The sequence below is a fragment of the Heliconius melpomene genome, chromosome 17, assembly GCF_056956725.1.
Source record: "Heliconius melpomene rosina isolate 202511_hmr_F chromosome 17, ASM5695672v1, whole genome shotgun sequence".
In the NCBI taxonomy this organism is placed as follows: Eukaryota; Metazoa; Arthropoda; class Insecta; order Lepidoptera; family Nymphalidae; genus Heliconius; species Heliconius melpomene.
The window spans coordinates 5,890,018-6,440,305 of NC_140405.1; the positions used below are offsets into that span (position 1 = coordinate 5,890,018).

A 550,288-nucleotide genomic window follows, 5' to 3' on the forward strand; every position below is an offset into this window, starting at 1 on the left:
AAAAAATAAAGTTAATAGTCCTTCGTGTTCAGACCATTAAGTCCTCTTAAATTTCTGCAGTTCACTTTGAAGGTAAGGCTCACTTTAAAAAGCAAGACGCAATTTTGTTCTTAAAAATTCTACCATTTACATAAATTGCTTTGGGAATAAATAATAATGATTATATTTCCACAATAACATGAAAAAATATTCAAATTCTTGATTTAATAATTAATGTAAGGAAAGAAAAAAGGGTTTCTTTGTGAAAAAATATTTTTCAGTCGCCTCTCTCCGACGGTATTCACCATTTCACGATTAAAATACTATTAAAGAATCATTTAACATTGCAATAAACATAATCATTACGGTTTTCAAGGTACCCATCTAGGGCTAGATTTCAGCTTGGATTGAACTGGAGCATAAACAGTGCGTACTTGAAAAGTGCATGAGCGAAAAGCAGCAGAGCGTAGAGAGCTCTTGCCTCTAGAGTCGTTAAGGCGTACTGCCGTAGCTCCCCGGGTTATTTAGTTAAGATTCCCTTCCAAAATCACAAGTTCCCTAATGCAAGCAAGTCTAAAAAACTACATGCTTACTTAAAAAGTAGTAGGTATTATATTACGAGAAATCATAAGTTAAAATACGTCTACCTTTTACCTTAAAAATAATATCCCAAATAAGAAAACGAAAACAAATTAAGATTTTGACTATTTCTAATATTATTATGAACTACGAATTATACATAATATAAAACATATCTAAATACATTAATATTTTAGGGGTGACTCTCCCTATAATTCATTCCTTCTCCTCTGTATGAAGAGTTCCACTAAAATATGCATATTATGCTACTCTAAGAACTCTTCAAGGCACTAACCCACCCACCCTGTTATCTAATGAGGTGTTTTAAACGAACGAAAGATTCACAAATTCATGTACACTCATAATTATAGATATGTCATTATCACCAATAAATATTTTATTGTTTAATATTGGGTGGTGGTATATATATAATATAATAAGAAAACAAGAAATAAATATATAAATTCAACACATCAATCCACTCTTACTGCACAAAAGTCGGTAAAGCGTATCGAGTATTTTACATAACAATATCAACAAAGACGGCATTGTGTCAAGCGAGTGTCGCGCCACGTTTCAATAGGCGTTTACACGCTCCCGGTGTCGACATCGGCACCGTGCACCCACTTGCCAGTACCATATGTATTGAGAACAATATTCGGTGGGGTACTAGCAGTAATTGGCTGGGAGCGAACGGATCGATCGCTCGATGTGACACAAATACCTCGTTCCGCCATACAGTCACCCTTGGTAATCCACTATCGACCTAATTGTTTCTTCTAATGACTACTCTTCGAATCAATTATAACAATCCATTACAACTTCTCGTTAATTTATTAGTATGGCCAACTACGCGGAAATAAAGGCAATATATTGTTTTAGTTACGCACATGAACATTGAACATTAATAACTACAAATTGGTAAATTATTAACGCATAAAATTGAAATTATATAATGTCGAGAGTCCAATAGATAATAGGCCTTGAGGCCAGTCGTGGCGCTGGGGCACAAAGTATGACTGTAAACGACTGGTTGTGGGTTCAAAATCCACTTGAGGAAATTAAATAATTATTTAAATTTATAATTTCATTTCTTCGCTCTGGTATCGAGGCAAAACGCGGGCAAATGCCTCTAGAATTCGACGGAAAGTGATAAACGGAGTATCTTAACACTAGGTTCCCTCTGCCTACCCTGCTGTGTGCGGGATACAGCGTGAAGCTGAATGTTATAACGTTATGTTTTACCAAAGTAAGAAATGCAGCATTCGAAATAGATTAGTTACTCGCGCATAGCCCGAAGCAATCTCCGAGGATTGCTCTTGACCTGCAATGCAAAACGTCCAACAAAAGCTCGTTGGGCCAACTGCATTCTAGCAAAACAAAGTACCGACTCCTGTTAAGATAGCTTAAGTTTTTACTAAGATAGCGAGTTTCATTCCGTTACGGTGCTATCTAGTTTTAAGTGATAGGCAAACTAACTTTAAAAGGATTACTTCTAAAAGTTACTTTAAAGAAGATTATGTATTTTTCATTTTAACGTATCTTTTGTAATGAAAATTAAATATTTAATAAAACTGTAATATACTAATTAAATAAAACACTATTATTTAATCTTTTTTTTTTCTTGCGCACTGGACTCCGCACCAAGGAAAAACGCGGCGTTGTGTTCCGTCCCTCAACACACAATGCCTCAAAACTTCGGTAGAAAGTGGTGCCTCCCCTGATATGTTCTGGTTACAGATTGAAACTGAAAGAAAACTAACAATTTACTGAATAAAATATCAATATTGTACTGCACTGCATTGGTATACGGAATTCCTAGTAAAAGAGACCGTACAACGCTACGGGTGAAAAACCGATAATATAATTGACGATTATCGCTGCAGACCTACTACTACCCTTATTATATCGTGTTTTTTCAGGCTATTTAATGCTTAATTTAATATTTAATTAATGAATTCTAGGGTGGTGACAAAGTAATAAATAGTAAAATACTAATATATTTGAAAATATTTCTTGTTCCTAAAGGAAATAATTGCGAGAAAAAGCTAGAGCTATGGGAATATAATTTTAAATGAGATATTTTTGGGAGCATAATTTGTTCCCTTCGTACCCTTTCTGTTGATAGTTTTTGTACTTACTGCAAGTGACTGTATAATATTTTTTATATTATTTTACATTTGTCGTTTCAACATCTTTAGTTTATTTTAATGGCATTATTGGGTACGGAAGCTGAAAATAACCTAAATATAGATATCTTTTGAAACTTACTAAATTTTAATTAAGTGTGTGCTGTGATTTTTGTGATATGTTCAATAATAAAATATATATTTATTACATTTTAACGTAGAGATTTAAAAAGAAAAGGAATACTTGCGCATTGCCCGTAAATATCGTACCTACTGTGCTCCATTGAAATGTTGTCTCTTTGTCTCGGAGGGCCGCGTTTTATTGAAAAACTTTGTAACTCCCACCTCTAGGTCCCAGGACTCGTATACATCGTGGCTTTGGCCGTTACAAAGTCGATAACTAGTGAACGAGCACTTTTTTATTATTTTTATGTGACAAAATTTTACAGCAATATTAATTAAAAAACTGGAGCTTTTTTGTGTTTTAAGTAATTCATTTTTAAGTGGAAATTTATCAAATTGACTTTTATTGAGCTTAATTCTCATATAAAATTTAAAATATATTACAAAAAATCATTAAAAAAAAAGCTGATGCAACGACTTAACAGGTTTTCTTGAGTACCTGAGAGATGAGAGTGCTCATTCAAAGTCTTGACTATTAGGCATCAAGTTTTTCATTTAAACTATTTTCAGACTTATTTAACCTAGTTAAATAAATATTAATTAATCACACAAAACAAAAAATAAATATTAATTTAAGCCACAGCAGACATACTGACAGATAAATGCATACTTGGAGAGAGCTCTCCTCATTTAGCTTGAGGTATTTAATGTAGTCTTACATAAGGAATTATAATCTTGGCCAGTTGCCAGTACGTTTATCCTATTACGAGAGTAAATGTAATGTATGTAATGTAATATGAATTACGATCTACCAAATGTAGGTAAGTGAAATTTTTAAAATTTAGATACAATGACATGGTTTTTGATGATAATTCCAAAAAAAACGTTAGTGTTATATACTTTTTTTATATTACCCACAATTTTATCATCTAATTTAATTATTTCAAACTAATTATAGCGATAACCATATTTTTTAAATGTTTATATAAATAGGCCAGACGTGGTAACTAGTGAGCCACGGCTGCCGCTGGCGCGCAAGCGTGATAGTGTAAACGAGTCGAGTCGAGGCAAAGCTCGGCGTTGAGTTACGCCACATAACACGCAATGCCTCTAGAAATCGTCGGAAAGTAGAGAGCGGAATATCTTGACACTAGGCTTCCTCTGTCTCTGGCACCTGGCTTCATGCGGGATACAGCGTGAAGCTGAAAAAATATAAATAGTTTTATGGACATGTAATCACTTATCATATTTACCATGAAAATATGATGCAAAGTTTTAACAATATATAAAAATTTTACTTTATTGCTTCCATAGTAAAATACTCCATGATATCGACATAAAACCCTCGTATTTGTGATATATAATCTAAAACAACGTAAAATTATAATTCTCGTGAGACTACTAAAGTAAACATTAACGTAGGAAAAGCATATTTGCCATTAATTTACTTAAGTTAAAACCAACAAATTCGGACAGTGAAATTAAATCGGATAAAACGGTGCATATTTCATTTTCCTTTGTTCGCGTACTACAAAAATGATTGAAAGTCCAATTGAAAGCACAAAATTGAGATAAAAAGCATTTTTTTGTTATCTAAGCTTTATGCTTAGTTACCTATTAGATTCTTATTAAGTGACAAGGCTGTGGTTATCTATTTATGTAATTTTATGTATATAAATTCCGATGTTTGTTGTTTTTTATTTTTATTTTTATCCTTTTATTCTTTTCTATTTCTTCTATTCTATATATTTCTAATATTCTGTTTTATTTATGTGCACTTCAATAGTAATAAAAATTGTTACACTTTAATATTAAATTGCATTTAAGTCATTATACAACACATTCTATCTATTGTCAGCATTTTTCAGCAAGCAGCTCTTTGTATAAAAGCCTTAATATTTTTTTGTCGGAGTATAGAGCACTAATTCTATTTCGTGCTTTTATGACGAATAATAAAAAGGAATCTACTTGTCCCATTTACCCGCTAGTCCCCCAGCACTACAACTGACCTCCAAAATTATATGGAAAAAAGCTATAACAGCTAATCTCAATCAAAAGTACAAGATTTATTAATAATAGAATTAATTAGAAAAACAGGCTTAATATGATAGACATTACCCTCCTATCCTATATCCTATCCATCCTTCCTGGTACCTACTTGAATAAAATCCCCGATGCAAAAAGCTACATAATTTAATGAATAAAACGAAATGATCAACCGTTATCTACACAATCCACAGTATTTAAAGACGCTCGTGGTCGTAAACAGCAAGAGGAGGCACAAGGTGGTAGAAGTAAATCGCTCCATTAGGCAGTTAAAAGCTCGTCGCTATCGGAACATAACTCAAGCACCCGTCTCCGCGCGGTCCTATAAATTATGCCTTTGTGCGGAGGGGCGTGCCCGGCTAAAATATGTACGACATTGTCTTTCCCAGCACTACCTCCCTCATATCTTTCACTGAAATCCAAACAAGGTCATCTTTTAGTAAATTATCTATGCGTTTGTGAACTGGAGTCAGAATCTTTCTGCGGATCCGCTTCGAAAGTAGGTCACCCTGGACTCACCTATAGGTCGAATTTTATAACCGGCGCAGAACCATCATTCACACATGTGGATGGCTCAGTTTACGACACTATTATATTGTTTCATAAAATTTCTTCTTATTGAAAGGAATTCTTCTATTTTTGTGTGTTTCTAAGAAAAAAATATATGGATCAGTCAAATTGGAAATGTAAAACATTTCTTAAAGTAAATTAAGTAAAGTGAAAGTTGCATTACTACAAAATTCGGTCACGGGAAACAGAGTGTCTTAACACTAAATTTCTTGGTGTGTGCGGGATAAAGCGAGAAGCTAAAGCTGATTGATTAATTGATGTTATAATTTATACATATACTAGTGGACCCGGACGCGGCTACGCCTGCTTGAACTATAAGAATATTTTCGAGTCGGTCATACTGTATGCCGCCCGTAGGCTAGGTCATTTCGAATCAGTGACATCTCCTTAATTATTTATTAGTATGTTATACAGTAAACTATAATTTCAATCTAGATAAAATGCTAAAAGTGATTATTACATTTATTTTCATAAGGATGAATATCAAAATGTCGCGGTAACGGTTGCGTAGCGACGCGACGGTTGTTATTAACATGGCACAATAAATTGCATGTCAAATTAGAAAGTACTTTAAAATATATTAGTTTATATGTGTAATGTAATGTTATATAGCCTATAGCACTTCTGAAGAATGCAGCTTTCATACAAAACAAAAACATAGTAAATCGGGCCGGTAGATCCAGAGATCTTAGCGTTCAAACAAACAAACAAACAAACAAACAAACAAACAAACAAACAAACAAACAAACAAACAAACAAACAAACAAACAAACAAACAAACAAACAAACAAACTCTTCCGCTTTATTATATTAGTATAGATGTATGTGGAAATACAAATATATATTTTTATTTTCTGTATATGAATGATGTGAAGGAAGTAATTTATATTGCAAAAGACTTTATTGACATCAATTTACAACTTACAAATGCAATTACTTATATTCTATATCGAACTTGCGACCCAAGTATACACTTTAGGGGGCCCTAATAGGGGGGGGCATTAACAGCCGCCTTCACTGCTTGAGCTTAATACGGTTAATTAAATACAATTAAATCAAATAGTTCCTTTTAGACAATTCAGTTACTTAAAATACGGTGCTGTCACTATACTCATGTTATAGAGTGCTGTCATTAGTAATAAATAAATCAGCTTCACGCTTCACGCGCATACAGCAGAGTAGGCAGAAGCAACCTACCCAGCCCCTTTCCCCAATTCTCGCCGAATTATTCTAGGCATTGCGTGTTGAGTGGCGAAACTCAACGCCGTGTTTTACCTCGACACCAGAGCAAAAAAATTGAAACATTCTTTTGTTTTCTGTGTTTAAATGGTAAACATCAAATAGATTCGTTCATAGTTGACTTAACGCGTCTGAATGTATCACGCATGCTGATCACGAAGTCACACGTTATTCACGCCAACACATACAAATGTTACTTAACTAAAACTATACTCCAATACGTGAGACATCTAAACTTAAATAAATACGAATATGTTCATTTCATTTATGTTTTATATTTTTTATTAGTAACTTTTGTTTTGTAAACGCGATAGGTTGTGGGTTCGATTTCTACTGGAGGAAGTTAAATATCATTTTTATTTTTTTCACTTTGATATCTAGGCAAATCGCGGCGTTGAGTTTCGCCACTCAACACTCAATGTTTTCGGCAAAAGTGGAGAGCGAAGTGTCTTAACACTAGGCTCTCTCAGCCTACCTAGCTATATGAGAGATACCGAGTAAAGTTGAACGACGTAATAACCCTACGGAGGACAAAAAAATCTTAAATAGGTTTTCAAATAACATTCTCTCTTTCTCTTCATTTGTGAAAAATAATCTACATTCAACAGCAATTATATGCTAATTTCTATGTTTACTTTTAAATGGAAAATAAAAAATTTCGTCTTCATAGAGCCATAAAGTTTTGTTGATAGTTTCCTAAAACATTTCTAGAGGCATCAGAAACCTACTTTGAAAGTAAGTAAAAATGTTAGTCAATTTTATAAAATATACCTTCTATTTTATGAAATTGACTAACATTTTTAGTATAAAATTGACACAAATTGTTATTACTCGATAATTGACCAGATTAAACTAAATCTAACTAACTGATATACAGTAAATATTAAATGGAAATAACATTTTAAACCCTTTTCATCTCGTCAAGCTTTTCTAGTAGGAAATCCTATTCATGTGAGGTAAAGGTGCAGCTGTGACCAACGATTAGTCGCAATTCGTAGCAGCATAAATGTGTCTACGACCTGCTACGGTAATTCATTCTACGTTATATTATTTGATATTCTCGTGAGGCATAGCTAGTGCCTAATCCTGGAATATGCATTTTAGTAAATTTTAATTTGAACTTTCACTTCATGTCTGTATATTAAACTTGTGTCAAGGGGAACCTCAAATAAAAATAATGATTAAAAAACAAGCAATGCCTCCCAGGATTGAACGGAAAATAGGCAACGGGGTGTCTTATTAGTGTCTGTTATTAAAAAAACAAGCAATGCCTCCCAGAATCCGGCGGAACATGGACAACGGGGTGTTTTAACATTATGAGAGAACCTAGTGTTAAGACACTCCGTGCCTCTGCCTTTAATGCTGTGTGCAGGATTTTTATTTTTTATTAAAACAAGATTTTCTATATTGCTGTATCCTATGTAGGTAGGTATATTTATTATTCTGCAATTGTGAACAGAGGAAAGTGGTTAAATATTTAAATTTATTATTTTTATAAGAAAAAACTTCTCTTAAGTACAGATTATTTTAACCCGTTTCTCTAACTAAGAAACTTAATGTTCCAAATTGAAGCACACCATTTTTATGAGATTGTAAGAATTGATTGTAAGAAATGTCGAACGTTTACCTGTAAAACCTACTCGATTTACCCTCATAAAAAGTGACTGTCGAGTTGAATGGTACAAATAAGTGGAGACTGCGGTTGTTCTCAGGTCATTAGACGGTAACAAGGCTTTTGAAGTCGGCGAGGCAGTGATCGAAGCTCGGTCAAGCGCAAGAGATAATGCCTCCGTTGCCCTCCATGCCTTCGCCCGTTTCCATCAATTTTGCCCATTCTATAAAGTAAAATTGTGCTATAATAAATCCCATCACAAATATCACACGTTTTACTCAAATACACACGCGGAGAACGTAAATGTCTTAATGGGAACGGAGCTAAATACTAGGTTCCCAGGTTCCCTCTACATACCTGCCCGCCAATGTACAATTATGAACAGCTTATGAAAAAATCATCGTGACGAAGACCTGCTAGAGTCTGATTTATATATTTTATTAGTTTTATGCCTTTTTCGGCATGTAGCAAAAATAGACAAATAGAATCTAGTGACAAGACACACCGTTTCACACCTTTTCAGCCTAAAATCAAAATATATCAAGATGAGCGGTTTTTACCAATTTGAGTTCAAACAAAATGTAATAAGTAATATTCATCGTCACCAATGCCGAGAATATGCACACTATTATCTCGAAAATGGGATAAAATTATGATCATTTTTCACAAACGTCGTTAGGGAGTATGTAAGTTAAGAAACTAACTTTAACAACTATCGCCCTCCAATTCAAAGCTGAATGGAGACACAATTTTCATTCCCTGAACCGCACATTGGATGCATTAGTCTTGCTTTAGTAATCGCATAAAGGAATAATTTTTAGCACAAATTCATATTATAGAGAAAAATATTTAAAAATGTAACCATATTTCTACGAGTAATTTGTTACGTACAAAGGCATAAAAAACTAAGTGAGTAAATATTACAGGCGGTAGTTAAATCTATAACTATAAGGTGTATTTACAAAAGCGCTGGGCTGAGATATGAAAAGCATTTTCTTTCAATTAATTTAATTCTATGACCACGGCTGACAGTCGATGTGAATTTCAAAACCACAATAACATTAATGCATAAATATATCTAATATTATACGGTGCTCTAAAAAAAAAGCGGTTCACGCTGTATCCCGCATAATGCAATGTAGGCAGAGGGAACCACCGATTTTTCGTGGCATTGCGTGTTGAGTGGCGGAACACAACGCTGGGCTTTTGCTTAAGTACCAGACCGAAGAAATGAAAATATCAATGAATTCATTCCCCCGAATGGGGATGGAACCCACAACCGTCGCGGTACATAAAAGTAGCTTATACAGTGTTTTATTTTTTATTAAAATAGTCATATTAAAACATACTTTAGTTATTGTATAAAGTTGTAAATTGAACTTACGAGGAAACATAGCCAATAAAGTTCAGCTAACCAGGAATTGTAAACAATTATCCGCTGCAACATATGCGCGTAATGTGTTGTTTCATTATTTGCTATTATGTTTTGCAAATAAATTCAGGCATTAAAAATTTTACGCTTTTGATGTTGTTATCTTTTTTAATTTAAAAAAATGCTAATAAGAACAAAATTAAGTAACGTTTCAGGTTCTTATACCCATCGTCCATATCTTGCTAGCGAAAGAGAGAAAGTGGACCTAGGCACTCCGTTGCCTCCACCAATACACAATGCTTCTAGAACTCGACGCAAAGTCAGGTACGAAAGAGTCTTAATAGGAACGGAGAAGCATAACACTAGGTTCCCAGGTTCCCTCTGCCTACCTTGTCATATGCAAGACCCTACCTGACAGCATGAAGCTTCATAAAAAGTTGTATAATTATAAAAAAATGTAAATAACATTTTTAAAGCCACGTAAGCCTTTAGTTGTTGATCAACATGCTAATATTCTTATTTACAACTCTTTGACTATGGATAATTAATTTTTCATAAAAACGTCTAAAGCTATTTAAAAAAGAAGCTTCAAAGGATTTCATCTACCTAAGAATAATTAACGCACTCTACCGTAAAGATTCGTAGATAAGCTACGCTAAAGCCACGTTCATTTTAATATTTATCGTGGAGAAAAACATACGATACAATTTATGCGAAGGATTCTTTATAAAAGAGAGTTCGCTCGTAGCGCAGCGGCACAAGTGTGAGACTGTAAACACAAGTGGTTGTGGGTTCGATCCCAACTCGAGGAAATGAAATATTTATTAAAATTTATATTTTCATTTCTTCGCCCTGGTGTGGATGCAAAGCGCGGCGTTGAGTTTGGACACTCAACACGCAATGTCTCCAGAATTCGGCTGTAAATAGGAAACGGAGTCTTGACACTGGGTTCCCTCTGCCTACCCTGCTGTATGCGGGATACAGCGTGAAGCTGTTTTTAGGGTTCCGTAACTAATCATTTTTAGATAAGTAAATAAACCACGTAAGTATAGAAATCGCTTATACGGATCTAAGCCCTTAAACCTTCCGCTAAAAGCTTTGTTGCACCAATAATTTCCGATCAACTAGATAACGGTTACATACAAAAGCAAGTGTGGTGAGACGTCTTATGTAATAGGTTTAGGCGAACTAATGGAAGCAAACCGCAGCTTTGGCGTTGCGGCTGACAGGCCTCCACCTAGGATGCCACATTCTGCAAAATGGTGACATGCTCACAGTATACGAGTTAACGGAATAAATAAATTACCTTTAATGAAACTTTTGCTGATGAGTGAATTGTATAGAACAATTAAATACAATTTTAATTATATATACTCAAATATTTATTATTACTAAATCAGCTTAGAAAACAATACGAATCAATCGAGGCCGTTGTGGCGCAGCGGCACAATGGTGTGACTATAATGCGATGGTTCTGGGTTCGATCTGCACTCGAGGAAGTGAAATATTTATGTTCGTTTATATTTCCATTTCTTCGCTCTGGTGCCGAAGCAAAGCGCGGCGTTGATTTCTGCCACTCAACACGCAATGCCCACAAAATTCGGCAGAAAGTAGGGAACGGAGTGTCTGAATACTAGGTTCCCTCTGCATACCCTGCTGTGTGCGGGATACAGCGTGAAGCTGATTTTTTTTTATTAGAATCAACTACTACCTACTAGGTCGCCGACTACCCCTAAAAAATAAACAATATAAACAATGCTTTAAGGGATCTTAGTGTCCGTAAACCTAACTATTTCATATTAATTTCAACTAGATAACTCCACGCGAACTCAAGATAAAACGTCTTGATAGACGGACATACAAACAACAAAGTAACCCTACAATGGTCGCGGTCAGGGCCAAAGTTTTTTCCATTTTAAATTAACATTTGATACTGTGATTAAGTTGACAAGGCATTTACGCTTCAATATTTCATATTTATAATATTTAAAAATGTTATAGGTTGAACAAAAACCACCAAAATAACTAGATATTCGCAAAACGCCATGTCGCTCGCATCCACTGCGGTTTCCTCTGACAGTCAGTTACATGCGAGTTTATTACGTTACGAATAATTAGATCCGCAGCCGAGAGAAATCGGTATTATCAAGTTAGCCGTCATGTATGAGGGAAATGAGGATAGACGACCTAAAAAGGGTAAAGGACATTTAAAATGATTAAAGGATATTCGAAGTGCTCTCATAATGCTCTTATCTAAATAGGACTAAAAAAATAAAAGTCCGATCCTAGTGAGATTCAAATATTACTAGAAAAAGAAGAAAAATAGTAAGATTATAATTTATGGTAATTTACCTAATTTACTTAGGTATTATTTTTGTTGATATCAAACACTGAAATGTTTCATTAAATTTTGCCGTGCAGATTGCAAAATAAAAAAATATTGCGAATTTTCGTATAATTAGCATAATATGATTGCGTATTGAGTGAAGCCAGTCGTGGCGCAGGGTCACAAGTGTATGAGTGCCACCACGACAGCTTGTGGGTTCGATTGCCATTTGAGAAAAGGAAATATTTCTTCACTCTGGTGTCAAGGCAAAAGACGACTGAGTTCCACCACTCAACACGCACTATCTACAGAATTAGGTGGAAACTAGAGAGAGCGCCTCGTCATACATCTTTCGCCTCTCGCCCACTGTCATCCATTAGGCTAAACGGCTAAAATTTTTCCGTTGTCATGCGGAGGAAAAATATCTGATCCATGGCCTATTTCAGATCTAAAGCCTCTTTGTTACTCCCACAACAGCCTTACAGATTTATCTTACATTCTTCTTGCCAATATTTTAACATATATCCAGGATCATCAAAGTGATAGCTAATACAGTCTATCTGTGACACTAAAAATACGGGCAACGGACAATACCTAAATGCCGGTAGTGTAAACATTAAGTTCACGCAAATTAAATTGCGGACGGCCTCTAGTTCATGATATATTTATTACGTAATTGCATCTTGTGCATCGTTGGTTTAACGATTTAATTATAAAATATAGTAATAATTAATATTATTTATTTAATATTAAAATAATTTATTATTAATATATCCATCAAAATAAGCACATTATTAACAGGAGTATGAACATAAGTGAGTTATTTGCACTAATTCTCACATAAACCACAAGTAAGACTATTGGAAGTTAATTTCCTCTAACGAAGAAAGACGCCTTCCCACTATCAAGACCCATCTGATTAGACTGTTGATATGAGATCCCAGGGATTTAGGTACATTATTTACTACTGCGGAAAATGAGACAAACTGCGATATAAAAGTGATGTAAAACAAAGGATTTACTTTTTATTTAGTTTCAATGTAGTTAGGGACATTAAATATACACATCAAATAATTATTTTATATATTACACAGGATGTATTAGGCTTTTATATATTATACCTATCGAAGTAACACGTTCACTGCCATCATCTCCTTCGGAAGCAGAATTAATACTGAAAACCCATGTAAATAGTTGTAGACAAAATTTTGTGTTTAAGAATGTGTCACCAGATGAAATAGTTAAAACTTTTAAAAGCCTTAATTTAAAGAAAACTGGTGACCTATGGGGCATGTCTGTTAAAGTTCTTAAAACAATTATACCTAATATTGCTCCTTATCTAGCTTTAATTTTTAACAATTGTGTAGAATCCAGTACTTTTCCTAATTTAATGAAATATAGTAAAATAGTGCCCCTTTACAAAAGTGGAGATAGAACTGACCCTGGAAATTACAGACCGATCTCTGTTTTGCCGTCTCTAAGTAAAATATTTGAAAAAATAATATTTAACCAGCTCACAATTTTCTTAAATATTAACAATTGTTTCCATAGTGAGCAATATGGTTTCACCAAAGGTAGGTCCACTACGTGTTGTTGGAGTGTTTTGTGATTTATCCAAAGCCTTTGATTGTGTAGACCATGAAACTCTGTTATTAAAACTATATCATTACGGTATACAGGATACTGCTCTTGATCTTATTGCCTCATATCTAAACCGAAGAATCCAGAAGGTTAGTATAAATAATGTAAAATCATCTGGATCTCCCCTAAAGATGGGCGTTCCACAAGGATCTATACTTGGTCCCCTTTTATTTCTTCTTTATATTAACGATCTGCCTTTTTATATGAAGAACATATGTGATATTGTACTTTTCGCGGATGATACCTCTTTAATATTTAAAGTTGACAGAAATAAAATAAACTATGACGAAGTGAATAGTGCATTATCGCATATTCTTCGTTGGTTTGATGTTAATAATCTATTGTTAAATGCAAAAAAAACGAAATGCATCGAGTTTGCTTTACCAAATGTTAAAAAACATAATTTTAATCTAATAATTAAAGGAGAACCTCTTAATGTGTCGGAATCAGCTATTTTCTTAGGTGTTACTATAGATTCCAAACTCCAGTGGAACGCTCATCTGGAAGCACTTGCAGATAAACTCAGCTCTGCCGCGTTCGCAATTAAGAAAGTAAGACAAATGACGGACGTTGAAACTGCCCGACTAGTCTACTTTAGCTACTTTCATAGTATTTTATCTTATGGAATGCTGCTATGGGGCAGTGCTTCAGATATCAGTTCAATATTTATTCTCCAAAAAAGAGCCGTGAGATATATTTATAATCTAAGAGCTCGAGATTCTCTGCGAGATGTTTTCAAAGATGCAGGTATTATTACAGTTGCTTCCCAATTTATATACTATAACTAGCGACCCTATTGCAGCTTCGCCCGCTTTTACTACTGGATTATTCGTATAATATATGTTTGCAAAGCACTTAAGATAATGTGAAAATTAATTAAACCCTAATGCAACCCGCATTTTCGTAGTTTCAATAAGGATTTTCCAATTGTTTTACACAGCAAGGATTTTTTAGTAGGTACCTTACGGTACCTACTAAAAAATCTGTGCTACTAATCTTTTCAAGTACTTATTAAAATATATTTAAATTACTATTTTTAAGCAATTTATTGCGAAAAGCAAGCACTACGTGGCTGCCTGTGACGAAAATTAAATAGAATACATCGGCCGGGAATTGAACCCGCGCTGCCCGCGTGGCAGGCGAGCATTCTACCACTGAACCACCGATGCGTGTAAGGCAGGCGGGCGCGGCGGACTCGCTTGTATAAGCATAACGTCGCGAGGCGCGTTTCGCAGCAAGGATTTTTTGATATTGTAACAACTTCTAAAGTACTTATTAAAATGAAAAACAGAAAAGACAGTTTTGATCTACATTAAATGGCCAACGTAACTAATATACTTATTTATATGCTGAGAGTAAGGGATAAGTGAAACTTGACTCGATACAGTTGATGTGTGAACGGCGTGATGTGTCAATAATTAAATGCGTTTTTCTCTAAAACTATTCGCAATTTCGAAATAGTTTAAAAAGCAAATTTTATCTTCGTTTAACGTAGAAATTTAATAAAGTATTTTAAAGGATAAGGATTAATACCATTATGGAAAAATATCCCTCACAATAAAAAATATATTGAAATTACTATTTTTAGACAGAAATATGATCACTACACGTTATTCTTAAAAGATACGAATATGCCATCGCGGACTTTTTTGTAGATCTTATTAAGAGGAACAATACTCCAATACATTTTTTTCATGTAGTATTTACCATTAAAGCAGCGCATGCGCCAAAGTGTCTCAGCGGGTAGGACTTTATACACATTTATCGTATTTATGTTAATTTACATAAGAATGTACAAATAATAAACTATATATAAACCTTCCCTGAGAAATACTCGACCTAATGGTGAAAACCGCATCCAAATCCGTTGGGTGGTTTAGAAGAAGAAGAGTTAGAAAGTTCAGACAGACACAAAAAGCGACTTTGTTTTATAAGATATAGGATAGGATATTCTCTTTGTCCGACAAAATATACATTGTCATAGAAAAAATAGCGACAGTCATACGATAGAAACGAGAAATAAAGATAAGATTGTTACTCCTAGTTTTCGCCTCCAAAAAGTTAATAAATCTTTTATGGGGCTGAGTATACGTGTATATAATATATAATAAAATTCCGCGGTGTATTCTTAGTTTGCCACTACCAAAATTTAAAATATCTGTAAAAAATATTCTAACAAGTAAAGCTTATTACACTGTTCAAGAATATTTAGAGGATAAACATGTATGGAATTAATGTCTATTGAATGTCAGGCAGGACAGCTGCCAGCTAATGTAATAGTAAAATATACCATTGACTTTGAAAAGAGCAACTGTTGAGTTTCTTGCCGGCTCTTCTCAGCAGAACTGCCTTCCGAACCGGTGGTAGCTTTTTGTTGACATGTACATTCGACGATTCAAAAGTGCTTTTATAGTTTATTTGAATAAAGAATATTTTGAATTTTGAATTTGAATTTGAATTTATAGAGTAGTTAAGACTGTGCTTTCATTTAAAATGGTGCTGACAAAAACACCTCATATAATATATATAGGCCAGTTGTGAAGCAGGGGCACAAGTGTGTGACTGTAAACGGCACTGGTTGAGCGTTCGATAGCCAATTTAAAATCTTGAATAGTATTATAATTCCTAACAAAATGGAAAAAAAAATATACCATTTATATGCAAACATATATATAGAAATTTACAGATGAACCAAATTTTTTTTTTAAATCTATACTACCTACAAACAAATCATGAAATGCCTGCCACTTGTTATGGATGGCATCTTTTATGATTCTCAATAATAAAATTTAAATTAAAAACCCATTTTGGAAATTCAGCTTGTAATATCTTTTGCTAATCATAAAATGGGCCGTAGTGGTGCAGAGGCACAAAAGTAACTGTAATGCGTCTGTAAGTTCCTTCTGCCATCCTGCTATATTATCCTGGAATTCAAGCGGATTCATGGTTTACATGAAAAAAAGCATGTTTCCTGCACATGAGTATATACCTCCTCAGTATGAAATAACGAAATATTATATAATCGTAAAGTTCAAGCGGGCGAAGCCACTCAGAGCCCGCTAGTTGCAGTTAAAACGAAAAGTTATAAAGGTTATTTTGCTTGTAGTGGTTAAGTTAAAAGTTAACCATGTGACAAACCAACAACCCTGACACTACTTTACTCACTTACTTATTATTACAGTATGATCATATTATACAAGATATATACATCAGTTGTAGCTTATTTGTTATTCTGATGTATTATTTTTATTATTATAAAGTTTCAACTAAATCTGTTCAATAATTTTTAAAATATACATCCTGACAAACTTAATAACAGTTGTTATCAATAGATGTTAGTGACATAAAAAAATATAAGTGTCACTTTTTCACTTTATAAAATAACTATAAAAACAAATTGACAATAGGTTGCACTATTTCACTAAGAATTATTTAGAATAAATTAAAAGAAAATTATAATATTTTAACTCTCAATTACTACATTTTAAAATAATTCAATTTGGAAATTGGTTTGGCAAATAAAACAAGTTGTAAGCTTAACTTAGTTGTTTATTCTTGGCTAGCTTCAACATTTTCTGTTTGCAAGCCCTTGATAGATGCAACTGGCACGTAAGTCACAAGGGTGAATAGTTTGTGTGCTGAGTCCTCATCATCATTGCGTCTGCGAGAAAGCCTCACACGCACTCTGAAAGGTACATTTCTGAAAAAAAAAAAAATGTAATTAAAAAAACAATTACTTCTGTATTATACACACTAAACAAAAAGAAATAAATAAATTACTGCTTAGCAAAAGTTTTACTGCAGTGTTTATCCATAACAAACAAAAAAATAAGGTCCAGAACATCTCTTAAGAAACCATTAGAAATTAGGTGATTTAAGAGATATGCTTTAAAAAAAGATTAAATGTATTTTGCTTTAAATATGGGATGTAAATAATTCTTTGTAAGTTTATATGTATTAAGTTATTGATAATATTAGAAACATGGCAAAATAAAGATATAATACCATACAGTTAACTTAATAACATATAAATCATTATAATTATTGTAATAAAATGTGAATTTTGTACAGTTTACTATACATAAAACATTAATATGATGTTGTTTAGTAAATCGTAATAAATATAGATATACATTACTCAACAAAAATATTTAACAACTTTTTATTTAAGCTTTATTAAATTTTGGTACTTGCACCCAACTAAAATAATTTCATGTTTGACAAAATATGAAATAAGAATAAATATAACCTAACTTAATAATATTTTTTCATTATTATGAGATAACGGTGAACAATACTTAAAGTAACTTTATAATTATTATAATAGAAATAAAAATCACTCTTACCTGACACCCTTAGACCACAAGAATTTGTTTAGCCTAGTATCAACACGGACATCAGGGGTTCCCATTTGTTTTTCAGCGAATTTACGAATCTCTTTAATCGCTCGTGGTGCCCGTCTTTTAAATCCAACTCCATGAAGCCGTTTGTGTAAATTAACAGTGTATTCACGAGTCACAACTTCATTTATTGCTGATTTACCTTTTCTCTCTCCCTTAGGTTTTGCCATTGTGATCTGCAATAATTGTAAATAAAAAGTTCAAAATATACACGTATCTATGTTTTCTGTTCACTAAGTAACTTGATTTAAATAGCTAAATATTCTGATTATACATTTAACCAGTAGATTTATTCTGATTACAACTTAAAAACACACCTCAGCTTGCACTTGCCGAATCAAAAAGAGCTGTCAAATTTGTAAATGTCAGATCGAAACTGTCAGAAGTCCGTTTTATGCTCACTACTGTGAAATATAAATTATGTTGAAAATAATATTAATAAATTATACAATTTATTATATTATAAATTATATTTTTAAAAAATCATTGCTCATTGATATTTCATTACTTATGTTTATTTTTAAATATCTATATATTTAAAAGAAAATCCTATTGATAAATAATATATTACACCCATAACTTTCATACTTTTTAATTTAAATGCTTATCATAAAGTATGTACATATAAATTAACATAAAATATTATCGAAGTATCAAATATTATCAATCTTATATTTTTTTAGTTCCATTGCGTAGTCTTACTTTGCTAATATTTTTGCTATTTTATTTATTTATATAGCTTCAAGCTATATCCTGCATAGAGTGCTGGAGCGAATGACGGAACTTAACGCTGAAATGAAAATATTAATTTATATAAATATTTCATATCCACGAATGGGGATCAAATCCCTTAACCAATTGCGTATACAGACACACACTTGTGCCAGAGCACCCTGACTGGCCTTATTTTATTTATTTATACCACTGTATTTTGTTTAACACTCATATAAAATATATATCATGTATCGTCTTTTGTTTTATTCCCAAAACTATTTTTAATATTATTTTTATTTGAGTTTGCCTGGCAAGTGCCTAAAAAAATTACCATCAAAAATTTTCTTCCCCATACAACTTGACATTGGCGAAGTGATTTGTGCTCAACTGGCACGCTTGGAACGCCATGATCAAAGATACTATACTGTACCAACTTTTCTCGTTTATGCTTTAAGGGAAATTGTAATTTTTTACAATTCGAGAATACATAAGACTCACTTCTAGTTCTTGTACCATTAGCCACGCAACATTTCTTTAAAAATATCGATATAATATCGATTAACCTTATTTTTTGTAACGATCTATGATATAACGTTACGCCTAAAACTATAAAGAAAGAAGAGTTGACTTTTGAGTTTTGACTTTGAAGTGTAAAATTAATAACATCAACTTATCCAAACTCAATAAATAAAGAACCGAACCGAACCAAACTCAATAACCTAAAATTTGTAAAAGAAGCGAATATTTTTTAAAATAAAACAAAAAGAATAACATCCTAAAGCACTACAATTTTTTTATGGGTTATATTTTAACATAATATAAATTATGGCTAATATATACAAGTGTGTCTGATTGTTGTATTTAATATGTACACAAATCTAATATATAAATCAATATCACGGTAACAATAATTTACTTTTTTAGACTTATTCATCCAGTAAAATATTTTAATGACTACATTAATCGCGATGTCCGACCAGACGGCCGAAAATTTGAAGATCAACGAGACATAAAACTAAATGTTAATGCCATAAAAGCCGCTGATTCCTCGGCTATCGTCAAATGTGGAAATACTACAGTAGTTTGTGGTATAAAATTGGTAATTCTATTCATTCTGATTGTTTACTAATGAATATGTGTGGTTTGTTTCGTAGGTATGTAATTTTTTCTTGTTTAAGGAATTGGCTAAACCAAAAGCTGAAGAGCCTGAGTTAGGTTTTATAGTGACTAATGTAGAACTACTTCCATTATGTTCTTCTAAGTTTAGACCAGGACCTCCATCAGACCATGCACAAGTTATCAGCAATGTAGTGGCTGATATATTCAAGAATTCAAATTGTGTGGACTTAAAAGACCTATGTATAATACCTGATAAACTTGCATGGGTTGTATACTGTGATATTGTATGCTTAGATAATGATGGAAGTGTAGTTGATGCTTGTATCATAACATTAATGACAAGCTTAAAAGTTTGTAAGTGTATATTTTTTTAATAGCCTCATTTATTAAGCCTCTCTTTTACTGTCTTTATATATATTTGTAAAATATATTAGGAATATATTATGTCTCCTGTATGTATAATTTATTTACTTAGTAATTGAAAAATCTTTTAGTGGCTCTACCTCTCGTAACTTATGATGCAGAAACAGAAGAAATTAATGTAAATACAAAAGAAAGGACTCCACTAAAAATACATGGTCTTCCCATTGCTACAAGTTTTGCTGTATACCAACATTCACCAAGGTTTTATTTTTAAAAACTTATATTTTTAGAGACATTTTTAGTACCATAAATATATTATAAATTAATGATATTATATTTTTTTACAGGAGTATAGTGTTGTCAGATCCTTCTGCTTATGAAGAAGAAATGAGTGGTGGTAATGGTGCCAATTTAATAATTTGTTGGAATAAAGAACAATTTTGTGGCATACAAAAATTTGGTGGGAGTAACCTTTCTAGTGAAACAGAGAAGAAAACATTAATGATAGCTAAAGAAAGAAGCAAACTTATTGAAAAAGTTATTGAAACATGTATAAAAACGGACCTCTGAAATAAAGTTTTTATATTCTTGCAGTTTTTATTATGTAATTGGATTATGACGATGACACTCCTTTTCCATTTTAGCCACTTCTACTCCTATTTATTTCTGTGTTTGTGTGTCCAAAGATGGCTTGGATATGATGATCAATCTTTGCAATGACCACAGATCTCATCAGTAGTATTATATTCAGAACTCGATTTCGAATTTCATTCAGAATTCGGTGGAAAGTCTGTGGGATACAGATTGAAGCTAAAAAAAAATATACTATTGGGCCCATGCGGTGCTACGCCCACTTGAGATAGAAATATTAATAAAGAAATTGAAAACTAAAGATTCACTCAATTCAGTAAAACAGTTGTATAAAATAACTGTTACTAATAATACTATAATAGAGAGCATGCATTTTAGGCTTTAGGTTTATTTAACAACGCCATTTAATAGAAAAGGATTGGTTTTGATAATAAAACTAATAGTTTATTGCGTTTTGAGTGTGCCAATAATCACTTCGCCAATGTCACGTTGTATGGAGAACACATAACAGTAAAACATATCACTTCATACTTCAATCATTGTTATTTATTTTATTTTACCATTATGTTGTTTTCAGTTTTCACCATAATCTTGAGAGTACATCAAAAATACCAAGTGAATTATTTAACTTTGAAACTATATTGAAACGCCTAAATATTTTTTTTTTAAATAAAAAGGGTATTAAAAGTCAGTTTTGTGTCGCGTATATCCAAATATTCTAAAAAGGGTACCGTAGTAGGTATTTAAATATTCTAAATATAATCTGTGGTTATATTTTTTATTCTGGTCACAATGTAAGTTACAGACGTGTTTATGGTAACTTACATTTAGATTATTGTAAATGGCAAGTTTTCGAAAATGTCACCACGTCTCAAAATATCAAAATATGTTATTGAGGTAAAACTTTACAATTTTATAATCAATTGATGGAATTTATTATCTTATTGTTACTTTTACACATTTTTTATTAACATAATAAAAAAATACGTACTTTTTGAAGTTTTGCTCAAAGTTTTATTCATAAGCTTAGACGTCATCATTACATTATTCATTTGCTTAAATAACTTCTTATTATTTTTTTACGTATAATGAACAATTACTTTTTAATTACAGCGTCTGTCTAAAATTAATACAAATGAAACAACAGGCTGTCTGTATGGTCTCATGTATGACAGTACATTGCTCGTCGTGGGGATGAGCTTAGAATTTTTCGAAAATGAAAAGAAAACTTATAGACAACTACTTCTACATTTGCCGGCCGAAATAGAATTATGTGGTGTTATAAAATTCAACGAGACTTTAGCGATAGATTCAAAACCTAAAGAAATTTTCCAAGTAAGATATTTCATGAATTGGAGTTAAATATGTTATTGTATAAGACCAGGTCAAAAAGTAAATATAACAAAAATTTTATAAATACAACAATGTTATGATATTCTTGTGGTGTAGTAGGACATTGTCTGACTGTTAACACAGTAGTTGTGTATATATACACAGAATATTTTTTTTCATTTCACACCACACATTTCTTAATCTAGTAAAAATGACTTCTCTGTATAAATGTTTTCTCTGGTCAGAAATGTGTGGTGCAGATGTCCTACACAAAACACACAATGCTCTGAATTTGAACTGGCTTATGTGCTATACATAGTGAAACTGAGAAAAATTAAAGTAATTTTTAAAAATATTTATTTTATATAAATCCTTACTAATATTCACTCTTTTTAGGATGTGGATATAACTGACAATCCACTTTTTCTAATAATTAATAAGGAAAAGGAGATTAAAGCTCATTTTTTGGTACATGATAAGTTTGAAGAAACAAGTTATGATATACTACAAACTGATGAACTATGGAAACAATTTATTCATGTTCGTCTCAATACTATTTTGCCTCTTGCTTGTGAGGCTACTATACCTGGGGTAAAAAATTTACTCCAGAACAAAAGAAAAAAGGTAAATATACTATTATTTTTATTTACATATATATTTTAAATACAACATTGCTTGAGACTGATGTGTTAGACCAGCACAAGGTCTGTCTGTAAATGCAACAGTTGTGGGTTTAATTCTCAATTTGAGGGATTTAATTATTTTCTTTTTTCTTGCTATTGTTGCAGTCCTTAGAGGCAGAAAGTGTGCCTTTGATTTCCACTACTCAACATGCAATGTCTTGAAAAGTGAGGGGAAAGTGGGGAATATAGTGTATTAACACTTCTTCTAACTCTCTGTCAGTCCTGCTATATGAGTTAACTTAAAAAAAATAATAATAATGCTTCGTATTTTCTTAAATTTAGTTTTCCTACATATTTTAAACTAAACATTTTTTAGATAGCATCAGGGCAGGTATCATTTAACATAGATGGAACGTCGGTATATTTATTTGGTGTGGCATCAGATGTGGGTGTAACAGGCACCAGTATGGATTCCAATGTAGGAGAATTTATAGACTCTGTGGGCCCAGAACAGTCAAAGAAGAAAAAATATATGGCCAATAAAGTTGTAAGTTACTTATTATTTAAAGACTAAAGTGTGTGATTTATTTATATGACAAGATTTATATACACTCCCAATGCTTAATTATTATAGTTTGAAAAATTGCTTTCGTTTGGGCTAATTTGATGTGACATTACTTTTTTATTATAACAAAAACTCAGATTTTTGATTTGATATGGATTTTACAGGAAATTGTACCTGTAAATTTAGTGCTAAAGGCCACAAAAGATATGTTATCAGACAAACTTGTAAAAACAGCAGTGAAAATGATGACAACACAAAGAAAACGTAAGTACATAATAAAATACTTTATTTTTTTTTTATTAAGAATTCCAAAAGATTTTAATTACAATTTATTTAGTGTAGTTTGTATAGATACTATTTTAGTAAACCAAGTAATTTTCCATAAAATACACTTAAATAATATTAAGTATAGTTCATGTGTGCGAAGCCACAGGTGGACCTCTAATTTAAAATTTAATGAACACAGAGTAAACACAAATTTAACTTTTTATCTAACTTAACCTTTTGTATTTATTTCAGCCGCATTTTGTATCAGTATGCCGCTAAGAGTGGACACATTAGCAATCATACACAGAAATACAAAATTATCTGAACTTTATAGTATGCTAGTGGAGGCAGCATGTCGATCATTGAAATTACTAGAGACCGTTTTAATAGAGCAATTAGGTAAGTTCACTATAAAATATTTTTTATATTCAATTTAAATTAGCACATAATATTAAGAAAATTTTGTATTAGAAATAAATCTACTTACGAAATTCAATACTTTGTCGAAAATATCAATTGTCTTTTTTCAATTATTTTTTTCTAAAAAATGTACAACTAAATATTAAATAAACATCACCACATTATTGTTTTCCGATTGATACCAAATAAGGGTTGTTCTAAGTTTTACTTTTTAAGATATAATATATATATCCAATTTAATAAAATTCCTCCAAGACTATGTACTACAAGTAAGTATCTGTAATAATATCTAATAGATAAATTTTCTATCTCTTACTTGGCGTTTCACTTGCCAGAGGTGGTGAGTGAATTATGATATAATAGAGAAAATACAAAAAAGCTCTTGGTGGTCAAGTTAATGACCAAACAATTACATTTTTTTCAACACTATCCTGCCATCTGTATTTGGTTTAAGGTGTTTTTAAACCATGGTATTATGCATATTTAATAAATAAATAATAATTTAAAATAAACATAATTTTTTTATGTAGGTCAAGAGGGTATTGGAGATGGTGCTGGTCTGAGGCTACCGGAAACTTTTCATTATCTTCCACCAGACCTCGGTCATTTCATCACAAGGGTGCTTCCAAAAGGCATACCAGACGAAAGTATGGGTTAGTGTTGATAAATAAAATATTTTTTTTAGTATTACACTGTATTTCACATATAGCAGGGCAGACGGAAGATACCAATTTTCGAGACATTGCTTATTGACTTAACTAAATTATTTACTAAGCTACTTGAGTAAATTTCTGGTGTTCATGTTTAGCTACTAAATTACTCAACAAAAAGATTCTGATAGTGTTTTTTAGTGAAATTTTGAGCCCAGTCAATTAATTTGTTTCTATTTTTTCGAGTACCACCACACACCGACTAGTTAAGCAAGTGTTCACCAACAGGAATGTTACACCTACACTATATATGAACACACACACAAAAGCAAAACACAGCTTAGACCTCGCTGTACAGTCGTACATAATTCTAATACACAATTCAAACAAAAAATTAACTTTCCAGAAAAAGATAGAAAGTTACTTCATGAACTACTATCACTACCGCTAAACAAGCCTTTACTTAGACGGGGAAACGCATTTCCAATAAGTTCCAACAAACTGGTGAACCCCCATGAAGCCATTCCCGTACAACCTGTTAAAGATTCAATAATCGCTTTAGTGTCTGGAAGATATACATATCATCATTACATGCAAGATAACTTTAATGACGACGGCTGGGGTTGTGCTTACCGTTCAATGCAAACTATATTTTCTTGGTTCAGGTATGTTTAATTATCTTTTTTTTGCTGTGCAATAAAGTATTCTTGATTTGATGAAGACATCCTATCGACATATTTGTGTTAATATATGACAAAGATGGAAACCTATATGAATGAATAACTAAGCTGGTTTTGTGAGTGTAATATTGGAACATTCTAAGAGCATGCTCGAACTAATAAATGTTTGTTGATATTACGAATTAAATTAAATATAATATACAATTTTTTTATCACAGGCTCCAGGGCTATACAACAGTAGAAATACCAACACACAGAGACATACAACAGTGCCTTGTCAAAATAGGTGATAAACAATCCTCATTCATCGGCTCAAAGCAATGGATTGGATCCACAGAAGTGATGTTTTGCTTAGAAACGTTATTAGGTGTACAATCTAGGATTATATTCGCGAATACAGGCTCGGAACTTAATAGCTATGCACCAGAGTTGGTTCATCATTTTCAAAAACATGGAAGTCCTATAATGATTGGTTTGTATTTCATTTGTTTATACTTTTTGTTATAAATGTATACAAGAAGAGTGCTATTTCAGTTTCGAATAGGAATATAATATTTTTTCAGATATTGGTTGGATATTGGTTTTGGATAATTTTCGTTATTAGGATATTAAATTTTTGAGAAGTTTATATTTTAAAGAATCTGCTGGAGTTGAAAAAAAATGTACTTTCTATTATACTAAGTATACTTGTACTTGGTGTCTATAAGAGGCGCGGGTTCAAGTCTCGCTACATTCAAATTTATTATATATTTTCTAAAATGTTTTTCTATCGTTATACATAGTCAATAATAATATAAAATATACATGAATTTGCTTTGTTTTCAGGTGGTGGAGTGTTAGCGCATACAATAATTGGTGTAGACTACAATCCAGCAACAAGCGACACACGCTATCTAATACTAGACCCGCATTACACTGGTGCGGATGATATAAACATCATTATTTCTAAAGGGTGGTGTGGATGGAAAAACTCAGATTTCTGGAATAAAACGGCTCATTACAATTTGTGTCTACCCCAAACAATTCCTGGTATTTAAATTACTAAACTACTAAGTGCACGTATTTATGAACCGCCCCCAAACCTGAGATCGATCATAAAGTGCCGTTTTCCTTCATATATTCTATATCTACGAATGAAAACGGCATCTCAAAATCGAACTCTGATTTAATAGCGATTTATAAGTACATGCCTAAGTTATATAAATTACAAAAACATATTATAATCTTTGTTTTGTCAATTATGAGGTATTTGTTGTTGTTTAATAACGTAATGTTTTTTTTTAAATTGTATACTCCAAATGAAATGCCATGTATTATATTAAAATGCTGCAATTAGCTCCAGGTACTATTGTTCTATTTTTTTTTCATATATTTCGTAATTTTTTGTAAAGAATTAATATGGTTTACTTATATTATATAAATACATAAATCTTACTTAACTGAAAAATTGTACTGAAGTGAATGAAGATATTCATAGACAGTTATCGTAATGTACTATGGAGTTTTATGAATTAAAAAACATATGTCTATATACTAATATTGTCAGTCTCGACAGCAAAACGTATGTCTATAAGAGCAATGGTCATGGGTTCGATTGCCACTCAGGGAGACTAATTATTTTCTTTTGCTTGCTCTGGTAATAAGACAAAGCGAGGCGTAGAGGTCCGCCACTCAACATGCAATCTCAAAAAATTGACCGGTGCGTGGGGAACAAAGTATCTTAACAATAGGTTCCCTCTGCATACCCTGCGAGATACAGTGTACAGGTAAAAAAATATTGTCAGTTAAAAAAGAAATTCATAATTGCATAAAAATGGCATTATATTTCTTTCTTTTTTATGTGCCTTCTGCATTTAATAATTTCATTTTGAAATAAGTATTTTAATTCAATTCTATTCCAAGTAGTCTCATTAGCATTTAAAAAGAAAATTATATAAATTATAAGTCTAACGACGTAGTGATTTACTGCTCAACGAATGTAGCAAACACAATACTGTGATAGCGTTTCAAGTAACTAATTGTTCGTAGTCGCTCGCTAGATTTTTTGTTACAAATTTAAAAAGGCTACCAAATCGTTATTAATAAAATGTGCAAGTAAATTCATAATTATATTAAAAGTCATCCCAAAATTACGTCACATTTTAAGGAGGTGGATTGTGACGATGAAGTGTGTCAATGTAATATTATAACATAATTGGAATAGCTGGTTTTATTTAATAATTTAACTGTGGAACTAGGTGGAAAATTACAAAACTTTGGCGACAGACTAAGTAGGTTTCTCACAAATGTTCATGTGACAAGGACTGGGGGAGAAAGGAGAGGGTTAAAAAATTATGAAGTTCTTGTGGCGTAATTTATGATATGCTTTGTTAATATATTTATGGCCACATTTAATAATTACGTTCAAACATTTTTATCAACTGCCTCGTGTTATTATGTAAGAATTAAACACTAAAATGCTTATTTACATGTGGAAGACTGCATAGGTTGTGTAGGAGACCTAATTTAAATGTTTTTTTTACTTTGCTAATTTATATAACATGAATGTATAATACACTATAGAAATAATTTATATCTTTATGTTAGAATGCACCTGTCGTTTATTTTATCCCTAATTGCTGTTAATTAACAACATATATAAATGTCCTTTTTTTGTTAAGTGCCTTTCATTATTGACTTACCTAATAGATGTAATCTGAATGAATTATTATTGTATTTTATACAGATTAAATTATAATTTGAAATAAGTTTTTATTATTTGTTCCTTTGAATAGTTCTTAGAACTTTTATTTTTGAACGACATTTTCTTTGACTTCGTACTTGAAACAAAATAACTTTTTCGAAAATATACTTTACATATATAATATTAATCGATTGTTTTCTACTTAACATTTCCTCTAAAAATGTCTTAGGGTTCTAATAATTTATACAACACAGCAATTTAAAACATTTATTTACATTAGTGAATTTATATTACAATTATTTTATATACTTATCTCAGTAAGGCCTATGTACAAATCACAAAGGTTAAAATATTTAGTTACATTAAAATTTTAACCACTTTTTTAACAACAAGGGGAATATACCGAAATCAAACAAATATTACAGATGGTATATTATGTTTTTTTTAGCAAACATATAAACATTTGAATGTATCAGACCTAACCTAGTGTAATCATTCAATCGTCAAAATTTTTATACATTTTCTAAAAAATATTATCCTTAGTGTGGAATAACACTAATAATATTAAACATGTATATTATGTTTATTGTCGTCCTCTTAATATGTAGGTAACAGTGCAACTATTATTTTAAATAAATAATACCACTATTTCGTAAATAACATTTTACTGTTACATTTTAGATTATTTTTTTTATCTGTGCCATTTTCCTTTTAAAATATTTAAAAAAATTGCACAAAAAATTTGATTATATGGTTTTGCGTCCTAAGTTGGATATAAATAAATATTCCTTATTACGTTAGCCATTTACTTATAACTAAATGATGTAATAAGTACATTGTAGGACATAACAACAATGTTATACATGATAATAGAATAAATAAGTCAGTCACATCAGGCGACGGTTGTGGGTTCGATCCCCACACGAGGAAAAAAATGAAAAATGTTACATAATATTTCAACTATTACACCTGTATGTAGTAAGCAGATTCTTTTATATACTTATTTTGGTTTCTATTTCTTTATACTATCTAATTAATAATCACAAAGCTAATTTATACTATGCTGTATGCATAGTTATACAAGCTATAGCATAGCATACACGAAGAAATACCTTAAATAAATGTGAACTTGAAATAGACCTCTTGTTAAATAAATTCAACAAATGACAGAATCAATTTCACTAAACTTTATGGCCCAATGCATCATTGGAATCGGGAATAGCAAAAGGAGTCAGGGATACATACTCATATTCTACATTTATCTATCTATAGTTATTTAAGTTGTAACCATATCTTTATATTAGTTATACTTATGCTTACAAAATTTCTAAATCACAGTGGCGGACTTGAGGAAACTTTTTCTGAAAAGAAATATTTTATACAAAATTACAATAATGTAAGACTAATTTTATTTGCACATATAATATTTTTTATCGACTATATATAACGCAAAGATTCTGGGTTATGTTAAAAAAAAACCAAACTGTATGCTCACCCTCAATTTCAATTCTATCCTATCTATCTCTCCTCCCAACATATCAACAATATTCTCTCCATGCTTCAACAGGAATGCTTCTACATCATCAATTGTTACAATTTTCTTCATATCCTAACAATGAACAGAAAAATTAAATTAATTCCATGTGTAAATAAAAATATAATTAATTTATTTTAATTATTTTACCTCCAAAAGTGTATTTAAATCGTGTTTTTCTAAATACGACCGTGTTAATGCTCGACCATCAAAGTCTACTTCAGCCTGAAATAATATTTATTGAGTATGAAACATTAAAAAGTACTGGCACGCTCGGATCGCCATAATTAAAGAACAACAACAACAACATTAAAAAGGATACGTTATCTGGTACTTCACGAAGAAACGATCAAATAAAATTAATATTTTTTTAGCTTCACGTTCCATCCCAAGAAACTGTTAAGATACCTTATTTCCTATTTTCGAGCCAGGCCTCACCCAACCTCATCTTGTTATCAGAGCGAGGAACTAAAAATATTTTATATCATCGAGTCTCTTGCCTCAAAACTTTATAAATATGAGGAATACACATTAATAGAGACAAATACCTTATATCTTATAAGATTACTTCCTATATCGATACCCTTAACGTCATGTATAGCGCGTATCATGAAGTCTCGTTCTAATACACTATTTATTTCATCTAACTGTTCTTGCCGAATTGATCTGAAATCAAAAACATTACTATGATATTTGTGATTAGAATTTATTTATTTCCCAAATGAAATAACATTTCATTTAATGATTTAATTACAGTGGGATAGTGTCCGACTCTAAGCGCGATGGTTGTGAGTTCGAAACCCACTCAAGGGGAAAGATTACGATTATATTACTTTTACATTTCGTAGAGTTTGGCGCTCCGTTCTCCCTGACTACCCCGTTAGGGATAAAGAGTGAAGCTATGTATGTATATTTCCCAAGGCAAAGAAAAGACAAGAACAGAATTTTGATTAGAGCACCACTTTAGGTGTACTGAGTTCTTTTTTTTATTATTTCATCAGAATACATAGTTTTCTAATGTCATAGTTTAAATATCGTCCAAATCGGTACAGTCGTATAGAAGAGAAGAATGACAAATATATATGTGCGTTTGTCATTCTTCTATATATATCTTCTATATATATATTAAAAAAGCCAAATACCTGCCAACCAAAGCGCCAACATTGCTCAATATAATGAACGAAGCAACGCCACCAAGGAGCGTGCCAACCAGTATACAGCCAATAGCATCTGGCAGTGGGCTGCCAGTGTACTGCGATATGGCCATGCAGCTGGCAGCCACCACCACGCCCGCCACCGCCGCCGTGTCTTCAAACAACACCACGTTGACAGACGGATCTGAGCTCCTCATTACTGTTGAAAATTATTATGTAGTTTTGGTATTAAATTTTTTTTTATATATATATTTTTCCAGTAGGGTGGGTAGGCAAAAGAATCTACTGTTTAAACACTCATTTCCTAGTTTCCGCTGAATTCTCGACATATGGCTGAATGGCAGAGTTAGATTAAATATACAATCATTGCCCCAAGTGGAGATTGAACCTACCCACATTAGTACATATTTATATGTGATTTTACGTGACATTTTTTCAATATTATCAATACTGTATTTTCGGTCAACTGAGGTCTCCCTCTGTGTCTCTTACCACTTGCACTTTTGCTTCATAAATCATTTTTCCATTACATTTTTCGTCACTCATTCTCTCCACCTGCTGTACTTTTATAAAGAGTGGTGGCCAATGTATTCTCGCATTGTAATGATGCAATAAACACTGCATCAACTGTGTACAACAGGCAATTCAACCTATCTAGCAAGGTAACCTACAGTCACTCCTATGTCATTTTGTTTCTTGGAGACAGCTATCCAAATATATACTGTACAATGAAACTTACAGGGCATAACCTTATTTAACACCCAATCGGATATCTAACCAAGACGACATTCGCACAGATTGTGTGATCTCTGTAGAGACTTCAGCCTGCAGCAAGGGTTCCATTCACATTGTTACGGGACAGACATTCTTACAATGCTTCCAAATCCATAAAAGCATAGATCACATAACAGTTTCTGGATTTACAGCCAGAAACTGTTATGTGATCATGCAGAACGAAAAGATCTGATCTGTATCTCTTCCAGGACTAAGTAAGCAGTTTTCAGTTCATAATTCATAAGTATGAAATATCATTTATTTCCATACATCAATATTAATAGTAATATGTTTTACATAATAATTGCAATGACTCACTGTAATCATATAAAGTCATATTAGCTTCTTTGGCACCTTTCCTAATCGCATTCAGGGCTACCATTAAAGTTGCTCCTTCTGAAACTACAGCTCCACCAAGAACAAAATAGGCCTGGAAATATATTAGCAATTAAAAATTACAGCAATTATGAAGTGAAATACAACTCTTTTAATTTTGTTATAACTGCAAGTTTTCTTTAAGAATTTATAAGAGTCTAGACAGACTAAAGAGACCTGGTAAAATCAATACAGTTTATTATCTATCTGTCTGTCCCACTGCATTATGATGGTCCCAATATATTAATTACATATTTCTTGTTTTTGAAAGATATCATAATTTAAAATTAAATTACCCAGTAAAAATCATGTAGGGGTTGGGGATCGATAATCCCAGTGACTCCATGATAGAATGAAAGTCCACAACCGACACAGAATATGCCGACACCAGATATAAGTGATGAAACATATCTCATATTAGTATATCCATATGGATGGTCAGGATCTGCAATCTATTTGAAAGTATGGCCTATACTTATATACTAATATTATAAAGCTAGAGTTTATTTGGTCAATCTCAACAACTAGTTATATTTCTTAGAGCCTACTTGTGGCATAGAAAGACAATCGTCCGACTGTTAGCGCGACATGGTTTATTTCCTACTCAATGAAATTATTTTTTTTATATTTTCATTTGCTCTGATTATATGTGTTCCCTTGAAACAGCATGTAGCAGCATATAGATTCTAAAACACATATTTATGCAGCTAGGTCGACTACAAAGTGGATCGCATCAATATAAGTAGCATGAAATAATAAATATACTATAGCTCATAATTTTTCTCAATTAATTAAATATGCAACACAAAAATCAGCTTCACACTGAATTTCGACACATTTATACACACTATTATGACTTTCAATAGAAATAAGACAACAAAATGTGTAAAACAGTAATTGTTGATTTTTAAATTGTGCGTTTAGATAAATAGATATATATTATATACTGCGACTATAATATATTAAAACCATGAATTAATACATACTTGTACAGATTTGTGTATGCCATATGCCAAAATAAGCTGATTGACAGTATCTGCTAATGAATGTATACATTCTGAGAACAGGCTATGGGATCCAGTGTATAGCCAAGCACACAACTTAAAAAGAAAGTTGCAACCATTTCTGAAATTAATTTAATTATGTTACATATAATATTATAAGATTCTATTTGGTAAGACAAGTAAATATTGAAATATTAACATCCCAACAGCTGTTAGCACCACTCTTCCAGAAACTGTCTTTAAGCCCATTTCTTCAACTCCATGTTTCAACCGCTTATGACCCATTTCTCTCCTATAGTTTCTTAGTCTTCTCTTAACAGTGAACACATCTGCAGCACACATATTAATATTTCATAAATTTTGTTAAATATGCATTAGCTACTATAATTTCATTTTGATATGACTTATAAATGAAGGTGCAATTTATTATTTATTGTATTGTATTCTGCATATCACACCATAAGCAGAGAAACCTAAAGTTAAGACATTATATTCCCCATTTAATAAAAACATGTATATATTTATACTGAAATAAAGCTGTGTTTGACCGCAACAAGCCTGATGAGTATTGATGCATTAATAATATCAATTTAAACTAAATTATTTAAAAGAACAAAAGGTTTAAAGAACAAACCTTGTTCATATCTTCTTCTGTCTAACTCTCTTCGAAGTAATTCTTTGTCTAGAGCATCTTTTGAACCCCATACCTTTAAAATATAAATATATAGAAAAATATTAATATATAATTAATTAACTATATGGTGCATAAAATTTGAAAAGTTTTTTACCGCAATAGCTTTGGCCTCAACATCTTTTCGATAATATACAGTAATAGGTGGTTCAGACTCATATGGAGATCGTCTTAAAACTTTAGGTAACATTTCCAAATCAGATTGTTTTAACAAATATTCTGTCATTGCTCTCATAGGTGTTATAAAATTACGCTCAGTATATGATGCAGAAAAATCTATTAATAATCTTTTCTTTTCTGAAAAAAAGTGTCCAAATGTTATATTATATTCAAAGACTTTTTAAAATATGTACTTAAAAATTATTACTTACTAGGAGTTACTTGGTTTAGGACAGGCTGCTTTCCAACTTCTTCTGTTGCTTGAGGTTTTGCCTTCTCTATTGTAACTTTAGTAACTACTTTATTTGCATCAGTTTCAGTCTTTATGAGTATGTCACCCAGAGACTTTTCATTTGAAGAATTTGAATCATCTTTCCTTGTCACTCCCGAATTTAATTTGTCGGTAATTTTTTTAGCATCTTTAGTTTCACTTTTATCATTAAAATGAGCAGAAGTGTATATTCGCCTATAAAACTTCTCACTTCCTTGTAGTGAGTAAATAGTATGCCTTTGAAAAGATTGATAAGTTCTGATGCATATTGAGTTATAGTATCTCCATTGTGTATACTGTCTACTAAACTTTCTATAAAGATTAGATGTTAATGAAGAAATTATGACCATTTTTAAAAGAATACTTCAGGCAAGTTCGATTATTGGAGAAAAAATTAAACTCAAAAGGTCGCACTGTACATTATTGTAAATAACTGGTTCATATAGTGTTAGTAGCTTAATAGGTTGCTTGTAAATTATATTACAATTTGTGTTGAATGGAAATTAATATTTTTATAAATAAAAAATATTTTTCTGTTGTCAGTTGCACTGTTGGGATTTTGCAAATAGCTGTCAAATGTCGGTTTGACATTAACAAGACAAAAGAAAATAAACTCCTATTTGATAAATTACTATTTATTGTGATAATAATATTGTGATAAAATATCTAATAGAATAAATGTTGATTGAATTGCATTCAATATTCAAGTGTAAATGAAAAAATAATAATAATAAAATTGTATATGTGAATGTATTCAAAATACAACTGTAAATTTAATATTACAATAATTAAACTGTATTATGTGGAAATTCCATACTGCATAAAGAAGAAGATCCTATAATAAAAAACTTATCTTCATGCTGATAGTGATAGTAGATGAATGCCAAACTAAGTTCGTGCGGCAGCATGAATTTGATATTATATCTTAGCACTAAGATAGTACAAAACTTGAATATTAGCCTCATTATTTCTTGACTACTCGACAGAGTCATGACATAGATGAAGTAAAGGTTTAAATTTTAAATTAAACACGTTTAAATGTCGTCGGTTGAACAGCGTCAATTTGTTTTCTAGAAGAAGCATATTATATTTTTTGTATTAAAGACGTTGTGTTCAGTAACAAGATGGATTATTTATTTATTATATGATTTATCAAGAATAACTCTTATGCATTAGTAGCATAGTATAACACTTTTAGTAGCATAGTATGAGATTGCTAGAAATAGTGAAAATGAACTTAATTTGTGTGTTTCTATCGATTTCATTTTATTGTATTTTTTTTTATATTTCGCGCTATAACTAAAAGTTGGCGGAATTGGAGGACGCTAAACTGACATTTCATATTTGACACTTGTTGACAGCAAAGCGCGCGATGTGATCATATTCATTTTTATAATTTTCGTAATCACGCATGAGTAAATGTGTTCTGTGATCACGCCGAGTCAGCCATTAACAAAAGAAAAGTATCGCACCTATTGGACTGTCGTTGCAGTGGATTGAGACTATATTAAGTCAATAAATTACTATATTAAACAATTAAATTGAATAATCTAAAATGCCAGCAAGCAGTATAAATTTGTACCATATGCAAGATTCAAAAAATAACTTTCAAGCTTTGAGACCTGCTCCTGTTTGCCCTGATTCTAACATGTATATGGGCCAATATCAGAATTTCCATGTATCCACCAATTGTTACTATGGCTACCATGAACCGAAAACTACCCTAAACAACACTTCCGAAGACGTTGATTGCGAAATGATAGAGATGCCACATGGAGGAGACAAAGTCACGTCGTCATCTCACATCAATACGAGAAAAAGAAGTGCAGAAGATTGTTCATACCCGAAAAATAAACGCCTACGTGAAGGTAAGATTTTTCATATATCACTTTTTAAAATCTCATTGAAGTATACATACTTAATAAAGGTCTAAATAAATGTCAAATCTATTCGAATAGCCTATTAATATATAGACTTCAATGAAATTTTATTATTTTTTAATGTTTTATGAAATGTTAACCTTACATATTGCGAAAACAATGCAGCAGGATAAAATACCGAATAACCTTATTTTTTAAATAATTTTCTTTATAATACATTTATTTAAAGTTGTTGCTGTTTCAAAACATATATAATGCATAATGTAATTTATTTCTATTTGTTTACTGATTGATACCTGTTGCATTGCATCAGCTTCTTTATTATTGTACTAGTTTCTTTTTTCCAATTAGCTTTCCTCAAAGTATATAAATAGAACAATTGATAATTTGATTTACTAGCTTAAATAAAATGTTGACACTTAGAAAATAAAAAAATACAGGAGGATCTTACTACTCTAGCACTAGTTAGGATTATTACAATGTTTGTATTATTGGATTCTATAGTAAATAAGCAATTAGCAATAAAACTATAAAAAACAATGTATCTCAATATTTACTAATTATATTTTCTTAACATAATGCTAAATTGAGGTATGTTGCTATCCACATTCTTGTACCTCATATTATGCCCCAACACCAGAGCGATGAAATGAAAATATAAATTTAAAAAATATTTCATTTCCTTGAATGGGGATCAAATCCATAACCAGCCGATTTTACAGTCACACTTTGTGTCCCTGTGTCACGACTAACCACAGTAACAACATATTCTTGTTTAAAAGGAAGTAGTAAAATAAAAAAACAATAGAATAAATTTTACTAAACTAAAATAATTTAAAATTACAATTACTGAATATATGAACATAGAATATTTGATTTGATTTGAATTCGATTGAATATTTGACTTTTTCAATTATGTTTATTAAAAATGCTTGTGAATGGTGCTTTAATATTTTCTACAGCCATTGCTTTTATTTGTACAATCCAATAGAAAATGTTTAAATAATCCCAGTCTTAGTATGTCCTTCACAAAACTTTAATACTACTGAAATTTTACTAAAGTATTTAATTATTTTTTATGATAGCTTTAGAGCTATCATAATTTTTTTTTTTTTTTAATGTCAAACAAAATGGTGTAATAAATGTTTTGTAGCTAATGTAAAAAGTTTACATTTAAATATTTTATCTTATTTTATTACTTATAAATCATTGTTAAGTATAATCTAATATATGTATCACAATTTTTGTGAGAATTGCTTATATGATATTAGTATTATGTTTTATAATAAGTGACTGAACTTTAATGTAGATGTAAAATATTTAAATATAAGTAAATTTTTAAACTTAGATTATTTTTTAAATTTATAAAAAGTCTTATCATTAATAGTATTAATGAAACAATTTTAATATGTCTCTTATTAATGATTAACAATAAAACTTTAATATTATATATACTAAAAACTAAACTTAGATATTAAGAATATGATAATAGTTCAAATAAAAAGTTTTATGCTACTTAATGATATTGGGATAAATATTTTTCTGTTTATTTATTTTCTTAAAAAAAAGAAACAGATGAACAGTAATTAAAGATTAGATTTGACTATGTTATTAAGTAATCAAAGATTATTTTTGGATTATTTGATTATTTCACGAATCTAACAATATGACCATATAGTAGTCACAATATTTCCAAGTTAGGTTTGCTTTTATTTTTAACAAGTACACTAGTGTCATAGATTCCTACAATAGAAGAAATAGAATATTTAAATATACCTATAACCAGAAAAATAGTACTATACAATTGAGAGAAAAAAGGAAAATATCATGTTTCTTTTAGAGTGATAGCCCAAAGGAGCCAGAGTTTTGGTATATTATAAAACCTGAGAATTTAATTAATTTAAAACACTTACACCCAACTGTAAGTTCTGTAAGGATATATGAAATTTGGATGGTTACTTTGATAGTTATTAGGAAAATAAGATGCATAAAGTAATATCTAACTTTCATTACATTGTAAAACTCGTTTATTTTATATTAACTGCGAAAGCAACCACCCAACCAAATTTCATATCTTTACTTACCGGTGTTGGGTGTAGGTGCAGAGAAGTGTGATTGTAAAACCAATTGGTTGTGCTGAAAATAAAAAAAAAACAAACATTACAAAAGTCTGGCTTTTGACTCTTGGGCCATTAGTTTTCAATACAATACAATATCCTTTATTGCACAAAAACAACAAAATTTTACACAATTTGTATACAAATTGGTATTAACAAAATATTTTGTATTGTAAGCAACAATTATTTGTGTACTTAACACACTACACATAGTTATGTCAAATTATGTAAATTTATTTAACCTACAAACTGTAAAAAGCAAAATATAACAATTAAATAAGTAACATATTTATTGTAAAAATATACAATTTTTTACTTATTTTACATATTGCACATGTTTTGTTTTCTTATTGTAACCAAATCTAATTATAAAAACTATATTATGCATTAACAAATTAAACTATCTAAATAACTATTTCCAAGTCAGAAACATCATGGGATTCTTAAAAAACAGTCTTCTTTTTGTAAAAATAATGTATTCAACATGTTGGACCCCCACACCTTGAAATGATACATCTCAGTTTTTGATTGGTATTTTTTTATTGTGTATCATTGTTATATCAGTTTTTAAAAGTTTGTAGTCAGCAATAATTTATAAAATATTTTTTTTAACTCATGAATTAATCATAAATTAAATGTTGATAGGTTTAACATGTTAATATGTGATATACATTGAAGTTTCTGATGGAAATGATTTGAAACAGCAACAAATTGGAACTTGATGGTTTTCTGCTGAGACAAATAAGGGCACAGTGTGACAAAATTCGGTTTATTTCAGAGGGTATGGTGCCAACGCCTTCAAACTACAATCCATGCTTACTGCGTCCCACCCACAACAATCCAGATATATCTCGTTGTCTCATGTTCCATATGATTTAGCTTTCTATCAAATTCTGCATATTCAAATTTGAAAATAATTTTAAAAATATAAATTTTATCTGCAGAAGTACAAATAAAGAAAGGCTTAGAACGTGAGACAATTGAGAAAATGAAATCAGAAGAATTTTTGGAACTCTTATATTGGAATTTGCACGGAGGAAACCTTTATCAAGTGTGTCTGTGAAGAACATTGAATGTGTGTGATACCTAACAAATATTGGGACTCTAAAAAACTTCTGTTACTGAATGTTTTTTTTGTAAAGAAGTAATAATATATTGAACATATAAATAAATATCTTAAGGCATTTTCCTAATAAAGATAAAAAAGGAAAAGGGAGGCTTTTTATTTATATAAAAAAAAAACAATTTTATCTTTTATATATTTATTCATTCTAAATAAATAAATGAAAATTACATAAATGAAGCTATGTAAATATAGACAGTGAATAATAGCAATGATACAATATTTTAAAAATGAAGTGAATGTTACATAGGAGCCGCTGCTTGAGTCTTGGATTTAATCTGAAAAAGAAAAATATATTAATTACCATTTACTTTGTTTTTCTGTTGCAGATGCAGATAAGAAGATTTAACTATATATTTTTTACAGGTTCATTCAAACAAAAAATCAAACCAATGTTTGATGTTTGAGTGTTTGTCCCATTTTAACTAAATATTTATGTTCACCTTTTTGCTTTTCAGATGATTCCTCCATGTGCAGCCTTGTTGGCACACGGTCAAGCCCAAGCCATTCCGCTTCCGCCTTAAATTTAAACATTTCAAAATGTTATGATCTTTTTATGATGTTAAAGATAAAAATTATAATTAAATTAAAATTTAATTAGATATGTTTGTATAGACGTTTATATTCATCTGTGATATTTTATGTACCTGTCTTTTTAATAAATTTTTGTTAAAATTAACTTATTGTGTTATTATTTATTCGATATTTATTAATATTATCAATTTGAGTAAAGAATATTTATTGCTAAATTTTCACTTATTCTCTACTAATGTTATTTATAATTGAGTAATAAATTAAAACAAAGTACAAATTTAAAATAATGAAAGAAGAAAAAGAAGTAAATAGAGAATTGAACCAGGTGAAGATAAATGTAATTGAATTGGAGTATATTGTACAAATAGGTATCACTTATTGACTTAATTCCTCATTTATCTCAAATGCCAAGTTAGATTTAAAAAGAGCTGTTTAGAAGAAAAGTTGAAATATTTATATAATGAAAATGTTTATTTAAGTAAATTAAATAACTTTATTTATCACAGTGTTAACAATGAGTAGGTATATTATGTTCACACTTAAAGATAAAATGATGTTACACTTAAATGATATGGAGAACAATGTTACAGAAAAATCACATATAATTAAAATGAGATTAAAATGCATGTTATATGAGTATTAGTATTAAATTCAATGGAAAGAGTGTTATTTATTTCGGTTAGTAAAATGGATCAAGGGAAGACATCTACAATACAAGATGTGTCGCATTACCTCAGTGGGCGTGACCTCGTCGGTGTCGACGACGTCTGGCAGCGCGCCGCCTGCCGCCTCGCCCTCCGCGCGGCACGTCTGGTCGGCCTCTGCTAAGTCCCCGTTATGCATTTCTGAACAATTTATGAGATCAACTTTCCCCTCCTGGCTCGAACGCGGGCTGTTGTCGTTGAGGTCGTGCCCGTCGATGTCCACGTGCACGTGACCCGGCCACATGTCGTACGGGCATGCGTTGCAGTGCAGCTGACTCTCGCTCGTGCTGAACAGATTCAAGGAGCCGGCGACGTCCTGCAAGATGGACGACTCGGAAACTTCGCTAGTTAGACGGGCCGACTCTTCATCCAAACTTCCCGAATTAAATAACGACAAGTTTTCAATTATGTCGCTGGACACGTCGCAAACTCTCATACCCTCATATTTTGATAATAATTCAAGTAATCTTCTCGACTGCCGGCTGTCAGCAGGATTGCTGTTGATAATCGAGGCCAACGATTCCAGTAGTTCTGTAGTAAATACTTCTTCACTCTTTATCAATAGGAATCTAACGATTTTGTTATCAATTTGAACTGTACTCGAGCACACGTTTTGACCACTACAATCGTGACAATTAGGTTCCGGGGCCGCCGAGGTGGTGGTGGCCTCGTCGGCGCCCTCCGCGTCCTCGGCGTCGTTATTCTGATTATTATCAATCAGAGATCCGTACTGAGACAGTACGCCACGTATCGATTGCAACACCCTCTGGCGCAGGGGGTCCGAGCTGATAAGTTGCAGCTCGCGGAACAGTTGAATCAAAAAGTCCGGATGAGATTCGTTGACTCCGATGAGCGTCGTGACCTCGGAGTAGATGTTCTCGCGGAGCAGGTCGAACAGCTTCGAGGAGGCCTTGTCGCGGTGGTCGCGACTGGTGGATGCCAGATTGGGGTTGGGGGCGGGCGAGGCGGCGGCGGAGGCGCTCGCTATGTTGATGTTGCTGGTGGGCGAGAAGTCCAGCGCGTGATTTCTGCGTAGGGCCGTGGCGGGTGTGGGCGGGTCGGGGGAGAGCGGGTTGCGCTTGGGCGTCAGCGAGGGTGAGGTGGAGGAGGAGGTATGGTGCAGGCTGTTGTGAGAGCGTTCGACGAGCGGCTGCGGGTGCGCGTGCGGGTGCGTGGTGCCGCTCGCCTGCGTCTCCGCGTTGCTCTTGCTGTTCGCGGATAACAGGTTCTGTCGCGAGTAACTGAAACACAAACGCACGCTCAATACTCTAAAATAATAAACGACAATAACGACGTCTTACACCTATTTAAAGACACGTCCTGATATAAATTCAAAACTATCCCAATTCTAGTTAAATATTTAATTTCTATAAGAAACAGTGTAAAAAATAAAATCAGCCTCACGCTGTATCCCGCACGCAGCAGGGTAGGCAGAGGAAATGTAGTGGTTAAGGCACTCTGCTTCCCATTTTCCGTCGAATTCTGGAGGCATTGCGTATTCACTGGCAGAGTTTAACGCCGCGTTTGGCCTCGACACCAGAGCGAAGAAATGGAAATATAAAGTAGGGAACGAACCCACAATCACTCGCACATCACAGTACTAAGTACAATTTGGATTAATTATGTTATAAATTTTAATGTTATTGCATGCCACTTTAAAGAATTGTGTATTTAGTCTAGTAGGGAACGAAATGACTTGATTCTAGTTTCCCTCTGCCTACCCTGCTATATGTGGAATACAGTGTGAAGCTAAAACAACAAAACACCATAATGATTCACTACTAAGTGGTAAGGGACGCGGCTAACCTAAATAAATAGTGAAAGACGATTAAGCAAGGGTAACACTGTCACACATTTCTTACCCTCATTTAGAATAGATGTGCAGGGATGGATTATGTGTGTATATATTTATATATTTTATAATATAATAACTAATTACATATAACTCTAATTTTACGGGTGCATGTTCTAAAATCTGAAATTAGATAGAAAATACATCAAATATTAATTATATATATAAATACATATAAGAATATAATATTAAAATTACAATATATGTATAAAACAAATACCTTCTAAAATTATCCCAATAGTTATTGGCTCGATTGCCTGGCGGCACCTGATTGTTGAGTGTATGCGACGCTGTTTCTGCTCGCCAACGTTCTTCGAGCTAGAAATTGTAAATATAATCATTAAATTATACAAAGAAAAATCTATTTTAAAAAATACTAAACAAAATAGCCATGTTTATCTCCACTGAATATGTTTGATAGTAAATTATACAGAAGCTTTCGTGGCAAAGTGACAAAACGTCTGATTGACAACGCGACGGTTGTTGTAGACGAATCCCGTCCAATACACAAAATTATTTTCATTAATCACTATGGCTATAACACAAAGCATGTTGTAGCAAGTGCATGCAGCAGCATTGAGTCCCGCCACTCAAAACGTAATGACTCGAAAATAGAGAATAAAGCGTTAAAAAAACATACATGGTTGATTTGATCTCTAAGCTGATGTATCTCCCTCTGCTGCATGACGAGCTGCTGCCAGCACCACGCGCCCCACAGCCCGCACCCGCAGCCGCAACTGCCCATCATGCCTACAATAACAATAGTGTCTATTTCAGACAATCGAAGAGTCGTGGTCGCCCTGAAGTTAGGCTTTCTGAACTTTTACGCATTGTTCAGTCGGGAAGAAAATAATTAAAAGTAAGATAAAACAAATAAAAGTAAAAATAACTAAAAGTAAGAAAAGTCGATTGTACCGTATTTTTACTATAAGAGTTGCAACTAATGTTTGTAAATAGTCTTTCTGCATAAATTCACAAATTCAACTTTCTATTTTAAAAAATGCATTTATGTAATTGTTGCGAAAATGCATGATATAATTCAAGCGGGTGGTAACATAATTTATTATGGTAATTTTCAAGTAAATTTAAATATACCTTTTAATGCAGCACGTAATAGACAATGTAAGACAAAATACGGTGTCAAAAGCTGCTAGTAAATTAGAGTATAAGACAGTTGAATTCTGTTCTCGGACTATCTTGACACTGAGTCCTCTTTAAAAACATAAATCTACCCCGCTATGAGAAATAAAGCAAGAAGCTATAAAAAAACTAACCATAAGGCATCATCATATTGTACGGCAAAGAGGGCGGGAACGACATCTGTGGGGTGCCCATCAAACGGTCCATTGTCTGCGAGTGGCTGTTCTGCGTGAACTGATTAGTTCGTATGTCCTATGAATATATAAATATTACTTAATTGTTATTTATTTAATAATAAATGTGGTTAACATCTATTTATAATTGCACTGGGCTGGAGCAGGCAAGGCGAGTGTTGATATATCGGAAAGGGTACCCTTAAGCCTACATCTGTGGTCGCAAGTCGCAAACACTGCTCCATGTTCCACTTCTGATGTGTTAACAGGTGTTTTGTACCTTAGTAACGTTAAGTTTTAATATGTTTAACTTTTGATTTCTATCAATATTGATATTATTTGCGACTGTATACGCGATAGGTTGTGGTTTCTATTCCTACTCGAAGAAATAATAATACTATTGTTTTCATTTCTCTCGGTCTGATAACAATTAATTAGAGATAAAGCATTGCCTCCACAATTTGGCGAAAGTGAAAAACGGAAGTGTCTTAATGGCAACGTAGTATCTGAACATTACATACATGTGAGTGGTGTACAGCGTAAAGCTAAAAAAAATTATTTATGTGCATATTTTAAATATACTGTATAAAACGGGTAATTGAGATACAAATTAAGTATTTAGTATTTCGGATTTATTAATATATCTTAAATGCTAAATTCAAAGTTACCTAATTATTATGACAACATTTGGAATTTAATTAAAAAGAAATCCTAAAGACCAAACATCTTATAATGTTGCATTTCTTATAGAATGGCATATTTTAAGATTACAAAATTTAACTTAAAGAGAATAATTAGTTTCAACGTTAATTTTTACGTATCAATGGTATTTCCAAGATAGATTACTGATATATTGCCCTGTTTTCAACAGCAGTGGCTATATAACTAAAGCACATATAACTAGAATTAAAATATTAAATAAAAATTGTTTCACCAAGTACAATACTACAGCTTAGTTTACATTGACCTTAAACATGCATGTTGAAAAATCTTACTTACCTGATTTGATTTAGTAGTATTCCAACAAGTCGGTGGCAAGTGAGGGTATTGTATATTAGCTGCATTATCATCTGCAAATAAAACATTATTTGAAACTAGGTTTTATCTGCGGCTTGAAATAATCATAGCCAACATTAAGTCATAAATTAGGAAAAAAATATTTACTATTCTGGATGGGGGGGATCATATTGTTATTCGAAGATTCCGAGCGGGAATCATGGCGCATATTGGAGTTGCTGTTATTCGCCATTGACGCCTGAAAAATATAATTAAAAAAATATATTTATGTGTGTTATTTGTTATTAACAACAATTATAATTAATTTTACATTTAAAACCATAATGGAATCATTGGTATATTGTGCTATGTGATAAATAAATTTAATAAATAGTATAAACTCACATTGTTATCTTCTGATAGACGATCTTGAGTTGGTCGACGTCGGAGTCGATTTCTTTGATTAGACTTATTTCTAGAAGCACTGTAAAGCAAAAAAGGTTCAAGTAATACTTGAAATAAAACTTTCATGGATGATATTTTTTATCACAAGGACAAGACTGATTTTCGCCAGCAACCTTATGTACGTAGATTTCAAGAACATTGCTTATCTATTGTTCATCCCATTAAAATATCGTCGAAAAATATGTTCTTCAAGGATCCTTCGTACTACGTACGTTTCATCAATTAGATACTAAGTCATTATTGGGTTTATTTGATTGGCTGTTTGACGAGATACTAGATAATTACCTGTCTCTGTCGCTGTCGCTAGCGTAGGCGCTCCCAAGATGCGAAGGCGCGGTGTTGGCAGAGCCGCGTCCGAGCGCACTGTCGCCGCCACTCTGAAAACATTTACGGTAACACATTGCGACGTCCCACTGTAAGCATGTTGGATGTGGACTCGGATTCTATTCGGGGGAATGAATTATTTTTATTTCATCACTCTACTAACATGATAAAGCGCGGCGTCAAGTATAGTAAATCAACACAGAATATTAATTTTTCGTGGGGAACTGAATGCATTAACCTTAAGTTCCCTATGTAGTATAGAGTCTGATTCAAAAGAATGATTATAATGGAATTATTTTCAATCCCCCGTTTTGGTAAAACAAGGACTGAACGTATATAACAAAACATCTTAACTTTGGGCTTTCTTTATCTATCTGTCTTAGTCTGAACAATGTGTGAAGCTAAAAAAGAAACAATAAATACGTCATACTGCAACAAGGAATTCACATACCCTGAAGTTATCATTATCTCTTGAATTCTGCGAATCTAACTGCACGTGCTCAGAGTTCGATTCGGGTTCTTCTTGCTCGCTGTAAAACAAGTATATACTAATTTAAATGAATTGATTATATGTTGAAATATAAGTACTCTTAGACTTAGGTTTATAAGCATTAAAATTTTACATGGGCAACTTTTTGCTTCGTCGGTCAAAAATCTAAAGTACAAGTATAAGCAAGTGGCCGTCGTGGTGCAGCCACACAGCGTTGACTGTAAACGCGACGGCTGTGGGTTCGATTCCCACTTGAACTTGTCATCTTCAAAGAGCGGCGTTGCGTTCCACCACTCAACACGCAATGTTTCGAAAATTAGGTGAACAAGCACAACTTAAAAAAAATGCGTTTGCTCCTTAGTATAATATTTTCCATCAGTTAATAATTCACCTGTTGTAGGAGTGATGATTAACCACAGAGGCGACTCGAGAATCAGTTTTCAGTTTCTGAACCTCTGAAGTGTTGTTTACAACCTAAAAAGATTTTTTTTTTATTGTTATTGTAATTTAATATTTTTATCTTGGTTTTTACTAATTATTAGTTAAAATAATACAATTCAACATTGTATTACCGAAAAGAAAGATCAGTTCTCGGTTAAAGCGTGTATATTTTAGAAAGAAAAAATACGCGTCCTTATAATTAATTATATTATATCCGAATATAACATCTGAAAACGTGTATTTTTATTTCTTTACCTCCCCAGTATTATATTATTTATAATTGTGTTCAGCTATGGGGCTCAAGAATTATGAAATTCATGTGACGTATTGAATGACGGGAGGGCCAAAAATCTCATATATATGTAAATCAAAACTTATACATATGTAATACGAACGTCCAGGTGCCAAGCTAAATGCTTACCTCTTTATTAAGTAACGCTTCCAATTCCCTTTGTTTCTCCGCCAGCATCGCCCGTAATTGCATCTGGCGGCGCTCCGCGGGGCCGGGCGGGGCCGCGGGGGCGGGCGCGGGGACAGCAGGAGGGACGGAACGCACTTCTTCATTTACTTTTTTTTGCTTACGCTCTGATGGATAAAATATTTTGTAAAGCAACGCATAAGCATAAGGAAGGTACAGGGAACATAGTGTTATGACACTCAATTCCTCCTTTTCACCAAATCTTACCAAATATCACGAGACTATTTGTGTAAGGTGGTACACGACGCTTCTTCGTCTGGTTATCAGGGCGAAGAAATGGAAATAACTCATTTTCTAAAGTGGCAATCGAAGTAATAACTGCGATGGCCTGGCATTGTGTATTAGAGTAATTAATTTTGTATGTAAAAAGAAGCGATCATTTTAGTATTGTATTTTTTAAATATATTCTTTATTGCACAAAGTTTTATACATAAAAAAATGTACAATAGGCGGGCTTAACGCTAAAAAGCAATTGTATTGTATATTATAATTATTTTAAACTGCCGAAATATCACTAAAGCCGTGCAGATGTCAATCAATCAATCAAAAACACTTGATGTCGCTTGTCTTGAATAGATTTTGTTAAAATGGTAAAAAATACATGAGATATTTTTCAAAGACAATTTTTATTTTCCATTTATTTTAGCTATGAATTGATGTTACTGTATAAAAGTTTAATTTTTATTTTTTTCAGGGTTTTGTTTATTTCTAAAAATCGTATTAGGCACGGTCCACCCGGCACCGCTATTCCGATGTCCAAAGTATATCATAAATTACATATTATACAAAAAACTAAGCTATTATTGTCGCTTATTGCCGATATCAAAATCTAAGTAAAAATAATAAAACTCTTATATGTAATATATATATTTCTATTTAGGTACCTTTATTGTTTGCCATATCCTTAATGCGCGCGCGTTCACCCATTATCTTCTCCGTCTCCATACGTAGCTCATGAGCTAGCTCTTGGAGTGAGTTTATATTGGTTTCATGATCTACACATAAAAAAGATATTGTTTAATATTTTGCTTATAGTTTTAAGCTGTATCTCTTATACTTATATGTATGTAGCAAGATAGACAGAGGAAATCTAGCATTAAGATAGTCCGTTCGCTACTTTCCGCGCAATGGTCGAGATATTGCGCATTGCTCATTTCTTAAATGAAACAGGAAACATTTCAATGTTAAATACTCTACTTTCGATTTATTTTTAGCTTAATCCTTTATACTGCATACAATGAATATGCCGAGAGGATCTGGTATTAAGATCGTGTTTCGATTTTCACATGAATTTAGGACACGGTGTGTCGAGTGGCTGAACTCAACGGCGCCATTTGTCTTAGCAGAACTGGAAACTAATATAATTGCTTTGAATGGAGCGGGATTGAACCCACAACCATCACATTTACAGTCTAATGCTCTGCTATTGCACCACGATGACTTTCTATTAATATTCAATATCATAAAATAATAACGCGTGGCATAGAGTTTCGCAACTCAATATATATCCAATGACTTCAAAATTTAGAAGAAAGTGAGAAATGAGGCGCCTTCACACTAAGTTTCCAGGTTCCCTTTGCATACAAAACATCACTTACTTTGCTGAGCATGCGATTGCATCTGCGACTGTATGTTTGACTGTATATTCTGGGGTATATGAGGCTGCATATTCGGCTGCATATTCGGATGCATATTCTGCTGTATATGAGATTGCATATTCTGCTGTATATGAGATTGCATATTCGGCTGTATGTTAGGATGCATATTCGGCTGTATATGAGGTTGCATATTCGGCTGTATGTTCGGCTGCATATGCGGATGTAGATTCGGCTGGATATGAGGCTGCATATGCTGCGGATGCTCATTGGTGAACTTATGTCTTTGCGGCAGTGAGTTACGCACGCGGCACACACTGCCCTCGTTGGACCAGCCGCCTATACTACCTCCTTCTGATTTACTGGAATATTTAATTATCTATATATTAATACGTGAAGCAAAAATGTTTTACTCTTATGTCGCAAAATTGTGCGGACTGAGGAGTAAGAAATTTAGCTCAATAAAGATTTATATAGAAAAGAAGTGCTAAACCTAATATTTAAACAACGCATAAAAGTTCCATTAAAATAATAAGTATAATACACACTACTACAATATGTTTCACAATACACACTTGTGTATATTTTTGTTAGTTTCGTTACTATGGCAATGCGTATTGTACGCGTCAATTGGTTCTCTAGTATAGTTAAACACACAATTTTGTTATTTTGATAGAAAAATAGGATAACCGACACAAAAATATATTCTTTATGATATCACATTGGAAATCTTAAATATTCTTGGCTCTAACCAATTTAAAACAGTATTAAATGTCGTTTGAAAAATTTTACAAAAAAAAAGGCAATAGTGAATTTGTTTGGTACTATGTATAGAATAATAATAAATAAAAAAAAAAAAAGAAACAGTACTCTCCAAACATAGTAACTCTATATTTTCAACTAAAACTCACTTGTCATGAATATTAGAATGATTAGGCATGTGGAAGTTGTCTTCGTGATTCCCCGAGAGATTATCCGCTTCAAATGTTTCTACCGACCGCATAAGATCTACGAATAAGATAAGTATTTATTATTTTTTGTAATTATAGCGTTTAATCTCTCAATTTATTATGTTTTACACTATCATATACATATATGGTAGTGTATAGAGTAATAATAATGAAAAAAATTATGTATAAACCAATGAGGTTTTTCACCTTCAATCTGTACCCCTCATTTATCAGAATGTACAAAGGGAACCTAGTGTTAAAACATTTCCTTCCCCACTTCCCGCCGAATTTTGTGCGTGTTGCCTCACTCAATGCTCTATCTATTTACTAGAGCGAATAAATGAGAATATTAAATATTTCATTGCCCCGAGTGTGAAACAAGCCCACAACCATCGTGTTCAGTCACGGGCATGCGCCAAAGCGCCACGACAGCCTCATAGTATATAGTTTATGTATAGGTTTCCCGATTTTTTTTTAGTTTTATTATTTTTTTTCTATTAAAAAAATAAATAAAACTAAAAAATATTTATTCTCTTTCATTAATTTACCTTTAGTTTTCTGCAATGCAGTTTTTATAGCTTTTATTTCCATTAGTTTGAAAGGGTCTTCATTTTTGAGATTCACGCCTGATTTATTACCTGAATTAAAATATGATTAAATTAGATTTTTGTACATATAAAGTGAAATTTAAAAACATATAAAACGTTAGATTAAAGTTATTATTATTATTTAGTATATCACATTTTCGCGAAGGTTCATCATCTGCGCTGTCTTCATTAGAACTAGAATAAGTGTTATGAGAGCTGCCTAATCGAGTCGCCATTTGAAGTTTTTGAAACTCGGACACCTGTTAAACAAAAACATGACATTATATATCAATAAATTGATTCTATAACAGATTTTATTAAATGAATAAAGAAAATATAAACTTAGACACAATGAGGCTGTCGCGGAGCAAGGACACAAGCGTGCAACTGTAATCGCGACGATTGTGGGTTCTATTCCCATTCAGGAAACGAAATATTTGAAATTTTAATTTCTTCGCTCTAGTAACGAGGCAAAGCGCGTAGTTGTTTTCCGCCACTCAACATGCACTGTCTCAAGAATTCTTTTTAAATTTTATTACATAAAAAACATTATATATTAAAATATTTAATAAAGGCGGGAATTCTAAAAAAAAAGAATACATATTAACATACCAAGTTTTCCATGTGTTGCTTTTTCATTTGTAATTCCTGTAACTTGAGTCGCAGTACGCGCTCGCGTTCAGTCAAAATGCCTTCGTCATCTTCAACCTCGCTGTCTCGACCGCCACCGACTGCCTCCTGTATACAAATTATTATTGCTTTAATAGAAGTAACCGTTAAACTCAGTAAATACCATCATATGATGTGGGAAAATTGAGCTAAGCTAGCTTACACGGTTCTTTTATTTCTTTTTTACGCCCATTTTCATATCAGACATTCGCCCTTTATCATACTAGCTTGAGGATATAAAAGTAATTTAAAAATCAAATCAAATTAGCTTCACGCTGTATCCCGCATAGCAGGGTTGGTTGAGGTTTGTTGAGTGGTGGACCTCAATGTCGTACTGTTGTTTTGTTGCCAAAGCAAAGAAATGAAAATATTAAGAAATAATAATTCATTTCCTCGAGTGAGGATCGAACCCACAGAGGCGCGATATAGTAACACTCTTTTGCCTCTGCGCCACGACGGACATAAAGTAATTTAAATATAATCAAGTAGTGATAGAACCCACAAGCGTCCTCTATACTATAAGACAAGTCTTTGTAGCGCAGTAGTCAGACTGCAAACGTTAGGCTAATGGATTCAATTCCTACTTGGGAGAATATAACAATTGTTTCTCTGCTAAGGTAAGATGCATAGAGGCGTTCAGTTCCTCCACTTAAAACGTTATGTTTGTATTCTGAAAATAGTACAAGAAAATGGAAAATGAAGTGTCTTAAAACAAAGTTTTCTTTGCTATCCCTATTATAAAGCCTGAAATAATTTAAAAATAATCGTAATCATTATTTTGTAAATATATAAAAATAATATATTGAACTGTTTTACAATATTATGAACTTATGAACTATATCAATAAACGTAAACTAAAAACTTAAATCAAGTAAATGTATGTAGTTCATACTTCGCTACTTGCAATATTGCCATCGCGTAGTGAGAATCTCTCGTCGTGGCTGTGTACAGAGTGAGCGGAGTCCATGTTGTTGACGCCCTCGCCCTGCGGCAGCGTCGTCGCTACTCCGATCTGGTTGGTGCCGTACATACGCGAGGGGTAATTGGCACTTAGGGTTAAGTTCTGAAAAAAAAAAAATATTTTTAAGATTTACGCTGTATCCCGCGTAGTACGGGATGAGCAGAAAGAAAATTGTGTTAAGACACCCTGTTCCCAACCTTCCACTCAATTATCATAGTATCGTTTTGAGTGGGACAAAATCATTGCCATGCTTTGTCTTTTCTTCCCCAAAGCGAGGAATGAAAATAATTTAAAATTTATTCGAGTCGTATTTATTGTCAGACGCTGTATCGCTGCATCACGACGGTCTTATATAGACCGACCTGGACCGGGAGGTCTAATATAGGAGTTTCCTTTGGAGTGATAAAAATGTGTTGTTATAAAATATTTAAAATACCGATTTTAGTATTGTATTAATGTTCTGTTCACAAATTATAGTGCGCACTCTTCCCGAGTGAACAATACGCAAAAGTTCATTATGCATATCTTCAAAGCGGTCACGACTTGTCGGTCGTACTGTAAGTACCTATTTTATTTTTGTCTTAAAACACTTATAATTAATTACAATGCACTTATAATTATAGGTGTTAGTGGATATTTGCGTGAACACATCATGAAAAAATCGTATTTTTTAGGGTACTACAGTACCGTACCGTAATTTTTGAGGAAAAAAGGATTCTTATATAAGTCCGTCCGTCTGTCTGTCTGTCTGTCAAGACCCTTTATCTCAAGAACGCTTGGAGATATCGTGTTAAAATTCAAATTATATACTCAGATCTATGGCTCCATGATTTCCTGATAGAAAACATATTTCTATATTTATTCAGGAAAAAGATATGGCCGTTTATATCGCAAAAAACGTGTATTTCGCGCTTGTCCGGCTTTTGTATCTATTTTTAAATACCTGCATTCCATTGTAATTCTCATGCGACGTAGAAGGCTGATGCATTTCCTGTGACTGCCTTTCTTTATTGAATTCTTCTAATTGCTGCTTAGCTTCGGCCTTAAAGTTTTAGTAAAAATTAATTATCCTACATATCATACACAATAATTTATGTAACAATTGAGAACTTGACCGTAAATATAACGATTGCGGTTTCAATTGTCATTCGGGTGAATGAATTATTTTCATTTCTATGTTCTCATAAGAAGACAAAGCGCAGCGTTTGAGTTATGGCACTCAACACGCAATGTCTCGAAAATTTTACGGAAAGTGGTGGACGGAGTATCTGAACACTAGGTTACTCCGGCCTTTAAGTTTTGGTCTCCTTTTCTAACGACGATTTGGTCACCCTTTCTGAAATCGGTCGCAAAGGTTTATCATCATCATGATTTACGTACCTGATACTTCAGGAGTCTTTTCTGCTGCTGTTTTAAAGCAGTCAGACGAATCTGAGAGATTTCCATTTTGTTTTTAATTTCATTCTGCCAAAGTTCATTTTCGCTGTAAGCTGATCCATTACTTTGAACTGACACTGGTCTTACGACTACGTCTTGCTGAAAAATTGTAAAAAATATATTTAAATATGTTTATAAAACTCATATTATACGGTATATGATATTTACTAAAAAACCACAAACGATCAACAACAACTCTATAATATATAACATCAATCGAAATTAAACAGTCTAAAGCAATACTTCTTTTTTCAAAATAATGTCTACACTGTTTGTTCAACAAGGCTTTGTTTTCGAAATGTGAATAAGTGAGTTAGAAATTGGTTATTTCATAGAAAACGTAGAAAACTTTAACATAGCGAGATTTTTTTCTAAAATAATTGTCTATCCTTAGTGTGGAAAAACATATTGAAAATGTTAAAAATGGTTATTTTCATACTGAAATGACATCATGCTATGTTATAATGAAAGACATATGAGCACACGTCACACAACGACAGTATGGAACCTGAATTTCGACGCTACTAGAATCTTTGTTTTTAGTTTTCATATCCTGAATGAGTGCTATCTTGTCCATGCAAGCCATGATATTTTTTCTTAAAATATCATTGAGCTGTTGATCATCTTTCTTTACCTCTATTACTGCACATGGTATCAAATCTATTTCTTTTATTTCTACTGTGCTTGTGTCAGTTTGTTCCATGTTGTCCTCATTCTCATTAGATTTTATTTCTTTAGATATTTGTGGCTCATCACTTGGTTTTATATTTGTTATAGTTCTGTTTAGGTGTTCATTTTCTATATTTGTTACTTTTTTTAAATTAACGATATTACTATCGTTATTGGTTTTAATATTGCAAGTTTTATCTTGAATTGAGTTTTTATCAGATACAATCTCAATTTTACTTTCTGATTCAATTGCATCTTGTATCTCATTACATGGATTTGAATCTTCGTTTGGTATTTCGTTATTTTCTGATGTCTTTTCAGTAAGCATAGATTCTAGTTTTGTTTCGCTTTCTCTGAGTTGCATCACCATTTTTACTAATTCATCATATTCTTCTTTGGTGTGTTGAATAAAAGCCTAAATTATATTATAATTTGTACTATATAAAACATAATGGTATATTGAATATTAATGAATAAATCATATCAAAATACAAACCTCATCTTCAGAATTCCTCATAGTATCAACTAGAGAGGATGTGACACGTATATATTCCCTTATTTGACCGAGTCGGCGCTCTACGGCGGCGGCGTCCGGGCAAGCAGCCACGATCGCTTCGCCTAACGCTCGCGCTGATTCTCTATGAACCTGAAAAACAATGTTTATTCAATACCAACTGTGCCCATGATTTCATCTGCATAGAAAACTACTAACTTTTTATTTATGAACCGATTGCAATAAAATAAGCACTAAATGTCAAGATAATTTTTACAAAATAAAATAGTAAAAACTTCAAGTAAATTGGTAATTCATTTCTGAGATTGGCATATACAAAAACAAACAAACAATCAAAAAATATTGTTTTGTATTCTATAATATTGACAAATTCCCTCATTACATTAATGAGCTACATTTTTTTTATAGATAAAGACCATGGTTCATTTACTATTACTTACATGATTGTTCTCATTTATATTGTTAAAACTGCCTTGTCCTTGATCATACATATTGTTCATCAAGTTGACTGATTTAGTTCCAGATCTTGAATTACTTGTTTGAGTATTATTATTGTTAGAATTGTTTCCTTCAAATGTATTGCGAGTGGAATTTAAATTCCTTGTCAGATTATTTCTGCTTTGATTTGAAGCCTACAAACATATTAAAACATATATGACATTTACATAAAAGCTAAATTGTTTCAATATACATTGATGTATATTTGACTTACATTAAATTGTTGTGACATATTTCCTACAATAGCATTAGGTGTTGTTGGATTCACAATCATAACAGCAGCGGCAGCATGATTGGAATGTGGAATTAACCCTGATACATTAAAAAAAATATTAATAATGAACATAATTTTCTAATTTTTTTGAATTAATAATACTTTGTTCTGCATATAGTAAGGGTAGGCAGAGGAAGCCTTGTGTTAAGACACTTACTTCTTTCTGCCTTTTTTTTAGACATTGCATATTGAGTAGTGACACAGAATGCTGTTCTTTATCTTGCACAAGAGTGTGGAAGGAAAATAATTAATTTCTGTGAGCAGAAATTGAACACCACTTAAAGTCATACACTGTGCTGTTGCACAAAAATAACTTCAAAATAATGAATGGTCTTTAAAAAAATAATAATGTTACCATTTTGCATTTGGTGAGCAAATGGATGCAAAGTTTGAGAGGAAGAAGTTGCATTATCCTCATGGTGGTCTGCTGCTAAAGATTCACGATTTTGCACAGTTAAAGGTAACACCCGGGGTTGAGGTCTTACTGGCACAAATCTCCCAAATCCACTTTCAAATGATACAGAATTATCTAAAATAAATAAATGAAAGAATAATTTGTGGTTTTTCCCACAAAAAGAAATAATACAGAGTTATGCATCATACACAGCATATTCCAAATGCTCAAAGTAACTTGGACCATAGGTACAGTGGGGTTTATCAAAATGATTCACATGTTGCACAGCTTTCTTCATTAAAGGATAATAGAATAACAATATTCCTCAATTCAACTCAAAGCAAGATGTCCCTGAGAGTAACATGTTCAAACAAATAAACTCTTCAGCTTTATAATTTTAGATAGATACGGATTTTTAAAATATTGAATTGAAATTCTAATAATGAACATAAAATTGTCACTTACCTAAATCAGTTAACTCTTGGTCAGAAGTATTGTTTGTTTGCTTTCTGGTCTGATTACAGTTTGATCTTGTATTATATTCTGAAACTGGAACCCAATCCAGAGAAGTCTAAAAAATGTTGCACTCTCTTTAGTCCACTCAATAATGATAATATACAAGTTGTAGCCTTAGTAGAAATAAAGTAAATATGGGTCTATTTTTGATATTTTAGCTACCTGTTTTAATTTCAATTTAGAAAAACAACTACCCATATGGGACAATTTAAATTGTGGTCTATCTTAAATTGAATACTGAACTTAATACACTGAAATTAAATATTAATAGAACAGAAAGAATTTTAAATCACTGTATGTCTAAAACATTATAGAATATGCTGGCAGTTATCCAATATGTTTGGCGTTCCACATTTTCTAAAAATACACATAATATATATGCTCAGTAAAAGTTTTAGATCTAGTGAGCGTTCAGCAGTAATAACGTACAAACGAATGATAAAACATTTTGAAAAAACTTTCGGACTTAACGCAATAGCAGTTAGTGTTTAAAAAGGCTTTTACCGTCACTAGATTAGTAGCCATGTCTCGTCGCGTTGGAGTTACAGCTTCTTGTGGCACATTACAATTATTTCTTACTTTAGTTTTAGGTATAGTGCCCGTATGTCCTGGATTCCGCTCCTTGTTGCCAGGAGCCATTATACTCAATTTTATACGATTGTTAATTATTTCATTCGATTTTTAGAGTAAAACATTCTCAAAAGTAATTCAAGCAGATGTTATTTTTAGTACAAGGGCAATGTATCAAGCCTTTTGTAGCTCTACTTTACATTAATATATAATTTTAGAGGGTTTTAATCTATTTTAAAATCGACGTTCGTCAGTAAAATAATGGAAACTTGAAGATCGCAATTCGGTTTCGGACTTTCGGAGTCGACGCAAACGAATTTGACACTGACGTTTGCCATAAGGAAATTCTACGTTCTGTAATAAAACAATAAATTAGTAAAATGTACACCGTGCTAATATAAATAAAAATAAAGCTAAAGTATTTTAATAAATTCAAAAAAAAATTAAAATAGTTAAAATAGTGCAGTTAATTCACTAACTTAAAAACATTAAACATTATGTTCAATTTTCAATTTACTTGGCATAAAAAATAATGAACGAAACAAATAATTGTTTCCATAATTTTTTTCATTCCTGTTTTAGTTCTAGTCGACGTGAATCCGTTGCGTATAAAGAACGAAACGAAAATCGCGTATAACGTAAATTTATATTCGAAATGTGTTTCTTTAATAAATAAGAATAGTGAATATTTAAAAAGTGACCCAAAGTTTAATCACAAAAGGATTGTATAAGCTTAATGCTATTATTCCGGTAAAGGATTATATATTTTTTTAAAATAAATATATTTTATAGTTAACTATCGTAATAAATATTTTTTAGTTTATAAAACCACTGTAACATATGTAACTTACAGTTTTAATATATATTTTTTAAGTTGTAATATTATATCGCTAAACGTCTACTATAAAAAATGTAAGTACCTATACATTTTTTATAGTTGACATTGCTTTGGAATTTTGACTTATAAATTAACTTTTGGAATGTATATTAATTTGTTTTACCGCCATTGATTTTATAATTGTATCTTTAGAGGTGGAATAGAATGTTATTAAAGCTATTTAGATATTTCATAAACGCACCGAAAATTAATTCACAATAGGAATTTTATTTTCAGTTCCCGCCTTGCGTACACCTTACGTACACCTTGCGTATCAGACATAAAATAGTGGTTGACTTCGTGACTGGTGCACAAGCATTCTTCCGAATCTCATCGGCCAGTATTAAAATAAGTGACAAATAAATAAAGTCCTAGAATAAATTTCTCATTAAATGAGTTTTAATTGGCACTTTAAAGTTAAAGTTACAGTTAAATAAAATTATTTTATTTTTCGAAAGAAACAAAATTTCAAAAATATCGCATAATTTTTTTTTAAAGATTTTGTTTGAAAACAACTAATAGTATGTAGATAATCCTCCCAAAGTTGTATAAAGGAAGGTCAAGCCGTTTAGGACCTACATCGATAGTAGTACCTAGTGTTAATACACTCCGTTCTCATTTTCTGCCGAATTCTCAAAGTATTGCGTGTTGAGTGGCGAAACTGAGCGCTACGTTTTGCCTTATTACCAGAGCAAAGACTTCAAAGAAATGAAAATATTCATAAATATGTATTTCAATCCATTGAATGCGAATCAAACTCACAACAGTCGCTTTTACAGTCACACGCTTGTGCCACTGCGCCATAACGTCCACTAATAACTAAGATGAGTCATCACAATCGTTCTCAACCAGTACCATAAAATTGTATTTACTATAATATTACATAAACGTACATGTACCTACTTAATTTGCTATTTTGAAAAAAATACTTTTTAAGATTTTCGGATGATCTGCCAAAAAAGTTTTTTTTAATTTAAATAAGCTTACTGTCATTCTGTAAGTCCCATATCTCGGAGTTTAAGAAAGGTGGATGATTAAAGGAATTCTCATTAAATGATCCATGAAACCTAAAAAACCAGAAACATTTAATGTCTTCATTGATATATTATGTAGTTCTATAAGTTCGGTTTTCTATGATAATATATTATTATTATTATTATCGACGTAATCAGTTCACGCTTAGTGATCGCAAGGTGTTTAGTCTTGTTTGCGTTCGAAATATATTCGTTATTCGTGAAGTAAGGGTGGTTAAAATTAGGGGGTAAGACGGGCGGTGGCCACGCAGGAGTGGCCTGCGACCTAAATACACCATTTTGTGTCGACAGTTATTAATAAAATTCCATCATCGTTTCTACCACACCTATGTTTATAATAACTATACTTTTTATCTTCAACTTAATGCTTATGTTATTATATGTTGGCATTTTAAAAATGGCATTATCTCTACAATCTAATATCATTGATTATAATTTATTTATTTGCTTATTTAGTTTTTATTGTATGCTAGAATATTGGCTACCAGCAATCGAGAGAGTTTCTAATATTAGAAATAGCAGTTTTCAGTTAAGTAGGTATATATACTTTATACTCTATTTTAATTTAAAATATATTGTAATATGTTAGAAAATTTGATGATGATGATGTCATTGATGACATCACACCAGTTCATACTGGACTGGAGGCAGTAAACCGGTTCCATCGCCTGCAGCTGACCTCCAGTTATGCTAATGTTAAAAAAGTTCTCTCTATAGTTTTGTATACGTAATATTTGTTGCGTTGGTTTCGTTATATTATGTATTACATATAATATCTAAGTTCAAAAAATAACTGAAGTAAATAATAAAAAGTATTAATAAAAATTGTTTTGATTTGTGATTGTTAAATTTTATATCAATTCATCTTGATTTTTATTGTAAAAAAAAATATAATTCCTTAATAGAAAATATACATTTTATAAATTTATTATACATAAAACACCTCTTATTACCACTTATAAATTAATAAAATATCTAGTACATCCCGTATTTGATAATTTCTTAATTAATAATTTAAGTACCTATCGACATCAATTTAGCGAGTTTGTCCTAGTATTCCCACATCTGCCACTCTGCGGATCTCGTCATTGTCGTAATTCCATATATCCTACGATGAGGTCACATCTTCGTGACATTCATTATTCTTATTTTTTTATTTGCTATTTTCATATTTAGATATCACAACTCTGTTATATTTGAATCTTCCAATAAGACATAGAAAGTAACGTTACTAAATCTGTTACATATGATATCATACTTCTCGATGAGTCTCTATTTCTCTATATTTAGTGATCAATCTTCTAAAAAAAGTAATATTTCAGGTTAGACCTGTTCTAAATTCACCCTAAGGATAAAATATGATTGCTATTTTATTATAACTTTACAGCTTCTCCACAACTATTCTTCTATTATACTATCCTACTAGTATTCATTTTGCGAATGAGTCACGTATCCATTATTGAATGAATTACTATTATTTAAATTCAATTATTAGCAAACCATTCATCAGACGTGCTTAATCGCATTCATTGTTCATTTAATTGTGTTAAGGAAGGTTATTCATTATTAATTTTACTTATATCGTCAGCAATTATGAAACTTTCTTAACGTTTAACTCTTTTATATTAGTTATTATGGACTTTATAAAAATTAAATTTAAGTCTCGATAATATTTGATTTTATCCATTTTATCATCAATGAGTAATATTTAATAATATAAAAGTAAAAATAATTTTCATCTTCGTCTTTGTAAGATTTACACGAATGTTTGCAAGTAGAACTTGACATTCCAAATTGGATCAAAACACTTCGCGGCACAACATATCGCGACGTAAGCAAGTAAAAAGTAAGAGAAACGAGCGCTCTACCATTGGCGGCCTCGTTGTTCGCAGTGTGACGACGCGCCGAGCGGTTCTTATCGGTGCAAGTAAGACATCCACCTATTAAGATATTATAATTATTAGCATTTTTTTATAAATAAATAAAATATCCTCCTCAATATATCAGCACATGCTGTGGCTGTCCACTCTCCTTGTCGCGTGTTTCATATTTATTTATATTTGTTGCAAATGTAACCGGTCACAAATGTCACGATCGTATTTGTAATGCAGCAATAGTGAAGTGATGAAAGTTTAGTGGGTGATTGTAAATAAATAAATAAATAAATATATAATTCAAATACAACCTACGGGTTACTTGATAACGTATTTATTCTAATAAAACTCTATAATAGGACTGGCATTTAGTTGTATGGTGTTCATATGAAAAGTGAAAAAAAAATATTGTGAAAAGTCAAGATTGGTAAGTTTTTAAATAACACTCAGTTGGTGTAATTTCTATGTAAGAAAATAAAGTCTAAAAAAGAAAATATAAATTAAATATATATTTAATATGTTTATTTTATGTATATAACATAAAACCACTGAAATTTATAGGATAAGCCTCCTTCTAAATTAAAAAGAAAATGTTGCTAAAACATCCTATACACACGTACTTCACTTTGAGGCATGAATCAAAGTTGCATTGAGTGTAATGCATGCCCGCAGCTTTATAAGTATCCCTTTGTATATTCGCTTTTGAAACTTTGAATACTGTCTGTACATACACTTTTGGTCTCGTAAGACGACGTAATTTCTTTAACGAGCGTCAATTGTAACTGCAATTTATCTTACCCAACCGAAGATTAGTATTTAAAATTAACAATCGTAAGTACAATAAAGAAAAAATAATTCTCCTCCTATATTCGGTTACATTATGGTTTATAATTTAAAAATCTCTTTCGGATAATCTTATTTAAGTAACAAGAGTTAATCGAAATGTTTTACAGTTTAGCTAAGGAATGGAGTGTATTAACACTAGGTTCCCAATTTTCCCTGCCTACCCTGCTGTGTGAGGGATACAGCGTAGAGCTAATTTAATGCTTAGAAATTTGAAGTAGGTATATAATAAAACAATAGAATATCAATTCACAAGGGTTGAAATATCTCTAAGTAACTTCTAATTACGATATATTTCCTATTTTACGCCCCTAATAGACTGCGATGTAAAAAAATGTAAGTTTTATATATAGCTGACCACATTAATAACAGTGACATTATAAAGTGTAATTACTCCATAAATTATTGATTTTATAATTATAAATATTTATAATATTCTCTAGAGTGATATTTTTCTTTGCATTAAACATTCATATAATTAAATTATACAGAAGAATTATTTATCTGGTCTTGACAAGTTTGTTTACATAGTATTAAAAAAAAGGTATATTTTTCTTATTCTCGTTTCGGTCATGAACTGGTGAGTTTGATGCCTATTTCAGATAAAAATCTAAATCGAGCAATAAAACACATGTAGACGTAGAGACACATATATGTATGTTTTTGTCATAATCTATAAAAAAATATGCCGTCACTCACATTAATGACAATAATGACAATAATGTGTGATTGTGTGAACTGCCCTTAGGCCTCAAACGTTACGAAGCGTCGTCAGTCACGCATGGCGACGGACCTTCGCCGATTATAGCGGTGACGACATCGCACACTCCCGGCACCGTCCTATTCCAGTTGTTCTGTAAAAATATTTTTGTTTTAGATTATCACAATTTGCAAATCTCGATAAAGACAGGAATATGCTGTTTTTTTTATTTGAAAATATTATATACTAAAATGTACCTATATGAAGTAGTTACATATAGCACACTGTAGACTTACAAAGTTGTCTTTCTTAATAGATAAATGAAAAAACGTCAGCTAATATTCTTTGCAGTTTTTGTATATATAAAACATTAATGTTGTTATTTATTTTATCGCGATTTGAAATGACAAACAATAACGCAATGACTTCTTTAAATGAAAATAGGTACATACTCAGCAAATTAAAACTGTATATTTTGAAATTAATTTGCTTAACCGTTACTTATCTGTATGAAGTTTGCAAAATCACCTTTTTTCTGGGAAATATGCTGTGTGCATGACCTCATGGATAGGAGTCTACTCTGACCTATAGCTTTATCGCGTGTTGTTTATCAACGGTAAATAACACCTGACATGCCATTTGGCAATATAAACATAAATAATATTCTACAATATCTGCTCGTATAGGCTGTAAAATCAATCGAGTTGTCTGTTTTTTTTTTCATTAAATATGGTGTTCTGAACGTGACACTAGAGCACAAATCACTTCGCCAATGCGAAGTCAAAAGAAAAATGAAGAACACACGACGGAGTTTCTTTCGTAAAAACCTAGTTAATAGATTGCCCTCATCTATTGATCAATCTAATAAGTGTATACATAGGTACCATAACAAAGTTCAACGTGTTTTAATAAAGTACCCGAAATATTTTAAAAATCAACGGGAAATGCCATAAAAACTCCTCAAAATTTACAATATACAAATATATTTTCATTTGTTTTCCTTTTAAATAGATAAAATTTTAATTTTCCTGTGGCAATAGTTGTCTCGTGAAATACATGCGATTGCGATATGAGGCTAATGTTTATTAAATTAACCTACATTACCAACTTTATGAAAATATTTGTGAAAATTTTCTATTTTAACATTTTTTCTAACAAAAAGAAACACATCCTTCTAAGAAATAAGAGAAAATGACGGTATAAGAAGTCTAGTAGAAAATCATAATGTTGTCAAAGGGGACTCTTATTATAAAGATTTAGAGGCGAGAGCAGTGCACAATGTCGCAATAAGATCTCGACAATAGATGCTCACGTCATTTCGGGTCACCTATTTTAAGCCTGTATGTTCTGATAACCACATAGCCCCTCTTCGTTGATAATCAGAATATACCAATGTAATGTTTTCTGTGGGCGAATACCTTATAGCTACAGAAATGAGTTTCGGACGTTATATAAAAGTATAATGTACGTATATGTAAAATATTCAGTAGACAATTTTTTTTTTATCAAGAAATACTATAATTGTTTATACATTTATTTCAAAAACAATTAAAGCGATATAGATGTCAAATATTAAAGTCTCGCCAAAAAAAGTACGTATGTAGAGTCGAATAAGAATTTTCAATTAGATGTTAAGTAAAAGTGTAATAATAAAAGCGAACTTGTTTTTAAAAACTGGAACATAATAATTTGGCTTTAATAGCACTCTGTTCTCTGTTTTAATTAATTACTTCAGTTAGAGTTGAATTAAGTGAATTATTTGTAAAGCAGAATAAATACTAAAATAGTTCGATATGATTATTTTGATTATCAAAACATATTTTACCTAAGATGTTTATTTCCAGATAAAAGATGTTGAAATATTGGACGAATTAACGAAGGTGCTAGAAACAGGTTAAAAATGAAGCAGCTCATAAACAAGAATCTCATTACACTGAAGTGTGTACTATTCTGTTTCCTCTCAGGTGAGGATTTGGATTTTTAATGATATCATGTTTGTATGTATTTCTATTTCATGAGGCCAGCCGTGGCGCAGTGGCACAAGTGTGTGACTGTAAACGCGACAGTTGTGGGTTTGATTCCCACGCGAGAAAATTTAATATTTAATATGCTCTGGTAACGAGGCAAAGTGCGGCGTTGAATTCCACCACTCAATAAGCAATAATCCATGGGAACGGAGTGTCTCATTAGTTTCCCACTGCCTATCTGGCTGTGTGCGTGATATAGTCTGTAGTTAAAAAAATAATTTATTATTATTTACTCATACAAACGTGATATCAACGTTCAACTGATTCATACTTGTTAAATTTAAAAAAAATGGCTTAATGGCGAATCGTAATCGGCCGTTGTACTGAATAGTGAGACCCGCATGCAGTGCTACAACCTTCCTTCTAAGGATTATCGGTCTACAGTCTCCACACAACTATACTAACTATATTTTTTGAGAGATCGTTCACCTCTTGTTCCGCTACTTCATTGGATTCACAAATGATGGCTCTACTTGTATATATGGGATATATACCTAATTTTAAAGGATATTTCATATTAATATTAATTTTATAGATTACCTAAATACATTATGTAATTTACCCATTTTATATACATACATAAAAAATATTCTTTTTTTTTTGTGTTGTTCAGGTATAGGATGCATATTTCCATTTCTACCACTTCATATGCTATCCATTGGACTGGACCGAGGAGAAGCACGACTAATTTCTGCAGTTGCGCCATGTATCGCATTATTGGGCCCTGCGATATTAGGACCCCTAATTGATAAGTGAGTAGTGCGTTAATAATATTAATTTTATTTAAGATCTTTGGTCTCTATTTTTTTTTCAGCTTCACGCTTTATCCTCCGTGTATCTGGGTGGGCTGAGGGAGCCTAGTGTTAAGATACTACGCTCCCTACTTTCAGCCAAATTCTGCGAGGCATTGCATGTTGAATTGTATTTGGTCTCTAGCTAATTATAATAAAGATGTTAAATTTGAGAAATATTCTAGGCTATCAGTTGGGCGAGGGTCAACAGGCGGAGGAGCTGGTCCCAGTGGTTCAGGAAAACTTTTGCGAGTTGTTACTGCTATTTGCCTTATATTGAGTGCACTGTTCTACACGTTACTGCTCGCTGTGCCTTATACAGAGCGACATGAGGTAAGCATTATTATATATATGTACCTATATCTCTTTATATATAACGTTGTACTAACATTACATTCTTGAGGCCAGTCGTGGCGAAGAGGCACAAAGGGTGACTGAAAAACCGACTGGTTGTGGATTCGATTCCCACTCGAGGAGATGAAATATTTATTTAAATTTATATTTCCATTTCTTCGTTTTGGTGTTGAGGCAAAAGCGCAGCTTGAGTTCCGCCACTCAACACGCAATTCCTCCAAAGATTCGGCGGAAAGTAGGAAACGGGTGTCTTAACACTAGGTTCCCTCTGCTTACCTTGCTGTGTGCGGGTACTGCGTGAAGCTGAAGAAAAGAAAAAAAGATCTTCTAATTAAAGACATTAAATGGAAATAATAAAATACTACAAATAGCACAATATACGTAATATTTCTTTTTAAATTACGTAATATTCCTGCTAACATGATTTCATAGGACGCTGTAATTAACTTTATATGTCAAAGTTTTATATAATAGAAATCTATGAGTACATTAGCAAATGAAATATGTCATGTAGCGGCTATAATCTAATATACTTGCGTACATATGTTAAAAAGTATAGTACCTAAGTACTGTAGTATTCTAATTATATTATTTTAATATAAAAAAAATAAATCAGCTTTTCGCTGTATCTTACATCACAGTAGGCAGAGTAAACCTAGTGCGTTCCCCACTTTCCGCTGATTTCTGGAGGCATTGCGTGTTGAGTGGAGGAAGTCAACGCCGCGCTGTGCGTCAACATCAGAGCGTAGAATATAATTTTAAATAAATATTATATTTCCCCGAGTGGGTATCGAACCCACAACCTTTGTGGCTTCATTATGCTCATTATGTAATATGAGAAGACACCGTTATTTTAGAAATGGGCCGGCCACATTTAATTACTTTAGCATTTATCAATGTTTATCTGGCAACAGGCGCGCCGGCCACAAGTTTTGTTTATGTGTGACGCGGACGGGGGCTATGTTATGCAAGAAGTGTGTACACAAGGCATGCGATGCAATCGATGGGAAGGCGAAAAGGTAACATTTTTATATCACAAACTTACTACAATCTATTATATTTAGTTCAAATACAGATTTTTTAATTATGATGTTTATATTTTTAATGAATATAAGTGGCGGATTTTTATTAATATAATAATTATATCGTGGGATTCTTACCTACTTTAATCATATTAAAATATTACTTTCTATTTAATTCAACCCTAAAGTGTATTAATATTTATCAAATTGCCAGGTAGAAGTATATAAAACTAGGTACCTATACACAAACACGTTTGTTGACCACTTCAGTTTTTTTGTTATATTCATGTAATAATGAACCTGCGACTTAAAAAAATCTGGACACAAACCACTCACCGATTATTCCCGTGCTCATCATTGTAACAAGCATTTATCTAATAACATTCATTATCCTACATGATTAATATTATATTAGTAATTTTAGTCTCATAAAAATAAAAAAAAATCTATACAAATATAGCTAATAGTAAATATTAAATCTTTCCTATATACTATATAGTCGGGAGTACTAGCAGTGAGTTCGTGCGAGTATGGATGTGCTGATGAGAACATGACATGGGTGACCAGCCCGTTTTCTATTCCTACAACTACGACGACTCTCAGCCCTATGTACAACAGCGTTGCTAACTCTGTAAGTATATTTTGTTTTTGAAACATCCTATAAGTTAGAAATCATATATCTATTGTACTTAAAGTAGATAAACGTCTTCCGTTTCTAATTGAACACATGAGAAAATATTCGTAGAAACCTAAATTATTGGTAGAAAGCTGAAGGTTGGGCTCTAGTTGGTGCTCCCCTATAATTCCTCAGCTACTTAAAGAGAATATAACTAAATCCTAGGAGAAAGGGACATAAATTGGATTCTACGTTTTGTATTCCACGCTAAAGAAGTTGCGAATTTGTGTTGTTAGTAATATAAAACATATGAGTATAAAACTCATATAAAACATATGAGTATGTTCATTGTGAAGCAGAGGACATATTATAATGTATCTGTCTAACTTATATTATTCATGCCACGATAGGATGAGACTCAAAGCTAATAATCAGTTTATACTCGTATCTCTTTATATGTAGGTAAAACAAAGTGGGGCTAGTTACACCGTTTCTAGTGGCTTGAACGATTTTCATATTTTTATTTGGATTTAGGAAAAGCAAAATAATTTATGAAACATTTAAAAGGCACGAAAAACAAGTATTATTACATTTCGCAAATTTGTACCTAACATATAAAGTTAACAAGAAATTCATTGATTGCTAAATGGCAGGAAGTTCGCCGGTTCAGCAAATTTAAAGTAATATAATATCTTTAAGACTTAATAAGTATCAAAGCGAGATTCTCTCGTTACAAACTCTACCATAATGTTTGTTTCGCTTATAAATTGTAATAGCACATTGAAATGAAGAACACAAAATTTGGCCGATAGGTTTATTTTTTAACGCATTGTAAAAGGTATGTTTGGGGTATGAATTTTTGATTTATTTTTTACACATGCTTGTAATAGGGTCAAGCATATTATGTGTTCTGTTGGAATGTAGTCTATGATACTTTGAAAACGTTTGTAAAAATATGAACATGTATAGTTGGTTTAGTGCAATATGGCGTTCACAATTGCCTTTCAACATGCGATTCTCTCTTATAGGTACGGTTGAAATATGGAGCAAATACTTTACAGTTTTACTTAGGTATATAAGGTACTATACCCCGAGGTAATGAAAAAAAATTTATATTTAACATAAATTTTATTATTTTGACATACATTTATATGTCACTTCGATAATTAAATATGCTGAGTAAAATTTTACTTAGGTAAATGTGTTATCAAAAATTTTCAAATTATGTTACTTACTTCTTTATAAAAAAATGAATCTACTACTTCTTTCTTTATCTAAATAAGTTATGCCCTATCTACTTGTAAATTAGAAAATGACATCATGTCAAGCTCGTGACATCCTTTATTGAGGACTGATTCACATTGAGCGACGCAAATGAAATGAGCAATCGTTGTATTACAAAAGCTATGAGTGGGTGGGCACTAGGCATGGATGTAGGACGTTGTAAATAGAAAATATACTTGCAGTTGCAGGTAATGCTAAGCTGGCTTGCTTGAAAAATGCAGTTTTTGTAGTAGCATTGTAAAATGATCTGAACTAGTATCTTAGTTAAAATAAAGTCAATTAAAGTCCAGTCGTGCTTCACCACGACTGGCCTCAAAAAAAAAACAAATAAAAAGGAAAATAAAATATTATAATACAAATAGAAAGGAAAATATTATTTCAAAGAAGTATATATAGTATTATGTGTATATTCGCCATTTTTTAATCGAAATGGAAAAAAAACACCTAATAATACCTAGAACCTAATAATAATAAATTTATATCTTTTTGGTATGATTGGTATCCTACAATATTTATAAGAAATAAATGTGAAAATTTCAGAGGATGTTTGTTCGACTTCCACGCGAAAACTAATGCACTTATTTAGATGTAATTTTACAATAATACCCCTTATACATCAGAATAACATCCGACGCTTAATATTTATGTAAAAATTTTGTGTAATTTATCTTAAACCTAACTTTAAATCCAAACAAATCGTCATTTTGCCCTTCTAATCTAATAGTTAGTTATTTAAGATTCGATATTCCCAAAATTGTTTATCATTACTTAAATTAAGTATTTTTATTATCCAGTTTCTAAAATAATTATAATTATTTTGCATCTAGTCTTTGTCACCTCCGGTAACTGACGACGGCGAAGACGAAGAGGCTTTCGAGATAAAGCCACCTCATTTGTGCTACAATGGTAATTGCTTGGTGTATATGCAACACGCCGCCCGACTTCGAGTGCCATTATCTCTGTTCGCGCCTGAACCGCCTGAAGATAATTCAACCGTAGAGAATAATTGGTGCATATATCGTACCGGTGAGTCGTATATTTTACCAACATATGTAGACTGAAAAAACTTTGTGTCAAAACACACTGTTTTCTATTTTATTACCGACTTGAAAGATATGAAATATATTTATGCTACTGCTTGCGGATTGAAACCGCAAACACCGGGTTTACATTCAAACGCCAGGCGACTGGGAAACGTTGGTTTCAATTACATTATTTTCTAATTCAGTATGTAGGTTTTATAAGCATTATTTAATTTAATTCTTTTTAGCTAAAGGGATATTGTATATGTTGGAAAAGTCGGTATCTTTGGTGTAAATTTCCGTTTACCACATTTTTTTATTTACTTCAGCATATTGCATAAAGATTAAAAACTACAAATAGTGTATAAAATGTAATAAAAAAATATGAACACAGCCGGTGCCTCCAAATGTATGGTGCCACCGGAGCGCGTGGCGGAGCTGGCGGGAGACGGGGAATGCCGCGCAGCGGTGCGATGCCGCGTGCTCGACCCCTACGACGAGCCCGACGCGGTGCTGGCCGACGCCGAGTGCCGCCTCGTGGTGGGCGACCCGGGGTACACCTTCTGGAGCTACTTCGTCGTGAGGTAGGTAGCTATTAATATGATTTATGGTCACGGTGTACTCCGCACACAGCCTGGTATGCAGAAGGAACCTAGTGTTAATATACTCCGTTTCCTATTTTTCGCCGAATTCTGGAGTTTGGCGTGTTGAGTGACAGAATTCAACGCCGCGCCTTGCCTCGACGCCAAAGCGAAGAATCGAACCCACAACGATTTACGTTTACAGTTACACACTTATCCCCCTGCGCGACGATTGGCCTCTATCTTTATGATTCTTGATGGTGCTCCTATGACTACTTTCACTTTGTTTTTCATAATATGCTATTTTGTTTATAAGTTACGAACTTATAATGGATTTTGGTCATGTCCCATAAATTAATGTAATAATCTTGACACTATTTCTCGTTTGCACTCGGAAATTCAAAATTTTTGAATTGTTGCACTCGAACACCGGGCTATAATATCTAACCACAGTGAAAACATAGAAATCACGCTTACAGTTAGACACTTTCTCACTTTCTTTTAATATGTTTACTTATTTAATATGTTGTACATAATATATTGTTTGTCAACTCCGTGTTTTTTCTCGTATCTGAATTTGTTATAGACACCCTCGGATTAATTCCCTAAGCTACTTTAACATTGACCGGAATACTTAATATTCCAATCCAGATATTGAATCTAATACACCGAGGGTGAAAGTATGAATCCATACAAGTATTTTAACCTTTTATAGAAACTTCGCGTTGATTTTTGTACCTATATATATTGAAACCCTCAGTAAAAATATATTATTAAATATCACACAATCAATTTGAAATTAGAATGTTTATCAAAATGATTAAATAGCCTAACTGTTCGTTATTTAGGTAATTACTATTTTATCTAGAAACCTGGATTTAAAACACTTTATTTGACATTAAGACACTTTCTTACAACACTTTCCGCCGAATTCTTGAGGCATTGTGTGTTGTGTGGCGGAACTTAACGCTGCGCTTTGCCTGGTTACCAGAGTGGGGAAATGAAAATATTAAAAATCTCATTCTGAATGGAATTCACAACCCCCACGTTAACGGTCGCACGCTTGGCCCCTGCACTCTGCCTATCATGCGTTGTGGGAAAAACTGTAACTGCTTTACAAAAAAATACAAAATAAAGCATAGCTTCAATAAATAATTGTTTACAGGGTGCTAGCAGATATTTGGCCAACCGCTGCCTTAGCGTTATTGGGAACAGCTTGTGTCATAGCGACTAGAGAAACATCACTTGGCCGTGGCGATGTTGGCAGGCAAATGGCGTTTGGCACTGTAGGACTGGCAATCTTCCCCCCGTTGGCAGGACTAGCGTCGTCAGAAATGCCAGACACGCCATATTTGGTGCCATTCCTGATGCACGCTATATTTATGATCATTGGTGCTCTCATACTGCTGGTGGATTCGTAAGTATTGACTTTTTCTTAATTAAGTATTGGGCATAGGTATTTTATATCAAAAATTATCGTTAGTTAAATGTAATAGTTACGTAACTTAACATTTATTGCTTTAAATATTAAACATTTATAATTTTTAATAATATATTTTTAATAAGTAATGAATGAAACAGTTTATCTAAATGACTTATTCTCACGTAAATAGGTTAAGAAACATCTATTCAGATTTGCTATTGTTGTTCACGCTAAATATTTGTAACGCATAATGAATCACAGATTAAATTAAAATCGTTTTTAAATTAAAATTAATTAAAGTACAGGTATTATAGATACTTGTACTATTATTAATTATTATATATAGGTACATCGTGTATATAGTATAAATGATGATAAGTCCATTTAAAAAGAATAATAAAAATATAAAAAATCCTTTCATAATCAAACATTCAAATAATATAAATGCATCCACTACAAGATATTACTGCAACGAACAATAAGAGAGAAAACAACAATATCTACACCCACTAGCCCACTACTCACTAGTTTGAAACGCAGCTACAATATAAATACAAAATAATAATATAAAATGTAGGTACGTCAACAGGACGTGTCGACTGTTATTTACAGTAGTTCTGTATCCTGAAACATTGTATATTTTTCACGTGGAAGCGTACTTGGAGACAAGCGCTTCACAAACTCGCGATTCACTATACATTTTTATTACTCCAGTCATTATTATTTAAAGTGAAAAGTAGGACGTCATAACAACGTATTCCCTTGAGTGTTTATCATTAATTTTAATATTGAATTGTATTTTTTTGATCCTACTAATATATAAAGTATTTCACTTTACTTTAGTAATAAATACATTAATTAATTTATATATTGTCCATCAGCTTCACGTATCATCCTGCACACAGTAGGGAAGGTATAGGGAACTTAGTTTTAAGACACTCCGTTCCTCACTTTCTACCGAATTTTAGATGCATTGCGTGTTGAGTGGCGGAACTTAACACCGCGCTTTGTTTGGACACCAGAGCGAAGAAATGGAAATATAAATTTAAATAAATATTTCATTTTCTCGAGTGGGGATCGAACCTACAACCATTCGCGTATACAGTTACACTTTGTGACTGCCACAAATGTTCTTTTCGTTTAATTAATATATTTTCGTATCTATTAGAGCACGTATAAACAATGTAAAATAAATCAATATGACAATTAAGAGTAAACAGATGTGAATGAAATATACAACACGCTTATCCAATGAAACAATGATGTGAACGACTGCATAATTAATTTTTTACATTACTTATAAGATAATATGTTAGTATAAAACTAATATGATTGTGCGTTTGTCATTGCGATAGTATATGAATATTTTTAAGCACCTATACGAGTTTAGTTGGCGAGTTAGATTAGTAAAATTATTGTAATTGGTATAAGCCTAATTAAACGCAATCGTCACAGGTTCAATTTTCCTTAGGAAATATAATAGGAATTATATTCTGTGCATAAACGTCCACAAAAAATAGGAAATAATGATTTTGTAATTGGTTTCTTTTCTGTCTTATGAATTATATTTTTTATTTAAGTTTTATTAAGTTATAAATAATAGCTTCCTTGACCATTAATAAACTAAGAGATAATGTTTAGGAAAGTATTTATTATGATGTAGTTTTATTATTACGCAAAAAGATACTAAAATTTTACATAAAATAGTGTGATGCTGATAGTATCTGGTAGGTATATTTCCGGTTTCACCATTTACTGACTTTATATTTGCATACAATGCATTAACTTTCACCATTTAGAATTTTGCATTTTAAGTAAGTACAATTTGATGTATTCTTGACATAATGGAGGCTACTGTTTGTGCTCACCAGCTAGCGCCACTAGCGCGAAAGGTAAAGCTGTGAAATTGAATTAAATCGTACAGAATCCGAATTTTAGTTTTATGTTGATAATTTTTAGTGCCATTAAAGTATATTATACAGTTTTAAGTAGGGATATACCCAGGGGCCTACTAACAAAAAAAAATGTTTCCCTCTTAAAAGACAATGTACAACTTCCTATTATCTAAGAATTAACTTATATTTAGTGGAACTTTTAGTAATTGTGTCTTAACGCAGTCTCAAGACACAATTACTGATAATTGAAGAGAAATAAAAAATGATAACTATGGTATCACGAATAAGATCTACACAGCCAACTAAACCAACAGCCGAATGCCGCTGTCGACGCCGGAGTGGTGGTGGCACACGGCGACGGGCGTGCTGGCCATGCCCATGAATACGGTGCGGCGCTACGGCGCGGAGACCGCTGCCGTGTTCGCGGTGCTCGTGCTGCTGGGTGTCATGTGGAGCGGCATCGACACCTACTTGCCTTGGTAATGTATTTCTTGTATTTTATTGGAGTATGTTTAATTTGGAATATGTTTGCTTGTTGAATAAACATACATTCCAAATTTAAAATAAAAAGAATAAAATAATAAAACTAAGTACAATGTGTCAAATTAAGCTAATTTCAAGTTACTTTCTTTGCCTACTTTGCAAGAAACCTATAAATACAGTACGTACTTATACCAGAGGCATTTTTTACTATTAAGAAAAAAGTAAGAACTAACTTTATGATTTGATTGATATTAAGTATTTGTTTAATTTTGAGCATGTGATAATGTCAAAAAATATTTACTTCTGGTTTTTATATAATAAAGCAATCCTATATTTAACATCATCAAATATCCGTTAAACAGGACGGTGATGGAGCTCAACAGTACCGCGGTGCAAGTGGGTCTGACGCGCACGCTGGCGGCGCTGCCCGCAGTGCCGGCGCTGTGGTGGGCGGAGGCGCTCGTGGACTATGTGGGACATTCCAATGTCTTTATCACTGCTTTTACCTTCTACTGCTTGCGTTATACTGGTTTGTATATATTTTATATCTATCGCTTCTATTCTATGTAAAATAAGCGAGCCTGCAGTCATTGTCGAGCTCGGAAATAAATTGTAATAAAAAATATAATACTTTAAATTTAATATCATAAATTGAATAAATTGATATCCTGCTTTCTTATGAGCAAGCTTTTTAAACTATTCAGACTACATATTGAATTATAAATATAAAATTTCATCCAAATCGGTCCAGTACTTTAAAAGAAGGATAATTAGATATATATTCGTAAATAAGATATTCACTTACACTTTTAATTCAAACATTGAGGATGTATTTTAACAAAGATAATTAAGTATGTCTTTAGTTTCCAATAAATGATGTGTTATTTGCGTGTAAATGTACCTAACTTCGTGTGCAGAATATATAGAGTGTAATTAATAGTGCTAGATTCAAGTATTGACTTCAATGTCACATGCAAAATGGGTATAAAGTTTCTCATATATAATAATAGGACTTTTTAATGTCTTAAAATGTATAGTTAAAGGCCCATATTTATAAACCACTCTTAAGGGTGCACTCGATCTTGAGATGCTGTTTTCATTGATAAATTATATAACTATGAATGAAAACGGCATCTCAAGATCGATCTCAAACTTAAGAGTGATATATAAATACGGGCATAAATGTTCCATATTTAAGAAATAAAATTGGAGCCATCATGACACAGCGGGACAAGCGTCTAACGCGACCATTGTGAATTCGATTCCCACTCAAGAATTTTATTTAGATTCCCTCGCTCTAATAAGAAAACATATTTAGCACTGATTTCCATCACTTAACACACGTTGTGTCGAAAGAAGTTAAAAAAAATCCATACATAATAAGTAAGATATTGACTCTTCGCAGGGCTCGCATACAGCGAGTCGTACTCGTGGATAGCGGTGTGCGAGTTGCTGGAGGTGTTCACGCTGAGCCTCGTGTGGGTCACCGCCGTGCTGTACTTCCGCCACCTCGTGCCGCGCAAGTACACCGCCACCGGGCAGGCCTTGCCAGTTATTGCGCACTTTTGTATTGGTAAGTTTATTGTAAAAGTGAGCTAAGAGTACTACTAATGTGGGGGTGTGTAGTTCAAATCAACTTTGAAATATTCAGTCAAAATAAGTAAAAAAAAATTTTATCCTAGTAAGGGAAGGGAAGCTTTCATAAGGTGAAAGGAGGTTCTGCTGACATTACCTACTCGCATGTAATATTACAATAAAAAAATGCCTGTAAAAATCTAAATAAATAATATTTAATAAGATTTTGAATATTGTATATAGCCTACAGAATATTACTTTGTTATATTTTATTTAACTTGATCTGCTTATAAGGAAAAAAAATATGGCACCACCATTGTTTTTCTAAGGAGTAAAACAAACATGGGCCTGAAAGTAGATGAATTAAATGAAACGAATGAGTGATGAATGAACGGCTAAAATATTTATGAAGAAACCGAGATTTAAAAAAATAGGCGGAGATCTCGGTCGAAAACACGGTATCAATATACTGGAGGAAGGTCACGTAAAAAGCATGAGGGGAGGAGGGGATGTATGAAGAGGTTGGTGACAGTGGACGAGGCGAAGGAGGTAGGCAGAGACGCCAAGTTAGTAATAAGTAGTTCTGGTAACAAGACAAAGCTCAATGTAACAATGTAAAGAAGAAAAAATATAATGTGATCGCTGCGAACAGGGCGGTGTATCGGCGCCTTGGTGAGCGGGCTGGTGTCGCTGCAGTCGGCGCTGCACGCACAACGTGACGCGTACCGCGCGCTGGGCGTGGCGGCGCTGCTGGCGGCCGCCGTCTACCTCGCGCTCTACCACCTGCTGCTGGCGCCGCGCTGCACAGCGCCCGCGCAGCCGCCGCCCCACCACCTGCTGCAAGGTATGCCGCCCTAGTAGCGCGCGCTAACATAACGTTACTAACCATATAATATAAAGAAACTAAGAAGTCCTAACGTAATTAATTAGTCATAAATACTTTGTATTACCTATAAAACTTTTGACAAAATGGCCATTCTGTTTATGTTATAAATGTTGTCGGTCTGTTACAGAACCATTTAATAAATTATGACTAAACTTAAATCACTTATGATTTAGCAAAGCTACACGCGGTAAACGGTAGTTTTTCTCTTAAATCGGGTTTAACGCTATGTATAAGCATTCACATTCTGATTTACTCTACCGCTTTCTTGGTGAAGAGAGTCAAGCCACATTAAATCACAAACACTATTAAAGAAAAAAACATATTACATGATAATCCGTGATATATTTTTATCGATAACTAATAATAAATTTTATATTTTATTTTAAGTTTTTTTGATCACTCATACAAATGCAAAGCTCAGCTTACGCTTCGCAAAACTTACTTGGTTGTATTAATTTAACAGTCATTTTTTACGTAGATTAATTCTAAGATCAATCAAATACGTCGAAGCTACAAATCAGGATTAGATTACTCTTAGTATATTTATAATATTTTGCTACATGAACGAACAGAGCATCAGCTATAAGGATTTTTTTTAATTTGTAACATCTTCTTTCTTGGGAACTCTTGTGACAATTCCGATGTTTTCGTAAAGTATGCTCAGAGTCATCTTGAGCTCTTGAGTACAAACTAATTTGCAAAGGAGTCGTAAAATTACTTCTTGCTGCATTAAATTTGTAATATTTTATGTGTTTATTTTAATTTGTATGAAAAGCTAGCACAGTCGACGGACAGCTAAATGGCAAAGGTGGGTAAAGTATGAGGTGACCAGTGTTGCACAAGTACTCTATAGAAAAGCACTATATGTAGAGGCACACATATCTAACAAAAATTTGTAATAACATGTCCTTCATTATATTTTTTAATATGTATTTAGAATTATATTTAAAAACTTTAAAAGATATTGCATTTGTTAAAATGGAATATATTCCCAAGCAATATTATATCTTAATAACTGCCGCCGTGGAAAGCGCGCCGCAGTAGAACAGCATCTGATTATTGTGTGGCGTCATTCAAAGCATAATGTCTCAAAAATTGGAAAGCAAATGGTGAACAGAGTGTGTTAACACGGTTTCCTTTGCCTAGTGACTACAATTAGCCAGACTTAAGATGAACTTTGCGCATTTGTGAGAGTTATTATAAAAGTAGAGCCAGAAAATTCCAATTAAAGTTTATAAAAAAATATATAAGTTCCAACATAAAAAAATATATCAATTCTTTTAAGTCGGACATTGCATCCTCATAATGTTGACTGTGGTTTGGGTTAATAATGAAGCTTTCCGTTATATCGTCAAAAACAGCGTTGAGGCCACTGACAGGCACGCTGATTTTTTTGATGCTTGGTCATGAATCAGTATATATTTTTCCACACTTGTACAGTGATAGAGCCGACCTTATCTTCCACTTTTAATAAATCGGATGCAAAATTAAAATAATAAGAATTAAATGTGACTTTGATATCAGTACAAAAGGTTTAAGGCTGTTAAAAAGAAGTATAAACCGGTTTAGGCCAAGCAAGTCACGTTACACCTTCACTATATCACACTTACACAAATGCAAAGCTCAGCTTAGACCTCGCGAACTGTACTCAGCTTTATGCACGATACAGCTTAAAGCTGAAAAAGTATTAATAATTGTGTGCATATTACAGGATTAAACGCGAATGGCGGATCGAACGGCAACTACTCCCCCATGCGAGTGTACCACGAGGAGCGCTCGAGGAAGGGACACTTTAGATATTAAGACACATAATATAATATTGTTGTTTTTCTTTTATATTTCCAATGTTTGCTCTCCGACAAGTACATAATTGTGATAACTATTTCTTTACTAATGAGCCTGATTCAATCAGCTTTACTTTTAGCTTAAATATTTTGACGCCTTAAATGCATTTTAATAATTGTAAGTTTTGAAATTAAAATAATTCATAATCTAAACTTTCTTTTATTTTTCACAGTAAATTTAATATTTAGTATTAAGAAATTATGTATGTTATGTATGTTAGGCTGCTAAGATTTTCAATGGAATTACATTTATTTCTATAAGAAAAATATATTAGCAATTAATTATTCTAATAAATACGACCGCCACAGTTTACATCTCATATTATACTTATAAGATTGAACTAGTTTAAAAGTAGGACTAAATATTAAATACACACATGCATATAATATTTTTTTTATCAAATAAATCAAATAAAAATCACATTTTTATAAAGAAATAATAAATGTATTTTAGAAAAACTAAAACTTTGAGAATAGTATATAAACATAAATAAATCATAATTTTCTTGCAAATTTATATCAGTCTGTAACATTAAAATAACCAATAATGGTCATATTTTAGTTTTAATTCCGAAACAATATCAGAGTTGTTATGAATTACTTTATGTATTTTATATATTGAATTTACAAAATAATTGTAAAATGAATTACACAGTTCATACTGGTTAGATTATTTAGATAAATTTGGAATGTTTGGCTATGATTTACTCAAAGGCTGGTTTTTATCCATTTGATAGTTACTTTGCTTACTGAAAAAGAATAAATATATAACAAAAATATATTTATAAAAAATATCTATATATATGGAAAGAAAATTAAAAAAATCTAAACTCAACTCGTTTGACAAATTGTCATTATAAATAAAAATTGAAAAAAAGACCAGATCAAATTTTATATCTTGAGAGCATTTCTCATAAATGTTAGAATGTATAATGTAAAGAAGGTATTTTGAATAATGAATTTATTCTACGAAAGTTTTCTATACTATAATAAGTTACAAAATTAATTAATGTAAATTTGTGTTACACTTTTAGATCAATTTTAACATATTTCTGATTTCTTATATATTATATATTTATATCTCAGGTTAACTTTTATTTATGTTCAAAACTATATTTTATATACTGAAATAAGTTGCCTTGAACAATGTAAAGAAATATAAATTGACCTTAAAACACTACTCATACAAATGAATAGCTGGAAAATAGAATATTTTTGTCCATTACCAGTTATTCTTAATTAAGAAAAACTATAAAGTATGAATTACATATATATTTGCAACTCAAACATTTAACAGCCATTAAAAGATATACATAATATATGTAATAACAAAAAAAATCCTTAATAATTATTAACTTAATATTACAATGCTTTCTGACTTACGCCATCAAGAATGTTTCCAATGAACCACACTTATTAACTTACACTATAGGAGTTATGTATATTATATTCGATGACGCAAAGCATATTCTAATGGCTCCTCGCCTATAATAGACCTGTTATCAATCAAGTTAATTCTTTATGCATCCTCCCCATTGCCTGTGTTTTCATCTTTCAACAAACTCTCTATCATTTCTTCATTCATTTCGGTGTCTACATTTTTCTTATCATTTTCAGATGAATTTTCATTAAAAATATCTTCATCTATCTTTTCAATTTTCTCATCTTTTACTATTTTCGGTTTAGGGGATTTTTTAATATTTTTCTGTTGATTTATTGAAGACTCCTGTACACTTACACCATTTTGTTTGGTTTCATTACTTTCCACAGAAGCTTGGTTATCATTTGATTTATTTGAAGAATTCACCATATTCCCTTCACATTCAGAATTATCATCCTGAGTGTCATTTTGTTTTTCATAATTTGAACTTTCAATTTGGCGTTTTACGAATGATTCTGCATCCGAGGATATTTCTGTTTCATTTTGCAAGTTACTTTTTTCCCTCTCGGCGCTGTCATTATGTTCACTGCCGCCTGCCGCCGTCAGATCCACCTCCTGGCTTTCGTTGACGTTAGATTCTGTAGAGTTCTCATCGATAAAGATGGGATCGTCGTTGTCCTCCTCGTGCAGTATCTCGACATCGTCGTCGTCGCTGAGGTGTCCGCCGCCGCCGCTGCCGGCCTTCTTGGCCGCGTACTGCTTGAACTCCTTGTTGAGGTTGTCGCGGATCTCTTTAAAGCGGGACACGGAGGTGCCCAAGGAGCGCTCGAGCGCCTTGTGTAGCGCGCGCATTTCGGACAGCGAGCGCGTGCGCAGGTGCAGCGTGGTGGCGTCCTTCTTGAGCTGGTGCAGGCGCGACAGCGAATACTCCATGGCGTCGATGGCGTCCACTAGGTTGTAGCGGTACCACTCCACGGGCACGCGCAGGTCGGGCGCGCGGCGCGGTGTTGCGGAGGCGGGAGGGCGCCCGCGCTTGCCGGTGCGGCGTCCGTGTGCCCCGGCGGGGATGGGGACGGGGGCGGGTGCCTGTGACACGGCGCTCAGCTTGGCCGCGAACGTGGTGCCCTTGGCGCTCTTGGCGGAGGGGCCGTTGTCGGTGACGGCCACGATAGTGGCGGAGTAGCCGCCCGGCATGCTGGGGTTGGCGTTGATGGCAAAGATGCGTCCGTCGGGCAAGCGATACATCTTGTTGGAGGACAGCGTCTGCGGGTCGACGCGGAATTTGAGGCCGCCGGTGCTGGCATTGACGGTGACGTCGTTGTCCGTCATCTGCACGATGTTGTCGGGGCTGAGGTCGGGCAGCGTGCCAGACGCGCGCACTGCCATGAGCGGCGTGGACGACTTGGGCGCGGCGACGGGGCCCGGCGTCATGCACTGCACGTCGTCGTCGCCGGCGTCTTCCGTTACCTACGTTCATTCAACCATTATTTTGAGTATTTTTATATTTTGTTTTAAACAATACTGCATTAAATACATAAAAAAAATACTATAAACTTTTTACATTATTTATTATTACTTATTGTTTAGACGACACAATTATTAAAGACTAACATAACAAAGCTAATAAATATATACCCGCAACCAAATATTAACATTTTTTACCTCGCACAATGGCTCCAGAGGAAAGTCAGGGGTGCAGACCACATCATCATCAAGTGAGTTGCTTGCCATTGCTGATACAGCAGCAATATCTAAGCCCTATTATTAAAAACAATAACACAAATAAATATCAAATCTGTAACAATTGAAGTAATATTATATGATACCCAATTATCTGTCCTCTTATTTTATATATGATACTATTATATCCATTACTGGAGACATTTGCTCAATTATGATATGAAAAAGACAATTGTAGCATATGATTTTGATTTGATATTTTTAAATCATAAACAATTTTAACGTTGTTATTTAAGTTTCCCAGAATACATATCTCTAATAATAGTATAAAAACAAAAAGTAAGAGTTTCCATGTATGGCGCTATTGGCCACAGTTGGCAAGAAGCATGGATTCATAACTTTAACAGTAACATTTCAAAAAAAATGTGTTGTTAACATGTTATTAGCACACATAATACTTGAATGACTATATAGAAAAAAATCAGCTTCACGCTGTATCCCGCACACACAAGACACTTCATTCCCCACTTTCCGCCGAATTCTGGAGACTTTGAGTGTTGAGTGCCGGAACTTTGCCTCGATAACACGGCGAAATGAAAATATACATTTAAATAAATATTTCCTTTCCTCGAGTGGGGATCGAACCCACAACCAGTCGATTTTGCAGCATTCTTTGTGCTCCTGCGCCATGACTCATCTCAAGTATTACTTAAATTAATTTATATTTAACAATGTAAAATTTATTTATTCTTCTGTTTACCTGTGTCAAACTATCCAGTGACAAATTAATATTATCGTTGCTGTATGCTGTAACACTGGGAGTGTTGTTATAGCCATTGTACAACAATGACAATGGTGACGCCACTGCCTTTGCACGGATTCTGGGAAAAGTGCTGAAGTTTTGTTGCATCTTTCTGTCATTGTTGAACCTTATGGGGTTTATAACTGGTGAATTTGGCATCTGTAAAAAAAATACTTATAATGAATTGTTTAAGTGTAATAAAGCATTTACAATTATTTATTAATAAATTTAGAAATATATTGACGAAATTTATAAAATAATATAAATTATAGATACTTTAAATCAAAATTAATAAAATGGAAGTTTATTGTACAAAGGCACAAAATCAATATATATGAAAAGTTACAAAAAGACTGAATTAGAAGAACATAATTCGCACATTTAGAATTGTAGTGACCTCATAAAAAATAACTATGATTTTGAGAAAGCAAAACAAAATATAGATAAATAAATCAATAATTAATTTGCAAAAGCATTTACTACTGTATCATCTAAAAGGATTTTGTAACCCAAATTTTTGTACAAATACAACAATTGTATTCTTTATTTGATGTTTTCCCAAACCTTGATATTTTTAAAAGGCACTATAATTGTAAAGGTGCAATATCTCAAAATAATAAAAATTATCATGTGTATGTGCAAATGTATAACAAACTAAAGAGATCTTATCATAAGTACAATGTGCATACCTTTCTTAAAGTTTAAGGTTTATAATCATAGGTATTTATTTATATGTAAATTAAATCTTTATTTGAGTATAGAACTGAAAATCCAAATATTTAGATAATTAACATCAGGTCACCCATAAACTCCTTTGCCCTTTTTTTTAGCTTTACAGTGTGTCCCACACATTGTAGGGTAGACAGAGAGAACCTATGTTGCTAATGTTAAGATACTCCATAATATTTCGTTTCTATGAGTGGGTATCGAACCACCGTGTATACACACGCTCGCCAATCACTATGGTTTCTTTTGAGAGAAAAAACAACTTACCCTTATTTTTTTGGGAAGGGTTGGTATAGCCATATGATTAACAGTTTTAGTGGGTATAGCTATAGGATTTTTAATGAATATAGTTTTATTTTTAGGGCTAGCTGGGCGCTTTTGAGCTTTTTTCGAATCTACTTTTGAATTCTCTTCCATACTGATCGATGCAAATTTCTTGACCTAAAAAATAAAAAAATTGAAATAAAAAATGGATTCTATTACAGAATGCATTTTTTATTTCTATAGTCTGTAGGTAATGAATGATCTTATTTGTATTATTACATAGTAGTAGTAGTATAGTTTGTAGTATCTGTTTTTTATTTTAAATATCATTATTTGTATGATTCTTTACATAATTTTTTTCAAATATATTGTTAAGTAAAAAAAAAATCCTACAACTTATTAACAAAAATTAATTATATATACTGTGTTTTTTCTTCACCACTTAAAATGAAAGCTTTGTTTTAATGGTCTATAAATACAATAAAAATAAAGAGATTTTGCCAAATTAAAAAGTGATTTTTGATATTTTTAATGTGTTATTTATTCCACACTAAGGAAAGGCAAATACTTATTTAGAAAACAAAAACATTGAATGTAGTGGGATTTGAACCCATGCCTCTTGGAAATCGTACAAGCGCTCTGACCACTAAGCCATACTTGTTACAACTTATTTATGTTAGCATCTCTGTAGGGAGATTTTTACAAATTTCTGCTACTCAAAGTTATTAAATATTTTTGACATCTTGAAAGTGTAATTCTAAACTTAGAAAAGACAAATACGTATTTAGAAAATGTAATGTAACTCCTAATAAGAATAGGTTTTGACTACATAGACATACACATTTATAAGATGCATAAACAACTTTTTTTTTATTTCAAAAAAATCAAACTAAAACTACCCTTTGTAGTATTTCAAAAGAGGAATAAAAACATTTGCCATTTTTCCCTTTCGATACACATTTCGAGTATGTGAAAAATACTTTTAAAAAAATATGAACACTCATTTTTTTTTCTAAAGATTTATAGCCACTTATAGTAAATAAGCAAAAAAAAAATTACCTGTATTGTTGGAGGAATTTTTGATATTACAGAATCTGTTAAAGATTTTCTAGAAGTTATTTCCATTTCCTTCTTTTTTATTTCTTTTTCTTTTCGTCTAAATTTACTCCTACAGCATTCCGAGTGATCTTGAGCACAGTGTTTTTGATACACCTCTTTCAAAATTGGGTCTTGTGTAACATATGCAATTCTAATAAGAAACCAAGACATGTATATAAAAATCTAAAAAATCTAAAGTATGTACAGTTGTTAGAGACATTTCAATTCTTACTTTGATTTCAGATCACAATAGCGAAGCACGGCCCAGCAAGTGGCCCTCAAGTCCCACAAACACCTATTGTTACATTTAAAACATTTCCAGTCATCTGCTTCTTCTATTTCTTTTATTTTTGTTGTACCCAAATTTCTTTTAACACATTTCTACAATAAAATGTTTTAAATATAATAACTCATATGATATAAGAGATACTACATGCTTATTAGCTTCTCTTTATCTGAGGACATTTAATTTAGAGTTTTAAAAAGTTAATCATAAGCCTATTCACTCAAATAAATATTTTTTGGCTACCATGTAACATCATAGATTGTTTCAATGCTTAACATCGGACTAGATGCAGTCAAATGCATGCATAAAAAAAATGATAAGATAAGAATACCTACTGCACAAAACACATGAGGGCAATCAGCACAACAGTATACTTGGCCGCCTTGGCCGCACCATCTGCAGTATAATTCAGATCCATCATCACCTTTCTCGAATTCACCACTATTGTAAAATGTGTGACAAGTATGACATACTAAAGTACGCAACATGGGATGAGAACGCATTTTAACTTCATTGCGAGCGGAACATCCTAAATGTTTGTCACATGCTGTACAATGCAACCGTAGACTTGTTATAGTATTTAAATCTGTAATTTTTTATTTAAACTTTAATCAAAAATTTTAACACATTTCATCGTTTTTTCATTATTTTCCTCATTAACAAAGAATATAGATAATATGAATCTTACCCTTAAACTTATTTTTGTAATAATCTCTTTCATCGTCAGGTATATCATCGTCATAATCGCTATCTCCTGGTTCTATCAAAATAAATATATAATTTAATAAATAAAATTTAATATTTTACTTCATTATGACTATTTTTTATATAAATGAGAAATGCTGTGCGGTAATTTGGCAAATGCAACATTTACCTTTCACTTAGTTAAACATAAACATTACTTAAATAGTTTTATTTGCAACAGACAAAATATTTGTAAAATTGCTAAAAACTGACAAATAATATTAACAATAACAAGCCTATAAATTAAATTTATATATTTAGTGAGTAATTATTTTTGGCATACCAGGGAAGGGCGGGAATTGAATTTCATCGTTTTCTATGACCGGCTTCTCCGACACTGGAGCCGTCTCTGTGTTAGCTATTTCACTCATTGTTCAAGTATAATCTTATATCGTAAAAAAAAGATGTTCAAAAAAGATATCTCATTATGTCGGGACGAATAGCGCAAAGTATTATTAAGCTATCTAAACATTCACATTTACTTAATTCTACAAAGCAAACTTATATTCAGCCATTTTGGCATTTCTAATTTTTTAATTTTTTTACTTCGTATGTACACACAGATAAAAAATAGTGATATGAACATAACTACATCAGCTTAATTTATTAAAACAGTTAATGTCAAATGAAATTCTTCATTATTGCATTATATGCATATGCATTTGCACATATTGCATAATTAAATAAAACGACAATGTGAAATTAAAAATTTCACTAACGTTACTAATGAACTCAAAATAGTGTAAAAAACATCAAAAGATCGTTCTGTTCGATGTCTCGTAGAGTAAAAATCGAATAGATTTATGCTTTACGACATACAACTCGTTAGTGTGATAAGTAATTCATAAGTTGAACTCGTTCGATATAGTTCATCAGTTCAGTCAAAATCTATAGTCGCTGCGCTGTTTGCGAGCGTACTACGAGCGCGTCGTTGACTCGCTGCTATTCGTAGTCACTAGTCGAGCTCATAGTCTTGTTCGTGGATAAAGGATTGTCATGTGTGCGATAAAAAACTAAAGAAGTAAAGACCGTCTGCAATGCGGCTTTGTTTTGTTGTGATTGTTGACTGTGCGGGACCCAAGGAATCTATATTTCCAAGTGTTTTACAGTGTTTATTATGATCATATGACGTTAATTATTTGTCATATTAATGCACAAATTAGCTTCGTTTTCATATATGAGAAACAAAATGAAAAAGTGAGTTTATTAAAAGTGAGAAGAAGTCTATTAAGAAAGCAAACAAAATTGTATTAGATATATTACAGAAGTTTTTCCTTATTTAAAAACATGACCGTTACTTACACCGGCGAAGTTGCGACTTGTAGAGGTTTTGGAACATTTTTGAAGGTTTTAAACAGGTAATTGTAATTTACACTTATTATTATTTTTATTTTACTATTGTTATTTTTTATGTTTATAAACTACGTTTGTAGAATTTTTAATTTAAGACAAACCTTTACTTATCGAAATAAAATTAATATCGAAGTTAATGTCATAAAATACAATACAGTAAACGGTAAGGTAAGTGACGGTAACTTCGTGATAGTACGTGGTTTCGTGAGTTTTGCTTCTGGCAAAAATAATAAGCAATTTAAGTATTATTTACGGAAACTATATATTGGTATATAATCTTTATACTTTCAACTGTCTAAAAACTAAGTAACAATATTTTAATGATAAAATTGAGCGTATAGCGACATTTTAAACGCAGAGCTGGCTACAAATTGCATTGTAACGTGTCTGCGATGCTTGCGACCGTAAGACTAGGGTAAGAATTTCTTAAGGTTGTAGAAAGACAAAGGTAAGTTATTCGAATAAAACATTGAATATATGCTTTTTTGTATTCTATAATTAAACATTTTATTGAAAAAAAAAATAGATGGAAGCATAAAATTCTTTTAAAATTGCAATAAATCGATTCACGAAATAGCAGACATTTTATTTATCAAGTGTCCGCTATTTCGTGTTACTACCGAATTAGGGAAATCTTAGATACTTTTTAATAAATTTATATTTATGTTATAACTAAGATAATTTAAATTTAAAGCTTAAAATCAGTTACTGTATTTATTAAAGTTTCTCGTGATCGAAATTCGGTATATGTTTTGTCCACTTAAATTTCTATATTACTATTTTAAAGGTAACCTGAATTGGTAATTTTAAGCTAAATTCGTATAGGTACTGCCAATGTAATTTTATTTTTTAATCAACCTTTATAATTTATTTTTGTGTATTTTATCGAATATACGTGGTTGTTAATGATTAGTTTACATAATGTAAAAAATACTGAATAAACAGAACTGCGGAAGTTACTAAAATCAGTAACACGAAATAAGATCCCCAACATTTCATTATTTTCTCTAACTTCGTGACAAATAAATCTACGTAAAATCAGCACATTGACTTCTTTGTCTTTGTTAATAGTGTTTATCTTAGTCTTGTTATAAGTCTAAATAAAGATCTTTTTATTTTTTCAAGAATTTTTCAGGAATATAATATATACCTACTAAACACAAAACGCCGTACAAACTGGTTGCGAAAATATATAGTTCTATAAACTGGCATACCTAGCTTCAAAAAATTTAACTTGAATTTTGAGTTTTTTTATATATTTTTTATAAAAAAAATATATAAACGTTCAAAAATGTAGTTTTTTTAAAACTGAGCTTATATAATTTGTAAATTATAAAAGTTGGGGCTACTCGTGGCGCAGGAGTACAAAGTGTGACTGTAAAACCGACTGGTTGTGGGTTCGATCCCCACTCCAGGAGATGAAAATAGGAATAGTATAGAAAATAGAAAATATTTATTTAAATTTATATTTCAGGCAAAGCACGGCGTTGAGTTGTGCCACTTAACATGCTGTGACTCCGGTATTCCGCAGAAAGTGGGGAACGGAGTGTTTTAAAAACACTAGGTTCCTACCTATCTACCTACCTACCTATCTACTTACCTACCTATCTACCTACCTACCTACCTAGGCCTATCCTGCTGTGTGCGGGATACAGCGTGAAGATGATTTAATTTGATTTGATTTTTTTTATGAAAGTTTTAATGTCGTTAAGCTGATCTACCTATTTTTTTTTATTTACAAATTCTTTACAATCCAAACCAATAAAGGTGTTAATTTTTTTTATTATAAAACCTCACTCGCGAGGTAAAAAGTTGTGACCCGAAATAGGGGACACAAACTCACGAAGTTAGAAACAGAGCTAAATTTTATCACGAAGTAGGGTTCAAATTAGAGGTCCACAAATAAATTAATATAAAAATTAAGGTTAAGTTAAACCGCATAATTCACACATTAAATTACTGCCAAAAGACCCACTTTGATCACACTAAAATTTGCAAATTCATATAACCTTTAATAATGTATTTACAATAGTTTAAAGTTATGAGAGCCTTAAACTGCCGAACTCCCGTACATTTACCTTAGTTTTGTTTTAACTTAAATGTGATGTAATGCAAAGTAGATATGATACACATTGATAATGATTGTCGATATTATATTTTATTTAAATAAAAAATAGTTATGAATTATTCATATATTTTATATTAAAATAGTTAGACCTTTAGTAACATTTCTTTGATATCAACCTTGAATATAAAATAAGAAGACTACATGTCACATTTTTTCACATTTAAATTTAATGATTAATATTTTCATTACTGATTTTCCCGCCGTGTCATTATCACCAAATTGTTTAATATCTCAAATTTTACTTTAACTTAATCCAATATATTTATAAATAAAACCATAAAAACACATGATTCTGATTAAACTTCAAATTAAAAAGAAAAACTTTATGTACCTACGTATATAATTTTATATATTTCGTGCATTTTCATGTAAACCTATACCCAATTTTAAACATACATTAAGGTAATAATTTCAATCATATTGAAGCAAAAAGCCCGTAATTTGTATTCCCTATTAAAGGATGTGGCACGAAGCCACTCGAATATTGTTGAAGTTTATAATATCTATTGGGTTACAAAGTTTGAAAATGTACACACGGGCGATTGATACAAAGGAAGAGTTTCTTTATATTTCCCTCTAGAAAATAGTGTACAAAAACCTCTTAATGACAAGCTTAGCACACTAATATTAGAATGCTTTTTAACGCGAACCATCTATACTTATTAGATACAAATAAATATCTGGTCCTGTTTTCAACGGCTTCGAGAAGCTTTATTGATCCTAACTTTCTTGAAACGAGAATGAAGTAAAACATATTTGGAAATTACTTCCCCTATTACATGTATCAGTTGGTCTATCGATTTACCGATCAGCCTGTAATGTATGTGCGAACTCTGCTTTTGTCTTATTACGATTTCTGTGTGACTTTCTTATTCACATATATACTCGTATATAGAAATCACGTTAACAAGAACGTTAACAGAAAAAAAATCGAAAATATTAATAGATAGACTTAACAATAACTTCCTGTATTGATTATAAATTTGATTATAAATTGATGTTAAATGTTATTCTTTAAATTTTAATGATAGCTAAAATATGTTAAATTGTTGTTTTTAACTGACTGAAATGTATAGCACAGTGGACGGTTGCCAAGTAAAGATAATTAAATATAAATTGCACCGATAGACTTCCATTTTTTAAGTGCATTTGTGAATTTCATATTTATGCAAATAATTACACATACGTTTTATGTCACAAAGTTTTTTTCACATTTCATTGATATAATGTAAATACTAATCTCGTTTTATATAAAAAGTAAACATAATTGCGATTGCCGGTTCAAACAAAAAACAAAATCATGAATAAGGGTATTATTATGGCCAAATAAATCCTCGACGCAAAAAGAGGGTTATAAATTTGACCTGTCTGTCTATGTGTCTTCTGAATGAATCAACCGATTTGAGTGTGATGTGGATTTTTAATCGAAAGCAGCAGCTTAATAGATATAAACACTTTTCCAAAACGAGATAGTAAGTTTTTTTGGGCCAGAGATTGTGTAATTTTTTTTATTTTATTTGCTTGTTCATTTTTAACTTTTATAATGTATTGTTAAAAAGCTTTTTTATTATTTTCTTATATATTTTCCTTATACTTTTTATTTGCGTATGTATATTAAATGCGATGCAATCTAAAAAATCAGTCACAAAGGACGCCAGACGAAAGTCGGGATCGATATCTTTGTTGTGAACGAGGGGAAATACCAGTAATTTTCATTGTACGTGTATTTATGTATGTTAGATGCTTTGCAAGTATTTATATCGCAATAATAAGAAAGCTTAGTGACATTTTCATGTTGTAGGTAGTACCTAATTGTTGAACAAATATTTGAGAACACTTGAAATGAATCATTCACCGAGACTCATTCTCCCCAATTATTCATTGTATACAAATAACTTTCTTGACAAACAAAGATTACGCCAAGAAATAAATGAAATTAAATCTATAAAATAATATTAATGGACCCAGCATCTCGTATGGCACGAGAAGGTTTTCGTCGTCTGCTAATAAACATTATAATATATGGCATCTTATTTTGTAAAATTAATTTAATTGTGCATCAAGAATATTCATTGGTCGGTTGACTATTTGCCTACCAACAAACAAACAAATTTACAAACTTTACCTCTTTATTATATTAGTATAGATTGGCAGTTGTGGAATGTGTTGTAACTCTTTTGTGTTACTTGTAATTTCAAATTTCACTCGAAGGAATATACTTTAAAAGTGGGTCTAGAATCTGATTTCGTTAAGCGGTGTTTTATCCTATCAATTAGCACTTAACGTATTAACTGACAACTCCTGTCTAAAATACGATACCTATTGCCTATTCTGTAAATTACGACGAGACGTGTGTTGATTTCGCAGATACATTAAAAGAAAATCATAGAAGTGCTTTTAATACCCGTGTTTATCAACCGGTCTCAAGTCTGAGTTTGATCTCGAGATGTTTGTTTTCATTCATAGATATAATTTATGAATGAAAACGGCATCTCAAGATCAATCGCAGATTTGAGAGCGGATGTTAAATACGGGCCTCAGAATATCAAAATTAAGATTTATGTATTCTATAAACAAAAATATAAAAATTACACTTCTCTTTGAAGCCAAATCGGGATTCTATATTTAAAGGCTATTACTTACTACACTCTAGTACGAAAATTCGCGGGTAAATTTTATTATTACATAATCCACGTTCTTATTAGTAAAGGGGACCTATCACTGCTATTAAAACACCTCATTAACCTACTGAAGATATTATAATTTAAAAAAAATGTTTTTAAGCTCCACCATATTGTTAAATCGATATTAACATTTTACGAGAAGAAAAAAATGAGTAATTGTTAAATATTAAGTGATACTTTTAATTCTATTATGAATAATTATATTACATAAAGTATTTTAATTATCAACTACTTATACAATAAAATAATAGTCGAACGCATCACTGATTTAATACCTCTCAATGAATTTGAATGGCATAAATGACGTAATGTTATTTCTACATACGTCATTTTCACATTACTGTTCGAGTTGGAGCTTATGTTATGAGACATATTATGCAAAACATTTACTTCATGGGGTTTTTCTTATATGGTGGAAAAGGTCATGGTAAATATTAGTTATGTTAAAACAACTTATCGTCAATATAATTTTAATATTTAGTGAGTGATGATTTCACAGAATAACATGATTAAGTTGACAACGTTAGTAATTTTCCATCCTAACAAGATGAAATTGTATAATTATCAAAATCTAGAAGAATGCAAACAGTAATACTGTCTCTTTGCGATACTATGATGATGGGTACATGCTGTTTAAACATTATTACTAATTCACACAAAAGCTAATTCAATAAACAATATTATTTAATTAAAATGGTATATTTTTTTTATTTATACACCGATGGAAATAAATCAAACACTGCAATTAAATCGGAGAAGTCGTTTCTGTGATTTGCGTCAACAAATGCACAGACAAACAGATAAAAATATTGAAAATCATTGTTTTTATTTCTATTACTTTATTAAATGCCACCAATAAAATTTTTTCTTATATCTTCTCGCACAGACACCGATCTGTTACGATTCTCTTACAACTTTTTTTTCTGCAATATAGATAACGATGAATTTATCTTGACATGAAAATCTCAAAAAATTTGGTTCTTAAAATTTTGAGTAAGCAATCTGTAACTCAAATAACATATTGGTTGGCTTACATAATATTTTATATGATAAAATAAATATTATTACAATTTTTCAAGATGCATTCTTCTACAAGAAATTACACCTGTTTCGTGGCAGTGTTTAGAAAGTGCGTGGTAAATAACGCGTCAGGATTTTTTATTTATTACAAACAGAAGTAGTCGTATGTATTTTTATAGATTTTATTTATTTATCAAAGTTTTAAAATAACAATTTCCTTTTCAGATGGCGAGGGAGCATATACAAGCTAATATGGCTAGATTTATTAGTATTTCTTCTATTATATTATATATTAAATTTAATTTATCGATTACTTCTAGATGAAGATTCTAAAAAGTGCGTATCCTTTTAATGCTATTTAGTATTTTTACTTAAATCATAGGATAATATTATATATTACAAATTGTCTTTTTATTTTTTTTAGGACATTTGAAGGAATAGTTAATTATTGTAGTTTCCACGGAAATGTAATTCCGTTGTCCTTTGTGCTAGGTTTTTATGTAACTGTGGTAATGAATCGTTGGTGGAACCAATATACAACCATTCCGTGGCCAGACTCCATCGCCGTGTTTGTCTCAGCAACTATACATGGACAAGTAAGAATTTTATTTAAATTAAGTACCTATTATATCGAAAAAAAATTGAATTGTTTTAATAATAAAATATTTCCATTTCAACATTATTTGTTATGAAGTTATTTTTTTATTAGAGAAGTGATGACTAGTTTTTTTTAATAATCTTGTAAGGTGTTTTAATTTAGACTATTTAGAGCTTAAAATTACAGAATCACATTACATTATATTTATATTAAAACGAAACTTATCTAAAATTAGTATATATTTGACACCCTAGTCGCCTAGACCATGTCGCCTATGACCTCAATATAGGTTATAGACCGTGGTTTTAAAGGGAAATCAGCCAATTGTAATCTTACAACGAATACTTTTCTTCATATAAGGTTGAAAATCACTAACTATGTCATTATACTCTACTTCAAGATCACTTCTAGATTTTTTGAAGTACTAGCATTACTTATATAATAAACATTTCATTTCGTTATTTGTTGGTAAGATAAGATATCAATGTCGCGGGCTAATGGCAAACTGAAACTTATTTGTAGTATGAATATTGTTGAAAGGAAAATATTTTCTTATCTATATTTTAAGGAAATGATAACACAGGCATCATAGAGATTATTAATAACTTGCAAAACTTATGGTCTTATATCTTTCAATTAATATATTAAGAATCGTAAGTTGGCAAGAGTAACTATATTTTTAAAGCAAAGAAAGAAATTTACATACACAGGAAGCTAAAAAAAAGCACGGGTCAATAAAAGTAATTGGAGAAATCTAAAATATTTTGTTTTCTTTAATTATATTATGCCTTGTTAATAAGACAATAAAGTTTTTTAATAATTAATAATGTTAAAGGAATAATGACCTTGCACAGTTATTTAACTGTCATAAAAGGATTTATAGTGTCTGTTAACTAAGCCTTGAAGCGCGGATATGATGAACCGGTGACGCCATAAGGCTACGTAAACGCCTTGCTCTACCCAAGACCATTGATTACAAAACCATAAGAATATCATCTAACACTAGCTATCTTTATATGAAAAATGTCTCCAATTACGAAACCTTTTTAATTAATAATTAATTTGTGTTAGTACTTCTTTGCTTTTTTTATTTCGTCGCTAATGACCTTGCTTCATTCATTTGATAGCGACTGTTATAGCGTTAATAACAATAAACCATTATTTTATTCGATAAACATGATAATCAATCGTTCCTTTTTATCAGTGATTAATAATATGTTTATTTCCGTGTTCTTGTTATTCTTATGGTGGTTTTAGATTTTTTCGTTATATTTATTTAGGTTCTCCTTTTTTTATATAATACAATTAGGCTTTGTTTTTACTATTTAAAGTGTTCAATTGTTTTATAAGAAAACCGAGAAGAATGAGCATTTTTGAATATACCATAAATTAATTATTTTTTGTTACTTTAGTAAATATGAATAATTGTGTTCTAAAAATAGTGGTAAATGATCGAAAACGAGGAAAATGAAGAGTAACATAATATAAATACCAATAAATAAAATGAATATACGTATATTCATTGTAATTTTTTTCTTGAGATAATTATGTTATAATAAGAAAATTTTAATAGAGCCGCGCTAATAAAAAACTGCACAGCTTCGATGTTCTGTTATTAACCAGATCACTATAACTGTTCTTTCCACACACTTCTTTATTTTTTTATTATTATGTTTATATATTAGCAAATGACATCCAAAAAGTGTAAAGAACTGAGCTCAAATATCGCGTGACACAGTTCATTATGAATTCTAATACTTACCGATATACCTATATTTACTACCCGGCTCAGCACCCTGCTCGCTTCGCTCATCAACCCCCGGCTAGCAATGATTGAAAAATAAAAAAAAAAATAAAAAACCCGCCGCCGCAACGATGTTTGGACGTTTACTTAAAAATAAATAAACCCCTAGACAATGTTATAGCGTATGCGTATACTTTAAAAAAAGTTACCCGCCATGACTGTGTACACTTTTATATAACAGAAAGAATAGATGTACACGCTTATATATACATTTATAATACAAATGTTTTCCATCTGATCAACAATCGCCGCAAACTAGAGATAATGTTTGTAATTGAAAGACGCAATATCTATGCAACTATAGTTATAGCTGTATTATAACTATAGTTATACAATGATATGTATTGCTAGTATATTTTAAATATACAATGGTTTGCAACCTATATTATCTATACTAATATAATAAAGCGGAAGAGTTTGTTTGTTTGTTTGTTTGTTTATTTGAACGCTAAGATCTCTGGATCTACTGGTCAGATTTACTATGTTTTTGTTTTGAATTTACGAAAGTTATGTTATGTTATGAAAGCTGCATTCTTCAGAAGTGCTATAGGCTATATAACATTACATTACACATATATACTAATAAATTAAAATACTTATTTCTAATTTGACATGCAATTTATTCTGCCATGTTAATAACAACCGTTGTCGCTACGCGACCGCGTTCGTTACCGCGACATTTTTATATTCATCCTTATGAAAATAAATATAATAGTCACTTTTAGCATTTCATCTAGATTGAAATTATATTTCTATAGAAATTATATTATTACATTTCAAGCAGGCGTAGCCGCGTCCGGGTCCGCTAGTAATATATGAATGTCATTCATAATAACAGACGATCATTAAAATGTTCGGCGAATACAATGTATATAATTTATTCTTACATATTTTATAAAAAAAATTACATGAAATGGATTCTAGGAAATGAAATTATTTTGAATGAAGTCTAATATTCACATAATTACAGGACGAGCGAGGGCGGCTGATGCGTCGTACTATAGTGCGTTATGTGTGCGTGTGTCTCACAATGGTGCTAACTATGATCTCTCCTCGAGTGAAGAAAAGATTTCCAACACTCAATAATTTAGTAGAAGCCGGTCTTTTACTAGAAAACGAAAAGATTATTTTAGATAATTTAAATGATAAGTTTCCGAAGCCATCAAAACATTGGTATGAATTATTTGAAATGTTTTTTGTCTATTTTTTTCATAAATTTATTATAGGCAAAAATAGTATATAAAACTATACTAAACTACTATATTTTAGGTTACCGATAGTTTGGGCCACCAGTATAGTGACAAGGGCCCGAAAAGAGGGCAGGATTCGTGATGATTTCGCTGTGAAAACTATTATTGATGAATTAAATAAATTCAGAGCTCAGGCTGGACTTTTACTTAGTTACGACACTATAAGTGTCCCGCTAGTCTACACACAGGTAACAATAGTACAATAGTCAAATTTACTAGTTTTTTTTTTGTTGTTTTGGTTATTTTTTGAGGCCGTCGTGGCGCAGTGGCACAAGTGTGTGACTTCAACGCGACGGTTGTGGGTTCGATCCCCACTCGAGGAAGTGAAATATTTATTTACGTTTATATTTCCATTTCTTCACTTTGGTATCAAGGCAAAGGGCGGTGTTGAATTCTGCCACTCAACACAATGCCTCCAGAATTCGGCAGAAAGTAGAGAACGGAGTGTCTTAACACTAGGTTCCCTCTGCCTACCCTGCTGTGTGCGGGATATAGCGTGAAGCTGATTTTTTGATTACTAGTTTATGTTTTACCTTGAAAATGTTTCTTGGCCGGTTGTAAATGTTACATCAATGGTGATTCACTGACAATCCTACCACGCCTTTGCGTGTTCCACATTCATTATACTTTTTAATTAACTGTTTTTGTCACAAAATACCTACTAATTACTTAAGGATACTTGAAATAATGCGAAAATGAACTCTTAGATTTCATTATGCGTTTTTATTTTATTTAATTAGACTATAAATATATAAAAAATAATATAATATGGTTTTGTTCTGTGATCTTTTCCAGGTAGTAACCATTGCTGTTTATTCATATTTTATAACTTCTGCATTGGGTAGCCAATGGATCGATAATAAGCTGCAATCACATTCTTCGTCAGTCTATATAAGTAATATAGACCTTTATTTTCCCATATTTACAACGCTAGAATTCTTTTTCTACATGGGATGGCTGAAAGTAGCAGAGTCTCTTATAAACCCATTTGGTGAAGATGACGATGACTTCGAAGTCAATTGGATCATAGACAGGGATTTGCAGGTATATTAAAGAAAACATAAGTTTATCATCATCGTTATAATGACATTGCTGTTTAATTGAATTTTTAATCGATTTTCTCGCGATCAAGACATGTGTAATGCTTCAAACCGATACACGATAACGAGTGCACATTCCAATGGTTTTTAATATAAATAACTAATATTTCAATTGTCATGTTTATAAATACCTTTTTATTTTTACTTAGAATACCATTATTATTAGCAAATCAAATAAACAGGTTTCATACATGATTGTCGACGAAATGCATCACGAACATCCAGAGCTGATCAGGGATCAGTACTGGGACGAAGTGTTCCCGTCCGAGTTGCCATACACCATAGCGACGGAGAACCAGCGCGAAGAGCACCCAGAGCCGTCCACGGCGCGGGTGGCGGTGCCCCTTCGCCAGCGCAGCATGGTCACCGTGGCCCCCTCCAGCGTGAAGATCGACGAGATGGTACCCTCTAACACCGTGAGTTACAAGTTCGCTGCGCCCGAGGTTAGACTCAAGACATTTATAAGCATGCTGCACGCTCAACTCACCCAGCCACAAATCCAATGAAAACTTTAAATACATTTGCTCCTCCGTTGTTTAAAGTAATTGAATGTTCGAAAAATGTATTTATTTGTAATCGAGCTGTATTAATTCGGCCGTACATATTTATTCATGCGGAAATGAAAGCAGCAGGTATTTACATATAACATTTTATCATAACTGAAATAGAAATTAAACATAAAGTGTAGTTTTGTCACAATACAATTTGCGGCATAAGAGACATATGAACGTCTCTACATTTTCTAAATTTTACAGGAGAGCAAGAATACTGAATACCCTTATTATTTTACATTACTCTATTTACCGACTTATCAATAGAGGACTTATTAATATTCACAGTATTTTTGCTCTCCTTTAAATTTTAGAAATGTAGATACGTTCATCTGTATCATATGCCACGAATTGTATTGTGACAAAACTACGCTTTATGTTTAATTCCTCTTCTCTTACTCTTATACCGCGTATTTACATATTAAATACCTATCACACTTAAAACATCCAAACTAACATCTGTCGTTTAAGTTTCGTTTTCTCGACATTCGGATAAAAGACTCTAAATATAACTTTAAAATGTTCTACGAATCAGTGTTATTTAAACAACAAGACTAATTTATGATGACTTCAATGTAATTTTCTTTTAGTAAATTACTAGTGAGGATGAAGGGTCGTTAGCTCGTTTCTGTTTTCATTCGATTTGTGGCTGACGTTTTACGGAGCTTGGCAGTGTGTCGGTGTTAAGGGTTGCCAATAAATATGTTTTCCCCTAAAGCTTTAATTTCAGTCTATGGTGATTGGGTTTTGCGGTTGCGGATTTCGTTTTGTCAGGTAACTGATTATTACTGATTAAAAGATTGCAACAAGTATGTCTATCACCATTTTAGTTTTAACCTTGTAAATTTTATCGGTAGATATTTTTTTTTGTTTATGATAGTGATTATTTATATAGAATTCGAGTCGGATTACTCGGTACTTACTATCTAAGTGATATTTCCTGGTAATAATAAAATTAATCTCGTAATATAATTTATAAGTTTGGCAGCCCTTTTATAGACGATTTATGTATGAATTTAGAATGAATATAAATTTATAGTCAAATTAAGCGTATTGTATTATAATTAATCAGTTAAATATTGTTTGTAGGTACTTGTATGTTGAACTAACATAGTAATTATATCTTAAAACTTAACCACATATGTTAATATGTACTTTTCACATATTTGGTGTTGCGTGTGTGTTATAAACTACATATATTTTTTCTAGTCTTTACTCTAATCTATTAAACTAATTGTTTAACCTTGAATTCCTTTTGCTTTTGCCATCTAACAAATTAGTATATTGTATACATTATTTGTACTTAGCAACTAATGTTTGCATTAACCTTATTATGTTTGTTATATTAACGTCTCTAATTTAAAAAAAAACTTTTTCTTGTTTGTAGTGTCTTATTTAGTGTCGCTGTGTAAATAAAGCATATTTCAATGTGCAATGTTAATTTTATAAAAATGATCAGAGAACCATTATTCTATAGAAACGCAATATTTCTATCATTATAGTAAACTTATTGGTATTTTACCAGGAGTTCCTTTATGTGACTTGGTTTTTCTGTTGAGTATTTATGAAATGTATGAGTCATAAATAACGCAAACAACTTCAGCATCATCACCTTGAAATGGACTGTACTTACAACGATTAATATGTATTATTGTTGTTTTATTCATTCAGCAATTACAAATGAATGATGATGCACAATCGGGGATCCACTTTATCGTGTCAAGAGGGAGCAAGCGCGGAAAGAAAGAAGATAGGAACTCTATGGGATCGAGTAACTCTATGGCGTCGTTACAACAAACCCCCATGACTCGTGTGAACTCGGTCACGTCCATGTTGAAGCGTCTCTTCTCGAAGGAGGATCCGAGACAACAATCTGCTAGTGCCATCGCCACGCAAACTGATAGCGGTAGGTTAAATTAATGTTTAAGAAATAATAGCAATGCTATTATAGAAAAGTTATTCGATTCAGTTGTTCATCTTATGTTTTTTACTAAACTAAATGTAGAAACCGGTTGTGAACTTAATATATAATATTTTTATATTCATAGTTAAGTTCTCATATCGTATAGTAGGTGGAATAAGTAATACATTTGAGGAAGATTTTAATATTTGTTTCAAGTCCTTGCTCCAATTATCATATAATTTACTACAAGAGAATAAAAAAAATAAACACTCGGTTAAATCATTTGAGGATGTGAAGGTTATTGCTCGTAGTAAATTTAAAAAAAAAACTAAACAAAAATGAGTAGACATAGTTTGAGTTTTTAATGTTTATAACTTTAATAACTCAAACTATGCCTACTCATTTGTGTTTAGTTTGTTTGTTTTGTTATTTATATAAGAAATATATATAATAATTTACATTATTTATTTAATAATTTTCCTTTTATAACTAATGTTTCATAATGAAATATTACTTTTAAAGAGGAAAATTATCGAACGCGGTCAAGTGTAACTTCTGCAATACTCTTTGGTGATAAACATTTTATAATGTTGAAGTCGCTTATACAAGGTAATTTAAAAGTCAAATGAGAAAAGCGCATTTGATTACTATAAAAAAATAAAATAGTTAATATATTTCTTTGCAATAATCGAATTGGAATTAGCTCTATATTTTTAATTAGATCGGACTATTAAGCAAATAAACTTAGCACAAATTTATTTGCTTTACAAAATAGAATTATACAAATATATATTTTATATTTACAAAATAAAACTAAATAAATATACTTATTTAAATAATATATACTTATCTAAATAATATATTAAATTATAAAAAATTTTCAGTATAATAACTATTTATTACAGGTAATCGTTTCCTGATATCTGCAAGTAATCCAACTTTGAATAAACCAGCGACGGCAGGCGGAGGCAGTATGAAGATCGCCAACGAAGTAATTGAAGAGGTAGATGAGCAAGCCACTATAACAAGCATGGGAAAACGGCCAGAAACAAGGTAGTATCTAAATTAATATGCTGGTTTGAAATGGTATCTTAATGCATCGTGATTGGTTTTCCCGAACTGTATGTAGTATTCTGCCAACAAATATTATTTTATAAAGATACGTATCTAAATAAAGATCTTAATAAGAAAGCGGTGTCAATATTATAAAAATCTTTTATAAAAGTTTGGTATATACTCATGATTTATGAAGTGAGGACAAAATATATTTTAAATTTCATTTGATAACTGATCTCGCATTTTTTTAAGTAGTCTATCTGGTCCCTTTTGTTTCATTTTGTTATAATAATTTTATCAATAACATTAACTTAATATCTATTATAATATAAGTCAGGCATCGTCGTTACTTTAATATTAGTGCGTATAATAACTTAACAACAATATCTTAGGATTTACCATCAAGACAATAGTCATTTAATCTATTTCAGACAATAGTAAAGTAAAGATAAAAGTAATAATTTACGTTAGTCGGTATAATTTAATAGCTGTTACTAAAAAGTTAATACATAAAATATTTTTTTTTTTTTAGCTAGACTGTAAAGTTAAAGAATAAATAAGCAAATAAAAATACAAAATACTAAATATACTGTAACAGTATTTATACATAGCAACGTTACAATATATTAATTATCCAAAAATAAAAGGTATACAAATAAATATCACAATAAATATCACAATAACTACACGTCTCACTTCCTAGTTTTAAGGTAAATAATTTATTTATTAAAAGTTAAAGGTTAGCCAAAATTTAGGTTATTTAAATCTACATTTTGTTACAGATAAGAAAAATAATTACTAAAAATGATTTGCTTATCCTCCTTCTAAGAAAAGTATTACATGACACTTTTTTTCTTTTAATAAATTGTTGTAATATAGCGTAGAGTTGACGTTGTCCAAATATTCCTGTATCGGGCCACTAGTCCATTATGTACTGCCTGTATTATGATGTCATATTTTCATTTATACGATGACATAGACTGGTCATAATCACGAATTCTTTGAATAACACCGATTGCTGTCACTGATTACCATAATATAGCGCGCGTTGTTAACTTCCGCTTATTCATTTAACTGACTTAGTATTTATTATGCTTGTATATAAAAGTTAAGTTTATATTTAAAATAACGATTTTACATTCACTATATGAGATGAATAGCCTGACATCATGATTTTTGTATGAAGGAAATGAAAATTACTTGGTGTTTGTCATCACCACTTTAAATTAAACCACAGTTTTAAGTACTCTATGGCTTTTATAGAAGAAAAACTAAAGAGATTTTACCATAAATGAAAAAGTGATTTTTTCAAACAAAATAATTAATAAAATTATCGTTTTAAAAAATACAGTCGAGTTGATAACCTCCTTTTCTTACAGAAGTCGGTTAAAAATAAAAGGCTCTTTGTTAAGAACGACGCACGCGGACATAAACCTATCAAAGGGACGTCAATTATAATGTATCTTAATAACATGTTGACAAAACTCCATGACGCGCCTTGTCTAACCTAGCTGAGAAATTTACATATGAACATTTTCAAATATACATACATACATCTTAATAGAATTTGAATGACTACCCGTCAGTTTGAAACTCGAATATTTCTTTTGACCCATATGGTTATTTGTGCGTGACTAATTTCGTAAATTATAGTTCGTATTTTTATTTTTTAAATTAATATAGCTATCCTTTTGTCTATTAAATCTTTTTATGAAGATACTTTTATAAATAGTCAAAGATTTTTCTAGCCATCTTGATTCAAATCATAATTTAAGAAAATAAGTACGATTTAAGAAAAAATACACTTGCAGAAGAATTAGAGGTTCTGTATCTATAACTATCATAAAGCATATATCATAAACTCGTTATCGTTGTTTTGGTTCTAATTACGAATGAAGTTTGAGTTCTTATATTTTTTATTTAGCATTGAGAAATTAGCGTTGACCTAAGCCTACACTGCCGAAGCAAAACCGGGAAAACTAATGATACAAAATTTTTATTAACATACCACAGAACCGAAATGGCATTAAAAGTTAAAACTCACAGTTATTGCATTTAGTCAGGCACATTTCATTAATATTAGGATAACATGCACACGCTAAGACGCGGTGAAGGTCAAAACGAATGTTACAGTTTCAAATAAAATCAAATCTGCTTCATGCTGTCCCGCACACGGCAGGGTACGCGGGCTGGAGGCATTGCGTCATACGTGTTGAGTGGAGGAACTCAACGCCGACACCAGAGCGAAGAAATGGAAATATAAATTAAAATACATATTTAATTTTCTTGAATTGGGATCAAAGCCACAACCAGTTAACAGTCACACTGTGCCACGACTGGCCTTTAAATAAAATAAGTGCAAAATATCTTTTGTAGTAACTGGATACCCAAAAGACAACATCTGTTCATATTAAATACTGTCTTTTATTCAGTTGATTACATGTAATGAAAAACGGGTGTGTTGCTAGATTAACATTCTTATATAATTGATAAGCTTGTATGTAGATGACGTGTTTATACTAGACATAATATTTTATTTTTTCTATTTTGAAGAAAATTTAATATTCTATGGCGGGATACAGCGTGAAGCTGAAAAATTCTTATGTATCCCGTACATAACAAGGTAGGCAGTATTAAATATTTCATTTCCCGGATTGGGAATAGAGCGCATAGCCATCGCTTTCGCCGTTTACATTAGCACGCGTGTGCTCCTACGCTACGACGACCTGATAAGTTATTTTTAATATACTAGGCAGGTACTCGTAATACTTATATCAGAAACACTCGACGAAGCCCTCGAAATTATGAAGTGCCTTAGTAAAGTGTCTAATTATTGTGTTCTATTAAACAATGTGCCAACTAACCCTCCCGCAACTTCCTTTTCATGGACTCTGAACCCTTCCATTTTATTATTTATCAATATTTTCATTTCTTCGCTCTGGCACCAAGGCAAAAAACCCGACGTTAAGTTATGCCCGCGCCTCTTAGAACAGAACCGTCTGAGACGAATGGACGATTTGAAATCCCATTTAACGTTAAAATTTTTATACGTCTTCTAAATTAGTATTTTTCTTCCCTAAGTGTGAAATAACACTTTAAAAAAATATTAAAAAGTTTAAATTTAATTATTTTCTTAAGTGGAGATCGAACTCACCACCGTTGCAATGACAGCCAATCGCTGTTCCACTGCGTCATAATAATAGGACTATAGGGACGTTTCTAGTTGTATATTAGTCATGTACGGAAACAATGAATTTTAAGACATGAAACATTGTTTGTATAACTCCATTTCCCTTTTAAGGCTATAGTTTAAACAGCACGTGTTAAACGGTAGAGTTAGTAAAAGATCGACCACGTAACTTATTTTTGGTCATATGGTGTTTCTCGTAATAATATAAAGTTCACATAAAACATATATAAACATTTTCATAATTATAGTAAAATGGTAACATAATCATTAAAACTATATTTACTAGAAATAGCGTTGTAATGTAATATTGCTTATTATTTTTTTCTTATTTCCAGACCGACAGCAATGAGTTTATTCGCACAAGGACCTCCCACACCAAGTGAACCATTAGATGTTCCTTCACGAAATTCAAACCACAGCTCAAGTAAGATATTTATGTCCTCGTTAAATTAAACTACTCATCAACTACTTAAAATAATCAGTTATAAATTTTAGTATAACAATAAGTATACATAACAAAGAATGTACGTGAAATAGTATAATAGTCTGTGTGTATGATAGGTATCAGGTTTTTTGTTAGCTTCACGCTGTGCGGGATGCACATACGAGGGTAGACAGAGAGAACATGGGAACCTAGTAGTAGAACCTAAAGTGGGAAACGGAAGTGTTATTCCGTTTCCCACTTTCCGCTGAATTCTGGAGGCGTTGCGTTTTGAGTGGCGAAACTCAATGCCGTCCTGAAAATATCAAAAAATGGCATTTCCTCGAGTGTGAATCGAACCCACAACATGTCGCGTGTACAAGCATGCGCGCCATGTCTGGCCTCTTAATCAGATATAGGTGCAATCAAGAAAACCAATTTAACATCTGCACGCGGTAGATCACGCGAACAGCCTAGTTTCCTTGTAATCGAATCAAGGCTATACTGTTATTTGTAATTCGCTTTACATTTGTAAAGATAAAGTAATATCTAAAACAAAACGGTTTTTGCAACACTTCGCCCCCGTGTCTTGCATTTATATGATAAGTACATGACGTAAGTGTAAACTAGATACAGTTGATATGTGGAGTGAGCGTAGGTTTTTTGTAAAGATTAAATCAGAAATGGAGTATGTATGTACAAGGAATTTGTAGATCCGTCCATGATACAAATTTAAATATTGAATATCTTACTTAAATTTGTTTGTTTGTTTGACTCGCTTACTTTTTTATGCTATTATAATTAAGGCTCTTTGCACACGACGTTTTTTTACTGCGTCGACTACGCGCGTCGTACGCAATTAGTACGTTTAGCAAACGCACGACCGTCGACGCGTTGTGAACTTTGCGGTTCACGGTGATTGCGCTTGTGTGTGCGCTACAAACACGCTGCGAACGCACTGTTGGAAACGGTAAATGTGAATTCCACATAGCTGGACGATTTTATATTTCCATTATGAAAATATCCACACCGAATGGCTCCATTTTTCATTAACAAACCACTTGCGTAGTTATGCACTTGGAGCTACACTCAGCTCCACCAGTGTGTGCACGACGCCGTTCCTCTGTTCCAGTTTTCCCCGCAGCTTCCATTATTGGAAGCGCATTCTATGTGCGTTTATAGAACTAAACGCGAAATAAACATCTACGTGTTTTTTATTTTATGTCATTAAACGCCCTAATAACGCGATAGAGGACGCTGATCAAAAACAGTTGTAAGTGTATTAAAAATCGTCGTGTGAAAAGAACTTAAACGAATTCGAATAATTATATTGATAAGCTTATATAAGAAAGTAGACTTGTGCAGTTGTGCACGTTAAGTAATAGTTATTTTATTATCTTCGCAAGAAATAATAGCAACTGAAAGAAAATGTACATTTGTGAAACACATGTGTTTCCGAGGTCGTCGTACAGCTTACGTTTAGGTGCACTTTCTTTTGGTATATAAGGTAGTTAGGCGTGTTTTCTTAGCATTAAATAAATAGCAGCGTTTTACCTGAAATAAAACGTTTATTAATTTACTTACCTTATTCGAAGCTTATTAAATGAGATAGGCACTACGTTTCCCGCCTGTACTTCCTTCTTAGGCCACGCCTTTTTCCCCTGACGTCACTTCCACTTGGCAGTCCCTTCCTTTTGACAGCCGTGGGTAAAAATATTCATTGCGTTTTAGTAAACACCAGGCAGCGATTAATCGCAAGCTTCGAATAAGGTAAGTAAATTAATAAACGTTTTATTTCAGGTAAAACGCTGCTATTAATTTGACTGTCCCTTATTCGAAGCTTATTAAATGAGACGTGTTTGTTATCGCTTGGTGGAAGTGACGAACGCCAATGTGATAGCAGTATAGATCACTTGAAGACTGTATACTAGAGTAGTACATAGTATAGGTATATTGAATGCAATATAAACTAGAAAATGTCATAAGGCGTATTCTAACAAATCTACTTTTATATGAAATCACAATCATTGAACTCTTACTTTAGAGTGAAAGCAAATTTTATGAGAAATAAATAAAAAGAAAAATTGTTATTATAAAAGTATAACTAGATATTGCTTTCTCATTTTAATGAGAAATTTTATTACAATTATTCATACATTTATCATCAAAATATAATAAACTTACTTATTTCAGGCATACAAATCAGAATTGTCAAACCAATTTTTAGAAACAACCACAGATCTAATGCTTCCGGTGATAGCTAACACGCCCGCATCCTTAAACAAGGATTTGACCTAACCGCCTATTAATGTACCTGACGCGGGTCTGGGCTCACCTCCAATATTGATAAAAAGGTTAAACGATAGTCTTCTCCGATCTTCTAGTAATAATTTTGTTAGTTTTATCTAGAAAACGGGGTCCATTTTCTTATTTTCCTTATTAGCCAATAATTTACATCCTGACTACAGATTTATTACGTACAGACACGTAATAGAATCGGATTTGACCCAAATGGTGGCCAACAAACTATAAAATTATCGTCAAGGGAGTAATTGTCTGAACCTACTGTTAACAAGGTCAAGTCATGAATTCTTCTTCCTGAACAAAGTAATAGCAGAGCAGCTGTATGTCTTTGCACTTGGAAAACACTAATTTTGTCTCTTAACTCTGTAACTCTAGCTCCAAATAAGATACCAAGACGTCAATATTTCAAATTGGGACCTTCATATGACTGATAGCTTACGCACGCTATTGATTTTAAAATGTACTTTACAAGTACATGGGAACTAAGTTGACCTGATAAATTCGGATGAATTGAAATGATGAATTCGGGTGCGATTTATGAAGCAAAACAGAAGTATATGATAATTGAAGATTAGTGATGTAGATCTGACAAAAAACTAGCAAATTCACTAGCCATTAAGCAAAACTTAAGGTGATTTATTTTGTAAGATCTACACTAAGAAATCTTATCGTTTCCACGCGATATTATAGACCTTACGTGTTGATGAACGCCAAGATTCCCTCAGAAACTTCAACTGGTTAAAGTTCCATCCATCTAGTGCCCCAGACTGCCACACTATTAGACCTCCATTGTCATTTCAAACAATTTCGGAGGAGGTAAGCTTGTGATCATGTCTACGACAACTTTGTCCAGGCGAGGAATCATGCATGGTCCTGCTAGGGCATGAGCTTTGACATCCGGCTGCCAACATTCCCGTCTCCGTCGAGGGATTATAAAAAGATAGATTCCATGAGCCTGGTAAGATGACACATTACCTTGGGAATAAGAAAAACGGTGGGATACCACGCTAGATTGAAGTTCCAAGTCCGGGAAAAACGCATCATGAAAATCACACCAAGCCTGATCGACGTTTAAATCCAGTGAGACGTAATTAGTTACTACATGAGCTCGACTGAATGCGAACAGGTCTATAAATGGAATTCCCCATTTATGAAAATTCTGTCCGTGCAATCGTGTGTCAAATGCCACTCGGAGCTCTCTTGCAGCCTTGTTAAACGATCAGCGTGATTGTTATAAATTCTGAAATATAAAATGCTTTCATATGAAAGATATTCATTCTTGTAAATATAAGAAAGATATTCACCAAATGCATTTGCATCTGGTGAATATCTGGAATCAGAAACACCTGATATGTTAGATTCATGAGAGATTCTGATTTTGTTCCCCCTTCATGACGTGGATGCGCTATCACAGACCTGAATAAGAACAGTACTGCGTTGCATTTCTTTTTGATTGTAATGGAAACGGCGCTCTGTTTGTAACCATGAACCGGCAAGAGTCATATTGCTTAGGCAGGCTCCCCATGTCACATCCAACGCATCGGTAGTGAGAAAATGACAGGTTGGATCGAAATGAATAAGTATTGACCGCCTGCAATTTTGTAGTCACCAAAGCAAATTTTCCATTCCAGTCAAAGGAATAGCGTGAAGTATTTAGGTTCGTAGCTTTAAAATTTTTGTTCAAGAATTTCATGAGCACAACAACAATTACAAAACTGGCAAAATTGAGAATCCCGACAAGCTTTTGAAGATTTCTGAGGCTTGTTTGTTGATCCGTCAACATTTGGTTTATTGCTGATACTAATGGAGTAATTCATCTGCAGGTAGACACTTTGTTTGTCCAAGGATTCCAATGAATCCCCAAAAACACTAAGCTCTTCTCTGCAACCTTGGATGTTTTTTCCAAATTTATCACCCATCCTAGTTTCTAGTTAGAAAAACTATCACTTTCTGCACATGCCCCAGTAGGATGTTTTTGTCCTGGTTGGCTAACAGAAAATCGTCCAAGTAGACGATAATTCTTATTGTTTGCTCTGAGAATTTGAGTTATCCAATTCGTTATTGCTGCAAACATTTGTGGAGCCATACTCAGCCCGAATGGCAAGCAGGTCATCTCCAGGAGTTCCCCGCGATAATAGAGACGCAGAAATCTCGTGTGGCTTTACCCAATAGGAAGGTGAAAATAGGCTTGTGAGATGTCTATTTTGAACAACCAATCTTTCGGTTGTAAAAATAATATATGCGCTGAACATTTACGAGCTTGAAATGGCGCGTCATGACATATTAGCTTAAAGCCTTTAAAATGAAAATTGGTCGATATGAGCCGTTTCTTTCGGAACCAGAAACATTGACGGTAGAAACCTTGGAGAGATCGTTGCCTTTCCTTTGCTGTTTCATCTTGCTTATGATCTGAGTCATGTCAGTTGATTCGGGCACATGTCATTATGAATTGACAGTACCGAGGTACACCAGAGGTGGCTTTAGACTGAAAGGTATGCGACACCTCAATATTATTTTTACGACTAGGTTCGGAGCCCCTAGACAAGCTCATTGATCCCGACACTGCGCCAGGCGACCGGCTTGAAACTGATCTGATTCAGAATCTCCGCCTTTTATTGTCTTTACTTGGAGACGGTGATAATGCTCGTTTTCGTCCAACCTTACCTTGATCACGTTGTCTCGTGTTTTGTCGAAGGGAACTTCCCTTATAACAACTTTGAAAATTGCGGATATTCGGTGCGGCCGAATGAAATGAGGCATGTAGCTGGTAACTTATTAGCCACCTTGCGGAGGGGCTGCATGAGAGCAATGTGGATGCGGGTAACTGCGGTTACACCAAACTGAACCCTGCGAGGGCTAAACATTTCGATTGGGCCCCTGCGAGGGGCCGTTTGACTTTTTTTAGAGCTGCCTGCGAGGCAGAAGTCATATTTGTTTTCTGGGCAAGCTGCATGAGAGTAATGTGGATGCGGGTAACTGCGGTTACACCAAACTGAACCCTGCGAGGGCTAAAAATTTCGATTGGGCCCCTGCGAGGGGCCGTCTGACTTTTTTAGAGCTGCCTGCGAGACAGAAGTCATATTTGTTTTCTGGGCAAGCTGCATGAGAGCAATGCAAACGCGGGTAACTGCGGTTACACCAAGCTGAACCCTGCGAGGGCTAAAAATTTTGATTGGGCCCCTGCGAGGAGCCATGTGACTTTTAGAACTGCCTGTGAGGCAGAAGTCACATTTGTTTTCTGGGCAGGCCAGAAACACTTGTTAATTCCACCAGCATGTTCTAAACTACAGTAAACTTTTCTGCGCTGAAAAGATTAGTAGCTGACGGAGGAACCTTGCGAAGATCGGATTTAGCAGCCAAATCCTCAGCCAATGGCCACAGATTAATTGAATTAGATCTGTGGAGCTTTTATGAAAATCGGCAGACGAGCAAAGAGCGCTTATTAAAACGTCATAGTTCGACATGTCGCAATCTTTCGCCCACGACAGTAGAACCCGTAAACCATTTTGTAAAGCTTCCAGTTGCTTAAAAAATACACATGTTTAAGGCAGCATATGTCTTATCGGCGTGATTGAGATGCCGAGGGTTTTCATAAGAACCCGTTTCTTCATTAATTTCAAGCCCGGAGGAAAAATTGTACCTACAATTTATTGAACGTCCGCGTATTTGATATCAAACCAATCACCTTTATCCAAATGTGTATGATCAATAAGCATTGAAGGCCGTTGAAGCCTTAGGAAATAAAAGAATTTCAAAAGAGAGTCAAATCATTCTTACAATTAACAGATCTATCAGAATTTTCATGAATGATCTCATCATTTATATGGTCACTTTCCCCCTGCCATAAGCGATATGACATGATCATTATTAAAATCTGCACTCACGTGACAATGGCTATTTCTCTGGAACACGACCTTTCCACTTTCTATTCATTATATTTCTACGGTGTTTACTCTTCGAATCATTTGACGAGGAAGAACTACTTGAACTTAAGGACCTTCGCCGCTGCTGATTCGGTGAGAAAGAAGTTCCCGGAACCACGGACACTACATTGTTTTCCATGCTAAACACAAAAAGGGAACACTATTCTCCTAAACAAGATGAGAGAATCATTAACTTTTATTAAAAATTTATCAATTAGTTACACGAAACAAAGCCGTTAACATTTACGAAAGTAAAACGTTAATAAAATATAAGAATAAAAATCTGAACATAGATTAACAAATTATTTCGGCCTACTTAGCCATATAATTTCACTATTCAATTTAACATTTAATAAATTAAATGAACGAAATGTGAAGTGAAAAGAAAAAATATACATTATTATAATAAAGTAAAAACTTACTTGTATAATAATTTTAGAGTCGGAATACGTACTCGGATGACGACCGACTCAGCGGGAAAATAAAACGCCAATGGATATTTTTACCCACGGCTGTCAAAAGGAAGGGACTGCCAAGTGGAAGTGACGTCAGGGGAAAAAGGCGTGGCCTAAGAAGGAAGTACAGGCGGGAAACGTAGTGCCTATCTCATTTAATAAGCTTCGAATAAGGGACAGTCAAATTAATTAAGTATTATGTTAAGTTAGATAACAACATAAAATAAAATAATTGTATAATATTTTTACCTTCAGTACACTTAAATTTAACAAAAAAAAGATTCGTGATACATTTAAATCACACCTTTTGTCTGTAGGTACCATTATAAGTTAATGTTAATGACATGGTCGAGGCCGATGACCTAAGTAAGTGTGTGTGGTGGAAATATTTTTAAGGCACTTAATTTAGCAAGTGCTCATTCTAAGTGAGTTTATTTCCAAGCTTTATTGCTTTTACATAGTAAAGTAAAAATAACCTAGTTAGAATAAGTAATAATATTAAGTCATTAACCTTTGTATTGAATATTCGTTTGTAGGTTATAGGGACTTGGTAATAAAACAAGTAACTATTAAATATCTTGATAATATAAATGTTATTATTTAATAGATAGGTTTCTACTAATAAGTACTTTTTGCTAAATCTCTGTCATAGATCTAATAGGTAGGTAGATATGCATAAATATATTACTTCATTAGTGGCTAGGGACCCATTAAGTATTACTTACGTCAGTTACTTACAATAAAAAAATATCCATTCGATATATCGGAGGGGGTGGGAACAAATACACGAAGATCCCATTTGCAACCAGACGCGAGACAATGGCTTCGTTATATTGAACTAATATCACTTGATAATATTATAGATATACGTATTTATGTATAATTATCTCAATTCAACACCGCATTTATGTCTTATTACCATATCGAAGAAATGAAAACAACTCATTGCCCCTCATGGGAATCGAGTCCACGACTGTCCAGATGCGGTGCTCGATAGCATCAGTGATTAATTAAACTTTTTTTTCCATCCAGAAGACATTAGACTGTCAAGCTCAGCACCATCGTCACAGTGGGTGCGCGGCGGGGCGGAGGACGCAAGCCCCACCGCCAAGTCGCTGAGCACGCAGGCCTCCTTCCCCAACATGCGGCCGCGCCTCGACAGCGACGTAGGTCCGTCGCTCAGCGCCGCCGGCAGCCAGACTATAAGTATGTTGACTAGTTTTTCAGTTTCATCGGGCGTTGTAGCCAAGCCCACTTTAGAATAATTAAGAAAAAACCTTATACAGAAAAAGATTTGTTAAAATCAAGAAAGTTTGAATTTTTTAAATAATAAATTGCATTTTTCAGTTTCACGCTATCCCGCACACAGCAAGGCAGTGGGAATCTAGTGCTAACACACTTCGCCATTTTCCGCCGAATTCTGGAGACTTTATTAAGTGGCGGAACTCAACGCTGCCCTTTGTCTCGACATCAAAGCGAAGAAAAGAAAATATTAAATATTTAATTTCCCCGAATGGGAATCGAACCCATAACCTGTCGCTCTTACACTCACACTGTGCCCCTGCCCCCATATAACTAAAATCGCGGCGATGACTTTGATCTCCTCTCGTGAAATTTAATTATTCTCATTTCTGACTACCTCGGTGGCACCTTCCACCACTCAACACGTAATGAAAAATAGAGGAGGTCTAGATTCCCTCTGCCTACTCTGCTAAAACAGAAGAAATATAAATATTTCACAATAATTTTAACAGTGGACGAAGTGGACGGCGGTGATGACGACGCAATGGATGACTTCGACCGCCTCCGCAGTATTCGCGAGCAGCACCGTCGAGACAAGTATTTACAGAAGCTCATGGCTCGCTCTGTTAGCGCTCAACAGGTATATATTTATGAATTTATTATGTTTTTTTTTAGCTTCCCTCTATATCTCGCATATAGCATGTTATATAGAGGGCGCCATATGTGAAAACAACAAACTCCGTTTTACAAGAACCGTTCAATTTTCGAGACATTGCGAGTTGAGTTGCGGAACTGAACATCGCACTTTTTGTTTTTGGGAGAACGATATAAAAATAATTCATTCCCCCGAGTGGAAATCGATAGGTACCACAACTGTCTCGTTTAGTCGTCATCGTAGTGCTACGACGGCCACGTTTAATTTACGTCTGCATATATATGTTTTCAAAGTTAATTTAAAGACTCTAACTTTGATTTTGAGAATGGTTATCATTAATAAGGCGTAAATAAATAAGCTAATAATAATAATAAATAAGGATAAATTATAGAAATAACTTAAATTTTGTAGTTAAAAATTGTTCAAAAATATATTTTAAAAATGCATTGCAACAATATTCATTATAAACTATTATTTCAGCCCACCGGCAGTGGAGATTTACTAGATAACGATTTATTATTAGAAGAGCTCTTTAAGCATTCAAAACAAACAAAAGATGAAGACTCAAAAGAAGAAACTACCTGACATAGATATATTTATTATTGGGATTAAACATCTCACATAGTCAGTATTAAATTGTGATACTTATATATTTTATTATAAGTACAGCTTTGTGAATCATGATGCTTTGATGTTATTTATATACATAGGGACCGAAGAAAATAAAAAAATAACTTATTTACACATTTTTTTCATTTCTAAATTCCATAATTAAAACCGTCTATTTTAGCCTGTAAAGATAATAGTTGGAATAATTTTTTAATACATTTGTTACATATGTATGTAAATTATGAGACCTTTGTGGTGCAGCGAACCGAAAAGTTGGGAGTATGGATTATTAACACTAAGTTCCCTCTGGGTAGCCTTCCACCTATATACAGGGGATAGTGTCAAGCTAAAACAACGTTCTATTTCTTGATTGGCCCAAGATAACACAATATTTAAGACTATATACTATAGTGAAGGAGGGACTTGTTCATCTCTGGAAAGTGCAAAATAGTGTTTAGAATTATACTTGGAAGTACATTATGTCCGGTATCCGTCAATAAATAAAAAAATGTATTGAGCTATAAATCTTAACGTAATTTATATTCTTATTTATTTGAGGTACTTTGAAAGTTGCTATTATTATTGAAAAAGCAGAACACATACACAATAGTGGGCCTCCAAGATGCTGCCTGGAAAAGAACCTTGATAACTATGGGATTACTTGACGCCATATCCACATTTTTATATTATATATATCAACGCTGGAAAGCGATTTTGTCGTATCTCTAGCCTTCTTTAAGAATACGACAAAATCGCTTTCCAGCGTCGATATATGCAAGTACTATCATGATTTCTGACCCTTGATTTATCATCACACTGAATAACCCATCTTTTTTATTTTTTCATATTAATTACAAAATAAACCTACAGCAACAACATTTACCAAATTGTAATTCTAGCTTAAATCATATTCCCAAATCATCTAATCTATTGAAATAGACAAAACATTCAATTGACAGCATTCGTGTGGAAAAATATTATGTTGAACATTTTGCATTAATTACTTTACATAGAAAATAATACAAATAATAGGTTTTAGATGTTTATTTCACTTAACAGATACAAGACATCAAGCTTACAGCTTAAGCTTAGTTCTCCTCCAGTGACGCCTCTTAGCGTTGTACCTGAAACAATTATATCACATATACATTAAATCCATAAACATACAAGTGTAGGTAAACTTATACTAAATTTTGAATCTAACTTAAATATATTAAAAGTCAGTTTTTGTTTCTTCTGATGCAATTAGCAAAGTACAAGTAGTTATTTGTACATTTCTTAAAATGTTAACTCCTCTCATAAATCCTCAATTTACAGATCGTAATCAACTATATTTTAATATACACACATATTTTTATAAAACTATTTTAATTATAATATTTATAAAAAAATATAATTTAAAACAACAATACAACCTCAAATTATGTTTTATTTAAGTTAATGTTCAAAATATATCTATGCAGTTTCAATTAATATTCAGTTGTAACATTTCATATATATGCAAAAAGTATAATTGATGCATAGTATATAAAAATGGTAAAATTAAATATTCATTTATAAACAGATGATAAGTAAATAATGTGGAATGTATATATACAAAATATTTCATAGCTAAGTAGTATGTAGCCATCACATACTTATACCTTTAAATCATTAGAAAACCTTTTCTTCTGGAAACAGTCTATGATAGGGGCTCAAGTTAATATATGGGACCTACATTTAAGCAACAATACCTCTGTACAAATGTTATCAAGAGAATAGTTTAAAAGAAATATGTTAGACATCATAATTTCATTGATTTTATAGTTAGTTAATTAATTTCTTCCTATTAAGTATTTTTTAATGTAGTTGAATTGGTATGTGCGCACATACCAATGATAGCCAGGCCGCGCGGCCTATATTGTTCAGACTGCTTGCAACATAAATAGTTCTGTTTGTTGCTCACGTTCAGTTTAAAAGGTGATTTTTGTGTGAAAAAGTTGCAATATGCTTCCAAAGTTTGACTAAATTTTATAAATATAGAAAAAAAAAATCAGTTATACTTATATAGAACGGAAGGTTGGACGGACTTACACGGTTTCCAAAAGAGGATAGTTGAAATCCAGCTACGTTCATATTTTTATTCGTCTTCTAAATAAGTATTTTTCCTTCATAAGTGTGGAATACCACTTAAAAATAACAAATATGTTTGTAACAATACTTATTAGGCAGTAAATTTAAATTAAATGCACCATTTATCGGCATTCTCAATAAGTCAACAAAACGCTCCGATAATATACATTTATTGTAATTTTACTTGTTATAACATTTATTCACTCAGACATTAGAACTATCAATTCAGCAAAAATGTATAAAATAATTCACTATAATCACGAGTTGTGTTACAGAATACAGATGATGATTTATTGTATTATTAGAGGTTTAAACAGTCTTCGGCGTTTCTTAATTTTGCCGGTTATTTAGTATGCGAAATTATCAAATTAATTAATAATAAAAAAATAAAAACAATGTTTACTTACCTAATAGTATTTCCAGTGCGCATTCTAACCCATTGCGGAATTGGGCGATTTTGTTTTAGCTTTTTAGCGAGCTTGCGCTTGATAATAAATGTCTTGTGGGCCGACTGAAAAAGTTAAATATATAAGACATTTAATAAACCTCTAAATACTTTCAAGATTACACAAATATATTAGGATTTTCATATCCAATACTACACCTACCATGTTTGCCTTCCCGCTGTCAAACTAGAAGAAATCAACTTTATTGTTTGGCAGATTTCGAGATTTGTACCATAGACTCTATGGTATAGAATATAACACTAAACATTAAATGAAATGGGGTGAATCGACTTCGCAGTGTAATTAGACATAAAATCAGGAAAGTTTTTTATATCATAATATTCTTATTCACTTTTCGTTAGTATTTTATTCCTTTTTTATTTTTAGTTAGTTAGTTTGTTTAGAGAATAAATTTGTTATATACTGGAAAGTTGTATTTACAGGAAGTTAGAAGATAAAATAAAATACGTTTGAATGTCGACGGTTGAATTGTGTTTTTTTATACTAATAATGTTGTATTCCTTGATAAAATATTTATTTTATCATTCTGTGATTAACCAGGAGCCAGGTTTACTTACATTGGTATGTATAATTATTATACAATTTTAAAGATATAAATAAATATATTTGTACATTAACAAATGATACATTTTGATTTATACATGAGTTTTATAATATTTGAGATGAGTAGGCACTCCATATATAATTCATAATGACGTATAATTTATAATGTTACGATGTTTTAATTACTGCAACATCAATGTTTAAACATCGATATTTAACTGCTAACATCGATGTTCATCGTAAATCGATGATCAATGCCAAATCCCTATGCCAAAATCAACTTTACAAATGTCAGGACTCAAGTGTATTGTATCTTGTATAATATGTATGTCTATGTTGTCTTTGTCTATGTATGTCTATGTTGCATAAAACTAATTTACGTGAAAACTGAAAATTCATAGCCTTCTCGATACAGTGACGAAATACTATATAATGTATTATTATAATATTGAGGCCTCGAACGTTTAGTACGTAACGTATCATAAAAGATTTCTGTTTTTAGATAGTAAGATAGTTTTAAGATAAGGAAAACAAAATGAATAAATTACGTATTTTCCTTAATACTAAAAGATTCTTTGATTGTCGTTCTATTGGGACAAGAATAACTGCAGATGGAAAAAATGTTCCTAAGAAACCAAATATTGAAAATAGAATAACACTTATTAGCCCAGACAATTCAGTAAGTATCACTGATCTCAAGAATGCTCAGAGTTTGTCATCTAGACGTGAATTAAAATTGGTTAAAATACAAGATGTGGATTCAAAAACTAGACGGCCTATATATAAGTAAGTTAATTTTTGTTTATTTTCATTAAGACTCCCTCATGTTTTTTTCAAAGAAATGATAATGGAAAACACATTTTTGACTTATATAATGATTAATTATATTATTATTTATTATAATGATACTTATTATATATTCACAAAATTACAATTTTACAAGTTCTGTCTCTATCTTTTTTAGAATGATGACCAATGCACAATATCACGAAGAGGAACTTTCTAGAAGGAAGGAAAAGCCAGCATTATCTGATAATAATGCACTTAAAGGACAAAAACTTATAACTTTATCATCTAAAATAGCAGATCATGACTTATTAACATATGTTAAGAAGATTGCAAAGTTACTAGAAAAGAATCATGAAGTTCGAATTGTTGTATCAGGTGAAGAAAAGGAAGAAACTAAATTGGTATGTTCGTTCAATATATACAAATAGAGAAATATCAAATGATTTAAATTTCTCAATAAAAACTAATTTCTCAATAAAAAAAATATTTAGCATAACTTGCTTATTATGGTATGCGGTTTTTGTTGACAGTTGGACAGCATTTGACTGTTAAAAATTGGTTTTGCTTACTTTTATCAGCTCAGGTAAAACTCAGCAATGTGTTGACTTCTGCCACTCAACATAAGCAATGTCTTAAAATCTCAGCTCTCCAATGATAATGGGTAGTAATATAATAGAAATATTTTTTTGGGTTTTTTCCAGGAAAAAATATCAACAGTGATAGAAAGGAATTTAAAGTCAGTTGGTAAAATTGTACAAATGAGACAAAAGGGCAATAATCTTCGCCTATACTTACTTCCTATTAGAAAAAATAGCACTGAAGGGGGAAATAGTGAATTGGAATTGAAACAAAACAATGATAATAATGGACCACTATGACTAGTTGTGATTTTGATTGCAATAATAATATTTAAGTACATTATTTGGCATAAGTACTTTTCTAAGGATAAGTTAAATAATGAGAATAAATCTAAGAAAGAAGTGTTAGAAAAGGACTTAAGTGATCTTTAAAAGCTTGTTATTATTTATTTACTTTAATTGTTACATATTAAAGTTTATTTGATTAAGTTTCTAGTTATATTTTATTTTCTTTATTTCTGCAGCCACTCTCTTCTTCATGATTGGCCAATTTTTAAAATTTAATGCTGCCCTTTATGTACACAGTATTCTCTTTCAAAGTGGAAAAATGATTTATTGTCAACTTTACACTGTATCCCATACACATTAGGATAAGGCAGAGGGAACCTAGTGTTAAAACACTGTGTTCCCCACTTTCCGCCGAATTCTGGAGGCATTGCGTGTTGAGTAGCGGAATTCAACTCGAACTTCGTCTCGACACCAACACTAGAGGGAAGAAATGAAAATATAAATTTAAATAAAAAAATATTTCATTTCCTCGAGTGGGGATTGAACTTAGAACCAATCGCGTTTACAGTAACCAACTTTGTGCAGGTGTGTATAGCGGAATTTTTATTTTCAACACAACAAATTAACATATAATAATATTACAGTTCATACCTAACTTTTATAAGTACATATTATGATGTATTAAACAAATATGGAGGCATAAAAGTAAAAGTGGAATATTTTAGAACAAAAATGACACATAAACTTACAGCATCCATTTAATCAGTCACTTGCTCTTACTATAAAATCATAATACATCTAAAACACAAAAACACATTCATTACAATCACAACAACAAAGAAATACTTTAAACTAAATGTTTAACTAAAGTTCATAAGTTAATGAATTATTTTTATCAATTGGAATTATCACAGATGCTTAAGAGATCTTTATATCTTATATGGTAGGTGAGTTACATAAAGCTTTAAAAATAAAATATTCATAGTTTTATAACATATTATCTATTATCTATTATCGTGCTGGGATTTATTATGGACATTGATACAATTCTGCTACAACTAGCTACGAAGGCGGTGTTCCTTGTTTTGAATAAGACAAACAATATCAGCCAATTCTATTCCAAAAAATATCAATGAGTAAGCTTGGTTTAGTTTGTCTTTGTATAAAGATTTTTTACAGCACTGAGCAAAGAAATTTACTAATTCCATGCCTGTCTTTGTTCTACACAATAGCAAGTTTTTAGACGGAGTTATTACGTATATAGTAGATACAGAAATAATATGACTACAGGTTTTATAAACAGTAATTTAAGTATCGTATATACAGTAGACATAAGTATATAAAATAATTATATTGTGGTAATATGTACACATAATTGATTTGCATATTTTTAATTTTATCTGAGATAAGTATCTGTTGAAGTCATTATAATTTTTGGCAAAGTTCATTAGACGTATAGAAGAAATATATAAAGACACGTAAATATATAATTGAAATTCTAATAAGAAAAAAATATAATAAAATACGTTTAAAAACTTCATCAATGATACATGTTACTAACACTAGATATTTGAACACATTGCTAGGAAGGTACTTGTTGCGTCTAAAACTCATATTACTTGTTTAATGACTACTTATGGGAATTCAAAATGTTCTTCTCCAATAGACTTTTTAATTTGCTACATCTATTTTAAAGTACGCTAACAGATTTAAATCTTAACCTGAGGAAAGTCGCCGCACCGGTGAGCTTCATTGCAAATTAACAAGTAATTTCTTTTTCTGCTGTGTAGATAAATTTATGTGTATACTGCAACATACGCGTATCGATCTCGTTCAATCGTTGGCAGATCAGTGTTCAGAGTTCTGCCCCAAGTCAGAAGGGGAGATACCGTGCCCAGTACGGGAGCAGCGCGCGCGGCACTTCTTATGAGCTCCTAAAACATTTTCATCAAGTAAACAAATTATGCTAAGAAAAATATATCGCTAATTGAAAAGTATTAGGTATATCACAAGTGACAAAATTATATGGAAAATTGTTTATTTCTTATATTTCTGCACCTTAACAATTTTCAATTAAATGAATGTCAAATAATATATTAAACCATCCGTTGAAAGTAATGAAGTGAGATGTTATGAATAGATAAATGTTTACATACTATCATGCTTAAGACATGCTTTGAAAATATTTAATTGTAAGTTTATATCATACCTAATCAATTTGATTATTTTTTAGCATTTTAATGTTATCCTTTTAATGGAGAAAGAAAAAGCATTTGATTATTATGAGAATGTATTGTATTATGTTATATAAGTAAATAAAGTTGCATGTGATTGTTACGTGAGGTATTATTAGAACGCATGCAAAAAGCGTTAATATGAGTGTTAGTTACCACTTTCTTGTTCTCTTTTCTGATAATTATTTTTTTCTACGATATTCCAAGAAAATAAGTAATCTTTTACGCAATTTTAAATCATAAAAGTCAAAAGTCAATACTTTCGTGGCGAAGTATGTGGAACACTTTTTTTAAATATACAGTTCCTAAAATAAATTTTATAAAAACAATTTACCATATAGGTAAAACCTACTTATTTAAATTATTTATTGTTATCTTATTTCATATTGCATAAAGCAAATTCAATTCACTAGGAACTAACTACTTGCCTTACTACCGCATGTAACAAAAAAGAACAAGAAAGCGCAGGTGAGACACACCATGTTACCCATGAGTGAGGATCGCCGCCGGCCCGAGCGCCTTTTGCGCCGGCACCAACAGCGGCCCCGTGCGCGCCCGTACCCGCGACTGCGACCGCGCCCCACCTCGCGCCGCGCCTCGCCGCTGTCCTTGCCGACCACCGCGGGCGACACCGACGCCTCGGCCTCCGCCGACCTGTCCGCGATCATGTGAGCCTCCATCGAGTCCAGCGGTGATTCGGATCTGTTGATTAGTTACCAGTTACTACTATTAGCCTGTTCAGTCTGTATTGCTTCGAGCGTGCCAGTTGAGCACAAATCGCTTCGTTGGAATATGTCATATTAAACATAACATTTGTGATTTTTAAATTTTTTTTGTATTTTGGTCACACAGCACCAAGTGCGTTATTATGGAAGCGAAAATCTTTAATATTTTGATAGTTTTATTTCATACTAAGGAACGAAAGATACTTTTATAAGAAAATGGGATTTAAACTCTTGGAATCCGTCCAAGAGGCGCGGGTTCAAACCCCGCTACGTTGAAATTTTTGTGTTAAAAAGTATATAAAGTTAAACGTGTATCTTACTAAATTCTTTCAGCATTAATAAACGAAATAACTTACTTTACACTTATAGCACAATATGAACTGAGCTGTTGCCACGTGCAGCCGTAGATGCAACATTCGTCAGCAATCCCTGTTCTTCTTTTGCGCCTTACAACTGCAGCGGGTTGCTCTACCACTATAAATTATAAAATAATAATTTCTCTTAACTTTTTTTTCATAATTTTGCAATTGAAGAATACTTGAAGACGCCTAACAGATAGGACTTTTGAAATAGGTAATATCTATTAATTATGTTAAGAACATAATTTGTTTGTATTTGCACAAATTTCAACGCCGAGAGCTATAAATATATTAAAAAACACTATTTATCAAAGTATGTTACGACGACGCCCTGCTATTAGCCTATATTTATTATGGAAATTTCCACAGTGGTTGCGTTTGCTGGCGTCCTTGGCTCATATGTGAATGTTATACATCACGAAATCAGTTCGTGTTTGATATTATGTATATGTAGGGTCACTATTAAATAAGAGGGTAAGTGTATTGGTTGTTTTCCTGTGATTAAGTATTAGATGTAAACATTCAAGAGGTCGCGATCCGATAATAAAAATATCCATTTACATACGTCTTCTGGACCATTTTATATAATTTAAATATTTCATTAAAAATAGGAACTAATTGATAAAGCTTTCAGGGGGACTGCTAACTTCCCTATCTGTTTATTATTGAGGTCAAATAGCAATTAATCAATACCTATTGATTGTAACTAATAATGTTTATTTATAAACACTCATAAAATAACTTTTGCTTCTATAGGTATATGAGTGTATATTTGGGGTTGTTTTTATTTCAATCCCCTATAAAAAATCTTTGGAGCATTAAGTGATGTCCAGATCCATCTGTACCTTGGGCACATACAGCGTGTTCAAATATTGATAATGAAAACTAAAATACTAGAAAAGGAATCGAACCTACAACCTGTCTCGTCTACATGGCCTCAAATGTTACTTTTATATTTCTATTATATAATTATAATATAATTTTAGTATTAAGCGTAATTATGTTATTATAATATGCCAATAATTGTTTATAAATGGAGTTGTCAACCGGATATTATTGTTATAGGTCATCCAAGCCGTCTCTCGTGTCTATTTGTCGAAAGCTTAAGAATGTACTTATAGTAAACATGATTTGCAATGTTTTGATTTTTTCGTTTAAAAATAACATTGGCGATAATTTTTTTTTGTTTTAGATTTGATAGCCTTAATATTGTTGTAATTATCTCCAAATGTACAGTTGTTTTCTGCGCAAAAAGCTGACATGTTCTAAATTTTATCTTGGCGCGTGTAAGTAGCTACTTCATATATTTTAAAAGGGTTATAAATTAAATCAATTAATCAAATTTATTACGGGGTTAATTCATTATTAGGGGAGTGGAGGATGTGCTGGACTTTAGCTTTGAATAGATTTGTTCATGTAAAGTTGTTTTTTTTTTCAGTAAATATTTCTGGGGCGGACATCAGACTATTCAGACATGGGTACTGTTCACCTGGTTACTATATTACTTTTAAAAATTATCAACTCCATTAATAAATATTAAAAAGTGTTTTTTTTTTTGCTTTCTGTATAAATAACCGTATCTTCAGTACCATCATGTTTTGGGTTCTATTTTAAACACACACTAATATAACACTAGTATAAACCGATCCAAAGTATTTGTTTTGAATTAATTTGAATCACGTAATATGTACAAAAATAATATATATATATACTATTGTTTACAACAAGTTATAAGTTACATACTCAGTAGACTACTGGCAGTAGACTGTGATTCTTCTTAAAGAGAGTACACTTTTCAATAGTGTCTAATAATAAACTTGCGGCAATTGCAAAAATGTTAATAGTCGAAGATTGAATAGTTAGAAACAAATGTTATAGTTATTATTTTAAATAAAAGTGGCTTACCTGTAGGCACGTCCCAAGATGGGCTATTGTACACGTGGCAGACTCTGCTCATGATGTCGCCAAGCTCTCGGCCGCAAAGTTTGATGGCGACGGTAGCAGCATCGCATCTCCATTCCCATAGCATCGCCAGCCCAACGACCGCCAGTTGCATCATTTTTGATACTAACATTTTAAAATCTGGAAAAAATATATGTAAGTAGTTTCATAAATGTTATTTTAGTTTTTTTTTATTATGCCATATAAAATTTATTTATGATGTACAACTAAAAAATTGCTAGTAATAATATTATTTGGTGACAAAAACTTGGTGACCAAATTTTCTTAACTCTGGTTAATACCTTCTGAAAACGTATGTTTCTGTTACCCGAGACGTGAATGTGCGTAACTCGAGAAGCTTTAACGCTTTTATACTAAAGGGTAAGTGTAACGTGATACGGGCACCGCCCTGCTACTTTACTGATGATAACGAATTCAATATACAGTTTTATCGTCCCTAAGTGTTTCCTAAGTGAAACAAATGTTTTGAAAATAAACTGCACTTTCTTTAAATGCAATCTCTTCTATCGCTCTACTATATATATATATATATATATATATAAATAGTAGTAGTAATAGAATAAATAGTAGTAGAAAAACATGCCCAAATGTGAATCATGGAGGATATTTGTTGTTTTCATTATTAGCATTTAAACTTTTATAATAAATATATTTAATGAGTTCATAGAGAAGGAGAATCGTATAATTATTTTTAATAACCTAACGTAAGTATGTAATATTTACCTAAAGAGCGATTTTTAAAATATTACCTACATGTATGACGTAGGTAAACATTGTAATCTTGTTTTGGGTTATTTCTCGCTAAAAGAATAGATCGTTAAATTTTATTTTACCACGCGTGTTTGTATGCGTACGCACTACTTGCATTTGCACTCGTATATTTGCAATTTTTTAAATTCGAGTGGAATGTGGAATCTTAACACTATATGCTCTCTGCCTACTTGGCTATGTGTCCCGATAAGAAGGGTATAACGTGAACCTAATAAATATATAGGTACTATCAATATAGAGACCTGTCGTGATGCAGGGGCATTTTATTTTGTCATTCTGATACCGAGGCAAAGCGCGGCGTTGAGTTCTGCCACCATACACTCAATGCCTCCAGAATTCGGCGGTAATGGAGTGTGCTAACTCTAATCATCCTCAGCCTATGGTGCTTTACGTGGGGCGTGATTCGTAAAGCTGAAAACTAATATATTTTTAGCGTCATTCAAGTTATACATTTTCAATACAAATGCTGTTTATCGTTTATTGACATCTGCATTTTATACTTTAAGTACAGATCGGGGACCTAGAGAAATTCAATACGACTTAAATAATCAAACTCGCATTTTAATATACCTACACTTTGGTCATATAAAAGGAGTACCTAAACGTTTTAGGATTAACATAATTTATCTTGTTTTTTATACTAAAATATATATTATTAGCAACAAAATCATTAGTGAGTTATGAAACAAGAAAACAGAGTGACTTAACCTTCATCATTCATAAAAATGCAAATCAGCTTCTTCCTTTCCTTAAGTGCCATTCTAAGAATAGCGTTGGGTGGGTGCAGTATTAAATCGTATTGTCATCATTGCGCATCACCATTTTTATTTATTACTTTTTCTATACATTTTAAAGGTGTAAAGTAACACGTGTCGTTCCGAGTTTAAAGCTAATAACTACTTGCTGGTTTGGGCACTTCGAACGAATGAGTGATGAAAGAATGACAAAAAAGATCTATGATAGAAAAGTGAGTGATGGAAAGAGGTAAGGGGAGACCTCAGTTGACCTTCGAAAACACAATATCAGATACGGAAGGAAGGTCACGTAAAAACCAGGAGGATTCCCCAGAGGGCGTGAATGTTGAAGACACGAGATGTTGATGACAGTGGACGAGGCGAAAGAGGTATGTAGAGACCGTAGCGTTTGACGCTCCGTTCTCTCTGACTACCTCGTTAGGGATAAAGCGTGAAGCTATGTATGTATGTATGTAGTACTACTAGGCACTTAATAGTACTTCCGTTATCTTCCAAGAAGACCATACTAAGTATAGGAAGACTGGAGCCGGTATTATTAGTCCTAATCAATTTAACTCCCCCAAGCATACTTGATGCATTAAGCCAATCACTCGAACAGGTTAAAAATAACTTCAATGACATTAATTGAAAGTAGGTCAGTATTATACTAATCTTTACCTTAGAAAATATTTTATATGGTAAATTAATTAAATACATTCTTATAAAATATGAATTGGTTATTTATGAGTACCTAATATATGTAACCTATTATAGTATAGACTAATCTATATTAATAAATATGATAAAGCTTGAGCTAGAGTTTAGATGAACTCGCTAATTCTATGCAGTAGGTAGGTGCTTGTTTAAATAAAACAAAACCGGTAAGAAAAATAAATAGAATGTAGCCACTATACCTACGGTTAGAGTTATCTCTGGCACTTAGAATTTGTCATGTATCTATATCTATACTAATATAATAAAGCGGAAGAGTTTGTTTGTTTGTTTGTTTGTTTGTTTGTTTGTTTGAACGCTAAGATCTCTGGATCTACTGGTCCGATTTACATTGTTTTTGTTTTGTATGAAAGCTGCATTCTTCAAAAGTGCTATAGGCTATAACATTACATTATACATATAAACTAATATATTTTAAAGTACTTTCTAATTTGACATGCAATTTATTCTGCCATGTTAATAACAACCGTCGCGTCGCTACGCAACCGTTACCGCGACATTTTGATATTCATCCTTATGAAAATAAATATAATAGTCACTTTTAGCATTTTATCTAGATTGAATTTATATAGTTTACTGTATAACATTCTAATAAATAATTAAGGAGATGTCACTGATTCGAAATCACCTAGCCTTCGGGCGGCATAGTATGAGTATGACCGACGCGAAAATATTCTTATAGTCCAAGCAGGCGTAGCCGCGTCCGGGTCCACTAGTCATAAATAATTCTTAGATATACGCTAGTGAAGCCTCAGCTAAAAGCTAGTGTACTTATATTTATGTAATAGTCTAACAACTAATAGGTTTTATGATATTACTATTAATGTATACTTAGATATATGTATTTGCTTTAGAAGTCAGTCGTCGCGCAGGGTCACATGCTTGTGCCTGTAAACGCAACAGGTTATAGGTTCAGTTCCCACTCGAGGAAGACTCGAGAATATTTATTTCATTTCTTCGCTCTGGTGTCAAAGGAAAACGCGTCGTTGAGTCCCACCACTCAACACGCTATGGCTGAGAATAGAGAACGGAGTGTCTTAACACTAGGTTCACTCTGCCTATCCTGCTGAGTGCGGGATAAACACGTGCGTGCTGCTAAAAAAATACTGTATATATAACAAACAATAAACAAACATAAACATTGTCATCCCGGTAGACTAGATGTAAATTATTAAATAATTTCGTATTGATAATAACATAGCAATATTATATAAATTCAAAGCTAGAATAAGGTGGCCCTTTATATATAAATGCCACACGTGTACGAACGCTACGATCAATGGTTGTCTGTCTGCAGTGTTGTTGTTGCTAGTGTGTCACTTTCAATTGATCACTAGCGCGATACGTGCACCGGCCATCTCTAGCCTCGATATCGCATTTTCTGATTTATTAAATAACCTTGTTTACATTTTTATTGTATTGATAGTTATTTACTTGAATTTCGTTAAATATATATAAAATTCCTTTAAGTTTTTAAAATTATATATATATTTTTATTGATATTATTATTTAGTATAGATATTTTATGCAATTCTAGTATAATGGGTAACCCTAGAGTTGTTTGAGCAACGCTCGCGTCGGTGCTCGTGCACTCGATTAAATAATTACATCTTGGTCTGCAGCCTTGCCAACTAATGCTTTGATAAAAATTACAGCTTACTACTAAGTTGTAAGAAAATTGATACTTTGAAAAGTTTTGTATTATATGCAATTTAAATAAAAAAATAAAATTTTTAAATTAAAAGGGCGGAAATCGATAATTGGTATTGTTTGTGACATTGATATTTTATACAAGTTATTTATATTATACAAATGTTATAAATATTGGTATATACAATTATTAATAGGTCAATAACAAATAAGTTTATAATTAGCTAGCTGCATAACCGTCTATTACACATCGTTAAATGTTGCCACACATACTATTGAAATTTGCAACTACGTATACCTATTTATGTTCGATTCTTAGAATTATACGAGGTGCATGTTAGATGCAATCAGCTACAAATACAGAGTTAAGAAATTTAAAAATTACAGCATCCGGGTTTAGATCGATTACGTAGTTACCCATGTATTTATTAGATGACCATGCATGTACCAGGTACCTGTTCTTACAAAGTCCCTTAGCAACAAGACACGGCAGTACGAATAACCAGACTATAGGTAATTCAAGAGTTGTGGGGTCAAGTGTATCGTCGGCTCTCCCAATTGACGATCGCCTCGGCGGTCAGTGCCTTTGGTACATCTCGGTACACATGCTAATGCTATATACATAACGCTATAGATGTATGATGACGATCTGTTGAATACTAAGCTAGTACAAACACTTAATGTTTGAATTCTGTTTTAAACAACAATATTTTTTTATGACAACTTACTACGGCTGGAAAAATAAATTAACTTCATATTTAAATAAATATCATGAACTTTATTTTTAATTGATAATTAATTATTGATCGACGGAGAAGCTATTTATTTCTTTCTTAATTGCAATATGAGATAAGCTGACTCGTGCTTGACTTGTTGTTTTGAATGCACAATCGATCGTGGAGTCACTCAAATGCGATTATTATTTAATGGTTATGTCTCGCCAATACTTGGGTTAGTCTGGGAGACAAGGTCACAGGTAGCCTAATGCCCGTTCGATGGACGCCTCCGACCCCAATTTAAAATGTGACCTCGTAAAGTTCATACTCTGCGTTTACTATATTGATAGTGATTCCGAAAGAAAATAATAAATATACTTGTTTGTTTCACTTCATATGACAATATTTTTGAATTAGTTATATTAAATAATTGATATGTTTCTTTAAGTTTCTATAGTTGGAAATTATTTCCATAATTATGTCAAATTTCTGTAACTATTCAATTAGTAGATTTAATTCAGTTGAAAATCTTATTTGAATGTTTATTATTATTCTTCTGATTCTGAAAAATCTTATTATTTTTAAGGAAAAAAATATAATATAAAAACTCTTCCGTTTTGTTTACTGGGTTACTCCAAGTATTGTGTTTTTTATTCATTAATGTGTTATTATTGTGGTCACTAACTTGATAGTCTCAATCATGTGCTCCTCATGCAAAATATATAGTAAATGACTTAGTACGTAGATTTCCACACATTATGAGACAACACTGTTTATGTTTTTTATTTTTAATATATGCTATTTTATTTATTGGATTTAGTTCCTTAAAAGTTATAAACGGAACCCTTATAGGATCATTCTTTCATCCGCCTGTCAAGACCGTTTCCGTGGTCCTTTGAAGCACAGAAAAAATTAAGGTTCTAAGCCAACGTAATCAAAAGATTCTTACAATACAAATAAAGTAAAAAATTCAAAATGTCAAAATATATAGGTACTTAATAGGAAAGCAAATATGACAAACTTATATTTTCGTAGTTATAAGTTAAGTTTCATACAAAATGGGGCCATATGCCCGCAAACTTATGTTTGTCAATTTTTATAAGTTGTACATCCCGTTGATCTACAATCCTGAAATTAGTACAGAAGCTTCAGTGCGCGACTCCGACTCGCACTTAACGGGTTTTTTTAAAATGGGTCCTTTTAATAGCGAAAAATAATTCTTTTGAGCTGTTTTAATGTTCCCTTGTATATGTGTTTTGAATTTTTAAAAGACTGAATTTCCTTTTAGGTAAATATTTAATACGAGTTATTGCAGCAAACAAGCTCTATATCTCACTTTGTTAACGTTTCATGTATATAAAGGCCACATTTAATGATAGTAATTAATATATTGATAACTTATAAATTGTACCTTAAACAAGAAAAATAAGATTTTTTTAACATACTATAATTTTTTTTCACTATTTCGTATATCATAAAATACATTTTTTTCAGCGACAGAACAGTGCTAGTAAGGAATAAAAATAAAAACAATTTTATTAAAAAAATAGGTGATTTGGTTTATAACAATAAAAATAAAAAAAAATCTTAATATTATTAATATTTTGCGAAACCATTCAATGTTTAAAAAAACTTAATTAGCAAAATATTTATACAATACTCTACTAAGTAACGAAGGCAATGCATATGATATGAACAGTTTTTTACAGTTTCTATAAACCAACCAATTAACATAAAGCATAAGGCACATCAAGTCTTACCTTTTTTCAAAATTGATTTGGCTTTAGGAGCTGGCACTGGCGCTTATCGGCGCGCGGTCTGATCGGGTCGCAGTCGTGGCGCGCACGCTAGAACTTCGTTCGGTGGCGCTGCTCACGCTGTCACCGGCGCGTACTGCGCGCACGCTTATAACAGATGGGCGGCGTACGCGCACCTACGCCCCGCCCCCCACACCCGCCCCGCCCGCCTCAAACACCATGTGGAAATTACTAAACACTATCAAGTTAGAAGATTTTCTTTTGAAATTTTCCGCATTTTTTTTTTATGGTAAAAAGGACAAGGCAAACGAGCGTTCGGGTCACCTGATGGTGATCACCTCCGCCCACGACCCCGTACAGCACCAGAGGAGCTACAGGTGCGTTGCCGGCCTTTGAGGTGGAGATAGACGCGCCTTTTAAAGGTACCCATATCGTACCAACCTGGAAACTCTGCCGCGGGTAGACCGTTCCACAGGGTAGCATGTAGCAGGGTAAGCAGAGGTGGTCTAGTGTCAAAACACCCCGCTACCCTCTTTCCGTCGAATTGTTCGAGGCATTGCCGTGTACAGTTACGGAACCTTATTTTGGGCTTTTGCCTTGGTGCGAGAGCGCAGAATTAAAATATTATTAATTACTAATTCATTCATCCAGGGTGGGGATAGAAACCTACAATTGTTGCTCGTGACACCCTTGTGCTCCTGCGCCAGGATGAATGATGATGTTCCAATATGTAATTGGTATATATCTTCGTTCTGCTACATCCGGGATACAGTGTGAAGCTGAAAAAAATCTTCATCTGAAAAACTAAACTTAGCATACACTTACTAGCTCCCCTGTTTTCGTACGTGTTGAATTCTCCTTCCTTCTTGATGTCGGTTAAAATTAAAGTTATTCATTCATATTAGTAAATTCGGCGCTTCAAGTACTACCTACCTACTCACATTTATAAATTTTTACATAATATACATTTTATAGTCAGTTGAGGCTGGTCGTGGTGCAGGGGCACAAACGTGGGACTGTAAACACGACAGATTGTAGGTTCGAGTCGAGGAAATGAAATATTTTATATTTTCATCTTTGTCGCTCTGGTACCGAGGCAAAGCGTGGATTTGGGTACCGCTACGCAACATGCAATGCCTCCAAGTGGGGAAAGGAAGTGTCCTAATGGGAACGGAGTGTCTTAACACTATGTTTCCAAGTTCCTTCAGCCCAGAAGAAGAAGAAACTAAAAAAACATGATATATAAGTAAATATGGAAGGTTTAAATTAAAAACACAACCGTTAACCGTTAGAAGTTCAGGAATTATAATATTTATAACTAGCAGGCGCGCGCAGCTTCGCCTGCTTATTACCCTTAGGGGTGAATTCAAATAAACCATGAACAAACCACCTTTAAAGTTGGTGTGTTCTTGAGTCCTTTGAGCGTGTGTGCAATAGTACTGTTATGTCTTTGTTACTAACAAGTAGCAGTACTAACGACTTAAATGTACTAAAACTTGTGCGTAATTGAGTGCTTCAGTTGTAAAATTAAATAAATGGATTTTTATAAAAAATAAAATAAGGCAAAAACAAATAAGCAGAACCTTTTTTTTTACTTTATTTTACAACGTGACTACAATGAACTTACACTGAAATATATTAAAAATTCCTTTATTTGTTTTAGATATGGACTGCTAAGAGGATATCATAAACAAAGAAATATAAAAAAAAACAGTTACTTACGTGTATTTAAGCTATCGGCCACAGTGCCTATCTCTTACATTTATAAATAAAAAAAATATACAAAAATAGCAAAATTATTTTTATCAACCTATATTAAAATACTACTGTAATTAAAGTGAAATATATGTTATGTGTAGTGTGTACGTATAAATATAATATGTAGATAAGAACATACTGCGAACTGAGCAAATTTGATAATTAAAATAATTAAACTTCATTATAATATCATATGAGTAGATTTTTTTTTATTATATATTTTATATTACGATATAATAATATTGTTCATATTCCTACCCCTTAAAAATCTTGTCAAATGCGAGTCGGACGTATATACCAAAGGTTCCATTTTGGTACGGAAATCTCAATCTCCGGATGATAATTGTGTCAACGGGAAGTATAATTCAAAAGTTAACAAACTTAAGATTGCAGACGTACGCACTCACTCATTTTATATGAAATGGACTGCAATTTTAAGATTTAATGATTTTTTAGTATGAAATATAATATACGAGGTGTGTTCAAAAAGTAAGATGACTTTTCAAATTTGGCGGGCAACGTACTTTCGATTATCGATTTTTTTAATTTGTTATGTTGGTACATTCTGCCCGAACATCTGTACCAAGTTTCAAGTGTATAGCATTTTTTGTTTGGTTGGGAGAGGCGTAAAGGTTATAAGTGTTTTGCGTGCTCGGCGATTTCTTGCTATCGAAAAATATGGATCAAAGGATTTGCATCAAATTTTGTGTAAAAAATAAAATAAAGTGCTCCGAAACACTTAAAATGTTGACAGTGGCATACGGTGAAACTGTTCTGAGTAAAAAAAATGTTTACAAGTGGTACAAACTCTTCCAAGATGGCCGAGAAGATGCCAATGACGAGCCTCGCTCTGGACGCCCAAGCACGTCAACAACTGATGAAAACGTTCAAGCAGTGAAGAAAATTGTTCTGGAAAATCGTCGAATCACTATCAGAGAAGTTGCTGAGGATGTTGGTATATCGCTTGGCTCGTGCCATGAATTTTTTTCTAACGTTTTGGGCATGAGACGTGTGTCAGCGAAGTTTGTTCCGAAATTGCTAAAATGCCCCTGCTCACTCATCTTTGCTGGTGAGAGATTTTTTGGCCAAAAACAACACCACAATCATGCCTCAGCCACCATATTCACCGGATTTGGCCCCATGTGACTTTTTCTTGTTCCCAAAACTAAAGAGACCTATGAAAGGACGGAGATTTGCAACGATTGAAGAGAAGAAAAGAAAAAAAAGAAAAAGAAAAGTGCTTATGAGAAGTGCTTTGACGATTGGAAAAACCGTTGGCATAAGTGTATTGTATCTGAGGATTACTTTGAAGGGGACAACATAAATATTGATAAATAAATAAATATTTTTTCTTAAAAATACAAAGTCACCTTACTTTTTGAACACACCTCGTATGTAAATTTTCACTTTCTAAATCATATCTAAATAAATGGTTATAATGATTCTAGGATACACTTAGTCATAACTAAACCAAATTCTTCAAATTTATTTAGAGAATTCTTTCCAATGTAGAGGAAGTCGCCTACAGCTAGCCTTAAAATAAAACTAAAAGCATTTTCATTTCTAAGCCTATCATATTGAATGTATCGAATTTAAATGGCTGAAGTTCACTTTTATCAAACAACATACAAAATCATTGATGTTCCGAGCGAGCGACGTTAGGGAAAGCTCGTATTCTTCTTTCTAATCCCGCGGATCCCGCGCCTGTAATCCTGCAGCAAGCGGGACTGGAAAAGGAAAATGATATGGAATCCAGCAATACTGAGATTGGAAATCCTACCTCGTATATGGATCAGTATAAAAACATTCTACTTATATATTTTATCATATTTTGTCAAAGCAAACTCACAGTATGTTTAACGAGGAGCCGCACACATTTTATAACAGGTACATTTTGAATACATAGTTATACTTGCCTTTCCAAGGCTAATTTTGTTGTCTAATTAATTTAGTGCTTAATCTATATATATAAAAGGACTTGTCCTCACTGACTGAGGTAAGACGCGCGCACAGCCTTAACCGCTGATGGTAGAAACGTTAAATTTGGACAAAAGTTTACTTTTGTAATCTGGACATCCACTAAGAAGGGATTTTGAAAAATTTTAACCCTAAAGGGGTCAAATAGGGGTTCAAAGTTTGTATGGAAAAAATTTAAATCTTTATCGATTTTTATAAAATTTGAAATTTAGATTTTTAAAAGTATTTAATTGAACACGTGTTTCATCGTTTTCTAGAATTCTCCCCCTAAGGGCAAATAAGGGGTTGAAAGTTTGTATGGAAAAATTCTTAAATCGCCACCGATTTTTATAAAATTTGAAATTTAGACTCTTAAAAATATTTCATTGAACATGTTTCATGGGTTATTAGAATTCATCCCTAAATACGCAAGCGAAGCTGCGCGCGTCCGCTAGAATACTGTCACGACCACATAAGAAAAATGAATTTTAGTACATTACCTGTAGCTAATACAAGAAATAACGAGGAATGAGTTTCTTTTGTTATTTATACATACATTTATGTTTATTCTTACCGAGCTATCATTTGAATAATATGTAAACAATGAGGGATGGAATATCCCGCGGTGAGGCTGAGGTTCACTGACAGCATCGTCTACCAGACGGCTACGACGAGTCACTGACATTAGTTATTTATAGTCATTTCTTTGCAATAACTTGTAGTTGCTTAATATAGCAATACTATTTACAAGTGGCAAACTGACATCCTATTGATAGATGTAGCCCTTTGCTTGCTAAGGATAATTAATCTTTGTATAACTGTGTCGCCTTGTGTCACTTATAGAGAGGTATGTATTGCATAAAATTATCTTAAAAGTAGCTATTATAAGAGAAGCTAGGCATTTTGTGTTGCAATGTTATTGTAATACTTATCAAAAATTAAATGTATATTTTTTTTATATTAGTATTTATTCATTTGAGCTTATGCTTCAGATAAAATTCAAATCTACTTTTCTTATATTTTTTTAAATATATACGCTTAAGACGTACGTATGTATGTGCTCGTGTTCATCATCTAAATATATTTTAGGGGTCAGGGCCTCTACCTACCAAATGTAGTTAGGGCAAAAAAATGCTCGTATATATTCAAAACAATCGCTAAGAGCCACTGGTTGCTAGCTGGCAACCGAACAACGGTTTCGGAATCCTGAAAATGAAGTAAGTAAATCAAATAATAATCAACAATTTATTATTAAATTTGTAATAAGTATATAATTATTACATATAGAACATACTTTTTTATATTGCTATTTTTAGCAATCGCTCATATTTATTATTATAATTACTTAAGAGTGAATATAAAACAGTTCTACAAAATAGTTTCATATTACTATTCTATATTGTTTCACAGGATTGTCTTAGTATCTACGCTTAGTATTAAGACATTTAGGTACCTGTATGTAGGTAATTGTCTGCTTCTCTGGTGAAATCTGCCATATCTTTTTTGTTTTTAGGGTTGTATACATTAAAAGGAAAAGAATAGAACCCTCATATGACCACTTTGCTGTCCGTCTGTCGCGACCGCTTATCTCCAGATTAAATGAGGATAAAAAGTTGAAACTAATATCAAATAATTAGGTTTGCACCTTGGAGCACAGAAAACAATCAAGATTGTAAATCAACATAATGGAAAGATGAGCATTTATGCATAACTTTTCTGCATTTTGAATATTAATAAAAATCTATTAGTTGTTTCCCCTGGCGCTACAGTTATGAAATTTGGGACACAGTAAGAACATGCACAGCACAAGAAAAAGTCCGCAAAATAGTTTTTTTTATTTATATTACATATATACTACTATTAAAAAAATATAATCATACTACTATTAGAAATTTATAATTGCAGTTCAATTTACACAAAATGAGTGCACACTTAAGTTTGTCAACTTTTATATGTAGTAGGTACTTCTCGTTTATCTTACCCTCAAATTGGTACGGAACTTTCCGTAGAAGAGTCCGACTCGCACTTGAACAGTTTTTTTTTGTTAAGGCTCAATGTCTGTGTGTGCTTTTTATGAAGAATAAGATGCGTTTTATTTGTATGCAGGTAGTCTCTTTTAACAATTTCTTAGAATGAAGTGTTCACTTTACTCAGAGTTCTAAATTTAAATTATTTATTATAAAGTTGTTACTATCCAATTATTAAAACGAATTTTAATTTTGCAACGTTGCAGTTAAATTATAATTTGGTGTAATTTGTGATCGATCACAAGCTTGATTTTTATTAGCTTATCTTCTTATATTCAATACTTGTAATTCTGTAGAGCCAATTACAGTAGAAATACACAAAATACATTTTTTTTATTTAATTTTAGATTAGTAACAAAGGCCAGTGTACAGAATTTGAAAATTATATTTGCAAAATAATTAGTCTCATTATTATCATTTATTGGTATGTTCCTCAATTTAATTAGCGTAGATAACCAGTGACGGCTGAGGTCGGGGCCGGCAGACCCTTACGGGGATCTCTGTCAAAAATCTTAACTAATCAATTTATCAATATAATTACATTGCTTTGCTTTATAGCATATAAAACCTATAAAAGATAATTTTACTTAAATGCATCTATATACAATGTTGTTGTTTTTATTATAGCTAAGATTTCAAGTTTCCTGCCACGCGCCACCGAACTGTGGAATGGCCTATCCGCGGCAGTGTTTCCAGGTCGGTACGATATGAGTACCTTCAAAGGCCGGCAACGCACCTATAGCTCCTGTGGTATTGCACGGGGTCGTGGGCGGCGGTGATCACCATCAGGTGACCCGAACGCTCGTTTGCCTTGTCCTTTTTTCCATAAAAAAAAAGTGAGCAATGGCATTGATTTAAATCTAGATTTAGGGTAATCATACCTAATAGTGATGGACGGTTATGATCTGAATGCAGCTTTGATGCGATAAGAAAATTCCTAAAGTTGTATAAATTTTGCTCTAAATTGGACGAACAAGATTCTATTTACAGCAATGGATCTAATATTGTCGTTGGTTTGATGTTCCCAATCTAGAACGCAGCAAGGCCAGTTATCGGCATTGTTTTGTTCAGCTATTAACATCTAATGAACAACGCCTCATTAACTGCAACTAAGTGATTGAAATAGCTTTTAGTGAGTGACCTATGACCTGATACGCACCTATCTAGATTGTAGCTACGTCTCTTCCTTTTTAGCTTATCTAAAGTGCTACGTCTATTATGTCTGCGGTAACTTCTAGTAGCTACTGACGTTTGAATTAAATACATTGTTAACCTTATTAATCTATACTTATAATAAAATCGTAAGAGGATCGGTGTCTGTACTTGGAAGATATTTAAAACAAAATGTTATTGGGAACCTTTATTAACGTAGTAGAACCCAAAACAATGATTTTTTAATTTTTTGTCTGTGTGTCTGTGCGTTTGTTATCGCTAATCTCAGAATCGACTTAACCGATTTAGATGCGGTTTTCACTATTGGATTCTGGCAAGCTTCCGAAAATATATAGGGTTTATTTTATTACAATCGGTTCATAAATAAAAAAGTTATGTCAATTAAAAAGTATTTAGTTCGACAAATTTGCTAATTGTCGTAACAGTTATTTTATATAACAGTTTGACTGAATTGATTGAATCTTTAATTTTCAATTTATTTATTAATATTTCTATGGAACCCATATCAATTTCAGGATTGCAGGTCAATGGGAATCATAGCTTACAAAAGTTGACAAACTCAAATTTGCATGAGTGATACTATGCCCACAAATATTAAAATAATAATTATATAAAAAGAACCCAACAATAGTTATTGTATACTTATTCAACGAAACTATACTTCATTATATTTCGACGATTTTTTGTATATTGTGACATTAAGGCGTAGATTGTCGCTTGAGACGAATAGATTGACATAAGAGTGATGAAAATCAGTCAATTCGTTTGGTCTCTACAACGCTACGTAGAAACAAACATACAGTTAGGTAATAAAACATTTTTCATGGGCCTTAAAAATAATTATACAAGTGTTTGGTTATATAAATTTATTACTCAAAATTATCATGTTTGGATTCTGATATCTTTATCATTTTCTTAATTGATGTTTTATCTATTAATATTTTAGTTTATATAAACTTTCTAATCATCCATTTCAATTGTCGATAAGAGATATTATATACATACCTACATGTAGAAAAAAAGATGGTATATGTAGGTACCTACGCTTAAAAAATTAATTAATCAAATATTTTTTTCAATAATTAAGAATAGTATAGGCATCAGTAAAACTATTTATTAGATTAAAAAGGCACTACTGTGAGAACCAAAGAAATACACATAGACGTAAGTGGTAATTTCCTGAGGTATATTAATGAAAATATTTTTTAATGAATCAAGTTCCTTTGGAATGCATCCATCGTGTAAATTTATTAGAGACTCCCAAGAAAGGAAAGTTTACGACTGTAAGCGAGCAAATGGACTAAACTCTAGAAGAAGTTTGTTATTTACGTAACTAAAAACAGAAATCTGCGAAATTGCCCGTTGAGATGAGACTCTTACATTTACGAGTCGGTTTCGTTTACAGGGCTCTATTCATGATTATGCCTTTAAACTGCTATCAAAGCCAGTCTTTAGTGCTTTAGCGCTGTAAGCTTGTATCGTATTTGTGAGAATGCGAGTGCTTTTATTACCTTTAGTGACTGTACTTAAAAGCTACTTATATACTCCGTCCGACGTCTGCGTAATATTTCTTAATCTATTTGTGACCGAGTACAGAAGATGTACAAGTAAATTGGTTGTTACTTTTCAAATGTTAAAGGGTAATATAATGGTTAGTATAATACCTCAACAATGTCTAAATGATAAGGATTTTGATTACCAAATTAAAAATTAGGCATAGGTAAGAAAAACATATGTTTTTAAACCTGATCAATTTATTGTTTTAGTGAGAAAATTTACTATTCTTTTACTATTTCAGTAATGGCGGACAACAAATAATATATTATTGTCTCGTAAAGTCTACATTTACGTTATATTTTGTTTACTGCGAAGAAGCTAAAGGATGTTAAACTGACTCTGGTGCTATATTTACTGCGAGTTCTAGTTCACTATCTGATGAGCAGTAGGTACAACAACAGGCAATAAAATATTCATTACTCATGTGTCACAGCGGCATCCTCAATAGTGGGTACGATGTGAAGTTTACAAGTAACACATGCATTGTATTTATCCTTATTCTATCTTTATCCTATACTATTGCTTAATAAACTATATTTGTGATTTCAATTTCGATTCTTTGAGTTCAGTAGTGAAGCAGTGGCACAAGCATATGATTCTTAACGCGACGGTTGCAGGTTCGATTCCCAAAGCAAAGCTTAACGTTGAATTCCGCCACACATAACGCACCTCGCCAGATAATGGCGAATGGTGTGTCTTAACACTAGGTTCTCTCTGCCTACCCTGCTGTGAGCGTGATATAACGTGAAGCTTAAAAAAAAAAAAACTTCGATTCATTTGCACACATTTCACATTTCACATTTTAAGCATAGTTTACCTTAAATTTAAAATCTATTGTTCATATTATTAATAATTATAGATTTTTATGGTAAATAAATACACTGCTTTACCGCACCGATAAAAAGTCACTTTTAGTATAAGTTTAGACCTTTATTAATGCTATAAATAAAACACGCATAGCTGAGGTACTATTAAATAATTCCAACTTTGTAGTAGGTATGTCAAATATTTATGAAATGTTTTATTGATTAAATTCTCTATAATTAAATTATTATCTCTATTTAATTTATAGGTTTTATATTAAAAATTATAATTTAATAACTAAGTATTAAATGTGACTTTGAGTGATAATAAGTGAAATAAAATTATAATTACTAATTCATAGTTAAATACATTCATTACATAAACATTTATATGAAACTACCATTTTAATATTACCTATTAAGTGAAAATTGTCTAGGTAAATATTTTAAAATATGACTAGGTATTATTTTTTCAGCGTCCGCATAAAGCAGAATAGGCATATGTTATCTAGTGTTAAGATAACCCGTTCCCCACTATCCGCCGATTTTTGAGTGGTGAGTGGCGTAATTCAACGCCGCACTTTGCCTAATTACCGGATACCCTTAGTACCCACAATACCCTCAGATTATCATTAATTTTCTTAAATATCATCAAAAAATCGTCGTCCACACTGTTCTCGCGCATATCAAAACATCCACACCAACCAAATAGAATAATAGACATCTATTATGTAATACGCAATTGCATATTGTTAACAGTGAGATGCAATTGCAGTAGTGTAGGGATGTAGGACGAATAGTACCTAGTCAAATGGGATATAAATAGAGCGCAGACGCGGACCGCGGTGGGTAAGAAGTCGACCTGGTTACTCTGGTCCCCTGTCCTGCGCTGCTATCACACGAGCATCACGTGGCGATGGCGACGCTAGTAAACAAACAGGCGTCGTTGTCGTTCGGTTAACGGATATTTTTATACGGCCGTGGCTTTTCCATTCTGGTGTATAAATATCTTTTTTTTTTCTCTTTTTTTTTTAAAAAGTAGAGTCGGATGAGTATTCTGTATTAGTAGGAGAGATTTTAAGTATTTTTTTTATGTTAACTTAATCTGATATACGTTGTAATTACAAACTTACAACAAATAGAGATTAACGAATAATGAGAGAGATTTTAACGACTAATGAAATACAATGATCCGAAAAATGTAACGAATTTATTATTCTTCCTCTATATTCTTAAAATAATTAAGCAATTTGCAACTGTTTAATCAAACTTAAAATTACTTTCCGCCTGGATCAAGACATTGCCTGATACAAAACAGTGCGTACGGCGTCGTAATAGCTTACACGAGTATATAATGATTTTTTACTCTCCACGTATTCCTTATATTTAGCATTTCACCTCTTTTTTATAGATAAACTTTTAAAATTAAATATAACGATAAGGTCAGCAATATCTGTCCAAAAAAAATTAATTAGATACGATATAATTAAACTATAAGCAAACTTTTAAAATAGCTTTTTTCATATTTTTATTTAAATGCTAAAATAAAATGATAATAATTTTAGTATCTTTAATGATAAAATATTTATATAGTTTACATTTTTATAAATAGATAATTTAGTTTTTTTTTTCATTTTGAGATAACCCAAAGTTCCAGCGCGCTTACACTGCGCAATGGCAGCCTAATTTTATTCTTTATAAAAAAGCCAATTATATTTTTTAAATAGAAATACCCGAACCGAATGTACTGGGCGCCAAAATCGAATAATTCGACCGAATACGATTATTGAAAAAGATGCCGATTACACCGAATACCAAACGAATATTTGGCGCATCTCTAAAAAAACGTATACCCAGTGTTTCTATAAAATATAACATATGCAAAGTATATAGCTATACCTGTGTATAATATAATACATTAAATATAATTCTTACAACTCATAATTTATTTAATTTTTCTTAAGTATTAGGTACTATGTTAGAATTGGGAAAGTGGATTATAAGAAAATGCTTGAATGTCGAAATGTAAACAAGTAATTAGTAAATTGTGATAAACCTAATCTATACACGTGGTAATGCATTTTGACCTTAAGAAATCATAAATTTTCCATTCGGTCCATCGCGTGTACCGCTTGTTGCCTACCTCGTATGAAGTCGTTACGTACAAGTATCGGATTGAGAGCAATAAAAGTACGTTAGCAACTATTTTTATATTAAGAAACAAAACGTCGGATCGTTTCCCATTATATAAATGAGACATTGAGAAACATCCAGCAAAAATAATGGATTTACAATGTAGCGATGTTTATGCACAAGTTTATATGTAAATAGATACTTTAAAATTTAAATGAATACTTAACAGTAAGTACTTACTGGATTAGATTAGCTGCAATCTTTTATTTTCATTCTGCAATTACGTTCTTCTAGACGCACTATCCTCACGCACTTGCCAGTATTCTGACATGTTGCAGATGATCATTCAGCCTAAGTAAATGTATATTTATATACCTACTCTTTCATTGGCGTTCAGTTCCGTGAACGTCAACCAACGTAATGTTTTAAAAACCGGTCAAGCGCGAGTCGGGCTCGCAGAGGGTTCTGTAAAAAATTGGAGCTTTTCTGAAATTCAAACCTTTCAAGCAAGCAGAGCTCTTTTATTTGATACTTCACTTGAACTAGCGGCTTTAATACCATATTATGGCCCCCTTTTAAGACTTTTTAGAATTTAACCATACATATAAAATTTTCAGATTTTTTCCTGAATTCTCTGTAGATGATAGATTTTGAATTATCTGTAGATGATAGCTGCCAAATTTCATAATTCTAGGTCAACCGGAAGTACCCTATTATTGTGGATTCTCTTTGTAGTATCGAAATACGTGTTTTTTTGCGATATAAACGGCCATATCTTTTATTTTTAGTGAATGTAGAAATACAAATTATTTCAGAAAATCAAAGGACTTAAGGGATTAAGTACCTAGTCTATTTTGTAATAGTATTCGTATTCTATGCCATTTATATTAAAAGGCCAATCTATTCGTGTCCACGGAGAACATTGCAAAAAGAAAGGTTATTATGATTATAAATATATATACAAGTATTTCCATATCTATTACAATAAAAAGTGTCCCTATAGTTGCGCAGTTGGTATTTCAGCTCAGAATTATTTTTAATAAAAATGTTATCTATTGACTTTTATACATGAGGCCGTCGTGGCACAGAGACACAAAGGTGTGACTGTAGGTTCGATCTCCGGCAGAGGGAATAAATTATTATTTATTAATATTTTCATTTTATCGCTCTGGCACCAAAGCAAAACCCCATCGTTGCGTTCCGCCATTCAACACAGAATGCCTCAAAAAATTGATAGAAAGGGGGGAACGGAGTGTCTTAACACTCTAGGTTCATTACATAGTTTGTATATACGAGTACAGAGAAACTTATATTTGTAGTTAATTGCATACAAAATGAGTGCATGTGTACATATCTTAGTTGTACTTCGTTTTCCCAGTTGACCTAAAATCCTGAAATTGATTAACCGGTTTTTACTTCTTGTATATGATAGAGTTCTAGAAAATTATTGGAAAAATATTTAATTTATATTTGAGCGCCTATAAATTACAGTACAAACGTTTAAAATTTTACGAGATTTCAGAGGTAGATTATTAAACTAAAATAATCAATAAATTTTCCGTGAATACACTTAAACAATATTAAAATTTTTTCGTATAATATAACGTAAACAAAGCAAAGTTAGTTTATATACAAATGCTGAATATAAACGACTTTTTAAATTTATAATATTTATTTAACATTTTATTTGTTTAATTTTACATAAATTTAATATATTATCTATTTGTTCTGTCTATTTCTTAAACTGGGTTCAGAAAATTGGTAAGGCGTTTAAATTTTTATTTGTTGTAGGTACATTGATAGTCAGTTTTTTTTAATTTTGTTTGTTCTAGTATAGTCTCTGTATCATTTTATAAATAGCGATCTTATTACTTAGTACCAACAATATAATCGAATTTAATTTCATATATAATTCAATTTTTTTTTTAAACTTATTTAAATACGCTTAAATCGTTAACAAATTCTTTGCAATACTATTTTAATCGTCGATGATAACATTAATATTTAAAACCACTACTCCTTACCGCCAAAATACTAATTTAGCGCCTCAGCCTTCGAAGGCTTCAGTCACTTCTTGTTAACATAAGGTCATTGTATTAATTTTATATGTAGAGGAATATGATTTATTAATAAGTATTCGCATTGTTTCCCCTCATAGAAACGCTCATTCTTCTTATTGGATTCGGTATTGGGCCGGTGGAAGGTGGGTACCTCGGCCGTTCAGGCCGAGGTGGAAGTCGGGAGTCAGTGCTTGCTCGAGCCCGGAACTCATCCATACATTCTGAATGACCTGATGAAGACGTAGAGTCACTACGAACGATGCCTATTTCATCTCCCTCTTCTAATTCAGCTTCCGTAAACCTCCGACCTGAAATACATAAATCAATTAGTGTAAATTTATATAATTATTATACGTATTCATAGTTATAATATGAGGCCGTCGTGGCGCAGTGACACAAGTTTATTATAAATTGATTCGCACGCACTCAACACGCAATACCTCATGCGGCAGAAAGTTGAGAATGGAGTGTATTAACATTAGGTTCCCTGTCTTCTCTGCTATAGGTGGGATACAGTGTGGAGCTGAAAAAAGAAGGTGAAAAACACAATTTTCATTTCATAAAAGTAAAAAATAAATATATGCAATTAGGCAATTATTCTCATTTTTGTATATATAATTCGGATAAATCCATAAGAGAAACATATAATTTTGACATATTATTCTGTCTATTCTGTCTTAACAGTTACAAATACCTCTCAAATTATTAAATAACTTTATTAAACTTTACAGCTCTGTACAATAGAAGTTATTATAAGCAAGTTTAAGTCATGCCATTATAATATTATAAGCAAGTTTAAGTCATGCCATTATAATATTATAAGCAAGTTTAAGCCGGCAATGTGTTCAATTCTCTCACTACGTGAATGAAGAATGTGATCTCAAAGCGTTTATTCCGTACGTTAGGAATTTGCACTATGTACGGATGGCGTGACGCTGTATTCCTTGAGGTTCTATGTCGGTACTAAACATGTTTCCCTCTGGAAATTTACCACTTCATTAATTTATTTCAATATCTTGGCATTTACGCTAATCTTGCAATCCATCCTTTCTTCATTTCCGTACCTGGATCTTTTTCTTACTTTCACTCCCTTTTTTCATCTCTATAAATAGATTTTATAAAGTAGTAAGGATCCGTTCTCATTGTAGCGGGACAGTTCTCATGTTATTTTTAAATTCTTTTTTGTTTCTTTTGTTAGAAATGATATAATGGCTGAATAAAATTGAAATCGCTGTGTTCGAATATTAAAGTAACTTACTGTATATTAATTTACTACTGAGTAAATTTTATAAAGCTTGAGTACCTACTTTAAAAAATAATAAAATATCCTTTTAAGAACACAGGCTTAATATCCTTTCAATTTACGAGTATATCCTTTGTTTTCAAAGAAATCAACGCTAATTGTGGAAACGTGGTAGCGACATGTTTTATTTTAATAAAGCAATTTACGCTTTGCTTGCTTCCCTTTATATCCCGTAACAGCAATAATCATATAATAATTCTATTTATGATATTTGGGCCTTCTAAGGCGTAAAATTTTAATTGAAATATTTTGGTTAATATTAATAGTAAATAATTTTACTCACTTTAATGTATAGGTAATTAATTTATTAATAATCAATCTTCTACAAACTCATGTTGGTGAAGCTGTTGAGGCGTTAACAAAAACTGGCACGAATCGAAGAGAAGAGAATCGAAGTTCTCCATTTTCATGATTGCTTATAAAAATTGTCAAACTTAAATTATCGGGCATATAATCTCATTCTATATGAAATTAACTAAAAATGTAGATTTGTATTAATTTTTCCCTATAATTAACTTATATCACTCGTATATTTTGATTGCGAGGACTTAGAAGCTTATTTTTTCTGAATTCTTATCGACTGCAGATGTGGATTTTTGATAAAGATTTTAGCAAGGTACTTTTACGCAATCTTGATAGAAGTGTTTTTGATAGAAGGACGAACAGGTAACAAAGTGACTCCTAAAAACAAAACCCTGCGAGGGTACCTTTTTTGATGCTCGTAACCCTAAAAATGTACGTAGGCACTCGTAAGTATATGCATTTTAAAATGTTTAACACTTTTTTTTTTCTTAATACAACATAAGATCTAGTGAAAAATAAGTTCGTTCGTTTTTACTATAATTCAAATTATTCAATTAGGCAATCAAAATTTATTAAGGCAGAAATAATAATTTGTGTAAACTGTCCCCATTCAATAGTAGAACGTAGTTCAATATTTACTTACAATACGTAGGGTTGATATCGACGGTTTCAGATGTGGTGTCCGATATGGCACGCGCGAGCGGGCGACCTAAAACTGTAGGGTGTTTGTCGGGATCACTGCGTCCCCGAGACCATTTACTTCCAACTCTCCAAAAGCGACGTGCATCACGGAATACACTCCACACCTATAATTTATTATATATAAAATAAATAAATCAGGTTCACGGGGTAAGCAGGGGGAACCTCCATCAGCCTTTTAAGGTCCACTGCTGGACATAGGCCTCCCCCAATGCTCGCCACTCCGTCCGGTCCTGCGCCCTTTGAATCCAGCGGTTTCCTGCTAGGGGGAACCTAGTCGCCCGAATTTCAGCGAATTTTCGATACGCAATGTTTTTGGGAATCAACGCCAGGATTTTGTTTTGGTGTCAATGCCAAGAAATGAAAATATAAGGAAATAATAACTCATTCTTTCGTGTGGGGGATCGAACCCGTCGCATTACACCATTGTACACCTGCGCCACGATGGTCTCTATATATTTTGAAGCATATTATAAGATGTTACCATCAACATAAGATGTTACCATAAAACACAGTAAAAGTTTAAATAAGTAAAACGTCACTACCAGAAATACGATCGTCTCTAAGGCTTAAGGGCGCTTAATTGATCTCAAACTTAGTTTGGGTTTAAGAGGACTAATGGGAATAACGGACTATTTTAATAATAAGATACAATAATTTAAGCTTGGTACATACAATTTTTATTATATTTTAATATTTAAATATCTATTTTAAATTAAGAATGTGTTTCTAATATTTTTTAATTTATTTAATGGAAAACTGCGTGTTTTTGTTTTTTTATTTTTTAAACAATAAAGTATCAGTATTTTTTTACAATATCTATTTTATAAGTCAGGAAACAATTTAATTTTCAGGCGGCAATCGAATTTTAATCTTTTAATAAACAAATATTCATAAAATACTCACTTGATCAATGCTTTCCCTAACAGATATTTCGTGGAAGCAAACGCATCCTATCTCCTTGCTTCTTCGCTGTCCTTCATCAGTGCTAACCATACGGTCTCCCACTTGGTCCATTTTGTTTCCCACAAGAACCACTGGAGTTTCCAAAATACTGTCCTGAAAATGTTATATAGAGTGTATTGATTATTTACTTTTTCTTGTTAAAATAAACATAATAATAATATAGTTAAACAAAGTAGGCTCAATTAATATTTAGGCTTCTAGTCCATGAGATTACTGCCGCGGGGGATGTCAACGCGACTGTCATTGTGCCGATAGTGGTTTCAGTTAACGGTTTAATAGCGAAAAGCCTAGACTGGATCAAGAACCGGATTTCAGAAGGCAGTTTTACTTGAGACAGCGTTTATTCTGAGGAGAGGTTCCTCTCTCTGGAGTCCTAGCCACCGATGGCTTGGACCCTTGAACCCTCGGTAGAGTGTTTATTTTATATTTTTAAATGTATGTTTATATTAATGTATATTTAAAAATGTTAAATTTAATCCTCTTTGATAGAAGTGTTTAGTGATAAAAGTACCTATATATTGTATAATATGGATAGAGCAAAATTTGTGGGTGGGTAGGGTCTACCTATTACTCAAACTTTCAAATGGAGTGGGTTAATTAATCAAGAGAAGAAGTTTTCTCCGTAACCAAAGTAGTGAAGTTTTGAGATAAATTAAGGAATAAATAATAGCCGAACATGATCTTAGACTTAATAAAACAAAAAAATAAACCCTTATAAAACATAAATCATGTTTTAATTATTATTCTTGAAATTAGATCCCTTTACAATGGAGCCTAAAAACAATGGAAATTTCAAACAGTACGTACTTAACTATGGCGAAGTTACGCGGAAACTCGTAAGCTGATCATTAATTGCTTTGTAACATGTGCGAGATCTTATTACTCCTATGAACTGAAAGCTTCAATATGTATGTAAATGGTTAATCATTTTGATTCGCTACTATTGAATTTAAATGCTATAGAAATTTGTTTACGTTTGTTTCGTTTGAAATTTGATTTTAGTATCTATATTAGCTCATATTCGTACATGTATATATACTGTCATTGCTGCATTAATTTAAAAAAATCTGCTTCACGCTGTATCCCGCTGTAGCAGAGTATGCGGTGATAAACTAGTGTAAAGACACTCCATTCTCCACTTTTCTCCGATTTTTCTGAGGTGCCAGAGCGAAGAAATGAGGATCGAACCCGCAACCGTCGCGTTACAGTCACACCCCCAGTGCCTTTTGTCGCTTTAATATTTAAGAAAATAATATGTGAAATATTTAAGATTATGAAATTACTAACCTTCATACTGGCTGTGAGCCTGCGCCGTCTCTTGTTGTAATTGATGAGAAATTTTAAGCGATGGCACTCATCAAACGAGCACTTGTCCGTAACAGAATACATCAAAATAAATGCTTCTGCCCATCTAATGTTACTTTCTAAGTTCGCATATTCGCTCTCCTGAAATATATTTAATTTTTAAATACTTTTTATTATTACCATTTATAATATAGAATTTTAATACAATGAAGCTATTAAAATAAAAGTGGAAGTGTTTTTATCTATAGTTTTGGCTCTGTTAGAACAATATGATAGTAAAATAATAATTTATGTTAAAGTTACTTAAAGAAAATCTGGTTACTTACATGAGGATCCCCAGCCGAATCAAGGATTTCAAAATAAACAGTTTCGTTATCAATTACAGTTTGATATGCGTATATTTTTTCTAAGGTGGGATCGTATTCGCCAATGAATCTTTTTGTAATAAATCGCACGACAAGTGCTAAAATAGTAATAAGTACATGGTAAAATTATAATTAATATTATAAGAATAGTATTTTAATGTAATATCTAAAATAATTTTAGATTTTCCTTAGAATCTGAGGGCAGTCGTGGTGCAGGCGCACAAAATGTGATTGTAAACGCGACTGGTTGTGGGTTCGATCTTCATTTGAGGAAATGAAATATTTATTGAAATTTATACTAACAAAGTGCAAATATTGAGAAGATAATCTTAATTGTCAACTAAAAGCTTTTTAATATACCTAATAGTTTCTACCAGTAAATTAATTAAGTAAGTTATTAAATTAATTAATTATTCACACTTGATATTTTTCAGTTTAAAGAACAAATTATGTTTAATTTATCCGTAAGTAAATCTTTTACCTGACTTGCCAACTCCCGATTGTCCTAGTACCATAATTTTAAAGGGCTTTTGCTTTGGATAGAGCACTAGCTTAGCTAAGGATGACTTTGGCGAAGGCGTTGTAGTCGTCATTATCATTGCCTAAGATTATTCATTTAAGTATAATAATAATATTCCAGGATAATAACATTCTATAAATATATTTATATCTATTTACGTATATGATGGAAAAGTGAGCGGTAAGAGAGTTAGGGGGAGACCTTGGTTGACCTTCGAAAACACAGTATCAAAAATACTGGAGGAAGGTCACGTAAAATGCATTAGGATCCCCCGGAAGGCATGTATGAAGAGGCTGATGATAGTGAACGAGGCGAAAGAGGTATGTAGAGACCGTAGCGTTTGGCGCTCCGTTCTCTCCGACTACCTCGCTATCGTGCGTGATATACGTGCGTGATATTTTATCTGTGTATAATATACAGGTACATTATATAAATATCATACTTATAATTGTTTCTCCTATTATTTAGGTCAACTGGGAATATCCTATAGGTCTACTGTGTAAGGTGAATATCATAAATAAATGCTCGTATCTTTTGATTGCGTTGACTTAGAAGGGACCCCATGGGACTGTACATTTTGGATATTTTGAATTAATTTCAGCCTGTTACATATACGCGATCTTGAGATAAATAGACGGACAGACGGACAACAAAAGTGATCTTATTATAGTTCAGTTTTTTTTTGCAATTTAATAAACAGTTAAAATTAAAAATATAAAATTTAACTAGTTACCAAGCATTTGTAAAAAAATTATGATATATAAACTGAAAATTACAATATGTTTATTTTTATTAATCATACAAAATACCAAAATTTATTCACATGTAACAAAGTACAAAGAGCCGTGGATTTATAATATAAAATTTATTTGTGTTAGTACGCTAAAGATAAGCTTGAATCACTGACTCAGCTTTAATAAAATAGCTTTTACGACCCATATTGATACATTTAGTGTTATGTGGGATTTTTTTGCCAATATCTTAAAAGTTTATTGCTTCTGGTTTAAATAACTATTAAACAAGCAATTTCTATGATGCAGATATATCGATATAAACATGTATTAATCTTAGTATTGTTAATTTAATAAATTTTCTTAAACTTATGTAATAATTACTTAAGCTACATATTTGTTATTATTAGATATTCTTAATTTTAAATAGGACTTTTTTAATATTCTATACAATAGTTAACACTTAATTGGATTATTTCACACGTTGTATGTATCTTATTATGGATTACGATAATAATAATAGCTGCTAAACAGAGAATGAAAATAAAAGTGCGTAATAAATCGCGATGACTGATCAAATCAGGCGCGCGCGAGTATGTCGAGAGAGACGCACCGAGCTACTGCGGTTTGCCTCAACTCTGTAAGGGGATATATCCATACACGAGAAGAAAAAAGCTCAACTATTAACTTTTAAATGTGGAACTAGAAAAAATATATATAAATTAATACTATAGAATACAATAATAATAACGAAGTTATTAGTCACTTTCTTCTTAGTCACTTCTTAAATACTATGTGTGTGGTAATTAGGAATTGGTAAATTATCACATACTTATCCGTACGAAAGTAGGTAGTTTTTGTTTCATTCAGCTGTAAATGTAATAAGTTTTTTGTTATAAAAAAAATTATTTACCCTTAAAATGTGATAAAATTGCTAGTTTATAATTTTCACTAAATTACTACGCAAAGTGTGCATTATAATATATGAACATACTAAAATGTTCTGTACGCGGCTTAACAACCGCGAAACTTACCTCATTTTCCAAATCTATGGGCATATAACATATACATATGTCTAATAACATAAAGTTTATATGTTTTAGAACATAATATCTATATTGAACGATATATGTACATATTATAGGGACCGTGGTCGTAACTGAGGGTCATAAAGTTCCCAAATGAGGTACGATGATCACCGTGTGTGGACGGACAGTGTATATAGGTATATGTGTATACGCATATCTATCAAATTATTATCAGCTGCTTCTCTCCCACGCAATGTCGGCCTTAATGACAGCGTACCAGTACTTTATATTATGTTGGTCTTCTATATAGTGTCTAATCATTTCGTTATTGCTTAACTTAAAGGCTTGAATAAACAAATTTTCATTGTAACTAATTACTTGTTCGTATTATATCTAAAAAGGATAAGAGATTTTATGTGATGTTATTAGAATTATTATTATTTATTATTTATAATATATATAAGTATTTAAGTCTATACATTATAATAATGTACTTTTATTGTAGCTATCTATAGGTACTTATTCGCACAAACAGTTATTAAACAGAAGTAGAGACTGCATACATAGACCTGATTTTCTTTTTAAGGTTCCGTACCGTTGTTTCTAAGTAAATGCAATCGAAAAATATGAGCGTTTATGCGTTATTGTTGTTGTTGTATTTTCCATAAAAATGGCTCCTCCCCATTTGGCGTCGCTATAAAAGTCTCTAATTTCATGTCTAAAAAAATAACCTATAGGGTAGGTTATAATATTGGTGAAAAGTGAGAACATATATAAATAATGGAAAAAAAACCGAATGTTGGAAAATGATATAATCTATCTATACTAATATAATAAAGCGGAAGAGTTTGTTTGTTTGTTTGTTTGTTTGAACACTAAGATCTCTGGATCTACTGGTCCGATTTACATTGTTTTGGTTTTGTATGAAAGCTGCATTCTTCAGAAGTGCTATAGGCTATATAACATTACATTGTACATATAAACTAATATATTTTAAAGTACTTTCTAATTTGACATGCAATTTATTCTGCCATGTTAATAACAACCGTCGCGTCGCTACGCAACCGTTACCGCGACATACACTATACAACTATTGTTAATTTTTATGTAATTATTTGTTGTTTATTATTTATTTAAACTACACTTTGGTTCTCGAACATTTTATTCGATATTGCTCGCAAAAAATATTCTATTTAATATAGAAAAATGTTAAGTAATTTTATAGAGTCGATATCTATGTACGCACGCACGGAAAACTTTTTCTAATATTAAGAATATCCTTTAGTTAATTCTTTTGTTGGTTCATTTCAATAACTCAGATATTTTTTCTAATAGTGTGTTTCTACTTTTTATTCTTTTTGATTATTTAAGCTTATATTTTCTTACTAATTCTATTGTAAACTGAATATAATTTCATAAATATATTTAATAGATATTCTTATAGTTTAAGCAGGCGTAGCCGCTTCCGGGTCCACTAGTTAGGTATATAATAAACTTAAGTTTGTCAAATTTATAAGTCACGTAGCCGTTGACGTATAATCATAAAAATAGAACTCTCCGTAGACGAGACCAACTCGCACTTGACCGATTTTCTAATAATCACTTTAAAAGAAAATTTTTTTTTGTAATTAGGTATTACAAAATTTCAGATTTGGAATATCTGATGAAAAATAAATAAACAAATAGAAATATATAGGAAGTCCAATTAAAGTTGTTAATTATAGCATGTAGTCTTTGTTGACAAATGAAAATGGCAAGGATCATAAAATCTTTGCAACACATGATTTATTATAACATCAACATAATATTTTATAATTTTATACTTATATAATAGTTAAGGAACTGGTGGGATAACATCGTTAATACTTCATCAAAGTTTTTTAGAAGTTGAAATCAATACGCTTATAAAGTGTAATTTAGAATTTGTAAGTCGTTACCTTAAGCTTTTAGTTTAACTTTATAAACAAGATTTGTAACATTTAGATATTTGCAAGAAACCTAGCGCAGGCTATATTTTCATTCTTTCAATAATATTTATAATTTAAATCTCTGCAAAAAATATTTTAACTTTATTTAGATTCTAACAAATGTGATAAGACAAGTTCACAGTTAAGCGATTTGATCAATGAACCATAACATGATGTCTTCGTGATTTACATAATTATTGTTTTTAATATCTTCTGGTCTCACAGTAGGTACCTACGTGTATATGCATTGATTTTTTTTTATAATTTAACGTCACACCGTATCCTGCAGGCAGAGAGAACATAGGTTTACCGTTTAAGACACTCCGTTCCCCATTATCCACTGAAGTCTATAGCGTGTTGAGTGGCGTCTGAATTCGGCGGAAAGTGGGAAAATGTCTTAATGGGAACAGTGTGTTTTAATACTAGGTTCCCAGATCATCCATTCTTTTGTGCCTACTTGAAGTATTTTTACTGGTCAAACAATAAGGAATGACAGTTTATTACTATACATTTTATACATTATTATTTATCTACAACTATTGTAACATAATCATCAACTAATCCAGTGTTGATTAATTTTAGAATTATCAATTATCTCGATAAGTAATTATCTCGATAATCGAGGAGCATACAGTAGTCTGCACTGCCTATTCGCATTCGAGCATATTAGTTCAGCGGCGATAATTGCAAACGTTTCTTCTCTCAACGTAAACGTAAAAAATAAATGTAACGTTAAAATATTGAAATAGGCAACACTAAAAAAAATGCTGCCTCGTAAAACTGTTTTTCAATGCCTTATTATAACTATTAAGACAGTACTTTTGATGTTATTTTAATTCATATTTATTATTTTCATCGGAATAAATTTATAATAATTTGCCTTTAAAGTAATAATAGGAAATACATTTTATTTTTGACTTATCGTAGTACCGTTCGGAATTTATTTAGGCAATAATGAACGTCGCACGTTAATCTGTAAGACGTCATAAAATGACAGAACGAGAGTTCATCATGTATACATATGACATATCGCATTTACATATTGTTCAATTTAGGCAGCGGTAGTTAGATGTCTATTTAAAAAAGTGCTTTTTTTTCATTAATAGGTTTATATATTTTATAAACATGTCTTGTGACGACAACGTAGAAAAGTTTAAGCAATTAGGCTTAAGTGAGCAAAAAGCAAAGGAAACTTTAAAAAATGCCAACGTTACCAAATTTTTGCTTGCCGCTATACAAGAGGTTAAGAAATAAAAATATATTAATATTATAATTTTATCTGTATTATTTATATATATGAATAAAATTTCAAATTTTGTTTTTAGGTTAATCCTTCAAGTTTACCCAGTGGTGCTGGTTTGTTGGTTTACCATCTGGCTACTAAGGTAAAGCCACAAATTTCTTATAAAATACCCTTTCTCTGTAAATATATCGCTGAAGGCAAACTAGATTCTTCACTGAGGATTGATGCTGCTTTAGAGTATCTTTTAAGTTGTGTTAATGAAACAAACATAAATGTTAAAGAATTCGAAAGCGCCTGTGGTGTTGGAGTAGTTGTTACTCCTGAGCAAGTGGAGCAAGCTGTAGAAAAGCATATGGCGAAATTTAAGCAAGAATTATTAGAAAAAAGATATCGCTTTAATTCAGGTATTATTATGCAGGCAGTTAGATCAGATTTAAAATGGGCAGATGGAAAAGCAATTAAAAATGAAGTTGATGTTCAGGTAATTGTATTGTAATAAGACTTATATTATGTAGCTATAATTTATTGTTTCTGTTAAAACAAATATTCCCTTTGTGTTATTTTATTCATAATGTTAAAGAGAAATATATATTGTATTTACACAAATGTTTATGGCAGAAAGAGAATGCTTATAAAAGAATGACTAATTATTATATAAATTTAGTTGTAAATTTTTGGATTAACTATGGAAAGCTTATTATTCATAATTTATTTTTAATATTTCCAGATTTTAGATTTATTAGGTCCTAAAACAGAGGCTGATTTAGCACCTCCCCCTAAGGCTGAAAAAAAAGTAAAAAATGTTGAGGTTAATAAGAAGATTAAAAAAGGAGAAAACTCAAGTAAGTTGCTATTTTTTTCAGAATTACATTGAATCCCGCTTTTAGCAGGATGTGGCTGTGAAAACAATCCCTTCTCCTCTTCCCCTCAAATTTAAGACACTATATATTGAGTGGCAGAATTTAACTTTGCACTTTGTCTAACTAGAGCAATGTGATCAATATTTGGGTTGGGTTTGAAACAACAACCATATGTGTTTGTAGTTATATGTCATTCCATTGCACCACAATTGTTATGTTTAGGCTATTGTTATGTTTTACATTAATCATTATGTAAATATGTGTTGATATAAACTTTAATTTAAAAAAATTAAACTTTAATAAAAAAAAATATGTTAAATAATTTAATGTTTAAAAAAAAATCCACAGGTGACAAATGTGAAACTGTTGTATCAAGTGAAGAAGTCAGTGGATCTTTATCTATGCCAGAATTAATGAAAAAGTTACCTTTTCATGCTCCCGGAGAAAATTTTAAGAGTGATGGTTATGTAGTCACTCCTAATACTAAAAAGCTTTTAGAGGAGCATTTAAAAATAACTAATGGAAAAGTTAGAACTAGATTCCCTCCAGAACCAAATGGCATCCTCCATATTGGGCATGCTAAAGCCATTAATATTAATTTTGGATATGCAGCTGCACATGATGGTTTGTGCTTCTTAAGGTATGATGACACAAATCCAGAAAAAGAAGAAGAGAAGTTCTTTATTGGAATTAAAGATATGGTGGAGTGGCTTGGTATGTTTTATCTTAATATGAACACATATAATTTTTATGTAGGTAGTTTATAGGTGTTATGTACTTTTTTATCCTTCTTATGAAATTTATAATGTAGAAAGATGATTGACAAATGTTATTACAATGTTTCTTGTTAACTCTTTTGTCACATAACAAAATACAGATGCAGGGCCCAGTATTAAGACACTCTTTTCCCCACTTTCCACCAATTTCCAAGACATTGCTTGTTGAGTGACAAAGGTGCAAGAAAATAAAAATAATTCATTCCTATAAGTCAGAATCGAATCTCCAGCCGTTGCGGTTACAGTCAGACGCCAGCTCGCCGTTTATACCACTTCGTTTCGACAGTATCTCTAATATTTATACATATTATTTTATTAGGCTACAAACCATACAAGGTGACACATTCATCAGACTACTTTGATCAACTTTATGAATGGGCTGTTAAATTAATAAAGAAAGACTTAGCATATGTGTGTCACCAAAAGTCAGAAGAGATTAAAGGCTTTAACCCACCACCATCCCCTTGGAGAAATAGGCCTATTGAAGAAAGCTTGCAATTATTTGAGGTAAGTGATATAAGTGGTATTGAGGTTGTAGATGACTGTAGTGGCACAAAAGTACACCGTTTGTTTGTGAAATTGGTTGATCATGGTTGCAAACTCAATTTCCACTGGGGGATTGAATTATACTTAATGGAAACACTAATTTTTAATCTATTTGATAAAACATTCAGTATTTTTTTATTTCAAAATATTCACCTCTACACTTTTTTTAAAACAACCAATTTGGTTTATATATTAGTTTAAATACTTATGTAAAGGAAAGTAAAGTAAAATCACAGAGTTTGATACTTTTATTCTTTTATACATAGTTTGTTTTATGAACTTTATGTTATGTCCATTAATATCTAACTTTATATACAATATGAAACAAACCGCTTTCAACATAGAGTTTATTAAAATAATAGTAACAAATAACAGTTTGTGAATATTCTTCCTAGGAAATAGTAGTTCAAATTGAACCTTTTTGTGTTAGAATTGCCTGGTCAGAGTTTGCACTGCGGTGAGTTACTTCAGACTGTGTCATATACAACTCTTAGCTATATCTAATTATTTATTTAAACTTGTGGACGAAGTTGGTACAATAAATGAAATCACTTGTAGGATATGAAAAATGGCAAAATTGATGAAGGTGAAGCTACATTAAGAATGAAGATCACCTTAGAAGAGGGTAAACAGGATCCAGTTGCATATAGGATTAAATTCAAACCACACCACCGTACTGGAAACAAATGGTGTATTTATCCAACTTATGATTATACTCACTGCCTTTGTGATAGCATTGAACACATCACACACTCTCTATGCACTAAAGAATTTCAGTCAAGGAGGTATGTTATTTTTTCATATGTCTTATTTTCCATTAACGTTAGTTTATATAATTTATATTTATATAATTTAAATAATTTGACATTGTAGGTTTAAAATAAAATTTATCATTCTCAGTAATACTTTATTATATACTGTTTTCTTGCGCCATAATGATCATTGTAGTGCATATCCTGTTAATATTTTGATACATATCCGAAGCACATTATAGAAATTAACACATTAAATAGTTGCAATAGAATATATTTAAAATATAGGCAACATTTTTATCGTTATCAGTTTAAAAAATTCTCTTTCATAACAGTAAGGTCAATGAGCTGCAAACTGAAGTTAGGTATTATCAATTTTGGTGCATTGTTCATTCGAAAATAAAATAATAAAAGCAAATAGTAAGAAAAGTCCTAAAATCAAACCTGCGCAGCACAGCTAACTTCAAGACTGCCAAAAGTCAACCGAACTGCATGCATGTAGATTTTCTACTAATAATGGTTTTTAATTCCAGATCGTCCTATTACTGGCTTTGCAATGCTCTAGACATATATTGTCCAGTGCAGTGGGAGTATGGTAGATTGAACGTAAACTACACTGTGGTTTCCAAACGAAAAATTGCCAAACTCATTGAAGAAGGAATAGTAAATGGTATAATTAATTAATTATTATTAATTTCTCATCCAAAAATCTTTGCAAGTGTCTCATGGCACAGCAGCAGGCAGAATTTATGATATTTCAGAATTTATTATTTGATGTAAGCATAAACTTTTTGCAACCTCTATTACTTGCTGGTACTTTTGTGAGAGGTGTAGTGGAGAATCTAAAATGGGTTTAACACTATATTTTAAAAAATGTTCCAGACTGGGATGATCCACGGCTTTTCACACTAACGGCGCTGAGGCGACGCGGCGTGCCGGCGCCGGCGGTCACCGCCTTTTGCGCGGCGCTCGGCGTCACGGGCGCGCTGGGTGCCGTCGACCCCGCCCTGTTGGACGCAGCCGTGCGTGACGCACTCAATCTTAGCGCTCCTAGGTATGTCCCAGGGAGGTGATGTGGCACTTAGTCTGAACATGGCGAAAGTCTTCGATCGAGTGTGGAACGGGTCACTCCTTGCACCTCCAGCTTATGGGCTTCCCAAAATTTAATGCCAGTCAATTGCCAGCTTCCTGCTCCGATTACATGTCCGTAGTAGTAGATTCAATATTCATTGCTATGCCACAGATGATACCACAGTAGCCCCTTCGGCCGTGCAGGACTTTCTCGGGAAAACGCTGACCAGTGCCGAAATAAACTTGTGTCTTCTATTGAGGCATCCCTTGGGAATATTTCCTCATGGGGCTTAATTCAACCCCTTTTGTTCTCATTATAAAATAATATTGATCGTTTTGCAGGAGTAGCAGTACTATGTTAGCAATTAGATTTTTGTATGAAAGATATTAAATATTGCCTTAGAAAAAAAACACATGATATATTGTAAGTCATAAATAATAAAACAATTGTTTACAAATTTTCTATAAGTGCGTTATTTTTTACAGGGTCATGGTTGTTCTAGAACCATTAAAAATAACAATCACCAATTTCCCTAGTAAGGATCCCATAACAGTGAAAGTACCGGATTTTCCAAGTGAACCGGAAAAGAGTTCTCATAATGTAGTTTATGATAAAATTCTATATATAGAATCAAATGATTTTAAAGAACAACCTGAAAAAGGGTACCGACGTCTAACGCCTAATCAGTCTGTGGGCTTGCGACATGCTGGATATGTTTTAAAGGCAAGTATCTGTTTAGTTATTTAAATAAATTTTAATGAAGTCATCATCGTGTCGTGTAGGCACAGCATTATCTAACTGTAAATGCGACAGTTATGGGTTTGTATCCGGCTCGGTGTTACCAACTATTTTCAATTCCTCACTTTGGTAATAAAACAAAATAGGCATTGAATTCAAGAAGCAATAACTCGAAAATTGGTGAACAGTGAATTATAAGCTGGATCTAATTTTATAATTTTGCAAACTAATTATAAAATACGGTAAAAAAAGTTGATCTTCCTAAAAAGTATTTGTATCTGTATCAAATGGTCAGAAATCTTACATCGATTGATTGACATATTCATATGAATGTGACACTAATAAAAACGAGTTTGAAAGCCTTTGTATTTATAATCAAATGATGTAAATATTTTAGGTATCAAAAGTTATAAAAGATAATTCAGGGCAAGTGGTTGAACTGGAATGTACAGCAGAATCAACCGAAAAGGCAGAGAAACCAAAAGCATTCATACATTGGGTTTCACAGCCAATTCATGTTGAAGTACGACTGTATGAAGCATTGTAAGTATTTATGTGGTTAAATATATTTAGTGTACAAATTATTTCTGTGTGTTTTAAAAAAAAATCTCTTAATAAAAACTAATAAAGAACCAAAGATGATTTAAATTGATTTTTATGTTTGAGTATAATAATTATTCCATAATTATATGGAAATCGTGTGGCGCAATGATATAACGTGTGACTGTAATAATAATTCTTTTCATTGAATTTCCATTTTCCTCGCTCTGGGAATTAATCAAAGCGCGACATTGAATTCCGCCATTCAAACTTCGGCGGAAAGTGAGGAACGGAGTGTCTTAACGCGGGGTACCCTCTGCCCTGCTATATATAGGATCCGGCGTGAAGCTGAAAAAAATATAATAATATTTATTTTAAGTAAAGTAATAGGTATTTAAATGTAAATAGGTTCAAACATAAGAATCCCGAAGATCCTTCAGAAGTTCCAAACGGTTTTCTCTCCGACTGTCGCACTGATACTCTTAAATCTATGCGTGCCTTAGCCGACAAGTCTCTGGCCGGTGCTAAAGTGTACGACAAGTTTCAATTCGAGAGAATCGGATTCTTCTCCGTTGATCCTGATACAACTTCCAATTTGGTATGTTGACAAATTTATCAATTTATTTTGTTAATATTTTTTTAAAAGGACTAAATTGGACAAGTGTTGCAAAGGATAGTATAAAATGGAAGGATGCATTTCCCAAAGGACGAGTTAAAAAAATACTCCGCTGCTGATCTCTCGGAAACAGTACTTTAGATTAAAAATAATGCATAAATAAAACATTCTATTTTATGTATTTGTATGTAACAGTATTCTTAAAATAAAATTATGATTGTTACCTCAGAAAAGTTCGGATGATGTCTTCTTAAATTTGCATTCGGTATGTGCGCTTTTTTTATTTGAAAGGATACACTTCAAGGATAGTTTGGTGAATGTTTGGATAAGTTTCTGCAATATCAAATTACAACGACTGTTTCTTTTGCTTGGCGCAGACTTAATATTATAAAATCTTTGTAAAATTATTTTTTACTATTTAGTTTGTTGAGGTCGGTTTTTCTTTTTGTTAAAAATTAATCTATTTACTATGACATTTTATGTTAATGAATTTCCTTACAGATGGTCTTCAATAGAACTGTATCTCTTAAAGAAGATTCTGGAAAATAATTATAAACAATTTTATAAAATTTACATCATTTTTATATTTATATCTAGTAATTTATAAAATAAATAATTTATTATGTCCGAGTGTTTTAATTGAATCATTATTTACAATGAAATAAAATCTAATAAAATAGCTTAAAACGAGCGTTACTATAAGAAGTGACGGTCTCGTGAACCATAGAATTAAGCTAAATCAAAATATTTATCCAGTTGCATTTTTTCTTGCAAAATTTGAGCAGGATTCAGGATCTTTAATTTAGAGTTGTCGTTGTTTCGCATATAGCGAAAGAGCCTAGTGTTAAGGGTTAACACACTCAGTTCTCATGGGCGTAGGAATAGTGCCTAAATTTTCCTAACAAAAAATCATCCTTGTAAAATAAAAAAAACTTTACATGAACAGCTTTACTCTTCAAAGCTAAAGTTCTCCTTAAAATCATCTCTATTTTTCTTTTCTATATTTGGTCTCTACCGTACAGTCTCTTAAATTGGACATACTAATTACTGAGTGGCGTAACTTAACACTTCACTTAATCGGAGACATCGATGATCGAACCCGTAAAACGTTAAAACAGAGAATGGTAAATGTTATGTGTGAAAATGAAAAAAGCTTATAAATTATATGATACGATTGAGGACTAGAACAAGAACTCATTCTAATTTATTTTAATAGTGTTTGTATAAGAACAAGGACGTCTAATGTTATTTGTAAGTTTAAAAAAATATATACAATAGGTAGTGTTTTTGTCTGATTCAATATGAAAAGGAAAGTTCTAAAGCAAAAAGGTCAGTCGTGCAGCAGAAACACAAGTGTGTGACTAAGCGTGATTGAGTTCGATTCCCACTGGAAGCAATAAAATATTTATTTAAATGTATGTATTCACGTCTGCGCTCTAGTGTCGAGGTAAAGCGCGACGTTGAGTTCCGCCACTCAACACCAGAATTCGGCGGAAAATGGAAAACAGAATGTCTTAACACAAGATTCCCTCTGCCTAATCTGCTATGCCGGTACAGCGTGAAGTCAGTTTAAAGTTACTACGAAATCAATACACAATTATATTCTATGGTTAGTATATATAATAAATCATCGATACTGTTACTCGCAGCGAGTGAAGGTCTGGAGTAGAGGCTACACTGTCCGAGGGCGCAACGCGGCGGGCGGCTGTATCGAGCGTGGGCGGCCGCGCATGGCACTTGTGACTTGTCACCACTCGCACCCGCGCTCCCGCGACATGCACTACGCGGCACCCCGCACTCAAATTTAATTCATATTTCACAAATAACGCATTTGAGTGCGATGGACGATTAATATAGGAATATGCGACCGCTCTTTTAAATATAAAGGTGAGTACAACTTTATTATATATTTTAATTTAACGTAATGTTAGTTTACAGCATAAAGATTTTTGTTCCAGAAGCCTTCTAAATTGATGCTGGTACGTCACTTTCGCTACTTCGTCGTCTATATGACGTAACTTATTTCAGACTTTATTCATCTAGAGGTTAATTAAGTTGCAAAATTCAAAGTTATCAGTTTCGAAATATATTTTCAGTTCTACGCATACCGCTACGGTTTAATATGACATAACGTTGAGAAGTATATATATGCTTTTCAGATAGTAGTAGTAAGTACTAGCTTTAAGTTAGGTTCACAAATACAATATTTAACAAAAATATAAGTAAGTTTGCTACGTATTACATTTTATAATTTAGAATACTTCATTTATGTGAAGCCTGTATTGTTGCTTCTATTATAATTAAAAATTATTTGGTAATTTAGACTACATTTTCGACAGCAGCTTACTCGAAAAGTTTACTTTGTCTAGACTCTGATGCAAGAGCACGTCATATACCCATGACCTAGCCAAAGTCAAAATAAATAAGTGAACAAATCTGGTGTGTAAACGGTCTTTTTTATGGGTTTAAATAATGTTTTTGATTAAATCAACAAAATATTTTTATTTTTTTCGCTATTAGAATTTTAAGCTTCCTTATATTTATTTGTTATAGCATCTAAGTATTTTTTTATAATGTAAAATTATATATAAATGAAATACCTTCACAAGCGCTTGTAGGTCGATTCTTACTGAAGAAAATGAGTTTTTCAATTAATTTATGAACGAATCCACAAGCGTCGTGTTTATGCGCTTTCACCTCTGCGCCATAAAGCCTTTCTTATACAAGTAATCTTTTAATTCAAGCAGAGTATCTATTCTTCTTTATTGTTAATTGTTTCTATTCTTATTTTTCTTTACTATCATATTTTGAACTATCTACACTTAATGGCAATTCACATTTACTATCTCACATGCTGGTGGCAATTAGTGAACTGGAGCAAAATTTACATACTGATATATTTACATTACAGCTACCGTTCGTTTTCTATTTTCAATTCTTTACTTATATTTTGGCTTAAGTTTAAGCTTGTTATAAAACTTGTCCTTTTGTCTAGTATTTTTTATCTTAAAATTCAATGCATTCTCATTAAAATACTTTTGTCTGAGTTTGTTAAACGATTACGGATTATTTTATAGGTATTAGAAACTTATATAGTTCATTAATTTAAAAAGTTTAATAAAAGAGATCGTATATATTTTTATAGCAAGAGCTGCCTTTATTTCACTTTACGATGTTACTCATAAACCTGCGGGTGGCCGTTAGCATTTAGAAAATATCTAATTTTCTCGACAGTTTAATTGCTCGTCTGTTGTCGTCACTTTTTATATGTCGTTTGTAGGAAAATAATATAAAATATCTACGGAATGATGGGTAATACTTATACTGCTACTAATACTTTCAATAAAACGTTAGGTTCAAATCTTATTATGGATTTTATTATACAAACGAATTGCTGCTGCAAAATCATTTTGGCAGCGGACTTTCCTTTTTTAAACGGTTTTATTACTTTATTTTCTTTATTATATTTTATTAAACGGGTGACCCGCTTTCATTGAATGACTAATAAGTCATTACCGCTTTTTGTTTGTTTATCGGAGTGGGGAGGCTAAAATAATTTAAAATCAATCATGCCTCCGTAATATACGATACTCACTGTGTTTAATCTATGTGCCAAGTTGACCTCAATTTTCAAATATGTTTATCTGTTAACGAAAACGTGTATCATAATCAAAAGCTTCTATTAAATCGACATTAAGTTATATTTAGGCGTATACAGTTTAGCCTTTTGAATAATATTCTATATTTATCCGACATTTTTATTATTATATAAGACTATCGCCTTTCCGAGTCCTTTTCGATAATTCAAACGCCTGGGAACTAAGAAGTAAGTACCTATAGTTTGACGAAACCGTCAAACTCTACTTCTCAGAGGTCGCATATTTTGAAGAAAAATTCTATATTTTATGTAAATAGAAAAAATTTCGGTTGTTTGAATTTGCGAAGATAAGGAAAAAAAAATGATATACTTATTTACCACTTAAGTAATAGAATTCTAACAATAGTGGAACTTTAATTTTTCATATGCATTAATCGTTTAAAGTATAAATTCCTAAAACTAAATATGAATATTTTTAATTTTTAACCATCTATGTACGTACGTAAGTGGTGACGTTATGAGTTTAAGTAACGCAATTCTGACGTCGATGATAATAATAGCTGACTATGTTGAAGATATCGATATAGATATGATAAAGGACATTTTATGCGCTGTAGTCCGGTGTGACTACGGCAGACTGTAAATGCGGTTTAAACTTTTAAAGTCCACTCGGGACATATATTTATATCCACATACATAAATCCACATATATTTAGGGTAAATAAATTTAAAATATTTAGGGCTTAGGCTTTTGCCGGCCTTTGCCTCTAAATCCTCTAATTGTCATTTCGTATCCACAATCCATAATACCCAAGAAATCGTTTATATTACAGCGTAGGTGACAAGCTAAAGTTAATAGCAGCTGCCGGACTTTATCTATTTATCCTTAAGAGGTTTATAGTTCATAAAATACATATAACAATAGCTGAGATTCCCAGTGGTATGGGCGAGTTGTTATAAAATTAGGTCGTACCGGTAAATAGGTCAAGGGAAACCGACCGGGAAACGTCATTATACGTATAACTAGTCTACGCTACGAACCTAATTGCTTTCCATTAATATGAACAAAAATAATTACGTGCATTTTCCCACGAATTATTATTAGAATCAAATTCAAATATGAATGAAGTAATAAATTGGCTATGATTTGTGCTCGTCATGCATCATACTTTTTACTTTGATGGCTTCCGTACATAATACACAAAGTTTTCTAAAGTAAATTGAGTAAATTTTTGCCAATTTAATTTAAGAAATAAAACTGAGTTATAATTAAAATGTAGGAACACAGTTGATATTGCTTTTGAAGGATTCTTTTGTATTTCGTTTCCAAAACTCCGATGACTTAAGTAATTAATATTATTTAAATAATATTCAACATTTTAATAATATTTTTTATGAATTAACTTTTTCCGCTTTTCCCGCATGTAGCAGGATCGACACTGGGCATCCAGTGTTAAAACACTCTTTTGCCAATTTCCAAGACATGTTAAGTTGAATGACGAAACTCAACGGCGAGCATTGTCTCACCAAAGCGGAGAGTGAAAGAAAACCAAATATATAGCGTTATCGGTACCGGTACGTACCTATAATCATCTGTCCGAGTAGGAATCGAACCCACAACCACTATATTTACAGACAGACCCTGTTTGCAATGTGGCGGTTAAAATCGGAGCTATGTTTATTGTTACGTCTCATAACCATAGTTTTTTTTATATATTATTATTAAGTAATTGGTTTCTCAACTGACCAGATTCTCAACGGATTCAGTAGGTTTTAATAAATGCCCCGTCCCGAGACCCTCAGGAAAAAAGGCATTCACTATATTCTTACAAACACCGCCCCCCCCCCCCCCCCCCTTGTTAAGTTAGTAAATAATCTGTTAAATTAGTGTCAATTGTGGGTTTAATTTCAGAAGTATAGGAATTTGTGTGTGAATGGATAATGATTACGTGTCCGCTATTGATGATTGCTGTGGTTGCGTTGCGAAAACGGTATCTCCAAGAACTTTATTAATTATGGTGGAGGAGTGTAATGCTGCCTGTTTCTGTAGGATGTGAATATTTATGTATGTACTATTTATTATTAAGTATATATTATTTTAATGATATACTTAATATTTTTAGATATGTCGCCAAGTGATAATAATGACAAGCAATATTATTGTACAATATAATGGGTGTAGATGAGCCCATGTATAGAGAATCGAAATATACTGGGTCGGGCATATCAATAATATGGATATTCAAAAGCAACACTTATGTCCACGGCTGGTGGATTATTTAACTATAGTTGGGGCTAAGCCTTACACGTCAGGCAAAGGGTTGGCTCCAGTACAGGTATGGAATGTCATATTGTAAAGTATTATATGTACTATTAATAAGCTTATTATCGTATTATATTATTATGTAAGTACACTTTTGTAACTGATTTCTCCTGTTAGGCGCCAGAACTGCTCCGACGATATCCATTAACAAATCATGATGATTTTCCTTTGCCGTTGGATATGGTCTACTTTTGCCAGCCAGAGGGCTGCGTGTCGGTGGGCCCCAGGCGACAAGTCGCACACATTACGACAAGGGACACTACATCATTTGTTTTTACGCTTACGGATAAAGATTCAGGTATTTTTGTTATGCTGTTAATATCATATATTCTATACTTTATATGTTTGGATGTTTGTTACTGAACCTCAACAACAACAACTGTTGCATTACAGCTTATTCAATGACAGCTTCGTTTAATTCTTTATGATATTATTCCTTAAATTTACACAGAGAAAGTTGCGTTTCTTCTTATTAATGTTTATATTTGATTTAAGAGGATTTGAGAGGTTTAAGCTGACCTTTTGGCTAGTGTTTTTTGTGATTACAAAAGTAGAGCCATAAAAATCCCTTTGAAACTAAAATTTTGATGTCTATAGACTTTAATAAAAAAATATCCAACGTATATTAATTCTTCTATCCTGAATATTTCAGACTAATAATTCCATTAGAGCATAAAGAACAGTGTTGTGTCCATGATATAGTGGTAGTGCCTTTATCTTTCACTTTTAATAAATCAACTACAAAAATAAATATTAAGAATTAAATATTTGACGTTGCTATCAGTACACGAGGTCTAGGCCGCTTGTCAAAAAGCAAGTTAGACCAACCAAGTGACCTTACACTTATACTGTACTAGCGGACCCGGACGCGGCTACGCCTGCTTGAAATATAAGAATATAATTTCTATAGAAATATAATTTCAATCTAGATGAAATGCTAAAAGTGACTATTATATTTATTTTCATAAGGATGAATATCAAAATGACGCGGTAACGAACGCGGTCGCGTAGCGACGACGGTTGTTATTAACATGGCAGAATAAATTGAATGTCAAATTAGAAAGTATTTTAATTTATTAGTATATATGTGTAATGTAATATTATATACTCTATAGCACTTCTGAAGAATGCAGCTTTCATACAAAACAAAAACAAAGTAAATCGATCCAGTAGATCCAGAGATCTTAGCGTTCAAACAAACAAACAAACAAACAAACAAACAAACTCTTTCGCTTTATTATATTAGTATAGATAGTATATATGTATGAACACTCACACAAATGCAAAGCTCAGCTTAAACCTCGTGCATTGTTCTTATGTATCCACTATCGTGTATTAAATTAAATATTGCATACTTCATTTGCAAATATCTATGAGGTGTTGATATTGATGTTGATTCATTTTGAATAGGTAAAACACGTTATGGAATTTGTATTAATTTTTATCGCGCTGTCGAACGAGCTCCTGCGCCGGGACCTCGTGAGCGCAGCGTGTTGCGTAGAGAATCCTGGCGTAAATCTATGGAAAGAAGTTCCGATTCTGCCTTCTCCAGGTGAACATTAATTACTTCTATTTTATTTATAAAAATATAAGATAAGAACCCGACTTTAAAGTATCTATTTACTTGCTGTTATATCAGTGGTATTAGTTACAAAATCATTTATTATTGTAGTCGAAGTATTCAATATAATAGAATTTTAATTTTTTACTAAAATATAATAAAACATTAATTGATAAATTAAGCCTTTAGTTAAAAAGTATATAAAATGTAATGCAAAACGAATGTTTCAGTGACTATAGGAGCAGCAACGTAGCGCCGAGTGACTCGGAGCGCGATTGCAGCGTGGCGCCACGCCTCGCGCCCGCGCCGCCCGACTCCGAGAGCGGGGGCTCGCACTCGCCCAGCCCCAGGGCCACGAGGAAACGACAAGTATGCTACCAATCGAATATCTATAATTATGTATATGTTTGCTTTTTCTTTCGGGTAGGCAAAGGGAGAGTAGTGTTAAATCACTCTGTTCCCCAATTTTTATCAAAATTTCGAACTACTTAATACGTTATACGTATTAAGTGCACGAAACGTATTGTGTGGCGAAACTTAATGACACGCTTTGTTGTGTTTGTCTTTCCTTCAATTATATATTAGCCGTTTGTAGACATTGGTAATATTCTTAAATTTATAATATTAGGCTCCTTATTTACTTTAATAAATTGACGGGTTTTAGGTTCGATTCCCACTTGAAAAAATAAAATATTTAATATTTCCATTTTCTCGTTCTAGAAAGAGGCAAAGCCCAGCGTTGATTTCCTCCACTCAACGGAACGAAGTGTTTTAACACTCGAAATCTTCGTTCCCTTTGCTTACCCTGCTACGTGCAGCGGGATAGAGAGCAAAGCTAAAAACAAGACAAAATTATTATGAATTTTATAAAAAAACAAAATATACCATTGTGTAATATATCGTAAATGTTGTTTTTTCACAGCGTGTGCGGAACCATTCACTGACTTCGATATGCCTTTTATCACATCACCCTTTTTTTTCAACATTCCGAGAGTGCCTCTTTATCCTTAAAAAATTAATAGATGCCTGTAATGAGTCTTCCAGTCCGCGACGCGTGGGCGCGTCTAGACAAATATTTAGGTAAGTTTTATTGTAAGTCAATACTATTTTTATTTTTACCTTTCCTGCGTTTTTTTAAATGTCAATCTATATATATACCGAACTTTATAATTGTCGTAAAATCAAACTTATGTAAGGTTTTTAACATATCAAAAGTACCTAATGATATTAGTTTAGTAATATTATAATTAGTAGACATGTTATCGCATCCTATTGAAACCCACGCACTGAAATAGTCCTTGGGATAATATAAGCGTGTCTTTTTTACTTGGGTGTAACAAAAAAATGGGTTATATTAGAATCTATACACAAAATCTTTTCAAGTGGAAGTATTTTTTTATATTTGCTCGGCATAGTAAATTTTTTTTATACGAAATATTAGAATATGAAATAATTAAAGGTATAAGGAATGTAGATAATAAAAGGCTTAATAATGAAATTGAAAAAAAAATACATATGTATTTTTCTTTAGAGATACAGTATGGTCTGTACTAACTGGACAAGCGTACGACAATACCCCAACTATCGTAGTTCACGACGTAAAGGAAATCGAGACATGGATACTTCGACTACTCTCCGCCCCAGTGCCGGTGCCAGGCAAGACTAGGCTGGAACTTGAAGTTTTGTCGCCTACAGCCCATGCACCTTTAGTGTTTGCTTTACCAGACCACACACGATTTACTCTTGTTGATTTTCCACTACATTTACCATTGGAACTACTAGGTACGTAACGTGTCACTATTGTGCAACTCATAGTTTTATTAATGGAAATATTTTCAAATAATTACAAAGAATCTGCTTGTTAAATATTTCTTTTTTTTTAGCATTTTCAAAAGTTTCAATAGATAAATGTAAAATATGTATGCATTTAACAGGTGTCGACACGTGTTTAAAAGTACTAACACTGATCATGTTGGAGAACAAAGTGGTGGTACAGTCACGTGACTACAACGCACTCTCCATGTCCGTGATGGCGTTGGTGGCGATGCTCTATCCGTTGGAGTACATGTTCCCAGCTATACCACTTCTACCGAGCTGTATGAGCTGTGCTGAACAACTGCTACTAGCTCCTACTCCATTCCTTATTGGGATACCCGCTACTTTTCTTACGTATAAGAAAAATTTCAAGTAAGACAATTTTTTGATAACTTATTTTCTGTTTTAGCCTTATTAACATAATGAACTATTCAATCAAAAATGGATAATTACTATGGGTATAATAATGTTTTTCAGATTGCCTGACGATATTTGGTTAGTAGATTTGGACGCCACGAAACTAACAAGCCCCACTGGTAACGATCAAGAGCTGCCTCCGCTCCCCGAACCGGAGAGTTCAGTATTGAAAAATCACCTTAAGCAGGTATGAGAAATAAAAAAAAACATAATATGGATAACTAAAAATGTTTAATGTCACTTAATTTTCTTTTTTACACGCAAATTCGTGAGCGCATTTTATTCGTGTGCTAAGCAAGTGTGTCAGCTGTTTTGTTTTTCAATACTTTTTCTTACGCAAGTATTAGAATAACTCAAATATGCTCCCTGAATATTTCTCTAACTTACATGATTGTAATATTTATTTATTTAAGTATTTATAATTTATCGAACGTACGTAATGTCATTTTCATCAATATACCGCGTATTTAAGATAGTAATTATAACTTGGTAAAATAATATTATTTTTTAACATATTACGATATGAGGAACGTTCGATGAATTAAATATTCTTCTATTTTATCATACCTGACCTTTTACCTTTGACACTAAGCCTAAATGGAAGTTTACCCTTCTTAATACTTTCAGTTTCACTAACATTCTACTCACTTTTTCCCTACTTCGCTAGGCAATGCAACTCATGGGAACCGCTGGAACTGGTGTAAATATATATTCTTTTTACATTGCACCATTTGATATTTAATCACATAAACATTTTGACAGTTTTGTGCCAGATTTATAATAAGATGTGCCGACCTTTTAGAAGATACACTAGACAAAATTCTAATTCGAACCATAACTCTAATAAAAATGTATCCGGAAACTTCACATACAAATCATATCATATATCTAAGAGGGGGCATATAAGAAAAAATTGACTGAAATATGTGTTAGCATATTGTATATAAACTTAGATTTTCCTTTTCTATTTTGTCAGTAACCTTTAAAATAAATATTTATAATATAATAGCACCTAAAGCTTCACACAGTTTCAGTCAACGTCTTAGTTTGCATTAAGCATGTAGAGTTGTTTGTGTATAAGCTATGTTATAATTATTAAATATAAAATGTAAATATGGCGGACACCCACGAAGCGCAATTTTGTTTATGCTTGTTATAATTTTAAAATGTTGTGATTATTACCAATATAATGAATCAAAATGTGGGTTGTATAGCTTGAATTAAGTAATAGGGAATATAAATAAGAATATATTTAATATTTTAAAGTGATAAAATCTACAGTAAAGCAGTATACTGTTATAAGTAAAAAAAAGTGTACGTAATGAGGCCCTCATTATGATTCCGCATGTTCAGATAAGCTACCTAACGTCAGCATGTGTTGTGCAATATCGATTTTTTCGCGTTACGTGGGAGTTACGCATTGATTATTGTCTGCTCTTTCTAGCATTGAAGTATTTAGGTATACTCTTATATATGTAATATAACAAATTTGTATTCTCAGCATTTTTTTTTAAATACTAGTGTAAAATTTAGGTACTATTATACATATATTTTAAGTATATGCTAAGTGTACTTAAGTATATGCTAAGTGACAACCAATCACTACATGAATATATATGAAATATACATCATATAAATTAATTGATAATTAAGAAAAATAGACGTTTTAATGGAGGAATGTTGGAGTTTCTATTGAAAATAATCGAACTAGAAGAAACAAAATGAACCGATGTTGGTTATATTATTAATTATAAATACAATATACGTCCTTATACTACACTTTAGTTACAAGGAGTCAATCAAATTTTAATCAATCAGTGAATTTTTATTTTGGTTGGTTAATTTTCATATTAATTTTTTATAATTCTTAAAAAAAAACGGTGTACTCAAAGGAAATAAATACTAAATAAGGCTTAGTCTTAGAGGAATGATCGTAGAAGCTTAAATGTTTGGCATACGTACCTATTAATTAAATATTTATCTAAACATATCCATTATATTGTGTATTTATGCATTAATTATATATGTATATGTGTATATAATATTATATTATGCATATAATGATAAATACTAATTATTAAATACTATGTTCTTATAGTCTTGGCTCGGAAACATTCAACAAACTACTCACAGACGCAAAAACTCTTCGTTGGTCAATACTTTTTAAAAACAACTTTTATTTTTAAATAAAATATGTTGGTTAGCGAGCTATTTACTTACAAAATATTTCAAATAGTCACTTGAATTGTATTGATCTGTACATTCACTTGTTAAACAGGCATTAAACAGTTTAACGACAAGCTCTGCGGAACAAGCATCAGCACCTCTGCTACCATCTAGACGAGACAGCGTAGGCGGTGCTACGCTAAAGTAAGATCAAATTTGAAATGTGCCTTGTTTTTTTAATTTGCGCTGCATTCCGCTAATAGCAGGGAAGGCAGAGGGAACCTGGGAACTTGGTGTTAAGATATTCCGTTCCCATTACGATCCTCGTCCCCATTTTCCGCTAAATTCTGAAGGTATTGCGTGTTCAGTGGTGGAACTGAAAGCTGGGCTTGCTTCTGGCCCTGGGCCAGAAAATGAAGATATGGAATATTTCATTTTCTCGAGTGGGAATCGAACCCACAACCTGTAGTGTTTGCAGTCGCACGGTTGTGGCCCTGCGCCACGATTGGCCTTAATCGTAAATAAAATCAATTTAATTTTGAGTTAGGAAGACTCATTGAAAAAATTGAAAATTATGAAAATCAGTCCATTTTTCTTGTGTTCTAAATGGTGGCGCCTTGTTTTATATAATATGTAGAAGAACTACTACCATGATTAAGATAAAATAAAATCTGGTTCTAAATTCGTAGTTAATCGATATAAGAAACGATTTTGTTCTAAATTTGTAGAGTACAACCAGCCAGCTTTCGAGAAGGTTCCGGTTCCCACAGTACGCCGGAAAGCAGGCGCGTGTCGGTCGGCAGTGCGCACACGCAGCGGCTATCGCTCGCCTCGTCTCCGCACTCCCCGCACTCACACGGGAATTCCCCGTCGCAACCCTTCAATCCGCTGATATATGGAAATGACGTGGACTCTGTAGACATCGCTACAAGAGTGGCTATGGTGATTTTTTTATGATGATTATAAGAAGTTTCAGTTATTCTATTTACGTTTAAGTAATTACTTGTTTTGACTTTATTGAAATATTTTTATTAACTATTATAATGTATGTAATTTTAGGTTCGTTTCTTCAACTCGCAAAATATTTTGGCAAACTTTATGGAACACACTCGCACATTGCGCTTATATCCCAGACCTGTTGTTGCATTTCAAATAAACAGTTTTCTTCGATCGCGGCCCAGAACTTCATCGTTTTTAAATAAATTTGCTAGAACACAAGTAAGTTAATAATGATTTTACATACATATAGACGCATGCTTTTTAGCCTTAAGATAACATTTATACATATATAAATATATCATAATATATAAAAATTAATATTAATAAAAAATAAAAGGAACATGAAAACATGCATGACAAGCCTATTCACTCTTTACAGGCAGTTGAATTCTTAGCCGAATGGTCGTTAACACCTTGTAACGTAGCATTTCTAAGAGTCCAAACCGGAGTATTTGATCCTCGTCAAATCGGTGACAAGCCCAAGTGGTTTGCTGATCAACTCCAACCAATCCGATTTGCAGTTTGGGATGATGGCAGCTCGTTAAATGGCGCTTTAAGACAATTGCAAAGACAGGAAAATCAACCAACTGGTATATCTCTTTTCAGTTCTATCTTACTTTATTATTCATATTTAAGATATAGGTATATTTAAAACACAGTATAACTGAGAATACCATAATTCTTGCTATACTTATACACTCAGAATTAACTGGCAGTCCTGTACCATGTCTTAAATATTATTTAATATATTGATAAAATATATTCATTTATTTTCTTTTAGATGAAAGCGGATCCGATTCAGAAGCTGCAGAAAGTACGAGTTCGTCGTATTCTTCTTTAAGTGATTTTGTCTCAGAGATGGCTTCTTCAGATTTATCACCAGGCAACACATTTATTTAAAACATTTTATTATAATTTTACAGTATACTGTTATTTTTATTTATTAATTAATAATTTCAGGAGGAAATGTTCATCAACATGTAATCGGTGAGACGTACAACGCTGTAGTACAAGTGCCAATGACGTTATCATCATCTTTAGATCCAAAGACTGTAAGTAGTAAGCGTTCTATTTTGATAAATATGATTTTTTTTATTAATATAACAATATAATAGATAATAAAAACGTAGTTTTAGGAATATACCGCCTTGAGGAAAGTTGTTCAACGTTATGAACTTTTTCTGATGGCATTTAACAAAGGTCTCAAGACTAGAGAAAATTGATTTATGCGGCAGCTCTATAAATATACCGATTGCAAATTTTTACTGGTAATTTTAACCTTATGTGATGTTATTAAAAGAAATTATTGCATAAATTATTTGCCTAGATAGATTTCTTTTGGCTTGGTTTTGCAAAACAGGAGGTAAATGGAAGAAATTTGGATCTTCATCAACATTAATTACGTTATTATATAGGTTTTTTATATGTGAGTATATTTTTATTTATTTTAATTCATTAAAAAAAGTAATTACTTTTAGGTGTATAGCCCACCATCATCCCTCATGTTTGGGGAAGAAGAAGAAGAGCGTAAAGAGGGAAGAGCGTCTACATCGCCTTCTCCATCGGCCTCCAGTTCGGAGCACAGTGACCTATCAGACGACGACGTGCCTGGTGCTATGGAGCCTGAACGCGCCGCTGACCAATCAGCTCCTGTCAAAAAGAGCGTAAGTACAAATAAATAATTTTGGAGAAATTCCGAGTTGTGTGGTTGAATTCATCTCTGCGCTTTGTTTTGTTAACAGTGAGATAAAATGAAAATAATCTATACCGCCAAGTTGCATTTACAATCAGATGCTAATTAAATAAACTTCAAACAATTAAACATCCATGTTTAATGAATTCAGGATACAGATAGCGGCAGCCTAGGTCGTGAATCAGATTCGAACTCCACCACTACTCCAGCTACTATAGCGTCGCGACGCCCGCGCACGCCTCATGACAGCGACCAACGCGGGCCCGCACACGCCCAGACTCAGTCACGGCCAAGGGTATAATAACTTTAGCAATCTAAAATATAATCTAAAATTAAAAATTAAAAAATAAAGCCTTGATACTGAACTTATTTCTTTAAAAATATAAATTTACTATTTTAATGACATTTTTAAAAATACTTAAAGAGCTCTAACACCGGAGTGTCAAGACAAGCATCACAGACGTCTCTATTAGAACAATTTGCGGCTCAAGCAAAAGAATTAGTAAGAGAAACAACGAGGCAAAGTAGTCAAGAGGGATTACTGGCTCATATGGACAAGGTATGCCTAAGTGCTTACGAGTATATATAACAATATCTTTGATATTCATTTTATTTTGTTTATTGTTTAAAGACAATATTTTGTTTTTGAATGTATATGTTTTCTAATCTCTTTTTTCATATTATAATATTTTGATTTATTTTATGATAACATAACTTGAAGAAAGGAAAAGTAGCACAAGGAGAAGATAAGAACCTTTTTGCACCTTTCGACAAGGTATCAGCTAGTGTTTGACGCTGTGTATACTGTATTAAAATAGATTTCTTCAATTCAAATCACACATAGAATTTACAAATGTTGCCTTAGTATTTATCTACCTATTATCAGATACGTATATTTACAGCTGTAAGTAATATTGTTAAATAATTTCATATGTAGGTAATATACAAAATGCGAGTATTTCACGTAAACACTGTAGAAATTAGAAATTAGTTTTTGTAACATAAAATACATAGTACTATTCAGGCACTATTCATGTTCATGGTAGATATAACGACACTAAAAATGCACCTAATGTGTAATGCACTAAATGACATAAGTATACATAAATATACATATGGCTGTAATGGTAAATAGTTCAGTTTTCAATCCACTATATCATACATAAGTATTTCGCAATATACCTTTAGCCACTCGATAAGTGGATATTTGTTTAAGAAATTCACTTCTTAGTAATAAATACTAAGACTACAATAATATTATATAACAAATATTTCGCAATTTACAGCTCACTTTACATGCTAAGAAAGCTGCAGAAGAGGCATCTAAGAGCGTTCAAGAAGCTTCAAAATCTGCTTTGGAAGCTAGCAAAACTGCTACTGCTGTCAGTAAAAATACACTAGAAGACCTTACATACGTTGGGAAGTCTACATTTGGAGACTTTACCAAAAGTGCTAAGGAAGTAGCAGCGAAAAAGGGACTATTAAAGGTAATGAAAGTTCACTATTAATAAAAAAATAATGATGATAATGAAGGCTCATTATTAGTAAAACCAATAACTATTTATTATTCTTCTATAGTTGATATAATAGAATAAAGTTATATTTTCTCTGAAAGGGTGAGAGCCAAGAAGGACCAGCACCCACCGCAAGGCGGGATTCGACTGCGCTTCAAACCACAAACCTCCTTGCGACAACTCACCGTGATTTTTTCTCCAATATCAGCTCCGATTTGAACGGCCTCGCAGCTTCTACGTCTAGTATGTTCAGCGACTTCTTTGGTTCAAAAGGTGCACTGTCTAAATTAACTTATATATATTTACCTCAGTCTAATTTGGTAGCCAGCACTTTATCTACCTGACTCATTTTTATCAATGAGTATATTAAAATCTAGGAATTCTCGAATTGTCATTTTTGATCCATTTCTTTCTGTTTCATTAGCTTAAAAAATAACTCATATATATACTTTATAGAACGGTCGTATAAAGAAAAACGTATATTAGGATGGAAAAGTGTTTTAGACAATATTTTACAAATGAAAACAGCTGAACCCGTCGCCAATTTGTTTGCAAATTGATGCACAGCGACAAAATAATGTTTTAACAACATAAACTTGATATTCTTACAAGAACGGTCGTATTAAGAGAAAGAATCAACATTTCATTCATCAACGTTTTTTAAGGCATTGTATAATTTTTATTAACCAGGCAAGCAAGTGAAACCAGCAGAGCCGCCGCCTGGCCCGAGCGCGAGTGCGCCGCTGGCGACGTTCGGTCCGTTCTCGCAGGGCGCGCGCGGCCTCGTGCAGCGCTCGCCTCTCATACGCCACGCCGCGCCCGCGCCACCCTCGCCGGCGCCCCTCGCACGCTCCGCCAACAGCGAGAACCAGGCCTTCCTCAATGATGTAACTCCTTTATTACTTATAGACAGAGTACCTGATTAATACTGACGTGAGTCCGACTGTAAATGGGTTGTGAGTTTAATCCACGCTCGAGGGAATTATTTATTAACACTTTCTCTCTCTGCTAACAAAATAAAGCAAGCAAGCAAGCAAGGCGAATAGCGAAAGTCAGGACCGGAATATCTAAACACTAGGTCCCCTCTGCCTACCCTGCTTAGAGGAAAAAGAAGTGAAGCTGCCCTTTTTTGATCTAAAAAAGTATTAATTTAATTTCATATTTACTCGTATATACACAAATATTTTTATCATCTCATGTTTATTGTTCTTCTATTTATAGCTAGTTCAACATGTATTAGAAGGAGAGGGTGTTGGATGGCTAAAACTGAATCGCTTAAAGAAATTAATGGAAGATGAGTCGTACAGGAATATGGTACTTAGCAAACTTAATAGGAACTTTAACCGCAAAACAACACCAAATGATAAAGTAGACGATGTGGTAGGTTTATATAGTTTATGTTTTCCACTTTACATTAATGTTTCAATTCAATGGTTTCAATACCCAAGAAATCCAATTACATATTTTCAATATATACTATTTATTTTCTTTCTAGCAATATGCTTAATTAGCGTGCAATATTCAAAACTGATCCAAAATGCTAAACGAACACTCCGTTTTTAATAATCAATACTCCGTTTTCCATTATCTTCAACATGCCTATGCCCATATTTTTATTTACAAATAAGTATTGATAAAGTAATATTACCTACAGTTCATAAGCAAACCAATATGGAAAGGGATGCTCAAAGTTTTACAAGCAGTGGTTCACGGACTAGAGCATACGTACTCAAACTTTGGGCTCGGCGGTATGGCCTCAGTGTTCCAGCTGGCGGAGATGGCGCACACCCACTACTGGAGCAAGGAGGTGGCGGGCCTCGAGCACGGCGGCATGGCTGGTTCCGTTCTCTCAGACTACTCCCGCCAAGAGTTAGAGACTCCCTCCTCGCCCTCTTCTAGAAAAAGTTCTCAGTCGGGTATAGACTTTTTTAAAATATAAATTTGATAAAATGTGGATTCTTGCTTCAAAAATTCATTACTGATTATTTAATAATCATAATTATAAATCTAAAATCTGATGGTTTTTAGTGTGAAACCTCCGAAAGAAATGTCTCTGGGTGATTATTTTCTCCTTCTTTTACACAATATTACTACAGTCTTCAGGCTATGTCTTTGTTAACATATTTTATCTTAAATCTTGTAACATATCAAACAGTATAATCATTATTTACAGAAATGCCAGTTGTTAATTATCCAGAAATGGAGGCCGACACACAAAGTACTACAGAAATGTTTAAAGACATGTTAAATCAAAAAAGAAATCTTCTATTCAGCAAATTGACGTCCTTTGATTCTGATGTAAGTCATTTTCAAAGAAACATTATATTGTCGATGATATATGTATATTTAATTTGTGTCTTTGTTCTATAATTAATATTTGCACGGACTCATATATCTGTGGATTTCAGTATTAATGTACTTTTGTCTATGAACAATAAATCCTTCGCATGGTCGTTATACTGTACTTGGGTCCTTGTATGTGTTATACTGTAAATTGAATGTTGTGTACAAAAATATGTCTCTTTTGTGATAACTTGATATTTGTTACTTTTACGATTATTTTAATTGCTTGAGCTGATGGTGTTGCCCTTTGTTTGTTATGTTATTTATATTATTAACCTTTGTTGATATTTAAAAATATTTTTACTATGAAACATTAACGAAAACCATTCCTTTAAAATCAAATTAAGTTTTTCAATATATGTCTTGAATAAAAAAAATATTTAAAGACTTTATTCAGCAGAAACTGGGAAATTGTTTTAACACTAGGTTCCCTCTGCCTACCCTGCTGTGTGTGGGATACAGCGTGAAGCTGATTTTTTTTTAAAGACATCATACCTTTGGTTTATTTTTATACAATATGTGCTTTTATGGTCTGCTGTGTTTAATAAAGTGGTATTTGTAGTATACGTGTTGATTTTAAATATTTACATTTACATTAAAAGTTCATAGTCATCATCTGGCGACCTCTATCGAGCCTCAGATTTTATGAGGCCATCCTCTACGATTACTTTTCTACTCTTCTTTTAAGGCCGTTGTGGCTCAGCGGCACATGCAGCGGCTGACTGTAAATACGGCGGTTGTGGGTTCGATTCTCACTCGGGGGAATTATTTATAACAAGACGAAGCATGGCGTTGAGATCAACCACTCAACAATAATTGAGCGGCACATGGGAAATGTCAAAGTCTTTATACTAGATTTCCTCTGCCTTCCCTGCTACATGCGGGATACAGCGTGAAGCTAAACAAAATTATAACTGCGGAAGCACGGGCAACGTCAGCTATAAGGTTTGGTTGCGTGGTTGTCGCAGGCGGCGACGTCGGAGTGCTCGCAGGAGAGCGGCTCCATCACCACCAACCGAGCCACGCTCGTCGACCACCGCGCCTCCTTTAAGTCCAATCTCTCTGACACTGACGTCATGTTCCTCAATGTAAGTGGTAGATGGTAGCTGGTAGCTTGGTGTATGCTTCGTCAGTGTTTTATAATCGTTTGCATTGTTTACGTTTACCAGCATAAGTTCAGATATTATCTTTTATTATGAACAAGCTACGGGTTAATAATTCTTGAAATGGTGATTATTGTTTATATTTATGTACTAACAATGGTATTTACCTATTACAAATAAAATATTAGCAAAAAATATGAGATTATAAAGATAAAAAAAAATGTAAAACATTGTTTTTCGAATAAATATTTGTCGTCTTTTTTTTATAAAACTAGTTTTTTAAAACAGTGCATACGGTCAGTAATATGTTTTTTGTGTTGGCATGCTTTTCACGCCTTTATTTGTGTAGAGTACCTCATCTCATCAGCACCGCGATGTGTTTTAGTCTTCCAGCACGCTTACTTTTCTGAACTGTGGTATTTAACGTCAATATTGACATATTTAATATCAGGGAGAATGTTTTGAAATTTTATGAGGATACATTGACTAAATAAAAAAAATATAATTGTATATACCTTGATATTGTTTCTTTAGGTGGGACGAGCACAGGGAAAAGGTAGGACAGGAAGCGTGTTTTCCTCTAAGTCTTCAATAAGCGGTCGGCCAATGGCCGGAGTACCAACGACTTCACCACTCACCTCACCTGAAACAGCACGCACCTATCTGTTTCAAGGGCTAATTGGTAAAATCTTCTATACTTTCGTAATATTTATACATATTTTAGTAAGAACTTTTACATAATTATTGAATTATAGGTAAGGAAAGATCAAACTTGTGGGACCAAATGCAGTTTTGGGAAGATGCATTTTTAGACGCCGTAAGTCAGGAACGTGATATGATAGGGATGGATCAAGGAGCTAACGAAATGATGGAACGTTACAAATGTCTGAGTGAGACAGAAAGGAAACGCCTAGAACATGAAGAAGATAGGCTGCTATCTACTGCCTTATATAACCTAACAGCAGCAATGGTTTTGTTTGGTGTGGAGTCCGATATAGTTCGCAATAAAGTGAGGCGCTTGCTTGCTAAAAGTCATATTGGACTCGTTTACAGTCAAGAAGTCAATCATCTTCTCGACGTAGTTCATAATTTGGTAAGTACCAATACAATTTTTGTAAATATTCAAATCTATTTGTGAATATCCATAATGATGTTTTAATCGCAATAACACAACTGTATAATTAGCTAATTAATTACTCACGTCTTTCCTCACATAGCAGAATAGGCAGAGGAACCTAATGTTAAGCACTTCGTTATACATTTTCCGAATAGTTTTTGAGACGTTGCGTGTTGAGTTCCACAACTCAACACCGCGCTTTGTCTACCAGAGCAGGCAAATGAAAATAATTTAAATATAATTCATTCCCCACAATGAAGATACGTCCCGTTTCCTCAGCACGGGAACGACATAACGCTGAAGGCGTTGGGGTCGCGGCAGGTGCGGCGCGCCACCTTCACAGTGCACGAGGGCGACGCGACCGGCGCCCTGCGATTCATGGAGGTGCGCCATGACGGACTCGTCTTACGCTCTACTCAGGGTAAGCGACCAAAAAATATTTACTAAATTTCATAATAAAAATTAAACCTAAGAACATTTCATAAAAACGACATTACTTACAAACGACTCTATTCTATCTCTATTGGTATATTCTATGAACAATATACCAATACATACAGAGTTGTTTGTAAGTATACCGAATATAGGATGGACATAATTTACTCTTTGCTAGGGTACGTATATGTATAAGAACGCAAAGTAGTATAAATCAATTTTAGAAAATACACAGATTTTTTTTTGTATTTTATTATGAACGCCCATGTACCCTCTACAATGAAGTGTTCCCATTCCAGTAAGTGCGGAGTTAGTCTATTAAAATAATATCATTTAGAAGTCTGTATTCATTCATCCCATGGTGTCTGATCGTTTTAAAGTATTTTCGATGCTATAGTCTTGAGTGGCTTCAAAAATAAAATTATACAAAATAGAATATTTGTTGCAGGGACAATTATTGAAAGGTGGTGGTACGAGCGACTGGTGAATATGACATATAGTCCGAAAATTCGAGTTCTGTGCCTTTGGAGGAAAAATGGTGGTCAAACACAACTACATAAATATTATACTAAGAAGGTAAGAACAATTGCGTTATGTATGAATCTTATAAAATGAACACCTTAGTCAGTTTTCTTTTCTTATTGAATGAGACAAAAATTCTGCAGCAAAAGAGGGAAAATCTAATATTTGTGCATAGATCTATACTTTTGTGTCTTATTTTATTTCTGGAGGGGTGGTTATTCGATGTAGTCTTGGAGACCGTTACATAGGGGATAAGCTCCAAGAGTGTCGCCTGAGTTAGTATGGCAACGTTGCGCGGCGGCCTAGGAACTACATATGTTAGAGGGAACTGCCATGCTACGCTGGTTGGATGCATAACATGAGAGCCAATGGTCTAAGTCAAAGTGAAAGTTCGATTATCACTCTGGGAAATACATTGTCTCGCTCTGGTAATTGTTTGAGGTCCATAAGAATTTGAGAAACTAGAGAACGTAGCGTCTTAACACTGGGATTCCTCCTTGCTATGCAGCACACCACAGCGTCGAGCTAATAAGAAATATATATAATAAATAGTACTAATGATGGTTTAGTGCAAAGCGCTGTACTACAGCATCAAAGAGGCGATGGAGAAAAGTGGGCGGCGGCAGGACGCGGCAGAGCTCGGCGGGGAGTTCCCCGTGCAGGACTGCGCCACCGGTGAGGGTGGACTTATACAGGTATGACACTTGTTTTATATTATTATAATTGACGAAAAGTCGTTTACTGCTACCTAAAGGACCAGTCCTCCTGCCTAACTACTATAAATATATAAAAGAGCAACTCTTCAGCCGGTTCTTCTCTTCTGCCGGTTGTGTGCGGCAAACCAAAAAATAATTTGAATTTTGCCTGTGTATAATTGAACCGAATTGGTATTATAGGTTTATCTGGTAGTTAAATTATAAAAAAAACTATTTTATGAGACATTTTTTTGGTTTTTACAATTACCAACACGGCAAAAAAAGAATTAGCGAAATTAGTTATCCGTTCTCGCGAGATGCTATATAACTACTATTAGAAATAAAGATTCATTTTAATAGATATATAAATTAATAAGTATCATTTTTATACTTCAAATATTAGTAGGACTAGCACAGACAGATGGATTAGTGTATCTCTGTCATCCAGTTATGTCCAGTTTAATAACATATTCTATAATTTATATTATTGTTATCGTTAAATGCTGCACCTATTTATTATATTTTTTACAAGAATTAATTGATGAGATTGTCGCATATTTCTATCTAAAATTTATAATAATCTTTATATATTTTATAATGTTCGCAATATCAACAATGTTTAAGGTCTGCATGGAGGGCGTCGGGCTCCTCTTCCATCACAGCAAGGTAGGCTTTTAACTGTAATTTTAGTTATATATATTTAACATATTTTTGTCAGCTTTATTTACATATACATATATATTAAAAAAATGATAAACCCAAATCTGAATATAAAACTAATTTAGAAGTACTTCAGTTTTGGTATTGTCATTCATATCACCAGGTAAGTTGTCTGTCAATGTTCATGCTTTATTTTGGGAAATTTCTCAATAAAAAATAAAGAATGTCGTTCATATAAATTGTACGGCAATCTACCTATGGGACTGAGTCCCTCGCTGGCCAAAGCTTTACCGTCTCAACATGCATTATATTTATCTCCGTACTTTAACGAGCTTCGTCATTCACGGGGACACAATGTCGTACGTGAGGAATTTGATTACTTTCTCTTTATCAGCTACATTGCAAACATTATCATAGAAATCGCTTACGACGACGCTCCTTTGCAAAAGAATTTTTGCAGTTAAATTAAATGTATTGATTTACATAAAATACCTAGCAAGGACCACTCAAACTTTCCTATTTCGATTTTTATATTATCTATTTTATGTATATGTATTAACAATATGATTTCACTGTGCTGATCATGTTCTCGTATTCTTTTTTATTTCTGTGGACTGCGGTTTATTTTTTTTATAAAATCTTTATATAAATTAAATACAGCTTATGTCGAAAGATGATCGTCTTTTATTATATTTGAATGTATGAGTAACTGTATGTGATAGTTAGCTACCCGGTGGCTACGGCTAGGTGTGTATGGTGCATGCGCTGCGTCCCGCGCGTGGCGAGGCGAGGCGTGCTCGCTAGGAACTTTTGAGATGGTCCTTGACACGCGCTCGGCCGCTCTCAACTAATATGTTGTTTTTGTCTGTTCTACCCTTTCCGGACCCGCCAACCCGCGCCTGCGCTGAAGGATTTCGAGGTATTACATACTCAGTGGTTCGTAACCTAGTACTGGCTGGCTCCTCCGACGACCGCGCACCCTGCGACCTCGACGGCCACCATCGGTCGAGGTCGTAGGGCCGTACTTGTAGTTTGAGGCTTACCGATTGTTTTAGTTGAGCGTTGTTTTAGTTCCCGAGTGCGGCGAGCGCCCGCGCGTTCGTGCATGCACTTAGACATTGTTTGTTCATTCGCACCCGATAGCTTGCATTCGTATCACGGATCGTCCGGCGAGCGGTCCCGATCGGTCCCTCCTACAACCTGAGCGGGCGTCGAGCTAGAGCTCTCCCGACGCCAGTCACGAGGTCAGTCGTAGAGCACTCGCCATCTCACAAGTTCTGGCGCGCCTCTGATCCGCCGCCTCCTCGCTCCCACTCACTCTCCTCCCCGCTCCTCTCCTCTCTCTCTACTTCCCCATCGGTGAATATTATCCTCCAATGGTAATGTAGAGGTGGACGATCATGATCACATTGCAGAATATAAAATACTAAACATTGAATATTTAAATTTATATCTACTTTTAAAAATAAATATATATATATATACATCAATTGTCTTTCGTAATATTTTTTTATTTTTTCAAAATGATTACCAACTAAAAAACAATATTCATCATCACCCACCTCTAATTTAAACCGTTACACCTCGAAGCAAGCTTAGTGGACTCTCTTATTTAAATTGCTATGTTTATCGAACTACATTACATATGTGCTTTAGTTAATACCTAAAAATACATCTATTTAACGAATACTTAAAAAGAAATCAGTCTGTAGCTTCACACAGACAAATATTCCCGTGTTGCTTATGTTTCTGTAGCATGTTCGCGTGCACTAGTATTGCCACCCTTTTAAAACAATTATAAACAATTACCTTGTAACCGCTGCTATTTACCGACTTTACTCGCTTCAATTATTTTGTCCTTTTTATATTACTTATCTGCTTTTACATTAAAAAGAATGTATATTTTATCTTAGATGCATACTAACTTAAAATAGTTGTAGTTACCACGTTTTTTTTTAGTTTTTAATGTACCCTGCTTACTAGTCCATTTAAATTATATATTGAAGACAACAAAATATGTCATTTTAAAAAGGATATCAAAAATCAGACAAAATAATGTCTATATTATATAATAACAAATGGTTATAATAAAAAGTGGTTCCGTGCTTTTGAGCTTTAATAAAGTCGAACAAGTTTCAGTTAATTAATAGAGCACTTTGTAAAATCTACATCTATATTAATTAACGTAGAGTCACAAATCGGCAGTAAGTTTCTCACTAGCGTACTACTTATGCGCACCGACGAGGAAGAGGCTGGCACGCTTCTCCGATACGCACTAAAGGGAAGAATGCTATAGGACATTAGAAAACCATTACAAGATTACGTTTAACATAATTAATATCAATTAAATTCATCTGTTCATTCAGTCTGTTTATAATATTTTTAAAAGTTTAACATTTTGACGCTAATCTGGTAATGTTTCCCTGCTAAATGCCTACGTAGCTGCTATGATAGTATTGACAGGTTTTATGTTATACCATATAATTTTGTTTTTCAGTTCTTCGTGCGGCTCGATCACATAAGAAAGTGCTTCACTCAGAACGGCGGTATCTTCGTTTTAGAAGAGTTTAGTGAGTACATTTACTTTTATTTTTAAATTTGTCTTATAGTTATTTATATAAAAGATTTTATAATAGAAATGTTTGCTTAATTTTGCATATTATTTGCAGATCCCAAAACAAGGCAGATAATACAAAGGAAATATAAATCAATAATGGTAAGTATTTCGTTGTATTCATGTAACATCACGTCATTCCATTTTTTTTAGTTCATGGATTCTTTTATGTTGTAGGCAGAAAAAGTAGTGCTTGATCTCCATCGTTTCTTCTCGATATGGCTTACTCAGTACTATCTCGTTAGCGAAGTCAATGGAAATCTACAGAATTATGCACATTACGTTTCATAGCTCACCCTGATGTATGTACACGTCTTGTTTTTTTTTATCATTTTCTTATCTAATATTCTATGGCTTTGCTTCGTCACATTTCTTTCCAACAGTTCTACTGATGTCAGGGTAATTTTCACGCTTTATTTTTGTATAAATTTTATTTAATCACATCTTTTTGTGTACGTAATATAAATATAACAAGTAGGTGATTGTAAATAAATTTGATCCAGTAGCTATACTTTTATTATTTAATATTATTTTTAATTATACATTTCTTTTAGCAATTCTAATTACTGGGATGAAACCGCTTTAGTAACTTATACGTAATTGATGAATATTATTAACATTAATTTTCAATTAAATATTTACTAATTTAACGTTGAAATTCACATATGTATGTATTTCCATTTTTTTTAAATATAAGCGTTAACTTATTTTATTTAAGTTTACCTAATCTAAGATGAAAATAATGTTTTTAGATTTAAATATATTTCAAAGAAGAAAGAATATCGTTATTTCAAAAACATCTATAAATACCTACCTACAAGTAGTGGTCCCCTCTACTCTCCAATAACGTATGACATAGTTTTTTGATAATAACAAATGTAACATACAGAATTTAGAAATTAAATGATCACTCCTTCTTATTATGTCTAGGCGGACCAAATATGCTACGCGGTGTTGTGCGTGTTCTCATACTTCGCGGCAGGACAGGAGCAGAAGAAAGCTATACTGGAACAGGCGGCTCGCATTCAGCACCCTCCGGAGACCAGCCACACTTCGCCCGCAGCCACTCCGGTACAAGGCGGTGTGACCAAACCTAGTACACAAGTAATCAGTTTAAACTTATTAAATTAAATTATTTATATGAGAGGCCGTCGTCACGCAATTATTATACCAAATTAAAGGAACTATATTAACATATATTAATCTATTATATAAGTAGTTTGCTTTATAACTTCACGCTTCATCCCTTGAAGGGTAGTCAGAAAGAACGGAGCGCGTCATTCTAGATCTGGTTAAAATAAATTAGTTAACGCCATATATCAAGAAATCAATCAATCAATTAAATTAGTAAATTTTTATTCTCATAGTTAAATGTCTTTATTACATTATACTTCTAATGCAACGCTTCCTATTGGATGTAGCTGTATTTTCAAACTATCCAGAAACCTGTGAAAATATTCACATAGAAAACTTCATCCTAATCTGCCCAGTAAGCATCCGTTCAGGAAAAGTAGGTAACAAACACGCGTACAAATAATCATAATAAGATAGCAATTACATCAGCAGATTGACAGAAGACCTTCAGACATACGTATTGGAGACAGTTCAGAAAATAATCGAGTGCCACCGGACAGGCAACGCGTACTGCCCGAACGACCGCGAATGCTTCCCGATCTCTCCCGGGACAAGGAGGCCAAGGAGCGGAGACGGAGCACGGACAGTGTCGAGAGCATCGTTGAGAAGACGAGCCCGGAGACTGAATATAAAGGTTATTTATAAAAAACGCTTTTCATTTTTTTTCCTATTGCAGGTTAGGCAGAGAGATACGAGTGTTAAAATAGTGCCTTTACTTTCTACCCAATTTTCAAGATATTGAATGTTAAGAGGCGCTTTGTCTGCTACACCAGAGAACTAAAACAATTAATGAAGAATGATAGTACTCATTCTTTAGAGTCATTGAACAATACAATCATTCTCAGAGAGACGCTTTCTCATCGCAACACAGCGGTATAAAGATATTTAAACCTTTTTTTTCCATTTTGATAGATTACCAAAAGAAAAAAAATGTAATTTACAAAATATTCACTTTCTATAGTAGTGCCTAGTGCCATCCACGAAAACACGCTACTATTTTTTTGGACGCTAAAGGCGGCTGTCATCTCGTCGCATAATGAATACACTTGTGAAATATAGAGTTGGCACACTAGGACTGTAAGCGAATAGGGCAAAGAGAGTTGCAAGTCTCCGTGGTTGGCACTATCAATAGTATTGCTGGGTTTTGGCAATTTCATAAGTTTGTTTGTGCAGGTGAAGGCGGGCGCGCTCCACCCCGTCGCCCGCCGCCACCAACGCCCGGCGCGCCGCGCCTCACGCGCGCGCACTCGCACGCCTGCCCGCCCACGGTCGGATTTACTATTATGCATACCCAATAATGAAACAATTACTAATTACACACTTATTAACATAAATTATAGATCTACAAAAACCGACTTACATCAAAGTAAAAATAATAATTAAAGAACAAAAAAGGCAAATTATACAACATATGTATTTAGATAAATTTTAGTAATGTAGTATTGTAGTATGTAGCTAATCTATATATATAAAATCGAAAGGTCACTCACTCATCACGAAATCTCAGAAACTACATGTACTAGGAATCTCAAATTTTGCATAGGAGTTATTTATACGACGTAGGTGCTCGCTAAGACGGGAATTTGCAATATTCGACTTCTAAGGGGTTGTTTTTGGGGTTGAAAGTTTGTATGAAACTTCGTTACTACAAATGCTAGGAGTCTCAAATTTTGTATAGACGTCACTAGGACGTAGCCATGGAGACAGAAATTAATAATAACATAGTTCACGCGGCTTAAAACCGCGAGCGGGCCACTAGTAATATATATATACCTATTACGGTAAAGTTTCATCAAAACCGTTCAGCAGTTTTTGCGTGAAAGTGGAATAACCATTTAAAACTTTAGAAGTCAGTGCCAATATCATTAATTTTTTCATAAAACTAATTATATTTAGCCTCTGTTTACTGTATTTAGGAATTTTCTATTGATGCAATTTTGGCCTTGAGTGGCTAAATTAATAATAAGATAATTTTGCAATAATTTCATAAACATTGTGGACTATTAAAGTAAATTTGATTAATTTAAAAATAACAGATTCCACCGAGGCCGGGCACTGGGCGGGCGGGCGCGCCCCCCGCGCTTCCTCCGCGACAACAGTCAGCTGCCGCCGACATCAGCACTAGCCCCAGGTAGTCTTGAAATATTATAATAAAATATATAATACAGCAAAATCCACTATATTTATTAATAATATAGGACTTGTATTCTGGAGGCGTTGTGAGTGTGCGTGCTTTACTGTGAGATACTACCTCAATGACGCACGACGGCCTTAATTAATGAGTTACTAAAATGATTTCCAGAAGCTCCACAACGTCAAGCCCAGTGCGTCGTGGACTGTCGCGGCAGGGCTCCGCCACGCTGCCCTCGGCCCCCGGCCCCGCCCCGGCCTCCGCCCCCGCTGCGCCCTTCGCCCCCACAAACCCCTTCACTGCACCTCGACACACTGAGTTCGTCATCCCTCAACGGAACAACACGAGGCGACCGTCAACAGATAGAACCTAACCTATCTATATGCACACACATATATTCTTATAAATGTATATTACAATATTTTCATATATAAAGACGTCAGTGTAGTAGTGGCCCAGCACGCACTTTAGAGCTGTGATTAATGGCATTGCAAATTTCAGCAATATAAGTAGGTACCAGAGTAAATAGTAAATAAAGTAAGTAAAAATATGTAAAAATTCTTATAAATATAATATAGCATAACATTGTAGGTACATCCAATAATAGTTGACCGTTGAAACTGCCGCCTTGTGGCCGTGTCACATTTACACTGACTTTCTTTGTAAATTTCAATTAAAATGACAAAATATATTTGTCCATATACCTGATCATCAATAGCTTTACAACATATCGACTTCAGCCTGTCCATTAAAATGTTTATAGTTAAATTATTAATTTCTTGTAATACAATTTATTAACAGTAACAAAAAAGCTGATTCATAGATGTAATGTTTTCAGAATATAGGTACACTTTGCATGATGTAAAAATTATGGTTTACGATCAAATTAGTATATTAGAACATTTATTATCTGTAATACTTTATTGCTAAAGTCAAAAATGTTGCTTATGAAGCTTATAATATGTTATACAGATTACATAATTTATATTTTTCTATCTATAATTTAATGACTTTTTATCTACCACGCAGAAGAAATCAGAAGAAATAAAAAAAACTATCATTAAAATAATTTAGGAAATCATTTATGTAAATTAATTGAAATGAGTCATAAATTTTTTTTGTGTTTAATAATACAGCATGTACATTCATTTACATAAAAAAATGTGTAGTAGCTATATTATATTTTTGTAAAATTTCGCCGATCTTACGAAAGTTAAGATTAGAATCACCGACAATAATATATAACGCTACCTGTATTTATAATATATTACCTCATGGGTTATCTTTAACCGACTTTCGAAAAAAAGGAGGTTCTCAATTCGTCGCAATCTTTTTTTTAGTACCAGAATAGTATTCAATTAGTTATATTTGCACGCTGTTTTTAAAGTTATTAAACAATTACAAATATAGTACTTATAGTTCCTATCTCAGTATATATTATATTCCTAGAACATTATTTATTGTGTGGTAATTATTAATACTATTTATTGTTTACCATCAATTACTATTTGTTTTATATTTAGTTTATATGTGTGTTACAAAACGACATAGTTTAATCTGTTCCAAATAGTTAATGTATTAAAATGACCATAAATTTAGAAGATTATGGTGTTGTATCTAGGAAAAGTATTGAGCAAATTTGAAAATTTATATTTTCATAGAGGATGGTTATAAAAAAATATAATTATTATATAGTAGATATTGTGACCTGCATCTGGGTTTATATTATTGCATTTCATACTATATGCCTCCTTTAAGCGTTACTCTGTTTCCGTTGCATCTTAGTTGACAATTTATTATAAAATAATAATAAAATAGAAAGGAGCACTTGCGCGACCTCCATAGGATGTTGACTTACCAGACCTCCCAATTAGAACTGATATTGTACTTAGCTTTGAATTATCTAAGTAGTCAAAGAATATTCAAAATAATGACCAAATTGTTTTAACCTGGTACCTTCATTCAGTGCATTTGCTTCTAATACATGAGATATTATCTCTTATACTTGTTACCCTGTGTTGTAGTCATTCAGGGTATCATCAAGGCGCGATGGAACGTCAGTACTAAATTTCAGGGTTGGCAGGTTTAAAAGAATATGAAATTCAATAAACAATAGGCTGTACTTAAATGAGTCAGTGTTTCATTTATCTTTTTTCCTTCAAAAATTAACTAGAAAAGAATACTTCAAGTACTTTTTTCAATGTGTAAACCGTACTTTTTTTTTAGTTATGTTCAATTTTGATAATGATTTTTGGACACGAGAAAATAAGAGTTGCTAATGATCAATTATTCAAAATTATTCTTTTAATATAAAAAAAAAGATATAATTTATTTAAACTAAATTTTACAAAATTTAAAGATAATAAAAATGAGCAATTAAATAAAAATATATTTATTATAAATGACGTTTCAAAACTTAGCATTAGAAAAGTATTTCGTCATCTATAAAATTACAGCAATTTACAAGATACAAGTGTAGCATAAGAAAATACAAACGACAATGTTTCATATTTAACTATCATAAACATTTTAATAATATAATGAAACAAGTATAGTTAGGTACTAGATGCTAGTTTTTATTTTTTTATTACACCCATACACAACGAACGTAGTAAGTACTTACTTATAACACAAGTTAATAAATTACAATAATTGCTTTTATACATTTAAACAGCTCAGAATCATGACGCCTCATGCTACCAGTGAAGTTAAAACGTAATATTTCTACGAATCCGAAAAAATATTACTTATCTAAATATATTATTCTTGATATCGGCGCTTTGAAATCTGAACCAACAACTTAACGCATGAATACGATAAGGATAGTGCCTATACAACTATGTTGTGAAACTAAAGTAAAAGTAATATCACAGATCCTGCTGGATATTTACGAAATAATCAGTTTAAAATGAATTTGTGGAAAATTCATTTGTATTTGAACTGATATTCCAATCAAAAACTCTCTTCACTATTTTTGCAAATTGCACACCCAACCCTGTTCCAATAGTACAAAATAATCTATATATGCTATATGTACATGTAATGTTTATCCTAAAATAATCCAGTCTACATATCGCCGGCTTAGAGTATTAGGTACACCAGCTAATTATTATTTTTTAGTTTTTTCGTTATGTACAGTTTTCTACCATTCGAAAATGTAAAAAATAAATACAAACTGACCTTTACGACCTTTTTATATAATACAGAAAACAAATCAATTATTTTGACACTATGTAAACCCTCTGATATATAGGTATATACCTCATAGTTCTTTTTAAAAACATTTTTGTTTATCCAAAGAATTTGTTCCATAAACTGTTAGCAGGTTTACATTCTAAGCCTTATGTACTTAATAAGCACATATTTATACATTCAGTAGCGTAATAACAGACTTAAACATAAAAAATGTTTGAGATCATATTTCAGTTTAATGCAACTAGTATTTGCAATATAAAAAACTGACATCAGCTGCGAATCTATTATAAATGTTCGGCGTCAGATTTAATGCTATTAAGTTGTTCTATCAATGTTTGTCGTGTTCCATCTGTTGTTTTGGAAAACGATTCAATGATTTCTGCTTTTTTCGCAAATGCTTTTTCTAAAAGAAAAAAGTTTTCGTCGTTCAACGTTTGGCTGGTTTCCTCTATTTCATCTATTTCTATGCTATCCTGAAACATTTAAAATTTGATCATGGTTTGTATAGTATTTTAAGGAATATTAAATAAACAATATTTTAACTAAATTTGAAGCCAGTCGTGGCGCAGGGGCAAAAAGTGTGACTGTAAAAGCGACTGGTTTTGGGCTTGATCCCCACACGAAGAAATGAAATATTTATTTAAATCTATATTTCCATTTCTTCGCTCTGGTGTCGAGGTAAAGCGCGGCGTTGAGATCCGCCACTCAACACGCAGTGCCTCCAGAATTTGGAAAGTGGGTAACAGAGTGTCTTAACACTAGGTTCTCTGCCTACCCTGCTGTGTGCGGGATACAGCGAGAAGCTAATTTATTATTTTAACTAGATATAATGAAATAAATAAACTATTTGATTTGAAAATCCGTTTGCCTTTACTTAGAACCTATTCCGCTGGTATCGACGGACGACGCAATACGCAGTCTTTTCTTTTAAGATCCACGCTGTGTATGTCCTGCACATGACAAGACATGCAGAAGGAACCTAGGAACCTAGTACAACGGCCTCTTCCGTTTCTATTTTTCTTGTTCAAATAGAAATTTATGAAGTAATTTTTTTTAAGCTTCATGCTGTATCCTACACATAGCTGGATAGTCAGAGAGAATCTAGTCTTAAGATATTCCGTTCCCATTAAAACACTTCCGTTTCCCCACTTTTCACCGAATTCTGGTGGCGAAACTCAAACCCGACCTTTTCCTTGTTACCAGAACGAAGAAATTAAAACATTTAATATTTAATTTCCTCAAGTGGGAATCGAACCCACGACCTGCCGCGTTAACAGTCGCACTTGTGCAAAGGCACAAGTTTGTCTGCGCCACGACCGGCCACAAATAAATTCATGACGATTTTAATAATAAGAAATGTTAACTATGAATTTATAAAATACAAACCTTACTATTGCCGTCAATAGTTTCACTTTCGTTTTCTTCTGAACATTTTGAAGCGGAGCTTAATTTTTTTATAGATTTCAGTCTCTCTATCAAATTATGTTTGTTTACTAAGCCTTTTCGAGTTAAAACCTGAAAATGATTAAAATTATTATTATTAACCATTTAATTTAATGATTGTAAATGATACATAATATGTCTTACATTAGAATCAAGAGTATGTATGTTTGTACCTACTACACTACCCGCTACTTTATCGTATCTATTACATTCAAAACAGTGTTTAAAATCAATATGTCAGGATTTTTACATCAATTTTTAACTTTTTACATCAGTTTTACGCCGCTAAGTATGTTTGCATTTCTTTCTTCGTTCTAGACATCTAAGTAAACATTAAATCAGCTTCACGGCAGAGGGAACCTAGTGTAATACTACGTTCCCCACTTTTTCGCTTCGAAAACGAGGCCAAGCGCGGCGCTGAGTTCCGCCAGTTAACACAGAGATTGGGAAATGGAAGTGTAATTATCAATAGTAAAGGAGTATCTTAACACTTAAAATAAGGTACCCAAAAAAAGATATTATTTATAGCAGTATATGAAAATATACTGTATCACATTAAATCCTGTTTAATACTTACATATTGTGAATTTAAATTTATAGACTGCAATTTTTTGCCAATTTCTGCATCAGATGTAGATTCAACGACGTCCCAATGTATACGAATATATTTTGGTACATAAACTTTTCTGGCTAACACTCTGAAAAGTTGTTTAATATTAAAAATAATGTAAAGAAAAAGAAAAGTACCTATATTATTTATAACCCATATAAAACTTACTGATTAATTTTATTAAAAGCTTCTTCTTTGGCATAAAAGTCTGTATATGTAAAACCTGGAAATTCAAAGCTTAACTGATTGTCTGCATTCTGTCTTCCCGGAATCGATCCAAGATTTGGAATATTTTTGGAAACAATCCATACTTCCTTCCAGGAATTTTCTTCAGTATTTATTTCCCTATCATCTTCATCATCCGATATAAGTAAAACATCGGTCTTAGGTGGGACATAAATATCAGTTTTTGAAAGAAAATTTTCAATATCCAAAGTACTTTCGCAATTAGTTTCATCTTCAATTCCTGGCTGTGAAATAGATGATAGTCCGTTTTCTAAAGATCTTTTGTTTATTTCTTCTGGTTTCAAAATGAACATACCTCTCTCGAATTTTCGTTTTTGAGTTAGAGGTGCGGATGCAATATTACAAGTTTTGTTTTGAGACGTAATTTTTTGTACGATTTTTTTAGGCATAATCACAGTTTTACATATTTGTGATAGACTTTTTAATTTGTTATATTTGTGGACGCCTTGATTTAAATTTGAGTGCCTTTTATTAATAATCAAAGATTTGTTCAATACCAAAGGTTTTTTTATGATACCCAGCCGAAAATTATTAGATTTTTGTATTCTTATAGGCTTTAGCAATTTAGGCGATTTTTCTGTTGATACATTTGGTTGCGTATGTTTGTCATCTAAACTATTAACAGTTAATTCAGTAGAGCTGGCCCCACGAGTTTCACGTATTGTTTTGAAATTACTGTCAAAGGCAATCATCATCTTTTCATCATTTACTTTAGAAGATGGTATATATAATAATGGATTATCAATAACTTTAAAATTATCAATTTTATTGGTTGTTATCCACGTGCCTCGTGTGCATTGCACTTGTTTCTTATCATTTTTAGTTTTTACAGTTTCTATACCTAAGGAATCATCTTTGTCATATGGACCAATGAAAACATAATTATTTTGAGTACTGGGTATGGCATAGATTCCAAATTGAGGATCGTTAGTGTTACATTGTTGCGATGAAAGTCTAACAGTTTTACCTAATCGCTTAGCAACGGTTGTTGCATTAATAAGGTTTTCATATTTTACAAAAAATCCTTTCTTGAAAAATTGAATTTCCGAAAAATCATTTTCTATTGTCATTAAAAACCATTTAGATTGTTTAGAACTCATTTCTGGTTCTTCATTAGTAAATTGCATGAATTCACTTTTATGTCTTTTTTTATTAGCAGTAGGTACAATTACACAATCAGGATCTGCAATATACTTACTTTCAGACATTTCTTGAGTCTTAGGTATTTCCTTAAATTTTTTGTTTAGTTCTTTTGAATCTATTGTATTTTCCTTTTCTATTATATTTTCATTAACCTTTGTTACGGAACCAATAAGTTCCCAACAAAACGATAATCCATATAATATATAAAAATTATCTTTTGTTTCTGTAGCGTTTGTAAGTAAATTTTTAATTGTATCAGGGTATTTATCTAGATCAGACAAAGCAATATCGCTTATGTCAATACAATTATTAAAATACTCATTTTGTTTATTTACTGCCATAAAAATACGAAAAGGCGTTTGTTTAGATATAAGAAATAGATTTTTTCTATCTCTATACCTACTAAGTATAAAATTCCAAGGATATAACGCAATTTTACCATATTTGGGAGGATGTAGACCTGTTTTGATTGGATCAACAACTGTTTGATCTTTATAAAATTTATAATTAGACTCAAGCCATGAAACTAATGATTCCTTATTTGGTGTTCGTTTCACAATAGGTGCTATTTTTTCTAATGGTTTATCATTATTGTCTACGAATCCTTGTGAGCTCTGACCAATTACGGTACTTAATAAATCATTTAAACTTGGCGATGCATCTACAAAGTCAACATTCCGTGAATCTTCTCCATCTGAATAGGACGCATTGCATTTTTCCATCAAAGACGTCATCTTTTTATGTAATTTTTCGTCATTTCTTTCCATATCTAAAATCTTTTGATTTGTAGCCTGATAATATTTTTCACTATACTTTCTCCCTTCATAACACAATGTTCTAGCACACTCAAGCGATTCGTAGATTTCCGAACATGTATATTCTAACGGCATCGACACTGTATGCGACATTAACATTTCTTTGTTGTCTCGAGTAATACGTAGCTCTTGCCTAGCTCTTAAGTTTGCTTTTATACTATTAGTTGTTGTTGCGTCACTTAAGTTTATATTTTCAATATTTTTTTCACTTTTATCCATAATATTTGAAACATTCATAATATTTGGTACATTAAGTGCACCTGAATAATGGAATTCTGTAAACCTGCCCTTACAAAAACACTTGTATAATTTGTGAACCATACACCAAGGTTCTATATTTTTTAAGTCTAATTTTTTGCACACCACTGATAATTTTTTTTTCTTGGGATCAATAGCTCTCAGTTGCATATTACTATAAAACTCGGCATATTTTTTTGACGTTTTCCAGTTGCGCCGTTGTGATTTTAATAAAATACTTTTTTCATTAGTAACTATAACAGTCTGGTGAAATTTGTGTTCCTCTTTTGCCAAAGTTTGTCCTAATTTCTTGTTGAAATTCATTAGATCTGGTATTATATCCGAGCAATCATCAAATGAATCATTAATTTTGTACCTTGAGAAGTCACATTTGCATTTAAACATGCATTCAATTTTGCCACAATGTCTTTTAAATATATATGAAGATTTTAATGACTCGCAGACGCATCCTAGGCGACAATGATCATTTAAACAAGTTATATTGTTTGTAGTATTAGACGAGTCCTCTATTGTAATAACAGTCACATCAAGCCTGTCTAGTTCTCCAAATTTTCGCTTACCTTTATCCCTTATTTGATTTATGCTGCTCGAATAACATGTCTTCTTCAGATCAGCAACATCTCTGTGATCATCTGACCCTGAATACATATCGTCTTGTTTTAGACTAATTTCTACTGAATCTAAAATTTTATTCATGATAGTACAGACCTCTGATGTAATCATTAATTCATCTTCTGTGTCATGATATTCATCAGTACAACTTTTTATTTGCTGTTCTTTATCACTATCCTCACGCATAAGGATTCTATGTTGAAAGCATTTATAATCAAGGCCGAAGGTGATGTTACAATTTTCTGTAACTTGAACAGGTGTTCCATTTTTTAAGGTACCCACAACCGAAACCGAAAAATCAGCCCAATTTTTTGATATTACGCCTTCGGCAGGCAATAACAACGTATGATGTATAAAAGTATTAATTGCAGGAGCCAGTGGTTTTCCAAACGACGGTTGAATATCAAGAGCCAGTTTAGGTAAAGTAACTAAATTCATATCACCAAACTGGTACTGTTGGTATGAAATATCTAGACGTTTTTTCTTTGATAACGGCCCAGGTTTAAAATGAACATCTAAGGAATTTTGCAACAGCCTTCGTTTTCTAGACAAAATTTCTGGTTTTATCATAGTTTCACTTATATTACAATTTATTTTTGCAATATCGTATTTGCAAATAAATTTATTTTTGCCACCTTTACTACCGTTAACTTGAATGGATCTGTTATTCCAAAGAACATATTGGGAAGAAAACCTATGTTCTTCGGGATTGATATTCATTATCATTTGCCATGATAACCTTGAAATAGGGGCAGGTGCCTCTAATATATTTTTAGCGAGTTCTTTTGTCTTTTCGTCCTTTGTGGTACCAACTCTTATTTTACGTAAAAGTAAAGATTTTTGCCGCTCTAAATCAGCTGGCAAGTAAGTGTACACATCAGATTCAAGTAATTTTCTAATGTCTTTAACTGTTTTAACTTTTGTACTAATTCTTTTCTTTGGCACATATTGCTTATCACTTCTAGGTACAAAATTGCAATCATTTGTAGTAGTATTAATAAATGTATTTTTAATTGGTACAGCAGGTACAATATTAAAAATGTCTTTAAGGTTATTTTTTAAAGTATTTTTCGAACGGATTATATTTGACACGAATACTTTGTTTGGAGTCTCCATTGTCAATATTAAAAACTGTAACAAATAAAATCAAGATTGAAATATTACAAATCGTATAGCTAAACTAAAATTAACTATAATAATACAAAGAAGCAATTTTTCGGATAATAAAATTACGTAACAATTTAAATGATAAAGAAAATTAAACAGAATCTTGTATATTATTAAGTATTTATACCCAAGTAACTAGATAAATTATATTAATGTTTAAAAAACGTTTTCATCTGAGAATGTCTACTACTATTTTGTTTTGATTGATATTATTATACGTACATATACAATATACACAATACATACGACAATATAATTGTGTATTAAATGTAATAACATATAAATGCGTGTTATAACCTCTTAAGCTATTATTGCAGATAATATTATATTTATCACCCTATAGCTAGATTAGCCAAAACTTGTTACTAAGGACGCGTCTTTCAAAATTTAATGTATACAAAAGACAATTATAAGTATATTTTAAATATACATATAAAAACTATAAGAAATAAAATACAACACACATGTTTATTACAGTATAAACCCTCAACTATAAAAAAGAAAATGTAACACTAACAACGTATACGTAATATCGTGGCAAATGTTGTGATAAGTGTTGCTACAGCCTAAAGAAAAACTACCAAATCCCTTAGTAGTTTAAATTATAAATAACATTTCTCACTCTGGCAACATTTTATAAATTTTATCACACAAGTAATTGTATATTATTGTTATAGTATATTCATTTTAATAATTACGTACGTTTTTAAATTTGTCATCACACATTTTATACTTAATATATGAATATATAGTAGACACATATGAAACACGAATCAAAATTAAACCTCAAATTTACCTAATTTATCATATTAAATATTTTTTATTAGATGTTTGTTGTAATCGTTTATCGAGTATCGCGATAACAAAATACTCCATATAAAGTAAATAATACGTACCTTACGTATTATAAGTTACTATAACGCTAATAAATTCAGTTTATACTAAGTAAATACGGAGGTCACGTGGCCTCATATTAAAATGGCTGCAAAATTTCATAAGCACCCACAGCAACGTCACTAAATTAATCCGCTTTCATCCTCGTTAGGAATGGAGATATAACATAACTTTTACGATTTTTGCCCAAATCTCGTATTCACATTTATTAAAAACCTTATATTGTGAGAATTATAAATAATTTTACGTTAATTCTGGTCCACAGATAGTAGTGCACAGATAGTACAATTTTTATTTACGACAACCACTTTTCAATCATCCATTACAGATATACTAATGAAATCATAGACTATACACAAAAAATATCAATTAAGTTTCAGGTTAAGCTGAGAATTTTTAAAAGTAAAAATAAATATTTTTTACATTTAACTAGGTATCAATATTATTATTTCAGTTAAATGTAAAAACAATGTAAAGTAATTTTATTATCAACTTTTATACATTTTATGAAAATATAAAAATTATTGACTTGGTTTTTTCGATATATTTTCATACTTTATACTAACATTTATTCTGATTATTTATTACATTTATATGAAGTAGGTGATATTTTTCACCGTTAGATTAACTAACCTAAGTGTTAGTACATAAATACCAAGTCACAGTATTTAATCTTAATTCTTAATTGTTTATCGGAATATTGAAAAATATCCTCAATACATCACACTTTATATCACATACCTAATAAAGTTTCATTTTATTGACACATTTTTTGATTTTTAGGACTGTGGTCACAACGGCTATTGGTCCATGTTGCTGCAAAAGAGACCAATTAGGGCCAGCGCTTGAAGAGTTTACAATTTTTCGATAGTTTACAATTATATATTGACTAACGGTTTTTATAACCTTACGGTGACGAATATAAATTATAATTTTATGTAATACTAGCGGATGCGCGCAGCTTCGCCTGCTTATTTGCACTTAAAACATGAAACACGTCTTCAATGAAATATTTCTAAGTAATCTGTGCCGATTTAAAAAAAAAATTATACAAGCTTTCAACCCCTATTTCATCCCTTTAGAGTTAACTTTTTTCAGAATCCTTTCTTAGTGTATGTCCAGATTACGAAAAATACAGTAAGTATATAATAGTAATAAGTTCCAACGCACAGCGGTTACGGCTGGGCGTGTATCTTAACTGTCAGTGGAAACATGTCTTTTTATATATATATTGATTTTGCATCCAATATTTTTTCAAGAGGCGGAATAACTATAAGTTATCAACTGGGGGATAAGGAGTTCTATTTTTACTGTTAATCTGGTCCTTTAAATACGTCTTTCGAGTTTTAACCGACTTATCTCATCGTAGATCCTGCATTAGACTGCAGCGATGATTCGAGTTCTAAGGACTAAACAAGTAAATTCTTTACCTTGACCAAAAGTTACAAACACGAAGTTTATTATTACTATAAGGAAGTAGGAATAAGACGGCAAAGCATGCATGCACATATGAGTAAAACTAATTCGTTTTCATGATAGTTTATTGCAGTATAATAAAACATACTGTTTGTCAAATCTCAATGAGACGTTAATTATTTCATTAAGAGTTTTTTAATTACATTTCACACTATTTTCTTCGGAATTCTTCTTATCTTCTTATCTTCGATTCGTTCGACCGCCTAGTAATGGAAAGTTAAGGAAACAAACAAAAAATAAGTTTTTTTTTATTTATTTCAACTCTTAAAAGTGGCACAGAGCCCGTCATGGCGCAGCGACACAAGAGTGTGACTGTAACGCGACGGTTGTGGGTTCGATTCCCACTCGAGGAAGTGAAATATTTATTTATTTTTATATTTCCATTTCTTCGCTCAGGTGTCGAGGCAGAGCGCGGCGTTGAGCTCTGCCACTCAACACCCAATGCCTCCAAAATTCGGCAGAAAGTGGGGAACGGAGTGTCTTAACACTAGGTTCCCTCTGCTTACCCTGCTGTGTGCGGGATACAGCGTGAACCTGATTTAATTTAATTTTAAAAGTTCTTTTTATACATAAGTATTAATTGCTTTTGATTTAGGAAAGAAACTGAAGGTAGACGAAAATAGAAGCAATCATATCATAAATTGGGTGCTTTGTAGTACAATCAAATTGTTGAGGAAAATAAAAAAGTATACACGCCATCGTGGCGAAAGATGGTTATATTATATTTGAAGATGAATTATAATATTTGAGGCCGGCGTATAGCAGTCGGGGGGCAGCGTCTGACGTGATAGTTGTGAGTTCGATACCCATGCGGTAGGCTATATATATATATAGTGGCAAGAAATTAAATTCCACTTCTCAATGCATGAAATGATAAATTCCAGCTAAAAGTCAAAAAGGAGTGTTTGAAATATCGTCAAAAAAATAACAATACATTTATTTAAAAAGGATATTGCTTATCTCTCGGTTCTTCGTGTGAGCGATCTCGAAACGGCGATTTTTCCTGTACAATTGTATTTAAAATTTCAATATAGCAAATATAAGAAAGATTAATTTCATATTAAAATTAATGTTTATATGAATAAGCAATCTTGTATAGTAACTAATTACCCTTTTATGATATTTTTCATAGTGATGGTCTTCTTGAGAGCCGTTCTGATGACTGCTCATTTTAGTGACCGCTAAAAATAATGGCAATAATTATATTATGTAATGATGCAAAATATTAGTAATATCTATTTTTATTAGAATTTATTTTCCTAAAAAATATTAAGTGGGATCCCTGACTTTATAAATTTTAGTTTTCTTCCAAACATCGTAAAATCAAAATTAAGCATTTTTGCAATGCTATCGCATATGTCATGGTAATAAAGAAAGGCAAAAACTATTCGTATATACCTTTTTGTTCCTCGCGGCGTCTCTTTTGTTCTAGTATAGTTGATTCATCAGCTCGGTCCTGATGCAAAAAAGATAATTTACTTTGGGTTAACTTGTTTCTCTCAAAAAAATAACAGTCAAATAAAAATATTAATAAATTTGTAATTTAGAACGTACTTTGGTGTTTGCAAGTCCTTATATTTATAGCTCTATAATATTAAAATCTTTCAAAAAGCAAAATTTAAGCATTTATTTGTTACTTTTTAACAAGTAAATTGATAAGTAAATCCAGAAAGTGGTTAACCAAAAATTATTTTCACAATTGACACTACAAGTGGGTACTGTGTGTGCTACATGCACTTATAACTGTGATATGAAATGCTGCGGAAATCTACACACAAAAGAGATAGTTAAACGTCGTTTAATAAGTCTCTGGACTCACACAGACATATCGTTAGCAATTACAAACCCACTTACATTATCGAAAGAAATATTCTTCAAATATAACATTTATTGCATTAAGTAAGATACAATTAGGCTATCCGATGCAAATACGCTGGGAAAGTTATGACGTTAGTTTTTTGGGATATAATTACTCAATATTGTATCGAATGATTAGCTATTCGGATGGGAAAAAATGCTATGAAAAAAATAGAAACTTATGTAGTAGTGTAGAAAAAATCTGACTTCAAAAGTCATGGACAACTCTTACTACAACCATCATTAACGTTAAGGAAAAGTTGGAACTACTTTATCGCAGTAAGGATGTTTGATAGGATGTTTGATTAATTTAACAAACAAATTAAATATTCCTTATATTTAACACAAAATGAATATAGTTTCGTTAGTCTGCCCCAGGACTTAATGTAGGACGTAATAAAAAGTATTAAGTATTCGATGAATACTTACCCGTTTCCGACGCTCTTTCCTTTCGTCACCTCTCAATTTAGGCTTCCTCTTTTCCTTCTCTGGTGACCTTTCTTCTATATCTTTACTACCCTGCTCATCCAGAAAATATATATTAATCTAAATATCCACTAAATGAAATCGGTATTTGTGCAAAAAAATCTAAATTTCAACTAAAATAAGCTGAGAGACAAAAGACATATTATATAAAGGCAATATTTAACATCAGTAACGTTTTTTGTGCAGGTGTTCAGTTTCACTCCAATGTGAATTGTGGTCATTTGATCACGTGTCTTCCCCGTCTTCTGAGGTGGCACAAGTCGTAGGAGTTGTCTAAAATAGGTTGAGGACGAAGGGTTCCAGATTTAATTTATTATTTCACATCTTCTTTCTTCCTCTCCAGTCGGTGACATAGTTAATTTCTTTCAATGTGTTTCGGTAGATTTTTCAACGAAGGGCCATAGCGGTGGCTGCACGATATTCAAGTTATTGAGTAGTTAATAAGACGAAAGCGACTGGTAGTGCTCTTCAAAATTACTTCTTCATATCTGCTAAATTCTTCAAAATTTTATAGTGGTGTGAGTTGGTGTTGTTTAAATTGTTTTTTTTTGTTCGATCGTTGTAAAATATTTAAGCTTCAATAAAATTAGGTTTTCTGATTTTTCCACAAATGTTTCTATATTTTCATCTGACTGTCTTGTTGTTGACGAAGCTCAAATCTTGATAACAAAGAAAAAAAAATGCACAAAGGATTGCAATTTTTCTTGGATAATGATGAATGTTGTTGTTTCTACATTTCTTCTGCCGAAGACGCCATCATACGGTGTTCCATAGTGGAAACTTGCGGTAGCGGGACCTCTGTTTTTCTAAAATTTCATATATCGCTTGCTTATTGTTTCCCCGTCTATAATTGCCTGAATAAAAATATACCTTTTGTCTCTAGCATTTAATATACTGCAAAACCTTACCGGTGCTCGACTGGCCTGGGCTGACTAAACTTACACGTTTTCACACGGGTTTCTTTATACATTTAACATTCTACATTGAAGAATTATAATTTGATTGAAAAATCATGTTTTATATTTTTTCGTGATCTTGTATTTATTTTAAATAATTTTAGTAGTTATATCTTCTCAAATATTTTGTTCACTTTCTGGATTTTATATTTGAAGTAATTTTTGTATGAATAAAAAAATATCTTCCATATTCGATTTTTTTATGTACTTTACTGAACATTGCTTATCTTCCTTTCAACCTCTTCTTTATCTCATTCGGAAACAGTAGACCCTTTTCAATACATTTATTTCAGTTTCTGCAGTAGATAAATCGTTGACAAATGGTTCGCGTGACTCCTCTTGCTTTTTATTTAATTTTAATTTTTTAAATTGCAGTCTCTTTGTACAGTGGTATCTTCACATAATATTTACTTACATTTATTTGTTTGAACATAAATCACATGTTTAATCACATCACAAACAGTCACAGTCTATTCACTGAGCCAGTGTGTCCAGTGAGCGCAGTCCGGCGAAGGAGAGATGCGACACTTATATATAACGATACTCACCTTGCCATTGCCGCTGCTTTCTACTTTACGACGTTTCACATCTGAAATTATTAAATATCTATAGTAAATTTTATATTGATATTTATTTACCAGATATGCCAAGAGTGTAAATGACAATGCAATGTAATATTTTATATATATGAAAATGTTAGGTATATTATACCTATCTGTTTCTTAAGTTAAATTCCGTAAACTGTACCTGTACATTAGTGCAGGTACAGATTATGGAACTTAACTTTTACTTATAGCTTCATTACTTATACCCTGTAGTAGGCAAAGATAGCTTAATATCACGATACTCATTTCTCCAATTTCCTGAACTCGAAATATTGAGCGCGTGGTCTTGCCAGAGAAAGGAAATCGAATCAACCTAATTATTTTAATCATTCAACACCAGGGTATAATAAAATATACTTAGTAATAAGGTTTATTGCATTTGTATTAATAAACTAATATTTTGTTGTAAGAAAATACGTCGCATACGTTATTTTTTACAGTGAAAATTAAAAAAAATAACAACAAAAATTTAAGAAATTAACAAAAACAAAATGCTTACCACGATCTATGTCATCTGATGGATGACGGTGATCATGAGGTGGGGACACTGTCTCCAAGTAACGCTCCTCCTATAACACATGAATTAAGCATCCTTACGTCGACACACACATGAACCATCCATTATAATAACTATTGAAGCTGTCATAGCACAGCATGTGACTGTAAACGCGACGGTTGTGGCTTTGATTCCCACTCGAAAAAAAATGTAAGTTTGAAATTGAAATAAGAGGACTATGTTTTTAAAACTTACTTGTATATGCATACAACTCAATTAAATATTCATATGTTTTTAAACACGAATGTTTCATTGAGTTGTGTGTAAATTAGTAAAATGGTCTCACTCTATGCGATCGCTCTCTCGGTGACCGGTCTTTGCTTCTTATTTCTTCTTTATTTCTCTCCTTTGCAGACCTATCCAAATAACAATAAATTACGTCGTTTCTACGTAGTACCTATTAAAATTTAAATAAATAATAGAATTGCGTGCTCATGCTTGTCATAGACATCCATAACTTTGCAGTATTTAGTTTTTAATTATTTTGTACTTACGATCGTGATTCACGTTTAGGCTCCTTCTCTCGGTCTGAATCATCGCGGCGTCTATCGCTAGTTCTCGATTCTCTTTTTTCCGTATCTGTTAAAAAAATTAAGGCCTCTAATCTAATGTATATGAAAATAGGGCCAGTCGTGCCACAGGGGCACAAGCGTTTGAATCTACACGCAACAGGTTGTGGATTCGATTCCCACTAGAAGAAATGAAATATTTAATATTTTCATTTCCTCGCCCTGGTAACGAAGCAAGGCGCGGAGTTGAGTTTCGCCACTTAATTCAGCGGAATGTGGGGTAACGGAAGTGTCTTAATATGAACGGAGTTTTTTAACACACGGTTCTCAGGTTTTTTTAGATTGTCGATTCGACCCCCATTGCGCAATGGAGTCGCTCTGATAACAATGTATATGCACTATGCAGTACCGGTTACGTGGGCAGGCGCGGGCGCGTGCGGCGACGACGGCGCATCCGGCGCGGGCTTGTTGGCCGGCGACGCCGTCTGCAGGTTCACCATCTGCATACACAAACATATATATTACTATACAACATGTCCTCTCGGACGCCCAAGGAAGCGCTGGTGGATGTCGTGATGCAGGACATGAGAGCCAATAGTCTAACCACCGAGGACGCTAAGGATGGTGCAAAGTGTAGTAGGTAGTAATTGAGCAGGAAGGCAGACCCTGGCAAAGCTGGGATTAATGCCAGGAAGGAGAAGACACTATTATATATACATCTTGTGTCTCTGTATCAATACGAGTGTTTTAATTGTAAAATTTCTTTGAACACGATAATTAGTATCGATTTAGCCGCTGTGTATTTATATACTAGATATTTCAACACAATATCTAGTATAGTTGAAAAGGTATACTGAGGTAAACTGACACCACTCAGACACAAGAAATCCATAGATTTACAAGGTGGAAGAGGCAGCGCTCCTTTTACTGTACTAATCTAATCTTTAAACAATAACATTTATATAATATATAATAACTCTAATCTTTTCTAATTGTACTCACACAAAACTAGCTAATATTGCAAAACACAACAAAACAATGCAAAGTTAACAACTGACAATCGTTTTCTTAAATCTGGCAAATACTTCAATGGGCCACTCTGACTCAAATATATTTAAAATATAAACTCACCTGATGGAAGTCACTTTCTTCCATCATGTGCGGCACTTTGTGACGCAGCTGACCGCTATATCCTGTTGCCAAGACATATAAATCTTGCCTTTGAAGTTTTTCTTCTTCCTTAACCTATAGTAAAGTTGCTTTATTGTTACCAAACTAATAATAATAGCATAATATACTAACAATTTAGACTAATTTGTATGTATGTCTTTATATGCACGTGTTTTAATTTGTCCAGATATAAAATAAGGCCAGTTGTGGAAACAGAAGTGTCTTAATAGGAAAGTTGCTGGCTACTCTTCAATGTGTGGGATACAGTGTAAAGCTTAAAAATAAAATAGGTATTGATTATAGATGATAAAATAGATGATAAGAAGGATATGGATTTAATTTATATGAATAAGATTTAAAAAATATCTTATCGATTTGTAAAAGCCGACTTGCATAATGGATTCTAATCAAGAGGATATTCAGGTAATAAAGGTCTTAAAGTGTTTATGAAGAAGATGAACATTCTCAATCAGTAGGAATAAAAAATCAATAAAACATCAGATAATAAAAATCTAAATGATTTTAGAATTTTATCTCACCTTTTCAACTTTCTTCTCAACAATTTGGGCAAGTTTTGCTAGTACCGGGAAGTGGGGTAGGATGCGTATTAGAACTATGAGAGCGTTGCGGATTTGCACATAGTCACCAGAGTCCAAGCACACCACCATCGCTTTTGTGATCTTGTAGTGCCACTTGTGACACACGTGCCTGGATGTCATAACAACATATATCAATTTGAATTATGCTAAAAAACCTTTTTTAAAAACTTGGCATCGTATATTATAATTTTATCGATACGCGAAATAGGTATTTGCCGGATACATTATATAGGAACGGAAAATATTTGGCGTTCCGTTCTCTCTAACTACCCCGCTAGGGATAAAGCGTGAAGTTATGTTAATTTACATAAAATTTTTTCGTAGCGGGACACTAACCCGCGATTTTTGAAAACCGTTCAATCGCGTTAACCAATCATTATCGAAATTCTTATAAGTTTCTTACAATTTATTTTGGCAATCCATACCTATATTATAAATTTGAAAGTAACTCTGTCTGTCTGTCTGTCTGTCTTTTACGCGATCAGGACCAAACTGCTAATTTAATTGTGATAAAATACTCATATAGAGATACTTGAGGGTCCCAGGATGAACATAGGATACTTTTTTTTCTCATATTTGTAATATTTTCGATATGTACCAATATATTAATTTTTTTATTAATTTGACATACAATTTATTCCGCCATGGTAATAACAACCGTCGTTGCTAAGCAACGATGTGCAAAGTTTGTTGTTAGAAAACGTCACCCAAAATGAGCTTGCTTAACGCATCTCTCTATTGAAAACTGTAAATAATTTCATAAATATATTTAATAAATATTCTTATGGTTCAAGCGGGCGTAGCCGCGTTCGGGTCCACTAGTTTAATATATTTAAGATTAAGTATTGATACCTTTGTAGAATTTTAAGTTTCTATTTTTTTTCCTTGGTGAGCAAATGACACTTTAAAATTTGTTAATGTACACATGTACATATGTTTATTTAGTTAGGACGTTCAAGTAGCCTAATAATAAATAAAATGTCTCTACAGTGCCCCTACAGAACTACACAATAATAATGTATTAGCAATCATAAATGTTAAAGTTCACAGACTTTTTTATTTTACGTAGCTTTTTAGCAGGCTACGTAGAAGTCACCTAGTGTTAAGATATTCCATTTTACACGCACAGTCCTTATTTAGGGGCATGCTGAGTGGAGTAACTCAAGGCTGCGTTTAATCAAATATCATTATCTATCCTGTATTTCTAACCTATTTCTAATCTGTTATTATATTTAACGTGTTATTCCACAGTAACAGTACCTGTAGTTCTCGTATCCGACGTGATCGTTGGCCTCTGTAAACTGGTTGGAGACGCGGTATTTTGTGACGAAGCCGGGGTAGTGCGCGCACTCGGCGTGGAAGGCGGCGCGGTCGGCGTGCCAGCGCATGGCCGTGCGCAGCACGCGGCACAGGAACTGACCATAGCGCGCCGCCTCGCCCTCCGAGCACGACATCACGGAGTACGTGATGTCGCAGAACAGCTAAGACCAATACACGACAAGTGTTACGTCAAATCCAAATCCTCAATTCTGAACACAGCAGGATAGGCAGATGGAACTTGGTAAATCTAATGTTCAGAGACGCCATTTTCCGTGAGACACTCGTTTCTCAATTTTTCAAATCATTATTAAGTGTTGCCTCACCAAAGAGAGGAAATGGAAATATTTAATTTCATTCCCCCTAGTAGGAATCAAACCCACGACCACCGCGTTTGACGGAAGTCTTATGGGTAAGTATTTTTCATTGATACAATTCTTTTGTAAGCAATTGTTTCAAAAAAGGAATTATTAATAATTAATTTAGGAATGTAACAAAAAATGACGTCATTGTCCTCCGACACCGCAGTGTTGCTCACCCTGTCGTAGCAAAGCAGTGTGGAGAAGTTGGGCGTCTTGAGCGCGTGCACGGCGTGCACGAACTCGGCGCAGTAGAGCGCGTCGGGCGCCGTGAACACGCAGCGCGGGAACAGGCACAGCTGCATGAGGCGCGTCACCGTCTCGTTCTTGGCGGACTTGGCGGCGCGCGCAGGGAACCAGCCGCCGCTCTCGCGCTGCAGCCGCGCGCGAACCCGAGACACGTGCTCCTCCTGGCGCCGCCTCTCCTCCTAGACATATGTGCGGGTTAGACTCAATGATGAGACAAACTTTACTTTAGTTAACTGAGAGAGATCAAAATGTACTCTAAAGCCTTAAAAAAATATTTAAATATCATCACATGTTTTTATCAGTTAAGCTCGATTAATTTCGTACCTGAAGCTTATCTATAAGTGTATTGAATCTTTCTTGTTCCTTTTTTCCTTTTGTTCCTTGCGAAGAATCCTTAATAGCATTAGCAGCAGCAGTTTTTAAACGATCAATTTCTCTTTCGTAACTTTCTACTGGCACTCGAAGGTCATACATTGATAGTGACCTAATATAAATATATATATAACAATATGAAAATATATTAATAATAAATTATACTCATAATTACAACGCATCTCAAAAAAATCGTATAGTTAATAAAAAAATATCCAATAATTACCAAAATGTAACATAAAATTCTGGTGAAATATCTTCCCACACTCGGGCAGGTAGCAGAGGTGTTATTGACGTCACAATTGGCTCTAGTGCCTCTTTCGACGCTATATTATACCTTTCAATACTTTTCTCTAACGAATCGCTTTTGCTTTCAGAATTTCTTTTCAAAGCTTCTACCTTAGCTGCAATTTTTTGAGCTAAAACCGGACGATGTAGAAAAAATGCCACATCGGCATCAACGTGATAATCTCGCAGTAATTCCTGAAAAATAAAATCAAATTTAATTCATTTAAGCATCACCTGAGGTTTTAGTGTATGAAAATCAACATGTATGCTTTGTGTACAATGATTTATATCAACTTAAAAATATATTTTGATATGGATTAAGTACATAATAACAAGCGAAATTAATACAGTAATATAATAACAAGCGAAAATTATAATCCCAATAATTGAAACAAAAGTTATAGAAACAAAATAGACAACGTATATATGTATATATTAATATTCTATCTGAATTCTTTATCTAAATTCTGATGAGACTAGCGGGTTAAATGTTGCTGGGCATTTTCATATGCATTATACTCCACAATGCTAAACACCTTGTCTTGGCTAGCGTAGTATAAATATAATATATAATGTTATCAATGTATAAATATAAATTATTCAAGAATATTAGGACGTCTACATCTACATGGAGTGGAAGCGAAGAGGTAAAGAACAAGCTCCGTGACGAACAATTGAAGAAGCCTATATCCTTCATAGTACAAAGACGGGCCGAAAATGATGGAATCCCAGGATTCCCCATTTTCCATCTAATTCTCGCGACATTGCAGGTTGAGGAGCGGAACTTTGTATCCTTACCAGAGTGAGGAAATTAAAATAATTCACGCCTCAAGTAAAAATTGCGTTAACAATAAGACGCTGTACTACTGCACCACGACGGCCACCATCAACATTATGTAATAGTAATTTAAAAAATACAAACTTGCAGGGGCGGCAGTCTCGCGGCGTACTCGTCGGGGGCGTGCGAGGAGGCCAGGAACGTGCCGAGCTGCACGAGCGCGTCCTGGCACTGATCGGCAAGCCGCCCTACCACCTTCAGCTGGGAGCCGGGGGGCTCCCCGGCCCGGGGAGACTCCTCTGCATATTCTGTTCAGTAATTCAACAAATGTATTAGGGAGGTTCGATGCGAAAAAAAAACTATGTTGTCATCGATACTAGAATCGATCCAATGGTCTAATCCAATCGATCCAATCTATACACGAAAAATAAGAAGCAACAAAATAAATGTTTGCAATTATCGATATTTTTGAAACGTTAGTATGAATCGTTCATTATTTTAATTCTTAAAACTATTTTATTATGTCGTCAGATAATTTATTATCATTCAAATTTTTGACGTTTATGCTCTATTTATTTCTGCACAGTTTGTATTTTTTCAATTAGACGAATTCTATTTATAGTTCTTATTACATTGTGAATCAATATACGATTTACACTATAATTAATTTGTAACAGTGCTGGTTTCTATAAAAAACACAATAAATTTCTTCTTTTTGTTGCTTACATACTTTTATTAAATAAATAATACCTTTCCAAACACAGCAATGTCTCTGTTGCGCAGACAATATACAGAGTGCAATGTCCAAATTGTTTCCTACTATTGCTTCCTTTAATCTTGCTGAAGATCGCCTTGTATTGCGAACTTGGGAAAAGTAACCAGCCTAAACATTTAAAATGTGGTTAATATAAATTTATGCACATGTTTTCGCAAACAAAGAGGCTTATGTTTAATAAAAAATCTCTTTCAAGTTAGAAGTTCAACTTAGTTAGAACTAACCAGTGGAAGTGGATGAGTGCCAAACAGTCAGATAAGAACGCAATGTTGTCGTAGATTAAAGAAGAAAATAAATATATATACATGCATGTACATATGAAGTTAAAAGCAACATGTTTCAACTAATAGCGATTCACTATAGATTTACTAAAATTGAGTTGTCTTTAAGATTTTTAAGGTCTAAGTTACAAAAATTTTACTACTCTACTTCTACTTAAACATTTACCTCCCCCTTAAGTAATTCTCCACCAGCCATGGCATCTAATTGTTCTGGTGTCATTTCTTCCGCGGCTTCTATACCCGCCATTTTTTGTACTATCTCTTTTAAAATGAGTAAATCGTGGCTAAAAGAAAAAATAAAAATACAGTTACGTTATCAATGTATACATATAAATTATTTTTAAAGATTACCCTTGTAATATGATATACATATTTATATAATCAATATTTTAATGCATTTTTAATATACATTTCGGATTTAGGCACGTTAATTTCACTTGTTTATGAAAACCATATAACAAGATCAGCAAAACCATAAGGTTTTTTTTTTGGCTGGTTATATGGTGGTATGGTTATATGGTTTGGTTTATTTAAATAAGTAATTATAAATAATATGCAAAAAATGTCATTATTACCTTTGTTGCGCTTTCAAGCGATTAGCAACAAATTGCAAAAGCGCTGTAAGCTCAATGTTATGTTTCTTGAAGGCGGCGGCGGCGAAAGCGGCCAGCGCTTGAAGCGCTGGCGGGTGTGCCGCGCCCACAGTGCCACGCCGCGCCACCAGCGCTTCCACCAGGCAGTAGCCCAGGACGTCCAGCGACAGCGACGTCAAGTACTTCAGAGACTCCACCACCGGCCCGATCAAATTGTCGTAACTTTGTATCTGTTATATAATTTTTTTTTTTATTTCTTTAGCTTTACGCAGAGAGAAAGTGTTATGATGCCCTCTTACAGTCAGCATATGTCTTACTATCACCATAACAGCTTACTCGAAAAACATACTGTATAAATAAAAAAGGGGGATCCCTCTGCCTGAAAATTAGCACTTATAACTTTCCTATCCTTCCTCATATTAATAAAAAGAATCTAACATTCATTAAATGTAATTGAAGGGAAGGATTTATTTGCACACTCGTGCGGCAAGGTAAATCAGTCGTAAATGATTCTCTCACACCCTTCTGATGCATTGCATTACAGTGCATTAATTCTTTATACTATACCTAAAGAAATGACTCAGAACTAAACTTTTTTGTTGTTTTTACATTACATTTTCATGAGTAATAGCAACAAATTTGTCGCAATAATAAGATTACAAATATTATTAATTTGGTTATTTAAAACTCCTTAACTATAACATACATATATATATATATATATACACCACCTGTAAAAGCATATAATCGAAAAGAAACGCAGGTGCAGCATGGGAAAGTTTTCCAATGAGACGACCCTGTGGCTTAATGTTTTCCTTTGACACCCGTTTCATAATATGTTTTATGCGTTGCAGCGCATTTCCACGTACACTCATAAGAGACGGTATTTTCTCACCCGATTCATTTTTCCACCGAGCATACAAACAATATCTAAAAAAATATTTATTTTTAAAATCGTTACAATTTATCTTCTCTATATGTTACACTGCCAATAATTATTAGATTACGTTTTTTTTTTCTTAAAATTGACAATAAGTTAACAATGGGCTATAAGTAACATATAGTGTACCTGCATTGATAGGGATATAACTTTAATAAAGTATATACTTCCTCGGCCACGCAACAGTTGCCCTCCATTAGGGTCAGTGCTGGAAGTATGGCAGTATCAAGCACAGTTAAAGCTTCATGATGCAAGAGATTGGTGTCTAATGATCTTGCTGTCCTTAGTATACGAATTATCTAAACATAAAAAAAATGTCAATTGTTTCTCTAGTAATTATTCAGTATTTAGATTTTTTAAATAGAAAATTTAACATTGTTATAACAATTTTAATATATTAAAATCGAAAGTGTGATCAAAAGAAAATTATTAAAATAATAATTTTTGTGCTTTGCTCTAATGAGATCGGTCTCTTATTACTGACAGGTATATTGTTGCCAATAGACCTGATATAGTACTAGTAGACCGAGTGGCGCGCCGCGCAGTGATTGTTGACGTTACTATCCCACATGATGACAATCTCGTGAAGGCCGAAAAAGAAAAACAATCTAAATATTTGGACCTGGCCCATGAGATTACCGCCATGTGGGATGTCGATGCGACTATCATTGTGCCGATAGTGGTTTCGGTTAACGGTTTAATAGCGAAAAGCCTTGACCAACATCTTAAGAGGCTATCGCTTAGCTGTTGGATCAAGAACCGGATACAGAAGGCAGTATTACTTGAGACGGCACGTATTGTGCGGCGGTTCCTCTCTCTGGAGCCCTAGCCACCGATGGCTTGGACCCTTGTCCCGCCCTCGGAAGAGTGGTTTTTTTATATTTTTAAATGTATCTTTTTTATAATAATTTGTATTTAAAAATCTAAAATTGATTAACTAAATTAATAAAAGTAATCTAGTCATAATAGATAAATACATAAGTTATGCATTGTTAGTATTTACTTAAAAATACTATCTAAGATTATTGAGGCTTTCTCAGGGATGCCCGATGATCATCGATTTTTGATGAACATTGATTTTCCATGAACATCGATGTTAGCAGTTTAAATATTGATGTTTAACATCGGTGTTGCATTAAATAAAACATCGTAACATCGATGTCAGCAGAAGTACACAATCGATATTGGGGAGGGGGGGGTTGTTTGTCTCGTGTTTTTGTTTATTGGTGACGATATGTGCCAAGAAATATTGTTGTTAGCTGACATCAATGTTAACCAACATCGATAATTTTCTATCATCGATGTTAAATCAAACAATTTAATATTGTGTGTGCATTTTTAATAAAATAATAAATATCAATACTTACTTTATACATCAATATGGGATCATAATGTAGAGATGCTCCAAGAAGTATAAGTGCAGGTATAACATTTTCTTTCATGTCCTCAAATGTTTTACATGCAGGTGGTGCTAAGTGTGACTCTAGAGGAGGAACTGGTTTACCCGATATTCTTGGAGCAATACGACATTGCCTACAATAATAATAATTACATTTAAAAAATATAATAATAAATTTCAGTCAATCAAAATTATAGTAAATATAAGTAACATTATGAATATATCAAATCAATTGTATAAGGTAAGTAGTAAGGTGTGGTAATATCAGGCGATTTTTTAATGTGTTAGAACAGAATACAATAAAAAAAATCTCAACTTCAGTTTATCTTAGATTAACAATATATATGGCATATCTCTAAAATTAGTAAATACCAGTGAGCAGTTTTTGCTTCTGCGCCTTTTGATTTTTGCCCCACAATTCACAATTGTGGGTTAAATTCCCTCTCGAGAGAATGAGTTATTTTCATTTCCTCGCTTTAAAAAAAAGACAAAGCGCGAGGTTAAATTCTGCCACTCCCACCTACCCCCTACTCATACCTGTAATACCTCAAAAACTGGGCAGTCTGTGTGGAACACTATTTCTTAAGACTATGCTGTATATTATGTTACATGCGGGATATAGCCAGAACTTAAAATATAAATTAAAAATATATATTTAGTAGCAGTGTAGTTACCCTCTATAAAGTGGTTCAATCAACGCATGCAACATTTTGCACAGAGCCGTCGCAGGTCTTTCTGGTATATTGGTGATTGGTAATCTAGCACATAACGCTGCAAATTCCTTCCACGCTGTTACATTCAACAGTGCTTCACAGAGTACTAGTTTTTGATTATTCCAATATTCCTAGAAATACAAAACAAAAGTTCTAACATTTGGTCAATTTTGCCAATGCAGCCATAAGTGCGTAATTATATTATAATAGACTAATTACTAAGCTTAATAAGTATATTATTATTACATCAGAATCCTTCTAGACTAGATTCTTTAGACAAAAAATCTTTATTTTATTATATTAAATAAAAAAAACCTTAATAACTTCTGGTACTATAAAGAAAAATCTTACCTGAGGATCTGATTTCTCCTCAATATATTCAGCAGGTGCATTACTCTGGGGTCCTTTTGTAGAAACTATGTTTATCTTACGAATATAATCTTGTACAGCTTTAAGCTCTTTGTCAGCTTCTTTGGCCATAATTGAATCATCTGGACGTAACTACAAAAAGTTTTTTCCATTATATTTCAATTCAGCTCAATTGTTATTTAAATCTAGCAGTTGAACAATTGAGTTTGCTGAAGTCATATAGCATGGAATACTCAGTAACTTGATAAGAATAACATATTTCAAACATAAAAAACATTTTAAAGGAGCATGAGCCAGACAATGCAATAATAAAAGATTAACAGTTTCCTAATTATTCAGCTACATTTATCCGAAACTATTTGATATAACATACCCAAGGATAGATGTCATCTAATGATATTACTTGGTGTTGTAATAGTAAAGCTATTACAGTCATAAGTGCCGGTGGTTCTTTATAACTTTCTAAAATTTCCATATTACTCAGTTTAAAACCCAGAACTTCAGATATCACTTGAGGGTTGCCCATATAATTTTTTATTAGTGAAATAAATAATTTATCTAAGTGCGGTCGAGCTTCAAAAGATTCCAATATGATATCCAACACCCGATTAGGATCTAAGTTGAAACAACCTGTAAATATTTTTAATTTCATTAGTTGTAATTATATTTCTTACATTAAATTAACACAAGCAAATTTTATATATAGTAAGACATTATTCCTACCTATAAGTGATTGGATGATTTCAAGAATAGTTTTCCACTCCATGTCTTCAGATATTTCTTGATTTAATTCTACTATAAGCTTAGAGTAGCCTTCACTTTCTTCTCTAAATAAATTAAATTTACGCTGTTTGTAACTGAAAGTGACGAGGAATATCTTGAGAGTTAACTTGCAAGCAATAAAGTAGGTATGAGTGAGAGTTCTATCAGTGAAATCCCTGTATTTGTAGTAAAAAACCTATTTTGGCCTGTCTAGAACTGTCGTCACTTGTAAAATGATTAATTCTGAATTTCGTGTCGATTGGCGTTGTTGACGGGGGGGTTGGGTCTGTGATACACTGCACGTTATCTATGCTAACAGATTCTGTGATAACTTTACCAATAATAATTATTTGTAGTAATACAATTCTAAACATAATCTATTTCCCTACAAAAAACTTGTGTTTTATTAAAGTAGAAGAGAATAATTTTGTTAGTATTTGTAGTTTTTATTTTTAGTGCTCTAATTCACTCATTGAAACATAACATATTATAATATTTTTCTATTATATTAATACCTCAAAACTAAACAAAAAAAATATACCATTTTTATAAATAAAATATTGAAATAATTAAATGGGCCTGTAACTGGGCCAACTTTGCAGTCTGTATAACATTTTACTACCATCATGATGCCAGGTTAAACCTATACTACGTCCCAGGGACTAGTTTGGGCTCCTAGTACTACCCAGGCAATTCCAACTCGCATTGTCACACTGTCACACCAACACCCTCAAGTAAATTCATAGTATGCTAAGTAGTTTCTTTTGTTACAATAGAATTTTAATCTTACATTAAATAAAGAATCGTTAATACATGTAATATAATATAATCAATATTTTTATATTTATGTTGCCATTGTGGCACAGTATACATAGTCACCTTGCAGTGTAATGGTTATGAATTCATGTTACCATTAGAGGGAAATCTATGTTAATATTTTTTTTCAACATCACAATGTATATATATACACTAATAACTCCAAATTAAATTGGTTTTTGAAAAAATTAAGATGACTTAGAAAAAACAATGTCCCCATATAATAGCAAATGAATAAACATATTCATGTCAAAATATTTGCTTTGAATTTGGATATAATTATGATTTTTGCTTGGCCTTAAGGGATAGTATGCTGTCCATCAGCACTGACAGCATTGGCAATCAACATATTAATTAGAAAACATAAAAATTCAAATGTGCGGGATTTGAACTCAAGCCTCTTTAGAAACATTGCTACAATGTTAGCAAGAATTTCAATGTAGCTCAATGAGAATGTATGGCTTAGTTGGTCAGAGTGCTTGGCCAGTTTCTAAAGAGGTGCAGGTTCAAACTTCTATATATTTCTAAATAAGTAGTGTAAATAGTAAGTAGTTAGTCCCATTAGCCTCACATATAATGGAATTGCTACATCAACCTATAGCCATCACATTTATAGTTTGGTGTTGTCTCTTGACTTAACATACTCATAAGAAATAAATAATATTTTTATTACTTACTACAACTTTGTTTTGATTTTAATAAATTTTGTGTAAAAATGTTTGTCCTTCAGGGTACCAATATCTTGCAATGTATCAATTTCTAAGCGTTCCTTTAATAATTTATCAGAAATAAATGATTCTAATTCTCTTACAACATAGCAAAAATTATTGCGCTCTTCACTTTGAACATCCATTGATGTTTCTGCATCAAGTATACATACTACATCTAATAATATGGATGGTATATCTGCATGTAAAACCTTAAAAATAACAAATATTATTTATATGTTAGTATTAAAATTCTAGTAAATTAAATAATATATACCTACAGCTATATCTTTCAAAACTGAAATGACTGCATCCTTCTTTAAAAATCCTCGAAGTCCGCTTAATAATAAATCATATATATTTTGAGAAATCCCAGATAGTTTGCCAGACTTGGAAAATAAGGGTGTCTTTCCTTCTTCTTTGATGTGTTGTGTCAGTGATTTTATGCTAAAATAATGTAATAGAGACTTCAAACTAACTAAAATAATTTAAAGCGGTAACAAATGTATAATTTTATTACATAAGCAAGATTTTCCATAGTAAACTTTAAATAAACAAACTGCTGAAATGGTTAGTACTTATTATGTTATGTCTATAAAGCAAAATAGTTGCTAACGGAATGTTATTAATAAAATGATTAGTGCTCAAAATAGTTCCAGACAATACACAAATCATTAATGTCACAATATAAGCTATAAATACAAAAAAATATTAAAATTGATATAAACATGTGGTATAGAATGTTGTTATCAATATTTGGTACTATTCACTTAATACTCACAAAAGCTCTCGCCCTGATTTTTCCCAATTCTTACAAACATCAGAGATAAATTTTGTGAAGGAACCCATATTTACAATGGGTTATTACAATGGTATCCAAAACAATCCTACAAGCATAACATACGCCGCAGCCATGTCCTACTCAAAAAAAAATGGCACAGCACAGATTAATAAAAAATATCAGTTTTGCAAGTTGTACACATTATGTTCATCTTTGAGTCTCACACTGCATGGTGCATGTATAAAAAAATATTAAAGAGAATGTTAATAAAACAAATAAAAATAAGTTTCAATTATTTATTGTAAATAATGTACGTACTATTTAACTAATAATTACAGTACATCATTTATCACATACTACAAAATAAAAACAGTACTTATAAACTTTCACTACTTACTAATGTATTTCATAAAATAAAATCCATACTTTTGAATATAAATTTGAACATTTGCTTTTTTAATGTTATATATGTAAGGTTATAAAAACGGTTAGCTTATAATCTTACTCGTCAAACTATGAAATTATTCTCGCACAAAAAATATGAAAATTGAAATAATATTTGATAGCTACCATATTTAATGTACCGTACCGTATTTGTTCGATACAATAATACCTATATATTATCTACATCAAATGTCAAATAAGCATGGTTATACAAATTACAAAATCTATTCATTTCTATTACCATCAATTACCAATTTAGCATTTCACTTCTGTCGTGCTTTTGTCTGTGGCTGTCATTCTCGCACTCGTTACATTGTTACATTCTGTTGCTAATAGTATTTTTGTGTGTTCGCTCTAATTATCCTATTACATCAATATAATAAGACAATAAAATGCCCACTTACGAATTAGCTATGATGGTGCGTGCCATGCCAAAACCTGAATTGAAAACAACGTTAAAGCGAATATCGCACGTAATTTTTAACACAGGGGGGATCATAAGAAATATCGAAAATCTAGGTTTTAGAGCTATGCCCTTTAAAACCAGTGCCCACGGATTGGTACACAGAGAAGCTAATTATTTCATTTTCAAAATAGATTCAGCACCAAAATCAGTTTCCGAGTTAAAAGAAGAATATGCCAGAGATGTAGATATAATACGACAAAGAATGTTTAAAGTTCAAGAAAATTCTGAACACACATGTACTCTTGAAGAGGAACTTAAACCTCCGGCCTATAGGGAAGAAGTTCAGAATATGATTGAAATTGGTAAAACTCAAGTAAATCGCTTTACATACAAATTTAAATATAATTCAGGTCTTGATTACTATCCCTTCCAAAAATGAAATAAATACTGCTTGTTTAATTTTTAGATTTATTGTAAATATAGTGTATAATAAATAGTTTCAACATTATTCCTACTTTTATTATAAATTACATTTTATTGACAAATTGATATTTCAAAATAGGCCAAATAAATTGTCTTGTTTTTACAATATTAACTGAAATTTTGTATTTTACTTTTGAAAGAAAATGTTTAAAAAGAAATTTCTTATTTATTTAGTTACTTTGTTTTAGTTTCATGCTGCATACTGCTTGCAGGATTTGATTTTGATTGTGCTTTAACCTAGTGTTCATCAGAAAACCTAGTAATTTATTACATTATGAGATCCTAATAATTTATGCCCACATTTAAGACACTTCTGTGGAACTCAATAACCGAATGTCTGGTACTTGTGACCAAGTCTGTTCTCCACTGATTTACAAAATTAAATGATAATGTTTATTTGCAGATATAATTATTTTTCAAATTCAAAATAATAAAATGCAATTTTGATAAATAATGTTAAACTTCCTTGATTATAGCTTCGTACTAATCTTTTTGTGTCTTATAGAGAAACTTCGCTCCTACTTCTACCACATACAAATTAATTCTAAACCTATTTATGATCAGTGAGTAGGTATTATTTTTCATCCAGCGAATTAATTTACCTACCACATAGAGCTTTCACAAAAACTAGCACAGTCTGGTAAAGTTGAATTTCTCAGTAGTTAAAATGTTGCTGCCTGGTTAACCTGACACTAAGAACTAATTATTTATACATTTTCAATTAATTATTTTTGAGTTACATGATCAAAGATTATCCATATAAACATATACCTATATGATAATTGCTTGTAAACTGATGAAGATTTCATTCTTCAGACAAAAATGATGTAAAAACAGTTTTCGTACTAATATTGTCTGAGTATAAACGAGATGGTAACTTGTAAATACAAGAATTTAATATAATTGTACCTCTTTAGGAGTTAAGATTATTTATAGAAACAAAATATAATTCATAAATCTTTTTAATTTTCATTACGTCTACTTAGTTCACTGTTCACATGAACATTCATTGTTATTTGTTTTTTAATGTTAAAATTTGCTCCACTTCATCAGCTTGACAAAACTTCAAGGCTACTTTTAGTTTATCCATATCATTCCCATAACTATTACTATTAAGGAATTGCATATGCCAGTCTATATACCATTTTTCAATAGTGCCTGAAAAGTCAAAAGAAATGGTTTACATTTTGTGATAATATACAAACTTATCTTAATTATCTTCTTTTTTAGGTTCACAACGTAATGACCTTCTGTATTGTTTTATAATTTTTAATGAAGTAAGTAATCACTTCACGCATTATGTTCTATTTTAAGAGTCTACAGTTTTAAATCATTTCATATTCGTAGGTATATGAAATTACATTGCATTTTTTTTTTTTTCGAACATGTGGATAATGCTGTTAGCCCTATTGGCTTTTACAGCGACACCGGTTGGGTAGGGAAGAGGGTACTCTGTCCCTGAAGAAATGCAAGCACTAAGTGGCTGCCTGTGAGGAAGTCGACTGTAAGGGCGCCCCCTGCGGGACTCGAACCTCGGCTTGCGGCCGTCGAGCGGACTGGGATTTTACCTATGCTAAGCAAACCAGCCGCGACATGAAGTCGCGACTGGGGACAAATTAGACTACTCTAAGGGAGCTAACGGTCCCTAACCGCTGGGCCCGACCGCGCCGAGACGCGACCGAGCCGTTGAATAAGCTGGACTTCGTCGTCGATTCCGTCGACGACGGTGTTTGTGTCGTGTGTGAGTAGTGTGTTTCCTACCTACATACGGGGCATTCGCTATAGTAACGGCGTCATCGGAGTCTAAAAGGACGCTGCGCGGGCGTCTACGTCTAGGGAGTGCGTTAGGGATGTAATCACACGCATTAACGATGAGGGGATTCGCGTGCGAGCCTGCGCGCTCAAAGTAGCGCTTCGCTAAACGTTTGCAGTGCTCGTAAATCGATTCCAGTTCAAAGTCTCTATGTAGGTCGACGTTACGCACGAACCAGGGACAACCTGATGCGATACGTAAGAATTTATTTTGTACCTTTTGCATGGGATCTAGCTTAGTGTGCGCGAACGCTACATAAGCATAAGAGAGGACGGGTCTTATACAAGTTTTGTATAGTGTCAGCTTATTTCTAAGTGACATTTTACTACGCTTGTTTATGAGATAGTATAATCTATTAAGAATGAATTTAGCTTTGTTGCAAGCTTTCGTGACGTGGGGTTTGAAGGAGAGTTTAGAGTCTAATGTGACACCTAGATATTTGACCTCTTTTTCCCAGGGAATGGCTTTATCTAATAGATAGATGGTAGAGATTTGCTCTGAACGAGCGCGAGGGAAGAGTATCGCTTTACTCTTCTCTGGATTAACCTCGATTCTCCATTGGCGGAACCACACACCAAGTACGCGGGCCGCTTTCTGAAGTCGATCGGCTATTATGCGTGTGTTACGCGAAGAAGTGTATAGGGCGGTATCATCGGCGTACATAGCCAAGTGTACATCCCTGGTACGAGGTATGTCTCTTGTGTACAGCGCGTATAACATAGGAGAAAGGGTTGAACCCTGGGGGACGCCTGCGCGGAGGAGGCGGGGGGAGGAGAGAGTTCCTTCTACTTTATAGCGGAAGTATCTATTTGACAGAAAATCTTGCAGGATGCGCACGAGACAGTCTGGCAAGCCAGAGCGCCGCAGCTTGAAAATCAAGCCGTTATGCCAGACCTTGTCAAAGGCTTTCGCTACGTCGAGAAAAATAGCGGCAGTATGTCTGCGGTAGGAATTTTTTACTTTATATTGAGCTATGTGCTCTACCACGCGATGGACTTCGTGGATGGCGGAATGTTTCTTTCTGAAACCGAATTGCTCTTTGATGAGCAGAGATTTGGCCTCTACCACCTCGGAGAGTCTAATGAGAATGATTCTCTCATAAATTTTTCCTAAGCAGCTGAGAAGGCTGATAGGTCTATAGCTAGAGGGCATATTCCGCGGCTTGTTAGGTTTCGGTATACCTATGACAATGGCTTCCTTCCACTCGTCGGGGAAGGTGCACGACATGAGAAGGGAATTAAAAATAATGACCAATAGAGATAAGAACTGAGCCGGAAGGGACTTAAGTGTTCTATTAGACAATTTATCGGGCCCCGGGGCCTTCCTATCTTTGAGATTTTTGATGATGTCTTTGACCTCGTCTTCCGAGGTGGGGCGGAGCGATTCTCCTTGCGGGGGCGTCAGCGCCCATTCTGCGACCGCGGAATCCACGCGCGCATATTACATTGCATACTTATTCTCCTAATATAGAAATAATGTAGGGTAAACGATGGGTTCGTTTACCCTACATTATTTGAATACCCTACATGATGAGAATGATTTTTTATTTTTTTATATTAAGTTACATTTTTATATGTAAAATTGCGTATTTCCCAACTTCGCCGCTCTTAAACCATATCAAATACAAATTTGGACCCACTAAATCCAACCATATTCATAGCGTAGATCATTATCAAGTGTCGTCCAAAAACAACGCTACAAAGGTTTTGAAATTATCTCTTCTAAATTGTATAAAACATTTTAATATGCAATAAAGTCTAGACAATATAAATTATTGAAAGTACCTTTGAGTACGTCGAAAACTGTTTCTTCATCACTTTCGTCTGAAGTTATCAATATATTTCGATAATCTTCACACAATGTGTGCTGTGTTTCATCATTTATTATATTCATATCTAGATCTAAAGAACTGGAAATAGAGTTTCGATATATAATACAACATTTATTCGTTATACTGCTGTATTTGTTGGATTGTTTATAACAAAGGTTATTTACCTTAGAGCTTTCCTTATTTCCGACTGTTTTTTTTTTTTATATTCATTTTGTAATCTTTCGCGCAAATGTTGAAATGAAATCAAGCAAGCATTTTCGGGAATGTCTTTAACGAAATAAAAAAAAACCGTGTTTACTTTACTTTTTATACAGTTGTTCTAAGAAGTTACAATCTTGTATGCCAAGTAGGTATTTATATCTACATAAGTACTTACCGCAAGAAATATTGACCCGTATACTTCTTTTAATACAGCAGTTTGAAATAACTGACTTGATTACAATTATTGTTGATATGTTGTCGGATTTAAAAGTTGCTGAACCGCGTCTGTTGTGACATATATAAAAAAAATGTACTTATTTTAAAAAGCAAGCGTGCGCTTAGCGTGAATGAAGTTCTAAGAAGCCTACCCTTAATATCATTAAAGTAATTGAAGTTAAATGTTTTATGTTGTCTTCTTAATAAAGTAAATTTCAGCTTCACGCTGTATCCCGCACACAGCAACTGCAGAGTAAGCAGAGGGAACCTAGTTTAAGTCTGTTCCACACTCTCATCCAAATTCTGGAGGCATTGCGTTTTAAGTGGCGGTACTCAACGCCACGCTTTGCCTCATCCACAGTGAAGAAATGAAAATATAAATTTAAATAAATATTCCATTTCCTCGAGCTTTGATCGAACCCACAACCAGCGTTTACAGTTAAACTTTCTGCCCCTGCGCCACGACTGGCTTCATAAAGAACTTAATAAATAATTAATTATTTTGTTCACCAAATACTCAATAAGTAAGCTTTGAAATTCATTGAAGTTCAGTTAGAAAAATAATAAATGACTTACTCAAGTACTTACTGGTATTTACAAATAAGAAACGTCCCTAAAGTGGAATGGGAACGGGCAAAGGCAATATTACTCGACGGTCGCGGTAATTCCCCTGGTAATATTTCGGCTAACCATGACGACATTTCGGCAACCGAAAAACCACCTGATATATGGACTTCACACCATGACCTCCGGAAAAATATTAAGACATTTTACACTTTAGCGTGGAAAACAAGTGCATTTATTGTTATTAAAAAACCTTGACAATATTAGTAACAAAAACTGTATTCAAACTAACAGCTAAGTATTGACTATTCACTGGCGCGTATATATTTTTTAATTTTTTAATTATTTTATCATTATTTGAACGGAACGGAGTGTCTTAACACTAGGTTCCCTCTGCCTACCCTGATGTGTGCGGGATACAGCGTGAAGCTGATTCTAACTTACCTTTTGGCATTTTCCACTTCGACATTTTCATATTTAGAATAATGTGGTAAAATTGCCAAATGAAATTTAATTAATCTCGCCACTCTTGGAGATCCAGTTGGTAAAATATATATTAAAACCCAAGTGCCCTCCATCTTTGTCTCAACAGAAACAATTCGAATACGTAGCCAAAGGCGTCTTGTTCCCACTTGGCAGCGAATGGTAGCTAATAGCTCTGCATTATTTGATCCCTGTAAAATTGTAGTAAGAAATATACATAATATATTAAGAAAACATTCGTAAATTGTAAAGTGGAATAAGCCTTTAAATATCCGGAAATATTTTATTTTATGAAGTTCGTTAGGTAACATGTAACTAGGTATTATTATTTATATTATAGGTACTCTTTAACTCCATAACCGAATATGAATGTTTATTAAAAGATGAATACCTAAGCTAATTTTATATAATAAGAATTGTTGTACCTGTTGTGCACATGTGCTAAGTACCGCTGCACTATCTGTTTGTATTTCAAGTTTGCAATCACAATAAATAAATAACATGTCCAAAGGTACACCAGAAATTATTTTTGCTTCTTGCCATGCGTTTTGACCGGCACCTGAAAGCTAACAAACGATATTGTGTCGGATTTGAATTTGATTCTTTATTATAATTGTATGGAATTATAATTGCTGTATCAAGGCGATCTCTGCTTTATAAAAAATCATCAACGTGTAATAACTGAGGAAGCCCGTTGCTTCGACGCTTTCACCATATAGGTAGGTAGGTAATCCTACTACCTAAACTAAAATTCGATAGTGAGTTTAATAGTTTTTCAGTCCTCAACATGTTTGTATGTATTTATAAAATTTAAAAAAGGTTAACAAAATAAGACACACATAATTTTACTTACCTCATATTCAATGTCCAGAAGAGGGGGTGCTGATACACCTCCAAATAAGGAACGCGTGTTTTTTTGATATTTTTCTCGTTCGTGGGCCGTTTGCTTTTCTAAACGAGCAATTTCTGTCCTATATATAGTAAATTTACTTAATTTTATCAACAAATGCAACTTATTCAAGACTAGTGGGTAAGTAGGTATATGTTTTCTCTTCTAGATATTTAATAACCTTGTTACCAAAAGGCCTCTTCATGTCCCAAACTACTTATTTTAATTTGATGGATCAAAACATTTAAAAAGTAATAAAACAAAATAATTTTCAAAAGACAAACTGGTTGTCTTTGTCTGTGTCTGCGCTTTGTCTATGAATGTGCCCATTAATCGCTCTGTAGGTACAATAAACCATAAAATAACTTACTCCAGTTTTGACCGCCTTAAAGCCAACGCCTCATTAGATACATTAGTTAAGGTAGAGACTAATTTACGTGATCTTAAGCCAAAGATTCTTCCTGAAAATGTTGAGACTAGTACTTCTGGCTCCTCAGACCCAATGTAACCGCCCCCCACTGATGTCACAGGATCACCAGAAAACTAAAATCGTTTCATTTTCGTCATAACTGTGGTATGTCAAACATATCGTAACAAATTTTAAGATGAATATGTAAATAAAAACATAATACTATCATTAAAAAGTGTAAATGTAGATACTTATAAAGGTACCTATACACGAGTAAATGCAATATTGAAAGTAGGTAGGTACTTATATAATATACTAAAACTTAAATTTAAAAGATATGGTAACAATAAAATCTTACGTAGGTAAACTTGAGTCTCAGTTTTTCAAAAAAATTATCGGTGTTAACCAGGTAAAGCTGAATAGAGCCATCATTTCGTCCAACAGCAAGATGAGTACCGAAGCTATTTATAAACCAACCAATGCACATTACTGATCCCAAGCCGTGTCCATTTACCAAACATTTGTACGATAGATTTGTTCTGAAGCAAATAAATGTAAGACAAAGTAGGTAGGTACATTATTGAGTTCCACGGCCCCACAGGTTAACGTGAAAGTAAAGTAACTAATGTAAAGAAAGGGCAAAGAAAGAAAGAATGTATGTAAATAACAAGTTAGCTTATTCTAACGCTTACTTATCTATTAATTAGCGGATGATGCAAGATAATAAAAAATAACTTACTTTTCCTGAAATATAAGTCCTATAGATCCATCAGCTGCACCATAAAAAGTACACACATCAGTAGTATGTGAGGTGAGTGGTACAATAATCCGCATGGGGCCAGCGGATATATGAGTTCGCATTTGTACTTGCCCATTTTCGATTATTATAGCCTCCTTATTTGCTGTTATTACTAGTATTCTAACACGAGTATTCTAAAAAGAGGCAGAATTGATAGAGGGTTTGAAGTTTTATATAAAATATTAAACACAAAAAATATCACTTATTTAAATATGAGAACCATGGTGTTATGGAAGTATGGGGTACATACGTTTGGTGTTGCAAAAGCTACCGCATCCAACACTCTGTCATCGCATATGTAAGAATACAATTCTTGCAAGTCTCTATAGAACGTTACAGTTCTTCCACAGCATAATATTAAATCGCTGCCTAGCACGCATCTAAGGATAACAATACTATTAAACTATAAATAATTAGTTGATATGTCATAAATTATATCTTATTAAAAATATATAATTACATAGACGTGATTGTTTCTGAAACGCAGGTTTCGATGCTTAGAAATACTTTTCCTTTTCTAGTGTAACCTTTAACTTCATTGCCCGAAGCAGCAAATATTTTATCAGCATTTGTCCCTTAATAAAATAAGAAAAAAAGTGAAATCTTTAGGTATGCAATGCATTGAAAACGCTTTTAGCTAATCATTCAAACATTTGATCTTCAATATAAGTAATTGTTGATCTTGAACCGAGTCATCGGTCATCTAATTTGGTCATACCAATTGTAAACAGTCTTTAGAGTTATCACATTATCATAACTTGAAACGTAAAACTAAATTTTATGATAAGCGGTGTCCAAAATCCGCCAAATATATAAAATATACTCTCACTCTTCTGGCGTTGGAAATTATTAGACAAGTCACAGTTTACTCAAATTTGCTACACATCTTTATAAACCTGACTATATAATGTATTTCTTTATACAGCAATTCTTGGTGTGAGAAAATCATTCACTGTATTTTTGATCACTGTCAACAATTTTATAAATATATATTTAATAAATATTCTATATATAGTTCAAGCGGGCGAAGCCGCGTGTGCCCGCTAGTAAATGAATAAAGTCTTAAATTTAAGCTTAGATTTAAATCAACGGTCCCTACATAATTAAATGAAATGCATATTATGTATTTGATACATATTTTTAAATAGTTTTGCGGACTATTCGGCGCCCCTTTGGGTGTACCGCGTGGGCATATAGAACCCCTACCCACCCCCCTCACTAAACCACTGTATAATTGTTGACTAACTTAAAATATTAATAAACATAATTACGTTAAATAAATAAATCAAATCTTGTTATAAATTAAAATATAGGTATATTAGGATTAAGTGTTAAAACAATCCTTATAATAATTTACCAATAAACGAAGGAAGCTGAACAGATGTAATAGGTTTTCCTGGTAATGTTTTAAATTGTACTACTGGTTCTTCATCTTTTATACTTAAGCATTGTAGCACCCCATTCTTGTCTCCAATTGCAAACTGTAAATAATTAATAATGTGCAATGAAAATTTATATAATTTTGTTAAATTATTGGAAATAATAACATGCCTTTTGTTGTATTTTTTGTTCAGTAGCTGGTAAAATTTTTATTGCATCCGGATAAGTTATACCACATAGGGTATAATCAATTCGACCTAAATCGTAATCCATTTTCGAAGATAAAATTATTTACATAAGAAAAACTAAATAAGCAGCGTGTTTAGCTTTCGGTGTATCCAATAGTAACTGAATTTAAACACATCGACATCTATTAAAATACATTTAGTTGTTTTGACAAACTCCTTGACTGTTCCAAGATTAATATTAATATCTTTAATTCGATTTTTTTATTATATTTATTACGGTATCAATACTTTTTATAATATCTATATTGTTTACTTATATTATTCAGTGCAAGAACCTAAGGCCCAACTCTATAGAGAAAAAAAAACAGTACTCTAGTGATGCGCTGTACTTAACAGAAATTATTGATAATAATCGATTTTGGAAATCGATATTGATTTGTAATCCACTTTATTTAATTTGATTTATTCTGCTACATTTTACGTAATGACATAAAATATAAATACCGTAAAAAATAGAAATATATGTTTTTAATTACGGTAATTTTTTACAATAATTTTTGCTTCACATAATCGTCGTATCCACATCACTTATAACCTATTTTACCGAAAACCAAATGCCAACTTTTGATTAAACTTCAAATAATTTAAATGTAAATGGGACTAATTATTTATTAAAAACGAAAAATGGAAAATGAGAATGAAAATGTTATCCAAGCGGTTGTTGTTATGGATTCATTCAACAATAATTTTAATCCTTTTACCAATAATAAACCAATGGTCCGTATAAGAAAAACAATTTGTTTAATCACTAAACAATATAATAATTTAAATTATTCTTCAGGGTCTGTTTCCGCTAGCAGGAGTGTGTCTCATTGATTATGTTTTGGACTCCTTAGTGTCAGGAGGAGTTGGAGAAGCAATCCTATTTTGTTGTAAGGATAGTGTAAAAGTAAAGGAGCATGTAAAGTAAGATGAACAGGTTTTATATTATGAACCATTACTTTCCATTTACAATTTGTATGCAATAAATTTATATAAGATTTTATTTTTAGGAAGAGTAAAGAAAAGAAAGTGCCATGGAGCTTAATGTTGGATGTACAAATAATTACTTCCGATACATGCCAAACCATGGGTGATGTTATGAGAGAAGTAGATGCAGCCAGTTTGGTCAGAGGATACTTTGTACTCTTGGGAATAACATCTATATCAAATATGAATTTTGCTGCTTTATTGGAACAACACAAGTAATTTTGTTTAGTAACTAATATTATATTCATATTAGATATTACTCAAAAGATAAAATATATCATAATATTAAATAAATGTATTGAATTGTGTGCCATTATATGTATAATGAAAAAATATGTAATATTTTTTGACAGACAAACATGTAAGAAAGACAAAGGGGCAGCAATGACATTGGTCTATAAAGAAGTTGCTTGGGATCATCCTTTGATAAGCAATGATGAAAGTCTTCTCCTAGCTGCTGATGGAAAAAGTAAAAAAATATTATTGCATCACAAGTATAAGCCAAAATCAAATGAAACTACATTCTCTCTGCCATTAGTAAGTAATATGTTAATACATATACACTACAACAGCCATCCAAATGCTGATCAACCCAACTATCATTTTTGTATGCCTGCTTTATGCTCATATATTCTTGCCACCCATGCTCAATGTATGTCGTTGTGCACTTATTTGCATAGGTGATATTTTTTGTTGCTGTTGGTGATGTCTTTTAATACTATACATCTATATTTTATACAATACTCTAATTTACTCATGTGATTAAAAAATATTGTCTGAATACCTTACCTGTGTCTCACTCAATCAGTTCAGACAATAGACATTACTTTATAAAAAAAAATCTAGCAGTAATTTTTATTTTTAGGAGTGTGTATTGAATCATTCAGAGGTACTCTTGCATCATAATTTGGTAGATGCGAACATAGCAATGTGTTCACCATCAGTACCACCTTTATTTTCTGATAATTTTGATTTTCAAACTAAAAAAGATTTTATTCATGGTATTTTGATTAATGAGGACATTTTAGCCAGTTCCTTGTATTACACATTATTAAAAGGTAATCAATATGCTGCATCAGTAACGAATTGGAAAACTTACCAAACTGTAAGGTAAGAAGTACTTTTAATATATTGTTGATTTCAATGACATGACAATAAGCTTACATTGCTAATGAATAATATGTAAACATTTTTCTTTTTAGTTGGGATATAATACATAATTGGGTATACCCATTGTCAATTGAAACTGGATCTTTTTATAAAAATAATTATATGTACATGGGTAATCACATTTTTAGAAAAATGAATTCAACATTAAGCAGGTATCATAATATTTTTTTATTAAAATAGATAAATGCATATTTATCATATTATGTTCCTACTACATCTGTATGCTATGTAAAAATAAAAAAAAAGTTCATTTTAGGTCCTGTACTCTTGTTGAAGATGTATTAATTGGCTCTCAAACACACATCAGCGACATGTCTCGGATAACTAAAACCATGATTGGTGATAGCTGTGTTATTGGCAGTAATGTTATTATCCAAGGAAGTTACATCATGAATAATGTTGTTGTTAAAGATAATTGCAAAATTATAAACAGTTTCATTGCTGATGGTTGCACAGTTGAAGAAAATTCTAATTTGCAAGGAATTATTTCTTCAGAGAATATTTGCATAAAAAATGATAGCCAACTAAAAGGCAATGTTCTTGAAGGATCTGATAGTAATGCTGGTATGATTGACATAATTATAATTACATATTTCATCAGTCAATATTTTATGATGTTGTTCACATTACATTAATAAAAAGTATCATCTAGTTTCATTGAAATAAATATTATTAGCTTATTTAAAAGTCACTTTTACACTTTGTAGAGAAAACATCAGCATCAGAAAATACCACAGAATGGGAGAATGAGTCTTCAAATGATGGAGATGATGAATTTATAGGATTTGAAAAAGAGTGGAGTGATAGTGAATCATGTTACTCTTCAGACAGTAGTGCTGAATCAACATTACCTGACTCACCTGTTCCTGAAGATACTAATAGTGAGTTAACATTAATAACCTTGTTCATTTTATTTTGATAGTCCTATCATTTACTTTCATTGTATTCTAGACAATACAATTAATGTTGTTGTGGATTTGATTCCAATTTAAAAAAATTCAATCAACAAGAATAATGTGTAAACATTAGTTTCTTTCTGTCCTTACATGTAGGATAAAGCATTAAACTGAATAATAAAATATGTAATAGCAATTATAGTTACGTAAAATTTTTTTTTAGTATTCCTTCAAGAAGTTATAGACAGTCTGGCACGAGGGTATGAGGAAGGCTTAAAGTGTGACTACCTCATATTAGAAATCAATTCATCAAGATATGCTTATAATATACAACTACATGAAGTAAACTTTTTCGTTATAAGGGCTTTGCTTAGCATGCCAGTATTGGTTTCTAGCAAGAGTGTACTAAGTACTGTCAAGGATATTTTAAAATTTTTCCACCCAGTTTTAGCGAACTATATAAAAACAAAATCTTCCATTATGGATTGTTTGAGAGCAGTTGAAGTGAGTAGTTGTTGTTTTATATTAATGTATGATAGTTTTGTAAAAATAATTTTGTATATATTTCAGTATTTTGAGTAAAATGTGAAAATAATGACAACACAGATAAACAATATCATTGATTTTTATTAATTTTCATTTAGAATATAGAGTAGAGTTCAAATTTTATACATTATTTTAAATATACATTTTTAATTTTAGGACAGTTGCATTAACAATGAATGGCTGACTGGAAAGGCTGGACAGATAGTTCATTTATTATATGATGCAGATGTAATTGATGAAGACTCCTTGTTAGAATGGTTTGACGACCTTAAGCAAGATGAAAGCCCAATACTCAAACAAATTTCTTTGATTAAGTTCTTTGCATGGCTACAGCAAGCAAGTGAAGAAAGTGAGGAATCAGATTAAAATACATATAAAATTATTAAAATGTATTTTATTATACCATAAAAATTTTGAAACCTTTATGGGTTTCAAAATTTTGTGCTATTATTTATATGACTAATATTATTATCGAATTGTTGTGTATTGTTGAAATTGTACAGTTGAGAATTTTTTAAATTTATTTATATCAAAAGATGTAGGTTCACAGGGGGAATGTATCTTTATTTGTCTCATGTGTGTATCTCTCCCATTCTGATGATTGCTTAAAACTGCTATTTGGATCATGTATGTCCTAATTGGTCTATCATGGATGTCCTTTATTGGTATCATTTCCCATCCTTAAAATGAATACACAAATAAATATCACAATTTATATGATAAGTAATTTAAATTATTAGACTGTTGTGCACAGTATTTGATTGTAAATACAACAGTGATAACTTGCATTTCCACATGAGGATAAGAAAATTATTCATTCACCCTAGTGGCAATAAAGGGAATGAGATAGTGTAGCTTTTAGTTCTGCCACTAAACAAGCTGTCACAACAATTGAGGAGAAAGTGAGGAATGGAGTGTTTTAACATTTGGTTTCCTCTACTTACCCTACTTTATGAGGGATATAGCATGAAGCTAGAAAAATAATTGTGTCTTACCGCTTGGTTCTATCAATTCAATAACTTCTATTTCTTGTAGATCATTAAAATGTGTTCCCGCTCTTATAGAAATTCTACTAGGTGTATAGCTTTCATCAAGTTTATAATCAGTATAGATGTAAATATGTGAGACCATTGTTTTTCTTTGGAATTGTATATTAACTAAATGGGGCAATTGGCCATCTGATTGCCAATATGTATCCATACAATCATCTCGAAGTTGATCAATACCGAAACCTAAAAAAAATGACAATGACTAAATACTAAAAAAATATTAAACTTTTGAATCATCAAATCAATATAATATTGCCACTGAGGAAGTTCTGCTGAGAACAGCTAGTGAGAAACTTGACTGTGGCACTTTATCTCTACATTTACTTGCTAATATAGCATATACTCAATTCCATAAAAGATTTATCTTCTGTATGGATCCATTACTTGGCACCTGTATTCTCTCTGACACTGTTTTGAATATATAACTGGATATGTTGTCAGACAAGCAATAACATAATAAGTACATTGCAACAACACCAACAATAAGCAGCAGAATACCTGTACAATACCTTAAAACCATCTTGTAAGAAATTTTAGAGAATAGTAAACTTATAAAAAGTAAAAGTTTTGTGGCAAACCTGGTTTACACGAAGATAAACTCCATATAGCATGATTTCCGACTTCGCGCACTGTACCCGACCTTTCGCTAACCAGCGGATCCTTTTCTGAGGCCATAACAATGTTGTGATTAAATGTGGCACAAGAAAGTAGTGCTAGCACTACTATTTAGTTTAATGTTTACAATACAACCCAACCATTGCATTAGTCTGTAAGTTGATTCTGTATTTGATTGTTAAGCAAAGTTGCCAGTATGAATACATTAATTATCCTAAAAACACTGAAAAAATATCGAGAGAAAACATTATAGGGAACACCAAGGAACATATACTAGGGGAACCAGTGGCGTAGCTAGGGGGGTGCGAGCGGTGCGATTTTTTTTTAAAGGTAGCCAATGTCACATTTTAGCGTCTGACGCTTGATCTACGTGAGAGTAGAAGACACGTTGAATCTATTTTTTTTTTAGAGGGCATCAAGTCCTAGGCCGCACCAGGCAGCAAATACCCTAGCTACGCCACTGAGGGGAACACTAACTAATGAAGTAGAAATTAAGGTTCATAAACGTGAAACTTATTTCCATAGTTTTCCATTTAAATTGAATTATTTATTAAGATGTTATTTCAAAAATATATATTATTTCTAGAAGGTTCAGAAATTTTCATCTTTTTCTTGTAATCTTATCAAATACTTAACTAATGTTTTTAAATTGTAGAAATTGATATGAGAATTACTTATAATGAATTGAATTTTAAATTTAATAATTAGTCATTGTAATATTGAACATTTGTTAAATTGAAAACGTTATATTTATAACGGACGATTCTTTTAATATAAACTGGCTTCTCAAAGTAATATCAAAATTAATGTTCTATGAAATATTGATTTAATTTACAATTTTACACTTGTGTCAATATTTTTTCCGTTTGTTTTTAATACAGTAAAAAAGGATTACCTGTAATTTAAGGAATTCTGTAGGATCTGGCAACCTTCTATTTTGATGGCTGTCAAAGTAACAATGAAATTTTTGAATTATTTTTTAATAAAAAGAACAGAACAGAACAGAACAGAATTATTTTTTTACCATTATTATATTCTCAACTGGCACGTTTGGAAATAGATTCTAATATGTTATTTGTATATTGCTTATATAATAGTTTTTTCTTCTTCACGCTATACACCGCACACAGCAGGGTAGGCAGAGGGAACTTAGTGTTATAAGACATTGCGTGTTGAACTGTTGAGTGGCGGAACTCAACGCCGTGCTTTTGCCTCCACACCAGAACAAAGAAATAAACACATTAAATATTTTATTTTCTCGAGTGGGAATCGAATCCACAACCTATCGCGCTTACCCGACGCTTATGTATGTCCCTGCACCACGTCTGGCCTGCCATAATTCTATTATACATATGATGTTACATATATATAGTTCGCGAGGCGGAAGCTGAGCTTTGCCTTTGATGAGTGATGACCAAAAGTAGAGCCAGAAAAGAAAAAAAATGTTAGTCATTAATAAATAAAAAATATATATCAATTCTTCTACAGCGGATTTTCGTCCTCAAATTTATTTAACGCAACTATTGTGTTGCCTTTGCTTGTCCTTGTCTAGGTACTTTGCATTATACCTAGATTTTTTTTCTCCTTTTAGTGGTTGATCACTTACTTACCTTTTTCTATTTGACGGTTCCTTTTAACGTAATTTTTATCATATGATTGAATTGCAAAATCCTTAACTACAATTATATACTAAGTTATTTCTGCTTCTATTTGTTTAATAAATTCGTAATTGAAAAAAAAAAATTGTACCTACTTATTGACACCCAAAACGTTCAACGTTTTTAGATAAAAAAAAAATAACTTGTCAAATTCCATTTTCTATTAAATTTATAAGTCAGTATTCTATAAAATATATTAGTTAAATAATCATATTTTATTATTTAAAAATTTCTGATTTGAATATGAATTTTGGAAAAAAACATTGGGAACAACTATCTGGATTTGCAGTTTCCATTGCAGGCTTTACTACAGCTAGTTTCATAAGCATAGTTTACCTTACTGATTGGAAAGTTATATGTGAATATATACCATTTTACAATAAGAAATTTACAGAAACATCTGAAGAGTAATAAGTATATGTACATTGTACCTACATATAAGTGTGTTACATTTTGAAAGCTTTTGCATATTCATGACATTATAATCATAATTAGACTCAATGGCACACGCTGCTTTCAGAGCACGTGGTAACTTGTTGTGCTTCTATCCGAAAGAGAATTACAATAATGACTAGTTTAAGACGTCAGGTGTGTTGGGATTTTTATTGTAATGTCAACCGGATCGCGCGCACCCGGCGTGGACGCAAGCGCAGCCGCAGCTGTTCGCCCTCGGCCCTCCTCCGGCGTGCTCACGTGCCCTCTGAATAACACCTCTTTTATTTTATTGTAATATTTATTTTATTGTTATGTTTGAAATAATTTTCGATCTTATGAAACAAAGCAAATTCATGATCTGGAGAGATCTTTACTTTGATTTTTTTTACTGTGAATCAATTAGAGGTGTAACAAAAACAGTAAACAATAAAGTGAAACAAATAAAAGTTATTTTTCTAAATTTCAACTTTCATACTTTTCACTATTTCTTTCAGCTTCACGTTATATCTTGCACATAGAGTGGTTGGCAGAGGGGAAGTGTTAAAAGTTTAAAACACTCCTTTCTCTATTTTCCGGCGAATTCTGGAGGCAGTGCGTGTTTGTCTTGATCCTCAGAGCGAAGAAATGAAAATATTAATTATTGATTGACTTATTGATGATATGAACTATATTAAAACCAAAATATAAATAAATAATGGCTTTAATCAAAGTTGAGCTAAAAGTCCGACAATTTTTGTATGTATATCCATCCTTGATTCCTTACGAATACAGTAACTTTAATTTTAAGTTATCAATATTTGTTTTTTTGGCACGCACGTGCACGAAAGTTAGTATTAAATTTCAGAGGAAAAGAAAAATTATTTCACAAATATTTTTATGATCACTATCCTAAGAACTAATAACACCTGTGCAAAATAATCCTTCGAAATATGTTTGGTCTAGCAGGCTAGTGAAAGACAGTCCGCCTTAGAGTTAAGTTTTCTGAACTTTTGCGCATTGTAGGAAAATACTCAAAAATAAAAAAAAACTTCTTTGTAGACACAACTCGTTTACCGTACTGTACAGTACTTAAATAAAATAGCGGCAATCTTGTCCAGGGTTTTGGGAATATTTTTCTGTAGCCGGACTATATCGGATTACCTTATGCTTATTGTCTTTTGACAGTCTTAATTTTAATGTAAAAATTCTTCTTGTAAAAATATCTATTAAATCGACGAAAGTATATATTTTACCAAAATAAATATTAACCTTTTCCTCAACTGAATTGCTTTTGTTAAATGAAGATAATACGAGTTTTTCTTCTTTTCATTGAATACAATTCTATAACAATAATTTATAAAAAATAAAAAAAATACTTGGAAGCAAGACGTACCTACCGTAGTATAGTAGAGGGGAGTATTGTATTTGTAGGGCTTTGGACCCTACACGCACGCTCCTATGCACGACGTCGTCGTCGCCAGTTTGACGGACACTTGCCTGTTTGGCTGCTTGCCGAGCGGCTGTGTGAACAGCGAAAGCGTTTGTGAACTTAAAATAATAAGTTACGTATAAAATATTGTGTGATTTAAGAACAAGTCTCAGTAGCTTAAGGAGCAGTTCTTTAGTATAATTGTGGTGTTATCGAGTGATATTGTGCTAATAAAATGGATTTGTCTTGTGGAGAGAATCTTCAAAATTCTGGACACAACAGCAGCAACAGTGGGAGAACAGTAGATATGTGCATCGCTGGACCTGACCGAGCTCTGGACCGCGATCCCAGACTTTTACTGAACCTTTTGACTTTGGAAAGGGTTCACGCACTACATACAGATTATTTTCAACATGTCCAAATAGATATACAACCTTTTATGCGAAAAGTTGTTACTACTTGGATGCTGGAGGTAGTTTATTTTTCTTATTTATGTAGTTATTTATTATGTCAGCATACGAATATATATATACGCCCTTTTCATTGTCTAAACTATCGCCTACAACTTCCGACAACAGCTGATTAAAATTGAAGTGAATGACCTTAAATATCTAAGACCGTGCGTGAACTAGAATTTCTGTCTCAATTAAATCTTATATAAATTAAAGAAAAATCTCTTACGTTAAGTAATTTAAACACAGATTTTTTTGGAAACTATAGTGTTTTTAAGCGGTAGTTTACCTGCTTTTTGTATTTTACTTATACCTACGCAATTTCTTAAATATATTTGGCAGGTAGTTATATTTAATTTATATTGTATTTATTTACACTTTCACTTGCTACATACATATTTATAGAAATAAATATATAATGAAATGTTAATACGAATCATGTTTTCTTTTACTCGGCATTTTTAGAAATAATAAAAATATCTTAATTGTATCACAGATTCATACATAGGTACCTAGTCATATTCGGCGCTAATAATATATAAGTAATTCAAATATGTAAAATTATCACGGCAGTCCAATGACATTATGTTTATAAATCATTAACAAAGAAAGTATTGTTCTTGGCAAGTATCTTTATCTTTATTTAAATAAAATTTTGATTTTTGTCAACGGAGTTTTACTATCAGTACTGAATAGATATTACTCCCTGCAAGGGGCAAAACTATAAACTTTCAATTATTATTTTTTAACAATCTAAAAATTTCTACCTAATACTGTTAACAATAGTATTGTAAAGCGAGTGATGCACGTGTGCTTACACTAGACGTGAGCCCTTAGAAGCGCTCATTGTGAACGGAAACTTTTTTACCTCATGTTTTTACGACAGTTCGAGTTCAGTGAGCAACAGAATCTCAAACGAAATCTTTGTGAAGGAGTAAACGGGATTATAAATTGTCGATAATATGTCCTATACAAGTCTTTTTTCCAATATGTGTACACGTGTACAGGTACACGATGATGAGTGAGAGAGATGAGTGTAGATCCATAATTTGGGAAAATATTAACCTTCCTTTAAAAATATCTATCCATCAAAAGAATTCTTTTTAAATATTTCAAATATTTATTGAACATCTTTTTTAATCTATATAAAGAACTATATAATAGTTGGTATAACATTGCGAATTATGCAAATATATATGTGTTAAAAACCATGTAGTATGTTTTTAATATTAAAAAAAAACAATGTACTTATTTTAACAGGTTTGCGAAGAACAACAATGCGAAGAACAGGTGTTTCCCCTCGCTGTAAGCTATATGGATAGATTCTTGGCCCAGCGCGCTATCTCAAGACAGCAGTTACAATTGCTGGCCGTCACTGCCTTACTACTGGCTTCCAAGTTCCGACAGTGTCATCCCTTATCAGTGGACCTCCTTTGCGCGTACACTGACAACTCTGTATTTCCACATGAAGTCAGGGTGAGTACAAAATGAAATTTAATACACATAATGTTATAATTTGATCTATAAACGACTTAGAAGAAACTAAACCAAACTTTATAATTCTTTTGAGGTGATATCAGTGTAAGTAGATAATATCTTGTGAAAGGTTAATTGTAAGGTAACGCGTGGTGAGGCACCATCGCCTCACATCCTGCGACAACCACAAGGCGCTTCATTGTTTTGATTTTGACTGAATGCAGGCGATTAGTCGAGTCAAATGTCGTACCTTTACCCTTAGGCCTAAGGGGACACCACTACATTACCCGTTTCCTTAAAGTTTTGTTTGTAAATTTCCGGCAATTACCTCTTCCGCAATCGACGACGAAGTTCTAGGGGAAGGTATGCGTCATGTCACCTCCTTTAAAGAACTGAGCTGCAACATATTATGACGAGGTATTGAATTAGTTGGCACTTCCGACGGAAATGTGGGTAGCGACTACGAGACGTCATGATAAGACGATTCTTCTTACATCCGTATCACTTGATATGTTTAGTAGTGCATTCACTATAACTCAACTCGTATTATTGTGGAAATGTTCTCACAGTCGGTCATTATGTGTGAATGATTGTCACAAATTTATAATTGTAATATTGTGTGTGCAGGTAGGCAGGTGTGATATGAACGATTACCTCCCTTAGTCGTGTGTTTTTGACTTACCACATTATTCACACGCAACTGTCACTAATTCGGAAGCGTTGTATCTAGCGTAAAGCGTAAAGCAAGTCGATCTTAGTAATTACTTCAATCAAATCAAATCAGCCTATTCGAGTCCACTGCCTGAACATAGGACGTCTCCCAGGGTGTGCCAAAGCTTCCGAACCTCCTTCTTCCGCATCCAGTCGAAGCCAGCAACCTTCTTCAGGTCGTTGGTCCATCGAGTAATTATTTATGAACTTCAAAATTAAATTCCCACGAACAACTAGACATCAAGATACGTGGGTATATATTGTATAATAATAATTAACTCTGACATTTGGCAGCATGTACGGTATCTTTTGTGAACCGTGACCGTGAGAAAGTACTCATCGTTCCTTGATACGTACCTTATGGTGTCCTATCAAACGCTTCCTTGCAATTAATTCGTGCGTTGATCCTGATAAGTCCACGCCACAGTATATGTTAATGAGGTTAGAATGTATGGAATAGCAGTTTCCCATACTTTAGCGATCTATTTAGCATTTTGAGGTGTTACCAATGTTAATAGTACCTTTTGTGGGAAAACTTTTATTCTTATAGCTAATTGGCTGATATTGTAATAACATTTTAAAGAACGCTTTGTGTTCGTTTCTTGAACGAAGAGGAAGACCGTAGATGAGATGAACAGATCTCATCTTCTGCAACGTTTTCGTGGAGAAGTGTAAGATAAAGAGGAAGAAAGCAAATTCCACCATCAGATAAGAGTAATAATGCAAAGAAGAGAAAGAAATACCTTTGTGTTCTTTTTTTAAATACTTCTCACTCTTAAGTATGATACATTAGTGAGAATAAATCTTAATTTAGTTTCAGTGAATAGAAATACTTAATCATTAAATTGAATAGTTCTATATGTAGTAATTTTAGTATTGCGTTTTTTTACTGGACTTTCGAGATTTACGCCTAATATTTAAAAAAAAAACTACTATAATTATGCACTTTTTCGGGATAAGTATTTGTGTAGTTAGTCTTATCACTATTAATCTTATCAACAGATTATTAATGTAGAAAGGAAAACAGACTAAAAAATATTTAGAAGTGGACTTTAAATTTAAAGGTTTCATTTCTCCCTTCCTTGCCGTTTTGAACTTATAAGTTTCTTTACATAAATATCCCTAGATACTGCTTCCCCATTTTGCCCTTTTCTTTTTCAAATGTAATGTGATTCGCTATTTTTGCGGTTTCCGCCTGTGCTTTAGTGTATGACGGTTACGAACACTTAAAGGTATTCTTTGCTTCTTAATATATTTTAAATGAAGCTTTACAACTATGAGAATTATGATTGGAGTAATCGATGTGTGCATTTGAAACTGCCAGGATCATTGACGTATCTAGAGATATTTTATGTAAAAGTTTTTTTTTAATTTTTCAGGACAATTTGTATCCCCCTCCATTTCCTACGCGCATGCCCAGGATTTGGCATTTTATGATTTACGTTTTTATTACCATCTTTATAGGTAATATTAACTGATTATTAACTAAGAATATTTGTTACAGCAATGGGAAGTAATGCTGCTACAACGACTAAATTGGCAGCTATCCATTGCAACAGCTTTCGACTTCGTAGAACCTCTTCTTGCTCGAGTACCATGGGGACGTTCAAATCCACTAGTGCGAACTCACGCTCTAACTCTAACATCAGTCTGTTATACAGGTAATAAAATTTTAAAGAATGCTTTTTTACCGTCTCGCTGTATCTCGTACACAGCATGGTAGGCAGAGGGAACCTCGTGTTAAACATTAACTGCCACACCTCATTTTCCACCGAATTCTGGAGGCATCACACCAAAGCGTAGAAATGATAATATTAAATATTTCAATTCCTCGAGTGGGAATCGAATCCACGACCTGTCGCGTTTATAATCACACTTTGCGCCCCTGCGTTACATCTGGGCTCAAAAATGTTTTATCTTATAATTTGGTATGTGAGTTTACCAGTATTTTTAACATTTAACCATATTATGCGGGTTAGCAAGAATTGGCCTTCCTTGTTTTCGCGTTAATTATGGTTAATCGATAATCCAAAAAAAGAGACTAAGCACATCGTTGAGTGTATATAATGACGTAATAATAGGTCAATTGTTATAAAAAATGTCATCTTACTATTACAATGCGATTAGAGTGCGTGCGTCGGCACTCCTGGTCACGAGTGTTTGGAGTTAGGGAGGGTTGATGTATCGGAACGCACATGCCGCCCGTGCTGTGATATCGTACACCTTGTGCCACCACCCCACATACTGACTGACTGACCCTTTATGAAATTCCCTTTGTTAAAATAAACAAATTATTGCAATTACGTTTTAGTTTTGGAGTGTATAGGTATTTTTAAAATAAAAAAATATATATTTAGTCAAAATGAATTTGTCCATTATTTATATATTACCTAAGTAATATTAAAACTGAGTACGCTAGTAATTAAAATAATATTTATATCTATACTTCTATTATATTTATACCATAGGCCAATGTTTCTGCGGTCAGAGCTAGTTACCTCTTAGAGTGTGTCATGTGTGACACAACTCTTAGTTATTTCCATTTGACCACGTGGGCGAAGACTTACGTAAAGGCTAATTAAAACATAGTAAGTTAAAATATTGTCATACCACCACTACTGTCAATATGACATAGGTGGTCTATGTCATACGCGTATATATATTAAAGATAGATATAATTAAAGATTTAAAGATATAACAGGATGCATGCATTATTAATTCACGTAATTGATGTAGGTATTTCGTATGCTACTTGTACGTGTATACCACAAAATTTTTATATAATTTTTGTTTACCGTTTATCCTCATCGAAAATACTATACATAATAAAAAAAACATAATATTCGGTTTTTAACTATTTTGACAATTCTCCAGCTTTAATTAAATGCATTTATATTTGGTTTTATAATTTCAAATTTAAAGTTCATAATAATCAAGTGGTTGTTTTAATCATTAATTTTATCATATAATATAGCTAAATATAAAATATAAAATGGTACTGATAACCCGAGAGGCCCGAACTGCGTTGGAACTTTACTAGCCATTACGTTATCTGGATTTCATCTGATTTATGGTATTCCACGCCATGTGCTCGACACAGCCCTATCCTATCCCAGTGTTCGAACATGTTTGAAAAGTCACTTTAATGAACACACTTTATCGTTTTAATTATTTTTTGCTGCTCAAATTAAGACTAATTTTATTATTGTATGTGCTAAAAATTAAAATATATATATACTGTATAGATTATGATATTGTAGCGACTCGTCCGCGGATTCGCCCGCTGGATTTTCACGGTTATTTATTTAATTGTCTTAAATAACATACTTTCGTGTTTTAATGAAATTATAATTTTACAGACAATATATTCTATATGTACATTAAAAACTGAAGTTTCAACTGATTTTGTAGCAATTTTGTCAAACAAAATATGTAGTATATATTTTTTATTTATGACAAACAATAAATGTTGAGGGAAGCTTGCTATAACACACTGTTGAAAACTGCATTTAAATTAGTTAAGCCGTTTCTGAGATAAGCGTGCACAAACACACAAACAGATAGACAACATTATTATAAAAATACCCCCAATAATAGTCTTTCTCACATATCTTCCATATACAGACAACGATCATTAGTCATTTAATTATATCTATAGAATATATTTAAAAAATATAATATTTAAGTTATGTTATATACTGAGCAGCATATGAGCAACTATTTTAAACCTTAATCACTATTATAGGATTATGCCGGAAATTTACGATAATTTATTGTAACTGATCGTTCTTCACCCTACGTATGTGTTAGCAGGTTAATTACACTTCTTGACCTTTTGTTTATCCCCTAGCTTACTATTAAAACTTACGAGCTTATACGGAGTTACAAAACATAACGAATATTTAATATTATAGAGGTAATAAAATTTGAATATTAAATATTTGAATATCTATCTATATAGATGTGTATTATAATTAAGCAGCGGGTAGCAGTATTTATTTTTTTAGTTTATTACAAGTATCGCTTGCTTTTTCCGTATTTTTTTAGGATTATAAAATAAAAATTTGCCTTTAATTTCTTATTGTAATGAATTTAAATTATATAAATATGATATACATATATTTTACTCTACTTATGCCCTCTAAGTTAGCTGCCTCTTAACTTAAGTAAGAATAAAGCCACAGTCGAAGAGTACAGACGTTCACATAATGTATAAACGATATATGTAATGTAATATAGGTACGACCACGTGTGTATGTACGTTCTAACGTACGTATATTTACGTTGCATGTATCGACATTTACAAAACGTAAATTTTTATGTCAATTATGTTCAAAGATAGCAATCAAGCATCGGTTTATATTATAGTGTAACTCAAGTAACCGTGTCACGGCCGCGGTGACTTATGAGACGGCTCACGAAGGGGACCGCGCCAGCTGAGTTCGCGACAATACGTGAAGACGTCCCGCGGCATTTGTTGTTATCCAAATACCCAAGCTTGTCCCCGCTTTCCACAAAGGGTGCCCCACAAAGACCGTCTCGGCGAGCACCTGGTGTACCGTCTCTTACTGTGCTATCTAAGTCTAATACTAAATATGTGATATGGTTTTCTTTTTTGAAATTATTTATTACTTAGAAATCATACATGATATATCTACTCTATAATATGTTTCATTATTTAAATAATGAATGTATTATAATACGAGTACATAGATAGGTATATAAAGTTAGGATGAAAATTAACTTAAACTTTGACTAGTTGTAGATCCAGTCATAATAATATTATCAATTATACTTATACAAATAAATCAATTATATAAATAAATATTTTTTATGATTCAAATATTAAGTGAGTGACAAATACGAGTAGCAATAAAATTCAATAACTGTACGAGACGAGCCCTTTGAAACCCCAAAAAAATAAGTAAGTAGGTAGTCTCTCTCTACTATAGTATATTTAAAAATGAGACATTAGGCGTATAATGTATTATATTACAACTAGTTCCAGACAATTAGATAATGACATAAACTATTTGCAACCCTTGCACTTTTGCATCTATTTGTTCAAAGTAGGGATTCCCATTAAGGGGTGTAGCGAGACAGGTTCTACAAACGGAACTTAACGGTTCACGAAGTCTGTTGGAGGAACGCTCATTACGTGTGTTGGGGTAATTAGAAGGAGTAGGGAAGGAGTAGGGTAAGACGGGGGTGTTCTAAGGCGCGTGGCCCCTTGTCTCGTGTTCAGCAGATGTTGGCTCCAACCGACAGGCAACCTGTCGCACAACGGATGGCTCCGGTCCGGTGCTCCCGCGAGATTGTATGATATCACACACGTTTGTTTTAGATTCGTTAATAACCACTGGTACCTGCCGTGTGCGTTGTACGGTATAAATATACATATTTAATAATATCTGCTGCTAAATATTAATGTTTTTAATATTTGATTCATAAATTTGAAAATTTCTTACATCTGTCCAGAATGAAAATTAAGTCATATTTCATCATGGAAATTAGTTCTTATTTTGTGATTTTCCTATGCGAGGTTATTGATATATAGGTTTCATTTATTTATACATAAATACTATAAATTGCATATAACCTTTAGTCTTAAAAATCAATAAAGCCTGAAGCACTGTAGTTAGACATATAAGGTTAAAAATTTCAAATTGCAATTAAAACGTGACTGTCTTACTTGGTTGTTTCCACTGCTAACGTATTAGCTGCAAACTTGACCTTAACGTTTCTTTAGTACTTTTTAATGAGAATTATGAGTAGATTGCATGTTGTGATAGTGTTTTTTTCCAGCTAGCACTAAGGAACTCGTAAAGCTCGTAAGAAACATGTAGGCGGGCAGTGACCCGCTCGCACCTATTCGGAGGCAGCAGAACGGAAGGGTCGCGCCAGGTGTCGGTACATCTGCCACCTTGGCTCCCTCGACTTACGTTTGTTGACTTAGTTATATATTCTAAGTTTTTAAGCTTCATTGTTAGTAAAGACACCGTTAGATCGGCTAAACTGTATTCCTTAATATTAGCTAACGATGGATTGATAAAACGAATATACACTATAAATATGTCGCAATATACATTTACAATAAATATGTTTAAAGTTGACTAGGTGTCGATAAAATATAATTGAAAATACTGTTCTATTATTTTCACAATTTAAATCTATATATCTATTTATATAAAATCGAAAGGTCACTCACTCATCACGAAATCTCAGAAACTACATGTGCTTGGAATCTCAGATTTTGCATAGGAGTTATTTATAGGACGTAGGTGCTCGCTAAGACGGGAATTTGCAATATTCGACTTCTAAGGGGTTGTTTTTGGGGTTGAAAGTTTGTATGAAACTACGTTACTACAATTGCCAGGAGTCTCAAATTTTGCATGGACGTCACTTTTAGGACGAAGGTACGCAGTCGAAGCCGCGAGCGGGCCGCTAGTATCCATATAAAGCAGACACGTCCAATTGATTAGGTGCTATATTGGAAGTCGTATTATTATAACAATAGAAATCGCTCGGTCGCACCAAAATTGCAGCTGCGCCCTTGGCCGGTGAACTTAAGATGTAAATTACCTTTATTCTCCATCTATTGTCACGAGGTACGCAACGCACAAAGATGCAGACGGCGACGGGGACGGCGTGCACAAATCTGGCAGCTGTTCGATTTTCCTTCCTTATTCTCAAACAACAATGGCCTTCGTATTGTGCAAAATGTAACGCGCCGTTTTTTTGTGGCCCCTCGAGAAAAACGACCTTTACCTTTAATATACGAGTAGGTAGTTCACGTCGCGAAACGGATTACTTTCTGTTTGTTGGTTATGAGCGAGCCAAGGTATCTGGTATTGTTTTTCTCCAGACAGTCACCAAAATAAAAGCAATACAAGGCCGCTGGCGTGCAAGGTGCCGAACCACCTGTCCAGTGTAGGTAATTATCTTGCAACAGATGTGCGCTACCTGCTCGGCCTTTTTATTTACGGACAAAGCATCTAAAAGATTCATAAAAATCATTTATACCTCAAATATAGATGTATATCCAAACTACACATTTTAAATATTCCTAAATATATTGTTTAACTTGTTATAAACAAGAAGAAAAGAACACAAAAGTGGGAATAAGTTTAAGTTTCTTGACTCTTGAAGTTTAATGACCTGAATGTATTATTATTGTTAACAGAGACCGAGTTCCTGTTGGTGCCTCCATCTCTGATCGCTGTGGCGTGTATAACGGCGGCGGCGAGAGGGTTGCGTGTGCGCGCGACCATAAACGACCTATGCACCCTCACCCGCACGCCGGCCGCGGCCGCCGAGCTGGTCGCCAGGCACGTGGAACGGGTGCTCGCCAGGGAGACCCAGCCACAGGAACCGAGGACCAGACACATACAACCAGTGAAACAGGCGACGTCAGAACAAACACAGCTTCCGGACACGCCGACGGACGTTCAGGATGTACGCTTCTGATCGAAAACTTTAAACTATTGTTATTTTCTGCCTACGGCCACATCTTACAAATATGAAGTCAATTGATCTCATCAGTATTGAGTATTGTTGTGAATAGTTTGAATGAATTTCATTGTTAGTATGTTTTTTTTGCAGCGCACCTGGGCGTATAAGAAATATTCTGGTTGTAAATATATGATTCCCTATTTATAGTACCTTTCCTCAATACTAACAGATGAGCATAGCTTTCATGAGTTGCCCTTGATCTCAAATTACTCTTTATGTAAAATAGCTTAGATGTCCATTATTTATAATTGTAATAAGCTATGGCTTGACAATTTACAGGTTTCGATATGTTAGCTATATTTTGATCTCCGTTAATTCCAAAAATTACTTTTTAAGTCTCTTTGTTAATGTTGTTATAAGATCTCTGGTGTTTTATTGCTTTTTATAATTACTCGTATTATATACCAAACATTTGTACATCTTTAGTCTTAATTTAGACTAACTAAAATAAGGTTCATATGAACTTTACGGTTCAAATTTTACATACAGTTAGTGATAAATGGTTAGTGTTTCTTCTGAATTTTGTATAAGCATTTAAATAGATATAACTAATGAAGAATATTTTTGTATCACAATTGTATTATGTAAATAATATAGGATCTCAATTTTTAGCAAATTCCAAATCAAATGTGTGTATAGCGAAAATGAGTGTTTAGCATTAATCTTAGTGGGTTTCGAATGAAAATGTTAATTTTTATTTAGGTCGATGTTAAGTTTAGTAAATTCTAGTCACATGTTTTATACATTCCTGTTTTCGACCAAACTTTATATTTAGAATTACTTATTAATAAGTTTGTATTTAGAATAATATCAAAGAATTATTTGTTCTACATTCACTCTCTTTTCAAAAAAAAAAAAATTAGCAACATCTAATAATGTTGTAGAATACTCATATTTCAAACAAGGAGAGATAGTGTAAAGCGAGTGACCTTTGATTTTAATTTATTTTATATTGTATTTAATGATTTTAGGTAGCGTTTGTAAAGGAGATTTATTTAGTAAGCTGAAGAACCGAGGCGCGTCGGATGTTACGCGATGTTGGTTAATCTAATTAGGAAAATTAATGCTCGTGTTTATAAGTTTCACTTAAAGTAGGGCTGATGAGAGCTTCTTACAATATTTTGGTATAAATAAAACTAATTAAATTTAACAATTCAAATCCTGTATCGATTACATCTTTTACATATTTAATTAAAATATATATATCTTGTAAACTATGAGTAAATATTTAAAAATAAACCAAAGCTAAAGGATTTAAAAAATAGGTTTATTTTTCTTTTTAACAAACTACAAATAATTTTTTCTATTATAAGCCGATGTGTACTACTTTGGTTGTAAAATTATAGCAAAAATAAAAACATTTAAAGTATACATTTATTTTAATGCTTATCCTTTTTATGATATTTTTTTATTTCTTTTAATATTTCACGAGTCACAAGAAAACTAAAGGTTATTTAAATAATATATTAATGAGATATATTTTAGATTGAATTATATTTTTTTTCATGAATATTCAATTTCAACCAGGGTGGCCACATTTTCTCTGGGAAAAAAGCGAGATTTTTATACCTTTTAAGTAAAAACGCGGGATTCTTTCACCAAAATTATATAAAACAAATATAATTTACAAATAGTAAGTTATATCCATTTATTTATTAAAAAAGTAAATCAATTAAAAACAATTTCTTACAGTAATCCGTGAAAAGCGAGACTAGCGAGATTAAGACACTATACAAAAAGTTTACAAAATTTAGTTGCACACAGTTAAGTTTAAAAAAAAAAATTATACAAAATTATAGAATACATGAGAAAAAATGACATCCTTAACGTAGTGCTGCCATCTATATTTTTTTCGCATTCCTGAAAATTTGAGAAAAGTAATTTAAAACACGATCAGGTAAAAATATTTTTTTTCTTTAGATAGTGGCGACATCTTATTTTTATCAATTACATTTAGATATAGCTAGAGGCACCACCAGTTACCACAAGTTGTTAGTAGATGGTAGGACATTGTCATGTAAAAGTTGTTACCTATTTGCAATAGATGGCACTGCTCGTTAAGAAAGATTAACTTTTTAGTATTGTACGGCTGACAACCGACGAGTCGTGGCCGTCCTGTAGTTAGTTGTAGACAGATGAACATCTACGTCTACGTCGTGGCGTAGAGGCACAAAGTGTGACTGCAAACGCGACTGGCTATGGGTTCGATCCCCACTCAAGGAAATGAAATATTTTTTATTTTCATTTCTTCACTCTGGTGTCGAGGCAAAGTAAAGTTCCCTAATTCAACACGCAATTCCTTCAAAAAATCGTTGGAAAGCGGGGAGCGGCTTAACATTAGGTTCCCTCTGCCTCTTTAGGTTTAGGTTTCGGTTGGCATTAAAAATATGAGTGATAATATGTGTTGAGTGGTTGAGTACCTACGCATAATGAATTTGGATACGAGAAATAGCGACAGAGTTATTTGTCACAAGGTTCACTTATGAAATAAAAGATTAAAAATTACTAAACCACATTATAATTTATATAGGTATATTTATCTTATTTCCGATATTAATTTGTTAATTGTTAATTCATGAAGTACCTAGATAATAAAAACGATTCATCTATTTCTATAAGTTCAAATCCACAAATAGTACAAATAAACATCCACATGATTCATCGTCATATCTATTTCATTTCATTCAAATTTTTCCGTAAGTTTGTTCAAAATTTTCCCATTTACACTCGAAAGTCCGATACTACACCGAGGGAGTAAACACACCGAAGGGGGGAGGGGGGGTACCGCACTCCGCAAAGCCAAACGTACGAAAAAGCCAGGCGAGGAGAGCTCGGGGCGTCGAAGCAAACACACCGTCTCGGGAGAGCCGTTCATTAGTTGTTCAAACAACCCAGCGGCGGCCACTTTGACAAGCAAGAGGACCTGCGTCCTCCGTCTCGAGGATTCTTCCCCTTCACTGATCTAAGGTTAACTAAAGAGCTATCCGAGCTGCACATTGTAAATAGAGCGGTCTGTTGGGCTAATGAAGCGTTCCAGTTGAATCGATAGTGCGGTTAGTTCCAGGAATTTATGTAACTCCCCAACAGAAGTAATTAATGTTGCTACAAGTTACCTATGTACCTTCTTTTGAGGCAATTATCTGTATTTATAAAACTAAAAGAGATTAAAATTGTAAATATTCAGTGGGAATTTATCTTTATTCGAAGCCTTTTAGGTTTATATTACATGGTTTAAAAAAATAAATCAGTTTCACGCTGCATTCCGCACACAGCAGGGTAGGCAGAGGAAACCATGTGTTAAGACACTCCGTTTCCCACTTTCCGCCGAATCCAGGAGGCATTGCGTGTTGAATAGCGGGACTCAACACCCCGCTTTGCCTCAACACCACAGCGAATATACATTTAAATCAATATTTCATTTCCTCGAGTGAGGATAGAACCTACAACCAGTTGCCTTTACACTTACACATTTGTTCCCCTGCGCCACGATTGGCCTCGGCTTATCTATACAAATACAACTTCTTAGATCTTTTAGGTGATATTCATGTCAAACTAGTTTGAAATTAAAAGAAAAAAACAAGTGTTAGTTTGCACGTTTGTTTGCGTACATAATATTATGGTTGAAAATATTGTATACTTATGTTTAAAGGTATCAGATAGTACCGTGGCAATCATGGCGATGGTTGGCTCATCAATCAGCGGCGCAGGTGCCGCATCACACCCGTCACCCTCTTGGCTGAAAACTCTACGTCTGTTGTACAGATTATCTGGAGCTACAACTTTATTACATCGTTCTTTTAAAAAAACGTAGTCTTTAATCCTTGTTAATAGATTTATTTTTACCCATAGTTACTTAGCTTAGGTAAAAGTTTAAATATGTAGGGATAGGTATAGTCTTTAATTATTTATTATGGCCCACAATTAATGGCAGTAGGTATATAATATATATTTTTCAAGTTAAATCAATATTAATATGTGAGTTTGTTTGTTGTTACATATTTACATGTTTTTTTTTTAAATTGAATTAATCTTAATGATTGATCTATGTAGGTATGCCGAAAGATTCTGTCTTACTTTAGCTCTAAATCATCCTTATAATAGTAAAAGACTTTCCAATTTTATATTTTGTATAGATGAACTAAATACATAGATGAAGTCGATAGTTTATATGTATTTTTTTATTTAAATCTAATAAAACATTACAGACTTGGTCCGTATCCTTTTTCTTATTTCCATTTCTACAAAATATATAAGCACAGAAAACTGCAGAAAAAGCTTAAACGTGTTCTATTATTTTTTTGTCTACCTATATGTAGATATATTCTATCCTAACTCAGTTCAAAAGATTTAAAACTTATTAGACGAAAACTTTTACGACATATAGTTTAGTTATTCGTTAATTAAAAACAGTGAGCAAGTGCGGGGCGCCCGGCATGTGGCCTCGGGGCCTCGGGGGCGCTAATTGAATTAGGCGACGCACGCATTCGTCCATAACCACGCATTATCCGATTAGTAGGTAGTTGCAACGACACTTCAAGAGAGCGCGATTACTACTTCTTTGTTTGCTATTTGATTTATAATCTGAATGTTAGAGTTTTAATAATTATAAAAACATATTTCATGTTCTTTTATGAATCGTATAATTGTATGTTATTTTTTATGTATTTTAATGAAATATATATAAAACTCTACTTACCTACTTATCTCTTATCTACATTAGTTGAAAAGAATTGCATATTATATCTTAATATGAAATTGGTCATCTTTTGATAGTTGTATATTATGAAAAGAAATTTTATAATAGACTAGAATTTACGCCTCCTTGGTCCAATAGAAATTATATAAGTAACTGTGACCGCTGGCACTGTGGATTGGATGGATGGATAAATTGAAACCAATTATATAATGTAATATAGTCCCGAATCTTCCTCAAAAAATGTCGCGAGGACATATTATTTCAAATCATTCCAGTTGTACCTGAGATTATCGCGTTCAATCAAACAAACAGTTTAATAATATTAATATCTATCGTCTATATAATTATGGTATAAACAAATAGGAGTCTACATATACGAGTATTTATATGCACAGCCCTATGTGTTTATACCTGTATTTGTGTATTTTCAAAATACAAAATGGTTTCAGTTTCAGTTTCTGAAATACATTTTGTATAGTGGTACAAAATAAATAATAGCAAATACGGGATTTATATACTTACATAAATCTAAATAAATAGTAAATAATTACAAAATTACATATAGTAACGTAAATTTAACATCTGAATGTGTTAATGAATTACTCCCATTTCACTTAAAACTTATAACAGGAAAAAATGTCGGCAAACGTGAAAAACTACGCAGCAGTTGTTTGATTGCAGGTCGCTAAGTGATCACATATATTACCCGGCGCTTGTTATCCATTCTATTCTTTCCTCGCGAAGTAAATAAGGTATTAGCCATCTAAAGGTGTTTATGTTATATTTTGGATTATAGAAATTATTTTGAAATCAAATTAATTTCTTAATAATTCGTTTTTATAATAAAATTTACTCTATTGTAATTTAAACAGACCTAATTTTTTTTATCTGTTATTTTTTGATATTTTGTTATGTAGAAAAATAGTTTTTGAATCCATTACTGCAATCCCGGCATTTTAGAATATGAGATATGACGCCTTTCTGCACGTTTTCTATGCAATCATAAATGATGATACTGGGTGTAGATTCACAAAAATTAGATATCAACGCCAAAAAAATTATTACATAATATTATTTAAAGATCTTATATAAAGATGTTTCAAAAAGGAATTCAAATTCACAGTCATCGTGTATCCAAACATGTCTCCACTACGCCATGATGGAGTTAAATCGATAATTAAATATCTTTAGACTTTTTATTTGTTTTGCAAGAAAAACACCTGGGTGAAACTAACAACTTTACTATGAGTTGGTGGTGGTCTATTTCTTTTAACTGCCTGTCATATTTGAAATCAATTGCTAAATTATAAGAAATAATGAAACTTAGCAAAAGTTCTTCAGAGTGAAAGGGGTTTCTCAATAACATGTAAAATCGAAGGTCCACGAAGGACCAATAAACTAACTAAAGATGAAGAAATAAGGAATCGTCGGTCATTAAAGTCCAAGCAGATTCCCCTAATGATTTCCCCTTGGAAATTACATGTAGATACAACCATCGCGTAAAGCATGAAGCTAAAAACATATACTAAAACTATATTAACTTTTTTTGTAATTTATACTCAGTATTTATTAGCTTTTATATTTTTGAACTTTAATATCATATTTTACTAGTGGCCCACTCGCGGTTTCACCCGCGTGAACTATGTTATTATTAATTTCTGTCTCCATGACTACGTCCTAGTGACCTCTTTGCAAAATTTGAGACTCCTAGCATTTGTAGTAACGAAGTTTCATACAAACTTTTGACCCCAAAAACAACCCCTTAAAAGTCGAATATTGCAAATTCCCGTCTTAGCGAGCACCTACGTCCTATAAGTAACTCCTATGCAAAATTTCAGATTCCTAGCACTTGTAGTTTCTGAGATTTCGTGATGAGTGAGTGACCTTTCGATTTTATATATATAGATTAGTTAGATATTATCTACTGGTTGGTGAGTTCACAATAGAGTTTGTATATTTAGTAAATAGTAGATGGAGAAATGAAAGAGTGATAAAATACTTTATGCATTTTTCTAATACATCAAACAGAAAAATAAAAAAGGGAGTACGAGTATTGCAATTACGATGAATAATAAATAAAGTGGCGGGATGCGTCGTGCGTCCCACGGGACGACGCGACGTTGCGTTCGGATGCGAATATTATACGCGTCATTTTCTCACGTATTCTATACCCAAAAGACTAAGTTTTTGTCTTTTGTTATGTATCACACTTCGCAATTATATTCTTTTATTAATCAAGCAATGCGACAGGCTATGGGTTCGATTCCCGGAACAACATATTTAATATTCCTTCGCTCTGGTGTGGAGGCAACGTGGCGTTCAGGTTTTCCACTCAACTCACAATGCCTCTAGAATTTAGCGGTAAGTAGGGAGCGGAGTGTTTTAACACTAGGATCTCTGGCTACCCTGCTTCACGCAAGATACATCGTGAAGCTGAAAAAAAAAATTGATAATATTAAAATATAAATCTATTTATTATGCTTTTTGAGCTTTAAAAGTTAAATAAATAGTCTCTAAATAATTACATTATAACATAAAATTTACAGTTTAGCTAGATTTCCCTCAATAATTAAATTATAAGTAGGTACCTACTTTAGAGGCAGCTGAAACTTCTTATAAGCGCAGTTGCCACAGCCACCCCGAGAAAGCGATCAATCACATGCGACTCTAAGAAGCCTTTTCTCTACGGATCCTTGTAAACTTTATGTGTACTTAAATTCTCTGCGATGTAGAAACGGCAAAGATATGATGCAACAGCTTCCTCAGATTAAATATACCAACAGCCATTCATTAGTACCTACCTGGATTGTTAATTACAACTTTTTTATTTTCCTCAATGACAAAGAAACTGTCGGCGAAAAGAAAAGTAGACAAGTGTCGTGACATGCACCCTCGAGCTCGCCGCGGAGGGGGAGCGGGCGCGGGGACCAATGGGGCGTCCTGTCCGGGCAGCGGGGGCGCCTATTGGTCCTCTCGGGGGTGCGGCCCCGCCCCCTCCTCGAGGCTCGCCCTTATTGAATTAGGCTTATCATTCGATTTCAAGTGGGGCAAGCGTGCGGTCCTCCGCGCCAGCCAAGCTATCCTTGTATCCGATATCATCTGTAATCGGCATAATTCGATATTCTCGTTGCTCATCCAATTATGCGGCTGTGAGCCTCCGCGACCTTTGACACGACAAGGTAGCGCCCCGCGTGGCGTGCCGTTTTTGGCGGGAGCTGAATTTTTGGGCTTATTGGTTTCCGGTTGGATGTTAGGAAGTGCTTGTTAGCTAGAAAGCTGCAGATATGGAGTACGGGTATCTTAGCGGCGCAGGCGGTGGGTTCGAGAGTGGGTGCCTTGGCTCTGGTGGTGGAGAGCTGTCGTGGGGCGAGCTGGCATCGTGTGGACAGATGTCTCAGGCCGCATATCGGTATCAGGGTATGCGCTATCAGCCGCCACCACCACAGTGTGCCCGGCCGCAGGATGCTACTATGCGAAATCATCACATTTTTCCGCCGGCTATGAATTTGCAACGTAAGTTATATTTATTGTTCCTTGCCGTCGGTGTAAAGTTCTTGTAAGATAAATGTTTAGTGTAAAAAGAAATGATTTGCCTTATTATATTTAGCAATTTGTGTCGAAGTGTATGTGCTTACTTATAATATTTTACTAAAAACATTAATATTTTTTACTAAAAATTAAAGTTTTATTGATTTTACCAGTAATTGAGTTTATTATATAAGGTTACTTTTGTTCATAAAAAAAATTGCAATTTTTTTTTCATTAAAGCTCAGGTAATAAATATAATAAGGATTATACTGTGAACTTAATAACGTTAATAGGTAACTATGGTTCAAAAAACCCGGCGTCGAGTTCCGTCACTCAATACGCAATGTCTCATAAAATTTGGCGGAAAGTAGGGAACGGAGTGTCTTAACACTAGGTTCCCTCTACCTATCCTGCTGCGTGAAGCTGATTTATTTATTTTTTAATAAGTATGGTATCCAGATTTAGCTTTATTATAACTTTAACATTATTTACAAAATATATTTCTGTAAAAAATAATTTTTCATTTATAATTAGCGAAAATGGTATCTTTATGGCCTGTCGCAGGCCTTATTATACCTATACCACTGTAGGTAGGTATTATAGGGTCTCGGACAGGAACTAACTTCCTGTAAAATTATTTCAATGCAAGGATATTATTCTTATTGTGATTAGTTTTAAAATTGTTTAACTCGTCGAAGTTCATTGAATAAAAAGGAAATCGTTAGTGTAATAATCACTTCTAATACTTATTGATGTTATGTTTTCATATTCCTATTGTTTTAATACTTTTATAAGATATCACGTTATTTTCTCTGCATAAAGTGAACCTTTACAGAAAGCCCTTCAATTTAGTTTTAATTTCTTTCTTTTCTAAAATATAAATATTCTCATGATCGTTTCACACTAATGTTAGTTTATTTGTCTAACTTTTAATATAATTTTGTTTTACTACCATATTACTTATGGTATGGTATTACATAAAATTGTATAATTATTTACAAGAATATCTCCCTCTATAGTAGATATGATAAATCTCCAGCATCCCCTAAAATTATCTAAATATTAATAATACAATCAAGCAAAGAAAGAATGTAATTAGTTGAGTGGCAAATCTCTACGCTTCGCTTTGCCTCTGTATCAAAGTGAGGAAATGAAAATAGTAAATATTTCATTTCCTTGAGTGGAAATCGAACCCACGATCTCTCGCGTTATAGTCACACGCTTGGTCCCCACGATTGGCCTCCTTCACTTATGTTGTTTAAATTTGCTATCCCTCATTCGTATTTAGTAGCTATTTTATTTAGAACCCATAACGGCAAATGTAGTAAAAATATATATTTTTTAATTAATACGCATATTAAATGCCTAAAAGTTAAAGATCGTGACTATTTGACTTATTTTCATAATTATTTATTGCGTTCTACAAATGTAATTTTAGTCATTCATATACATATAACACAGATCAAAAGTCCTTACCTTATCAAACTTTGTAATCCGTTAATTTTGTAACGGCAAAGTAAAATCGTTTTCATTTGGTGAATAAATGGCGGACTAGCTGAGGAAGTAACGCGACGTCACGAAACAAAGAGTGCCCTGGGCGGACCGGGTGGTGTGGGGGCCAAGTTCCAGCCGCGTGAGCGATTGCGCCCCTAATTGGTGGCGGCGTCCGCGAGATTCTTGGAGGGAGGACAGAAGCTCGAGCTAGTCTTGCTTTTGCCTTAGATCTGAGCTTTCGGACGAAACCCCCTCTGCTCCCTTCCTCTCCCCCTTAAAGCCGCGGAACAATAATTCTCTTCACGTAATCTTGAGTAAGCCCGCCTTATACCCGTTAATCACGCAGAAATTAATTACAAGTTTGCCTATTAATTGTTGTGCAATTAAAGGAATTATATGATTAAAATGTTTTACTAGTCACTTTACTATCTATGACGGATTGGTAGAAAAGGGATTTTAATAGTTGCTATAAGTAAATCTATTATTATATTTATTTTCAAGAATTTAACCACTTGAAAAGCAGTGACAAGTTAAATGCTGGTGTCATATTTTTAGTCTGAATACATTTTATAATATTTAACCATTTAGATTAGATTCAACTAAGTTTGCGCTTTTTTAATACATTCAATTAATTTTTCCAATACCTAATATATTTTTAAGCATGTGTTTTTAAGAAGGTAAATTATAGATAATATTATAGTTTCTTTGTTTTAATTTTGTTAAATTAGGTCAATATTTCAGCACGTCGAGGTGGTATTACAAATCTAAAATTATATTTACTTAAGACTGAAAACAGCTATGATGCCAAAAGAAATCTTTCTAAAGATTGACGATTGACCCCCAAACTTTTAGAACGAACACAACATACAAAGTACATATATATAATATATATGCGGATGTTTATTCGATTTGATTTGTAACGGAGAGGGAAAATTCGAATAGTTGGATATCCTAAACCAATATCGCCATTTCTATTCTCGAGTCGGCGCTTTGCATGCAAGTGGACGGGTTAATTCGATTTGGTGGCACCTAAGGCCATATTTTATCGCATCAAGTGATCTATTCTGTCTCAGTAAGTATAGTATAGTGGAGTGGGTCATAAAAAAGGCAATATCTCACGGTTGACTTGCGTAGCGGCGCTCGTAACATCGACAATGTAAGCTAACATTTTCTGATAATAGTACACAGATATATTTTAAAGTATTGTTTGAATAAGAGAAATAATTCGATCATATTAATACTAAAAAAACAAATATTTTAGTAATTAATAGTGAAATAATACATAAGCAATTATTTTGTTATATAGAGGATATACCAACTTATATTAAAACCAGCTTTAGTTTTCCGTACAAAAGCCCGTTAATATCAATAAATAACTATTCGAATAAATAAATATCAAATAAAAATGACGAAATTGTACAATCATTTTCATATATTTTTATGAGTGCCTACCGTCACGAGCACAATTTAACTTCAGCATCGGAGTGCCTGTTTTACTACAACCATTACTGAAATTTACCTACATGTTTATTTGCAAATATAAAATGTATTAGCTTTCCGCACCACTTTTATATTTTTACACGTACACGTACACTAATGTACGTCGTGTTCTAATGCTTGGTTAGGTTTATGTGCTTTATTTAATACTTATTGAAACCTATTGAGACCGTTCTGGCTTAGAGACACAAGGGTATGACTGAAAATACGATAGTTATGGCTTCAATTTTCACTCAAGGGAAGTAAATTATTATTTATTAATATTTTCATTTCTTCACTCTGGTACCAAGGTAAAGCACGGCGATGACGCCGTTCCGCCCCTCTAAACGCAATGTCTCGAAAATTCAGCGGAAAATGGGGATCGGAGTGTCTTAACACTAGGTTCTTCTCCCTACATTATTACATGCGGGATAGAGAGTGTTGTTGAAAAAAAAAATCTATTACTTGCTTATTTAGATGGCGATGAGGTCTTCATCTACTACGTTAATAATACTACTACTTCTTTACAGTTTGCACATAATCCTATAATTAATTAAATTAATTATTAATATGAACCCACTCATATGGAACTTTGTACAATAAATATAATTTCAACATCTCACAGTACACAAAAATGAATAACAAATATAAAATATTATGTGACCTAAGTCAATAATCACGGTCTATAATTTAATGGAACAAACAAATAAAAAAACCCAAACTCTCTTTTCTGCTAGTGTTGATTTGATCCAGGCTTCCATTAATCTGCTAACCCTTCCGCAATATGCCGTCTTGACGCGTCGAAATCGTCTGTATTATGGATGTCTGCTAACTTCGCGCTTGACGCGAGAAAAATGAACCACGGCCGCGTGGATGGATGGTGAAACGATTTACGTACAACAGAGAAAGAAATGTACCATTTTTATATATAAATACAATACTAATATATAAATATTAAGAATTTTTTTAAAATTACTATTTATATTTTGATATCTACAATCATTTATCGAGTTTAGGTCTGTGTAGTTGCGTGATATTATTGTTAATTAGAAAAAATTGTGCTACTAATATTCAAATTTATAATTAAATTAAATATTATACTTTGAAATTATATTAACTAAACAGTTAATGCGAACCTTATTTACTTACGGTTTAGTAAAATAAAGGTTTTTAAATTAATATACAAAAGTAAATTTTAATCCATAATATTATTTACAGCAATTCTCTACTGTAACTGTTTAGATCCTCAAAGGCTCTCAAGTCGCTCCGTTCAGTAATTAGTGGAGGGTCCCCGGGTGAGAATAAGTCTAGGGGGTGAGAAGGGGGTACATGAATCATATCACCTGTGAATTAATCGGAGACTGACGATTAATTAGCACCACGTGCTCTTACCGTAACGAGATCAAGATAGTATATTTTATATTTATAGTCTTGTATAGAGTACGTTTAAACTATGGTTATTTTAGTTTTGGTGTAAATCTATTAAATTAACATGTATTTACTTTATAATTTGTATTACAAATAGCCTCAGTCTAAGAATAATTAACATTATGTTTATATCATGATATTAAGAAATTGAACTCTTTTGTTACAAAAAGCTAGGAATCCTGCTTATATAAATACCTTGCTTCGTTATATTTCATTGTCTCAATTTTTAATAGAAGGTCTTTATTTAATAAATTTGTTAATATCATGATTACATAATTTCTCTTTACGCACGGAATTAAATAAGCTTAAGCCTTAATTACATTTAAGTTTTATAAGCAGAATTTAAACTTTATATAGTTACTAAAAATTAAACAAAACTTCGGAAGCACAGATAGAAATTACACAACATTCACATTTAGCGTACGCACAGTAGAGCCTTTCGAGCTCGAAACCGGCTATAAAATGATAAAGGTTGCAATAACAATGAGAGAGCCAAGCCCGCCTGACCCAAGAACTGCAAACTCAAATTAAACATCATAAGAACAGAAACATCTTGGAGAGATCCTCTTCATTAGGTTTCGCAAATTGCGGGGAGGAGTGCGGGCAGTGACACGGCCTCCCCCTCTCCCCCCTCCTTCCACCGCACCCTCTATTAATAATGCAAATGAGACCGCAGCTCGGCCAAGAAGCGAGTCTCGATTAATTCCGGTTCATTTGAGGTAATTGTCGCTGCGCGTGCGGTCTGCGGTCCCAGTTCCGCATCACGTCCATACTAATGTCTATGGTAACTGTTTCGTGGGATTCGGGTTTATGACAGTAATAATAGGTTTGGAGGTTTGGTCGACCTCTTTCACTTAGTACCAGCTACCTATGTATATGTTTTTGTTATTTATTGTATGAAAATGTCTAATATAATGAAAAATGTTGTTTGAAGTAAAAAAAAATACCTACTTATAATTACAATAATATTATTCTCAATACATATGGATGGAAAATTCAATAAAGGCAAATAATTTTCAGTAAAAATAACAATCGAGACTTACTTTGGTCAATTAGAGCAGTTAAACAAATTATATTATAAGTAATAATAGATAGAATATTGAAATTTAAAGCAAATTAGATATAACTTAAAGAAGCAAACAATCTATGTAGCAAAGTTCGTAGCTTGCTGTAGCCTTTAACAAAAGAGTGCAATTTCTTACGTAGCCAAGGCGTAGCGACGTCTACGATCGATACGTTTGCCTCGCGACATGACACTGCTACAGGTTTTATTTAAACAACTATTATCTACTTGTTACAATGTAATTTGTATGGTGTATGTAATTTTTTTATATACACAGTCAATATTTATAAAGAAATATTATTAAAATACTAAAATTATAAACAATACTGAATCATATTCAACAGGAAAGGCATTTCATTTTAATAAATTGAATTTCCGTACTCATCGTGTTAGTTATATCGTATATTAGTTTTATATTCTTATTTATAAGGACTTTATTCAAGAGTTATTTATTAAAAAATTGCAATTTAATTGTGAGTTTCCTTTGAATGTAATCAAGGAATGTTATTTACATTTATAAATAGACAATATCTAAATGTAGGTATGTCGGGTTGTTAGTACCTACACAAGGGTGACGTCGGAGGGGAGACAAAAATGGCCGCTACTTTTCAGTACCACCTTTTCTCTGTTTTAGTGCTACGAGAATGATAGAAAACAATTGCATTGTTATGATAAAATCTTTACAGTACTATTTTTATAACGAAATAAATTCAGTAAGATGTCTTGTCAGTAATATATGTTAGCTATATACTGTTTAGATCTGGAGGTCAATTTTAGGTTTGCAATCCCTAATGATTTAACCTAAAATGTATGTAACATATACACATAAATAATAGATATTTATTCCAAATTATAATTAGAACTGTCACCGTCTCATATAATAAGATTTTTTTACAAAAAACTAGATTTTTTTCAACTTTATATTAAACAGTCTTTGTAAAATGAATTAATCAACATTACTATTAATAATCAGTTCCATGCCAAATTATTGATTTTGATAATCCACCAATATATATATAATGTTTTAATAATATTACATAATGTTTTTCTGTTTAGCCGGCCTGCCATACAAAGTATACGGCGGCCATGAGGGCTCGCTGACTGAAAAACGAAAACAGAGAAGAATCCGGACCACGTTCACTTCAGCACAACTCAAGGAGCTAGAGAGGGCATTCCAAGAGACACATTATCCAGATATATATACGAGAGAAGAGATAGCGATGAAAATTGACTTAACAGAAGCTAGAGTACAGGTATTTAAATATATTTTTTTAAAGTTTTTATGTTAAGTTTTATGTCTTCGGGCGTTTACTCAAACAAAATTAAAAAAAAACAAAAACGTAGAATTTGTTGGCCAGTGTTCTGGCCAATACTTTTTTCCCTAGTGTCGTTCGTAATTTAGTTTTTTCCTATTTTGGCAACATAAGATTAGGTAAAACTCATATCTACGTAAATTTAATACTGTAAAGTAGCTAAATTGAAAGAAAATGAAAATAATATAAAAGTATTTGATGACTTTTAGTTGAAGATTTTCTCTATGCACCAGGGTGAAAGTTACCTCATTAATGTGACATGTTGAAAATCAAGTTGTAATGCTTACTAAAATTTTTAAACGTTATGAAAAAATATATTATTATGTTATGATCAGCATGATATTCATATACAATCTAGCGCCATATTCATTTTTGGCACCTTGTAGCTTAATTTTTGGGAAAATTTCTATTTTTTTTTTACTTAAACTAACATTATACTCGTTGTAATAGGTAAAAAAATTGTATAATGCAATATTTGTATACATACTTACATATTTAAAATAATTACCTACTTTATTTTATTGTAGATTCATATGAATTGAAAAGAATTCTGTTAAATTTTTGTTCATTTTCGTCTTGTTTTATATTCAGTATATTCTTTTTTAAACTACATAATTATGTATATTATTATATATAATTGATTTCTCATTTCGATTATATACGATTAAATCCACTATGAAACTTTTATAATAGGTAACCTGGAAAAATCAAAACATAACATATTTCATCAATATAATGGATTTAAGTAATCAAAATATTCCGCGATCTCCCGATGGGAAGCCGAAAAAAAAAAAGCTTTTCCTCTCCGTCCGTCACTGCATTTCTACAGTCCAATTAGTGTCCAGTAATTCGGCTGTGGCTGACGGCGCCTTGCCAAAAAAACGTAGCAGACACCGACATTTACGGTTAGCTACTGTTAATTTCATAATAGGCCCTCATTTTTATGTAAGCCGGGAGCGCGACGCGTGTTCTCTGTTGCTCCTACTGAATATTTAATACTAGGGAATCGGGCGAGTGGCGCGAGAACCGATCACGTTCAGCCGCAAGCGACCCGCTGGTGACTCTACACTAATCTCATATTCTGGATGACAACGCCCTAGACGGCTTCAGTCTTATTGTCATATCATCTTCTGTTATGTATGTATGTATGTTAGTTTTTTTATTTACTATATAAAATATAGAATTGGTATATTTAGTGCCTGTCCTCCTAATTAATAACCATGGTAAGTAATTTTAAATTAAGTAAATTATTTCTGAAAGGCAAAGGTTATTGAAAACATTGCAAGCGTATCCCTACCTACTTGAAAAAGAACAACAAACCCACCTCTAAAGCTATGTATCAACGTGCCCCCGTAGCGCTCATTACGTTAAAAATTGTATTGGAATGGCAGGCAGCCGCCATAAATATCGAGGGCGGTCGCGTAACTCAGCCGTGCGCGACTCTCGATAATTAAAACTCGACGGAAAATGCGAATTCACATATTACAATTAAAACTGGGTGTACGCGACCCGCGGTAAATACAGTATTCATTGTATAGAGCAAACAAATATACTCGTAATAAAATTATATTGATGTACGAGTACGTTTCCTGATTGTAGACAACCGTTGCTACGGAGAGTTGTGTTTTTAATATTGCTTCAACTTTATTGTAACTATTTATGCTTATATTTTAAATATTCACGACCATCGCGGTTAGGTTTATGACTTCATAGAGTTTATACACCTTTACAAACAAGAAAAATTGTATACGGAGTTAAGGTCGGTTAGGTAGCGAAAATAATTTTATTTTTACCTAAAATAATTGCCATTGGTCAACCATTTCACGAGGGTCCAGCAGAAAACGTTAAAATACAAAAAGATAAATATAACGAGGCGTCCTAATTCAACACGCGATTTCTGAAATTCGTCAGAGGCGGTCCTGGTCCGCAAACACTGGCGTCCGAAGCCCTGAGCAAACGTACAATTTTCCCCAACCGAGTGGCCACCTGCTACTAGGTATATACTAGAGCAAAAGGAATCACTTGAAAAATGACCAGCTGCTTCATAATAGACTACGTATTTTTCCATGCCCACGTTGTCATAGGGCTAGAGCAATTTAATCCATCAACCGGCGTTGCGCGGCGCCGTCCGAGCCGATAAATTCTATATAATTGCGGACGATTTTGGTTTTATTGTTATCCACGAATGGTGGGAGAGATTAGATTGTGAATATACGAAATTTGTTAATTTTTTTTTATAGTATACAAATTTAACATGTGAAAATAATTTTATTAATAAGAAATACTATTTCTGTTTATAATTTAAAGCAAGCAAGAACTACATATAGAGAACAGAAATATAGAGCTACATTTATATAATACTTTACATTTACTACTTTACATGTTATAATGAACTAGCGGCCCGCCCGCGGCTTTGCTTGCGTGAACTACTTTATTATTAATTTCTGTCTCTATGAGTACCTACGTCCTATAAGTGACGTCCATGCAAAAGTTCAGATTCCTAGCACTTGTAGTTTCTGAGATTTCGTGATGAGTGAGTGACATTTCGATTTTATATATATAGATAAGCTCTTATTTCATTTTGTATACTAAAATAATAGTAGCAGATATATCATATTTTTAATAGTGAGATATATAACTTTAGATACTTTAATTTGCTTAGTTTTAATATATAAAAGCCTAACACAATTTAATGTATAATATTGTATGTATTCATAATATAATTTAGATAATACAAATACATGACGAGATTTTCGAAACGCAATTGTAAGTAGTGCACAGTCTCATTGTTATTTCATAAGAGATAGTGGTCACTGAAATATGACGGGCGCCGGCTTGGAATGCAATAAAGATTGACACGGCAGCCTTCGGGAATGCCGCAAAGTGTCAATCCAGGTCTTAGATCTTATGTATGACGTTTGGGGATTATAATACACGGCAGGAATAGTTTTAGAAGCATTTTCGGCTAAAATTAAGTATGTTATATATTTATAAGGCTGTAATAGAATAATTAAAATAAAATAAAAACATTTTTCATCATATAAATAGATTTAATATATGAAAATAATTGTACTATATGAAAATAAATGAAGGAAACCTTTTAATTCAATAAAATTAAAGGAATGTCGTATATTACTGATTGACTATATCAGGTAAACTGATTATATACGTTAGTAACTTTTTATATGAAACTTTTGAATATTCAGTATATTTAAATATATAATATTTAGGCTGTGTATGGCGCACATAGCGCAGGTGGCGCGCGGGGCGCCCGGCACGCGTCGCGCACGCTCTGCCACGTGATTTGACGCACTTGCTATTCTACATTGACAAGGATATAAAATCATTACGGTTATTGTTTGTTTGAATTACAATAATCATATTATTATTGGTTTATTTTAAGATATGATACTTCAACTATACGTATAAATAACTTAAATAATATTGTTTTGAATGTACTTTTTTAAATTTTTCTATAATATAATTAAACAGTAAAAAAGTGTGAGTGTGAATAGGATGATTGCGAATTAGTAGTAGTGGTTTAGTGGGTAAAATACTAGTAGTGGTTTCTAATAATTAGGATTCCTTACTCAAACAGTAAAACGGGACCTTGGTACGTCCATCTGTCACCATGCTGTGTCTCATGAACCGCGATAATCAGACAGTTGAATTTTTTTACAGATTTATTTCAGATTTAATTTTTTATTTTTGCTAAACCAATGAGTATTAAAGATAATAAAATAAATATTTAATGGTGCTCTCATACAGTGAATATAAACTAAAAAATAATAAAAAAGTATAAAACAACAACAATAATAGCTCACATATGATACTAATATTATAAATGTGAATGTTAGTTTGTTTTAACGCCAAAACTACTCAACTGTCAAAAAGGACATAGGATATTTATTATTAAAAATATATGTTATCCTCTGACTACAATATAAATATAAGTTTAGGCGAGCAGAACCACGTTTGAGTCTCTAGTATTTCAATAAACGTGTTACCTCGTGTCCAGATCACTTATCAACAGATTACAATGACGGGCGTGACATTTGATACGGTAGGAGATAGTAAGTGATTCGTGCTAGATGTATCGTGGGAAACGGCGACGGCGATCGCGCGATTAGCCCGCGCAGCGTGACCTGCGTCCCGCGCCTCCCATGGGCTAGATCTGATCATCCCTACTAATTGATTATTATCATTATTTCGCGCGGGCTATACTGGAAGTATGAGATAATGTTATAATACGATATATTTTATTTTATAGTAGATTGTTTATATTGTTTGTTTTCATGCAAATGTTAGTATTGTTATTGTAGTAAGTTAGGCAAAGGGAACCTGGGAACGTGATGTTACGACTCGCCGTCCCCATTAAAACACTTTTGTTCCCCACTTTCCCCCGAATTCAACGTCATACTTTGTCTGGACACCAAAGCGAAGAAAATTTAAACATTAATATTTAATTTCTTCGAGTGGGACTCGAACCCACAACCTGTCACGTTTACAATCATACGTGTGTTACCATGCACCAGGACTGGCCTCAATAAAGGTATTGATAAATTTCTACGTATTTTTATAACTAAATTACGTTATTATTATTGAAAATGTTGTTTACATAAGTAATATTTCAAGATCTTATAATAATAATAAAAAAATAATTTATGCATATATCACCGTTATGCAATAGATCTCACAGAGTAAGGGCTGGAAAATTGTCGTTAGCACTTAAAGTGATTAAAAACTGGCATGAGACGTCGCTGTCGGGAGTTCGCAAGTCGGCTCTGTTGTGGTTGACTTTGCTTTATTTTATTTTATTTGCAAATTACATAGTTTTTCAAAGTTTTATATTTTAAATAATACAAACACCACACCATTTGTTTATTTTATTACAGACCAGTGTTATCTTTAATTTCAAAGTTCAGTTTCAGTGTTTCTTTTCTTAAATATTGTTACTTTCTATAACGTTTTAATGACTTTAATAACCCCATTCTTCCTTACTACTTATCTAAGTATAGTTTATAGGATATTATATTAAAAAATATATGCAAATCTTTTTAATCTATACCTATATATAAAATCAAAAGGTCACTCACTCATCACGAAATCTCAGAAACTACAAGTGCTAGGAATCTCAAATTTTGCATAGGAGTTATTTATAGGACGTAGGTGCTCGCTAAGACGGAAAATCAACCCCTTAGAAGTCTAATTTGCAATATTAGACTTCTAAGGGGTTGATTTTGGGGTTGAAAGTTTGTATGAAACTTCGTTACTACAAATGCTAGGAGTCTCAAATATTGCATAGTCGTCACTTATAGGACGTAGGTATTCATGGATTAATAATATCGTAGTTCACGCAGGCGAAGCCGCGGGAGGGCCGCTAGTGATTGTATAAATATGACGATATCCATAGTTACTAACAACAAAAAAATACAGAAGTAACACGTACACGATAAGTAGGCGTTCATATCTGTATAATGTTAATTTGTACATACATATACAACACATAGTATATTATATATGTATTTTTTTGTTTTAATATTAAATTTTATCACATCGCCGTCTCCTGATTATAGTCGAAGCTCCCACGCAATTATTTTTCATTTAGCTCGCGACTTGTTGTTTTCTCCCTAGAGATGTCATGGGATCAAGTGCAGCCCCATGAAATGAAACTACAATTTAAATGTGAGAAGTGCTCGCGGTATGTAGGGAATATTTACGGATGTTATACCTAGGGATTTGTAATTGCAGTTCACACGACTATATAGAAATAACATAGTGATTATTATTTCTTTTCAGTGTTATTTTTCTCTGTTATACTTCTGTAGTTTATAATTTTGATAGCTAAAAATATTAAAATGATGTTAAAAGTTTTTAAAATATTTTAACTATCACAAAATTCAATGTTTTAGATGATATATATGTGTGTCGTCTATAATCTAAAGTTTTATTCATATCTTCTAAAGTGATCATTACTTAGCAACTAAATAATTTTTAATAATTTAATTTTAACTACAATTAAATATTTAATTTAACTTAATATTATCATATTATGATTAAATCCGGTTATTTCGAAAAAGAGCAACTCGACGTCCTCTTTGTATTTAGTGCTCTTGTAGGGGAGGCGTAGGGGAAACGTCAAAAAATATCACACACACCGAATATATGGGATATTATAAACGAATCACCATTGTTGCAATGTTGGATATCACTAAATTTATTTGTACGATATGTATGAGTTAATATGAGTTTGTTTTATTGCTCACTAGCGACCCGCTCGCGGCTTCGCCCGCCTTAACTACTGAATTATTCATATAATGTATGTTTGCAAAGCACTTAAGATAATGTGAAAATTAATTAAACCTTAATGCAACCCGCATTTTCGAAATTTCAATAAGGATTTTCCAATTGTTTTAAAATAAACAAATAAATAACACAAATAACAGAAAACTTAAACGAAAGAAATTATAAACAACAGACTACCTACCCTGTAACCATCCCAGATGTAACCAACTATGTCGCGTGGAAATACATTATAATTATTGGATGAGTCCAAAATACGTGCATTCACTTCTAAATTTAGTTTGCCAGGCGCAGAATTGAAGCATTCTCTCGGCCATCTCCGTAGTAGCTCAGAACGACATTAGAGCGTTGGTCCGACCGTGGTCCCAGGCGAAAACCTGCTTTAGAGCAGACACATGGAAGGGGAGGGGATTGGAAGTGAGCACTCGGTTTCTTGAGAAAGGCCTAGAATAAACGACCAAGATGACTGCTCATGAGTCGGATTTGGAGGAGGGTAGAAAGTCCTTCGGAGACGTCTGATCTCGGGCGGCCTCGTATGCGGAGTGCTGCTCCTTAGGTGCAGGTGACCCGATACACCGGTGCAACGGAATACGTTGGACGCGAGGCGACCAATGTGTACCTCTAGGGTTTCTATTTTTAGGTTGTGGTGAGTGGCGCGTGGTGTTCACGTAGTATGGTGCCTGCGTCACTCGCCGGAGGGTGAGGTTCCGTACGACCTACAGGATTCCTCTTTGAGTAATACTCGCTATGGCATTGTGATGTCATCAATGTATAGTGCGTAGAGAGCAGGTGACAAAATTCTGACTGGGACAACGGCAGCGATCGGGTCGCTGCTAGCACTCTCAACTCTCACGCAAAATGTCCTGTCACTTACAAAGCAGAGCGGCAAAGACATGCGCGACGTGCTGGGGGGTGCCCGCTCTGAGCACTTTATGAAATAAGCCCGAGTGCCAGACGCGGTCGAATACGCGTGCTACGTCAAGGAAGACTGCTATTGCACACTCACACTCTCTCTCGGTTGATGACTGTTGCGTAGTTTACCCAGAGTGGTATACCCGCTCGCCAAACTGCTCGCTTTGTGGGTGGATGTCCGACTGAAGAAGTGAGAGGAGTAACTTCACGAACAGCTTGGCGACCGTACTAAGAAGGATTATAGATCGGTATCCCTCAGCAGCATAATGAGCAGGCCTTTCTTCCATGCCCGGGGGAAAGAAGCCAGGCGGGTGCGGCGGATCCACTATTATAAGCAAAATGTTGCGGGGCACGACGGACGCGTGGTAGGCGGCGAACCGTTAATCAGCAAGGATTTTTTAGTACTGTAATTTTAAATCTGTGCTACTAATCTTTTCAAGTACTTATTAAAATATATTTAAATGACTATTTTTAGACATTTAAATGACTATTTTTAAACGGAGGAAATTATAAACAAAAACCTATCTACTAATAACTAATACAAAAAATATGAAACCAATATCGCGCTGAAATAATACATTTAACTGAAATTATCCAATATGTGAAACGCATCTAAATCTTTTTTGCTATAGAGGCAGGCGGGTTTTTTTTCGAGCTTGTGGTTAATGCTGTTAAAACAGCGACACCGGTTGGGTAGGCACTACGTGGCTGCCTGTGAGGAAAATTAAATAGAATGCATCGGCCGGGAATCGAACCCGGGCCGCCCGCATGGCAGGCGAGCATTCTACCACTGAACCACTGATGACTGCTCATGACGCGCTTGTATAAATAAGCAAAACGTCGCGAGGCGCGTTTCGCAGCAAGGATGTTTTAGTATTTTAATAACTTCTAAAGTACTTATTAAAATGAAAAAACAGTAAAAAACAGCTTTGGTCTACATTAAATGGCCAACGTAACTAATATACTTATTTATATGCTGAGAGTAAGGGATAAGTAAAACTTGAGTCGGCACAGTTGATGAGTCAACGGCGTGATGTGTCAACAATTAAATGCGTTTTTCTCTAAAACTATTCGCAATTTCGAAATAGTGTAAAAAGCAAATATTATCTTCGTTTAACGTAGAAAATTAATAAAGTATTTTAAAGGATAAGGATTAATACCATTATGGAAAAATATCCCTCACGATAAAAAATATATTGAAATTACTATTTTTAGACAGAAATATGATCACTACACGTTATCCTTAAAAGATAAAAATATGCTCTCGCGGACTTTTTTGTAGATCTTATTAAGAGGAACAATACTCCAGTACATTTTTTTCATGTAGTACCCACACATTAAAGTAGCGCATGCGCGAAAGTGTCTCAACGGGTAGGACTTTAGACACATTTATCGTATTTATGTTAATTTACATAAGAATGTGCAAATAATAAACTATATATAAACCTTCCCTGAAAAATACTCGACCTAATGGTGAAAACCACATAAAAATCCGTTGGGTGGTTTAGAAGAAGAAGAGTTAGAAAGTTCAGACAGACACGAAAAGCGACTTTGTTTTACAAGATATAGGATAGGATAATGTATAAGGTTTATTGTTTTTACAAATTATGTAGGTACAGTTAATATGTATTGGTGAATAGAAGATTGTAACAATTGTACATAGGTAATAAGTATAAAAATTATAATTAATTATATATCACGGTACAAAATACTGATAAAAGGAATTTTAATGCTAGATAGAAATTATGAAGAGATTGGTATTGTATTTAGTGGGGAAGGCAGAGAAAAAAAGCGCTAAGTGGCCGTTCTTATCGACCCTTGTCACAAACCAAAAAAAAACAAAAAATATTTTTTAAATATAAACAAATCTAGCATACCACCACCACCGAACCAATATCCATCGATTTTTTTTTAATATTAGTGTAATAACTATCATAACCCTACAGGTACAAATGTAGAATGAAATTTATACATACATGTACATTAATGTCGTATTGACCTTATTCAATATTCTCACGGATCATTTACTTTGATTTACTAGGGACAAGTGCCGATATAGTCTCCTCGTTACCGCGTCACTGCTGTGTCCCCCCTGCATCCATCATCAGATTCGCGTCTCATTTACTGCTCACTCCGTTTATACACTACGAGGGAACCTCATCAAAATATGGGATAGCCATCTGTTAGAATCATTTAAACATTATTATAATATTTATAGTATTGGCTTGTTTTGTAAGGTTATTGACATCATAGAACATTTCATTGGTAAATGTGTCCAAAATTAATGCAAGATTTGAATAGAACAGAAAAAACAATCCTTAGTCCCTTAATTGTTATTTTTTTATCAAATTATAAACTACACAGGGAAGGATTATTTATAGAATAACATCGATATGTTAATCACAACATCGTTCAATGCATGCACATACGCACTTGTTTTTCGGAACTATCTAGCACCATTTTTCAAAACTATTTAAAAATAAATAATTAAAAATGTTGGCTACAATAAAATGTGTTTGGCGTCTCTATCGGGTCTAGTTTTCCTGAATTTTTCTAATAATCTTTTAATTTTTTTAACCGTGGCCGCCAAGCTTTCATTATTTTTGAAGTAATTAATATTGTAGTCATTCTAATGTTAGATTAAGATCCCAGGGCCCCTAGACCCACGTCATTTTAGCAAAGTTGAAATTATAAAGATTAATAGTCCAATATGTAGTTAAGACTGTATGCATGCTGCCTAACTTGAAAGTGGGGATCTACATACTTAGCAAGGAGCCAAAATTAAAAAAAGATCTAAATAAAATAAATGTTAAAGAAAAGTACTTATCATTAGCCGCTATAAATGTAATATTTTCAATTCTTAATTCATCATTCATATGTAAGCAAAAATTATTCAGTTATTAATTTTGCATTGAATATTTACTACGTAGGTATAATGATGCAGGCAATGGTGTATATGTACATATTTTTTCAAATGAAATTATATCATAAAATATAACACACGAAAGCCTATACCTTCTTATAAATAATTTATAATGAATATTGTTAAGATTCATATTCTTACTTATTTTCTGACTGCGTGTCATCCTTTGTAAAAGAATAACTTATAGAGTAAAAAGAGTCTTCACTAGTTCTTTTTTTTTAATCTCCATTTAAATTTAATTCAACAACTATCATGTTAATTTAATGGTAGAAAAATGGTTTCTAGAAAAATGGTTCTTTATAACAATTCTAACTTTTCAATTCAATTAATCAATCAATACAACTGGCACTTCCCTACACATCGCAATTAAAAATGTTACAGATTTGTATCGATAGTGACAGATCACCGTGACTCGCCGGCGGAGACAATGCGCTCTGATCACTGAGCACGGCACGTGACACAACAAATAACAGATACTGATCGACAGATGTTCTTCTACTGAAAATGTTTGTTTGAAATTGAAATCAGTTATCTTGTTGGGAATTTATTTTTTCATATTCTAAAAATTAATTAAAAAGAATTTATTTTAATCATAAGTTTAAGGTAAATATTTAAAAAAAAATCATATGATTCTAATTTTTTATAATACTTTGGTGATTTTAATAGAAGATATAAGAGAATAAAAATAAACACAGATAATTCGCATTCGACAATTTGAACTTAGTAGGACTTAACGCCGCATTTCTTGGAATACGTCCAAGCATTCTAGCTAATTAAACTATACTACACTTTTATTACGCCTAGTCAGAATTTTATTTAACACTAGCTGCCGCCCACCACTACGTTCCTGTGTACATATCTGATACTCTAAAGCCAAAAGACATGGATACTTTTAGAGATATACTTTCTCTTAAAGTATAACCGTTTGTCCTGAAAAACAAATTTCTTAGATTATAATTACAACTTTTCATCCTATCTTACTAATACTGTAAATGTGAAAGTATGTGAAGATAGTTATTTTTTTCACATTCACGCAAAAACCACTAAACAAATTTAGATGCAACTTTACAATATTATAGTTATAGGTACATCAGAATTACAACTACGAACGTAACGTTATAGAACTTAAAGAATAGACTTAAATTTTTTGTATGTTTTTCTGCACGTTTGATCACGCTAATCTCAGAAATGGCTTAACCGATTTAATTGTATTCATTGCTTGTTTTATTGTTATAAATGGCTTGGCTTGTCTTATTGAATTGTCTTTAATTTACAATATAGTAAATATATTGTTTTAAAATAATATTATTATTAGAAAACGAAAATAATACAGATTAGTAAATTAATAATTATATAGTTCAAGCGGGCGAAGCTGCGAGTGGGTCGCTAGTTTTATATAATAAAAACATAACACTATATAAAAAGACAAGAAGTTTTAATAATAACATTAAACAAATGTTGATGATTTGTGAAAGCAGTAATTCAGGGTGTTAGTTCAGCGGTAGGCAATGGAGCGTGCACCATCATCGAGGGCGCATCTGTCGCTACGCTTTATGACGAACTTTTTGCGACCCAGACGTGTTGGTCATTAAAAAATCATTGACGAAGATAAATAATCAACGTCAATTATACACTTACATTTATTTATTTTTGGCAATACATTTATATTTAAACGATATTAATGGCGACGAAAGCTAATGTGATTTTATGTTTGTTAAAAATATATTTATGTTTAGAATATATTATAATCATATTTTCAGTGATAATTATTATCATTAACTAATATTTTTTATTAATAATGTGATTTAGATTATTCATAGTTATTCGTATTTCATATTTTTTCTAAGGCATTTTTTTTCAACTTTACGCTGCATCCCCGCATGTGGGCAAGGTGGTCAGAGCGAGCCTAGTGTTAACACTGCGGTCCCTACTTTCCGACGAATTCTGTTTGTTTAATAGTGGAATTCAACGCCGCGTTTTGCCTCGATACCCGAATGAAGAAATGAAAATATTAAATATTTCATATCCTCGAATGGGAGTCGAACGCACAACCTGTCGCATTTACAATCACGCACTTGTCTTCTGCGCCACCACTGATCTCAATAGCTTCTTAACATCTAATACTAGTTAAATTTCAATAAACCCATAAGTAAATAAGTACGAATATTTTATGAGATCCTTCAATAAGGTCCAATTAAATGCGATGAGTAGCGTCCACACACCTGTCACTCGCTAAACGCCATCGAATAACTTCGACAGACGGACTAAACAAACCTTGCATTCATCTCTTTATTATGATGTGTTAATCTTGGATTATCAGCAAATGTTAACACATGTTGCCAGTTAGTAAAAAATGGTGTTGAGAAAAAAGGTCTTACTAATTTCGTTAAGCAACTAAGTAAAATAATTTTTATTACCAACTAATAGGGTTGATTTTTGAATAATATATATTGTGCTTAGATTGGTTAGATTATCGAGGGTAGCTAATATTATTCCGGGGCGTACGGTGTTGCCTTTTCATCCGCTAAGTATAAACAGGGGGGTGTGTTTGGTGTTTGATCGCTCGGCCGCTCTGCCGATTGATTAACTTTGTACTATTATTGGGGTAAATAACATTATTAAATTAAAATTTGTCATTTTTTACCCATATTTTTTATTTTTAAGATGTTGTTTCTACTTTGTTATTTCAAGATTATTATTGTATGAAATATCTATTATTTTTTTCTAGTTGATATACACATGTGATTAACATACATATTATAATGTTTTCATTTCTTCCCTCTGGTGTCGAGGTAAAAGTGTGGCGATGAGTTCCACTTCTTAAAACGCTATGCCTCCAGAATTCGGCTGTTCCATCTGCCTACATTACTGTGTGCGGAGTACAGCTTAAAGCTGAAAAACAAAATAGTTATACTTATTTAGTTAACTTACAAAAATAAACTCTTCTATATCTTAATAAACGAGCTATCTTGCATAATTAATATTACTTTCGATTTAACAATAACCAGGCATTACATAGCCGACATACAATATATCTATTTGGAAATACAAGAACATTCGTTAGTAAAAATCACATATATCATATATATATAAAAGCTCACAAGATTCGGCTTTTCCGTACAGATATGGGATCAAAGTAAGGCTAAGCGCCCGAGGCGAGCGCACAGTCAATATTTGCGCGCCGTCCCGGCTAATGAATACAATTAGATCATTCCGCGCGGCCTGACGTTTTTCATACGCTCCGCCGGCACCCTCTGACGTGGTTGAAGACGACCTGTGTAAATGTGGGTACTACGTCATATATCTATAAACTGTGGTTTAAGTAAAGCAAGTTAGCAGAAATTGTTTAAAATCTAAGTCTATGTCATATAATGAAAATGAAATGGTTTAGATATTGGTAAATATTAGGAATGTAGAGATGTCTATTGAGATTGTTTTTCCAGGGTATATTTATTTTTAGATGGAAAATAATATATCAAAATATATGAAATTCCACTAATATAAAATGTTAATTATGCTTAAAATTCAAAGAAGGGAAGAACGAGTTGGATGCAGCGTTGGGTGCCACTGAATGTATTATCTTTGTTTGCTGTTTATTCGTCAGGGTGCGCCACATGGTGCTACTATTTATTTTAATACTCACCCATTGTTGGTTGCCTGTTTACACAGGGAACCGTGTTAAACTACCCTTACAGATTTGTTTAAGGTATCTGTTAGAATTGGACTTAAATTTTGACCATATTTAAGTTTATTGCAATATTCAACTCAAATTATTATTCGATATTAAATATATGTAGGTAGATACTAGATAGATGTTCGGGAGATTTGAGGTAATAAAGAATATTACATACATGCATGCATACATACATACATACATAAAAAACATAACCCTTCCTTAGCACTCGGGAAAAAGATGAAGAATGGAGGACGACTATGACTATTTATATGATGACAGAGTATCAATAACAATGAATTACCTATTAAAGTACAAATACGAGAAATTAATTTTAGTCCTTGGGTACTTAGGTGAACGCGTTCATCCTCCGCTATATAATAACGTAATATTATAGGAATCAATTTATTTTTCTTAATTACAAAAGGGCTTTTATCTCTATATCTGGAATGTGTAGGTCAGAGATGGCATCTGCAGAGTGCATCTCCGTTTAATTACATTTGAGGACCCCCATCCCCCCACCTCACCCCTCACCCCTCTCGCAATTCGATTCATTTGCAAAGTGCATTTCGATGCTACCCAATTGTCCTGACCCGGAGCTTAATTGCCCGCTGCCTGCATTGTATTTATTATTGACATTTATTCGCTATTTGCTTATTGTTCATTTAGGATATTACAATAATAAATAGTAATTCTGATATCCTGAGGCAAGTCATGGCGCAGGGGCACAAGGGCGACAGGTCGTGGGTTCGATTCCTACTCGAGCGAAGCGAGCGAAATCTATAATATTTAATATTTTCTTCGATCTGGTGACGAAGCAAAAGCTCAGCTTTAAGTACCGCCACTCAACACGCAATGCCTCCAGAATTCGACGGCAAATGGGCTGCGGGATGTTTTAACACTAGTTAAATATAAACGTAAATAAATATTTCACTTCCTCGAGTGGGCATCGAACCCACAATCGTCGCGTTACAGTCACACCCTTGTGCCGCTACGCTACGACGGCAAAATAGATAAAACTATTTCTAAATCCGCAATGCTTCTTGAATTTCACACAATATTAGTATTATAAGCACGCATCAATTTAATAAATATCGAAACAAATTCCTACAAACACATCGGCGGACGTTTATTTGCGTCGAGCCCACGCTCGGCTCCACATCGACTTCGCATTCCGCACGGCGGTAGCGTCGTATCGGTACTCATTTGTATTGGTGGCAGTTCTGTATTATTTGTTTATTTGCGAATGCCACATACGTTGGAGAGCTTTGATTTTTTCCAATTCGGAGATAATGCGGAGAGCGTGGAGCTCCCGGCGATCGACTCCGCGAGCCAATCAGGCAGGCGTTCGTTAGTCCCCAGCGAGCCTTCCCGCTTGGTTAGGCAGGGCACGTTCGTGGGAGTTTTCCAGTCGGTAGCACGGATTTTCTTTTAGATTCCCAGGGAATTATTTTAAATCATCTTCGGAAAAATTATATTTTGTGAAATCGGAAGTCGATTTTTACAAAAAATTGTGTTTAGTAAGAAATCTTTAAAATACTTCTGGCACGACATATAAAATAAAAATAAATGTTTTATATTAATTACTTATATTTAGAGAAAAAAATTCTATATTAAATTGGAATTTCACATTTTGTTTTTTATTAGTAACCTAACCTAATTATCATAACTTTTCCACCATGTTATTATTGCATACTATTTTGAAATATTAGTTACACAACAGAACGATGTTGTACTTAATTTTACTGATTAATGGTCAAAGAAATCATAGTAATTTATTTTAATGACTGACTCGCGCCAAATGATGAAGATGCGCTCGTCTAAAATTGGAAAATGAATTACAACTGCTAATATCCCTTTGTAATAAAAATGGTCATGGCACGGAGGCTACGACTGATAATTATATATAGGTATATATGTATATACCTATATATACCTATATATATAATACATTACATATATTATATGTATATGTAAAAACTATGACAGCCACACGATAGAAATCAGAAATAAAGATAAGTTTACAATGCAAAATTATGGCCTTCAAGAATTAAATAACTCAATTCTTAAAGTGCTGTCCACACACTAAGGAAAGACACGTTTTAAACTTAGGAAAAGGAACTGATGTTTTTTACATTTAATACGTTTGAAATAGTTTCGTTATTTAAATAAATCTTAGATGGGTCTTATTATTAAATTTCTATAATAAAATTCTGCAATGTAATCTACGTTGACCAAATGTTGTATCATTGGACCGTTTATTTTGAAAGTGGTGTAAGTCCATTTTAGAGAAAAAATGAGATATCACGTAATTCATGCTTAATTTAATGTATTTTTTTTATTTATAACAAGTCCATGTTTAATTTCTCAAAAAAATCCCATGTTTTGTACAACTCAAAATCGGTCGGTAAATGAAATTGCATAATCATTGATTATGAAAGTGGTGTAAGTCCAATTGACAGAGGTATAGCAGATGGATGCCGATCTGTGTTTTGTTGTTTTTCATTTATTTTATACTAGCTGTGTCCCGCGGACGATTTGCATTGTTTCCACTACTCGTAAGTTAAAAGATAGATATTAAAAAATTAGAGAAATGTATTAGATTTTTCTAATTTTATATTATTTAGGAGTTGAATTTTTAAATAAAATGTAGCCTATGTACTATTCCAATTCATACTCTAGCTGTGTATTAAATTTGAAACCAATCTATTACGTACTTTTGGCGATACCTTTACCCAAATAAAAATACTTACAAACTTTCAGACTTATAATATTTATAGGATTACGTGTGATATGTGATATGAAAAATGCCAAAATGCCAGACCTATTACGTACGAAAAATATAAAGTCATGAAGCAGCTACTATCCTATATACCTCCGGTGCATCATGCATATTTTGAAACACTACCACATGCAGAGAATAAGTAAATTTTTGTAATGACAATGTAATTGCCGTCTAAAATAAAATTTTATGTGTTGTTATGCGTATTTGTAAACAAAATGATATGAAAATGAAGTATATTTTAAGCGATATTTGATTTTTCAAAATTGAAATTAAACGATTTTTACAATTGTCTAATTTTGAAAGTGGTGTAAGTCCATTTGCAGCACATAAATATGTGTTATCGTAGTCTAATTAGTCAAAAACAAATTTATATAAACAAATTAAATGTAGATAAAACAATAGAAACAATGCCAGGCCTCATATGATTTGCCTATATTTTTAAATCAACAAATATACTAACCTTTAATTTTCTCGACACAAAAGAAAATGGACTTACACCACTTTCAAAATAAATGGGCCATATAATACTTTGTTCAAAAATATCTACAATGAAACGATGAAAGATTAATGTATTTTTTTCATTGTACTAATTAATAACACAGAGTGTCTTAACACTACGTTTTCCTCTTCCTAATCTGCCATGTGCAACGAAATGCTGAAACAAAATATTAAATAACTAGAAATATTAAGCTCAACCCTAGTTATTAGTTACTAGCGGACCCGGACGCGGCTACGCCTGCTTGAAATATAAGAATTTAATTTCTATAGAAATATAATTTGAATCTAGATGAAATGCTAAAAGTGACTATTATATTTATTTTCATAACGATGAATATCAAAATGACGCGGTAACGAACGCGGTCGCGTAGCGACGACGGTTGTTATTAACATGGCAGAATAAATTGCATGTCAAATTAGAAAGTATTTTAATTTATTAGTATATATGTGTAATGTAATGTTATATAGCCTATAGCACTTCTGAAGAATGCAGCTTTCATACAAAACAAAAACAAAGTAAATCGATCCAGTAGATCCAGAGATCTTAGCGTTCAAACAAACAAACAAACAAACAAACAAACAAACAAACAAACTCTTCCGCTTTATTATATTAGTATAGATTGCTAATGCAGTTGCTCTATTATTTGACATACGGCTGTAGTGACCTTCATCAAAATGCTAAACCAATGTCGTTTTACAAGTATTTTATATTTATAGCTTGCTGTTTAAATATATTGAAAATCTATATAAAATGTAAATTGTATGAACTGATTATCTTTCCATTTTTTCCATTGAAAAACGGACAAAACGCCTGTTTTCCGAGGTACGCGTAAAGTTTTTCATTTTTACGAAAACGACAATTGAAGATTATTATAGAATTTTCATTGATTTCTTAATTAAATAACAGAATCATAGAATATTTTATTATTAGAGGCATCGTCAGAAAAAAGATTGTCAATTTTTATTTTTGCTTATGTTCTTTTTAATTTATCTGAAAGTTTTCTAATGAGCGAGTTTTAAAGTATTTTTTGATGCTGATTAAAAATATATAGTATACAAGTAACACATTCTCTAGACTGATTCTCCATTTTTTGTAATGTAAGATAAAACTGCTTATTTTATTACATCAGTTACATCATTTATTTAATAAAAACATGAACTAATGTTACCTAGATTTATAAGACGAACCCTATGTATTTGACTTTGACAGACCCCAAAATTCAGATTTTCTTCTATACTGATATATCTTAAAATGTTTATATGAATGTCTATGAGTGAAAAGTATTATGAGAGCACTAATAAAACAAAAACATCTTGCTTTAATTTGTAAGTCATAGTGTAAAATATCGCTCGTATCTGTCAAAGTTAGTAAGGAAACCAGTAGAATATCCATACAAATTCAATGTGATATTTTTATTAAAATTGATTGAATTAGTGCACCGGTAGGTACTTTATGTACAGGAAATTATTTTAGTTGCTTAGTGTAGGCGTCTGACATTATTTGCCACGTGTGAATAATAATATCAAATCAAAAATATCACGACACAGCCAAGTCTTGGAGTAGTGACGAATTGCTTCTGGATTCAAATTGTTTCTAGAAAACTAAAGTTCATTAACGTCTTTCAATAACCGTGCCAAACAGAGTTTACTCAAAGTCACGCATCGTCCGTAGGCGTGATATGTATCAACGTGAAATCATAAAAAAACATCTTTTTCTCTTTTTATTTTGTAGGTGGTAATGTTTATTTTTTTAAATATGTAGCTCGAAATTTTTTTATGAAACATTCCAGTTGAAATAAGACTAGTAATAAGATATGTACCTAATAAAAGATAAGTAAACGAAAAATAGAGTAATCACAGAGTACCATCAAAACAGCTTCACACTGTATCCCTCATGTTGCAGGGTAGGCAGAGGGAATCTAGTGTTTTTTTTTATTAGTTCAATACCACTACAGACAGTTGGTCCGTATACCTTTGTCTAGTGTGCTCGGTTCCTCACTTTCCGTCGATTTTTTCGAGACATTGCGTGTTGAGTGGCAAAACTCAACACCTTACTTTATTGCCTTGGTGCCAGATCGAAGATATAAAAGTATTAATAAACAATAATTCATTCCCGGGAGAGGGAATTGCATCGACAACTATAGCATCAAAACAATTAACCAATTTACTAAAACCTACAGAGATAATAGTACCTATGCTACGACGTTTATATACCCTTCATCATTACAATTCAATTGAAATTAAAATAATAATTAAATAGCTAATTTACAAGTCCCAATAGGTCTTCACGTTCGGCAGAACCCAAAAAACATGGAGCTGTGCAAACATCATCAGCCAGCACTACGAACAAACAGGGCGTGCGTATGATTGTATGAGTACGTTTTTTCACATAGCCCAATAGCCCAATCAGCGCCAGTGCCAGTGGCAGTTGCAATTATCTCTCGCACCAAATCGAATTACGATCAATTCGGATTTGCGCGCATTCGAACGAATATAAAACGGTTTGCATTAAAATTTTGCGCGCGATGCACGGGATGCGTTCCCATTAGTCGGGTCGGACTCTAACTTTGTTTGTTCGCTTTGACCTGCACGTTGTGAGGCTTTATTGTGAGATATCTGTGGAATTTTTTGGTTGTTATCTTTATTGATAACGTACATTATTGCATTTTCTTTTCAAAAAATCGAATTGATAAGGTTTGATGATATCAAATTCAGGTGATAAATAGAGATCGAAGTGTTTTAATCCTAGTTTCTTTTCTATAGGTACATAAGATGTGTGATATATTGGAAGCTGAACTATACAACATTTTAAAATTAAAAATTATTATGTAATTTGATCGTAGGCTTTAAACCTGCAACTATTGGATACTCCGTCATCCGTATCTAAACGCCCTAGACAATTAACTTAATGTTCACATTCTGTTACTGTCGATATTTTTTGTACAATCGTTATAACAAACAAAACATACAATTTGCCTAAAAGATATTTACTATTTTTTATATTATTGAAAATAATAATATCTTCTTGGCAAATGATCATTCTTTTTATATTATCGATAAATATTTTTCCACAAACTTCACCTCGAATTGAAAACATCTTGGATTTTCATTTCAAATTTAATCGCTTCGCCTACGTTCAAAATTGTATGAAATTTCAATTAAACAAGAAAAATGTAACTAACTTAAAAACACAAAAAATAAACATTTATAATAAAAAGTAGTACCTATAAATTCTCTACATTCCAAAAAAATATACAAGGCTTTTTATTGTCCAATATTTCAGGTATGGTTTCAAAATCGACGAGCTAAATTTCGGAAGCAAGAGCGGCTGGCGCAACAGAAGGCGGGCGAGGCTCCGGTTAAGGCCGAGGGCAAGCGGGATAAGCCGGGCTCCCCTGCCACGTCGCCGCATCCCGCACCGCCTACGCAGATCACACACCATTCTTTACCACATCTGTCTCCTCCTGATCTCAAGCCTATAACTTCTGCAGGTAAATACAGATATCAATTTATGCTATAGCTATAGAATGATATGTATATAATTTTAGAATTCTGTGTTAAGAACATAATTTAAGAATTATATTTAAATATTCATTCGGAAGCTGTATAAGGAAATTGAAAATAAGTAAGTAGCAAGTATTGTCATTTCTTTGCTTGTTTCACTATACATCTATTTATTCTATTTTTTGATATTAAACAAACAATATTTGCTAAGAAATATAGAATTATTAACATTTCGTTAGTAAGTAAATGGTATTTAGATATCTTTTAAGCCCCGGACAGTATATTTTAATATTAGAATTACTATATTCACACTTCTCGTTTTTATGATAATCTGAACAATTTAAAAATAAGCAACTTTTCCAATTTAATTTAAAACTTACATTCTTCGAATTCCATCAGAGAAATTATTATACGGTGTCACATCTCGCCTACCTTATCTTTCTAAATATTGCAAAATATAAGTTTTCATTGCAACATTTATGAATAGTAATGGTATTTGCAATACAAATGTATATAATTTACTTCATAATTTAAAATTACATTTTTTTCTTATTTAAAAGATAATTAGGTGTTTATTGTTTTGTGTTTGATGTTGTTGTTTGTTACATATTTAACGTGTCAATGGACTCTACTTTTATATAGACGACAAAAATTCAAAGTTCAAATTGATTTGACAAGTGGACTTTATTTAAAACTTTAATTTTATAGCGGTTATACAGTTCTATTTATAATATTTGAGTTTTTTTTATATATTCATAGACATTGATCTTCGATATAATAAAGTAGTGAGTCATACATTCCGCCATATCGCGGCCCAATCGCACTATTTCAGCGACTGCGTGGGAGAACACAACAAGGCTGATTTCGACAACAGAAATGTGTGTCCTCAAAATAGAATTTAAAATTAGAACATACATTGAAATGTGATCGTCCAATGACAATATTTCAATTTGCATTTATTTTTAGACATAAGGAAATTAGGCCAAGTTCAACAATTTAAAAAAAAAAAGAACTTTGACAGCCCTACTTGTAGATGTAGAAGAAATAAATATTTTAAATTTAGTTTCTAACAATGAGGCACATAATCATTATTAGTGACCATTAAACAGTTGTTAACAAGAATATAAAAACAATAAAATTGTAGATTTACACCGTAGATTTAACAAATTCTTATTTATAACGTCGACTGCAATATAAATACTTACAACGGAATATCAAAGAATAAGATCGTGTGGTAGATGGTTGGGTGTCGTAGAGGGAGTATAATGACTTGTGGCTGGTTTAATTACATTACCGCCACCACGTCACGCAGAACCATGCTAGATTTTCGCTTCGCTTCGCCTCATTTGCGCTAATTGTGCGCGCGATTGTCACTCAGGCTTGAATAAACAACGGAGCGGCGGCAAGGATTAGGTGATTACCGCGTAATTGCGTTACCACGATTATTTCATATCCGCGAGCACCTGCACCTGCATTCTGATTTCAGATTGCCCTAATTGCAATTTAGTGCCGTTTCTATGTGTAACTAACGTTCATTTGTAATTAAGTTAAATTTAACGTTGGTAGGATTTGGATATTTTAATTGAAGATATGTGATTTTGATTATAGAGTTATCAAGGTTTAATTGTAACTTTTCTAGGTGTATACATTTTTAATACTTTTTGCAAAGTGTTCTTTTTAAAAATATATCTAATACTAAGAGACTAGACGAGGTGTTTAATAAATATAATTAACGTATTTACTACATAGCCTTCACAATTGTTTGTTATACCGTTTTACTATATTATTATTTCAAATTAAGAATTAGCTTAAATATACTGATGATCAATTTAAAATTATAAAGATATGTTTTAACAATTGTATTGTTTTAAGCGCTCACGTAAAATAACCAACAATAGGGCAGCAATGAAGAATAATAGAGAAAGAGATTATTTTCTTTATTAAATTAAGATTGAAAATATATAATCTTTATAATGCATTTCATTACAACATCTATTATCTATTATATTAAAAATAAGTTTGAGTGTGATTATTATAATAGGAATAAAAGTACTTATTTAGATTAAAAAAGGTATTAACAAGTAGTACAATCAACTCTACTCATTGCTTGTATCTTACTTACATGATAGTTAGGAAGGTACTATTTACAAGATGAAATATTTACATTAATTTTACAGACAATATTGAACTCTCTTCTTTTTGGCTTTATAAATGATAGTAAACGGAAAGATAACGTTAATTTAATGATTTTATAACAAAAATGCTAGGATTTAAACAAAGACCAATGACGTATAATACATAAAATTTTGTCGTGATACGCATATTAATTTGTTTTCTTTTCTTGGCGTAAAAAGGATACATATTTTGGAGATAAATTCCTACTTTCAATATAAATATACCTAATAACATTTAATTGTTTTGCTTTTAAAATATTATTAGTTCTATATTTATTAAGAAACCGTGTAAAAAACGTAGCTATTAGTTCTAATTGTAACATAATTTATAAATAAATACTTATTTTAGATGCTGTAATATAATTAATACCTGTACGTATATTTATTACAGCTAACAAACTATGCGAGGAGCTTAACGGTGTAGGTAGCGGAGTCTCCGAGCCACCAGTGAGCGGCGTGGGGAGCGGCAAGTGGACGGGTGGCTGCGGTCTCCTGCGCCAGCCCACGGGGTTCCCGCTGCTGGGGGTGGCCCCACCCAATTATTTACTCTCGGACCATCTTGGAACCCTCGCTAAAACAAACAACCATCTTTTCTAATGGTCACAATATTTTAACAACCCGACTGCTCATCACCAATACAATCAGAAGTTTAACTAGGACTGATGTCGAATCAATTGTTCAAGGTTTGAGTTTCGGGAGATCAGAGCAGTGGTGGTAATACCATATATGACAATTTAATGAACTTTGTGTAGTGAATTAATGATATAAAAAGTGAAGAATGACTATCCAAGTGCCAAACTATTGTGTCCATTAAATGTAGGTGTATCGCAATATTTAAGTATATAAAGACTTAGGTGTTGTTATTTTAATATTGGAGAAGGAAGTGGGTACTCTTATTATAATTTCAAAAAGAGTTTTTTGTGTAATTCGTTTGCTTTAGATATTCAATGATTTTATTCTGGACTTTCTATATGAATGAATTAACTGTAATAACGACATAGTATTAATGTATATAAAGTATGTTGTATACGCCCTCTGATTTCTATATAATAAGTAATAAAAACTATTTCATCATTTCTAGTCCTAGTAAAAATCATTTAAAATAATTCTGATATTAGCAGACGACTGCGTTGTGATAAGAACTATTAAATAGGTAAACGATAATCTAGTCAAATAAAAAACTTAGTCAATCCTATTTATTTATTTTTTTTTAATTTTAATAATATTAATTATTTCTCAAAGATTTATTTATTAATTACGATTTGGTGATATTTTATAATGTTGTTCGTTTGTCATCAGTATTACAAAAAAAACTATTCGAACAATATTGTAAATATGTATGTAAATTATTGTACATATGTATTATGCATTGTAGTGTTGTACCCTGAGTGTATGTAATAGTGCTGATGGCTATATGGAGGGTGTTTTAATAAAGAAATCAATAAATCCTTTTATTTTATTTCTTATATACAATACATATATTTTACGTTATTTTTAATAGTGAGGTCATTCACTTAAAATATCTATTTATTAAGTAGTGAGGCCAGTCGTGGTACAGGGCCACAAGTGTGTGACTGTAAGCGCGACTAGTTGTGGCCTTGTGGGTTCGGTCCCCATTCGATATCTATATAAATTTATATTTTAATTTCTCTGCTCTGGTGTCGAGGCAAAGCGCGGCGTTGATTTCCGCCACTCACTCGAATGGAACGGAGTGTCTTAACATTAGGTTTCTCCTGCCTACTCTGCTGTGTTCGGGATGCATCGTGAAGATGATTTTTTTTTTTTTAAGTAGTTTTTTTTAGAAATTTTCTGAAGGAAGACCGAAATTATCGGCCAGTATTATACAACTAATTTCATTCTTACATCATGTGCTACTATTCTGTAAAATGATTTTATCATTGAAATACATTGTTCATGAAATGTTTTTAAATATTTTCAACACATTAATAGAGCGCCTTATTCAAAAGTGCCACTAATTTATAATGCAAATTTATGTTTAAATTAGTTTATTCTTGCGATACTTAAATATTGCATAATATTCATAAACATGTGTGTAAAAGACATTCATTTTTTATTTATACTTAAATATCCAGTAAAAAGCTTTATTATATAATTATTTTAAAGTGTACCTGTACCTAAAACATTTCTTACATGTAGTGAGTATACATATTGGATGAAACATTTGAAGCGGATATACGGAGGGAATAACTAGATTGCTACCAGAAAGTAATTTCATTTTTAATTCAAATACTTTTTGATTTTGTTTGCAATAAATACAGAAAAAAGAATATTACTAATTTTACGCTATCTGGAATGTTGATTATTTTAAACTTAACTTATCTTTTTGATCTTGATTATTTTAAACTTAATTTATTATAAACAAAGTGTCTTTGAAAAAAAAAACAATCAAAATAAGCTTCTACAATACTCGAAGCTCTTATATTAGATACCAGTTACCATAGAATTTTAGCATGATGACGTTTGTAATGTATTTTTAGAGTGCACACAGATCTCTTTAGAGTACCTACTCTGAGAGATTTTAAAATGCTATGAATACGAAGTACAGTAATAAAAAAGTAAAATATATTTCACAATTGCTTTTAACTTTTGATTTATCATATTGTTGAGTATATATGTATATTTAAATATTATAAACGTAAAGTATGCATAACACCGTCTATAACGCGTGGGGGATCGGCGACAATGATAAATCAGCGGGTTCTCTTAGGAGCGGTGGGCGGCCAGACGCCTTGGCGATGATGTGGCCCGAGCATCACGCCCGCCCTGACGGCAAGTTCTTGAGGTATACCTATTCAAATATCTTCGGTTAAAAAACGATACGACAATACAATAAAATAAGTTTTGTTTTTTAAGCTGTTCAGTTGTCACCTTAATGTTATACAAGTCACGTAAAAGTCTACCATTAAAGCCAACAAAGCACCTGTAGCTCCTATGGTGTTACACGGGGTCATGTGCGACGGTGATCACCATCAGGTCACCAGTACGCTCGTTTACCTTGTCTTTTACCTAATACATACATAAATTATGTTAGCTACTACTAAATTCTTTATATCCTTTCTGAATTTTGTTATAATTGAACTTTTTTAAAACACCTTTGAATATTTTTCAACGAGGAATTTTTTTTTACTACTTATTCTTACAATTCAGCAGTTTTATAATTAACGAGCTTTTTCATATAATTTGTCTTTATCTCTCACAGTTTTTTAATATATTTTTTATTAGGTATATGTATTCTTAAGAAAAATAGCATAGCATATAAATAGATAAATCATTAATTTTACCATTTAATATGAAGCTAAATTACTTAGAGATATTAGATACTATTTAGAGAGGATGAGGCAATGACATTATTAATCATTTATAAATACGTAAATTTCAACTTATGTCCCGACGTATAACTATAGAATCTTTACCTATAATAGTTTTTAGGTAAGCTATTATGGCAGGCCGTCGTTGCAGTGGTACTGCATGTCATTGTAAACGCGATGGTTGTGGGTTCGATTCCCACTCCGAGGATCGACTAGTTGAGTTCCGCTGCTCAACATACAATGTCTCTAGAATTCGGCGGAATGAGGAGAACGGAGTTTTCTTACGTCTAGGTTCCCTCTGCCTGCCCTGCAGGTGTTACAAATTTAGGCTGTATTAAAGCTGAAGAAAAATGTATACTTATACATTCAAAACTACTATAGATAAATAACATGTAGACGATATAAAAGGAAAAATAAAAATAGATATGTTTTCTCTGAATAATGTTACAGTAGCGCCTTTGAAAGAGGTTGTTGAGTCAGAAGCTTATTCCGTAGCCTCGTCAGCGGTGGGTTGTTATGAGCAAGAGTTTTCCAGAAGGGCGCAGCCTGCACGGTCTATAAATACGTGGCGTCGGTTTTCAGGAGTTCAGTCTAGCCGTGTTATCGGAAGAGTGATCATCACTTTACAAAACACAACACTTCTCACAAACATGTCTCTGGAACGCCAAGTCCGCGCTAAGGTCAGTTCACTAATAACTATTAATAACATCTGTAAAATATATTCTCTGAACAACAAGCGGCTGAAATATTAAAAATCTTATGAAAACTCATATCTCTATTATTTTGTCACTTGATATGTACCTAACAATATGTTTCCTTCATAACTTTTTCTTGTCTTTGAAATTATTTTTTATTATTTATTAAGAAGCAATTTACATGTTAAAGTTCATAAAAAGTTCTGGAAAATTAATGAAAAATATTATTAACAACAAAATTCTACTTCTTGGCCTACAGCTCGCCTCCAAGCGCAGCCCTGAGCAGGAAAAAGAGTGCCAGGAGTGGATTGAAAGCGTACTCGGCGCTAAGTTTCCCCCTGGTGATCTTTTTGAAGATGTGCTTAAAGACGGAACTGTCTTATGCCAGCTTATCAACAAAATTAAGCCTGGCTCTGTTGGCAAGATCAACTCATCTGGTGGACAGTTCAAGATGATGGAAAACATTACCAAGTAAGATGAATTCTACATCTTAAATCATTTCAATAAATATCTTAAAAAAAGACCATAGGAATATTTATCTAAAGAATTGTCAATATTATTTCTTTATATTTTGTTTTTTTTCTGTCGTAATAGAGGGGCGTAGAATAGTTGTGTAAAATTTTAAAATACTTGTATGCCAATAATATTAATTAAGTTTACCATTACAGCTTCCAAGGGGCAATCAAGGCATACGGTGTCCCCGACATCGATGTTTTCCAAACAGTTGACCTTTGGGAGAAGAAAGACATTGCGCAAGTTGTTAGCACACTCTTCGCTCTTGGACGTGAGGTACTTAATCAGAATAATATTATAATTAACTACTAAAATTACATAATTTATACGTTGCTTTTAGTTCCTAAAAAATCTTAACATTAGTAAACAAATGAGGCAACAAAACGTATTTTAGACTGTATTACAAACTCTTAAAGCTTACGTTGAAATTAACGACTTGGAAGTCGAACATGTTTAAGTTTATGATAAACATATATGGCTATAGCGGATGGCGCGTAACAAAATGTTTGGGTTCCAGACACGTTTACGAATTGAGAAGTTGAAACGCTGCCAATATAAACTAAAATTTACGATCTTCGCACAACATTACCTCACTTTTCTCAAATAGTTGTTCAAGGTCAGATGAAGAGGTGTCTTGTATCTAATTTTAATGGAGAATTCTTTTATAGACCTACAGGCACCCTGAGTGGAACGGCCCATACCTTGGCCCCAAGCCTGCTGATGAATGCAAGCGTGATTTCTCTGAAGAAGTGTTGAAGGCTGGACAGACTGTAATTGGTCTTCAAGCTGGCTCCAACAAGGGCGCTTCTCAATCTGGTCAAAACCTCGGTGCTGGCCGCAAAATTCTCCTCGGCAAGTAAACGCGTCACCCCAACGCCCTATAAAGTGATATTAATTTTAAGTTAATTTATACAAAACTGTGGATGCTATACTAAGACTGTAAGCTCTTCGTGTATGATGTGTAAGATTGCGTTCTCTTTAAATACAAGAAAACTCCAAAACTTACCTGTACCTGGTAATATCTTATACTACCCTTATAGCTTCTAATTGGTTTTGTAATTAGCATAAGAAATATTATTTATTTCCATTTTATTATAGAATTTTTATAATAAAAGATTCTTTTTCTTAATTCATTTGTTTCCTTTAACATCTCCTTGGCTCTTGCTACCTTCAACAGGTAACATTTTATTTACTTTACCTTAAAAATCAATTGAAAATACATACTTCAATAGTCATAAAGAATGTTATAGATATTTAATAATGATATTTATTGTTCGAAACAATGTAAATATGTATCAAGGCTTATAAAATAAGTTTCTATAAATTTCTAATTGTTTATATTTATTGTTTACTTTACGTTACTATAAAAATAAATGTATCCTTTTTAATTGTTGGTTAATATAGAAGAAGAATTAAAATATATGAAAAATATTAGTGTATTTATTTATGGCGTAAAACATATATTTGAATATATTGAAATCGAAGAATGACGTGTGTCTCTATCTACCCTGATATGGGCGGGCTTAAGAAAGCTGAAAAAATACCATTAGTTTAAAAATCTCTCGGTTAATGAGATTTTATGTAAGTCATTGCACTTTAAGCACAAAAAAAAACATTATGCCTTTATTTGTACTATGAGTTCTTGTCAAATTTCCTAATTGTAGGTAAGCGGGAAATATCCTAAAGTGTGACTAAAATTTCCAGTCGCATGCACTTGTTTTAAATTAAATAAATTACAATTGTATGTTCAATGTATATATATGCCTACAAATTTTCAATTTCTCGGATATTTTCCTTTCCATGTATTGTAAGTTCTCACTTCATACCCAATTTCATAACTGTATGTTCAAGAGATATTCACTATAGGTTTTGTTTACGCGGCGAATTTCATACAAAATACAATAAAAACGATGCATAAACGCTTGTGTTTTTTAGTTGCGTCTATTTAGACGTTTAATATTTTCAGTGCTCCAATGAATTGAAGATCAGATGCACAATATTAATTTGAGCTTGATACCTCCCCGCTCTTAAGGTCATAAGATAAATGATTGACAAACAGACAACAAGGAGATCCTATAGGGGTTCTTTTTTTTTTCTTTTGAAGTACGGAACCCTAAAAAGAAGAAGACAGTAATTTTTAAAAACTTTTGTTAACTACAAATATTCTCTCATGTAAGATTCGAATAAAAAAAAACATATAAAAGATATTTCTTAGTTGCACCTTCATGACGTTATAATATTTAAATTATTGCTAGACACATTGTAAGGGAATAAAAACAGCATTACTTAATGTTTACAAGTACCTGATAAGATGACTCTATTCAAAATGAAAAATAGTGAACGCGTTGAACTCTATTTTGTCTTAATTTTAGGTACTTATATTCTTTTGAAACTGAAACACATTTTTCACCTAGTAGAGAAAACAGAAAAACCTGGAGGTACATCCAAATTTGTAAACGACACTCCTTCCCAAATTTGAATCAAATTTGCTAAGAAAATATCAATGAGATAGGGAACCTGGTGTGGCTTTCCGCCTAATTCTGGAGGCATTGCGTGATGAGTGGCGGAACTAAATGCCACGACTCTCTCCTCTTTGCCTCGACACCAGAGCGAATAAATGATATTAAATATTTAATTTCCTCGAGTGGGAATCGAAGGTCCAAGCTGTCGCGTTTACAGTCACACTTTGTGCCCCTGCACCCCTGCGCATCTTTCTAACGAAGATGAACAATATATTGTTTGTTATTGCTCAATTACTATTAAAAAACTAATACTATTAAACTATTACTATTAAACTATGAGATAATACTATTATAGCTTTATTATTATTTGACATTTTAAGAACTCTCTATGCTTTCCACGTGACATTCGTCACATTATGCTGCAATTCACTTCGATATTTTTTAAACAAATTAGGTACTTGAATATATTTTATCTAAGTCATGTCAATATATTTAATTATTTATATTTATTTATTTATAAAACTTTATACGCTAGTACAGCAACTTTGGCTTCGCTAATCCACATACGTACATAAAATTATTCTTAGTATCTATATTCATTGCAAACTAAATATACACGCATGCCATCTGTTCCCTAGAGCCGTAAACGTATCCGTTCACTAAAGCTCAAAATAACGGCGAGCTAAAATAACGGCGTTGCTTCTAACGAATCGTGTGCAACGCGGTCGTTATTCCCATTATAACGACGCACGAAACCTTAAAATAGAAATGAGCCTGCCGTTCTCTATTTCATAGCGTGGGATTTTATTAATAGATTGCGTACTGTAGAAGCCTACAGAAGTCAGTCGGGCAGCGGTGGTGGAGCCTTCAGCACCTCTGCTCTGGCTGACTGTCTGCCAATAGATGGCGTTCGGCGTTATTCAAGTATTTCTAATATTTTTAGGCTCCGTTAGATGGAGCTCTACCAAAAGGGGTTTCTATCTTTAATAATAATTATAAGTATTAGATCGTAGCTTTAACATTCGTGAAACAGATGGCAGCGCTGGTAAGTTTGTTTTAATTTTTTTTTTATATTTTAACACTATAGAATATAGACAGATATAATAATAAGTGAAAATATCGATTTTTTAAATGATATTATCGTAAAACTTACAAGTATATAAGATTAAAATAATAAAAACGACACGTTGTGGGTTCGATTCAAACTAGAGAAAAGATTGTCGTTGCTCTGGTATCGGGGGAAAGCACGGTGTTAAGTTTCGCTACTCATTACCCAATGCGGCCAGAATTCAGCGGAAAGTGGGGAACGGAAGTGTCTTAATGGGAACGGAGTGTTGTTACATTAGTTTACTCTGCCTTGCTATTTGCAGGATACAGCGCGAATTAACAAAATACCACTAGCTACGGGCCGAAATATAACATTATGTTGTATTATATCAAAATAATTCATAACTATTTTTAATAAATATATGTTTGTAATGGAAACCTTGAAGGTGATTTTTTAATGAATAAAAAAATTTTTATTTTAATTATATGATATTTAATATTTTTTAAAGTTCAGAAGTAGGTATTTAATAGTATAAAATATTTTGAGGTACATAATATATTTAAAATTAGATTAGTATATTATCAGAGAATCTGAATTCACTTAAAACAATTTTAATTTTAATTAAAAGTAACATTAATGTACATAGCAAAAAGCAATACGAATATCACAAAAATAAAAAAACAATTTCAACATAGCAACTGCCTCTATAATATACATATGTATGTTGTTGCGTAAAAATTTTCCTTGCCTCCTCCTATGTAAGATGTTCGATGTATATTTTTATTCGCGTCCAAAACTGGCTCATGTCAGCATATCAGGAGTAGGAACTACTAATCGCAGTAAATATAACCATGACTCTCAAAATACCGTCAACCGCGGTGTACGAGCATCCTTAAGCTTAATATTTATTATATTAATAATTGATTGGGTAGCTAAACTAAGCAAAGTATATGTTTTTTTAAATATATACTTTTTCATATTCTTTTAATATATTTTTTTAATTTTTTTTACCGTATGGCAATATCGCTCAAATAGCTTTAGTTTTTTGTGCTTTTGGATATCTTGTCTATGAAACAAAATATACCTATATTTTAAAATTAAAAGCTCTTTAAATAAAAGCTTTATTGGTATTTAGTTAAATATGCTTGCAATAAGGCACCTATTGAATTTAAATCAGGATATTGCATTTTTTATATTTTATATGTATACACTAACATAATAAATTGTCGTATGTTTAAAATAAATCTTAACTACCGGTGGTGGACTTGCCGGTGGTTCCGTATTAATTTCGGGATTATAGTAACTTATATAACTTTATATTGCTTACTCATTTTGTATGAAATTACTCACTCATTTTGTAGTCTTTTTTTTATATTGTATTTATTTATATTGTAAGTTCTCACTTCATGCTAAATTTATCTGTAAGTCAACGGGAAGTACTCTGTAGATTTTTATTACCTTATGTGGGATATAGAGAGGAAGTGTAGAGCTGAAAAAAACAAACAATTATTTTCAAAAACATTTTTTTATGTTGTGTTGTGACTGTAAGTGTTGAGTGGGCACCCAATCGTTTCTCTTTTAGTTTGTTCTAAAAATAATGATCGTGTAAAATCTGCAAAACGTATTTCTACAGGATCTAGCGAAATGCTGATGTAAGTGAGTAAGTACTGAAGCCCAGCACATGTGTACGCATTAGTTACCAGTATCAATATTAAGATTGTTATAAATAAATTCAACTTTAGTTTTGTAAGGTTTGAATCTTATTTTCCTAATAATTGTAGTAATATTAGTATGTTAATATCACATGTAATAAATATAAAGATTACCATTAAATCTAATTATGTTTTGGCAACATTTAACAAAATATGATTGATTCCATTTCATCATTTCATTTATTTTTGGTACCTAGTTAATATTTTTAGATCACCCTGATCCCTCTCGTAGATTCCTTGTTTTTATTGAAAATATTTAAGAGAATACTGAATAGTAATTAACTAGTCTTAATCCAAATTTATCTACAATGGTTCAACGTAATTTTAGCAACTTTAAAATCAGACCTCACGGATGATTTTGGCTTTTCAATTTTCAGTTGAGAAAATTAATATAAATAATAAATATACAAAAGAAAACTAATGGTGTTTTAAATACTCCGTTGAGTGTTTATAAAACTCCCCACCACCACGTAGGTACAGTCGGACAGTATATATGCAAATGCTGCTCCTCCGAGGCTACGTGAACATCAGTGTGCATAATTTGCATATATAAATAATTTAAGACCCTATTAATACAATTTATCCTTTTACAGTAAAGCAAACAAATTATTTCATAATTAGTCATCGAAAATTATTGCAATCACGTTTTGGCACAGACATTACATCCATCTCCATGACTCCTGTGTTCGTTTGACATTGAACAGAACTTTTAAATATATGTGACACACTCGATGGACATTTGTCTTCTCGCGTCATACAGGTAAAACAGATCAGAAGCTGTCAGTCAACGAACCCACTATTCCTTTCTTCAAAGGAAATTCAATTAGCTTTAGTACCTAGAGATCCTATTTTCGGTAGCTATTGAGGATATGCAACATACGTATATAAAAACTACATTTATTAATCATAAATAATATTTTTCATACTTATCAACTGACAAATATGTGTAATATTTGGACAAGTATAAAAATTTTATACGTTTCTAGACATCATCCTTATTTTAATATCTCGAAAAAACTGTTAGAAAATATGAAAATTGTCAAATCTATTTTTTATATTACTAAGAAATTCACCAAACACTGGCCACTTATGTGTGCCGCTGGCTTTCTAAGCCCGAAATAACTCTGTAATGTCCGCAACATTTTGTCAGGAAATAACGTGTTCTCTCTTTGTACAAGAGAAATTAGGTCGAACCTTTATTATACAATTGAATGTTTAAAGTTAACTTTATTTCGAAATCCAATTATTAAAGTTTACATACGACTTTGAAGAACAATAATGTATTTTTTCATAGTAAGAGACTAACTCAACTATATTTAATTATTCTTAAAACAGTACACTGTTACACTTACACACTATTTACAATACAGAGAAGATAAGAGAATTCATTGTTGTGTCTTAGAGTTAATAATTTTGCATATTTTGTAAAGAAATTAATTCACGCCATTAAACCAAAGGGAATCCAATATGGATGCAGATCAAGCAGATCACACTAAAGGGTAAAATGGAACCGTTCATAGTTTAATACAGCCTAATCCAGGAGATTCTTTCGCAGACAAATTTTGCATCTTCATCGTCGTCATCAGTACCAACCAGTACAACTTCAAAGTTGTACCAATTGAGCACGACATCCATCTTTCGTTTGATTATGAGAAGAGCAAATGGGATCAATAAATACATCCTCCTTTTTTCTTATTAAAAACATACAAAACGAAAATGCATATTTAATAACTACATTAATAAATATTTTGCTACATTAGATCTTAATTTAAATTAATAATTAATAATATAAATAGTTATTTGTTAGGGATAATCCAGATTTAAAAAATACAATGAATACTGCACACCTCTGAAACGTCTATAGCGTTACTGTTGTCTAAAAGTAGTGTATGAAATTTTGATACAGCGTAGGTGGCTACCTACAGTGAAGATGAGTAACACGCGAGGAGTTCTGTAGAGCTGAGTAAGCAATGCTTTTCACGTTATTTTAGCAACAGCCCACGCGCCCGGAGACTGGCCACACCTGCGATAGAACCGTAAACACCTGAATGTTTCTCGATTTTTTGCATTCCATCAACATTCTAACCAATTATTTATTTAACTTTATTTTCAGATATTTTATTATTCTGAGTGAATTTAGTTTTAATATAAATGGTTGTATATATAGATAATTTTGTTAGGAAATTTAAAATATTTATAATGGAAGTAGCAATTTGACCGAATACTTGCCTTTGTTTAAGTAATTGCAATGCTTTAAAAAAAACTTAGAAATTTTAGCATTCCTACATACGGTGGCAAGTAGTCACTACGGGTCACAAAGGGGCGTGAATGATATGGAAAGCTTTGAAAACTTGCCAAGACTCGATTTCTCAGACATATTTTTTTAATTTTACAGCCATGTGATGATATAACGTTATAAAAATTGTAATCTATAAGCTTCACTTTAAAAATATAATATACAATTTTCTCAAAACGGAGCGCCAAGCTCTCTCTCTACGCTTTTCGCCTCTACTCTCTACTCTCTCTTTTACGTCTACTATCATCAAGCTCTCTCTTTATACATGCTCCTCCTGGGGACTTTTCTACATCAATTTCCTACTTCCTTCCTTCCTTCTCTATTAAACATACTACCCAGATACATATCACTTCATTCATTTGTTCTAATTAATTGTTAGATTTTCAAAATATGTGATAAGATTTTTTTTAAATGCAAATTAAAACTTAAGCATATTCAATTTTATTTCATTTCGGGAAAATTTATTTCGGAGTAAGCAGAGGATATGGGAACCTACCTACTGTTAAGCTACTGTACTGTTTCCATTTCCTATTTTTTTTGAATTGTAGAGGCATCTTGTGTCGTTCATGAACTTATTAAATATTCTATTTCCTTGTGTGAATCGAGTGGGAATCGAACCCACAACCTGTCGCGTTTACAATCGCTTGTGCCCTTTTGCCACGACTAGCCTCAATTTCAATATTTCAATAAAGTTATTTATGTTGGTTAATTTCACAAATATTACGTGCATGCCTACTTATATGGAAACTGGTTGCAAATATGGTCAACGCTCTATTTTTGTTAAACAACCTTGTGCTGGACACCATGTGCGTTCTAAATTGATACTCTTAACTTATAAACAGTCACTACGTACTTACAGCTTCACTTTCATTTTTAAAATTAAATTTTATTGTAAATTTGATAATGTGTTAAACATATTATAACCAATGTCCAATTTTCTAAGATAATATTTCGTCATCCAGATCCTACACTTTAAAAGTTATAGCCATGTTATACTGGTAGAATTTCCAGTTCCAAGCATGGAAATGTTTGGGGACGGGGTGCATGTGAAACTAAAAAAAATTGAGCTAAGTATGTATCTGCTAAGTTTAATTATAGATAGAACAGATACAGGGTATTTAGGTACAAATTGCTGAATAGCACATGTGAGTGTATCTAGAGATATTTTCAGGAGTTCTGGCATCCAGTGACTTATATGATTTAATGACAGACACTTCACTCACTATACGATATTTAGATTGCAATATTTCTTTTTAATTATAGGTATTTATTTAGACTGTACTATTACAAAATATGAGTATTTTAGTAGTAATGGAGTAGTAATTCGTACCCAGTTCTTATATGTAGTAAGATAATATTTTTTACATGCCACACTTTGCATATTGCACGCATGATGTTATTTTAGTGAAAAATATTAATAGATAGGCAGGTGTTCTGAAGTTGGCAGCGCACGTAGCACTGAGATCCACAACTGGACTAATTGTGTACCTAGTAAAAATATTTCATTGTTTATCAATAGTAATACTTCACCATTGTCTTTAAATTTATAAAGGGAAGCAAAAAATATATCACGAAACTCATATACTAATACTTTTTTTTACAATAATCTGTAATGAGTAAAATGTGTGTAGAGAAAGTTCACTATTATAAAAATTCGGACAAGTGCGGTCGAACTCGTCCACTGAGGGTTCCGTAGCAATTACGCGGACGTATTGCACTTATTTTGTATGAAATCAACTATAAATACACGGTTTAATTATTGTTTTCTATGAAATTCCTGAAGTTTTCATGTTTCACGTTTTTCCTTTATTTATAATTTAGTTCTCATTTCGTGAAAAATTTCACGAGATTGGTGTTGTATGTACCAACCATTAGGTTTTGATTATGCCTCGAATTTTATACAATTCAGCAAAAACTGTGAATAAATGCTCTCGAATGCTCAATGGATAGGAGAAGGAGCCCTGGTGCCCACCCCAGAAATTTTTTCTAACAAAAAGATTGCCTCGAAAAATTAACAAACTGTTTACACGAACATATCTGTCCAAAGGTAAAGTTCAGGCCACCCGAGAAAATATATCTAGATACGTCAATGAGCACACAACATTCATAAATATACAATTAAGTACTTATTTATTTTTATTGTTGTGACTTGTGAGACCGCACCCTTATCACAAATGTTACAATACAAAAATAAAAATGGCAATAGTGACCAATGGCCATTGTTTGATCTTGCCAAATTTATGAGTCAAACATATTGTTATATTTTTGTCTAATGATGCTGAATTGGGATTATGACTCAAATGCATATATCTATATTAAATAAGAATAGACGTTTCATTACAAATAGAATTCATCATTTTATGACGTTATAGATTATTGCACCTACTTATAACTTATAATTAGACATTGTTATGATAAAACTTCTTGCAGTCTAAGGCGACATAAAATATTTATTTTTCTGCTTGAAAACTTTTTATAATTTAAGCCTTAATTTAATAATTAAGGCTATGCCTCTAATCAGGCAATGAAATAGAGTATGGACGTTAATGTAGAGCAAGATTTATTAATATTATATACAGCAATATTTTAAAAATAAATTATAATTATATATTGGTAAAACATATAAAATTTCATTTTATCTTCATTTATTTAACTTTTGATACCATTTACGCTTAACATAACAATATCTTATTTTTTCAACTACTATACCTACTGTAAATACTAGTACAATTTATTTTTTGACGTGTTTCCGGCATAAAGCACAGAAGGAATAACGTAGTGTTAAAACACTCCGGTTCCATGAAGACCCTTCTGTTTCCCACTTTAAATAAATTCTTATCATTTCATATTAATTTTATCAATATCAATATTGCAAGAAAGAAACAATCTAAGGGCGAATCTTCAAAATTATTATATATATTTCTTTGAATAATACTATAAAGCTAAGCTAAGCAAAAACGGAATTAAATAAATAAATAAAAAAATGGATAAAATAATTTCCAATTATGTTACAGAATACTAAAATGACACAAAGAGTCTTAGCACTTTTCTACCCACTAAATTGTTAACAGCTGTGTAAAAATTGTAAATAAAATTTTAATACCTATTGGATGAAATAAATTTAATTCAAATAAAATATTTACCAAATGGAACGCCACATCAAGAATGTTAGGTTGTACAATTGTATGTATTTTAAACCTACAGTTGGATAGAATAATGAACGTTATATGAATCTTTTGTAAAGGTTGTATATTTGAACAATACTGTATATATAATTAATGTTTATAATGTATCTTAGCATTGAATTTAAATAATTTTATTATTAATACATTAAATAATATTATCGATTACTTATTTATCGATAAAATACAGATGTAAAATAGTGTGCTCAAATTAAGAACAATAATACTTCAAGTCTAGTTTTTTGGGAACCCCCTGCCTATCCTGCTATATACGGGATAAAATTTAAAGCAAAAAAAAATTTTTTTGAAATTGTGGGGGTAGTAGCGAGGGCGAGGGTACGAGGGCGGCGCGGGCGCCCCTCCACTGGGGCCGTGTGCAACTCGCACATAGACTACGGTGGTGCGCTGCCCTCGCGCATCACTCGACCTCCGCGCACCTCAGTCTCGGCACCAACGCCCTGAACTGTATACGCGTCCGGGAGCTCGACTCTCGTAGCGACTCGACGAACAGGTCCGTGATTTGTGAAAGTGACATAATCCTAACAAAACTTAACCTAAGCGCGAGTGATTTTACGATTATTTCTTTATGCGTTCTATTTATAGAGTTGCATTGCCGCTCCAGCGTAACTTTACCTGGACGCCCCAAATTAGGAGCGAGCGCAGCCCACGCGCCGCCCGCCTTGTATTCCGCTTCCTTTCGTGAACTTCCACGGAATTAGGCAAACGTCTTTAAAAGCTTACATATAGATTAGGTACATGTGCGGGTTGAGCAATACGGTGCAAGTTTTTCATGTCAGTGATGCAGGCAACTTGGATTTAAGCCAAAGCGTGCAATAAATGCAGCACTAAATGATTATATATTGATTTATTCTGGCTCTAGAATTTGTGTTACTGTAACTGGAACTTCGAACGCTAATAGGTCTATAAAGCACCATACGATAATATTTCCATCTATATTTTGCTGTTTATATGTAATTATTTGAAAATAGGTATAAAAGGTACAATTTACAAAGAAAAAAAAAATAGATTGAAAGAATTTAAAGAACAGAAAAAAAGTATAGAATTAGAAAATAAGTATAGAATAGAATTGTAATGAATGAAAAATCTTGATTAAAATGTTTATAATTTCTTTCCAGGATAAGTTAAGCGAGCACAATGCCTTTCAAACCCGCAGATAACCCTAAGTGTCCGAAATGCGGCAAGTCCGTATACGCGGCTGAAGAACGTGTCGCCGGTGGACTCAAATGGCACAAGATGTGCTTCAAGTGCGGTAAGCTGGTTTAGAATTTAAGAGTGCGAAGGCTTTTGGCTTTGCTTTACCAAGTATAAAAAGATATTATTTATTTATTTTATTTTTCTTAGGCTTAATAATATTTTTATCGTCACCTCATTAAAATTATTACCTACTCCATAAGAGGTTCAGTAAAAAACCATAACCGAAATGTTGAAATCAGAATGTGTCAATTTTTTTACTATTTAAGTACCAATCCTCTTATTACATGTTTTACTTTTTTCCTAGGTCTGTGCCAGAAATTGCTGGATTCTACTAACTGCTCAGAACACGAAGGTGAACTTTACTGCAAAGTTTGCCACGCACGCAAGTTCGGACCTAAAGGCTACGGATTTGGCGGTGGTGCTGGTTGTCTTTCCATGGACACCGGTGACCACTTAAAAGGAGAAAACGCGTAAGTACAATTTTCCTTCGAACTCCCGCCGCCCGCGCCACTGAGGGTCTTTCCTTATCTAAGGTCGCTACGACGACCGGCCTACGGGCCCGTACGTAACAACATTAACCGCGTGTACATAATCTCATATAAGCAGAAAGTGCGCGCTCGGCTGTAAATTATGCGCTGCCCGACACATGCATGACCAGTCTCCGTTTATGTCGCAACAGGAATTGAGCGCGAGCAGCCGTCCAGCAGAGCTAGCGGGACGCCGACACACATCTCGGCCATCCAGCGGTGCCTCGCGATCGCCACTGTACTTACATTAAATTATTTTAGTTAGGATTATTTAATCGCTATCGCTTAATTTATTTTGTTTATCGGTCTATATATTTATAATTTATAAAAAAATGTAATAAAACAAGTCGACTACCAATTCCGAGTTGTTAAATGGGAATGTGGTTGAGTTCAATGTAAGTTCAAAGCTTGTCGGCAGCGACTTGCATTGGCTCTTCACATTTCCCCCTAGATCCTTTTCTTCCTGATCAGGGTGATCCGAAAACAACAGAATTACGGTGAGAACCCAATTTAAAGCCTAGTCTAAGCACGGCTTCGTAACGCTCAAGTCGCACCCTAAACGCATGCAAAAATATTGCCATTCTTATTATTCGTAACTTTCTTCGCAACTTATCCAAACTAACCAAACAAAAGTTAACGCTTATCATGTACTTAATAAAACCAATGTATGTGATGGGATAAGGAAAGCGCCCTCTGATAAGACTTTTGTAATATGTATAGGCTAATAACGAGCCGGCAAGGTGCGGGCGGTCGGGAGCCCTTACCTTCTCCCATTACGGCGGAGGTGCGCCGCCGGCATCATCTGCTTTGCTGTCATCCGTGTGATGTTTTTATAAGAGTGGTTGGAAAGCTTCAGAGTTCAATGGGCTTTTAACAATTCTTATATTGCTCAACCAGCTCTCTCTCACTGGTGGGCAAGTAGTTTCAATTATTCTGTATACATACAGGGGCGTAAGAACCAATGGAGCATGCTTGGAGCCGCGCGTCATAGCAAAAGCACCACCAGGTGAAGGCTGTCCACGTTGTGGCGGCTATGTGTACGCTGCTGAACAAATGTTAGCTCGCGGGCGGGTAAGATTCTCAATACAAATGTTTAGATATTTATTTCTAAAGTCCTTTGAAAATTAACAAACATAACATTATCATAATTTTTCGTCTCTACTTTGAAGCTAAAAATCATTAGAAACGTAAAGAAACATAATTTATTTCACAGTGCTACTCTTCCTGAACACAAGAGTGCACTCAGCTTTTTAACATAATATAACAACGTCGATTGTACCGTAGGGATATCACAAGCGATGCTTCAAATGTATTACATGCAACAAGTGTCTTGACTCAACTACGCATTGTGACGGACCAGATAAAGAAATATATTGTCGAGGTATTTCAGCCTATTATATTTAATACCCGATTGCCCTGTTTATTGAGAACAGTTTGGGTTTTAAATACAAGTGTCATTGTGGTAACCGCGTGTACCCACCTGTAGTACCTACCCACCCTCGCATGGTCAGTCCCATACCCTCATTATTCACTGTATGTCCAGGCGTGGCACAGGGAGTGTTTCAAATGCGGCGACTGCCAAAAGCGGCTGGACTCCACCAACTGTTGCGAAGGCTCTGACAAAGATATATACTGCAAAGGTTCGTTCCTCTATCCAATTTGCATCACAGCTAACTTCCCATAAATGTTTATGTTTTAACTATAATTAAATCTGTTACGCATTTGCTTTTTGTCATTCTCAGTCTATTTTAAATTATATTGTCCTAAAATGATTTAACAATCAGCATGGATATTTTTAAGTTCATATAGGTACTTAATATAAATAAAAGTTTTTTTTTTCGGTTTTAGTTTGCTACGGCAAGAAGTTTGGGCCCAAGGGCTATGGCTACGGCAAAGGAGCCGGAGTTTTGCAAAGTGATCCTTATGCAAATGGGTAAGCTTATTATATCTTGGAAATTTACTAGAAATATATTAATTAGACAATTATATAATAAGCACACAATAAATTTAGTATAAAATGTTATCATAAACAGAATATACTTATCTCATTATATTTATACTAAAATATAACGTAATCTCTATAAATATTGTGGTTACTGCATGTCAAATATCATCATCTCAGGTTACGGACAGGTTTAGGTTATTTCCATCGGTACACTTTCATAAAAACAGCTTATAATACAAACAAGAGATGGCAAGTAGCCAACGTGAAAATAGAACGCGCTGTCCGTTCTCGAACGAACTAATTCGATACATATACTTAGGTAGGCATGGCTAGTGGCTAGCCACGCGCCTTACAACACGTTTAATCTGATGCATATTCCACTCAATTATAACGTTTATTTATAGAGCGCATACGATCTATTCTCGCACACAATGTGCATATACCCTAATTATGCTACTATAATATACGGTAAACGGAATTAGGAATAATACAGAAGGCATTAAATGTATCTCTTAGTCACGTCTATAAGATTTTTATGACAATATTAATAATTGTATTTCATACAGTGACCAGGCGCCTAAAACAACGGTGATCGATACTGCTGCTATAAAGGCACCTCCTGGCAAAGGCTGTCCTCGTTGCGGTGGTGTAGTGTACGCAGCGGAGCAAGTCTTGGCTAAAGGCAGGGAATGGCATCGTAAATGCTTCAAATGTCGCGATTGCACTAAAACTTTGGATTCTATTATCGCATGCGATGGACCAGATTCTGATGTTTATTGCAAAACTTGCTATGGAAAGAAATGGGGACCCCACGGTTACGGGTTCGCTTGTGGCTCTGGATTCCTTCAAACTGATGGTTTAACGTAAGTTGTAATATTTGCACCCTTGTGACACGTTTTTTCTAATCATAGTAATGTTTATTTAATTTAAAATATTTACTTTTTTAGTGAAGACGAAATCTCAGCTAACCGTCCTTTCTACAATCCAGACACCACCTCTATTAAGGCACCTAAAGGACAAGGTTGCCCACGATGTGGTGGTATGGTCTTTGCTGCTGAGCAACAGTTGGCTAAAGGAACTGTAAGTATAGATTTAAAAGTTAGAAAATAGTTTTCTTTATTTTGTAAATTGTGAAGATAAATTATCCTTATTTTCTGTACATGTAGATGTGGCACAAGAAATGCTTTAACTGCGCTGAATGTCATCGTCCACTGGATTCAATGTTAGCATGTGACGGGCCTGACAAGGAAATTCATTGTCGTTCCTGCTATGCAAAGCTATTTGGACCTAGAGGCTTTGGTTATGGCCATGCACCAACACTAGTTTCCACAGATGCTGAGCCAGCTATCACATAGTAAGTTATAAAATAATTAATAGATTTTACTTAGGTTTTATATGTATAAGATTATACTAATTAAACACTTACTCTACAGTACAGAACAGATGCCCTTTACTGGACAAAAGGCTGCAAAAGGACAAGGATGTCCTCGATGCGGATTCCCAGTGTATGCTGCAGAACAAATGCATTCAAAGAATGGTACATGGCACAAACGGTGCTTCTCTTGTGCGGATTGCCACAGATCTCTTGTAAGTATAAATGTACTATAATACATGGTAAGAGCTTAGTAATTTATAAGGTTATTTGAAACAACAGTTATTCAAAAAGAATTTATTTATTTACACAATTATATTAGATTGGTTTTTAAAAATCCTCGATCATCATCTTCTTCTTTCATTAGATGCGTGTTTAAGAATTCTTCTACAGAATCAGTATTCCATTTTTCAATTGCTACCGTTTCTCTTACAATACCATCCTTATCAAGGAGTTTAATGATTGGGTCTAGGCCACGTAAATATTTGATTTGTAAATTAGGAAACTTAGCTGGCCTATCACTTTTTACAAAAGCTTGAATTTGTGGATATGCTGGAAATTTACATGTGCATACTTCGAGTATGGCTTTCGCATATTTCTTTTCTTTTGGCGTCGACTCATCATTATGACAGCATTCCTTGCAATGTTCCACTAATTGATCTAAGCTAAAGTCTTTCAGTTGATCACATGAAGAACATAACAGATTAGATTTAATGAAGCCCAATGAGGCACAATCTTCTGTCGAAAATTCTGCTGAACTATCTTGAGCGAAATATATTACGAAAATAAACAGCACTTTTATGATTCTACTAGCCATTATACTACTAGTTATTATACACACAAAAAATTGCTATATCTATTTAACACTATTTTTGAATGTTCAATTTCATTAAAATAGGAGAAATTTATACGTCAACATGACAAATGACAACTAGTACTGAATCAGTGTTTCGATAATCGACATGCATTATTCATTTTTCTCACAGATAATTTAAAAATAGATATCGATTCAACTAGTAATCATGTGAACTTGCTGACTAGAAAAAATAAAAAAGAAACTTGTCTAAATGCAAAATTATTCTTGAGTGTATTATTAGGGAAAATTAAATTTACTAAATTTATTTTTATTTCAGGATTCCACTAATTTGAACGATGGACCTAACGGTGAAATTTACTGCCGTGGTTGTTACGGAAGAAACTTCGGACCCAAAGGTGTTGGATACGGATTGGGTGCAGGCACATTGACTATGGCCTAATTTACTATGAAGCAGGGCTTTATAGTAATAAAGAATGTGTGGAGCGAGAAAGGAATCTATTCTATTGCATAATGATACATTCTGTTCATCATACCATGAATTAAACTGGTTTTAATCTTGGTTGATATTACCAAATAAGACTCATAAATATAAAAGATTTCAATGTATGATAAGAAAGATATTTTATGATAGGAAAATATAAATTAAGGTTACATTCCTTTCATATGTACAAACTGTGATGAATGTGTTTGGGCCCTTAGTTTATAAATTCATCATAAAATATTGTAACGTATGTAAGTTGCATAGAATTTATCATTAATTAGTAAGTATGTAAGGTAAATACTTTTTAAAAAAATAAAGAAAATAATAAAAAAATGAACATCTTTTAAAAATGGCATTGTGATTATATCCTCAAAATATCATTTTTAGATATGAGGGTAAACTATCCTGTAAACGCGGCAAAGATTGTAAAATGCAATCGTTTCGACCGACCAGATCTTGAATTTAAGGTCTGAAGCTATTATATACACCTATTATTTTTACACCAAAGATTTATTGTTTATACTTTTGTCACTTTATTAACTTAACAGCAATAAGCTATGTCACATAATAATAACACAAGACGCTTCGACGCTTTTGCAACATAACACAAGTTAAATATAAAATGTACAATATTTTAAATAAGACAGCTTATAGCATATGTAATATTTCGTTATTATATTACTTTTATTAAATAAAATTTGAATAAAATGCTTTTTATTTTTACATAAACATTAATTGTCCTACTCAAACAAGAATAAATTAATTATAACCTACATTGTGTGTAGTCGCAATTAAATACTTCATTATAATATCATCATAGAAATATCTATACAGTATTATACTATTACCGTAACTAGGAACCAAGAAATCACAATATATCAAAATTTAATAAAACTCAATATTAAAAAAATATGTTTAATTGGACAATCTGTATAAATGGAGATGTAAAACTAAATAAACATAACAAGATCAAGACTGATTATTACTAAAATTATGTTAAAAGGTAAACAAAAACATTAATCATTAAAACTTATTAGACAGGTACATATGATTTAGAAGTACATTTTACCAGATCAAGTTTTTTTAACCTTCACACCGTATCTCACATATAGCAAGGTAGACAGAGAGAATCTAGTAAGTAGTCTAGTACTAGTAGTAGTAAGATATTCCATTTCTCATTTCCCGCCCGATTTTCCAAACATTACGTAATGAGTGGCGGAATTTAACACTGGGGCACTGTGTTGTTGCCATAGAGAGAATTGAAAATAATTAATTTCCCCGAGTGGATATCAAACCTACAATCGCTGCGTTCACAGTCGAACACTGAGTCGCTGTGCTACGACGGCCTCGTTTTTCATACATAAAAATACCAACATTTAAACTGTTTGCTTTCACACACAATAATTAAAACATAACAGATATCTATCTCTCTCAAGTTTAATAAAATTACATTTAATATACTTGGCTCATAACCTGTTCGACATGGTGCCACAGCGTGGGACTGTAAACGGAACGTTGTGGGTCCAATTTCTATTCTGGGGAATTATGTTAAACTTTTTTATGTAAATGTAACTATTTGACTTTATATTTCTACATTATAACACTTATTTTCTAAATGCATTCCGTGCCTTATTATAAATGATAATACAATAAAAACTTTATGGTTAACACTATTTAATAAAAAATTAAAACTGAGTGTTTGAGATTTTTTTTAATAACTCAAGTGGTATCATGATTAAATATGAATTTGCTTTATGGGGTCAAAGTAAATAGTTAAAAATTAATTAAAATTATAAATCAACATTTTTTTGGTTTTGGGATGGAGTTTAATAATGTCTGAAGTAAACACCTTAATTATATTAAAGCATTCATAAAATACTAAAAAAATATGATAACATCTAAATGGTATTAAAAATTACTGCTAGAATTGTTTTAAAATAGGCGGATTTGTTTTGAAAGATCTAAGACCAATCTGTATAGAAAAGAATGCAGAAAAAAACTAGTATAAAATAAAAGATAAACTAAATGGCAATAATATATCACATTACTTTCAAATGAAACCTGCTCTATCTTAAATCTAATTGTTAATACCAAAATTATTAATACCCGAAAAAGATTCAATTTTACTCTAATTATTATTAAGTAATTACATTAGTCCCTTACTTATTAGAAATACTATTTTTTCTTCACAACAAGCCTAGGGCCTTTTGTTTTCTTATCATTTGAAGTACTTGGTTCCTCAAATCCATATTTGGCCTTAAGTCTTTCCTTAATAAATAGACCTCTTATAAGTTTCCTCCAGTTGCCATAAACGCGGGACTCGGTTTTTTCGATCTCCTTACGTTCCTGTTCTTCTTGGTCCTAAAAAATTAATGTTTATTATTAAATACTGTCCTAAGTACTGAAAAAATACTATTTAAATTGTGTGCGAATGTAAATGAGACTTAATATTTTTAATATTTATACGCTATTTAATATTTACTTACGTAGGCGTTACGTAGGGTCCGGAAGTGTTTTAATTGTGTGTTATAACAATTACAAAGACATATAATCTTCAATAAGTTTATATCTTTGATATCTATATTTTAATATCACAAAGAAATATTGATATTAATTATTTAATTTCCTCGAGTTCCACTATAAGATACATACCAATAATTTTCCTATTGAATTCTTTGAAAATTAAACAATTACACACGAACCTTAAGCCATGCTTCAGTAATCACTTGTTCAAATTCCTGGCAAACCACAAAACCGTCATACACAGGGTGGGACCAGCCTCCATTGAACTCGAATCCTGTCATAGCAGGTGCGCAGTCTATGTTTAGCTTTTTGGCTACTCTATTTAAGCCTGGTACTGAAATAAAAAAAGGTAAAAAGAAATTTCAACATTGTAACTGATATTATGTTGACTATTTACTATACTAAAGAATTAAAGACTATATTAAAGAATTAAATCAGCTTTACGCTGTATCCCGCACACAGGTGGGTAGGCAGAGGGTAAACCTAGTGTTAAAACACTGTTCCCCACTTTCTGGAGGTAGCGCAACTCAAAGCCGCCCTTTGCCCTCGACACCAAAGCGAAGAAATATAAATTTAAATAAATAATTCATTTCCCCGAGGAGACCCACAACCAATCGGTTTACACTCACACTTTGTGCTCCTGCCCCACCACTGGCTTGTGGCCTGGTTTAAATTATTATATATTCTTTATTACATATAATAAAAATACACAAAAAAATTAAAGATTTTTTACAATGTCTACAAGGTGAATCTAAAAAAAGATTACATTTACATGTGATGTGTTTAATACAAAATGTTCATTTACTTACATTTAATATGTACTGTGCCTTTAGGCAACATGCAATCTTTGAATAATTCAACATTCCCATATGGGTTCCTTGGAACTACTCCATTCTCAGCTACGGGTGGTTCATAATCTTGCACTTGCCATGGGCCAAATATTTCGAGTGGTTTATCTGTTATTAATTTGTTTGATAGCTGCAAATATTCAATTCAATTATTACTATTATTCGGTTTAAACAATATAATATATAATTATGTAAAATAATTTGTTTCTTAATTTTTTTTCCTAGCTAATATTAAAAACGGCTGTAGCATTTTTTTTTCATTTTCGTGTTTAGTGTTTGTTTTATTTCAATCAATTCGTAAATAGAAAGTTGTAATAATTTTCTTTCCCAAGCAAAAAAAGCTACAGGCATAGCTAGTGCTCAGCTACAGGCATAGGATCCATAAATAAGAAACTAAAACCATTCTGGTGCAGTAGTATAGCGTTTGACACTATGGTTATGGGTTCAATATCCACCTGGAATTAATTAATATATTATTTTTAAGGCAAAACGCAACACTGGCTTCCACCACTTAGCACTCAATAGTGCGAAAAGTAGAGTGTCGAGATTAGGTTCTGATAAAAATACACCACCCACCTTATCCCACTTAGGCCTAGCTTTCACAACCTTATACGGCTGCTCACCAAGTCTAACAACCTTCGCCTCCTTGAGCCACGTGTCGCGCGACCGGCACACGTGCACGCAGTCGCGCGCGTACACTGCCTCGCCCCGCACGAAACCGAGCGTGGCCGCATCCGGTGGGTATAGCGCTTCGAATTTGAGGAGGTGACGTTTGAGAGCGTAGAGTGGATGGTTTTTGTATCTGTAAGAGGTAATGCTAATTATAAAGAGAAAAATATAATTTAAAAAATATGTTTAGTTCATAAAACAACAAAATAGATTTTAGAATTCAATTGAGTTTACAAAAATGTAAGATATAACATCATATTTGTAAATAAAGTCCCAGTAGATCAACACTGACTTTGTTAAAAATAAAACAAAAACTGTCATACTTATTATTTTATAATTTTTTCCAGTGTCTGATGAATTGTCAAGACATTGTGAGTTGAGTAGCAGATCTCAACGATGCGCTTTGTCATATTATCAAAGTGAGAAAAATAAAAATAAATTAAATAATTCTTTGCCCCTAGTCAAAACCAAAACCCACAATGTCTTGTTTACAGCCACACTCTTCCACTGCTCCAAAACAGCCTCATTGTATATGTTATTCTATGTTATATAAACAGTTTGCAACATACTCTGCGATACTTTTGGGCAGAGGTGCCTCTAGCTGCATTGTGTCCAATCTCTCATCTTCCTCTCTATCCTTTGCTGTTTTTGGTCCGAGCCAGCCCTTTATAGCTTGTTCCCACCATACTGTGTCAACTCTTTGCTTCCTTGTTACAGTGTTCCAGTGAGGAACATATCTACGTGTTAGGTCTTTTAAATAATTATTGTTGTCCCATCCGATAACATAGTTTACCGGATGTGTGGCATGGTTCTGAAAATAATATAATTTTATTGTATGAAAAGTTATTGAGGTTTATTTTATATAGCAGTGTGAAAGCAAAAGGGTTGTAAGATGATGATAAGTCATTGTCGTAAGTGCTGCAATACAAAGAAAATAGGTTGTTGTTTGGTTGTTGAAGGGTTTTATTTTTTTTTTTATCGTTAAGAATCAAAGGTTCAATATAAATATCAATTATTCATCTTTAATGAGCTAGAAGTCTTTTTCCAGTTTAAGTAGTCATTTTTAGATCTTAAGTGTTGTAAGTAGATTTGTTCCTTTTACTCTTTTTTTTCATTTCCAATAAAAAAATTGTGTTTTAGTCCATAAATAGTAACAATACAATAGTATGTAATATTTAATTTTAGTACTTACATATATTTCTTTGACACAATGTACTTTCCCCTTAATAACATCAACTGCAACCCATTCTTCCAGTTCTTCCACAAACACTTCACACCAAACATCAATTTTATTTAATGGTAGTTCGTCATCCGTCGATAGGACTCGACGATCAATTTTCTTAGCAGTTTTGAGTTTAGGACTAATTTTAACTGGTTTAAAATCATCATCACTATTCGAATGGTTGCGTTTTGGCGACTCAACTGGCAAAAAGTCACTGTCCTCATCTGACTCTTGTTTAATTTTTCCTAATAAAAATATAAAACTTAAACATTTGTTTATTGTTATATGGTTTTGATAGTACCCACAACTTATGTGATTTTTATAATAAAAGTAACATTAAAATAGGGTATTAAAATAATGTGTTTAAATATAATATTTATTTTGACGATCACGCACAAAGTCCACTTGGAAACCCAGTATTAAGACACTCCATTTCCAATTAAGACAATACTGTTCCCAATTGGCGCCATTCAACGCAGTGCTTTGCCTAGTTACCAAAACGAGGAAATAAAAACATTAAATATTTCGTTACCCCCGAGTAGGAAATGAACCTACAAACCTGCATTGTGATAAAAAAAAAATCTATATTTTAACTTTAAAGCTCATATTATATTTTACATATTCTCGGAATACAGCCTCAAGCTAAAAAAAAGTATGTAAATATCTTTGTTGTATTTATGTGAATTACCTTTAACAATTCCCTTTTTTGCTTCGTCTTTTGCCTTTTTAACTCTTTCTTTAATAATATCTACAAGGTCATTAGTTACATCATTTTTGGATGTATTTTTTTGTTTTGCAAGGTCTCTGTGGCTTACACGATTTAGATTTTCTAATTTATTATCAATTTTCCCTTTTGTAGATCTCGTAGTTTTTTTAATCTGTTCTTTACTTTCACTGAAGTATTTACTTCTATTTTCTGGATTGTTTTGGGCGCTCCGTGTTCGTGGTTTTTTTACTTCATCACAACTTTTGTTATTTGATGCCTTAGGTTCAGATGTGCGTGAACGTTTTCTTCCATGTACAGTTTGTTGTTTTGTTTCAAGTAAAGATTGGTTGGCATCAAAATATTTGCTTGATATACTACTGCCGTCATTATGAGAAGAAACAACTATCTTTGGTGGATTACTGGTTTTTTTCCCACTTTTTCCTTTTACAATACCAGTATTTGTTGGAGGTGCAAGAGTTTCAAGTGATTTTTTCTCTGTATCTTTACTTCTAGTCTTTCGAGGACTCTTAACATCTTTTGAATTTTTATCATCAATTTTTAACTCATTACTATTATTAACAGATTCTTTTAGGTTTTCTTGAGTTTTAAGTGATAAACATTTTCGCGAATTTTTCGCGGTTTTGTTACCTGATCCACTTATCTTTTTAGAATCTACTTGCTTATTCTCTTCGGCCGATTCAACTTTTGCACTTGCTATTTCCCGGTTGATCGCTGCTTTCGTTCTGGGCCGTTTGGGTGGAGACACACTTTCTTCTTCAGGGTTATCGTCTGTATTCAAATGTTTCCCAGCACTACTTGCGGTCATTTTTTTTTGCCGCCGAGTCTTTACCGTGGGGTTATCGTCACTACCATCTATTTGCATTATATTATCACTTTCACATGAGCTATCATAATTCCCATCAAGCTGCTCAATTTTTTCTTTCTTAACTTTACCAGATTTTTGAGGAGCACTTTTTTTAACTTTCCCTTTAACTTCCTTTTCATTCACTTTTGTATCTTTTTCTTTAGTAGACAATGAACAAAGTTCTGAAGAAGGTGGTTTTATTGGCAGTGTGACAAAATTAAACATAGCCCGTGATTGCAACCCAAGACTTCTTAACATTGATACAAACACAAAAACAGTATACTTTTTGGTTGTGAATATTCTACTTTTTATTTGTTGGAGCAGAAGTTCTTTTAATGAAGGTGCTTTAGGTTTAAACTTGTTCTCATTTTTGTCTTGTTTAATTGTGACTTTATCCTTGTACCAATTGGTTATTTGTTCAATATATTTTATATCCACTCTTTCACCTGGATAGCATTCTTTAGATGGAACTAGAGATAATGATGCTGCTAATATATCTTGGTCGTTCAGGATGTGACTGACAAAATTGCCATGTCCAAGCCAACATAAAACATGTACTTTATGCATGTAAATTTGATACTCTTTCTTGACTCTGTTCATTTTTCTTTTCATCATCATTTCAATATCTAGTTTCTTAGTTTTTCTACAAATCCCTTCAGGTACTCCTACAATGAGTTGTAGCCCTTGCTGTGGTATTCCTATAACATCTGCAAACAAATGTATATAAATGAAATATACAATTATAAATGCTTATAAGCAGTTGTGGTGAATGAGAACAATTTCTGATTGTATCTGCAAGGGTTTTGGACTAGAAAATTGGGCGGAAAGTATGTAACAAAGCGTTTTAGCACTAGATTTCCTCCTAACTTGCTATATGTAGTAGTGTGTACAGTTATAAGCTAATAAAAGATAGGATAAAAGATTTTTTCTTGTGTAAAAATATCTAAATGATTTTTATGTAAAAATGGTATATGTATAACAAACACTTCAATATGACTATGTATTTTTATCAAGAAAAGAAGAATTTGAAACTTTTAATTATATCTTTTCAACCTAAACAACATTTACTTTTAAAATCAACTCAATATTCTTTTAAAAACATGAACATACTTAACTGTTGTACATCTGACTGTAAAGGCTAAGTTGTGGGATCAATTTTAACTTGAGGAAATGAATTATTTTCATTTCCTTGCTCTCATTGAAAGTCAAATTGTAGTATAGAGTTCTGGCACTCAATGCATAATAGTATAAATAAAATAAATCATCAATAAAGAAGTACAAAAATATATATTTATTAAATTTGTAAGAATATGCACTTTTTAATTGTCTTATTGGAACTTAGCTATTGATAACCAACCTTTAACTTCTTCCCAATCTTCCATTTCTGAATCACTGTCCTCATTTCTGGCTTTTCTTTTTGGCTTTGTAAAAAGTTTTGCAGGCTTTTCATCTTCTCCAAGAGCAAGTAGGTCATTTACTTCAAATTCCTTCATATTATCATTTTTCAGATTATAATTTTGTATAGATTGTTTTGTTTCTTCTATTTTATTTTTATGCTGTTCTAGTTCCATAAATGTTTTTTTAGCAATTTCTTCACTATTATCCTGGACATTTTCTGACCACACCTGGAAATTGTATTTAAAATAATGAATAAAAATAATTTAAAAGCAAAATTACAGAAAAGTGGCAAATTATTATTTACATCTTTATATTCAAATCTTGTTTCTGGTTCATTTTCAGAATTAAAAGTTTCAACATTTAAACTACATGTTTGCTTATTTTTCTTGGTGACTCTAGGTGAATCATCATCACTACTATCTGTAATCAACATACATAAATATTAATATAAATAAAAGAAAAGAAACTTAAATAGGAAAATAAGAGCTAAGTAACTTTTAATATTTTCTTTCAGCTTTTCATGTCCTACAAATTCTGTTCACACATCCTACAAATCACACAGTGTAGATAGAGAGATATTCTGTTCTGCATCTTATGGCATGGCTTCAATTTGGGAAAATAATATTCTATATGTATAACTCAAATGATTTATCTATTTTACTTGTAAAAATGTATTATTGAATATTTCTAAGTGCTTTAATAGGATATTATTTAAATTATATGTAGGGATATAAAAGTATTCATCATTAATGGTATTCATATAATTACACTTTATCAAATATCTATTGAATAACAAGAATGAATTGTAAAACTCTTATAAGAGCTTAACACTGTCTGCATGTAGGCAATTGACTTACCACTTTCGGAAAGATTAAGAACCGGCGGTAACAGTTTATCAGCATCGGACATATCCTTAACCGAAAATAAAGGGATGTTTTCTTTAATTTCAAAATCTTGTTTACTTATTTTGTTGATAAATGATTTTGTGAACTTTGTTTTGGTTTTTTTAACATTTTGTCGCTTTGATTTAGGTTGTTTTGTTTGGAAATCATCTTCAGACGATTGATGAAACTCTTCTTCATCTTCATCAGAACTCTCGTTATCGGTAATGACCGCATCTGAACCAGAATCGCTAAAATCGTGGCCTTCGTTTTCACTACTTTCATCGTCTTTATACACAGTTTTTATAACTTTTTTTCGTGTATTTGGCATTGTGATATCAATTGAAATAAAAAATTATCCGAAATTGTTATGAAATCTTTAATCAGCATCAAGATTTAACATGTCTATCGCATGCCGCAAAAATCATGCTTATTTTTTTACTGTTATCAAATTATTCAAATCTCTAAATGTCAATGTCAACTTCAAAATCATTAAGAGTTGCCAGTATTAAATTAAAATGTTTAAATATTATATGTGGCTATAACAGTAACATACTATGTATTTGACGTGTTAATGTTATCGTATAACTGCTTTAAAACGCAACGTCGTTAGCCATTGTTTGTGTCTAAACTCACGACACAGTGACATCTGTTTTTTTTACTTATTTTTATATGGACATCATAAAGTTTGTATTGGTGTTTTAAGTATATTAGGGCTGTAAGACTAAAATATGAAAATAATTTAAACCTGAGGAGTGTGCATCAAATCCATATTCATTTTGTCAATGCTATTTACAGTGTTTTCATGCAATTAATGTGTTTTCGTAGTTCTAACACAGTACGACAATAACAGTTGCTCCATAGATCCATACTCTTGTATCTTCATCTCCTCCTTCTTTTATCATAGGCCATAAGTACTTGACTGACTTGCCTTGTTTAAAAAAAATCATGATATAATTTATTTCTCTACGTAGCAGTGAGCAGGTTAGATTAAATTTGTAGTAAGAATGCTTTTCAAGTAATTGGGAGAGAAATAAATTTCAATGAGCGACTAGAGTTCTATATTTTTATTCTAACTTTCCGTCTTCATTCTGCGTTTCGTAATTTGTAACATAATTACTTTTTTAAATATACCTAATAATCATTATTTACACATTACATTGTGTAGAACTCAACTGAATTAAATAGAAATTAAATAGTAATGCTACTAATTAGAGCTGCTACTACAAAGCAATTAATAAAATAAAACGATATTATTAAAATAAACATCAAATACTCTATACTTACTATAATATAAGAGTATAAATTATATATATGTATTAAAAATAATAAATGTGTATTCAATAAAAAAAAAATATAAATAATAAAAAAATATTAGGGAAATAAGCGCCACTGCTTGGGGGCTCGATCCCTACTCGAGAAAATGAAATATTTATTTAAATTTGTATTTTAGTTTCTTCGCTGGACTCGTTTCTCGTGTCAAGGCAAACTGCGGCGTTAAATTCCCCACTCACCACGCAATGCCTCCAGAGTTTGGCGGAAAATGGAGAACGAATGAATGGATAAGCGAAAGTAGCAAGAGAAGGTGTTTAAAGCCTACAGAATTTAAGTTGAGGCCATTAACTAGTTAAAATATAGAAATAATGATAAGAATAGGCAATCGGCGTCTAATATAAATTTAGTCTAGTCAGTGTAGTCCTTTTTAAATGCAGGTACTCGAGGGAATGAATTATTATTTATTAATATTTTAATTTCTTCGCTCTGGCAACAAGACCCGCCGTTGAGTTCGACCAATCAACACAATGCCTCGAAAAATTCCGCGGAAAATGGATTCCTATCATGCCTTATGGGATACAGAGTGAAACTGTTTAAATTAAGTTACATTAATTTTATTTTGATCTTTTTAATATATATTATAAAACTATTTTCTTATGTACTTAAATACAATTAGCAATTGAAATAAGAATACAAACAATATTAATTCATAAATTAAATTACTTTTGTATCAATAAAATATTCTAAAAAGCATAGTTTTTTTATGTAATTCCTTTAACTTCGATTTGCTAAAAGGTTTTATAATTTACGATAATGGAGAGGTTTTTGTGTTTGTTTAAAGAATGGTAAATGGTCTGAATCAATCCCGTTAAGTGCTTTTCAACAGAGCTTTATTGCTTGTATAGCGAGGTTGAGTGGATGAGTCGCAACCCGCAAAACTGTCTATTGACACCATTTCCATTACATACTACATAGGTGATCTTTTAGGACATGTCATTTGATTTTATCTTTTGATTATTATGTTATCTGTATTTATAAAATAGAAAAAATATTTATTTATGGAACATTTTGAATAGTTCCTGCAGTATGGAAAATGGAATTGTAATTTAAAACTACGGGGCGATTGACATTTAATTTAATTTAATATAATAACAAAATAAATTAAAATTTATCATAAATTTTACACTGCAAATTCAACTTATTAAAGTATTATAGTAGGTATCCATTTCAAGATGCTTTCCTAACGAGGTTGTGTTCTCCATAAAGCATAAACTAACGTAAATAACTTCAATTGTTTGCAGCCTTATTGTTAACTTTAATTACATTTTGAATTAATTTTGTAATTAAAACGGAAGCTAGAGCGCGGCGCGTGAAGTTTAAGTGGCTGGAAACGGATCGACCCGGCCGGGGGTGAGGCGCGGGTGGAGAGGGCCTCTAGATGCAATCTCAGAGTGGATTAATTAATTCTGAGGTGCTGGTTATCTCCTGTTATCATTTAATAAAGTTATGTCAGGCTATAGAACTCGCTTTATAGCGGAGTGATGATCTGGCCCGGATCGGCGGCGAAGTATCGAAGCGGGATAATACGATGCGTGCCGAATCTGTTATCGCATTGATATGTCGTTTAATGTTTCATGAGGTGTGCAGGCATCACCTGGCGTGATGAAAATAACGAATTCTGAATGCTTTTCAAAACAACACTCTGTCGGTGCTACATTATGCATGAAGCACTCCATTTGCTGATCCGCTCAGGAGTTCTGCTCGCGGCTCGTTAAGCGCTTACATTACCTACTAGCACTTATTGATTTTGAGTGATTGATGTCATTTTATAAGAAACACTTTCATGTAGGTGAATATTGAGGTATAATAATAGTAATAAAAATGCAAAAAAAACTTCTATATACATATATGTTTTCTTAATAAGTAGGTACAAATACATATAACAATGACAAAATTGTATTTATTTTACTGTAAAAATTTGTATAATATATGAATTTCCTCTTAAATTTAATCTAAATAAATGAACATTAATATATAATTACTGGCTGTCAATGGAACAGGTATTTATCACGTCCAGAGAAGCAGCGGTCGTTGCGGCGACGCGGGTATACGGGTATACCATAGCAAGGAGAGTTAGAAATGCAATATTAATGTAGTGCCGAGTGGCAGCCCGAGTGCATTTACTTAATGGCTCGTAGGCAATATGTTTACACTGTGGACGAAATAAAAAAGCTGAATAGAAGACCTCTTTGACAGGATTATCGCGACTGACTGGGAACGTTCCGAGTTGAACAAATAAAAAGTTGTTACTTCCCCGTCTCAAATAAAAAATAAACTTATACGACACCTCTACGACAACGTTAGGAAAGAGTGGGATACATTACCGGAGTGGAAAAGTTAAAAAGCTTAAATGTATCTCCGGCGTGGCTAAAAGTGTCTGACAAAAGTTCGACTTCCATTTTAAAAAGCTCCATTACAAAACATCGAGATTCGCTTCCGCCACAGTGCCGCCACCATATCATGATAAACTGACGGTGAGTGGGGTGGATGGAATTAAGACGAAAGTTTTTATTCCAATATGTTATTCTTTTACGAAAAACACTAATTTTAAAAATTATTTCAAAATATTCAAGTTTTTCAATTCAAATAATTCAATCAATCAATTTTAATAGAAATAAAAATAAAAATTATGAAACAAGATATTAAACTTGTCAGTATATTTTTTAATTATTCTAATTATGTTAAATATTGATGTAATTGATAGTTATCATTGAAACTAGCGGTCCCAACGCCCTGTCGCCCACTTAAACTATACGAATATTTATTTAATATTATTTAAGTGTATTTAGGGAAAAATTATAAATTATTTTAGTATGATTATCTATACTCTTATGAACTTAATAAATCATAATTTAAATCTTTAAGGTACGCGCGCGCTACATAGGCCAATACCGCGGGAATTCCGGGATAAAAAATGGTCTATTTCTCCACAATCCCCTGTATTTTTAAGTGTTAGTCCCATCAAAACCATTTAGCTGTTCTGGAGATAAGCCCAGATAAACAGAAAGACGGACAGGCAGATGGCCAAAAATTTAAAATGATTTTGTATTTGGTCTAATGATTAGGTACTAATATAGTCTGTTGAATTCGAAATCCCTCATTCGAGGAATTCACCAAGTTCTTACATGGAAACGGAATCGTGATAGAGTTGCAGTTTGCTGGAGTGTGTATGTGTCCCGATCGCGACTCACTGCGATGCAGTTTTTTTTCTCAGCGTTGTGCGACGCTAAACCTGAATTCGTTACATGAATTTATATGAATACTGCGATGAAAGAACTTTAGTCCATTTGTCCAAGATATATTCAATTACAAATATTATCAAAACAAAATGAATTTTACAAAATCTACATAAACTTAAACAATTACTTATGGTTACCATCTTTACTAATTCTGTGTACTGTAATGTCTTTGAAATAATATTAAAAAAGAAAAAAATATGAATTCCAAAACTTAAAAGGTTAAGTAAGTCAAGTTACTTAAGTGTCTTTGTAGGTACGTGACACATATGAATTATAAAATATATATATATATATATTTTATATTTTTTTAAATTCAATAGTATTTTATATATTATACTCGTTTATACCTTTGAAAAAATACCTACACAAAATAAGTGTTAAGTAAGCAAGCTTCTTTTACTAAGTAAAAATCACAAGTATCAAAATTATCGACAGCAGTAGACACATCCATATGGGCACCTTCGCGCAGAGCAAAGTAAGTTGAATTCGAGAAGAGTTGTAAGGCTTTGGCTTGGAGATAGTGCTTTTAGGCCCTAACCCCGGGGGTGATGCAGTGGGTCCGTGGAGCTTCTTAAAATGTTTTCACTTATGTATATCTCAGAATACATTACCCTTCCTTCGGGTTACTTGAGGCGCACACTTACTAACGCAAAATTGAAGTGACGTAAAGCTTTCACTTGATTCCCATGTGTGTGTTAACTTAAATTACGTTTTATTTGAAATCAGAAACATTCGCACCTATACGCGTAGGTATATCATTGCCTTTATTTACCTTTTTAGTGATGAAATTGAGAGTGACTTATATATCCACAGCAAAAAAGCTTATTTGCTTTGAAAATATTCTTTTTAACAGCACAATTGTACTGTGGCTTGATTTGTTTTCCGCGATTAAAATATTTATCATTATCAGCTTCACGCTGTATCCCGCACAGAGCACCAGCATCCTCGACACCAGAGCGAAGATATGGAAATATAAACGTAAATAAATATTTCACTTTACGAGTGGGGATCGAACCCACAACCGTCCCGTTACAGTCACACCCATGTGCCGCTGCGCCACGTCGACGGCCTCATCATTATCAGCAAGATCCAGATTTGATTTACTCACCTCCTCATACATTTAGTGCTCACAATTAAAATACAAGAGCAACAAGTATTCCCGATCTACAATAATCACTTAGCTTAATTACCGGCGTTAATTACCGCCGATCTCGCCGGTTCAAATTACGTACTCTAAAACGCATTAGCGCCTGACAGCTGAAGATTATCCGTCTAAGCGACGACGGCCGGCCGCCACCAGCCGCCGCGGGACCAGTCAGTGCTGTAATGAAATTTAATGAGCCTTAATCGCCAACGACTTAATGAACGAAACGTTGAGATAAGTGTCCATTCTCCATACCCATTCAATGTGACTAAAAAATAAATAAAATCGTTCTTTCGTTTCTTTTTTTGTTTTCGTTTCACTTCTAGAACTTTCTTGTTGTTTTTGCAACGTTTTTTTGTTGAAGAATTTTGAAATTAAATAGTTTTGTACCATAACATTTAATTAACTTGAATATAAGTAGTTCAATTTTTCTACATCCTTCTCATTTAGCGCCAGCGATAGGCAGTCAAAAACTATATGAGACTAAAAAATATATATTTAACATCATTATATTAGATTTCCTTACGAAGTCTGTAAAACAACAGATGAGGTTTATTGGGCTACGGAATGTAGATAATATATTAATTTAAACTTCTCAACATTCTGATAAAATACGAAATTGGTAATATAATTAATCGTATAAATTGCTTTATTATACAGCCATTATTGTGAACTGTTGTGAGAATTTTAGATTAGGCAACTTTGCATAATGTGATTGGGTACATAATAATGTCACTTTATATAAATTAAAGTTTTATGGTAAAAGAAACGAGTAAGTTATGTAAAATTGAAACGAGTAACTTATACTCCACAACTGTTTAATGAATGTTAAAAAGACCGGTCAAGTTTGAGTTCACCTCGCCCACTGAAGGTTTCGCACTAATTTCAGGATAGTAGATTTGTATTGCAAAATCTCGGTAAAAAAAAATAACTTGTAAACTTAAAAAAATAAAATATATAACTTGTAAACTTGTAGGTAAACTTTTGCAAAAACGATGCATAAATGCTCCTTGCATTGACTTAGACGCTTGCTTTATTTATTTCTGTGCTCCAAAAGATTTAATTTTAGTTTGATATCTCCACACAATCGCAAGTTCTTGACAGATGGAAAGACGGACGACAAAGTGATGCGTTTGTTCCTTTTGAGGTACGGAACCATAAAAAGTGTCGATCATTGATGCTTGTCGGTTACTCGTGTATTATAGCCAGTACTATATTTGGTATACTATTCTTTTAAAAATGTGTATAAAGCTATTCAATTTACAATGAATACCAAAATGGTTTACATTTTTAATACAATTCGGGCATGTCAATACGACAATCAAATCAAGAAATATAAATATTTAATATAAGTTTACTTATAATATGTAGATATTAAATGATGCATTATGAAGGAATGACAATAGTGTGTAGTGGATATCTTGTTAACTGATTAGAGGCGAAGTGGTGTCATCTTGGAACGTTCCAATTACCGGGAATGGGGCCGGGTGGGGGGTGGGGGTGGGGTGCAGGGTGCGAATGATCCATTTCGAAAACTAATTTAGAGTTGGCAACTAAACAAAGAGCACTCTCGCAGATAATAATTAACGCTTGTGGTATAGTTCCACTAAGTCCGTACCGTTTAAACCTCATCGACCGACTTAATTAAATATTTTATTTCCAGTGCTTGGATATTAAATAGTTTATTTAATTACCAAAGTAATTTGCAAATTGACAGTGCAATTATATTGCAATTGAATTGAATATTTATTGATTATTACACTGAGTTTCAGATTGATTATATTGTAATTACATTTTTTACATTGATTTACACTATTTATCTACTGGAATTTTAATCCTACTAATACTACTAATATTATAAAAGTAAAAGATTATGAGAATGGATGTTTGTTTCACTTTATTTAAAAAAATACAGAAAGGATTTGTTTGAAATTCCAGTAATATTGGTTATACATCAGTAGGTATATCAGAATAACACATAGGCTACAAATAATTTAAAGATTTAATAAATTGGCAATAATATAATAAGCGGGTGCAGCCTTCTTTGGGTATGAAACAAATGTAAGAGTTTCCAATTTCAAGCAAAAAAGTAACGGATTTAGATAAAACTTTACAGAAATACAGATTAAACACCAGAATAACAAAGATTAAGCGGGCGAAGCCCCATCTAAGTCGCTAGAAATATTGACACATATACACAAAGCATTACAAGATAATAAAAGAGGATAGAAATGTAATATTTACAAGGGATATACTTTAATGAACAAAGAGCATAAAAGCTGTGGCGGCACGTGGGGGTTTAAATCGCGTTATGTTAAAGTGAATGTCTCTGTCTTTGAGTGTTTGCGCCGCGGACCTTGTCCAGATAAAAGGTTCTCCATTGCACGAAAAAGCACTCACTCCAAATATTGATTTGTTACTTTGTCGCTTCTAAAACGGGATATAGATATCAGCTTTCTTTTTAAAAGCGGAAGTGGATAGATAAATAACTTCTATTCAAAGTTTACTTAACATTTATATTTGCTATGATTTAAGTGTTGATATTGAATTTAAAAATATATATAAGTATTTTAAGAAGTCATTATAAATTTTTATGACAATGACGGCTGACCGAAAACGTATAATGACGAAAGATGTAATTTTGAAAAAATTATGTATCTAGATAGTAGAACTTTCAATTCAATACTGACATTTTTAAAGACTCTTACTAATTGTTTAAAGAATACTAACTTAAATCATAATCAGCTTCACACTGTACCCCACATACAGCAGGGTAGGCCGAGAGAACGTAGTGTTAAGACACTCCGTTTCCCATTTTCCGCCAAATTCCGGAGGCATTGAGTGGTGGAACTCAACGACGCGATTTGTCTCGACACCAGAACGAAGAAATAAAAATATAAATTTTTAATAAATATTTCATTTCCCCGAGCGGCGAAAGAATCCACAACCATTCGCCCCTGCAACCACCACCAACCACCACTGGCCTGTATTATTATAATCCCCATCATAATATTATTTGGCGTGTTTCTCATTACGTTATCAGCATATCTACCGATTATTATAGGCAACGGGATGGGGGCGGTGCGCGGCGGTGCTTACGTTAAATCCTAATTAACTACTTGATTAGAAACGAAATAAAAAGCTCGTAATCTTAATTGGTATTCCTAATTAAAATTTCAATACAATCATTCAAGGTTCGAGCAGAAGAGGTTGTTAATTATGAAATTATTTTAGAATGTAAACAACGTATCTCAGAATACATAAAATTGAAGTTATTTGAAATTAAAATATAAATTAAGATACACGGGTTATATAATTAATTATTTATTAATAATATGTAATTCCTTATAACATATTACGTTAATTAAAATTATTAATACAATTTCCTTCTTTTTTTCAGCTTCACACTGTATCCCGCAAATAGCAGGGTGGGCAGCGGGAAATTAGAATTAAAACTCTCTGTTCCCTATTTTTCCCGGCTCGAGGCGTTGCCTGTTGAATGGCAAAATTCTACGCCGCGCTTTGCCTTATCCCCAGAGGGAAATTAAATATTTCATTTCCAGAGTGGGAATCAAACCCACAATCGTCGTGTCTACAGTCACACGCACGCGGAGTGTCTTAACACTAGGTTCCCTCTGCCTACCCTGCTGTGTGCGTGATACAGCGTGAAGCTGATTTTTTTAAATTTACATTAACATTATTCTAAAATATACCAGCTCAAACACAAAATGAATCATTTCAAGTTGAATGCCGTTGATATTAACCGTACCTTGTCATTTTCTCGGCAGTTTAATAAGCGTTGAATGCGACCCTGGTAGCCAATTATATTATACATTACTTATTAACCCCCAATTGCCCTTTATGATTCCAGTATAACAATCTACGGAACAATATGTTTAGTTAATTAAGCAAACAATTATGTTTTTCATTTATTATATACTGCCTTCTTACTCGGTTTAGCTACCATTGCTTGTAATATTGGTTATACTGAACTATTATTTAAGCGAGCTCAACAGTCTTTATAGTCGCGCTTTTCCCATCAGGGTAGACATAGAGAACCAAGTTTCCGTTTTCCGTATTTCTACCGAATTTAAAACCCCCGAAACATTCGAAACAGAGCCGGGAAATGAAAATAAATTAAGTATACCGACTACCCCTAGTAGGGATTGCATCCGCAACCATCGCTTTATAGTAAGGTGCAATCTCTACCTCTTGTCTATGGGCTTATCTAAAGATATTTTTTCGGGGGTCTTGTCGTGATAATTTGTTTTGGTATTAAAATTTCTGGGCACAAAACTATTCTGGGATGGGCACGTACCACCCAACCCCATGTATACCTTCACCCATGCTCGTGACAGCCACACTTTGCTTAATTATTAAGCAATGCGGGGTGTTGGCGAGAGGCTATTAACTTATTACTTCTTTGTGTTACGTCGTTAAGTTCTTCGTATTTATTTGCGCTATAAAATTACGACTCCACTTTCCACAAAAGACGAGAACTATTATTTCACGATGACCATAATATAGACTCAAAATGTTTTTATATTAAAGTTAAAATTAATACTTAAAAACAAAAGGCAATGTTTCGTGCGTTGCAATACAAGCGAGTGCTATCCTATATAGTGAAAAATATGAAACAAAAAAAAATCAAAACCAATGTTATAGCTTTTACATGATAATCAAATAGTATTTCACATTTTAATGAGGCATTTGATGTGACGCTCAAGTTTTTAGAAGTATTTTTTACGAGTTATAAAGGTGTTTAATAATTAAAATTAATAATTGGTTTTAAAATAACATTTTTAGAGACTGTATCAGCAAAACGTTTGAATGAGGGCTACCGTGTCAAAGGAGTTACGCGGCTCCTAAGTGGCTACAATAAAGCTCTCGCTACATTAAGCTTCCGCCATTGCGCCGTTAGCGAGATAACGAGACCCAGTGCCCGCACCGCACATAATTTATACCGTCGGAGCTCGTTAAAAACTTATAAAGACGCACATTGTTAGTGCGGCCAATATTTGCGAATATCCTGGGATATACGAGATACGAGCGGTCTAACGACTGCTCGCTTCACATGGGTCACTGCAATTCTAATGATGAAAATTGAATCAGCTTCCCATACATAGCAGGATAGGCGGAAGGAACCTAGTGTTAGGATACTCAGTTCCTCACATTCCGACGAATTCTGGACGAATTTAACACCGCGCTTTGCCTCAAAGAAATAGAAATATAAATTTAAATAAAGTTTCATTTCGTCGAGTGGGGATCGAACCCACAACCAGTCGTGTTAACACTTTGTAACCCTTCGCCACGATACGACAAACAAAATTATCAGATATTTGGTTCATGTCGTACTGTAGTTCAAAAAAAATAGTTCATCTAGTCTAGTCTAGTCTAGTTCGATTTAAAATGTCACTTGTTCATGTGTTTTCTTTTTAATATTTCCTACAAATTTATCACTACCTGTCTAAAATATAAATAAAAAAAACCTCGTAATGGAAAATCCGTGTGCTGATTCGATCCAAGCTTTTAGGCAGTCCAAGTACAAACTGAGTGTGGCGTTCTGCACTTAGTTTATATACCAGTAATTAACTGCTGGCACGAAATACATTACCTAAGCTCTATTGCTATTTAAAATTTCATTTCAACTTGCGTGAATGTTCCAAAGAAAGGGTTTTTTTTAAAAAGAACCAGTCAAGTCCGAGTCGGACGCGCTCACCTAGGCTTCCGTACTAATTTCAGGATTGTAGGTCAACGGGAAGTACAACTTATAAAAAAATACAAATTTAAGTTTGCGGGCATATGCACTCATTTAGTATGAAGTCAACTAGCTACAGACACGCGTACGTGATCTTATAAGGGTTTTCTGGGTTACCTGTTGACGTACGGAACCTTAAAAATGCATTATACAATTTAAGAAATATTATAATAACACACCTAATAGAGTGTAGACAATAAAATCTTAAATATATACATGTAAGAATTTCATATTATAATATAACATTTTAAAAACAAACAAGTGGTTGTACAGTCTATAGTAACATAGTAAGTAATATGAACGTACATCGAATATCGATCTACAAAGTGCGGGTTCGGGGACGCGGCCGGGCGCGGATCACGGACTCTAAACACAAATCAACACCGATTCTCCATTTGTTAGACACGGGAATGTAATTATGGCCGGAACACTTAGCGGGCGGGGGCTGCAGCACACGTCATTCGAGCTTTTAGTTCTGCTCGACAATGATACTTACTTTGGACTTGAAACGTTTGCCTATATCTACCTATCTATTTGGCCGTGTGACTGTAGCGTGGGTTCGATTCTCATTTGGGGACATGAATTGTTGTTTTTTAATGTTTTTATTTCGTCGCTTTCGCCAACAAGTTAAGCACGACGTTGAGTTTCGCCATTCAACACGTAATACCCCGAAAATACGGCGGAAAGTTGGGGACAGAGTATTTTAACACTATGTTTATCCCTCCGCTTACCATGCTATTTACGGGGTACAGTGTAAAGCTGCAAAAAACTATCTGTAAACAATTTTGCTAATTGCTAATTAAGCGAATAATTTTTACTTTCAAAACATGAAAACTAATTAAAATAAGTTCTACGTTTAATTAAATTTTCTATGTAGGGCTATTAAATTGTTGTTTGTGTTATTCTATTTATATTTCCATGATATGTCACTGGACTGGTTTTGCTTTTAATGCTTGCATATTAAGATACCGGTGATGCAAATGCACGCAAGTTTAAGTAAGTATAAGATAACGACGACTTCTCGTAAATTGGAACTACTTATAATAATTGTTATTAATGTTATTTAGAACCTCATAATTTTAAATCGTGTACTTTAATAATAAATATAGATATAGATTGCGTATATATTAAAAAAATATTGGAGTAAACGATTGTAATATATTTAAAATCCGATCAACCGCGAGTCGAACTCGCGTACCGAGGGTACCGTACTTTTTGCACTTGTTTTGTATATTTTTTTTTGGGGCCGTAGACTAGAATATTTGATATTAGTTTCAATTTTCTGTCTCCACACGATCATGAGACAAATGGCCTTCACAGACGGATAGACGGACAACAAAGTGATTCTCTAATAATTCTCTTTTTTCTTTTTGAAGTGCGTAACCCTTAAAACGACAATGTTTCTATGTTTAATACTTATTCTTATTCTTATTAAAAGGATGAGAATTAGAAGGAATCGCAGGTTGTTTTGAAAATTAAAATATATAGTTATAGCATGTGACCTAAAGCAGAAATACTGAACCGGTGCCGTGACACGAGTTAAGCTAAATTAATAAACTTGCAGCAGTCTCTGGCTTTATTAAAAAACACTCATTAAAGCAGAGAAAAAGTAGGTAAAGTCGCCGGCGGGGACAGCGCCGCTAATTGCGCCGCCTTTATTGCTTAAATAAAGTTTTAGTGGAGAACACAAGTTTTAATTAAAAATGTGAGAATAGTTTTTAATAAAGGACGGACTCGCCTCTGAGCGCGTATATTACGAAACTTTAAACGATACGCTTAGCTTCGGGAAGTCCGATCATGTTACGTCTTGCGCCCTAACCAGCTGGTTTTTTAAAATTCGCTTTCGATGCAATCAATCTTTGAAAAACTACCAATTTATATTATTTTGGTCACGAATATGTGTAACTAGAGACTTTTAAGCAAGGTAGTGAGCTTAGTGTATTGTACATTAATGATTAATACCAAACGTAACAAGTAAAACTAATAATGGCCGTGATTTACGCCCGCCCTTGTTATTACGACTCATGTGAAATGTAATTTCGGCATACTGCGTGTAGCCGGTAGTGTGGCACACACACACACACACACACACAAGGAGGGAACCTGTGTGCAATACGTTTAATAAAGGAGGGACGCGAAGTAAATCCTTCAATTTCGCCGGCACACAGCGGCGTATTCTCGTTAACTGTGGCAATAAGTTAAACGGGCGGGCGGGCCTGTGGGCCGGAGCCGCGGCCGCTCCAAGGCGCCCCGTCCGGTCCAGGAAATTAAAAAACATCTTGAGTAGCTAGCTACATTGTATTTACCATAGCTTTCGATACACTAATTACCTCGTGTTGCTGTAAATGGTATAACGATTAGGTATCGAGTTGCCTGTTTTGGCGATACTGTCCATATATAGTTTTATGTTGAGTAAAAAATGTTGAGAAATGTTCTTTTTTAACAATTGCTTGTGATAAAGAAATAAATGACAGAGCAATATCAATAAATGGCATTTTTGTTTACTATTAGCCTTTCCATATTAGGGCTATTTTTTTAATTTCACACATGTAAGGTCTTGAGCATTGTTTTATACTTTTTTCTCTATTTATAGCTTTGTAGCAAAATTTTATTCATATCCATCTAGTAGTTCTGGAGATTAGCGAGTACAGACAGACATAAATTTTATAATTCATACGTTCATATTTTAATATATTTTTTGCTTCATGATAAAAATATTTTTTAATATATACAACACTCTTTATCTGCTGTTATATTACAGCACGATCGAGATACGTAATATCGGCCGAGAGTAATATCTCGTGAACAAAGAATACACACGTTCCCTCCCGCCCCGACTGCACTCCCAATTAGATGTTCGATGAAAGTGTAATCAGACGTTGGCCGGATCCGGGACGTAATTAAACGGCGCAGGCGAAGAGTGATTTATTAATAGAAAAGCTCGAGCCGTAATGAAATACTGAGCGGACAATGGCGGCAAGGGCGGCCCACCCGGGGAAATTAAATTCTCAGAGACGGTGTATGGACTATGGACACCGTACGCTCACTTGCCGTTTCTTTGCGGCTTCCACACACCACCGGTTGCTTAATAATGTATACTGTCCGCTACTTCGGCCAGCTATCGCTTCTATTTCTCACAAACAGCCACCTATCAGGGGGACGTATGGACGAGCATAAATTTGTCGACGAGGGAATGTAAAGAAGATTGGTTTTCTACGGAAAAGGGTGTGGAGGAAGGGGTGGAATCGAATTTAGGTTGATATTCACTGGGAGTGTATAATGTTATTAGTTTTAGATAAAAATGTTATAATAATATGTTAATAGTATAACGAATTCATCTTGCTAATTGAATAAATATGTTATTTTCTAGTATATAATGTTCAATAATAGCAAAAGCATTGATTAATATGAAGGCGTTAAAAATCCCATTTAAAATGATTGTGTAAAGGCTTAAAAGCTGTTGTTAGTGTACGTTTCAAATTAAAGCATTAAAGTGTTCCGACCCCATCATTATATTAGAGTGTTGTTCCTTTCTACCCCGTGCACCGGCGCCCGCCCTCGGCACAGAGCCGATCCAACACCAACGCTCGGCGACTGGCTTTCGGGTTTTACTCGCGTTCGGCTCACTTCGTCGCGAACTTCCACTGAGTGTGTACGTCTCGTTCGTCGCTACGCGCCGCAAACTTTACTCGAGCTCACTCATTAACAACATTCCAATGTTTTCTTAAACTGTTGTAAACTATTTTAATAGACCGACGCGACATTATTTGTAAATTATTACCGCACTCGAGCAAGTAAATTTTGTTGAGCCTTTTTCATTCGTTAGGTCGTAAATCCTTTTCAAAGTGACAGTTGAAGTGGACAAGCAATTTTCGGTTAAGTGTCTAAATTGTAACTGTGATATTGTTTTTTTGTTGTGATTTAAAAGGACATATTGGGAATTAAGTTTCATTGAGAGTGCTTCAGTGAAAAACCAAGAACCCTACAGGTATGCCATAGTCTTTTGTTTTGTTTTTTTTTTTTTCATATTAAAAATATAATTATGTTGTAGAATTTATTGTGTATTTGTACAACTTTCGTAAAAATATAATTCAATGAAATGAACAATCCTATTACAAGAAAATATAAATTAAAATATAGTTAAATATAAATATTTTAATAATATGTCGAATTGAATAACGAAATCACAACATGTCATTTAAAACGATATATATTTGTGTTTCAAGAGATAGTTAGAAATATAATTAATTTAATATCTGGTTTGTTTGTATCATATTTGTGGACTGTTTTTTTAAAGCTACTACAAAAAAAGCTCAACCTCAAAAAAGTCTCTTTAATATTTTCAATTATGGCAATGTAAGAAAATAACAGTTTTTTTGGTTTTCAACAAATTTCATTATAATTTTCATTGCATTTCGTTAGAAATAGCTCCTTAAATAAGTACGTACCTATACATATATGTGTGTAACGTGTGTAGTAGTAGTAAAATTGCAACAGCTGACATGTTAAATAAAAATAAACACAATAATGGCTGTAACTACCAAATACAGATAATAATTGCGTATATATGTGTGTGTATATGTTCTTTTAAATATTATATATGTAGGTACGTACATAATTGACAGCAAAATGTTCAGCCAATTCATTAAAACATCCATTTTGTAGCATTATTGTTGCATGCAGTTCTTGATAGTGACATATTTTTTATATTTAAGAACCGATTAAAATAAAATAAACACTAAATGTTATGGAATCTTGACAAAATAAAATAGTGAAAACTGCATTTAAATCGGCTAAGCCATTTCTGAGATTAGCCTAAACAAACGCACAGAGAAACAGTAAAAAAAAAATATAAATCATTGTTTTGCCCCAAAATTACGGATACAGGGAGTTACAGTTTTATTATACGAGTATGTATAGACTATTTAATATACGCTACAATTATGTTACAAGTAAGTAATTATAATATTAAAATTAACAGTTTCCAGAAATGCTTTTTTTTTTTTAAAAAATTCTATTAAGTCTACACTACACATAAATCACTACACATAAATTAGTCTTATAAACCTCTATATATATGATAACTTAATGTATATTGCTAAAGCATTATTCCAGTAAATATTTTATCTAAACTCCTTGGTAAATATTATGACGACACCATTACTTTGTCACACGCTTACAAGCGAAAAAAACGAAAAAGCAACACTGTAGTGGATTAGGAACGTTGTATGCGCTCTCATGGCTCCGCATAATGACCCGCCACGCCCGTCGCTTGTTATTTTAATTGTTGTGTCTTAATTAAACTTTGTTCTTAGCCTCCCACTCTGCCCCCCCCACTCGAGAGCAGCTGAAATCACTTAAAATTCAACCTATTTATACTCTGCAGCAGGACAAAACCATTAGAGATAAGCAGCTTTAATGCTTTTACTTCGTTATTACATCCACCGATCGATACTATAAAATAATAACATGTTTCGTATTTCATATGACAAAGTGACAATACTTATCCACGCTTTTAATTAAAATACCACTTATCATAAAATTAATGATGTACTTATAATTTATAACGATAACAGTTTTATCGCAGTAATATAATAAGTAGAACATTTTATCTCACTAATAAGTCTGTAAGTAATTAGATGGAGCCGTCCTGTTTGTTTTTTTTTCGTCATTAAATAGTGATGTAATCACTATTAATTAGTGTAGTTGTATTGTATTGTTTTTAATAACATAATAATTTAATATGCTCTAATTAATGAAATGGTTGATTAGAATAGTTTAATTAAACGACAAATAGTTTATTGTTTAAAATATATTGTTAATTCATTATTTTTTTCGAACAATGAAAGTATTTGGCTTTAATATTAAGAAAAATGATGCCTGACTATATCATTTATCAACATATGATGTATCCGGATCTCGAACGTGGAATGTCCTGGCGAAAGTAGTCGAACGTGTGGCGTTTACTTAATATTAAAAGCTTACGAATTTTCAATATAAACACGTTTTGAACCGCCATCTATACAAATGTGATTTAATTAGGTTCCGTATTGTGTCGCAATTATAATTGATTCCATTAAGTAAGCTTCGTCTATAATTGAAAGTAGACAGTTTCTGCACAAGAGGGTAAGGTAATTACAAGATCCAATTTAGAATTGCCAACTCTACACTTTGCTGTTAGTTTGAAACAAAAGCTTAATTAATTAAGTCGAGAACAATTTAGTTCAGTAATATTCTCAGCAATTACGCGAAATTCGATGTGTTTTGTAGCGTCGGTAATTACCGAGTCTCGGATCAGATTGTAACCAACACTAATATTGTACACATCCATTAATTAATTAAAGAGCGAACGCTACAGAACTAATTGGAAAATCTAATAATTAATTAAGAAGCTTGAAACTGTCGCTAATTATAATTATTTTTAATTAGGCCGTATTTTAATTAGTTTATTGTTTGTTTTTATTTGTGGAAAAAGTATGATGGGATTTTTTTTATTGTTTGGGAACGTTTCCAAGTGATTGCATAGTTTTCTATTTGTGGTTTCAATTAATTTCATATAATTAAATAATTAAAGAAAATTATATATAACTATTGGAAGTATAATTCCTATATATTTCAACTGTATCAACAGCTTTAAAAACTTTATCTAACAAAGAAAGACATTTCTTTTTGTTTCACGCTGTTCATCGCATATAGCAGGGTAGGCAGAGGGGTCCTACCTAGTGTTGAGATTCCGTTTCCCATTTTCAATCGAATTTTTGAGGCATTGCGTGTTGAGTGGCGGAACCCAACGCCGCGTTTTGCCTTATTGCGGTAGCAGACGGCGTACAGGCATACGTGTGCGATTGTAAACACGTCAGTTGTGGCTTCGATTCCCACTCGGTGGAATGACAATTCAATAGTTTCATTCTACTCAGGGTTATTATAACATTTTAGTGTAATTAATAAAATATAACAATAATTTTTGGCAGGACCAACCACCAAGCCACAACAATCTTTGTAGTCCAGCGGGTGAATATGAAATGATGTTTATTTAATTTATATAAAAAAAAAACTAATATGAAACATGTTATATGTATATACCTGATGGAACACATGTGGTATTAAAAATGTTAAGTGACAATGTTAACGAACAGGTAGGTACTTTAGTTCAGCTGTCAAATCCGGGAAAGGGTTAGTTGTCAATTTAAATGTATAGGTTGTGATAAATCAGCGGCGCGGCAGTGTCAGTGAGATGGGATAGGTAGGCGCGAGTAACGAGACATATAATCCAGGAGTGTACGATATACCTAACGTGACCAGACGTCCTGTTTTTAATGGGACTGTCCCATTTTTTTCCTTGTGTGTCCCGGTGTCCCGAAACATGATACCGGGACGTAGTAAATGTCCCGTTTTGTTAGAATGCCGAATGGCATGTAAGTTTGGTCGGTCGAAACAGTTTTTCTGTGATTATCGCAGTACGTTTTCAATAAGCAGTGGTATTGAACTATTTTGACGAACGAAAGCCACCTTCCAGTATCCCGTTTTGAGACGACCGAAAAATGGTCACATTAGGTATACCCCCAATTAGCGCGTGCGCGTGCGCGGGAGCGAGTGGCGGCCACCACCTCCTGGACCGGACACCGCGTGCGCGCGCTTGTTACGCTCCCGTCTCGTTAAGAGAATTGTTTGTTCGAGTATGTAAAAATGTGTTTATTTGCACGTACGCTCCAGGCTAAAAAATATATGAAAAGACCCTTTTAAGACTTTTAATGATTTCCCGGCAAAGGGAAATTGGGTTAGTTATTTTCCCCGGGGTTGCCCCTCGTTAAGTTTTAATGGGGTAGCAGCTACGGCGTAATCAAACGTGCTTATTTAAGTTAACGACGTTTACAGGTTTGTATACTTTGTCGTCATTGGAAGTTACTTAAAAGCGGTGCCAAGAGAGCCTGCCTTTGTTATGCTTATCTTCGCAAATTATATTTTTTAATGAAAAATATAAAATTATACAAAAGTAACGGGAACTGTTTTTTCATAGAGTTAATTAAGAGAGTTATCAGAATACAACGCCTAAGGAACATGTTAATCAGCTACAAGCTAGAAACAGAGGGCTTCCGTTGCGGCCAGTGGCAAGTCCCTGTATAGGCAGAACGCCTAATTAATCTCCAGTAAAATGTCGACGTCGCTTGTTTTTGCCAGGAACTGGGTTCATTAGAGCGACGAGGCATGTTGATTACATTCTGTTGCGCTTATTAACGCAAACTCTCATTAGGGGCACTATTGTTGTAATTAAACAAGCATCCACGTTTTGGATCAAACGCCATTTCGGAACAAACTGGCCCTTATCCAGTGGTAATACTGCTGAAAACTTCTAATCGCTACCAGCGAGAGAACTGTGTGAATTTAATTAACGATGGTTATATAGAATGGGGGCCGTTCTTGTGGTGTTCTCTATCTGACATAATTCTATTGTTACCTATGTTATCTATGTTATAAAAACGTCGAGATTTGTTTGGTAGTGAGTTACACAATTACGCAGGCACTTGGTCCGGGGCTCTAGCAGTATGTGTCGTCGGGTGTGAGTTTAATTGGACGCGGAGGGCCGTCGTCGGCGCGGCGCGGACCGGCTCTCGCTGCCACCCTAACACTTCTAATTGGCTCACAAGCACTGGCGGGAGCCCCTTTCACTAAAATATTTTCTCATTGTCATCATTCTACAAAAGCTTCCTGTTTTCTGATATGAAATTTGTTATATAACTTTGTAAAATACATTTTAAAAAATACATTTTGTGTTTCCTTACATTGATGGAAATAAATTATCTTAATATAGGTAATTAATGAATGCTTAAATTTAAACCACTTTGAGCGTGAACTTTTGTGAGAGCCTGAAGAATTACTTATATTGTATTACTATAGTTAAATTATTGACAGCATGTTTGTTATTTATACTAAAAAACGGTGAAGTGCAAGTTGGACTAAAACGAAGACTCGACCACCGAGACTTCAGTATAAATCTCAAGAAATTAGGTCAACGGGAAGTTAAGTTTACAATTATAAATTTGTATTGTTTTTTTATCTGTAATATAACATCAAAAATATAAGCTTAGTTAACCGACATGTCAAATGTATATCTAACACAGAAACCAATATAATATAACCTTAAGTAACAAAAACTACAATGTTATTACGAAGAGACAAAATGAAAATTCGCAAAGCCAGGCAAACAGACAACGAAAAGCTATGAAGATTCACCGTGTATTGTATGGGATCAAACATTTTAAAGAATAAAACACAATATTTTCGCTCCATAGAACATGAAGTACGAGCTGAAGTGGGGATAACAATTTGTAGAGTCGGAATGGACTGCGAACACGGCGCTTCGATCCCGCATCGCTTCAATCGAGAGCGACGTGTCGGCAGTCGGCACAATTCACAGGCCGGATATGAGCGGCTATTTAATTTCCGCACCATCAATGATCGTTTGTGGATCCCACTTATCTGTTTTTAAATTATAAATATTAGTAATGTACTTTTAAAAAAAGATATTTATCGACTAATATATTATTTTATTATAAAACAATAATAAATAATATATAAAGTATAAAATATTCTTTATTCAAATGACTATTACAAGCACTTTTGAATCGTCGAATGAACGTATAGAAAAAACCTACCACCGCACCGGTTCGGAAGGCAGTTCTGCTGAGAAGAGCCGGCAAGAAACTCAACAGTTGCTCTTTTCAAAGTCAATGGTATACTTAGTTTAATTATTAACACACAATAAAAACATACATTTAAAGTTAATGTAGTGATTATAAAATAAATAAATAAATTAAATATATTGTATATCTACATAAAGTGGGTTTCGCATTTAAATATCAAACCCATTAAGTTTTATTGTCTTATAACACAGCGCTAGCTGCTTCATTGACCTTTATTGGCCTTAAATAAACATCAAGTTACTGTTTATGTTCCTCGTAATAGTTATTTAAATGAGGTGACTTACATAATTACTTGTTTACAAATATTATAAGTATTGTAAATATATAATAATATGTGTTTACTTAATATAAAATACTCATTTTATTAGAAACATATTAAAAAAAAAAGAATTTACTATTATTTTCAAATATTTTGTCGTTTTTTATAATCTGATGAACAACCACCACTATACATTAGGCCTGATGTCTTAAAAGAGCAGCAGTTAGGATAGGTCATGAGCGGTTGCTTACTGACGCTCTCCCTTCCTGCTACTCTCAAGATCAATTATAGTAGCTCGATGTTAAAATAATATAACATACTGTGTGTGTAATATAGTAGTTGTCGTATATCATATATCGTGGCAAATAATACAGAGAGAGATCTAATAGAGAAAAATAAAGAGAGATCAAAATATTCCATCATAATTAGAATTATGTTAACGCAAATAAGTGTTAAATTACCTAATTTTCTTTCAAATGTGAAATAAATCAAATTAATAAAAGAAACATGGTCACCTGGGAACAAGTTAGGATAAATATTAAATATAAAATTCTATAGTAGCTTTTAAAATTCAATTCATTCTCGAGTATTACATTTCTTTGCAGATTCCCGCCAAAGCGGCGCGGACAATCTGTCTTGCCCGATAACAATCTATAGGTGGCTAGCAATATGGGATGGGCGAAATGTTTCGTACTACATATTTAAATATTTTTTTATTAGCTATAATGTCATTACATATTTTAATATGCTTATATACATGTCAAATATTAATATTTATAACTAAGTAATAGCGGCGTTGGGTTCCGCCACTTAATACGCAATGCCTCATGAATTCGGCGGAAAGTGTGCAACGGAAGTATCTTATGACTATGTTCCCAGGTTCCCTCTTCCTACCTTGCTACGTGCAGCATACAGCATGAAGCATTTTATTATTGAAGACATTTTTTTATTTCATGTAGAGAATATAAGCTCAATGAAAAATGAAAATGAAATAATAAAAGTCTTTTTATGTTGAATGAATTTTAATTATGTAAAATTTTCATTTGTTACTAATTTCATCTATACTAAAGTGTTTCTAATACACAAGCTTAATACGAATGCACAACCGCTATCATATAACACATTTAATTATGAAAAAAAATTTTCTATTTACTTATTGTTTTTTAATTAGGTATTTGATAAGTACCTACCTATACCTAAAGACATTCGTATAGAGATCCACCTAATAAGGTATTATATTAATTTCGGTATATAATAGTAATTGAAGATTTTCAATTACTATTATAATATACCGAAATATAATACATTCTTGCGAAAGTTAAAGGTAGTCTTATGTTTTGAGTGACAAAAGCAATTTTATTCTCGACTGCCCCCCGGTCCGCCCCCCGCGGACCGATCAGGCCTTATCCAAATTGGATCTTGAATAATAAAGAATCGGCCCGATTGGATTTTATTCCTTAAATTCAATTAGCACACGAGGGTCGTGTGTGACTGCAGACGAAAGATAGAGGCACATTATCGTATTAAAAGGGATCTCGCACGGGTTTATTTTGTTGGAAGGGAGACTTACCCTAACCGTAATATCGCACTAACTTATTATAATCCACTTTAGTGCATATTTTTTGTGTTACATTGTTTTTTTTTTTATATTAGCTTTATTTATGTGGATTTATGTGATATCAACAAAATTTTAAAAAAAGGCTAAAATATGCTTACACCTAAAATGTTCTAACACGTAAAAATTTAGGTTCTTTATAATAACAAAATAAATAAATAAATGAAAATGTCAAAATTTATTTTAATTTAATTAAACCATCTGTCATCGTTGATAGATCTGAAAAAGACATATTTTGTCTTACTTATTAAAATGCGTTTATTAGGTCGAGCTGTAACAACTAATAAAATCTGAAAATCTAAATTAAACCACCAGTTATACACTCCTCCACCTCGTTGGAATGATGATGAAGCCAGGACATGAATATTAGAAATCTTCAGAGGTTACTAGTAAACCACTAGGCTTAGGCTCATACAATTTATTCGAGCACTATAAAAAACACGATTTTCTACACTGAATCATAAAAGCGCTATAGAATTATAGTGCTTTTTTATTATTTTTTGAACAATATATCAAAAAAATATTATCATCAATATTAATATGTTTAATTACATTATGTTTCAGTTCTCTTTAATTGAATCTGCATGCTTCTTTGCAAATGAATATAACATTTTTGCCTCCATAGTTACGCATGGGAGAAATATAAGAAAAAAATTAAATATACTTTTGCTGTTTTTATACATTAATTCACAGTATATGCTAATTAAATGTTTTATTTATGTAATTAATTTATAGTCTTTTTTAAATACAATTTCTTTTTAATACTATATTTTATTATGTGTTTTTAATTGATAATTTGTAATCCTATTGTACGGTGTTGTCGGTCGTTATAATGTAAATGAATTTCATATACATAATTTTATATGCTTTAATTTTATATTCCTTTAGATTTATTATCTGTTTGTATTTCTGATGAATAATAATAAAAATCAATTTTTAGTACTGTCATATCTACGTAATGATTATTAATAGCATATTTTACAAAGTTTTGGAGATACAATGGCGAGCTTGACTAAAAGCGTGCGTACATTATAGATATCTCGACGCGAGTTTTCCTCAGCACGGTGCGCGGCGCAACCTTAAAAGCAATATCCGGCACAGCGCGCACCGCCCGGAAATGAATCGGAAACAGCGGTGTATTAAGCCGCAGGTAGCAGCCCTTCAATTTATAAACGCTCGTGGCCACAATGTAGCCTTCTGCTGTGACGCTGCCGCCACGCTTCAATGTTCTGATTTCTCTGATATCCGGGATGGTTAATTTGTAACTCACACGTATAGATTACTCTATTTGCGTATGTGGGTACACAGCTTCACGCTGTATCCCTGACGCAGCAGGGTAGGTAGAAGGATCCTAGTGTTAAGATACTCCGCTCCCCACCTTCCGCCGAAATCTGGTGTGTTGAATAGCGGAACTCAACGGCGCGCTGTGCCTTGACACTAGAGCGAAGAAATCAAATTATACATTTAAATAAATATTTTATTTCCTCGAGTGGCTACCCCTACACTTCTACGATATAATATATGTATAAATTAGGTGTGTTCCTAAATTGTACATTTTCAATAAATATGGAGGTCTTATTTTCGGCCGAGCTCCGAGTATATCTAAAATTATATTCCCTCGGCCTGAACTAACACTGGAATGAAATAAAGTCCGCAAACAAAAGTTTGCAAACCCAATATGATTTGGCGCGTCGGTAAACATCGGCGGCATCCCGGTGATATCGCAAACGAATAACATTAAACTTTGTATGGATTGAATGTAGAAAACCAATTTCGGTGCTCGGCGAGTGCGAGCCAATAGGATGAGGGTGTCAGAACGCTTTGACAGCTCTCTGATTGAAAAATACGGAAGCCTGTTTATGGAGCAAGTGAGCTCTAGTTCGCGGGCCGCCTGTACGCCTGCACGCCTGGAGGAGCGCTTCTCATTTCCAGCTCATCTATTTGCTTAAAGGCTTAAAAATATAAACAGTCTATATTTTCGATGAGACTTAGAATATTTTGTTTGTAATTTTTAGAGACTACGTATGTAACAAGAATTCTGTCTTAAGCTTACTCTTTAGAAATAGAATGATTGATATCTAGTGCTTGTTTTTATCTTTAAAGACGTAAAAAGCACAGATATAAGCTAAGTAATTTTGTTTTTACAGCACAGTAACGTGCGTAACTCGCTTTAATAGATTGTATTTATCATTTATTTCATGAAATATACCTGTAATTAAACGAGTAATATTCATTACCGCTTTTGAAACAATGTCAGTGCAATTAACTGCTTGCCTCAATCTAGTAATTGTTATTAAATATATTTAATAGGCCGTCGAGGCGCAGCGGTAACCAAGCAGAACGCAGCCTATAGTTCTGCCACTCACTGAAAAGTCAGAAAGCTGACAACGGAGTATAATTACTAGTAGGAGGTTTTAAAAAAAATAAAATATATTTTTTTATGTTAATATTTTTTTCTGATGGGCTATTTAAGTTTTGAGAACCGTAGAAGTAACATTATATAAAGCTAATTGTAATTTTATGGACATATGATTTTTTAATATAACTTTTAATATAGAAAGAATATGGTTTTAGTTTAAAGCGCTTCTATATAAATTTATATATACTCAAATTGCATTATAATTGGTATATTGTTATTTTTTTCTGAACTTACACTTTTTGTGTTGCATTTTAAACCAGAGCCCGGACCTGCTTAGTATCGATTTCGGTACATATAGAATTACTCGAATTCGCGTTATGAAATATCTCATAAACAGGCACGCCGACCCTCGCATCGATATATCACAAATTTGGACATCAGCACTCTGCTATTGGAATTCTGCAGATGATTTTCCTTCAGAATTTATACGAACGGCGGAACGAGCCAATCGTGGCGAGGATTTCGGGATGGGATATGAGCTCAGCGATTCATTTAAAACGGCGAAATTAAATGTCTAGGAGATTACAGTGGGACCATTTGGGAATCACTTAGAGATAACTAAGACATATATTGAACTGCTTTAGCAAATTTTTATTGAACATTAAACCTTTTTTTGAACTTAGTTCATTAAAAGTTTTATCTATCCGTATGGGTTTTAAGGTTGGTAATAAATGTAAGTAATGATATAAGTATATCATTAATAACATATTACGTAATATTATTTATATTACATTACCTACTAGTAACTAAAAGTTCTAGAGTATTTATCTTGATATTTACTGCAATAAGTTTTATATGATTAAGAAGGCACGATTATTCATAATGTAACAGAAAACTTAGTATGCAATTAATAAAAATATTATATTTTATCTAGCTTCATGCTGTATCCCGAATATAGCATCCCTCCCTACCCAGGCAGGGGGAACCTGGGAACTTGTAAAGACAACACTTTCCGCCGAATTCTCGAGACATTGCGTGTTAAGTCACGGTACTCAACCTGCGTTTTACTTTGTTACCAGAGCCAGGAAATTAAAAATACTAAATATTTAATTTCTTCAAGTGGGAATTGAACCCACAACCTGCCGTGTTTACACCTTATGGCCCTGCGCCACGACTGGCTTCTCTGCGCAGCGACTGGCCTCGTACAATATAATATAATAATTAACAAAAACTTAATAGCATTATTTAAAATTGAAAAGTTTAATTTATTTTGCAGTCGTTCATGGAACTCTATTGTGTTCAATCGAATCACTTCTTAATTACAAATCGAGTGAGTATTTAATTAAAAAGTTTCCGCACGCGAGTAATTCCTTATTCCATGTATACGAGATTGAGTCAGCTTCGAATCCGTTTCGTGGAGCCGTCGACATTCGACAAGGGTTTTTAATTGAACGCCGACCCATTGTGCTCGTTAAAGCGATTCGGAGTTAATCACTGCGTTTTTTTGTACGGTAATGGAAGAAAGTAATTATCAATTAACTACTCGATAATGGATTGTGGCCGCTTATATCCGACGTTATATATATAGAGTACTAATGGAACCACTTTCGTGATTATGTTTTTATTAAAATGTTTAAGTTCTAAGTGCACTTGTTTTAGGTATATTTAATAATTTATATTTAATTATATATCTATATTTATTTGTATATTATATATCTATATTGTATTCACATAGTAGGGTAGCAGAGAAACTGGGATCCTAGTGTTTAGACACTCCGTTCCCATTAAGATATTTCGGTTTCCCACTTTCCGCCTAATTCCAAAGGCATTGCGTGTTAAGTGGCAGAACTCAACACCGCGCTTTGCCTCGTTACCAGAGCGAGGAAATGTAAATATTAAATATTTCATTTGCTCGAGTGGGAATCGAACCTACATCCTGTCGCATTCACACTTCCACACTGCCTCTGCGCCACGACTGGTCTCATAAATATATTAACTATTAATAAATAATAGTTGTTTTTACATGTTTTTTGGGTGCGGTGATAGCTAGCGTGTTCACACGGCGCATTCTGGAAACGAGAGGTGCGTCGGTTGTTGACGTGATATTGTGCCGTGAATTAGCATTGTAAATGCAATCACAGGTGTCAGCCAGCCACTAGCTCGTCGAATTTATGCGTCTTCCGCTCCGAGCGTTGCAATACAACAAATTATTTCACATAAGTAATGATAACCATCTAGCATTCGCTCTCCTAGCTGTGTTAAGTAGTTTTGTAGTAATTTGTTGTTTAATTTTTTTAAATAGATTTTTAAATTTGTGAGTATTATATTATGGAAACCTAGAAAAACCTAGTGTTTAAACATTCCGTTCTCGATTATCCGCTGAATTCTGGAGGCATTTCCTGATGCGTGACAGGACTCAACGGAGCGCTTTGCCTCGACACCAGAGAAGAAATGAATATATAAATTTAAATAAATAGTTTATTTCCTAGAAGGGGATCAAACTCACAACCAGCTGCGATTGCAGTCGCACACTTGTGCCTTGTGCATGTGCTAGATCAATAATGACGACGAAATAGTACGTTTTAGTAGAAATATCAACTAATTTGATGATATTCTGATGAGATTTCGCACAATGTACAATTTATGGATTCATCCACAAATTTACAAGAACTCGTGTAATAAATTTTCGAATCTCATCGTGTCCATTTTTAAAAGATTGGCTCATTTATAAGCCAATTTCTGTGCTACATACATACAGGCGGGTAATCGATTTTTTTTATCTCGAAACATTAATATTCATTTTCTGAATTGTATAGTGATGAAGACTTGAAGAGTAATGGAAAATACACGGTAACCGCCTAAAGACCGTATACTTAGCTTATTACATATGTATGAATTGTTTAATTAAAAAAAAAAATAAACAAATGCACTAAAATCCATATTTTTTTCCTGATTCCTTAACTAGTAAAGTTTACTCAATTTAATTCTGTTCCTTTTGATGTTTAAAGCTATAAGGTCAGCAAAGTTTACCTTCAGGTCGATAAGATGTAGGTTCTAGCGGGTCACGAGACGTGGATAATGCAATCACCATTACGCCAAGAACCATTAAAACCCTTAACTATAGTGCTTTATATTATACAGACTAGCATAAGCTGCGTTTGTAGTATGCTATTGGTTTATGTTTTTTTTTAATTGTTGTGGGGAATTTGGTCTTAAATTGTAATATTAATAAATATTAAAAAAAAAGGAATTCTAATAAATGCATGAATATTAATTGATAAATTATTTTGTAATTTTTTGTTTTCATATTTTAATGTTTAAAACATAAAGATGTGTGACATCGAAAAATATCTTAAAGTTACGTAACTTATGAATATATATAAGGTTTATATGTACCTACAATGTCATATGTAACTTGATGATTAGTAGGTATTCGTATTACATAAGAGTATTGTGAAACCGTAAATAATCTGAGATAGAATCAGGCAGAGTGCGCGACGTCGCGAGACAATAAAGGTAATGTAGGCAAGATATTTGCCAATATCTTTGTAGAGTCCCGAATATCTCGAGATCGTGTTCTCCCTACATAAAAATTGTTCCAGAATAGAGATACTATCCGGATAAATATTCAATTTCGCAACGGACGAAAAAGATTTGATACCTTTGCTACCTACTCACTTTATTGGATGATAGTCTTTGGAATGGTGGAGATAATCATATTCATAGTTTTTCAACTTATAAATTCGTTTTTTTTGATAGAGAAATTGGTTGTATGTTTTTGTTCCGCTTGGGTGTTTCATTAGGTTCATACAACCTAAACTAGACACTAAAAAGTAAATACGGATTTTCAAATCTTAATATGATTTAGACATTTTATGTATTTTTTTATTTATATAATTCTTTAATTAATATAAGTTATATTTTACTATTACGAGTATGTGTTATATCAATGCTGACTAACAAGTAGCAACTGAAAAACAGCTAGCAAGAGTAATGACAATATGTCAACAACAGGAGACAGTTAAATGTGAAACTAATAAAGATGACTTATGAAAACCGAAAAGTCGATAGATACTAATTCTATCTTATTTTGTATATACCTTGAAGATTTTACAGGGTAGGCACAAATAATTTTAGATATTATCATTTTATGTCAACCTTAAAAGAATCATAGTAGCCGAATTATAGCTGATTATTTTTTGTCTTTATAAGTAATTCGATTAAATATTTCAATTTTAAATATAACCATTTTTCTTAATGGAAGTCGCAACTATAGTCGTCGTGGTATAAAGATGTCTCATCTACATTACGATGTCTTATTTTCTACGAACAAGATAATAATTATTAGTAGGTAATATAATAATTTATTTAACTTCAATCTGAGAAAACTTACTTGTTAGCAACCCTAAGCAAAAGGGGGAGGCCGGTATTGAATGAGATTGCTTCTTACCAACCAAATGGATCACGTAGTGGATGAGATGTCACTGTGTTTTAAGATACCAATTCGGACTATCTGATGCTGAAACACGTTTGTATTTCTCTTAAAATACTTTTCATGTTGAGTTTTATTATTATATTTTATTTCTTAATATTTCTTAACTATTGAATGTTGAAATAACAAACTATTTGGAATTTACATATAAATTAGTTCAAGAACTAAAATACAAGAAAAATATACGGCCATTATACTATAGCTATGAACATCTTAAAGTATTTCACCGCATTTGGACTCATTACGTAACAGTTAAGCGCATTGCCAACGTAATCAAGTAAATACATTTACACTCTGTAATTGGGAAATTCCCGAGCTGGGCGCCATAGACGCGTCGGCGGTGGGCGGGCGCGGGCGCGGGCGCTGAAAAACAATTTCACGCCAAATCTTAGCTTGTGTTTTCCTATTTCCTTTTTATTTATCTTTTCGTCTTTTCTTTTCACGAGAATCAATTTCACGGATGAGTGTTGCGATGATTTCAGTTCAAAAAGCGCGAGGGTTCAGTGAGGCTAGGTGCACGTTTGCAGTCCGAAGATGGGACGACTAGTTTTCAATATTGTTTAGTTTTAGGATTTTGTAACGCATTTTGATAATAAGCTTTGTGAAATTGAATTGTCCTTTTTCGTATGTTCTTATGATACTTTTCAAAACTTGTATATATTTTTATTTAAGCGATTAATTTTCATGCGAAAGCTAGTTAAAACTGTATGTTGCTAAATTATTCTTTGTATAATTATCAAGCTTAATTGAATAAAATAGCAATAGTTTGACCTATGACATTACTTGCTAACAGTCTACTTCAAATGCTAACGGTGACTATAGGTTATTTGAGTTCATTTATTATAACATAAAATATAGGGATCCCGAAATGAATACACTAACAGGCACCGCGAATCGGACGGACGGTCCAAAGCTATTCAAAATTGTCGGGTCCAGGCGCCTCCCTCTCTCGGAATTGACAATTTTACGGGCGGTTTATTTCCGGACACTGAACTTCCTTGCTTGCTTTACACGCACCCGCCACCCGCCACCCGCAGGCCCCTTACCCCTTTCGCTGTATTATCATAAGCATCGCTTTAACCTTAAGCAAATTTTAAAAGTTTAGATGTAGTTAATATACGATATAAGTTAGTATTCTGAGTCCAGTCGTGGAACAGAGGCACAAGTGTATTGACACTTAACTCGACTGGCGGTGGGTTCGATCCCTATTCGAGGAAATTAAATATTTATTTAATTTTATATCTTAACTTTTTCGCTCTGGTGACGAAGCAAAGCGCGGCCTTGGGTTCCGCCAATGACTCCAGAATTCGGCGAAAAAAGGGGGAACGGAGTGTCTTAACACTAGGTTCCCTCTAGCTAACCTGGTGTGTGCGGGATACAGCGCGAAGCTGACGGTATAGGTTTATATTTATTGGCTGTCTTGGAAAAATCAAACTGTCATAACATAATCATGCCTATCAATTTAGTTCTAAAGTGACGTTACACATTTCTAAGGCGCTACATAAAATTTACATTGTATGTAAGTGTCTTAAGCGAAAGCTTCCCACTTAAAAGCTCTACAAATGCACTGAAAGCTCTTTCGCGCACTAATCCCAAACCTTTTAGCTGCAATCAAAAGCCCCGAGCGCTCGGCGCGGGCCGACGTGATGCTTGTGGAAGCGCCTAGGAATTTAATTTACATTTTTAATTAAGTTAAATTTTGTTCGAAAAGCTTTCACGGTATAAGAGTTTTCTTGATTAGAGTTCAGCTTTAGTTGAAGTTTGAGATTGATTAGTGGAGGTTTAATTGCTCTCCGCCGGTGAATAATGAATTCGATCAGTGCCGAGTCAGAGGGAAGTGTAGTCGAATTAGTTTAGCTTGAATAAGTCTTTTATTTTTGTATTTTATTTTAATTGAAACTTTTCATGAAAATTAAAGTTATACATGCGTGTTATTAAAAACTTACTACTTTTTCCTTACACATAAGTAAACTCTTCCATAGAGTGTGAATATTTTTTTACTCCAAAAATAATATAAAAACTTTTAAAACAGTGAAATTGTTGCTCGCAGTTAAATTAACTTTGAAAAGATTTGACATCTAACATAGATTTCTATTCAAAACGAATAAACAAGTGTCTCAATTCAGTCACGTTCATAGAAAAATTAAACATATAATTAAGATCCTATATCAAACAGATCCCATGTAATTCAATTATACAGTAGCAAATTATTAACTGTACTTAAATGATGCAAAGTTAATAATAAGCATTTTTTCCCTTAAATTGAGCAATCACTATCAGTAAGCAATCAATCTGGTTTACCCTACTTTTATATTTTAATTTAAAAATATATATATTCACTTGTAATATGTATTAAGCCTAAAGTAATGTCCATCATAAGCTAGCGTTTCGTTTTTCGATGGTTGCCACGTAATTGATGGCTGGGGTGAATTTTAACGTAATGGTGCTTAATTGATCGTGTTGATAACGCAATCGTAATAGTTACTTATATACATATAAATAAAAGCTTATTAAACGTTTCTTCTCTTCGTTATTTATAAGTGAAAAGCCGTTCCAAACAGATATGCATACTTAAGTACTACAAAGATATAAACATAATTATTGTGGTATTTTAGTTAATGAATAACTTTGAAGGTGTATGCTGCCATAAGGCAAGATCATGTACGTAAAATGATGAAGTAAAGGAATCAACACCCATGTCACGCACCACAACGTTATAAAGTACCCGCTTGGCCGCTTGTAAATCGGCGATGGCACAAAAGACCCTTGGTGCTGACGTTAAAGCGAATAAATAAGAGACTTCCCCAAAGCACTCTCGGTGAGAACAAGTTGAGAGCCGGTGACGTACGGTTTGACATAGAATATTTTATTTGGGCCTGCGTCGCCGCCATCTATTCCACTTATCCCAACACTCTGCTGAATTTTTGACACGTCTGCCAAGAATTGGTCTTTTTATGCTTGCTTTAGTGTGTCAGCAACCTTTACATCGGAATTACGCGACATGTGCCACCACGAGACTATTACTTATTTGTCTTAGGTCTTATTTGTCTTTACTGGTGACAGAATATGGACCTACTTCTTAAATTATTTCACGTTTCATTTATGTAGGTTAACAGACAAATATAACGAGATTCTAATTTCTCTTTCGTGACGCTTATAACATATTTGAAAGGAGTGTACAGTTTTATTTAAAATTGATCTTAAATCAGTACAGCTCAGGCCACTCGGTGCGGCACAGCTGCCTACCCTCTCACCCAAATGGACCGAATCCGGCGCAAGCAATCCATATTAGATTTGCCCGCTCTCATATCCATTCTGAGATGTTCATATTTTATTGGGGCCAATAAAACGGATTCATGAATATGAGAAATGCATAACGAATATCGTATTTATGGATGGAGGCGCCCCCGCTCGCGGCGGATGTGTCGCGGGTAATTTGATAGCCGCCTTTGTAACAGGTGCTGATGGGAATTTCGATATGGCAGTAAAAGTTTATTCTTTCGCTTTTGAATTTGATATCCATTTGGTAAAGTGTGTTTTTTAATTAATTATAATCGTATAATAACTTCATACAGAAGTAATAAATAACATAATACTACATTTATTTGTTCCCTAAATATATTTCAAAGTAACATTGGGAAAACAACAAAATTCCAGTACTATTTGGATATTACTTTATTATTGAAACTATAGAGTAAATCACATTGAAGCTTTATTTTCCAATTTTTCTATCTATTGTATTGTCTAGTAAATGAAAATATTTTGTAAGATAAGAGTCAAGGATAATTTATCTAACTAAACAAGAGATTAAAACTATTAACTTATAAATATTTTTTGAGTACGATTTTTATTATATTAGTTTTGTTTAAGAAAAAACAACATACGAAAACATATTATAATATAAATTATCTGTAATGTAGGTAGGAATACATCAAATTATAAGCCACAGGCGATATTGGTGCCTTCTTAGAGTTTCAATTTACAACTTGCATGGACATCTCAACCTTTAAGGGAGATACCTCTAATAGTGTGTCCTCTTGGCATCTGAATATGAACCCTATGCCCTTAGCATAAGGAATAAAGATATTGTTATTCATATAAATAACTTTGAGTGTTGCAAATAAAGCCTTGTCTCTGGCGTAGATGGTATATTTTCCTAGTTAGGCTAATATGTTGCCGTTTGACGGCATTTTGTCGGAGTAATAAGGTCTCACATAGAGTGGACGTAAGGAGAGGATATCGTTTATTCTAATGAGGTTTCGCTACGAGACGCGTGCCGCTCTCGTCCGACGTTCTTAGCAATATATTTTGTATAGCAGTCTAGCTACTATTTATGTATGAAATAAATTGAAATCAATATCTTTTTAATAGAAAATATACACAAATAACCGTCTTAGTTTATAAATAATCATCAAATTTAGCTTATAAGCCAAAATACTATTTCATAATAGTCATACAAATATGTATTTAATAACAGCACAGCCGCCAGTTGAGTTCTGCCACTCGAAAAATTCGGCGAAAAGTGGGTAATAGTGTTTTAACACTAGGTTCCCTCTGCCTACCTCCCATATGCGGTGCACAGCGTAAAACTGATTTTATTTTATGTTTATTTACGCTGCAAGTTATGGTAGTTAATGGTCTTTCCCTATTGTTACAGGATAATTACTGCCGTGTGATGCTCGAGTGACGAGCTCAATATGATTCGTGATCCGCCGGCCATGCACAAGCCCGACAATTCTAATAGTAAGTAGAGCATAATAACCTAAATAATAAAAGTTCAGAGGCCAGTCGTGGCGCAGGAGCACAAAGTGTGACTTTGGTTGTGGGTTCGATATCCACTGGAGGAAATATTTATTCAAATTTATATTTCCATTTCTTCGCCCTGGTGTCGACGCTAAGCGCGGCGTTCCGTTCCGCCACTCAACACGCAATGGGAAACGGAGTGTCTTAACATTAGGTTCTCTCTGCCTACCCTGCTGCGTGCGGGATACAGCGTGAAGCTGATCTAATAAAAAAGTCAGACCAGAAAAGTTGGTATGTACAATTATTAAAACAAAAATGTAAACAAGGCAAAAGTAAGATTTGTGTTTCGCTGATGTAATTTTTTATATTAGGACAAACAGGCCGTGAATAAAACGGGAAGGGTTGCGCCATAAACCGGCCGGCTACGTCCGTCGCGATATTAAAAAGGGGACGAACGATATTGCAATATCACATTTATGCGAAATGTCCAACATTCAGATTGTATTGATAAAAATAAGCGGTTTTTTATTGTACTCGTAGGTCACGAAGCTACCTTATCTATTTACTATACGCGGAATGAATTGACATGATTTCGGTTTACCAATGAACCTATTCGTGGAATGATTTCTGCTAAAGTAGTTTCTTCGTTAACTTTCTCTTATACTGGAGGAAGGTCACGTTAAAAGCTTGAGGATCCTCTTGAAGGGTTTGGAGGAAGAGGTTGATGACAGTGGACGAGGCAAAAGAGGTATGTAGAGACCGTAGCGTTTGGCGCTCCGTTCTCTCTGACTACCCCGCTAGAGATAAAGCGTGAAGTTAAGTTTCTCTATAAGATTAACTCTGTTACTATGATTTTCTTTCTTTTATAGGACTCTTAAAATAATCAAGATCGAGTTTAGCGTTGTTACAGCTATTAAGCAAATCGACGAGACGGAAAATAGAATGTCTTAGAGTCTTGTTGCATTCATTGAATATTATAGCTACTTAAATTTAACAATTAATTAGATAAAACGCCACAAATCTTTTGTATAACTTAAGTTGGAAGAGCAAACCTACATTTTAGACACTCCGTTCTTACTTTTTAGCTTTTGCAGGTTGTGGATCGAATGGTCGGTTATCTTACGAAATTAGAGAAATGAACATAAGTTTAATATTAATTCTAATCATTCTTGCAAATTAATATTAATGTTATTCAGGATATATGAGGATCTAGCACACAATCGTCGCGTTGACAGTCATATATGTATGTATGTATACAGTGCCGCCGTGCCATAATGACCTCATGGCCTATTAATTCTTTTAATTGCATTGAAAATGTCACATGGCGGTTCTACATATTTTATGTTTGTACGTTAAGAAAACCACGAAGCGGAATGTTCTCATTTTTACGTATAAACTCACATGAGTATTGAATGCACAAGCAACTGCGGAAAATTACAAAGACAGTTGGGTGCATAGAAGCGTGCACGTGCACTATGGCAGAGAGAGAGAGAGAGAGACGCGGCGGCTCGGGCCGCTTGGGCGGCCCTGATAAAATTTATGGCCACTTCCCCTTTAAAACAATATTGAGGGCTCAGTTGGGATTTATGTCTCGCCGCCGCTGCAGCGACTCAATTTATTCTTCAATTTTTCATACAATAACTCACATACGTATTAGGAGTGATGGATGAAAAAGACTAACTTTCGGGCTTTAATAAGAGCCTCCAGATGCGAATCTCCAAATTGGCTGAAGTTTATTGCCCACTTATGTCAAGCTTTGCTTGCCCTCGCAGCTATTCTCAGTGAAAATAATTTACGACGTTGATTGTGTTGACTTAGTAAACGTTTCATTGTCTTATTTTATTTGTATCGTATAAAAGTTCATACTTAATTTTTTACTTTCTATATTTAATATTTCTCTATATATTTATTATAATTTAATACTAATTTGAAAAATAAAATTGTCTACTATATAAAAACTTATATGATATTTTAAATAATGTATAGTAAAATATCAGTAATGTACTCGTATATGCGCTTTGGACGAGCGCAAATGAAAGAAAAATATGAAACAGGGTAGGACTTGTAATAGGAAAATAGGTATTGAATAACAGAATCGAGATTGGAATACTAAACGAAACATTCCGATTAAAACAATAAACTTACTTTGAATTTTTTTTTAAATATTTTTTCCATTCTAAACTTGTAAATTAGATTTCATCATTGTTATACTTACATAGTGTCTGGCCTTAAGCTCATTGTGCTATTCCTTAATACTTACGCAAAGTTAAAAAGTAAATAAAAAAAAATCATATTTTCTTAGAAAAATATATTATCTTTAATACCAGCAATGAAAAGCAATTAAGATACGGTTTTCTGCCATAAAATAATTGGAATTTTAATTGCTTAAACAGAAAACTCTTTCTTTAGAAATCGTTTACCACTGCCATTAGGCTTAATTCAAAAATTAATTTAAACTTTCACAAGGTTGCGTCGGGAAGCGAGCTCCAGCGTAAAGGCAATATCAATTTCATAATTTTAATTAAAAAAACTAACTTCTCTGATGACAAAGTCTCGTACTTTTTTAATAACGGAAATGTTAACGACGGTGGATTTAGGAGGGCGAGGGAGAGGGCGGGGTACTTGTGAGGTCTTTTTAGCTATTGCTTAGTTGGAATTTTAATAAAGATGTTAAATATATTAAAATTTTCTTAATGAGCTTTTCACACAAAAATATGATTGCGATTCTTTCGGCTTAGCTGTTGATATATTTTGTATAATTTACTATTAAATATTTGTGCAAACATGTGCATGTGCAGTTAAGTTACTTTGAAAAAAAATACGTCAAATAATTTGAAAACTCTCCCCACCCCCATTCCATTTAAAATAACTGTCATCGAATCTTAAATTCAACTATAATATAGTATGTTAAGAAATATTATTTATTAATACAAAAACCAGTTTAATTTAATATAATAGCGAAACGTTAAAACATGCAAAGATAATTAAGAAATGATAACATAATTAAAACCGCATCTTTTATATTAACAATATTAATAATACATGCAGAATTTTAGAAAGTAAGTATAATAATTAATAATGATATACAGTACAGTACGGGCTTGTTACGTTTTTACGTTCATCATTAAGGCAAAACCCGCATTTGGTTAAATCTAATTACGCCCGCATAATGGATATCGCAACAACGCAATCAGCTCCATTGTTTAATGAGTGACCGACAAGTGAAACTAAATAAACCATAAGCCATTCGGAATAGCTGCCTGCGACCGCTGTAATTGTATCTGTCATTGTTTTTTAAAAGCTTTTTTTAAATCAGCTTCACGCTGTATCCCGCATATAGCACGTTAGGCAGAGGAAACCTACCGTTGAGACGCTCCTTTCCCCATTTTCCGAATCCAGGCATTCCGTGTTGAGTGGCGGAATTCAATGCCGCGTTTTATCTCGACACCAGAGCAAAATTGAAATATGAATTATTTCATTTCCTCGAGAGGGAATCGAACCCACAGCCTATGCGCCACGACTGGTTTCTTATTAGATATAACAACAATAATGTTAATTTTATGATAAAAATATAATATTAAAGTTATAAATGTTGCATTCAATTTGCATTAAATTATTCAATTTTAATGTTGTTAATATAAAGCTACTAAATACGTCTGTATTTTATTAACAATCTTATTTAAGAAAAACAATAAATTAAAGACAAAAAATATTTTTTTTTAGAAATGTATTTTTTAGTGTGGAATAACATTTAAAAAAAAATAATAATATAAAAAACTACAAGTGAAATTCAAATCATTAGCGTAAAGTATAATATGTGGTTGTACTTGTGCGTAACTCATCGAGTAGGTATTCATCGCGTTCCGCTCATACGGGAAGGCCACGTTAATTGCGAACGATTGTAAATTGCACGGAATGATTGCGGAGCGGTCGTGATGCGGGTTCATTACAATAACCTGACATTTAATTGAATCCAAGGAATGCTACCTACTGCGGAGACTGGGGACACGCACCACTACGCTCACTTATTTTAGTAATACACTAGTTACTATTACATTGTTTCGACTTATGTTAAATATGCATTTTCTATCTTTTTTTACTGAAATTTATTACTTAGTAATGATGAATGTTTTATAAATATTTGCATAATTATTTCTCATTGCCTTATCCTTCGTATTATATTAAACGTTTAGTTAATAATTAATTATTGAACAATTAAAATATCGTGTAATTGCATAGAATCGATTATTTTGAATAGGTATATTGTTTTTAAGTAAGGTGGTTTATCAAACTAAATTGAATTAGTTCATCTAATAATGTTTGTTTCTATAACTAATTAGATATAGCAAAACTTAGTTTCTTTTCATCTCATCATCATCATCATACGTGTTCATTATAATTATTTTAAAACATGTCGGTGTTGGCAAAAGCACACGCAGGCTAGTCCTCAGCCAAATCTCTATCAAGTTCACGACGCGGCAGTAATAAAAATGGAAAACACAAAGCGACTTCCTTCACTAACGGACATTTATGTAAATCCAACTTTATTAACTCGCTCCACTTTATTGCTTCGCTTATTAGGTTTTTATTAACGCTATACGAACCACACCTAGATAGTCGAGACCGTAAGCAGATTCTATGCAATATCGTGGCATTTATTAATCGCCTACACCCATATATGTAAACGAGTAAACATCTATAATGATACAAGAAATAGGTATTGTTTTAACTTTTTGCGTTCTCTTGTGGGAATTTGTTATAAGTATTCTTTGAAAACATTTTGCATTTGTTCATTACATTGTAAGCGTATATAAGGACAATTAAAGTCAATTATTTCTCATAATCAATGAATAATTGCAACATTAACATTATACCATTTTAAATGGACATAATTTTACTCCAACGAGATGAATAAACCATGTTTATTGCTTAATGATAAGCAAAAAAAAGGAAAATACAGTAATATCTATTGATGCATAGGAATATTAATTATTCTAGCATATTTATGTAATTATTAAAAATATTGTAATTTTATTGGTTTATAAAAACAAATAATTTCAACTTATTTGTGGCCATTATAATATTATGTTCTTTATAACTATATAAAATTTAATAATCTGTTCAACAGATACAGAGTATAATAAAAAACCACGCAACCCAAGCAACCGAGAAAAGCTAGTTCACTTACATTGCCCTCAGCCCGTACATTAATAAGTGCTTACAAGAACTATCCAGAGACCACGCTGTGCCTTTCCCGCTGTTCGCTAATTGCGTTTTACAACGCTCGGAGGTCGTACGTCATCTTTATTATTTTATATATTAACGAGCCGCCATTAATATAGTCCAATTAACTTTATTGTCGCGACGTCGACTCCAATGAGAGATGTATTGGCGATGAACGAATGATCGATCGAGATGAGTTATGTCCACCTAGTTACCCCTTCAATTGGACCACTGATTGGTTTGACGTATCATTATTGTGAGAACACGAAATTGGAAACGGATTTTTAAATTAATCTGTATTTTTTTTTTAAATTTGGAACGTCATTTTCGCTTTAATTGGAATATGAAATATCAGAAATTGGTATTTGGAGAATAAGTTTAAGGTAGGCTTTATCTATTTTTATACAGCGTAACTCTAAATATTAAAAAATAATTAAATAATTAGATATGTAGAAAATCATTATTTTATAAACTAATTACTAATTATTTTATTAAACCTATTTTTTACCTTGTTGCGTGTGCGCAATGACGTCACACTAAAGAGTTGAGCGCGTCACGCGGTCGCGTCTGCTCGAATTAATTGAGGTAATTACACGGGAGAAAACAATCGAGCTAGATGAATGCCGCCATGAATCGCGTATTATGGACAATTATCTGCCAGCCTCGTACCGAGTAGCGGGTAGCGAGACAGAATGCAGTATGTACTTCTAGTTAACTAAATTAATCATAACAAGCTGTTTTGATTTCATTTAGCATTAATTATATACTGTATCGTAAACAAATAATTGGACAAATATAATAATGAGTATAACATTGGAGACTAATTCAAATAGCCAAGATATTGATTTAAAATAAAGTTAATTCATAATAGAAATCTAGTTTTTAAATAAATTGTTCTAGGATTCCGTTGTCAATCATAACTTAACTCTTGTGTGTTCACTTAGTTCTTAGGTTTAAGCTCTCCGTATTAACTATTTGGTTCCTCAGTTCAAAATTTTTTATATATGTAAAATTTGAGTTCCATTAAAATTACTACAAATTCAGCATATAAGACATCAAAGTTTTGATTATTCTGAGTATTAATATACATTTTTCTCATTCAAATTTCTCTAACATTTCAACTTAGAAGCATTATAATTTATAATATTTATCACTTCTTATTTTGTTCAGATCAACAAGAAGAAAACAAATATGCACTAGGCGGAGGTGTGGTTAACAACCCCGGGGGAGCAAGGCTATGTGCTCAATGTGGGAAGGTCATCACAGAGAGATTCTTATTGAAAGCCATGGAACGCTTCTGGCACGAGGATTGTCTGAAGTGCGGCTGCTGTGACTGTCGCCTGGGAGAAGTCGGTTCCAAATTGTACTATAAAGCAGACCTTATGCTTTGCAAGAGAGATTATCTTAGGTAATAACATTGTATATCTAATGATGAAAAAAAAAATCTTAACAATTGTATGTTTTATATTTATAATAAAAGTAGTATAATTGATCTTTCGGTGTGCTGACTTCCCATGTCCGGATGGGTCCGAAGAGTTGAGGATCGTGTGTGGTAGCGAGAATTGGAGAAGGCCTACGTCCAGCAGTGGACAAGATGGCTGTCGATGATGATGATGATAAATGATCATTTAGGGCTTTATAGTGTTTAAATCCACTTAATTAATTGATTCTAAACATTGAAAAATAACATTATTTCATTTAAATTGTCTTCATGTTGTTAGGTTTTGTGTTTTTATAGCCGCGTTCGTTGACACTATAAATTTATCTTTCATTTCACTTACATTAGAAAACATAAATGGTAACTATATTAATCATGTATGTTATAGTAGAAAAGCCATCCAAGTTTTTATACATACTTTTATCGTAACCTGACACTATTTGCTATTGAATAGATTATAAATTCTATGGACAGAGGATTCGTATTGAATTTCTGATGCCATTTGTAATCCATACAAGGATATTTATCAGCTAGCGGTCGCGTTTACATTAATAACCAATAACGACCAATGTAGCACTTAAAATAAGTGTTTTTGAATTTAAATTTACCTAACACGTCAGTAGCGTCCTTAAAAATAGTAAAAAACCTCCACATCCACGTTCACGTTTCAAATTGCATTTTATATTTAATGTGTTTTGATATATTAACAGGCTATTTGGAGCTACGGGTAACTGTGTGGCGTGCAACAAAGTCATTCCCGCATTTGAAATGGTTATGCGAGCTAAGAGTTTCGTTTACCACTTGGAATGCTTTGCTTGTCAACAGTGTAATCACAGGTAACTTTAGTTCACTATATTAAAATTTCTCTATTTATATATTAAAATAAAATCAACCTTCACGCGGTATCCCGCATACAGCAGGGTAGGTAGAGGGAACCTAGTGTTAAGACACTCCGTTCCCCACTTTCTGCCGAATTCTGGAAGCATTGCGTGTTGAGTGGAAGAACTTAACGCCACGCTTTGCCTCGACACCAGAGCAAAGAAATGGAAGTATAAATGTAAATAAATATTTCATTTCCTCGAGTGGGGATCGAACCCACAACTGTCGCGTTACAGTCACACCCTTGTACCGCTGCGCCATGACGGCCTAGAGAAGATCTCTATATATAAAATCTTATTAATATTAATTCTGTATATATTTAAAGTTTGTCTAAAATAACGCATTTCTCTGACAAATTAATATCTAGCTTTCTTTTTAAGTTAATTATGATGGAATGTATTTAATACCCAGTATAGCATTATCAAAGAGTATATAAATCTGTGCAGGTTCTGTGTGGGTGACCGATTCTATCTCTGTGACAACAAAATACTTTGCGAATATGATTACGAAGAGAGGCTGGTTTTTGCCAGCATGGCGGCTAACCCCAGCGGCTTGGCGCACATCCGGCGACAAGTTAGTGGATTACAGGTTCGTTACTTACGTTTCTATTATTATAAATTCTTATTGACTAAATTAAATGTCTGCTCGTTTTTCATTATTTTTCATTTAATTATATTATATTCATGTAGGTAGTTCCGTGTGTGGGTCATAATCAGAAAAGTGGACATTTTCGAATTCGTAACGTAACTGATAAGTAACAACACTGATAAAGTTTGTTACGAAACTGATGACATAAGGCATTATACACAACAAAATAACGATATTATATGAATAAAACTATTGTTTTTTTTTATTTAATGAGACACAGATCAAAATTTTAAAGGTTCAATCGTTGAATTAACAGATTATAAATGTAAGAAGAAAACATAACAAAGTGAGAATATTAACAATATAATAATGCTAGTTCGTAACGTAATAAATTTATATTTCTAGTTAGAGATCACAAAGTTAATGATAAAATTAAATTCACTTTAAAATATATCAAAATTTGAGTCGTTATCATTGGAATTAAGTTTAATTCTTTGTAAGTGTTTATTCCGCATATCTTCATATTTAATAGAATTGGTCTTTTTAAGACGTTCTCTATATCTAAAAAAAAAAAGCATTTGTTTCAGCATTTGACATAGGAGCTTACGCTTACTGAAAATACAAAAATATATATCAAAAAATAATAATCACAAAATCACAACTAATTTCAGAAAGAATAAAAATAAATTTTAACTAAATCGGTTCAGCTGTTTCTGAGATTAGCGTGCACAAACACATAGACAAACAAGCAAACAAGCAAAAAAACTTAAAAATCATTATTTTTGGTTACTTTACGTTATGAAAAGTCACTAATAGTTTTTTTCATATGCCAGCATTTTTTTTTTCTTATATACATATCTTCCATATACAAGCACCGGTTCGATAAAATTTTATTATAAACATATATAAGAAAACATTGGTACCGTATTTGTGAACTAGGCTTCATATTTTCTCAGTTTCGTTACGTAACGAAATATAACGAAATTGAGAATGAAGTCTGAGAAATTCTAACCTTTTTAAATATTTGCTCATAAGCCACGTGTTGCATGTGCAAGCACTGACGTTCTTTTTTGAGATTTTGTAAAAAGAAGCAAATAATATAAACAAGAAAACGAAATTATAGAATACTTACCAAAATAAAAGCCGTTTATAACCCTGAGATGTAATTTTACGCATTCCCTTTAAAACATTTGAACCCCTCAACTGCAGCGAGAACACTACTGGTTGTAGCTACAACAGCATTGACTTTTAGAATAATGGTGCCACAATAAAAACTAATATTAAATACCATCCAAAATAATTGCGTTCATATCTTAATTGTACGTTACTAGCCCTGAGTAACAAAAAGACAATATTTTGGGACAAATTTAGTTAATTAATATATATTATTTATTAAATAATGTATCAATAAAAGTAGTTCTATTTAATATTATGCATAAAGTAAAGTAATGTAAACATACCTGAAATCAAATAAAACCATAAATATTCGTAACAAATCAATTTTTAAAAAGTAAAGTGGTGAATGGGACACGAAAAATTGTATGGAAGCATTTTGAAAGGTTTTTTGCAACTAACAAAAAATACTATTAAAAGCCTTAATACATTTAAAATATTACAAAAATCTTTAAGTTAATAAGTAAATTTATATTAAATGGCAAAATATTTAAATTATCTTTAAAATTGTATTTTTAAAACGCATTCAAAGTAGCGGGACAAGAAAAGACACAAAATGTGCACTTTTTCTGATTATGACCCGTGTATATTTGTGTATTATTATGTGTACCCATATATATAAAATCTTACAGTAAAACATAATGACTTAAATATGCATTAATAATGCAGTTTTACTTACAATTGAATAAAATTCCATACTTTTAAATAATCTATGGAGATCCAAAGGTTATTTAATTTTTTTTAACAGCATATAATACAATTTCGTTATTACTTTAAAATGAATATCATTATTATAAAAACTATTTTATTTCATAAAACATACAATTTTATACTTCTGTCTATTATACACATTTTATATCAAAAACTTGATGTGTATTAATTAGGCTTTGATTATCTTTAGCTGGAGGACCATACCATACCATAGAAACAACCATTTCCGCTACACCGTCAACTCCATGATATTGATCAGAAATTTATAATATATACGAGTAAATGGATATTTCAGTATGAAACATCAATAAAGGAATACGTGTATCTACTTCAAGTATTCGTATCTATTAATAATCGTTAGACGTTGGTCTTTAATTATGTGAATATTATCTTTCATCAAAGTATCATATTGCAAGTTCCCACCACGTGGACTCGAGACGGACTGCCACGTCCGATCACTTACCAGCTTTTGTTCTGACGTGGACCAATAAACGATGCTAATACAGCTCAGGGTTGTTTTCTTTCACATTAATTCTATATGAGGGCATATGGAAGGTTTTTTAAAAGTTTCTTTTTATAGAGCATTTATTAGTTTAATACAAAGAATTGGTTATTCAGAGAGATTAAAAATTAAATTATTTTAGAGAAGTAGGTTTTCTGGTGTCTGTGTGCACTTTATCTATTGTTTGGAATATTGATCAAAGTAAGAGGGTATATTGCTATTTATTAATATAGAATTCATATCCTCAGCTTTCGTATCGGCAAACAAAAGAAGCTCCTCTACAGCATTATGTATACACTTACCAATTTATTACGGACAAAGTTATTTTGTACGCTTGTTTGAATTTTATATGAAAATGCAAATTACTCAGTTACTGCAATAAGTCTCGTTAAGCTTACACATATAATGCGAAGATAAAAAGCTTTTTTCCTACGACCCATCCTAAATAAAGACACGTGAAAAAGTAGGCTCAGAAGGAGTAAATAACTCCCACAAGGACACTGTTAGTGGAAGATTCTATCTCCACTTTATTATGTTTCTTTTGCGATCATTAATCTTTCTCGTACGAACGCTTGTCGGAATGGGAATGTGGGGGGATCTATTTCATTTTATGAGTCGCGCGAGTAGAGGGAACCCATTCAGCCGCACGACATTCCTAATCGACTTTTTGATTGCGCGCACCGTGTACTGTACTGTGGGGCGCTTGACAGGAGAATTGCTAACATTGAAATCGAATTAGCGTTAGTGTTTTGTTCTTTTTGGTGTTTGTTTTTTGTAGCGTTTCACCAAATTGCATTTATGATTGATAACTTATGAAAAAGGATAGTTGTGACCCAGGGGCACAAGCATGTGGTTGTAGCTGCGACAGATGGTGGGTTCGATTCTCACTTGAAGAAATGAAATATGTAATATTTTTATTTTTTCATTCTGGTGTCGAGGCACAGCGCGGCTTTGAGTTACGTCATTCAACACGCAGTGTCTTTAAAATTCGGCGGAAAGTAGGGAGCAGAGTATCTTAACACTAAGCTTTATCTGCTTACTGTGCTACATGCACGACAACGTGGAGCTGAAACAAATGCTGATTGAATACAATTTAAACTTATTTCCCAACAAAGTAAATTTTGTGTATAATTTTATTGTTAACGTGTTTTAACAGTCGCCAAGCAGTGGATACGTTGGTGGAGCGAGTGGTTGTCCGGGAGGCGCGGTGGGTCCATTAGTAGATAAGGACAACGGAGGCTGCGCCGGTGCTGACGACGCGTCCAGCGGGTACGGCAGCCCACCCGATCCCGATGTGTGTGATGCTGCACGATGACCGACAATGCAACGCCGGCTACTTGCCTCGGTTAGAACTTAAAAACTTATATTTTATGTTTCAATACTTAACATACTTTAAGAAGCGTAAAATAAACAAGAAATAAAAGGAAAACTTTACTTCTTTATTACTTACGTATTTGTTTAGAACGTGCTCGTAGACTATATTAACTTTAACTGTAAATTTTATGTGGATCTACTGGTCTTTGAAATAAAGGAATTATTGTTATACTGTCATGAATATAAATTATATTAAATATATATTAAATAAGTGTATATAAAGTTATTATTTTCATCTACAGGTGAAGCCTCACTGAGATCCGGTCGGTTTGGTTAGTCGCCATGAAGTATTCGCGCGTAGAGTCGCCCAACAGAACATTGTCACTCAATCCCACAATCACTTAGATAATTGACTTTCTCATTTCCATTAATGATACACAGAATTCACCAAATTACGACCACAACGCTTTTTTTACTTTTAACTAACTTTAAAAAAGTGCAATTTTACTTTAACCAACTTAAAAAAAAGTGCAGTTAAATGCAAGTGCAATTTTTAGAAACTGTTAAAACATTGAGCGAGCGTACGAGGAATTTATGCAAAACCCGCTAAGTGCATTACTACATCGAAGTATTTCAAACATAGTTTAAAAGCGTCGCAGAAGTATATTAGGATAGACGGGCCATGGATGAGGCCACTTTACAAAATGTCCGGGATGAGTCGCGATAACGTTGAGAGAACATGATATTTCCATTATGTATACGATTTGAGTCTACATGTTAAGATAGCGTCGCGTGGGTAGAGAGAGAGCGCACTCGCCTCCTACTATAGGTGTTGTATAGTACAGGGGTTCCCAACCTTTTTCAGCTCGCGGCGCAGTTACAAGTTTGGTATTTTTTGACGGCGCCCTACCCAAGCTAGTTCGCTATTAGAAAAAAAACAGTCGAAAGAAATAGATACCTACACTAATATGAAATTGAGTTTTATTTATTTAAATGAGAAAATAACAATTATGACAAGAATAATAAAGTACGACAGTTCTTAGTCAATTCAATGTGACGGTTGAGCTTGGTGGTCTCCGCACAGTTTCTCAAGAGATTTTGAGATTTCCGATTTTAGATTTAGGAACTAACTCACGGCGCCCCTTTTTACTTTCTATGGCGCACTAGGGCGCCGCGGCGCACGGGTTGGGAACCCCTGGTATAGTACATCTCGCTTAGCAAATTTAGCCACTCTGGATTTATAGTTGGAATATGTTTTTGTATATTTTTTGTATAATTTAATTGTATTAATGGAATTTAGTTATAAATTTTTCAAACAACGAGCCTGGTCCATTGATATGTTTGATCGTAGAAATAATCGATCTCATTGTTATAAATTTGCATGTACAGTGATATGCCTAAATATTGTTATCATACAAGGTATGAACTTTACTTGTGGTTGTTTATCTTTTCATTCTCTTTTTTTATGAATTGGTTAAGTAGTTATTGTTATTTTGTACCAAAGATATTTTCCGTTTAATGTTTTCATTTTAGTCTTCACAAAAGATCTACTTCTATAGATTTATTTTTATTAATGATACCATTTTTGGTACTCCGCAGTGGTGCAATGGTTGATAGTTAAGTATATTTGTATAAATATTAAGATATTTTGTAAATTGTACTTTTTTATTTTGCCATAGCTTCTGTGAATGTTAAACGCATACACACACCTACGTGGTCTCCAGATGGACATATTGTTTTAAATATTGGTGAAGTTCAAAATGTTTAGCTATATGCTTCAAATTTTTAACATTAAATAAACATGATTATTGTAAAATAGAAATTTTTACGATTAAAGATGTATTTATGTAAAAATTCAAACTGTCGTTACTTAGAATTAATGCTAGGATAGTATGTTTCGTCTAACACGTTGTATCATAGAAACAACAACACAAATCTCAAACATCGACAGAGTTATTTTTAATTTGAACGTTATTATGTAAATAAATATATTTATTTAACGACTCTATATGCGTGTTATTATTTACTATCCCAATTCATATAACTTTTAAGAAATGTTTATTAAATATATAAAATCCATCACTGTACTGATCATTAGTTACTAATTTTCTTTCATTTTTATAACCTCCCACACCTTATAGGGAAATCAAAGATAAAATAATGTTGATGTCAGAGTGGAGGCACTATTGCGTGTAAATTAGGTGAACGTTTTGTCTTACCAGAGCGGAAAAATGAAAAATAATGTACATTATCACTCCGCAAGTGCACTACGATGATGGCGTCAAATACTTAGATATTTAATTATTTACTGGAAAATAATATACAATAATCTATATTTATGAATGATATTATCAAATAGAATTGTTGTCATAATTGATTCGAAGCAATTATAAATATAGCTTTTAACGAGTCAAGAAATAATTGAAAAAATCCAGATTATCACTACCAAAGATAACTTGGATTCATTACAATGTTTAGATTATAAAACAATAAATTATTTATCATTTGGCATTTAGATATGTCTCTAAAGTTGGACACCATTATGACTAGTAGTAGTTACTCTCTATAGAGTAGGTACTACTAGTCATAATGGTGTTAAGCTGTAAAATAATATAGGTAGAGTAAGAAGTAAGTATATAAAAAAGAAATTATTTTAAAGAAATTGCTATATCAAGTTAATTTATGTAATAATATAATTATTTAAAATAATTTCTTACTAAAACACTAACAATGCAACCTAACCTGGACTTAAAGTAATAAAACCAAAATTACGAGAGCATCATTAAATCCAAAAAGTACAGCCTCAGTATTCTGTGATGAAGAAAATATACAAAGGAATTACATAGATATAATTAGAAGAATTATGTTTAATCGAACAATTTAATTAAAAAAAAGGAACTATGTAAGTAAACAAACAAAAAAACATAACAACTGCTAAAATATAAAAAGTCCTAAGTCTAAAGTAGACTGAAAAATTAACGTTAACAAAACGAAACATTCCACTTATAAATAAACACTTAAAAAATTCTCACGTACATTCAAGATATTTAGGTTTTTAAAGTACCTTCGTTGGGCTTTGCATATTGTGGTAATTGGCAAGAGACCTCATCCAACAATATAATCTTTTTGAATCACTTAAAAATACATCAGGTTGTTAAACAAACGCGCTCCGCGTGTTCGTGAGAAACATAAAGATAATATTTAGAAGAAAAATCTTGTTAAACGTAAACAAGGGATAAAAAGAAAAAGTCATTCAAATTCAATATTGATTTTCACTTCATTAGTTTTTATCATTCTAAATTATAATCAAATCCTTTAAAAAAACCATACAATTTAATCCTTGCCTATACTAAGCGATACTTTAAAAAACTTAAAGAATGAAATGTCGAGCCCGAAACTTTTTAAATACATTCAAGAACACAAATCCAAACATGTGTGTTTTATTCTTTATAATTAGGTCGAAGTCTTGTTTTTGTTGTACCGCGCTTGCCGGGAATGTCCATAAAATTCTCGACGACGAGACGCATTAACGAGCGCCGTTTAGTTACTTGCTGTTTAAATAAGAGCAGTAATGTAATTTTAATGAGCTCACAAAAATGTGTGCGTATTTCTCTGTATCTGGCGACGCCGGCGCACTCGCTAATGACACTACGTCTTCATACGATAGTGGCAATGGCACTTAAACTTTTGACAAGTGTTCTTCATGTATATTTTTTGCTATCAAAAATATTTTTAAAAGTTCTCCTAAGTTTATATTTATAAGAAAATAGTCGCGTGTATTATTGTTACTGGCGTAGGCTGATAATTACAGTAAAAGTTTCAAGAAATAAATTACAAAAAGAATAGAATTTGCCTCTGTTAGCCAGAGTTGCGAAGCGCACGTTCGTCTGTAAAAATCCACTTAAACTTTTTAATTAAATTTCTGATTTTTCTCCGCGCCATGAAGAATCTTATACGAGGAGGTTTATTGAAAATGTAATATTAATTAGTTGGCGTACTGAGCTAATAGCTGTAATCGACTTTACCAATGAACACATCGGTCATTTTTTGTGCTTGACTACAAAAATTTTTTAAAGAGTACTCTATAGGTTTCATAGTTAATTGTATGCAAATAATGAATAATCTTTGTTTGCATGTCGTGCAAAATAACAAAGTAAGAATAATTGAAGTTCTTTTCTTCAAAATTATAACGAAAAAATGTATGGGTTTATGTTTTTATCTGACTACCTTGCTCTACATATATGCATGTGGTATTAATACAGAGTGAAAATAAAAAAAAATCATATAACAATCTGGACTTTTAAAAGTATTTCTTTTTAGTTTTTTTTTTCGTTTCGAATGTATTTTATTTATATATATAAGACAATAATAAAAAAAAACGATTTCTATAGTTAGCAGTTATCAACTATTAAATTAGTAAATTATAGTTACCTGTAAATTATTCTTCCTTTAATTATTAATATTCTCTAATATTATCTTCCTCTATAACTAAAATTAATACCCAAGTCCTGGATTAAAAATATTTAATTCCCACGCACCGTGTCATTTTTAAATTTATTCTTTATACTCTTTCTCTATCTCTTCTATTGTTGGATACGTGCATACGTTATTTTTATTCGCTAACAAAATTGCAATAATCTACTTTCAAATCAGGCTAAAAGCAGACATTATTTATTTAGAACGTCTGGTCGTCTCTATTAATGGTGAGTTAAGTTAAAATAGTTTTGTACCTAATAATATTAACTGTCGTTATTCACTGGAAGATAACTTAATTTTTTTTATTTGTTTTTTCGATTGAAAACTACACTAAATATTAAGTGAAGCTTGCCAGCATACAATAGAGGAAACTGCATGTAATTCGGTTAAACCGTTTCTGAGATTAGCGTGAACAAACAGAAACGGATAAACAAGCACATAGACAATTTTTTTAAAATTAAATTTAAATAAAAAAAAATGTTATATTACTTAAATGTACAAAAATCTAATTATAATATAATAATATCACAACAACAACTATGCTCTTAAACAATTAAAATAAAACAATTTGAAAATACAATGACTTCAAATATCTCGCATACAACTCTACCCTCATAAAATGTTCAAAGTTCAATCAAAACAAACAAACGATGACATTTATAGTCTTACATGAGAGTTCATAATGGGGCCACAGAAAGATTTCCGTTGAATCATTTGAATAAACGAACTCGCATCATTATGTCAGATCTAAGGATCGAACAAATTGGCAATTAGTGGCGACTCTGGAGCCCGGGACTGCAGGCGGGTGTCGCTGGGATGACACCGCCCGCCGCCTGCTAAGACATACATATACTATCTAAAACCCCTGTTGGACTTGTCGCTATTAATGCTTTAATTTTCTTAAAAGCTGTTTTAAAAGAGTTTCATTCAAACTTTTATATAGAAAATTGTGACAAGGAACAGAGAAAACTGAAGAGTATATGAATTGTGGTTTTTTATTAGTTAAGTTATTGTGTTTTAATTCTAGATTGTATTTTAATTATAATATGTATTACATAAAGTCATTTAATACTAAATTTAGCTTTATTTGTTAATTATTTTAAATAAATTGCCTAATGACACAATAATTTTGCTATTTAATTACTATAGATTAAAATAAATAAACACAATATATTATATTTTGTCTTATTTATTTAGGATATACATTTTCCTATCATATTTTAATAATATGTCGTATATTATTCCACAGCACTCTATGCGCCACCCCCCGGGGGTAGTAGGTGGCGGCGTCCAAGCGCTCTCAGTATTCACAGTATCGCAAATGTAACTTTCGGTTCTTTTCATGGCTAAAGTATGTTGGCGGCAATCCATAATGGGATCGCCATTATTCTTACCATTAATTCGCGTGGCCCGGCTTCCGTGCATTAGGGGGCAACGGCGCTGCCAATCCATAAGGCGGGTCAAAAGCTGAACAATATCCTGTGTCCATGACTAGAATAACACATTAGCTGTACGAGAATATTAAGCAATTGTTTTTAATTTCCTTGTATCCCGCACACAACACGCTATCCTGAAGGAAGCTAATGTTAAAACACTTCGTTCTCTTCATTTTTTTTTCTTATTAGTTTTTAATTTAAAGTAAGCACTGCATAGTGAGAGGTGGTACTATGAGATGATATTCAGAAAGCTAATATAGTAGGTACGTTTATTGCGAGCTCGGACTTTGCAAAATTAATTAACAGTGGGTGGGTATGCAGTAAATAAATCCTTCATTTTCCTGCGCAGATTGCATAAAAATAATCAAATAAGTGGCATGGACATTACTCAAAGCGTCGCAGCTGCATGGTGGAGTGAGAGGGAAGACTCTCCTTCTAGCTCACTCACCGGCTTCTCCACACACCCTCCCTCCGGCTGAAAGAAAAACTCTCGAAAAACTAATTACAAGTTGTAATTGAAATTTTGCGTGTTATATAATCGGATACTTGAGCCGTGAGTAATGTATAAATACGGTGGCGGCTATGAATGAGATGGGAACAAGGCTATTGCACTCTTTGTTTTTTTTTTTAAATATTAATGATGATATTTTAATTTTCATTATTTATTATCTATAAATTTAAATTTAAAAAAAATACCTGTGTAAATTTCATCATGAAATAAAAAGTAAAAATAAAGTATCTAGTATTTTTATTTGTTACCTGCAAAAGAAACTTAATATAATTAAAATAATACGAAAGAAATACAAATGATCTATTGCTATTTGTGTAAATCAGAACAGAAAAAGGCACTCCACTCTGGCTAAACAAGCATTTTTAATTAAAGCCCCCTTCAAAACCGCGCTAACAAAAAACCTTATCACAATGGCAACAATCTAGGAAACGATCTAACTGTATAATGCAATGACGACCATATTTTACTAAGTGGTATCAACTATAAAATACACATATATACACTATAATAAGATATACTAATTTAAAATAACGATTAGTTCAATTTAACTAAATAACCTTAGTATAAAGCAAAAATATATATTAATTTTGAGAGCTATATAACCTTAAATTTTATTCTAAACATCAAGTAGTTGTTCCTCTCGTAAATTCACTTCATTATCATATTTTTAGTAAAAATTTCGTGGTCAAAAATCAAAATTGAAACGCTATGGGTTGCATATTCCTAGGTAGGTAGAGAAAGGGAACCTTCATAGCATTACGACATTTTCCTATTAGTTCCCCATTTCCCATCTAAGTTCCGAGACATTGTGTTCTACCGAGTGGAAAGTGGAGTGGAACTTAACGCCGCGTTTTGTATTTTTTAACAGAAAAGGAGGTTATCAATTCGACTGTATTTTACTAGATTAATTTAAAGTTTAAATAATTCAGTTTTTCGAATGTAAATCGAGACGCTGTGCCGGTGCGCTTCGATAGCCTCTGATTTTTCACAGAAATAAAATCATCAATATTTTCTTATAATAAATATGGCATTTGTGTTTTTTTTACTAAAAGAAACAGATTGTTTGTTATATATGACTGTTTTAATTGTGTGTTTAATTTTCATTATATACGCCTAATGCCACTTCTACATCTAAAGGCAACTCTGCGTTTAGATATAAACATGCAAATAATCGCGCAATCAAAAGGGCAGCGGACAACCGCTAGGGCTGCGAGGGCTATGCAACAGGGAGACACTCTCAATATTGCTCTTGCCGCCCGACGGATCTTTTATTCTAATTTATTATTTTGTTTATTATAATTTTTGACACTAAATTAATATTTTTAAATAAATAAACAAAGTAATTTTAAGTTATGTTTCCGTCTCTTAATGTCTTAAGTATTTAAAATATTATTAAAAAAAATTGTTTACGAAAAATCTCTCTTATTCAAAAATTTTACTGAAATGAAAATAATAATACAGTATGTATAATTAGTTTTAATTCACTATTTTTTAAATGCTACCAAGCTAACAAGCTTGTATGCATGCTAACAAGCGTTTGAATTTTTTTTTTCATTTTAGTACAATTTACCTTTTGAATAAAAGCTTGTTTATAAAAAAGTTTCATAAATAATATTTTTTACTTTTTAGTTTCCTCTTAATTCTTTCATTTTTATGAATGCATCATTATTGCAAGGTGTTTTTTCCGATCTGTCTCCATTTCCAGGTGTTTCGATATCGTTTACACCAGAGTGCTTGCCAAGACACATCAAACGAGTCCAGACACGACCCGTCCTATATTCCTTAGTTCAGATATCCCTTCACCTACCTTGCGGCTCAACCTTGACTCTAGATAACATTTAGCACGAGACACTCCGTTCCCCACTTTCTGTCGAATTCTGGAGGCATTGCGTGTTGAGTGGCAGAACTCAACGTAAATAAATATTTCACTTCCTCGAGTGGAGATCGAACCCACAACCGTCGCGTTACAGTCACATCCTTGTGCCGCTGAGCCACAACGGCCTCAATTAGTAACTAATTTTATTTTAGGTTTAATTGTGATTAATTGTACCTATTTGTGGTCTCATTTATCCAGTACCCAATCAATAACTATAGAGAAACATAGTTTTGTTACAATTGAAGAATATACTGTTTGAAAACTAGCATAATACGATTCAGAAGTAACATCTCGGTCAAGCCGTCAGTCAGGGGGGTGGCGTATAGTGGCGGGAAATGGAAAAGACATTAACGGATATGTCAGTGCCGCATCAACAGAGAGTGCCTGCTTTCTAATGCTGAATAAATACCATCCACCTCCCTCTTCTGGGCCGGTCTCACCGAAACATTAACTGAGAGTTGTTGTTAAACTTTTAGATTTATTGTATTGGTAAAATTGTATTATTTAATTGTTTCTTGGAAATACAATATTATTTGGGTTAAAAAATATATATTGAGGTTAATCGAAAAAACATGGCTGTGTTATCTTTATAATGATATATTTTTTCTCTATGCTTCGAATATAAGTATATTGAATTTACATGAATCTCTTTAACTCGATATATTTAATCTAGATTACTAGATTAAGAATTTAATTTAATATGTGAAAAATGCCGACAATCAAATATATTATTATATACTCGTATATTTCTTTTCATATATAAGCATTTTTTCCCAATTGCCGATTGAGTACACAAACATCACTAGTGACAGCTCTCTCCCACGAGTACTGTAGTAGGTATTATCAAGTTACATGCAATTTATTTACGTTCACTTATTACAAGAAATTGCAATTTTAAGAGGCTTAATTATAATAATTATTATTTCGGAAATACAGGATATGAAATCTTGACAGCAAGCAATTATGGTGTTCATTTAAGTTAATTTGATATTTTAATGTAAAATAATTGCTGATTATATTGAAATCAGGGTATGAGTGTGCGACTGTAAACGCAACAGGTTGTGGTTTCAATTTCCACTCGAGGAATGTTTAATATTTTCATGTCTTCCCTCTGCTAACCAGGCAATACCTCGAGAATTCGGCGGAAATTGGGAAACGGAAGTCTCTTAACACTAGGTTTCCAAGTTTCCGTACGGGATATAGCGTGCAGCTACAAAAAACAATGTTTAATGCTTTTTCCTCTTAATATTGTATTTTGTAAGAATGGTTTTTAAGCGCTAATTAAGCGTCAGTATGTTTTACGGTGCAACGGAGCCCATCATAAGTGGGCGAGGCGTCCCATTTCCCGTTTCTGCGCGGGCATGGATCGGGAATGTTTTAGCCAAATCGACTCCGAGATTAGATGGATATTTTTAAAGCATCGTCTCGCTTGATCCATTAGCGGGATTTCATGAGCTACTTTACTACAAAGATTATGTGTTAACGTTAGGTTGTAAAATTAAAAGGGATCGGTGGAAGAATAATTATTAAATGAAACATTGTTGTTACTGTGAAATATCTTAACTAAAGCACTTTTTATATTAATAGTCTTTCATATATTTTTTTATATTCATAAAAGTATTATATTATATTAATAAAATATTGTTAGGTTTTCATGTGTGAAATCAAAATTAAACGATCCCTCCGTCTGTCTGTCATAGAAGAAAACAATACAATCTTGTTCTACTATGTGCTAGTTCATATTACACGTAATTAATAAACTTAGGCTCGTCAAATTTTGTAAACAGTTGACTACAGTTATGAAAATGGAGCAGAGCCGTCAGTGGACTAGTTCGATTCGCACTTGACCGGTTTCTTTTTCATGCAGTAATACTTTTAACATAAAAAAATATTAATTATTTGCTAAAATTAATTATTCTTATAAGTAAATGCACATTATCATAAACAGTAGTACTTATTGATTATATATTTTAAAAATGTGTTTTTTCCTCTTATAAAATTAATTATACGAAGTTAAAAATGTTTGCAGCATGATATCATATAATTGGTGCCCATTTACCGCGGTAAAATAAAAATAAAAGTATAAGTTTCATTTGGACTACTTGACCATTATTAATATAATATAATATCCTAATTAAAAGGTTGGAGAGGAAAAACATATTATTATAAAGAAAAATAAACTAAAAAATATTACCTTTACAGTATCTATTCATATAAAAGTATTAAAAAAACTTTTTAAATTCTATATCTAATAACCGTGAGTGAGACATTTAAATGACGACTTAGCTTTTCTAGAAGCTTTTCTTAGAATATAAAAATCCTAACATTTTTAAAATTCAATGAGACATTTCCAACCATTAGCGTTCTATTGTATTTAAGCAGCAATTTAAAAATGTTAATTAAGATAATTACTTGGAATGATAAAATAATTTAATGTGTGTTTCTTCAATGCCGAAAGAGAAACAAAATTGTCTCAGATATTTTAATACGTAATATCGCTCTGGCATTTAATTTGTAATTACTCAAGGTTGGTGTCTCGGCGTCTGCTGGAATTTAAATACAGAAGCCGCACCGCAAACTTGTGTTATTAAGACACTAGATCAGGTGCCCCAAATATAATGATACATTACAGTGTATATATACAAAATATATATTATACACGCGCTGTAGTCGGGTAGACAGAGGGAACCTAGTGTAAAAGCATTCCGTTCCCCACTTTCTGCCGAATATTTCGGGGCATTACGCTTTAAGAGACTATTATGCCAGAGTGAAAAATTTTAAGTTATAAGAAATAATAATTAATTCTGTCAAGCGGGAATCAAACCCACAACCGTCACGTTACTGCCACACTCTTATTCTCCTGCGCCAGGACGGCCTCTTAATTATTAGTGAACACCAAAATATATTTTTAAAATACCTAAATATGTGCACATATAAAATATTATACAATAGCAACACCGAATGAAAATAAACTTTGATGGATATAAATTTCCTTATCTTAAAACATCGTTAGAGTACCTCATCTAGTTTGGATATAATCGTATTAAGTCAATGGCCATGTCATAAAAGTTTATATGCGCCTGCGCATTTTTACTGTATATTATAATGATAAAACTAACCTCAAATATGTACTAAAAAAGATTCTGAATGTCATACATAAAAATTTATATAGTGACAATAGGAAATATCAACAAATTTGGGCATACTTGTAGGGTCTGTAATGTTCCCGCTACGATTCTGAGTCCCTTTCTTTATATTATGGTATAATTTTGTCATATTTGTTCTAACAAGAAATGTGGAATGTTATTCTAATATAATATCATACAAATTTATAGAAAAAAATGTGACTTCTTTCTTCTCTCTAGGTATATTTATATTTCAACATGGTTTTGACTATTACAATTTTTGAAATATTTAAGTTATGTTTTTTCTGCCTTTTAGCCTCTTAGGAGTATTTGACACAGAAAATTGTGTAGAGAAATGCAAGCGCAGGCGCACGCTCGACTTGTCGGCACTAATAACTTTCTTAAAACACTAATGAATAGGTGGCTCCTTATTACCAAGCACGTTTTACCACTTGAGCTCGCGGCTACGAGAAGAGCTGAAAGACTATACTACCCATGCTTATAAAGTTTAAAAGTCAAAAGTTTTAAAAATTGTATTAAAAAAGTTTTTTTTTAATGTAAATAACCTTTAATTTAATCGATATGTTAAGAGAAAGTAATAAAATACATTGGAAAAACTAAATTAATTAAAGCTAAATATAAAAATAAAAAACGCTACGGTTGTCGGTTCGCTTGTTCGATATCTGAGCGGAAAATGGGAATCGAAGTGTCTTAACACTAGGTCTATCCTGATATGAAGGGCAAATTGCATTCTTATCGTTTTTTTACAAAATGTCATGGCACATTTATTGATTTGTTTTGTCTTGTAAGTAAAAATGAATTTTTCTTTTTAATATACATAGATACTAGATATATGCCGTTCTCTGTCATCATATAGTCAGAAGTCAATATGAATTTGTATTTATTAATTTTTGTTGTTACAAGTAATATGTAAATAATAACAACAAAAATAGTAACAACAAATAAATATAAACCAATTACCTTCAGATAAACCAGTCCTATAACTGATAGCAAGTGTGTAAAAATGAAAAACAAAAAATACATCAACATAAGCAATTAACTGTAACAAACAATTTTTTTTATGAATTGTAAACTCACAACAAAGTATTTGATACTCTTACATAAAAAAAAAGTATAACGACTCGTTTATCTATGTAATTATATCAACAGTGACATTTAATTAGACGGCCTAGCTGCAACGGGTTACCTTAAACGAATTGTTATAATTGACAGTAGTTTTAACGGATCATTTCTACGGAATCGATGATTAAAGAACCCGTATAAAGTACTATTCCGGATTTGTGGTGAGCCAATTTATTTTACAGTCGCATGTGGATATGTTCGTATATATGTTTGCGAATAAGGAAACGTTAAGTAATTGACTTGTATTACAGTATAGCCAATTAAAAATATTAAAACGATTTCTTTCGTTACATACATAAATACTTTGAAGTTGAAAGTACCCTAAAGTTATAATAATACATTTTATTTGATGCCTTACGTCATTAACGAGTTTAATGTAAAACTTATTTGAGTAATTAAAGGATATACATGTAGTTTATATTATATAGTAATTTAGGATATGCATGTTAAAATTACGAGTTAAGTAATTCACATAATTGGGGACTACGGAATACATTTTGCAGTGTTCATTAATGAGAGAAATTGCTCTTTCAGTAATGAGAGTTTTATGGCAGAGATGCAGCGATATGCTGCAGCATACGGTGCAAGTTTGCAGAGCTGCCCGAGCTCCAATTTAATTGATAATACCAACATACAAATTAATTACAGAAGAAGCTTTTTTTATTATAATTAAGAGGAAAGAATAATGAATAAAACCATTACCGACTGACAAAGAGAATCCGCTGAACACTAATTAATTATTGTTTTCCTCATAATCGCTAATACAAATTGCTATCAGATGGCGAAATTGTAATTACGACGCAATTATCTTTTATTACATCCAGAAATGTATTCTAATAGCTACATTTTTAGAACGAAACAATAATTACGAGGCACTTACTAATAAGCGTAGGAGATATTCGAGCCAGTAACGATGCGGGAATGTTTAATATATATTATGTATACAGATTTTTGTGACGAGAACTCGATCCTGTTATTCGACTAACGAAGGCAAGGGTATCCCTTGATTATTAAAACGAACTTGGAGCCACCCAGCACCGCCCGGGTGTTAATTGGGCCCCCGTAGACAATACTAATAAGGCCCGTCCGCGCCTCTATCTGTCTAATTAAACGCGAAACTTGAGAGTAGCACCCTCGGCGACGAGAGCCTGTTTGCCGAGCCTCCTGAATACACTGTAATAATACCAGCTAAGCGTGTTTGAGAGCCTCTTTTTCGGATCTCTGTAAGCCCGCGTTTAATTAGCACTGTTATGCGTCTGAGTGTCGACTCTCGGCTTGTTTAATTAAGCCAAGTCAGTAACAACAACCTGAATGTCATACATAAAAATTTATATAGTGACAATAGGAAATATCAACAAATTTGGGCATACTTGTAGGGTCTGTAATGTTCCCGCTACGATTCTGAGTCCCTTTCTTTATATTATGGTATAATTTTGTCATATTTGTTCTAACAAGAAATGTGGAATGTTATTCTAATATAATATCATACAAATTTATAGAAAAAAATGTGACTTCTTTCTTCTCTCTAGGTATATTTATATTTCAACATGGTTTTGACTATTACAATTTTTGAAATATTTAAGTTATGTTTTTTCTGCCTTTTAGCCTCTTAGGAGTATTTGACACAGAAAATTGTGTAGAGAAATGCAAGCGCAGGCGCACGCTCGACTTGTCGGCACTAATAACTTTCTTAAAACACTAATGAATAGGTGGCTCCTTATTACCAAGCACGTTTTACCACTTGAGCTCGCGGCTACGAGAAGAGCTGAAAGACTATACTACCCATGCTTATAAAGTTTAAAAGTCAAAAGTTTTAAAAATTGTATTAAAAAAGTTTTTTTTTAATGTAAATAACCTTTAATTTAATCGATATGTTAAGAGAAAGTAATAAAATACATTGGAAAAACTAAATTAATTAAAGCTAAATATAAAAATAAAAAACGCTACGGTTGTCGGTTCGCTTGTTCGATATCTGAGCGGAAAATGGGAATCGAAGTGTCTTAACACTAGGTCTATCCTGATATGAAGGGCAAATTGCATTCTTATCGTTTTTTTACAAAATGTCATGGCACATTTATTGATTTGTTTTGTCTTGTAAGTAAAAATGAATTTTTCTTTTTAATATACATAGATACTAGATATATGCCGTTCTCTGTCATCATATAGTCAGAAGTCAATATGAATTTGTATTTATTAATTTTTGTTGTTACAAGTAATATGTAAATAATAACAACAAAAATAGTAACAACAAATAAATATAAACCAATTACCTTCAGATAAACCAGTCCTATAACTGATAGCAAGTGTGTAAAAATGAAAAACAAAAAATACATCAACATAAGCAATTAACTGTAACAAACAATTTTTTTTATGAATTGTAAACTCACAACAAAGTATTTGATACTCTTACATAAAAAAAAAGTATAACGACTCGTTTATCTATGTAATTATATCAACAGTGACATTTAATTAGACGGCCTAGCTGCAACGGGTTACCTTAAACGAATTGTTATAATTGACAGTAGTTTTAACGGATCATTTCTACGGAATCGATGATTAAAGAACCCGTATAAAGTACTATTCCGGATTTGTGGTGAGCCAATTTATTTTACAGTCGCATGTGGATATGTTCGTATATATGTTTGCGAATAAGGAAACGTTAAGTAATTGACTTGTATTACAGTATAGCCAATTAAAAATATTAAAACGATTTCTTTCGTTACATACATAAATACTTTGAAGTTGAAAGTACCCTAAAGTTATAATAATACATTTTATTTGATGCCTTACGTCATTAACGAGTTTAATGTAAAACTTATTTGAGTAATTAAAGGATATACATGTAGTTTATATTATATAGTAATTTAGGATATGCATGTTAAAATTACGAGTTAAGTAATTCACATAATTGGGGACTACGGAATACATTTTGCAGTGTTCATTAATGAGAGAAATTGCTCTTTCAGTAATGAGAGTTTTATGGCAGAGATGCAGCGATATGCTGCAGCATACGGTGCAAGTTTGCAGAGCTGCCCGAGCTCCAATTTAATTGATAATACCAACATACAAATTAATTACAGAAGAAGCTTTTTTTATTATAATTAAGAGGAAAGAATAATGAATAAAACCATTACCGACTGACAAAGAGAATCCGCTGAACACTAATTAATTATTGTTTTCCTCATAATCGCTAATACAAATTGCTATCAGATGGCGAAATTGTAATTACGACGCAATTATCTTTTATTACATCCAGAAATGTATTCTAATAGCTACATTTTTAGAACGAAACAATAATTACGAGGCACTTACTAATAAGCGTAGGAGATATTCGAGCCAGTAACGATGCGGGAATGTTTAATATATATTATGTATACAGATTTTTGTGACGAGAACTCGATCCTGTTATTCGACTAACGAAGGCAAGGGTATCCCTTGATTATTAAAACGAACTTGGAGCCACCCAGCACCGCCCGGGTGTTAATTGGGCCCCCGTAGACAATACTAATAAGGCCCGTCCGCGCCTCTATCTGTCTAATTAAACGCGAAACTTGAGAGTAGCACCCTCGGCGACGAGAGCCTGTTTGCCGAGCCTCCTGAATACACTGTAATAATACCAGCTAAGCGTGTTTGAGAGCCTCTTTTTCGGATCTCTGTAAGCCCGCGTTTAATTAGCACTGTTATGCGTCTGAGTGTCGACTCTCGGCTTGTTTAATTAAGCCAAGTCAGTAACAACAACCCATTAGCGCTATTCTCCTTGTAATATATTTAAATATTATTGACGAGTTTAGTTGGTACGATTATATATATTTACTTAAGCAAAATCCTTGTAATTTAATATAAATTAATATAATTTATCAATCTCAATTATATATATAGGATCTAATTATATAAGCATGTATTGCGCGCAGTAGAGCGGGTGGCTGGGTCGGATGTCCAAATGTTTTAGAAGGTCTTCCGCTGTTGATCCTAATTACAGATAACGGCTGAGGAGCCCGTCTCATCTCGTTTGACTTTCGTGAATGCTCGAGCTGGTCCTGTGTGAGCACGAACGGGAAGTAATAACATGATAGTGGTGAACTATTACGTAAAGGGTCACTTACGATATTTTTATATGTGATGTAACACTTTAGATGCTTTGTTTAATTAGTTTTTTGGTGCACTCCCACTAAAATTGATTTTAGTTTAGTTTATCCAGATAATTGAATAACATTAAAATTATAATGTTAAAAATGTGTTTTATACCTTTAAAGCTATCAAATATATTACTAGTAGGGCTGCAGCTAAGGGGGCATTGTGGGGAAGACGACTTTGACTAATTATAGCCCACACCTTCATTGCGTTATAACCATAGTCATAATATTTCCGTTAAAAAACGATAACGGCATGTAGAAATAAACAAACTTTTCTATTTTCTATTTTGCATGCATTAATTTTGTATTGAATGAACTATAATTATAAAATTTTAATGTTCATATATAATTTTAACTTTTTTTTTTCATATAAAATGCAGTAATAACGACGCATTAATTACAGCTTGTTACCTCCACGTGATCTCGAGATAAATTATCTTAACAGACGTACAAACAGACAACAAAAGGAGGATCCTATAAGGGAATAAAGGTTCCGTTTTTACCTTTTGGGGTAAAGGACAGCACTGCAACAGCAGCAGTAAAACCCTAAAAAACTAAGGTAACTTTTATAGTTTTTTTTTATTTATTTGTAAGTATGAAACATATTGTATGTATAAGTCATATCAATATTCAAATCAGCGTAAGCAAGATGATTAATTGGCTTTATACAACAACGCGTGGATAGAGCAATATTGTTAATTGGAATTACATTTATTTGCATATTATTAATTAAGTTGTTTGTTTTTTGTTTGTGTAAGCAATAAATACTATTCTATTCAACTAATTTAAGTTTATACCAATAAATAAGATATAGATTCGATCGGTAAAATATATCATTATTCTTATTTAATGATTTTTGGTTAAATCCCATTTAAATATAGATTTTAACGAATCAGTATTCATGAATCTAATAAATAATTTTAAAATCTTATTCAAACCACACTTAATACCGTTATTTAACCGTAAATCAGTATTTAATAACATTTAATAAATCTTAATCAATCTCGTACTCTACAAACGTCGGCTCAGACCATGTCAACACAATGAACATGCGAATAAATCTCTTAGATACCCCAATAAAATTAATGAATCGAGGCATTAAGTTTTGTTAGCTTCTTTCTTAATAAGCCAATTGCTGTCAGCCTCGCTCGCCTACATGGCGACTTGACTGGACTCGACTTATTCAGAATAGACTCGCAATCCCACGATTGATTCTAATTAACGATAGCAGTATTTATTGGAGCAGTTCGCAAACGCACCTAATTGATTTCACTGCTTCGACATAAATAGACAGCGAGTACTGTTTACCATCCATCAATTAATATTTGACGATGCAATAACTGTTTCTAGATACTACCTAAGTACTTAGTAGAAATAGAGTAAGTAGAAAATACCTGCGAATATTAGTTGATTGTTATCGACACGGACAATCTTATTTTAAATATTGTTTTTTGTTGTAGTCTGTTCCAATATATTATAACAATAACTTAAAATTGCAAATACATTTGCAATTTTTCTTTTATATTTATAGTATAAAATTGTAACAGATCGGTGTCTGTATATGGAAGATACTCGTATAAAAGATAAAACGTTATTGGTGGTACTTGATAACATTTTAAAAAATTTATATATTTCAACAAAATTGCTATAAATAATTGTTCTATTGTATTAGCCGAAACTTTACTTTTCAATTTAGATATTAATATTGTTCTTTAAATGATATTATTATTAGAAAACGAAAGTAATGCTAGTTAGTTAATTAATAATTATGTAGTTCAAGCGGGCGAAGCCGCGAGCGGATTGCTAGCAAAAACTATATCCGTAACAAGTATGTAGATAAATACTTTGTATGTTTGCATATAAGTGCATGTACATGTACGTACGAGTACAAGTATCCTATTCTAATTAGGTTACGCTTCATCTCCCTCGTAATCCACCTGTCCGCTAATTAATACAGCTGAATAAACAACCTCACGGCAAATGGAATGGGGGCTGGCAATTCCACGTAGTTCACCATTGCAGCGCATACCGCATTTATTAGGTTTAAAATTGAACGCTTCAGTTATTACAATTTTACCATTTACTTGTAATTATTTTTTGTATAATTACTGATTTATTAATGCATTTTTTTTATTTTTTAAAGATTTTAATGCAATAATAATATGATATTTATTTATTTACTGGTGACTTCTCCCGCTATAATTAATTTATTATAAACAGGAACATGTTCTATCTAGGAACGCAGTTTTTCCCCTCGTAAAGCCCTATTCTTGCTTGTTTGTGCTTTTATTGAAATCCACCGAAAAAGACACACTACCGCCCCTTAATACAATCCGTAATGGAAACAACATTAAATAATCCTCGTAATTAAAATGACACCTATTTATATAAAGGGGATATTTAGAAATATTGCCGTATATAATACAAGAAATTAAAAAAATATATTTTTGCTTTCTATTATTCTTTTTAAGTGCCCGGCCCCCCTATCCATTTCAGTTAAAAATACTAAATGTACAGACAAAATATTTTTATTGTTTTATTATAAGTATATAGAGATAAGCCATATAATTATGCTATCAGTACACTTGTAATACATACTTAGTTTTTAATAGATATGTTTTTTAAGTGTAACATAATATTTATTATTAGGTGAAACGATATATGAAGCGATGAGGTGTTAGAAAAGTTCGTGTCATTTATTTTAATGATCTAATTCTAAACTTTCCCCGCATCTTCACGTGCTCACGTTATTATATAGGCTTATTAAAAACCAAAATAGAATTATCATAAAATCATATTTCGATTAGAATTTTACCAAAGAGCAAGAGAGAAAGTTCCATTGCCACCAAGTAAAGAGCCAATGAGTTAATCCCATGGAAATCGAGGAAAAAACCAATGCTCACTCGTAGTTTCTCGTAGCAGTTGAACTCGGAGTTAGCCGAAAAACAAACGTTAGTAAAAAGTATACTTGAACACGCTGTTTTTAAACTTCAGATTTTTTATATTATAAAATAAAAATTAAATATAAAAATAAATCTAGAATATTTCAAGTACTCTGTGACTTTGTATTCACATTTAAACTAAACGAATACGCTCACTCAAAGTGGTCTCGTAGCCCGTGTGCTCTAAGATCACTAGCCAAGTACTCTATTTTAAATTTACATACTTTACATACATGTGTATTTTATATGTGTTTTTATCTTAAAATATAAAATTAATTTTATAAATAGCCATTTAATAGATAAAGTTGTACGTATAAAAAGGGCTCTACCTGCATTTAAAATAATAAAAATTATAGTAAATTAAATCATATAGTATTCAGTATAAGATAGTACTTCTGTTCATGTGGGTAATTAAAGCCAAGCTTCGTAATGAGAGGCCGCTGTGCACACTAATTAGGCTCCATCGCTCCAGAAACTGTACACCTAACTCTTCCAATTAGTAGTTGGCTACATCACATTTTACCAACTTTACAATAGAGAAGAAATCTTTTGGTCTAAAGCTCGGATTATACATTTAACCTCAAATCTCATTACAAAATAGAAAATAAATAGAGAACTGATTTCTTCTGAAATACAAAATAATCTACAATAACACACATGTTCAATATAAAAATTGATTTAGCGTCACTCTCTTCGACAGTTCATTAGATTAAATGTACATTACCCATATGGAATAATACTCTGTGAAATTAGTTTTCGTAACCATTTCTCCTCCATAAATATAATTGCGTTCCACTTATTGCCCATAAAAGGAAAGGAACGTGCGAACGGCCCTGTTGCAAAATTGTACAAAAGGAAAGTAATATTAGGTGGAAGTGGAAGCAGTGCTATCCCGGGCATGTTTCGGTGACTGGAGCGGGCTTTCAGATAAATTATTTATCAACTGTATAGCAATTTTCTTTATGACTCCTCCGACGGAGCAGAGCAATTTACTTGTGAAAGAGATGCGTAAACTTGCAAGGACGCCTAAATTGAAAGTGGAATATCCGAGACGGTGAAGATTTCAATAACGATTACAAGATGAACCATATTATAGTGTTCAAAATTAAATTTTATTTCAATCTAGGCAACCGATGCCTTGGGAAAATGACGAAAATCTAGAAACGGGACGTTTTTAATATTCTTAATAGTGAATTCATCAAGGAAATTGACTAGAAGATACCGAATTCACTGTTCCATTTCATTCAAGGCCACGATTGCTTCGACCGTTTTTTCCGAAATACATTCAGAACGGCGGTCTGTGTGCGGAAAATTTTAGTCATGTTGAAAGCATTTAACGAGCCTTCGCCTAACGAACAGTTCATTGGTAGCGTTCAGTTTTAATTGTTTGATCGACTCAAACAATGAACAATCGAACGGCAATGAACCCCGACAAGAAATTAACGATAATTCTCACAATGTTAATGCATTTAATCATACGAAGCTTATAATTTAAGATACTATGAATGTTTTGCTGCAACGTTGTTTTTACAACAAAAGAACGTAATATTTTAGAGAATTGACACCGAATATTATCGATAGAATATACGATAACAGGAACAAAAATGTGTGAATAACATTCAATTAAGTTTATTAATCTTCAAATTTTTGTTTATAAAATTCTGTTTTATCAATTTTAGTTCTTTCTAAAAATTTATTTCATTTAAATATGACAAAAACTAAGACTTCACAATATTGTTTTAGTAATTTTAGCTTGGAAATTAAGATTTACAAAATCACAATAAAAATGAATGATGACGACTGACGGCCCATCCGAATTGCTGCGCTATCTCAAACAAAAGTGAATATTAATAACATTTGACAAAACAAACTAATAACTTTCTAATTAACGTACCGGAAACAAGAAAAAAATGCAATTTCTCCATATGAGAGAATAATAAGAAATAATTAAAGTGAGAACAAGCTCGGAGGTAGTTTGGCAAGCGCTGAGACAAGGACATTAGAGTGGGCCGATAGCGCCACGCAGCATCATCCGTACGTTTAGCTTTTATCATAATTTAAGTTTTCCATTAGCCGTAATTGACGCGAACATCGTTCGTCGCTTACGGCCGCCTCGTATCGTTGCTACGATTGTTATTTTTAGATAGATAAATATTTCCTATTTTCAAAAGGTTTTCAAACCTCATACCTTTCTAATTGACGATCTGTTAATAATTAATAAGAATTATAGCACATTGCTTTTATCTTAATGTTGCTTTTAACGGGACATTTGTATTCGAGAGTCCATTCCGATATAATTTTCAACGGCAGAACTGTCTCGCTAATGGAGAAATATCGTGTAATTTACTATTGATATGAATATTTCAGCCGATTCCCTTCTCAGTGAAATAATTACTTATTACCAATTGTGAAGATTACATAAAATTATAATATTAAAATCCATTAGTTTTAAGGTCAAGGCGGAATTTAGGATATCAAGGGAGAACGAGGCACTAAAGCATCATTCGGTTAGCTATTAGAAAGACGAACGTGCGGATAAGTTTGTGCGGGATCTCACTAAAGCGACTATAACTACACAATACAAATTATTAAGAGTGGTCGGCGTCACGGGAACGCTTTCAGAAGTAATGAATTAGAAAAGTTCCGCAGCACTCACGCGGATTGAGCGGGCGGCGTCGGCGCGCCACTCGCTACAACATTACTTTAATTAAATCTATTTGAACAACAAACTTTAATTAAATTTCATCCAGCAGTTAGCAGTTAGGCGTCGCGGAGGAATAATCGCGCAATTAGAGCGGCCGTGAGCGTCGCCTTACACGCTGCCAGTTAATTAACACACTGCCGGTGCCGGTGCCGGTGCCGGTGCCGACCTATGCGACGCGACGTGCTATATTAACACGCCTGTGCCGACTGAGCACGCCGACGAATTAAGAGAACATCATTATTAGGCATATTACAATACCACCTATCTACTAATTCTTATTTTATTCTTTAACACCTATGATTATTTAAATACAAGGATTTTAAAACTGCAACTAAAATAATTTCTATAGTATGTAATCGCTAAAATATAATACAACATAATATTTCTTATAAATTGCAGAGTAACTTCAGATAAGGTGGAGCTTGGAACATTTTACATTGCTATAGTATAGGTTTATTTACTGTGTAGCCTTCGCCGGACTTATTCGATTAATACTCATAGGGACACAATGGCTCGCCGCTTAGTGTTGTATGTAACGTTTTCATTGTACAACTTTAATTGTTTTCCAGACATGTGAGCTTAAGCTATACCTATATATAAATTCATTCTTTGAGAGTTGTATTACATTATGAATATATTTATTTATTTTTATTTTCAAGCCGTACTATTGAAAAAAGATAATAAAAAATGGAGATACGCCACCTCGACTTCTCGCCGTTCCGGACGTGGCATGTTGGGTAGCGGCACCATAACGCAACTAGGATTAGGCGATAAATGGAGCAGTGGAACAGTGTATGACTGTAACCGATGACTATGGAGGTCAACCCAGGCGTGGAGTTTTACCATTCAACGATCAAAGTCTCAAGTTCAGTCGGAATCTGGAGAACAGGCTGTCTTAATACTAGGTACAGAACCTGATTTAGACAAAAAAAAAAGAATTATAAATTGAAAAATATCATCTGTTGGACAAAACATTTTCAATTACACAAATTATTTACAACGTTGCTTAAAAATAGCAAATTATAACAAGATAATATGATGTCTGTTTGTTCTTGTCGTAAAATTAAAAACTCCATATTAACAACAGAAATTAATTATTATTATAAATTAATTTTATTAAATTTAAGCTATTTACTTATTTTATACTCAAAATTATTCATGTGTGTACTTAATAAATAAACATAAGAGTACATTCTTAAAATGAAATAACCGGAAGCTTCCGTAAAATAAACATAATGTAACATCTTACAATCATCTCTCAAGCCATTAGCTGGGTCAGAGTTCTATTAACATTTTATTATATGAATAGGGTATATAAATAAAGGCAAAAACTGACAGAATCCATTAAAAGTGTTGCCCGAGACGTCGACTATGGACATACATTAGACCACTTAACTCCATTTCACTTCTCGTCTGTATTGGTATACAAGTAGGTGGTAAAACTTATTTGTTAAAACTTCTTATACATAAATACATAAAATTTTCTCTATACGCTTATAAGCTTATACGGCTGAGGTCTTATTTTATGCTTTTAGTATAATTGATGATATGTTTAGAAAAGGTTTTAATGAAGCAAATAAATTAAATATTAAAACGCATGTAGAGTAAGGCCAGAGGCACGCGACGGCTGTCGATTCGATTCCCACTACCTTCGCTCTAGTAATAAGGCAGGGCGTTGAGTGCGGCCACTCTACACGCAATACCTCAGCATAAAATTGGCGAATATTGGGGAAAATTTGTCTTAACACTAGGTTCTCTCTGCCAATCCTGTTATTCATCGTGAAGGTGAAAAAATAGTAAAGATTTAACAATTTTATCTTAGACACGCGCTTGCATACATTTTGTTTCATTTATTTTTATGAGTTTTCATCTATGCACATACTCTGTACATTCATACTAATACCTTGATATCTACATACTATATCATAGAAATCCAATATGCTATAAACAAACAACTTTTGAACAAACTAATATAAAATTATGTTAAGTTACTGTAACTTGCTAGTATATAATATATTTAAAGCTTTAAAAGTTTGCATATTCCACATTTAGCACAATAAGTAAAACATCATCCTTCTTTTCATAACGTTATTACCCTTTGATATAGCGTTGTTTGGTGTTAGGGAGTTCAAAATCTCATCAAAATCAATATAGTATCTAATCTTAACTTTTACCACTACCAACAGATTCTTTTCATTGCTTGATATTCACCAGAGAGCGTAGGGGGGGAGCATAATAGGCGTAGAGAGAGCGATTCAACACCCAATATCTCGAATTAGGACAGAAAGTAAAGAACGGAATGTCTTAAGAGATTCTTTTTATCTACTAAATATCTACGAAAAAGACAGATGTCAAAAAAAAATTTTTTTCAAATTTCGAGACATTTTTAATGTAAAAAGTGTAAAATATAACAGATTGCATATTTCAGACTATAAAAATGTTTCAATATTTATACTGAATATGCATTTTTAACTATTAAATTATTTTACTTCTAGAATATAAAAGAAGTTTAAAGTAAAAGTCGGTTGTAAGCTGGTCTTAAGTGGCACTTAAACTTTAAAGGTTCAATCATAAATTGTAATCTTTAGATAAAACTTAATATAATTGATTTTATGCCAATTTAAATAAAAATTTCTTTATCAATTGACCGAAAACATTAGCAGGACACTGTTATTGTATTTTACTGTCATTTAATCGTTTCCATAATGGAGTGCATGCGAAATCATAAAAACTTTAAGTAACATATTCTTAAAATGTTCTTTTATTCTTTCCTCTACCTTAATTTATTGGGCATTAAAAAAAATGTTTATATACGTTTTTTAAGGACAAAACCGTTTTTTTACATAAATGATTTCATTGTGAGAATGGACGTAAAAATATCTATATTAAATATAATTCAACTTTTACGAGTAATAACCAAATTGAAAGCAAAATTTTATATAAGATGAAAACACATAAATGCATAAACGTGTTGTATGATGACCATAAAATTACAGTCATCAAGTCAAAGAATAAATCGAGAAGATATTTTTACAAACGTCGAGCATCGCAACCTAAACTTAATTAGATTTACGAGTACTTACCCCTCAGCGAGAGCAACATGACTTTCTTACATTATCTATCAATAATTATAATCAATCCAATTGCGCATTGCTTCTCGCACAGCACAACACGCTGTACCCTTCACACACTACAAGATAGGCAAAGTGTTAGCAACCTAGTGTTATGACACTCCGTTCCCCATTTTCCGCCGAATTTAGGACACATTACGTGTTGAGTGGCGGAAAACAACGCCGCGTTTCCCAAGGCAAAGCAAACCAGCCACCAGAGCGAAGAAATGAAAATATTAAATATTTCCATTTCCCCCAGTGGAAATCAAACCCACAACCTATCGCGCTTACTAATCACTCGCTTGTACCAAAGCCCCGACTGGCCTCAACTAACTTATACTTTAGCTTTAAAATCATGACATTAAATAAATTAAAAAAAAAAAACTAGATATGTGACGTTTGACGTTCATAAGGTGCCTAGTATGTGGTGCGGACGCGTTAACGACGCGATGCGGACACATTAACGACGCGGCGCGACAATTTTAATCGGTCGTTACATAAACATAATTAATATACCTAAGAGTCTGTTGAGACAACTAAAGTAATGTTTAAAATAATTCTAAAGGCAAGTATATGAAATGGTTCGACAATTTAGCAACTCGGTCTCTTGTTTATTTGTGTATGTAAGTAAAAAGGAAGTACGTAAAAAAGAGATTGTAATAAATTCAGTTGTTGTAATGTCTTAAATTAAAAAGCATTACATGATAACTGTCAGTAAATATACGATATCGAGCTTTTTTTTTTAAAAAAAAATATTTGTATAAAGATATTAACACTTAATAGAAAAACTATTGTATTATTATTTAAAATATTTATTCCTTCCGTCTCGTCCCGTCACATAAATAAGTATAATCTGAGTAGTTATCCGACCTAGAACGTTCACTATGCTTTCAGAATAAGGACCAAAAGAACTATTTTCAATATTATTGTATTTTAAAAATAACTACCAGTCTTTTCAATGACTGTAAATGATCAATACAAAAAATATATCTATAAAAATAAAGATAATTTTAAATAACTTAAAACAATTATTTACCCGTACAACAGTAAGTTTAAAGAATTTAGCATTTAAAGCTGTAATATTGCCTTAAAGATGTTATCTGCAACAGATAACAGTAAAATCGAATGAAAAGTAGCTAATTAAATCGGATCAAAAGGAATTACCACATTTCTGAGTTGAATATGGTAGGAACCCGTTTGAACAGCTGCACTAAGTCCTTAGAAGGTAGAATGTATAAAAACTATTCCAACAATAAGTAGGTGCTTCAATAAAGTAAACGGTGCCTAATTTGTATTCATACCTCTATATTTTTTTGGATTAACTGGACATAACGTATTTAGCATAATTAAAAATATGTTTTTAAATTTTTTTTTAATATCAATTACTACTCTTTGTTTTTTAAAAACATATTACTAAATATAGTACTCATTAAAATTATAATTAACGATACAAAAAAATATATAAAAGATATTACAGATAATATAAAAAAGTTATAAAAAAAATCCAATTAGTCGACTATCGTTTTCATTTAATGAAGGCCAAAAATGTCCAATATCTGAACCAATTTTAACCAAATACGGTAAAACCCCTTGACGAGCACTCCCTTTTACAATGTTGATAATATACGTCGAATTAAGGCACACATTTTATTGATTCTTTTTATTTTAGTTCTTTCCAATGGAACTCCTTCCGAAAAGCGAGAGGCTATTTCAATCTCGTTAGACAGAGTGACGCGCAAAAACCTCGGCATTCAATGCGCGACATTTGTGTGCGCATACGACGGATGCGACGTGCGCGCATTTTCTAATGAATTTAGATCAGAAAAACACCCGGTGCTGCTGAGCTCTTACGAGAAATAATCGTTTTAATGTGAGCGCTTTGAAGCAGCAATCGTTTACTGGATCAGTTTTTTGTTGTTCTATAGTAGAAATTCGATACATCGATTCCACTTATTGTGTTGAATTAATAATCGATACTTGTAATTGAAGAATATTATTATGGGTTTATTGGCAAAAAGTTTTCTTTAGATATTTGTGATAATTAAATATATTTGGTTTTGTTTAGAAATACAAATGTATTTAATTAGTACCTCTGAATGTAGAGAAATGGTACAAATGCAACTCTATTCAAAATATTTATTTATATTTTACTAAAGTATTAGTTATATTTTTTTGTGGCAACCATCTTAATGGTTATTACGATCATTCCATTGAACTACTCTTAGAGAATATAACAAATTATTGTTTTTGCCCACTGGCATCACTTTGTGCGAGCCAAAGCCGAGTTTTGGTATGGAAAATATTTGGCTTCAGCATTCGCATACTCGCATGTTAAAATTTACATTTAAAAGATACGTATATTATATTACATGAATATTTTTAAGAAGTTCAAATTTGAATTTAAAAAGTGCTGATTTAAAAATCGTGTATTTAGAAAATTGGGCATTTCATCGGAGATTGTGGGTTCCAGTTTTATTCTTTGTTGAATTATATTATTTTAAAGTGTACGATATAGAATACAACTTAAAGCAAATATAAATGTAAATGTATAAATAATATGTTTTATAAACAATTATCGTTCAACAACATTGTTAACATAGTATCAATGAAAGAGGCATTCTATAAATAGAACAGCAATAATTTAATACCAGTCTAATCGACGACCGCAAGGTTCTAGTCCCTTAGGGGACGCCCTTGCCGACGACATCCTCTCATGCATCTGCATAGTGCTTGCAATTTCTCACAAGCTCACTCTCTTACCTCATACCCTTATCCATCGCTGTAAAAAGTCAGTAGGGCTCACAACAGTAACCCCAAGTTCGAAAAAAAGACAATAAATTCCATAAAGAACAGAAGTTAAAAGTATCGCGGCGCTAAACAAAGAGTGGAGAGTGAGTGGCGAGCAGCGTCGCGCGTGATTAGCGGTAGACGGTCGCGAGGGCGACGGCGGTGGGGGGCGGCTGATTGCTGCCCAATTGGGTCTTATCCGCCCGCACATGGGAAATATTTTTAATCAACACCTCCATTGAACTTACGAGCGGTCGTACGTGAGCTCGGGGGCCAGGGACGTACTTGTTGTAATGTAGATAAATCATCATTTATATTTGTATTTTTGTAGGTTGGCGTTGGTACAATTTTTACTTGTAGAGTGTTACGCATATGTATGCAAACAAAGACATAACGTAAAATTTTGCTATTAATAAAGAAGTGAATTAAAAATGCTCAATTTGTATGCAAGACGTATTATTTTGTTTTTTTTTCGCATATTCATCAACATCTAGCTATCGTAGATAACTGAGGTATGTATATTGTGTATTTCAATTATTGTTATACCAGATGCGGTCCTGTTTCGGGTGGAGGTACACAAAGCGGGTGGCGGTGGGTCGGTACTTGATTGGCCCTATGAATGAGAGTAGATTGCATCGCCGACCTCTCACTATAGGAGTACACTCGCTCCCGACCACGCACCTTTCCGCGCTATCCTCACATTTCCACTGCACCTCTATCGCCTGCATGACCTTTTTCACCCGTAGAATTTAATTTTACAATAATTAAACAACGACAAGGTTATTCTTTAAATAAATAACATAGTTATATACCTATTTTGTTTTATCTAACAAAACACAGCACGAATAAGAAGCACAAATAAGATACGTATTGGAATATTTTTATTTTTACTGCTAATAAAATACAGTTCGCATACACGTATGTACGTACGTACCTATGAAATTTCATTTCATATGACCCATATAAATGTAAGTCACGTTTTCAATAACCTTCAGTTTTAGCTTCATAATTTTAACCCGTGCTGATATGAGACTTCATTTTGTTATGAAATTCGCTACAGAAACATACCGCGCGGCAATATAACGGAGGTTTATATGATAAACGCTTTATATGGCTGAGCAGGCAAGTATTATCGTTGAGCTGCTATAGAAGTAATTAAATTGTGTCCATTTTTCGCTTCGCCCGTCACGGAAGAGACCTGTCCTTGTCCCGTCATGTCATAATCAGCAGCCTGAGCTTCAGGAGTTCGTTTCGACTTCGCTCGTATTATTAACGATGTGTATTGTAATCACGCGGCGGGCGATCGCCTCCGCCGAAGGTAGGGCGGTATTAAATTCCGACAGCTACGTGATAAATCGAAATTGGAAAAGTTTAATAATGTTCGGTTGCTCCGAAAGCAATAAAATCGTTTATAAACGGGCACAAGCGAACTAGACGGGCAGCGGGGACGCCCGCCTTCGAGCCTTTTAGGGACTCTTAGGTGAGACCGCTTTGCCTTACGAGCTTCAAATTGATTTTAGGTGTATTCAGATTAGGCGATGTGTGAACTTCGTAATTAAAGTTGAAGTATTTAAATTGAAGATAAATCAATTATTGAATATTTTGTTTTGTATTCTGCAAATGAATTTATTATTATGGCAGTACAACATTACCCTACCCTTCTCCTTTTTCGTATAGTACCTAAATATTTCAAAAAAATATATCTAGGCTTACTCCATCAAAAGCACTTACATGAAGTTAAATATATAATTACATAATTAGGTATATTAAGTCCAATTTTCGAATACATTCTCCTTTTTATTATTTTTTATAATGGCTATTTAGTTCTTCTTTTACGATTTTTGAGCCACTTTGGAAAAGCCGTTATTTTTACGAAACAATGCGTGTATGCGGTTTAAAGCGTAAACAATTCTGGGTTCATTACTGCGTGTAGGAGCTCTCGTCGCCTTCGCAATTATCCTCTCGTGGTGGTAATTATTCCATTAGCTGTGCAAATAATGATAAAGCGTTGCTTCTGTACTTGCTTCAATTAATCTGTTTATTTAGAAATTGATAAGTTAGTTTTTATTAAGTAATAGATATCTAGCAGTACAGCCTGTACAGCTACTGGATATCTAATTCTAACTCTGAATCTTATTCTAACTATTGGCGCGCCATCTTAGCTACAATATAAAAGAAAATAAATATGCTCCTTTCTTTTTTTATTACTTTTTATTTATATTGACAATGTAGAAATTAGCTATAGTTTGAATTTTATATAAGGGAGCATATAAAAAATATCTCCAAGTAAAAAAAATGTTGAATGCATGCAATTAATTAATAAAAGAAATAAGAAATTTTCGTTAATTAAAAATGAGAGGTAGTACACGTTGGTAATTACTGATATTTAAATCAATACATATTTCATAATTTTATTGAACTTTTAGTTAACTATCCAATATTTTTAATTTAATTTTTATTGGGTAATTATTTATTTTAAAAAAAAAGGATTGGATAATTCATAACATTTACATTTCCTTAATAAAATACATATTAATTTTAAAAATTGACTTTTAACCAATTTTATTCATTTTAATAATAACAAAAAGTTCGAGCGCAAGAAGCTGAGAAGTTAGCAGATTATTTTTTTTCACCATAATAAGCAATGCGAAGAATAATATTATTTACATATTCAAATTACGTCTATACAAAACTCCTGTTTTTAATTATAAACTTAATTTGGTTATGATAAATCTATGGAAATTTTTACCTCTAGCTCCAACCCTCTGCAGCGGTAAGGGTAGAGTAATTACTTCTTTTCTTTGTAATAAAAACGGATTAAACTTTACTTAGGGCGGCCTATTCATTTTGTTTACTATTCAAAACGGCTTGCGACAGGAAAAAACTAATTTGCGCTTGCTTTTTGCATAGGCGTAAGATAAAAGACTTTAAGATTTTAATTAATAAAACACTACTTTCTTGATTATATCCGGCTCTAATTAAAAAGTTTATATGTATTTGTCCTTGTAGCATAGGAAATATAATTACTAGTAATCCCACGTTATATTTTCAACATTTAATTTAAATTGATATACATATTATTATGGCCGTCTTGGTGTAGAAAGCGTGTGACTGTAAACGTGAGGGCTGTGGTTTCGATTCCGACTCGGAGGAAATAAATTATTATTATTGATATTAATATTTTTTATTAATAATAATATTGATTACAAAAATTAATATTTAACTTAACTTTTTCTCTCTGGTAACAATGCAAAGCGCAGCGTTGAGTTCAGCAACTCAACATGCAATGCTTCAAAAATTCGGCGGAAAGTGGGGAATGGAGAGTGTTTTAGCACTAGACTCTGTCTGCTTCTCCAGCTATACACAGGATATAGTGTGGAGCTGGTAAAAATATTATTGAAATATTTGTTTACTCATTAGTATGTTCCTAAAAAAACAAATGTACTAGATTATTTCCATATTTAAGATTACTATTAATATCTGAAAATGCTATTATCAAAATATGATAATAGCATTAAAATTAGTAACGTCCGAGGAACGCGCCTGAATATAAATTGCAATTATTATATATGTCTAATAGTTTCACTTACTCATACAGCTTTATTAACCAGGGAACCTCTGCAGGATATAAAATCTAAATAAAAAAAAAACTACTGTAATATTTATCATCGTTCAAAAAGAAAAATAAATAGAAAAAAAAATAGACATCCATATAGCAAATCGCTAAAGCTAACATTATTTAATTTGCCAGTTTATAATGGTTGGGTGGACATTGATATAAATTTCAGGAAGCTGGCTGTAACGCGAATTGTTCCATAAGGCCGCTAATCCCGGTCCAGGCCACAATTTGTCCAAACGGTTATGTTATTGCGGCACAAGCCCCGGACGCCGTGATTTCTGTTAGGAAAACTTCTTTTGTACAATAAAATATATACAGGGTGTCCCAGGAGCCAACGATAAAACGAAACCAGGTGATAGACCAAGTCGTGACAGTTATGAGAAAAATATAAAAAAAAATCTTTGTCATGTATTTTTCATATTATATTGATTTTAAAAAATATCGCAAAAAGACACCCTGTGATGGTTTTTCAAGTCCCAGGACTACAAATATTACTCTTTGTTCATTTTTTTTTCTGTAATGTAATCATGAGTAACCCTTCTGTGAATTACAGTTTAAGATTTAAACATACCTGCATCAGTTTTCAATAAAATGTGGTGTTTTTGCCAAACATTAAATTCAAAATATTTAGTACACCCAACTTTAACCGACTGTACTATAAAAAAAATGTACTACACTGTTTTTGCAAGTAAGTTTAAAAGTTGGCGCATTTAATCTGGATTCCGAAATGGTACGACACTTGCTGGATTACTTCTTTGTTGAAGAGAGAAAAATCTAAATACACGATAATCGGGATGACGTTCAGCTTTTTGGTATCTTTTCCGATACATTCTAGCTGCAGCATTTGCGTTACATAACCATTCTCCATGAATGAAATGCATATTGGCAACGTGTCATAGACCGAGTATATGGCCTGCGAGAGCCCGGATTCGAGCACTGTTCTTATAATTCCTGGGCCAGCCCCTAAGTCGGATAAGCGTTGCCTGGGCTAAGTGTTTAGTTTAGGGAGGTCACTGGTGTGGTCTGTGATCGCAGGAAACTTTCCAAACTCTTATCCGTCTTATAGAGATCGTGATCGATGACTCCAGACTCGTGCATGACGGATCCAAGGTACCTGAACTTTTCCAACTTAGGGGATGACCCAGGACTTATAAGGACAGTGCTCGAGTCCGGGGTCTTGCAGGTGATATACTCGGTCTTTGACACATTGCCAATATGCATTTCATTCATGGAGAATGGTTATGTAACGCAAATGCTGCAGCTAGAATGTATCGGAAAAGATACCAAAAAGCTGAACGTCATCCCGATTATCGTGTATTTCGATTTTTCTCTCTTCAACAAAGAAGTAATCCAGCAAGTGTCGTACCATTTCGGAATCCAGATTAAATGCGCCAACTTTTAAACTTACTTGCAAAAACAGTGTAGTACATTTTTTTTATAGTACAGTCGGTTAAAGTTGGGTGTACTAAATATTTTGAATTTAATGTTTGGCAAAAACACCACATTTTATTGAAAACTGATGCAGGTATGTTTAAATCTTAAACTGTAATTCACAGAAGGGTTACTCATGATTACATTACAGAAAAAAAAATGAACAAAGAGTAATATTTGTAGTCCTGGGACTTGAAAAACCATCACAGGGTGTCGGTTTTTGCGATATTTTTTAAAATCAATATAATATGAAAAATACATGACAAAGATTTTTTTTTATATTTTTCTCATAACTGTCACGACTTGGTCTATCACCTGGTTTCGTTTTATCGTTGGCTCCTGGGACACCCTGTATATATGAAACAAACATGTTTGGTACACGTTTAAGGGATTTGTACTATTTCAATTAGGCTTTTCTGGGTGATAATAGCTATTTTGTGGGTATATATGTAAAAAAATTATACAAAAGTTTTTACATAATAGAGTAAACAATGCGTCTTGGCTGCTTAGGAGGTACCCAGTTATTAATTGCTCAAGTTATTTTCATTTATATGAAAATGCCATTTTTATATTTTTTTATTTACAATTTTAGTTAAAAATCAATGTACCTATAAAATATATGAATGTTTTTGATGAGCGAATAAACAGTCATCTTTTTCGGTTTCAATATCAATAGATTCAATTTGTAGGAACTGTTATTGCGCGGTCAAACCACCTTCCAGTTTCTTATATCACCTATGAAATCACCAGCAACAATTCTCATATAAATTGAGGACTTCATTAAGACATTTATTAAAGTCGCTTTATTTTGTGATTAACCGACTTTGAGATACAATATAATGTATTTTACTGTTAATTTGAAATGACAAGTATTGTACTATTTTTTTCACATAATGTTTTACTCTTTAATTAAAGACATCAATATATTTCATACAAGTTTATATTCTTATCATCCATATGTTCTTAATGACTGAAATACACGTAGAGTTACGTCACTCCGTTTACCATTTTCTCCTATTATAATAATATTATATAAGACATGTTGGAATCTATCGTATTATTAGGGCATCCAGTTACACAACTTTAAAATATTTAAAAACAAAAAAATATATATCCTAAAAATTTATTACAAAAAAAAAGTAAATAATAGGATACTTTCTTATTTTTGTTGTGCTTAATGCGAATAAATAACATTAGCCGTATGGGTATTCGGAATTCGATCGAAGATTGTAAGAGGGATTGAAGGACAAAGAGTCCGTGGAAGGGGTTCCTCCGTGGTGGGGAGGGGGGTTCCGACCCACGCACCACGTCCGAGCCGTAATGAGTTGAAAGCGGATACTTGTAGCGCACTCAGAGCGCGCGTGTCCGGTTACCCGCCTAATGTTGCCCGGATAAACAATGACGTCCAGCCTTTTAGCGACATTTGTGAACCCACTCAACATTGGAGCATAAGCCTAAAAAGATGTAGCGTTTTTACTTTGGGGTCGTCTGGCTGGTATCAGAACTGATGAGTGCTTCTTATTAGTTGGAATTAGATCAATGGTTTTTCTGTGAGAATTATGAGAGATGAAAGTTATTTAACTTTAAAATATTTTATTAAAGTTTAACTTTTATGTAAATAAAAACTGGTAGTTGTTTATAAAAAAAAATGAGGTTAAAGTAACCTTTTTATATCAACACCTTCTTCTATACAAAGGGAACTAACATGCTTAGCCTTTGCCGTTGTAGCTCTACATGAAATCTTATTTCACGGACACATTTATTTATCTTTTGTTTGACTTTATTTTCTCCGTAATTCTAGTATCCTCAAATTCAGATTAGTTTCATAGGCAGACACTATTGAAATAATTTCTATTTATGCATTTATAAGATTTTTTGTCATTTATCAACAACAAAATGTTTCATCTCCTCGTCAATTAAGATATTAATTATTTTTTAACTTTTAACAATTAAAATAAGTACCGAGTTATACGAACATACGAACAAATCTCTCAGGTGAAAAATATTTTATATAAATAACAGTATTTTCTAAAGAAATCTTAGTTCGGAAGTTATTTACACTATAAAAATAACGCATACAAAAAACATTACTATGGCAAATTAAATTCACTTCTCATTCGACTCTACAATATATTTTTCAAACAAGTTGCAAAATAGAAGGCAAATGTGTCCAAGCACTTAGCCAGATATTGTTCTATATTTCGTCCGTTTAGACACTATAGTATTTCAAATTGACATATTACTGTAGCGTGTAGCGTGTAGCGTGTAAGCTCGCAGGCATCACGTAAGTGCCAACGTGAAAGCCGTCCAGTCAAATGTAGAATGACGGACCATCAACGCTCGTCCATTAGGGCTACTCATGTATTTACTCGGTTTGATAACGCTTAACTATAACGTCAATAATTACAAATGAGAAGGATTTTTTTACTATTTTTTCACTTATATTTTTACTAAATTAAACATAATTCGTCATATTTAACGATGGCCAAGGCGTTCAAGGAATAATTATTTCAATTTTCTTTTGTTGTATAATATCTATTTGGACTTAATGAAGTGTTTATATTTTTATAAGCTTGTTTATTAACAGGAAACGAGATAATCGATATAATATTACTATTTACTATTTTGCTTGAAAAATAAAAATTGTATGTGTAAAATGAGCATAATATTTATTTCTAATTTCCTACAGCCAACCTTATTTTTTAATTGAAAATAGCACTAAAAACCTTATTAAGTATTTTACTTAATTAAACTCGTCTAAATTTGTACACTAACAGTTTTCATTTATATTTATAAGAGTTATTTTAAATTTTAGTCATCTCAATACCAAACTAAACCAATTTTGTATTTAGTAAATTCACAAAAGCGGGTGTAGGAGGCGTCCATTATCCCGAGGTGAGGTGAGGGGATCGCAAAAGCAAAGATGTTAGTCCGGCTCTCTACTCCGGCGACTTTATGACGTTATCTTTAACAGGTCCGTCCCCAAGATGGGGTCGGGTTTGAACTGAAGGCACTGGTTCCTCTGTTGTGTCTGATAATTGCCTTTAATGGAAAAGTCTAGTCACTTCGCGAAGTGCATTCCAAGTTTTCGCAGTCAGATATAAGTTATTTAATCTCATATAGACAAACTTAAGAGTACGTCCGTTCATATAGCATAATGCGGAATAGCCGCATACAGGTTGTTTTATATTTTACTTTTAAAAATTAAATAATTCAATTTTGGAATTTACTCTACAATATTTATTAATAGATAAAACTACTAGAGATCCTGCGATGGCCATATATATATGCTCATATAAATATTTATAAACGTCCAAAACCGAATGAACGAACAAGTAAAATCTAATACACTTACGAGCATCTAACAGCACATACATATTTAACACGCATATTTACCGATTGGTGTGGATCAGAGGAGGTAGGGGGTGTACGGGGGAGGGCGGTCATTTAATGAGATTGCTTCTTGCCGCCACTCCGAAGTAATGGATCTCGCCCAAATAGACTCGCTAGAGGAAACGCTATAGCGCTAGCTCATACAGTACCCCGCCTCTAAACAACGTAATGTTTAAAATCAATTTGCTGCAGAGGCAGAGAGTGCTCGATTGTAAATTGGAAAGAAGCAATTTAAATTAATTGATTGTATCACGCAAGTTATGATATCGTCGGCGGTTTCAATTTGTCCATAGTAAAATGGGTTAATAAGTTCGCTCGTTAAATTTTATAGAGTGTGCACACACTCGTTGTTTGGTAGATGCTATTTTATATGGACATGATTATCTAAATGTACTTATCTTTTTCGATATAATTTAGTAACTAAACATAAAAATTTACGTACATATCTGTACCTTTTAATGTTTTTAAAAGTACGATTTTATGTCAATTAAATTGAGCAATTGAAACTTACAAGTAGTTTTTAATTATGTCTATAAAAGCACTATAATATATATTATGGCTGCTGACTAGTGAATTACCATACACTAGTTGTACGAGTATATTGTGTACACATACTCTTAAATAAAAACATGAACAAAGATAGCAAAACAATTTTATAATTAAATTTGTATTTATTATTTTAAACTATATAAAGGTAATATGAAACAGTAAACTGTAGTAGACCAAATTATGGTGGTAACGAAACTGTGCTAACAACAAGAGGGGGAAATTGAAAATGTGTGTCGTCAGCTCGTCTACACCTCCTGGACGTAGTAACAGGCTGATAATGGATTGATCAGATACCATTCTATTGGTATGTATGTATGCGGTATACCTCCAAAACGTACAAGCGCAAATCAAAATGATCAACATTTTCATTAAATATTTAATTTATGCTTTAAGTTACTTAGTTTTTCTATAATTATATCAGTATTATTAAAATCGTATATTATAAATTAAGTATGAAAATTATAGGCCATCAATCATCGCCTTGTTCAATGATAATAATGTTCATTTTAATTTACACATTGCTATTATGTCGAAAGCCTCTATTACGTACTTAGTTAAAATTAAACATTTATATGACAAATAAAAACACAAGGCTTATTAAGACATAAAAGAACCAAGAACCAAGCACTCAAACGAATGATTTTCCCTTAATAATTTATACAACTAGATATATAGTGAAATAGGTGAATCCTATATCATAGACATTCATTTCTTTATAAACGTTAAGTTAAATACTGGCCATATATAGTAACGGCTCTCCAATAAAAGAATTCAGCGAGGCTAGTCTCCAGTTCATTATCCAAATGGACTACAGCTATTTGATCCACTTATGTGATTGCCTGCAAGCATTATCTCTCCTCCGCTGAATGGAAGCCATAAGTCTACCTCGTAACTCTCTCGCTTCTTACAATATTGTTACGTTCTTATATTAATACTTTTATGCACATAAGTTAAAGCTGAAAATATTGTTTATTTTATTAATGTAATGGAAATATGAATTATAGTTTAGCTTAACCAAGCTCAAAATAAAAAAAGCTATTATTATGGATTCATAAAACTTTATTATTTATTTAATATTATTTTATTTAATATCTATTATTGTATGTAAAGATTTTAACAAAACGTGTTAAATAACGCGATGTTATATTGATAAGGCATGTGAATATACGCGTAACTTTTAATTTTAAAAAATATTTTCTCATTATATAGACAAATACTGTTAAAATTAAAGACAACCCTTCCTCGTTCTGTATATGCAAGCGCGGCGTTAAGTTACGCCAGTCAAATCGCAATGCCTTCAGAATTGACGCTAATAAAAACTAATTTTGTAGAAATCAACAGATGCAAGATGACTCAAAATGTAATTACCTCTTAAGCTTTTAAATCCAACTCACTAAGTCACAAGAAGCTATTTCATTCAATTATTTATATCTGTTTTATAGCAATTGCTAAATATATTTCTACATTAAATTGTTTTACGTTGCCTTAAGCGATTGATGTTTTTCTTTCTGATTGTATTAAACGGTTTTAGTTATTAATTAAAATTAGTTGTATTATAAAGTTTATTTTAGATTTTCTAATTGTGCATTTATATATGTGTCTTGTAAAGGGTAGATACAATTAAATATCTGTTAACATTCACCTCAAATTGGGGCCAATATGGCGCAGTGGCACAAGCGTATGACTGTTAACGTAACGGTTGTAGGTGCGATTCCCACTCAGGGTAATAAATTATTATTTATTAATATGCGGGGTGGAGTTCCGCTACTCAACACACAATGCCTCAAAAATACGGCGAAAAGTGGAGAACGGAGTATCTTCACAGTTCAGACTAGGCTCCCTCTGCCTACCCTACTATAAGTGGGATATACATATTTTATTAATTTCTTAAATGCATCCGAACGTCTGTTCCAGTCCTATCTGCATTGACCAGTCTAATCCGATATCTAATTTCCGGGGCTATAATTATAGGAAATAGAGAGGAGATAATTCTTTTGCTTTTTGGATGAATTTGTGTAATATTATATGTTGTATGTTTGTTAATTTAAACATTATATTCACGAATCGTTCGTTTGCAACGTATTGTAATTATGGGGATTTTTTACCTTGGTGCCAGAGCGAAGAAATGAAAATATTAATAAATAATAACTCATTCTCTCGAATGAAGATCGAATCTACAACCGTCGCGTTACAGTCACACCCTTGCTCCTCTACGCCACGACTGCCTCTATCGTTAAGACACAAGTACCTAAACCCATATACATAGATATATCCAAATCCCAAGTTTAAACAAATAAGCAGGTTCGAGTGAACCGCAAAAACTTTTCTAAATTCTGACTTCTTCTCGTATAGGGTTGCGGGCTTCTGTCGGCTATTACTTACAACGCAATATCAAATTGCTTTCAATTTATTTCGCAATTGCCGTCTTTGAGTTTCGCTTTGTAGGGGCCTCTGACGTCGGTCCGAAGCAACAATAAAATGTATTCGTCTCCGGAATGTTTAATATGGGGAAAAGTTTAATAACGCGTCCGGCGGCGGGCGGCGGGGACGGGGGGGTCGGTCAGCGCGCCTTGCCCGGACCACTGCGATAAATCAAATCTCATACCTTCAACGCCGCGCAGAAAAATTCTTATTACATTCGGAAATATTTCTCGGACAGGTTGAAAACGATATAGTTACGTAAAAAAATATATTTAACTCTTTATTCAGCTCTTACGATACAGAAACTTACGTTTGATATGTACGAGTATGTCCTACCTACCAAAAATTTCAACATGTACATGTTGTATGTAACGAGATAATATAATTAAAGAACATTAAAAATAATACTTACTATATAAACATAGCAAAATAATATTTTATAAGAATGCTTCAGTAATAAAGCATACCTTCACAAAAAGGATGCTTATAGATGTTCCAATGAGTGCGCCTCATGTCAACGCCGAAGTTGCCCTAAGGCATCGCATCATTAGCAAGCGGCACCTGTGAAGAGTGCTGGTCTTACCGTCTACCGTTAACAACAATCCTAAATACCTGCGCAGTTTCTTTATTACCGTATAAACATTTCCTTTCTATTGCCGCTCGCACAATCTCACAAGAACAAAGGCTAACATTAAAACCGCGATGGATTGCGAACAACACAAATGCTTAGAAAATATACTCCAAAGACTGAGTTGTAATTCGAAACGCTGTGACTTGTGGGCTCATCAAGACGCAACAGACGAAGCTCGCCGGCCCTGGAGCCCGACGGCGACACAATAGCTGCCTGACGTTAATTAAATGTTAACAAACGCCCTCGTCGTCGCTTAATTGGAACTGTTGCCTATTATCCTTACCTTCCGACGCGAAGAATGACTTCTAAGCTTAAGAACCACACTTCAGAGCTTTCACTCTGCGTTCCTTAAAAATTGTGAGTGGCTCTTTTGTTAACACATTTTTTACAATTGTTTTGAATTTCAGTAGTCAAATTATTGCTCGCTAGGTACTTATATAATAAATAATTACAAAGCCCTTTTTAAGGTTCCTTACCTTAAAAGGAATAAAACGAAATACTTATAGGATTACTTTGCTATCCGTTTATCCGTCTGACATGCCATTTATTTCGAGATCACGTGGGGGTATAGGGTTTTAATTAATATATTTATTTATTTTAAAACAAAATCAAGCTCTAATTCAACGCAATCAAAAGATTAAGAAAGATATTAGAAAGCAGCTGAACTGGAAATCATTTCATAAATATATTTAATAAATATTCGTGTGGTTCAAGCTATCCAGAATTTCATCCAATCCAGAATCAAGAAGCCAGTTTATAAAATTGGTCTTGAAATATATTGAACAATAAAACATGAAAGTGCCAATAATTTATTTACATAAAGAACATTCCAGACAAAATGTGACTTATTTCCGTCTTTAGTCTTTACCATACTCAACTTAGGACCCATATCCCTGTGACCTCGCAGAGGCCCTAAATTACCCAAAAATCTACAATGTGAACATGAACAGAGGTTCCCTCTGCCTATTTTGCTACGCGCCGGATACAAGGTAAAGCTAAAAAAATAATGTGAATGATCTAGAATAATTTACATTAGTTAATATAAATTATTTTAACAAAAAAATTGCAACAAAAAGTTTAGAAAAAATATTCAAAAATGATGTCTGAATGAATTGAGCCCGTCTACCTTGCTCGAAGTCCTCAAAACGAGACGCTATTTTCTTATTAAAGAACACGCTTTTAAAAATTTCGAAACGTAAGTAACTCCACGGTTCCTGTAACCAGTAAGTAGACTTCTTTTGTTTTATTTGCGACGAAGATCAAATCATATTTATCTAATCTAGTTAACGTTTATGCGTATAATGAATCGCAAAGAAGCAATAACCAATAGATGCCTTAGATTTGTCAAAGTCGTTGTCAATGTCAAAGTGCAATTTTATAATTTGGAAATACGTTTGAACAAAAAACAAAAAAAATATTCATTCATTTCTAATTGATAAAAATAAAAATTTAAAATATAAGTTTAGTTACGCGTTATTAGTTTACGGAACAAATTAATAAAAAATATATAATATGGCTAACATTAGACCAGCAGGTTTATCCGATGATGATACGGATAGTGACGACTATGGATTTTTTGAAAAAATGGTAATCCAATTATGTTTCTAACGCATTTACACCATTATTTTTATTATTGTTTTGAACTTTTACATCCACAATTATATTTTCCTTATAATGAAAATCATATTCGAAGTTATGGTGCTAGAAACTCGTTTACTATTCTTTCAGAACCACACTAATAACTTTGCAATAGAATATGAGAATGTTAAAAAGAAAACTGAAAATAGATTGCAAGACGCAACCATAAATGGAAACCTTGAAGAAGTCATTAATATAATTAACACAGGTAATTAAAAGATGATTTCAATTATATAGAAATATTTCTATTTCATTTATAAACAGATTAATTTATGGGTTTTCATATAAAATTTAGATCTCAAAGGAAATGTAAACGCTAAATTAGAAAGTGGTTGGACACCATTGTTTCATGCCTGTTTTCATGCTCAAGAAAAAATTGTTGATTCACTCTTGGGCAGAGGAAGTGACCCTAATGCATATGCAGGTATATCATTAATATATTTAAAATAGAATATCCATAATAAGACCTTTGGTTATCATAATTAATATAAATCATAATCAAAACTATTTTAACCAGATTAAGCACATGTATATTGATATTCAGATTGAGATCGGAGACACAGTAGGGTAGCCAGAGTACTCTTGGGAATATAGTGTTAAGACACTCCTTTCCCATTAGGACAACTGTCTATTCCGTTGCCCACTTTCTGCCAAAGAACAATCCATAACCCAAACAAACCCCCAACATATCTTGTTTACAGTTGACACTTGTGCACCTCTACTAGCCTCTTGTTATTTGAAAATACATTTTCAAATTAGTTTCATTTATTATAAGTGCATACAATATTTTTTTTATATTTTATGTTGCATCTATATAAAATATTTCCATCATTTTGTTAATTTCCATTTCCTAGACTCGGTGACACCTGTTATGTTAGCATGTTCAAACAATAATGCAAGTGAATCGGCTGCATACAATATAGTCTTGAACTTGATTCAACATGAGTGTTTATTGAATATTGGTGATAAATATGGTATGACTCCCTTAATGAAAGCTGTAAATTGTGGGTATTCTACTGTGGTAGAATTAATACTCGAAAAAGATGTTAATATTGAAATGAGAGATAGACAAGGTTGGACAGTAAGTATACTCTCAGGTTGATATTTAATTATATAGTAATATTAAGCTTGTAATTATTATTTTTTAAAATGTTTTTCTATAAAAGAAAATGAACTAGTTATGCGCTATCCCACATATAGCTTTTTCTTTTTATCAGAGCAAGGAAATGAAAAAATATAAAAAGTTAGGAATCAAACTTACAATTATCATGCTGTGTGGCTGGACCATTAAGTTTCAAATTCATTCATTTTTCATTTTCTGTGGCAAAATTTAAAATTTATTGTATTGTGACCATTTATGGATAAGCAATAAAAAAAATATTTTTCTTAATAAAATAATTAATTTTAAATAAAACTTTGCAGGCAATATTCTGGGCTATATATAACAATCAACCAAGATGCCTTGAACTCCTATTAAACAAAAATGCAAGATTAAACATTGTAGATATGTCTAATAGATCACCACAGTCACTCTGCAATTCTCATAACTACAAAGAAATACAACATATTATTGCAAAATACATTCAAGATGATGAAACTGATGAAGCAGATTTAAGTTGTGATGTTTTAAAAGATATTTCAACATGGCATGATTATTATCCAGGATTGAGAGATGAAAATAAGTATGTTTTAAATGTGTATTAACAAACTCCAAGAGTTTTGATATATAATGATTTGATATATGAGTGGCACGCTTTGTGTAGAAGTGCAAAATAATTCCTTCCCATAAGTAAAAATCGAACCCACAGATCAGCCACAACAGCCTCAACATAAATTCATGATTATTATTAATATTTTTTCATATCAATACTTAAGTGACTTTTTATGTAGTAGAATTCATTGAAAAGAATCTTATAAGATAAAAAATGTAAATTTATGATTTTAATATGAGGCCATTGTGATGCAAGCGCATGACTGTAACGACTACGGTTGTGGGTTCGATTCCCACTTGGGAAAATGAATTACTTAATATTTTAATTTCCTCCTAAAATAGGGAATGGATTGTTTTGACACTAGGTTCCGTCTACCTACACTGCTATATGTGGAATACAGAATGAAACTAAAAAAATATTAAAATAAAGCATGATCAAGACTTAATTTATTTCTTATATTACAGGCCAAGATATTTATTAGAAATAAACCATTTATTATATGGCATGAACTGTGATCGTCTTAAAAAGATATTTGACAAATCTCCTATAGATCTGAGGGCATTTCTACTTCTCGAAGAGAGTGATATGATTAATATGGGCATAGATTTGCCATTTGAAAGACAGAGGCTGAGGCATGGATTGAGAACTTTTCATAAGAGAGGTTGGAAAGTTAATGCTGTAGCGGGACTTCAAGCTCGTAGAGGGGATTCTTACAGGCAAGTTGTGAAATTTATGTATGTGTTTCAGTGTTTACCTAGAATATGTTATTTTGTTTTGTACATATTATTTATTGTAATATAAACTTGTGGTCCATAGTTTCTTTTTACCTTTTTTTTTGGTTATGATTTATTAGAATATTTTTTTAAAAGTTGTTTTTAATGAAATTTAAAGTAACTGTAAAAACAGTTCTAAGGTATAGGATATGTAAAGGATAAAGACGTATAGAGTTAGGTGGTATGAAGTTTGGGTAGGCTAGCTACCATTGTGCATTGTTTAATCTCAAGATATAAAATTATTAAATTATGCTAAAAAAAAGCAATTGTTGAGTTTCTTGGCAGCACTTCCTAGCAGAAGTGTCTACCACGGCACTTTTCTACCACTCTTACTGGTGGTAGCTTTATTTTCATTTGCACATTCAAAATTCTTACAAGTCTTTTTGAATAAATTAATATTTTGATTTTGAATATCTACACTACATAATAGAGATTGCCGAATTATTTAAACAATATAAACAAATTTGGTTACAGTATAATTGAATGTGTCAATGTGCTGGGATGTCATCTTCAACAACTGTATGTCTTGGAGGCTACACTTATGTACGTTTTACGTGACTACGGCCGTCTCCAAAGTCAAATTAAATTCGAACCACCCGATTCTCCTGTTATACTACGATTACAGAATGCAGCTAAAAAATTGATAATTAACATAAATAATGTTAGAGGTGAAATAAATATTATGAAAAATATACACAATAAGGTAAGCGTGTTTTTGTTTGGTGGATTAAGCAAAAAGGATTGAGTTTACAAAGCTCCGCACATAGCACGGTAAGCAGAAGGAACCTAGTGTTAAGATACTCCGTTCCCCGGTTTCCTGAAATCAACCCCACAACCATCGCGTTTACAGTTGCACACTTGTATCCATGCCCCCTGATGGCATAAACACCAGCTATGGCGAAACAAAATGCGATGATTTATATCATATCAGAAGCAATGTCTACAATTTGGTCTGCAAGTGCAGTATTTTTTTTAAATTGTTGGTGAAAAGCCATTTATATCTTTTCAGATAAGCAAACAAAGTTTAAAACCTGTAGATCTCATTACTGAGAAATCAACCAAAGAAAGAGCTGTAGAATTAATAAAGAAACTAGTCGCTATAAGCTCTCTAGGAATACTGTTGTATAAAAGTAAAAGTTTCATTATAAATATGTTTAAAAAGTAAATTGGATATTATAAAAACAAATAGTTTTTTAATTCCTACTATCTTTATTACGAAAATGTTTCAATTTAACTAAATTAATAAGTATGATTAAAAATAAGACACATTTTTTTTGTAAATAATGTTATATAAAATACTGTTTATATTTTTTTTCTTTATCTGTACATAATAAACTATGGTTTAGTAATATACATTTTAACATTTAAACTAAATGTAAAAATGTATTTACTAAAAAATAGTACTAACCATGAGTAAGTAGCTTTAGTGTGAGTGTTTTAGTAGTTAGGCTATTGTGGCAAAGTGGCCTACTATATGCGGGATATAGGTAGTGCCATCTACGAAGGCGAGCCCCATTATTCTTTATGGAGGATGACAGTCTCATCAGGGAAGTTCTTTACATACATATATATTATTTCAACTTATTTAGAAAATCTTAGCGTGTCGTATATTTTTGCATGTTGTGATTACTACACATTCTTAAGTGAAGATAATAAATAATAATAACATTATATATCCGGCTTCACGCTGCTTATTTTAATTAAATACCCACAACGAACTACAGAAACAAATTATTTGTAAATCGTGGAAGAGTCTGCCTAAATGCTTTCTTCTGATTATTCGTAGTATGCACTTATAGACACTTAATTATTTTTAACGACAAAAGTATGTAGTAGTACTAACGAAATATTGCACACTTGTACTATAGGTAATTAATTAGGAGAAAGAGTGGATGAGTCTATATAGTAAGAAGCTAAATAGACAAATTATTTTAATTAGTGCCATCAATAATTTTTAAGAAATGATAAAAGAAGGATGATAAAGATGCGTGCCTTCCCAGAAAGTATTTTATGTTCGGTTGTAAAATATTTTCTATGAAGTGCAGCTTAAAACTTCAAGCAGTTCAACGTCCAGTATTTAAAGAAAACAACTTAAAGTAACTCTTTAGTATGGTAAAGCTTTTATCTTTATGTGACTCAGAATTTACAAGCATAACGTTACATTTTATATACTCGAATATTAACATTTTGCACGTTTCAGCTATAACTAAATATTAAAAACATCATATTTTTTATGAATAGTTACTCTAATTTAATTAAATACAAAGTTTTTATTTAAATAGACAACTTAAACTTATACAGTATCTATAAAAGCAAAGCCGCCTACAGAAACTTTTGAAATTTGATGTGAGCTTTGCACGCAATGCACAATTCTATTAAGTATAGCAACCAGTGTAGTGTACTGATTGCTATTTAATTATAAGAATATTTTTTAAACATGTTTATATGGAGTTGAATGTATTATTTAAGCGCGATATATTTGGTTTCACATTTTTTGTAGTAGTTATTAGTAGGTAGGTTTTTGTTTATAATTTCTTCCGTTTAAAAATAGTCATTTAACTATCTAAAAATAGTCATTTAAATATATTTTAATAAGTACTTGAAAAGATTAGTAGCACAGATTTAAAATTACGGTACCTACTAAAAATCCTTGCTGTGTAAAACAATTGGAAAATCCTTATTGAAACTACGAAAATGCGGGTTGCATTAGGGTTTAATTAATTTTCACATTATCTTAAGTGCTTTGCAAACATACATTACATGAATAATCCAGTAGTTAAAGCGGGCGAAGCCGCAAGAGGGTCGCTAGTTTAATTATAAGAATATTTTTTAAACATGTTTATAACGTGACCAAATATTATTTGGTCACGTTATAAACATGTTTGGTGTTTATAACGTGACCAAATGTTTAGTTTGGTGTACTTAACGCTGTACTTTGTCCAGCCAAATCTGAGATATACCCACAACAACGTACAAGTACTTTATCGTTGCGCTGAGTCAGACATGGCGTCACATTATATTGTAATGATTTTATGATGTCAACAACAAAATATATTCATGACTTTTTATACCATTCGTTTCAGTATAATGCACCGCTATGGAAATTGAAGACTTGCTTTTATAATTTCATATATAATCGCTGCCTTATATAAGTAGGTATGTGGAATAGGAAAAATATATAAACATAATGTGACATAATATGAATAAGTAGTAAGCTTAATTGTAATACTATTTCCTCTTTTTATTAAAGTTTTAAGTTTACTTTGAGAATATTATATACTTTGTACCTAGAGTAGGACCACCAGAAAAAAAATTGAGTATATTTCCTATGTAATTCAGCTTATTTCGTCATAAGATAGAAGTAATAAAATTTGGCACATAATGTACGAATAGACCGCACAGTAAACAACATAGGCATAAATTTCTATTCTAGTCCACGTCTCATAAACAGTATTTTATTTGGGGCATACCAACGGGATGCATCACGATGATGTAAGCGAGTCCAAACCGACATTGCAACATTGGAAATTACTGACGACTTTTGCTAACAAATATGTGTATGTAATAGGCTACTAGGTATCGACCTTGTTGTATATCCGTCGGAGTTGAAACACATTTGGCAGCTCAGCTAATGCACCCGAAGGTAATTAATCGCGAATCTTTGGTGCGTGTTGACGTTATTTACTATTTGCAAAACTGGATAACGTACGTTGTGCTGACATTAGTCTTATTACTGTCAACGTTTCTGAAATATGATTGTAATGAAGAATTATTTATTTGAAATTCAATGGTGGATTCTGCTTTTAATGCATAGGAATAAGGAAAAAAATGTTTATTTAAAAATATATGAGTATATTGTTTAGCATTAGCCTATTTTAAGCGTGAAATCTGTCATTTTTTTGTGTCACTTACTTATCTATATATATAAAATCGAAAGGTCACTCACTCATCACGAAATCTCAGAAACTACAAGTGCTAGGAATCTCAAATTTTGCATAGGAGTTATTTATAGGACGTAGGTGCTCGCTACGACGGGAATTTGCAATATTCGATTTCTAAGGGGTTGTTTTTGGGGTCGAAAGTTTGTATGAAATTTCGTTACTACAAATGCTAGGAGTCTTAAATTTTGCATAGACGTCACTAGGACGTAGTCATGGAGACAGAAATTAACAATAGCATAGTTCACGCGGATGAAACCGCGAGCGGGCCGCTAGTTAGGTATATTGTAAGTAGACATAAATTATAAAAAACATCTACACAATCATATTATCTTCATAAATCAATGCAGTAAGCTTAATGACCGTGAAATATAATATACCTATATCACGCTGTATCCCTCACATAGCAGGACAGGCAGAGGGAACCTGGGAATCTAGTATTAAGACAATTCCGTTCCCCGCTTTCCACTGAATTCTGGAAGCATTGCATGTTGAGGGGCGCGAATCAATGCCGTGCTTTGCCTTGTTACCAGAGCGAGGAAATTAAAATATTAAATATTTTATTTATTCGAGTGGGAATCGAACCCACAACCTCTCTCGCTTACAGTCTCATATTTCTGTAAAGCATAGTTGTCTGGCTTATGTATAAAACAAATTTACAATGATTAAGTACTTAAATCATTGTTGATTCGCCTTATGATGAATATAGTGATGTCATCAACTTAATACAATATTAAAATTAGAACCTGTAATTTGTGTACATTTTAGTTTACATACTTATGTAGTATGTATATACATATTAGCAATAAATAATATTTATAGTAATGATATCACATTTTAAATGACGGCATGTTACAACAGCTTGCACTTATGCATGTCTCCTTAACAATTATTGTCGGCCAATGTTATTAAAGAATCAATTTTAGACAGTATTTTTTAGGCACTTTTTCCCTCCCCCATCAACATTTTCTGCCGAAATTTCGAGGTATTGCGTGTTGAGTGGCGGAACTCTACGCTGTGCTGTTTTGTTACCAGAGCGAAGAAATGAAAATATTAATAAGTAAATAAGTTTTATATATCTACAATTGATCAATGGGAGTATCTCAGGAATGGGACTCCTAAGAACCTACAGGAAAAGGCATGAAGATGTAAGGGGACTAGTGTTTACCGCTATACGTACGCATCCTTTTTTAAACTATTTATTTATCCATCTCCAAGATTTAAATTAGTCCAGAAATTAATTTGTTAATTTTCGTGACATTCAAATTGCTAAGTATCGGTAAACCAACCGTAACTAATCGATTGTAATTGCAGTAGTATCCGCTTTCATTGTTTTACAATACAATTACGTACCTTCCTTTAGGTATATAAAACGCTTTGATAAGCGCACGATTACGTTGGTTTAACGAATATATTTTGTGTACAGTACGCCCAACAAGTTATGGCCGCACCGAAGTTAGCTGTAGATGGCTGCGCAGATTTGATTTTAGGATTTTTCTTACTTTTGAATTTGAAAGAATAAATCTTTCTAGGTGAGCATTGCGCAATAATTTAAAAAACCTAACTTCAGGACGCCCACGACTTGTTGACCGTACTATACTGCCAAACCGAATCCAGATACGTATTATAATAACAACAAAAAAACTACAAACATTAATTCTGCATTTTATTGACATCTACAAATTTTTATAACAACTGGTTGTACTAAAATATAAATGTGTATCAGTAAAAAGCTGTTAACATCGTGTTCTCATTACCATTATTGTTATTACTGCTTATATATAATGTAAGATTAATAAACATTACATTTTATAAGTTAGGTATACTGGTGCTATTTATTACAAGAGGACCAATTGCACTAAAATCACCGAACACATCATATAAGCTCCATTCTAAGTGGTTGTAGGCCGATTACACTTTAGAATTCAGATATAACTCGAGGGTAAACATTTAAAACGGTGCAAAACAGCATGCCGCTTGAATATCAAAAAGTGATCTTCGTGAAATCGAGATAATTTTCATCATTTTTAACGATCACAGAAAAAGCATTGACTTAAAAGCAATATTTAATGCGTACAGTGCTAACCGCAACTGTGCTCTGCTGCCAACAGCAGGAATACTTGAAATAATTAAAAAATAATTCAAAACTCTAACAATACACATGTTAAAAACGATGAGATTCCATATAATTAAGATTCGAAATAAATATCTGAATATATCCAATACTCCTTATAGTAAATTATAATAAATTATTATTAACAGTAGTATGGAATAGCTGCTGTCGAGAAAGGAACCGACAACCGCCTCAGTGTTTCTGAATGGGGATGTTCCTGTCGGTGATGGCAAGCTGCGGCAACGGCGCCTCCACAGTCAGGACGCCGTCCCGGGACAGCGACGATTTGATGGCCTCAGGATTGGTTCCTTTGGGCAAAAGGAATTCGCGGTTGTACTCTCTGTATACCGACTTCGTCTCTGACTTCTCTTCATGTTTGGCGTGAACCTGGAATATGTTTAGGGTATCATTAGATCATTATCATTAATTGCAAGTGCAATTATAGTTTGTAGACAAAAGTGGTAATTATCAGTTTCAAGCTGTAGCTAGTATATATATACCACTAGCGTAGACAGAGGAAACCTAATGTTAAAACATTCCGTTCTGCAGTGGAAAAATGGCACTAAAAATTAAAACCTTACCAATAATTTGTTATCAACTGTCTTCACGACGATTTCCTCGGGCGTGTATTGACTGACGTCGAATCTGAGCTTAAGAGACTTGCCATCTCCTTCATCCTGAATTAAAGGAGAGTTTAAGCTGTCCCAGTGGCTGGGCTCAGCCAACTGTCTGCTGTCACTGTGCTGTGACGATGTGGTGGTGCTGGAAACGTATACCGTTTGTTTATTATTCTTGAATTTATTCATTAGAGTTATGAATTCTTATTCGTATAAGTACTAAAGATTTCTTAAGGCGACTTCCATTTTTTCGACTGACTGATATTATTTAAAATATATTTAATTATTTTAATTAAGACTGTATTTAGATAAAGTATTAAGTTACCAACTATTAACAAATCAGTCGAAAGTACAGATATGTGATTACAAAATCATGTGTAGTTATATAACGTTTCAATATGTGCATCTGTTTCTTTGTAATCAAAATATTGAAAATTTTACAACAGATTATAAAATATTTACTTAGGAAGGTTAACCAATCGCATTCGAACAAAACACAAATACTTACTTAGTATGCTTTTATATTTGTGTATTATTACGAAATAACAGCTATAGGTACCCATTTACATTGCGTTTTATTTATTTTCAGTAATATTATTCGTTAGGTATAACTTAATATCGAACCGTCTACAAAGTTGATTACTTTTATAAAAAAAAAACATCTCCCGGTCAAAGACCGCATTGTTGCTTGTTGCCACGTTATTTTAGAATATTTACTGGAAACCTTTGAATATCGTGACAAAATGTGCACATTTTATATTCATGGCGATGGGTTGTAACTGTAAGTCTAAAATATTTAATATATTAACTTTTTTTAGCTGATCGTACGATAAACATGAAACAAAATAACGCCTTAATAAAGAAGGGCGGCATGTAAAATTGAGTTAACACGGTTATTTCTCGGAACCCATTTTGTGAAATACTAAGAAGCACATTTTAGTAAATCGTTTTTGGTATGTTTTGTCTAATAATATAATGTAACGATAATAAATTACTTTATTTTAGTTTAATAAGCCACCGCTTTATTATAAGCTTTCAGTCTGCTCTCTGGATACGTTATGCAGATACCTACTGAATTTAGAGGTATTGTTTGTTGACTGGGAAACTTATGAATAATTAAGGTAAGGTATTTTACTTATATGGACATTACCTACTTATATGAAAAACTGGTATATTACTTATATAAAAAAGAGTGAAACCAGAACCCTCAGTTGTTCAAATCTCGATGTAAGTATGTATTCTGTCTATTTTTAGTTCTGCGTTACATATTCAAGTACTTAAGTAATTACATTTTTTCTGCTATTCTGTAGTAATTGATTATGATCACACCTCACAAGGCTGATGTCATGCTCTCGCTCTCGCGAATGCAGATACAAGGCTATTGTCAACAAATGATCTCACCAATGTTATCCAATATATCACAAAAATGTTTTCCATTGTAGCAACGTAAGTTACACGCAAACAGATATATTTGTATGTTTATTCTTGAAGTAATTGGTACTAAAAATTATAATTAAGAATAAATAATTCTTAATTATCTATACATATAATAAAGCAGTACGCTTTATCATAACGTGGCGAAGTCATTTAAGATAATTTTAATCAAAATTATTGAAGTTTGAATTTGGTGTTGTGTCCAAATGTTTTCAATAATATTATTTAAAATACTTATTTTCATTTAAGGATTTTTATTTTATAAAAATATATTAAATTTGGTTTTGTATAAAACAGTATGGTATACCTACAATTTTTTCTATATTATAGAAAAATCTTACTTCGGCTTTAGTGTTTGATCATTCTCATATTATTAAAAATAAATATAATATATAGAGTTATGCGTGATATATTTTTATTTATATATAGTTTCATATTATGTTAGTAAAGTGCGTGTACATACAAAATCTTCATAGGAGTGTATGGACCATGTGCCTGTATATATTATATTATTTAAACATAAAATACTATAATTTATACTATAGATATTATACTATATTATATATATCATAAATATTTTACCTCTCTGACGACTTGGTTACTCCTCCGGAGGAAACAGATTCGAAATTGTAAGACATGCAAAAAGCAATATATTTTGTTAGATTTAAGTTTTAACTAAAATTCACCTTATCTCAGAATAGGTTTCATAATTTTATAGTTATAAAGCTTCATAAAAATATATAAAAGCAAAAAAATAGTAATATAAGCATTAAAAATGTAGCGTAATTAAAATATTCATATTATAATAAAAATATAAAAATAAATATTTGAATAAGGACACTAGCGTACAATATAATTAAAATAATATGAAGATTATTTGTTTTTATTAATATATTAATTCATAAATAAAAATCTAAAATTAATGATTAATCGATTTGTTAAAATCAATATTATTTTCAAACTTCGAATTGATTACAAATGCAAACTACCCACGTTATTGCAAACAAGAAAGCTTGTATGTAATATGTATGGGCGGACCAGTTACTCATTGCTACAATTGAGTAAGAACCTAAAATATATTACTGACGTGACCAAACTTATTATTCCAAGCTTTCCAATAAATTGGTACCTATATTTGAAGTTCTAAGAAAATCAATACGTAGAGGTCGTCCTGGCCACGTCCTTGCTGATGTTCACCGAACTCTTCGACCTGCCAAGTCTTAATTACAATAGTGCGTCTTACGTCATGCAAGTTTTGTGAACCAATTTGTAACTGGGTCGTCTATGGTTTCACTCAGTAAACATTATTTCAGTACGATCAAACTAATATTTATCAAGACGCAGTACTGCCTTAGTACCTACAGAACTCGCGTAGGTATATTGTTACTTATATAGTTTTATATCGATGAAATAACCATAAACCTGTTTTTGCAAAAACAAGCTAGCGTTATGCAGTTTTTATACGTTTACGTACATATTTAATGTAGGAAAACAATATTATGTCCATTTAATTACTTACTATTTTTAATAATATACCCATATTTTTATCATTTTGTTGTTTTTTGTTAAATTCCCTATTTCGTATGTTAATTGTTGATAGGTGCTGGCCGGCGCTATTTCTATTTATGACATCATCCCGCGTCGGGCTTACGTACCGCTGCACGCTTTAAATGGAGCCGACTAAGATGTCTGCAGTTGATGCCGTTCCGCGGAATGATCCCGAATAATGCCTTTTGAATATAACTACTTTCGTGGAACTGTCGCCGAGGTCGCCCGAGGTGGACAACTCTTTCGAAATCCCCGATCACATTAATTCAAGATTCCCTTTTAGGAAACCAGGGCCGACGTTAAAGTAACATTCAGAATAATAATGTAAATTGTACAAATATGTTCGCTTACTAAAATTCCAATATTCTTATAAGGTTGCGTAATGAATCACCTACTGCGGATGTGAATCAACAAAAAATTAACACATGGTTAAATAAACCGAAAAGACATAGTCAAAACTAAAAGTTCGGGCTATCTAAAATTTTAACAAATTAAAAAATCTTGACAAATACCTTGTAGAGCTCTTGAAAAAGTTATTGCTCTCTCTGTTCATGAGCTCCGATCGGAATTTGCTCATTTCCTCCTCCATTTTTCTCATTTCGGCGTCAAATCTCTCCCTAATGCTTGAGAATTCGGTGTCGATAACTGAAAAATCTCCGAGTTTGATGGGAATATTTCTCTTCAGACCACTGTCAGCCATTTTCACGTGTGCGTCGTGTGGAAACTGTCGAAACTAAACAAACACTGAGTGACGGGAAACGTTTTAGTGTAAACACAGTTCACGGTGTCGCTTCGCACTCGTTAGTAGACAAGGCAGGACTGATCATTAGTCGTCGACTCGGCGCCAGGGGGCTGCGCACAGTTTTAAATAGCCTCACGTTCGAACTCGCTCGGCGTCATTCGTCCCACACTGTACTTCTCGCTCATTCCACATCTACTCAGCCCGCGATCTCGAGCTTGAGATGCCTGGCGCATGATGGAGGTGACTGCTGACTACCATCATGTTGTTTAATTGATGAATCATTATATCTGAATATGTCTTTACTGTTTATGGTGATGTTGTGTGTATTTAAACATATTAATTATTCAGGGGTTATTATTAATCAATTCCAAATAAAAAATGATTAATTAATTTTCCGAAATTTTATGTGGCATTGGCCTGCATTGTCAGATTTTTAACTTGGGGAAAAGAGGGATTTTTAAACGTTTTAAGTAAAAAAGCGAGATTATTTCGTCAAAAGCGAAGATTTACTAAAAAGTTTTTATTGTTATCCATTTATTTGAGTTTTAAAGAAAGTTTGCAATGGTGATAGATAGGAATGTAAAATATTTTTAATGGATATCGTTTATTTCACCCTGAAAGGCAGAGTTAAATTTTAATCTAGCGTGGTTATAACTGATATATTACTTAGGAATTAACTTATTCATTAATTTATTTATTTTTGAAATTATTAGTAACTGATTAAAAAATTAAAGAAATCTGTCCCAATCGGACACTTCATTTTGGACACTTCATTTTGGGCTATGAATCGGGACGTTCTACCAAAATCAGGTTGGCTAGCGACCCTAATATTGACCTAGCCGAAATATAATTTACACTTACAAAGTATTTAAACGAAAATTGATAGACACTGAAATGGATCTATCCGTGATGTACCAATCAATATATGTAATTTATTATAAATTTTTAAAAACCTCTTCATTAATACAAATAAGTAAAAACTGATAACGTTGACTTTTAACAGTGTTTTGCAAGGTTATGCATAAGAAAACATCGCTGTCAACCTGCTGTTTGTTTGTGACGTATATTACGTCATTATCGCAGGTAGCTAGATACAGCAAGCCATGTACATATGTAGACTGTGGCATGGAAGTTACTTAACCCGTGAACAATGTTTAACCTTCTACAGATATAACTACCTGTTCATTTGAAAAACTTGGTCATTTCATTTATTCGCCTGTTGTAAAAATATTAAGTATTAGTAATACTATTGCAGCCACGGTACATTTTTAAAATAACGATATATATAAGTTCATTTTTAGAAGTAATATTGTAAAATTACTATCGTGGCATTATGGGTTCCTCACGGGAGATAAAATAATTTTCTTTCTTTCACTTAACACGTATTGTCTTGAATTTGATGCAAGAAAATTGGCTGTAATATATATGTATAACATGAATGCTATTTAATGAGTGATTTGTTTAATGTAACGATTTTTATAAACAGAAAATGTTATTTCTGGATTTTGTAAAGCTGTAAATGCAGTCTGAAGAAATGTGTTTACAACTCAAATCCATCTTCCTCCAATTTGACATTAATGTTAGTTAGTAGGTAATATTTGCTTTTATGTGTTTGCTACAGTTTCAGTTATGCTTATAATCTTTACAAGCAATACAAAAATAAATTTGCATGTAGATAAGCGAAGATGGGAGGCGGGCATAACGGGGCATGATGGAATCAAAAAAAATTACTCAGCTTCACGCTGTATCCCGCACATAACAGGGTAGGCCGAGGAAACTTAGTGCTAAATCAATCCGTTCCGCATTTTTCGCCGAATTCTAGAGGCATTGGGTGTTGAGTAGCGAAACTTAAAGCCTCGCTTTATCGTTTCGTTCGACATCAGAGCGAAGAAATTAAAATATAAATTTAAATAAATATTTCAATACCAAGAGTGGGGATTGAACCCACAACCAATCGCGCTTACAATCAGACACTTGAATCTTGAACCCTTGTGCCTTGAACGACTGGCCTAAAAAAGACATTGGATCTAAATAATATATCCAGCATACAATAGTTACTAACGTTAGACAATTTCTAACGAGCACTAACGTGTGGCCTTGAGCGGTACACCAACAACGCTTTTAATAGCTGCGCGCTACACAAAATCCATCATATTACGTCTACATAATAATAGACTTTTATTATACGTCCATAGATTTTACTCATAAGATTGATATAGGTATAGAAAATACAATAACTGTGAAGTAGGTAAGTGGCCGAAGGAAGGCACGATCTTTCTGCAGCGGAGACCGTGTGAGGAATTTTAAATCGAATTCCTTATAAGAAATAACTCTTGAGACAATTCTTTCCAAGTACTGAATTATTAACAAACGCTTATTTAGAATGTTCTATAGTATATAACATTCAATAATACATTTTTTTTATTGGCCTGAATTATATTATACTATAGACATTAACTGTACATGACGAAGATTGACTTGTAAAATAAATACCTTCCTAGTAACAAGCCTACCAACTTACAAAAAATTTAACAGTTATATGTTATTATTTTTCGCATACGTACTTAATTTGAAAATTTCTAATAATGCCTTTTAAGAATTGAAACTTAAAAGACGTGCCTTGTCTTTCAAACCATTTATATTATTTATACATTTTAAATATTTAACAATCCAGTATTAGATATCTCACACTTCCCTATTAATTATCCTACCTATTAATAATTTCATCATTACCTACATAAAAATAAAAGCATTTCCTATATAAGAGCAAAAAATATAGATATACTACATGAATAAAAACATAATAAGAATTAAGAAAGCAAACAGGTCAATGACATTGCGAATTAGGAACAGCTATAATGGAGAACAACGGACGCGACACTCGTAGCTGTCAATAACAAGGTGTATTAGGTATGCTGCCGGATATCTACCGTCCTGCCTCCGCAATGAAACTGTTTTATGGTTAATCTCTAAGCTCAGGCTTTTTATTCTTTAATTTAAAATATTATATTATAGTTGTCGCGCAAGGGCACAGGTGTTTAACTGTAAAAATGACAGGTTGTGGGTTCGATCCCACTCAAGGATATGAAATATTTATTTAAAATTGTATTTTTATTTTTTGGCTCTGGTGTCAAGTTCCCTCTGCCTGCTGCCATGCTCGGGATATAGCGTAAAGTGATTTATTTTTTAAATTAAAATCTTTATCTACACTTATAATAACATTGTAATTTGTAACTGATCCTTGTCTATAGGTACATAGTAATATATAAGAAAAAACTATTCTTGGGGGCATTTATAAATGTAATAGAACTCAAAACAACGATATTTTTATTTGTCTGCTTGACGGTTATCTGTGCGTCTGTTCACGCTAATCTCAGAATCGGCTAAACCGATATCAGCACAGTTTTGACTATTGTGTTTAGTGTTTGACTCAGAAAATAAAAAAAAATATTCAAATCATAGCTTCTATCTAATAAGCATGCGGTATTTATCTGACACAAATCCGTAGCTGCGAAGGTCGATGACGATGATGGTTTGTCACTCTGTTAACAAGCAGAGCGCAACGAATTACATCTTGGACTTGGTTTCCGTATTAAACTCCACAAGCCTCATATTTCGTTGAAATTAAATATGGTCACACGTCCTATATGTGGGTGCGTGGGTATGTGATTATACGTTTAAGATAATGAAACACTTTTATAATTTATTTCATTTTTACAGTTTAAAGTAGATTTTAGCTAAAATAAGTCATAAGGTCTGTCCGGATGACGCGTTTAGTCGCTGACGCGTAAATTCCGTGCAAAGCGTCAGTGCCTAGGAGAAAGGACTTCATTGCAATAAGTTGATTCTGTAGTTTCCTTCGTCACCACACCATACATTTTTACGTTATTAATATTCTATGGAATTTTTAAAATATTTATCCAAAAATCAGAATATCTACCTATTTACCAAAGCAACAATTACATAAGCTACAAATCACAACATAAACATGGTTTTCAATTTCTGTACATTTTTAGACATGATCATAGTCTACCAATGTCCAGGCCTTCGTGGCGCAATGGCACAAGCGTGTTACTGTAAACGCGACGGTTGTAGGTTCGTTCCGCTCTCGAGTGAATGAGTTATTCTTATTATTAAAAATATTATTTTTATTTTTTCGCTCCGGTAACTATGAAAGCGCAGCGTTGAATTCGGTTACCAAATACGCAATGCCTCAAAAATTCAACGGAAAGTGGGGAACGAAGGTGTCTTTTAGGGAACGGAGTGTCCTAACATTAAGTTCCCAGATTGCAACTGCCTACCCTTCTGCGTGGGATGCATCTAATTTAAGCAGTACTTGTGAATGTTTTATTTAAACAATGTTCTGTCTATATATTTACCTATATTTATTGGTATTGTCTTAACCACTAACTTAATTAACGAGATATCATTGTTATTCAATGTCGCGTATCATATATAGGACCTTGTTCTAGTAATTACTCTTTATCGCCTACCTAAGCCAAAGAAATGTTTTTAATGCAAAATAAACGTGTAGTAATTTTTTTACCTATATACGAACTATATTACGAACAAAGTAATTTAATAATTATGGTGTCAAATGACTTACTGATCAATGAGTAACTTTTATAAAAGGCTGCTATTCACAGCATTAATATTGTACGTATTGTTTAAGTACCTAACAGAACTTACAATTTTATTAGAAAACTTTAAAAATTAAACCGTTCGTTGCGTAGTGTGTGGCATCAGTGTGACTGTAAACGCGACTGGTCGTGGGTTCGATCCCCACTCGAGGAAATGAAATATTTGAGTTTGAATCAAGGCAAAGCGCGGCGCCGAGTTTCGCTATTCGACACGTAATGCCTCCGCATTCCGTGGCAAGTAGGTCCCCTCTGCCTACCCTGCTGTGTGCGGGATACAGCGTGAAACGGTTTTAAAAATAAAAAAAGACATGAATAGAATGTCACAGTCTCATTATAATTAACTTTGTGGCCAGGGCAATCTGAACATGTACTTGGGCACACATAAACTTAAGGCCCAATTGAAAAATAAAAAAATATATATAACACACTGCAAGTTGCTTACAAGCCATACATATTGGAAGCCTTGACTATGGGTCCAGCGTGGCGTATGGTGAAGACGGAACTGGTTGTTTCCTATATTCATAACTTACCATTTAAGTAGTTTGTATGAAATATTTCATTTGGGTGTAGGTGTACCTACTGTATTTGTCACGCAGGAGTAAGAAGCAAGTCCAAATAGGCCTCCTACATACTGTGACGATACACTATAGGTACCACCTACTGCTATGAATAATTATTTAGATAATGGTAAAATATGCGTTCATAGCCGAATACGTCACTAACAGTTACATCATATTTTAACAACTAAGTAGCTATATCTAAATATAGACATTGTTTTTGTAGGAGAGTTGAATAATGGATATGATGAAAAATGAAAAAGATTTTAAGATATTGATCTATTTAAAATCACAACCTACAGTTAAGACTACTGTACAAAATGGAGAGACAGGAGGGGAACGCTTCATACCAACCTGGTAAAAAGCTTATCAAACCAGAAAAAGCTAACTACAATAGTAGTAAAAATTCGAATCTTGTAACAGTAAAATACATTATTTCCAAGATATTGAGAGAGAAATAATGTAATTATAGTTAACACAAAAAAAAACACAATTATTCGACAACAGAGAAATGGTATCATTGTGGACTTTGTAACTGTTATGTTAAGAATGTCCTTTTTAAGCATAATTTTTTTTGACATTTTTGGTCGGACTGTCTTCGAAGGTTTCCAAGTGACGCGGGTTCAAATCCCGCTACGTTCAAATTTTTATACGTTTTCTGATTAATTATCAATTTTGTCCGGATTTTATTAGGTCACTTAAGATATCAGAAATATTTTGTTTTAATAGTTAAACCTACTACATAAGTACATGGGTGTACAACAAAAGACAATAAAAAAATCCACACTTTTTACATTAAGTGTTTACGCAATTTTAGCAAATTTACAAAAAAGTCATATAAAAAAATCTGAGTAGATAAAATAATAGTTTGAGTAGTGTAATCACAAAAGAACATATTCGCAAGAGCAAAGTTGCGTATTGAGTGGTAAAAGTCAACACCGCGCTTTGCTTCGACACCAGAACAAAGAAATGGAAATATAAATGTAAATAAATATTTCACTTCCTCGAGTGTGGGTTGAACCCACAACTGCCGCATTACAGTCACATGCTTGTGCCAGACATAAATAATTATGTTTCAAATATTCTCTAAGACACATTGAAAAGATACACATTTGACATACATAAATACATGTATGTACAATCTTTGGTCTTATCTTTTCTTTAAGTACTGATAATGTCTAGAACATGTAGATAACAGTTGGCTAAGAAATCACAGAACATTGCAATAAAATACATTTATTTCTTTTATATAATATAAAACACCTAGACATAGATATTAATGTAGATTTAATATACAAGATTAACTTACACATTTTACTATAAGGACAATATTGGAAACTGAAGGACCTTAGGCTCTGTTTTTATTATAATTGTTGGTCCCATTGTGTGTTAGCTGTCAACAGACAGAAATGCAAAATCGGTATATGAATCAAACCAAGATCCCTTCCTTTCCTTAAATAATACAATTAATAATCAATATCAAGTTACAAACAAAATTATCAATTAACTTTTGTGCTTTAGTAATTATTATAATTTATACAAATTGTGCTTGTTAGTTGAAATAAAGCTGGCATACATAAACAAAATAAAGCATTATTAAAGTTCATTTGATGACACATTTATAACAATCTATACAACAAATAACTAAGTTATCTATATAGAAACAATTTTTGTAATTTTTTTGGAAATATATTTTACATACAAATAGACCTACATAGGCGATAAATAACTTCCAAAAACATCTTAGACTTTATATAAATAGACATTTTATATTATTTAACACAGAATATTTCAAAAGTTGGCATAAAATTACATACATAGTAGGTACATCTTAAGAATGATCTTTCTAAAAATAGTATATTTATTTTAAAGGTATAAATAGCACTGGTCATTTATATTTTCAGATATAATTGTTTTATAGAATATATATCAAAAATCTGTTTCAAAAATTTTTTATAAAAGATACTCAAATCCTTTTAAAAAGGTCTAGTTACAGTACAAAATAGTTTTTTGCATTCAATCAATATAATCAGTCATAAATTGTTCAATTGTTGTATGAATCATATGTAAGACAAAATAAGATAAATATAGATTTCTCTGAAAACTTATCGCCCTGATGCTTCAGATACAGGAGGAGCTGCAGTTGGTTGTGGCACTGGTGCTGGTGCTGGCGCACTAGATGATCCAGATCCTGATGTAGCCCAGACAATTATAATAATGAGCAGTACCGCTCCTATAGCACCAATAATCAACATCATTTTCAAGTTTTGCCACCAATATTTTCTTTTTAGCTTACCAGCCTGTTGTTCAAACTGTGCAGCGCCATGTTGTAGGGCATCAGCCCTATTATCCAATTCCGATAATTTTTGATCCCTTTCCAAAACTTTCTCGACATTGACACGCATAATACCCACAACCTCATCTACTTTAGCTTGAGTTTGAGCTAAGCGTTTATCGCTTACTCTTGGTCCCGATGTTCCACTTGGGTTATCCATTATTTTGTTAATATAGATTTTAGATTTAAAATTAAAATAGGATACTTTATGAAAAAAGACAATCACAAACAAATATGGCGCTTTACACTTATGATACGGAAACGACAAACGAGTGAATTAAGAATTATTGTTATTTTAGCATGACGGCAACTACAGATTAAATATTTTTACAGGCTATACAAAATCTAGAGAGTTTAATATTACTGAACCCGGCACAGTATTTTTTAAATTATATTAGTAATAAGAAAATAAGTAAAATTGAGTCATAAACCCCGCACTTAGACCATATTCAAATTAATAGTAATGTATAAAAACCACGTTGGTCTATTCCACTTTGCACGGCCTTTAACGTCCTCGGTGGCTAGACCATTGTCTCACGTGTCGTGCATCACAACATATAATCCTGGGCGTATGAATAGGGGGGGCCAGGTGCTCCCTGGTTATTTAATATAATTTAATATAATATAATTTTTAGGCTATTTATATTTATGTAATATAAAAGTAATGTACAAATACAAAAACATTAGCAGTTGAGTGATTCTACTTATAATCAATCAGCAGCTTACCTGAATAACTTAATAGTATTCACCTAGTTTTCTATAAGTTCTTATAATATTCAAAAGATTCTATTCTTGACTTCGTGGCATTGGAGCCACCTTAAATTTCAAGGCTTGGAAGTAATTTCTTCTAAAAAATACTTTTTTTGTAATTGGAAATCGGGGGGACACAAAAAATATAGTTCTCGAATATAAGAGAACTCTCGTAGTCCTCCTTCCTCTTCTGGAATTGTTGGTTAAAACTTAGGATACATAATTATACAATTATTACCAAAAATTAATTTAATTATTATATAAATTAATTATTATATATTAATACTAGCGGACGCGCGCAGCTTCGCTTGCGTATTTAAGGGTGAATTCTAATAACCCATGAAACATGTGTTCAATGAAATATTTTTAAGAGTCTAAATTTCAAATTTTATAAAAATTGGTGGCGATTTAAAGATTTTTAAATACAAACTTTCAACCCCTTATTTGCACCCTTAGGGGGTGAATTCTAGAAAACCATGAAACATGTGTTTAATTATATACGTTTAAGAGTCTGAATTTCAAATTTTTTAAAAATTGGTGACGATTTAAAAAAAACCTATACAAATTTTCAACCCCTTATTTGCACCCTTAGGGGGAGAATTCTAGAAAACGATGAAACACGTGTTCAATTAAATAGTTTTAAAAATCTAAATTTCAAATTTTATAAAAATCGGTGCCGATTTAATTCACCCCTTTAGGGTTAAAATTTTTCAAAATCCCTTTTTAGTGGATGTCCAGATTACGAAAGTAAACTTTTGTTCAAATTTAACGTTTCTACCATCAGCGGTTACGGCTGTGCGTGCGTCTTACCTCAGTCAGTGAGGACAAGTCCTTTTATATATATAGAAAATACATATATCATTACACACATATACGGTAATTTATAATTCGTATTTATAAGATAATTTTGAAAGATAAGAATGTTCATGAATATTTTCTTTTATTGGTAGCACTGCTTTTTCTACTTACTCTATGATAATTTTAATCATACTTTAAAATTGTCTTTTGATCTTTTCTTTTATTTTTAATCTATATTCTATAACCCGGAGCTTGAGGATTCATACCGTATTATATCTTGCTTGTATTAAATTTGTACACAATTCTTGAGTTTTATAGTAGTTCATATTTCAACGCCTATTTAAATTCAACTAATAAAACACAATGGTAAGAAATTATTATTTGCAAAGTTTTACTATTACTATCATTCATAATAATCAGGCTATTTGATGTAGCCGCACATGTGCACATTTTTACATTTTTTAACTAATTTACTTACAGGTTTCGTTAAACCCTATAAGGATTTTGAAAAATGAGGCTGAAGAAGAAAAAGCCGAAGTGGCTCGTATGTCCAGTTTTATCGGGGCCATTGCAATTGGTGATTTAGTAAAAAGTACACTTGGTCCTAAAGGCATGGATAAAATATTGGTATCTTATGGAAGAAACGCAGGCCAAGTACATTATTTACCATTATTTGTTATAGATAAGTCTTTAAATGTATTCTCATTAAACAAATATTTTTTTCATTTTATAGGTTGAAGTCACAAATGATGGTGCTACCATTTTAAAATCTGTAGGTGTTGACAATCCAGCCGCAAAAATCTTAGTTGATATGTCTAAAGTTCAAGACGAAGAAGTTGGTGATGGTACTACATCTGTAACAGTTCTAGGTAACATTACTTTCACTTATTAATATAGATATAATCTTATATTATTTTATAAGATAAATTTCTTATGAAACTTATGAAAATAAAATGCCCCGTGATATAATCGGACTTTGTATGTAATGCACATATTTTTGTGTACAATAATGTATATTTTATTGTAATGTATAGTTTTAAAATTCTAGCTGCTGAGTTATTAAGAGAGGCAGAAAAGTTGGTTGAACAGAAGCTTCACCCACAAACAATTATTGCTGGTTGGCGTATTGCTGTGGAAGCAGCCAGGCAGGCTTTAGCTGATGCTAGTTTTGATCATGAAAAAAACATGAATGAAGCTGCGTTAAGGAGTGATTTGGAGAACATTGCTCGTACCACACTTAGCTCTAAAATCCTGTCTAATCATAAAGAGTAAGTGTTAAAGATTATAATACCTAATTATACTATATTTAATATATGTAGGGTGGATGTTTGTTCCACTTTCATACTAGAAGTACTAAACAGATTTATATGAAACTTTACAGTATATACTTATATTTATGTCAAAATTTTGTATAATTTTGCTGTCATCAGCTTTACACTGTATCCCACGCACATCAGGGTAGGCAGAGGGAATCTAATGTTAAGGCACTCTATTCCCCACTTTTTGCCGAATTCTGGAGGCATTGCATGTTGAGTGGTTGACTTTATAATTTTGCTGTAATACAATAATAAGTAAAAACAGGTGAAGCCATATTTGGGTTGAAAGTTAATTTATATATTTTTTTAATTTTTAGGCATTTTACTAAATTAGCTGTGGATGCAGTCTTAAGGTTAAAAGGTTCTGGAAATCTTAAAGCAATACAAATCATTAAAATTTCTGGTGGTTTGCTTGAGGAATCTTTCTTAGATGAAGGTTTTTTGTTAAACAAAAAGGTATGTTCATAGTGTTATCTTCAGACTTTAATACTAGCAATCGAACAAGTCCTCTACAAAAGTTCTTTTCTTTCTTGCATCATATATCCTTTTTAGACTCATTCCCTCAATATGTCCTTCATTTTGTGACATCCTTGCATTCTTAATACATGTCATTTGGTGTTAATCTTCAGGGATTCAAGACCTAAATTGAACTGATGCTATAAAGAGAAGACATTGCTTCTTTGCAACATATAGATTTCCCTAAATGGGTAGCTATGCTGATGTTTCGCCATCTCTTTAGGCGCCATCTGTAAATTATGTCATACAATTTCATGATTTTTTGATGGTTACATTTGGACTGTGGACAAAGCAGTGATAATTCTGTTACCCAGCAATAACACACCTTTGCATGTCCATTCTGTACCTGACTTTACTAAACATACTTCCCAAATATACAACTTCATTCACTTGTTTTATCTTTTTTCTTTTTCTAGCTTCACATCTTACCCTAGGATAAGGTGTCTGTCTATCCTTTTATGTGCGGGAATAAATATCAGTATAAGTCGAAAACTATTAGAACAAGAGGCCATCGTGGCATTGTGGTGGCACAAGTGTGTGATTGAAAATGCGATGGCTTAATGTGGGTTTAATTTCCATTCGGGGAACGAAATATTTATATATTTCCATTTCCTTGCTCCGGTATCAAGGCAAAGTGCGGCGTTTCGTTCTGCCAATCAACTCAAATCGCCTAGTGGGGAAAGGCGTATTTTACCACTTGGTTCTATTTATAAACGGGATACAGTGTGAAAAAAAAAATATTTTGAAAAGAAACTCATTGATACCTCAGGCAGTGTCAAACTGATAATCGCAATGAACAAACATACAAATATATGATTTTTATGGTTTTTAATTATAGGTTGGAGTACATCAACCAAAAAGAATAGAAAACGCCAACATTCTCATAGCTAATACTCCCATGGACACTGACAAAATAAAAGTATTTGGTTCAACTATCAAAGTGGACTCTATGGCTAAAATTGCTGAACTAGAAGTAGCTGAGAAGGAAAAAATGAAAGATAAAGTGAACAAAATCCTGGGTCACAAATGCAATGTATTTATAAATAGGTAAGATTTATATAATTTGAATTTGCTTATTATATCTTTGATATTATATCCTGTTGATATATTGATTTTTAGTGGTATAAATTATATTTCTGCAGAAATATATTTCAATAAAAGGAACCCTCTTGCAGCTTAACCTGCTAGAAATATCTGCTACTACATACATTCAAAATGAAAGTTTCAGCCAATAAAAGAATTATTACGTTATTTAAAAAAATATTAGCAATTTTGTCGAACCAAATACTTTATATTGACAACGATTTTATATATGAACTGATTAAATAAAACAAAATGATAAAGGAAGTTTGCCAAAAAATAATTGTGAAAACTGCATTAAAATGGGTAAGGTGATTCTGAGATGAGTGTGAAGAAGTGCACAGACAAACAGACAAAAATGTAAAAAATCTTTATTTTGGGTCCTATTACATTGATAACTGTCTTCTCATATATCTTCCATATACAAAGAGTATCAATTATAATTTGGTTGCTTTTGTAAGGCATTAACCACCATAACATAATTCTCATGCAATTGTAATATGAATTCCAAGATATTTATTAATTTATAGGCAATTGATTTACAACTATCCTGAGCAATTGTTTGCTGATGCTGGTGTGATGGCTATTGAACATGCTGACTTTGATGGTATTGAACGTCTCGCTCTTGTTACTGGTGGTGAAATTGTATCTACATTTGATTCACCCGATAAAGTCAAACTTGGCCATTGCAAGGTCATTGAGCAGGTGTGTAAAACTTATATGACATTTAATTATTAATGTTTTTTTATATAACTAAGACTAAAATTGTTAGTTTCTGTAATGGTTCATTTTCAAATGAAATATTAATCTATGTCATAACTCAATAGCTTAAAACACATTTTTTAAATTTCCCATAGGTAGAGGGAACCTATTCTTAAGACTTCTTTTTCCACATGCTGCACATTTTTCGAGACATTGAGTGGCATAGGAATCGAACTCACAACTGATGCGACAGATATAAGTTATTTTTCATTATTTATCAGTTTTTATCAAAGAAGAAGTTTTTAAAAAAGAAGCTATTCTTTTATCCTCCATTTTTTTAAAATTATGTATTAGCTCTACGGTAATGGTCTCAATATGATAAAGATCACAAAAATATAATACATGCCCTTGTTACGTTTCAGATACTTATTGGTGATGAATGTTTGATCCGTTTCTCTGGCGTAGAACTCGGTGCTGCCTGCACTATCGTCATTCGAGGAGCTACGCAGCAAGTGATCGATGAGGCTGAACGTTCCCTACACGATGCTCTGTGCGTACTGGCCGCAACTGTAAAAGAGCCTAAAGTGGTGTTTGGTGGTGGTAAGCACTAATCTATTTTCTTATATTTCTTTCTTTTCGAAGACAATATTTTACAAATTTCTTTATTTAAAATGAATTTTGTTATACTTTATAAAGTTATTAACCTCTTGCTTGTTATGATAGAATTTGCGCTATATTATTTTGGCTCATTACTTACTCTTTAAGAAATCAACGGTTTTTACATATAAAACGATGTAACCCAGGTGCAAGCGAGATGCTGATGGCGGAGGCGGCGTCGCGGGCGGCGGCGCGCACGCCTGGCAAGCAGGCGGCGGCGGCGGAGGCATTCGCGACGGCACTGCGCCGCCTGCCTGCAGCCGTGGCCGACAACGCCGGCTACGACAGCGCTGACCTGGTGGCCCGCTTGCGTGCCAACCACGCACAGGGGGAGAACACTATGGGATTAGGTATCTTAGATTATGTTTTATTTTTATAGGTTGTGGTTGTGAGCTCGATCTTCGCTAGGAGGAATTAGTTATTTTTAGTTTTTCACTGCAATTATGACAAGACAAAGTGTGGCGTGAACAAGATAAAGTGTGGTGTTGATTTCCTTTACTCAACACAATGTTTTGAATATTGGGCGTAAAGTAGGGTACATAGTGTTTTCACATTAGGTTCTCTACTGTTTGCGGATTGAGGACTACAGCTTTAAAACAACTGCATCATTCATAATCAAACAATGTGCCTCAATGAAATATATTCATTATAATAAATCAATTTTTTTACCTTCATTATATAACATGGTAGGCTTCATTGTATACCATTCCAGCGCCGCAACTTTTCTACTTCCTATGAAATAAAATTTTTAGTTTATTTTTAGCCTATTTACAGATATATTTCTTTACACTTTTAGATATGGAGAATGGTCGCGTGGGAGACATGAAGAAACTCGGTATTACTGAATCGTACGTAGTGAAACGGCAAGTGCTCCTGTCTGCATCTGAAGCCGCAGAAGTCATACTTCGTGTGGATAACATTTTAAAGGCAGCACCACGTAGACGCGGTCCAGATCACCGTCCATGCTAACAAAATTCACCTTTAACTACTATAAAGAGCTATCCATTAATTTCGTTACACAAATTTCATGATTTTTTGTCACATTTTCGATACCTTGATGTATCTAGTGTGACGTTACACATTTTATAGAACTGCAGTTCCAAATTATGTGTATATAATATACACATTCAGAAATATGATATGACGAAATTTAGGGCCCGTCTCCTGTCCTTGTCACAATGTCAAACTTCGTCAACCTCTGAGAGAGAGCTATTTTAACGTGTGACGTCATTTATGGATGGCTCCTAAGGGCTGTTATACACAAACCTAAGTATATTTTAAGATATATAAAACTTGTGTAAAATGACCCTTAGTCTATAAGAGCTTTGGTAAATAAACATTCTTGCAGTAATATGTGACACACTAAAAAAAGTCTTTTGTTTGAGAAATATACTAATAGTGCTATTTTTTTGAGTGTCGCATAGTGTACTGTTTTTTATTATTTTAATTAATAATTATCTATATCTGATGAAGTTTGGATATTTATAAAATAATAAATTTCAAAAAAAATCTTTTAATATTAAAGAAAGTTCTTAATAATATTATTTTCTTAATGCTTTTAATGCACACGTATTTAGTAATAATAACACCTTTGTTGTACTCTAAAACTATTTGTTTTAAGAGGTTTGCAAGTGGATGCATTTTGTAATGATGATTTCAATTTTTTTGAGGTTCTCACGTTATGACGTGAGAGTAATGACACGTTATGACGTGTGAGTAATGCTAGCAAAAATGTCTGGAGTTAACTATAGCTTTGTTTAGCTTACTTTAATTTTAGTTTGGCTGATATTGCCTAGATATTGTATTAACAGATTAATAAATTCTTCACAAAATAATATGTATGTTTTATTTGTAATAAATTTTACTATTATTTTTTAAAATATATATATAATTTATATAGAAAAAAAATACATAGTAGTTTAGAATAAAAAAAAAACAAAAATATTTTTAGTGTTTTTAATGTTATAGCGAGGAAATTTATGGTAAATGTAACGAAAAATTAAAGGTATCGTGAACATTCAATCAGACCAGAATAAGAATTTAAACAGATTCGTACTTTAATTTCTTTTATAAATATCACAATATAATAAATATTATAAAATATTTTATAATATAATATATATTTCTTTTTATTGTTTTTTCTTTTTAGAGCATTCTCAGTTGAGTGCATTCTCAGTGGACGGAGTGCCGTCCTCGACTTTCCGTAAAATTTTGAGACATTGCTCGTTGATTGGCGAAACTCATCGCCGCGTTTTGTCCTCCGGAGTGAAGAAATGAAAATAATGTATGTAGAAACGTTTCTCCAAATAGGGATCAAACCTACAACCATCACGTTTACAGTCAGACGCTACACCACTGCGCCTCACAGCCTTTATTCTTTAGTTATTTATTAGTTTTGGGTTATTTATCACTTTTAGTATATATCGGTGACTTTTTAACATAAATTAAATATTAGTAACTGAATCACAACTACTTGCAAAATTCTACTTTGTAATAGAAAAATAAAATGGCAGGTATGAGCTTACCTACAATAAATCACATTTTACGGGGCTATTTTCATTTATGTGAATCTGGGACGATAACACAATTTACCTTTATTATTTGATTTAGCCCTCGCAGTTTTATATCCAAACAATAATAGCGTTAGCCCTATCAGAACCTTTTTCTGTTTATTTGAACATTTTGTTCTTTCTATCATAATACTTAAAAAGGTAAAAAGAAATGTAACGTGTCTTATTAGATGATATGTAACAAAAAAATACGATGTAACGAGGTTCGTACTATTTGTTACGCTATATCCCACACTCATCGGGGTGTCCATAAGAAACCTAGTGCTAAGACTCTCCGTTCCTCATTTTCCGCTGAATTCTGGAGGTATTGCGTGTCAACACGAACAAAGCGAGGAAAATGGAAATATTAAACATTTCACTTCCTCGAAATCGAAACCACAACTTTTCGCGTCTACAGTCAGTCACTTTGTGCCCCTGCGCCACGTTTTTACTGTTAAGTTGCGGCTTCGCCCCTGTGATCAGACGGTTAAAGAGTAGGTAAGTAGTTCAAGAAATTAGCGTGATCACGTATGTTTACATCTTCTCACGTATTTTTTAATTGTAATATCGGAATATATACTTATTATTAGTTTATATAAATATATTATACCAAAACTTATATAAGTAATCATGTCTTACTTTTTTAACCGACTTCTGTAAGAAAAGGAGGTTATCAATTCGACTGTATTTTTTTTTTTTTTTTATTTTTTTTTTTATTTTTTTTTTTTATGTTTGTTACCTCATAACTTTTAACTGGGTGGACCGATTTTGATAATTTTTTCTTTATTTGAAAGGTATAGCTTCCCGAATGGTCCCATTTTTTTTTGGTCCATGTCTGACAATGGTATCCATGAGAAAATCACATAAGTCTTAAATTTGCATTATGCATGTGCGCGACTAATAGCCGAATAACTCAATGTCGCGCCAACCGATTTTGATGATTCTTTTTTTATTTGAAAGGATACACTTCAAGGATAATTTGGTGAAAGTTTGGTTAGGTTTCGATTATGGAATTCGGAGAAAATTGAGAAAGTTTGTTTTTTTTTGGTCAAAAATTAATTATACTGTAATAGTTACAAGCAAAAACTTTTTAAATTGATGTCAGAAGTGAGATTCCTGATCGTTGCATTTCTTTTCAACCAATCTCAAAAAAGAGGATGTTCTCATTTTCAACCAACTTCAAAAAAGGGAGATTCCGAATTCACCCGAATACTTTTTATGTTTGTTCTTGTCAATATACCAAAATGTAACTTTGCACAAAAATAATAGCTAATTAAATGAAGTTTTACATAGAACAATCACAACCACTCGTTGACAACCACTACCACCACCATCACCACTCGTTCAAGAAGCATCATTTTAAGATCTACCCATCACTAAAAATCGTAAAATAAATTAATTTTTAACAAAAACAAAAACCGACTTCTAACAACGAACTAAAAAGTGAAAAATAATTATATAAAGATTTTATAATTTTGAAGTCGGTGTCAAACTAATGCTACAACACCTTTACTACAATATCTAATTACTAAGCCTGTTTGTTTTACTTGGCACCGACTTCAAAATTATAAAATCTTTATATAATTATTTTTCACTTTTTAGTTCGTTGTTAGAAGTCGGTTTTTGTTTTTGTTAAAAATTAATTTTTTCTTTACTAGTTTACTACGAAAGTATTATACACGAGGCTGTCATTTGCATTCGAAATATTATATGAACAACCGTTGTTTTCCTATACTTACATGGTAAGTATCGGCATTTTTCACGGAACAGCAAGTACTACTCAGCTATACTTCACCCGATTGTTGTCAAATCAAACCATTTCGAAATCAACAATGGAAATACGTAACCATTGGATTGGATGCATAATATTTCAATTGTTTCTGAGCATGCAATATTTGATGGAAATAACTGTTCAAATGTTCCTCTAATAACAGGTTGTTTGGCCGCTGTTACAAACAAAGTGTATTTACGTAGCCTCGCTAGGCTTTTATGAATTTTAATTTCATCTACTAATTAGGGCAATTAAATACCTACCTTTTATAATGACCCATTTCGAATTCTGATTTTATCTAACCTACAATGGTTGTGTTAATCGTGCGTGTATTGCATGTCGCTATTTAAATAAAATATTGGTGTATTTTAGGAATTCTATCTATTTGAAGTTACATTTTAATTTAGTTATTAGTGTTCTGATATTCTTTTTAGGGTTCCGTACGTCAAAAGGTAAAAACGAAACCTTTATAAGATCACTTCGTTGTCCGTCTGTCGAGACCATTTAATTGCGGAAGCCTTGATGAGAAGGTGCCACAACCAATGCATTTATAGTCACATATAACATATTGCACCATTGTGTTACGACAGCCTCATGTCTAAGGCACCTATTTAATCACTCTCAAGTCTGAGATCGATCTTGAGATGGCGTTTACATTCATAGATAAGTATACAATTTATAAATGAAAACAGCAAATCAAGATCGATCTCAGACTTGTATGCCATTTGTAAATAAGTGTGTAAGGCTAATTATTTAGTAAACAAAGGTGCTTAGCAACAGATAATTCAAATCTATAGTCACTTCTGTATAGTAGTTTACATAAATATACCTAAGACCTAGCTGATATTAGCATAAATTATTTAAACGTATACTCTTCTTTACATCACAAAGAGAGGATTGTACAATAAAGTGGAATATTTAGACAGTAATCACGTACGTACGCACCGAGCGCGTAAAGTGGCTCAACCCTACGTGTTTTGGGAATTGCATTTCTATTTCCATCGCAAGGAAGTGCGACGGCAAGAGGTATTATAGGGATACTTTAATGTTACATGAAATTTTAATGATTTTGCTTCTCCTTCTATATATATATATATGTAGAAGCATCAGAAGGGGCCTCATAGCGGTCTTGGCTGTTACTATTCATTTGTGGGCGTTGTAGCAACAGAGATGTTTAAATAAAAGTCGCACTTATATTCTACAATGTCTTATTACTCGTTTACATAACAGTTTTACAATAAATCTCACAAGATTAACAAAATTATAATAGATTAGGAGCCAATAGGTTAATTGGTGAACATCTCACGCCATAGCTGTCAACCAATGACATCTGCTATAACTCGTGGCTACACCTACTACCCTATTCGGGGTTACCCGCTCCATTTTAAATATTCTTCTAATATAATCCATTACATAAATCAATTAAAATAGAAATGTAATAATTGCGAAAGTATAATTAAAACTAATACATAGCAACGCGCCGTCACGGCCGTCCTGCATCGTCACACGTCCTCGTGTGCATAGGTTCAATCTGTGAACAATAAACATAGTGCTTTGCAATACATCCCGCTCGGTCTTCCTGACCACACAATATCTCCCCTTAGTGGATGTAACAGTGAACTCATAGTGAATACAATTTTATAAGTGTATTACAAATACTACGAAATGTTTCGTATAAGGCAAACATAACAATCTTACAAATGTCACATCCGTTAGTCAATACCACATAGACTAACAGTCACACAGACAAGTCATTGCCACAACGGTTAGTAATTGCCACACAGGCCAGTCATTGCCACACAGGCTACTTTTTGCCACACAGGCCAGCCATTGCCACACAGGCTAGTAATTGCCACACAGGCCAGCTGCTGCCACACAGGCCAGCTGCTGCCACACAGGCCAGCTGCTGCCACACAGGCCAGCTGCTGCCACACAGGCCAGCTGCTGCCACACAGGCCAGCTGCTGCCACACAGGCTACTCATCGCCACACAGGCTACTCGTCGCCACACAGGCTACTCGTTGCCACACAGGACACTCGTCGCCACACAGGCCACTCGTCGCCACACAGGCTACTCGTCGCCACACAGGCCACTCGTCGCCACACAGGCTAGTCGTTGCCACAAGGGCTAGTCGTTGCCACAAAGGCTAGTCGTTGCCCCAAAGTCTAGTCGTTGCCACAAGGGCTAGTCGTTGCCACAAAGGCTAGTTTTTCTTTTTTTTTTGGTTTTTTTTTTTTGTTTGTTTTGTTTGTCTTAACTTTGTTTGTTTGTCTTAGCCACACAGGCTACTACAGGGTAAAAGGGTATGTAACTATTTAACATGGCCGTCATCGGCCCATTCTGACTTTATTTTGTTGCTTGCAATCTCCAGCACTACTACGTGCTACTAGAATTGAAAGCCAATTACTACGGGCTGACGGGCTCTTTTAAGAGTCTTGTTTAAAATTTTGGGTCAAGCTTGGTTTGGTTACAGCACATAATCACCTACTTAATTCTTTAACTTTGCTTTACGTTTATCAAACTAAACCTTCTCAGAAAAAGCATAAGCTTCTTTTGCTCGTGTCGATTGCTCGATAATAAGATTCAAATCAAATTCATCCGTGGCTAATTACATTAAGTTTAGAGGCATAGAAACCTTTACTACTAACAATTCTAAAGGACTCGCCTTGGTTCTCCTACTCATAATAGCTGTGCTAATGGCTAACTGAAAAAAAGGTAGTGCATCTTGCCATGACTTCTTATTATCTATCTCGACAGAGCTTACTTTATTAAAGAGCATTCGGCAACAGAACCAAAACAAAATAAAAACTTCTCACCAGATTCCTCTAAGAACTGATCCATAGCTAGTTGAATGGAGCAAACATTCATCCATCGTTCAACCCGTTCATCTCTTGCCTTGGTATCCATACTGATGCAGCGCATTGCGATGTGGCCACATTCACCACACGTGAAGCAAGTTGGGGTAATCACCTTCATCTGCACGCCAGCTTCCTTTGACTGTAGAGATGAGATAATATCCGAAATCTCAAAACGTGAATAAGAAATTGCTATTACAAATACTATTGCCACAACAATCACTGGGTACGTGACCCTGCTTGTCACAGTTATAGCATCGCTGTAATGATTCTATTAGTGGCTTTTACACTTTCATAGTCGGAGTAGTCTTTTCACCAATCGGGTGTCCTCTATTTCTTCGAAACAGACTGGAACGAGCATTTCATTCCCAAGGCGTGTTATCATTTATAACATCATTAATTTGGTAGTAATCTTAGCTGGCAGCTATCCTGCATGACATTTAATAGACATTATTTCCATAAATGTTTATCCTCTAAATATTTCTGAACAGTGTAATAAGCTGCGCCCCTTATACGCAGATAAACAGTCGTCCCTCCTTGGGCCACCATTGAGTACTCGCCATAAATTTGCAGCTGGAGTCTCAACAGTATCAAATCTAGCTAAGAACAGATCTTTTAATTGTGGCCATTTAATTCCGGGAATAATTAGATTGAGCAAGCCAAAATGACGCCGATCCCTTGAGTACCTGAGCATTATAAAAGGCTTGTTCCCAGGTTTCTCCTTTTACCAGTAAAACGGTGTCATCAACAAAAGACACAATTGTTCCAAAGTTTATAGGTAAGTTACACAGGTCATTGACAAATATTAAAAATAGGGTCGGTCCCAATATACTACCCTGTGGAATGCCATATTTGATAGGAAGGTATATTCTTCTATTTAAGTGCATTGCATTCTATCCGTGAGATAGCTTTAGAATAGTTTGTATCCGTTACCCCTTACACCAAAATCACAGTTAGATTTTAACGAATTTATAATTCTTACAGCTTCGATTTCATCAGTATCAAGTAAAACGAACGACAGTTTGATGTTATCTATTTGTGGTTTTCCACTGATATTAGGACACCTATTTTTTTTTTATCTTCTCGGCAAGATTTCCGCCAATGCTGACGAAATATTCATTAAGTATGTCAACTGAATCCTGCGGGAACTTGAGTTCCGCATTAAATCAGAAGCGATGTTCTTATTGTCACGAATACTTAACTTTTTTGTAATACTTTCCATAATTTCTTATTATTTGATTTTGCTCTCACAATCTCGGATTTGTCAAATTCTCTCTTAACTTTTTTTGTGCCCTGTTCATTGTAATTATCAAATCACTGCCAAAATAAGTTTTTCTTGTAAACATATGTCACACCAACTGCGAACGTCATGGTCTGCAGCATCAGAATTAAACTCTAATAACGTTATTTCTTAAATGTCAGATACTAATGGCTCCCGTAAAATTTTGTTTCTGCATGTCAAAAATAAATTTTCAACGTTCACATTTTTTACAATTTTCACATCTTGTCATATTTTAACACTCTGTTCTGTATTTTCTTCCTTATTTGTTGCTGGTAATCCCACTTCTGATGTAGAAGCATCAGAAGGGGCCTCATAGCGGTCTTGGCTGTTACTATTCATTTGTGGGCGTTGTAGCAACAGAGATGTTTAAATAAAAGTCGCACTTATATTCTACAATGTCTTATTACTCGTTTACATAACAGTTTTACAATAAATCTCACAAGATTAACAAAATTATAATAGATTAGGAGCCAATAGGTTAATTGGTGAACATCTCACGCCATAGCTGTCAACCAATGACATCTGCTATAACTCGTGGCTACACCTACTACCCTATTCGGGGTTACCCGCTCCATTTTAAATATTCTTCTAATATAATCCATTACATAAATCAATTAAAATAGAAATGTAATAATTGCGAAAGTATAATTAAAACTAATACATAGCAACGCGCCGTCATATATATAAACTCGTTATAAGAGAAGGGATAAATGTCGTGAAATTTCCAGGTAGACGGCAGACGTGAGCATTTTTATTTCTTTTTTGGGTTTAAGTATTTTCAAACCAATTTGCATTAATATCTAATTAGTCCTAAAGAAGACAATCTATTCGTGTATGAAAAGCGACGCCTCACGAAACAATAGGCACTTAAGTAGGTGCTTTACTTGAAAACATTTCATTAAAAGGCAGACGTTGAAAAACAAGGCATTCAAGTGAATAATGTTAACTAATGACGAATGTTTGCAGTTGTTCAAATGTTCTGGAATACCACACAGTTTGCAAAAAACCGACTGCAACGTAATTGCGAGGTGGAATGAAGTTATAAGCCTCTCCGTGCACTGGATCGGCTGCTACGGTACATCATGTTGGATTGCCCTAAACTAATTACTTATGTATGTAGAAAACAGATTTATTAAATTTTATATCAACTAAAAAGTGGACTTTAGCTGACATTTTCTGGAAAATATTATTTGTCATGGAACTGCATGTGCTAAGTAGGTCAAAAGTCAGAATTCGCGATACTGAATCATAGACAAAGAGTTTAACAAATTCTGGTAAAAAACAAAGCACTAGGAGTCTCCCAAGGTCTTGAAATTAGGCAAAAGTTGGAGAACGGAGTGTCTATGGTAGGCATGTTACATTAGATAGCGGGTAGCTGCAAAATCGTATAATAATACTTATAATATCTATTAGTTATTAGTTAATTAATACATCATCTTAACAAGTCATTGCTATGCTGTTTTCAAATGTAATCCATCCTGCTTATGTATAGGTAATGCAGTCGTTTGGGTGAATTTTGTAGGAAGCCATCAATTTAAAAATATTCATAGATATGCACATGTTTAACTTACTAAAGACAGTAAAGTCAGTCTTATAAGTGAGTTACCTAAAACCCAAAGTTCTGGCCTATTTTTTACTGTATCTACTTTTAAAAAGTTTATCTTGTACTTGATTCATACAGTGACCTAAAAGTTATCCGGCTCTGTAGAAGTAGAACTGAAACAATGAATTATTTACGTGCTTGCTTTTTGCATTGCCTCGTTCCCCTGCAAGGTTACATGTCTTCATGCCTACTACTAACTACGAGTATATTTGCAGCTCACCTACTATAAACTACATAATCAGATTTACAGAGATTACCTAATAATCTATGTTTTTTTTATTATAGGTGAAGAAAGAAATTGAATTAGTTTTTTGGAAAAATGTCATGCACTGGAGAGTCAAGTATCATCCACTACAAGTAAAAAAAAACCGGTTAAGTGCGAGTCGGTCCTGCCCACCGAGGCTTCCGTACCAATTTCATGATTGTAGGTAGGTAGGTTTCCGGGAAGTACCTATAGGTTTTGATTACGCGGTGAATTTTATACAAAATGCGGAAATTTTTCTCTGCTTAGTAAAGGGATCACGATATTTAAACGTGATCTCGAGATAAACGATTTTGACAGACGGACAACAAATTGGTTCTATTAGGATCCATTTTTACCTTTAGTGATACGGAACCCTAAAAAAGTATTTAAACTTAAGTGGATAAATAAAAAAATATTGTATAACCAATAGTAGAATTATAAAATATCGATATTTAAGCCCTCAAATAAAAATGGTGCTCTACCTAAATTATCCGTTATGTAGAATGCCATCTCATTTATATTCTTTATATTGTTTTTTACATTCATTCTACGATGTGTTTTTACCAAAGGTAGAAAAGAAGTTAATTATCTGTTTTTTCTTTCTTATATCATTAGTTAACTCGAGCAGAAATAATTATCAAACAAAGTTTGAAGGTTCGACGGAATAGATGTGTTTCCTTCTCGTTTATCTTTCTTAAACACTGAAATTGGCCTGGGATTTAGGGGATAATTACGTTGCCAGACTGTTACTTTATACAGAAATAAAGTAAGCTTGCTATTATTTTGTACTAGCGATCTGTTTGCGGCTTCGCCCGCTTTATCAAAGGGATTATTTATTTAGTAAATTAAATTGCGTTTTTGTTTTCTTTTAAGAGTATGTATGTAGGTACCTAGGTAATACTCTCTATTACCTCATACCTTCAGAACCGCTGAACGGATTTACATAATTGAGGTATCTTTAGATTTGTCTAATCAACCCAAGTATTATTAAGTAAAAAGGTGAAGACTACAATTAAGGATATCAAATTAATCAAAAAGGTATATCATAATTACGATTACCGTATCTAATACTAACAAAAACTCAGGGGGTGACAGCCTACACTTGCGGGGTGTGAAAGCGCGTTCAAATTCTCAAGATATTATCTCATTTATTAAAATAATAATAGTATTTTTCTTTATAGTATTAGTTATAATTAAAATCACGCCCTACACCCTCCTCGATAGAAGTACTATCTATATGAGTATTTTTTTTAAATTCAAGCTGGGCGGCTCTAGCTCGTGTAGCGCCCGTGTGCAATGAAAATATAATAAATTATTATAGACATTAGGTATTAATATAGTTACGCGTCTAGCCCACTGGGTCCGCCGCGCGCTGTCACCCGCGATCCGTACGGTTCACGAAGCGTCGACCTCTCTACCCCTTTATTTTAAATCTGTAATATCTTCTTTTAGATATATATCCATTTTATTTATATGCTGTAAAGGGTAATTTTTATCTCTATAAATAAGAATCGACATAAGCCATTGCTTATTATTTATTTTAGTTATACAATTCAGTAGTAAGTTATTTTGAAAATTGTCTGACCCTAAACTTAAGGGTTCCGGGTTTAATTTCTAGTTGGAAGAGTAAATTATTAACATGCCCATATTGCACCTGGTTTATGATTTCTATAAGCATATGCCTTGTCATGCACCAATAATTTATTATTAAAGTCAGCGGGCAAAACCAGCTTTCAGCTTCCATACCGACAGTAACTGTTGAATAGCAGTCCATTGATATTTTCAAGGATATCGATATTCGGCTGCCCTGTGTAAGCTCTAATTGGCCCAGTTTGGTTGGGCAGAGATCGCACCACTAAATAGAGATTTGCGCGAAACTAATCCACACTGATCCGAGATATCCCACTGGCATACCTTTACATAAATGGGTCAGTATCGTTACTCAGGTTGCCTTTGAGCTTTCACATGTTATTTTTTGAACTTGATTTTTCTAATATACTTGCTTGTGGGAGAATTATTCTTTATGTACATATGTTCTATATAGTAGTTAATTCTTGCAGGAACTGACACACGTCGAAAGAATGAGTGATGAAAGAATGGCCAAATAATATTTATGAAGGATAAGTGAGTGGCACAGAGAGGACCAAAAACACAGTATCGATGATACTGGAGAAAAGGCATGTAAGCTCATGAGGACCCCCCAAATGCATGCATTAATAGGTTGATGATAGTCGACAAGACGAAAGGTGTTATCTCTAGCTACCTAAGCGTGAACTAAAAAAAATAGTAACGTTTTCAACAATTCACATTTGACTTAAAAGCTTTTACCGACCAAGTCGATAAATAAAATTATTATCTCCATGTACGAGAACTCGGTAGAAAAGGAAGCTTAACATTTGCGGAAGGATAAGTTCACTAAGTACCAATATTATTTTAGTTGGTAAGTTACTCAAGGCGGGACTCCTGGCAGACAGTTTTGGCAGCTGCTCCATATATGATGTATGTGACTGTCACGTAAGAGATTATTTCTTGGCAGTAGAACACGGCGCCCACTCATACAATTGTTTGCTTAGCTACTTTGCATCTGACATTGAAATGCAATATACGATACCACTTTTTATTATGAAAAGATTTATAAGTTAAGTTAGTTTCACTCTGTATCCCTAGCGGGATAATCAGAGAGAACGGAGCGCCAAAAGCCACGGCCTTTGCATGTCTCTATAGCCTCATCTAACTCTTCATACATGCCCTACAGCCAGCACCAGCTGCCAGCTATATATAGCTTATTAGAATTATAAAATCCTTTTAAAGTACAGGAGGTCAATTTAATTAAGTTGGTCTCTTCTACAATGTACATTGCTTAATATAAAATTATATAATTCAAAAGTGCATTGAATTTAATTTTATATTTCTGTGCTAACAAGAGAACAATACCCATTAAGTTTTCCAATCATATGAAACATGTAAGAAACAAATTGTTATCAGTTCTTGTGTCTCGGAGTACGTGCTACAATATACTGTAAAAGAAAACAATTGCGCAAAGTTTACCTTTTCTAGTGATTGAGTTCGCTAACTTCTAAGTTGGTTTATTCTTCTGAAGCAACCTGGTCTAAGCTTTTAATACGAAGCTGTCAGGATTAAGTTGTACTAAAAATATTTAAGTATTAAACTAGTTTTTTATAAAAATAAATTTGATGTTATACAATTTTTGATAATAAATATAAAATTGCAACGTTAAAATTACGCCTTTTGAAGACAAATATAAAGCATAAATTAATAACTATAGGCAGAGGCTCTTCGCCGATTTTTTCTGACATTGCGGTAACGGTTGCCTTCGGTTTGCCTAGTTACCAGAATAAAGAAATAAAAATTTTAATAGATAATAATAAATTCCCCCGAGTTGGAGTCGAAACCACAACAGTCATATTTACAGTCACACGCTGGTCCACTGCGCCATGAGGGCGTCTAAATAATCTTATGTATAACATACATTTATGTATAAGAGACAAATAAATATTCTTAAAAATAATTTCATTAAGTTTTATACTCGCAGTCGACCGATTTCATATAACCGAATTAGACAAAGAGCATCGTAACTTCCAGAATAGAGATTGGCACTGCGTGGGGAATCAAAAGTTTCCCAAATTTGTTGCCGCCAGGGAAGTTTCTTTGAACGTGCGACGACCGCATCATCATAAACCGAAACACAAAGGTTTTATGTGCCACATTAAGTTAATGGTAGCGATCAGATATATGGTGGGGTTGTTTGACTAAGCTTTATTAGTGCATTTTTGATAATGTACGTAGAATACGGAAAAACTGTTAAAACTATAAACATAGTATATTTAGATATTTTAGTCGTTAGATTAATGTATGGAGAAAAGTTTACAACGTCTGTAATAAATATAAATTATAATAAATGGAAGTATTTCTTTTGTATGACTTTTTGTTGTTTCGTGTATCTAAATATGGAAATGAAACATTTATTTAAATTTATATTTCTATTTTCTATGGGACGCTATGGTGTCGTGACAGAGCGCGGCGTTGAGCTCCACTCAGCAAGCCTTAAGAATTCGGCAGAAAGGGGAACTGAGTGTCTTAACACCAGGTTCCCTCTGCCTACCCTGCTGTGTGCGGGATACAGCGTGAAGCTGTGTAGTGTATTTAAATATCAGTTCACCTAAAGTCAGGAAACGCTAACAAAAGATTCGCTATTTATGTTAATAGGAATGACCTGCCTGCGGCCAGGTCCGGGGGCTGTGCGTCGCTCTGCGTCCGTGAAATTGAATTAGCAACTCATTAGTGACGCCAATAAAACGGACCCGGTGACTAGCTCGCCATTCCACTATGGCTCCACGTGCATTTAGATATACTTGTATGTATGTATGGAGGCAGGCGGCGTAGGCTGCGTGTACATTAATGAACCGTACATACAAAACTATTAGATTTTATATTATAATATATCTTTTAAGCAATTTTTATGATAATGTTATATTGTCATAAAAGTAGCTTTACCCTGTATCCGCGTAGGAGGAAATGTAGTGTTAAGACAATCCGCTCTCTACTTTACGTCGAATTTTTCGAGGCATTGCGTGTTGAGTGGCGGAACTTAACGCCGGGCTTGGTGCCAAAGAGAAGAAATGAAAATATTAATAAATATTAATTCTTTCCCCGAGTAGGGATCGAACCCACAATCGTCGCGTTACAGTCACACCGCTGTGCCACGCCAAGACGGCCTTATTGTAATAAAACCTTCTTGAAAATATTGTGAAATCTAATAGTGTAGTTATGTAAGTCTAAAAACGTTTTAAGGTAAATTTAAAATGAATAAATCATTAACAAACAAATAAACTCATCCGAACTGTCATAAAAGTGTCAACGTATTTATAATTTATAAAGTAACTCATTAACTAAATTAAAATTACGAAACAAAACGTCATTAATTTACAAAACATTTGTATTTGCAATATAAATAATTTAGACCTCCAATAAAATTAAACCTCATTTTGGATATAATTTTAGTCAAATTATGTACGTGGGAGGACTGGGAGGTATCTGTGTTTGTACGAGTATGTCAGAAATATTTCAAACCAGCGCGGCGGAGCGAGACTCCCTTGAGCTGGCGAGGGTAAACTCTTGCGAATTATAGGTACTTATTTTAAACGAATGCCTACAGGGATTGCTATTTTGTAACTCGATTCACAGAAAATGTACGATTAAAATCAACGAACGTATTTCAACTGAAGTGATAATTCGACTGCTCTCGTAATTAAGTCAATCAATATACCTGCCTATCGTCTTTGCACAGATCTGTCGTCAAACGTTAATTTATCTACCTAATGTAGAAATTCAAATAGTTATTTGATTATTTAAATACTAGGGTTGTATAATTGGATATTGTACAACCCTAGTATTACATACTTTCATGAAAAAACACTACATTCGCGTGCGTTACAGTGTTTTTCATGAAAGTATGATAGTTACGCATGCATTACAATAAAAATAAATAAAATTTAGTACAGAAAAGAGGCCGTCGCGGCCCGGTGGCACGAACGTGTGACTGTAAATGCAATGGTTGTGGGTTTGAAGGAATTAATTGTTATTTATTAATATTTTCATTTCTTCGCTTGGCACCAAGGCAAATATCCGACCGGGAGTTCCGCCACTCAGCACGCACTAAAAGTGGAGAAATAAGTGTCTTAAGTGTGGTATGTTACGTACCTGTATGTTATAATGTAGAGAAACGATGTAATACTATTAATTAACCATGTATTTAATAAAACATATTTTTTTCCTCTTTTTTAAGAACCTTATAACTATATTAACTGATATTGTAAATATTCGTAGCCTTCGCGTAAAAAATGACTTGTTATTATTAGCTGTAAAAATGTTTATTCTATCTTAATTCTTTCAGTTTCAATTATAATTTAAAATGTTACAGAAAAATATCAAGATAAATATTTTTATTTCCCGATGAGACCCGTCGCGACCGACTCGCAAGTTAATGTTGCGTGTAAAGTTATGGCCCAGTTTAAGAACTGCATGCGCTAACTCTGAGGCTATAATATGATCTTCTGGCTACAATATCATGCAGTGTTAACTGTTAACCATAATTTAAAATATTTTATTAAAATTTACTCTTTTTTCCATTAAGAAACGCAAATTATTTTTAATATTGGCGGCATTGGGAGGTATCAGATTGCAATACAATGGTTCTACGTTCCAAATGTGGAAATATTTAAAATGTATTTTCTTATAACCAAAAAAAGATTTGATTTCTATATTATATTTATTTTTATAAAATTTTCTCAAATTTTCTCAAATGTTGAAAGGTGTACAAACACCGTTTTAAAATATTCCAATATGGTGTTGAAATACACAAATAAGTATAAACTTAGTACAACAAAAATACAGAAACAAACAGACAAATTTATTTAAAAATTTAAATGTAGCTTATTGAACTAACTTATTGAATAAATATAGGGATTGGATGATTTTCAAATTTTTTTAAACCATTAATCCATCTCAACTAGAAGCTATACACACGTAGGCATACATCAATTAGTATTTACGTCAAAATAAGGTCAAAGAATACATCAAGGTTTTTCTGAAGCCTCCCCTCAGCTTAAGTACAACTCTTTAAGTTTGGGCGTTAATTGCTGTGTGAGAACAACGACACCTGGATACCTTTAACTCGGCAAAATAAACAAGATTATCGTATGTGATCTTCAGGATATTGTGATGATAATGTGTAGGCGGTATAACCATATAAGATGAGATACTAATACTTAATAATTATGTACTGTAAGACAAATAGTATTTTTTATTATATAAATCTTTCTTTTAGACGTATTATTAGAATCTATAATATTGCACAGGTAAAGTAATAATATTTTTTTTTTCCCTCAAATAAGTATTTTTCTGTACCTAATTGTTATTATAACGCGTTATATTTTAAAATAAATAGTAGGCTATTTATTTTATAACAATACTAGCGGCTCACCCGCGGCTTCGCCTGCGTGAACTACTTTATTATTTATTTCTATCTCCATGAGTACCTACGTCCTGTAAGTGACGTCCATGCAAATTTTGAGACTGCTAGCATTTGTAGTAACGAAGTTTCATACAAACTTTCAACCCCAAAAACAACCCCTTAGGAGTCGACTATTGCAAATTCCCGTCTTAGCGAGCACCTACGTCCTATAAGTAATTCCTATGCAAAATTTCAGATTCCTAGTACATGTAGTTTCTGAGATTTCGTGTATATAATAACAAGTCACTCATTTATTTGCTTTTAATATATTAATAGATTGTGTCCAGGTCGGCGGTATCGGCAGTATAAGTATTCCCACGAGAGCTACATTTAGTCTGGCATATTTCGACTGCACTCCGATAGACTGTGATTAATATTTAATATTTCCAATTTTAGTTATACTAAATATTGCTAATACAAATCTACGTCTATTGAATAAATCTAAATCCATAATTCCTATACAAAAAAGAACAAAATAAAATCATAAAAGAAAAGAAGTAACAGCTTTCACATGCGATGCAAGCTTATTTGCAATTTAAAGACGATATTAAAAGTATATTCGTTCAACCGTTTGATCTCCAGATGAAATTTTGTAATGTCGCCGTTGGGACGCGTTAACTAAAATATTTAAAACAGATGACAATATTTCACATAAAATGGCTCTATTTTAAAGTGAACACCATAATAAATCGTAGTGAGCAATAACGTAGGGTAGCACCAGTGTGGACTGAATTCAATACATATTTTATGGAGCTTTCGGTAATATTATATTATAGCTAATGCTGGTATATTGGTACACTATTTTCATATAACCGATATATATATATATATAAAGAAGACAGAAGAATGATATCAATCATTTCTTCGTCGACTTTATTTAGCTAGCTTTGGTTTTTTATTCTTTAGGGTTACGAACCTCAAAAGGAAATAAACGGAACCCTTATAGGATTACTTTGTTTTCCGTCCATCTCTCAAGATAAATATCTAAAAATTCTGTAAAGAAACGAGTTATGATTAAAATTAAATATTTAGGTCTATAATTACTTACAGCACAGAAATATGAACCTTGTAGTTTTAAGTCAACGCAAGCAATAGATGCGGGCATTTATGGATTGTTTTTGCCGCGGTTTACCGAAGGTTATGAAATTTGGCACGACTTGTGAACTTACTATACAAATAAAGAAAAAATCCAGAAAATGACAATTTATAGGTATTTCCTAAAAGAAAATCATTACAAACTTATATTTGGAGTTCACTTCATATAAATTATTGTTAAACTTAAATTTCTCAACTTTATTCGTGGCGTAATCAAAACCTATAGGGTATTTCCCGTAGACCAATCATGGAATTTGGCAAGGACTGAGAGCTTACAGAACAAATAAAGGAAAAATTTTAAAAATGAAAATTTATTTTTATATTACAGATGAAAACTATATTACAAACTTATAATTGTAGTTCATTTCATACAAAATGAGCGCATACGCCCGTAAACTTAACATTGCCATCGTTCATAAATTGTATTTCCCGTTGATCTACAATCCTGACTAGTCTAGATATTTTTTTAATTAATGATAAAAAAAGATTTAATTTACAGTGTTGATTAATTACGTTAAGCGAAAAAAATAAGTTTATTTTAATTTTAAATACAAAAAGTACAGATGGTCCTTAGACAACATTTTATTGAAGATTAACTTTAGTGTGCCTTATTTTTAAAAAGACCGGTTTTATATACAATTTGCCGGAAATTAACAGAAAAATGAAAAAAAAAAAGCTTTGCTACAATTTTATATTGTTAAAATCAAAATATTTCCAAATTATTAAGAAGGGAAGTAATAATACATGTCCAATAATTCCAATTGAATTGGCAAATTGCTCTGATGTGATTGTCATAGCGTTACTTACTCGAATGCGGTTGAACAAATGCTCGTCGTGGCGCACCGACGGGAACCTGTTTTGAAGTTAAATTACCAAAGTTTGACAAGCGGTCCGACTCACTAAACTACGCTAGCAATAATTCTGCATAGCGTGGTTGGAAGACAATATCGAGGGTAGATGCATATTATTGTCGCTATACTGAGGTATCATTAAAAAAGTCTTTTATTTTTTTTTTAAAAAATTAATATATGTTGTTTGTAAGGTAAGTTAAGTGAAATTTATAAATACTTTAATAAAATAATGATATAATACTATTTTTTATCTGCGTCTTCGCTCGGAGGTCAAATGGAAATAATTGTGTATGGTATATGTGACTTTATAGATATCAGATAACTGTAACTCAGTGGGTTACATCAAAATGATTATATTTGTAAATTAAATTATAATAATTAAAATCTATGAATGAAAACGGAATTTCAAGATCGATCTCAGACTTGAGGGGAACTTTCAAATACGGATGTTAAAGAAAGTGTTCCTAATAAATAATAAAAAAAAACAAGTTATTGCCTTTCGCTACGTAACAACAAAAACTATCCAACATAATAAAAAAAAATCAATTCTAGTTACCGAGTTTAACCAAACAAGCTTAGTTATATTAATTAGTACAGAAATATAAATATCGCTTTAATGTATATGAAAAAAGTTTGAAATACTCTTTTCAACATTTTTTTAGTTGAACAAATATAAATTAATTGTATTCTAAAGTTTCGAAACAGAATAAGACGTTAAACGGTCGGTATTACGAACCAAACATTTCTTTAATAGTCACGAAATGCCTTATGGATTTATGTGGGGAAGGTAACTTGGGAGTATTTTGGTTGCAGAGCGAGCGGCACAGGTGCCGTCTGACCCGTCCGCCGATTGCTTCCAGATCTAATGAAATACTTCTCCCAAGACACTGCCGCGTCGCTTTTCAAATTGAAACAGGAAATAATCTCGTTCCGCCAATTTCACTCGTTTTATACTTTTCATTAAATTGAACGATACGAAAGCCCTCTGTTGCAATATTAGTCGATCCTTTTATCACTTTTCAATGTACGTACGTACTTATTACAAAGACGACGTATAATAGGTGCATTTGTTCGCAGAGGGAATGTTTAAAATGATATATTATAAGTATATTTTACTCGTCCGGGCCGAATCGCAAGATATTAATTTCTCCGAAGTTTCCGAGACACCAACAGGCTTATAAGATTAGAATAATTTTCTCATTTCGAGGTTTCCCCGCGAGCGTAACCAGCAGTTTAATTAAAACTAACAGTTGTCTCACACAGTCTTATCCAGCAATTTGCGAGGTATTACAGCCTTACAGGCCGAACTTTGTCCACAAATTATCTTGACTCCATTTAACAAAGCGGTTATGTTAATGCAATCTCTACTAATATCAGAAGCATATTTATTGTTTTATTATGTGATAGGGCTTTGTAATGTTAAAGGAAACGGCTCTATTTTATTTTATTGTTATGAAATCCATCAAATGTTTTGTAGCTTCATACTTATAAGGGGACAAAGCGTAATTTAATTCTTCTTTATCTTTTTGTGGTCTTCATAACAATTTTACATGTGGAATTGAACCATTAAAGTCATAATAATGTTTAGTAATTATTTTTACAGTAATAAAAATATTATGTATAAGTGTTTTATATCTTTTGAATGAAAATATTTTTTATGAAGCTGAACAAAAATTGAAAGTAGGATTTACTTAGTCTATAAAATAAAAAAATGTAATAATAAACCAAAACATATTTATTGAATGCATTTAAAGTTACTCAAATTGAGCTTTTAGTTAAGGCATATTGTTAGGAAATGAATCTTTAAAAGGCTGACATCAACGCGGCTCCCACCCTCGCTATCGTTTGGGGCCTTTATCTTTACTATGGAATAAAGGAAAAAGTACCATTTCTTAAGCAATATTTCTCTTATGCGAGTGCTTATGAAATATGAATTCTATCTCACAAAACATATTATTCCGTTATTACTCAATATATTGCTACATACTCGTATTTGAATGTTATGAGAGATTCTACGAGTGGCTTTATAACATATTGTGAAATAAAACGTAATTTTTTTAATACCTTCCTTCCCTCCTACCTTCTTCTTATATACCTTAAGTAAAATATTCTTTAAAAAGTCTAGAAACTTATAGCTGGGTACTTTAAGTAAGAATTAGTTTTCAAATCCAAGCTGAAAAGGGGTAATATTTTCTTTTTGTGAACCTTCACCGGCCCGTGACGGCGACGTCTTGACGTTCAGAACTTTGTGAAATGAAGTTACCTCAAAATATTGTTAAATTTGTACATGTCATTAGAAAAATGAACTAATTATCCCTTAATTGGAAGAAAATAAAAGAAAATAAATACTTACCTCTTACTTAAAAAAAGTAATATATCTTATATGTATATCTTTCCAATATAAAATCTTTCTAAATATTTTCTTGGGTGTGTGAATAGGAAAATATTTAGAAATGTATAAACATTTTTAACGTAGCGGGATCTTATTTAGTTTTCTAAATGTTTAGATATTTATCTTTTTTAATACGATTTACGTTATTCACGGAGTTTTATAAAAGTATTTAATGTAAATATGCTAGCTATAGAATATTTAGAAATGTGTAAACTTTGATTTAAAGGACTTATGACTTATGAATTTGTGTTTCTTGGATTACATTTAAATAATTATGTGCATTTCAGTTACATATTTTAATAGGTGGAAGATGGAATGGAAGTAAATATTTTAGGAAAGTAATTTATGACAGGGAATTTTATTTAGAAAGCTGAGTTAGCTAGCTTAAGAATTTCAAACAATTTAAGAATATTGTGTTTTATATTGTTACACGTAATTAGGAGTTCACGTGCATAATTATTAATACATTATAACAAAACTACTAAAATAAAAATATCATAATTAAAAAGATTACATTTAAAACATATTTATTAGACAATACTGAATACATATATACTCGTATACCTATTTCGGAACGTTACTCATGTATCATTCAGCGAAAATTCGTGGCAAAGCAAAGCTGATCCTCCGCAATCTGTCTCGAACAATAAGTTGGTTTAACAAAAGCCGGCCATTCCAACAAGTCGGGAACTTTTGTAAGTTTAGCTCTTTCTCCACGGGGTCTTGGCAGCGCCCGCAGTTCTCACAATGGAACGAATAATCGTTAGGGCCAGTCATGAAGAAGCATCACAAAAACAACGACGCACTTCAACCAATAATATTACCAGACATTTTGTCAGAGCCAACACAATTTGGCGTTCACGTCTGGACTCTAAGATCCCTTTAATTTATAGCGACTCCTAACAAAGTTTTCTAAATTACTTTGGGTGTAAAAGATATTCTTAAAACATTTTATGGCGGCCTTTCATAATTTTACAAACTTAATAGTAATAAAGAAAGCTAATGATGCAAACTTTTCGGGAATAGGTTAATGATATTCTTTAATGAGACAAATAAAATATAATTAGTTAAATAATGACTATTAAAACTTTTGTAAAGATTGAGAATGATGTTTTATTAAGAAAATAAAGGAAAGGACAAAAAAAAAATATTTAAAAAAAAATACATGTACTTCCGCAGCATGTCTACTTTTAAGTAAAATTTAAGAAGCTTTAACATATATTAGACCTATAATTAAAATTATTCGTATCAACCATTTCACTATATAAAAGGCTTCGGACAGCTAAACTGATGTGAAGTAATGAAGGAATACGATCCTAGCGCTTCCGGGCATCACGTGGGAACGACTTCCGTGGCGCCAGGCTCCTCTTACAATCACTTAACATCAGTATATCCTCAAAACTTGTGTAAACATAGTGGTAAACAGCCGGAAGGCGTTAATTTATTGAAATAATGATGAAAAAAACGTTTAATTATTATTTTTAATATAAATTATCGTTATTACTTTTTAAATAATTATGGGTTACGTATAATTTTTTTCTAAAACAAGACTTCTATCTACTTATAATAAATTATAATTTTTTTAGCCATGTAATTTTTTGAGAGGCCAAGTCTGAATTTACACAAAACATCATTCTTTCTTTGGACAACAACGTTTTTGTAAATTAACTTATTTTCGGTTTTACGTAAATCCTAGTTATTTATCCTTACACAAAGTTAATTTCCGCTTTCACATTGTTTTAGAGAGGCTCATTGGTATACCCATGTCAATATCGACGTAGGTATCTAATTTCCTTTAAAAGCAATCGTATATTTTAAAATGATTTCTTTTATGGTTATAAAAAATATTTTAATATATTTCGAATGTTTAGGTGATATATCAACACGGGAATGATAAATATATAAGCAATAATATATAATACTTCTATTAGGGTAAAATTATTAGAAATCTTCAATCATTTTATAACATAATATCTTAACATTTTCCCATGACTTAACGTTTTTCCATTGAAGCAGAGACGAATAGAACCTTCCGGCCCTTAAATAACATCGTATGTGTAAATACATATTCGTACATATATATTTGAAGGATATATTTTCTGTAGCTTCACATTGTATTCCGCACTTAGCATGGTAGGCAGAGGGAACCTGGGAACCTAGTGTTAGGACACGTTCTCATTAAGACACTCCCGTTCCCCATTTTCCGTCGAATTCTGGAAGCAATCATTCAACAAATGATGGAAATAATAATATTTAATAATATTTCATTTCTTCTATTGAGAATCGAACTCATAGCCTGCTGTGTTCACAGTCACACGCTTGAGCCCTTGCGCTCCGCCACGGCTGACCTCTAGTATATTACTATTAGTTTATTTATAGGACGAGATTTTATTAAGAAAAAAACAAACTTTTGTAGTTGGAAAAGGGGGAAAGTACTGCAGGATTTTGTATACAATGTCTAAATCAAAGAGTGCGTGTCACGGTGCCAGTCGTTCTCAATGCCAGCAAGCACGCAACTGTGCCTAACGTGCTATCGACTTACAACCTGTTCAATTTGATTCAATTTCTGTAAAAGTTATTTATTGCTGTTACGGTTGTATTTTAAATATTACCTGTGTTGAATAACTTTTTGATTATTGTTATTTCATTTGAATGAATAATGCCGTTATTTTGTAGTATTCTTTTATACTTGATTTTAATTAGATTTTAGGTAAAAAGTTACAGATTTTAAAGATTATAGAGGCTTAGATTATCAACGTTGCAGCAGAATAAAAATTTTCTAGTTTAGTGATAATAGTTTGCTATTGAAATTAACATTAAAATTAATTATTATAAGTATATAGATAAAATTTAATTGTATGTCTGTATTTTAACATAACCATGTTTCCAAGTGCTTATAACACAAAAAAAAATTCGTCATGGGAACAGCTAAGCTGATTTTTTAAAACACTTATTAGAAAAGCTAACATAAGACATTAAAATACTTATAAATTAATATGATTTTAAAATCAACTAAATGGATATAAAAAAGTTTAATATCTAAGATGTCCAACATTTTGCAATATTGGCTCCGACGAGACAGATCGTTCGTCTCTTTTTCAATTAGATATAGCAAAAGTAGACATCGGAGGTGGCGACGCAACGGCGGTTATACGAATCCCGTGAATAGAGAAGGAAAATCTCATTTGGATTTGACGGATTACCAGACTCTTTCTGCCTAGTGTTCAGAGGGAACTAGCAGATATCTTTCTGCTAGTTCAAATTGAATTATATGATTAGGTTTCGAGCGGTATAGTTTCGATAGGTATAGTTTAATAAAATAAATATTAAGTTTTTATACGTAATATGTAATTGTCTGTATACTAATATATTTTTACTATTATAATTGCAATAACGTAACTTTCTAACTTTGTTAAAAAATGTAGGAAACAGAATTTGCCATTAAGAAACAGAAATTGCCGTAGCTTAAATGACAATGATATGATGATGAAGCCAGGATCTGAATATAGGAACTCTTCAGGGGTTACTAGTAAATTAGCCTAATTCAGAAAAATAATTTGTAGAACTTGTAGCCTTTGGTGTAGAAAAGCGTGTTATTTATTGTGTTAAGGTTATATGTTTTAGGGCATAAGATACTGTTTGAAATTGTATTTATATCCTTATTATAGAATTTGTTTCATTTATTTGCTTTATATTATTGCAATAATAGCAAGAAGTATCCTTATTCTCAATTAAAAGAGAACGTAAACACTATGTTTTTCATATTATTTGTTGAAAAATAAAATTACAGATGAAATATTTCCAATTTGTTACCTGTTAGGTATACCAGAGTGATTGCTCTATTTTGTATTTCCTTTTACGCTACGTGATCGAGAGGCAATCGAGCTCACTGAATAAAGGGAGAGATTTTACAAACTGTAGTTAATACTAGTACCACTGATATTGTTGGTTATTACACTAGTTTAATTATATTGTTCAATGTTATATGGTAAAGCTAGAAATATAAGCATTCTATTTCAAATAAATAATCTTTATTAATTCATAGTTTTTAATTACGTATAAAGATATAACAAAAAAATATAATGAGGCCCGTTGTGGCGTAGGAGCACAAGCATCTGATTGCAAATAATATTGGTTGTGGGTTCGATTCCCACTCGAGGAAATGAATTATTTAATATTTTCATTCTTTAGCTTTTGTGTCGAGGCAAAAACTTAGCGTTTAGTTACGCTACTTAACACGCAACGCTTCCAAAAATCGGCGGAAAGTGGAGAGCGAAGTGTTTTAACACCGCCATCTGCCTACTCTGCTAGATGTGGGGTACAGTGTAAAGCCGATGTAATATAAGAGATTTCATTTCTTTTATTATTAATTTTTATTAAAGCAAAAAAAATAACTTGCTCCAAACAACAATATTCTTTCTATAGATATTTTTTACAAACGTGGTAAGATACTGTATGTCAAATAACGCCAATCGCCAGAGTCATACCTAGAGGGGAGTCTGCCACATATTTCATATTAGCTTACAGAAGTTTTTTGTTTTTTGTCTGGACAATGATATGTGGATGGTTACATCCAAAAGCGGACTAACATCATTTTATTTAAAACTTTCTTGTAAAAAGATTTGTGAAATTTTTTATTTTATTTTTCTCTCTAGGCTATAGTACTAATAATAGTAGGTACGGGTAAAAATATATAAGTATATGACTTAAAAACTGCAATAAATTAGGTAATTAGGACTTTGTTAAATTATACATTTTGATCTAAATGAATATAGACTGGCATAATGCCCGTGTCTACTTTTTTTTATTTTGAATCAATGACATTATATGCGTTTTTTATATTTTTATTTTTAAAATATTTTTTAAATATATATATAGAGGATATTGACACGTAAGTATTTGGTCCAATAAAATTATACAGAAAGAATGACTAAGGAATATCTGTTGCCATTATCTTATAATTCTGTACGAAAGCATACTGTTTCGGCGATACGACGAGGGGAGCAAAGATTGAATTAAGTTATCGAAGGAAACGGCCCATCTTGCTCTATTTATGAGAAAAATGAAATCAGCTCTTATCTGGTCTCCATTAATATATCCAATAATTAAAGCTGACTGCATTATTAGTATCCGTGGTGTTAGCAGATTCACAGTTTCGCTTATACTCTATAAAGATATAATATCTTAATTATCTGTATGTTATAAAATATTACGTTATTATTATAGCGAATTCTATTACTGCCTTTGTGTTCATAAATTTAACGTATTTCTTAGATTTTTTAAAGGAAATTACAATCTAATTGGGTTATAAAATATGCATAAAATATTTTAAAATTATTTCTCGCTTTGTAACGTCGAGATTTTTATTGCTTTTTAATAAAAACCTACAGCAAATCTCTATTTAAATAAAATCATTTAAACAATACGCGATCGTGCCAAGTCATTTTTTGCTCAAGATACGAGAACGCGTTAAATAATTAAGTGGCATTGTGTCATTTTTAAATTGACAATTACTTAATATTTTATTTAATAAAATAAAAAAAAATGATTTAAATGTTGATATTGTTTGTATTTTGATCACAACATCATCAAAATCATTTTAATCTTCGCTCGGCTGAGTGTAGACGCATTTTTCATATAATCGACCCCAATTATCGCTAATCGAAAATTGATGTGGGCGGCAATTTGTGAAATGTCACCCTTGACATAATATCAGCTCGCGACATTAAGCCTCATTTTTATCGTTTTTTAAAACGGCGCCTACAAAATCTGAATAATCGAGATAGGGCGCTCCATCGACATTGCCATTTTAAATCTTAAAATTAAATGGGTCGTCAAATTAAAAAATAGTGTCAATTAAAATATAAATCGGCCTAGAAATAGAGGTCGTCGGGACCCAGGGCCACAAGAGTGTGACTGTAACGCGACGGTTGTGGATTCGATTCACTCGAGAGAATGAATTATTATTTATTAGTATTTTAATTTATTCGCTCTGGCAAAAATTCGGCGGAAAATAGGGAACGGAATGCCTTAACACTACGTGTACCCTACCCTGCTGAGTGTAGGATACATCGTGAAGCGGAATTAATTTTATTTTTTAAAATATAAAATGTTGCCATTGAAAAAAAAACAAAATAAAGGAAAAAATAAAGAAATCCAGGAATATTTTCACTACGCTATTTAACATTTTATCCCTAGTAAAATATCTCGGTGCACATGTTCGCTATCCGTGTCCGTCGTCTGCTAAGATAGATAACTTCCCGATGATTTAGTTTTATTGTTATCTATCTACAATCGAAATATCGCGTCGCTAATTCCGGGTCATGCGTGCAGCGAATATAGTGTGTATTTACAGATAAAAAATTTAACCAATTTTACGCATGTTTTCACATAATACTTAAATAGAATTTTTTATAACACGTTTATTTAATGTTGAATTAAATAATCTCACACACAGCATTATAGGCGGAGGGAACCAAGTGTTAAGACACTCCGTTCCCCATATTCCGTCAAGTGAAACTGTGAAAGTGAACTAAAATAAATAATCGTTTTAAATTCTATTTCTCTTATTAAAGTAAAGTCAGCTTACTCTGACAAATGTCTCTTTTTATTTTATTGGATCGTTCGATCACGTCTCAGCCAAAGATCATCTCTTCGGACGAAGTGGAGGCAGTTACAAGTGATACGGGTTAACAGCGTCGATTCATCGCCGATACAAATCGCTTTATGATTTCAGTGGAACAATTTTTATGGCGATCCGATGGAGGATCACAGTTTTCGTTGTACAATCTTGATGCTTAACATTTCTGATCAAAGGATTTTTTGATGAGAATAATGATTATAGGTACAAGTGCGTGACTGTAAACGTCAACCAGTCGTTGGTGAGAGTTGGTGAGTGGGCTGAGTTCCTTCTTCCAATAGCCAGTGCCTAAAAGTGGAAAATGGGGAATGTAGTGTCTTAACACTAGGTTCCCACTACCTACCTTGCTGTGTGAGGGATATACAGCGTAAAACTAATAAGTAAGTAGATACCGCTCGACAAATTATATAATAAAGCTTCCTTTCCCCGATAAGCTACAATGTATAAAAAATACTGTCAATTATTTTTAAAAATTCTACTACACAAATAAGCGATAACTAAAATATTCCATATATAAATTTTTACTCACTGATAACACGTGATGGCGACTGAATGTCGGGTTTATACTACCTTTAATAATAGAATAGCCAGTATAAAATTATTATTCAAATACCTGCGCATAGCTGTGCAAGGTAAACAATTAGAAGTAATAATAGTGTGAAGGTTATATGCTACCCCCCTATCATACCCTGTCACGGTCGAGAGATATGGGCAGCTAATAAATGGTATTAATGTTTAACCGACCTTTACTCATTGGGGGTGAAAAATAGCCTTAGTCTTGATTGAGGATATAGAAGTTCAACGCTTTGTAAATCTTTAAGATTTCTTATTAAATGTATATAATAGATGTTGTTAATATTATGTAATTGTTATTGTAATTAATTATTATTTATTAATATTTTCATGTGTTCACTATGGTTGAACTTTTGAGGCATTGCGTGTTGTGTGGCGGAACGCTAAGCGCGGTGTTGAGTTTCGTCACTCAACACGCAATGCCTCAAAAGTTCAACAGAAAGTGGGTTACGTGTAGTGGGAACGTAGTTTTAGAACACTAGGTTCTCTCTGCTATATGTGGCATACAGCGTGAAGCTGAAAAAAAAGATATTTGGTCTTGCCTCTCCTCACGTAGATTACAAGATTTCTTTGCCTTTTCCCAATAAATATAGAGCGTATAATATTCGCTAAAAGAAAAAATATCATATGGAACATATATTTTAATATTTATTTTTTACTTTTATGAAATGTTTGTTTGTATTTTATATGAAATTGCATTTAAAAAAAAGAGTTACAACAAAATATTTGCAATGTTTTCTACAATAACACTTTACGGACAAATAGCAAAGACATTCTTTGAATAAATCAGAATATAGTGACTGGGGTGAATGACAATAAAACTAAATCACAGCGGCTACCATTGTGCCTCACCGGCGCCGGCGGAAAGCTGGCATATGCAGGGGACAGCATGGAGAAAATACAAATGCCTGTATTATTTTAATATAAGACATATTCAACTATAGTATTTAAACAAATACTATAGGTAGTTCAACATACATTAACAGTTAAGAGAAAAATGTCTGTATATTTTCATTAAATTCATATAATACAAGTTTATTTCTAACATTTTTGTGTATGTTCGTTTAGCTTTCTATTATATTATATTTGTATGAACAAACAGGATGAGATATAATACCTATACGTAAGAAAAGTTGAAAAACATGAACATGAAGTCCCAAAATAGGAAACGCTAGTACTCTATCTTGGCAAGGTTTATTCTACTTGAAAATCGTAAGAGTTTGTTCTATTTGTGAGCGGAATATCGAAACAATCAATGGAGTTTGTCTCGGGCCGCCTAAATTGAATCGTCGGGGACGCCGGAAACCGGACACGCTCGCTCCTCGCGAGTTTTTGAACACCCTCTATAACACATTTCCTACCTGGACTATCTTTAAATGTGAACTTATAATAAAATTTTATGTTTATATGATAATGTAGCCTTTGCCTTTAATATATATTATATATATTATAATATTATGATAAATATTAATGTTTTAATAAAAAAAATATTTTTTTAGTGCCACACTGTATCCCGCACACAGCAGGATAGGCAGTGGGAACCTAGTGTTAAGACACTTCGTTCCCAATTTTGTGTCGAATTCTGGTGGCGTATTGTGTTGATTGGTGGAAGTCAACGCTACGCTATGTGTGGACATCAGTGCGAAGGCAGTGGAAATTTTAAATATTCATTTACTCGAGTGGGAAGAATCGAACCCACAACCTTTGCATAAAAAAAACAACCTATCGCGTTTAGTCACTCTTGGTGCTCCTAAAACCGCGACTGGCTTCTAAAAGACTAATATTTTATGAATTTAATAATAGATTTACAATAATTAAAAACATTTAATAATCAGACCTTAATTTTTAAGTTAGAATAACTTAATCATTCAATTAGTTTTATCTTTCATCATTTAACCTTAAGCTATTAAAGCAGTATAAACATTAAGGAGCCCTTAAATTTAAATAGGAATTTAGCTACAACCCTATCTAAGTTTTGGTAATTATCCTTTTCATTGCAATATATACCTTTTATATCTTTTATTTAATAACTATGTTATAGCTTATAACTTTTGAACATAATATTTAATACAAGATCTTTAAAAAGTATAACAATTTCACATTTTGAAAAAAAATATAAGCTTTAAATTAAAACTACTTTTCCCGTTATTAAACTTTAAAAAAAATAATATTTATAAGATCTTTTTAATTAAATTAAAAATATGTTATCTTTGGTGGAGTTTTATCTTCTACCTTTCCATGATCTTACTATGTTAATTGACAATGACGAAGGTAGACGGCAAGAACAGCCAATAAAGCGTTGTTTTTTCACCTCCGAAAAGAAAGTAAACTCGAGCGTTTATTAAGATGAAGGAAATAAGTAAACATTTATTTATTTTTTTTTAGAAAATAAAAGCTTTGATGTTAGATAACGTATATTATTATTGTTCGTTTAATTTGCAACTCAGTAGTATGTACAGGAGGCTAGTCGTGGGGCACAAGTGTGTGACTCTAAACGCGACTGGTCGTGGGTTCGATTCCCACTCGAGGAAATGAAATTTTCATTTAAATATATATTTTCATTTCTTCGTTTTGGTGTCGAGGCAAAAACGAAGCATTGAGTTTCGCTACTCAATACGATGCCTCCAGAATTCGGAGGAAAATAGGGAACGGAGTGTCTTAGCACTATGTGCGGAACTCAACGCTTCGCTTTTGCCTCGACACCAAAGCGAAGAAATGAAAATATACATTTAAATAAATATTATTTTTTAAATAAATATGCGATGCTGATTATAGTATTTACCGCAATGAAAAAGAAATGCTGTCTAAGGCTTTCTAATTTTAAGCGATACAATACTATAAACAAGTTACGACCACCATCAAGGGGTTACGACATCGCGGACTTAATGATAGCAGCACCCGAAAATAAAGTGAATTTATTACACACGCATGCTCCTGTAGGTACCTATATGAAATTGAAAATTTAGCTGCATTAATAAAAACTGTGTCCTGGGCTAGTTAATTAATCAATTACAGATAAAAAAAAACAGAAAAAGGATATTTTTTGCGGTTTACAACAATTTTTCAATATTATATGAAAATATATTTTAAAATTTAAATTGATAGGTAACTAAAAAAATAAAAATGATTAATTGAAGACTAATAAATTGGCAGCGTTCTATAAATAATCGAACTATTTTTCGTTCAAATGTTTACCAAAATTGTAACAGATTCTACGAATATTTGCGGGATAAAAATAGGTAATGGAATAAAAAGTTAGAAATTTATCTAGTAGGCTATTTTTATTATAATATAAAAACACTCTCCAATTCAAAATAGCATTTACTTATATAATATTTTACTTAAGCAACTTTTACTCAGAATTAAGAAATTAAACATATACTCAGTACTTGTATTCCAAATATTTAGTAATTAATGGTATTCCATAATTCATCGTGATTTAATTGGCGCGGGGACGCAGGCAGCGGTGGGTGGCATAAGTCGTGGCTGCAGGATTTATTGCCGCAATTACACGTGGTCTGCTGCGGGCCACACCTGGAACCGTCTTCTGCTAATAAGATTATACTTCAGCGAACTTCGGTTAAGATGTAATGTTAAAAGTATTAACTTGAGAAATTAAACCAGTTCTCTAGATAATAAATCTAGACTTGGAATTGTACGGTACTTGTTCGTATATAAATGTTTTAATGTTTTTACACCAGCTGGATGTCTTATGATTAGTTAAAATGAATCGTTTTAAGTCTTGCTGAAGGTACTCAACGATGTACTTAGCTTCAGTAATAATACTTAATGTAATGAAAAAGATATTTTTATGATATTTGGCAAAAAGTTATATAAAAAAAGTAATATTATAAATAATTTCTTATGATCTTAATGTATGGATAATAATTTTGCCTGATTGATTAAATTGTTTTTTTTTTACAATAAAATAATAATATGCATCGAAATAGGATTAGATGATACAAACGACGCACATACATACATACATACATATATGTAGATATATTCATATCATCCTTCGACACAGATTACGTAGATCTAAACTCCTCGATATAGCTCATGCAGATTGCATCATCAACATGACATGAGTAATAGCCATTACATCTTATATACTTAGGCAATGCTGTAAGTGCAGTTGCATCGTGTTTAATTGTAATTCCAGAGCACTAATTTGATCATAAAAATAAAATAAAATAAAAATGTTTATTGTTCTTTGTTTTGTAGGATAAATTCATTTAATTATTTAGAGCTAGAACCCACATGTGGTTTTGTCCAGCCTGTACTTATTTTTTTTAATGCTTACATATCCCGCAGAAAGCAAGGATAGGCACAGGGTACCTAATGTTAAGTCCCCATTTTCTCCGTATTCAATTCTGGAGGCAGTTGTGAGCAAAGTGGAATAAACATCCATCATCACAAACTTTCACATTTATAATATTAATGACAGTGACAGAATCTGTTTGATCCGGTTATTGTCTTCTAAAGATAAAACCTCGAAATAATCGCATATAAAACAATGAAAATGAAACCATGTTATTTTACAAAGAAATAATCTGGAATTATTTAAAAACCTATACAACTAGGTAATAATTAGGTAAAGTAATAATAATAATAATCTGTGAAACTCTGACGATTTTAGAATATTTTATTGTCATTAGAATTACAATGGAATCGCATAAAATGCGTCTGTGATTCCTTGAATATCTGCGGGAGAGCTGAGTTGGTGCCAAGATATAATCTGTTATGGTGACATTATCTGAATCTGGCCGACCCCTGCCAACTCCGAATCCGGCCAAAACTTAAGACGTTGTCGTTCTACTTTTAGCTGCTTGTCTTTATGCTTTGTTGTAATAGAAATACTCATGCCAGATTACGACTCGCATTAAATATAAAATGAAAAGGGAGTAAAGTTTTCAGTTTAACAGCTGTTTTATTGTGTTTAATTAAATTTAAAGTTAAATTTCGGTCAAATATAAAGTTTATCTTAGTTATTATCAACATGCTAAAATATAATATTATTTTTTCGATTCATATAGGTATATATGGCACCATTAACCACATAAAAATATAAACTCTTTCATTGAACTGGCGTCTCACAAAAAGTAGAGAAGATCTATTAATATTGTGCGAAAAAACAGATGCTCAAGTACAGGGGAAGGGTAAGGCGTGTTATAGAACAGACGACCCGCGTGATCCTGACAGTTTTGAGTTACAGACACTGTCCAACCTCTCGGCCCACCGTCTCCTAGTCCCCTGAAACGGAGATTTGCTATACAATAATGTTAAATAAGTATAGATTCGCATATTTATATAATATATTTATAATTTATATTTGGTATAGATATTTTTTATAATAATATATAAATATATATTATTTATTGAAAAAATATATGTACTAATATATTTTATTATTTTATAGCTGGCAACACCTAGCTAAGTATTTATATTTCTTAATGTATTTACACTTAAAATATGTAGTTTTAGTTTTCATATGAGTGCATAAGAGTCGAATATATTGCGAAACTGGCAATAAGTTGTCGTGAGATACCTTTGTATTTTTTATTAAAGCACGCACTCGGCGCCCTATAAATCTGGTGGCTCCCACTTTACTTTTGCACCAATTGGTGAAAATGTTTCGGGCTTCTTTATGTGCTGGGATGTGAGCGATAGGGAGTGCACTAGTAATAAAACAATAATTAGCTATTAGTCACACGAGCTTATTACAACTTTCTTTTTGTCAAGTACATAAGTAAGTCATTTGCATTTGCAGAGAGAGAGAGAGCTTAGTGTTAAGATACTCCCTTTCCCAAAAATTGCACAATATTCGAAACCGCTTTTTTAATTATTTTTTTATGAAAGCCGCACTTTGTTATATCTTGTTACAGATTGGGAAAACAAAAATAATTATTTTTCTGAGAGGAAATCAAATCTTCAACCGTCGAGTTAACAATGAGGTGTTGTGCCGCTGCGCCACGACGGTTTCAAAGATGGTGTTTTAATCTTATTAAAGTGGAAATACCTATACTATAACAGGAAAAACATAAAAATGGTAGAGTATATATACTATGAAAACTGCGAAGCAATAAAGTAGAAAGCAACATTAACATCGGCTCATATCTAATGCTAATTTCTCCAGGAACTATTTTCTCAGCGTCCCGAGTGTTTTCCAGTGACATCTTTTCAACGTCCCCCCTCGGACAGGTTCCATTATTTAGAAATTTTACACTGATGCAGATATAACGTTTGTATACCAGTTATTTTTAACGGCGGTGTTCTTTATATATATTTCTCAGACATCTTACTTTAATGCAGCAGGGACGCAAAGTGTTAACCGGAGTGTATGCATACTCTTGAGACATTTAGCGAATAATATTCGTGGCTTATCGCGTGGCGTGGTAACAATAATGGATACGGTATGATCTGTACTTTTTAACCGACTTCTGTAAGAGGAGGTTCTCAATTCGACTGTATTTTTTAAATATTGATTCTAGATGTAGCTTGTATGTGACGGTAAGCGATGGTCGCGGATTTGGTTCCCGCTTGGCGGAGTGTTTATGTTCTCCTAATAAACTTGCAACGTGTGTGTGCCGTGTTGTTTTACTATGTTCATGTTTGTTAAGATTTCCATGTTTTTGTCGAATCTGTGTTATTCCAGATTGGTTACCATCAACCAGTCAAGAGGAACAGATTCATTTTGCTATTTTGAAAGTCACCTCAATGTTTTTTTTTAGTTCAATTTGCTAATAATCAAAACACACATACAACATATGTGGGTCATAATCAGAAAAGTGGACATTTTCGAATTCGTAACGTAACTGATAAGTAACAACACTGATAAAGTTTGTTACGAAACTGATGACATAAGGCATTATACACAACAAAATAACGATATTATATGAATAAAACTATTGTTTTTTTTATTTAATGAGACACAGATCAAAATTTTAAAGGTTCAATCGTTGAATTAACAGATTATAAATGTAAGAAGAAAACATAACAAAGTGAGAATATTAACAATATAATAATGCTAGTTCGTAACGTAATAAACTTATATTTCTAGTTAGAGATCACAAAGTTAATGATAAAATTAAATTCACTTTAAAATATATCAAAATTTGAGTCGTTATCATTGGAATTAAGTTTAATTCTTTGTAAGTGTTTATTCCGCATATCTTCATATTTAATAGGATTGGTCTTTTTAAGACGTTCTCTATATCTAAAAAAAAAAAAGCATTTGTTTCAGCATTTGACATAGGAGCTTACGCTTACTGAAAATACAAAAATATATATCAAAAAATAAAAATCACAAAATCACAACTAATTTCAGAAAGAATAAAAATAAATTTAACTAAATCGGTTCAGCTGTTTCTGAGATTAGCGTGCACAAACACATAGACAAACAAGCAAACAAGCAAAAAAACTTAAAAATCATTATTTTTGGTTACTTTACGTTATGAAAAGTCACTAATAGTTTTTTTCATATGCCAGCAATTTTTTTTTCTTATATACATATCTTCCATATACAAGCACCGGTTCGATAAAATTTTATTATAAACATATATAAGAAAACATTGGTACCGTAATTGTGAACTAGGCTTCATATTTTCTCAATTTCGTTACGTAACGAAATATAACGAAATTGAGAATGAAGTCTGAGAAATTCTAACCTTTTTAAATATTTGCTCATAAGCCACGTGTTGCATGTGCAAGCACTGACGTTCTTTTTTGAGATTTTGTAAAAAGAAGCAAATAACATAAACAAGAAAACGAAATTATAGAATACTTACCAAAATAAAAACCGTTTATAACCCTGAGATGTAATTTTACGCATTCCCTTTAAAACATTTGAACCCCTCAACTGCAGCGAGAACACTACTGGTTGTAGCTACGATAGCATTGACTTTTACAATTATGGTGCCACAATAAAAACTAATATTAAATACCATCCAAAATAATTGCGTTCATATTTTAATTGTACGTTACTAGCCCTGAGTAACAAAAAGACAATATTTTGGGACAAATTTACTTAATTAATATATATTATTTATTAAATAATGTATCAATAAAAATAGTTCTATTTAATATTATGCATAAAGTAAAGTAATATAAACATATCTGAAATCAAATAAAACCATAAACATTCGTAACAAATCAATTTTTAAAAAGTAAAGTGGTGAATGGGACACGAAAAATTGTATGGAAGCATTTTGAAAAGTTTTTTGCAACTAACAAAAAATACTATTAAAAGCCTTAATACATTTAAAATATTACAAAAATCTTTAAGTTAATAAGTAAATTTATCTTAAATGGCAAAATATTTAAATTATCTTTAAAATTGTATTTTTAAAACGCATTCAAAGTAGCGGGACAAGAAAAGACACAAAATGTGCACTTTTTCTGATTATGACCCATGTACTCTTTTTCTATATTATTAACCAACTTAGCGTTGCTCTGACCATTTAAATATTTAGTATATTAAAAATCAGAAAAAACATAGTCATGTCATTTTAGATGTACCCTATACCTAATATTATACCAAAAAAAATGAAAATTTTAAATAACAGAAACTTAAATATTTAAAAATTTTAATATTGAATATTTAATTTTTTTTGTAAATATAAATTCACTGTTCTACTCTATCAAAATCAAAAACAATTTAGATCTGTTATATATCTCCGCGAACGCGTTTGTATTCAATTAACACTTTTTCGTAGCGGAAGCGCCGGGGCCGCCGGAAATTAAAAATGTCTACTATAGCGAATATCATTCCCTGACGAACGCATATTCTATAAAATTGACTTTACGAAAAAAAAAAGAATTTAATATAACATAATACTATAAGCTACATATATAAACAAACATTGGCAACTGTTGTGTCGTTTTTTTTTGCTTCTATTTCTTTTAGGGAACGTTATCAAATTTATGAAATTATTATAGTCTATATGTTCAGCTAACATTAAAATATATTACGATTTTAGAAATACTTTTTTAGAGAACGTGTATAAAAATTTTAGCGTAGCGGGATTTGAATCTGCGCCTATTGGAAATAGTCAAAACTTTTATATATAGGTAACTTAAGGATTATTAAAGAAATAACTTAGCTTTTAACATGTATAGCAACAATAGCACAATGCTTGGTTCTCAAACTTAATATAAATGTATGATTTTATAACAAACAAACAACGATAGTTATCGAAATTTCGGTACAACTATTGAATTTGTTATCTTCGTGCGTAAAATGGGACTGCTAAGGTGATCCGTGAGCCCAACGTTCATTGTTACCCTGGAGAGTGGAGATTAGATAGGCGTGATGATTGCCAAACTTTGATTGAGCCATGAAACCCTTTCGCGAATCTTCTTGATTAAGCCATATGTAATTGGCTCAAATGAAGATATTAGTTGCAAATGTAATTTATGATTTCTAATTATGTTAGTTCTATAGAGGGATACTATTAGTTCTTGCCATGTTAAAATATTATTATAAGTGCCTACATATATATTAAAAATCTGAATGTATTAAGACGTCTAACAAATTCTTTCAAACTTGAACAAGTTGATTTTCGCTCTGGTATAGAGAAAACGAATGGTGTTGAGTTCCGCAACTCAACACACAATATTTCCAGAATTCAGGGGAAAGTGAATAACGGAGTGTCTTAACACTTGGCTCCCTTTGACCCTACTATATGCGAGAAGCTGAAAAAAACCCATTTCCATAATTACATCCGTTACATATGATTTGCCAGATTTATTTTCGTAAAGCTTGAAGGGCTGAATGCAAACATGTTATGATATAAACATCCGTGTTTTCTTACAAATCGTAATGTATATTTGCTAGGGCGCGTTTCCGCTACGGCTGAATCGAAATTACTTTGTTTTGCCGCTGCTGACAAGGGATATGAGAAGTTAACGGCTCACTAAAATTTTCTCTTATAAGAAATCATATCGAATAGCAATATGTGAATCTGTTTTCTTCTATTTTCAGTGGAATACGTAAAATTAAGTTATCAGTATTTTTCCTGATAGAAATGTATAAAAGCAGTTGATAATTTTAATAGTAGGTAGGTACCCTACCTGTCGTCTAGGTCTCAATACTGAGGCCATCAAGGCGCAGTGGATCATTAGTGGATTCTTCTTGGGGAATCAACTATTTGCTTTTCCTCTGTGGTAAGGCAAACGCGGTGTCAAGCTCCGCCATTCATGAAGAAACGTCTCGTATTTAAGTGGAAAGCGGAGAGCTAAAACTAAGATATTTTAATATTCATACTCGCTTCAGAATAATATGTCAATATATTATTTGGCTTATAATAAAATGTACTTCTACATCGGAATAAAAATATTCTTAATTTTATTTACCTGCCTAAAATACTAATATTGTATGATTTATATATAAATAAAGTATGGATTCACATATATTTTTAAATTGGTATAAAAATATGACAGCCGGTAAACCTTAATATTTTGCTATTCGCTAAAAGCACAAATATGAAAGTAGTAGATCTAAAAATGAAATGCATTTATTATTTCATTTTCGTCATCCAAAAATAAATGTTATTTTGTACCTTTGTTGTATCTGAAATTAAATTTCTAGCCATTTGCATAACAATTGAACCAAAAGCGATGTTACTCAATTTCTCGTACAAATTTGCATATACATACGACCGGCCTAAGTCCAAGCCGCCTGAAGCGATGTCAGCTACATCACTCAACTACCGCCCACAGTTTTAAAATACCATCATATTTGCTTTCATACTAAATCTCATAGTATAATATTTTCATGCTATAAAATGATAAGCATACCTACTTGAGATACAGTGAAGTAACCCCGGGGCACCGATTAAAAATGAGTAAAACGCAACAGATATCCCATAGCCATATCTATTTCATTTTATGTAGCAAAAGTAAGATCTTTTTAGATCTTTTCGTTTCATAAAGTACTGTAAGAGCCACTCTATTTATTTGGATCGAGTCGGAAAGTTGTAATCTCGGCGTCGAGCAGCGGCAGAGTCGAGACAAAGCCAGAGGCGTGACGGCGCTCGCGATACGAGCCAAATGCAAAGGTTTATTTAGTTTAAGGCACCATTACACGGGTCATATAAACTGTCAAAGTTCGAGTGCGCGGGGCGACGCGGTGCCGCCTCGGCCGCGCGCTTCGCCCCCCGATTGTCGGCTTTACGCGATTGAATAGTATTATTTTTCTTTTGTTTCCTTTCCTTCCTGAACATATTTTAGCTAAAGTGGCTTACTGGCTACTAGCTAAAACTTTATAGATATTTACTTTTTAACCTAAAAAGCCTGCCTAGGTTATTAATTGTTCTTAATTAGATAGTCAATGTCTTATAATATGTGAATTATGTTTATTTTGAAACGTTACAACGCGTTACAGGGAAAAATAAGATGTCAGTTGCTAAAAAATGTAACAGACTATAAAAAGACAAGGTATTGCGGCTGTGATATTTTTGTCTTGTTTTGATTTTTACGTTTAATTTGTTAACCTGAAGGAGATTTCAAACCTGGTTCTTTAAAAATCATCTTCATCATTTTTTAGTCATTTTTAATATACCCACCCATGTTATATATACCTAAGTACAATAAATTGTCGGTTATTAGAAGTCGATTTTTGTAAATTATTATTTTTGCATTCCTTTTATTTCACATTTAAATACTAACTATAAAACTTTACTTATATGAAGCTAAAAAATAGTTTATAAAAAAAAACAGCTTCACTCTGTATCCCGCACACAGCAGGGTAGGCAGAGGGAACCTAGAGTTAAGACACTCCGTTCCCCATTTTCTGCCGAATTCTGGAGGTATACGTTTGCTTATTAGTTAATTAGAAGTTCTTTTAATATGTTTGTATTTTCGTTCACTTTCAAAGAATTGGGGCTGTTTGTTCAACATTGTGTCAAATACAGTTTCTTTTGCCTTGATTTTTTCGTATTTGTTATTTCCTTCGATACTATAATCAAGTTTACAGCTTGTCTATATATTTGGTTCGTTTTCCAACTTGTAAAATATAAAAATAGAGAGACTCAAAAGAATTCCGTGTTTGTTTTCGACGTCTCGATATTATTGAATCATCTAGTATGTTTGATTACAATTTAAAAATTGGATTTCGATTTACTATTTTTACACAATACATATCCACCAGTATAATATATTGTCGTATATTATACTAACTAGGTAACTAGATAGGTCCAGGCCAGTCGTGGCGCAGGGCCACAAGCGTATCGGCTACGCGACCGATTGTGGTTCAATTCCCACTCGAAGAAATGTAACAAATAATATTTTCATTTTTTCTCTCTGGTTACGAGGCAAAGCGCTCATTTTCCCGAGTGGGAATCGAACTCACGAAAACAATTTATTTTGGGCAAGACTGGCTTCATATAGGTTTTTATTTGTTTGTTTTGTTTATTAACAAACCAATTTATTTTATACGCAATAATCACGTCTTACATTTCCAAGTTCCACAGAAAACATTATAAAAACTTTCTTTTTGTCTTAGACTTAAATCGACCAAGTGTTACAATTAGACGAGGACGCAGGGTTATTCGGTTGGCTTACTGGGGTGAATAACAATAACGACCCTTTAGTTCCGGCTTGCCTCCAATGTATTCAATCTGTACAAGACCAAGGCTTTATATCAACTTGTGATATTGTGATGATACAACTTTGCTAGATATCTCCCCCCTTTCTGTATTCTAACATAAATAAGCTGACACGTATTCTCTCAACAATCCCAGTGAATCTTAATCTCATATAACATCTTCCAAGTTGTTCCAATTAAGAAACATTATATTTTGTTTGAACATACAAAAACAATATAATTTTGAAAAGCAATTATTGTTAAAGACAATCATGAAACATCAATATAAACAAACTGAATTTTATATAAGTACGTAGGTACTACATAATCTATATATATAAAAGGACTTGTCCTCACTGACTGAGGTAAGACGCACGCACAGCCGTAACCGCTGTGCGTAGAAACGTGGAATTTGGACAGATGTTTACTTTTGTAATCTGGACATCCACTAAGAAGGGATTTTGAAAAAAATTAACCCTAAAGGGGTGATATAGGGGTTGAAAGTTTGTATGGAAAAAAAATTAAATCGGCACCGATTCTTATAAAATTCGAAATTTAGATTATTAAAAGTTTTTAATTGAATACGTGTTTCATCGTTTTCAAGAATTCTCCCTCTAAGGGTGCAAATCGGGAGTTGAAAGTTTGTATGGAAAAAAAAAAATCGGCACCGATTCTCATAAAATTTGAAATTCAGACTCTTAAAAGTATTTAATTGAACACATGTTTCATGGTTTTCTAGAATTCTCCCCCTAAGGGTGCAAATAAGGGGTTGAAAGTATGTATAGATTTTTTTAAAATCGGGACCAATTTTTATAAAATTTGAAATTCAGACTATTAAAAGTATTTAATTGAACACATGTTTCATGGTATATTAGAATTCACCCCTAAATACGCAAGCGAAGCTGCGCGCGCCCGCTAGTTATATATATAGGTTTTTAATACTTTTTAGTAATTACTGCACTCCACGCTGACTGCAGTTGAAAATAATTATTTTTCAGTAGTAGGTACGTATTTTATTTTATTTTATTTTATTGAAACAAACTTAACGATTGAATTCGATATGTATGAAAGTTAATCAGTATAAAGCGATCGAGTAATTAACAGTCATCGAGTGAACACCGCAAGCGTCCATTTTGAAATGATTGGCATCAGCCGAGAGTGATCCAAATGGGCGGCTTAAACACTCATTTGATATTCACATTTGCTCCGAAACGAGCGATACGGACCGACGTAAATTACCTATAACTCATTTGGCCATATTCATCGTATATGGGCGCCATTGCTCAAAATGCCTTATTTGTTATTCGTATATCTGCTTTATATTTACTTTGCACAATATTTTTAGTGTTAAATGTTAAAAGCTTTTGTTATTTTATTATATTGTCATTAAAATGTCATTATTCCTGCTCTATAACTGACGCAGTTTTATTTGCGGCAACAGGTTTTAAATTATTTTAGTAGTAACAGTCTGATCGATTATTCTATTCTAGTTTATTTCGAGTCACCTTTACACTATTGAACGACTTTAGATGAAATATAATTTATACATTAGAATAAGACGTCGACATGTATATTGTATAAGAAGATTAATAAAAGGTAAAGCCGCATTTGGGTCTCGACATTTACCTTATATAAATATTTTCTATTTGTTTAGGCATCACATGTAATAAGAGTGTCATCGTCACATTTTGACTAATAAAAATCTGGGACTACCTAATTTTTAAAAGACAAATATTGTATCGGAGGGGATTGTTCTGCAAATCACATTTAAAATTGAATCAAAATCTATTATCATTATGCTATGTGTTAAATATTTATACACATATTATGTGTTAAATATTTATCAGCATTATAAACACCAATTAAATATAAAGGAATTATAAAAAAATAAAGTAAAAATTTTACCAAAAAAATGTTAACTTAATAAATATTATAATTTTGCAACTAGCAGGGACATTTCGTTCTTTCAGAACGTTTTCTTTTTTAGTAAAATATTATTTCGACATATAAATATTTTAAGCAATCTCAACGACTGCAGAAGAACTAGACTGATGTAGTCGGACAGTAAACTATGTCACTCAAGATTTCCTATTGTCTAAGAGAACACAAAACCCAAGAGGAAGCAAAAGTTATTTTTATGCCTTGTAAAGTGTTCATTGTTAAAAATATGTGGATTGGAGGAGGTACTTTAATTCTGATATAAAAATGTTATATAAAAATTGCATCTTCGTAATTACATATTGTAGAGTAAAAACAACTTTGATTTAAATTGTCTGTTTGTTTATGATTTATAATGCATATAGTTAAAGCAATTTCACGTAAACAAAAAAATGTAATATTGATTGTACAGTATAATTAAAAAATATTTTTAACTTTTTTAAAGTGTTATTCCACAATAAAAAAAAAAAATACTTTTAAAATCCCGCTTCGTTGAAATTTCTAAAAAGTACAATTATACAATTTGTCACACTGTAAATAAGTAACTAAAATTTAAAACTAATGTAGTGTAATGGGAATTTCTAGGATAAAGATAATATAATTATTATATAGTACTTAACTGCCATTGATAAATCCGAATATTGTTGTTATCGAAGATATCACGAGATAATTTATCGCAGCTTCCTGAAACTTGTTAATTAAAACTCATTAAAAGCTTAATTTCAACATTGTTGGTAATTAAGAAGATTCACGATCTACGAAACGCTATTATCTTTCTAAAGTAAGTACTTCACAAATTATGAAGATAGAAACTACCGGTAATAAAATGCTTGTAAAAATTTCGCTTGGTTTAAGAAAGACAATTATATTTCATTAGAACTCTACGTTTTGGCTGACGGTACTTATGAGAATGGGTTCAAATCTCCTATCTGAACCCTTATATTCGAATATTTTTGTTTTTATCGTCTACTATGATGTTTTAAAGCTCTCCCATAGCTCCGACTGAACAAAAAATTGAAAAAGAATTGGGGGTGTTAATAATATAACTGCTTCAAATTAATTTCTATTCAATGATTATAGAAATAGGAAATGTATTTCTGACGTAAATAAGTAATTATTTTGTGAAAATAAGGGATGTTTCGCTTTGTTTTGCCATGACAGTTTCATATGTGAGGGAGGAAACACGGAAGATTTCCAGAATATTGTGTCTCGTCGGTTCGCTCCTAATTACCCCCATGTCACGCGCACACCAGTGATTGATTGTAACGCTAATATCTCACAAGCCGACAATGATATGTGTGACATTTGTACTTGCAATATCATCATTTGTCGTTTCATTTATATTATATTTTTATTGTTTACTTTTGTTTTTAAGATATTCCATAAAACAATAATGTGTTGTAGATTTTTTTTAGTTTATTAAATATGTGCATCTTCTTCTTCTCATGCCTGGCCTTAGCCTTTGTTTTACTAGGTCTGCTTTCATACTCACTCTACTCCTTTTTGCTCTATCTTCAGTATCCTCATTAGTCAGTCCATTGACTCTCATATCTTGATCACGTCATCTAGCCATCACTATCTTGGATGTCAGGGGGTCTAACTCCAGGGATAGGAAAATAGCGCTTCAGCTCGCCTGGGAAACATAAGAACATAGGCTGATTAAGTTTATGTTAACCCCCTCAATCAGTGCCTTTACCGCATCAAGACCATTCTGAAGCTCTTTAGAAAGTACTAATGCCACACTGTTTTTACGTGAAGATGACCGTAACCCTGTCCGCTTATTGCCCTTTTAGCGGGTATCCTGGAGGAAAAGACACTGGACCCACATGTACACTTTATAAGGTGAATTAAAGAAACGTTTCACATATACTTATTTACACGCAAAATATAAAGAGACGTAAAATATGTGGTTAATAAATTCTGAAAACAAAAGGATTTTATACCTTCAGTGACAACTTAAATTCTATCAAAAACAAACTCCAAGCTTACCGCAATATGAAATATTACCTACTGCGCTTTCTTTTAATAAAGTACCAGAGAAAACTTTTAAAAGTTTTTAATGTTCATTCTTTTCTATAGTTTACTAAATAAATAGCTATATTACAAAGTATACTAATGCAATATGACGTCAACTTTAATATTTAATATACATCGTCGGCGCGCCGTTCCAATCCTATTTACGCAAAGTTACCATAAATAAAATAGTATAACTAGGACTTGCTTCCTTTTTTTCATATATGTATATGAATATTCTTCATAGATGTAATGAGTTATAAATCAAATAATAAAATGAGCTTCACGCTGTATCCCGCACACAGCGTGAACCGATTTCTGGACGCATTGGGTGTGAAAATATTAAATATATAATTTACTCGAGTGGGGATCGAACCCATTACCAAGCCAAGATCGCCTCCAGTTACAATTATTCAGTATAAAACAATACACCTCATAAAACTTACACAACCCCAAATAAATGTCTATTCTTACAAGATTGTGATACGTAATTCCTTCTAATTGAAAACGAATAAAGCTTTAATTGAGTCTCAATCATCATTACAACGCTCAAAATTGGATCTAAGAGATAATCTGGAGCAGTTCAGGTAAGCGGTGGTTTCATTAATTTCTTGTAGCCTAGGGGACTTAGATACGAAGTTAATAGGATTTTCTATATAAGTTAAAGTACTTTCTATTGCGATCGTAGAGTGAGAATTATATTTACATGATGAGAAAGTCCTACCCTATTAGTAATTTACGAAATTACAATATTTTTATTATAATTATTCGGGGGAATGAAATGTTTAATATTTTCAATTCCTTGTCCTGGTAACGAGTTTGATGTTCGCCACTCAACACGCATTGTCTTGTGAATTCGGCGGAAAGTGGGGAACGGAAGTGTCTTAATAGGAACGATGTGTCTTAACAGTAGGTTCCCTCTCTGCCTACCCTGCTATGTGCGGTATACAGCGTGATGCAAGAAAGAAATAGAGAAATTTCAAAAATAGTTTCACCATGAGTAACGTTCACAAGTTAAGGTGGCGGAAAAACGCGATCGTCCTGTGCATCTTCAATTTGCCACGTGCTGAAGATGAATGATCGATGAAGTACGATAAATAGCACATGCGCCTGCTATTCATCAGGGAACTTATACATTTTTTAACTTAGTAATGAAAGTGTTTTCCGTACTTTTATAAATATAAATAGTTTATCCTTACACATACACAAACAAATACATACCAATACCAACCCATAAAAGTATATGTTTTGAATTTGATTAATTTACGCAAGGTCTCCAGAATTTGGCGGAAAATGGAGAATAGTATGTCTTAACACTAGGTTTCCTTTTGATTCTCCGTGTGACGCTAAAAACAATATTAATAAACTGAAGTAATTTATTTAGATATATAAATTTAAATGAATATGTATAGGTAAGTATAAAGGCCTAGCGTACGTAATACAATGCTATTAATTTAGGGCGGGCGGGCGCTTAGACCGCAGGCGGCGGTTTGACGTATTATCGTCGCGTCGCACCACTTAGTGCTGACTCTCTGTCGAACACGAGTCTCTATATGCCAGTACTAAATAATAAAATAAGATACATTCCACTCACCCGCTTTTTACTCTGAAAGTTTTTAATAGCTTCTCTTTCTTGTTTTTTAACATTTTAGGTCCCTTTCTTTTATAACACTTACCTAGGTGATAAAAAAGTTGTAATAAAAACGAAATTGATAATATCAAATATATAATTCAACAAGGAACGCGCGGCGTTAAGTTCCGCCGCAATAAGTTAACACGCAATGCCTCCAGAATTAGATGGAAATTGGGGAACGGAGTGTCTTAACGCTAGGTTCCCTCTACTTACCTTGCTGTGTGCGGGATACAGCGTGAAGCTGATTTGGTTTATCTTTAGAAGAAAAATAGTCAAGGCCTAGCAAATATTCGTTAAGCGATATTTTGAACAATATTACCTACTATAAATTGAAATATTCGGAAAAACAAAAATAAGATATATTCTATGTCAAGTGAAAGATAAGTAAATTCACAATTTAATAATCGGAACAAGATTTTTATTTAACAATTTTAACTGAAACAAAAATATAATAATTTAACATAAAAACATATAAACAACTAGAAAGGATGACATTACAAGCAACCCGTATAAAACAAGTTTGAAATTCAGGTTAACTATTCTTTACTCGGCACTTTTTGAAAACGTTAATGTAAGTCGTTGTATACCTTAGTTTTACAATGAGTTTGCACTCATAAAATTTTATCTTATAGCACTTCGTAAAAATTGTTAATACGAGCTCGAGTTCGTAATATGCTTTTATATAGTTTATGGTATATTTAATAACTATTCATATTTAGAAGATAGTCTATAATATTCATAGTTATGAAAGTTCCAACCCATAAGTTAAATTAGCAAAAATATATTGTTTTGGGAGGTTTGAATTAACAACCTCAAGATGTCACTTTCAATTTTCAAAGAATGGATTATTATTAAATTTCATGTATTACTAATACTATAATTGGTTTTATCAAAAAGTGTTATATTTTTAAACCTATTAAAACCTATAAAAGGAAAGGAAATATGTTAGAGACTTTCTCAAAATGTAGTTGTTGGCGTCTGCGTTCGAGTAAGCAGAGTTACTTGAACAGGGCAAGGTAATTGAACTAATAAATCTAGTCGTGTAACTGCGCTCTCGACTCTCTAGGATCAAGGCGGAACCATTAAACCTTAGCTCAGATTTCTCTTCGATTCGCCTTCTATTAAAATCCCTCTATACTTAACTTTGGTTCACTATTTTTGTCATTTTTTTTGTACATTATGCGGTAGACAAAATTTCATTATCAATTCTAATATCACTGGTAACTTCAATATTATATTGAAAAATACAACAATACTTCTATGTTAATTAACATCAAACAAAATTCGTTAGCGTTAGCAGTTTTAGCTTTTGCGTTAATCAGTTCAAGGGTTCATAGTAGTTCCATTTACTAGCTATTGAAATTATAAAAGAAAATTTCAGACCAAATTTTGGGCTGCTTTTCGTAAGTTGCGGAACTAAACGTCGCGCTTTGTTTTACAAGAACATTTCCACGAGTGAAAATCGATCACACAACCACGCCTCTACAAACAATGGCTGTCCCACTGTGCCAAGACGGCTTCAATTATCCTAAAAAAAATATTATATCAAAGATAACTGTTACCATAATGAGCTACTTTTGCAGATGAGCAACTTTTGATTCTTATTTCTTAAAACTTTGTTGATGTCATATTCTTTCGTCAGATATTCGACGTCAGATTTGTAGATGATAAAATTTACGTTAAAGGAGTTGCCTGTAGCAACCATAATAAATAGAAACGTCCTGAGTAAGAAACGAACCATCAACCAGTAGAAATGCGCCATATTGGAGTCCATACTAATTTTATTTTAAACTATATTCAAAAACAAATTATTTAGAAGTTAGTAGGTAGTATTTTACAAGAATCTGCAGCAAACGAACGAAATTGCAGCAAAAGTTAATATAATAGGTTACAATAATGGTCGGTTAGAATGTAATTTGCTGTGGTATACTGAAAATTAGTGTTTGTATTCCACTCTACCTGATTACAGAATAAAAGGAACTTTAATGTTTCTATGCGCCATACATATAATTACGTTTCTGTTATTTCAATTAAAAATAGAAAAATATATTAAAAGTAGACACGATAAATATATTTATTGATTGAGTGACAATGCATTAATACTATTATGATATACTATACTACTACAATTTTTTCTTTAGCTATATCTTGCATATTGCAAGGTATGCGGAGAAAATCTAGGGTCACTCCGGATCACTCTGGAACGGAGGGTTCTCCTCCATTTCACTCATCTTCCCGTCCAATTTTCAAGATATTTCGTGTTGAGTGATTAAATTACATATCACGCGTTTTCTTTTTGCCTTAAGGAAATGGATATCCTATCCTATCCTATATCTTATAAAACAAAGTCGCTTTTCGTGTCTGTCTGTTGTTTCTAACTCTTCTTCTTCTAAACCACCCAACGGATTTTGATGCGGTCTTCACCATTAAGTCGAGTGTTTTTCGTAGAAGGTTTATATATAGTTTATTATTTGTACATTCTTATGTAAATTAACATAAATACGATAAATGTGTATAAAGTCCTACCCGTTGAGACACTTTCGCGCATGCGCTGCTCTAATGGTAAGTACTACATGAAAAAAATGTACTGGAGCATTGTTCCTCTTAATAAGATCTACAAAAAAGTTCGCGAGAGCATATTTGTATCTTTTAAGAATAACGTGTAGTGATCATTTTTCTGTCTAAAAATAATAATTTCAATATATTTTTTATTGTGAGGGATATTTTTCCATAATGGTATTAATCCTTATCCTTTAAAATACTTTATTAGTTTTCTACGTTAAACGAAGATAAAATTTGCTTTTTACAATATTTCGAAATTGCGAATAGTTTTACAGAAAAACGCATTTAATTGTTGACACATCAGCTGTATGTTACTCAAGTTTCACTTATCCCTTATTATATTAGCATATAAATAAGTACATTAGTTACGTTGGCCATTTAATGTAGACCAAAACTGTCTTTACTGTTTTTCATTTTAATAAGTACTTTAGAAGTTGTTACAATATCAAAAAAATCCTTGCTGCGAAACGGCTCGCCACTTGCCATGAGCCCGCCGTGCCCGCTTGCCTTACACGCATCGGTGGTTCAGTGGTAGAATGCTCGCCTGCCACGCGGGCGGCCCGGGTTCGATTCCCGGCCCATGCATTCTATTTAATTTTCCTCACAGGCAGCCACGTCGTGCTTGCTTTTCATCAGGGACAGAATACCCCCTTCAGCATTAAGCACAAGCTCGAAAAAAAAACCCGGCTGCCTCTATAGCAACGAAGATTTAGTTAGATGCGTTTGCACGTATTGGATAATTGGAGTTGAATGTATTATTTAAGCGCGATATATTTGGTTTCACATTTTTTGTAGTAGTTAGTAGTAGGTAGGTTTTTGTTTATAATTTCTTCCGTTTAAAAATAGTCATTTAACTATCTAAAAATAGTCATTTAAATATATTTTAATAAGTATCACAGATTAGTAGCACAGATTTAAAATTACGGTACCTACTAAAAATCCTTGCTGTGTAAAACAATTGGAAAATCCTTATTGAAACTACAAAAATGCGGGTTGCATTAGGGTTTAATTAATTTTCACATTATCTTAAGTGCTTTGCAAACATACATTACATGAATAATCCAGTAGTTGAAGCGGGCGAAGCCGCAAGAGGGTCGCTAGTGAATAATAAATATAAAATAAATACGGCGGTTATTCGTTTACATTCTAATGCTTTGCCGGTGCGTCACGACGGCTTCAAGCTGTGTACCATTGTGACATATACCTAAGAAGTAATAAAATTTTATAAAACTGATGTCGAGTGTATTACGTTATCAATAAATCGGTCTTTTTATATTTTTTGACTATAATTTGTATTATGCTTTATATTATGGTAAACTTAAGTTGTATTTAAATTCATAATTCAACTTTCACGAAACGAGCACTACTTTTTATTCCAGAGTTCTCGCGGGATACCTACGGCCTACCTTGATAGATGAAATAACTAAATATTTTTCGACTAAATACGACATTTCTTTCTTTCAATTAGAAATGCAATAAAGCGATAATAATAAGGCTTATTGAAAAAAAACATGTGATTATATACCTAAATTTATTTCAAGTAATTTCATTTATTTCGTGTGGTGTGGTAGCATGTAGCTCCTAAAAGCACATTTAAACGTCAGAGCGGCGTTTGAGTGCAGCAATTTCTCTTCTCGTATTTTAAAACCAATTCGACCGCTGAATTTAACTGTAACTAGAAAATCTAGCCTTTGAAATAAATAAATCTTTGAAATTATTAAATGATAAAACGATAATAATTTTTAAAACTAAAATGAATTTAATATTTAGGAATAGGTGTACATATAATTATAATATAACTTGTAATAATCGCTTTTTCAAAAATAACTGAAATTACAAAGTGGTAATTTAGAAAAAGTATTAAATATTATTTTTTTTTAACGGAACCCTTATAGGATCACTTCGTTGTCCGTTGATATAATATGTACGAGAATCGATTTTGCTGCATTTTGTATAAATTCACCGTGTAGTCAAACTCTATAGGGTACTTTCCTGTGGACCTTTATTTATAAAATTTGGCAACAAGTGAGAGCTTACAATACAAATAAAGGAAAAGATCCAAAATTCTAAGAAAAAAAATATAGGTATTTTATACAAAAAAAAGAAATATACATTTATATTTGAAGTTCATTTCATGCAAAATGCATATACCTGTAAATTAAAGTTTGTAAACTTTTATAAGTTGTACTTTACGTTGCTCTACAATCCTGAAATTGGTACGGAAATCTAAGTGAGCGAATCTGACTCGCACTTGACCAAAATTTTTATTTTAAAGAATTCTGTTTTTGTTGTTCTGTTTTGTTCTTTTAATAATTTTATACTTAAGGAAACAAAAATAAATTATTTATAAATACTAGCTTTCAATATCTCAATACAGTGTATACTTCGTCGAGTTTTTGTTTCAACAAATTTTCTTGCTAAGCTTCCATTGGCACACGTTCAACGGCGTGAGGCGAAAGACACTCCCGGGGACGACTCCATCTGCTCTAAGTACCATCTATCAGTGTACTCCGGATTTCAGTAAACGTTACCATTTTTAATGCAACTCCCGGGACTAATCGCTAGCTCTATCACTAAGGAAATTTATAAGTTTAAAAATTTTTAATCTTAATAAATTACATCATGTTAAAAGTATTTCACGATACATTAAGTACCAAATTATATTATTATTGTCTTTTTGTAATAAACAATAAATCCTTATACTTACATAGGAATAATTAAGTTTCTTCTTTACAATATTATAAAAAAATATATTTTTGTTCGTATTTTTAGTCATGAGTTTTTGTAATATTTTGCGTACATTTCCTATTATATTTTTTATTATTTATAAGAAGCCTGTTGTTTCAGTATTGTTTATCGCTGTCGTGACTTGCGATCTCAAGTAGAAATTAAATTTTCTCTTGTTTATGGACAGGTATTACGATTTTAATTTGAACTTGAACGGTGAACGTTGGAGTCGGCTTAATTAAATCCCGACTGTTGTTTCGGCAATGTCATCTCGCAAAACATTATACGCACAAGTTTACCCACAAATTACGTTTACACCATTTAAATAGATGTTGGTATATTTCATTACTAACTAATATACTTTGAAAAATTTATGGAGAATTGAAATTTAGAAGAGCTTTCTAACATTTTTATTGTTAGCTTTATTAAAAAAATATATAAATCTAAATAACTTCATTATATTTTATGTATGTAAAGCAATAAAAATTACAACTCCTTTGAAAAAGAACAAATTATACTCAAATAGTCGTTCAAAAATCAATAAAACCTTAGTCCCAGTTAAAATGCTGCGTGCGTATAAACGTAAGAGTCGCGTGTTTGACCGAAGGCATCGTAAAATGCATCATAAAGTTGTGCTCATAAATTTAGAAAATCGAAGTAACTTTGAAATTGAATCAGAGTTGGGGGAGTCAGTGTGTACACCATGTAACCACCACCACGAACCACTCGGTCGGTAAATCACGAAGATGCATGTAGTGGTACGAAGACAAGTTTTGTAGGTAATAATCATCTAGCTACGCGCTGGCAGTGCTGGCAGTGTGCCGACACAGTAATAAGTTAAATCTCAGCGGGTGGATGGCCAATGCGAGAAATAACAGACTTTCTTTTGTTATTACAAGTTAAAAATAAAATGCCTTTTTGTTTATAAATAGCAGCTACAAATATGTTAGAATATCGTAAAATAACTGAATAGAACTTATATTGTTATTAAACTATTGAAATATTTATTTAATTTTATTCACATTATCTGGATGACGTTACAAAATTTATACGTATAAATGTACGAACTCGTCACTTTTACATATTATATCTTCATTTTTTTACAAAAGAAATAACGATACGAACCTACTTTATTTTGTATATAATTTTCAAAGTCCATGACACTGTTGTTAATGTTTCCGTTAAATAATAACTCATAAACAAGTATAATAAAATATCTTAGCCTGGTAAAAAGGACCTTAACCCTTTTCGGGATAAATGGGTTTAAAATGAAATATCAGGCGGGCCCTCCACTTTGTTCCAATCGCATTTCCCTTTGGAACGATCTCACAGCGGAAATTAATCCATCCGGTAAATGAATGGACTGCACTTGTGCGTGAGGGTTGATCAACCTATGACTGATGATTTTCACTCCCATTCTTAATGAATGTTCAATACATTAATAAGTTATAATTATAAGTTATAGTAAATAATAACTTATAAATAAGTTAGAGGCCGTCGTTCATTTTTTCGCTCTGGCACTAAAGTAAATCCCGGCGTTGAGTTCCGTCACTCAACACGCAGTGCCTTAACACTAAGTTCCCTCTGCCTACTCTGTGATGAGCGAGTACAGCATGAAGCTGATAAAAAAAAAGATATAATAATTAAATATTCACAATTTATCATGATGTACAATAAAAATTGAAAGTCTACGTGTTATACATAGATATAAAAAAATATGGTAAATTAAATTAATTAAATAATATTTTCTTAACTTCTTCATTGATTATAAATAATAATGGTGCCGAACTTATATTCGGCAATTGCATCAGAAAATAATTTTGTATAATTCCAGTGCAACTCAGCTAGATTAGCTGAAACTTGCGATATTTGTCCGGTGCATTAGTGGAATTAGCAATCTCATATCCGGAGCTAATATTTCTGGTGTTCGCCGGTGCCCGAGAATTAATCAGTTTGCACAACGCCTGGCTTCTACATAACTCCTACTGACGTTTTTCAACCTTTTTTTTATAGTGAAGTGATTTTTATTGCAGATTCCTCTTATTTTCTTCAAAGTTATTATTTATATATTGTTATAGTTTATAGGACCGACAACCGATGGGGAAGAAAGGTCCTCGAATGGCGGCAACGTTTCAGCAAAAGGAGTACAGGCCGCCCTCCAACCAGGTGGACCGACGACCTCAAGAAGACAGCGGGAACCCGCTGGATTCAAAGGGCACAGGATCGGATGGAGTGGCGCGCATTAAGGGAGGAATATGTCCAGCAATGGACTTTAAGAAGCTATTTAAAAAACATAATTGGTCGATCTTGTTGGATATAAAAACTATCTAGCAACTGTGAATATCGAAATACTAATTTGTTACAGAAAATAACAAATATATGAAAACGATAGCTTTCAATTGAAGCAATATTTACTTTTGATACATAATTGAATACAAAATTTCACTGAATCAGCTTTACCTAAGGTAAATAGGTCGTACGACCACTTTTCCTGAACAAACGGTGTTCATTATGCAACTTTAGCTCGTTACAATAATTTCTGAATATATGTACATACATACCTACCAGTAGTTGTAAGTTGTTTCGCTTATTATAATGAAGTTTCATCCAGAACATAAACAATGTTATTGATAATGACGCAAACGAGCGGTGTGACCTGATATTTTGCAGTACATCAGGCACTATATCGTGAACTCATTGGTCAGTGACAGACCAGGCTGGATCACTTCTGTATATTTTAACTTACCTAACCATTTCCTAATTCAAATCAGAGATGATGAAATCTGTGTAATATTTGTGTGAAACCGTCCAAGGAGTCTTGAACGGTTTCCGAGAGGGGCGGCTCAAATCCTGCTACGTGTAAATTTTTATATATTTTCTAAAAGTATTTTTCTGTTTTAAGCGAAAATAAACACTAAAATACACATAAAGAGAACAAAAATACAATTGGCGCAGAATAGGCGGATTACATAAAAGTAAGCAGCAATTAATTTTAAATAAAATAAGCAGCTTACTTTGTTACAAAAATTACAACGAGAATAATTGATCACATATAAACGAATATATTAAAAGAATGTATTCAAATCGTACAAATATAATTAAAATACGTTATTCTTAAAAAAAAATTCTTCAAATCACCCGTAAAGTCTGGTTGTAATTCCCCAAGTTCCCAATTATTTTTGTCGAGTGCTGTAATTAAGCAGTATAAAGTGGCTGGCAGCCGTAATCCAACCACTTTTGTGATATTTAAACGAGTTTCATTACGCTTCGGTTATAAAAGCGGCGCTATTACGAGAAATGGACTGGAAACATAAAGCTCGACTTCGACTGACCATATTAATGTCGTCACTAAAAATAATAAATTTAAATATAGTCACCGTAAGTTACTAATAAACGCCTAATCGCTAAGATTTAACGTGTTGGCTTTTAAAATTTCATTTCTATAGAAAGACTTTCTTCTCATTAAATTGTATAAAGAATGCTGGTACATTCTATTAGCCGGAAATAAGTTCATGGACGGTGACCATGGAGCAGTATTAAAGTTTTTGAAAAGAAATATCCATAGAAATATTGTAGAGTTGTTCGCTTATTAACAATTAATCACGTTTTAATACATTCAAAGAAATAATAATATAAATATATATAGAAAAGTTAAGTAAACATAAACTTTACTAATCTTGTAATTACGCCCTGCAATATATTCTATATCTTTGTTCTCCAGAGAGCAATGATTTTCCATAATTAATGAACAATTAACTATTAATTAATATTTTTTGATTTTAATTACTCATAAGATACTTAGAAAAGTATCAATAATTTCTTTAATAGTTCCAAATAAAGTCCAGCTTTTATTTAAATTTGTGCTCATACCTAAATTTATATATCACTTTTTATTCTTTATAGATAAAACGTTATTAATCTTACAAATAACTATACCTAGATAAATAAATAGAAAGATAAATTAGAAATACGATATTTTATTTAACAGTCAGTTGCTAGTAATATATCTAACTAACATGATATACGATGTATACTTAAAGCAATCCTCCGGCTGAGTGCGACCCTATGGGGCATTAACTAACAATAAATATTTTTGCGCCGTTATGGTGGACGCTCATCCAGTAATTAAATTCCGGTGAGTCGCACAAATCTTCCTAGTCATACCAAGTTTGCTACAACTAGACATACTCGTATACATACAAGTTTGCTATTATTAATTATAGAATGTTGATATTTGTTATCAAAATTAATAATTTAATTTTTCATATAGTAAATATTTTTTTAACAAAAGCAACGACTTTAAACAGTAAGCTGAAAAGAAGAGTTCCTTTACTATGTCATGGATTCTATAATCAAAACCTATTTTCATCAAACTATCTTTGTAGTCCTTTCCAATAAAAAAAATCGAAATCGGTTGTCGTGATATTAAGTTATACTTAATATAAATTTAAGACTTATATAATTTTCTTATGGACTAGCTTTCAAATAAAAAAAAATCTAAATCAGTTTACCCTAACAGTTCTGAGGTAAAATATATTAAATTGTTTTTTTAATTGAACCTATATATGTATAGTTAATCATTAAAACAAAATTGATATAATACTATGAAAAAGACCGTCACTGCGACAAATTGTATTAATCATTGCCTATTTTAGTATCGCTCTATCATCCTAATCTAAAAAGTAACAGTGGTGGGTTACAATATTTAGGAGTAAAAACATAAATAGATAAAAACACTAACATTAACCAAATATAACAATATTTTATTAGTACATATACATATTTGGTTAATGGGGAACGGAGTGTCTTAATATGTTCCTTTAATGCCAGAGATGTTTGTTATAATGTTAGTAAATGCTTCTTTTTCCCATTGTCCACGCACATAAGAAGCATAAAAAAAATATTTGTCTCTATTTCCAATGCGTCTTTTCAATAGATCCGAAAAAAAAAAGACAACAACATAAAAAAGTAAGCACCTGAGAATACAAAACAGAATTTAATTACTTCGGAACATCGCCCATTCAATGCACACGTTTTCTTTTCTAAAAGTTATCGTCTCTCTCGTTAGCGGGTCTTCCTTATTATTTCCTCCACGACTGTAATCTGGCCTTTCAGCTACTTCAAACGACTTGTTCTTTTTCTTATGTGTAATTGAAATATATTGCCGTAATATCCGTCGGACCGGAACTTCACCTCTCGAGAACATCAGCTCGAGTTTTCATTACTTGGCGAAGTGATTTTTTTCATGAGACAGAATAATTATTCATTTTTGTACCCTACCTCGGCAGGGCCACTTGAAAAGTTCTCTCGTAAGAATAAGAGGGCTGTGTTGTAAATAATTTTTAATTTAAACAACGCTTGATATTTGTGTAATATTTTTATCTCTACATCCCTTCTTTATTTATGAAAATTTTATATATTTTTTGTAATACTATATATAAAAAAGGACGTAATATACCAGTACACTGTGAAGTGCACAGCGTGTCAACTCCAGCTTATGAAGCAGAACGAACACTGTTAAGTCAGCTGAATGAAAGAAAAGCTCAGAAATTTACTAATATATTTTAAATATTTTAGTGCGAGCGTGCCAGTTGGGCACAATTCACTTTGCCAATGTCACGCTGTATGGAAAACACTCGAAGTAAATTGACCGGTACATAAAAGATAACTCTATACATTTATAGAGTTCCTACATGTAAAAAAGAGATCCAGTAAAAATACATTTTTTTATAAAAAAAGACAAGCTTTAACCTATAACAAAATAAAGATATATTTACACAATACATCACGTTAGAAATAAATAATATTTTACATTAATTTTAATTTGTACTTTAATTTTTTATAGATATAAGTGATTGTCAGTGATTTCAAATTTATCGTATTTTTTAAGTTATTTACATAACATAATTATTTATATAAAAATGTCTATAAGGGACTAAAACATTTAATGGAGGGGGGAGATTAAACAAAAGTAATATCAATCTATTAAGATTACGCCCAGCTAAGTCGTAAGTCGTCAAGTGGCACTTTTGGAACTCCATAAACAAAGAACAAAATTAAACAGTAGGACAGTGCCTACCGTTAACCACAAGCCATAGTTGTTATATATTTTTTATAAATATATACAAAAATGCCAATTATTTTTTGTTTTAATATAAAAATTTCATTCCATATGACAATTTGAAATTTTATTTTAATAGGGCCATAGTTTGATTTGTAAATAAAATATAAAACTATACAGTATAATTTCACGGAATATTCATGAACCTGAATGTGATAAAAATTGTAGAAAAATACAGTTTCAATTATTTTATTTTTTACTGTATAGAAACTCTTTTTCGTTGACATTGTAAATATGTTTGTTTGCACATAGAGGTTGAATAGGAAAGTGCGAAACGGAGTGTCTTAACACTAGGTTCCCTTTCCCTACCCTGCAATACGCTACAGGGTGAAGCTGAAAAAAGAAGCTTACGTAAGTGTCACTATCCTTAAGAAGAGACATACATAATCAATTTGGGTAGGTATCATAGTATTTCACGCAGGGTGGATCAGTCAGATGGGGTTGATAGATGAGCGGCGGTGACAGCTCCAACTCGCCTTGACACATGCCATTAATGCTGACGCGATCGTAGTCTCGTGTTCGATATCGGGAAAGTGATAAATAATAAATATATATCTTGAGAAATATTAATTTTAAAATGCAATTTTTTTACAATTTTGTTTTAATGCTTAATGTGTTTGTTTGCAATGCTAATTAATAAATGCCAATTAAATCATATTTATATTTCTCTACTACAACTCAACTTAAGTATTTATATAAAATATTGTAGAATCTGCTTATAAAATTCAAGTAAAAATTATTTTATATATGAAATAACAATATCTAAAACCAAAAATTGTTATTAATTTTTTCTCAATAGAAAAAAAAAACACTACTGTCACATAAAGTGTAACGAAAAATAAGTTCCAAAAACAGAGAATTTGACTTGTAAAATAAGTCTTCATTACACAAAACAAAATAAAGCTACTCAAAAGTAAAACCTTCGCCAACTTTTATTGTCTTCACAACTCGGAAAGTAAATTACCCGAACAAATTCGCTCAGCGCTAAATCTGGAGCTTATCAGAGGGCTCGGCCGAGATCCTTAAATTGAGAAAGAGCTATCTCGATGAGGCAGAGTGGCCTCGAGGCGTCAACACCTTACTTCGACTGTTCAAATTAAAAAAGTTTAATTAATACGTGTTTGCTTATCTATTAGAACAAAGTAGATAATTCATAATTAGTAACTACTAAACTAGTCAGATAATTCTTGTCTTTATTATTTCATTGGAACTGAGTAATTGGTAAAAAAGTATCCAATTTCTATCAATGATATCCAACCATCACTTCCTTGGGCTTCCGGAGGTAGACTCCAGGGCCAGACATGCACCAAATATATACTCTATTAAACTGTATATTAAAATCTAATGACTAATATTATTTTTCTTTAGCGCATCGCAGTTCTTTGAAATAAATGAATGCAGAATACGTAAAAAACCAGATTATACCTACCAAAACTTATTATAGTTAATATTTAACGTTTTTAAAGGTCTATTAACAAAGGTACGGGCGACGGATCGCATTTGTCATGTGGATTATTAACAGTTATTGGACTTAACGCCATAAGTCGGGATTAAATCTGTGTCAATTTGCATTTTATTATAGCAACACGGGGCTTAATCCTCAACTACTAACACGGCTTTGTAAAAGATTAATTCAAATTCACGATCGTGACGCTCCTACGCTATTTTGAATGCAGAATAACGTAAATTGAATCTATTATATACGTAGTTAGCGTTATATTAGGCTTTAAATAAACTAAGATATATTAAGCACTTTATATACTATGTAGCATTTGCATAACGCCATATGTATATCTACATATTTTTTATTTTATATATATTTTTTCAGTTTCACGCTGTATCCCGCATGTAGCAGGGTAAGCAGGGGAAGCCTAGTATTAAGAAACTTAAGTCCCCACTTTCATTAAATATTTGAAAATTTTTTTGGACTTTTCTTTTATTTATATTGCATAGATGCAAGTATCTTATAGGTTTTGATTAAGCGGCGAATTTCATACAAAATGCTTTAAAATAGATTCATAAATCCTCATATTTTTTGATTGTGAGGAGAAAGAAGCTTGCTTTTTCCTGTGCTTTAAGAAAGAGACCAATTTGAATATTTGATATTATTTTCAGCTTGATACGTCTACTCGATTTCGAGATAAATGTTCGTGACAGATGGACAGCCGGACAAAAAAGTGATCTTATAAGGCTTCCGTTTTTACCATTTAAGGCACGGAACCCTAAAAATGATAAATCCCAATAAATAATACTTTATACTTAGCAAGAGTTACATGTGACTAGGTAATTCAGAAGTTATAACTCCCGTCTTCAACTCCTTCATTAATAACCTCTCCTCAAACTAAAATTCCTCACGGCAGCAGTCATACCGCTGACATAATTAAGACTAGTATCTGGCATAACCTTCTGACATACTATAAAATTTATAAGAGATGTATTTCAGAAACACGCGCTTTAACTTTTCGAATTAATTACAATACATTAAAAGGAAAACTTTGAAATTAGTTTACGCAAACCTAGCGTATGTCAGTCAGTTATTTCATTGTTCTTTAGAACTGGTTACATTACACCATGCTTTGGTATATATTTTAGTAATGTACCCGACTTACCTAATGGAGGGTAATGTGTTTATAATATTTATATAATTATGTTTCTTAAGTGGCGTTGTGGAGACCCACTCGAGGAAATGAAATAATTATTTTAATTTATATTGTCATAACCTCGCTTTGGTGTCGAATGCCTCTAGAATTCGGCAGAAAGTGGGGATCGGAGTGTCTTAACACTAGGTTTCCTCTGTCTACCCTGCTGTGTGCGGGATACAAAGTGACGCTATTTATATTAAAAAGTGCATTGAATATTATTGTCTTTTTATTTATATAATAAGAAAAGCAAAATTGCTAGAATATTTTAATGAAATTGTTATATATAAATGTATATAAAATTGAGGTTTAGGAGGATGCAGTGAGAATCTATTAATTTGGCCGTAAAACGTAGCCGTTAGAGGCGACTCGCCAATTATTTGGTCCCCTCAGTAATTAAATGGTATGATGTCCGCCAATCTAAGACAGACGGCATTTACGATACTCAAATTACGATTTCATTGGCCATAAAACATAGAAATGCTCAGTTACGACTTCTCGAAAAGAATAAATTTAATTATCATTTAAAATAGTTATTACTTTGCTTTTATATTTTAAAATGGAGTTTTAATGAAGGGTTATAATTACAAAAAAAAAATAGAGTATAGATCTAAAATAATTTATTTCGTGTTTCTTTTTATAAAATAATAGCTTACAAACTAACTTATTATTTATATTTTACAATAAACATACTTTTAAAATCGAGGTTTGTCTACCACACAAATTTTATTTACAATAGTCATCCATATCATTTTTATTGGAATTGTTTTATACATTATATTTCTTTTCATAGTTATCTATAGCATTTTATAATTAACATATAAATTCAATATTAAATAAAAAATATATATTTAAATTTCAATTCTAATCATAAAAAAAGAAGATCTAGTAATAAAAATCTTGCTCTTAACTGCCATATTTAAAGTATGACAAATAACTGCAGATAAAACAATAAATTTAAATAAATAATACAATCAATTTTTCTCAATTAAACGATTATTTAGTAAAGAAAAAATAACAATATTTATATATTTATACGTTGAAAATAATAATAAAAAAAAAACAAAAATATATGCATTAGAAAATAATAAGAGAAATACATATTATATTAGAAACGCTTGTTCACCTACTACTAGAACTTTATTAACAATATTACAAAAATTTAAGCAATTTCTGCCATTCAACAAATTACTTAACTATAATTATTAATTAATTAATATTTCATAGCAAACAATTATTTAATACTGGCAACACTATCAGTGGAAGGTTATTGCTTTATTTTCAACTTACTAAGTGGAATCTTAAAACCTACTGCTTTACATAATGACAAAAATATTAGTCAATATCTTTTTTTATTTCTATTCTATAAGCATGCTTCACAAGGCACTATACTAGCGAGATTACCTATTAACAAACCAACAAAACAATTTGAATAATTTCTATTAAATTCGGTTTAAAAGTCCGAAATGGGCCTAAAATTACATTTTATGGCGACAAACAAATTTTTCATATAGAAATAAATAAATAACAAAAATATCATAATTTTGAATAATGTCTAACGTGAACCTTTATCAATATTTTCCAAAACTGTAACGAGATTAAAGTTACCGCGATTCAAAGCGTCACTGGATTTTATGTAAATAAGCTTTATTATAAATATATTATTATCCTATAACCTAAATTGGCGTTTGTATTGCTCATTGCTATAGAAAAACTTTGATTGGACGTGAGTGAAATGTGAACTCATTACTTTTAATTAATAACTATTTATGTTCTATGTTAAATAATATATGAACTATTCAAAACAAGTAGGAATTGGTCTTCAGCGTACCAGAATAAAAAAAATAATTTATAACTGAATACATTTATCACATTTTACACAACATTTCCAAGTAAAAATATCTGATGAAAATAATGCTAAATACATTAACAATTAGTCCTCCTTACTCATTCATTTACAGAGACGTAAACGCAAACTGATATCACAGCATTTTGTATTTTATGAATTACCTCCATACTCCACTTCCAATATTTATTTACATATAAATTCCAATATGCACGTGAATTTAATGGTAATACTTGTTTATGCATTAATTATTAAAAGAAAGCTTATTGCACTATATTTGTTACTCAGTCACTTTCAACAATAACAGTTTTGATTGCTCTAGGTATATTATTTTTTTAGTATCCATCCGACATTATATTGATTCTTCAAAATATTGTTTTTAATATAAAGAAAATAAAATAAATATATATATTACAAACGTATATAGCTCAATTTTCACCCTACTAAGAACAAAAGACAAAAAAAATCAAATATCTTCATTATAATAAAATAAGCAATACAAAGTTGCATATCTTGTCAAATAAATGTAAGCCATCGATCAAGGAGCGCAGTCTGCGTAACGGCGTAGTGGCGGCCGACATATCTATTTTCGCTGATCATTCCCTTACCAAATTATATTTTCCCTCTTTCCTGCGAGCCTACGAACCTCCGACTCATGCTAGCTTCATCATTTATGCTGCTGTCAATCAGTATACAAACAGTATTGTGATAATCATTTACCGAATTATATGTGAAGCATTTCGAATATGTGATGTTTTTTATTTTTCGTTGATTTTTAACAGGAATGATTTTTAAATGGAGGAAAAGAAGGGAGGGAGAGGAGGAATGAATTACAATTTTTATAGGCAAATATAGTAGAAAAAAACTGATTATAATTAACAATTTTATAAACTTACACGTGAAAAGAGCATTAGAAAAATAAATATATGAGTCACATATATTATTCTTGCAAAACGATCCTAGCTATTTTAATCCCTTTACTCATCCGTAGGCAAATAAGAAGACAAAAAATCTCATCTTTTTAATTGTAGCTCTACAATTAATAAAATTATATGTATTAAGCATAATTGTTGCTAATATTTAGTTTTTTGTTTGTTGTTCACAAATTAAGTTGATCTAATTAATATGTCTCACTACCAATATAACGTCGGATAGATAAATAAAATAAATGATGAATCCAAGGAGCCATGCCCTATCACCGCAGTGAAGCTATGATTTCATTGCTCATGCTGTTTTGTTGACTCGACGCATTCATGTTTTTCGAACATTGCTGAAATATCACAAAATAATATTGAATCGGCAGTTCAGAATCAATTTTCTGAACACGTCCCATCTTATCAATAAAGGTCGGGAAATGCGTCGTTTAGTTATATTTTTGAACTTGTCATTTACTAAATCTATTTTTTATACCAACATAATTTAGCAGATATTTATAAGGTGGAGCGTGTTTAAGAAAAAATAAGCTTTTTTAACAATTTGATTTGGAATATCGTGGCCTTGAAACTTTAGACCGTTGTCTTTTACTTATATAATACTAGTGGGCCCGGACGCGGCTACGCCCGTGAAAATATAACCCTAAATAATTAAAGTAAGTTAAAAAATAATAATAAGTGGAGATTTATTATTAGAATGTTATACAGTAAACTATAATTTTCATCTTGATGGAAATTATAGTTTACTGTATAACATTCTAATAAATAATTAAGATGTCACTGATTCCAAATGACCTAGCCTACGAGTGGTATAGTATGACCGACGCGAACGGACAGATGACTTTGATGGTTTTGTAAACTTTTATATATTTTCGAATTACTATTATTTTTTATGTAATTATTTGCTGCTTATAATTAATTTATCTCAGTTCGGTTATCCATACCGATGTTATGCACTTAAAATATCGTAATTTTAATCATTAGGGATTTTATTTAATATTGTTCGCAAAAATTAATAATTATTTAATATAGAAAAATGTTTAGGACGCGCACACGGCAAACTTTAGATACTTTTACTTCTTTTGTTTGTTCATTTCGGTTACTCAGATATTTTTTCTAATAATAAATCTCCACTTATTATTATTTTTTAACTTATTTTAGTTATTTAGGCTTATATTTTCGCGGGCGTAGCCGCGTCCGGGCCCACTAGTTTATAATATAGGTATGGATATAGGTACATACATAGCATATAAGGGTCCATGTTCTGCTGTAAGGCAGTACCCGGATTATAACAATAATATGGAGTTCTTTTAAATAGACATATAATAAAATTACTTTTAATTGTTTGGGCATCAATGAAATCTAAAAAATCCAATCCAATTAAACATTTCTGTGATATCGATTTATTGCCTAATGAATTCCATGAAGAAGAAAAGATAATTGTTGCTTACTAGTCATATATCCATAAATTATAACTTAGTCCAAATGAAGTAGATATTATATATTATAGTTCGAATTCAAATTTACTACTTGCTTGTAACAATTACATCAACACGACAGCCAGGGTTCATCTGTCATGTTTAATCAATAACTCAAAAGCATTCCATACAACGAAACTATCAAATTCATTTCAATTATAGCCAATTACGTGCGTCCTTTACAAATATACGAACTATAATGACAATCAAGCAGCAAAAAAGGTCCACACCAATCGATAATCCAATAAAGACTATAACTGATGATTATCCATAATTAATAGTAGTACCTACTTTTTAAAGTTCACACAAATGGGGTCAAAAGGTTATTCAAATGAGAAAAGTTTCAGGTAAAAACTATTTATTTTAGTAATTTAAAATGTCTAGTAGTTTTAAGTGCTGGTTTTTTACGAGAAATAATAGTTTAGTAATTTGATTAATTCCGATATTTTATTTTTCACTCCTGACATGTATAATTAGACAAATTAATATATGGAGATTAAAAATAAAATTTAGGTTAGAAATTGGATCAAATTAAAAAAAATACATTCGTGATCCGAAATTTATTTAGAGCGAAAATGTAATTAATACTCATAAGAAATAAGACACCTTTATTTAAACAAATCCTATATGACTTCAAAAAGAACTATATTATACAAATATTATTCCTTACCATTTGCCGAGACTCCCACGCCTTCATAGCACTTTTGTACTTTTCAAACTCGTGACACCAATCCGAATAAACTTGTCTGTATTCTTGCGATTTATTTGGCTGTCTACATCTACGAAGAATTTGTAATTCACATAAGATTTTTAGAGAACAGATAAAAAAGAAAATTAAATATAAGTTACATAGACTATAACATAATATTAATTTACCTGTGAATATCAATGTCCAAATTATAAGAAGCTATTAGTGTGGGACCAAAATAACACTCGTAACGACCCCGATCTGATTCGGTCACCGACAACAACACTAAACCTCTTTCTGAAGTCTGTAGAACACGCTCCCAACTGCAACAACAAATATAATGTTTAAATGTTACCTTATATCTGTCAGATCAAATTCTCGCTGTTTCCCGCATATGTCAAAGAGAGCGTAGTGTTAAGAAACTCCGTTCCCCACTTTCCACCGAATTTTCGAGGTATTATGTGTTGAGGAAACCCTAAGGAAAAAAGTAATATGCAAAAACACATCGTTAGTATGTTTTCCACTTGACAACTTTTGAACTCTATATATATCATATCAGCTTCAAGGTGTTCTCCGCACACAGCAAGGTAGGCTGAGGGAACCTAGTGTTAAGACACTCTATTCACATTGAGAACAGCTTTACAAGTAAATAATATATAACAATATTAAAAATAAAAATTCTGATACCATAATCGAGCGATGTAAGACCTGATTTATCGCCCATATTTGTAAATATAGAAAAGTCTTCCTTCATTAACTGGATGACTGATCGACAACATATACTGAACTCAGCTAGAAAGCTTAAATTTGGCATCTAGGTACAGGGAGCGTAGATTAGTACCAAGAGAAAAGGTTTTCCCAAATTTCTATAGAAACTAGAAAAACGGGATTTTACATTTAAAATTTATAGTCAGCGCAAACTTATGTCTGTAGTCACTGCCCAGCCTGTTAACGTTTAAATTTATCACAAACTACTGAGATTTCAATTTTGCTGAATCAAATTACATTTAATTTTCATCCACTTCTTATTTAAAAGACATCCAAGATAACGAAATTTAAATGTAGCATTAGCGAAACTTACTTATAGTTGATTTTGTAACGACCCCTTTCTCTAGAATGGTGGTACCAAGCGACGTTCTGATCTTTTAGTGCTTCTGGCGTTTTTCCAAAAGCCGACAAGTGAACACTTTGCCCGTAGCCAGCTCGAACTGTTTTTAGAGGAGCGCTCGCTTCACAGATTGATGGCGTTGAATTAGTGGCGTCGTGCAGGAGACCCGGCGTGTACGGACGGCACGCCTCGACTTCTTTGTCCCAACCGCAATATGGGTCGAGGACGCATCGTACGCAACTGTCGTAGCTAGTAGAAATGCAATATTTCTTATTTTATGGAATATTAATGAGAATCATTGCGAAAAACACTTGCTTAAGACATGCTTTTGCACCTATATTAGTTTAGTTAATTCTTAAGAAATTTACTCATTTAAAAAACGTATAAAATATTTAAGGTAGCGGGATTCGAACCCGTGCCTCTTGGAAACCGTCCACAAAGTCATTTGTGGGTTCAAAGTTATTTATGTACCTCGTTGTTTTGTTGACATCGTATTTTTTATGTCATAAAAATTACAAATGAAACCAACTAATTTAACATTTTATTTGAAAGTTCCTACGAAACAAGAATACGAAAAGATAAAATATTTATTAAAAAAACCACAAATTTAAATCTAATCTTACCGATGTGTACACGCATGCAAAGGCAGCTGTCGTAAACGGTTATCTGTAGCGAGATAGAGGCCGTGCGTTTGTTTAGACAGTGCGAGCGCGCGGACGGGCTCGTCACCCGCCACTCTCCATATATCAGCCACACGAGATCCGCCACCAGTCCATTGTACTATTTTATATACTTCTCCTTGACCTATTTAATATTGGGAATAAAGTTACTAATTATAACTGTTCTGGACGGATACCAAGAGACGCGGGTTCAATTTCTCCTACGTTTGCTAAAAAGTATGAATTAAAACTTAAAATGTTAAAAAAAATAACTGTTCTGTTTATTCTCCATAAAATAATAACCTTATTGAAAATAATTTAAAAAATATTTTTTTTTGTAACGGGAAGTTACACACACTTTAATTAAAAAAAGTATACTTACTGGTGCCAGCATAAAAAATAGTATAAGTGATATCATCGCCCAACATGTCAACAAATTGTTTATCTACTACGATAGTGGTAAGTACCAGGTCCCGTTTGTAAAAGGCCGGCGCATCGCCTTCGTGCCTCACAGCTGCGTCCATTAGTGGATGTGACCTATAAAAAGCTATTATATAGTCCATGTAATGTAATTATCATAATGTTATTTAGTAATTATTAAAACATTTTATGGAAAAACTGCCATCATAGTATTCTAATTACTAAAAAAAATCGTGAATGAGGTTTACCTACTTGGAAGCTTCAAAATAAATATTTATCGAAATCAACAGTTAAAAAAAATATGTTTATTCTATAATTGATTTGTACCTTAGCTAGTACATGTACATGTCAAATATAGGAAACCTTATTTAGTTCCATTACACAACGTGAGCAACCAGAGCATTCTGGGTTCAGAAGAAGATCGAAGATGAGATGGGCAGATATCATTAAAAGAGACATGAACGCCTGCAACGTTTCCACTCACGATGCGTCCAGTCGAGCGAAGTGAAGAGAAAACATGAAAAAGCAGACTCCACCATCAGATGGGACTAATAATGCACAGGACAGAGAGAGAGAGAGAGAGAGAGAGTGAGAGAGATACAACGAGAGCAGCTATTTACGTATAACGTGTATTACCATTCTATATTGTTTGTTTTATAAGGAAGACCCCGTAGTATTCGAATAGGATCTATGAACATTTGCAATTCTAAGAAGATATTATGCACATTGTTGTTTAGGATCTGAATAATCTATTCGCGATATACACCAGAATAACTTGAAGCAAACCTTATACTTTTTATAGAAATAGGTATTATAATAAGTTTATTGATTGCCACGTTAGGTTTAAATTTCATATAGACATTTTTAATAAGTGCCAAGAAAATAAACTTTAAAGTTAAGGGTTGATACCCCCACAATTTTCGTTACTCTAAGGGTTATGGACAAAAAAATTGATGTAGAAAAAAAACATTAAATGCCAATGCAGTTTTCCCATGCTTGTCCGGCTAGACCCTTTGTGATAAGGGTATAAATCTTACACAATTAAAAATACATATGTATTTATATTCACCTGTTTAACTTAAATCACAAAAATAATTTTATTTATTAAATTAAACGTAATTATTTTAAAAACTCATGCTCATGCTTGTAAATCAACACGAAATCAATTTGGCCAATTAAACAATTGGGTCAGACTGCGTAGTAACCATTAGAAGCGCTTAACAAGCTCAGTGGGTATACATAAATTATAACAAAAATGTTATTAAAATAAGTTGTAATTTATATTATTACCCTAATATAGACTTCTTGAACCCAAGAGCGCAAAGGCAAATGCGTGACTGTAAACGGTTCGTGGGGTTCGTTTACCAATCGAGAAAATGAAATATTTAATATTTGCACTCTGGTGTCGAGGCATAGCGTGATGGAAAATGAAAAACGGAGTATCTAGGTTCTCCACTGTGCATGTGATACAAGGTGAAGCTGAATAAATAATAATAATAAATCAGATGTAATTTCACGTTACGATCAATTAAGACGTGGGTAGGTGTATGACCCAATTAAGGAAGCGCGCGAAACTAATGTCAAAGCTAACCTTGCGATTAGTCTTAAGGGAATAAGATGAAATACTCTGATTTTCCTTTAGCCTTATATTCGGTTTATATTAGTTTGTACCTTTACGGCGAAAGTGTATTTAGAGATTACCGTTGATTAATATAATTAAATATGTATGTACATATATATATATAGGTTAAAGTATTTAACTATTAATATAACCTTTATTTGGTATGTATAAAAATATATAATATTTATAAGAAACATGATTACCCAACATGAAAAATGGATAAGATTAACTCAATATGAAACGAATAAGAAGTGAACATTATAAAATTTTCCAATAACAGAATATTTCAAAACCATAATTTCTGAATGTTTATAATGAAAGTACGATTTTTTTATATTACATATTTTTTTAATAATAACTTTTGTATGTAATTTTCTTGTATGGAATCAGATACATCGCTCTATTCTTCTTTTTTATGCCAATAAATGCTTATAATAACGATGCAAGCTTACCTGATGAAATTAAGTACGTTATCTGGCAAAGCTTCGGTGCTGTTGACGCAAGTCCCTGGCCGAGGCTCAGGAACCTTTGCTCTCAAAACTGGTAACCACGCCGAACTTGACGTCGCCTATACAAAAATACTACTATATTTCATTGCAAGTAATAATGCCAAAGCTTTTAAGAAGTTTATTTTTCTATATCAATGATTGTGCGTTTACTTCCTACTTGGTATTTTTATGAATATAATATAAGTAAACGTTTAAATCATGTAAAGACTTACGATTCTCATTATAATTCTCCATCCATCTATTAAGATATTGTATTGCTTAATCACACATATGAGAACATAGAGCATGAAAAACAAATATTAAACTATTTTCAATTTTCACAAAGAAAATAAATGGGACTGAAAAGGAAAATTAATTATAAACTAGAAGAAATAGTATACGTAATACTAACTTGTTCCTTAAATCGTCCAGCAAAAGCTTCTTGAATATCGTCCATAGTATATGTACAAATTGCGGAACCGATTAACCCGTCACTTGCGCCCGTCGTGAATGCAGCGTAAAACCGACTCGGGTCGCCTGGCATTTGATATACGCTCTCTGTTTTTTAAAAAGGAAAAAATAGAATTCACTCTTTTTACAAGACATTAATTTTGAAAAAGAAGTTTAAAGTAATTTAACTAAACTATTTCAATGCGTGGATAAAACTAAAATATTTAGATAAATTATGTAAGGAATAAAGTTGTTTAGTTCTCTAATACATATTTTTTATTGTTTATGGAAAATCTGTTTTTTTTTTACTGTGCCTATTGCAATTGTAAAATAATATTTATTTTACTTGTACTAAAAAAAATTATATTAAATTCGTCAATTTTTTTTTTAATTTTGTTTTTTTTTTTACTTTTTTGTATCGACTACTATACTATTAATTACAAAAATATAATATATTCTAATTAATTTCAAATAAATTTACAATTATAGCATAAATAAAATTTCATTATTGAACACACTTACGAATTTCATCAAAATAGAAGGGAAATTCTCCGGGTATACTACAGTTTAGCCTGGCTTTTAAATAAGTAGCCCAATTCTGGCTTAGAATATGCTTGCCCCCTGTATCTTGTTTACATACTCTGGCAACACGAGAGTAAACTGCTTTACCACAGTTCATGAATTCTACTGCGGTCTCACGAAAAAAGAATAAAACATACTCTCCAACATCGAACGATCCAACAAAATTGGTTTCTGAAATAAATTAGAAACTCAAATAAGCATATTTGTAAACTAGAATTAACATTGTTTGAGTGCGTCATTATTTATATCTATCGATATATCTCCCAACATGTTCAACAAACATTAATTGTTGATGTAATTGAGGTCATTGACCATACGCAATGAGATTTAATGCAACGTGCAACTTTGACGCCATATTATAACTTTAACGTATCTATATATATTATAAATAATTTTTAATTTATTAAATAAAATATTATACATGATAGCAATTATCTATATGACATTAGTATTTACCAAATTATAATTATTAACCATGATTTTATAATATTAAACATTTAAAAGCAATGCAGATATTAATTAAGCAAAGCACTTACTATCCAGCCATTTAGAGTCGTACTTCAGCGTCCGTTTGAAGTTGAACCTTTTTTGGCCAGTACGAAAATCGAATAGGTCATTGCGGAAAATGACCGGGTCAGCTTTAGTGAACTCGGCGTTCGTGCCCGCGTATAGAGCTGGCAACCCGCCGGGGTTCCCTCGCGTCACCCACACAGCCGTGCTGTTGTCCGCCGGGTCGTATGGGCACTTGGCGACCCCCAGCCCTACTCCTGGCACGTATTCATGCCGCGGGAGGTGCGTGAGGTTTAACTGGATGAAATTGTTTTTTTTATGGTTATTATAAAATACTAATTGGTATCATCATCTATTTTAAAATTTCATAAGTTAAAATTATTTTAAATTTAAATGAAAAACACCAACAACAAATTATACTTAAATGAAAATATAAACAAGCAACCTAAAACAAAGCTGGTATTCTAAAAATGGTATCCATAACAAGCAACCATAACGTTTATAATAAACATATTTTATCATGTTTTAAGATCACCACTTTATTAGATTATCCCTAAAGCCGGAGTATAATAACACGATTTATGTGAAGAACAGGTGTTTTGAAATACAAGCGCCATCGCAGTTGAATGAGCATGAGCTATTATCCTGACCGCGAGGACCGGAGGAGGGAGGGGTTCTACAAAAGTTGTTTTAATGGTTTAGGGATTGACTCACGTAGACCACCCAGTCCTTGGGGCTGTGTGCGTTGGTGCCGCACACGTAGAGGCGCTCGCCGTCGCCTAGCGGCTGCAGTACTCGGATGTGGTTTCTGCACTCAAACGGCTCTGATTTGCCTTTGCTTACACACCGCGCTACGTTGCTCGCTTCTAGCAGCAGCGCGTCTCTCTGTCATATTATTACTGTTGCATAACTTATGAGCTAATATAAACATACATATATGTACATATAATATTAGAGATTAAGCGTGTGACTGTAACGCGACGGTTGTGGGTTCGATTCCAAATTTTTGGGGGAAATGAATTATTATTTTCAAAAAATGAAAATTACACCACTCTGGTGCCAAAACAAAACGCTCGGCGATGAGCTCCGCCACTCAACACTACTGTGAAAATTTGGCGGAATATGGAGAATGGGGTGTCTTAGCACTAGGTTCCCTCTGCCTGCCTATATGCGGGATACAGAGTGAAGTTGAAAAAAAAAATTATATGCTAAGCCTGCAGAAGTAGTGTTCTAGTTATCAAGTATGCTTTATAAGCATGAAGTAAATTTTATTTTATTTGAAAACCCTATTTGGAATTTTCTCTTAAGCATACATCAAACGAAAAACTAACTCAACTATAAAGTTTGATTTTGAAAAGTCAGCTTTTTAAATCTAATTTCTGTGTGCCGTTATTTCCTCATAAAACTTTCATGCTTTTCATTACAAAGAAACTTTAAGCCTCGTGCCTATTTCTAAAAATAAAGTAACTAAAGTACTAACCTCGCAGTGTGACTGACTTATATCAGTCATATTTAGCTTATATATTCGATCCCTGCAATAAGAAAACACATTGTATTTTTAATAAAACTATAATCATCATAATATAAAAATCACTTAAATTTCTCCAAGCTTACAGAATTTTAAAATGTTATTTCACATTAAGAATTGAAAAATATTTCAAAAATCTTAGTAAAGAAAAATATTTTTTTTGAAAACACCACAGTCTGACCGCTGAGCCATACACAAACAAGCCACAAACATTAGAATTAGATAATTTGGCTCTCTTGCCAATGCTATTTCCTTTTTTAACAAAACAATTATATGTAGCAACGGAAATGAAATAAATAAAACTTGACGGAAATTATGCATAATTGACTTTCATGACTCGCCTCGTTTCTTCGTGCAAGAAAATCACCTACCTACTGGCAATTTCAACCGTCCACGGTTTGTTTATAATAGGTACATATTGATAAGATAAATTAATAAATAAAAAACCTCTGCAAATTTTGTTTAGTTATACATTCGTATACTTTAAAATGTTTTTAAGGTTCGATATTTTTATTATTTACTATTTGCCCGTTTGTCTGTGCGTTTGTTCACTTTAATCTCAGTAACGGCTAAACTGATTTAAATACAGTTTGTTTAATTTCAATCGGTTCATAAAAGTTATGTCAACATTGTAAGGTATAATATTACTACAAAATTAGTTTTTTATTTAATTGGTTGAAAATTTATCAAAGATAGATATTGTCTTTCAGGTGATAATGTTATTATATCATGAAAGTAATTCAGACACGAAAATAAATAACTGTATAGTACAAGGGGGTAAAGCCGCGAGCGAGTCGCTAGTGTACACTAAAACTATATGTTTTTAAAATATTATATTAAAGCTTTTCTGTAGAGTATAATTTTTATTTATCTTTATGAATATACAAAAAAATAAACAACTCACATAGCACCAACGTAAAGCGTATTCTTTTCTTCGTTAACATATAAAGTCCGGTAAAAGAGATTGCCGCATGAAAACTCCCGCATATGATCTGAAAAGATAGAATATTCCATACATTATTAAAATGTAAATATAATAATAACTAAAACCTTTAACAAAGTAAGTTTTTATTCAATTTCATTCGTTAGCTGGTGAACAAAGGATTGCCTAAAGGAATGTGTCATTTCTGTCTCTGGAACTAATAAAATATTTGCACATTTGCAATGCAAACTACGATTGCGACATTAGGTAAACAGTAAATCTCATTTTTATCTCGGTGCCTTTCTTTACAACAAACTGAAAACAAAACTGTTATTATACTGTTTCGCCAAATCGAAAACTTAAAAACGATCTTATGTAATGGCTTCGAGTAATGTCATTTAGAAAAATAAAATAAGCTAAATGCGTGTCAGGACAAGGATTCCGTACCAATTCCAGGATTGTAGACAACAACAAGTACAAAATAAAAAAGTTGACCAAGCTTAAGTTTCCGGGCGGATGCATACAATTAAAAAATGATTTTGTAATTATTTTTTCTATGAAACCTATAAATTTTTACTTTTCCGAATTTTTTGTTATTTGTATTGTAAATTCTCATTACATGTACAATTTTACAACTGTAGGTCCACGGGAAGTAAGGGTACTGTTTTTTCCTGTTGAGGTATGGAACTCTCTTTCGAAACAATTTTTTTTCATAATTAAAACCCATATGGGGTTTTATTGTTACTTATACACTTAATTGGTTTTTTAAACATTAGTTGAACGAACATTCATTTAAGCATTCCCTATTACACGGACTATATCATTAATCACTATTATTAATGGCAGTGATTGATATTTAAATAAATATTCCTTTATATAGGCATCTCTCTCATAATTTACCGTCACTTTACTATAACCCACTGTTAAGTATGGGTGCATACCTAAATTTAAACCCCCTACCGCGAGTGAAAACTTTGCGACTAATAACATAGGCTTAGAGAGCTTAGAACAAGTGGCAGTCTCACATGATTGTAAACGGTGTCCCAAAATTAGTGCAAAATTTTAATTTCTGGCTATTTGAGCAAAAAAAGAATTCGTCAACTAATAGCTTAAGGTTATTAAAAATGGAGCGCTGCAAGATAGAACTATAATATACTAGCGGACGCGCGCAGCTTCGCTTACGTATTTAGGGGTGAATTCTAATAAACCACGAAACACGTGTTCAATGAAATATTTTTAAGAGTCTAAATTAAAAAAATTATAATAATCGGTGGCGTTTTAAAGATTTTTCTATACAAACTTTCAACTCCTTATTTGCACCCGTAGGGGGAGAATTCTAGAAAACGATGAAACACGTGTTCAATTAAATACTTTTAAAAATCTAAATTTCAAATTTTATAAAAATCGGTGCCGATTTAAATTTTTTTCCATACAAACTTTGAACCCCTATTTTACCCCTTTAGGGTTAAAATTTTTCAAAATCCCTTCTTAGTGGATATCCAGATTATGAAAGGAAACATCTGTTTAAATTTCACGTTTCTACTACCAGCGGTTACGGCTGTGCGTGCATCTTACCTCAGTCAGTGAGGACAAGTCCTTTTATATATATAGATTATATAAAAAACTTAGCGGCTGTAGTTCAAAAATTTAATACTTAATATGGTCGTAGTGTTTCAACTTCGTCAACTGTGAAGAGATTAATTGAAAAATTTGCATTATGTGTGAAACTATCTTATTATTCTTATTAAAATTAAAACATTAGAATATTTGTTTCTTAAAAAACGGTGCCCAAGATTTTATTTCTTAAGACACAACAACTAACAAAATTGTGTTTTAGTTCGTGACAAGCTTGACTAAACGAGTCAAATAGAATATCTTCTGTATGTGGCAAGCAATTTATATATAAGGCGGCGAAACTAAAGAACGTATTATTCGGTTGTTGCAACCTGTCTGGCAAAATATGAGGAATAAAATACGAACATAAACTCGAACTGGTTTACTAATAAGCTGCGAAGAGTTCCACAATTCAGATCCTAACGTCATCATCATCCCAGCTCGTTATCATGTTACACTTGTATATTGTCACCTAACCTACGCATAACTGTCAATTTGATAAAACAATAAATTTATTACAAGTGGGTCAATTTCAGATTATTAAACTTTATTACATAGTTCCAAGTCAACGAATATAAGAAGCATGTTAATGAAGAAGAAAAAAAATGTAATTTGAATCTTTTCCTATTATTATTTATTGAAATCGGTACAGAATTTTCAACTGATAAAACTTATGTATGAAAGTTATATAATTAAACAAATGTATGTACAATAACACAAACATTTATAATAAATATTACGATGGATATTTCGCACGAAACTACACTGAAATACCGGGTAGTCGCAATTTCAACAGCTAATTATGAGTCGACTATAGCCGATTATTATTGGCAGGACTGCACGCAACGTCTCGTGACTTGGTGGCGCTCCGGGCTCCGGCTCGCTTTACACAAACCGCTACTCAAATATATTGAAATTACTAATATCATATCCTTTAAAAATGTTATCTTTTGCCACTTATCAGCAAAATTAAAATGGAAACAAATTTTCTTTGTAATTTTATTGTTAGGTATTTGTAAATAAAAATCTACTTAATCAAATCAGCTTCATGCTGTATCCCGCACATAGCAAGTTTTGCCAGTTTCTGGCGAAATGCTTGTTGAAATGCGGAAATTAACGCCGGCATTTTTACTTGGTGCCAGAGCGAAAAAATAAAAATATTTATGCAACTATTCATAAATAAGTAATAATTAATTTCCCCGAGTGGGCACCGAACTCACAACCATCGCGTTACAATCACAATGCTCTGCACGACGGCTTCAAGTAGTTATTTATACATTTTTATATTTATATTTAACTTAAAATTTATCAGATAAATGAATTATAAACCGTTATCATCTTTTGCTTTGCCGATAGCAGCTGATTATATGAGCTAAAATCGTTCAACTAGTGTTTAAATACAAGGCGATTACTGCACTAATGAAGTCATTGTTTGAATATCTAACGAACTGTACAGCGATTTATACGAGCAGAAATCGGCACGTGCCGCGCATAATGCGTCTAATAAGACTGTATAACGCGAACCCTCCGGGGACCCTGAGGTCCTTGCTAATTTGCCAGGAAATGTTGACGATGCGTACGTTGCTTCTAAGAATTTCTGGTAAATTCCCATAACAGAAAACAGCCTCATATAATACTAGGGAGCGCGCGCAACTTCGCCTGCTTATTTGCACCCTTAGGGGTGAATTCTAATTAACAATGAAACACATATTCAATGAAATTTCAAATTTTATAAAAATCGGTGGCCATTGAAAGATTTTTCCATACAAACTTTCAATCCCTTATTTGCACTCTTAGGGGGAGAATTCTAGAAAACCATGAAACACGTATTCAGTCAAATACTTTTAAGAATCTAAATTTCAAAATTCATAAAAATCGGTGCCTATTTAATTTTTTTTCCATACAAACTTTCAACCACTATTTCATCCCTTTAGGGTTAAGATTTTTCAAATCCCTTCTTAGTGGATGTCCAGATTACGAAAGCAAACATCTGTCCAAATTTCACGTTTCTACGCACAGCGGCTACGGCTGTGCTTGCGTCTTACCTCAGTCAGTGAGGACAAGTCCTTTTATATAGATGAATGTAAAACACAAGCATAGTTGTTAGTTAACAGGTTAGTCCAACCATACTTGATATTTAATCAACCGCATCGATGCAAATAGTGCACGTAATAGTTTCAGTTTCAGCTCTACGCTGCATACCAGTGTCCGTTTCGCCGAATTCTGGAGACGTTGCGAGTTGAGTGACGGAACTTAACGCCGCGTTTCGCCTCGACACCAGAGCGAAGAAACAAAATTATTATTTCAAGAAACATTGCAAATTAAATTGCTACAAACAAGCGATTCAACGACAGCTATAATATAAATCCATAATAACGAGGCGAGGTACGCGCGACGCTGGTGACGACCGCATTATGCAGATAACATCGGCCAGTCAAACACCGCAACAAGTCTGCCAAAGCTGACTATTTGTGTGAAAATTGCACTATTTTAAAATCATTTACGTAGTCGTGCTACCACATGTTAATGGCTCATATTATATTGTGTATAGTTTTGTATGTGTCATACACGTTGGTCGTTTGCGTATCTACTTGTGTAAAGTTAGCTTCTGTTTATCATTAAGTTTAATATTTACGTTAACTGGTATATTAAGAATATTTCAAATAATTGGCTTTTGATAATATAAAAATCAATGATTAAATTGCTTCAATAGTTTTTTTTTCTTCAGCTATTGAGTAGTAATAGTAGGGACTAATAATATTCTTTTCTTTTTATTGTTAGGGGTTTGATTTCCATTCGAGTTATGTAATAATTAACTATGAAAGAATTGCGCAGAAAGTAGATAACGGAAAGGTCATAATGGGACATAAAATTAGTCTTAAACATTTTTTATAGCATTTTAATAAATTAATATATATATATTTTAAATTAGACAGACAATTTTTTACATAAATAATGCAACGTCTTACAGAACAAGTCTATACCATTTTATTTAAAAACATTTCTTGCTTTTGAATGAGAAACAGTGAACAATAGCGACAAGTGCTTCCAGTTCAACCGGAATGTTCGTACATTCCAAAACGACAATGCGAATGTTAGTCAACGTTATACTTGCTGCACATGCGGCAGCTGTTTTTAAAGGCTTATTTGTTTTGTTTTCTTCTCGGGTTCTGAGCCTCACCACAATATGGAATTCGAGTCAATTAACAAGTTTATTTATGAATATTTTACTTGGACTATTACCCTGAGATCCGACCGTTGAATCCTGCATATACGAGTTTTCTTAATTAAACCTATATTAATGAATAATACATGATTAGTAGAACAGATTACACTTGGGTTGCCTGGAAGAATCCTGCCGCAATCACCTTTAATTACATTTTTTCGTAACTCGTTTTTGGAGAAAATTGCACCCATACGTTTTTATATGAATCGTACATCATTTGAAAGATAACGCATAAGGAATTGGAAAATTAAGAGTTGCCAGCTCTCAGTCTGCCGCAAGTCTAGGGTTGCCTGGTTTAAATATGTCACTAAATGCACTCATGTGTTTTTTTAATGAATTATATATCAAATTAAAGCTTATTTTTTTCTGAACACTATAAAACAGGGTTGCCTGGAATATTCCTGCCGCAAACAGGGGTTGCCAGCGTTATATAAATTATTTTATTCCGGTTCTGTTTGACTATGAGAATAGACGATGAAATGCGCGGTCTGTCTTATGTTTTAAAGTAAAATATTATATAATAGAAGGTCAATCTTAAAATCAATGTTTATTCTAATTGTTCACCTGTTAAATGATGATTTTAATCATATTAAGTACACGCAGAAAACTATTTAAAGATGAAATCATTCTTATTTTTCAAGTAAAATAATAATCCATAATATTGAGTCTTCGCAAAATATATTTTATAAATAATAATATTTAGATAAATAACCCTTATAAAACAACTAAATTATCTAATTAACTAAATGTTTAAAAAAATAAAAGGAAGCATAAGCATATCAAAACATATACCTACTATATTATGATAATATTAAATTGTCGTTTTAACTGCAACGTTAACTGTTGTTATGACTACGAAAAACATTTATTTTAATACTAAAGTCTTGTGAAATCTACGAAGCTATTTTTCCTTGGAAATCGCCGTCACTGGGTTTATACTGTGCCAATATATTTTAGTGGTGTTTTAGCTATTTTCGTGCAACCGCAGATAGGTCAGGAGATAACTGGAGTCTTCGCGTAAATCCAACTGAGTGGCCCCGCCATAGATGGAACTGCTCGGTAGTACATTTTTCTTTTTAGCACATTGATTTATGGTGACTAGACATTTGTGTCTTTTTAGCGACTCGTGTATTTCTATTTTAAGTCCCCTGTAAGAGTTCGCTATAAATTAAGTTTATTAAATATTTTTTTATATTTTAAGCTACATGCATATATTTTTTTAACTGACTTCTGTAAGAAAAGGAGGTTATCAATTCGACTGTATTTTTTTTTTTTTTTTACGTTTGTTACCTCATAACTTTTAACTGGGTGAACCGATTTTGATATTTTTTTTTGTTTGAAAGGTATAGCTTCCCGAATGGTCCCATTTTTTTTGGTCCATGTCTGACAATGGTATCCATGAGAAAATCACATAAGTCTAAAATTTGCATTAGGCATGTGCGCGACTAATAGCCGAATAACTCAATGTCGCGCCAACCGATTTTGATGATTCTTTTTTTATTTGAAAGGAAGTGTATTCAAGGATAATTTTGTGAAAGTTTGGTTAGGTTTCGATTATGGAATCCGGAGAAAATTGAGAAAGTTTGTTTTTTTTGGTAAAAAATTGATTATACTGTAATAGTTACAAGCAAAAACTTTTTAAATTGATGTCAAAAATAATACCTAATTAAATGAAGTTTTACATAGAACAATCACAACCACTCGTTGACAACCTCGTTCAAGAAGCATCATTTTAAGATCTACCCATCACTAAAAATCGTAAAATAAATTAATTTTTAACAAAAATTTTGAAGTCGGTGCAAAGTAAAACAAAAAGGCTTAGTAGTTAGATTTGACACCGACTTCAAAATTATAAAATCTTTATATAATTATTTTTCACTTTTTAGTTCGTTGTTAGAAGTCGGTTTTTCTTTTTGTTAAAAATTAATTTATTATTAGCTTTATACTGAATCCCGCACATAGCTGCGTAGCCAGAGGAAACCTGGAAACCCAGTGTTAGGACACTCCATTCCCCACATATAATAACATAACAATGTTTCATTTGCCTATAAAGTAAATATGACGAATATTAAAAAAAATCAGAAGCAATAATATACAGATTAATATTTTATAATGAAAATATAATTATAAAATATTAATTTGTATAGTAAATGATACACTCGGAGATATGTATAATAATATGAATATATTGTAATATGAAAATCTCTTCATGACATGAATATTGAAACGAACATCACTTAATTATAATTATTATTTTAAGAGTAAGCAGGTTAATTATTATATACATTTCAAAGAGAATGGTGGTTAATTGGCTCCAACCTCCAACGCACTTCATAATCACTTTAAATGTTATAAATTTATTTTTATTAAAAGATTTTAATTATCAAATAATATTTTTATAACAAAATTTATTAAACTTAATTTTCAGATTTTAAAATTTCTCGACATTTCTATAAATTTATTTTCTTTATAATTTCTCCAACAGAAATTAGAAACGAATGTACTCGTAGAAAACAAGAAAACTATTACCGTCTTTCGCCTTTAAACTTTAAAAGCAGATAACATAATTAAATAACTTTATCGGATTTTCATTCGTTTTACTTTTAATTTTAACAAAAATTAAAAGTAAAACAAATTTCATTAAGAGATTTTACATTCAGGCATTTCTTTATTTTCAGGAGTAGGCTCCCTGATTTATATAAGTTGGTATTAATAAAACCTTTATAACATATGTATAACTTACAATATCCTTACACTTCTAAGTTTATTCATTACAAAAAATAATTCAAAATCTATTTAACAAACACTTAAAATTATTATGTTAACCTTATAACATTCTTTCCCAACTCTACAATTATAAAAGGAGAGAAAAACAATTGTTATGACTGTCACATTTTCATCCAACGTAAATGACATCAACTAAGCGACGTGAGCTTTATCTATTAAGAAGATGTCTGAGCCTTTCAACTAATAGAATTTTTAATCAAGTTGCTTGCGGCGCCACGGCCACGGCACGAGCTCGCCAGATTAATGTAATTGGACGACGCTGTCACAAAGGCAAATTGTAATCCCATGTCTTTCATTATATAGGTACGAGTACGTCCGCATCCGCAACACGGCACCTAGACGGTGTATGGCACTTTTTGTTTCCTTAGCCGTATGCCTTTTACTATAATACTTAAGTTTTTTTCTTGGCGTCATGCTGTATCTGACAAACAGCAGGGTAGACAAAGGGAATCTAGTGTTAATACACTCCGTTCCCCTTTTTTCCATCGTATTCAGAAGGCATTGAGTGATGAATGGCGGAACTCCATGCCGTGTTTTTGCCTTGAAAAAATAAAAACATTGATACATAATAATTCATTAGAGTGCAAATCGAACCTACAACCAGTTTTGGCACGTTAAGTATTATTGGTGTTTATTTTAAAGAATTAAAAATATTTCTTCACAGCGGCGATTAACCTATTAGGTCTGGATATCTGGCCAAAGACACTCAACGCTCGCTGTCAGTGCAACGTCCAGAGGTCCCCTTAAATCGGCCGATTGCGGCACAGTCGTTAGGAGAGCTCGAAGTGTCGGGACAATTAAGTTTGAAGCGCCGATTGTGACCGGTGCCAAAGCGGATGTAGGTCACTTAGCCGAGGACCCCCACCGCTGAGGTGTCGCTGACGTGGGGCTGTTCCGACCTCGCCTCGCCTCGCCTACTTGGCAGCACTCGGTCTCGTCTCATCACATATAAATGTCTATTATAATTAAGCTCAACAATATTGTAAACAATCGTAACAACGCTTGCCAAAATCTTTTGAGTGTTTTTCGTAACTGGTTAAAATGCACTCCGCTGTCAATGGAATAATTTAATAGTTACTATTGAAATTGTTTTCATTTGATATCTGGCCGCCAAAGGTGTGATAAATAACATTAAAATATTTGTCATACATTAATTTTTCGTTTACAGAGTAATTAACCTAGATTTAAAATTTTAATATTAATACGTTTTTACTCGTTGTTAGTAGAAATTTCGTATAAACAATGAAATTATACTTTTAGCTGTTATATAAGCTACTTTTTTATATGAGTATATTTTAAGGTATGACGTATCCTATTTTAAAAAACGAGCTTATGTAGACACTAAAATATATATGTAGGTTAGATAAGATAATAATTGTTATCAGAAATAAAAAAAACACATTTTTAGATATAGATATAATGATTAAACCATAATAAGAAAACCGTACTATGTTTTAGTTCAATATTATTCGTTTAATAATTCTAAATTCTAATATTATTAAAGCAAAACCGAGTTATTGATAAATCAACTAACAATCTACATTCATAGTTAACAACGCCATTAACATAACCGACACAAAAAGCAATTATATTCTCATAAGCTCGTATGTAAATGGGGCAACGATGAGTAACTTTTATAATGTGAAATAGCGATCCTCATTCTTTGTTCTACCTTACATGCATGCATACATAATAACGAAACTAGTTTTAGCATAATATTTTAGAGCGCAGGTAAATTGCACTCAAACACCTAGCAGTAAAGAATATTTACGCTCACAGATACAGGTAAGTTGGTGTACAGGTATTTCGGAGAGTGTAAAATATGAGTGCGGCTGCCGTGAAATGAGCTTTCGGGCTTCCTGTCAGCTTGAGCTGTGGTGCATTCTTCTCCAGTCGCGACGGTCTCGCTTCTAACGTAACTTACAAGTGGTGTTAACACTGTATATTATATAGACAGTTAGCTCAAATTTCCTATTCTACGTGTACGAAATTATACTATATATAATTTAATATTATCTATATTAAAAACAAAAATTAAAACTTTAGAAATCAAAAAAGGATGTAATAAATGTTTAAAAAAATCTAAATAATTAAAATGTATATCGCTCAATTATAGAATATACATCCATATATCAGCCTGTTTATATTTCTTAACATATATGAAACGAACGACAATTTTTTTCAAACTGGAACCTGCTCTACATAAAGAAATGCTTCTCTTCGACAATCCAGATATTTTAAATGAAGTAATTGTTCTCAATTGCGGCATTTAAATAATAAATAAATAAGTGCATCTCGTGAGCACACATCTCACAATTACGCTAAAATACCCTATAAAATTTAACCTACATATATAATTGAGATAGTTTACATTTCACGTAATTAATTCGAACCATAATTCAATTAAAATAATTATTTAATTTACACACTCTGTGGGACTAAAAAGGATTAAAAGCGAATTCTGTCACTTGTTGTGAACTCTGTCACACACATAAAACGAAATTGGAAAACGGAGTGTCTTAACATTAGGTTCCCTCTGCTTGCTATGCTGTATACAAGATACAAGGGGAAGCTAAGAATAAAAAACAAAATTACTAAAGACTTAGGGATCGGGTGGTCCGTGTACACCCCTGACTAGGTGCCCAATCCATAAATTTTACTAACAAAAAAATAGCCTAAAATAATTTTACTAATAAAAAAAAACAACGTTTACACGACCACATCAGTTCAAAGATAAACTCCAGGCTCCCCCCAGAAAATATCTAAATACGCTAATGCAAATACACTTCAATATTCCAAGCACATAATCTATTAAGCTATCTTTTAGTAGCTATTTGGTAGCTATTTGCCTGAATAGTTTTACGTAAAGTGTAAACATGGGAAGTACTGTGGAGGAAGTATGCTGGAGGGCGGCGGCGTGACGTCCGTACGTAAGCAGCCAAGCGTGAGCACGATAGCCCCCGGCGCTGTCACCGAGCCGTCCTCAAATAACATTCCCTGTACACTACCCGTCGAAAATACACAGCCACCTTAAACTATCTATTACAAGTAAATTTAACTACAATTGAATTAAGTCGATTAGTAGAACATTGTTTAAATGTTTTATCCTTAATATTTATGTGTAAAAATAGAGAAGCGAGAGTCGAGCACCGGCTCGAGTGTGATTGTCAACGTGACAGATTGTGGGTTCGGTTTCGGGTTTTAGGAACATGGAATATTTAATATTTTCGTTTCTTCGCTCTGGTGTCAAGGCAAAGCGTAGCCTTTACTTCCGCTACTCAACCTGCAATGCTTCTGTTATTCAGCAGAAAATTAAAAAAAAATTGTTTATATTTTATCTACCTTATTTATATGCAAATTAATAATAGGAATATAATCAACAAATAACTTATAAGTACAAAAAAACACGTTAAACATAAGGTAAAATCTAACGATTTATCGACGAATTATTAATATTTAATAATTATTATTAGCTGGTCTACACTAATCCAAACCTCCATGTGTCTAGACCACAAATATAGGCCTAACAAATCAAAATGTAGGACGTGATATTGCAGCTACCAGCTATTAATATGTGCATAGCTGTAGTCAACGCCAGCGAGATGCCTATTTATTCCGAAAATTGTTGTCTTTGTAAACACTGGTATGACAAGCTGTGAAATAAATAGGTCAAATGTACCTTTAAAAATATATTTTAGGTTTTACATAGTTTCTTTGTAAAGCAAAAGTAAAATAAGTGACTCAGTTCTCCGTGTTCATTTAAAGTATAATAAATTCGTGACTGCGATACGAGTAGATCTCGAAATTTGGTTGTAAAATTACATATAGGAAGTAGAAAATGAAAATATATCTATTAAATATTTAAACTGACAAACTGTTGCAGTGATATTTTATTAAATAATGATAAAATTTTAACCGACTTCATATTTCTAATATACGATTCACTATAAAAGTCTATTAGATTTTTATTTTATTAAGCCTTGTTCACTCGAGATCGAATTTCTTAATCTAAACAGCTAAATAAAATATTCATAAGAAGGTTTCTCTGTATAACCCACATGCAGCAGTGTTTACACTAGTAGGTTACAGTGCGGATTACATTAGCCAATTAGTTCCCGAATTTATATTTTCTTTATTATTTTCATAACAGCCAGTCATATAAAAAGGAAATTAATATAATTAATAATACATATTAAAGACTTTAGCTTTAGTGTGTTTATATTTATTGTCCTACACCCACATATCTGTTTGTCCTCTTTAATTTTACTTTTACTTTTACAAAGCACTGATAAAGTTGAACTAGCCACAGCGGATCAATTTATTTTATAGGCGGACCTGTCTATAAAAGACGGCGGCTGACAAATTCTCTTGAGGGCCAGCTTAATAATTTATGAAGTTACGGGAAAGTGAACGTTTCTTCTGAATTTTTAGAGCACAGAGAGCCACATCTAACATTCCCCTAAACTCAGAAAAGATGATCCAACTTAAAAGGAAGGTAATATAAAATTTCTCGCAAATTCTTAATTATCTTAAGAACTTAGCAATAATATATTTTCGCCCAAAAACTGAAGGAAGCTGAGCAATGAATTTGTAAGACTTATGCTTCGAGAGGGAGTTACAGAAATTACTTCAATAAGTACTCGTATGTACGCTACGCATGATGGAGGACGGGGTTGCCGCGAAATGGCGGAATTCCATCCGCGGTGGATGCGCTACTGAATACAAAATTCACATGTACTCCAATTATAGGAAAACGATTTGGTACGAATATTCTTGGCAGACTTGCAAATTTCAACTGGAATCGACAAAATATATTTATTTTGTTAGAGGCCGCTTTGCCATGCGTTTGTGTTTCCTGACCAGAGCTCGCTGAATTTACTTTACGGATTTGAACTTTTCCTAGTTACAATTTCTGTGGTGCCGCGCCTTAGTACTGTTTTTGATTTAAGGCTGAGACTGTCATAATAATAATAATATTCGATTATTGTTATTTATTGTATTACATCTTATTATAATCGCCGACACCCATTTTTATTAATGTTATAAACTTTTGTAAATAATCTTTGTCTCCATACAACGTGATATTGGCGAAGTGATATGTGCTTAACTGGCACGCTCGGAACGCCATAATTAAGCAACCATACCACAGGAGCTACCATAGATAGTATTTAATACGCCATTTATATATTACATTTATAACAATAAATATAAATAATAATAATAAGCTATGATAAACATAAATAATAATAACTAAATGCAGTTACAATTTTAATAACTGTTTATATGAAATAAACGTATTTCCCAACATTATATTAATTACTGTAACCCAATTTAGTTGATTCACACGTTACCTACTATCACCTACTCGTTTATATCAGGTTAGTAATTACTGAATAAATAAATTAAAAATAAATATATACTTGATTGTTTTAGCCACGCTTTGCCTCGACACAAGAGAAAAAAAGAAATGAAAATAAAAAAAATATATATTTAAATTCCTCGAGTAGGAATCAAACCCACAACTTGTTCTCCTACGAAACGACCGGCCAGCCGCCAATAGAATTTAAGATATAGAATTTATTAATTGATATTGATATTATTTGATAAAGCATAATAAATAACGTAGATGAAATTTGTTAAGTCACGTCCATAGAACACGTACGCGGCCCAGACTGTCCAAAAGCGAGTTATAATTTTAATTAAAATGCCATAACTTTTTAACCTGGAACGAAATTTGCAACATGTTTTATGCGAAGCGCGATAAAAATGTCGCTATACAAGTATTTATTATCTGTTGTTTTGTTATACCTTACAAAAAATAAACAACACTTAAAGCTAATCAATCATGGACCTAAAGTTTTTTTTTTCAGCTTGCTAGGGTACACTGAGAGAGGTTAGTGTTAAGATACTCCGTTCCCCACTTTTCGCCGAATTCTGAAGGCATATTAATAATAATAATAATATATATATAAATAAATATTTCACTTCTTCAAGTGGGAATCGAATAGCCCACAAACTGCTACACGCTTATGCCCTCGCGCAACTACTAGACTCAACCAAATTTTAATAAACGCATGTTTGAGTATTTTTAAGGTAAAATGTAGGTAGTGTTTTATTACCACCTATTGCAATGATTTACATCCATCCATCCATCAGCCTTTCAACGTCCACTGCTGGACATACTCCTCCCCTAATTCTCAAGGCCTATCCCCTAGGCCTCAATGATATACATATATAAGGATGTATTATATTTCTTTTGTATAATTCAAATTGACATTTAAATGTGTGTATATGCACTAAAAGACAAAGACAAAAACTAAAGTCTTATTCAAATGACCATAATTGCTTTCTGTTCTTGAAATAATTAATTACAACTTGCAAGCGTTAGTGTCAGCTTAATTTTAGACATTTTAAAATGTAACTCTTTTAAAACAATTAACAGCAAAAGCGAAATTTATTTAATGAAGTTACCTGATAACTTTATTTATAAAGACTTTAGCTTTAGTCTTCATAGATACTTTACCAAAGAGGGTAAATAACCCTGAGGCAACAGTGTCGCATGCCCCCCTACCTTTTAATTAGCCCTTCGTAAGCTTTCGCTTTTTAATCTTTCGAGATGCAAAACGATTTTGAGTCTTTCATAAAGAAATGCAAATAGCTCTCAATTTGGTATCATATAGTTTTATTTTGAATATTCGTATTAGGTTCGGTATTAAAAATGAAAAGCTTCAATACAGTTGGGGTTGCTGTTATATTAAAAAAATAACAGGAAAAGTATATTATATATAGCAGTTAATATATTAAAAACATAGTACCTCAACGGGTTCTTTTATCATTCATTTGTTTGTGATTGACATATTCTTGATAGACATCGAAATACACAAGCACTCACTCGAAACTAAAAAAGAAGGATACTTCCATATCTTCTTTTTCATCATCCCTTAATTACAAATCTATTGTATAAGAAAGTTTGTATATTTATATAAGGAGTCAGAGTTTTAATCGTCATTATTTCTCTTATTTTTACTGTTCCGAGGAGGAGAGGCGACAGGAGTACAGCTCGGGACTTGCGACCTAAATGAAGGATTAAAGGACCACTTTAAAATTCTTCCACTGCACTGTCCAAGCTTCTCTCGTTACGCCCATTTTTTTAATAATACTAAATTCGATTCTATACTTTTATTTTCTGTTTAAAAAATTTATAATTCTTATGTAACAGTCTAATCCGTCGATTATTTCGAAAAGAACAAATCATTTAAAAGTAATAACATAAACAAATAAAGTTAGAAAACATGGAAAAAGTAGGTAAATCCGTAGCTCGTGTGCAAAGAGACACCGTCAAGTCAGAGGCAGTGCATTCAGAGCACGTCCGAAATCCGACACTTGGCACAGTTCACATTCCCGCCGCTCTCAGCCATAATAGAAATTCTAACTTTTAATTACCTCTCTTCAAACTCAACGTCGTAATCGTACGTATAACGGAACTCCTAAAGTGATTATTAGCCTCTAAAACGAGATGTTTCATATTTTATTAGAAACTTTTGTACCGCAAGCATGATTTGAATAAAGGAAATTATAACAGAGTTATCCAAGTAATTAACAATAAGTAAAATGTACCAAATTATTTTTTATTAAATAAGTACAGAGTAAAAAATGTCTATCTATCTATTAAAGTATACGAAAGAAATATATATAAGTTAAACAAACAGAATACAAAACTACAATTCTCGTGTTTATATATTCATTATGTGTATATTAAAAATGCTTTAAGTGTCGATTTGAACTAATGACTAAAGCTAATAAAAATATCTTTATAGATAATCATTATATTACTATTTATATCTTTTCCTCAAATAAAAATATATTTGAAAAGGAAATAATGCATTAGCAATGCCATGATATCTGAGTAAACAGAAATAATCATTTATCATTCATTGTAATTCGATACATTTTCTTAATCCGACATCCATGAGTAAACATGACTGAACTGATTAAAAGCACAAATATCTTTATAAATTAAAAGCGTTTTAAGAAAGTCAATGGAACTAAGATTTTTTAGTCTCAACTGATATAAATTACAAGCGGCCCGCCCGCGGCTTCGTCTGCGTTAACTACGTTATTATTAATTTCTGTCTCCATGAGTACCTACGTCTTATAAGAGACGTCCATGCAAAATTTAAGACTCCTAGCATTTGTAGTAACGAAGTTTCATACAAACTTTCAACCCCAAAAATAACCCCTTAGAAGTCGAATATTGCAAGTTCCCGTCTTAGCGAGCACCTACGTCCTATAAATAACTTCTATGCAAAGTTTGAGATTTCTAGCACTTGTAGTTTCTGAGATTTCGTGATGAGTGAGTCACCTTTCGATTTTATATATATATATAGATAAGGCCTTAGAAGATATTTTTCAATACAGTTATAGGTAACCTTAATAAATATAACACTATATATATAGATATAACATGTATATTTTGTATTGTAATATTTAAGGCATAAAATCTATATTCATACGCAATCGAAGCCGAAGCAAAAGCACTTATTTATTGATATTCACATATAACGCCGATGTTTTCGAATGAAGCCGATGCTATTTCCTATAAGGATTCAAAGTGCCCATTTAGATTTAAAAACACGGTGGTTCAATTGCTTGTATAAGACAATTTTATGTTCTGTTCTTACTATCAGTGAAAATGAATTCGTGGAATGTTTAATAGAAATCGATAGTGATTTTTGATATATTTCAGGTGCCGATCGACGTCCACATATATAAAATATCATCATTAATTCCCGACTGCCGAAGGGTTATTAGTAGACAATTTTAACATAATTCTAAATACTATTAATAAAACTAATAATACAATAAACACTTTAATAATATCGTATATATGTGGGTTTAAAATATATAGTGGCAACGTGCATTAATATTATTTCAAACAACACAAAATCCGAAAGTCAAAACGCGAGTAAGTTTGGAAGGCTTTCAGTAGAACTGCCCGTTTAGTAAAGTTTAAGTATGAGCCGCTCTACTTTTCCATCTCTGTATGTTTAATCCTTCAAAGTAAATATACAGCCGTTCCACATATCACTGCAAATCCTGGAACCAAATAGTAAGTTAAACATTTTATGGTAGCAAAACTTACTCATCCTGCCAAAACAAAAACGTAATACTAGAGCTTAGTATTATATCAGAACTCGTTTTTAAGTCCTATAAATAAAATAAAATTCAAGGCCTTTTGTATGGTTTTCGGAATAATTAAAAACAACGAATTGCTCTACAAAGATAGTTTTGTTTGTAGAAATCTGCCAGTTTTTAATCCACCATTGCCATGTTTCTCAATCTCTCAAAGTATTTATGAGCGTGAAATTCAAACCCTCAGGTTGTTTTTTTTTTAATTTTTTTGTGCGTAGGTATTGTTCTCCGCAACATACGATGCATAAAAATAAAAATAATAATAAACAATACAAATAAATATGTTGTGTATGAATTAATTTAATAAATTCAATATTAATTTATTCAATAGTTTGATCGTAAAAAGTGGTAATTATTTTCAGCATAAAGATAATGATATTGGCATTAAAATTGCGTAAAAACTTGTAAATTGAAGTGCAGATTTTAAATAAGCATTTTAAAGTAATGTGTAAATACATCTAGATGCGTCTAAAATTCATAAAAATGATATAATATATACGTATAAATATAATAAGTATATAAAAAAACTGCAATATACGGTCTAATGGGCCTTTTCATTAGCAATTCATCGAAAGAAAACAGAGGGTTCCTAAATTGAATGCGAAGTAATAAATGGATTCCTTGCATTTCAATGAGGCTTCAAGACGCATCTAACTGTGATTGATTTAGTCCTACCGAAATAATATCTACCTGCTTGGGATTCACCAAGGGTCTCTACCGTTTACCTTTTCACCGTATATTGCTCTCACGTTTTAAATTTGAATATAATGTTAAAATTAGAAAATAAGTATTGTAAATATTAGAATCTTTTTCGGGTTTACAATATTAGCAATTTTTGAGAATATGCAAATCGATGAATATATTGTAGTCAATGGAACAAAGATTAAGCATTAAACCTACTATGCATATAGTAGAATGTGTAAAGTGAATTTCCGAATGAGACCAGTCGTTGCGCAGGGGCACAAACATGTAAGCGCGACTGGTTGTGGGTTCGATTCCCTTTCGAGAAAAATATATTCAATATTTTCTCTTCTCCGCTCTGGTGTCCAGACAAACTGCGGCGTTAAGTTAAACACGTAATACCTCGATTATTCGGCGGAAAGTGGACAACCGAGTGACCTAACACTAAGTAACCCTCTGCCTACCTTGCTATTTGGGGGATATAGTGTAAAGCTGAATTTCCACAATAAAGAAATAAAATATATAATTATTTGTAAGTATATATGTATACGCTGAATTTTATTTTATTACCTCTAATTATTAGACTTATGCATATCAAAGTTACATAACATACTTGTTTAGTTTTAAAGACAAAGACTTTATGCAAGAATATGATACAATTATCTAGTGCAATGCACATGAAAATAGTCATCCTCGTGAAACCAAAGTGACACTCATAGCAATAAAATGAATATAACTTCTCGTGTTTTAATTAGCGGGATTCATGCAGGCGCCTCCGCGGGGTTCTGTAAATTACTCTAATAACTAAAGTGGAACATTTGGTACCTAATGCTTTTAGAATTTATAACTATATATAAAATTATAAATAAAACTATATATATATTATAAGACATGAGGCAGTGGCGTAAACATGTGACTGTGAACGTGACAGGTTGTAGGTTCGATTCCAACTTCAGTTAATTAAATATTTAATATTTTCATTGAGTCCCGCTGGTAATGAAGCGGAACGCGGCGCTATTCAATACGCAATGCATTCAGTGGAAAGTGGAGAACGGAAATTACTAATGGGAACGAAGTGTCTTATCATTAGGTTCCCAGGTTCCCTCTGCCTATCCTATCTATGCTATCTACGGGATACAGCGTGACGGTAAAAAAATGTACCTATAGTTTTTTGTTTGTAGAAAAAAAAGACAAAATAACGTAACCACGTAGAAGAAGAAGTAGATTTCCCCAAGATCTTTGATGAGCATACAAACCTCACATCTAAATATTTTCCTGGTCATTTAAAATTGTACAAGCCACATACATACTGTTGTGAAATCAGAAATACTTCTCGAATGCCAATACTAATCGAATACGTAGGTAAATAAATATTAAACGAGCTGACAAAGTTCAAGTAGGTATCTCAGTATGGGAACATCGACCCTGTTTCCTTTCTAAGTGCACCGTAAACTATGGATGGTCAATTTATGGTGGCATTCCTGTAACCCGTTCCGCTCTCGACAGATTTACGATGGCATCCCTCTCGAATCCGATTACTTTTGCTATCCCATCCTAACAAACAAACAAGCTTAGGATTATGTAAGACGCAAGAGAATAAAAACAATAGACTTTGATATAGGTAATACTTCCGCTCCTATGCTAGCTTATTAAAAAGTTATAGAGTTCCCATAATTTTATTAAATTTACTCAAAAGCAACATCTCGAAAATTGGGCGGCGCGAGGAGAACGGAGTGTCTTCTTAACAATAGGTTTTTTCTGCCTTTCCTAATAGATGGGGGGGTAATACATGGAGCAAGTGAAACTCAAATGTATACATTTGAACCTACGATATATCTTATATCTTAACTAGCTGAAAAACTCATTAAGTCAGTACAATTGCACATATTATGTAACTAGTACTTTAAAAGTAAGAAAATGAATTTAATTTATAGTTTTTAGTAAATTAAATAAATATTACTTAGCTGATACCTTTAAGTTAATATTATTATGCAACTTTAGGATGCAATCTCATTTAGCATTACATTACGTAACAGTACTGAGCATGTTTAAAATACTTGGAAACCAAACCGCACGTGCAGCATTGCTAATATTGGTGGAAATATTATTTGGAATTTTCATACGAAATATGTTTCAAAACAATTATTTTCATCTTGCTGAGAAAAGCATCCATTATTTGCTTCGATTTTCTATCAATGTTTTAAAGTTTAGGGTATGTGGTCATACAAGGTATGTAAACGCAGTGGTTAAGTGTGTGATTATACAGACTCGCTCCTTTGTCAATGCGCAGCACCACGTTTCATGTTTTAATAATATTTTTAAAATACTTATATATTGCACAGTCAGACTCCAAAGATAAAAGTGCGCCCACTTGCACCGAATGATTCTTAAAAAAATTATTGACCAATATTTGTAAATAGTGTTTTATTAGCAAGAACTTCATAGATTAACGACTGTTTATCGATATTTTAAAATCAAATGTACATTTTGGCATACAGTATTGAATTTCAGTAGAAAAAGAAAATTTAATTAAGTAGAGATTTTTTTTTATTATAAACTAATAGAAGAAACAGAAACTCAGGGTTCATTGTATTTATAACAATGATTTTAACATTATCATAAAGTAAGATTTTAAGGAGGAAACTGGTGACAAATTCTTGGAAAACGGTTCCACCGGTGAGAAAATTATGAAACTAAATTTGGACAAACGTATAACGGATCCTATATTATATATCCTGAAGTTTTATAATTGAAACAAAAAATCTAATAAATATATGTTTTATCTTTTTCAATAGGAATTCAACTCAACAAGATTATTATATTAAATAACATAACAAAATAATATATATTCGTACAGTTTACCTTAACTTATCGTACGATTTATTCAACGTTCTATCGGGAAACACAATCGAAATCCTTTTGAGCAATGAAGCATACTGCTGGCAAGTCTGTCGTCGTGCCTTTGTTCGTCAGTGGCGGATGAAAATCAATTTTATAGATCAATTCCGGTGAAGCAGCGCTCGGCGGGTCGACAGCCAATGCCTACATACAAGTTGCCGTATTGCACTGGAAATACCGTGATATACAGCGTGTTCTCCAGCCGTCAGACGCCTTAAACCTTAATGAATTTTGGCAGTGATTGGTGATCGGTGAGATCGGTGAGATATGATATGCTGCCCGTCGCTCAGAGTCGTCAATTATAGTGGAACTGGCATTTAAAAGTTAATTGATGTGTACTTCAGCTATAACTTTGTAACACCTGTTGAATTCAATTGGAAAATTGTTTTTGTCATTATATGTTGAGCTTTACTTTTAATTAAGCTTTAAAAATTTGATCTAAGAAAAAGCTTAACAATATTTTAATAATAATAATAAGATGAACTTTATTTTGAAAAAAATACTATTAATTAGTTTTATATTAAAAAACGTTATGCCATTCAATTATTACAGAGTCCCGACTATAATTTACACAGTAGTCTTAACAGTTGTTTGTAGTAACATAAAGAAATGTAAAGATTAATCAATGCATATGACAAATGATGTTGTTTCATCTTTCTTTGTTTATTATATCAAAAACAATCCAAATAAACTGTTTTTCCGGGGGGAGCCAGAACACCGCATACGTTTGAAGGACGGAAGCACCGGCGCTGATTAACGAGCTTGCTTCACCGGGTTGAAAATGAAACCTATTACTTAACAAGCTTATCAGCCAAGCAAAGTCCCCTAATTGCCGACTTTTAGCTTTTAAGTTCATTTTCTTGTGAACTTGTAAATTAAAATAAATAAGAAAGATATTTGTGAAAGACAACACTTAATATTTAATATTGTCTGAGATATATTTTTAGAGTTCAAATTGAACGACGAGCGCGATTGCTGAAATGAGATGATTTAAATGATTAACTTATATGTTCTATTTTTGTTAAGATAATCGTAAAAAATAAAACAGTTTTAAAATTTTACTACCAAATGATTCGCTCTAAGACAACTATTTAGAGAACTATATAAATGACTGGAAATTGGGTCAACGAGGACTATTATCAAAAACAATTTAGTCGAGAACATAGGAAATAGTCCGTTCCCACAGCGCTCGGGCTAGGTCTAGATTGATGGGGGCGATTGTTAGTCACGCCGGGCGAGCGATGCTATCCGCGTCAGTGTAATACGGCCCATTCATTATGCGCTTCGAAATCTTCTGTTCATCAATAAGACATCGCTATTATACAATGGCCATTGTGTAACATTCATCTTATACTACGACTATCGGACTTTTTAATAATCAGGTTTACGTTGTATCCCGTATATATCAGGGTAGGCAGAGGGAACCTAGGGAGGCATTACATGTTGAGTACCGAAACTCAACGCCGGGCTTTTGCCTTGGTTTGCCGAACTCACAACCGTCGCGTTACAGTTACACCCTTGTGCCGAAAGCCTCCTAAAACTTTTTTCATCAGAAAAGTATAGCAACCTTTCAAATCAACTACGAAATTGTTTGAGAATATGATTTTTAGCTGCAACAAGCGGGAATAAAGAACATAGTATTAAAATACTCTGCTCTTCATATTACATTATTCCCTTTTTTTTGGGGACTTTACGTGACGTAACTTATAGCAACACCTTTCGTTGCCAGAGTAGGGAAACTATTATAAATAAAATATAATCATTAAAGAAGTGGAGATTGGAACACACAATCATCGCATTAAGTCACGAACCATGACGGCATTTAACAAATGTATTAATGATTATAGAGATTATTATAAAAATTGTAACTACATATTAAAAATTAAAAAAAAAAAACAATTTTTACTCGAAACCCAGTATGATCTAAAAGCAGTTATATTTCAGAACGAGGAACGAAAAGCACTGGGCGGCTTGCAATGCGCCACACTTGGCTTCCTACCAAAATGTATCAAAGCCAGATTTATGTGCAACGGCGACGAAGGCTGCGATGCTATCGCGGACTCCCACTGTATTGTTGCTTCGTGGGAATTGGATTTTGGCGGTTACTGACTTGTCAAATCTGACAGTTACGTAGCAATGGCAAGTCCCTGTTAAATTATGCTAAATAATAAATATATTTAGAGAATTATTAAACTTTTGTGTCATTTTAATATTTTAGCAATATTTATAATAAATGTTTAAAATTATTAAACATTTGCAAATTCATTTTGCTAAATTTTAACAAGCTGGAAATTAATTAATTTAAAAAAATTGCTCTAAGTAAGGATGAAACCTGTTAATCACCTTTAAATCAGATACTTTTCAACTGCACCTATAAAGTATTAATATAAAACATTGTTATTCTTTTGTAATATTTAAGCCACCTTAATAAACGTCATACTCTTTGTGAGAACGTTTCAATAAAGCTTCTAAAACAACAACCATAAGAGGTTTCATACAATAAATTTTATACGAACATAAATTTAAAAGCTATACTAGTACATTTTCATAGTGGGAATATCGAAGTTCATATGAACTCATAAATTACAAAAATGAACGTCTTCACGCTTCTATGGCCGAGAAAATAAATGAATGCACAATTTTACGTGTTTCGCTGCGACGCGACGTTAAATTACGGGTTTATCATTTAGGGATGTTTACAAACAGTTTCCCGGATAAAATTGAAACGACTGGAGCGATGCCAGCTGAAAGCCAACACGCAATTAAGTATTGTCGGTATTCTATTATAGCGTAAAATTAGGAACTATAAATGAAAAAACAACGTATAATGAATATATAACAAGTTTGTTTTCATTCGTTGAGCTTTTTGTTCGGTTTTAGTACTTGTTGGTAACTAAAAGTATTATTATTATTGTTTTAGAGTAAATGCTTATTATAAAATTAACAAAACTTTTGCTTTAAAAATTACTAGTGAACATTTTTGTTAAAATTATATAATTTGACTTTACTTGCGACTGATCGACGTAATTTGATTATGTATATATATTATTTTCCCTAAGAAAATTATATCCTCTAATACTTATTTAGAAAACAATTTTAAGTAAGCGGGATTTGAACCTGCGCCCGTTAGAAACGCGCCCCCGTCCTAGTACACTGACTAGCTGTCAGCCATACGTTCTCCTCAAGCTATGTCGAAATTCTTATACACTTACAACTCATCAATGTAATTAATTAATATCTGTAGGGGCATTTTTAAAAATTTCAGCTATTACTACAAAGATAATTGCTTAGACATGCCATATGGCATGAAAATAATACTTGAATATATTAATGGACCCAATTAATATTTTTTATTCTTTTGTTAAAAATAACATAACTAAAATAAACGAGATTTCCCCACACTTGTGGCTCCGTATATTGCCTCCGTTAAGTTACCGTGATACCGCGCCTCGAAGAAATTCAATACAAAATACGTTCAAACGCATACGCATATAATAGTCTTCCACGTTATTTACACTCCCAATCGTTCCGAGACAACACAATCGAATGTTTAACTACGATCAGAGTTCTTGGAATAAATTCACATGTGTAACTCGTGTGGTGTTTATAGATAGCATTGAAAATTATGGTACAATACTGCTCTTTTACAGTAAAATTTAGTGTCGAAATGATTTGTTGGGAAATATTATGAAATTTATGGATTTTGCGCAGCGGCAGATACTAACATGGGTATGTGTTTTGAGTGAAATCTGCGCTCGTGGGCAGAATTTTCTTTAGTAAATTCGACGATCTCTAGTCGAAGTTCGATTCCAACAGTGGACCCTGGTGGGACCCTGGACTCCCTGGGGTCGTAGGTTGCCCTCTTAATTAGTGCTTTTGGTAAGAGATAGATAACTATTATGAACCCCTTAAATTAGATATTTCGGAATATGTAATTTTAAAACACACACTCTCTGTTGTCAAATAAACAAAAAGCTAACACCACCTCACCTGGACCTGCTGGTAAGAGCCGGCAAGAAACTGAACAACTGTTCCTTTTATCTAGTTACGATTTTAATACATAATAGGATAAGGATACCAATCCTGCTAAAAATATACTATTAATATTTAAAATTTGTATTTTTCTATTTGGCCTGCATTCAAATGTATAGAGTTTCGCGAGGACAGTAATTTGATTTACCTCCAAGGTATATTTACTAATTTGACTTTATTTGTATCATTTATTCCGTACTCTTTGGAGAGCATCCAACAGTTTTACACACTCATTCCACTCAACTAAGCGTTGCCATAAACACAAGCCGGCAGGTATGAATTGCACAAAAAATTCGAAATAATTGCCGTTTGGATATTTCAGGTTGTTTTTAGGCAATTTATAATTCACAACGCCGCGCCGCACCGTCGGCATTAGTCAGGTTACGTCAATAAAGAATATTGTTAAAATCCATCAATTTTCGTTTATTTGTATACATTTTTAGAAGTGTGTTTGTGAAGTGAACATTTCCGTAATGGGAGCGGAGTGTCTTAACACTAGGTTCCCTCTGCCTACCCTGCTGTTTGTGGAATACAACATGAGGCCGATTTAATTTTTTTTAAGTTTATTTCTTAATATTACAAACATTTAAAGTAACAAAAAATGTTTATTTTTTTTTCTATACTTTTTTATTACATTTTAAATTGGCGGGCCCCACACGCAGTGCCAAATAAGCTAAAGCGTTTGGAACATATTCAAGATACCTAGATTGAAATCATGTTAAATTCCAATTTATTTTTTAATTGAAGTTTCAGGATTATATTTAATTGTCATTAGTATTATTTATATGGTATATCTTATATTGTAACGAATCGATTTTAGAACGTAAATAATGAAAAAAGCTCCATAATTATGGAGTTTATTATCTTATTTTTATAAGAATATAATTCTCGAAGAATGTACACTGTACATATATAATATTCTTTTAATATTATATATGTACAGTGTACATTAATTAAAGAAACGTATAAAAAGTAAATAAATACATTTCAACCTGAGATGTCTTTCCAAGTTTTATCTTAAATATTTAATATAGACAGCGAATACTAGCTGTGTCGACTGTCGAGCTCCAGAGCCTAGCTCGTATTATAGGAGTGTCATGTTGCCGACCTTATCGACAGACATCGTGCTAATGTTCAAATGCCAGAGACTATACTGTATTTCGAAGCTTACAACCCACAATTGAATAGTAACAATGTTTTATAGACAGTTATATACACTATCACTTTATTTTGATCATTATCACTTTATGATGATTATATTTACATTTATATCAGTATCTGTTATGTCATAAATATCTGGAGATATTTCTTTTTGTCATAAGTTGTGACGCGAAAAATATTTTTTAGCAAAAAAACCGACTTCAAACAGTAAACTATGCGAATTTAAGACTTATATAACATCTGATGATGATTTCTCATGATACCTGTTAGAACTGGACCAAATTAAAATGGGACCACACGGGAAGCACCAGCTTTGAAATAAAAACCGGTCCACCTAGTCGAATGCTCTGACTAACAAACATAACAAAAGGACAGTCAAATTGAGAACCTCCTCCTTTTACAGAAATCGGTTGATATAATGTATTTTTATACATTTCTATAATCTAATTTTGATCTCATCTCCAAAACACACGTGTTTCACATTACATGGTAGGTACGTAGAGTAGAGTGATTTATCTGGGATAGGTCGGTTCAAGCCGCGTCACTCACTCACACTGATGTGCATGTCTGTCAGTTCGATTTACATAGCGCGCGCGATTGCTTGTTGCTTGCGAGTTTCCGAGTTACATGCCCAATAAAGCTCCTTTAACAGTAAATAGGAAATCTAGTACAAATTCAAATGTTCTTATCTTTAGAAATAATCTATATATATAAAATCGAAAGGTCATTCACTCATCACGAAATCTGGGAAACTACATGTGCTAGGAATCTCAAATTTTGCATGTACGTCACTTATATGACGTAGGTACTCATGGAGACAGAAATAATAATAACGTAGTTCACGGAGGCGAAGCCGCGGGCTGGCCGCTAGTTTAATATATTTGTATATTTTCAAATAATTATACGTGTTGAGGCCAGTCGTAAGCAAGTTGTAAGCTCGATTCCCAGTCCAGAAAATAAAACATTTAATATTTCTATTTACTCAGCTCTGGCACCAAAGCAACTACGCCATACCTAAAAAATTCGGCGGAAAATGGCGAACGGAGTGCCTTAACACTATGTTCTCTCTGCCTACTCTACTGTATGCGGAATACAGATGTTCTTTACAAATAATTGTGTTAAGTTCAAAGCAAAATTAAATTGTCAAACAAATTTACTACCACAATAAAAGTGATTAATTACAATGGACTAAATAGCGAATGAATAGATGAAATAACAGAGATTATAAGTTGATTTGTGGAGTTTATTGTGAACTGTACGTATGTACTTGATACCGTTACTCGAACAGAATGGTTTGTTTGTTTACGAGTTATCAATGTTATAAGTATTTAAACAAATACCATCATGGCGTATTGGGGTATGCCTGTTTAAACTACAGCTGTTTCAAATTCTAAAGAGGATTATGTATGTATATATTATATGTTATTATTCTTTAGGTCTCGGTTCTATAACCGAGTTCTATAACCTCTATAGGTTATATAGATTGTGGTACTGTGGTAGGTTAAGCAGGAAGGCAGACCCTGGCAACATACGCCGAGATTAATGCTAGGAGGAAGGTGATTGTCAGGAAAAAACTATGTACAGTACCCAAGACAAATGATATTAAAATATAAATAAACTAGTGGACCCGAACGCGGCTACGCCCGCTTGAACTATACGAATATTTATTAAATATATTTATGAAATTATTTTCAGTTTTCAATAGAGAGATGCGTTAAGCAAGCTCATTTTGGGTGACGTTTTCTAACAACAAACTTTGCAAATTGTTGCTTAGCAACGGTTGTTATTAACATTGCGGAATAAATTGCATGTCAAATTAATAAGTATTTTAATATATTGGTATATATCGAAAATATTAGAGAAAAAAAAGTATCCTATATTCATCTCGAGACCCTCAAGTATCTCTATATGAATATTTTATCACAATTAAATTAGCGGTTTGGCCCTGATTGCGTAAAAGACAGACAGATAGAGTTACATTCGAATTTATAATATAGTTATGGATAGCTATGGTGAATTAATTTAGTTTTTCTAACATAACTAAAGATTTAATAAGCACACTCCTGCGTTATACCGGTTAAGCTATGAATGTTCTTCAATTCAGAATATGATAAAAGAGTTAGTAAACGATATACAGGGAGACGGCGGTTGACCTTCAATAATGCAGTAGAATGACACTATACTATAGATTACGAATGATACAATGCTAGTAGAAAGATACATCTAACGGTTAATAAAAAAATGTTATTTATGCTACAATCCTTATCACCGAACAATGGGCGACTAATCTGCTTCATCATATTGAAATGTTGCTTTTGTAACAGAGATTTAAATTTACGAATAGCGGTACCAAGAACCAAAAAGCAGTTGGTAAATAGTTTCATATTAAGAAGATAACATCTATTGAAGTGAGTGCCGTCAAAACGATTGCTCTGCCTTCCTATATGCTGCACGCTTCGTTAACCTGGCCATTTTAAACTCACTGACATCATATATTTTTGTCGCTTCCAATGTCTATTTAAGATTCCGTTAAGCTTTGTTCTTGGAATAATATTTATGAAATAATATTCTATTCCTATTAGTACTATTTATTCTATTCCTATTAGTAATATGTTAATGTAGTAGAGGCCGTCGTGCAACGCGACCGTTATGGGTTCGATCCCCACTCGAGGAAGTGAAATATACGTTTATATTTCCATTTCTTCGCTCTGGAGTCGAGGCACTCAACACACAATGCCTTCCGAATTCGGCAGAAAGTGGGGAACGGAGCATTGCTATCGTAACTTTTATTATAAAGCTGAAGAGTTTGTTTGGGTGATCGCACTAATCTCTAAAACTACTGCCCCTTATGAAAATTTTATTTTTGTATTAAATAATCTGTTCATCAAGGCATGCTATAAGCCATATGTATTACAGCACCGAAGTAACCGGCTATAACAAAAGAACCGTCCCAATAGTCTGAATGTCCATCCATGTTGGCTTTGTAATACATTTTATCTCAAATTCATCACAACTGTTAACTCTGTTTTTTTCTCCTCCTTTTTAATTTACATAAATAGAAACATTTCTGTTGATATAAATAAAGGTATTCTTTCTAAATAGTTTAATATAAACATAATATATTATATACAAAAATTTTATATACGTGGCCGCTCTGGGTAAGAAATTATTATTTGTTAATATTTTCATTTCTTTGCTCTGACACCAATGCAAAAGCTCACCCAGCGTTAAGTTCCAACACAACACGTAATGCCTCGGAAAAATCGGCGAAAAGTGGGTTCCTTATTAGGTTCCCTCCCTAGGGTTAAAACATTAGATTCCCTCTGCCTACCCTGCCATGTACGGGATACAGGGTGAAGCTGATTTATTAATATATATTTGTACAGTCGGCATGCATCAATACAGAACTATTAATGTTTAGTCCGTTGCGATCAACTCATCACTCGCGCCGCGGTGACACGCGCTAATCACCTAAATTACCGAAACCGACAAGAGCGCTCAGGCCTTCGTAGAAGATTAGATTAGATTTACAGCTTTACTATTACCATAGATTACATTCGATCAATATATTAAAATGATATAGGATTCCTATCCTATATAAGTCACACCCTCGTGCTCCTGCACGAGGGTGTGACTGTAACGCGGCACTTGTGGATTCGATCCCCACTAAAACAAAAAGAAAAATATTTTTTTGCTAAATATCTTTTTTTACTACGTATCATAAAAAGAGGATGAAGCGGTTGTGGGGCAGAAGTACAGCATCTGACTAGTAACGCGATGGTTATGGGTTCAACCTCTCGGGAGATTGAGTAGGTAGGTATATTTAAATTATTTTCTTTTCCTTCCTCTGTTAGATATTGATAGAATAGAAGCGAGTGCCGTCAAAACGATTGTTCCGCCTTCCATGGACGTAGAAAGAGGGGGAAGGGGGCGAGTTCGTGCCCAATCGAAAAAAGAAATTACCCCGGAAATTAAGTAGTTCATCATATCTATCCAAATCCAAGTCCCAGAGAAACAAAAAAAAACGAAATAACGTATTAAAATAAAACGATTGTCATTTATAATTAACCTTTGTAAGTTAAGGCATATTCGCTGCGACTGTAGCGATCACACATATAGAGAGCTCTATAAAAAAACAACGACATATCGTTAAGTCCGATTATACTATGATCGTTCATGGCTTAATTTAGCCGAGCCGCGCACCAAGTCAATTACCTGCGCGAGCGCACGAAGCCGGTTTGCAGTGATACCCTTCCCCCCACTCCCCCCCACCGGCACCGGCCCCTGACAACTGGAACTGATCGGGCTTTGAAAAACTTTTTTGCTTCTCGTGACTTCTTACAAACCGACTCTTTAAGTTATTCTTTTTAAAATATTAATATTAATGTCAATTAATAATATACTTGAAAAAGTTCCGTTAAAATATTGCTTATACTTGCAAATTGATATTTATCATACAAGCAAAAACATATTATTATTTTCCGCTCCTGAATTTACGAAGGTATTTTAATATGGTGCGTTTTTTGTGGCAATGCGGACGTTCCATCGTCGAGAATGCTTGTTACTTGCTAATGATGGCAAATTGTCCCCGTCTCGCCTATAGATGTCCAAAAAGAATTTGGCCATGGCTATTCGTTGGCTTAAATTAAATATGACACAGACAAGAAAATGCGCTTAATGCCTCGAAAGAAATGACTTTAATCTGTTTATGAGAGTGCTTTATATCCATAACAAATCCCTTCAACTTTTATTAAAATAGACTAATAAAAACCTCCAAGTGCTTGTCTCTTGCGTTGACAATATAATTTAATCTGTGGTATATTTTTTAAAAAATATAATTGTAAGTAAACGAAGATTGACTTTCATTTTAGTTTTTAAATTTTAAAAATAGATCTAGATTCATATTATGTAAGCGGTTTAAGCTTATGCTTAGCTCTTATGTATGTAATATGTTAAATGTACATACTATGTAATATGTTAAAGTTCAAAGGCTCCAAATAAAAACGGTTAAAAATATTTAATAAGTATAGGGAGGAACGGAGTGTCTTAACGCTAGGTTCCCTCTGCCTACCCTGCTGTTTTTTTTTTTTTTTTATGGAAGACGGACAAGGCAAACGAGCGTTCGGGTCACCTGATGATGATCACCGCCGCCCACGACCCCGTGCAGCACCGGAGGAGCTACAGGTGCGTTGCCGGCCTTTAAGGTGGAGATAGACGCGCTTTTTGAAGGTACCCATATCGTACCGACCTGGAAACACTGCCGCGGGTAGGCCATTCCACAGTTCGGTGGCGCGTGGAAGGAAATTTCTACGAAACCGCACAGTAGTGGAGTGCCACGTATCCAGGTGGTGTGGATGGTATTTAAGTTTGTGACGTACTGTGCGGTTGGAAAATTCGGCTGTGTGCGGGATACAGCGTGAAGCTGATTTATTTATTTTAAATATAAAAAACGGCCAACGCATGTTCGGCGGAGACAATACAAGATTATGAATACACTAAAACATATTTAGAAATAATATTTAATTTTTTTATAAAAATAATACACATTTAAGCAAAACTTTTATTAACTGGAAAACTGTCTAAAATATAAAGAGAAACGTATCTTTAATAGATTTACAATAAGAGTACGAGTGTGTGTAAATTTTTTGCACATATAAAGTTGTTGAACAACAAATTATAGAATTATATAATCTATTATAATCAAAATTTAAAGATGATTTTTTAAGTGTTATATGAATATTTATTTTTAACGAGTATACTACAAATAAATATAATAATGGTGCCTTTTCATTTGTAAGAAAAGGAGGTTATCAAATCGACTGTATGTTTTTTTTGTATTTATATATTTTTTCTTTTATGATCTGAAAGTTTTAAACCTTATTTTATATAACAACTTCTCCTCTAGGTACATTCCTTTGTACTAGTCAATGACTATTAAATGTTTATCTCTACCACTTTAGTCCGATAGAGTTTCATGCACAGCTATTACTTCTTCTTAAATAACGATAATAGCGGTGCTAAAACATATACCACAATATTTTCGTAAAACAAATGAGAGATTTTTTAGTAATCAATATAATGTTTATTAGTAAATAACAACTAAATGTAGCATTCCAACTATATAGCTCTATATGCTGGCTATACTAAATCTTCCATTGAGACACGAAACTTATAACCATCAGCTAAATGCCCAGAAAAGGCATAAAAAGAATTATCCTACACACAAAAAAGAATTTAAAAAAATAATATAAAATTAACTACGATTTTTTTTACATTCAAAAAAAAAAGTATTATTTACTTTGTCTTATATTAAATTAACACAATGAATCATATACATATCCTACAAATAAATCTAATAAGTTACCTCGATGGTGACGAATACGATGATGCGTCACGGGACGACAGCAGGGCTGTTCTTGATAAGCTGTCCAGGAGTCCGCCAAAGCAGATGCTAGCACAGCCCACACCAACCCCGCGATCCATAGCCCCTGGCAGGCCATGCTGACCAGTTCTACCTATCGCGGCACATTCACCTGCACTATCCGTTACACTATTTACTTATTATTAACCTCTCCCGCGTTGAATCAACAGTCGTTTCCGGTATTCAACAATGTTTATCTATTTACATTACGTATCTAAATCTAGTGCGGGCAAGATAATGCTTTTGAATCATAAAAGTTGAACGGACTTTTAGCAAGCAATTTATCACCGACGTGGGGTTCCGACGTTTGTGCTATCTTATATCAACTTGTAATCTCCTTGTAGGGGTGTACTTTGTTCAGTTCGTGTAATTTATTGGTTAAGTGAGAGTCGCGATCGTCTGTACGTAACGTCCGGGAGCCGGCGTGGTGACGTGCGCTACCGTCATCGCAACAACGAGAACTGAAACGCGGCGAGGCTCCCGAGACGGACCGCCTTCTATACGGCCCGCTACTCGGTACTTGCCATCATGCCATATACCGCCGGCGTGTGTCTAGAAACAACACAATGGTCCTAACCTAACGCTCTAAGGAAGACAAGGAAGGAATATGGGAAATCAAATGGAGATTGCTATTTCTACTATTCGTTTAAGGAAAAGTTGTAAGTTGAAAACTTTTGATAATTTTGCTGACTCGTAGTTTAGGGGGATGTTTAACTACATATTGACCCCACGGTATTCATATAAACATATTGAATTGAAGGGGGAAGCTCTCTATAAAGCAAAGTAAATTTGCCTAATTTATGTTTACGCTAGGAAAATGCAGGAAAAAGTTTTTATGTACATGAGCACGCTAAAAGAATAATATTTATTAACAAGTGAGTCATGTGATGGGAGCACAAGGGTATGACGGTAAAGCGACGGTTGTGGGTTCTATCCTCACTCGAGGGAATGAGTCATTATTTAATAATATTTTCATTTCTTCGCTCTGGCACCAAAGTGCAGTGTTGAGTTCCGCCACTCAACACGCAATGCCTCGACAAATTCGGCGGAGAATGGGAAACGGAGTGTCTTAACACTATGTTCCCTCTGCCTGTGTGCGGGATACAACGTGAAGTTGATTTAACTTTTATTTAAGTGAGTCATATGAAAATAGGCATGTGTGCTTCATAAATAAAAGGCGGAATTTAAACAAGTCGTTGAAACGTCATCGGCAGTGTAGCGCCGCCTGATTTATATGCTTAATGTGTCTATTTTGTAACAAACCGAATAATATGAGATAATTATAATGCACATGTTGAATTACAATGGCTTACATATATTTTTTAATTTATTTATCATTTTACTATTAAGAATAACAAAGAAGTTATTATTATTTTATAAAAAAAAAAAAAAAAAACGTTAACGTAGTGCTAAGACACTGACACTAGACACTGATAAGCCCTCACTTTCCGCCGGGTTTTTAGAGGCATTGTGTGTTGAGAGGCAGAACTTAACGCCGGGTTGTTTGCCATGGTGCCAGAGCGAAAAAATTAAAATATTATTAAATAATAATTATTTTCCCCAAACGGGCATCGAAACCACAACCGTCGCGTTACAGTCACACCCTTGTCGGGCACAAGCGTGCGCCACCATGGGCTCATAAATGTAAATCATTTTTATTAATAAATAACGTACCAATTATGTCAAGATTAAGCCGTCATTAAATAAGAATACATAGTTTAATTAGCTAAACTTACTATACTATTTATTAACTTTATATTTTAATTTACTAAAATATATTCTTAAATTTACTTACATTTTTCCGGTACTGACTAAATTTATAATAATTTGGTAATATAAATTGCACATAACACTAAATATATTTTAAGCACCCTTTAATATGGAGTTATATGACCGAGATTACGCACTAGGGTAAGCATTATCAATTACTCATCCTCTTAGCGAGTGAGCTCTCGTCCCTCTGAACTCACCGACCATCCCGCTTAACTCCTCTTAATCTTAAATAACTTCATTATAACGAGACCAAATTATACATTATTTACTCCACATACTTCTTTATCCCCTAAATTCTTAGTATAAGCTATATTTAATATATCATATTAATAACTTCTATTTAAAGGAAAATATAAAACATTTTATTTAAAATAAGACATTAGGAGATACAATATACAAGTACATTCATACCTTCGAAAGTTGGTATTACATTTATAAAAGGAACGGTAAGATCTTTGCCGTCGTGGGTCCATTTTCATCAGTTTCTCAAGTTTTTCAATAAAAACTTTCGACGATGCGATTTACATACAGTATGGATTCATTTATTTTCCAAAAGATTTTTCAAGTGAAGCGATGAAGGTTTTCGGTGTCCATTATAGGAAAAAAAGGTCATAGCTCTCACTCACCTTAAGTCGGCGTCGGCCCGGCCACCAATTGAGTTTTAATATTTCAAACGTCAGTTTTTTAGTTATATTTTTTCGGTCTCTACTTATTTTTCGAGATGTCATATGTTAGATAATTCGTTTAATAAGAGTGATTAAATTTATTGTATTTGTATTCATATGAATATGGAATCAAAATTACCATTATTTATTGTAATAGTATATTAAAGTTAAAATTTAATTACTTATTATTGTGTAGAATATACAAAAAAACGATAGAAAGATTATTTCTTTTAAACAATATTTAATGACAACTAGTGTAAAATATATATTTTTTAAATTTAATAAATAAAACTGGTTAATCAAATTCGTAAATAATTTTACTTAAACACTGAAACGAAGACCGCCATTTTGTTTCGATGTTGCAGTTTCATAAACGTCAAAGTAGTAGGATAGAACAATAATTCCAACATAAAAGTAAACAACACGCACGCTGACTCATAAAATACGCGATATAAAAGAATATAAAGTTGTGCTAGGCGCTTAATACATTCAATTTGTTTTCAGCTGTAGGTTGAACGGCAATCCCGCCATAATTGTGCAACTAAATAAATACATAAAATACATTAAATAAATAAATAAAATACATTAAATAAATGAATAAAATACATTAAATAAATAAATAAAACTATAAGCAATGCAACAATGATCTGCGTCAGTCACTTGGTGCATGCAACGCTGCGAAATTTTATTTAGATACGTATTGGACTACTCATTACAGACTATTTTAAGCCACCCTTCTGTTTGTTATGCTATTACAAAGTTGCTACTATTATTGAAGAATTGTGTATGTGGTTATGTACGTACTTTAGCTTCACGTCATATCCCGTAAATAGCAGGGTAGGCAGAGGGATTTGGGAACGTAACGTTAAGACACTCCCCACTTTCCACAGCTGTGAAGGCATTGCGTGTTGAGTGGTGGAATTTAACACCTCTCTTTGCTTTGTTACTACTTAGGTAAAGAATATTAGGCATATAAATATTTATTGGAAAATATGTAATTCAAAAAACCTATTTTTTTCTTTACGTAAAAAAATATGAATCTGAAAAAAGATAAATTAATTCATATTTAGGTGATAGCAATAAATATTCCCCCACTTTCTACTTTTCTTAAAAAAACATAAAGAAGCACCCTTTAAGGGGTAGGATGCGAAACCCCATGCGCAACTTATCCTTTTGCCTTACCAGCCCTGAGAAATAAAAATAATAATATTTAAAAAAATATATAAATGGGGGCTTGATTCTAGCAACAAGCAAATATAAATAATAACATACATCTAAATAAGAAGTAAATAGCATTCATATATGAAACTACGATTATATAATATACTCATATACTTTCATATTATATAGTTCTATAAAGTACGATCTGTGATAAAATTGCTCTCGCATCTCTAAATTCCTTGTCTCTACTTCGAAGTTCAAATTGGATTTCTGCATTGCTTGTTTATATTGTAAGTGTAATGGTTAGATATGGCCACTGTGTCGTAACTATTCTAGATAATAAAATGTGATTGTAAAGAGAATCGAGCTAAACCAAGCTGTGACTATTTTATGAGACATAAGGTTAAAATAGTATCAGGTGGGAGGGAAGTCATGTCCGTTTGCTATGGATAGAGATATTCTTTGGATACCTCAGGGTTGATTCGAATGTCAAACCTCACCGCTGCATTGTGCTTTATTTAATCATACAAATATCCTTTATAATCATACAAACTATCCTTAACTTAACTTACCTTACTTAACTTCACGCTTTATCCCTAGCGGAGTAGTCAAAGACAACGGAGCGCCAAACGTTACGGTCTCTACATACCTCTTTCGCCTCGTCCACTGTCATCAACCTCTTCATACATGCCCTTCGGGGGGTCCTTATGCTAGCATATTTTATACATAGAAAAAGAGATGCACCGACGAAAGTCGGCGGCGGCGGTCGGATCGGCGGGAACGGTCTGTTGTATAATAAAAACTCTACATTTTCAGCCTAATCCAATCATAATAAATTATTAAGCTTTTTTCTTTTTTGTTTCATTCAGTCGGGGTTTTTGTTTTTTTTAATATATAGTTATGTACGTATACGTATTTAAATTTAATTCATATATAATTCAATTTTAAACTCAATTTCTCAATTTCAAATTTTCGAGTGAATTCATATATAATAATAATACTATATTTGTGTATATAGATTCCGTATGACGTCGGTTATACGGAAGAGAGCGTCAAGCATGAGTAATTGATGGAGCCGACGTTAGATCTCGTGGTTAACCCCAGTGGACACCCCAGACCTAACCTAACCTGTCTGTTAAAAGTACACGTTAGTTTAAAAGTACAAATTTTGTTTTCTAAGGCAAGATTTATTAAACATTAATTTTTTTGTACGTCAATGTCTATTACTTCACATGTATTATAAGGTTATAAATTAACGGATATCAGAAATACAAAATCCACATACATACAGACATACATATACAAGAACAAGTAATAGATTAAAATAATTAATCCATACAAAAACAATTAAATAATGAATATACAATACTCTTAACTTTTATTAAAATCATTTCACAGACATATAAAAAAGATTAACATTTTTTTACGAATTTATAATAAGTCATTATTTTAGTCATTAAAACACAAAAGATCATTATTACGCCAAATGCCTGCCATTCAAATCTCAACAAGGAAAAGCGACGACCCAGCATCGTTTAGGCTCCATTGTTGGAGTTCTAATAATGCTTACCTACAAACTGGCACCTCCGCATGTCCAATTAAAAATTTATGCAATCATTACATTTAATTTATTAACGATTTTTTCTTTCAATATTATATTTTAAATGATTTCTAAGAGGTTTAGCATAAGAAATTTTAGAATTTTCATAATAATTATGGCAAATTAATAAAATATCTCAACAAATATACTATGACGGTAATAAATAGAGAGAGAGAGACAGAGAGAGAGGAATACTAAATTATTTACTGCGATATATGTCACTGTACGAACATAATTAATTATACCGACCGCTGTGAGCTTTTCATCGTAGAAGCTTAATTCAAAACTGGACTGCATAACAGGATTTTAGTGCGGTGGAGCGATGCGCTTCGTTTAACAATATTTACATGACTAATAGGCCCCGGTTTCACATAAAAGTGCAAAAGCGAGTGTACTTAGGCACACCAACGAAGTGCTGCAATTTGCATGTTTTATGCAGCAGCGAGTGATGCGGCCGCGGACGCGGACCCTGCTCGTACTCGTACTGGTACTCGTACTCGTATAGGCTCTTTGAAATTTTTATACGCCATTCCCACAAATCGGACATCGCTGCATTTTATGAGAACTACGTTATCCAGCTTTGAATTCCCTTTTATTCTGGCCCTGGTAAATAAATAAAAAGTACAGCTTTAGTCGCGGATATAAACGTAACTAGTTCTGTGGAAATGGGATTTCTCTTTTATTATATTATAGGAAAGTTTTTAGGAGAATACTATTCTATAATAGATGCCTTAAATGTATTTTAATATTTTAAGCTATTATATATACCTTATTAATGTGCAAAGAGTTACTTACTCCGTACTTCTCTTTTTGTGTATTTGGACTCATTACGTGTAGAAGTAGATGAAAAAATAAGACATACTCATATCCTACCATTAAATTCAGACGGACAGCATGACAGACATTAATGACATAGATACTTTTACTGAAGTTAATAGTAAATTCAAATATTTAATCTAAACATATACATTTTTATTTTAAAAAGTTTAGACAGATCCACGCTTTTGATGTTCATCGGTTATAACATATCGTAAATGTAAAAGGTCGCAGTACACTCTGATTGCTTGTATTTTTATTCTGTATGTATGTACGTACGCGTCAGTAATCGTTGGCAGTGGACGAACGTAACAAGTTTTAGTGAGGAGCCATCGGCCGAATGCAACTCCAGCTCAATTGCATTGTTGCTTTTATTGCAAGTGTGAATAGTAGCTCGCGTTAGAATTATTTACTGTGTAACAGCGTGTGCATTTTATTTTCTGTATACGTTCGAATATTAAAACACGGCTGGTTCAATTTGGAGCAAACTTCATTTATAAATAAATCACCGACAGCAGCTTTTATGTGGTGTACACTGAATACCTTTAATATTAGATGTTTGTATCTAGGAATGTTTTAAACTTATTGCTTTTTTATAAAACAAAATTGCATAAATTTATTTCTATTTCTAATAATATTAGGTATAGTATTATAAGTATGTATATTTGAATAAATCTAAGAACTATAATAAACGCGACAGGTCGTGAGTCATTCCTAGTCTAAGAAATGAAATATTTATATACATTTATATTTTCATTTCTCGCTGGTGTCAAGGCAAAGTGCGGCGTTGTGTTCCGTCATTCAACACGCAATGCCTCCAGAATTCCAAGGAAAGCGAGAAACGGAGTGTCTTAACACTAGGCTCTATCTGGCTGTCCTGCTACATGCGATATGCAACGTGAAGCTCTAAAATTATTCTGTATAATATGATAATAATTTTAATTAAACTAATTGTGTCGAACAATTTACGTAGGCGAATTAATAAATTAATATAGGCGTTGATGAAACTTTCTTGCTCACCATTTATAAATCGCTTCCCGCTACCTGACCCCATTTTAGACACATCCGCTTACAATCCAGTTCAAAATATATTTTATTGACAACTATATATTTTTGTAAAGTGACAACGGAGTGTCTTAACACTAGGTCCCCTCTCCCTACCCTACCCCCTTTTTATTTATTTTTTATTAACTGTACGTATGTAAGTAATTAAATTCATAATGTTTGTAGAGTATTTATAATTGAAGTTAAAGTTAAATATTGGCCCTTTGCCTACCCTGGCATATACAGAATACTGTGGGAACCTTATAAAAAAAAACAAAATTAAAACAGACCAATTAAAACGTTCCTTATAAAACGTTCCCGAGATAAAGTTAACATGCTTACGTAAATAACACATATTCTTTCCGCTCGATTCGTATTTCTTTTGTATCGCGTACACGGACAATGGCGCACCAATTGCGATGGCCTGCTTTAGGTTTATTTTCTGCTATTACGCCATTGTACGACCAGTAATTGTATCAACACAAAGCGACCTAAGGAATTGAAAATGTCAAACTAGATATATAAATAACTTTAATATAAATTATAGTTTCAACTTGAATTTGTTGTACATTTAATGTTAACTGTGTTTATTATTATTAAAATAAAAATGGTGTGGAGAAAATGCTATTTTATAATCATTTATAGGTATTTGTTTGGCAATTATAATAATTTGAGTAAATTATATGTAATTAAAATATTTTCATAGTTATGAGTTTACTTAGCTGAGTTTTTAATTTTTATTGATATTGATATTTAAGTCCCGAATATAATTATAATAATTTTAATATATACTATATTACTACGAAATAACAAAAAGAAATGTAAAAATTTGAATCTGTAATAATGTACGTTTAATCTAATATTTTATCATTAAATATAAAAACAAGTTGTCACAATAAAATAAACCTTTTTAGAAATTCATAATTCTTTTTACTTATAAATCTTCGGGTATATCTTCTAAAATATTTATATTTAAAATAGCCGTAAATACTTGTATAAAATAAGTTCATGCTGAATTTTGGCAACATGCACTCGCCTCCGATACAGCATCGTCATCTCCGGCTCATTTCCATGAACGCTTACAGAAAACATTTACACACTTGCTGCACACACGACTTACTTTAATAAATAATTCTTATTTTACTAAAGCTTATATTCTATATGCAACAGACTCACAAGACATTGTTATTAATAATTACATATGTATATATATAATTACAAATATAAAAAAACCGCTTTAACAGTAGGGTAGGCAGAGAGAACCAAGTGATAAGACACTCCATTCCCAATTTTCCACCGAATTCTGGAGGCGTTGCGTTAAGTGTTTTGCCTCGACACCAGAGCGAAGAAATGATAATATATAAATTAAATTAAAAGATTAGATAAATATTTAATTAAATTATACCTATAAATTAAATTAAATATTTATCTACCTCGAGTTGGGATCGAACACACAACCAATCGCGTTGACAGTCACACGCTTGTGCCCCTGGGCCACGACTGGCAAAAATATCCGCCTTAATTAAAAATGTCTATCCATTTTCAGAATATGTTGTCAATATTTAAAATTATAACACGTATCTTCATATTCATATTATATAAAATAATTGAATGAATAATGAATTTAATATAAAAATATAATGACGTATTTTATAGACATGTCGCTACAACAGCGCTGTAATTATACCAATTATTTCTCGTTGCAGAAAATAACTTCATTAATATTCCCGCTCGGTGTAGTTAAGCGAAAGATTTTAAATCCCCATATAAATATGCTTGTGATCCATTTTTGTCTATTTAACACATTTGTGGCACATATGAAGCGATACTACGGATGTAGTCACTTCGAAGACGTCGTGCATCTCAATTTGGGCGTCGCGGGTAATTTACTACTAATTCGGAACTAATTGAGATATATAAGAGACCGTCGTGGCCCAAGGGCGCAAATGTGTGTAACGCAATGGTTGTGCGTTCGATCCCCACGCGAGGGAATGAATTTATTTATTAATTTTACATTTCTTCCCTCTGCTACCAAAACACAAGTACCGTATTTAGTTCCGCCATTCAACACGCAATACCTCAAAAAATAGTCGGAAAATCGAAAATGGAATACCCTGCTATGTGAAGCTGATTTTTTAAATTTTATTTATTAATTATTATATTTTACCTACTTTAAAGTTAAAATAGTAAACTTACAATATTAATTCAACTGTAAATAATAATGGCAGTGAAAAAAACCCATTGACCCATTTAAAAGAAGCCACAGTAGGTTTGAAGTTTCACACGGATGACTAGATGAGTCCAGGGTCCAATGCACTGAGAGCAGTCGATAGCTACACACGCTGCTCTCAAAAGCCGTCTAGCCACCGTTAAAGCCTGTTGACACAAATATCAGGTTTTTACTCTTGTACCAGGCGACTTAACACTTGGCCTATTACTATTAAACTCTTAAAACTTTAAAATAATGTTTAAAAATTGTATTTTCGATTGTAACTCATGTTTGAATATAGTGGTAGGAATTTTAGTTTAATTTTCCAGATAGTTTATTTATTTTATTTTAAAATAGTATGTAAAATAGTGTACTCGAAGTACACTACACTACTATACATATAAAAATTACACATAAAAAAATTAAGCAAGATAACACAAAGTTATTATCAAAAGACGTAAAACTAACGATGTTAATTAAAAAGGAGACAATTTAAAGGTTCCGCTTTATTAAAATTTAATACAGAACAATTTTAAATATAATAACGAACATAAAATATTATGTAATATAACGAGATCAAAGGGACATTAACAAACATTCTAATAGGTAGGTATTTCTAATACGTTTGCGCCCTTGCCCGAGTTTCCAGAACATCGGCATCGAATGAACTCGTTATGAACTCATCGACGGCTGAGTGAGTAACTCTTACGGTCCGCCAGCCACTTTCAAACTTCGTCCCCATCGCACTGAATATATAACACATAAATAAACATATTGAAAGCTCTATTTCATTATTATAAAACCCTATTTGAAATATCTAAAGTCTTTGTTATAACAATGTATGTAATGTATTTTATTAATTTCAATAGTAAGAATGTATGAACATTATAGTTGTAATTATTTATAGTCCATTCGTGGCCTCATCATGTCATCGTCGTCATCATCATATGTGGATCTGAGATCTGGCCTCAATTATTTCCCTTGGATAGATTTATTTAAATTTCAGTACTGAAATATACCAAAATTAGTTCCCTAGTATATCAATGAAATTTAAACGAGGCCAGTCTTGGCGCAAGTGCACAAGCGTGCGGCAATAAATGGGACAGGTTGTAAGTTCGATTCCAAATCGAAATAATATTTAATATTTTCCTTTCCTCGCTCTTCTAACGAGGCAAAGCGAGGCAAAAACAATAATAGAAAGACCCCAAGTAAAATAAGCTCAATTAACCAAGAAATCGCATGACTAATGGCCTTCGCCTTACCCCATACAGCATTTAGTATATTATTACTAAATGTATAATTTTCTTAGCGATTTACCCCTTCACAAGAAGAATTTACCGAAATGTCGTAGACAATCACACGCGCCGTTGAATTTGAAGACGACGTTGACTTGCGGAAGCAGGTATTATATTAATTGAGAAAATTATTCATATTACCTCTCGAATGTATGTGTCTTAAATCCCCATGACTTACAAATAAGTAAATAACCAAATATATTTAATAAAACTGTTTAACCTGTAAATCATTACTTTTAAGAAGATGGTCTAAAATTTTTATAGTGTACTTATCTTTCAAATTTCTTAATATTTTCATATTATTTAAATTAATATTAAATAGGTTATAAAAAGCAAAGTTATTATATATTGAAAGACGTGATATTTTACGGCATACAGCTCCATATTGTCTCCAGCAGTGATAAACATGTTACACCTGCCCACGATAGAGCGAGCTTTTTACGAGTTTTGATATTCTACCCCCAGTACTACTTAACTGTAATATATAGAAAATTCATGATGCTGCCATGTAATTTAAAAGAGCATGAGAGTTATTATTATTTTTTTAGCTTCACGCTCTATCCAGCACATAGCAGAGTACGCAGAGGGCACCTGGAAATCTAGTGTTAGGACACTCTTTTGCCATGAAGACACTTCCGTTGTCCACTTTCCACCGAATTCTCCATTGCGTGTTGAGTGGCGTAACTCAACGCCACGTTAGTAATTATTTTTTTCATTAATATCTTTCTGCGGTATCTGACATTTGATAATGTATAATTATATAACAATTTCGTCGTCTTTTCATGTATAATTTAATGTAGCAAAGTAGTAGGGAGCTGTGTGAAATGTGATAATTATTTTGAAGCAGCTCTGTAATTTATTCTGAACATAGATTTCAGAGGTAATGAATAATCGTACGTTAGAATGTGAAATCAAAATTTATGTGAAAAACGAAAGGAATTATACGAAAAAACGACTAATATATTATTGTGTAATGTAAAATGCTTTAATTACGACTTCTTCAAGCTCAGTAAGCTAATACTTCAGGTTTAGAAAAAAAAGAAACTATTTTCAGTTCCTGCAAGAATCAAGTTTTTTTACAAGACTATAAAAATCCCAAAATATTATTGAATAATTTTAATAAATGCTATTATTTGTTCTTTGTACCGCTTGTATCAGGGTAGGCAGAGGGAGCCTAGTGTTAAGACATTTCGCTGCACGCCGAGTTCTGGAGGCATTGCACGTTGACTGGCTGGACTGAACTCCGCGTTTTGCCTCGATTGTTATCGAGGCAAAGTGCTGTGTTGACCAAAAAATTTAAATTCCATATATTTCATTTCCTCACGTGGGAACTGAACCTATAACCCGTCGCGTTTCAACCACATGCTTGTGCCCCTGCACCGCGACTAGCTACAAAAGTTTAATGCATTAATATATAGAGGTACATGTGTATTGACACAAAAATACAGCAGGCACATTTGAATATAAAATACCATAAACTCACGTCCGCCTCAATCAATCATGATTACTTAAACGGCCTGGCGCCGTCCCTGTTGAATTAACCAAGTGGAATAGATTTTTTGATCCGACGTCAAGTAGATGCATCAGTAACTGTTGCTTTACGATATGAACCTGTACCTACCTGCGTTTAGGAATGTGGTAGTAAACTTTTAAAACATCAATCTTTTTATTGCTTGATATATGTAGTTTCTCCTTACACTTTAATGATTTAGAGCGTAATCAATTACTCTTTGTGGCACAGCGTCTGGCCGACGCGATGGTTGTTGGTTCAGTTCCACTGGAAGGAATGAAATATTTGCGTGTAAAAAGACAAAACGCAGCGTTGAATTCCGCAACTTGCCACGCAAAGTCTCGAAAGTTCGTCTGCGAAGTTCATTTCAATATTTCGTTTTATTTAATAATAGGTATATCGATTATAGTCGATTATAATTAGGAAAATGTTCATACTAAAGTATTTCTGTGCCATATATATATCTAAACTTAGAACGAGCTGTATTCTCTAGAAATAATTTAATGATATCGATTTGTAAGGTATAATACAAAATCTAATCTAACGTATTATACTTAAACTGTCGTCGATCTCAAATTATTAGAAAAAATTTAAGGACAGTCACAGAAGCACAAAATTTGACTTGTGAATGCTACAAGTTGTGGGTTCGATTTCCACTCGAAGAAATCAAACATTTAATATTTTCACTTCTTCGGTCTGGTGTTGAGGTGAAGCGCTGGGTTGAGTAAAGCTGCCAGTCAACACGCAATGCCTCCATATTTGGCTGCAAATGGAGAACAGAGTGTCTTAACACTGCAGGTGTGTAAGTATGACGCTAAAAAAATTGTCATAATTTAATATATTTTGTAGCAGGATATAAGTATTGGTCAGTGAATCAAAATATTACTTTAAAATCAAAATATCTTTGAGTTTCAACAACAATATAAAACTTAGCCTTTTACTGACAATACTTACATCAATTTGATGGGCATAGCCAGAAATATGATAGCTATAAACACCTCAAAGGTCAAAGAAGACAATCATTTTCATGCAATATTAAGCTCTGACACGAAACAACTTAGTAGCACGTATTCCTCATTTATTCGTCAGCGCGATTATCTTGTCAAAATTACTTGCCATTAAATATTCAGTTATGAACTATGTACTTACTCCTTTTGTTCCTTCATAAATGCCTTGTATTATATATTTTTTTCATAAACAAAAGAAATTAAAAGTCAATGGCCTATTAGTTTGAGGTAAAATTTTTCAATAACGTCTAAAAGAAAAATATCAAAAATTTTATATACTTTTATCACAAACAATGAAACATATAAGTTATATAAGTAGTGTAAAGAATTGGAAAAAATATGCAAATAATATTAAAGTTCATTGAATAATTTGAAACGACATGACGGGGCGCTCCAACCCTGGTGCGTCCACAAAATTGACATTTTAAATTAGTTTCTTTAGAAAATAATATTTGTAAAACTGTAACTCATTATTAAGTAAAAAGTTTTTTCTTTACTTTTATATTGTTTTATATTTATATTCCAAATTTATGTGTGTTTAGTAACAAACGAAAATTATTTGTACGGTCCTTTCTTGTCTTAAATAATGAATATGTATTTCAAATATTCATTAATTTTTCGTAATTTTATTCAGCTTCATGTTTAATTATGCATAGGAAATAGGCAGAGATATGATCTAGTGTTGAGACACTCCATTCTCCGAGTGGTGGAACTCAAATAGTAATAGATTTTTAATTTCATTAACAAAACAACCAAAAATAGTTCTATCAACTATACATTTAATTATATATTTTTGTTTGTTTTGTTAGTATCTAATATACCTAATAAAAACTATCATATTTAATTAAGAA

At 32.6% G+C, this 550,288-nt stretch overlaps 32 protein-coding genes, 1 long non-coding RNA gene and 1 pseudogene across 68 annotated transcripts; 17 read left to right on the forward strand and 17 right to left on the reverse strand.

The window, feature by feature from the left end:
* Positions 1-17,144: 17,144 nt before the first annotated feature.
* RpL31 (ribosomal protein L31) lies at positions 17,145-18,420 on the reverse strand. The gene is made up of 3 exons (XM_085199974.1): positions 18,334-18,420; positions 17,963-18,192; positions 17,145-17,316 (listed from the first exon to the last, which is right to left on the reverse strand). The coding sequence occupies exons 2-3, from the start codon at positions 18,184-18,186 to the stop codon at positions 17,166-17,168; spliced, it is 375 nt and encodes a 124-aa protein (XP_085056100.1). The 5' UTR covers positions 18,187-18,192; positions 18,334-18,420; the 3' UTR covers positions 17,145-17,165.
* A 928-nt stretch (positions 18,421-19,348) lies between these two features.
* On the forward strand, positions 19,349-20,805 carry LOC146529987 (exosome complex component RRP43-like). Its single transcript, XM_085199973.1, has 5 exons — positions 19,349-19,572; positions 19,655-19,829; positions 19,909-20,203; positions 20,344-20,473; positions 20,560-20,805. Exons 1-5 carry the CDS (start codon positions 19,556-19,558, stop codon positions 20,780-20,782), a joined length of 840 nt encoding a protein of 279 aa, XP_085056099.1. The 5' UTR covers positions 19,349-19,555; the 3' UTR covers positions 20,783-20,805.
* A 774-nt stretch (positions 20,806-21,579) lies between these two features.
* Positions 21,580-28,084, forward strand: Ufsp2 (UFM1 specific peptidase 2). The gene is made up of 10 exons (XM_085199972.1): positions 21,580-21,700; positions 21,917-22,138; positions 22,532-22,759; positions 23,135-23,305; positions 23,488-23,587; positions 23,843-23,989; positions 24,541-24,663; positions 25,067-25,325; positions 25,559-25,812; positions 26,166-28,084. The coding sequence occupies exons 1-10, from the start codon at positions 21,662-21,664 to the stop codon at positions 26,375-26,377; spliced, it is 1,755 nt and encodes a 584-aa protein (XP_085056098.1). The 5' UTR covers positions 21,580-21,661; the 3' UTR covers positions 26,378-28,084.
* Positions 28,085-28,276: 192 nt separating this feature from the next.
* Positions 28,277-34,572, reverse strand: ZnT49B (solute carrier family 30 member 9). The gene is made up of 12 exons (XM_085199971.1): positions 33,927-34,572; positions 33,653-33,852; positions 33,499-33,571; positions 33,064-33,193; positions 32,847-32,985; positions 32,157-32,312; positions 31,804-31,915; positions 30,700-30,910; positions 30,106-30,223; positions 29,708-29,782; positions 29,519-29,632; positions 28,277-29,384 (listed from the first exon to the last, which is right to left on the reverse strand). Exons 1-12 carry the CDS (start codon positions 34,333-34,335, stop codon positions 29,340-29,342), a joined length of 1,782 nt encoding a protein of 593 aa, XP_085056097.1. The 5' UTR covers positions 34,336-34,572; the 3' UTR covers positions 28,277-29,339.
* Positions 34,573-35,319: 747 nt separating this feature from the next.
* On the forward strand, positions 35,320-39,784 carry LOC146529990 (uncharacterized). 2 transcript variants are annotated; one of them, XM_085199983.1, is made up of 2 exons: positions 35,320-35,853; positions 38,927-39,784. In XM_085199983.1, the coding sequence occupies exons 1-2, from the start codon at positions 35,541-35,543 to the stop codon at positions 39,043-39,045; spliced, it is 432 nt and encodes a 143-aa protein (XP_085056109.1). In that variant the 5' UTR covers positions 35,320-35,540; the 3' UTR covers positions 39,046-39,784. The 2 variants fall into 2 exon arrangements, with proteins under 2 accessions (XP_085056109.1, XP_085056110.1); XM_085199984.1 differs by having other exon boundaries at positions 35,322-35,853; positions 38,761-39,784.
* Positions 39,228-56,663, reverse strand: LOC146529991 (uncharacterized). Of its 6 annotated transcripts, XM_085199976.1 has the most exons (29): positions 56,271-56,663; positions 55,716-55,821; positions 55,212-55,385; positions 54,797-54,894; positions 54,525-54,716; positions 54,067-54,216; positions 53,410-53,985; positions 52,845-53,000; positions 52,408-52,506; positions 51,396-51,566; positions 50,447-50,572; positions 49,989-50,094; positions 49,796-49,885; positions 49,209-49,305; positions 48,301-48,659; positions 47,587-47,697; positions 46,646-46,809; positions 46,175-46,257; positions 45,745-45,823; positions 45,255-45,346; positions 44,910-44,988; positions 44,673-44,763; positions 44,508-44,578; positions 43,470-43,587; positions 42,836-42,945; positions 42,416-42,513; positions 40,372-41,584; positions 39,549-39,624; positions 39,228-39,383 (listed from the first exon to the last, which is right to left on the reverse strand). In XM_085199976.1, exons 1-29 carry the CDS (start codon positions 56,403-56,405, stop codon positions 39,379-39,381), a joined length of 5,025 nt encoding a protein of 1,674 aa, XP_085056102.1. In that variant the 5' UTR covers positions 56,406-56,663; the 3' UTR covers positions 39,228-39,378. The 6 variants fall into 6 exon arrangements, with proteins under 6 accessions (XP_085056102.1, XP_085056104.1, XP_085056101.1 ...); XM_085199978.1 differs by having other exon boundaries at positions 39,228-39,624; positions 53,536-53,985; XM_085199975.1 differs by having other exon boundaries at positions 39,228-39,624.
* A 243-nt stretch (positions 56,664-56,906) lies between these two features.
* On the forward strand, positions 56,907-77,620 carry SP1173 (major facilitator superfamily domain-containing protein SP1173). Of its 5 annotated transcripts, XM_085199992.1 has the most exons (16): positions 60,158-60,174; positions 60,481-60,548; positions 63,509-63,628; positions 64,305-64,443; positions 64,668-64,815; positions 65,751-65,855; positions 66,358-66,489; positions 68,586-68,784; positions 69,175-69,364; positions 70,527-70,778; positions 72,994-73,158; positions 73,525-73,691; positions 74,568-74,735; positions 75,390-75,581; positions 76,399-76,431; positions 77,335-77,620. In XM_085199992.1, the coding sequence occupies exons 3-16, from the start codon at positions 63,565-63,567 to the stop codon at positions 77,424-77,426; spliced, it is 2,046 nt and encodes a 681-aa protein (XP_085056118.1). In that variant the 5' UTR covers positions 60,158-60,174; positions 60,481-60,548; positions 63,509-63,564; the 3' UTR covers positions 77,427-77,620. The 5 variants fall into 5 exon arrangements, with proteins under 5 accessions (XP_085056114.1, XP_085056119.1, XP_085056115.1 ...); XM_085199988.1 differs by lacking the exons at positions 60,158-60,174; positions 60,481-60,548 and adding an exon at positions 56,907-57,086; XM_085199989.1 differs by lacking the exon at positions 60,481-60,548 and having other exon boundaries at positions 60,019-60,174.
* Positions 77,614-85,000, reverse strand: ADD1 (ADD domain-containing protein 1). The gene is made up of 9 exons (XM_085199985.1): positions 84,732-85,000; positions 84,393-84,464; positions 84,040-84,290; positions 83,651-83,799; positions 83,380-83,569; positions 82,324-82,497; positions 81,289-81,489; positions 80,511-80,606; positions 77,614-80,315 (listed from the first exon to the last, which is right to left on the reverse strand). Exons 1-9 carry the CDS (start codon positions 84,817-84,819, stop codon positions 78,987-78,989), a joined length of 2,550 nt encoding a protein of 849 aa, XP_085056111.1. The 5' UTR covers positions 84,820-85,000; the 3' UTR covers positions 77,614-78,986.
* Positions 85,001-85,299: 299 nt separating this feature from the next.
* LOC146529994 (bestrophin-4-like) lies at positions 85,300-112,827 on the forward strand. Of its 2 annotated transcripts, none has more exons than XM_085199986.1 (13): positions 85,300-85,806; positions 91,859-91,969; positions 92,058-92,229; positions 95,006-95,208; positions 95,305-95,473; positions 96,081-96,329; positions 96,568-96,828; positions 98,608-98,842; positions 99,745-99,892; positions 103,421-103,509; positions 111,221-111,394; positions 111,943-112,070; positions 112,566-112,827. In XM_085199986.1, exons 1-13 carry the CDS (start codon positions 85,736-85,738, stop codon positions 112,668-112,670), a joined length of 2,115 nt encoding a protein of 704 aa, XP_085056112.1. In that variant the 5' UTR covers positions 85,300-85,735; the 3' UTR covers positions 112,671-112,827. The 2 variants fall into 2 exon arrangements, with proteins under 2 accessions (XP_085056112.1, XP_085056113.1); XM_085199987.1 differs by having other exon boundaries at positions 96,568-96,801.
* LOC146529995 (uncharacterized) lies at positions 86,278-87,880 on the reverse strand. Its single transcript, XR_014878942.1, has 2 exons — positions 87,402-87,880; positions 86,278-87,369 (listed from the first exon to the last, which is right to left on the reverse strand). It is a non-coding gene; the product is annotated as an uncharacterized LOC146529995 (long non-coding RNA).
* Positions 112,828-113,723: 896 nt separating the features above from the next.
* On the reverse strand, positions 113,724-115,556 carry RpL39 (ribosomal protein L39). The gene is made up of 3 exons (XM_085199994.1): positions 115,415-115,556; positions 115,214-115,317; positions 113,724-113,818 (listed from the first exon to the last, which is right to left on the reverse strand). Exons 1-3 carry the CDS (start codon positions 115,415-115,417, stop codon positions 113,770-113,772), a joined length of 156 nt encoding a protein of 51 aa, XP_085056120.1. The 5' UTR covers positions 115,418-115,556; the 3' UTR covers positions 113,724-113,769.
* A 556-nt stretch (positions 115,557-116,112) lies between these two features.
* On the forward strand, positions 116,113-117,672 carry mIF3 (mitochondrial translation initiation factor 3). Its single transcript, XM_085200443.1, has 3 exons — positions 116,113-116,602; positions 116,781-117,006; positions 117,307-117,672. Exons 1-3 carry the CDS (start codon positions 116,352-116,354, stop codon positions 117,481-117,483), a joined length of 654 nt encoding a protein of 217 aa, XP_085056569.1. The 5' UTR covers positions 116,113-116,351; the 3' UTR covers positions 117,484-117,672.
* Positions 117,673-118,211: 539 nt separating this feature from the next.
* Positions 118,212-129,272, reverse strand: LOC146529998 (uncharacterized). 4 transcript variants are annotated; one of them, XM_085200447.1, is made up of 5 exons: positions 129,115-129,272; positions 122,695-122,871; positions 120,787-120,904; positions 120,290-120,407; positions 118,212-119,405 (listed from the first exon to the last, which is right to left on the reverse strand). In XM_085200447.1, the coding sequence occupies exons 2-5, from the start codon at positions 122,861-122,863 to the stop codon at positions 119,268-119,270; spliced, it is 543 nt and encodes a 180-aa protein (XP_085056573.1). In that variant the 5' UTR covers positions 122,864-122,871; positions 129,115-129,272; the 3' UTR covers positions 118,212-119,267. The 4 variants fall into 4 exon arrangements, with proteins under 4 accessions (XP_085056573.1, XP_085056572.1, XP_085056570.1 ...); XM_085200446.1 differs by having other exon boundaries at positions 120,193-120,407; XM_085200444.1 differs by having other exon boundaries at positions 120,185-120,407.
* Positions 129,273-131,613: 2,341 nt separating this feature from the next.
* On the forward strand, positions 131,614-132,015 carry LOC146529999 (protein GVQW3 pseudogene; annotated as a pseudogene).
* Positions 132,016-142,212: 10,197 nt separating this feature from the next.
* On the reverse strand, positions 142,213-149,397 carry LOC146530000 (ras-related and estrogen-regulated growth inhibitor). The gene is made up of 6 exons (XM_085201078.1): positions 148,001-149,397; positions 147,481-147,617; positions 147,137-147,295; positions 145,790-145,942; positions 144,828-144,990; positions 142,213-142,886 (listed from the first exon to the last, which is right to left on the reverse strand). The coding sequence occupies exons 1-6, from the start codon at positions 148,116-148,118 to the stop codon at positions 142,645-142,647; spliced, it is 972 nt and encodes a 323-aa protein (XP_085057204.1). The 5' UTR covers positions 148,119-149,397; the 3' UTR covers positions 142,213-142,644.
* A 3,361-nt stretch (positions 149,398-152,758) lies between these two features.
* GlnRS (Glutaminyl-tRNA synthetase) lies at positions 152,759-159,533 on the forward strand. Its single transcript, XM_085200012.1, has 12 exons — positions 152,759-153,007; positions 153,091-153,489; positions 153,736-153,850; positions 154,217-154,582; positions 154,964-155,151; positions 155,749-155,975; positions 156,476-156,612; positions 156,825-156,996; positions 157,500-157,737; positions 158,150-158,295; positions 158,701-158,890; positions 159,410-159,533. Exons 1-12 carry the CDS (start codon positions 152,891-152,893, stop codon positions 159,455-159,457), a joined length of 2,343 nt encoding a protein of 780 aa, XP_085056138.1. The 5' UTR covers positions 152,759-152,890; the 3' UTR covers positions 159,458-159,533.
* Positions 159,534-160,599: 1,066 nt separating this feature from the next.
* Positions 160,600-189,879, forward strand: Rab3-GEF (Rab3 GDP-GTP exchange factor). Of its 16 annotated transcripts, XM_085199997.1 has the most exons (43): positions 160,602-160,795; positions 160,867-160,887; positions 161,005-161,076; positions 164,630-164,842; positions 164,947-165,127; positions 166,240-166,381; positions 166,621-166,759; positions 167,313-167,470; positions 167,922-168,172; positions 168,325-168,577; positions 168,683-168,809; positions 169,290-169,322; positions 170,901-170,992; positions 171,517-171,730; positions 171,848-172,006; positions 172,167-172,377; positions 172,569-172,670; positions 172,748-172,839; positions 173,266-173,451; positions 173,632-173,775; positions 173,905-174,039; positions 174,202-174,255; positions 174,767-174,967; positions 175,096-175,267; positions 175,685-175,881; positions 176,216-176,374; positions 176,649-176,910; positions 177,168-177,292; positions 178,306-178,425; positions 178,975-179,122; positions 179,196-179,533; positions 179,837-179,978; positions 180,441-180,568; positions 181,084-181,209; positions 181,834-181,875; positions 182,780-182,788; positions 184,367-184,439; positions 184,539-184,585; positions 185,414-185,587; positions 186,047-186,251; positions 186,791-186,885; positions 187,654-187,748; positions 187,920-189,879. In XM_085199997.1, the coding sequence occupies exons 4-43, from the start codon at positions 164,741-164,743 to the stop codon at positions 188,119-188,121; spliced, it is 5,835 nt and encodes a 1,944-aa protein (XP_085056123.1). In that variant the 5' UTR covers positions 160,602-160,795; positions 160,867-160,887; positions 161,005-161,076; positions 164,630-164,740; the 3' UTR covers positions 188,122-189,879. The 16 variants fall into 16 exon arrangements, with proteins under 16 accessions (XP_085056134.1, XP_085056125.1, XP_085056129.1 ...); XM_085199996.1 differs by lacking the exon at positions 161,005-161,076; XM_085199998.1 differs by lacking the exon at positions 161,005-161,076 and having other exon boundaries at positions 160,870-160,887.
* A 245-nt stretch (positions 189,880-190,124) lies between these two features.
* ocm (over compensating males) lies at positions 190,125-198,438 on the reverse strand. Its single transcript, XM_085200458.1, has 5 exons — positions 198,134-198,438; positions 193,165-197,201; positions 192,964-193,084; positions 192,330-192,458; positions 190,125-191,416 (listed from the first exon to the last, which is right to left on the reverse strand). The coding sequence occupies exons 2-5, from the start codon at positions 197,184-197,186 to the stop codon at positions 191,228-191,230; spliced, it is 4,461 nt and encodes a 1,486-aa protein (XP_085056584.1). The 5' UTR covers positions 197,187-197,201; positions 198,134-198,438; the 3' UTR covers positions 190,125-191,227.
* Positions 198,439-199,658: 1,220 nt separating this feature from the next.
* tho2 (THO complex subunit 2-like protein) lies at positions 199,659-218,156 on the reverse strand. 3 transcript variants are annotated; one of them, XM_085200014.1, is made up of 30 exons: positions 217,845-218,156; positions 217,345-217,510; positions 217,034-217,275; positions 215,502-215,635; positions 215,152-215,408; positions 214,761-214,910; positions 214,371-214,540; positions 213,665-213,830; positions 212,427-212,596; positions 212,089-212,287; positions 211,340-211,587; positions 210,931-211,048; positions 210,459-210,591; positions 209,853-210,016; positions 208,869-209,125; positions 208,595-208,754; positions 208,201-208,449; positions 207,606-207,826; positions 206,286-206,454; positions 205,708-205,821; positions 204,986-205,076; positions 204,562-204,646; positions 204,354-204,423; positions 204,011-204,080; positions 203,455-203,495; positions 201,894-201,983; positions 201,006-201,063; positions 200,718-200,788; positions 200,561-200,610; positions 199,659-199,810 (listed from the first exon to the last, which is right to left on the reverse strand). In XM_085200014.1, the coding sequence occupies exons 1-30, from the start codon at positions 217,910-217,912 to the stop codon at positions 199,780-199,782; spliced, it is 4,212 nt and encodes a 1,403-aa protein (XP_085056140.1). In that variant the 5' UTR covers positions 217,913-218,156; the 3' UTR covers positions 199,659-199,779. The 3 variants fall into 3 exon arrangements, with proteins under 3 accessions (XP_085056140.1, XP_085056139.1, XP_085056141.1); XM_085200013.1 differs by having other exon boundaries at positions 199,659-199,813; XM_085200015.1 differs by having other exon boundaries at positions 200,542-200,610.
* Positions 218,157-218,485: 329 nt separating this feature from the next.
* On the forward strand, positions 218,486-219,202 carry mRpS6 (mitochondrial ribosomal protein S6). Its single transcript, XM_085200019.1, has one exon. It carries the CDS (start codon positions 218,681-218,683, stop codon positions 219,131-219,133), a length of 453 nt encoding a protein of 150 aa, XP_085056145.1. The 5' UTR covers positions 218,486-218,680; the 3' UTR covers positions 219,134-219,202.
* A 921-nt stretch (positions 219,203-220,123) lies between these two features.
* Positions 220,124-228,059, reverse strand: LOC146530006 (BBSome complex member BBS7-like). The gene is made up of 15 exons (XM_085200020.1): positions 227,934-228,059; positions 227,740-227,863; positions 226,843-226,957; positions 226,633-226,762; positions 226,323-226,516; positions 225,942-226,122; positions 225,545-225,717; positions 225,139-225,256; positions 224,711-224,851; positions 224,247-224,476; positions 223,827-223,985; positions 223,198-223,307; positions 222,986-223,088; positions 222,775-222,899; positions 220,124-220,335 (listed from the first exon to the last, which is right to left on the reverse strand). Exons 1-15 carry the CDS (start codon positions 228,033-228,035, stop codon positions 220,190-220,192), a joined length of 2,151 nt encoding a protein of 716 aa, XP_085056146.1. The 5' UTR covers positions 228,036-228,059; the 3' UTR covers positions 220,124-220,189.
* A 460-nt stretch (positions 228,060-228,519) lies between these two features.
* eIF2Bepsilon (eukaryotic translation initiation factor 2B subunit epsilon) lies at positions 228,520-231,979 on the forward strand. Its single transcript, XM_085200016.1, has 10 exons — positions 228,520-228,727; positions 228,792-228,916; positions 229,003-229,194; positions 229,333-229,516; positions 229,845-230,089; positions 230,182-230,301; positions 230,406-230,713; positions 230,857-231,030; positions 231,269-231,549; positions 231,748-231,979. Exons 1-10 carry the CDS (start codon positions 228,635-228,637, stop codon positions 231,955-231,957), a joined length of 1,932 nt encoding a protein of 643 aa, XP_085056142.1. The 5' UTR covers positions 228,520-228,634; the 3' UTR covers positions 231,958-231,979.
* APC10 (anaphase-promoting complex subunit 10) lies at positions 231,655-233,527 on the reverse strand. Its single transcript, XM_085200017.1, has 3 exons — positions 233,219-233,527; positions 232,587-232,823; positions 231,655-232,271 (listed from the first exon to the last, which is right to left on the reverse strand). Exons 1-3 carry the CDS (start codon positions 233,313-233,315, stop codon positions 232,060-232,062), a joined length of 546 nt encoding a protein of 181 aa, XP_085056143.1. The 5' UTR covers positions 233,316-233,527; the 3' UTR covers positions 231,655-232,059.
* A 3,259-nt stretch (positions 233,528-236,786) lies between these two features.
* On the forward strand, positions 236,787-248,276 carry LOC146530009 (G1/S-specific cyclin-D2-like). The gene is made up of 4 exons (XM_085200956.1): positions 236,787-237,228; positions 238,469-238,684; positions 240,900-241,056; positions 246,579-248,276. Exons 1-4 carry the CDS (start codon positions 236,992-236,994, stop codon positions 246,860-246,862), a joined length of 894 nt encoding a protein of 297 aa, XP_085057082.1. The 5' UTR covers positions 236,787-236,991; the 3' UTR covers positions 246,863-248,276.
* A 40,249-nt stretch (positions 248,277-288,525) lies between these two features.
* Positions 288,526-290,343, forward strand: Mp20 (muscle-specific protein 20 transgelin). Its single transcript, XM_085200754.1, has 4 exons — positions 288,526-288,686; positions 288,961-289,172; positions 289,370-289,490; positions 289,883-290,343. The coding sequence occupies exons 1-4, from the start codon at positions 288,657-288,659 to the stop codon at positions 290,072-290,074; spliced, it is 555 nt and encodes a 184-aa protein (XP_085056880.1). The 5' UTR covers positions 288,526-288,656; the 3' UTR covers positions 290,075-290,343.
* A 9,924-nt stretch (positions 290,344-300,267) lies between these two features.
* LOC146530011 (muscle LIM protein Mlp84B-like) lies at positions 300,268-306,979 on the forward strand. Of its 4 annotated transcripts, none has more exons than XM_085200022.1 (11): positions 300,268-300,425; positions 301,051-301,184; positions 301,434-301,599; positions 302,604-302,727; positions 303,200-303,296; positions 303,505-303,589; positions 304,168-304,464; positions 304,549-304,681; positions 304,768-304,955; positions 305,035-305,188; positions 306,107-306,979. In XM_085200022.1, exons 2-11 carry the CDS (start codon positions 301,070-301,072, stop codon positions 306,227-306,229), a joined length of 1,482 nt encoding a protein of 493 aa, XP_085056148.1. In that variant the 5' UTR covers positions 300,268-300,425; positions 301,051-301,069; the 3' UTR covers positions 306,230-306,979. The 4 variants fall into 4 exon arrangements, with proteins under 4 accessions (XP_085056148.1, XP_085056151.1, XP_085056150.1 ...); XM_085200025.1 differs by lacking the exon at positions 300,268-300,425 and adding an exon at positions 300,524-300,666; XM_085200024.1 differs by lacking the exon at positions 300,268-300,425 and adding an exon at positions 300,692-300,833.
* On the reverse strand, positions 305,256-306,026 carry LOC146530012 (selenoprotein F). Its single transcript, XM_085200026.1, has one exon. It carries the CDS (start codon positions 305,788-305,790, stop codon positions 305,287-305,289), a length of 504 nt encoding a protein of 167 aa, XP_085056152.1. The 5' UTR covers positions 305,791-306,026; the 3' UTR covers positions 305,256-305,286.
* A 195-nt stretch (positions 306,980-307,174) lies between the features above and the next one.
* On the reverse strand, positions 307,175-315,854 carry Xpc (DNA repair protein complementing XP-C cells homolog). The gene is made up of 10 exons (XM_085200021.1): positions 315,360-315,854; positions 314,807-314,922; positions 314,462-314,729; positions 312,222-313,811; positions 311,504-311,778; positions 310,881-311,122; positions 310,219-310,444; positions 309,604-309,772; positions 308,974-309,128; positions 307,175-308,632 (listed from the first exon to the last, which is right to left on the reverse strand). The coding sequence occupies exons 1-10, from the start codon at positions 315,712-315,714 to the stop codon at positions 308,447-308,449; spliced, it is 3,582 nt and encodes a 1,193-aa protein (XP_085056147.1). The 5' UTR covers positions 315,715-315,854; the 3' UTR covers positions 307,175-308,446.
* Positions 315,855-330,435: 14,581 nt separating this feature from the next.
* On the forward strand, positions 330,436-363,864 carry LOC146530014 (LIM domain only protein 3-like). Its single transcript, XM_085200476.1, has 7 exons — positions 330,436-330,847; positions 349,943-350,028; positions 356,422-356,659; positions 357,400-357,525; positions 358,015-358,156; positions 361,699-361,887; positions 362,159-363,864. The coding sequence occupies exons 2-6, from the start codon at positions 349,983-349,985 to the stop codon at positions 361,855-361,857; spliced, it is 711 nt and encodes a 236-aa protein (XP_085056602.1). The 5' UTR covers positions 330,436-330,847; positions 349,943-349,982; the 3' UTR covers positions 361,858-361,887; positions 362,159-363,864.
* A 39,615-nt stretch (positions 363,865-403,479) lies between these two features.
* Gasz (ankyrin repeat, SAM and basic leucine zipper domain-containing protein 1) lies at positions 403,480-407,951 on the forward strand. The gene is made up of 8 exons (XM_085200782.1): positions 403,480-403,730; positions 403,872-403,989; positions 404,077-404,205; positions 404,636-404,862; positions 405,204-405,463; positions 405,958-406,209; positions 406,741-406,969; positions 407,276-407,951. Exons 1-8 carry the CDS (start codon positions 403,656-403,658, stop codon positions 407,429-407,431), a joined length of 1,446 nt encoding a protein of 481 aa, XP_085056908.1. The 5' UTR covers positions 403,480-403,655; the 3' UTR covers positions 407,432-407,951.
* Positions 407,952-411,856: 3,905 nt separating this feature from the next.
* Positions 411,857-416,856, reverse strand: LOC146530016 (heat shock protein beta-1). Of its 2 annotated transcripts, XM_085200029.1 has the most exons (4): positions 416,429-416,794; positions 414,951-415,004; positions 412,899-413,079; positions 411,857-412,704 (listed from the first exon to the last, which is right to left on the reverse strand). In XM_085200029.1, exons 1-4 carry the CDS (start codon positions 416,614-416,616, stop codon positions 412,510-412,512), a joined length of 618 nt encoding a protein of 205 aa, XP_085056155.1. In that variant the 5' UTR covers positions 416,617-416,794; the 3' UTR covers positions 411,857-412,509. The 2 variants fall into 2 exon arrangements, with proteins under 2 accessions (XP_085056155.1, XP_085056154.1); XM_085200028.1 differs by lacking the exon at positions 414,951-415,004 and having other exon boundaries at positions 416,429-416,856.
* A 6,219-nt stretch (positions 416,857-423,075) lies between these two features.
* LOC146530017 (vesicle-associated membrane protein 3-like) lies at positions 423,076-424,653 on the reverse strand. Its single transcript, XM_085200585.1, has one exon. It carries the CDS (start codon positions 424,348-424,350, stop codon positions 423,961-423,963), a length of 390 nt encoding a protein of 129 aa, XP_085056711.1. The 5' UTR covers positions 424,351-424,653; the 3' UTR covers positions 423,076-423,960.
* Positions 424,654-425,938: 1,285 nt separating this feature from the next.
* Positions 425,939-431,844, forward strand: CCT2 (chaperonin containing TCP1 subunit 2). Its single transcript, XM_085200583.1, has 10 exons — positions 425,939-426,104; positions 426,219-426,392; positions 426,472-426,607; positions 426,787-427,006; positions 427,372-427,510; positions 428,409-428,617; positions 429,181-429,355; positions 429,775-429,952; positions 430,156-430,359; positions 430,806-431,844. The coding sequence occupies exons 1-10, from the start codon at positions 426,102-426,104 to the stop codon at positions 430,976-430,978; spliced, it is 1,611 nt and encodes a 536-aa protein (XP_085056709.1). The 5' UTR covers positions 425,939-426,101; the 3' UTR covers positions 430,979-431,844.
* A 59,872-nt stretch (positions 431,845-491,716) lies between these two features.
* Positions 491,717-536,872, reverse strand: LOC146530019 (semaphorin-2A-like). The gene is made up of 14 exons (XM_085200170.1): positions 536,301-536,872; positions 504,328-504,415; positions 503,376-503,427; positions 502,610-502,780; positions 501,922-502,192; positions 501,326-501,556; positions 500,766-500,911; positions 500,318-500,433; positions 498,207-498,361; positions 497,789-497,969; positions 497,139-497,414; positions 496,246-496,380; positions 496,040-496,148; positions 491,717-494,229 (listed from the first exon to the last, which is right to left on the reverse strand). Exons 1-14 carry the CDS (start codon positions 536,434-536,436, stop codon positions 494,155-494,157), a joined length of 2,142 nt encoding a protein of 713 aa, XP_085056296.1. The 5' UTR covers positions 536,437-536,872; the 3' UTR covers positions 491,717-494,154.
* Between the last annotated feature and the right edge of the window lie 13,416 nt (positions 536,873-550,288).

What these genes read in the sequence shown, in the direction of transcription:
- eIF2Bepsilon (XM_085200016.1), top strand. Translation starts at nt 228,635, where the DNA reads ATGGAAAATGAGAATGAAAATGTTATCCAAGCGGTTGTTGTTATGGAT. An exon ending in AAAGTAAAGGAGCATGTAAA is followed by an intron (nt 228,917 to 229,002) that starts GTAAGATGAACA and finishes TTTTATTTTTAG; the next exon opens with GAAGAGTAAAGAAAAGAAAG. An exon ending in ATGAATTCAACATTAAGCAG is followed by an intron (nt 230,302 to 230,405) that starts GTATCATAATAT and finishes AGTTCATTTTAG; the next exon opens with GTCCTGTACTCTTGTTGAAG.
- LOC146529991 (XM_085199975.1), bottom strand. Translation starts at nt 56,405, where the DNA reads ATGGCTCCTGGCAACAAGGAGCGGAATCCAGGACATACGGGCACTATA. An exon ending in AAAGACTCCTGAAGTATCAG is followed by an intron (nt 52,507 to 52,844) that starts GTACGTAAATCA and finishes TAAAACTTTAAG; the next exon opens with GCCGAAGCTAAGCAGCAATT. An exon ending in AGCGACAGCGACAGAGACAG is followed by an intron (nt 44,989 to 45,254) that starts GTAATTATCTAG and finishes TTTGCTTTACAG; the next exon opens with TGCTTCTAGAAATAAGTCTA.
- Mp20 (XM_085200754.1), top strand. Translation starts at nt 288,657, where the DNA reads ATGTCTCTGGAACGCCAAGTCCGCGCTAAG. An exon ending in AACGCCAAGTCCGCGCTAAG is followed by an intron (nt 288,687 to 288,960) that starts GTCAGTTCACTA and finishes CTTGGCCTACAG; the next exon opens with CTCGCCTCCAAGCGCAGCCC. An exon ending in ATGATGGAAAACATTACCAA is followed by an intron (nt 289,173 to 289,369) that starts GTAAGATGAATT and finishes TTACCATTACAG; the next exon opens with CTTCCAAGGGGCAATCAAGG.
- SP1173 (XM_085199988.1), top strand. Translation starts at nt 63,565, where the DNA reads ATGAAGCAGCTCATAAACAAGAATCTCATTACACTGAAGTGTGTACTA. An exon ending in ACTATTCTGTTTCCTCTCAG is followed by an intron (nt 63,629 to 64,304) that starts GTGAGGATTTGG and finishes TGTGTTGTTCAG; the next exon opens with GTATAGGATGCATATTTCCA. An exon ending in TTGGTGCATATATCGTACCG is followed by an intron (nt 68,785 to 69,174) that starts GTGAGTCGTATA and finishes ATATGAACACAG; the next exon opens with CCGGTGCCTCCAAATGTATG.
- LOC146529987 (XM_085199973.1), top strand. An exon ending in TAGTTTGTGGTATAAAATTG is followed by an intron (nt 19,830 to 19,908) that starts GTAATTCTATTC and finishes TTCTTGTTTAAG; the next exon opens with GAATTGGCTAAACCAAAAGC. An exon ending in AATGACAAGCTTAAAAGTTT is followed by an intron (nt 20,204 to 20,343) that starts GTAAGTGTATAT and finishes AAAATCTTTTAG; the next exon opens with TGGCTCTACCTCTCGTAACT.
- APC10 (XM_085200017.1), bottom strand. Translation starts at nt 233,315, where the DNA reads ATGGCCTCAGAAAAGGATCCGCTGGTTAGCGAAAGGTCGGGTACAGTG. An exon ending in TTTATCTTCGTGTAAACCAG is followed by an intron (nt 232,824 to 233,218) that starts GTTTGCCACAAA and finishes CATTTTTTTTAG; the next exon opens with GTTTCGGTATTGATCAACTT. An exon ending in TGAATTGATAGAACCAAGCG is followed by an intron (nt 232,272 to 232,586) that starts GTAAGACACAAT and finishes ATTCATTTTAAG; the next exon opens with GATGGGAAATGATACCAATA.
- ADD1 (XM_085199985.1), bottom strand. Translation starts at nt 84,819, where the DNA reads ATGAGTGAAATAGCTAACACAGAGACGGCTCCAGTGTCGGAGAAGCCG. An exon ending in GCCCTCATGTGTTTTGTGCA is followed by an intron (nt 83,800 to 84,039) that starts GTAGGTATTCTT and finishes ATTTTATTGTAG; the next exon opens with AAATGTGTTAAAAGAAATTT. An exon ending in CTCTGGAGCCATTGTGCGAG is followed by an intron (nt 80,316 to 80,510) that starts GTAAAAAATGTT and finishes GAATGAACGTAG; the next exon opens with GTAACGGAAGACGCCGGCGA.
- tho2 (XM_085200013.1), bottom strand. Translation starts at nt 217,912, where the DNA reads ATGGGTTCCTTCACAAAATTTATCTCTGATGTTTGTAAGAATTGGGAA. An exon ending in TAGATGACATCTATCCTTGG is followed by an intron (nt 214,911 to 215,151) that starts GTATGTTATATC and finishes AACTTTTTGTAG; the next exon opens with TTACGTCCAGATGATTCAAT. An exon ending in GAGAATTACTTAAGGGGGAG is followed by an intron (nt 210,592 to 210,930) that starts GTAAATGTTTAA and finishes TTAAATGTTTAG; the next exon opens with GCTGGTTACTTTTCCCAAGT.
- LOC146530000 (XM_085201078.1), bottom strand. Translation starts at nt 148,118, where the DNA reads ATGATAATGACGACTACAACGCCTTCGCCAAAGTCATCCTTAGCTAAG. An exon ending in GGCTCACAGCCAGTATGAAG is followed by an intron (nt 145,943 to 147,136) that starts GTTAGTAATTTC and finishes TAACATTTTCAG; the next exon opens with GACAGTATTTTGGAAACTCC. An exon ending in CGATATCAACCCTACGTATT is followed by an intron (nt 142,887 to 144,827) that starts GTAAGTAAATAT and finishes TATGTATTTCAG; the next exon opens with GTCGGAGGTTTACGGAAGCT.
- RpL31 (XM_085199974.1), bottom strand. Translation starts at nt 18,186, where the DNA reads ATGGCAAAACCTAAGGGAGAGAGAAAAGGTAAATCAGCAATAAATGAA. An exon ending in TTGTGGTCTAAGGGTGTCAG is followed by an intron (nt 17,317 to 17,962) that starts GTAAGAGTGATT and finishes TTTTTTTTTCAG; the next exon opens with AAATGTACCTTTCAGAGTGC.
- ocm (XM_085200458.1), bottom strand. Translation starts at nt 197,186, where the DNA reads ATGGAGACTCCAAACAAAGTATTCGTGTCAAATATAATCCGTTCGAAA. An exon ending in GCTTTTAATAAAATTAATCA is followed by an intron (nt 193,085 to 193,164) that starts GTAAGTTTTATA and finishes ACAACTTTTCAG; the next exon opens with AGTGTTAGCCAGAAAAGTTT. An exon ending in TAAATTTAAATTCACAATAT is followed by an intron (nt 192,459 to 192,963) that starts GTAAGTATTAAA and finishes AATCATTTTCAG; the next exon opens with GTTTTAACTCGAAAAGGCTT.
- LOC146530006 (XM_085200020.1), bottom strand. Translation starts at nt 228,035, where the DNA reads ATGGATTACGATTTAGGTCGAATTGATTATACCCTATGTGGTATAACT. An exon ending in TTAAGGCGGTCAAAACTGGA is followed by an intron (nt 225,257 to 225,544) that starts GTAAGTTATTTT and finishes TACTATATATAG; the next exon opens with GACAGAAATTGCTCGTTTAG. An exon ending in GAAATAAGGAAAGCTCTAAG is followed by an intron (nt 222,900 to 222,985) that starts GTAAATAACCTT and finishes CTCTATTTCCAG; the next exon opens with TTCTTTAGATCTAGATATGA.
- LOC146529990 (XM_085199983.1), top strand. Translation starts at nt 35,541, where the DNA reads ATGCCAGCAAGCAGTATAAATTTGTACCATATGCAAGATTCAAAAAAT. An exon ending in AAATAAACGCCTACGTGAAG is followed by an intron (nt 35,854 to 38,926) that starts GTAAGATTTTTC and finishes TTTTATCTGCAG; the next exon opens with AAGTACAAATAAAGAAAGGC.
- LOC146529998 (XM_085200444.1), bottom strand. Translation starts at nt 122,863, where the DNA reads ATGTTAGTATCAAAAATGATGCAACTGGCGGTCGTTGGGCTGGCGATG. An exon ending in TATTGTGCTATAAGTGTAAA is followed by an intron (nt 120,408 to 120,786) that starts GTAAGTTATTTC and finishes ACTAATCAACAG; the next exon opens with ATCCGAATCACCGCTGGACT. An exon ending in CCTCACTCATGGGTAACATG is followed by an intron (nt 119,406 to 120,184) that starts GTGTGTCTCACC and finishes AAAATGTTTTAG; the next exon opens with GAGCTCATAAGAAGTGCCGC.
- Gasz (XM_085200782.1), top strand. Translation starts at nt 403,656, where the DNA reads ATGGCTAACATTAGACCAGCAGGTTTATCCGATGATGATACGGATAGT. An exon ending in ATGGATTTTTTGAAAAAATG is followed by an intron (nt 403,731 to 403,871) that starts GTAATCCAATTA and finishes CTATTCTTTCAG; the next exon opens with AACCACACTAATAACTTTGC. An exon ending in TGAAAAATATACACAATAAG is followed by an intron (nt 406,970 to 407,275) that starts GTAAGCGTGTTT and finishes ATATCTTTTCAG; the next exon opens with ATAAGCAAACAAAGTTTAAA.
- mIF3 (XM_085200443.1), top strand. Translation starts at nt 116,352, where the DNA reads ATGAATAAATTACGTATTTTCCTTAATACTAAAAGATTCTTTGATTGT. An exon ending in ACTAGACGGCCTATATATAA is followed by an intron (nt 116,603 to 116,780) that starts GTAAGTTAATTT and finishes TATCTTTTTTAG; the next exon opens with AATGATGACCAATGCACAAT. An exon ending in AAAAGGAAGAAACTAAATTG is followed by an intron (nt 117,007 to 117,306) that starts GTATGTTCGTTC and finishes GGTTTTTTCCAG; the next exon opens with GAAAAAATATCAACAGTGAT.
- LOC146530011 (XM_085200022.1), top strand. Translation starts at nt 301,070, where the DNA reads ATGCCTTTCAAACCCGCAGATAACCCTAAGTGTCCGAAATGCGGCAAG. An exon ending in CAAGATGTGCTTCAAGTGCG is followed by an intron (nt 301,185 to 301,433) that starts GTAAGCTGGTTT and finishes CTTTTTTCCTAG; the next exon opens with GTCTGTGCCAGAAATTGCTG. An exon ending in AAATGTTAGCTCGCGGGCGG is followed by an intron (nt 302,728 to 303,199) that starts GTAAGATTCTCA and finishes CTGTATGTCCAG; the next exon opens with GCGTGGCACAGGGAGTGTTT.
- Xpc (XM_085200021.1), bottom strand. Translation starts at nt 315,714, where the DNA reads ATGCCAAATACACGAAAAAAAGTTATAAAAACTGTGTATAAAGACGAT. An exon ending in AAAAAAGGGAATTGTTAAAG is followed by an intron (nt 311,779 to 312,221) that starts GTAATTCACATA and finishes TATTTTTATTAG; the next exon opens with GAAAAATTAAACAAGAGTCA. An exon ending in CTGCCCAAAAGTATCGCAGA is followed by an intron (nt 310,445 to 310,880) that starts GTATGTTGCAAA and finishes TACCTCTTACAG; the next exon opens with ATACAAAAACCATCCACTCT.
- LOC146530016 (XM_085200029.1), bottom strand. Translation starts at nt 416,616, where the DNA reads ATGGCTGACAGTGGTCTGAAGAGAAATATTCCCATCAAACTCGGAGAT. An exon ending in TTTTTCAAGAGCTCTACAAG is followed by an intron (nt 415,005 to 416,428) that starts GTATTTGTCAAG and finishes TGCTTTTTGCAT; the next exon opens with GTCTTACAATTTCGAATCTG. An exon ending in CAGTTGATAACAAATTATTG is followed by an intron (nt 412,705 to 412,898) that starts GTAAGGTTTTAA and finishes AACATATTCCAG; the next exon opens with GTTCACGCCAAACATGAAGA.
- Rab3-GEF (XM_085199997.1), top strand. Translation starts at nt 164,741, where the DNA reads ATGGATATTCAAAAGCAACACTTATGTCCACGGCTGGTGGATTATTTA. An exon ending in GCGTCTAGACAAATATTTAG is followed by an intron (nt 167,471 to 167,921) that starts GTAAGTTTTATT and finishes ATTTTTCTTTAG; the next exon opens with AGATACAGTATGGTCTGTAC. An exon ending in GTAGGCGGTGCTACGCTAAA is followed by an intron (nt 170,993 to 171,516) that starts GTAAGATCAAAT and finishes CTAAATTTGTAG; the next exon opens with AGTACAACCAGCCAGCTTTC.
- LOC146530019 (XM_085200170.1), bottom strand. Translation starts at nt 536,436, where the DNA reads ATGGCCTGCCAGGGGCTATGGATCGCGGGGTTGGTGTGGGCTGTGCTA. An exon ending in TAAGTCAGTCACACTGCGAG is followed by an intron (nt 502,781 to 503,375) that starts GTTAGTACTTTA and finishes ATAATATGACAG; the next exon opens with AGAGACGCGCTGCTGCTAGA. An exon ending in AACGTACTTAATTTCATCAG is followed by an intron (nt 498,362 to 500,317) that starts GTAAGCTTGCAT and finishes AGCTTTTTATAG; the next exon opens with GTCACATCCACTAATGGACG.
- LOC146529994 (XM_085199986.1), top strand. Translation starts at nt 85,736, where the DNA reads ATGACCGTTACTTACACCGGCGAAGTTGCGACTTGTAGAGGTTTTGGA. An exon ending in CCGAAGCCATCAAAACATTG is followed by an intron (nt 95,209 to 95,304) that starts GTATGAATTATT and finishes ACTATATTTTAG; the next exon opens with GTTACCGATAGTTTGGGCCA. An exon ending in TCATAGACAGGGATTTGCAG is followed by an intron (nt 96,330 to 96,567) that starts GTATATTAAAGA and finishes TCAAATAAACAG; the next exon opens with GTTTCATACATGATTGTCGA.
- LOC146530012 (XM_085200026.1), bottom strand. Translation starts at nt 305,790, where the DNA reads ATGGCTAGTAGAATCATAAAAGTGCTGTTTATTTTCGTAATATATTTC.
- LOC146530017 (XM_085200585.1), bottom strand. Translation starts at nt 424,350, where the DNA reads ATGGATAACCCAAGTGGAACATCGGGACCAAGAGTAAGCGATAAACGC.
- mRpS6 (XM_085200019.1), top strand. Translation starts at nt 218,681, where the DNA reads ATGCCCACTTACGAATTAGCTATGATGGTGCGTGCCATGCCAAAACCT.
- RpL39 (XM_085199994.1), bottom strand. An exon ending in CGCACTGGAAATACTATTAG is followed by an intron (nt 113,819 to 115,213) that starts GTAAGTAAACAT and finishes TAATTGTTTCAG; the next exon opens with GTACAACGCTAAGAGGCGTC.
- Ufsp2 (XM_085199972.1), top strand. Translation starts at nt 21,662, where the DNA reads ATGTCACCACGTCTCAAAATATCAAAATATGTTATTGAG. An exon ending in TATCAAAATATGTTATTGAG is followed by an intron (nt 21,701 to 21,916) that starts GTAAAACTTTAC and finishes TTTTAATTACAG; the next exon opens with CGTCTGTCTAAAATTAATAC. An exon ending in AACCTAAAGAAATTTTCCAA is followed by an intron (nt 22,139 to 22,531) that starts GTAAGATATTTC and finishes CACTCTTTTTAG; the next exon opens with GATGTGGATATAACTGACAA.
- LOC146530009 (XM_085200956.1), top strand. Translation starts at nt 236,992, where the DNA reads ATGGATTTGTCTTGTGGAGAGAATCTTCAAAATTCTGGACACAACAGC. An exon ending in TTACTACTTGGATGCTGGAG is followed by an intron (nt 237,229 to 238,468) that starts GTAGTTTATTTT and finishes TTATTTTAACAG; the next exon opens with GTTTGCGAAGAACAACAATG. An exon ending in TATTTCCACATGAAGTCAGG is followed by an intron (nt 238,685 to 240,899) that starts GTGAGTACAAAA and finishes TATTTGTTACAG; the next exon opens with CAATGGGAAGTAATGCTGCT.
- LOC146530014 (XM_085200476.1), top strand. Translation starts at nt 349,983, where the DNA reads ATGATTCGTGATCCGCCGGCCATGCACAAGCCCGACAATTCTAATA. An exon ending in TGCAAGAGAGATTATCTTAG is followed by an intron (nt 356,660 to 357,399) that starts GTAATAACATTG and finishes ATATATTAACAG; the next exon opens with GCTATTTGGAGCTACGGGTA. An exon ending in TGTCAACAGTGTAATCACAG is followed by an intron (nt 357,526 to 358,014) that starts GTAACTTTAGTT and finishes AAATCTGTGCAG; the next exon opens with GTTCTGTGTGGGTGACCGAT.
- CCT2 (XM_085200583.1), top strand. An exon ending in TGCAATGTATTTATAAATAG is followed by an intron (nt 428,618 to 429,180) that starts GTAAGATTTATA and finishes ATTAATTTATAG; the next exon opens with GCAATTGATTTACAACTATC. An exon ending in TAAAGTGGTGTTTGGTGGTG is followed by an intron (nt 429,953 to 430,155) that starts GTAAGCACTAAT and finishes GATGTAACCCAG; the next exon opens with GTGCAAGCGAGATGCTGATG.
- GlnRS (XM_085200012.1), top strand. Translation starts at nt 152,891, where the DNA reads ATGTCTTGTGACGACAACGTAGAAAAGTTTAAGCAATTAGGCTTAAGT. An exon ending in TGAAGAAGGAATAGTAAATG is followed by an intron (nt 156,613 to 156,824) that starts GTATAATTAATT and finishes AAAATGTTCCAG; the next exon opens with ACTGGGATGATCCACGGCTT. An exon ending in CTCAATCTTAGCGCTCCTAG is followed by an intron (nt 156,997 to 157,499) that starts GTATGTCCCAGG and finishes TATTTTTTACAG; the next exon opens with GGTCATGGTTGTTCTAGAAC.
- ZnT49B (XM_085199971.1), bottom strand. Translation starts at nt 34,335, where the DNA reads ATGGTCATAATTTCTTCATTAACATCTAATCTTTATAGAAAGTTTAGT. An exon ending in GTGCTAACAGCTGTTGGGAT is followed by an intron (nt 32,986 to 33,063) that starts GTTAATATTTCA and finishes AATTAATTTCAG; the next exon opens with AAATGGTTGCAACTTTCTTT. An exon ending in ATTTAAATACACTTTTGGAG is followed by an intron (nt 29,633 to 29,707) that starts GTAAAATAATTA and finishes GTTCATTGTTAG; the next exon opens with GATATGAAGAAAATTGTAAC.